The sequence below is a fragment of the Erinaceus europaeus genome, chromosome 14 (assembly GCF_950295315.1).
Source record: "Erinaceus europaeus chromosome 14, mEriEur2.1, whole genome shotgun sequence".
NCBI lineage: Eukaryota > Metazoa > Chordata > Mammalia > Eulipotyphla > Erinaceidae > Erinaceus > Erinaceus europaeus.
The window spans coordinates 84,144,781-84,721,496 of record NC_080175.1 but is presented as its reverse complement, the minus strand read 5'-3'; the positions used below and the strand labels follow the sequence as shown (position 1 = coordinate 84,721,496).

General features: G+C 36.1%; 1 protein-coding gene across 3 annotated transcripts; it reads left to right on the top strand.

The window, feature by feature from the left end:
• The first annotated feature begins 119,258 nt into the window (after positions 1-119,258).
• EPHA3 (EPH receptor A3) lies at positions 119,259-443,136 on the top strand. 3 transcript variants are annotated; one of them, XM_060172106.1, is made up of 18 exons: positions 119,260-119,551; positions 122,675-122,743; positions 138,291-138,355; positions 210,965-211,625; positions 325,753-325,908; positions 326,581-326,916; positions 371,401-371,525; positions 374,985-375,147; positions 381,744-381,846; positions 382,518-382,585; positions 390,688-390,813; positions 394,518-394,703; positions 406,576-406,637; positions 408,621-408,830; positions 423,581-423,730; positions 425,256-425,449; positions 434,302-434,457; positions 440,427-443,136. In XM_060172106.1, exons 4-18 carry the CDS (start codon positions 211,031-211,033, stop codon positions 440,530-440,532), a joined length of 2,736 nt encoding a protein of 911 aa, XP_060028089.1. In that variant the 5' UTR covers positions 119,260-119,551; positions 122,675-122,743; positions 138,291-138,355; positions 210,965-211,030; the 3' UTR covers positions 440,533-443,136. The 3 variants fall into 3 exon arrangements, with proteins under 3 accessions (XP_007536077.1, XP_060028089.1, XP_060028090.1); XM_007536015.2 differs by lacking the exon at positions 122,675-122,743 and having other exon boundaries at positions 119,259-119,551; XM_060172107.1 differs by lacking the exons at positions 119,260-119,551; positions 122,675-122,743 and adding an exon at positions 126,233-126,416.
• The last annotated feature ends 133,580 nt before the right edge of the window (positions 443,137-576,716 follow it).

The following is a 576,716-nucleotide window of genomic DNA, read 5'->3' as shown; positions in this document are numbered from 1 at the left end:
GCCAGTCATCTGTATTGGGTATTTAGGCTGCTTCCACTCTTTGGCTGTTATAGCTATAATACAGCTATGAACATATGGGTGAATATGTCTCTTCTAATTAGTATTTAATTGTCTAGTAGATAAATGCCTAAAAGTACTATTGCTGGAATATATGTAATTCTATTTTTATTTGTTTAAGGACTCTCCATAAAGTCTTCCAAAGGGGCTGCACCAGTTTTCATTCCCACTAGCAATGAAGCAGGGTTCCCTTTTCTCCACAACCTCTCCGACACCTGTCATTTCCTGGTTTGTTGATGTAAGCCATTCTCTAAGGTGTTAGATAGTATCTCAGTGCAGTTTTAATTTGCATTTTTCTAATGAGTGAAATTGAGCTTTTCTTCATGTGTCTGTGGACCATGTGTATATCTTCTTTAAAAACTGTTTAGTTCTTTGGCCTGCATTTTGATTGGGTTATTTTTGCTTCTTTTGTAGATCTGTACCAATTCTATATAGATGTTTAATATTAGTTGCTTGTCTGATGTGTGATGTGCAAATATCCCCTCCCAATTACTGAGTTTCCTGGTTATCCTTGTGTAGTTTACTTTTGGTGTGTAGAAGATTTTAGTTTCATGTAATACCACTTATTTACTCTAGTTTTCATTTCTCATGCCCAAGGGGTTGAGTCTCCAGACACATCTTTGATGTGAAGGTTCTTCAAAGTTTCACTGACATTTTCTTCTATAAATTTTAGAGTTTCTGGTCTAATATTGATCACTAATCCATTTTGATTTGACTTTGGTGTATGGTGTTAGGTGGTGGCTTAGTTTCACTTTTCTATATATGGCTGTCCAATTTTCCTAGCACCATCTGTTGAAGAGAATTTCTTTACCCCACTGAATTTCTTTACCCCACTGAATGTTTTTGGCCCCTTTGTCATATATTAAGTGTACATGTGTGGATTCATTTCTGGGCTTTCTATTTTGCTCCACTAACCCAAGTGTCCATTTTTTTATTCCAGTACTATGCTGCTTTGATTATTATTGCTTTGTAGAGGAAACTAAAATTGGAGATTGTGATAGCTCCACATTTTTCTTTTTTTTTTTTTTTCTTAGAAGTGCTTTAGGCAATTCATGTAAAATTCTTTGACAAGTTATCCAATTTGCCCAAAAATTTAATTGTAATTTTGATGGAGATTACATTGAAATTATATATTCTTTTAGTAGAATGGCCATTTTTAATAATGTTTATTCTTCCAATCCAGAAACAAGAAATTTTCTTCCACTTCTATGTGTTGTGTCCTCTACTTCTTTTAGTAATGTCTTATAATTTTCATTGTAAAGGTCTTTCATCTCCTTCATCTGGGTGTATTTTATCTTATGGTCTTGATTGTAATTGAGATTAAGTATTGTATTTCTTTTTCCTCAGAGTCCTTGTTTATATACAGAAATGCCACAAATTTATGTGTGCTGACTTTGTATCCTGCTACTTTACTGAATTTATTATTTCCAGTAGTTATTTGGTAGAGTCTTTAAGGTTCTCTAGAAATAATATCATGCCATCAGTAAATAGTGATAGTTTGATTGCAATCTGTGTGCTTTTGATGTCTATTTTTTGTATGATTTCAGTGGTGAGGACTTTGAAAACTATGTTGAATAACAGGGGAGATAGTAGATGTTCTTGAATTTAGGGGGAAAGATTTCTTTTTTATTTTTCCCCATTGAGAGTGATGGTAGTTGTACGTTTGTCCTAAATGGTCTTTATTATGTTAAGGAAGGGTCATTCTAGTTCCAGTTTCTGGAGGGTCTTTATAATGAATGGATGTTGGATCTTGTTGAATGTCTCATTGGTGTAAATTGATATGACTATGTGATTTTTATCTCTTTTTGTTGTTATGATAAATTGCACTCATTAATTTGTGAGTGTTGAAACACCCCTGTTTCTCAGGGGTTAATCGTGCTTGGTCTTGGTGAATTGTTCTCTTGATATGTTGTTGGGTTCAACTTGCCAAGAACTTGTTCAGGATCCTATCACCAATGTTCATCAGGCATATAGGTCTATAGTTTTCTTTCCTGGTAGAGTTCTTTCCTGCTTTGGGGATCAAAGTGATGTTCACCCCATAGAAAGTGTTTGGCAGTGTCTGTCATTCTTCAACTTTATGGAATAGTTTGAGGAGACTAGTTTTTAGTTCTTCTTTAAAAGTCTTACAGATTTTATTAGCAACGCTATTTGGGCCTATGATTTTCTTCTTGGAAATATTTTTGATTATTGATTTTTAAATTAATGATTGGCTTTTTTAAGTTATCTACTTCCTCATAGGATAGGCTTGGCAGGTAGTATGATTTAAGAAATACATCCTTTTCATCTAGGTTGCCCAATTAATTTTCATGGAGATGCTTATAATATTCATGCATGATTCTTTATATCTCCCCATCTTCAGTTGTAATTTCATCTCTTGATGTGATGTAATTAGCAGATGGCTGACAAATTGGACATAAGCAGCATACAAGCTGATGTCAGGCTGATGGCAGAATGGACCTTAAGAACGTGCCAGGAGTAAGAGGCTCTCCGTTGCTGCGCACACTGCCTGCTGTTGTTTCCTTCACTGCTCTCATCCAGCTCCCAGCTTTCCTGTGCTTCTTCAGTTGCCTACCAGGACTGCTTCTCCTGGGAAATGAACACGTGTACCTGAGCTAGCTGGTAAACTCTCAAGACTTTCCTCAGCAGCCATAATGAGTACTCTACATTCCTGCTCATAAATGTTTATTTTGCCGTACCTAAAATATAATGATCCTTATTATTGTACCACCATAATAATGCTTTGATTGTTTAAACCCAATCCTAGCCATGCTACAGCAAAGTCCTTTAATTTTTAAAATTATAATAATCTCTCATTCCTGATTGTTTTTATAATAGTTTTCTCTCTTTTTCTTTTTTTGAGTTTAGCCAGTGGTTCATCTATTTTTTTATCCTTTTAAAGAACCAGATCTTGGTTTATTTATCTTTTGGACTGTCTTTCTGGATTATATTTGATTAATTTCTTCTCTGATCTTGACTATTTCATTCTTCCTGCTGACTTTTTGGATTTTCTGTTGTTCTTTTTCTAGTTGACTCAGTTGTGATGTTAGGTACCTTACTTGAGATCTTTGCTATAAAATTCCTTCATAGGATAACTTTTGCTGAATCGACAGGGTCTGGTAGTTGGTCTCTTCAATTTCATTGTTCTCCAAGTAATTTTCACTTTCTCTTTTGACTTCTTCACTGACCCAGGTGTTATTCAGAATTGTACTATTCGGCTTCCTAGTTTGGATATATTTCTTTGTTTCATGTATATATAATTCTTTTAAAAAAATCTTTATTTATTTATTGGATAGAACAACCAAAAACCAAGAAAGAAGGAGGTGCTAGAGAAGTATAGACAGAGACACCTGTAGAACTACTTCACCACTTGCAAAACTTTTCCTCTGCAGGTGGGAAATAGAGACTTGAAACCTGGTCCTTGTACATTCATTGTAACATGTGCACTCAGCCAGGTGTACCATCACCCAGCCCCTTTTCTTAGTTTCTTTTTGCAGTTGATTTCTAACCTCACAGCCTCATTATCAGAAAAGACACATTTATGATTTCAATATTCACAGATTTATTAAGGCTGTCTCTGTGGCCCAATATGTGGTCAATCCTTAAGAATGTTAAATGTACACTTGAAAAGAATGTTTTGGGGGGGGGTAGAGGGAGACTATATCTGTTAAGTTCATGTAATCTACGACTCATATGAGTCCTCTATACCCTTGTTGACTTTTCTGTGCTCAATTTGTCTCTTGCTCTGGGTGGCGTGTTGAGGTCTTCAACTATTACTATGCTGCTGTCTTCCTTAAGGTCATTAACGACATTTTCCATATATTTGAGTGCGCATATATTGGGACCACACATATTTACAATGGTATCTCTTCCTGTTGTATTGATCTTCTGACCAATATAATGTCCCTATCTGCCGATTTTCTCCCGCTTTGCCCAAAAGTCTAATTTATCTGTTGTTAAAATAGCTGTTTCTGCCCTTTTCTTTGCATTATTGGCTTGGGATATTTTGTTCTTGCCAGTTATTCAGAGCTTCTGTTTGTCTTTCTTTTGAATGTATGTTTCCTGGAGACAGAATAAATGGGTCACTCTGAATCTTTTGACTAGCAAGTTTAAGCCATTCACACTTAGGGTGATTATTTATAAATGTGGTTTGCTTGTAGCCATTCTGGTATTTGTTCCTACGTTGCCTCATATTCCTGTTGGCTCTTGCTGCTTGTTTTCATTTGTTATTTTATGCCAGCGGTTTTTCTTTAATGGTCTTGCCTACTGTTTAATATTTGTCTTTATGCTATATTTTGTTTTGTGGATATCATGAATATTTTGTTCAACTTACAATATCTATAAGAGTCTTTCTTAAGTTGTTCTTGTTTCATCAACATTGGACCATGTCTTTCTATTTTGTTCTCCCCGTTCCTGTATATGTTTACCTGTTATTGTTGTGTTTCTGCTTCTATTCTAATACTGATGATCTCATTAAAAGTTGGAATTCATTTGCTCCCTCTTTTCACATAGGAATTCTCTCAATAATTCCTGTAAAGTAAGATTGGCAGTGGCAAATTCCTTCCCTTTCTGAATGTTTGAAAAGATCTTCTCCTCATATGTGAAGGATAATTTAGTGATCCCAGAATTCATATTTGCCAATTCTTATCTTTTAGTGCTTTGAATATGCCATTCCACTCCCTCCTTGCCTCTAGGGATTGTTATGAGAAATCTAATGGAAGCCCGATGGCTCTGCCTTTTATGTGACTTTCTTCCTTTTCCTATCTGTGTATTTCTGGTATTCTGCATTTCTTGTTCTCTTGCTGTAGTGCCAGGAGGCACTGTGGCTAAGATATTTGATTTCCCTCTTTTATATAACTTAGTGAGAAAGATTTTGTCCTGAATCATCAGGGTGGTTCAGTGACCTTGACCTTAAATTCCTCCATGAGGATAATTTCTGGAACCATCTGTTCCACACCGGTTCATATGGCTGCCAATTCTTAGCAATATCGCCCCGCCAGATATTCGTCGGGATGCGGCATCATCTAAGTTCATTTCCCACGTCTACGCTCGACCGGACCTGCCAATATACGCGGATATCTTCGCCCACCCTGTCCAACGCTTGACGTCTCATCACCCAATCTGGTCCCCTATGCCTACACTGAACTTCTCTGTTCCAGACTCTTGGAAACAGAGTTGGCAGGCAGCTGAGGTAAAGAACAAACACCTCATCACAGACCCCTGCAAGCATCAACCCAGCTTTGACCTAGCACGTTATGATTGGGCCCTCATCAATCGCTATCGAACAGGCCATGGCCAGTGCGCCTCTATGTTCCATCGCTGGGGAGCCAGAGTCAACCCAAACTGCCCCTGCGGCTACAGACAGACTATGACCCACATAGTCAACGACTGCCACCTCTCCAGATTCAAAGGAGGTCTCAAAACTTTACATCAGGCTCAACCTGACGCTGGTGACTGGCTACGGAAGAAGGGCAAACGCTAGAAGAAGAAGAAGTGACCTTGACATCACTAACGGTCTTCCCTAATGATGTCCCAACCTGTCGTGCAACAGCATTGGAAACTCAAAAATTCACAGCTGTAAATTGGTGAGTTTTTAGGTGATTTTTTTTTTTTAACATTTTGTTACTTTAACTCAAACTCCTAGTTTGAGTTAAGTAGGATTGGTGTGCCCCAGCCACCAATCTCCCAATTTGATGCCAACTATCCCTGAGCACTCTTTTTAGTTTTATTGAAACTCTGGTGGGAAAAAAAAAACAGAAAAAAAAGTCTAAATAGAGACAAATTAGAGGAGTGATCCTGTTTATAACCAAAGGAGTGACAGGAGAGACAAGATAGTAACTGTTAGTAGTCCAAAAGGGAAATCAAAAAGTTTTTTTTGGTCTGTTCATTTTTATAATAAAATAGACTTCTTAACTTCATCCCATACAAAGACCTCTAGTTTCATCTGCTCTGTTCCTACCTTTGATTTCCTTTTTATTAAACAATTTGTTCTGCTGTATATCTTTCAGCCACAAAATTGCAGACAGTACCATGACACCATCCTGACTTCCCTGGGCAGATAGCCTCACCAATGTGTCCTGGAACCTCACCTCTTGAGAGCACTACCCTGCTAGGGAAAGTTAGAAACAGGCTGGGGGTTTGGATTGAGCTGCCAATATCTATGTCCAGCAGAGAAGCAATTACACAAGCCAAATCTTTCACCTTCTGCATCCTATAAAGAATTTTGTTCCATACTCACAGAGGCATAAGAAATAGGGAAGCTTCCAGTGGAGGGGATAGGACATGGAATTCTGGTGGTGGAAACTGTATGGAATTGTACTCCTGTTATCTTACAATCTTGTTAATTATTATTAAATCACTAATAATTTCTTTTAAAAGAAGGAAGTGAAATCAGGATCATATAAGAGAATAAAAATAGGCAAAAATATATAAAGGTGTAGATAGATAAATAGATAGGTAGAAAGAAAGAAAGAAAGAAAGACAGACAGACAGACAGACAGACAGATAGATAGATAGATAGATAGATAGATAGTTGTGTAGTCAACCCATGTTTTTGACCTCAGGAAAACTACTACAGTTTACCTTGGAGGTGGATAGGGACATAGAACTTTGGTGGTGGCAATGGTATAGACTTATATCCCTATTATCTTATTATTCTGTAAACAACTGTTAAATCACTAATGATTTTTTTTTTCTTTTTACCAGAGCACTGCTCAGCTCTGGCTTATGGTGGTGCAGGGGACTGAACCTGGGACGATGGAACTTCAAACATGAGAGTCTATTAGTATAAACATTATGCTATCCTCCCCTGCCCCACTAATGATTTTAAAAATATTTTTATGTACTTATTATTGGGTAGAGACAGAGAGATATTGAGAGGAGAGGGGATGATAGAGAGAGAGAGACAGAGAGACACCTGCAGCCCTACTTAATCACTCGTGGAGCAATTGCCCCCCATGCGGGGCCCACTGCTGGAACCCACACTATTGTGCATTGTGACATGTGCACTCTGCTAGGTGCACCACTAGCAAGCCCCTCCTTGCTCTTTTTTTTTCCCTGTTACCCTTTTTTTTTCTTTTATTGTTGTTGTAGTTAGTATTATTGTAGTTGATGTCGTCGTTGTTAGATAAGACAGAGAGAAATGGAAAGAGGAGGGGAAGACAGAGAGGGGGAGAGAAAGATAGACACCTGCAGACCTGCTTCACTGCCTGTGAAGTGACTCCCCTACAGATGGGAAGCCAGGACTCAAACTGGGATGCTTATGATGGTCCTTGCACTTTGCACCACGGTTAACCTGCTGCACTACAGCCAGACTCCTTCTCTCCTTCTCCTCCTCCTCCTCCTCCTCCTCCTCCCCCTCCCTCCCCTCCCCCTCCCCTTCCCCCTCCCCCTCCCCTTCCCCTTCCCCCTCCCCCTCCTCCTCCTCCTTCTTTTAACTAATGATCAGAGACATGGATCCCAGTCACTTTCAAAGCCAGCAACAAGCAGCTCCTGACAGCTTTCAACCTGACACTGTTGACTGGCTACGGAAGAAGGGCAAACTCTAGAAGAAGAGGCTTGAACCTGGCTCTTTGTAATGTGAGTGATTAACAGGATGCATCACCACCTGCCCCCCCCACCAATTTTTTTAAAGAAAAAAAAGAACGCATTTGTTTATTTCTTTTCTTCTGATTTCACAACTACTTCCTCTTTCAGCCCCACACAAGACAAGTTAGGGGATCTTTCTTAGCTATTGTCCCTGGCATGACTCCAAATACAACTCATTAAATCGACTTTGTCAGATGATAAATAACAGCAAGGATTTTTGAAATTCTTTTTATACAGTATTATGTACACAAGCTTTTTTATTTCCCACTTTCACTCCCCCCTTTTCTCTACTTGACTTCATTCTTCTTATTTGTATTACTATATAAACCTATATAGCTTCACAGATTTTTAAGAGTCAAACCCTATTTTTCATGCTGTCTGCTATATTAGATACCATGAAAATAGTTTGAATTTTCTTCAAATAATCTTCAGGTAAGTTTAACATTCTTATTGACTTAAGGTCAACCAATTTCATTATTTAAAAACAGATATAAAAATAGATAAAAACACTTTTAAGTCCAGTATTAAGATGACACATTTATAGATATGTTTGGAGAAGATTTATTTATTAAAAACATGAGAAAATTTTCATTTTCTTTTTATTCTTTAATCTTTTAAATGAACTTTCCAAGATGCTTTAGGAAAATTTCCCAGTTTGCAAAGCCAATATTCTCATGCAAATTATAATAAAAATATTGTAGTGATAATGTTTTATTTCTAAATATTTATCACACAAATTGGAGAAAAGACATCATGTGTAAGAATTTTGAAAACATTCATGACATTCATGGGTGGCTTTTCCAAACCAACATTTGTGTACATGAGAAAAAAACTAAATTTAAGCAAAAAAAAAAAAAATCTTGTGACATTCAGGGTCATTATCACTAGCTTTGGTACTCTAAGAAATAGGAACTTTAAGATGTAGAAAGAGCAGCAGAAAATGTTGAGAATTATCACGGGGTTTATTTGAAAGTCAAGCAGGATATGAATTTCCTTTCTTTCAGTTCCCTCTCTTCTGTATATTACACCAAAAAATATCTTTTTTCTGGGAATCTACTCAAGAAATGCACACTCACTTACTCTGTTCCTAGAATTGATGAGGTCTGAAGTAAAATTTCACTCTATTATCCATAGTGATTCAAGCAAGGGAAATCTTAAGCCAAACTCATCCAGATAATTGCCCTCCCCTCCTCCAAATCTCTATTTCCCTTTGTTTTATGGACAGTCTATAAAACATTTTGGAAGGAACGCTGCTCCACTTTAAAACAGCTTATTTCCAGGATAAACTTTAATAAAAGTGGTTTGTCATCACCATTGATTCATGGTGAGTAGCTCTTCAGGGGTGTTTGACACTACAAGCTAGCCTTTAAAATATTACAGAACTTATAACTTCTACCACTAGGAGTTAATCAACTGAAATGGAGCAAACGGGAATCCTTTGGAATCATACAGATGATTTTGTAACAGTAATGACTTAAGCACTTCTAAAAGGATTAACACCAGAGAGGAAAGAAGGACCTATCTGCTCAACAACTTTTTGAATAATTTATTTAAAAGCAACCTTAGTAACTTTTAAGAATACATTAAATTCAGCTGTGTTTCACTCTATAACTCTAATTATGTAAATCATTTTACTTTATTTTATTTTGTTTCTTTTTTATTTAAGAAAGGATTAATTAACAAAACCATAGGGTAGGAGGGGTACAACTCCACACAATTCCCACCACCCAATCTCCATATCCCACACCCTCCCATGATAGTTTTCCCATTCTCTATCCCTCTGGGAGCATGGACCCAGGGTCATTGTGGGTTGCAGAAGGTAGAAGGTCTGGCTTCTGTAATTGCTTCCCACCTGAACATGGACATTGACTGGTCGGTCCATACTCCCAGTCTGCCTCTCTCTTTCCCTAGTAAGGTGTGTCTCTGGGGAAGCTGAGCTCCAGGACACATTGGTGGGGTCTTCAGTCCAGGGAGCCTGGCTGGCATCCTGATGACATCTGGAACCTGGTGACTGAAAAGAGAGCTAACATACAAAGCCAAACAAATTGTTGAGCAATCATAGACCCATGCTTGGAATAGTGGAGAGGAAGTGTTAGGGGGATACTCACTGCAAACTCTAGTGTACTTCTGCTTTCAGGTATATATTTTGCAGTAGTTTATGGATATGTGTGAATATATGCTCTCTCTCACAGAAACTGGTATATATCTAGGTTTTGGGACTTTGTTAGAAAGTGAACCACCTGAGATGGAATTAGAGTATACTATGAAAGGAAAGGTCTCACCCCAGTAATTAAGCTGAAGGGTTGTGGAAACATGTGAAGTCTCTAGACATAGTCTGAAGTGATGCATGTTGAGGTGGCAATCGTTGTGTTGGTTAGGTTGTGATCGGCAGATGCAACATTATTTGATATGGATTAAGAGAGGCATACGGGAAAGTGGGCCCTATCCAAGGGTTCCAGGACTGGGGGAAGTAGAGGCTCTATAATGGAGATGTGAGGTTCCTGCTGTCTTAGGCTTCAAAAAGACAATCGATAGTTAATGTTATCAAAACATTATTTGGTAATTAGGTTAACTTTGAAAAGTCCTTTTGTTAGGGTTTGCTGTACAGTACCCAGTATCTTGTCTATAGCTGTGCTATTGGTTGCTTCTGATCTACTTGGTCTAGGCTTTTGAGTCTACATATCAATTACACAACCTATATATTAAAAAGATTCAGTTTGTGTTTTGAAAAACTTTGAGACATACAAATGATTTTCCCCCTCTCATATTAATTAACTAGTGATTTATATGACTACATTCTACTAGGAGTGTACATAAACACCATTCCCACCACCAAAAGACTGTGATCCGTCCCTCCCACCCACTCCCAGCCCCCATTGGCCCAGGGTTTTTACTTTGGTGCCCTACTTACAATTTGGTCAAGAAATGGAAAGACATCCCATGCTCATGGATTGGAAGAATAAATATCATCAAAATGAATATTCTCCCCAGAGCCATATACAAATTCAATGCAATACCCATCAAAGTTCCACCAAGTTTCTTTAAGAGAATAGAACAAACACTACAATCATTTATCTGGAATATGAAAACACCTAGAATTGCCAAAACCATCTTGAGGAAAAGAAACAGAAATGGAGGCATCACACTCCCAGACCTTTATCTATATTATAAAGCCATCCTCATCAAAACAGCATGGTACTGGAACAAAAATAGGCACACATACCAGTGGAACAGAATTGAAAGCCCAGAAATAAATCCTCACACCTATGGACATCATTTTACTTTATAAAAGGAAAAAGAAAAAAAAAACAGATTTTTAGCTCAAACTCCTTACCTTTTTTTCAGCCACCAACTTGCTACCATGATGCCAACCTGACTTCCCTAGGCAGATCATCTTCCCAATGTACCCTGCTACCCTACCTCCCCAGAGTCCTGCCCCACTAGGGAAAGATAGAAACAGGTTGGGGGTATGGATCGACCTGCTAATGCACAGAACCAGCAGAGAAACAAGTACAGAAGCCAGACCTCCCACATTCTGCACCCATTATGATCCTGGGTCCATGCTCCCAGAATGATAAAGAATAGGAAAGCTTCCAATGGAGGGGATGGGATATGGAACTCTGGTGGGAATTGTGTGGAAATGTACCCCTATTATCCTATGGTTTTGTTGATCATTATTAAATCAATAAATAAAAATTAAAAATTAATTTAAAAAGAATAGAGAAGCTTCCAATGAGGGGATGGGACATGGAACTCTGGTGGTGGAAACTGTTTGGAATTGTACTCCTGTTATCTTACATTAATTCTAAAGGAAGTAGATATACACCAAGTTCCTTGCAAAGTGGAAACTGTAACCAAACCGCATGGCCCATAGAATGAAGATTGTTGCAATTTCCCACTTCTTGATTAGACACACTATAGAAAATGTTTCTTATTGCTGAATTATCATTTTGATTTCAGAAAAATGAGGGACAATTTCTCAACATAATCATTTTTAGGAAGTTTAAGAGGTTAGTGGGGATAGATAGCATAATAGTTACGCAAATAGACTCTCATGCCTAAGGCTTCAAAGCCTCAGGTTCAAGTCCTCCACACAACTATAGGCCAGAGCTGAGCAGCGCTGGGTGGGGAGAAGTGAGAAAACAATTAAGTGGCCAGATTATTAAATTAAAACCACAAGACGGATAGACTTTTGGAAAAATGACAAAGTAAGAAGCTTTGGGTTTCAGTCTCACTGCCCAGTGATTACTTAGGTTTAGTTGGCTTGATACACTATTTTGGATTTCTGGATTCCACTGAAGAATTTCTACTGAAGATATTTCAGACTCCATAGGAGTCTGGTTATTAAATGAAAGCTAATTTCATTTCTGAGGCAATGTCTATTCATATCACACCCCCAAAACATTTCTTCTGTTTCTACAGCCATTTACATGCAGCTTTCTAGAGACAGACAGGCTATGAAGACCCTACTGTCCGAATATTGGAGACCTGTGTTGTCATTGCTAGTTGTTGCTTTTGCTCATCAAGTGTGGATAGGATTTGAACAGCTTTTGTTATTCTATCTACCGCTACTCTCAACATGGCAAACAAATAGTAAATTCCTTCTTGCCAATGAAAATAAGTAAATCACCTATGAATGGATAAAGCTCTCCAGTCAAGACAGTTAGTTGGGGAATAGATTTAAAACACAACTCAACTAAATACTATCTAGAAGAGACATGCTTAAGATCGAAAATGTACAGAGACTGAAGCTGAAAGGGAATACGTATTCAATATAATTAGGAGACAAGAGAAAAGTAAGAAAGTGGCGAGTAGGTGATGGCATACTTGGTGGGCTGCACATGTTATCATGTGCAGGGCCTAAGGTTAAGCCATTGATGCCCACCTGCGGGGAAGAAGCTTCACAAGCAGTAAGGAGTATTGCAGGTGTCTCCCTGCCTTTGCCTTTGTTTCTATCTTCCCTCCTCTCTCAATTACACTTTATCTTTATCAAATAAATTAAAATGATTTTAAATAGAAAATAAGATGTTAACAGCAATTGAAGATGAGTTTAACTAGAAAAACTTACAAAAGGGAACACTGTATATAAGTTAATTGTTAAATCAATAAAACTGAAGAAATCTATGGCCTGGGAGGTTACAAAGCAAGTGAGTAAAGTATATTTCTTGCTTGCATGAAGTCCCAAGACTGAGACATTTGTATGTTCTCTCTCCTCTCTCTCTCTTGTCTACAGTATACCTAGAGATTACAATACTCAGCATCACATCCAGAGTAATGCTCTATTATTTCATTCTCATAAAATAAATAAATGAATCTTAAAAAATAGAGGACTTGAAAATCATAATAAATTAATGGACTCTAACAGAAATATAAAAAACAGTCTATTAAACAACAGCAGAATATTTGTTCTTAGGTATACAGAGACATTTTCTTCTCCAAATGTAACTGATATAGTTAGAGAGTAGTAACAGAATGAAAGTGGAAAATTCACATTTTGAAATTAGACAATAGTTATTTTTGCACACTTTAGGATGAAATTTTTATATAGTGTCGTACCCCGAGAGAGGGTTCCTGGGTCCGAGAGTTCCTGAGTTCGAGAGTGCCAGAGTTCCTGAGTTCCTGAGTTTGAGAGTGCCAGAGTTGGAGTGTTCCTGAGTTCCTGAGTTCGAGAGTTTCAGGGTTACAGAGTAAGAGAGAGTTCCAGTGTGTCAGAGTTTCAGAGGGTTCCCCAGTACCAGAGTTCCAGAGTTCGAGAGTTTCTGAGTTCGAGAGAAAAAGAGAGAGTGCTTGTGCCGCCGCAAAGAGACAGCAGAGTTCTGTTTGGTGATTAGTTTGTCTTAGTTTGTGAATCGTTGTTCCTGAATAAAGAAATACAGCTTCCCTGCCCAGCCGTTGTCTCCGCGTCTCTGTTACCCGCCGTGAAGCAAGCCAGCCCGGCAAGAGCCTACAAATTTTAACAACAATATAGGAAGTATAAAATGAAGGGGATAGTTAGCATAATGGTTATGCAAAGAGTCCTGTGGATATGAAGCTCCAAATTTCCAGGTTCAGTCCCCCACTCCACCATTAGCCAGAGCTGACCAGTGCTTTCTGGAAGAAGAAAAAAATAAAAGAAAGAGAAGAAAAGAAGAGAAGAGAAAAAAGAGAAGAGAAAAGAAGAGAGGAGAGGAGAGGAGAGGAGAGGAGAGGAGAGGAGAGGAGAGGAGAGAAGAGAAGAGAAGAGAAGAGAAGAGAAGAGAAGAGAAGAGAAGAGAAGAGAAGAGAAGAGAAGAGAAGAGAAGAGAAGAGAAGAGAAGAGAAGAGAAGAGAAAGGGTAAAGAGAAAGTCAGATACCACAGTGTTGAATCTTGTTCATGACTGGACTGGAAGCTGAGATAATTATGTGACAAAGCAGACACCTTCTCAGATGAGCTATCTGGAAGCTCAATATCGTACTCTTAAAAAAATAGATTGGGTGGGTGGGCTGTGGCTCACCCAGTAGAGTGCACACATTGCCATATTCTAGGGCCCGGGTTCAAGTGTCTGGTCTCTATCTGCAGGGAGAAAGCATCATTGAGTGATGAAAGAGGGTGTGTCTACTTCTCTTCCACTCTTTATCTCCCTCTTCTTTTTCAATGTCAAAAAAAAAAAAAAAGAAAAAGAAAAAAGTCTGCCAGGAGTGGTAGATACTTTGTGAAGGCAGAGAACACCAGCAATAATCCCAGTAACAAAACCAAACAACAACAAAGCCCTAATAGATTATTTAAGTATTCTCCAAACTGCTTCCATAGGGTATATACAAGTTTATTTTCCCACAACCCAGAAGTTTCGCTTTCTCCAAATCTATGTCAATACTTGTTATTTCCTGTTTGTTTGAAGTAGACCATTCTTACTGGTGTGAGATACTATTTCATTGTGTTATTAATCTAATGTTTAATCTAATTAAGTATTAACCAACAATTGATTAATTAATTGATAATTAATGATTAATCTAATGTGGTCTTAATTTTGTCTTAATCTAATGATAAATAACATGAACCATTTATTCATATATTTGTGGACAATCTAAATGTCATCTTTATAGAATTGTCTAGATTTCTTGCCTATTTCATAATTGGGTTATTTATTGTGCTATTGACCTGTTTTATTCATGAATAAACTTTTGGTATCAATGTTTTATCTGATATGTAATGTGCAAATATCTTCATTGAGTTGCTTGGTTGTCTTTTTATCTTTAGGCATTTTCTTTCCATATGCAGAAATGTTTTAATCTGATATAATCCCATCCACTTTTTTTTCTCCCCTTTAGTTTTTCAAGTTCATACTGTTGATTTTCCAAATAAATTTCTGTTGTGAAGATTCTGAAGCTTTTCCTTTGTACTACCTTCTATATACTTTTATTAGTTTCAGTCTTTAACCCCTTTTAAATAAATTTTGGTATAAGATAATGGTATAGTTTCAATATTCTAGCTAAAATCAAATGGCTGTCCAGTTTCCCAACATTTTTCCCCAAATATTCTACTATCCAGAAATCCCACTCCTAGACATATATCCAAAGTATAAGTATTGATCCAAAAGGACATATACGACATTACTGACAATAACTAAAATAGGGAAACAATGTAAGTGCTCAATAGGAAATGACTGTATAAAGACATTGTGGGTTATCTATTCAATGGAACAGTTCTCCTCATTCAAAATGGATGAGATGGTATTTTTTTTTTACAACAAAATGGATAGAACTGGTGATGACCATGCTAAGTGAAATAATGATTTCACTCAATTGTGGAATATATATATATATATATATATATATATATATATATATATATGATTATAGTATGAAAACTCGTAAAAAAAAAAAAAAAGCCATCCTTGGACTTCATGAGGGATGGTGGAAGGATACAGAACTATGGCAAAGGGTCTGGTAACATATATACTATGTATGGGTATGAAAATATACCTTAAATATTATAATTTGCACAACATGGTTAAATATCTCTCTATCTCTCTCTCAATAGATAAAAGGGAAGTTGAGAAATATAGACAAATGGCAATAAAACACAGCATACTAAATTATATTGAATATAGTGAAACCAGTGTTAAAGATGAATTTTACAGAAGTGATTAGCCATCATCTTTTTTTCTTATTTTTTTTCACCAGAGTTTCACATCAGCATGATTTTGCTGTTCTCCGTGGACACTCTTCTTTCTTCTAGAGAGATGATTAGAAGTACAGATGGGGACAAAGATAGGAGAAGAGAGACACAGAACACTGCTCCACTCCTAATGAAGATTCCCTTTATTATGTTTCTCCCATGAGGTAATTGGCTGGGGATCAAGGCCCTTGGGAATCATGAAGTGTGTGCTTTACTGGGGTATCTATCTTCTTGTCCCTAGATGCTATTTCTTTAGTGAGCTCTTCTATGACTAACTTATGAAGAATTTTTCTTTCACATATTCACTCTCTAGACCATAACTTCCTAGATGTTTCTTATTACTAATTGAAACAATCTTAAGTCGAAACATTAATCTACTATTTTTTTTAAAACTTACTTCTCTATACAGCTGTGGATAGCACTTTTTGTGATCTTTTGTGCCTCACACAGAGAGAAAAGTATCAATAATGATTTATTAAATAAGTGCATGACCCACATATCAAATGTATCAAAATAGGAGAAGGTTATTTCTTTTAGCTGCTAATATTTCAGAGAAAGGGCTTTTCCTATCATGCTTTTCATCCATAATGCTAAGACATCATGAATATATATTTATTGGGATAAAAGTGAGAGGATGTTGTCTCTGAAATGTATAAAATCATTTAGACTAAAGGGAGGGGAGGTTTTAGTTTCACTGACTGACAAAGCTACAGATGGAACTTTTACATACAAGTGAATGAAACAGAACCAAATGCAATAAAGCTAGCTCATTTGCAGCTCCTTATTTTCATAAAACATACCCATCAATCAACTTAAAACAGCTGCTCAATTTTCAGAACCTACAAGTGAAATTCTTTACTGAATATAAATTCAAAACTCAAAGGCATGTGAAACTCTAGTTTAGAAATATTCTTCTAGGGTTTTATTAAACAAGTAGAGTAGAAAATAATTCCCTACATTTGCTTTTAAATTTGCCAAGGCTCTAATTGTCTTCATGGATAAGAGGAAAAAAGAAATGTTTTTTTTATAAGTGGATATAGTGTGGGCTGTCTTGAAAATATTTTATTTTGAAGTTAATAAATGATTTTAGCCACAAGAACACAGGTCATTTAACTCATTCACATTTAACTCTAAGTGACGTGATATACAAATCTCATATTTAAAATTCTTATCAATTCATTTTTCTACTACTATTAAGTGCATTATGGCCATTCTATCACTGCTTTGGGGTAGTTTTCTTATATTTTTCTTTGTTCCTTTCTCTTTTTTTAAACATTTTTAAACATTTATTTATTTCCTTTTTGTTGCCCTTGTTTCCTTTTTTGTTGTTGTTGCAGTTATTATTGTTGTTGATGTCGTCTTGTTGTACAGGACAGAGAGAAGTAGAGAGAGGAGGGGAACACAAAGAAGGGGAGAGAAAGATAGACACCTGCTGACCTTTTTCACCGCTTGTGAAGCGACTGTCCTACAAGTGGGGAGCCAGGGGCTCCAACCGGGATCCTCACACAGGTCCTTGCACTTTGTGTCACGTGAGCTTAACCCGCTGCGTTACCTCCCAACTTCCATCTTTGTTCCTTTCTTCCGTTATCTTTTCCCACATCAATGCTCAGCTCTGGCTTATGGTGGTACAAGGGATTGAACCTGGGCTTCAGAGCCTCAGACATGAGGATTTCTTTGCATAACCATTATGCTATTTCCCCCAGGTATTAATGTGGTTTTAGATCACATTCTCAATTTCTTTTTGATTTGACATTTTTAAATGATTTTCTGTGGCTAATCAATATACTCTAAACATTTCAATTTTCCCTGTATGTCGCGTATCAAAATTTGACTAACTTATCAAATGAAATTTGATCAGTGCTTTAGCTCCAAATTTGTCTCATGTGAACTGAATTTTATTAACCCCAGCTTGTGTGAATAGAACTTATTGTGACAGCTTTTGCTTTGCTTCTTATTTATATAGTATGATAAATGCATCTGGAAAATGCATTCTGACCCAAAGAATGCCTATTTTTTCACTTGAGTTGTGAATTACCCACACATTAGACACTCTTTCCTGTTTTAGATCAGTCTCTACTATCAGAAGGCAGCTTATTTAGTAGCACTAATGGGGCATCTAGATTTGCTTTCCACCCCCAAGATAAATCACTGTATTTTTGCTAGCCTTTGACTCTAACACCAAATGAATTGTTAATTTTAATATTAAGTCTGCACATTGTCTTCTGTCTAAACTATTTTCTAGGAATATGATTGATTTTAAAAGAAAACAATTCTACTAAAGTAGGCCTGAACTCTTCTGCAAACTTTTTGATCAGAAAAAAGAAAGTAAAGCTAAGCACTGAGATGACAGTATGCTTAATCCATTAGCTGAGCAGTGTCAATATGTCAAAATGTTTGGGTTACAAATTAACCAACTGAATTGGCAATATGACACATACTGATACTAGGGTCCACAGGGGGTTGAAAACATATTAATTAGCCATATTATGAAAATTATCCACATATATGGAAACTCTTCCATATATATATATACATATATTCACAAGAACTGCTACAATAAAGCTCATATGGTGATTTAATGTAAATAGAACTCACTTGGGAACAGAAGTTTGACACTTCAGGTTATCTACAGCTGTGACACTTATACTTGGTCACAGGTACTGATAAATTGCTTCAGCATGTCAGTTCTGCCTGATGATTGATATCTTCTGCTTTTGATTGGTGTGGTCACCTGACATTCTAAGTCAGTCTTAAGTTCTCCCAAATGAAGGATTAGCACTTCTAGATATTTCAGCTATACAAACTCTTGTTGAATGCCTCTTCATTTCCAGACTTGGTACATGTACATGAGAAATAAGACTCACTAACATTTTCCTGGCCCTATTATTGAACAAATGATAAATTGTGAAGCTAGCAACTTTGATCTCATACACCTGTTGGGGAAATATCATTTATTTAGAGTTTTACCTTCTATAACATTTCCCTAACTGCAGTCTACACCCACTAAATATGCTCAGTATTCATCCTCATGTGAATGTTATATAAGTTGTTTGGCACGATTATTAAAATTACCAAATAATTCTGATGATGAGAATCTATTTGGCTAGCTTACCCTTACCCTTGATAAGTATAAGTTTCTCTCTACACTTGTAATAATTTCAAAAGCAAGTTTCTTTCCTCTGAACATTATACAAAGTAAACCATTTTACTTAAACTCAGTAAGCTGCTGGTCTGTGTATCAGTCTCACCTCATTATAAAGAATAATTTACTGTACTCTTACATAAGTTCCTGTTATGAGTTATATTTGCCACCTGAGCTAATGAGTTATGAAATAGTGACAATTATTATTCTTATTACCAACATTTTATTCAACATCTGTAAAAGTGCCCAGCTGAACTTGACACTACAGTAACTAAAAGTTAGTTTATATTTTGGTAATGCTTTATTAATCTGCTTTGTGTACTGTATTAAATGAAATCTTTATGTTTAAAAAACATTTACTTGTGGTCTGGGAGGTGGTACAGTGATAAAGCTTTGGACTTTCAAGCATGAGGTCCTGAGTTCAGTCCCCGGTAGCACATGAGCCAGAGTGATATCTGGTTCTTTCTCTCTCCTCCTATCTTTCTCATTAATAAATAAATAAAGTCTTTAAAATATATATATATATATAATTTACTTGACATATGTGGGGGACTTACCTAGACTAAAGATAAATATTTTTAAGTTATGAGGTGAAAAGTATAATTGCTTTTAATTTGGATCTTCTTCTTTGAAACAGTCTCTGAAACATGACAAATCAAGTTACAGAACAGTAGACCTTCCATTGACTTTTCATCACTGTGTTTAGATAAAAACTATGGTGGCCCAAATATTTATGATGTCATTTCATCAAGCCAATAAAATATGAAATTAACTCTTAGCTATTAAAATTATTTTAAATGTACAATTGCCATTTAAACCTACATACAATAATCTTAACTTTATACTTATATCTCCTGTGTGACAATTATTTATATGTCAAGTTCCAAAAAGCCTTATTTTATGCTGTCACTTCACAAAATAAGCTCCCATAAAAGGGTTTGGGGTAATTTTGACATCCTCTCTCAATACTTTTTTTCTGATCAACTCTTAGTCTTTATCTTTCTGGATCTACTTATGTAAATATAGAGAGGGGGACAAACATCACAGCACTGAAGTGTCCCCAAAGTACTTCTGTGTGATATACTGTGTTCTCCAAACTGACATGCATGCGTGACAAAATAGACACCATCCAATGAAAGCTGTCTTTCCAATATTTCAATTATATTCTTACTAAGATTAGTTATAAGAGAAAAACTGGCTTAGATGAAATGCTATCTGTCAATTTCAACTTCAACTATTTCTGGCAAGTGTAAACTTTTCACTGAAATCTCAGAGGTATCTATAGTATCTTCAAGCATTTGCTACAAATAGCAAAACTTTGTAGTCTTTATTTTACTATTCTGTAAGACAAAATTTGAACACTTTAAAACATATAAAAATCAGGCAGTAGACTTAGTCGAATAAAGATTATTTAGTCTCTATAGAGACTGTGATTTGTTTAACAGAAAAGAAGCCACTTGTGATTCTGAGGCGCAATTAGTCTATAAAGAATTAATATTGGGTGGTCCGGGAGGTGGCACAATGGATAAGGCATTGAACATTCAAGCATGAGGTTTTGAGTTCAATCCCCAGCAGCACATGTACCAGAGTGATGTCTGGTTCTTTCTCTCCTATCTTTCTCATCAATAAATAAATAAAATCTTAAAAAAATACTAATATTAGAATGGAATTTTTCTGGATATATTTAGTAGTGATTTTTCTCTTGATTCTTCCCCCCTCTCCATGTACACATTGCGTATACGTATATATGTTTGTACATACTTATACATGTATGTATATTATACACAATATGTATACATTTTGTGTATGTGTGTAAACATATTGTGTATATGTGTGTATAACAGTTTCATTGGTCCATTAAATTCTAGACTAGTGTTGTCTAATGTAAGCAGAGCAAATAAGAAATTGAAGTGTGGAGAATGTAGAATTCAACTTTGTACTTTCAAATTTGTACTTTTTCATATTTAAAATTTTACTGTTCTGTAGTGTATAATTATATAAGTGAAATAAGCTACAGCATTTACATCTAGATTGATGCTAAACCATATAGATATTGGGAGAGCATATTTGTTTTTAATTATAAATTAATTTCAAGTGCTTAGAGATTCTTTTTATTAAATAGTACAAAAGTGAATTATTTTCCCATAACAAAGAACACACAAAAATCATATATATTTTTAATTTTTATTTATACAATGGAACTGTTGACTAGACCATAGGGTAAGGGGTGTACAATCGCCACCACCAGAGCTCCGTATCCCATCCCCTCCCTTGAAAGCTTTCCTATTCTTTCTCCCTCTTTGAGTATGGACCCAGGATCATTAGGGGGCAGATTCTTAACATCACTGAGGGTTATTTCTATGTTACATAATGTTTTTTTCTTTTTTTGGATGGGTCTTGGAAGTTGTCCAAGTTATCTTCTTCCATGTAGTAGCTCAATGGAGAGCATTTAACATTCTATTACTGACTTCTTAGGTGGTCATGATCTCTTAAATCTGGGCAGCCTGAATAGAGGGAAAGAATTGTGCATGAAGGTTTACAGATATATGTTATTGGCAAAGCACAACTTACATTATGTCTAATTTCAGGACACTGGATGATGAAGTCTCATTTCAAGGGAAATGTTGAAATAATTTGAACATAAATTAATTTGTGATACAACATTTGCAGTTATAAATACACTGTGAATGCTTATATACACACATAATACACACATATTAGTGCTCATTATCAAAATGCATATAGATTGTTTTTACATTACAGGTAAAATTAATGTACCCACATTTTTATTAATATACCACATTATATGTTAAAGTTCTTCTAGTTTACATTTCCTTGAAATGAAAATTACTTCATATAACAACAAATCATGTAATAGGAAACTAAGAATTTCTCTAATATCCCACTCATCACAATGTAGAAATCATTAAAAAAAATCCAGATAATAATTCTTATACATATTCAAGTTAGAGAATAGACATAGGATTATAAGAAAACTTGAAACTTTGATATTTCTGTTCCATAGAAGCAACTGAGGTATTTAAATTATTTTTAAATGTAGATAATTCACTGTTTTTTATGCCAAATTCCATCAGTTTGAAAGAATCTGGCTTTTCACAGCCAAGTTTTAAGCAGGAGGAAATTATAAATGGAAACATATTGTGTTCTCTGATCTTCGAGGTGGCAATTTTTTCTACAAAACTGGGTAGGAGATTGATCTCATTCTTTGGTTTTCCGCTTCTTGTGAAGAATTTAAATTTGCCCTATTTTAACCAATGGTTAAGAAAATATTGCATAGCTTCAATGAAAGAGCCATGCTTCATAACTACATAATAGCTTCATCAACAAATAAGAGTCTGCTTCCTGCAGTGAAGCCACAAATATGTTGAAAGGCACTAGCTTTCTGCAGGATGTACAAAGATCTATGTTCAAGTCACTCTGGAAACATTTTCCTTCTTTGTGGGGCCAGTGGTTGTCTGGCTGTGTGGGTGTACATGTAAAACACATCATACAGATATTCTAATAATGCATTCTTAGGGAAAAAGGAAGAACTTCTTTTTCAGTGCCCTATGCTTTATACACTTAAAACACTTCATTGATGATTTACTGGTTTCCTTTGGCCATTGAAGATTGATCAAATCAGGGATAAAGAGTATTTTTGATGGAAATATTAAAAAGTGTATGAAACATTTAGTTATCATAAAGCTTTTTCTATATCATTTATTGTTAATACCACAGAAATGTCAATGAATAAACTAAGCTAAGATCTCAACTGAAATTATTTGTGGTAGGGTTAAAGAAGCCAAATTCATTTATCATAGAGGTCTTTCATCTAGTGATATTAAGGAATAATGATTACTTGTTCATTCATTGTTAACTCCTGTTTTATATAGCAGGTGATGATATGTTTCCAGCTCTGCTATTATTTTTTAAAAAATGAAAAAGAAAAAACTATTTTAGGTCAAATTTTCTAGAGGACAACTAACTCTCTTATGTATTTTCATGACCTACTTGCTGATTATATAATTAGATGATGACTTCAGCAAATTTTCCCTAGAGAACTTCTTTTTAACTATTTCATTCATAGTAACTTAGGTCTTTATAGTGGCAAACAATCCTTATATATTTCAATTCATTTTATTCCAGTAGCTTCTTTCACACCTAAGTAATCTAGAAGACAATATTGATATATTTCAGATTTTACCTATTATATATCTAAGAAGAATTTTTAAATAAGTACACTTGTTCTTTTTTTTCTGTCTATAAACATCATGATAATGTAATGTTTTATTATCTAATAAATATGAGATTCATTTCTGTTACTATTGGATGAATTAAAATTTGAGCATAGCAGGTTGATGAATTAAAGTGTTATTTTTAATATAAGGGTTCAAAGGTAAAATCAAAGATTTTTGTTGAAATTTTTTAACCTGTTTTCATACTTGCACATTTTATGTTCTGTGATTTTTAAATAGCTAAGGATATTTCCTTTATTGTTCACAGAGAACTTCCTTAAAGTTTTTGTACAAGAACTCTTGCATGGGAAATGAAAGCAAGAGTAAATAAGTGTGATTGTATGAAACTAAAAAGTTTCTACACAACAAAAACAAACTACACAAAGATAACCAGGCAATCCAGTCAGTAATTAGGAGGGGACATTTATACATCACACATCAGACATGTGACTGATACTAAACATCTATACAGAATTGGTACAAATTACAAAAAAAAAAAAAAGGAAAAACAACCCAATACAAATACAGGCCAAATATAAACAGACAAGTTTTCAAAGAAGAGATACACAAAGCCCACAGACACATGAAAAAATACTCCACTTTACGTATCATTAGAGAAATGCAAATTAAAACTACACTGAGATACCATCTCACACCTTAGAGAATGGCTAACATCAACAAACCAGGAAATGACAGGTGTTGGAGAGGTTGTGGAGAAAAAGGAACTCTGCTACATTATTGGTGGAAATGCAAACTGGCACAGCCTCTTTGAAAGACTGTATGGAAACATCCTTAAACAAATAAACATTGAATTACTTTATTATCCAGCAATACTACTCTTAAGCATCATGTGTCATTTGGGATAAAATGGATGGAACTGGAGGTGGTTCTGCTTAGCAAAATAAGGAAAAAGATGAAAGACAACTACCAGATGTTTTCTCTCATATATAGAATCTAGAGATCTGATTTACATGATCTTGCCAAAAAGAAAAAAAATACACACAAAACAAAAACAGGCAGTTTCTATAAACTTATGAGAACTGTGGAGGTTATTTTTGGGAGGTGGGAAGGGGAGGCGGGTGAGCAGAACTTTATTGGTGTGTGTGGTGTGGTGTGATAATACATTGTAATTGTATAAACTTGTAACAAACAATGATACTTTTATAAAGTATCATTACTTCACATCACTTGACCAAAACCCAAATAGTAAAATAAACTTAAGTTCCACAAATTCCATCTCAGATCAGAAAAAATAGTTACAGATTCTTAGTGATTCAATAGTTAACAAAATACTTTCAATGCTATTTTGAACTGTTTTTTTGTTTCATCTGCTTGTTCCTCAGTTCACTTTATGGGAATTGTGTGGAATTATAACCCTCTTTTCCTATGGTCTTGTCAATATTTCCATTTTATAAATAAAAATTAAAACGAAACAAAAATAATTTCTTTATTTTCAATTTCAATAACACTTTATTGAGAAAATATTGACAAAAGGAGTATTGTCATAAGAATTTACACATTTCCTCTAGATAAATTTCAGTACATGACACTTTGTGTAAACCTGTCATCCTGATCCAACATAGAGTCTTATATCCTCAATCTCCTTTTAGTGCTCTTCCCTTCCCCTTTCTGTTCTGTGTTAATATTAACATATATTATATACTGATAAAATACTATTACTTCACTGAACACAGTGTCAATACACTAATTTTCCAATTTATGCATGTTGATCTATGTAGAAAGCCTTTATTTTTATTAATTTTTAAATATCATCTACATCTGAATTTTCACTTCCTAGGAATATCTAACAACAACAACAAAAAGATGGAGCAATATCTTCCCCACTCTCTTAGCATTACAGAGAAAATATACAATTGATCCTTGAGATAACGTCCTAAAACTACAATGATCTACAATTATAACATCCTAAAACTACAATGATTAAATGCAAAAATTTGGATTTAATAGGTGGTTTCAAAAATTACAGAAAGAGCTCGGATCAGGAAGTCATTTGAGTTCTGGTATTTTAAATGTAAGCACACTTGTCTCTGGTCATTAGAATAGGTTTTTTTAGTATGCTTCACCAGGAGGATATCTGTCAACACTAGAATATTCTTTACCATAGTTGACCCCGGAGCATTTCATGTAAATGTCTCAGAACTAAAGGCTTAAAAAACAATACTGGTTGTCTGTCTGTCTCTTTTTTCATGAGGGCACTGCTTGCTTCTGGATCATAAGCTTACGATGGTCCTGGGGATTGAACCTGGGGTTTTAGAGCATCAGGCATGAAAGATTTTTTCATAATAATTATGTAATCTCCTCTGCCCAAATCCAACACTGTTATAGATAGAACATCAATTATTTTCTTTTTTAACTTTTAATTATCTTCATTTATTTATTGGATAGAGAGAGCCAGAAACTGAGCGGAAGGGGAAGATAGGGAGAAAGGCAGAGAGACACCTGCAGCTTTTTTTCCCCACTTTCCCCTGCAGGTAGGGACAGAGAACTTGAACCTGATTCTTTATGCTCTATAACATGTACGCTCAACCAAGTGCACCACCATCTAGCCCTGAATATCTATTATTTTCAAGATGAAGAATAGATATTATAAACTAGAATTAAAGCTGCAGTGAAGCAATATGAAGATTTAGAAATTCTTTTAACCTCACCTTTTTTAATAACCCAAGTTATTGAAAAACTAGAAAGATAGACACCTGCAGGTGGGGAGCTGGGGGCTCGAACTGGAATCCTTACACGCCGGTCCTTGCACTTTGCTCCACCTGTGCTTAACCCACTGTGCTACCACCCAACTCCCTGAAATACTATTTAACTAGTTTCCAATACTATTATGAATTTTAAAACTAGAATGCTAATCTCACAGCAAAGAGACGGAAAAGAGCTATCCATAGTTCTCCAAAAGTCAATATTCTTCTTTCAAGCATCTTTATGACAAAACAACAAAAACCAGTTTCATTTGATGAACACTAATAAAACAGTAGACAAATGTAAAAAGTAGGTTCAAATAATTTTGTAATGTTAAACAGAAAGTGAAGGTACAAAATATTTCTCTTTGGTTGCCAATTTTTTTTTATATTTTTTTGAAGCAAAATCTAATTCCCAGTTAAAGTATTCTGGTTTTTCTTTGAAAGCTACTTATTTGCTTCTTGACTAGAATCATGTGCTTTCAATTTCTTTTGCATTTTACCACTTACTTTCTACAGCATTCTTTTATGGATGAACGACTGCCTGGCAAAATAGAAACTGAACCACAGTATGTAATTAAGTTCTTTGCACAATGGAAGTTAGTCATCGACACAATTAAGCCACTGGCTTCAAAATGAACCACGAGGGAATGAACAGCATACCCAAAGAATACTTTCTCCAATAAGATTTTCCTAAATAGTGGGATTGAAGAGATTTGCCTACTTTATGTGGTATCACAAAAATCCAAACTAAACCCTCCTTCCCAAATTGAAAAGAATTGATGTTAGATACTGATAAACTGTACTATAGTCTTATTGCTTGTAAGTTTTCTGGAAAACACCTTAAATGCCTTTGTTTTGAAGCTTTCCATAGCTAGTACATGTAGATTTAAAATGAATCAGACATCTAAAACATTGATGTTAAGAGAACTTCAAAACTATGCCACAATTAGTACTTTTGAGGCTGCTTTGACTAGACAGTTGTTTTTTCCTTTGATACCGGATCAGAAGTATTTTCTGGTTGATAGTAATTGAGTGTGGTCACTTAACTTACTCCTATAATCAGTTTAGTACCTTAAAAAATGAATTTGAGGGGATGGGAAAACAGTGTACTTGGATAGTGTACTGCTTTGCCATGTGTGTGATCCCAGTTTGAGCCACACTCCACAGCAATGAAGGGAGCTTTTGTGCTACAAACTCTATCAGCTTTTGTTTCCCTTTCTCTCTCTAAAAAAAATGATTTTGAGGTAAAGAAGATATTCATTAAGATGCTGATGATTAATAGGGAGTATTTGAAAGCTTAGTAAGTACTGCTTTGTTTGGAAAACTACATATTAAAATAATAGAAGTTTTAGTGATTTGATAGTGTTTAACATGATTACATTTCAGGATTATTTGCAAACCTACCCATAGTCTGTTTAAACCACCACAATCTTCACCAAAGCTCTATGCCTCACCTCCATCCCCATAACCACCTTAGTTTTCACAAAGTCCAGCTTTGGTTGTCTTTTCATTTTACTTCATCTGTTGCAAGTTCACATACTTTACTCATTTATATGCCACATAGGAATGAAAGTATGTGGTAATTGTCCTTCACCTTTCACTTTAGCATAATCACCTTCAGTTCCATCCATTTTTATTTTCCTGGAGGGCTTATATATTTACAGGTCCCAATACTGGGAAAAAGTGGCAGGGGGGTGGTGGCGGCAGGCGGGGTTAAAGCCTGCCTGTCCATAAGTTCAAGCTGAGTCAGAGCTTGAACTCCTGCCTAGAGCCCCCCCCCCCACCTGTTGGTAAAATGAATGGCATTACAAGGGGTGGGGTATTTCTGACAAGAGAAGGAGAGGTCAGGAAGATGTGGAGTCCTCTGGGAAGCCTATAGTCCACTGACTCCAAGTTGGGCACTAAATGCAATGTTCTGCTCCCTGTTCCCCAGGGAGGAAGCACACTGCATGACAGCACTTCCCAGGACATCCATCCCCTACAATGTCCTGGCCTCCAGCTATTGAAAACACACGCCAGGCCTCTTGCAAGGGGCCATACTCACTCAAATGATATGATCTCATCTTTTTATATTTCAGAGTAGTGTTCCACTGAGTCTATGATCCCACAGTTTCTCTATCCATTTATCTGTCGTTGGACATTGAGGTTGTTTGCATACTTTAGTAGCTGTAAATAATGCAGCCATTAATATAGGGGTGCATATATCCATTTGATTTGTGCTTCCATGACCTTTGGAATTATAATCAGGAATGATATTGCTGCACGGTAGGGAATTTCCATGTTAATTTCTCTAAGCTGTTTTCCATAGGAACTGCACCAATTTGTATTCCCAATATAGCTCCTTTATTCTCCAAATCCTAGGCAGCATTTTCTCTTTTGTTAACAGGCCATTCTTGCAGGCATTGAGTGATATCTCATTGCAGTCTTAATTAACATTTCTCTAGTAATGAGTAATGCACATTTATTCATATGTAACCGCACAATGTGGACATCTTCTATAGAGAACTATCCAGAACTTTTGTCCATTTTATAACTTGGTTGTTTGTTGATTTGGTGTTAAGCTGCTTCCTTCAAAATTTTTAAAATAAATTTCCTACATGAGTTTCTTGTCCAATGTGTGATCTATAAATAATCTCTTCTAGTTGTTTGGTAACCTTTTCATTTTTGGTGCAGTTTCTTTTGATGTATAAAAACTTTTTAATCTGATGTAGTCCCATCTGTTTATTTTTCTTTATGCACATAAGATTTAGTCTTCGACTACAAAGAGTAAAGGTGGCTGTTCTACCTCAAGCAATCTGATGATGTGTGCTTAACCGGGTATGCCATCACCTTGCCCTACCTCCAACAATTTGTAAGTTCGGTGTAATCTATTTTACAATCCCAAATACATTCTTCAAATAAAATGGGGAAAAAAATCTTACACTTTTTATAGAGTCACAAAAAGCCACACGTAGTCAAAACAATTCTTAAGAGAAAATTAACTGAGTGCCTGTTTTCCAAGTCTGCTCTAAAGCAATAGTAATCAAAACAGTGTGGCATTAGAACAAAAACAGGCACTCAGACAAATGGAACAGAACAGAAAGCCCCAAAATTAAACTATACAGGTAAATGTAGTATGTGATAGAGGATTCAAAACTACTCAGTGGAGAAAAGAAAGTTTCCTTAACAAATGATGTTGAAAACACTGGACAACCACATATATACAAATGAAACAAGAATACCAGTTAACACCAGGCACCAAAATTAATTTACAGTAGGTTAAAGACTTAGATATTAGACTTAAACTAATTAAATAACAGAATGAAACATAGAAGAAATGCAAGAAGAGTAATATTTTAAAACAGTACTCATAATATGCTACTCAACACAGTTTGATTTATTTTTAAACAGCTTTTTATATTTATTTATTTTCCCTTTTGTTGCCCTTGTTGTTTTATATTGTTGTTGTAGCTATTATTGTTGTTATTGATGTCGTTGTTGTTATATAGGACAGAGAGAAATGGAGAGAGGAGGGTAAGACAGAGGGGGAGAGACTAAGATAGACGCCTGCAGACCTGCTTCACCTCCTGTGAAGGGAGTCCCCTGCAGGTGGGGAGCCAGGGGCTCAAACCGGGATCCTTACACCAATCCTTGTGCTTTGCGCCACATGCACTGAACCTGCTGTGCTACCGCCCAACTCCTAGATTTATTTACTTATTTTATATTTTCTGCACTGCATCATGACTAGCCTCCAAGATGAAACCATTTCTCTCTTTCTCTCTGTGTGTGTGAGTGTATGTCATACAGATAGTTCTGTTTTTGTTTGTTCGTATTTCTTTTAACCCAATTTAATGATTTGCTTTTTTTCCCCTTAAAAAAGGAGGAGGAAATGGAACATGATGTAATTATGCTTGGACAAATAAATAAAGAGATGAAAGACAACTACCTACTGGTTGGTTTCACTCATATGTGGATTCTAGAGAGTGGAAATCTATGAACTAGCAATACAGAATACAGAAGCAAACAAACTGTTTCTAAGATTTGGTAAGAGCTACGGTGGGTATCCTTGGGAGTGTGGAGGGCACAGATATTTGGTGGTGTGTAATGGTCTGGAAATCTGAAATCCCATATCCTTGTAACCTATTTTAAGATGATAGTTAAAAATATTAATAGCAAGTAAATATTTTTAAAATTTTTAAAGTGATTTAGCTTTGTTTACAAAAGCTATTTACTCCCTAATTATTTTGGAGAAATTCTGTACATTAATAAATTTCCTTTTAAGAAAAAACGGGAAAACATAAAGAGTTTTCATAGGTGGTGAGAATTTTAAAACGTTCAACATGCTTGTTGGAAAGTACTTTGAGACAGAATTTCCTTCTGCACATCTGACTCAGCTAGCCGCTTACTTAAAGGGCAGAAATGGAAAGGCAACATATAGCTCCAGGGCTGATAATCTTCAAACCACCATCTAATCTGATTTAAGTAAATGAAGTAATTTGGATCACTGAAGTATATAGTTGGAGATATAATTAACTATTCCATGATTAACTTATAGAGGCACTAATTGGTTTATAAGAGAATGGACAATATAATGAAACTGTGTTAGATGAGGGAAAAAAATAATAACAGAGTAGAACTTTTTGGTTTACTGCTCCAGAATTCTTTCTAAAGAAACTAGTTGGATAAAAAACTAGATGAGATGATTACTTTTTAAACATTTTTAAATTATCTTTATTTATTGGATAGAGACAGCCAGAAATTGAGAGGGGAAAAAGCAGATAGAGAGGGAGAGAGACTGAGAGACACCTGCAGCCCTGCCTCACCGCTTGTGAAGCTTTCCCCCTGCAGGTGGGGACCATAGGCTCAAACCCAGGTCCTTGCACATTGTAACATGTGCACTCAAACAGGTATGCCACCACCCAGCCCCTCGAGATGATTGTTGTTAACTAAATTTATTGCGTGATAATTTTTCAATATTAGCATATCAAATTCCGTACACATAAAGTTCATATCATGGTATATGTCAAGTATAGCAATAACAATAATAGTTGGAGAGTGGAAGAGAATAACTTTAGGGGCTGGTTATGAAAAGATATAACTAGTATGTTTAGATATGTGAGCTGAGGTTTGATAAAGTCAGGAGAAAAGAGTAGGCACACTACCAGGAGCATGATTTTTTGGTCAGAAGCTTGGATACTTGTAATTTGGCAGCTCAGACTATTTTTAGTCTCCAGTGGAAATACCATCAAGATATACGTGTGATTTATCAGATAAACTTTTTTTAAGATAGTAAGGTAGAAAGAGAGTGAAAGAAACCACAGACCAGAGCTTTCTTCAGTGCAATGAGGACAGGGGCTGAACCAAGGTTGGGCAGGTGGCAGAGTAGTCTTTATATGAACTGGGTTTTTTTTTTTTTTTTTTGAGGGGGCGGATTTTCAGTTGAATATATTCATTCTTCCATACGTCTGCCAAACTATATTTATTTATTTTTAATTTTTTATTATCTTTATTTATTTATTAGATAGAGACATTCAGAAATGGAGAGGGGACGGAGGGATAGAGAGTGTGAGGGACAGAGAGACACCCGCAGCACTGCTTCACCACTTAGGAAGCTTTCCTCCTGCAGGTTGGAACTGGGGGCCTGAGCCTGGGTCCTTGCGCATTGTAACATGCGCATTCAACCCAGTGCACCACCATCCAGCCTCCCAAAACTGTATTTAAAAGAGAGGTTTTCAGGTGCCACAGAAGGGTGTGAGTCGCGATATAGAGGGAAGCTAGATTCTACCTAAAGAGACAGTAGGTGTCTGAACTGAATACCACAGTGACTTGAGGGAATATGGAAGGTGCACATAACTTACTGTAAGAGGGTCAGTCAGTTTTCAGGAAGCGAGGGTTTGATCGTGGTGATAGTGTAGTAGGTAGAATGCACATGTGACAATGATCAAGGATTAAGAGGTGCTTAAAATATTTTTTTAAATTTATTGGACAGAGACAGAGAGAAATCAGAAGTAATGTGAGAGACAAAGAGAGAGACACTCGCAGCACAAAGCTTTTCACTCCTGCAGGTGGCACTGGGAGCTTGAGACCTGGATCTCATGCATTGTAACTTGTCCTCAAACAGGTACATCACCTCCCAACCCCTATTTGTGCTTTTAAAAGAGCTTCTTGAATTTGTTTTTCACACATTCTTAATCAAATGACACTATTTCTATTTAGTCATAAATTAAATATTGTGTATATATGCAAATATTCATACATATACTGCATGTGTGTATAATATTTGTATTTGTTTAGTTTTTTATGGGGACATTAACACAAACAACACTTGGATATTTGACAACTGGGGCAGTACTTTTAGATGAAAATAAAATAGTTGTCTCAAAAAATCAAAGCATAAGTATCAAACTCATTTCTAAGGAATTCAGTGAACTTTCAAATTACTTTGTTAAGGGTAATGATAAACAAAATTCCTTTGTTAATAATTATTAACAATGTTGTGTTTTATATTCAATTCTTAACTTTTAAATCTTATTTCAAATTAACTTGAAATGTCTTTTATACAAGAAAATATGCTATTCTATTATTTAATTTATTTTTTATTGCCCCTAGGGTTATAGCTGGGACTCATTGCTGGCACTACAAATCCAAGGCTCCTTGAAGCCATTTTTTTTCCTTTTCTTCTTCTTCTTTTTTTTCTTAATTTTTACAACATAGGACAAAAAGAAATTGAGAGAGGACAGCAAGACGGGGAGAAAGATAGACACCAGCAGACCTGCTTCACCACTTGTGAAGTGTCCCCTCTGCAGTTAGGAAGCAAGGGCTCAAACCCAGGTTCTTTTGCTTGATAATATGAGCACTTAACAGGGTGTGCCGCCTGGCTCCATAAAACATGGTATTCTAATGTACTGCCGAAAATTTTAATTATAAACTTTTTTACGGATCAATGAAATTGTTGTCAACCTTCTCATTTTTATCTAAGTATTTGATATTTAAGTATTTAGTGCTTAAGAAAAATACAATGCAGAGATTTTAAAATTATGCTTTGACATCTCAAACTTTTTTTTCTTCAAGAGACAATAAATTCTGATAATGTTTCAGTAGCACAGGCTTTAAAATTATCATAGTTTTAAATGAAAATTTCTTGAGGGCATCTACTCTTTCTCCCATATGATTTGCAAGCTGTATGTCTTCAGATTCCATTCAGTATATAAGGGTGTTCCCAGCAGCAGAGCAATTTGCATGTTTTGGTAACACTACAATAATGCCTTTGAGAAGCTGTGTCAGCTAAGATCACAAGCAAAACAAATTAAACATTTTTGTGATGCTTGGAGCTAAAGATTAATGTGCATTTCAAAAATGAAAATGTGCTTTGCAAAAGGTTATCCTTTATTAAACCAAATGTGAACATTGTGACATTTATACTATTTTTAAAAACTGTACCCATGCTCACCATGTTTTATCCATGTTTCATTTTCATAGAAATAAATGTTTCTACATTCTCTCTAAACAAGCATTTTAATTGGCATTGTTTGAGCTGGGGAAAAAAACGTCTCAAGTACAGAAAATTTAAAATATAATCAGTAGGACTATCATGAAATACTAGTATCAAATAAAGAAGTCCACTCTTTTATTATTATTATCAAATTAATAATGATCAACAAGACCGTAGGATCAGAGGGATACAATTCCACACAGTTCCCACCAGCAAAGTTCCATATCCCATCCCCTCCACTGAAAGCTTTCTTCTTCTTCTAGTGTTTGCCCTTCTTCTGTAGCCAGTCAACAGCATCAGGTTGAAAGCTGTCAGGAGCTGCTTGTTGCTGGCTTTGAAAGTGACTGGGATCCATGTGGATTCAGTCGGCTAGGAAGGATCGGATCGTCAGTTTCCCCAATGAATGGGTGCTTACGGCATGCACCACGAGAAGGTCGATCCAATGCAACCCTGAAAGCTTTCTTATTGTTTATCTTTCTGGGAGCATTGACCCAGAATCATTATGGGGTGCCGACGTAGGAAGCCTGGCTTCTGTAATTGCTTCTCCAATGGACATGGGTGTTGATAAGTTGATCCACACCCCCAGCATGTTTCTATCTTTCCCTAGTGGGGCAGGGCTCTGGAAAGGCAGGGTTCCAGGACACATTGATAAGGTCATCTTCCCAGGGAAGTCAGGTTGAAGTCATGGTAGCATCTGTAACTTGGTGGCTGAAAAAGCATTAAGATATAAAGCAGAATAAATTGTTTAATAATTAGGAACTTAAAGGTAAGAATATAGCAGATGAGATTTAGGGGTCTCCATTTTGGAAAAAGGTAAGAAATCAATTTTAAGTATATTCCGGTGGGTCCCTGACTTTACTAATTTTTTTCCTGAGCCTGACAGCTCACATGCATGTAGGCTGAAGGTATCCTCTAGAGATCATGTCAAAGTTTCCCTGGGTCAGGGAAGAGAGTAGCTCCCAAACATGAGAAGATTATATAAATACTGTTAACTGTAAACTCCATCTATTTGATCTGGGGTCATATTCAGCACAGGAGTCTGCATAATGTCTGTATCCCTATAGGTCTGAGCTCACACTCCATGGTCATAGCTAGGAACATTCTAGGCTGCACTCATTTCAGGACCTGTCTTCCTCAAGTTGCAGAGTATGCCAACCCAGCCTCCTTTTGGAGAGTGGAGCAGTCCCAACCATCCCTACATATACCACATTGAGGGCTAGGTCAAGTCCATAATGCTAGTCCTGATGGAGATGACCAGTGACAGTGGAGAGAGGGATCTGTTAGAGGTCTTGGCCAGTCATGTCTACATGGGAATCCCAGCATTCCGACTAGAACCTCAGATGTGGTCTGGTAGTGACCAAAAGAGCCATCACTGAAGTATGCTGATCTCTTGCCCTTATCCAACTTTTGCAGTTCCTACTTCATCTGACAAGGTTAGCCTTACAATGATTGAGGGAAGTGAAGTAGCAAGTAGGTGAAGAGGGTATCTAGGTCTAGGTAGAAACTATTTGATTAAGTACCTTATGGTGCCATTTTAAGGACTTTCTACTTGCTTGCTGTGCTTTTTTCCTTTTTATCTTTCTTTTTTTCTTTTTACAGAGCACTTCTTAGCTCTGACTTATGGTGATGGTAGGGATTGAACCTAGGACCTTTGGTGCCTCAGGCATGAAAATCTTTTTGCATAACCTTCCATAATCACTGTGTTATCTCCCAGCCCATAGATATCCACTCTTGAAAACTTAATGTCTACTTATATAGACTTAGTTTTTGCAATATCAAATCACTAATGTTTCATTGACTTTCGGGTAGGCCTATCTGATAGGACTTACACAGAATATTGTGTGTGTGTGTGTGTGTGTGTGTGTGTGTGTGTGTGTATACATTCATTCTGATTATAGATTCATCAGTATTTTGGGGGCAACATTAAATATCATATATTTGCTATTATTCTTTTTTTGAAAATACATTATAAACTGCTTAATCCAGAAAACTTTTCTTTTTTTAAATTTTTTAAAAATATTTATTTTATTTATTTATTCCCTTTTGTTGCCCTTGTTTTATTGTTGTTGTCATTGTTGGCAGAAAACTTTTCAATTGTTATATGACTCTCCTGAGACATTTGCTTCTATAAACAATGACTAGGTGAATACTATATTAATTTAAATGTCAACAGAGACAGAATATTGTTATGACGGCCAGAGAATTAGGATTTAAACCTATTTATGCTGATTTTGCAGAAAGAAAACACCTAAAAACTGTACTTAGTCTCTGAGCCTAAATAGTAATGACTTCATTTTTCTAATTTATGCTTTATAAAGACATGCTGCTTGCAAAGTCACTCAACAGTCTAATATTCACCAATTGAAAATTACTGCTGATAGCCAGTTGTATTTCAAGTTTTCATAAAATATACAAAGCACACACGTATATACACACACATTTACAGTGATATATATATACAAAATTTCATAGGCTAGCATATTTTGTGGGTATGGGAAATATACACAGACGTACATGGTATTGAAGATGGACAGTATTTCATTGTCAGTTAAGATAATAATAGGAAACATAACTATATGAGTCACAGCCTGTTTGACTTTAATCCTTTTAGACATTGCAACCATTTGATTAAGTGCTATATGAGCTTTCTCCCGCAACACTCTTAAAGTGTCATCTGTCATAGCCTTGCTGTCACAGTCATGAAATATGACTGTCTAATGATATTAGAGCCAAGAAATATGATGTGGAGCTTGTCATTTTATATCACAATGACTCCTTACTGTAAACCATGTACCATAGTCTCTCCGGACATAATGAAAGAGATATTATCATGTGAGACTAAGATCATAGGAGATTTGGAGAAAATAGACTTTAAATGGCACTTCACTTTTTTGCCATGTTTAATACATAGTACCACTATATGAGATGACCATGCAGCCAAGTTATAGTTCATAGTAAATAGTTATAAATTCCTTACATGAAAAGTTATAAATATGGGCTCAGTCACTTGAGTACAATATGTGCAAATGCTTAAATTGTTCACCTGTATGATGATCCAGACTTGTTGGTATCTGGTAACTAAATATAACCTTAGAGGCTGTTCACACCGAAAACGTCAACAAATTGTGAAACATAATCTCATAGATCTCAGAGACAGAAAAAATATATACAGTTCCTGTTCAGGAAAATATAATTCAGTTGTGCACTGCAGGAAATAATTACTTTTGACATCTTTTTTAAAATTTAAAAAAATTATCTTTTTTTTTTATAGAACCAGAAATCTAGATGGAAGAGGGAGCTAGAAAGGGAGAGAGACAGCCCTGCTTCACCAATCACAAAGCTTTCCCCCTGCAGATGGGGACCAGGAGCTAGAACTCAAGTCCTTGCACAGTGCAACATGTGTTCTCAACCAGCTGAGCCACCACCTGTCATACTTTGCTATATTATTTCCATAAAATTATGCCAACACTATCTGATAGGCAGCGATCTTGCATATCAAGTAGAAAAATACATATGAAGAGTTTAGTAAAGTGCTTATCATATGTAGGTGGTCAGTAAAAGATAGCTATACTTCTATTGCTTGAGATATGTAGTGAATTCCATCCTAAACTTATAAAAACTGTGTGATTTAGACTTGAATTTTGGAAATTTAAGTCATCAAACATGAACATTATTGAACAAACACCATTTAAAGAACACAGATACTACAGGGGACTAAATAAAGAGATTAAGAATCATTATTTTGATTCATGAACCTACAGGGATTATGAGATATGTCAAAGCAGACAAGACTGATGCATGGAAAGTCGACATGGTTCACAGGGAAGAGAAACTGGTGACAACAGGAAAATGTGTATTAGTTGGGAAATAGTGAGCCACAGTAATGGATGTGGAATATGGTGTATTTATTTAACAAACACTGGAGAGCTCAGAGGCACACAATTTGCCTTCCAAGAACAAATCTGCAAGCGGGGGAAGTGAAAAATACATCAATATTCTAAGACAAACTTACAAGCCTGAAAGAAATACATAAAAGGCAAGAAAAACTTGTGGGAAGGTGTTGTGAGAATTGCTGTGAATCTTCTCCCCAGAAAAATAACCACAGCTCATGGAAATGATACTATACAAAACCAACCCTTAAAGTTCCTCAGACTTGCCTTCTGAAAATATGAAAATAATAAATGGAGAAACTTTCATTTAAGAAAATAATGAAGGGAGTCGGGCTGTAGCGCAGCGGGTTAAGCGCAGGTGGCGCTAAGCTCAAGGACCGGCGTCAGGATCCCGGTTCGAGCCCCCGGCTCCCCACCTGCAGGCAGGTCCCTTCACAGGCAGTGAAGCAGGTCTGCAGGTGTCTGTCTTTCTCTCCCCCTCTCTGTCTTCCCCTCCTCTCTCCATTTCTCTCTGTCCTATCCCACAACAACGACATCAATAATAACTACAACAAAAAAAAAAACAACAAGGGCAACAAAAGGGAATAAATAAATAAAAATAAAAGAAAATAATGAAATGTTAATCTGCCGTTTTAATTTCATTATGTCTGTTAATGCTATTTCATGCTTTCCCAGTGCAGTGTGATAAAAGCTTGGCCAGGGAGTCGGGTGATAGGACAGCAGGTTAAGCGCCCGTGGGGCAATGCACAAGGACTGGCATGAGAGTCCTGGTTCGAGCCCCCAGCTCCCCACCTGGAGGGGAGTCGCTTCACAAGCGGTGAAGCAGGTTTGCAGGTATCTATCTTTCCCCCTCTCTGTCTTCCCCCTCCTCTCTCCATTTCTTTCTGTGATATCCAACTACAACAACATCAGTAACAACAATAATAACTACAACAATAAAACAACAAGGGCAACAAAAGGGAAAATAAATAAATATTTTTAAAAAATTAAAAAAAAAAAAGCTTGGCCCAAAGGGTCGGTATGTAAAGATCCAGACTCCTGTTAAAACTATAGTTAGGAAACACTGCCATGTTTTAGGATCTGGGCTCAAGCCTCCAGACCCCCATCTGCAGGGTAGAAGTGTCATGAGTGGAGAAACAGTGTTTCAGGTGTTTCACTTTCTCTCTCTCTCTCTCTCTCTCTCTCTCTCTCTCTCTCCCATCCCTTCTCAGTTTATCTATGTCTCTGTCACAATATGGGACACTTCTGCACTGCTACTGGGCTAGTAAGTTGTTCTAAATTGTGTGGACACACAGTCTGTAAATTACTCATAATACTAGAAATGGCCCTATCCTATAACCCAATAATTACTTTCCTGGAGAATTACCCAAAGAAAATAGAAGCACCTATCAAAAGAGACTTAAGTATGCCTATGTTCATAGCAGCACAATTTGTAGTATTCCAAATGTGAAAGCAACCCAGATATACAAAACAGATGAGTGGCTAAAAAACTATATATATACACAGAATACTACTTGCTTGTTAAAAATGAAGTCATCTTCTTTGTATCATCATGAGGGAACTTATAGTAATCATGCTAAATAAGATAAGCCAAAAACAGATGTACAAATACCCAAAAAATGTTCTTATTTATATAAGGGACTTAATAGGGACAGAGAGGGAGAACAGAAAGTGAAACTTGGATTGGTCATGTCGTATTGCATCAAAGCAAATGTTTCTGAGGAAGGCGGGACTGATGAGAACCATGGAGTCTTGGTGCAAAATGTTTAAACAAAACATAACAAAACGTAACAAAAAAACCAACACTTAGGTTGTGGGTGAAAATGTTATGCAGAGAACTTTCAAAGGGAGATTTGAAACTATACTCATGTGTCAATGACTGCACTGTAAGCCATTAACCAGCCTCCCACTACCAAGAAAAATGACAAAAAAATAAAGTTAAAAGGTACATATTCCCAAATTTGTCAAAATTCATTACAAGTGATTTTTTTCCTTTTGATTACTACAAAGTGACTATGATCAAGATAGATTTATAGACTAAGGGAAACACATGATAAATGGTGTGGAATTGAGAATCCAAAAATAATAACCTTTTATATTTAGGTTAATTAATTTTTGCCAGATGTGTCAAGAAAATTAAGTGGAGAAAGAATCATCTTTTTGAATAATGGTATAGGAAAAACTGGATATCCACATGAAAAAAATGCAGTTTCACTCATTCCTTATACCCTAACCAAGATTGATTGAAATGGAAGAAAAGCTGTATGTCTTAAAAATAAAGTAATTATGGTCTCTCAAAAAAAAATAATAATAAAATAAAGTAATTATTTTATAACAGAAAGTTGATTAAATATGATCATCATAGATGACATCAAGATCACGAATAAGACAGAATGAACATTTTGAATATCATTAAAATCAAAATCATTTTGCTGCAAATTCACCGCATGGGAGACTTCTTGAAAAACATGTATGTGGCAAGTGTTTTAATATCCAGATTACATAAATAACTTTTTTAAAAATAGAGAGAGAGAGACAGAATGATGGTCAGACAGACAGACAGACAGACAGGAAGGAAGGATTAAAGAGACCACAGCACTGAAGCTTGCTTCAATATGGTGAAGACCCTGCTCAAAGCTGGATCGTACAAGTTCACGCAGCAAAGCCACATACTGTCACAAGTGGGAAAGCAGGGCTGAAAGTGTCTCTCTGTCTCTCTCCTTGTTGCCCCCTCTCGATTTCTCTCCATCTCTATCCAATAATAAATAAATTAAATATTTTTAAAAATAATCAAGGAGAAAGTAAATGAAATACAAAAAAGATGTTCAACATCATCACCCACTAAGGAAATGCAAGGTAATGGTACATATAAAACTTTAGACCAATACAATGACTTATTTGTTTTTGTATTTATTAATATATCAGATATGTAAAATATCTCTCTATATTATGCATAGGCACATGTTGCCTATGCATGATATATGTATGTACCTGAGTGTTTGCAGGGCCTTTTAAAAATATATATATTTTTTTGTATTGGATTAAGACAGTCAGAAATTGAGAGAGTAGGAGGAGGTAGAGAGAATGAAAGAAAGAGAGACACCCACAGCACTGCTCTCCACTTGCAAAGTTTTCCACCTGCAGGTAGGGATGGAGGCTCGAACTTGAGTCTTTGTACATTGTAGCATGTGAACTTAACCAGGTGTACCATCCCCAGCCTCCCAATCCCGATAGGGTCATTAATCACTACAACAAAAAACTGAAAACAACTCAAGTCCTCCTAAACTGATTTTATAAGTAAAGTGTAATACATTCACAGTGGTCTACTATTTAACAATAAAAGAAATATAAAAATATTGTGTGCTACAACATACATTAATTTTATAGAATTATGCTCAAGGAATGAAGGACCACATATCTTGTTATTCCACCTATAAAATGCTAAAAAAAATGGTAAGTCTACAGAAAAAAAATAGATTAGTGATTACCAAGAGATGGTGTAGAGACTAGGACTTGAAAATGACTAAGTACAAAAGGTTCTTTTGTGAGGGGGATGAAAATATCTTCAATTAGATAGCTGTAATCCTCTTTGGATTACTGATACATGCCATTATGTGGGTGAATTTTAAAATGTTTTGATAGCTAAGTGACCATAAATAACCTCATATTATATAATATTTCTACACGACATGTGTATAACAGATAAACCTGTAAAGACAGCATATTTAATCATTTTTGGTGTTACTTGAGACTAGGAAATGGAAGAAAGGAAAAGAATCATGTTATCATGTAAATCAGTTATTTACTGTGCTTCCTTTTAGAGTATCTCTCTTTAGGATAGTGGCAGTGTTCTAAAATTAAACTGTGATCATAGCTACACAACTCTGCTGACTATACTGAAGCCGGTCAGAATGTACAATTTAAAAGAGTGAACTGCATAATATATGTATTATGTCTCAATAAAACTGCTAAAAACTGTACAAAAGATGTAAAAGTTCAACAAGAACTTGGACAGAATTGATTTGGACAAGATATGAGTATCAATAAAATATAGGAATATATGGCACATATTGATATGTGGGTAGGTTCATCACCAAGAGCTTAGTAGAGGCAAGTATAAAATAACACATTCAAATAAGAAATACATGGAAATTTCAGTATTGAAGAACAGTAAGTAATGTCTATTTTTACAATGATTTTCCTGGGGACAAACATTTCTTTTTCAGTATCTAAAAAAAAATGAGCATGTAAAGTAGTCACATCTAGAAAGAGAGAAATGTAATCAGTGCAGACTACTAGTCAAATTAGAGCTGAGCAGGTGAACACGATGAAATGACAGATATGAATTTATATTTAGGAATAAACCTGAGACTATGCAAAAGCAAATAATCTTTTATGACTTTAGATTTAATCTTGATTCTATTGTATTTGTAAGCACCTAACATGAAATTTATACTTTAATTTTTAATACAGTTAGGAAATACTAAGTTTATTTGCATTGCTTTAAAACATATCTCCAAAATATTTTCGCCTTGTAAAATTGCAATTCTATACCTATTAATCACACATTTTTTATTCTTTCTCACCCCAGTTCTTGGTAGTTACTTTCTACTTTCTGTGTCTCTAGTATGGTTGTTGAAACAGGGGTACAATTTTTCATCTCCCCATGATAGGTGTTTCTATGATTTTTAACTACTGTATAAACTTTGTATATGTGAACCAACTGTGTTTGTCCTTTGTCATTGCCTTTTTGCTTCGGATCATATCCAGAAATGCCAAGCCTGGGATGTCAGACTTGCAGCTACAATAATCTGATAAGGCTTTTCCTAACACTTGGGACCACCTAGTTCCATTTCAAATGGCACATTCTCTTACAAAGTTACAGACTTTAGATATCTACTAGAGCCTAGGGTACTGGGTATAAAGTGTACACTTATCCATAAGTTAGGAGCAACTACATACCTCAAAGTAAAACTGCTCAGTAGTTCTCTGTGATTAGAATTAGACTTAATAATCATGGAAAGCAAGTATAAAGGCCTAAAGAATAGTCAATAGTCAAATTTAATATTTACTATTTAGACCTTGACAACAACATACTCCTCTTATACCCCTATTTCACTTCCCTCAATACTACTATCTACTCAATTATCTACACAAAAGAAAGTAAAATGTATCTCCTAATCTATTCTGACAGCGCCAGCACTATTGCCACCCTTTGATAATCTTTTGAAGAAAAACTGTATACAATTAATTGGCCATGAGATATACTGACATATATATATATATATATATATATATATATATATATATATATATATATATATCAACTAAAGGATAATTAATTGTTCATATGACAACTTTTATCAGAATCCTCAACCAAGTAAATGCAGTTAAACTTAAGGTTAACTTAGATGCCACTAAAATCCTAGATGTATTTCCTTCCTAACTTGAAACCAGATACCACAAACCTAACACCAGCTTGGATATAACAAATAACACTCAATGCTTTAGCAACTGGGAAAAAAAAAAATCTTAACTTGTCAGATAAAGAAAGGACTACAAAGGCTGGAAAAGAACAAGAAATGGGCTCATTTAATTATGACAATTTTGGTCAATACCAGACCACCCCATCATCTGCAACCCTGGTCAGGATATCCTCAGATCCCACATAAATATGATGGGCCTAGCCCTCTAATAGATCCTCTCTTTCACCATCACTATTCAGTTTCATCAGAAAAGTTATCATAAGCCCACTTGTGGGTCTCTCCAGAACCTTGACCTCAATGTAGAACAATGATAGAAACCACCACACTCTTCGAAGGGATGCTGAGTCATCCTGCTCTGCTTATTTAGGAAAACTGGTCTAGAAATGAGTGCAGCCTAAAATGTTTCTAGCTGTGAGCTCAGATGGTGAGATGGACAGGGACTAGGATGTTACACAGGCTCCTGCACTAAATAGAAATATTTATGGGTACCTTTCTCCAAGTTTGGGGGGTACACTCTTCCCTAATCCAGATTTTTAAACCTGTCCTCAACTCTGAAAACATATCCCCCAAAAATGTTTTTAGTCCACTTACATATTAGTTATCAAGTTCAAACAAAAATTACTAAAGCCAAGGGTCCCTAGGTACATACCCAAAATAGACTTCCTCACTTCTTTACACTCTAAAATACCTGTTCTCATATGCTCTATTCCTACCTTTTGTTTACTTTTGTTGTTCAGTTTCACTGTTTGTCTTGCTTTTTATCTTACAGGCTTTCAACTACCAAGTTGTATGCATATTTCAATAACTATACTATAAGTATTAACTCCTTCAATTTAAAAAAAATGGACAGGATGGGATGCAGAACTCCAGCAGTGGGACCTTTGTGGAATTGTACCCTTCTTATCCAGCAAACTAGTCACTCATTATTAAAATAATAATAGTAGTAAAAAAAAAAAACCTGCCTGTCACCTGGCTGCTGTCTCCAGACAGGGGCTTCACAGTACATCCTACCTAATGAGCACTGAATTCCTCAACTACAAACATAGGTACTTGTTTGTTTTGGGGTTTTTTTTGGGGGGGTTGTTTGTTTATATTTTCTTTCCTCCAAGGTTATCGCTGGGGCTCTATGCTAGCAGTATGAATCCACCACTCCTTACAGCCATTTTTTTCTGCTTTTTTGGAGGGACAGAGAGAAATTGAGAGAGGAGGGGGAGATAGGGAGAAAGAAAGACATCTGCAGATGTGCCCCCAGGCAGGTAAGGAGGAGAGGTTCAAATCGGGATCCTAGGGCTGGTACTAGCACTTAGTACTATGTGTGCTTAACTGGGTGCCACCGCCAGCCCCCCCCTTCTGGTTTTGAAAACTGGTATTAACTACCACTGCTGATACCAGTCTCACCAGAAAACTCATTTTGCTTCCTGAAAATCCATCCAACTCTCTCACTGGTCTGAAATCCTCGAAAGAGCCTATAAAGAAAAAGTGCCTATTCTTAAACTAAGCCAGGATTGGGAGTGAATATTTTTAGCATCTCAATAGGTATCACTAAAGTAAGAGAATTCCTCAAACATAAATATCACTGACTGGAGTCATCGAAAATTTAGAAAATTATATCCACTACTCATCCTTAGATGTTCCTCTGTGCAAGAAGTCGTTATAAATAATCGTGGCCCAGACGGGCTATTTGCCTAAGCCAGAAAAATGGCTTATTATATACTTATTTCATTTTTATATCACAATAAAGCAAATTTTGAGCTTTAATTAAGCTTTTCATAGTTGATATGCCTGACTACAAGTTTGGTGTGCCTAATTACAATTTTTAGTGACATAAAAGCCTTCTGTACCTATAATGCCCATTCTGTATACCTAAAGAATACCTATGAATGATGGAATAGGAATAACTTCAATAAAAATAAAGTATGCTATTCAAGTCAACATTATATAGTCTATATATGTTATAGTTGACTATCCTCGGATTCTAAACATAAATATGTCAGTTAAATCAGTATATTATTTAAAGGTTAGAACAGAATGCATATTATACTATTCATATTAGAAATAACCTTATGATATTTATCACTCTGAAAAATGATAAATATTAGTATTTAAAATACTTAACACACAGTCTACAGTTTTTAGAAATGGATGGCTAATGAATAGTTATGGAACTTTTTTATTAAAGATTTAAAAAAAAAGAGAGAGGGAGAAAGAGAGAGTGAAGGAGAGAGAGAGAGAGAGAGAGAGAGAGAGGGCACTGTGCTCAGCTCAGGCTTAAGACGTTGCTGGGGATTGAACCGGGAACACTGGGGCCATAAGCATAGTGATACCATGCTCTACCAAAGTGAGCTATTTCCCTTGGCCCAGTATATTGGACTTTATCAAAACTTTGTATTGCTTCAATGGAAATCCTTAAATCAAACTTCAGTACGAAAATTGATATATTTATTTATGTTAAGATTTTATCTAATAATTAATGAGATAGACAAGAAGAGAGAAAAAAAATGAACCAAAGCATAACTCAAGTAGATGTACTAACAAGAATTGAACTTGGGACTTCTTATATGAGAATCCAGTGATTTACCCACTGAACCATACCCCCAGACCACATGGATCTCAATATATGTAGTTATATTTTATATAGCTAATTTAAAAAGATTTTGTTTTCTCAAATAGAAAAAAAATGTAGTTGGAATATTGTCAAGATTAAGCAGCTACAATTCCCAAAAATCAAGGTAAATCATTTAATGAATACATTTCAGATTTTACCTTTAATAATTTGTATGCAGATAAGTTATTACCTAGTGTCTTTACTGTACAAAATAAATAAATAAATAAATCTCAACATCAAGATGTCATGTAGACACTATAAGGTAGCACTTCAGTTTTACCCAGCATGGGTGAAGCTAATGTTAGCCTGCAGGAATTGATGCCCATTCCATACAGAAGAAATTCATTTGAAAAGTCTTCAAACTTAAAGCTAGACTGTGTCAGTGACTTGAACAAATATCTGCTATGTCCACACACATGAAACAAACCAGATTCCCATTAACCACCTCCTGTCTCCAATTTATTTTAATCAGTTTCCAGTCAGACTGAAGCTGAATTTCACAGATAAAAAAAACGATACATCATTGGAGTTTGGAGATGGTGGTATTAGTTTTTCAGCTTCTCACCCCCAAGTCTGTGACATGGGCAGATTTATATTAATTCCAGAATTGGCTGGAAAACTTCAGCTAAGCCTGTGAAGGAGAGAGAGATGTGAGTCACAACCACAAAATGCTTTATTTCATATGAAACTGGTGTAAGTGAGAACTTTAAGTGGTATTGACAAGGGTGTGAATTTTCTTTTTTGAGAGTTCCACCTGCCTAAAAGTAGAAACTTCCCCTGCTGCTGTCCATGCTGTCCTCATTTAAGGGATAAACAAAAGCCTCCTCTCCAAAAGTCTGTCAATCCAATACTTTTTATGAGGCACTGAATTCATTTAAGGGGGTGGGGGGAATGTGCTAAACGAATACATTGTCAAACTAAAATGATTTTGATTTTTAAGGGAAAGCTTGGCATCCCAATTTTTTGAATAATTATCTCAGCAATGTGTAGCTCTGTGTTACCAATTACTAGGATAGTCAGAAGTCCATGCTATTTTAATCAGTAGATACTGTTAGTGTTCAAAGTAAAACTATCACAGAAATGGTTACGAAATTGGCATATGAATATGAGAAGTGAAAATTCTATATTAATAAATACTATTAGAATATGTTGGCATTAGATAATGTCTACTTTGATTCACTATCATTAAAAATAAATTTTATGAAGAGACTATTCTGACATTTAAGCTAAATAATTATTTTATTATTTCCTAACAGATTTACACTAATTTACAGGAATAACACTGAAGTACTAGACTATCACTTTTGATTTGAGAAATGCTTCTTTATCTTTTTTTGTTTTGATCCCAGAATATTTTTAATACTTTATTGTTATATTTTAAGGTAAAAGGAAAAATGCTGTGCTCATTCAATGTAGAGAGTATTATAAATCATTTGTTGATGCTTATACAATAGAAGTGTATTCTTAGAAAGTCTCCAGTTATGATAGATTTGGGGGTTTTGCTCTCCAGTAATCAAATTGGGAAACTTTTTTTTTCAAGTGCTCCTTTCAAGTGCTGTTCTTTGATTTCAGTTCATCTACTCCTATGCAGGCCTGATAAAAGATGAGATCTAGTTAATACCCTGATCCATTGTGTGCACACTGGCTTCTTCTGTAGTACTGTGATCATGGGCAGTGCACAATAGGAGGCATTTTGGTTCTTATTGTGCATAATTATTAAGGTGTGACAAGAGGATGAAGGAATTGCAGTGGCAATCTGTTCTTCAATCTGGACTGTCTGAGGACCATTTCAGAGCAGTGGAGTATTAATTTCCTGAATATCTCATGATAAGTAAAATGAGGCTTCTTTGACAAAAAGGTTGCCAGAAAAACATATCTGTGGTGTATGATTTATCTACAGTGTAATAAAAAGCTCAGTGAACTAAGAGGGTTAGTTCTCTGAGGTGAAGAAACTCTCAATCTTTTATAAACAATTGCTCTCCTCCTGAGATTAAAGGGGAATTTGTTTATATGTTTATTTTTGCTTATGATTATTCCCCTCAACTTATAATGATTTCCCTTCATATAATCAGAAATAAAAGAGACAACTTGTATGGTGAAATAAAGTCCACTTTTTGGTTCATAAACTATTCACAGCTGTAAAATAGGTACTACTGCATATCGTTTAACAATATGTACTTATTATTTTCAAATCCCAATAAAAATAGAGAATCCACTAAATTTTTGAATATATATGAGAAACAATAAATTTTGCGATTTAAAAAGTTAAAAAATAAACCAGGATATTTTTGCTTAACTAGAATTATGTTTTAACAATGCCATCTAAATTATTTTTAGTACAGTTCATTCAAGAAAATGAAATGAATTTACAATTTGTTTTTTTGAACTTATTTGAATGACAATACTGCATGATAAAAAGTATCCTTTTTTTTTTTCCTGAGTGTAACTATTATGTCGTGTTTTGTAATTTTGGTCTGCAAAGTGACCCATTAACTGAGAAGTGGGGGGAAAAAAAGGAAAGTAAAATTAAAAAAAAGGACATGTGTCTCTGGGGAAGCTGAGCTCCAGGACACATTGGTGGGGTCTTCAATCCAGGGAAGCCTGGCCAGCATCCTGGTGGCATCTGGAACCTGGTGATTGAAAAGAGAGTTAACATACGAAGCCAAACAATTTGTTGAGCAATCATGGATCCCAAGCTTGGAATAGTGGAGAGGAAGTGTTAGGGAGGTACTCACTGCAAACTCTAGTGTACTACTGCTTTCAGGTATATATTTTGCAGTAGTTTATGGATACATGTGCACATAAGCTCTCTCTCTCACAGAAACTGGTGTATATCTAGGTTATGGGACTTTGTTAGAAAGTGAACTACCTGAGATGAAATTAGAGTGCACTATAAAAGGAAAGGTCTCACCCGAGTAATGAAGCTGAAGGGTTGTCATTCCACACGTGAAGTCTCTGGACACAGTCTGAGGTGAAGCATGTTGAGGTGGCAATCGTTGCGTTGGTTAGGTTGTGATCAGCGGATGAAATATTATTTGGTTTGGATTGGGAGACGCATACGGGAAAGTGAGCCCTATCCAAGGGTTCCAGGACTGGGGGAAGTAGGGGCTCTATAGTGGAGATGTGAGGTTCCTGCTGTCTTAGGGTTCAAAAAGACAATCAATAGTTAATGTTATCATCACATTATTTGGTAATTGGGTTAACTTTGAAAAGTCCTTTTGTTATGGTTTGCTGTACAGTATCCAGTATCTTGTATATAGCTGTGCTATTAGATGCTTCTAATCTACTTGGTCTAGGCTTTTGAGAGAGTCCGCATATCAAATACACAGCCTATATATTAAAAGGATTCAGTTTGTGTTTTGAGAAACTTTGAGACATACAATTGATTTTCCCCCTCTCATATTAATTAACTACTGATTTATATGTCTACATTTTGCTAGGAGTGTACATGAACACCTTTCCCACCACCAAAGGACTGTGACCCATCCCTCCCTCCCACTCCCACCCCCCACTGGCCCAGGAAGCTGCATGTCTACCCCTCACCACTGGGTTTTCACTTTGGTGCCCTACTTACAATTTGATCAGGTCCTGCTTTTAGTTTCCCTTTCAGATCTTCTTAATCAACTTCTGTTGATGAGTGGGATCATCCCATACTCATCTTTATCTTTCTGACTTAGTTCACTTAACATAATTCCTTCTAGCTCTGTCCAAGATGGGTCAGAGAAGGTGGGTTCATTGTTTTTAGTTTCCCCAGAGACACACCTTACTAGGGAAAGAGAGAGGCAGACTGGGAGTATGGACTGACCAGTCAACGCCCATGTTCAGCGGGGAAGCAATTACAGAAGCCAGACCTTCTACCTTCTGCAACCCTCAACGACCCTGGGTCCATGCTCCCAGAGGGATAGAGAATGGGAAAGCTATCATGGGAGGGGGTGGGTTATGGAGATTGGGTGGTGGGAATTGTGTGGAATTGTACCCCTCCTACCTTATGTTTTTGTTCATTAATCCTTTCTTAAATAAAAAATTTTAAAAAAAAAAAAGGACATGTTTCTTTGGCCCCTGTGATATTCTAGTTCTGGCTATCCTGGAGATTATCGTCTTTCTTGTTCTATACCTCAGGAGTTTGTGAATCATCAAGAAAGGTAAAAGCAGTTATTTTAGTATGTGCCCTTTGAAAGGAAAGGGGAAAGATGTCAAGGGCAGGTGCTCTTTAGAAAATATCCCCACTAGATTATTTTTCAGGTCTGACTTTAGTGCTGTGCTTACTACTTAAACAGATCACCTTTATCTGAGTAATTTTTAGGTGTCTCTTATGACGACTTAATGTCAAACTTAAACTTCTTTTTTTCTAAAAATAAGATTCGTAATACAGTCAGATCAAATAATAGATTACCAGTGCTCACCATATATCTAATCCGCATGGAAAAAAAAAACAGTTAGCAATATTGATATACTTTTCCCACATTTGGGAGCTACTCTCTGCCCAGACACAGCCTTCTAGCTCCATTTCTAACTCTGAGAACATCTCCCCAGACAGTACATTTAGCCCACCTGCATGCTAGCTTTCGAGCTTAGGCAAAAATTAGTAAAGTCATGGGCCCCTTGGAAAGTACCTAAAATCAACCTACCAGGTTTTTCCAAATCTCATCCACTTTATTACCTTTAGGTTACTGATTACTAAACAATTTGTTCTGCTTTATATCATAATGCCTTTCAGCCACCAAGTTGAAGATGCTACCATGATGCCAACCTGATTTCCCTGGCAGAAGACCTCATCAATGTACCATGGAACCCCACCTCTCCAGAGCCCTGCTCTGGGGAAAGATAGAAACAGACTGAAAGTATGAATCCACCTGCCAGTGCCCATGTCCAGCAGAAAAGAAATTATGGAAGCCAGACCTTCCAAATTCTGTGCGGTCCACTCTGGGTTCCCCAACTCCCTGGCCACAAGGGGCAAGGATTAAAGTGGCTTTCCAGGGAGTCCTGGGATAACTCCTGGAGCCAAGGGCAAAGTGCTCAGGGAGATAAGCAGTCAGCCCTGGGAAAGCCTCAGTGGGACAATTTGTTTATTGAAAGAAAAAGCAGGTAAATATAGACCACAACTCGGGGGGAAGGTTTGGGGTATCCATTAACCCAAACACAGAGCAATACAATACATAGTCACATTTTGACTAACAGACTATTCGATCATAAGTAAAAGGTTACCATACAAGGTTTGGTCACAGCTTTACCATGTACATTTTTCCAGAGGTAAATTGCAGGCACTTTAAGGAGAGAAAAAAGGAGACAGATTGAGCAACCAAGATGTTTGCTGATGGTTTTAAAGTTGACACAGTAATCCATGGCTTTTAATTAAAGAAGGAAAGGGGGGTAGGTGGCATGTATAGAAAGGTGCCCATGTCTGGGGTCCAGCTGTGATAAACTCCGGAGGCTGGGGGAACCAGCCTTTGTCTCAACCTGAAGGGAGAGTTGGGGGTCAGTCCATTCAGACCTCATGGAAACAATGACCTGGACTTTGAGACAGTGGGCCCATTCTCCAACACTTCTGCACTTCATAAAGATCCTGTGTCCATGCTCCCAAAGGGATAAAGAATAGGAAAGCTGCATGTCTACCCCTCAGTGGGGGGTGGGAGTGGGTGGGAGGGATGGGTCACAGTCTTTTGGTGGTGGGAATGGTGTTTATGTACACTCCTAGTAAAATGTAGTCATATAAATCACTAGTTAATTAATACGAGAGGGGGAAAATTAATTGTATGTCTCGAAGTTTTTCAAAACACAAACTGAATCTTTCCAATATATAGGCTGTGTAATTGATATGCAGACTCTCTCAAAAGCCTAGACCAAGTAGATCAGAAGCAACCAATAGCACAGCTATATACAAGATACTGGGTACTGTACAGCAAACCCTAACAAAAGGACTTTTCAAAGTTAACCCAATTACCAAATAATGTGATGATAACATTAACTATTGATTGTCTTTTTGAACCCTAAGACAGCAGGAACCTCACATCTCCACTATAGAGCCCCTACTTCCCCCAGTCCTGGAACCCTTGGATAGGGCCCACTTTCCCGTATGCCTCTCTCAATCCATATCAAATAAAATTGCATCTGCTGATCACAACCTAATCAATGCAACGATTGCCACCTCAACGTGCTTCACTTCAGACTGTGTCCAGAGACTTCACGTGTGGAATGACAACCCTTCAGCTTCATTACTCGGGTGAGACCTTTCCTTTTATAGTATACTCTAATTCCATCTCAGGTAGTTCACTTTCTAACAAAGTCCCAAAACCTAGATATACACCAGTTTCTGTGAGAGAGAGCATATGTTCACAGGTATCCATAAACTACTGCAAAATATATACCTGACAGCAGAAGTACACTAGAGTTTGCAGTGAGTACCCCCCTAACACTTCCTCTCCACTATTCCAAGCTTTGGGTCCATGATTGCTCAGCAATTTGTTTGGCTTCGTATGTTAACTCTCTTTTCAGTCACCAGGTTCCAGATGTCATCAGGATGCCAGCCAGGCTTCCCTGGACTGAAGACCCCACCAATGTGTCCCAGAGCTCCGCTTCCCCAGAGACTCATCCTACTAGGGAAAGAGAGAGGCAGACTGGGACTATGGACCGACCAGTCAATGCCCATGTTCAGCCGGGAAGCAATTACAGAAGCCAGACCTTCTACCTTCTGCAACCCACAATGACTCTGGGTCCATGCTCCCAGAGGGATAGAGAATGGGAAAGCTATCAGGGGAGGGGGTGGGAAATGGAGATTGGGTGGTGGGAATTTTGTGGAATTGTACCCCTTCTACCCTATGGTTTTGTTAATTAATCCTTTCTTAAATAAATTAAAAAAAAAAAGAATAGGAAAGCTTCCATTGGAGGGGACAGGATGTGGAGTTCTGGTGGAGGGAATTGTGTGGAATTGTACCTCTCTTATCACATGGTCTTGTCAATCATTATTTAATTTTTTTTTTTAAAGAAAGAAACAACAATCCATTCCCAGTAGACTGTCACCAAGGCTTTAGACTATTTTTTTCAATCCATTTCTCTCTCATATTAAATAGTGATTTATATAACTACAAATTAATAGGAGTCTACATAAACACCATTCCTACCATGAAAAGACTGTGTCCCACCCCTCCCCACCCAACACCCCTCCCCATGAAGCCAAACCCATGAGGGTGGATTTCGGCTTTAGACTATTTAATAAAACTCTGAAGTTTAGTGCTTCTCAAATTTAGTTTGTAAAAAAAAAAAAATTGTCAGCTTTCTCTGAGAGAGTCTGACTCAGGTTTAAGTTTATGTGTGGAAATCTACCCCAAGGTTTAACAAGTATCTCTGGTGCTTCTAAGAGTCACACTCGGAGGAATTCAACATTGTTAAGTTTTATAAAATTGTATAAGTAACTCAACCAATTACTGAACACTGCAACTCATATCCAGCTATGACACATGGTATACATGCATTCATGGTATTCATTGCCTTAGAGGAAATTTAAATATTCACAGAATTAGCTGTGTGCCACTGTCCAACATCTTAGATGCTTATTTCTTCTGCTTTTGAACTTTTACATTCAATTTATTATAGGTATTTATTTCTCTCATTACTTATATGACTGTAGGACTTTTTATCATGATTTCCAGTTAACTAGAAGAGTACAACTATCTTTCTTGCATCCCACTTGCTATTATACTACCTAACACTCAAGGTAACAATAGATGTATTTATGTAGGACACTATAATTAAAAAATACAACCTAGCCTGAAGCTCAGAAAATGACCCCCAAAAAAGTTCAGTGATAGAGCATAGAACTTGCATGTGTTAGGCATTGGATTCAATACCCAGCACCACATATGATGCAACCCTTGGCTGAACTTGCTCTTTCTCCCAATTTAGAAGAAAATGGCTAGTTACAAGCACATGGTCACATTCTTACTCAACTTGCATTGTGTATCCCATCCTGCCCTGCATGGTGATTCTTACTTAGCTTAAGCAAAGTGAATATCCTGAAAATCAGAGTATGCTATTGATAAAAGAAACAGCTACCCATTCTTCAGAAGGAACAAAAAAGGAACGAGGTGTTCAAGAGAGAAAACAAGAATATAAGCACGAAAGAAGGAAGACTGTATTTTTCTGTAGCAGCTATAACAAATCATCACAACTGGTACATGAAGGAACAGAAATTGAGCCCTCATGATGATAAAAACCAGAAATTCAATAATTAGTGTGCCAGTGATGATACCTAGGTTTCATTGGGGCTGTGTTCCCTCAAATCTTGGCTTCTCTGAGCACCTAATGACTCACAGCACACCTTGGATTATGGTAGCTTCATATCCATCCCTGTGATTAGCATCTTCAGATTTCGCTCTGCTTCATTTGCATATGCATCTTCATTTCTCTGTGTATGTATTTATATTTATCATTATGTCTCTTTCCTTTATATGAGGGTACATATCATTGCTTTTGGCATCCACCATGCCAGAATGACTTTCAGTTCTTTAATTTACTCATGGATATATTTCTGTATCCTTATAGAAGGAAGTACTCCATGAGTTTGGGGATTAAAATGTATTTTTTGTGGGAGCATTTACAACTCTACAAAAAGAAAAAGTAATGAGAAAAATTATATGTATCAGGAGACTGAAACTACTACAAAGAATGATCCATGGACTAGCCATAGGCTATAATAGGAATATCTAAGATCAATGTGAAGCATAATGCCTGGCTAAGATGAAAATATCTTGATCTTTATAAATTTCCAGTGAATGCTTCTTTGAAAACAAAGTCTAGTGGGAAGAGTTATCTGAATGTCACAGAAATAGACAAGTCTGTCAGAAAGAACCACAAGAATTTTAGTCCCTCAGTGTATTAGGACAGGATTTCATTTCCCACAGCATTTAGGATAAAGGTTTGGACAATTTTATATAAATATCAAAGGACAGTATTGACTTACTGAAATCCATACAGTACTGTATTTAAGGTAGTTAACAGAGTTTTGTGATTTTAATGATTTTTTCTACTGTTTTATAATTTGACCACTTACACCTTTCTCAGCTTATATTTATCTGATTTCTTTGCCATTCCACATGTCCAGAGCATCTTATTCCTAAACTAAAATGGAAAACTTTATTGACATACAAAAAATTCTCAGGCCACTTCACTGTAATAGAAGCTTCCAGTGACCTATTCCTTGACTCTTTGGCTTCATTCATTAAGTCTTTTATCTTCAAATCTTCAAAACACTTTGGTCTAGGGGAAAGAGAGGAACCCTATCACACAGTGACTCCAGAATTACAGAAGTGATATGTGTAGAAGGTATTGTCTGCCCTAAAATACCCTGTAGTATCTCAAAATCAGGCATTTTTTTTGGTTAATGACAATATTCACATCAAAGTTTACAAGGAGAAAGAAATAGATTAAGTAATTCAAAGGCCAACAGGAAATGGAAAAAGGGAAGAATGTAGATCCTTATATAATTAGGCTACACTGTGTTCATGATGAGTGCTATTTCTTTGATTAACTAGTTTCATAGACATCCTTGGGTCCCAAAGCATAAGAGGATTAGAGTGAGTTGCCAGCATTTGTTTGCATAACATTGTAAAGGACTACATCACAGTTACTTCTCCTCTGGGAGGAGGTGGACAGGTAAGGAGACTAGGGATTTTTCTGGAAAGGCAAAGATGTGCAAAGGGCAGGGGATGCTGTCCCTCTCCTACATGTAGACAGAAAGAGGCTGAATGTTTCTATGTATTTTTGAAACTTGAGAAGCAAATATGTGACTTGTGATGATAAAATTTAATTTTAGGAAACCAAAACTGATTCTTTTTGACTGCATAAGGAGAAATATCATGAAGTAATATTGATTCCTCCAGTGGTGGGACTATGACTTGTGAAATTGTCCAGTAAATTTTTTGAAGATAGTTAGCTTGGTACCTTCACTCCATAGAACTTCTAAATGGAGCTCTCAAAGAGATTCTGTGTGTGTTGAACAAGGGGGAAAAAAAAACTAGTATAGTCATGAATCCGAAATGTGGTTCAAATATGAAAACTGGTGATGCTACACATACACCAAGATAATATGAAATGATTTATAATTTATATAATCAATATAAGAAAATATAGGTACAAAGATGATTCAGGAGAGTACAAAGAAAAGACTATTTTTGGAATTCTTAAGGAAGTTACAGAGGAGGGGTTATGGAAGAATCCATCTGTGAAAGTTAAGACTTGATTTTTTTTTTTTAATTTTCCATTAGTATCAATGGAGAAAGTATCCAGGTTTGCTTTCTAGACTGTTCTTATGTCAGATAGAAGAAAGGGGAATGATGGGATCTCAAACTTTTCTGTGTATTTTTATTTATTTGTAAAATAAAAGTATCAACAAGACCATCGAATAAGAAAGGTACAATTCTACACAATTCCCACCACCAGAGTTCCATATCTCATCCCTTTCAGTGGAAGTTTTCCTATTCTTTATCCCTCTGGGAGCACAGACCAGATGATTATGAGGTGCAGAAAGTGGAAGGTCTGGCTTCTGGAATTGCTTCTCTGCTGGACATGGGAATTGGCAGGTAGATCCATACCCCCAGCCTGTTTCTGTCTTGCCCTAGTGGAATAGGGCTCTGAAGAGGTGGGGTTCAAGGACACATTGGTTAGGTAATCTGCCCAGGGAAATCAGGTTGGCATCATGGTATTTTCAATAGTCAAATATTGACATAGTCAAATATTGATGTAGGGTCTACATAGTATTATGTGTATTTTATGTACATTAGACAAAATAATTTGATTTAAACTGTTACTATATCATCCTGTAACCAGAATTAAATAGTGATTCACAGGTAGTCAAGATTGGTTGGTGTAAAAATACTATGAATTGTAAATTCAAGCCTAAATTCACAGTCCTAATATACTATTACATATTTTACACTCTTGGGGGAATGTAATTTAACTTTCCACATTCTTCAACTATGCAAATTAAACACCTCGTTGAAACTTTGGGTGTAAAAGAGCAATACGTGAATTCATATGAACATATGACATGGTTCATGGAATATGGTAGGTGTTATCCATCTAGGAAGCACCTCTCTTCAGTCATTCAGTAACTTCTGTTTACTTCTGAATGAAAATACTATCAATAGGAAGGTTTTCCCTGGCCAGTCAATTCTCAATTATTTACAAATGAGTCATGCTCCTTAAGGATAAAGTAATCCCCTTGCAAGAGTTTCTCAGACCCGATTTTATTTGGTGAGTACTCTTCATTTTGGGCTAAGTCTAAGTCAAACAAATTAATTTGATTACACACTAAATCAGATTACACAAGATTGTCCTCTCCATTATGTGCCTTTACATTATAGGAAGTATATATGAACCTTTATATATACTTTTAATCCTTTCCTATTCCTTGTGAATTGATTATATTTTTAGATACGCATTTCAGGATGGCTAACACCATGCACACTTTCATCACTTTATTCTTTCTTTCAACAAATACATATCGAACACATTATAGTGATTCATGGTGACCCAGTCAGGTCCCATTTAAACAAAAAGAAGGAGGAGGAGGAGGAGGAGGAGGAGGAGGAGGAGGAGGAGGAGGAGGAGGAGGAGGAGGAGGAGGAGGAGAAGGAAACAAAGAGCATCTATATGTAGCGAACTCTTTGTTAGTAGATAATCCCTACACTTACCTGATGACATCAAAGGCATAAAACCCATGATCATGAATTCCTTTGATTTGTAATTTCTTTATTTGAGTGGAACTATTTTTAGCACTGTAGCTGACATTTAGCTGCCCTGGCCACCTCCATGTAGCTTTGCTATTTTAGTGGATCCCAGTTCTAACATCAGCATCTGCATTTTTCTATGCTTGACTGATTTCTGAAAATCAGAAACTACCCTGTCTACATGCCAGGCATGCTGGAAATGCCAAAGATTTAATATCCCTCAAGAGTAGGCCAGGTCAGTAACTAAAGTGATTTGGTATATAAATACTCCATTATCCTGTCTTTGAGATAGAACAATTTGAAGTATACACTTCACAATGACTTCCAGAGTTTTCCCACTGGGTTTAAGTTCTTTTCACAGTTACCACTGACTGTAACTATGATGCATTGACTGTTCTCTCCTTGTGTCCTCTTTTTTGTATTCAATGCATAGTCTTAGCTGCTAATCCCAATTAAGCTACTTGATCTCACATCTTTATTTTGGATCTACTTGGGCTGTATAAAGTCAAGTTAAGATAATTTAGAGCTATTTTTTGAATAGTTAATAAAATAATTGAGGTTTTATGTATAGATTTGTATCTCTCAAGCACTGTGATTATTTTTTTAAAATGCACCTACTCTGAGTTAATGAGTTAATGAATTAACTCATTTCTGTTTCATGGTCCTTGGAAGAAAGCACAAGTCTTCTGGGTCAGAAGTTTAAGAATTTCGTTACACATAGTACCATAGGCAATACTGGCTTCACATTTATATAAATTCCCCTTGACCCTAGTAACAACTTCATAATGGTATAACTCCTATTCACTGGTAAACTTGGTTTGCCTAGTCAACATTTCACTTCTATGCTTGTTCATAGCTTTATGTTTTGGTCTAGTTCACCAACAGGTGCATGTGGTAATACTTTTCTTAACATGATGACACTAGTAGTTACTGAGAGATAACATGATGCAGTAAGTCCCCCCAAAAGAAGTATAAAGACAAAAGGATAGGGGTCCAGGTAGTGGTACACCTGGTTGAGCACATACATTTCCATGAGCAAGGACCCTGATTCAACTCCTGCTCCCCACCTAATGGGGGAAGTTTCATGAGCAGTTCTATAGGTGTCCGTCTTCCTCTCTCCCTCTCTATCTCCCTTTTTCCTCTCAATTTCTCTCTGTTCTATTAAAATAAAACTAGAAAGACAAATAAATTAAAAAAGGAAAAAACTAATGGCTGCCAGGGGTAATATATTGGTTTATAGTGCCTGCACTGAGCCCCAGCAATAACCCTGGTGAGATTAGGAAAAAAGGAGGGGGCAAAATGATAAAATCAGGTAAGAAGATTTAGGGAAACTTCTCTGTTTTAATAAGAAAGTGACATTTGAGCTATCATGACTACTGGTATACTGTGCAGTGACTGAGAAGATAGATCATGAATAGAAGCAAAGCAGTAAATGATAGACATTGAAATGTAGAAGCATCTTGTATATTCAGTGCTGATAAGCAGGGCAGTCTGAAGCATGAAAGAAAGACATAAAAGATTACAGTGATGCTGGCAACAAAGTAGTCCAGGGTTTGAGAGGTCTAGATATAACTTAACAAATATTATGTGTAACTGTAACAAGTCACTCTCCCAGTGTCTCCATCTATCATTTTCTTGCCACTTCCTTCCTCAGATGCCTAATTAAGGTATCAGAATCACAGCTTTAGTTCAGGTAAACCAACACAACAGTTGCTTATCCCCAGCAGTCCAGAGGATTACATTAAAATGTTCAGGCTGATGTTGTGATACTTTTCGCCATCACTATAACCACAGTATCATTTTAAATATTTGAATTCAGGAAACTTCTTTAGCAGTGATGTTTGTAGAAGCTAACATAACAGGCTCAGAATTAAAATTCTCATATCTTTAATCTCAAAGGTGAGACACTTCTGTGCCTTGTACACGTTGCATACATTTATCTTCATGGCTAGTTCCCATTTCTATAAAATGGAACATGATGATGTTGTCATCCAGCACAAGCATTCAGATTAACATTGCCATAGATTACTTGAAGGTGGTAATATTGAATATGAAATCACATAGAAGATCAATTTTCCAAATGTGAGACAATCATGATCACAAGTTGTATCATTTTTATCAAAACTGAAATCTGCTCACTACATCAAAATCTGACAATAACTTCCCAAGTAGTGTCAATAACTTTTCGAAGAAGTTCTGGAAGATGAATGTGAGGTTTATCTTTTAGAAATAAACCTCCACTCATTTAAAATCAGGAAATAATGTGTTATCTTTGTATAAATAATTTCCACATGTAATGGTGAATCAAAAGAGTTAATGCCATTTCTGAAAGATGGCTTAAGTAACTAAAATATCTAAATTAAGGGGGGAGTATTTATATAAATTAATAACTAAAATATCAAACATGAAAACATGGTTCTATACTTGATGGTATTCAGGTATTTTATCTTACAATTGGACATATAGAAGAATAAGTATGTGTAACCATGTACCACAGACTGCTGTAACACTTCTCTTGGCCAAACCCCAAATCAGAAGCCACAAAATATGCCCTACTGGATAATCCTGGGGCTTCCCCACTTGCATGCATTTTGACACAAGTCACAAAGTATGCTTGTGCCAACAATTACATAACTTGCTTTGTAGCTCCAGTAATCTTGCTCCTTCCTCTCTGGGGCCCACTCAGTCACTGCTCATTTATCTTGCTTCACGCAGGCTTGTTCTCTTTACCCCGTTTCTGTGAGCCTTAGTAGCCTGGGTCTTTACCACACAGCTCACTCTATGCACATTGGACTTGAAACTACACAGAGCAACAGATTTCCTTTTAACATTTGCCTCTTGTGTGACAGCCTCCTCCAAATCAATCACATAACCCTTCTCAGACATCTACCTTTCTCTTTGCATTTGGTATAAATGTGAAGCCACCATCCTGGGGATGATCCTCTAATCCTACCCCCTCACTTAACAGATGATAAAATGGTGTTGCTTTAGTTACTTTTAGATTAGAGTATTTCACATGGGATTCTGTGGATATGTGTATAAATCACTTCAACTACTAGGCTAATTTCTGGAAGTTTTCCACAAGTGGCAAGTCTCTCCTTTCAGTGCTAGATTAATTTCTAACAGCTTTACCCATAGAATAGAATTACTTTATTTTCCTTAAAGGGAAATCCCTCTTATTGATAAATTATTGAGTCAAAAGAGAGAGTATATTGTTTGAATGTAGATACACAGGATTTTTTTTTAAAAAAAGGATTTTTATTTTAATTCTTTATAAAAGGAATTAATTCAAATCATATGTTATCTCTATGAATTTACTCTCAGATTTATTTCCTATTCCCTGATTCCCCTAAAATATACTATAACTTTATTTATATAGTACTTTATAGTGTTCAAAGTACACTACCCCATATTGTACTAATAGCAATATATATATGTATGTGTGTGCATATATATATATATAATTACTATATACATATATATATATATATTAGTAATCCAGTCCAGCCATATGGATTAGGCTATTTAAATGAAAAATAAATTATTAAACTATTAGAATCACTAGTGAATAATAAAATACTTATATACTTGACATTCACAAATTCCATAATTTTACCTAAAAGCCCAAGTATTTCAAAATACTTACATCTGGTGAAAATATCCAAGGTCCTGTCTCATAGAATGTCATTCTGTGGGAGTGCCAAAATCAAATCTTCAGGCATTTTAGGAAATAAATCCCATTTGAAGGAGTCTATTTCACAGTAAATTCCTCCCTGTTTGTCTAATCTTTTTGCAACTTTCCAGTATCTATATTTGTCTTCTGAATTAGTTTGGCTAGATATGAAAACAGACTGACTTTGAATTTAAAATATTTTGTTGTCTAAACTATATATGCATGAGTGAATAATTGATTTCTTTAAACAGCTCTTGTGGCATTTTAGGGAGTGGGGGGAGGGGGGCGGGGACTTAAGTGTTCTTCCATAGAAGAGAAAATCTGAAAAAGAGACTAATGTTGCATCTCAGTTTTTCTTCATACCAAATTCCTGTTGTGCATTTGAAAACCTGGACTTAAAACCTGACGAAAAGCAAAAGTTAATCCATTAGCTACCTCATAGACACACATGCATTCTGAACAATGAAGACATTTCCATGTAAATTGGATCTTCTGTCATAGTCAGGCATGCTTTAATCCTACTTTCCTTATCTAAACTAAGGAGACTTCCTCTTCTGGTTTGAAAGAACCTCAGTCAGAATACTATCTCAATACTCTGTCTCTACAGGTAGTATTGCTCTCATGCTATTTAAAGGATTTTTGTCGAAGCAACTCTTGCCCTTCTTAATGTCAATTTTTATTACTTAAAATACATGATATTTTATCATTTTTTTTTTTTTTAACATATGACACCTCCATTAACCTTGAGCCTGGAGTGGTCGCTCCTTGGAAGGAACTCATACTTCCCCAGTATTAGCCTCTGCTGGAACACATGATCTCCAGTCTCTTATTCAGAACTATTCTGTTGCAAATAACTACTTAGCTGATAAATTAGTTATAATTACTATCTTGGTATTTTTCAACTAATTATTTAAGTGGGTTTTTTCATTTTTGTGCTTACTGAATAAACATTGCTTTAAAAAATTATAAAACTGGGAACCCTGCAATAGCTTACCAGCTTCAGCTCCCATAGCACTAAGCGCAAGGACTCCTGCAAGGACCCCAGTTGGAGCCTCAAACTCCCCACCTGCAGGGAGTCACTTCACAAGCAGTGAAGCAGGTCTGCAATTGTCTATCTTTCTCTCCCCTTATCTTCCCTTCTCTTTTAAGTTATCTCTGTCCTATCCAATAAAAGATGGCCTCCAGGGTAGTGGTTAAGTGCATGTGGTGTGAAGCACAAGGACCAGCATAAGAATACTGGTTTGATGCCATACTCCAAAGTAAGAAAGCAGAAGTATACTAGAGTTTGCAGTGAGTACCTCCCTAATACTTCCTCTCCACTTTTCCAAGCTTTGGGTCCATGATTGCTCAACAATTTGTTTGGCTTTGTATGTTAACTCTCTTTTCAGTCACCAGGTTCCAGGTGTCATCAGGATGCCGGCCAGACTTCCCTGGATTGAAGACACCACCAATGTGTCCTGGAGCTCAGCTTCCCCAGAGACCCATCCTACTAGGGAAAGAGAGAGGCAGACTGGGAGTATGGACCGACCAGTCAACGCCCAAGTTCAGCGAGGAAGCAATTACAGAAGCCAGACCTTCTACCTTCTGCAACCCTCAATGACCCTGGGTCCATGCTCCCAGAGAGATAGAGAATGGGAAAGCTATCAGGGGAGGGGGTGGGTTATGGAGATTGGGTGGCGGGAATTCTGTGGAGTTGTACCCCTCCTACCCTATGGTTTTGTTAATTAATCCTTTCTTTAATAAAAAAAAAAAGAATACTGGTTTGAGCCCTGGCTCCCCACCTCCATGGCAGTCCCTTCAAAGGAGGTGAAGCAGGTCTGCAGGTGTCTATCTTTCTCTCTCCCTCTCTGTCTTCCCCTCCTTTCTCCATTTCTCTCTGTCCTATTTAACAATGATGACATCAATAGCAACAACAATAATAACTACAACAACAATAAGAAACAAGGGCAACAAAAGGGAAAATAAATAAATAATTTTTTAAAAAGTAGTGCAGGCATCGAGCCCTAGTGATGACCCTGAAGGCCAAAATAAAATAAATAAATAAGTAAATAAATATAAGACTTCTCGAGTATAGTTTCATGTTGACATATATGAATCTATAACTCATCACACCTATGAACATTCTAGCGGTGCTCCACCACCTCTCCTTTATATTACTGTGTTATCTCTGCACTGTCAGCAAACAAGCTGCCTTCATAAAAGTAGACAATGTAGATTGAAGCAGTTAATACTATCAAAAAATTGTGCAGCAATACCCCATTAACACAAAACCAGAACTAGCAGTGACAAAATGATAACTTGAGAGAGAGAGAGAGAGAGAGAGAGAGAGAGGAGAGAGATCGATCACAGTAGTTTCAAAATTAGTTACGGAATGTTGTCATAGAAGATGAAACCCTGAATTTTCTTTGAGTCAGGCAAATCAAAGATAAACGTACTTATTTGGAGGCCCACTTACTTTATTTCTTGGATACCTGCTTTCCATTTATAACTCTAGTCACTAAACATGAAGAAATAAAATAGGAGAATATCTTTATTCATAGAGGTCATATTTTAGTGAAGGAAGAGTGAGTGGTAAAGGGATAAAATTATCTATATTTTGTTTATAACTATATAAACTGAAATTAAACGTTATGTTACTTGGGGAACTATGGAGAAAACATCACAGAATCAAAAGCCCTGAGGGTTAGTCTAAAGTCTATAAATAACCAAGATTTCATAGGTTAACATTTTTAGCTTTAGCTTTATTCTGAATTTAAATAAGATTCCCAGAATTCTTTACAATGTTTTAGAACATCTTTAACGTGTTTTTGAAGAACAAAAATATTTCTACCACATTATACTACTTTGTCAAATAAATCAAGCACTCTACAAACAGAAGGCAGTGCAGTTATATGAATGCTTTGACATGGGTAAATAAGGAAACAAATACAACAAACAAAGTCCATAGTACTTTGGCAATTTTTTTTTCCTCCAGGGTTATTGCTGGGGATTGGTGCCTGCACCACTAATCCACTGCTCCTGGAGGCTATTTTTCCCCCTTTTGGTACCCTTGTTGTTGTAAGTATTATTGTTGTTGTTACTGATGTCGTTGTTGTGGATAGGACGGAGAGAAATGGAGAGAGAAGGGGCAGACAGAGAGGGGGAGAGAATGATAGACACCTGCAGACCTGCTTGACAGCCTGTGAAGCGACCCCCCACATACAGCCATCCCCCTGCCTGTGGGGAGCCAGGGTCTGGTATAGTGATCCTTATGCCTGTCCTTGGTTCTTGAACTTCTCTCCCTGTGTGCTTAACCCACTGAGCTACCGCCCGACCTCAGTACTTTGGCAATTTTAAGAAGTGCTGGAGACTGGCCAACAAATTAAGATCACTTGTATTAGAAGTTTAAATGAAGTCTGTGAAAAATGTCATATACAAGCATATTCATGGGGGAGTTGGTTGTGGCACACCTAGTTGAAAGTACATGTTACAATGTACAAGGACCTGGGTTTGAGCCCCCAATTTTCACCAGCGGGGGAAAGCTTTGCAAGTGGTGAAGCAGGGCTGCAGGTCTCTCTCTCTCTCTCCATCTCTATTCTTCCCTCTATATTTCTGGCTATCTCTATTCAATAAATAAATAAAGATAATAGTTAAAAAATATTCATTTTTGTCCCATAAAAGCATCAAAACACACTTGAAACATAGTATTCTGGAATTGCAGTTAATTTTTTTGAGGAGAAGGTAGATTTTGTTACATGGCTAGTAGTAATGCATTATTTGAAGATTAGCCATTCAGAAAAATTGCACACTTTCCTAATCTGTGCTAACCATCACTCATGAGGCTCCAACAAACTGAAGGATTTGTTCGGCATCAATTGATTCTTAATATCATTTCTAAAGATTTCTTTAACTGATTTAATAATGACCAACAAGACCATAGGATAAGAGGGGTACAATTCCACACAATTCCCACCACCAGAACTCTGTATCCAATCCCCTTCATTGGAAGCTTTCCTGTTCTTTATCCCTCTGGGCCTATGGACCCAGGTTCATTATTGGGCACAGAAGGTGGAAGGTCTGGCTTCTGTAATTGCTTCCCAGCTGAACATGGGGGTTGGCAAGTAGATCCAGATTCATACCTCCAGCCTGTTTCTATCTTTCCCTAGTGGGTTAGTATGTGGCATTTGGAAATAAACCCAAAGTTTAGCAGGTCTGTGTTATCACTGGGTAACCTCCCTGGTATTTTTTTTTCCATTTTTATTTACTTTTTTTTTTTTCTTTCAGGGAGAGAGAGAAGTGAAAGAGGAAGAAACAGAGGAAGTGAGAGAACCATTCCACCACTCCACCATCCACCAGGCTCCCCTGGCTCTATCCATCCTTTTCATGAGGTGTTGGGGCTTGCATTTATGGTCTCTGCACTCTACTTTGTGAGCCATCATCAACCCCTTTTTAATATCATTTTAAATTGATTGTGCCTGCTATAAAAAATTGGCATTAGGTTTGGAGTTAGAATGAGAACTACAGGGAATGTGTTTTCTATGGCTTCCACAGCAGTGGTTTCCATATTAGTGTGGATTTAAGTCAACTGTTGATCTTGGAAAACATCGGCATCCCTGAGCCCTGGCACAAATATTTTGATTCAGTAAGTTTGGCATATGTCCCAGAAACTTCATATTAAAATAGTACCTACCTATCTCCCCATTCTAATTCACTTGACCTTTATGATTCATCTTGAGGAAGAGAAAATTACTCTAAAAGTAATAGGGAGCCCTGAAAATAATCCCATTTTTAAAGTTTCAAATAATTTTCTATATAAACTCATTATTTAGACATTTAATAAAATGTTTACATAGCTGTGATAAAAGATAAGATGAACTCATATAGACTTGTTTAAATATTTCTCTGTTGCTATTTTAAAATGCAGTTTTTGGGGCCAAGTGGTGGTACACCTGGTTAAGCGCACACATTACAGTGCACAAAAAGATCCAGGTTCAAGTCCCTGGTCCCCACATGCAGGAGGAAAGCTTCAGAAGTGGTGAAGCAGGGCTGCAAGTGTCTCTCTATCTCTTTCCCTCTCTACCCCCTCCCTCTCAATTTCTCTCTATCTCTATCCCATAATAAATAAATACAAAATTTAAATGCAGTTTTTCTGTTCTAATGTGTTATTTTTGCCTTTAAATGTTTTTATTTTTACCATATATTATTTTATTTATTTGTTATATATCATATATATTACTATATATTATATATTTATTATATTTTATTATACAATGATTACTATATAGTGATTTGCTATTGATCATCAAAATTATGGTAACAGAGCTATAACTCCTCACATTTTCTGTGTTCCCATAATCTCCATCAGGAAACTGCACTAGTTCTCCCAAGATCACAAATATGGGTTGACTATTATTTCTACAACTATCTTCTACCTATATTTATATATATTTGCCCATTTTTTCTATGATCTCATCTGTTCCTAAGAATCACCTACTACTTCCAAGTGTCCTTCCTTTTTTTTTCTTTCTTCTCTCTTTTGGTCCTGATGGAGTTGGAGTTCAGAGCTCTCTGGTCATCTTCCCCTAACACTTACCCCTCAGGTAGTACGGACTAAAATTCTGTACAGGGTGCAGAAGGTGAAAGGTCTGGCTTCTGCTATTGCTTCTCCACTGGTGATGAGTGCTGGCAGGTCAATCTATAGCCCCAATCTGTTTCTATCTTTCTCTAGTGTCTTTGAATAGTTTTTACCACATACAGAAACGTCTTCAAAATAATAATAATAATAAAAACAATTGTTATCTTTAATTTATGATGGAATATTTAGCAATATGAAGGTTTATCAGAATGGAAATCTACTAGGCAAACAAAAGTGAAAATTGCAAGTAAAATAAATACTGATATCAGATGGAGCAAAGGAAAATACTAAGTAAACAAAATTCAGAATTCTGGAAGATTCTATCACATGCCAGAGGTGTCTAATTTGAGGGGGTGCATTTAAGAAGAGAGCAGAACAGAGGGAAGGAGTGAAGGAAGAAGGGGAGAAGGGAGAAAATCAGAAAGAAGAGTTGAGAGACAGAACATACATATGTACAAAACACTAATACTACCAGAATATTAACTAATAATAGAATTTCTACTAAAAATATGCTACTAATACTTGGAGGGTGAGAAATTTAAAGCAAGCATGACAAAAGTCTAAAGTAAGCACGTGAAAGCACGATTTTCTTTTGAAGTAGCAAATACAGGGAAGGAGAGGAAAAATGGTTTTGAGCTTTTCAATCGTATTCATATGTCACTAGCTTCCTTTTCCTAAATTAAAAAAAAAAATTGAAACATTTGATGGAGTTCTATTCCCCCCTGGGTATTTTCTTGACTCCCCTCTTCAGTTCTGAGAATCCTTACTCATTAAACTAGAGTTGGGATTACTCCAGTATCAAAACTAAACAGCAAAACTGGGAAAAAGCTTAAGAAAAAAGACAAATGTAGAATAGTAATAGGGGAAAAAAAACGTTAATTTTGCCTTGGGAAGAATTGGATAAAAGGTACTGCAATTCTTTCAGCAATATCAAGGGTAATTATATAGATCATTGGCCCAGATGTTCCTCATCTCCATTGAGGACAGAATGAGAGGAAATGGATGAAGCTGCATTATTTATTTTGAAATAAGAATTTGATTCCTCAGACTGAAGACCAACAGTTTTTTATTGTTGTTGACTTGAAGACCAACAAGTTTTGCTGTTGTTATGTTAACTTTTTAAAAAATTGTTTAAAGGGTACTTGTAACTGTGTAGCAATAAGTTTTGCAAAATGGAACTCCTTAGTCTGTTAGCATAGGTATATATCCCCAAATAAGAGAAAGAATAGTGGAAATATTCTGCAGGAGTGCACTCCATACCTGTCTTTCTGAAAACTGAAAATCCAAGCAAATATTTTCTATTACTGGGATAGTTTAAAACTATCTGGTGAGATGTCTTTGGGGACTTCTCCTTGAATTAAACGTAGATTTCTTTCCCATGATTCTCTTTACCTTTTCCTCTCATTCATTCTCAATTATTTCTCTCTCATGATAGTAGAAATTGAAAAGGGTGGGGCACAAAGGGACTTTTTTAAAGTATTCTTTTCTGCATTTAAAAACAGCATTTGGAAAAGTTTATGTTACATTTTTTTAGACCTTTCAATAGAAACCTTACTGCATAGTTTTCAAAATTAAAAAAAAAATACCAATAGCCACAAAAATAAATATTAGCTAACTAATTTAAAATACCATTTAATTGTAATAGAAAATTATGAATTGCTCATTTCAATAAGCAATTGTACTTCATTGATTAAAAGAAATATGAAACTTCACTTTGTAATTGCTGTGTTCTATAAAGGTACATACAGCATATGGTATAAGCAAAATGTCTATCAAAACCTAGAATGCCTCAAAACATCTTGGATATAAGTAGCTGCTAGAAATAATTTTATCCGAAATGCAGATCCAATAATATTTGATGGTTTAAAACTTACTTTTGATATACAATTATAACTGTTATTTTAAAAATCTAACTTAGCCCATTGTACATATTAACAATTCCTTTTTCTATATTGGTAAATATAATAATAAAGATTAGTCTTCATAAGACAAAAGGCTTTGTTTATACTCTATATTTTAATTTATCTAATCTACTAAAATATTTAAAATTAAATAAAAATATGCTTTATCTCAATGACATTTCCATTACTTTCCTCATCATCTTTTACAACTTGAGTTATGATTTTGTTTGGAAAAACAAGTAGCCTAAATATGTAGGTTTCCTTTCTGCTAACTGTTTGCTTTTACAAGCTTATTTGCAGCTGAAAGTGATAATATGGTATATCTCTGAACAATAAGACACAAAGGAATCCACTGAGATTTCTCAAAAATCAGGATTGGCTCTTCTTCATTTTTATACTGTTTAAGTCAGAGAATGAGTAGGGAGAACCTGGGGGAACACAGACACTGCTGCACCACACCAGAACACATTTTCCCCAAGTACTATTTCCCATGCTATGGGGGGAAGGAACTAAGCAGTTGCATGAAGAAGTGGGAGTGGTAACAGGTGTGGGTGTGGCTTAGAGGTTACACAGGCTCCTGTGATAAATAGGGCCCAGATTAGATGGATGGGGTTTACAGTTAATGGTGTTTATATACTTTCCCCATATTTGGGAGTTACTCTCTTTCCTGATGCAGCTGTCTGGCCCTATTTCCAACTCTGACGACATCTCCCCAGACAAGACTTCTAGCCTACCTCCATGTTTGTTGTCAGGCTCAGACAAAAATTATTATAGTCACAGACCTCTTGGAATATACCTAAAACAGACTTCCTAGGTTTTTTTTTTCCAAAATGGAGACACCAAGTCTTGTCTGCTATATTCTTAACCTTTAGGTTCCTATTTATTAAACAATTTGTTCTGCTTTTTTCTTAACACTTTTCAGCCACCAAGTTGCAGATGCTACCATGATGCCAGTCTGACTTCCTCAGGCAGATGCCCTTACCAGTGTACCCTGGATCCCCACCTCTCCAGAGCCCTGCCCCACTACGGAAAGAGAGAAACCTGTTGGGAGTATGGATCAACCTTCCAACACCCATGTCCAGTGGAGAAGCAATTACGGAAGTCAGACCTTCCACCTTCTGTACCCCATAATGATCCTGAGTCCATACTCCCAGAGGGATAAAGTAAAAGAAAGCTTTCAACGGAGGAGATGGGATATGGAACTCTGCTGGTCGTAGTTGTGTGGAATTGTACCCGTTATCCTACGGACTTGTCGATCATTATTAAATCAATTTTAAAAGAGAAAAAGAAATAAGGAAGTAATGGCTGGGCTTATGAGTTTATAAGAAACTGTTATGGCCATGGTTTCTCTGTGTGTGTGTGAAGGGGGGGCTTCAACATGTGAGTAAATGGCCCTCACACTTTCTCATTTTCTCTCACTGCCCACCTGTACTCTAGCATGTGGGTGTTCTTTATTCCTGAATAAAGTTTAAAATTCTTGCAAATCATGCTTTTTTCCCTCAGTCCTTTGTTGAGTATGTGTGAAGAACCTTTATCCTTGCAATTTGTGAACTCAGCAGTTCTTCATAGATGCATTTGGTGAGCCAAGCCAAAAGATAAATTCAGATATTTTTAGCTTTTATTCTCTTTGCAGTAACCAGTTCTTTTCAGGTTAATGCTTTTTTTATCTCTTGATATCTGCCTCCACTGTAACCTCATGTTTATTCCATTGCCAGCACCATGTGGGGTTTTCCTGTCTCTGCCAAAAAACATTCTGGAATGAAGGACAACTTTCCTATGCCTTAGTTCTCACACCTGCTAGATTTTCTGGGTGGTTGTGTGGACAGGTTCTTTAAACCTGGCACACATTAATTTTCAGGCACAAGCAGCTTCTTTTCCAGACTGTTGCCTGCTTGAAGAGGCTATTTACATTTTCTTCTCTTCAGAATATAACTTACCACTCTTGGGGAGACTAGCACATCCAAGATGCCAGAGTCTTGGTTTTGTTTAGCTCAGGAGCTTAGCACTTTGCTTGGTAAGGCTGCGTCACAGCAGAGAAGCAAAGCGCTTCTCTTCCTTCTTAGTCTGGTTTCCCTTGTGCCTGCGTTTCCATGTCTTTTGACTCTCTGGTTGGACCTTCTCTTCCTACCTGGAACTTGTAACCTTTCCCTGAGCAAGCTCTTTGCTAAAACTCCAAGAAGTCTTTCTATGTTATAAACTCTCTGTACCCTCTTGAGTAAATTTTTGTTCTTTCTCCTTTCAAAACTGTATTCTTTACTCACTCTAACTTCTGTATTATTTTTTCCTCCAAAGGTCTGGACATTAGAATGTCCTTTAGGATCATGATTTTTGTACTAAAAATAACTACACTATGTGGTTGCCTCATCTTCACAAATCTGTACTGAAAATGCCTGTGTACCACTGATTCCAATATTTTTCTCCTCTTGACCTCATGTTTATCTGTTGCTTTCACTCCAGCCCTTACAAGTGGCACCATTTTCCTGCACCACAAGTCGAGGCACCATCTTGAATTGCTACATGAGGGGTGGGGAGGGGATCCCATCTCTGTTTGACACATGAGCAGTCACCATGTTTTTTCATCATCTCAAAAGATTATATCCATTGGAAAAATTTTGATTCATGGGAAAAATTTTGATCTGTTTTTTCTTTCACCTTTTTTGTTTTTCTGGCCAAAATCTTTCTTATCTGCTTTGTGCTGAAATTAGCTAGCAATCTTGATAACTATTTAAAAGAACTAAAAAAGAAACCAAGAGTCACTGAAAATAACAACAGAGACTTATGGGATGACCTCAAAAGAAGTAATATACACATTATTGGCTTGCTAGACATAGGAAGAAAGAGGAAGAAACTAGAGGAGATAATAGAAGAAAACTTCCCAACTCTAAACAACAGAGTATATAAAGATTCAAAAACTCAGAGTCCCAAACAGAAAGCTTCACAATTGGTGAAGCAGGGCTACAGGTGTCCCCCCCGCCTCTCTCTCTCTCTCTCTCTCTCTCTCCTCCCCTCTCAATCTTATTTCTTATTTATTTCTATGTTTGTACCCAATAAATAAATAATTTTTCATATAAAGATTTCAAAGCTATTTCTACACGGATATAAATAAGTTCAAAGTACTTTATTAGGACTTTCAATTAAAGTTAAAAGATATGAAATATTTTCATTCATTTTCCATACTGTCATGCATACATAATAATAAAATACGTTCATTTATACATAGCACTTCCATGCACTGATTTTTAATTTAATTTAATTTGTAATCACTGGAGCCAACATTTTCAGATAGAGAGAGACAGAAAAAAAGAGATAGAGGGAGAGATAGGACAGTAACAAAGCTTCCTCCAGTATGGGCAGAGGAGAGTTGAAACCAAGACTACGTACTATCCAGGTGTGCTATCTTACTTGCCCATGTTTACTTTTAGTGTGTATGGAAATCATATCTTATTTTGTGGGTTTTAATTATGTTATATATAACATACTTACATACATTTTTATAGTTTGAAAAGTATAACTTTTATTATTTTAGAGGCTTTGAAGGGCAAATATTTAGAACTTATCAAAAATTTTATTTGAAATATTCTGAATTAAGGCTTTCTGAATATACACTTTGGATTTCAGTTAACAAATTGGGGAAGGTCTTTTTCCTGTGTGATTCCTACACTGATCTCTCAAGAATAATCAGTAGTTAAGATGGAATACATTCTCAATTTAAATTGATAAATATTAAATGTTTATCAATTTACAACTGATAAACAAGTCCTTAAGCACACAAGATCTTAATGGAAAGCAGTATAAGCAGGACTATAAACTTTATTTTCAAATGAACAAGAGAGGAAAGTTGGGCCCCCTTGACTAGTTCTGTAGGAGTGCTTAAAATTACTTCCGTCTAAAACCCTCACACGTAGGACAAAGAAATCATTGCCTTCCCTCTCATCTCTCTCCTTGTCCCTACTGTTTTTAATAATATACATTTGACATGTTAACAATCAAGCACATGTTCTTTCATTGTTGTCTGATCTCAGCTGTCTGATAATGGTTTCAGAGAAATGATGAGTGGATTCACACATCAAGAGTCTCCTTTGTTGATAATAAAACCAGGGTGTACTTCCAATTTGCAGTTTGGTGCTGCAGCTTTAGAAGTGCCACATTTGTTTGATATTCACTTGGTACTGTGCCATTAATCCACCAAACTCAGAGGTCAACTGTTCTAACAATGTGTGAATGAGGAATCAAAGATAAGGAGTCTGCAGAAGTTTGTGAAAAAGAAAAGAAACAGTTTGTATCCTAGTCTTAAAAAAATTATACATAGATAAACTATCATTCTGCAAAAATTTGAGTATACCATATGCTATGTGCATACGTTTTATAGCATCTATAGATTCAGCCTAAAAATGTTTCATGTTTTCTATAACGAATGAAAAGTCAGTCTGTTCTATTTCAGCATTTGTAATTAATCCAAGACCAATTACTTTCCATATTATCCTCAAATTTTCTGAATTCCAAACTCATGTTGGAGAAAAATATCTTTTTTTCAATATTTTAAATTTTTCTTATAAGTATGTTTAACTTGCAGATTAAAATTGTGCTTAAAATATCAACTATTGGATTTTAAAAGGACCCTAGGAAATAGGAAGTGTGACTACAAGTCTTAAAAAAAGTAATGTTAGAGTATTAACACTGTGGCTAATTGTAGTATGCCATTTTCACTAGTTCAAACTTGAAAGGAATTGCTTTTTGATTAACTACATTGTTTTGCATTAATAATATTTGCGCTTTATTGTGGCTGAAATAAATTATTCAGTTTTGAAACTATTTTTATAATTGAGAAGCTCAAATACATCTTCAAAGAAACTTTATTTATAGACAACACATATGATCATATATATTTTATATTATATATTTGCTATTTTTCTTTCAATTTAATAGACAAGGGAAATAGATTGACTTGTATACACATAATGAAAGTCCTCCACACAAATATTAATCTCTCAGAACACTATAGCACAATAAATCTGGAGACACTTGCTTTTATTTAAGTGTGTTTTTATTAGAAATAACTTTAAAATATTTAGAAATAATTCTATTTGTATATTCAAGCTATCTTAATACTTACAACACAGATATATAGGATAAGAGATATTGTGAAGATGAGGTTTCCTGAGCTTAGTATTTGCTAGGCTCACCATTTTTATTATTTTTATTTTTTTTCTTTTTATTTATTTATTTATTTATTCCCTTTTTTTGCCCTTGTTTTATTGTTGTAGTTGTTGTTGGATAGGACAGAGAGATATAGAGAGATGAATGGAAGACAGAGAGGGGGAGAGAAAGATAGACACCTGCAGACCTGCTTCACCCCCTGTGAAGTGACTCCCCTGCAGATGGGGAGCCGGGGCCTAGAACCAGGATCCTACCTCAGGTCCTTGGGCTTTGCTTCACACTACATCCGCTTAACCCATTGCACTACCGCCAGACTCACCGTCAGACAGTTTCTTTTTCTTTTTTTTAATTTAAGAAAGGATTAATTAACAAAACCATAGGGTAGGAGGGGTACAACTCCACACAATTCCCACCACCCAATATCCATATCCCACCCCCTCCCCTCATAGCTTTCCCATTCTCTATCCCTCTGGGAGCATGGACCCAGGGTCATTGTGGGTTGTAGAAGGTGGAAGGTCTGGCTTCTGTAATTGCTTCCCCGCTGAACATGGGCGTTGACTGGTCAGTCCATACTCCCAGTCTGCCTCTCTCTTTCCCTAGTAGGATGAGTCTCTGGGGAAGTGGAGCTCCAGGACACATTGGTGGGGTCTTCAGTCCAGGGAAGCCTGGCCAGCATCCTGATGACATCTGGAACCTGGTGACTGAAAAGAGAGTTAACATACGAAGCCAAACAAATTGTTGAGCAATCATGGACCCAAAGCTTGGAATAGTGGAGAGGAAGTGTTAGGGGGGTACTCACTGCAAACTCCAATGTACTTCTGCTTTCAGGTATATATTTTGCAGTAGTTTACGAATATGTGTGAACATATGATCTTTCTCACAGAAACTGGTGTATATCTAGGTTTTGGGACTTTGTTAGAAAGTGAACCACCTGGGATGGAATTACAATATACTATGAAAGGAAAGGTCTCACCCGAGTAATGAAGCTGAAGGGTTGTCATTCCACATGTGAAGTCTCTGTACACAGTCTGAAGTGAAGCATTTTGAGGTGGCCATCGTTGCATTGATTAGGTTGTGATCGGCAGATGCAATATTATTTGATATGGCTTGGGAGAGGCATACAGGCAAGTGGGCCCTATCTAAGGGTTCCAGGACTGGGGGAAGTAGAGGCTCTATAGTGGAGATGTGAGGTTCCTGCTGTCTTCGGGTTCAAAAAAACAATTGATAGTTAGTGTTATCATCACATTATTTGGTAACTGGGTTAACATTGAAAAGTCCTTTTGTTAGGGTTTGCTGTACAGTACCCAGTATTTTATAAATAGCTGTGCTATTGGTTGTTTCTGATCTACTTGGTCTAGGCTTTTGAGAGAGTATGCATATCAATTACACTGCCTATATATTAAAAATATTCAGTCTGTGTTTTAAAAAACTTTGAGACATACAATTAATTTTCCCCCTCTCATATCAATTAACTAGTGATTTATATGACTACATTTTACTAGGAGTGTACATAAACACCATTACCACCACCAAAAGACTGTGACCCATCCCTCCCACCCACTCCCACCCCCCACTGGCCCAGGAAGCTGCATGTCTACCACTCACTACAGGTTTTTTACTTTGGTGCCCTACTTACAATTTGGTCAGGTCCTGCTTTTAGTTTCTCTTTCAGATCTTCTTACTCAACTTCTTTTGATGAGTGGGATCATCCCATACTCATCTTTATCTTTCTGACACAGCTCACTTAACATAATTCCTTCTAGCTCTGTCCAAGATGGGTCAGAGAAGGTGGGTTCATTGTTCTTGATAGCTGCATAGTATTCCATTGTGTATATATACCACAGCTTACTCAGCCACTCATCTGTTGTTGGGCACCTGGGTTGCGTCCAGGTTTTAGCTATTATGAATTGTGCTGCTATGAACATAGGAGTACACACCTCTTTTTGGTTGGGTGTTATGGAATCCTTGGGGTATAACCCCAGGAGAGGAATTACTCATATGGAAGGTCCATGTCTAGCCTTCTGAGAGTTTTCCAGACTGCTCTCCACAGAGGCTGTACCAATTTACATTCCCAACAGCAATGTAAAAGGGTTCCTCTGTCCCCACAACCTCTCCAGCATTTGTTGCTGCTGTCCTTTTTGATGTATGCCATTCTTACAGGAGTTCGGTGGTATCTTAGTGTTGTCTTAATTTGCATTTCTCTGACAATCAGTGACCTAGAGCAGTTTTTCATATATTTGTTAGCCTTTTGGATCTCCTCTGAGGTGAATGTTTTGCTCATATCCTCTGCCCATATTTGGATGGGGTCATTTGCTTTTTTGGTGCTAAGTTTGCTGAGCTCTTTGTATATTTTGGTGATTAGTTTCTTGTCTGATGTCTGGCATGTGAAGATCTTCTCCCATTCTGTGAGGGGTCTCTTTGTTTGTTTAATAGTTTCTTTGGAAGTGCAGAAGCTTTTCAATTTGATGTAGTCCCATTGGTTTGTTTCTGATTTAGTCTTCCTTGCAATTGGGTTTGATTCATCAAAGATGTCCTTGAGGTGTATGTGGGAAAGTGTTTTACCAATGTTTTCCTCTAAGTATTTGATTGTTTCTGGTCTCACATCCAGGTCTTTGATCCATTTGGAGTTGATTTTTCTTTCTGGTGAGATAAAGTTTCAATTTCATTCTTCTGCATGTTACAACCCAGTTTTCAAAGCACCATTTATTGAAGACAGCCTCCTCATTCCATTTAAGCCTTTGGGCCCCCATATCAAAGATTAGATGTTGATAGGTGTGGGGATTTATTTCTGGGCTTTCAATTCTGTTCCACTGGTCTGTGTGCCTATTTTTGTTCCAGTACCATGCTGTTTTGATGATGATGGATTTATAATATAGTTTAAGGTCAGGAGTGTGATGCCTCCATTTCTGTTTCTTTTCCTCAAGATGGTTTTGGCAATTCTAGGTGTTTTCAATTTCCGGACAAATGATTGTAGTGTTTGTTCTATTCTCTTAAAAAACCTTGGTGGAACTTTGATGGGTATTGCATTAAATTTGTATATGGCTCTGGGAAGAATATCCATTTTGATGATATTTATTCTTCCAATCCATGAGCATGGGATATCTTTCCATTTCTTGGTATCAGTTTCTATCTCCTTGAGTAGTGACTCATAGTTTTCAGTATACAAGTCTTTCACTTCTTTGGTCAACTTTATTCCTAGGTATTTGATTGATTTTGCTGAAACAGTAAATGGGAGTGATTTCTGGATGTCTTCTTCAGATTTAGTGTTTGCATAAAGAAATGCCACTGATTTTTGTACATTGATTTTGTAGCCTGACACCTTGCTATATTGCCTAATAACTTCCAGTAGTTTTCTGCTGGATTCTTTAGGCTTTTCTATGTATACTATCATATCAACTGCAAATAGTGAGAGCTTGACTTCTTCCCTTCCAATCTGTATTCCTTTGATTTCTTTCTCTTGCCTGATTGCTATGACAAGATCTTCAAGTACTATGTTGAAGAGTAACAGTGACAGTGGACAGCCCTGTCTAGTCCCCTATCTGAGGGGGAATGTTTTCAGCTTCTCTCCGTTGAGTATGATGTTGGCTGTAGGTTTGCTATATATAGATTCTACTATCTTGAGGAATTTCCCATCTATTCCCATTTTTTTGTAGAGTTTTGAACATGAATGGTTGTTGGATCTTGACAAAGGCTTTCTCTGCATCTATTGAGATTATCATGTGGTTTTTGGCTTTGCTTTTATTGATGTGATGAATGACATTGATTGACTTACGGATGTTGAACCAGCCTTGCATTCCTGGGATGAATCCCACTTGGTCATGATGAACAATCTTTTTGATATGTTGCTGTATCCGGTTGGCCAAGATCTTGTTTAATATTTTGGCATCTGTGTTCATCAGAGATATTGGTCTGTAGTTTTCCTTTTTTGTTCTGTCCCTATCAGCTTTTGGTATCAGGGTGATGTTGGCTTCATAGAAGGTGGAAGGGAGTATTCCTGTTTCTTCAATCTTATGGAAAAGCTTAAGAAGTATGGGTACTAACTGTTTCCTGAAAATTTTGTAGAATTTGTTTGTGAAGCCATCTGGTCCAGGACTTTTGTTGTTGGAGAGATTCTTAATAATGGTTTCAATTTCTTTGTCTGTGATTGGTGCATTTAGATTTTGTAGTTCATCTTAGTTCAGTTTTGGAAGGGCATAATGTTTCTAGGAATTGTTCCATTTCTTCCAGATTCTCTAGCTTGGTGGCATATAGTTCTTTATAGAAGTTTCGCAGGATTCTCTGGATTTCTGTGGTGTCAGTTGCTATATCTCCTCCATCATTTACAATTCAATTAATTTGAGTCTTCTCTCTTTTTTGTTTGGTGAGTCTGGCTAGGGGTTTGTCAATTTTGTTTAATCTTTCAAAGAACCAACATTTGGCTTCATTGATCTTTTGTATGGTTCTTTTATTTTCGATGTTGTTTATTTCTGCTCTAACTTTAGTGATTTCTGTCCTTCTGGTTGCTTTAGGGTTCCTTTGTTCCTCTTCCTCTAAGTCCTTGAGTTGTGCAGTAAGGTCGTTCATTTGAGCTTTTTCTTGGTGTTTCATATGTGATTGTATGGCTATAAGTTTCCCTCTCAGTACTGCTTTAGTTGTGTCCCAAATATTTTGATAGGTTTTGTCTTCATTTTCATTTGTTTCCAGGAACATTTGAATTTCCTGCTTGAGTGAATCTCTGACCCAGTGGTTCTTAAGGAGTATGTTGTTTAGTTTCCAAATTCTGTGACTTTTAATAATTGTCTGTTTGCTGTTAAATGTTAGTTTTACTCCACTGTGGTCTGAGAAGATACTTGGGATGATTTCAATGTTCTTGAACTTATTGATGCTGTCTTTGTGGCTTAACATGTGGTCTATCCTTGAGTATGTGTTATGTGGATTTGAAAAGAAGGTGTATTCCGGTTTTTTGGGATGAAGGACTCTGAAAATGTCCAAGAGGTCTAGTCTGTTGATCTCTTCATTCAATTCTCTTGCATCTTTGTTGGTTCTCTGCTTTCTTGATCTGTCTAAGTGTGATAGTTTGGTATTGAAGTCTCCCACTATTATTGTATTACTAGTGATGTATTTTTGAAATTCTTTCAGTAAGTGCTTGACGTATTTAGATGGTCCCTCATTGGGTGCATAGATGTTAATAATTGTTGAGTATTCTTGGCTGATTGATCCTCTAATCATTATGAATGTCCTTGCCTATCTTTTATTACTTTATTTAATTTAAAATCTATTGTGTCTGAGATGAGAATGGCTGTTCCTGCCATTTTTTTGTGGTCCGTTAGCCTGTATGATAGTTTTCCATCCTTTCACTTTAAGTCTGTGTTTATTTTGTTGTGACAGATGGGATTCTTGCAAGCAGCATATGGTTGGGTTATGTTTTCTGATCCATCCCCCCCACTCTGTGCCTTTTGATGGGTGAGTTTATGCCATTGACATTTATTGATATTATGAATTTAATGTATTGTAGTGCCATTGTTCAAAATAAATTTTTTTTTGCTCTGATATATTACAAGTATTATAGTGATGTTCTTGTTTATAAGAGGTCTTTTAGGACCTCTTTCAGGACCGGTTTGGTGATGGTTGCCTCCTTTAACTGTTGTTTATCTAAGAAGGTTTTGATCCCTCCATCTAGTTTGAATGAAAATCTAGCAGGATATATTATCCTTGGTTGAAACCCTTTTAGAGTTTGAGTGGAGAAGTCTGCAGATAATCTTATGGGTTTTCCCCTGTATGTTTCTCTCTTGCAGCCTTTAGGATCCTTTCTTTATCCTTACTCCTTCTCACTGTGACTATGATGTGTCTTCAGGTCTGCCTTGATTCTGTTTGGAACTCTCTGGGCCTCTTGAATCTTGATTTCCTTTCTGTTATTCAGGTCTGGGAAGTTTTCTTCTATTATTTCCTCTAGAATGTTTGCTTCCCCTTCCTCTCTTTCTTCCTCTGGCAGGCCAATTATACGAATGTTACTTCTTTTGAGATCATCCCATATGTCTCTGTTGTTGTTTTCAGTGTCTCTCAATCTCTTTTTGAGCTCTTTCACCTCTTAGTTTTCTCTAACTCATTCTCTGTCTGACTAATTCTGTTTTCTGCTTCTGTTAGTCTGCTTTCCCTTGCCTCAGCTTCTTTCTTCATTACAGCTATTTCATCTTTCAGTTCTCTAATTGCCTCAAGATAATCAGTATTTTCCTTGGGTTTCCCTAATACTGCCATTCCTTTCCTCCAATGTTGTTTGTATTTCTTTGATTAATAAGTTTATTATTGCTTGCATACTTTTCTTATTTATGGTTACTTCTGGCTGATTTGTAGTTTCTTCTGGGCTCTTGTCTTCATTCATTGGAATAGCAGTTTTATTTGTTTTTGGTCTACCCATTTTTTTGATTTATGTGTTTCTTTTTTTATGCTCTGTTGTTCCTCAGTTGTTGTGTCTTGAGTACAAGCAACACTGTACTAAATACCTTTATGACAATTTCACTCACCAACCTCAGGAATTACAATAGCAACTGAAGCAAGTATTGAAGCAGTTAAATCACTACCAGTTAGCCAAACAATGTCTCCAGTCTGTGAAAAAATAGTAACCAAATCCCAGTGAAGAAGAAAGAGATAAGAAAGAAGGGATAGCAAGTATAGACAGTTATGCAAATCTACTATCCACTGTATATTCTAGGGGCAACAAGAGGGGAAAGGGAAGTAGAGTAGAGATACACACATAGAGAGTCCACACATAGAGAGTCAAATTTCTTCCCCAATATAATTCAAAAATTCAGAAAAGCAAAGAAGGAAGAAGTGTATGACAAGATAAAAAAAAAAGAAAAAAGAAACAAGAGAAAAGATAAGAAAAAGAGATGTAATTAAAGAGCAGTGAAAGAAAGTTTTTTTATTACTTTATTTTTAATTTAGTTTAATTTAATTTTTTTTAGTTAGCTAGGAGGAGGAGGAAGGGGAGAGTCTGTAGAGGAGGTAGGAGTAACGAGACAAGTTCCTCCCACAATAGATAAGTTGCCCACTACCCTAGCAATGAAAGATACCCTAAGAGTTAATTCTGATCAACCTATAGGGGGAAGATATATGCCTTTATAAAATATTAATAATAAAATAGAGCAGGGTAAAAAAAAATCCTGTCCCAGATTACCTCAAACCTCATGATCAGAGGCTGCTGATTGTTAAGAAAGAGAAAAAAAAAATTAAAAAAAAAACCTCAGGACTAGACAAGGATAGCTGAAATAGACAGTTATGCAAATCTACTATCCACTGTAGATTTGCATATTCTAGGGGTAGCTAAAGGAGGAAGGGAAGTTGAGCAGAGATACTCGCAGTGAGAGTCCACTCTGAGTCAGAATTCTTCCCCAAAATAATTCCCAAACGTGTATCAGTGAATTCAGTGAAAGCACACTCTTTGGTGGTGTGGGGGATGGGGCCTGTGGCTTTGGAAGCTGTAGGATTAAGGAAGAAAGGATGACAAGTATGAGAAAAAGAAAAAAAAAGAAAGAGAGAAAAAAGAAAAGAAAAAGAAAGTAATAAAAGAGCGGTGAAAGGAAAGAGTTATTTATTTATTTATTTTTAATTATTTAATTAGCTATGCGGGGTGGGGGGGGTGGCTACTTAGAAAAAAGGCCAGAGGTTTCAGTAGGGAATAGACTTGGAATGAATGATACTCCCTGGTGGGACAGGAGTCTTGGTAAAGAAAGAAGCTCATCAGGGGAGCCTGCTAGAAGCTGGATCTCCGGGGACTGGTTATTGGGAGTAAAGGGGGAGGAGGTGCACTTTGTGATTAATAATTTAAAAGAAAAAATTTTTTTTCCCTTTTTTTCTGCTCTATTTTTTAACCCAAATTAAGTTATAGTCACCTTCTTGGTGTCACCGCTAGGACCCCTTATTGACTGGCCTACTAAAGGCATAAAATCCTATTGTTTCCAGAAGATGTGGTCAGAGCTCAAGCCACTAGCAGCTTCTCAGTCCGCCATCTTCCGGGAACCTCCCTTACTTCGTCCACCATCTTTATTTTTGTTATGACTGTCTTTTACTGAAATTGTATGTATGAGAGAAAAGTAGTTTAGTAGATATCATCCAAATTAAAATGTGAATAAGTAAATGATGAGGGAATTAGTGAAGAAATAATTGGTTACTCATAAGTACAGTTTTGAAAATAATAAGGTTGTTTTGCAGTACTTCATGCCAACTAAATTAAGACTTTTTCTAGGTGAAAACTTGCTTAAAAACTTGTCTTGTCAATAAAATATCATTCTCATACTCAATGCATAGACAGTTTAGAAATCTTACTCTACATCTTGGTGATTTGTACCTGTATCAGCAAAAATTCAACCTTAAAATTGATGCAATAACCGACTTATTAGAACTTCACATACAATATGCATTTTTTCTCTTGAAAATTGTATTACATAATTTTTCATTTCAAAAATATTCTCATACTACAAAGGTGGCAATTCCTTTGGAAATAAGATTTTAAGAAAATGTTACATATTCTTTCTTATATATTTCTATTAGAATCCCAAGGAATTTTCTTGTTATATAAAAAATAACATTATGAGAATCAAACTAGCCTATAGAATTCCATGAGCTTTCAAAAGAAACTTTTAGTAGGACCTAGACATCTAATTTGAGCAAAAACCTCACAGAATCTCATAGTGTGATTAGACTTTTCTTTCAGTAGTAACTCTAATTATACATATTAAGAGACAGTAGTGGTATTAGATCTGGAAAGGAAGGTTAAGGATCATAGTATGTTTTAAGTAAGGAAGAAAGGCAACGTTATAATCACCGAGGCAGCACCATGTTAAGTATAAGTTTGACAAGTTACCATTGAAATTAAAGATTCCCTGCAACTCCTGAATAAACAGATGCTGCATTTTTAAGTTTCCAATAGTGTCTTAGAAATAGAATAGAACTTGATTTGAAATTACCAGTTATTCCATGCTAGTGATATCTCTAAATGTTAATTTCTCCTTTACAATAGAGAAAAGCCTAGCTTATATCTTGGTTTGAAAATATTCATACATAGAATAAACTATGAAAAATTGAATACACGTTTATAGAAATATACAACTAAGATTTTATGTATGAAAGTACAATGTTGTATTCTCTCTGATATGTTCAGATTATATTAACAATTACTACTATTTTATTTAGGGTAAAATAAAAACTTAGAATATTACTGTCAAAAGTCACATTGATACAGGTAAAGTTAAACTGGATCATCCTTAATTCATGTTCAAAAAAGCAGCAAATTTTCTCATACTATTGGTGGACAAGGAAAAGTGGCTTCTTTGCTTTCTTTGCCCTCCCTCCCCTCACTTAAGGCAAAACTGCACTATGCAAGATAGATAGCTTAGTGATTTTTAAAAAGACTACGTTTAAAAATAAATAAACTCTAAAACATGTTTAATTTGTGAGAGAGAGCCAAAACTTCTTTGCATGTGTAATGTAGACAATTCCTGGGGCCTAGGGTTTGTAAAGTGGGTACTCTAGCCGCTGAATCATCTTCCCACCTACACTATTTTCTAGTTTGATAGTCTCTTTCTCTGTTAAAATGTAAGCACTGAACCTCTTCAAAATTCCTTTTCAATAGAGATAAAGCTTCTAGGAAAGGATGATAGCGCACCAGGGCTCATACCCTGTCATGTGTGCAGCCCATGGTGGAACACCAGTGACAAGTACCGAGACACCAAGGGAGACTCCAATACTCTGGTGTTTCTTCCTCTCTGTGTCTGTATATGAAATATAAGGAATAAAATGTTGACCTGAGAGCAGTGAAGTAACGCAGGACTGTTGTCACCATGCAAAATTATTATAAAATTTAATTTGTTATCATTCTTCTTTTCAAAGAGGAGGGAAATTATATTTAGCAACAAGGCTGTGGAAATCCTTATATTAAGAGTTCTCTAATCCCCCAAATCTTCTCCTAAAGTGATTATGAAAGAAACTTTATTGCAGGCCTTGCAGGTGACTCATATAGTAGTATGTAGGGGTTACCATATGCAAATTATAGGTTTTGAGTTCTGGTTACCACATGGGAATAAGGGCAAGGGGAAGCTTCACAAGCCATGAAGCCATGTTGTGATTCTTGTTTCTCTCTCTCTCTCTCTCTGTTTCTCTTTTGCTCTCTCTCTCTTTTCCACCCTCTCACTCTCTTCCTTTCTAATTCTCTCTCTCAACTATTTAAAAGAAAAAGAAATAGCTGGTGGAAAAGGTAGATTCATGCAGGCACTGAAACCCAGTAAAAATATAGGCTAAAGAAAGAAAGATATATATATATATTTTTTCTTTATATATATATATACCATATATATAAAGAATGGTATATATATATATATACCATTTTTTTCTTTATATATATACCATAGCTTTTGCAGCCATTCATCTATTGTTGGGCACCTGGATTGCTTCCAGGTTTTAGCTATTACAAATTGTGCTGCTATGGACATACAAATATCTTTTTGGTTGTGTGTTATGGAATCCTTGGGATATATCCCTAGGAGAGGAATTACTGGGCCATAAGAAAGGTTCATGTCTAGCCTTGTGAGAGCTCTTCAGACTGCTCTCCAGAGAGGTTGGACCAAATTACATTCCCACCAGCAGTGCAGCAGTTCCTTTGTCCCCAAAGCCTCCCCAGTATTTGTTACTGCTGTCCTTTTTGATGTATGTCATTCTCACCCCAGTGAGAATGACATACATCTCAATGTTATCTTTATTTACATTTCTCTGACAATCAGTGAACTGGAGCAATTTTTCGTGTGTTTGTTAACCCTTTGGATCTCTTCTGTAGTGAATGTTCTGTTCATATCCTCTGCCCAGTTTTGGATGAGATAATTTTCTTTTTAGTTGCTAAGTTTGGTGAGCTCTTTATATATTTTTGTTATTAGTCTCTTGTCTGATGTATGGCATGTGAAGATCTTCTTCAATTCTGTGAGGGGTCTCTTTGTTTGTATGATAGTTTCTTTGGCTGTGCAGAAGCTTTTCAATTTGATGTAGTCCCACTGATTTGTTTTTGTTTTAGTCTTCCTTGCAATAGGGTTTGTATCATCAAAGTTGTCCTTGAGGTGGAAAAGTGTTCCACCAATGTTTTCCTCTAAGTATTTGATAGTTTCTGGTTTAACATCCAGGTCCTTGATCCATTTGAAGTTGACTTTGTTTCTGGTGAGATAAAATGGTTCAGTGTCATTCTTCTGCATATTTAAGCCCAGTTTTCCCAGCACCATTTATTGAAGAGAGCCTCCTTTCTCCATTTAAGACTTTGGGGCCCTTTATCAAAAATTAGATGTCCATATATGTGAGGGTTTAGTTGTGGGCATTCAGTTCTGTTGCACTGGTCTGTGTGCCTATTTTGTTTTCATCCACCAGATTGCAGATGCTACCATGATGCCAACTGGACTTCCTGGGAAGACGATCCCACCAATGTGTCCTGGAGCCCCACTTCCCAAGAACCTACCCCACTATGGAATGAGAAAGACAGGCTGGGAGTATGGATCAACCTGTCAGTGCCCATGTTCAGTGAGGAAGCAATTACAAAAGCTACACCTTCTACCTTCTGTACTCCACAATGACCGTGGGTCCATACTCCCAGAGGGATAAAGAATAGGAAAGATATCAGGGAAGGGTATGGGATACAGAGTTCTGATGGTGAGAATGATGTGGTATTTTACCCCTCTTATCCTATGGCTTTTGTCAGTGTTTCCTTTTTATAAATAAAAATTTTAAAAAAGAAAAAGAAAGAAAGTAGTCTGGGCCAGATGTCCATAAGTGTGGGGGCTTATTTCCAGGCTTTCAATTCTATCGCACTGGTCAGTGTGTCTATTCATATTCCAGTACCAAGCAATTTTGATTACAATGGCCCTATTATACAATTTGAGATCTGGGAGTGTGATGCCTCCAGTTCTGTTCTTTCTTCTCAAGATTGTTTTGGCAATTCTAGGTCTTTTCTGGTTCCAGATAAACATTTGTAGCATTTGTTCTTCTAAAAAATGTGGTAGGGATCTTGATGGGGATAGCATTAAATTTGTATATGGCTCTGGATAATATATTCATTATGATGATGCTAATTCTTCCAACTCATGAACATGGAATATATTTCCACTTCTTCCAGGCTAGCTTCGCCTAAGAGAGAGATAAGGAACTTGTGGCAGCATGGTAATACAATTCTTTATTGATGCGGATATCCCAGAGTTGGATGTGAGCACAACTGGTTTAGGCCACATGGAGCTAGCAAAATGGCCAACTCCTGCTATGCACGCCAGCCCTTCTTCAGGTCTTCTCCAGGTCAGGACACAGAAGAGAAAAAAAAAAAAAAAAAAAAAAAAGCTGGAACAGCAGCAGGCTCTATAGGGTAAAAACCGGAAGTGGCAAGTCGGAAACAGGAAAGGGGGTAGAGAGAGGCATGCTGGGAAGGTGGAAGCATCCTTAGCAACTGTTGCAATGGTTTTAATTGAATTAGCAATACCCTGAGGGGATAACATGGTGGGGATCTTTCAGGAAAAACAATGATTTTGTAAATAGATGGTAGTGTCAACAATGGAGCATGGATCAGAGTGGGGGGGGCTGGCTTTAAGGCCTGACACACTTCTTTGTGTCTTTTTCAATTTCCTTGAGTAGTGACTCATACTTTTCAGTATACAAGTCTTTCACTTTTTGGATAGTTTAATTCCTAGATATTTAATTGGTTTTGTTGCTATAGTAAAAGGAATTGATCTCTGGATTTCATCTTCTTGTAACTTAGTGTTTACATAGAGAAATGCCACTGACTTTTGAATGTTAATTTTGTAGCCTGTCACCTTACTGTATTGCCTGATGATTTCCAAAAGCTTCTTGCTGGATTCCTTAGGTTTTTCTATGTATACTATAATGTCATCTGCAAATAGGGAGAATTTGACTTCTTCTCTTCCAATCTTTATCCATTTAATTCCTTGCTCCTGCCTGAGTGCAATGGAAAGAACTTCCAACACTATATTGAATAATAATGGTGATAGTGGGCAGCCCTGTCTAGTACTTGATCTGAGGGGAAATGCTTCCAATTTTTCACCATTGAGTATAATGTTAGTTATAGGTTTGCTATATATATACTCCACTATCTTCAGGAGTTTTGTCTATTCCCATTTTTGTAGTGTTTTGATCATAAAGGGATGCTGCGTTCTGTCAAAGGCTTTCTCTGCATCTATTGATATGACCATGTGGCTTTTGGTCTTGCTTTTATTTATGTGGTGGATCACACTGATTGATTTACATATATTAAACCAACCTTGCATCCCTGGGATAAACCCCACTTGGTCATGATGAATATATTAAAAATAAATATTAAAAATATACTGCTGTGTCTGGTTGGCTAGAATTTTGTTCAATATTTTAGCATCAATGTTTATCAAAGATATTGGTCGTTAGTTTTCTTTTTGGTTGTGTCCCTGTCTGCTTTTGGAATCAGAGAGATGATGGCTTCATAGAAGCAGGAAGGGAGTATTCCAGTGTCTTCAATCTTCTGGAAGACTTTTAAAAGTAGAGGTATAAGTTTTTCTTTGAAGGTTTTATAGAATTTATTTGTAAAACCATCTGGTCCAGGACTTTTATTCTTGGGAAGGTTTTTGATAATTGTTTCAATTTCATTAGCTGTGATGGGTATGTTCATATTATCTAGTTCTTTTGTATTTAATTTTGGAAGTTTGTAGGTATCTAGGAAATCATCCATTTCTTCCAGGTTCTCTAGCTTGGTGGCATATGGTTGTTCATAGAAGCCTCTCATGTTATGTTGAATTTCTGTGATGTCTGTGGTGACATCTCCTCTTTCATTATGATCTGATTTATTTGGGTGCTCTCCCTTTTTTGTTTTGTGAGTCTGGCTAAAGGTTTGTTGATTTTGTTCACTCTTTTGAAGAACCACATTTATTTCATTGATCCTTTGTATAGTTTTCTTATTTTCAATGTTATTTACTTCTGCCCTAACTTTAGTTACTTCTGTCCTTCTGGTTGCTTTAGGGTTCCTTTGTTCTTCTTCTTCTAGGTTTTTAAGATGTGCAATCAAGCTGTTTATTTGTGCTTTTTTTTGTTTCCTTATGTGTGTTTGTATGGCTATGAACTTCCCTCTCAAACTTCCTTAGCTGTGTCACAAATATTTTGATAACTTGTGACACAAGTTTTTATTTATTTATTTATTTATTTTATTTTTATATTGCATTTTTATTGAACTCTGTAACATTTTTATTTCTTCCTTTATTTCCTCTTTGACCCAGTAGTTGTTAATTAGTGTACTGCTGAGCTTCAATATGTTGGGACTACTACTAATCTTCTGTTCATTTTCAGTGTTAGTTTCTTTCCACTGTGGTCTGAGAAGATGCTTGGGATGATTTCAGTGTTCTTAAAATTTCTGATGCTGTCTTTGTGGCCTAACATATGGTCTATCCTTGAGAATGACCCATGTGGATTTGAGTAGAATGTGTATTCCACTTTCTTGGGGTGAATGACTCCAAAAAAATCCAATAGTTCTAGCTTATCTATCTCCTCATTTAGCTCCCTCATTTCTTATTGATTTTCTGCTTGGATGATCTTTCAAGTTGAGAGAGTGGGGTGTTGAAGTCCCCTACTATTACTGTGTTGCTGTTAGCATATTGCTGTAGTTCTTTCAGTAGATGTTCAATGTATTTAGATGGCTTCTCATTGGGTGCATCAGTCAATCCACTTGATTGACTGATCCTCTCAGCATTAAGTAATGTCTATCCCTATATTTTTTAATTTTATTTATTTCAAAGTCAATCGTGTTGGATATGAGAATAGCTGTTCCTGCCCTTTTTTGTGGGCCATTGGATTGTATGATAGTTTTCCTTCCTTTCACTTTAAGTCTATGTTTGAGTTAGGTACGTTTCCTGTAGACAGCATATTGTTGGGTTCTGTTTTTTTTTTTTTCTCCAGGCTCAATTCAGCTTCTTTACCAAGCTGGGTAGCTCTGATGGGCCCTGTGAGTTTCTAAACAAGTCCTGTTTATAGTCTATAGGTTCCGAGGCAAGTATTCACTATATTCTAATCAGGAGAACAACACAGAAAGGCTCCCAGCACACAGCCCCACTGCTAGACCACCAAAGTATAGATTTTCTCCTGAGTTTGCTGGTTAGTTCTCTGTCAGCACAGGGCCTGGTGTCAGCACATTGCTGCTGCTCCAGTTTCTGAGGGCAGTAGCAATGGAGAATCACTGTTGCATTTGGTGAGTCTTAGGGGAGTCCTCTCCTCCCTTCAGCCATCATTTTGTTGGTGAAACGGACTGGAGGTGGGGCCTCACCTGGTAAACTGCCAGACTGTTATCAGCGACTTAATCTCTCCCTAGGCTCCTCTCTGTCCATGAGCCATTCATATTTGCACTCACCGGTGATTTGGTGGGTTCCTGAAGTCATTCTAGTCCTGCCTTGTTGCAGTCCCAGATGATCTCCTTTGGTATTCCTAGTTGACCGTAACCTTTACTTTTAAAGACATGAAAGTTATATAGTATTGATAGATCACTGCTAAATGAATTAACGCATTCTTAAGTTTCAGTGTTATGAAGTAATTAAGACTTGACTATCATTCCCACAGACTTTGACTTTGTATCTTCACAGACTCTGGAATTAGAGTGAATTGTTACAATTTTCTAGGCCTCTTTGTCTTCATTCTTAATTATGGACAAAAGGTACATTCAATGATCTTCAGGTTAAATTAAATAATTGACATGATGTCATATCATAACTAGCAAAGCAAGTGTCACATAATAGGTATTGCTTAAAAGGTGCAAATAGGTATTAATTGAAAGATATATACTAAATATTTATAATACTCTGTAGAAGCTGAGTTATTCTGTATCAACCACAAAAATCTAATTTTAAATATTACAAATAAGTTTAATTATGGTTATTGAAAAATGTCATTTATTGACCTCAGACTAATAGGAAATCTTCAATGTGTAATTGATCACTAAGAAATAAAAAAGAAGAAAAAAATGGAGAATTATGTAGAATTTGTTAAGTGCTCCTTAGAAATTACATATATATTACTCTTCACACAAATGGGTCAAAATGTATCACACAGTTATGTCTATAACCAGGTAGCATATATTTTGATCCTACCATTACTTAAAAGATGAAAACAAGAGCCTTAGTGGGAGTTTTGGTGATGTAGATGCATCATGTGTGAGTATGAAAATACAACTGAAATCTGTGATTTTGTAAAAGCAATTTTAACTCACTAATTACAAGTATAATAAAAGAAATTTAATAAATAGTTCCAACATTTATCACAATAGTCAACATATGTTAGCTATTCACATTTTTATGTGATTATTACTGTAAAATATTCCATGTAACTGAATTATTAGGGAGACATCAATTTAGATCAATTTAAAAAAAATGTTATTCCCTTTTGTTGCCCTTAGTTTTTTTTTTATTGTTATAGTTATTATTGTTACTGTCGTTGTTGCATAGGACAAAGAGAAATGGAAAGAGAAAGGGAAGACAGAGAGGGGGAGAGAAAGATAGACACCTGTAGACCTGCTTCACCACCTGTGGTGCGACTCCCCTGCAGGTGGGTAGCCCAGGCCTCCAATTGGTGTCGTATGCTTTACATTGGCTTGTTCTAGCCCTCCCCCTGCCAAGAGAATTGGATCAGGCCTGCTAATTTCGCGGGCCCGCTTGGCCCCGCCCCAAAGGAACCCCGGGAGAGGGTTCCTGAGTTCGAGAGTGCCAGAGTTGGAGAGTTCCTGAGTTCCTGAGTTCGAGAGTTTCAGGGTTACAGAGTAAGAGAGAGTTCCAGTGTGTCAGAGAGACAGAGGGTTCCAGAGTACGAGAGTTCCAGAGTTCGAGAGTTTCAGGGTTTGAGAGTAAGAGAGAGTGCCAGAGAGAGAGAGTTCCTGAGTTCCAGAGTAAGAGAGAGTGCTTGCGCCACCGCAAAGAGACAGCAGAGTTCTGTTTGGTGATTAGTTTGTCTTAGTTTATGAATCGTTGTTCCTGAATAAAGAAATACAGCTTCCCTGCCCAGCCGTTGTCTCCGCGTCTCTGCTACCCGCCGTGAAGCAAGCCAGGCCGGCAAGAGCCTCCGAAAAATTTTAACAACAAATTGGGATCCTTACACTGGTCCTTGAGCTTTGTTCCATGTGTGCTTAACCCACAGCGCTATGGTCTGACTTGCCATTTAGTTCAATTTTTAAAAATACTTTTGAATCACTCTTCTGTATGAGTAGCTACGTTAAAGTTGGGAGAATTTGTTGTGAAGAGATCTGATGCTCAGGGAATGTATATTGAAAGGACGAAGACAAACAACAACCTTGGATAGTGGTGAAAAAGCGTAAATTGACAAGGTGCTTTTTAAAAATTTGTATTTATTTATTTATCTATTTTAAACTTTTTTTAAAAAAAGTTTTCTAAAATTATTTTATTTTATTTTAATTATTTTATTTTTGAGAGAGATGCAGAGACAGAAAGACAGAGAAACATCAGAGCACTGCTCAGCTCTGGCTTATGGTGGTGCGGGGGATTGAATTTGGGACTTTGGAGCCGCAGGCATGACAGTCTCTTTGCATAACCCCACTATGCTATCTACCCCCGCCCGACAAAGTGCTTTTATAAAACAATAAAATTGTGCCATAGACAATATGGTAGTAAATTATAAGTGAAGAACTGAAGAAATAACATCCAAGTGATTGTGTTTGAATAGTAACATCTACCAGAGAAGGAAGGGGGAAGATGAGAAACATTCAGAGGAGTAGTGCCTGATCTAATCAACAGAGACAGTGTAGTGTGAATATGCCTCAAGGCCAGAGTTCAGTCCATGTTGGGGTGCAGAAGCTGTGGAAAGTAGATAAGAGACTTTTTGAGACTTCTAAATACCATGCTATTAAGGACAGGTTTTCATGAGAACGGGACAGAAGCAATTTCGATTAGGACTACAGATGATAATATTTATATGTCAGGGAAATATATGTGTGGTTGCGATTCTTTCTCTTGGTGCAAAATAGAGAGAAGTCTGTGTATGAAGGAGTACAGAGATGAATTTCTTCCAAAAGTATGCAAAGGCACATTAGAAATGGCCAGGCAGAATAATTAAAGAGTTGTTTACAAGGCAATGTAGTTATAGAACTCATAGGCATGGCGACCAGCTAAAGGTAATTGCTGAGATGAGAGGAATGAAGTGGGCATGACAGCTGGCTTGTTAGTACAGAATAGGTAACTGGTGTGCCATTAATTTCGTATCCCGCAAAGTAGAGTTTTAATTAAAAAAAATAATTTCTCTAGCAAAAATACTAGGTAGATGTTTTGAAGAACTGTCACATGGAGCTGTTTAGAAGTTAGTGCTCTTGCTTAGAGATTACAAAACAGAAGCATATAAATAAGACAACAGTTAAGAGAGAGAATGCATATGCACAGAAGTGGTTAGGAGATTAGGTCAAAAACTTCAGCCAAGTCATATATATGTATTCCGTTTATGGAGAGGATAGGCAATAATACAATTAAAAACTCATAGGTGAACTTTTAGTTTGCTTCTGCAAGGGCAGAAGCTACTTGCAGTGAAAAGAGAAAAGCAAACTGGAGAAGATTAAGTGGATTACAAACTCCAGAAGTTTGGCAGAAAGATGACGTTATCATATTTCTCGGCTGCTTTAAGCCCTGCAGTCACTTCCAATCCCACTCCAAATAAAATATGAAGCTCTTATCACAGCCTAGAAGCCTCTGTATCATTTGGCTTTCTGTGAATTCACTAAACTCTTTTCCCCTCCTCTCACCACGATCTTCGGCAGTTAACTCTGCAGTATCCACAAGATACTGATGATCCAAGATGTTTCTCCAGCAAGACATTTAGGCTTTTGCTCTGCCTCAGGTCTTATTACATTTATTTACTGATCAGATAGAAACAGCCAGAGGAAGAAAGATACCTGCAGCACTGCTTCACCACTTGCAAAGCTTTCCCCTTACAGATGGGGACCGGGGGCTTGAACCTGCATCTATGCACACTGTAGTGTGCGCGCTCAACCAGATGCATCATCACCACCTGGTCCCTGCCTCAGGTCTTTATAATCAATAATTTCCCCCATTATTCATGTGGCACTGTATTGGTTCTATCTGATAAGCATCATCATAACAAATTAACTTCTCACAGCCACCTGATTTAAAAGATCCTACTCCCCAACAAGGGCAACAAGGGAATACATAAACAAACAAACAAACAAACAAACAAATAAATAAAAATAAAAAAATCCTACTCCTATCACTTATTATGATGCTCTTTATTCTTAGCACTATTGAAATCTAACATACAAAATATGTAGAATTCTTATCATCCTTTTCCCCCTCCACTGAAATGTAAATTACAATGAACTAGAGATTTTTCTCTGTTTTGTCCAGTGTAATATTCCTAGTACCGAGAGTAGGGCCTAGAACAAACAAATGCTCAATATATGCTCACTAAATACATGTATGAAAATATGGGCATCTACATAAAAAAGAAATTTGAGTAACTGAAATACATTTTAATATTTATGTTATTTATTTATTTATTTTTGGATAGAGACAGAGAGAAATTTAGAGATAGATGAAGAGATAGAGAGAAGCGTGCCCAGGCAGTAGTGCACTGGGTTAAGCACACATAGTACAAAGCACAAGGACCAGCGCAAGGGACCTGGGGTTTGAGTCCCTGGCTCCCTACCTACAGGAGCGGATTGCTTCACAAGCAGTGAGGCAGGTCTGCAGGTGTACTCTCTATCTTCCCCTTCCCTCTCAACTTCTCTCTGTCCTATCCAAATATATATATAATAACCACAGGCGCAGTGGATTCCCAGTGCAGGCACCAAGCCCCAGTAATAACCCTGGAGGCAAAAAAAATAAAAGAAAAGAAGAGAGGAGGGGAGGGGAGGGGAGGGGAGGGGAGGGGAGGGGAGGGGAGGGGAGGGGAGGGGAAGGGAAGGGAAGGGAAGGGAAGGGAAGGGAAGGGAAGGGAAGGGAAGGGAAGGGAAGGGAAGGGGAGGGAAGGGGAGGGGAGGGGAGGGGAGGGGAGGGGAGGGGAGGGAAGGGAAGGGAAGGGAAGGGAAGGGAAGGGAAGGGAAGGGAAGGGAAGGGAAGGGAAGGGAAGGGAAGAGAGAGAAAGGGAGAGAGAAGCATTGCTTCGCTGCTTGTGAAGCTTCCCATCTGTAAGTGGGTACTGGGAGCTTGAACCCTGGTGTTTGTACACTGTGACAGGTGAATTCTACTGTGAGTCCTTGAACACTTTAACATATGCGCTCTACTTAGTGTGCCACCACCCAGTCTGGTGAAATATTTTTAAATGAGATGCAATATTATGATCACTGTGTATGAGATGATTTATGTTAAAATGAAGCAGAGATTAGTGGCACTTTAATGAAGATATAGTCTGAAAAGATAATTAATATTCTGGAGTCGGTATTCAAATCAGATTGAATCAAAGAATCAGGTGAGTTATAAAAATAAAAAAGAATAGATTTTCTTTACCTAAACTTTAAGGGAAAGAGAATAAATGGATAGATAGAAATAAAATTCAAGAAAGAAAATTGGTAACATAAATACTTAGCATATAAACATATAAATATGGAAGCAGGTTTGAAGAAAATATAGAAAAGAAACATTATGAGGAAAATCTTGGACAGGACGCTTAGTGGCTTAGTACAACAACAACAACAAAAGATTTGCTTATTTCCCAGAAGTCAGAAGTCAGTGCAGGGCCGGAGTCTTCCCTCTTCATCTTTGCCATGCTTGTCTTGAACATTATCTTCAATGTAATCACCTTTCCAGAACAAAGTCATTTGGAAATTTTAAAATTTTTTTATTATCTTTATTTATTGGATAGACACAGTCAGAAATTGAGATGGTAGGAGAGAGAGAGAGAGAGAGACAACTGCAGTACTGTTTCACCACTTGAAAAGCTTCCCCCACTGTAGGTGGGGACCTGGGGCTCAAACCCGGGTCATTGAGAACTGTAACATATGCACTCAACCACCCGGTCCCAGTCATTTGGAAATTTTAAAATAAAATAAAATAAAATAAAATCTTACTGCATTTATTTCTTCAGATACAATCTAATTTTTTATATAGACTACTATGGAACTTTGGAGCATTTTGTCCACTGATGTGTGTGTGTGTGTGTATATATATATATATGAAGAGAGGGAGAAGAAAGAACTAGACAAATGCAAAGAAATATATATTCTGACTATGTGTTAATTAGTACATATATGTAAATATATATTCATGTATATCTTCATAGTTGCATACATTATATATATATGTATATATATGTAAATATGTGTTATATCTAATTATATCTGCCCAATATAGTAGATGAAACTGGCTGTCTCTTGATTTCCTTAGAATTATTTAGTGAACTTGCATGAATCTAGCATCTATCTTGGAACTGAATTTTTCTCTTTGATCCCTGGCATGAGTTCTCATCATCTGTTCAGAATAACTATTGTTTAAGACTTAATGGAAAAGGCCCTAAAATACCTGTTCCCTTCTGATAACGCCATTGGTTCACTAGGTTTTGTCATTTCTTTTAGATGTTCTAGCAGTTAAAAGAATAAATGACAGAATCATCAGCATAGCTCATGTGGGAGGGTGCATGCTTTGCTATTCATGTGACCCAGGCTGGAGTTCAGGTAGTATAGAACAGGGACAAATTTTGTGTTGTGATCTCCCTCTCTCTCCAGATTCCTCTTCTTCCTCTTCTTCTCTTCTCCTCTCCTCCTCTCCTCTTCTCCTCTCCTCCTCTCCTCTTCTCCTCTCCTCCTCTCCTCTTCTCCTCTCCTCCTCTCCTCTTCTCCTCTCCTCCTCTCCTCTCCTCCTCTCCTCTTCTCCTCTCCTCTTCTCCTCTTCTCCTCTCCTCCTCTCCTCTTCTCCTCTCCTCCTCTCCTCTTCTCCTCTCCTCCTCTCCTCTTCTCCTCTCCTCCTCTCCTCTTCTCCTCTCCTCTTCTCCTCTTCTCCTCTCCTCCTCTCCTCTTCTCCTCTCCTCCTCTCCTCCTCTCCTCTTCTCCTCTCCTCCTCTCCTCTTCTCCTCTTCTCCTCTCCTCTTCTCCTCTTCTCCTCTTCTCCTCTCCTCTCCTCTCCTCTCCTCTCCTCTCCTCTCCTCTTCTCTCCTCTCCTCTCTTCTCCTCTCTTCTCTCTCTTCTCTTCTCTCTCTTCTCTCCCTTCAACAAAGCCCTGGGCAAATATGACTGATGTTGTTGCAGGGGATTGAACCTAGGACTTTTGACCTCTCCAGTTGTCTCTATGTATGAAAAAGTTAGCTAGGAACATTTAAATCCTAGTGGCAACTACATAAAAGTAACAACACTGAATTTTTCTAGTAATACAGTAGTACATGCACATAAAATTAAGATGAAGAACATACAACGAAGAGCATAAAATTGTGATTTTACTGTTCAGTGTGTTTGAATCTTAATTCAGATTTTTTCTAATATATTTCTCTGAATATATATTCACATTAATAATGATTGACAAGATTGAAGAATAAGAGGGGTACAATTCCCACCACCAGAGTTCTGTGTCCCATCCTGTCCATTTGTAAGAATCCCTAATTTCCTATTCTTTATCTCTCTGGAAGTATGAACCAAAGATCTTTATGGGGTACGGAAGATGGGAGTTCTGGCTTCTGTAATTGCTTCTCCACTGGACATGGGCATTGACAGGTCAATCCACACTCCCAGCCTGTCTCCATCTTTCCCTGGCAGGTAGGACTCTGGGGAGGGGGTTCCAGGACACATGTTTGCCCAGGGAAGTCAGGTTGACATCATGGTAGCATCTGTAAGTTGGTAACTGACAAGCATTAATATATAAAGCAGAACAAACTGTTTAATAATCAGAAGCCTAAAGGTAAGAGTCTATCAGATGGGATTTGGGGTCTTCATGTTGGAAAAAGCTAGGAAGTCTGTTTTAGGTACATTCCAAGGGGCTATTTTAAAAGTTGTTTTATTCAAGCCTGTCAATCTTTTTGCACTAATATATTCCCTGATAGTATTAACACAGATATTATAAGTCTAAGTCAAAATATATCTTATAAATGAAATACAGTTATGTGAAATATTTCTTTTTTTCCCTGGATAGAAATATCTTGCTCTGTTGCATTTCAAGGCTTATTTCGTTCTGTTGTTCTTGTTCCAGCAACATAAGTGCTCCTGGGTGAATGGGTAATGTTGCTTGAGAGAATAGTGTTAAGAAGGATAAATCTTACATTTTTCTATTTGGAATTCACCAATGGCATCTGCTGATGTTTCAGGCAGACAAAGTTGCTTAAAATGCAGACTTTTTTTTTTCTGTTTCTACCACAATCGATACAGTACATCTTTCATACATTAAAGGCCGACTTTACTGTAACTCTCACATTCCCTGGGTGATAGATGGCAAGCTTTTAGGGACCAGACCATTTCAGAATATATGGCAACTATATTTCTATGATTAATATTTATTTAAAATAAAATGGGCTTTGTTTCTGACAGAATGGCTGTAATTGAAAAAGAGTCTGACCACCATTCTTATCACTACCACAGCTAAGTCACAGGATGGTGCCACCACAGAGCAGTGTCTGCTCTCAGTCGATTGTATGTGCATTCTTTCTCTTCTCAACTTGGTTAATATAGATTTGCAATACTGTATAGGCTTCAGGTGTATAGTTTCTCACCACAGCTACCATATATATACATATTATCACTCCAAATCCACTAAAACTCTATTTCTTTATGTGTGTGTTTTTCACTCCCCCTACTCCCACTTTAGACAAGCCAGCATCTCCTACATGGATACTTCCACAGCTCCTGGGACAATATTTAATTCATGTTTATAGAAAGAGACAAATAAAGACAAGAAGAGAAAACATAACTCTAGGACTTCCCCCAGCAGCAGGACACTCCCAAGTGGCCAGAGTTTGAACCTGGTCCTTGCGCAAGGCACAGCATGCATCCTGTCTGGTAAACTACCTCTTTGCATCATCATGTGTACTTCTTAACAGAATTGAAACTATTGTGCTGAGAGCAATACCATGTGAAGAAAAGAAAATAACTTTTAAATAATTCTTTATCTTATTATCACTAAGTGTAGGCTTGTGAAAATTATAAATTTTACTAAATTTTGTACTTTTCCCCTGGGGAAATGATTTCTCTCTCCAGCAAAGATATTCCATAGAACAAAATACTGTAAAGATATGATAAATTACCAGTCGGTGACTCCCTGATGTAAAATTTTCAATAGCATTAAAAGACATAAAACACAGAAATGAAGCTAGCAAAGATGCAAGATATTTGTAGTCAAGATTGTGAAGTATTGCTGAGAGGAGTTGCAAAAGTATAAATTAATGAAAATATATCATGTTTCAAGATAGACTCGTATTACTAAAATGATGTTTTTTCCTTAATTATAACTATATTACTCAAAGATTTTAGTTAAAATCCCAATTTAATTAAATTCTGCATATATAAGTGAAAATACCCTACAATACCAAAAAGAAGCCTAGAAAGAAGTTTTTGGAATAATCTAGTCTTATTATATGGACTATGGGAAGGACCGGGTAGATAGCAAAAGGTATATTCAACCCAACTTCCTGAGGCTCAGAGGGACCACATTTAATCCCTGGTACAATCAGAAGCTAGAATTGAGCAGTACTCTGCTTAAAAAAGAAAAATAATTAAAGAAAATAATAAACATACAAATATGAGCTCTGTTGGTTTTTGACCAAAAAAAAAAAAAGTGAAAACAATTTGTGTTCCTGATTTTATTCTACCACTGGTCACTTCATTTAGAGTTGGAATTTACAAATGGCTGTGGGAAAATTGAACATGCACACACAGAAAAGTGAAACCAGTCCACCACTTAATACCATGCACTGAAATCAGATAAACATCAATCTAAAAAAAAATGAATATTAGATCAGAAAAATCCCAATCTTTACCTCTAAATCCCCAGTCTTTGCCTCACTTTATATAGAAACTGAAGGGATAGCGTGAGGTAGGATTAGTGAGGAAAAGAGGGATGATGACCTCACTTGTAGATTAACTTTGGAGACAGGGCAGAAAGGGAAACCCCAGAGTGGAAGTTGGGCTGGAATGGTGTGCTGAACAAAGTCAAAGGACTTTGGAAAAGGAATAGAAGAGGGGGTGGCCTGGGATAAAAGGTGTTGGGTTCTAGATTGGGGGGTTAGAATGTTTTGCAGACACCTGTAACATAGAGCTGGGAAATGGTGTCTGTGTGTAGACAACTGTCATATAACCTATTAACTCCATAATAGATGTAAAAAAAAAAACAGACAAACAAACAAAAAATAAGATGCGAAAAGTCAAATTCATTGTATTTGATGAACCAACACTTTATCTACTCCTCCAACTCCTTAATGGCTTAAATTATAATTCATTTTATTTTAATTGAGGGGATTAATGCTTTACAATGCAGTCATTGTAAAGGTGTATAATTTGATTTTTTTTTTTAATGTGGAGTGTTTATTGTTTGTTTTTTAACTTCATTGAGTAGAGATAGAAGTGTAGAGGGAAGGGACAAAGAGACACTTACAGCTCTGCCTCACCACTTGCAAAGCTTTCTCCCTGCAGGTGGGGACTGAGGGCTCAAATCCAGGCCTTGCACTTTGTAACACATGACTCAACCTGACTACATGTCTTATAGACATGATATAGACGGATATCTTCGCCCACCCTGTCCAACGCTTGACGTCTCGTCACCCAATCTGGTCCCCTATGCCTACACTGAACTTCTCTGTTCCAGACTCTTGGAAACAGAGTTGGCAGTCAGCTGAGGTAAAGAACAAACACCTCATCACAGACCCCTGCAAGCGTCAACCCGGCTTTGACCTAGCACGTTATGATTGGGCCCTCCTCAATCGCTATCGAACAGGCCATGGCCGGTGCGCCGCTATGTTCCATCGCTGGGGAGCCAGAGACGACCTGAACTGCCCCTGTGGCTACAGACAGACTATGACCCACATAGTCAATGCCTGCCACCTCTCCAGATTCAAAGGAGGTCTCGAAACTTTACATCAGGCTCAACCTGACGCTGTTGACTGGCTACGGAAGAAGGGCAAACGCTAGAAGAAGAAATACTTATAAGAAGAAGAGCAAAGGAACCCTAAAGCAATCAGAAGGACTGAAATAACTAAAATTTGGGCTGAAATAAATCTAAATGTTGGTTCTTTGAAATGGTAAGCAAATTTGACAAACCCTTGGTCAGACTCACTTAAAAAAGACTCTGTGTGTGTGTGTGTGTGTGTGTGTGTGTGTGTGTGTGTGTGTGTGTGTGTGTGTGTAGAGTGGGGTTGGGGTGGAGAAGAGTCAAGTAAGTAGAATTTTAAGTGAAAGAGAAGATATTACATCACATCACAGAAATCCAAAATATCTATGAACAAATATATGCCACCAATCTAGAGGACATAGAAGAAACAGAAGAGCTCCTAGAAACATATGTCTTTCCAAAATTGAACAAAGAGGAACTTGAAAACTTGAACTGATCAATCCCAGCCAAAGAGATTGAAAGTTATCTAGAAACTTCCAGAGGATAAAAGATGGTTTTATAAATGAATTCTACAAAACTTAGATGTTTTAAGCTCTTCCAAAATGTTGAAGACACAGGCATAATCCTTTCCACATTCTATGAAGCCAACATCACCCTTATACCAAAAGCAGACAGGGATGCAAGGTGTCAAGCTAAAAAATTAACATAACAAAAGTTGGTGGAGTTCCTTTATGCAAACACTAAGTCAGAAGAACAAATCCAGAAATCAGTTCCTTATAATATAGCAATGAAAAGAATAAAATTTCTAGGAATAAACCTAGCAAAAGTAGTGAAAGTATATGTATATTGATAACTATGTTACCAGTCAAGGAAATAGAAAAATATACAAAGAAGTGGAAAGATATCCCATGTTCATGGATTGGAAGAATTAACATCATCAAAGTTAATATTATACCCAGAGCCATATGCAAAATTAATGCAATCCTCATCAAGGTCCCATGACATGTTTTTAAAGAGAATAGAACAACTGTTACAAATGTTTATCTGGAACCAGAAAATGCCAAGTATTTCCAAAACAATACTGATAAAAAAGAACAAGACTAGAAGCATAACTTCTAGATCTCAAACTATATTTCAGGGCTATTATAAATAAAACTCCCTAGTACTATAACAAAAGTGGACACATTGACCAGTTGAAAAGAATTGAAAGCAAAGAAAGAATCCCCCACATCTATGTGAACATCTAAAATTTGACAAGGAAGTCCACACTATTAAATGGAGAAAGGAGTCTCTTCAACAAATGCTGTTGCTAAAACATGGGTTGACTTTTTAAAAATTGGGTTGAAAATTGCAAAAGAATGAAACTGGACCATTACATTGCACCACACACAAAAGTAAACTCAAAATGGGTCAAGCACTTGGAAGTTAGAGTAGAAATTACCAAAAACCTAGAAGAAAATATTGGAAGAACTCTCTCTCTCTCTCTCTCGCTTTCCCTCTTTATATTTTTTCTTTCTTTCCTTTTTTCCCAGAGCACTGATCAGCTCTGACTTATGGTGGTATAGGGTATTGAACCCGGGACTTTGCAGGCTCAGATATGAGAATCTCTTTGCATAGTCATTATGCTATTTACCCCCATCTGGCAGAACTCTTTTCATCTAAGTTTAATAGGTATCTTCAGTGATAGAAATCCAATTGCAAGGAAGACTTAAAAAAAAATCCAATGGGGCTACATCACATTGAAAAAGCTTCTTTACAGCAAAAGAAATCACCACCCAAAGAGACTTTTTTAAAAAATATTTATTTATTTATTTTCCTTTTTGTTGCCCTTGTTTTTTAATGTTGTAGTTATTATTGTTGTTGTTGTTGATGTCATCGTTGTTGGACAGGACAGAGAGAAGTGGAGAGAGGAGGGGAAGACAGACAGGGGGAGATAAAGATAGACACCTACAGACCAGGTTCACTGCCTGTGAAGCGACTCCCCTGCAGGTGGGGAGCCAGGAGCTCGAACCAGGATACTTATGCTGGTCCTTGCGCTTCGCACCATATGCACTTAACCCACTGCACTACCGCCTGACTATCCCAAAGAGACTTTTTACAGAATGGGAGAAAATCTTTAAATTCCATACATCAGACAAAAGGCTAATAACCAAGTTATATAATGAGCTCACATAATTTAGCAATAACAACAACAACAAAAAGACCCCAACCAATAATGGAGAAAGCATATGAATAGAATATTCACCAAAGAAGAGATCCAAAAGGCCAACAGACATATGAAAAAATGTTCCAAGTCATTAATTGTCAGATAAACGCAAATAAAGACAACAATGAGATAACACTTCACTCCTGTGAGAATGTCATAGATCAGAAAAGGTAGCAGCAACAAATGCTGGAGAGGTTATGGGGATAATAGAACCCTTCTGTGCTGCTGGTAGGAATGTCAACTGGTCCAACCCCTGTGGAGAGCAGTCTGGAGAACCCTCACAAGGCTAGAAGTGGACCTACCCTATGACCCTGCAATTCCTCTCCTAGAGATATATGCTAAGGAACCCAACACACCCATCCAAAAAGATTTGTGTATACCTATGTTCATAGCAGCACGATTTGTAATAGCCAAATATATCTACAATGACAACGAAATGAATGTCTAAAAAAGGACAAAAGTAAGCAACAACTTACTTTTGTATATTAAAAAGGTTAAAACAGCCTAGCATTTTTGACAATAGTAAAAATAATTATTTTTCATTTATCTTCTTGAGGAGTTAATGGTTTATACTATAGACTTTAACACATAGGCACACAATCTTATTTCCCCCACTTTTTTTTTTTTTGGATAGATACAGAGAAAAATTGATAGGGGAGGGGGAGATAGAGAGAAAGAACAGAGAGACACCTGCAGCCCTGCTTCACTGCTCGTGAAGCTTTCCCCCTGCAGAGGGGGACCAGGGGCTTGAACCTGGGTCCTTTCTCACTGTAATGTTTGTGCTTAACCAGGTGCGCCACCACCTGCCCCCCCCCCTTTTTTTACCAGAGCACTGCTCATCCCTGGCATATAGTGGTACAGAGGACAGAACCTGGGACTCTGGAGCCTCAGGCATGAAAATCTCTTTGCATAACCATTATACTATCTACCCCACCCATCTTCCCATGAGTAGCATCTTCAAGACACAACAGGACCACACTGTCCTTTCCTCCTGTCACTTTTAACCTCCTTCCCCAGTGTTCTTTTCTTTGGTGCTGTAACATGCCACATTCAGTCTGTTTCACCTTACTGCTCCTTATTACTGCATTCCACCTAAAAGTGAATCATTTGGTCTTGGGTTTTTTCTTTTTCTTTTTTTTTTTATTTGTTCATTCATGATTTATTCATTCAATAAATATGTATGTGACAGCACCAAAATACCATAAGCCTGTGCTGCTCAGACCTGGCATGGGTCTTGTGGTCTTTAATTTACCTCAGTAGTACTGTTTTATTTGTTTATTTATTTATTTATTTATTTATTTAAGAAAGGAGACATTAACAAAATCATAGGATGGGGGGTACAACTCCATACAATTCCCACCACCCAATCTCCATATCCCATCCCTCTCCAATAGCTTTCCCATTCTCTATCCCTCTGGGAGCATGGACCCAGGGTCATTGTGGGTTGCAGAAGGTGAGAGGTCTGGCTTCTGTAATTGCTTCCCCGCTGAACATGGGCATTGACTGGTTGATCCATACTCCCAGTCTGCCTCTCTCTTTCCCTAGAAGGATGAGTCTCTGGGGAAGCTGAGCTCCAGGACACATTGGTGGGGTCTTCAGTCCAGGGAAGTCTGACCGGCATCCTGATGGCATCTGGCACCTGGTGGCTGAAAAGAGAGTTAACATACAAAGCCAAATAAATTGTTGAAGAATCATGGACCCAAAGGTTGTAATAGTGGAGATGAAGTGTTGGGGGGTACTCACTGCAAACTCTAGTGTACTACTGCTTTCAGGAATATATTTGCCCTAGTTTATGGATACGTGTGGAAATATGTTCTATCTCCTGGAACCTGGTCTATATCTAGGTTTGGGGACTTTGTTAGGAAGTGAACCACCTGGGATGGAATTAGAGAATACTATGAAAGGAAAGGTCTCACCTGAGTGATGAAGCTGAAGGGTTGTCGTTCCACACCTGAAGTCTCTGAACACAGTCTGAAGTGAAGCATGCTGGGGTGGCACTTGTTGCGTTGACTAGGTTGCAATCAGCGGATGCAATATTGTTTGATAAGAATTGGGAGAAGCATATGGGAAAGTGGGCCCCACCCTAGGATCCCTGGACTTGGGGAAGTTTAGGCTCTACAGTGGAAATATGAGGTTCCTGCTGTCTTAGGGTTCAAGAAGACAATGGATAGTTACTGCTATCATCACATTATTTGGTGATTGGGTTAGCTTTGAAAAGTCCCTTTGTTAGACATACAATTTTCCCCCTCTCATATTAATTAAATAGTGATTTATATTACTACAATTTAAGAGGTGTGTACATAAACACCATTCCCATCACCAAAAGACTGTGTCCCATCCCATGCACCTGCACCCGCCCCCACCCCCACCCCCTAACACCCCCTCCCCCCTGCCGACCCAGGAAGCTGCATGTCCACCCTCCAGGGTCTTTACTTTGATGTCCTACTTTCAATTTAGTCAGATCCTGCTTTAGTTTCCCTTTCTGATCTTGAGCTTTTTCTTTCTGGCTCGTCTCATTCAACATGATCATGCCTTCTGTTTCTGACCATAACATTGCAAAGGAGTTGGTCTCGTTATTTTAAACAACTGCTTAGTAATCCATTGTGTATATGTACTTTAACTTCCTGAGCCATTCATCTACCCGGGGTGGGGGATGGGGTCTTTTAAAATCACCCAACTTAAAAAAAAAAGTTGTTTATTTATCTATTTATTTATTGGATAGATACAGTCAGAAATCCAGAGGGAAGGGGAAGATAGAGAGGGAGGCAGAGAGACACCTGCAGCCCTACTTCACCACTCACAAAGTTTTCCACCTGCATGCGTGGACAGGGGCTCAAAGCTGGGTCCTTCCACGTCGTAACATATATGCCCAACCAGGTGCGCCACCTCCCGGCCCCTTAAAACAACCTAACTTTAACATAAAATCATAAACAGGTATTGCATTTATCTTCAGTCAATAACTAGTGATTATGGACCTTCTGTTTGCTAGAATAATGATTTTAGAAAAAGAGACTAAAATTTCTAATACCCTGAAATTTATTTATTTTTTCTTAATTGCACTGTCTTTAGATGGATATATTTTAGCAGGTTCCAGCTGGTCACAGATGAACCAGAAGGATCTTACTATCTATCCATAGACTGTGCTTATATTTCTTTTTAAATTTATTCTCCTCCTCTTCCTTCTCCTTCTCCTTCTCCTTCTCCTTCTCCTTCTCCACTCCATCTCCTTCTTCTTTTTTTTTTACCAGAGCACAGATCAGGTTTATGGTGGTGTGGAGATTGAACATGGAGCCTCAAGCATAAGAGTCTTTTTGCGGGGAGTCGGGCTGTAGCGCAGCGGGTTAAGCGCAGGTGGCGCAAAGCACAAGGACCCGCATAAGGATCCTGGTTGGAACCCCGGCTCCTCACCTGCAGGGGAGTCGCTTCACAGGCGGTGAAGCAGGTCTGCAGGTGTCTGTCTTTCTCTCCCCCTCTTTCTTCCCCTCCTCTCTCCGTTTCTCTCTGTCCCATCCAACAACGACGACAACAACAATAAAAACTACAACAATAAAACAACAAGGGCAACAAAAGGGAATAAATAAATAAAATAAATTTTTTTTTTTAAAAAAAGAGAGTCTTTTTGCGTAACCTTTATGCTATCTACCCCACCCTTTAATTTTTTATCTTTATTTATTTATTGGGTAGAGAAAACTAGAAATTGATAGGGAAGGATGTCGCGCAGCGGGTTAAGCGCACATGGCACAAAGTGCAAGGACCTGCGTAAGGATCTGGGTTCTAGCCCCCAGCTCCCCACTTGCAGGGGTTCGCTTCACAAGCAGTAAAGCAGGCCTACAGGTGTCTTTTTCTCCCCCTGGCTGTCTTCACCTCCTCTTTGCATGTCTCTCCGTCCTAACAATGGCAGCATCAATAACAACAACAATAATAACTACAACAATAAAAAAAACAAGGGCAACAAAAGGAAATAAATAAATAAATAATGGAGAGGGAAAAGGGTGTCGTCAACTGTACTATAAACCATTAATCTCCCAATAAAATAGAGGAAAAAAGGCAATAAATATAGCCTCTAAATACATAGATAGCTAAATATTATAAAGTATAATAAATATTATGAATGCTATGCAAATTACACTGTTAAGGTGACTATAAGGATTTTTACATTAAGAATTTAGCTTTTCAAATTTAGGCATATAATCCTGTAGAAGAAAAACTCCTTCATATATGAGTCACATGTATGTATTTATTGAAAAAAATCATATCGTTCAAATATAATGAAAGGAGTTACATTTACTAAGGCCACAAGACATTTTGAAGGGGAACATCAACTATGCTGCTGTATCAAAAAAGGATTAGGATATTTTTTCTGTTCATATTAATTTTGAACCCTTCTAGATTTTGTACACTTTTAAATTTACACAACTAAGGCCAGATTAGTCATCTTTGTTTGTTATCTGCTTCTTTCTCTGGTGTCTTTTCAGTATATGCTGTAATTGAGTCTTTTATTCTCCAAATCTCATATGTGAAAGAGACTTTTCCCTCCCCCATAGTTTTATTTACTTATTTTTTTATTGATTTAGTAATGATCAACAAGACCATAGGATTTGAGGGTACAACTTCTTAGGCAATGCCCATTCATTTTTAATATGTTATCTGTTTTATTATATTCCCCCTACCTTTTTACTTTACCTCTTACCTACTTAAATTTTTCTAAGTAAAACATTTTAAAGGTAAAATCTGCATTGTACCATAGAGCTTGTATTTTTGTCATTTTCATACATTTTAATGGGGAAAATTAATGTGAAGGCATACCATAAAAAGAAGATAGAAAAAAAATAAAAGAAACAGTTACTCATCCCAACACAGTTTTGTGTGGAAACAAATCACGTTCTCTGGATCAGGACTAAAATGTGACTTTTATTTTTTTCTTTGTTTCTCATAGCAATGATGAACTCATCAACAAGTTCAGATCAAGTGGAGTAAAATAATGTTTCATGTTAAGGTGCAGTTAAGTACTTAAGTAAGTAGAATCTTATCTTTAACTACTACCAATTGAGAAATAACTTATCAAAATCTGAAAATAAGGCTGTGTTCCTTAGAAGACCTCTAGGTTTTGGGTCAATGAGCTGAGCTAGACACATCTGAATCTTCAGCTGAGTGGCTATTGCCTCTTTAGAGCCCTCTAGTGGACAGAATGGTCTATAGCATTTTCTTAAGACAAGGGACAAATACCAAGCGAAGTGAGTTCCCCATGTGACCTTACATCTCTTTTTGTTTAGATAGGCTGTTGTTCCAACAGACAGATTTCTAAATATCAACTCTAGTTTTAATTTTATTTAATCTTTTTTTTACTTTAAAATTAATTGAAAGAAGGTCCAAGTTATGCTGTCTTGAAAATAATATTGAATATTTAATTCAATGAAAATTGCCAAGTGATGGTTTTTGAAGAATACAGTGTACACTTTCCATATCATTTCACTGCCATGATTAAGACCTTGAAGTAGATATCAGTTTTCTAGAAAAGAATTTATATTGTGAATTTAGCTGTCATTATTTTTGTCTTTTTTGGTACTTTCACTCTTTAGCTTGATTTTCATTTAAATTTCAGTTACCTTTAAACTTCAAGGATCTTTGTGAATTTGTTTAGAATTAAGGAAATATATTTGGGTATGCAGAAACTTAGAATTTCAGATGCAAGTAGCTCTCATTTTAACTTTGGAGACAGTGCATGAGTTAAGGCATCAACATTAAGATGCCTGTATATCAGAGGTCAGGCTCAGGGTAAAACAAACAAACCAACTAGTATAGTCATGGGCTCTTTGGAATACAACTAAAATAGGCTTACTAGCTATCTACAAAAACGGATACCCCAAATCTTCATCTGCAATATTCCAGCCTTTAGGTTCATGATTAGTCAACATTTTTTTTTTTTTTTACTTTATATGTTAACTTCTTTAAGCCACCAGGTTCCAGATGCTACCATGATGCCAACTGGACTTCCCTGGGTAGATGACCCTACCAATGTGTCCTGGAGCCCCATTTCCCCAGCCCCCCACCGCCACTAGGGAAAGAGAGGCACAGGCTGGCAGTATGGATCGAACTGCTAACGCCCATGTTCAGCAGGGAAGCAATTACAGAAGCCAGACCTTCCACCTTCTGCATCCCACAATGACCTTGGGTCCATACTCCCAGAGGGATAAAGAATAGAAAAGCAAGCAGGGTAGGGGATGGGATTCGGAGTTCTGGTGGTGGGAATTGTTTGGAGTTGTACCCCTCTTATCCTATGGTTTTTGTCAGTGTTTCCTTTTTATAAATGAAAAAAAAAGGATGTAGATTACCTGCCACATTTTACATTATCCATCATTAGTTAGCCACTGTATTGACATGACATCATAGAGATTACCAACCCATAGCACCGTCTAGGAGACAAATTAGAAAAACAGTTGAGGTTATTTGGACATTTGTAGAAACCAGAGCATCTATGGAAAATCGCGAATGTTTGACACTTGAATAAAAGATCCCGATGAATTTATATGGATTATTTTTCCGGTTCCCAGTTGAACTGGCAACTATGGTTAGGCAATCACATGACCAGTGAATTTGTCTTTGTCTATATTGAGTAATGCTAGTTTATGTTCAAGCTGATACTTGAAAAGCAAATTAATGCCATGTGTTCTCAAAATATACCTCTATGGAACATACCTTTTGCTTTGTGTTCAGAAAAATACCTTAAATGAATCTGCATTTCACTGAGCCATAAATATGGCTTTGGTTATGACATCATTTAAAAAATCTCTCCAATCAATAGTCCATGCTGCTATTACTTGTTTTACTGAAACATATATCATTATATTGAGAAAATTAAAATGCTATTTTGTATTTAAAATTCATTGATTTCATAAAAACACATTATTTTTTCTTCCTTAGATAAACATCCTAAAACTTGTAAACACAAATTCATCTTGTATGAAATCATGAATTTATTTTTAAGCAGTTTTCTTATGCTTGTTAAACCTTGTACATTTCCTCAGACGTTTGAAGTTTGGTCTTTTAACATAGATCTTGAGAATTTACCATCACACTGTCGTTATAATGCATTCAGCATGCATGAGATGGATTACTGTACATTATTGTGCTGAACACTGTCAACTCTTGTAACAGTGTTACACAGTATTTTCATGATTAAATAACTACATGTTAGATGGAAAAACCCATACTCTGAAACAGGTAATATTTCAATAAACTACAGGTCAATAAACTACAGAATGTCCACAGAATAATTAAATGAAAGTGAAATAAGAATTCAATATAACGTTCCTTGAAAGTATCCATTCAAGAAGAATGGAGTTTGGAATGATACAGCACCATCTGATTAGTTTTTCAAGCTATTAGTTATATCTTCAAGTTCACTGGGAGACACGACTGAATCAACTGGGTGATATATTCTCTTATTTTCACCTATTTCAGTGTATCTAAATATATATATTTATGTTTTTTTTAAGTAATTCTCAAAAAAAAGTGATAGATTCTGAAGCTTAAAGCTTTGGCATTCAGTGTTCTACCTGTAAAAGGTGCTACCTAGGAATTAGTTAGAAAAGCAGAAACTCTGGCCTTCTTCTAAAGTCACTAAATAAGAATCTTTATCTCAACAAGTTTCCAAACCTGTTCCATATTAAAAACTGAGGTGCACTGCATCTTTTTTTTTTTTTGAATTTTTTTTTTTTCTTCCTCCTCCAGGGTTATTGCTGGGCTCGGTGCCTGCACCATGAATCCACCGCTCCTGGAGGCCATTTTTTTCCCCCTTTTGTTGCCCTTGTTGTAGCTTCGTTGTGGTTATTATTATTGCCCTTGTTGACGCAATTCGTTGTTGGATAGGACAGAGAGAAATGGAGAGAGGAGGGGAAGACAGAGAAGGGGAGAGAAAGATAGACACCTGCAGACCTGCTTCACCACCTGTGAAGCGACTCCCCTACAGGTGGGGAGCCGGGGGCTCGAACCGGGATCCTTACGCCGGTCCCTGCGCTTTGCGCCACATGTGCTTAACCCACTGCGCCACCGCCCGACCCCCGGTGCAATGCATCTTAATGCAGTTACTTATGTATGCATGTTAGTGAGCAAGTCCACATATAGAAGTGTGTGAATTCATATGTAACCATGTAAATTTATGATTATTGATCAAAACTGGACTTTAAGGTAGTATTACAGAGACTCTCTTTTGGCTCTAAACTCCTTTTATTTCCCTGCCATCCCAAACCCCATATGCTCTTGCTCAGAGCTCTGGGATGTTGTCCTTAGATTTTTAAGATGAACTCTTGGCTTGTTTTGACTGTCTTTTGGCAAGAGAAATGGAAGTCTAGAAGTAATGGTGATTGTGAAGTTTGTTTTTAAAAATGGAGAGATGATTTAGAGCCAATCATGAAAGTGAGTGTAAAGCTATGTTTTAAATAGCTTCAGTTAATCCCAGCAAGCAATCATGTTTGTTATCTGCTTTTTTTTTTTTTGAATTTTCTCGTGGTTACTTTATAACAATTAGATCACAATTTTTACATTTATAATAAGCATTTCTGATTAATTCAGTCATGGTAAGTTTTATATGGATTGCACAAAGTTGCATGTTTCAATTCAAGATATAGTCACTCATGGATATCAGTTTTAAAATACCGCAAATTAATTACTATGGCCTACTGTGACTATTTTCAAATCCCAAATTGAGTAGTTGTGTTGAGAAAAATATTGCTCTTGAAAAAGCTTTCTTGGATTGCTCTGTTTATCTGATCACCCACAGACCTTTATGTAAACTAAAATTTCCTATAAAGGTTCTCATATTTTCCCCCTCATATATCCTTCGTGTAATGGCAAGATCCTTCAGATACCTCCCCCATTGTTGTATTTGGCAATGTGCATGCAATGAAGTCACTAGTATTTTAGTCTTCTCTAAACTGCAAAATGATAGGTGCTGGGGAGTCAGGCGGTAGTGCATTGGGTTAAGTGCACGTGGTGCAAAGAGCAAGGACCTAAATTAAGGATGCCGGTTTGAGCTCCAGGCTCCCCATCTGCAGGGGATTGGCTTCACAAGTGGTAAAGCAGGTCTGCAGGTGTCTATCTTTCTCTCCCCCTCTCTGTCTTCCCCTCCTTTCTCCATTTCTCTCTGTCCTATCCAACAACGACATGAATAACTACAATAATAACTACAACAATAAAACAAGGGCAACAAAAGGGAATAAATAAATATAAAAAAATCAAAAGGAAATGATAGGTCCTAAAGAATTCTGTAGCTCTATACAGGAGTTTCTGGGAGTAGATTCCCAGTATTACATCCTTTCATTTTGTTTTCAAAATCATTCATTCTTCTTGTTGTTTTGTTTGCTTCCTTAAGTTTTCATTCTTTTTGTCATCCCTAATTCAGTCTTCATATTTCTTTAACAGTAATGAGTATTACTGAGTTAATTTGGGTAAAGGTGTGTTGTCTGTCTTATTTATTTTTTAATTGATTTCATAATGATTGACAAGACTGTTGAGTAAAAGGGGTACAATTCTACACAATTCCCACCACTAGAGTTAGCACCTGATTTTCCTCTGGGTCTTTCTGGTACTCTTCAGGGTATGTATGAATAATTTCATTTACTGCAGTGAAATTAAGTTGCAGATTCTGTTGGTCTTTCACTTCTGGGCTTCATATTTTATATCTAACTACCCTGTTGGATATCTGAACTACCATCTCATCACCTCTTCAACAGAACTAATTACTTTCTTAGAACAGTTTATCCACTGGATTCCTTCTCAATGTCATCACTAGTCAGTTATGCACAAGAGAGGCTGCTTACAAGTCTCTCTCATTTATCATGACTTTCATCGCACCTAGTTTTTCCCTTTGCTAGGCTTGCCTTTGCCTCTAAAGCTACCTATTCACAAAAGAGTAATATCTTTACCCATTTTCTTTTACTTTTTTATTATTTTTATTTATTTATTGGATAGAGACAGCCAGAAATCTAGAGGGAAGGGTTGGAGAGAGAGGAAGAGAGACAGAGAGATTGAGAGACACCTGCAGCCCTGTTTCACTACCTGTGAAGCGTTCCCCCTGCAGGTAGGGGCTGGGGACTCCAAACTGGGTCCTTGCGCATTGTAACACGTGCGCTTAAACGTGTGCCACCGCCCGGCCCGTTTACCCATTTTTTTCAATTATCTTTATTTATATATTGCATACAGACAGCCAGAAATCAAGAGGGAATGGGGATGATAAAGAGGGAGAGAGACAGAGACACACCTGCAGCCGTGCTTCACCACTTGTAAAGCTTCCCCCCTGCAGGTGGGGGCAGGGGCTCAAACCTGGTCCTTGCACATTGTAACATGTGCGCTCAACCAGGTGTGTCACCATGGCTCTTCGCACCCCCCAGTTTACTTCTTCTTTTTTTAAAATGTATTTATTATTGGGCAGAGACAGAGAGAAACTGAGAGGGGAAGGGAGGTAGAGTGACAAAGAGACACCTGCTTACTTGCTTCAACACTTGTGGATCTCCCCCCCTGTAGGTGGGGACGGGGCTTGAACCTGGGTCCTTGTGCACTGTAATGTGTTCACTTAACCAGGTGAGTCCCACCTCGGCCCTGCCATTCTTTTAATTCAGTTAATGAAAGAGAGGGAGATGAAAGCAGGAAGAGTGAAAAGCACACTGCAACATAGAGATGTCCTCCAGGCTATCACACTCTCAAACACAACCAGGCCCAAGCCCACGAAAGCCAGAGGCTTAACAGATAACTCCTGTGTTTCTATCACCGTCTACCTACCATTGCATATTAGGGTTTTGTTCTTGGAGAACTGGAGTCTCTGGCCATCATCTTGCTTATATGAATGACCCTACTTATTTTTTATATACTAATTTACAATGAAATTTTTTTCCAAAGAACCAACTTTAATCAAGATAATTATTTCTTTTCTTTTTTTTAAATTTTTATTTATAAAAAGGAAACACTGACAAAAACCATAGGATAAGAGGGGTACAATTCTACAGAATTCCCACCACCAGAACTCTATATTCCATTCCCTCCCCTGACAGCTTTCCTATTCTTTATCCCTCTGGGAGTATGGACCCAGGGTCATTATGGGGTGCAGAAGGTGGAAGGTCTGGCTTCTGTAATTGCCTCCCTGCTGAGCATGGGTTTTGGCAGGTTGATCCACACTCCCAGTCTGCCTCTCTCTTTCCCTAAAGGAGCAGGGTTTTGGGGAAACAAGGCTCCTGGACACATTGGTGGGGTCCTTTGCCCAGGGAAGTCTGATTGGCATTATGGTAGCATGTGGAATCTGGAATCTGGTGGCTGAAAAAAAGTTAACACATAGAGCCATACTAATTGTTGACTAATCATGAACCTAAAGGCTGGAATATTGCAGATGAAGATTTGGGGATCTCCTTTTTGAAGAAAGTTAGTAGTCCTACTTTAGTTATAATCCAAAGAGCCCATGACTATACTAGTTTTTTTTTTTTTTCTTTTTTCCTGAGCCTGACATCTGATATGCAGGTGAATCTAAGTTATTGTCTGGGGAGCTGATGTCATGGCTGGAAAAAGGACCAAAAAGCTGGATCAGGGAAGAGAGTAGCTCCCTAATATGGGAAATGGGTATATATATTGTTGACTATAAACCCCATTGATTTGATCTAGTTCACCTACTCCTGGCTTCCTCAGGTCACTTCAAAAATCTAAATTTAAAATTGAATTTTTTTAACTTCATGCTCATTTTCTGTCCTCAGTTTTCTTTTTATATTACTGAGTATATCTCTACTCAAAGATATAAAAGTATGTACATTTTAGAATGAAAAAGATAAAAGTTGTAAGACCAGTTAATTTTCCCCTCCTTCTCCTGCTTTAACTTCATCTCCTTGGGTATCAGATGTCCACATTTCTATCTCACTTCTCATAATCAGACTATTATAAAATTTTGGCAGTTTTTTCTCTTACATTTGTGCAATTTCTATTTCTGTCTTCACTTTCCAGTACCATGCCTCTATATCTTTCTACTAAATCAAGATTTAAAAAGATGTTGAATATTTTTAATTTATTACTCACTAGACTTAGTGTGTGTGTGTGTGTGTGTGTGTGTGTGTGTGTGTGTGTTTCATTTTCTTTGCTACCAGGGTTATCACTGGGATTGGCTGCCTGCATGACTCCATTATACTAGATGGCCATTTTTTCCCTTCTTTTTCTGTTATAGACAGAAACAAATAGAAAGGGGCAAAGAGGGACAGAGAGGGAGAGAGGAAAAGAGGGAGATAAAAGTATTTGCAGCACTGTCCCACTGATCGTGAGTTGGTTATCCAATTACAAAGCATTCCTAACTGCTCTCTTGCACTTAATTGGTATTTTTGTTTTGCGTTCATTTACTCTGATAGACGATGGATTATAAATTATATTTCTTCAAAATTATCTTCTAAAAAGGTCAAATAAATGTGCCTTTCTATTTCCCCATCATCCTAATGTCCAAGCTCTCTTCTCTTCTTTGCTATGCCTCATCATATCCATAGATGATTATCATCTTGACCAAAAACATGCCTTTCATATTTATTCTCTCTTCTCAGGGTTCTCCTTTTGATAAAAAAAAAATTTCCTGAGAGTCCAGAGATAGTGCAGCGTGTGGCACAAAGCGCTAGGACCAGTGTAAGGATCCCAGTTCGAGCCCCGGGCTCCCCACCTGCAGGGGAGTCACTTCACAAGCGGTGAAGCAGGTCTGCAGGTGTCTATCTTTCTCTCCCCTTCTCTGTCTTCCCCTCCTCTCTCCATTTCTCTCTGTCCTATCCAACAACAACAACATGAATAACAACAATAATAATAACTACAACAATAAAACAACAAGGGCAACAAAAGGGAATAAATATTTAAAAAAACATTTTTCCAGATACCACTCAATTTCTACTTATTCCAGGAAGTTATCTTTTAACCTATAACTTTAATTACTATCTTAACCTCTGTACTATGAAAATACTCTGTTTATCTTTAACATTTACTATAATTTTCAGTACAAGTCTAAAATGATTTAAAGATCTCAGTCTTATTTCTGTTTGTAATCTCAAAATCTAGCACATGATCAGATACACGTTAAGAAATCACACTGTGTTACAATGCATGAGGACACAGGTTCAGGCCCCTGGTCCCCACTTGCATGGGGGGAGTTTTCATGAGTGGTGAAGCAGGTCTGTAGGTGTCTCTCTGTCTCTCTCTCTCTCTCTATCACTCTCTTCCCTCTCAGTTTCTGACTATTTCTATCCAATAAATATATATACATATACATATCACACTGTGATGAATATGGGATGATCCCACTCATAAACAGAAGTTGAAAAAGAAGATCATAAAGGGAAACATAAAGAAGAACTTGAATGAGTTTGGAATATAGCAGCAAAGTAAAAAAAAAAAACTCTGGGGGGAAAGGGAGGGTAGATTTTCAGTTTCACAATAGGAGGGTGACAGTAGGGACATAGAACTTTAGTGGTGGAATCGTGTTAACATACACTCCTATTAACCAATAGACTCATAAACCACTATTTAATCAGTATGAGAGGGGGAAATAGATTGAATGTCTCAAAATTTTTGATGCAAAGACCTCTGTCTGAGTATATATCCCTTCAATCTAAGCATTTAAAGTTTCAAATTGGTAACCAGACTGAATTTTAAAAGCGGGTTTAAATCGTTAAAACATTTCTAATAATGACTTTTTCTTTTAAATACTAAATCACCTATAATCTTATACCAGGGAGACCAGAAGCAACTGGTCACTATATAAGATACAGCTATATGTAAATAGCATTAAACGACCTAAAATATGGTGAGGTCTTGTATGATACAGCAAACCATAACCATGTGATTTTCAAAATCAACCAAAATCGCAAATAACTTGTTTAAAATATTAACTGTCTATTGCCTTCTTAAACTCGAGGACAGCAGGAACCTTCCTCATTCCCTCTAAAACCCATTATTTCCCCCAGTCCTGGAACCTCTGGGGCTTGGCTCTGTTTCTTGCACACTCCTCTTGATCCATACCATTTGATACTGCAGCTATTGATCTCAGCCAAATTAATGCAGCCAGAGGTGCCTCAACATGTTTCACTTCTGATTGTGTCCATTTAAAAATACTATAAAAGAAAAAGAAAAGAAAAGAAATCACAGTGTGTTGAACTAAACTATTAGTGGAATTAATTTTGCAAGTATTTTGCTCATCTCCCTCTTTTTCAATTCCATAGATACATTTTTTTCACTGAGTAATACTGTTCATTTCATCCCAAATGTCATAAAGTCATCTTGCATCATTTTCCGCTTCAATGTTCTGGTTCATCCCTTCTGACACTCGCAGTTGCTACTACTATGATCTGTTGGTAGAGCCTGCTGCCCCTCCCCTCAGATGCATGATTCCTTGCTTCTTATATGTTTTTTTTTCCCCATTCAGATTCAGATGAAGAGACAGGCAGAGAGACAGAGGGACGGAGGGATAGAAAGTGGGACGAGGAAGTCGGGTGGTAACACAGCGGGTTAAAAGCACTTGGCGCGAAGCACAAGGACTGGCATAAGGAGTCCGGGTTCGAGCGTCTGGCTCCCCACCTGCAGGGGAGTCGCTTCACAGATGGTGAAGCAGGTCTGCAGGTATCTATCTTTCCCCTGTCCATTTTCCCCTCCTCTCTCCATTTCTCTGTCCTATCCAACATCAACGGCAATAATAACTACAATAATCAAATAACAAGGGTAACAAAAGAGAATAAATAAATAAATATTAAAAAAAAGAAAGTGGGACAGGTACCAACATATTGATGTCTTCCTCTTTGCTATAACTTCCCCTGCTTCACTAGGGCTCCAACTTAGGCTACACTGATTATGTTTGTCAGGCATTTCTTCTATAGCTCTTATTTTAGTTTTAGGTTCAAAATTATTTCCAATATTGCTATCCTTTCCCCTGATTTTCTCTTCTTCATGTTCAGCAGTGGTTGTCAAACATAGGGGAACATAAGAATCACCTGTGAAATATTAAGTGCACGGGTCACAAATTCAGGAATTCCAATTCAGAGTGTTGGTGAGCAGAGGTGATCGATATAGATATTGATCAACATTTCCAATACTTCTATATACAGTAGTAAATACACTATTATTGGTTAAAATTCCTTCATAAAGTTCAGATATCAAAGTGATCACTGGCTGACATATTTTTGTCTATTTATGTCTGGTACACACTGACCTGCGGAGTAGAAACTGTGCAGCTTCAGATGTCTTTTAAACAGCCAGCCAGTCATCGTTTTGCATCCTTATCCTGCTGCTCTTTGTATCCCAGCCCTTTTATGTTACTCAATTTGCTGTTTTGTGTATTTCAGACACATTCTTCTGCCTTCACTTAGAAGCAGTAATGATTTCATGTATGTTTCATCAGCATGCCAGCCTGCAGTGCCTTTTGAACCATCCTGTAACCAGTAAATTTCCCTGTGCAGCTTCAGTAAAGACTTTTTGGATGAAACCTTTCTGACTGGACTGGCCTCACCTCCATCTATCCTACTTTTCTGGTGGTCAAATTCCTTGCCCCCTTGTTGGCTGAGCATCACATATTTTTCTCCATAATTATCTAAAATGGCACACCAACTATATCAACTCCTAACTTGCTGATGTCTTTTGACCTAGAGTCTATACCTGTGAGATGTCATGTTATATACATTATATATCTAGTCAGGAATTGCTTTTTCTTCTTCTTTTTTTTCTTTCTCACCTGAGCTATCACTGGGGCTCTGTGATTCCATGTGCCACCATTCCTAGTAGCAATTTATTATTTTCTTTCTTCCTCTTGATAGAGGACAAGAAACAAAGAAATAGAGTGGGAAATAGAGTCATACAGAGACTGCTAGTGAAGTGTCCCCCTTACTAGTGCTCATATGTGATGGTCTAATGCTGGAACTTTTTTTAAAATTCATTTTGGCACTATTGTGGCTTCCATCAAACACAAATGTTTCTTTCTATGGTAACAAACAGATTAAGTGTGAAAAGAGAAGTCCTGTGAGAAGAGTCAGTGTATGTGCATATCAGCATATTGGTATGTTTTTTTCTCAAATATTTTTACATTATCACTTCCAAATAAGACTATTTTCTTTCCAGTTTTATAGAAGTCTTATCTCTCCTGAAAACAATAGGGCTGTGCCTTATGGAAAGACTAAGCTGTGTTGGAACTGTAAAAAAAAAAAAAGACACAGTTAACACTATCTCAGTCCTCTGTTCAGTATCTGTCATTATTTTCAACTCTGACAGACTTGGCACTTATAGAGGGTTCTACAGCCTAGTGTGACATAATGTGGGAAGAACTTAGAGATACAAAGTAACAAGGCATACATAGAAGTGCTTGCAGGGTTACTTTCCCATCCCCCTTCCTCTATCAATTTCCCCAACCCCACTTCCAGACAGCAAACACTTATCAGAAATCACTACTTTAAATTCACAAGAAAATTGTCTCTTCTCATTAAAAACATTTCACCAATATTTGTGAAATTCATATCTTATAAGCAAGGCCTTTTCAAATACTTATTTAGATTTCAGGGCTTAGAACTCTACAATTGATCACTAATCTTAAAGGTGTCAGCCTGCCTTTAGTTCTGTTTGTTGTGCAAAGCATGTAAGTCTTATTTTCTATTTAGAATAGAAGAATGACATACGAGTGGGAGGAGAATTGAGCAATCTTTTTCCAGAGCATGGTTTAAAGAGGAGAGAGAATAATTCTTAAAATATAAATTATAAGACAATTTGGCTGGAGTAGAATACAATTGCATTGTCCAAGAAGGAACAGAAAATCAGAAAGTTCCTTTATAACCATGGTGCAAAGTAAATAAAAAGCTGTTATTTATACTGTTATTTATCCACTGGGTTTGCAATGTTAAAGAACAGTATTCAACTATTACTACATTGGAAGGAGCTGTGAATTATGCATTGTTTATCTCACAGACCCCAAAGATCCTAAAGCTGCTGGCTGCTATTTGGGGAGGGGGTGGGGCAGTGACGTTCTGTGAAACAGTCTAGGTTTGCTTTGTATTCCTCTTGCTTAACTATATGATGGGCAAAAGGTAAATACTCACCAGCAGCTATGTCTGGGGCTGACTTTGTTCACATCCTAGGGATGGTGAATGTTACTCCTCAGATTGGAAAACCAAAGTACACCCTACCAGCCCTGAGATCCCTCTGTCAGATCTATTTACATGTCCTCATTCCCTTTGGTGTAGAATTTAAAAGCCTGATTGGGTGTGCACTAGAGTATTTGATCCCCACAAAGGACTGATAAATAGTTGTGATCACATTAAGTATAGGAAAGAAATAAATCTAATTTCCCTTTGAATTATATACTTTCATTCTGGATTGTTCTCTCTTTATGATTTTTTTTCCGGCTAAAATTCCTTTTGCGTTTTAGTTTCTCTTTCACTCACACAGCCACATATGACTGCTATCAAGGTTTCTGGTTTCTTCTGAGAATTAACCTACGCTAAGAGCATCCACAGTAAACAATAACATTGTTGCTTTTCACTGAAAGTCAAGAACTGCTGGTTTTTGTCTCCGCCGCCACAATCCCATCACAACTGCTGGACTTCCGGCCTCCTTCGCGACGCCTGGCAACCTCATTCTCTCCCTTCTCAACTTTGTGCCTTGGAACTGTGGTGCAAACCTCCGCGCGTGGTCCTCTTGTTCAGTGCTCGTTCCCGACGGCGCTAGGACCCAGCGAAGTCCCTCAGCCAGGTTCGCGGAAAGGCAGCCAGACTCCTCCTTATCTCCAGTGTCAAACTTGACATCAGTCTGAGAGCGGAGCATGGTAACTTCTCCAGCAATCAGAGCGCTCCCTCTCACATCAGTGGCATGCTTCGTGGAGATATGCTCCTCTCACTGCCCTCTGCACCAGCAACATGGATTGTCAACTCTCCATCCTCCTCCTTCTCAGCTGCTCTGTTCTCAACTGCTTCAGTGAACTGACTCTGCAACCTTCCAACGAAGGTAAGCCAGGTGCAAGACCCCCCCACCCCACCCCCAAGCCTGCTCCTCTGGGTTCTGGCTCTTTTTACACCGCGAACTCAAGGAAGGAAACCTTTTTGAGATCTTTAAGGTGCCTCGGTATAAAGCAGTGTGCGCTGAGAGTTAAAGATGCTCTTTTTATTTTCAGTTAGCTTCTAAAACACTTTAATAAGAGATACTTTTTGATTACTTGGACCTAAATGTTTTCAATGTGATAGCAATTGCAGTGATTAGATTGCTTCTCAGTTTTCAGCAGAAAAATCTTTCACTTTTACAGCTCAAAGATGTTAATAGTCAAGTTGCCTTGGCAGTATTTTATTTATGACTATGTAGTGCTCTGAGAAGTTGAAAAGAAAATTCAGGTCTCTGTTGTACGTTCTTTAGTGTGCTTAAAGGCAATGACAGGTTGTTGCTATTTAGGATCATGGCATTTATGAATGGTGTGTGTGTGTGTGTGTGTGTGTGTGTGCGCGCTTTATTGAAGAGATGTGTATCCCACATGGCGATGGTTTGTTCTATGGTACAGGTTCTAATGAGCAACATATGCCACATTAACATAAGTAATATTTGCAGGAATTACATTAAGATTAAGTTGGATTTTCTTTGTTTAAGGACTTATTTACAAATAGGAGAATTCATGCATTTCATGAATAGTGAAAATCCCCTGAGTAGGTATAGTAAATAACTGAACAGCAAATTAAGAAAGAATGTTCAAATTCAACAAATGACATTTTCTTCATGCTGTGTTATTTATTTTCCTCATAATGGACATTTATCACTTTTCAATGGATAAAAAATGCAAACCTAATATTAAAGACTCCAATATTTCCTATAAGGCTGTACATATGGTAGACCATTGCCTTTTTTTTTTTTTTTTACTGAAAGACTTTTGTGATCTGACCCTAATGATTTGTAAAAATAATCATAAAATGTTAAGAAACATTTCTATGTAAAACTTATTTTAAAGTATCACTTACAACTTTGATTACCTCCAAATCACTTTAAACTTATAACAATAATACTAAGCAATGTAGTAGTATCAGTGGTATAGAAATCCTACACTATATATTATGCCACTCACTGAAAAATATAGTGGCCAGTCAATACTATTATAAAGTATATGTGTTATCTCACACAATAAGAAATAAAGTTCAAATTATTTCTAAACTTTTAAATTTGAAAACTGTCTAATATTTGGTGACCTACTTTCTCTGCTAATAGAAGAGTTTAATTTCATTCTTAGTCACTATCTTCATCTGTGTGACATATTTTTCTTTTTTTAATTGGGAAATTAAAATTTCTAAAATAGAAAGAAATGGAAATAACGATGTATAAGTGACTGTTTTTACAAATCAAATTAATATCTTTATTTGAAAGTAATGGTATATCATTATTCATGAGTGAAAGACAAGAGTAGTCATTTGTATAATGAGTATAATATCAATAGGTTGCAATCAAAGTTGATAATTTTTGTTTCTTTGAAAATATGGCTGTAGAGACAATAATTAGAAAAATAGCAGCATTATTCTCATGGTGTTATGATAAATGCATTTTTCCAGATGGAACATTTATAAACTATTTAGATAATGGATTTTACTGAATTAATAATGCACAGTGATAGAACTGAGAGTTAATAATTTTGTGGAAAACAAACTTTCAGTAAATTTTAAGAGAAAAAATTCTTTAAACTTATATAAAATTAATGAATATCATTTTATTTAAATAGCAGTAATAAAAAACAAATAACTTGTGTATGTATTGTGTATGTATGGCTTACTATACAGGAAAGAAATATATGTGTGCATATATATATATGTACACATACATATATACCTATATACATATTTGCAATAGTTACTTTTTATTAGTTTAAATAAAGGTTTTCTATTAATTGTTCATGGGATTGTTCTTTCTAGACTTTGTCCTATATATCTATCTCTTTCTCTATTGAGGTTATGAAGGAAAGCTTTGAAGTTCAATTTTAAATAAATGATTTAACTTTGGTAATATCTGAGCAAGTTTTAAAATATTACCCAGTTGATTGAGTTGAAAAGTAAAAATACCACATATGTGTCAAGATACGCAGTGTTATTTGAATAGAAATCAGTACAGCTGAAAAGTGAAAGCACATTATTAAATGAATCTCATTACTTCAAACTTATAATATAGATTTTGAGAACTGAACTACTGTATACTAAGTTGCGTTTAAAATACTATTATCAAAATTTCATTTTATGACTACTGAAATGTACTAGAATTTATTTTGCAATCTATTGTGAAGTTTGGCATAATAGTACAAGAAGAGAAAAAGTCAAACCTTTGAACTGGTTTCTAGGAAAATAACACAGAGTGTGATTTTTTTAATTTTATTTGACATGTGATAATCTAGTATGAGAGTATTAAAGTGCCATGGACCAAATGATAAGGGAAAAACAAAGTAACAGAAAGTTCAAACCAAACTTCAAGTTATTAATCTAATTGCAAATAACTGTCCTTTGTGCTTTGAAGAATGATTCCAGGTGATTCTTTCTATCATGGGCCTCCTCAATAAAAACTGATTATTCCTACTTTCAACAATCACTCAAATTAAAGATTAGTCTATGCTCTGAAAGGGAAATTTTTATAAAGAATGTTTAGAACTTTATTAAAGTCTTATCAGGTCAGAACTCTGTATATATGACATACCAACAAAATATTTCCAATGGATAATCAACTACTTTTCATGAAAAAATAGGATTCTTATATTCCTATATATTTAATTTTAAAAAATCACATATTTGATTACTGTTTTCACTCCAGATTATTGATGGTAGTGGTAAATATCAAGTAACTATGAAGTGGTTAAATAAAACCTGATTAAAAGTGAATTATATTTCAGAAGTTACTATTTCATTTTCTCTTAGCATTAGGCAAAATAATCTTTTTAAACACTTTAATGCATTCAAAGCAGTCTAGGGCAAAAGCCACTGCTTTTTCATTAGTACATAATATACTAAATCATGTATATTCAACAGTTTTCATAATTGTACTAGAAAATCATAATTCTCAATATAAAAGTGAATACAATTAAACTAACCTGTAAATAAATACTATTTGTTTTGGAAGACCATTGTTGGAGTGGCTGAGACACCATTCCTGTGAAATACATTTCGCTGAATTTATGTCTCCTAAAATGTGAGTGTATGTGGTTCTCTAAAGTTATTTAAAGAGTAAAACTTGAAGACGAACACTGTATGTCCGTTGAATATTAGACAACAGTTGACGGATGATGTTAAGCAATGTAGTTTCCCTCTAACACTGCTCTCAACTGATATCACTTTTCATATATAAATAATGGCTTCAAGTAAAAACTCATGGCTAATCCAACATTTATAGAGAACTACATTATCTTCTTGTTTTTATAGGTGTTGTTTTTTAAGAGGATGTACATTTGTTTTTTATAGCATTTCATCATGCTGGCCTAAAAATTGAATACATTATATATTTTTGTAATTTAATAACTTTCCTAATAGTTGCAGCCCACCTACCCCCAAGCCCAATATTATAACTGCTATTTGACTGGAGGTAGGAGAAACCTTAATTTCACTATTTTATAACCCACAACAGTTAACACTTGACCTAGGTCATTAACAGGATTATCAGCAAATTTGTTTAAGCTTTTACTGACAACCTGAATTGCTAGGATAATATTTTGATTGTGCCAGAAAGAAACTTCTTGTAACTTCTCAAAATCTATCATGAAATTAATTCATTCTGAATCTATAGCTTCCTCAAGGCCAACACTGGTAATAATAATTCAGGTTGGAAAAAATGTCCACATCGATACTCAATTCTTCTCACATGTATGTTTTTCATATCATACCACTTTGGTCCTGTTGCAATGAGCAGTGAAAAACTTTTAAGTAGTGAATATTCTGACAGTAACAACGGATTTATAAAAACAGTCTCAAATTTCATTGTATTTATGCATATTCTTAATATTTTTATCGATACTGTATGTAATGGAAGTTATTTTTTTGCCTATTTTAAGATGTAAAGTCAATTGGATATATTTATAATTCAGAAGGACAGGAGTTATAAGAGGGAAACTATGTATAGTCAAAAAATACTGCTACATTTTAGATTCTGATTGCACTTTTAATAAAGTATTTTTCATGAAATACTAGAAATTAGGAGTTACAATGAAATAAATATTAAATAAAATGTTTACAACCGAAAAATTTTTTACAGCCAGAACTATTTTTTTTAACTGTGGAAGTTTAGGATGTTTCATGTGAAGAGTTTTATGATTTGAATACAATTATGGTTTGTCCCTTACTCACATAAACAATTCAGTAGTTTCATCTTGACTTTTTTAAAAACTTATTTTCAAAGAATGGTTTGAGTCAGGTTCTTTATCTTGTATACATGTCTTTTAATATTGAAATTCTGATGCCTTTTCTAAGGGCTCCTCATTTTAATACTTCCTTGCAGTATCCTCCCTTAGAAAGTTCTTTTAAAAGTTTCTGGAAGTTTGGAATTTTTCAGATGTAAAATATGTGCAACTTTTAAATATCAAATAATCAGTTGCATATGCAAAGGCCTTTTAAAGGCAAGCTATATTTCCACAGTATACTTGATTTACTTATTTCAGCGCAAATGGAAACAGCAAGAGCTGTTCTTGAGAGTTGCATTTTCCAAGTCATAAAATCTTCAAGAAAATATTAATAAAACTTTCCACAAATCATCAAAACTCGATAAGTTCTAACAGACATTTACTTACTGAGAAATCTGTGATGTGGGTTACCTTTGATTTTAGTCATTTTCCAATGATTTTGCTTGGCATAAATACTGGTTGTAAGAGGAAATATGTATTTCTTGGAAGAACACTAAGTCTTACAACTCTTTCTGTCAAGCTCCTCAACTATGTTTATTTTTAATACACACTTTTTTCTTTTAAAACATTTAATAAAACTTGTTCTATTAATTCCTATCTGATAAAAGATTTAGGAAAAACAGATGCAGGTGTCCCTCTTTGGTTCTGTTTTTGGAGGTCTGGATTTTATCACCAGTGAGGGTCAATACAAGGCTTTTACCAAGTGCATAAGTAGCTTTCCACAGATTTTTCAAATAAAGAGTTGACTGCTGGTGTGAAATGTTCATTATAGTATTCATCCAGGTATACTGAAAGCCAAGATCAGAAATTTATTTCCCCAAAATTTGAAACCTTAGGTAATTCATCTGTAATGACTTTGGAAATAAACGTGATGCTATGACATTTACAAAACGCTAAGGACTGGAAGTCACAAATCATTCCACGAAGACACTTTTCATGAGATTTAGAGTATGGGCACATGTGCACCCCTTGATTTCACTTTCTGGATTTTTTACCAGCTGCCTAATGTCAGGTAGTTCTTGAAATCTGATTGTTTTATTCCTGGATAAATGCCTGAAAGTCAGCAAGTTTTAGTTTGCTATCAGCATTCTTTTTAAAAAAAAAATGTTGGTTATATTTTTTTAAGTGAAAAAAGAAATGGTTGATTCCAAAGATGAAGAGAAGTGTTCATATATAAACATTTTGCTTAAAATATTTATCACTTTAAACATCCGGCGAATCAATTGTTACATTCTTAAAACCCTGTATACGAAAGAGAAAAAAAAAAAAAGGAGGAGATAGAGGAATTACTATAGCTGGTTTTCACATCTAAAGTTGACACACTTTTAATTATCCCCAAGTAGAAAGCATTTTATCGAGGAAAGTTTGAAAAGGTGGAAGCCAAAGGCTCTTTCACGACCCCCACCCCCACTCCCACCCGCCCCCGTCTTGGATGCCTGGGATGCATGTGGAGGGTGGATGGAATCAAAACCAGTTCAGCAAATAAAGCCTCCAACTCGCGACTGATGTTATTAAACGAGAAGTCCTGAGTATGCACCCCCCTCCTTCATTTTCTAAACCACGTCCCGCTGTTCCAGTCAAAGCAAAGGGTGAAAATCCACATAATCTAAACCAACATGGTGAAGTTAGAATAATAGGCGAGGGAGGAGCGGGGGGTGTGTGTGTGGGGCAAGTGGCAGCACTGTACAAACAAACCGTTGTGAATAATCTTCGCCAAGGATTGGGGGTGGCCACGGGAAGGGACAGAGGAGATCACGGTGTTTCTACGCCTCCCCTTTGTCCCCCATGTGGAAATGCCATATAGATTATATTCCCCAAGACGCTCCTTGAGGAATTTTAACACGATGCAGGGCTTTCTGAGCAGTGATAGTGCAATGGGCAACAGAAAGATGAGCAGGGGTCCTCCTAAGCCACCACACCCACCGCCGCAGGCTGTCTAAACCGCGCGCACCCTTCTCCGCCACCAGGACCTGGCTTAGGGGCGTGGAGGGAAAATGGGATCCCGACTCTTTTCCTTCTTTGCAGTCTCCATCCAATTAAAGATCAGATCAGCAGAAGTCAACTCTGGGTCCCTGTCCACTGGCCTCAGCTCTCCCTGGAACTGAAGTGCCAAAACTCATTGCCAAGCTGACTCGGGTCTGCAGTCTGGCTGCCAGCGGCCGGGTGGGCGGAGGAGGGTGAGCGGACAGCCCCCCTTCAGCCCCTCAAAGTTGGGGAGCTGGTGGGTAGAGAGTAGAGCAGGAGGCGAAACCACAAGCCAAGCGGCGAGGAGAACGCGCGCCCTCTGCCTGCGGCTGCCAAGCGGCGGGTGCTGGGGCGCCGCGCCCTGCGCGCACCTGGGGGAGGCGAACCCTGCGCGGGTCGGTGCCACGCGGAGCGAGCGCGGCTGTCACCCGCCGGATTCCGCACTTCCACTAAAATAACCTGGAGCCTATTTCTGTGTCACCTTCCAGTCCCACCCCTCGCATCGCCGTGAGTCCAGCAGCCTTTTCCATTTGGTGTCTAGAGGTTGGCAGGGTCATAGTCACTGATCTCCAGATCCCCCAGGGGGCTCGATGTAGTCCAAGGCCAGAGAAATCCAGCTGCCCCAGGCTGAGTGTGGTCCTGGCTTATTGCATCTCATTGCAATGTCCTGATCTTTCAGACTGCATATTGTTTAGTCCTTTAACTAAAAAAAAAAGGAAAAAAAAAAGGATGATCCCATTCATAAACAGAAGTTGAGAAAGAAGAAGAGAAAGGGAAACTCAAAGCAGAATCTGACTGAGTTTGGAGTATGGCACTAAAGTAAAAGTCTGTGGGTGAAGGGTGAGGGTAGATGTTTAGCTTTTGGAGGGTGGGGTGGGAGGACTGGACACAGACCTTTGGGGGTGGGAATGGTGTCAGTATACACGCCTGTTGACTTACAGTCTCACAAATAACTAATTAATATGAGAGGGGAAATACATGTAAAATAGAAAAAATAATAATAAATTGAAAAAATTATAAACTTTTTAAAAAATTGATAGAACGAGGAGAAATGGAGAGGGAGGGGAGATAGAGAGGGAGAGAAAAAGAGAAGACACCTGCAATCCTGCTTCACCACTTGTGAAGCTTTCCCACTGTTGGGGACCAGGGGCTCGAACCCTATTCTTTGTGAATGGTAATACATGCACTTAAACAAGTTGGCTAATACCAGGCCCCTTGTTCAGTTCTTCAATCCCTAGACTAATTAAATAAATAATCTTCCCCAAGTCACCTACTAATGATAGCTGAGAAGGAAACCTGCGCACAGCCATTTGTCTCCTCCCATGGCCCTATGGTATTTACTTGGCGCTATTTCATTAAAACAGAATTTCTCTTCTGATTTTCAGAATGAATATGAATTGGGTCAGAAAGGTTTTTTTTTTTGGGGGGGGGGGGACAGTGTTATCAAGGTAGGCTAGAAGTTGGAGTTTGATAGCTATGCCTGAACTTTAGAGGTTTTCATAAAAGATAGAATTGCAGAATGATGGGGATTCTAAGATTAAAGGTGACCTTAGTGAAATGTCCGACATTGAAATAATAGAGAATTTTGATGCTGTGGAAGTTTTTTTTAAATTATTAGTCACAATTTACAGGGTATCATTTAATTATCAGAGCAGTTCTAAAATAGCTGTTATCTCAGGACACACCCCATTGCTACAGCTAAGGAAACTGAGAAAATCAATTACAATAAAGTGGCAACTCAGCTGGGCCCTCCTTTACCTTTTGATTTTAAACCATTTTTCCCCCTGTAGACAAGTATCTTTAAATTAGGGAATATATTTTATTTCAGTCACATACTAGTTTTTCAACCTTTATCCAGAGTCTTTTAGCCTTTGGAGGTTAACTAAGAATTATCATAGTGATAAATTTTACTTCAAGGTACTTTCAGGGAAAGCATTTCAAAGAATTCTTTGAAACTACAGAATGTTTACAAATACAAATTATGATTATCTGGACAGATTGGAAACCACTAAGAAAATGCATTTAAAGAAAATTTAATGTAGACAGAGGAATAGGAGAATATATTTGTGGAGGTTTTTTACTCACACCTGCCTAATTTTGTTTTCCTTTTATGAAAGTTAAACACTCCTTCACCCTGAAAATAAATTTTTTTTGCCAGTAAAATTAAAAAATTGAGACAATTGTCATTGTAACCTGAGCTTGATTGTTTAGATTTTAGAGGATGAAAATGAAGTTAACTATTTGAAATGTCACAATTGTCAGTAGTAGGCAGAACTAGAATACGCTCTGAAAGGTAGACTCTAGTCCCTTTGGAAATTTGTCCTCCTCTACAAGATAGTTTATTTTTCATCTTGAGCAATTTATAAATTAGAATGACTTATCTCTTCTCTCATAAAAACACTTAAGCTTTATTTAAGTGGAAGCACCAAGAAAAGGTAGCCAAAACAGAGTTTTGAAAGGTAGCAAATTAAATTGGGGGCAATTATATTTTTCATGTGGGTATTTCAGCACATATGTTTTGCATTAATTGCTGCAATAAATTCTGCTAACCTGGCAAAGAGCAAAAATAGCATATTGATGACATCAGGCTTCCAATTCAGAAAGCTGCGTTTAGTATTTTGCTTTCTTCACTGTAACATGCTAAAAGACAGGTTTTCTAATGTGTTATCCTTTGTGCTCCCAAAGAATTACCCAACTACTCAAGCTTTTGGCATATTTCCCATGAGCAAAAGTAAAGCAAACCCCCCCCCCCGCCTTGATTATGGAGAATTGGAATCAACAAATAGTTTTCCTGCTATGTGTATTTTTATTCATATTTGATCTTATGTAACTCTGTAAAATCATGAAAGTATTAAATTGTTTTTCAGGTTTCCAAACCAAGTTGTCTTAAGAAAAACAAAACAAACAAACAAACAAAAAAATATGGCTACTTGCCTGTGAAAACCTCAGAAAAATATTCAAGCAAAACAATAAGACTGAGTTGATTTCATAGCTGGTAAATCTGTTTAATCACTATTAAAATGGGTTCATCTTGAAGTTTTTATGGATTAATTAAGGGGAGATTGATTAATTTATCTTTTATCAAATAGTAATTAAGCAAGATAAATGAATGAATTCTACAGGTTTGGTCAACAGTAGCCCTCTTTACACCTTATTTCCTACACAAATTAATGAAAATATGACTTAATTTTTACTTTTAAAAATGACACTGGTTGATTTCTTATCAATATTAAATCTGGATAGTTTATATCTACCTTAGGGTGACTCAAAGACACAGAACACTTATTAGTAGGTAACATGCTTATTTCCAGATTTTTTTCAAGCCCAATATAACAATTAATAAAGCTCTGGAGGTTGTAGAATGACTTTTTATTGCATGTAACAACAATCTTCACACTGAGGAGAAGTTAGGCTGGGAAGCTGTGAATGGCTTCCATATGGATTATCTAAATAATCCTCTGGGTAAGCAGAAAGCCACTCAGAGGAAAAGTCTGCTTGTAGTATTGTGTGTGCATATGTGCCTGTGTGTTGGTGTGAGTGACACCAATAGCGTTGTTCCCTTACAAAACTGAGCTGTTCTCACACTGTGGGCAAAATTGTATGGATGAATATATCTCCTTTGGAATGAAGATGTTATACTTCTCTACTTTTCAGAATTAAAAAATTAGGGAGGAAATAGCATCTATTTAAATTGTTTTGACCATCTAATCTTGTTCATATTTCTGCAACTAGGTTTTTCTTCAGTGAGAGTTTAAGTTGGAGTTATGCCCACAGCAGGTTGTTTCTTTCAAAGATACCAACCAGTCTTATGAAAGATTTTAACAGAAAAATTAGTCTCATTACAGAATTTATAAGTAAAAATTAAATTAGGTTGTTTTTGGTAAATATGTAGACACTGACAAATATAGCTATTGCCAAATGTTGGTAGAGTCTTTAAAGAAGCAACATAAAAGGAAATAGACTTTTTCTGCTGGTTTACTATCCTATTTGGTTTAACATAGGTAAATGATTTTATTTACATTAACCCCCAAAGGGTAAACTCACAAGTTTATCATGACATTCATGAAATTTCTGAAAAAAAAATCACAATGCTTTGATACTTGTTGTTCTTTGCAAAAGTGATTTCTAGTTTTAATTATACACATTTCATTGGAGTGAACAAGTTATATTAACCAACACTAATGATTATATGTGTTTTGAGTTGCAATTTCTTTCTTTAAATATTTGCACATAGAATAAGGTAACATTGACTTCCCTTCTATTATAAGTGTAATCCAAATTTATTTTAATTTTTTTCTTTGTTGGGGTTTAATGGATCACAGAACAGTTGTTGACGCATAGGACAGTCTCTCATCTCCTTGTGTCATGTAACTGAAAACACTCTCACTCCCAGTTTAAGCCCTTTTCTATCATCATCGTTTTGGATATTTTAATATCTTAAACACCAGAATCTGTACAGAATTCGAGTAGAAAATTCTAAGGTATCTATGAAAATAATAACAACTTTAGAAGTTCCTTTCCAAATATGATATTTTGTAAAAGGAGTATTTTATTTGTAAAGGAGTATTTTATTCTATGTTTGCTCACTTTTATGTAGCTTTACTATCTTGACTCCAGTAGTGAAAACTTCAGAACTCTAATTTTAACTTCCAAGGCACACTATTTTTCAAAAATTCATATTCTAAAATGAAATAATATTATAGTAATTTGTTTATTTATCAAACTGTATACAGCTGAAGATTAGTTACACACTAGATTTTAGGAAAGAAGATTGCTAGGAATGGTGATTGGTATCCTTTTGGAGATGACCACTTAGGACAAATGACAACAAAAATTACTCACATAATAGCTGTTTTAACTTACATGTGAAAATTTAAAAAGTGATATGAAGGGCAAGTATGCAATAGCTTCTCAAAGAGATTAAAAATTAATTAATAATAATAAATAAGTATTTTAATTTAATCGAATTCAAATTTAATTTTAATTAATTAATAAATGATAATAATAAAATAGCAAAGGGGAAGAAAACTAGATAATGTTATTTAATGTGATTTCATGTGGTAGGGATGATTATATACCATATTTGTATCACTGCATGTGTCTAGAGAACTTTAAAAATAATTCAAATAGATGCACAATTGATAAATATATGAATATACAGATCTAGGGAGCACTTTCCAAGTAAGAGAGTGCTCAGTAATAAATTATTTTATGAGGTCTGTGTACATTGTGTATAGAATATGCAAACACAAGTGTGTTTGTGTGAATGTATTGGAAACACATGTCATTGGATATCAAAAGATAAACATTCCCAACCAGAACCTTCTATAGGTGATACTGGTATTATGATCACACTACAGAGGAAAAACAAACACATGGGGCGTGTGTGTTATATACTCCGTGGAATACTACTATGCTATCAAGAATTTATATTGCATCATTTGGGACAAAATGGATGGACCTAGAGGTGATTATGTTTAGCAAAGTAAATACAAATGAAAGACAACCAACTACCAGCAGTTTCACTTATACATGCAACCTAGAGAACTTATACACATGGACTTGCAAAAATAAATAAAAATAAAACAGAAGCTTGCAAAGGGTATCTAATCCTTGTGAAAACTATGGTGGTCATCTTTGGGAGGTGGGAAGGTAGGAACACAGAACTTGATTTTCTGTGTTGATTTTTTTCACCCTACAATCTTGTAACCCATTATAACCACAAATAAAAAGAAGTTTAAATCAACAAAAGAAAAGTTTAATATATTAGAAATATCTTAAGGTATATATTTACTAAAAGTTTGGGGTTACAATGGAATCTTAGTCTGTTTGTTATTTCCTTGAACTACTCTTTCCATAAAAACACGACATGCAACTGTAAAACTGTGCTATCTTTCTTTTTTAAAAATTTTATTATCTTTATTTATTTATTGGATAGAGACAGCCAGAAATTGAGAGGAGAAAGGAAATAGATAAAGAGAGAGACAGAAAGACGCCTGCAGCACTACTTAACCATTCATGAAGTTTTTCCCATGCATGTGGGGACTAGGGGCTTGAACCTGAGTCCTCGCACACTGTAATGTGTGAACTCTACCAGGTGTGCCACCAACCACCCCTTTTTATTTTATTGATTTATTTTTTCTTAACTATGTTCTGTAAGGAAATTTCCCTACTGTTGGCAAACACTGAGTTGAGATAACTACACAAATGTTCTTTTATAAGTGGAACCTGTGTAGAAGTAAACCCAAAAATATTTCCCAGAAAGAAAAAGCTACTAAGGAAAAAACAAACAAAAAAAGTTAATGGCATGCCACCTTGTTCAGAAATCACTTATATAATACTGCATAAGTCATTAAATTACCAGGTGGAAAAATAAATAAATAAATAAATATTTTTGGGGCCAAGCAGTGGTGCACATGGTTAAGTATTCATGTTACAGTCCTCAAGTACCTGGGTTCAAACCCCTGGTCCCCACCTGCAGAAAGAAAGCTTCACTAGTGGTGAAGCAGGGCTGCAGGTGTCTCTTTGTCTCTCCCTCTCTGTCTCCTCCTCCCCTCTCAATTTCTCTTTGTCTCTATCCAATAATAAATAAGTATATTTTTCAAAGTTTTCTTTCCCCAAATCATTTCTAGCACCAAGGAATTTCCTCTTTAATTCTTACATAATGATATAATTGGTCATTTGACAGGGAATGATAGATCATTACTTCCATGATACAAAATACTTATAAGCGTTGTCAGAGTTTACAGAAAGTTTATCTGGACAATATTAATAGACCATAATCTACTTTATAATCTGAAAACCTATAATATTTAGTTTGTGAAATATACAAACTACATCTATTGAAAATATTTTAATTATGTTTAGATATAAATAACTATAAAGACAAAGTCTACAAGAACAGTTAAGCTAGGAGCATATCATTAGAAGTATATAGATAAAGTTATATCAAATTTGTAAGGTTGTTTTTTTCTTTGCCTCCAGGGTAATTGCTGGGGTTCAGTGCCTGAACTATGAATCCACTACTCCCATTTTGTTGCCCTTGTTGTTGTGTTTGTTCTAGTTGTTATTGTTGTCGTAGCTGTTGTTGTTGTTGTTGGATAGGACGAAGAGAAATGGAGAGAGGAGGGGAAGACAGAGAGGGGGAGAGAAAGACACCTGCAAACCAGCTTCACTGCCTGTGAAGCAACTCCTCTGCAGGTGGGGAGCTGGGGGCTGGAACCGGGATCCTTATGCTGGTCCTTGAACTTTGCGTCATGTGTGCTTAACCTGCTATGCTACTGCCCAGCCTCATATGTAAGTATGTAGTAGAAGTATTTGACTTCTACTAACTTTCTTTTCAATAGCATACTCTGGTGTGTATAGTAAAAATGTGATACTGAGCTATGGTAAATTCCTGTCAAAAACACATCTTGATTTCTTTTTCTTTTAATTTTTTAAGTTTATTATTTGTTGGATAGAGACAAAGAGAAATAAAGAGGGAAGGGAGAGAGAGAAGGATGGAGAAAGAGAGAGAGATAGAAAGATAGATAGATAGATAGACAGACAGACAGACAGACAGACAGATAGATAGATAGATAGAGAGACCTGTAACATTGCTTCACTACTGATGTAACTTCCCCCTGCAGATGGGGACTGTGGCTAGTCCTTACACACTGTAACACAAGGGCTCAATTAGATGAGCCCCCTCCAGGCCCCATACATCTTGATAATTTTTTTTTTTCTGTGTTATGGCTGACCAGATCACTACAGAGAAATTTACAACACCAGAAGAAAGTTTTGTCTATTGCAGTATCATGTTCTTCTCTTTGACATTTTGTAGAACCTAGCAGCAAATTAAACAATATCTCTAATATCTGTGACCTAGACCAAAGCTATTCTTTAATTTTTAAATTATCTTTATTTATTTATTGGATAGAGAGAGCCAGAAATTGAGAGTGAGGGGGAGATAAAGAGAGAGACAGAGACAGAGACACCTGCAGCACTGCTTCACCACTTTCCTCCTGCAGGTGGGACTGGGGGCGTCTTGAATCTGAGTCCTTACACATTGTAACATGTGTGTTCAGCTAGGTATGTCACCACTGGGTCCCAAAGATATTCTTTTATTTATCATAATTAATGAAAATTATCCATATAGTTAGTGTATAAGTAATGTGCTAGGACATGTGGTAAGGCATAGTGACGGTGTGACCAGAAAGGAAAGTTCACTGCTTTTTGGGAAAAGCAAGATATTATGATTGGGTGGTATTGTTTTTTATTGTAGCGGTTTCACAGTTACTAGCAATTAACTGTGATGCTGCCTTATAAAAGAAAGGCTTTCAAGCAAACATAACAATTTTTGTGTCTGAAATTCTTTAGCTACTAAAGCCTACTGTTCATCTTAAAATTATTGTGATAATTTTATGTAACTAAATGCTTTCATAAAAAGCAGTGTAGTATATTACCACAAAGTATATGTTGTTATATTATTAGAACAGTGAAAATACCCTTAAATTATTTTAGCACTCTATCAATTTGCAGCAATTAGTCTATAAGATATGAATATTGGTTTAACTCTGCATCATTGTAAGTTCACATCTGCCATGAAATGGGACTTTGGAATGCTCAAGAAATCTTGGTATATTATATATGTAAAACTCTAGAAATTCATACCTGAAGCTTTTATTTGCCTTTATAACTGGACACAGTTTAATTTTTAATAATCTTTACTGAGTCTTCTGAGGTAACTTAGTGCATATTATTTATCTTGCACTAATCAGAGACAAGGGGACAGAAATGGAAAGATAAGAGAGGATGAGAGGGAAAGAGAGGCAGAAAAACTTAAGCACACTTCTATAAACTGTGGGTCTCCCTATACATACAATCCATCATATTTCCATATGTTGCTGGGGGTCAAACCAAAGGTCCAAGGCATTTGCTTTATATACTGAACCATCCCCAGACTCTTAATGCATTTTTGGTAGTAAGAAAGGATGCATTGAAAAACCTTGCAAGTTTTTTTTTTTTTTTTACTTCATTTGTTTAATCGATGAAGTAGATATTTCGTTGTGTCTCTCCATTTTGCTGGAAGATGACATGGAAAAGAAAACAAAATTCCTAGGCATCTGAGTCCTCATATGAATTGGAGAAAGGACAATGAAAATCAGTGACAAAAAAGTGAGTTTTCCCTGCAAGTGGAGAGCAGGGGCTTGAACCTTGATACTTGTGCATGATAACATGTGACACCAACCAGGTGCATCATTACCTGTTTTAAAAGGGATAGTTTTTATCTTTGTTAAGTAACCTATCACAAGGTAGTGATTGGAAATTAAACTATCAGCATATTTCCTAGTTACTCCTAATAATGTTATAATTTTTTGGTTAATATTCATGTTTGAGCTCTAATTTTCCTCTACTGAAGTAAATATTATACATTTCAAGATATCATTAAGCCTCAGATTACAATATTTTGGTTTTTTTCCACTTAATTTATTTAGTTTTTACTAGAGCACTGCTCAGCTCTGGTTTATGGGGGTGAGGAGATTGAACCTGAGGCCTGGGAGCCTCAGGTATGAGAATCTGTTTGCATAACCATTATTTATATCTCCCACAACTTCTACACTATTTTTGATATTAGTTTTATTTGTCCATTCTCTCTGCTCTGGCATGAAAATACTTGAAAGTAAATCATTCTATTTTATTGGGAGAGTATAGCATTAAATAACCAAGGTCTTCACTGTGCATGCCTGAAGATGTATTGCAAAACTAGCCTTAATGAATGTAGCCAAAGACACCACTCACTACAGGCTGTCTTTCAAATTCCATTAGCTTTCTCTTCTTCTTGTCTCAATTATGCTACACTCATATTGAATACATTGGATCACAGGGGGTTTGGGTTCCTTGCAGTTTAGCAATCATCAATTTAGAGTAGGTAGAATTCTTAGATGGTGTTGCTCTTTAGCTTATAAGCAATAGGCACCTTGTGAAAACAAACTAAGTGCATTTAAAAGTGCTTTATTTTCACTATTCAAGTCCATTAGGTCATATTATGATGACTGATTATGTATACAATTAAATTCAGAAGCCCAAATGGAACTGTTTTTCTTTTGTGTATATAAGGACATTAAATTTGTATATTGTTTTATAAACTCATAGTGACTTTGTATTCATTTATATTATTTGACATCATAGCAACATTTTTAGGTAACCAGAGCAGAAACAATTATGCTTAATAAACAACAAAAACAAAATCATGAATAAAACTGCTAATTACATTTTCTTCATTATGCTAAAGTTAATGCTCTACAAATTTATGAGTAAATGCAATATATTTAATCTATTATTTCATAAGACTATCATTTAAAAATTTTTTAATTGACAGTATGACACAATTCTATTTAGGTTAGTTACTCTCTTTAAAAAGAAACCAAATTATTTTGTGAATGCATTAGTCCAGTGCATTTCTCCTACTCACCAGCAAAGAATATATAAAGGTACTTTGGTCTTGAGTTAACCTATATTCCAATTAGTAACTTAATAAATAGAGATAATATTTAAATTTTCATTGTGTCTATGAAATATTGCTTTTAGGTACTAATATTGAAATTTTAAAAAGTCACTCATTTTAGCATATGGAGTAACATATAGTCATCATTTAGTATATGTAATAATTATATATATATATAAAATAATACATGAATTTATATAATCCCCTAAAAGCATTTCAGATATCACTAGTGTTGTATGAATTTAAGTCTTAATTCTGCTATGAAAAGTCTATAGAAGGCCCACAAGTTGCTTTGTTTGAACAGTGTGCTTCCCCTGTTATGCTCATTACTTAGATTTCAGCCTCGCCCTCACCACACTGGAGGAAGCTCTGATGTTGTGTTATCATTTTCCCCCCTCTGTCTCTCAATCTTTCACTATCTGAAAAAAAAAAAATCCAAGCTGTGGAATCCTGATAACAACAACAAAACTTTTGTAAATTTTGCTGTGATAGGCCTTAATAATTAAACTAGGTATATCCTTGGTCATAATTTATGTTGTTAACATGCTTTAAAAGTGAAAATGCAGGGGTCAGGTGGTAGTACAGTGGGTTAAGCGCATGTGGTGCAAAGTGCAGACTGGCATAAGGATCCCGGTTTGAGCCACCGCCTTCACACTTGAAGGGGGGTTGCTTCACAAGTAGAGAAACAGGTCTTAAAGTGTCTTTCTTTCCCCTTCTCTGTCTTCCCCTCGTCTCTCGCTTTCTCTCTGTTCTACCCAACAAGGACATCAATAACAACAATAATAATGACCACAACAAACATAAAACAACACTGTCAACAAAAGGGAAAAAAGTAACCTCCTAGACCAGTGGATTCCTGGTGCAGGCACCAAGCCCCAGCAATAAACCTGCAGGCAAAAAAAGAAAAAAAAAGTGAAAAATACATTCTCATATTGTCAAAATTTTTCTAGCATGAATCAATCTGAAATATTGCCTGTGGTATTATCATTTGCTAGATTTTAAAAAGTCATATACAAAGGTAGTTACAATATAATTAAGGATACCATTAATTTCCAAACTGATCTTCTGGGAAATAATTCTACTATGGAAATAGTACTGTGTGAGTAAGTCAGCCAGCTACTATCTTTTCATCTAAATATAATTTCCTCTCATTGGAATTAAGCTGATAAGAGAAGAAAAGTGTTTAATCATAAAGGACTTCTACTGTAATAGAGTGTTTACATATTTTCCTTTCACTAAGGAATGTTAATGTTATCCAAGTTGGATAATATTTTCTTGTTTAATTTAATGATTAATCATATTTCATATTATGTGTGTTTAACCTTGTGTGCCCCCTCCCAGCCCTTAGGCATATTTCATATATTCACTTTGTGAATTTGTCATTTAACTAGCCAACCAAATACCTTCATTAAACCTGTGTCATAATGTTTGATTTTATGTGTTTATTTGGTATGTGTATGCATGTGTGTTTGTGTGTGTGTGTTCAGATCTGCAGGTGTCGATCTTTTTTTCTCCTTCTCTATCTCCTGCTCCTCTCTCAATTTCTCTTTTTCCTGTTAAATAAAATGGGAAATAAAAAAGTGGCCACCAGGAGCAACGGATTCATAGTGCTGGCACAGAGCACAGAGCACTAGCAATAAACCTGGAGGGGAAAAATGTTATCAACATACTGAATATTAGCCTATCTTTGTAAACATACAAAAATAAAGCAACAGAAGTTACCCTTAACTTTCTCTATAGCTGTGGTTTTTATTTCCTTTTTTTGAATTCACTTTATACTTAAACAGAAAATAGTAGTTTTTGTTGAATTTTTGTCAGCGTCAAGAACAGAGAAGTAACTTGACAGAAGCAAATTAAGAATGCATTACTAATTGTGTCTTTGTGTTTTCTTTTAGTTAATCTGTTGGATTCAAAAACAATTCAAGGGGAATTGGGCTGGATCTCTTATCCATCACATGGGGTGAGTTCACTGCCTCTCTTAGAATTTCTTGGTATCAGGGCAGGGTAGTGGCGCACCTGGTTAAGCGCACACATTACAGTATGCAAGGACCTGAGTTTGAACCTCCAGTCCCCACTTACATGGGGAAAGCTTTGCAAGTGGTGAAGCAGGGCTGCAGGTGTCTCTCTGTCTCTCTCCCTCACTATCACCCCTTCCCTCTTGATTTCTGGCTATTTCTATCCAATAAATAAATAAAGATAACAAAAAATAAAAAAATAAAAGAATTTCTTGGCATGTTCTTTCGAGAAAACTCCTATACTTCTGGGGATAGCTTGTGATTTTCAGTGTATTCAATACATGAATCAAAGCAGCCTGACACCCTTGTCCAGTGTAACTATGAATAATTTTGGAGGTTTTCCCCCCTGAGTTTATTACTTAAAAGACTGAATATGTTTTGTTATTTAAATGGCTATTTAAATAATAATTGAATAATACATTATTATTGGAATTATGCAGATGATCTAAGAGTGAATACCTAGTATGTTTACTTGTATAGTAATCAGAATAGGTGAATTGAAAATGCATATCAAATAATGTAGAAATTGTGTATTTGGAGATGATAACTTCCAGATTGTAGCCTTCAAATCAGTCATGGTGACTGTTCCTATAAATTAGGAGCTATCTGTCAACATTATATGTCTGTGTTGCCTTAAACTATTTAAAACGTCTAAAACTTGTCTAGGTTAGTCTAAAACTTGTCCAGGTTATAATTTTGGAATTTTATTTGGGAAAAACCTAATTACTTTAAATTCCTAACAATTTGCATATCTTTAGTGCTTTAAACTAGACACAGGTGACTAAGGTGTGGTACACTTTGAAGACAAGTATTTACGATAACCTTTTCTTGAGTAAGAAGTCTTTTCTGTTTCATTTTTAAATAGACAAAAATCTGTGCTTAAAGTTTGTTTAATAACACACACACACACACACACACACACACACATATGTTTCCAAGCATATCCTATGAAAAATGCAAAGTATTACTTAAAATGTCTGTTGTAGGAACAAAATATTCTTTTTCCTTCTATTAATCTTCTTCTCAAAGAGGTTATAATACTTCCACTTAGCATTTGGATTTGTGTGTGTGTGATTGTGTGTGTGAGAGAGAGATTGAGATTGTGTTTGTGTGTGCGTGTACCTAAACATAGTAATTTCTTATTGGACTATTAGCTTCCTCTGCCCTAGGAGTGGTTTACATCATAGATACTTCATCTATCTGTCATCTTTGTATCTGTTTCTCTTCCTGGTGCACCTTAACATTGACACAATGCCAAAATCTACCCTAAAATCAGAAATTGGTTAGTTGCTTTGATGGGGAAAGTATAAAATGATCCAGAATTTTATTTTCTCATAGGTGAAAAAGTATCCAAGCAATTAGGATAAATAAGTACATCCTGAGTAGTTATAGAAAATGAATTGAAATTCAGTTTTGAGCTGGAAAATGCATTTTAAATGAAGCATCCGGAAATTAAATTTTAAGTTTAACTTTTATTTTAGAAAGTTGAGTTTTTCATTTCCTTTCAGATAAGACCATAGAAACTTGCTGCTTAGGGAAACACGGAAGTAAAAACTAGAGTAATGTTTTACTAATAGTTATTTATACAAATATTCCTTTTAAACAACAAGAAAGTCAAGTGCATTTAAAAATCCAAACAAGCAGGGGACGGGCAGTAGCGCAGCAGGTTAAGTGAACATCCAGTGAAACGCACAGACCAACTAAAGGATACTAGTTGGAGCTCCAGCTTCCCATCTGTGAGGGGAGGACTTCACAAGCAGTGAAGCAGAACTGCAGGTGTCTGTTCCTCTTTCATGTCTTCCCCTCCTCTCTTGATTTCTTTCTGTCCTATCCAACAAGGACGATAAAAAGAACAAGGACAACAAAATGGCCTCTAGGAGCAGTGGATTCTTGTAGTGCAAGCACAGAGCTCCAGCCATAAGCCTGGAGGCAAAAAAAGAAAAAAAAAAAATCCAAACAAGCTACACTATTGTGGCCAATAGAAACTTGTTAGTTGACTACACCATACAGGTTCCTTAGTGATAGAGGACTGATATTCCTCAAGTTTTCACTCTCCCATTGGTTCCTGGAAAAGTAGCTCTTCTGAAAGTCTGTGGGGGTTGGGGGGGTGGGGGTGGTGGTGAATGCGGATTTATCTGAGAACTAATCTTGAGCATTACAGTTTGCCAATGATTCATTTAGACAAATGCAAGTAAAACCAGTGAATCTGGAGTAAAAGTCTAGTAACTTCTGGACATTTCCTTCTGAGAACCAATGCTTCTTATGCTTGGTTTTGCTCTGTGAAAACCAGTTGTCCATATCTGGCTCAGCTGTACACTCTGAATACAGATCTCTCAGAACCAGTGAGATTTGTGAAAGAATATATTTTCCTTTTATAGATCACTCTTGTAATTTCTCAAACTTTTTCAAATTAAAGGCATCCAAATAGAATAGAATGTTTCATCTTCTAGTCGGATACACTAATTTTCCAAAGGAGACTAAACTCTGCACAGTTGTATTCAATGATGATACTGTGTGTGTGTGTATAATTTATTGTATCAATGATAATAGTAAGTAAATAGTACAATAAAATGAGCATATCATTTAGAATCAGTGTATATACATTTTTATTTTTAAATTACCACTTAATACTATATGATCTGATAAAACCAATTATTATTGTGTTTTAATTTTTATCTTTATTTATTTGATAGAAACAGCCAGAAATCAAGAGAGAAGGACAGAGAGAGAGGGGGGAGGGGGAGAGAGAGAGAGAGAGAGAGAGAGAGATACCTGCAGCACTGCTTTACCACTTGCAAAGCTCTCCTGCTGCAGGAGGGGACTGGGGACTCAAACTCGGATCCTCACACACTGTATTATTGTTTTAAATTCAGGTTTGTTGAAAAATAGTGTACATATAGGAATATTCAGCCTCTCTTTCTTTTCACCATGAACCAGGACCTCAAAGCTATCACCCACACTTCCCCAGCTTTCCATCCCTAGAGTCCTTTACTTTAGTGCAACACACCAAACTCAACCCAGTTTGACTTTGTGTTTTCCTTTCTGTCGTTTTTTCTTAAATTCTGCCTATAAGTGAGATTATCCAGTATTCACCTTTCTCTTTGTGATTTATCTCACTTAACATTATTTCTTCAAATTCCATCCACAATGAGGTGATGGAGATGACTTCATTCCTTTGTAATAGCTAAGTAGTATTTGTATTCCAGGACTTTCCTATATCATTGAATATCTGGGTTGCTTTCAAATTTGGACTATATTACAAATGGTGCTCCTATGAACATAGGTGTAAATCTCTTTTAAAAACCAATTATATTTTTAATCTTTATTTATTTTTAATAGAGACAGAGAGAAATTGTGAGGGGAGGGGAAAATAGTGCATGAGAGAGACAGAGAGACACCTGCAGACCTGTTTCACCACTTGTGAAGCTTTCCCCACTGCAGGTGGGGACCAGGGGCTTGAACCCAGATACTTACACACTAAGGTGTACGCTTAACCAGGTGCACCACTGCCTGGCCCCCCAAACCAATTACTTTTAACTTATGACTTATATATATGAAACTCCATGGGGAAAAATTAAAATATTTCTCTTTATTCACTGATAATTTTTTACTTTTCCCCAAGTGAATTCAATTATTATTTTTTGTTCTATTGTTTGCTAAATATTACTCATAAGTTTTCTTAAATCTAAGTTTAAACTTGATATTCTGGATTTGAATTTTGATTGAAGAGAAGGAAAACTGATAATGTTTTCCAAGATTCCAACAAATAGCTGTCTTAATTAAGAAACCTACATACCTTTGATACCACCTGGTTGTATTATTATTTTTATTTTCGCCAGAGTATTACTCAACTCTGGTGGTGATGAGGATTAAGAACCTTAATCATTTGCATAAATAACCCTTATGCTATCTCCCCAGCCCCTTACTGTTATTCTATGAAGTCCTTGCAGACTAAAGTATGGATGTAGAATTAAATTATGTTTTGAATAAAAGTCAAAATAACAGTTGGATCTCAAATTTCTTAAAAAATTAAAGTTATTATTTTTATTTTATTTTATTTTATTTTATTTCCCCCAGGATTATTGCTGGGGCTTGGTGCCTGCACCACGAATCCACTGCTCCTGGAAGTTTTTTTTTTCCCCTTTTGTTGCCCTTGTTATTTTATCGTTGTTGTGGTTATTATTGTTGTTATTAACATCGTTGTTGTTGGATAGGACAGAGAAATGGAGACAGGAGGAGAGACAGAGAGAGGGGAGAGAAAGATACCTGCAGACCTGCTTCTCTACTTGTGAAGTGACCCCCTACCCCCTCCCACCGCAGGTGGGGAGCCAGGGGGCTGAAACCAGGGTCCTTAAGCAGGTCCTTGTGCTTCAGGCCATGTGCATTTAACCCACTGTGCTACCTCCTGACCCCCTATTCTTTTCTTTTTTTTTTAATTTAATTTAATTTTATTTTATCTTATTCACCAGAGCACTGATCAGCTCTGGTTTATGGTGATGCAGGGGATTGAACCTGGGACTTCGCAGCCTCAAGCATGACAGTGTGTTTGCATAACCATTATGCTATCTACCCCTGCCCTATTATTTTCCTAAAGTACGAAAATTTATCTTTCAGTGAGAACTTCTGATTCTTTCATATGCTAAAGACTCCCCACCACACTGACTAGCACATTAAACCTGCTAAGCTTCTCTACCTTGATCTGTGCCCTGCCTTCACAGCTTCTAATTACACATCACTGTAATCATTTCACTGATACTCACCTTAACTAAGAAACTGAAAGCTCTTGAAGCCACTTTCCATTGCACAAAGTTATCCCTTCAATTCATTGTTTAGATTGATACTGTATATAAATTTAAATCATCTATGCAAATTAATAATAACAGCTTTCCAAACAAGAAGGACTCTGAGTGACAATACTGATTTTGTATTTGTTAAAATAAGTGATTGTTTCCAATATGATAAATGGTATCTGTTAATGATTTCACTCTAAATGATGTGAATGTAAAATATAACATGTAATCATATAATAAATTAAACATATTGCATACACATGCATAAATACGTTGTATCTTGTCTACATTATATCTTATTTTGGTACTAGTAGAGCTAATTAATTAAATATATTTAGAAAAATACTGCCTGTCTATTGAAAATCATATTGGTTGTTATCTAAATATAAAAAGACAGAAGCTTGCACATAAATTTTATTTCACTGAAAGGAGAAATATTTAGAATTAATGAGAAGAATAGAAATAATTTTTTTTCTCTAAAGAAATTATCGCTCTTTTTTTTTTTTTTTGCACCAGTGGAGTATAATTTATCTTATATATTGGAATTAATGCTATTTGTGAAGTCTAGATTCTTAGTCTTATTTACTGGACTTTAGCTTTCAACTTGTGGATGGTGTCTGAAATGCCGGAAAGATATTTTGACAACTGAGAGTCAACAAAAGCCACCTGGGATTCAGCCTTTATGAGTCGAAGTGCAGATTCTGTTGCATATGCTGAGTAGTTGATAGAGGAAAATCAGGTTTTTAACAAATATGATTCTTGGTCATTTGAAATATTCTGCCTAGAGTGAATTGTGCTAAATATTTTAAAGATGTCACTTTCAGCTATTGTGTTCACCTTTCAAGGAAGGATGTCTGATCAAAGTAGAAAAGCATGGTAAAATTCTGTTTTTTTTTTTTTTAATCTTTCCCTTGAAATGAAAGTACTGTAGGGGGGATGTGAATAAGTGAAAGAAATCAGCAAAAGTTAAATTTATTCTAGAACTATCTATTTAAGCCAATTGAAATGTTACATTTATTTGTTTTGACAAGAATTTTTATCAGTACATTCAAAGAATCTTTTTTGTTGCTAATGTTTATTTCTCTGTTAAATCTTTGTTTCATCAAGATAGTGTTTACTTACATTTGAAATATTGAATAGGGAATTTTAAATATGACATATAATTTTCTCATTTATTTTACTTTAATATACACTTTCTGGAATCCAAAATAGTTGATAGTTGAAACACTGGATTAGGTTTTATTTAGTTCAGTATTGCTTGTAAATTTGTGTTCATGATGTGATATCACCTTCAGCTAGTATGCAGTGGCTAGAATATGGAGCTAAAAGCTAAGGTATATTGAAGTGATTTTCAGTTACATTTCAATATTTACATATGTCATAAATTCACTATTACCATTTGGTATTTTGAAGGAGCATTTTAAAAAGCAAGGCTCTGTGGAAGGAATGGAATGGGTTGGGGGTGGAGGGTGGGTGTTTGGAAGGGAATCTGGTGTCCTAGGTCGAAGGTGAGAGTATTTTGCAGACACTCATGATGGAAAACTGGTAAATGAAGCCCAGGTGTAAACAGTTATGCTGTAAACCATTAGCCTGGTGATAAAATGGGAGAAAAAAAATACCCTTGTATTGATTTTTGCTTTGAAAGTATGTTTCTATTCTCTTTAACACCAAAATGTGTAACTTTGTACAACATTAAAAGCACTTTCTCATGGGGAGGAATTAGCTATTAAGATAAGTATAGCAAAATATGGATATAAAATGTAAAAAAACTTTTATATTTTATTAATTTTACATTTAATTTGTTGAAACTTGTGTACACTACAAAGCACAAGAACCCACACCAGGACTCTCACAAGTATCCAGATTCGAGTCTCTGGCTTCCCATCTGCAAAGGAGACACTTAACAAGCAGGTCTCTCTCTCCCTCTCCCTCTCCCTCTCCCTCTCCCTCTCCCTCTCCCTCTCCCTCTCCCTCTCCCTCTCCCTCTCCCTCTCCCTCTCCCTCTCCCTCTCCCTCTCCCTCTCCCTCTCCCTCTCCCTCTCCCTCTCCCTCTCCCTCTCCCTCTCCCCCTCCCCCTCCCTCTCCCCTCCCCCTCCCCCTCCCCCTCCCCCTCCCCCCCCTCTCTCCCTCTCCCTCTCCCTCTCCCTCTCCCCCTCCCTCTCCCCCTCCCCCTCCCCCTCCCCCTCCCCCTCCCCCTCCCTCTCTCCCTCTCCCTCTCTCCCTCTCCCTCTCCCTCTTTCTCTCCTTATCTCTCTCTCCCTCTCCCCCCACCCTTTCTCTCCTTATCTCCCCCTCCTCTCTCAATTTCTGTCTTATCCAGTAAAATACGAAAAAATGTTGACCAGAAGCAGTAGATTTGTTGTGCTGGCACAGAGTCCCAGCAATAACTCTGGAGGAAAAAAAGAAAAAACAAACAGCAAGGAAGAAAGGAAGGAGAAAGAGAAAAAGTGGGGCCATGTGGTGGCACATCTGGTTGAGTGCACATTACAATGCCCAAGGACCTGGGTTTGAGGCCCTGGTCCTCACCTGCAGGGGAAAAGCTTTAAGAGTGCTGAAACAGGGCTGTAGGATTCTACCTCTCTGTCACCGCTTCCCTCTTGATTTCTGGCTGCCTCTATCCAATAAACAAATAAAGATAATTTTAAAAAAATTAAAAAGAGAAAGAGAAAATGAAAAACATGTATATAATAGTGGATGGAAAATGGAACATTTTCTATTTATACGCTGTTAAAGAATATGGCAATTCTTTTTAAATTTTGAAGAGCATAGTTAAAATAAACATTGTTTTTGAGTTTCAAGTTTTTATTCAAATATGGGGTGTGAAAAATAGTTGCTCAGTGGAAAGGAGTTTTAAAGCTAGTAGTATTTGTGGTACAATCTGAAGTATTTCTGTAGATGTAAGATACCATTGATCAGCATTATTTTTTTTTTTTTGCTGTGATGCTAATTTATGCAGACTATATTAAATGAATAAAAATATTGTCAATCTAAGATTAGATATCTTGGGGAGTTATGTAAAGCTTTTATTACTTTTCTGTGAGGCAGGGTAGAACAATATCAAGGGCAAAGTTCTGAGTAAACTAATTTTGTAAGTTATTTCAATTTATTCTGTTAATGGTGCATACACACTATCCCTAGATTGAAATCCTTACTTATTAACTGCTGTAGTGCAGTGGGTTAAGTGCACTTGGCATGAAATGCACCGGCATAACAATCCTGGTTCCAGCCCCTGGCTCCCCACCTGCAGGGGTGTTGCTTCACAGGCAGTGAAGGAAGTCTGCAGGTGTCTGTCTTTCTCCCTCTCTCTGCCTTCCCCTTCTCTCTCCTCTTCTCTCTGTCCTATCTAACAATGACATCAATAACAACAATTAAAAAATCATTATCTGTTGTGATGAACCTAGTGGTCATTTGATTCTCAACACTGCTATGAATGTCTTCTCTTGTTACTTTAAAATCATTTTACTGAGGAAATGTTGACTTATAGAGTTGTTGTCACAGGGATACGTTTTCATATTTCCCCAAGATAATTTTACAAAAAGTAAACAGCAAATGAACACAGGTATTTACCAACAACTCAGGTAGTTTATTTTTCAGCACTCTGTAATGGTTTCATTTCAGAATCTCCAAGCTTCTCCTGTGTAATCTGAGTGTTCATTTCTTTCTGAGTTATGTTTTTCCCTCACTTCCTTTTGTGTTAATCTGTGGTTACTATCAATACAGAGTTCAAGATACATGATTTAACTTTTACCATATTATACAGCATGTAACTCTAGGACTATTTTGTATGGACAACATTTGTTGTAGAAACCTAAATAATAGCCAAGTTAAACGACTCATCAGTTAACATAGAGTACTTTCTTCAAAAGTTGAAAAATGCTGACTTTTCATAAGCCCAGGAGGAAAATCGTGCTGTTTAGGATTATTATTTACATTCCATTCTTGTATATGGGAGTGCAATCACAGAGCTTATCACATTTGATTTATGAACTAGGAACTGAGCTGTCACTTTGTGACTAGGGATTTTCAACTTATTCTCTAACAACAGGAAGTTGATTTTAACTTAGATTCAAATATAAATCTGAATTTACTTACATCAAAAGAGTATTTTTACATATTAATTGGTAACCCAAACTAATCATATCTAATCACAGTTTTCATTAGAATATATGAATAGTTTAATGTTTTTCCTTAAAACTCCACAAATCTGTTTTTTTGAGGCTAGTCTTAAAACAGAAAAGTTAAACATATTATTTTTTAACCAATGGGTCCTCTTCAAGTTTTATTGTTACAACATGTTAGCTATACTTTTTTTTTCCTTGAGCCTTGCACATGAGCAATGTTTTCAGTCAGACAGAGAAGGAGGAGACAGAGTGAAAGGAGAGATACTACAGTATCAGCTATCAGAGTCTCTGCTGGTGTCATTGTATTCCCTACTGATGCAAGGGTTCAAACTCAGGTCACGTGCATGGGAGGACACATTTTCTACCAGGTAAGCTATATCCTGGACCCCAAATTGTAATTTCTATCACATAGCTTTTTACAGAAATATATAGTCTTCATATAGCTTTAAAAATATGCTGATAGTTATATGCTAATATAACTTAAGAGTTCTTCAACACATTTTGAAATTAAAATATAAACATCAGTATAGTAGTTTTATGACCTATAAAATAACATTGTGATGAAATTTCCTTTAGTGATTTTTTTTTTCCAAACTAGATACTGTCTTTTCTAAAATAAGTGAAGCAACTTAACAAACAAATAGAAAAACAAACACTTGGGACCCAGCATAATGGTTATGCTGAAAGACTTTGATACCTGAGATTCCAATATCTCAGGTTCAATTCCAGCAGGACCATAAACTAGAGATGAGCAGTACTAAGAGAAAGAAAGGAAGGAAGAGGTGGGGTTGGTAACAGAAAATAAGTCACTTGGTAAAGCACTTTCTTGCCATGTGAGTAGTTTGGGTTCAAATATCTTGGGAGAGTAATAGCATCAGGGAATTCTCTGATGGTGCCACAGAAAAATAAATAAGCAAATAAGTATTAATTTAAAAAGTCTTCTGCTGATAAACATTTTAGGAAAGACTAAGCATTATAGCATTGTTTAGAAATGAAGGTGTATCAGACATTTCTTTTTTTGGTGGTTGTCAGCAATAGAATTTTTGAAGAACAATAAATAACTAGAATTATGGATTAGACTATGAAGAGCTTCAAAGAGTTTGCTATGAACAGCATATAAAAGACTGAACTTTCTTAATGGAAATATATATATTTGCCTCCAGGGTTATTTCTGGGCTCAGTGTCTGCACCACAGATCCACTGCTCCTGGAGGGTATTTTTTTCCCTTTTGTGGTCCTGTTAGTTTTATCTTTGTTGTGGTTATTATTATTGTTGTTATTGATGTCGTTGTTCTTGGAGAGGACAAAGAGAAATCGAGAGAGGAGGGGAACAGGACAACAAAATAAGGACTAGATTATTGTGGAGTAATTTTTGATAGAAAAGTGACGAGTGATTTACATGCACTCTTTGTTATAGTTCTTTCTAATGTTAAAATTTAATAACCAATGAACATTTATTTTTTTCTTTATAAAATGTAAATATTGACAAGACTATAGGGTAAGAGGGGTATAATTCCACACAATTCTCACCACCAGAACTCTGTATCGCATCCCTTCTCTGATAACTTTCCTATTCTTTATCCCTCTGTGAGTATGGTGGACCCAGGACCATTATGGGGTGCAGAAGGTGGAAGGTTTGGCTTCTGTAATTGCTTCCCCATTGAACATGGACTTTGACAGGTTGATCTGTATTCCCAGCCTATCTCTCTCTTTCCATAGTGGGGCAAAGATCTGGGGAGGTGGGTCTCCAGGACATATTGATGGGGTCGTCTGCTCTGGGAAGTCCGGTTGACATTATGGTATCATCTGGAACCTGGTGGCTGAAAAAGAGTTAAGAGAGAAAGCATAACAAATTGTTGACTAATCATGAACCTAAAGACAAGGATATTGCGGTTGAAGATTTGGGGCCTCCATATTGTAAAAAGCTGGTAGGTCTATTTTAGGTCTATCCCAAGGGGACCATGACTTTACTCATTTTTTTCCTGAGTCTGACAGCTAACATGCAGGTAGACCCAAGGTATTGTCTGGGGATATGGTGCCATAGTTGGAAAAATGAGTAGAATTTTACTTTGACGTAATAAATCTGTCGATGTGCTCTTTCCATTTTATACTCATCAAGGGCAAATTATCATATCTAAGTTTCTTTTATAATTTTAGTATACATTCATAAATATCTCACTGCAATTTATTTAGAAACACATCTAAACATATGAAGGCATTGATTTCTTTGAATATTGTCACTTGTATGACCACGAGATGTGCCTTCTCTGCTTATTTTATTATTTTGAAAGTACTTGTGTTTGTGTAGAGTTAGGATTCTAAGTTTGAGCTTCATTTTTTTCCCCAAAAGCATTAGTGGCATACTTTAAGTTAGAGAGTAACTATTATGGGGGCCAAGGTGGGTGCCCCTCATTGAACGCATATGTTACAGTGTGCAAGAATCTTGGTTTGAGCCCCTGACCTCCACCTGCAGGGGGAAAGCTTTGCAAGTGGTGAAGCAGTGTTGTAGATGTCTCTTTGTCTCTCTCCCTTTCTATCTCCCCTTTCCCTCTCCATTTCTATCTTTCTCTATCCAATAAATAAAGATTAAAAAATGAGAATAGGGTGCCGGCGGTAGTGCAGCGGGTTAAGCGCACATGGGGCAAAGCGCAAGGACCAGCCTAAGGATCTCAGTTCGAGCCTTCAGCTCCCCACCTGCAGGGTGGTTGCTTCACAGGCAGTGAAGCAGGTCTGCAGGAGTCTATTTTTCTCCCCCTTCCCTATCTTCCCCATCTCTCTCCATTTCTCTCTGTCCTATCCAACAATAATGACAACAACAAGGGTAACAAAAGGGGGGAAAAAAGCCTCCAGTGGGTTCGTGGTGCAGGCACCGAGCCCCAGTGATAACCCTGGAGGCAAATATATATATTGAGAACAACTATTCTGCCATTTTTATGCAGTCAGTGCAAGACATTTGATAGAGAAACATGGTTTTAAAGAGTATTTATCAAGGTAAATATCTTTATAATATAGCAAGTTCCTGGGCTAGTAAAATAACTCACTTAAAGAACATTATTCCTTTATAATAATTATGCCACAGGTCTGAGCCCAGTCCCTACCACATTGGAGGAATATTCAGAAAAATATTAGTTCTACAAAGCATACAATGTTAAATGACAATATATGAAATTTGAAAATATGCAGTATAGTCGGGTACATCCTGAGGCTCAAGGAAGAAAAGTTTTAATGAGACCAGGTGATGACATACTTGCTAGAGTAAACATGTTTCAATTCATAAGGAACTGGGTTCAAATCTACAGTTCCTATCTTCAGATAAAAGCTTCACAAGCCGTGAAGTAATGTAGCAGATCTCTCTCTCCCTTTTAAAAAATTTGTATTATCTTATTTTATTGGATAAAAACAGACAGAAATTGAGAGCGTAGGAAATAGAGACAGAGCAGCACTGTTTTACCACTCTCAAAGCTTTCCCCCTGCAGGTGGAGAGTGGGGGCTTGAACCCAGATCCTTGTGCACTATAAGTTGTGTTCAAACAGGTGCACCACCAGCCAGCCCCGGTATCTCTCTTTCTGTCTTCTTCTCTATCTCTTCTTTCCCTATTTTCTCTCTATCTGAGAGGATTAGTACATAAATAAGTCAATTAAATATCTTTAAAAAGAATTTATTTCATAGTAATGATCCATTTGTCTTTGGTCTTACAAATAATAGAAAAGGTCACAGAGTGGATGAAATGTTGGTCTCTCAAACATGAGGTTCAGGGTTGAATCCCCAGCATTCCGTATGCCAGACTGCTGCTGTGGTTTTCTCTCTTATTAATTAATAAATAGATGAAATTTAAAAACAATAAGAGGCATTTATGGGAGAGTTAATATAGTGGTTTTAGTTTTTTAAATCATAGATGTCTAGTACTAAAAAGTTTGCACTAATTTTTGAAAGACTTTTCCATTTGGTAAAGGCTTCTTTTTCACTTGTGATTTGAAAGTGAATTTATTTATGTGGTCTCATATACATTCCTGAGTCATTTGATTCATTTTATCTGGATTATGAGAGTCATCATCATCATTATTATATCTATATTAATTTGTACCTAATTAATATGTTCTCTGCTTTATCTGGTTGCAATCCCAAATCCTGACTAGTATACGTTAAGTCATATGCATACTAAAAGTAATGAAATTCGTTCAGTTATCTACTTCTGCTAAACCAAAAACAACTTTCTCCTCATGCTGTTTCTGATTATGATTAAAGACTCTCAGAAACTGCACAGACTCTATTTCTCCATCCCCCAACCTCCTCTCACATATGGAAGTTTTAACTTAGGGTCAGGACCATTCAAGATGTCTAGGTGATTTTACTCATCTGTTTTTATGAATTCTCAGGACCTAGAGTGTTCATTCTGTTAAACATTTTAGGGAGGACTAATGGAATATATACATATATATGTATATATATATATATATATATATATATATATATACATACATATATTTATGCTGGAATTCACATAAGTTTTTTTCATTCATCTTTTTCACTCAAAACTTAATTATAAAAGAATATGTTTACATTTCCCATTTATTCAAACATAATTTTAGACAACAAAAGCACAAAATGTGAAAATGAAATATGTTTCAGAAAATTAAAACTTTTTTATGATCATAGGAATATATTCAGTACACAATGAATGTTTCTTGGTGAAATAAGCAATGTATATGTATAAATGTTGACAGCAGTTTGAGAAGATTAGTTATGAAAGAGATTAAATTCTAGCTTTTGATGCAGATTTATTGGATAAGTTTAGAAAAGTCTTTCAAGGTTCAGTTTTCAGCATGTATCTGCAAAAGTGTCTGATTTACTGTATTATGTGCATATTTGAAACCTATTAAATATTAAAGGAGACCAATCTAAATATTAAGTATTATAATATGACATATTTAAAGAAGCACAAAAATGACAAGTGCCATACTGCTTGTTAATTACTAAACGGTCTATGCATATGATAAAAGCTATACAAGCTTTGAAAAGTAAAAGATATAAGATAAGATGGTGTGATTACAAAGTTCAGCTTTACCTCCAAAAGTGTGTATGTGTCAAAGGAAAGAGGATGTTTCATGTTCACTTCACTAGTCCCAAGGTACTGTGCATTCCTCCTTTTATTTCACAGTAATGATTCTTATTTTCATTTTCTTTGCTGGTGCCATTTTACCGCCAAAGTTCTCCAAAATACATGTTCTTTTTTTTCTTTATTGGGGGATTAATGTTTTACATTTGATAGTAAATACAGTAGTTTGTACATGTATAACATTTCTTAGTTTTCCTCATAACAATACAACCCCACTAGGTCCTCTGTCATCCTTCTTTAGAACCTGTATTCTCCCCCACACCCACCCCAGAGAATTAATTTTACTTTGGTGCAATACACCAGCTCCAGTCCAAGTTCTGCTTAGTGTTTTCTCTTCTGATCTTGTTTTTTCAACTTCTGCCTGTGAGTGAGATCAACCCATATTCATCCTTCTGCTTCTGACTTATTTCACTTAACATGATTTCTTCAAGCTCCATCCAAGATGGGCTGAAAACAGTGATGTCACCATTTTAATAGCTGAGTAGTATTCCATTGTGTATATATATATATCTCACAACTTGCTCAGCCACTCATCTGTTGTTGGACACCTGGATTGCTTCCAGGTTTTGGCTATTACAAATTGTGTTGCTATGAACATGGGTATACACAAATCTTTTTGGATAGGTGTGTTGGGTTCCTTAGCATATATCCCCAGGAGAGGAATTGCAGGGCCATAGGGTAGGTCCAGCGAACTGCTCAATTCTGTCATAAGGTGGGACCAGGTGTTGAGCCTCTTATCTCTAGGGCTACAGGCATACAAGTTGGTGCTCTCATCACCTGTACAATCTCCCTGGCTCTAAAAACAAGAAAAAAAAATAAAAGCAAGGCTGCAGATAAGATCCTTATGATAGGAATGCCCTATTTTAACTTTTGTACTACTGATTTACTAATTACTAACACAATTGTAAGATGACAGAGGTGCAATTCCATACAGTTCCCACCACCAGAGTTCTGTATCCCATCCCCTCCTTTGGAAACTTCCCTATTCTTTGTGCCTCTGGGAGCATGGACCAAAATTCTTTATGGGGTGCAGGAGGTAGTTGGTCTGGCCTCTGTAATTTCTTTTCTGTTAGACATGTTCATTAGCAGGTTGATCCAGACCCCCTGCCTGTCTCTATCTTTCTCTAGTTGGGTAGGGCTCTGGAGAGGTGAGGTTCCAGGACACATTGGTGAGATCATTTGCCCAGGGAAATCAGGATAGAATCATAGTAACATCTGCAATTTGGTGACTGAAAATTGGTAAGATATAAAGCAGGACAATTTTATCGAATAGGAACCCAAAGGTAGGAATCGATCAGATGAATCTAGCAGTCTTCATGTAGGAAGAAGCTAGGAAGTCAGTCTTCATGTAGGAAGAAGCTAGGCCTTCAGTAATTTTGGCCTAAGCCTGATAGCTAACATGCAGGTTAACTAAAAATATTGTCTGGGAAGATAGTATCAAAGTTGAGAATAGGGCCAGAAAGCTGGATTAAGAATGCACTTTTATGTTATATACCTTATTTTAAAGCTTATTTTGACGAAGAGAAAGATAAATGTGCTCTGATCATGTGCAATGTTAGGGACTGAACCCAGGCCCACAGTTTTTTTTTTTTAATTTTTTTTATATTTATTTAATTTATTCCCTTTTGTTGCCCTTGTTGTTTTATTGTTGTAGTTATTATTGTTGTTGTTGTTGGATAGGACAGAGAGAAATGGAGAGAGGAGGGGAAGACAGAGAGGAGGAGAGAAAGATAGACACCTGCAGAACTGCTTCACCACCTGTGAAGCAACTCCCCTGCAGGTGGGGAGCCGGGGTTCGAACCGGGATCCTTATGCCGGTCCTTGTGCTTTGCACCACCTGCGCTTAACCCATTGCGCTACAGCTGGACTCCCCCCAGGCCCACAGTTTTGCCAAACATCTACTCTGTGGATGATTTACTTCCCTAGGCATTCATTTTAATTTTATGAATAGCTTAAATTAGGAGCTCATGTTTGGGCAGTAAAGCAGAAGCTAGATTGACTATTTCATTCAGGAGAGAGAGAGAGAGAGAGAGAGAGAGAGAGAGAGAGAGAGAAAGAGAGAGATATTGAGTGAATATGGAACACAGAACCAGAGGAACGTCCTCCAGAGTCACTGCACCTTTTGTGTGGATCTAAACCTGGGTGCTACCTTTTTTTACAAAAAGTTATTTATTTATTTGATAAAAATTGAGAGAAAATTTAAAAAGTGGGAAACAGAGAAGAAGAGAGACAGAGTGATGCTGAGGAATTATTCTGATGCAGTCTCTGCTCCCAGGTTTTACCACGCCCTGCAAAATCCTAGCAGTGCCCCCTTCAACCAATCCTGCCCCCACACGTCACCCCTGGTTGTTGCCCAATAAAAGCTCTCTCACTCCCCCCCACCCTCTCTCTGGGTTCTCTCTCTCTCAGCACCCTCTCTCTCTCTCTCGCTCTTACCGGTGGTGAGGTAGTAGGGACGGCCATTGTTGGCTGACTTCACGTGGCCTGAGCCACCCCCCCATCCAATAATAAAGACCCACTTTCTCTCTCTTCTCCGTGGCGCAGCCTGACACCTGGTGCCCAATGTGGAGCTGGTCCCTGTGGGGCTGGTCCCTGTGTGGGGCTGCTCCCTGTGTGGGGCTGGTCCCTGTGTGGGGCTGGTCCCTATGTGGGCTGGTCCCCATGTGGGGCTGGTTGCTGTGTGTGGCTGGTCCCTGTGTGGGCTGGTCCCCGTGTGCTGCTCTGCCCAGCTCTGAGTGTGAGCCCCACCTGCAGTGAGCGAGCTGGTCTCCATGTGAGTGGGGTAGGTGTCCCCGTGTGCCCAGGTCCCCACGTGAGACTGTTCCATGAGCTGTGTGGGTGCTCTGGGGTGCAGTGTGAAGCATGACCCCCTGACCCCATGCACTCTAAGCCTTGTGTTGTCACTGGCCTGATCCTGCCTGACCACCAGACAGGACCACCCAGCCGCCACCCCCCACTGCAGGGGACACCGTGCCATGTGTACACGCTGAGCACAGAGCCCAGACCATCATCACCCTGTGAGCCTGGGGAGGCCAGGACAGTGACAGCAGATGCAGAATGGGGGCTTCCCGGGACAAGGCCTTGGGGCAGGCCAGCAACCCCTCCCCAACAGACAGCTGGGGACACAGGCCTCTCATGAGTCTGGGAGACACTGGGGAGGACCGGTCACCTCCCCAGGACCAAGGGACAGGCGGCAGAGGGGGACCCAGGATTCCCCCACCACGAGAACAGCAGCCACGCAGCCCAGGCCCCACAGAAGACAGAGAGCCACAGCTCTGGGTTCACGCCCCGCGAATTCCTAGCAGTGCCCCACATTGGGTGCCAGGTGTCAGTTGGGGCCAGGTGTCGGGCTGTGCCGCAGAGAAGAGAGAGAGAGGAGGTCCAGAGCAAGTGGGGTACACAAATCTTTATTATTGGATGGGGGGGGGGGTGGCTCAGGCCACGTGGAGTCAGCCGACAATGGCCGTCCCCACTACCTCACCACCGGGCAAGAACGAGAGAGAGAGAGAGGGCGCTGAGAGAGAGAGAGAGAGAGCCCAGAGAGAGGGCGGGGGGGGGAAGTGAGAGAGCTTTTATTGGGCAACAACCAGGGGTGACGTGTGGGGGCAGGATTGGTTGAAGGGGGCACTGCTAGGATTTCGCGGGGCGTGGTAAAACCTGGGGGCAGAGACTGCATCAGAATAATTCCTCAGCATCATCAGAGTTACTTCTGTAACACTGCTTCACCTCTTGTGAAGCTTCCCCTCTGCACTGGGGAAGTGGAAACTGGGACTTGAAGCCGGATATTTATGCATTAACTCTGTGCACTAAATCAGGTGTGCCACCACTTGGCCTCCCTGGATGTTCTTTTCATCTTAGAGGTATATTGTTAATGAGAGCCCTAAAAGAGGAAAGGAATCACTACTTTTTCATGATGTTAAACTTCACAGGTAATATTTGTTATATGTATACATATTATATCACAACTTTACAGTTAAATTTTAACATTTTTAAATTTAAAAATCTCCTATACCTGCTGTTGAAGTTAAACTTTATTGAGAGAGTGTTAAAATATAGCTTCATTGATTACCATTCTGAGATTACTCTTTCTCCTCTTTGAGAACATTGAACAGTCATGGTTTATACAATATATAGCTGAATGTTGGGAACCAAGTCCTGCAGCAATGGTAGGAGTAATTACAGCTGTCAGTTCTTTCAACATGAGAAAACAACCTAGTTTCAACTTTACAAGAAACAGATTGTAAGTATCCAAAGAAAAAGAAACAACAATCTTTATGTGATGAACAGTATGGTGATTGTTAAACCAGTCAACTTGATTACTTGGAGGGCTATGTTTCCTGGAGGCTTTGAGAAGATACAGCCTATATACACAAGCTCCAGAGTATTTTTTGAATGGACAGAAAGAACTTGAGAACTAAATATCTTATCAAGACAAGACTAATAACAAGTAGACTTTTCAGGGTAAAGACAGACAGACGGTCTAAGGAAACTTGTCTTAACTGCTTTTACTTGAGTATTTTCTGTTGTGAATTCATTTCCTTTGTATACGGGTGTTGCTCACATCTGGTTTATTTGGATGTTAGAAACCCAGGACTTCCTTCCACTAAACCAGAAGAAAGTCTATGAAATTGAAAGTTGAAAACATGCTGTAAAATGAAGGGCAATGACTCTTTTTTTCCTGCAAGTACTCTATAACTTAACATATTTCAGTAGAGTTTATTTTTAAGCACTGTTGAAAATAGAGTGCTCTTATTAGTTATTTTATCTGCGTTTTGTTATTGTTAGGGGTGACTTGCTGTACTTTTAGAAAAATTAGTGCGGATTTTGAAGCTCAGATATCTAGACAAATGTCAGAAAGGATGAACTATTTCTAATGTGTTTTTATTGTAGTTGGAGTTAATAAGACACCAGAACATTACCTTAATAGCATTTTCAATTTTTAATGAAAATAATTTGGCTGCTTTGTCACAACTAAGAATGAAATTCATTTGCAAACTATGAAAATTGGTTAGTAAGCAAAGCTATTAGATAATATCATGCCATTCAGAATAGTAACACATTATTTAGAAAATAAGTAAACTGTGAAAGTGATACTTATATTAATATACATGTTTCAGACTACTTTGGGTAGCATCATTTTTTTCTATTTATGTTCACTAATGTCTACTACACTTTTTTTTTCTTGAACAAAGTATAACTAAGGGCAGCCAGATGGCCTAGGACATAAAGCAGGACACATCTTGTTGCCTGGACAGGTTTCAAAATTGACACAGCATCAGTGCACAAATGAATCCAGATAATGTGGCAGAAACAAGGTGTCTGCCTCTTAATGTGTAGAGTGCAAAAGCTGAAGGAATAGAATAAACTTTCATGGACAGTTCTGGTTTGCACATATATCGGACTGAAACTGTGATGAAGTGAAAGTTTATACTGGGAGAGACGCCAGGGTACTAAATAGTGATTTCAGTATCCCTGTCTGGCCAATCAAATCCCACCCTTTTCTGACAGAATCATTTACTCCCAGATTTTACTTCAAACAATTTGAGATTAAAGATGTTTAAATTTAAGATTAAAGATGGCTTCATTAAAAAACAAACATACAAAAAAAACTACCAGTTATTTCCTAATGCAGATCTGAGATAACTTTTAAGTTTGCTAAGTGAACATGAATTTTATTTGACCCTTAATAATAGTCACCCTTTCATATACTTCAGCTGTTAACCGTAACACCTGTAGAAAAATCCTATGTTGTTCTTCCACAAACACCAGATCTCTTGCAAAGCTGATGGGAAGGGAAGAAGGACAAGTTGCATAGAATATCACATTTCTTTTAGGTGTTTTTCCTGATTTCCTTTGGGGTCTGGGATATGTGATTAAGCTCATGGTTATCTAAATATGCTGCTCCAAGCAGATGGCTGTAGTTAAAGGGGGAATATTGGGAGAATAAAGATCCAGGTCAGGGGGGACCCAGAATAGAGAGGGAATCCTCCAGGGGGTGGTGATGTACACATATTGATTTCACTACCATCTTACAGGTGACCATCTTCAGGAAGTTATTTCTCCATGTCTCTGGAGAAACTGTGATAAAGAGTAAATGGGTCCTTACAAGTAGGAAAGATAGACAATAAACAGCGTGAACAATACACATGATGTTTAGATGGTTATATATCCTATGGGGAGAAATATTAAATATCAAAGAAAAGCAAGAGAAAGTGAGAGCAGAAGAGTTCAAGTGTAGGACTGGAATTTTAAATAACACTGAGAGAAAATTAAAAATCCCAGACCTTTCATATACACACCTCAGGTGTAGGACTCTTCATATCCATCTATCTGTATACCACATCTATTTGGCTATCTGTCTATCATTGATCATCTCTTTCGCATAAGTTGCAGAGACAGCAGCTGAATCTCACCATCTAGACTTCTGAATGTTCAAAACTATTTTGATAGGGGATTCTAAAAAAAAAAAAGTGGGAATATCAAGAATCTGCCATTTCGTTAATAATTACTTCTAATGGTAACATTAGATAATGTTTTCTAATTATAATACAATATTTCTCTTCTGAATTAGGGTAAAAATAGTGGTGTTTTGCTGTTCAGCCATCTATTAAGAGAAAATAAGGAATATGAAATTTATTGACTGACATTACTTTTGGCTAAGATTTGCAAATTTGCCCATTATAATGTCTTATATAATGCATAAACGCTTATCAAACCAACACATGAATGCTTTAAAGGTTTTGAGAAATCCTGTTTTTAAGAAGACATATTTTTCTTTCTCATAAACCCATTTTTTCTTTTCTTTTTTTTTTAATCTTAATTTATCTGATAGAGATAGCCAGAAATTAAGAAGGAGGAGGAGATAGAGGAGACAGAGAGACACCTGCAGCACTGCTTCACCCCTTGTGAAGCTTTCCCCCTGCAGGTGGGAACTGGGGGCTTGAACCCGGCTTCTGTGTACTATAATGTGCGCTCAACCAGGTGCGCCACCACCCGGCCCCTAACCATTTCTTTTTTAAACAATACTTTGCAGTGGGCCTTTTCTTCTTTGTGTTGATTTCTAGTATTGTAAAGGATGCCGATGTACTGAGATTTAGTAGAGAAAGTTCTGAAAGAGAAATAGGTCAAGCTATTCTTCAAATTTTAAAGACCAAAAATTTGTGGACCATATATATGAAAGACATAAATGTATTTGTACTTTAATTTCCTTCAGTTAGGTAAATATACACATACTATGGAGTAAGGAATGAAATAATTCTTTTCTCTTACTTGCAAAACATCATTATATGATAAGAACATTATACAGAACTCTGCCAATATCTTTGTAAGGATTCATGCATTATTTATTTAATGTCATAAAATATTAGTTTATTTTATACTAATATGGCTGGCATATTGAACAAGTATTTCTGATGATTTCTAGATAATGCTTTCTATTATGAGACCATATTTCTCTTCTGAATTAGGGTATAAATTGGTGCTGCTTTACTCTTCAGCCATCCATTATGAGAAAATAAGGAATATAAAATTTATTGACTGACATTACATTTGGCCAAGATTCGCAAATCTGACCACTATGTTCTCTCATGTGATGTACACAAATACATAGCAAACCAACACATATACATATGGCCCACAGACGTATGATAAAATAGTACACTTAATTTATCACTAGAGAAATGCAAATTAAAACTACACTGAGATACAATCTCACAGCTGAGAGAATGGCCTCCATCTACAAATTAGGAAATGACAGATGTTGGAGAGGTTGTGGGGAAAAAATGAACTTGGCTACATTGTTGCTGGGTGCAGCTCCAATAGAAGACAGTCTGGAGAATCCTTAAACAATAAAAATGGAATTCCATGATTCAGCAATTTGCTCTTAGATCTATCCAAAGGACACTTAAACATGAATTGAAAGGGAAATATGTACCCCTGTGTTCACAGCCACATTATTCACAATAGCCAGTTTCTTAGTTAAGGTAAATATTAGTGAAATCATCACTGTAATGTTTAAGTAGAAGCTGTGAACCTACAACAATAGCCAAAGACTGGAAGCATTCTAAATGCCCCCAACAGATGACTGGCTAAAGAAGTTATGGCATATATATATATCATGGAATACTACTCTGCAGTAAAAAAAAAAAAATGATAGTGTGTCCTTGGGACAAAATGGATAGGACTGGAGGTGATTATCTTTAATGAAATCAGTGAAGAGATAAAAGACAACTACTGAATGGTTTCAGTCATATGTGGAATCTAGAGATTAGATACATGTGAACTTTAATTTAAAAAAGAACAGGAGCAGGTAAACTGTTTCTAAGACTTGGGAGTGGCTATCTTGGGGTGTTGGGAGTGTGGGGATACAGAACTCAGGTGGTGGGTGTGGTACTGAATCATATACCTTAATCTAACAATCTTGTACCCTATGATTAATCAGAAATTAAAAAATAAAATAGATTACTATTAAAAAATCAAACATCAGTTAGACTTTATATAGGCTTGCTCCATCCTTCCTTTTTTTTCCTCTAAAAAAATAGAATGTTTATGATAGGTTGTAAATATATATTAAAACATGTATCCTAAGAATCATATTTACTCCAAATGTTTAAAAAATATTGGTAATCATTTGTTACATTCTAAGAGACAAAGATTTTTATTTCCAAAATACAGTAAATTAATATATTATGTTAGAAATATATAGTTATACATTTTACATTCTTTCAAGGAGAGATAGACAACAAAGATAATAATGAAGTCCAATTTATCATAAGTTCAGCAAGTTACGCAGAAAAATAGAAAACTGTAGACTATCTTATTAGTATCTGTTATAGTATTATAACATACAGAGGTGGTGACAGAATATTTCCTTCGTATGTTTGTATAGGATAAAATGAGACTTTATGTGATAGCCCTGTGAGAATTTATAATTAGAATACTATTGGTATTAATTAGTAACTGTAGATAAATATTCAAAAATCAGCCAGTTTTATATAGCAGCACTCAAAGAACACCAACTTTGGGGTTTGGATTTACTTTGTTCCTTTTTTTTTTTCTATGCGTTTAATATGATTGGGATTATGTCATATAAAACAGCATGCCCTGTTTATACCATTCAGGATTGTGCAGTGCAACTTGTTATCTCTCGTTGGAAACTGTTTATTCCAACTCGCTTAGCAAACATATTTTGTTTTTCCTATCCTCAGTTCTCCTCCGCAGTAAAGTCTGGGGTCTTTATTGCTTCTGCCTTGCAATTTTTGGGGGGGGCGGGGCTCCAGGATCATTTCTGGGGATCTGTGCCTACACTAAGAACCCACTGCTCCTGGGAGTCCATAGCGCAGCGGGTTAAGTGCACATGGCGCGAAGTGCAAGGACCAGTGTAAGGATCGGGTTTGAGCCCCTGGCTCCCTGCAGGGAGTCACTTCACAAGTGGTGAAGCAGGTCTGCAGGTGTCTATCTTTGTCTCCCGCTCTCTGTCTTCCTCCCCCCTTTCTCCATTTCTCTCTGTACTATCCAACAACGACAGCAATAATAACTACAACAATAAAACAAGGGTTATAAAAGGAAATAAATAAATAAATATTTTTTAAAAATCCACTGCTCTTGCGGCCATTTATTCTATTTTTTGGATAGTGCAGAGAAAATTGAGAGAGGAGAGGAAGATAGAGATAGACACCCGCAGGCCTGCTTCACCATTTGTGAAGTGCCGCCCCCCCCCCCCACACACACACCCTGCAAGAGGGGAGCCAGGGGCTCAAAGCAGGATCCTTACACTGGTTCTTGAGCTTCTTATAGTGTGCGCCTAACCCAGTAGCCTGGCTTCCCTCTGAATGTTTCTATATTGTGATCTTTTATTTTTCTGAATTCTTGGATTAGAATGTTTCTCCCACTATTTGATTTCAGGACTCTTCAAATTATTGACATTCCTATGTGTATTATTGCCATTAACAGTCACCCTAGTGGGAATTAAGCAGAGAGATCATAAAATGATTAATTCACCTTAAAATTGCAGTAAGTTTATGAAAAATTAGTACTAGAGCTATAATATCACCATATACTATAAAACCTTTCTGGGAAACTTTACTAAATGCTAGTGAGACAGTAAGAGTTAAAAATCAAATGTACTTTTAGTGTTTATATGAAAATTTTTTTTGATCTCCTTGGGTCACAGTGCAAGAATGGGGGTTGGGCGGTGGTGTAGTTAGTTAAGCGCACTTGGTGCAAAGTGCAAGGACTGGTGTAAGGATCCGGGTTTCAGCCCCCGGCTCCCCACCTGCAGGGGAGTCGCTTCACAGGCAGTGAAGCAGGTCTGCAGGTGTCTATCTTTCTCTCCTCCTCTCTGTCTTCCTCTCCCTCTCTCCATTTTTCTCTGTCCTATCCAACAACGAACAACATCAACAATGTAATACTAATAATAATGACCACAACGAGGTTACAACAACAAGGACAACAAAAGGGGGAAAAAATGGCCTCCAGGAGCGGTGGATTCATTGTGCAGGCACCGAGCCCAGCAATAACCCTAGAGGGGAAAAAAAAAAGAATCATGACATATTAGAAATAGACACTAAAAGGAGTTTTTAACAGGTAAAATGCATCTCTGTGGATAGTCATCTCTACAAGTTACTTTTCTCCTGTGGCCATTCAGATTACTAGCTTGTCTACTGATGTGTTTATAAGACTTGTGTAATTGTATATAATTTAAATACAATAACTTTTATACACATGGAGGCTTTAAGTCATATTGTTTTATAGCCAACTTTTTTGGTGAAATCTAACAATATGTTTTGGAGATTGTTCACATAAAGAAGCTTCTTAGTCATTGAGATTGTTCATGTAAAGAAGCTCTCTAGTCATTTAATTTTTATGCGTACATGATATTATATAATATAGATGTGCCACCATTTTTTAATTAGTTCTCTATTGATGGGCAATCATTTGCTTTTCTTCTTAGTCAACATGAACAGTTGCTGCAATGAATAACCTGGTTTGACATTATTTTACATATTTGTTGAATGCAGTTATAAAAAATCACAGGGATAGCTGAATAAAAAAAGACAACTTCTTGACTAGAAAATAAGTGGAGAAGTGTGTCTAGACAATATAAGCTCTAGAATAAGCTTCAGAAAGAAAACTTGGAGGCGTGGATTTGTGCTGAGTAGAGTTAGTGATATAAAATATTCTATATATTTTTAATTTTTCAGGAAAATTCATGAACATTTATGAAAGGGAAAGGTAGACACAGACACTGAAGAACAGAAACTAACCACAAAATACAGAGAGAGTGGCAAAATATTTTTATCAAGGGTATAATTTTCAGTATGGTCATGTGGAGAAAAGAAGAGACAGACTCCTCTGTTCAGTCTCTATTCATCAGTTTTGTCTAGTCAGAGGTCTGAATAGACAAAGATATAAAGTTCTGTCTTGATTAAATCAAAACCAAAATAATATAACAGTGTGGCTGCTGCCAGGAGAGATTTTTCACATTCTCTACAATATAAATCTCAAGTAAATTTGCTGTTGCTTTCTTAAGCCAAAGAATTCACCTCAGTTAGCTGGGAAAAAGAAAGGGCATAGTGTACACACACAGAATGAAATACTGTGTAGCCATTAAGATAATGAGGTCATCTCCTTTGCAGTATCTTGGTCAGAATTTGAAGGTATCTTGTTGGATGAGATAAACCAGAAAGAGAAAGAGCAATACTGAATGATCTCACACATAGGTGGAACTTAAGATAAAAGGACAGTAAGGGAAAATATAAGGTGAAACTTGAATTAGGTGTGGTGTATTACATTAAAGCAAAGGACTCTCAGGAAAGAGGAAACGGGATAGGTGGAAAAGACGTTGTGATCCTGGTGTCCGCTGGGGGAAGGGGTCCAAAGTTAAGGGGTTGAGAGTCTTCCAGACATCTGAATTTAAAAAAAGGGGGTGGGGGGGCACAGAAATGACTATATTATTGTTATTTTTAATTATCTTAATTTTTACTGGATACAGACAGCCAAAAATTGAGAGGGGAGGCAGAGACAGAGTGGGAGAGACATAGAGAAACCTGCAACCTGCTTTACTACTTGTAAAGCTTTCCTCTGCAGGTGGGGACTGGGGTCTCGAACCCAAGTCCTTGCACACGTAACATGTGCACTATCACCCAGGTCCCCACAATGCCTATATTATTATACCATATTATCATATAATATGCTGTTATATGATGTTGTATTAGTAGTGTTATAATGCCAAATATATGCTATATCTTAAGATATATAATCATGAAATGTAGGATGCTTTCAGTTTCTGTACTCACAAATGTATACTTTATAGAAAGACTGGAATGAACTGCTGTAAATACTTTAACTGCTTACTGTTTGTAGTTATTCAAACTCCTAGTTGTTAAGAACCCCCCCCCCCCAGTTTTTTGGTTTCAGGCATGGGCTGCAAGTCCATGGTGTAATTGCATAGCATAGAAAAATGAAATATTCCTGAATTCATCAGAATCAGTTGAGAGAAAGGCTAATAATTGCAATCCCAAAACTGTTGGATTGGGGAGTGGAGACACTAACACTCATTCTACAATTAATGATCTTACTTGAAGTCACTAAAAGAGGTAAAGTAGGTTCGCTTGGGTGGTGGATTGAAGGCTGATTGAAGAATGGGATCTTATAGGATGTGATTAGTTTGGAGAAGAGTAACTAATAGCTAAGAGCTGCAAGCTAGAGTACAAAACACTATCAAATAGTATCAAGGGAAATACAGTTAAGTTGGTTATTCAGACAGAGGTATGATTTCAAACAGAAAGGAATAAAGATGAATGTGTCTGTAGATGTAAAGACCTATTGGAAAAACTAGACAAAACCCATTAATAAAAAAAAAGAAAGAAAGAAAAACATGTGTTTAATGGGTGTTATTGCTTTTATAAACTGCAAGTCGTTACTGGAGCACAAATTTCCAAATTCATTCCACACCTGGCCCCTTCTAATTCTTGTTATTTGCAGTGCTCGCCCTTTAGATTCACGTCTACCCATAATACTCTGTCTTGTAGGTGAATTCCATTCCTTCTGAGTTCTGTAGAACCAGACTTTTTTCAACTCAAAATTTCTAGATAACTTTACAATGTTTTTCTTCCATGTGGGAAAAAATGTAACTGTTCCAAGGAAATGATCTCTAGGTTATTCATTAAAAGCATGCAATTTTTTTTCTTCCCACTTGCCCTCTTGAGAACATCAAGTTTGTGTGACTGCATTATTGGCTTGTGAAAAATGTCTGTGAACACTCAGTAGATAATTTATAGGAGTATATCTCAAGGAATAGCTGAAAATATTTAAGGAATAAACTGATAGTAATGAGGATATTTTCAGTATAATCTTTTTTAAATTTTATATTTATTTATTTTCCCTTTTGTTGCCCTTGTTTTTTATTGTTATAGTAGTTATTATTGTTGTTGTTATTGATGTTGTCATTATTATATAGGACAGAGAGAAGTGGAGAGAAGAGGAGCCAGGGGCTTGAACCTGGATTCTTACGCCAGTCCTTGTGCTTTGCACCACCTGCACTTAACCTGCTGTACTAGCACCTGACTCCCTTTCAGTACAATATTATCTGTACAGTTACACAAAAACTATGGAAGTACTTCTTGAAGGACAAGCCATATGAGTGCAGTATTGTTTTTCTTAATTTCTTTATTGGGGGATTAATGTTTTACAGTCGACAGTAAATACAGTCATTTGTACATGCAGAACATTTCTCAGTTTTCCATATAACAATACAGCCCCCACTGGGTCATCCTTTTCCAGGACCAGTCTTCTCCCCCCCACCCACCGTAGAGTCTTTTACTTTGGTGCAATACACCAACTCCAGTCCAGGTTCTGCTTGTGTTTTCTCTTCTGATCTTGTTTTTCAACTTCCGCCTGAGAGTGAGATCATCCCATATTCAGCCTTCTGTTTCTGACTTATTTCACTTAACATGATTTCTTCAAGCTCCATCCAAGATGGGCTGAAAACGGTGATGTCACCATTTTTAATAGCTGAGTAGTATTCCATTGTGTATGTATATCACAACTTGCTCAGCCTGAGTGCAGTATTGTTGATTTGTAGTTCCTTCATACTTTTACATGAAAAACATAATCCTGTTAAAAACTTGCTTTTTACAGATTGTGGGAGCATAATATAGTCTTCCCATAATTTCTAATTTTGATCATAGAAGGTTTAGGAACATAAAACATGTAAATATTAGAGACACTTTGCATTGTAATTTACTCTTCTAAATAATCTAACAGGATTCCCTGGGAAAAACCCATCTAGGATTTTAGAGTGGGAAAATTGGTGGAAAAACAGAACAATCATTTAAAAATAAGACTATTTGCCAATTCCTTCACTAGTACTCAGAAACTGATCTTCAGAATTAAAATAAGCATTCACAGTAGCACAGCAACATGCATTATCATCAACATACAATAACTTCAAGAAAATAATCCTTTTATAAAAATATCTCCTGCCACATGCTGTCACAGTCATCCAGATCACCAGCTCTTAAATGTTCTCACAAATATACTCCAGCTGTTCTGTGATCAGCTCCTTTAAAAATCTCCACAGTGTAGTCAAGGTAATCTTCTTAAAATTTAAGTGTTGTGTTAATCTTCTGCTTAATGTGTAATATTATTACTTTCAGGAAATAACAGCAACAACAAAAACCAAGAAGACCCTATTTTACATCAACCTATTTTCTTGAATACTCACAAACATATCTTCTGAGAAAAAAGCAAGTACAGGTTTCTTCATGACACACACAGCCTAGTTTCCTTTCCCAGACTGACTAGACCTTGATTTGGCTCCTGTTGCCTCATCTCTTTCTCATGCTGCTGTGGCTGCACTGGCCAACTTTCAGTTTTCCCAGAAGCGTTAAATGCATTTTGCACTGGAGGGCTTTCTTTCCTATGCTTTCATAACCCTTCTTTCCCTGAGTATTTCAAATTCAGTTCATACTATAAATTTAAGTTCATTTTATATTTGCTGAAGGTAGGGAGATGAATTTACTTGCCTACTGTCTATTTAAAAACACACAGACTGTAGTGTTTTGTGATCTAAGTACACATCCTGTTTTCTTCATGATTGTAACCCATCGTACAGCTCTGCAGGCCTAATACTCAGCCTAGCAGATATTCCCTGATCCACTGCTTATGTGGACTCAGTAAACTTCCGTGTTATCTTATACTTAAAACTTTTCTTTCCCCACAGTCCATCAGCTTCCTCTGATTTGCTCTTTTTTTGCTATGTTTCTTGGAACCAACACTTTCAATCAGTTCCTAAAGCAGTGTTTCAAGAGAAGCATCAGTCTTTCAAAATATTTGGGAAGAAGTTTTAGAGAGAAACAAAATAACACTTCTACTTTGAGTGAATTGACTTGGCAATAGTGAAACAGTCGCTGGAGTACAGGATTCTCTAAGAGGCCTACTTATCACATAGCACAACAGAACAAGAGCAGAAAGCCATCATTAAGATGGGGTGGGATAAGGGACTTAGCCAATAGTCATAGCCAGGAATAACATTCTTGCAAATTGACTCTCAAAATATTTCTGAAGCATCCTGTGTTTTACAGAAATAAAATAATTTAGGAGGAATGTCTTCATGGCTTAAAATTCAAGGACCTGAAAGAAGATTGAAATTTAGGTTGATTTGTAAAAGTGAAGGATTTTTAATTTACACTATCACATTCACTTTTTTTATTCACTATATCCCTTTTAGTAAAAAGATAAAGTGTAACTACAGGATATGGCATGGGTAGTATAGGAGGGAGAGATGAGGTAGCCAAGTGAATTAGCATTTCTAAAAATTCTCTCCATGGAGAGAGAAATATCATTAAAAGAATAAGTAGAAATTACAGGGCATAGTTTTCAGTTGAGTGTTGCACTTAGGAGTAGCTGGGAGTATTTATAGTTATTAGATAAATCCTGACAACAGTGGCAAAAGATATAATAGTCTTAAGTCCGAATGTACTGATATTCTGATGAACAGCAGAATATCAACGATCCCTCCTTTAATAAAATATATCGGTTGTTTGAAATTGAGTCTAAAGAAAAATCTTTGCATGCTGTTAAAATCTTCTTTCAACAGGTTAGAATTCTCATTGCGAAGCCATTTCAATATTTTAACTTCTAGCCTCTTTTTTTATATCATTTGTGAACATATTTGAGCATTGCAAAAGGTGGCAACAGTACTTTTTTTTTACTAATTAACATATATATTATCTCACATATATATGTATAACGATTTTTTCATGACAATTTCTTGAAGTGTTCCAAAGTACCAGAAAGGCACCAAGAAAAGGGGTTGAGGTTGGCACTGAATGAAAAGACAACCTTGAACTAATTTTAAAGTTCATAATTAGCAGAGATCACAGTGTGGCAAGTAAAAGTTTTAATGGTAGACCGGCCCAGGCCTTGAGGTAAATTATGCATAATTATTCATAACTGCTATTTTTGGCTTGCCTGATTTGTCCTAGACCTCTGGCTGAGGAAACAATTTGAAATAATTAGTCTACTAGTGCATTGACAATGATGAATGAATTGAATACTCCTTGTGCCAAACAAGGTTCTTGATAGGAAACAGATAACTTTGGCAACTATTATTTTGTTATTGGGTCTCTGAAAGTAAAAAAAAAAAGAAAAAGAAAAAGTCTGTGTTATCGTTCATGTTGTGTGCATGTGCACATTTGTGTGTCTGTTTGCCTCTGTGTGTTGTATGCGTGTGCGATTTCATAGGTTACTCTGTAAGTCATTCTATAGAGACCTTAATTATTAAACAGACAATGATTAAAAACAAACACAAGCAGAAACAAATTCTGCTGCTATAAAACTAAATTCTTTATTTATACCGAATTTTTGTATACGTAATTTTGAGAGTTGAAACTATGGCGCTCATAAAATGACATGATTTCTCAGAAATTGTGAATCTTTCTTTAGATTTTAATTTCTTGATTTTTTTCCCAGAGATTGGTATATTAAATCAAAACTATGGGAAAATACACTGATGAATAATTAAATGTGATGCTTTTTGAGGAGAAGATGTTAAGGGAATGATGCAGAAAAACAGTGATTTCTTTCTAAAAATGACATGGACCAAAATGGATATTTAGATACATATTAAATTGCTATTTCTAAGTAAAAATACTTATCTTTTCATATAGTGTATAAAATACAATTCTATAGTTAGGATATAGAATTATTTTGATAAAATGTTGACTAATTCTGGCATACAACTAAAAATAAAACAGGTAGAAAAAAAAAGGAGTCTCAGAGATTTATCATTTTAGTTCATTTCCCGCAACTTGCATAAAGCTTCTTTTTTTTAATTAAGGAAAGATTGAAACATAGCATATTCCCATTTTTCTTCAGAATAAATGCTGATAATTGTCTGTGCCTGCAGACAACAATTGCTTCTTGACTATAGGTTTGAGCAAACAGCCAATCTTTGTTTCAGTAAAAATGATTCAGCCCATTTAGATTAACTGAAGGCAAAATTGAAATTCCTTACTGTAAAACCATAAAATAATTTAAAAGTTTATATATATATAAATGGAATTCCCAGACAGTTTTTGTAATCTTTTCTAGTTGAATTACGTCACTCTGCTTATTGTGTGTGTTATTTCATCTGTATCTTAATAGCTTCTTAAGGTACTTAGATCTGTGGTGAGAACAGAATAATTTCTTTTTTTGCAGATTTCATTCGCACATTTTTAGGAAGAACGTACATGTGTGGACTAGCTGGTGGAACAGCTCACTTGGGTAGTGTGCTGCATTCCATAGGTGCTACCCAGTTTGGAGCCTGACTCCCAGCACATTGAAAGTGGCATCAGTGCTGTGGTCTTTCCACTCTCACTGCTTCTCTGTCTCTGTGTTTTTTTTAAGAAGAAAAACAACCAAAACCCAGAAATGACATGCCTTTATACCACATTTATGTACTCATGTACATATTTCAAATCGTGTCACTTATGCTTCTGAAACTTACTTCTAACTTAATTCTATCATATCTATGAAAAATGAACTTAATTATCTTGCCTTTTACATTTAAAAACTCCGATCTTATAAAGTGTATATTTAAAAATAAAGCAACGTTTTTGCTGATTGTAATATATAGACTAATTTATGGGGCCCAGGAGGTGGTGCAGTGGGTAATATATATAAATCTTACCCCAAATGAAGAGGGGAAAATATATATGATAATACAGTGTGTGTTATTAGTGATTATTTATCAGAATACTATATCCTAATCTTAAAAACACTGCTTTTGTAGTAACAAAACCAGAAAAATAGAACTTTCTCTCAACCGTGGTTTAAAAAAAACAAGTGTAACACTATTTCAGTTTTCCTGGGATGGGTATAAATACTACTTCCTAACTTTAACTTTGGTCTTCAATTTACTTTTTCTTATAGAAATGATAGCTTTGGGTTTACTAAAGAAGGAATTTTTTAGTGAATGTATCCTAGGAGAGGTGCCAGTGGTGAAAGGAATGGACTTAAAGGAAAGAGTCTGGAAATCTAATATTGAAGGCATAGCCTCAGAAAAGAAAACTTCATTGTAGAATAAGATTAAATAGGAGAATACTTGGATTAGTTTATTTTCTTCTCATAGTAATTTATTATAGTGAATCCACTGGATCATACATTTGAAGATATTCTCTGATTTTGTCCCTAGAAGTAGGAGAGCAATATTCTCTCAGTGGAATTGTCTACTAGTCTTTTGAATACAAATGAGTTGTCAGAAGATGTATCCTGGAGCTGATGGCATAGGCACTGGTGTCTTTTATAGTTAATTCTGTGTGTCTTAGGACAAATTGAGAGGGGAGGAGGAGATAGGGAAGGAGAATGAGAGAGAGATATCTGCAGCACCACTTTACCAGTCACAAAGCTTCCCCTCCAGGTTGGGATCTGAGATTTGAACCTGTGTCCTTGCACACTGTAATGGGTGTGCTTTATCAGGTGTACGATTGCCCAGCCCTTATTCTGTGATTCTTATTCTACTGTTATACCCACCCAACTCTAAATATTCCTCATAGTTCCCCCCTTAATATTTTAAACTTTTAATGAGGAAAATGAAATGACGTGCTCTAGAGAAGTGTGTGGTTCATTAGAACAAAGATGAATGACTCCATGTGGAAGCTGGTGCCAGTTTTTATATCCATCCATCCATCCATCCATCCATCCATCCATCCATCCATCCTTCTGTCCATCCATCCATCCATCCATCCATCCATCCATCCATCCATCCATCCATCCATCCTTCCATCCATCCATCCTTCCTTCCTTTCTCTTTTTCTCCATTCTTCCTTTCTCTCTCTCTGTCTCTCTCTGTCTCTCTCTTTCTTTCTCCCTTCCTTCCTTTTTTTTTTCATTTATTGAGGGGGTTAATGCTTTATAATGCAGTTATTGACATACACAAACAATTTCATTATGTGCCAAGCCCAAAGTTTTCTTCCTCTCATCCCTCATTCTCCCTCCGCAGAGTCCTTTTCTTTGGTGCAATACACCATGTTCAGTCCATGTTTCACTGTGTGTTCTCCTTCCCCTTCCCTACTTTATTAAATCCTGCTAATAAGTGAGATTATTTGATATTCATCCTTCTCTTTTTGGCTTATTTCACTTAATATGTTGTCCTCAAGTTTCATCCAAGAGGATGCAAAGGAGACAACCTTGTTAAATTTTGTCATTATCGGGAGTGCAAAATGGGCCCACCATTGTGGAAAGCAATTTGGAGACCTATTGACATCTATTACAGCTTCTGGGTGTCCTTCCCTTTTACTTTTCCTTCACAGATATAGGAGATAGAACCTGACTTCATCAGGTATTCTTCAAATTCTCTTCTCTCTCAGTGATGATGCAAAAACAAAGGTTCTTGGTAACAAAAGTTCTGAGTCGCAGTAAACCCGAGATATTTAGAGCCCTCTGGTAATCTTCCCCTACCATTTCAACCTCTGAGAATACAGACCAAAATTCTTTTTGGGATACAGAGGAAGGAGTACTGGTTTCTATAATTGCTTTTCTGCTGGACATGGATGCAGCTCAGTTGATCCATACCCCCAGCTTGCTTTTATCTTTCCCTAGTAGAGTAGAGCTCTGGAGAGGTGAAGTTCTGGAACACAGTGGGATGGTCATCTGCCCAGGAAGGGATGGGATTGTAGTAGTATTTGGGACTTGATGGCAAGGCTACAGTGATATCTCAACTATAGTTAGATGAGGTTTTCTAAATCCATTAGTTCTCAACCCTTGTTGTTCCTTCATGCCCATGCCTGCCAGAAGTTATTGTTTCTAATATTAACTAAATTTAAGTTTACTAGATTACTAGCTTAATAGGTCATTGCAAATAAAAGTCATTTATCACATGAAAAGCAAATGCCTGCTTTTTTTTAAACCATGTTTCAAGAACAATCCGGTGTCTGATAGTTGAATAAGGAAAAAAAAAACTTTTAACAAACTTCTACAAAATAAGGTTCTGTTTAACATCATATCACAGACATATGTTGGTAGATTGGTATAAATTACCAATAACAAATTATTACATTCAAAAGTTGATGCTTTAAATTTATGAGAATTGTTACAAAAGCTACATAGAGAAGAAAACATTTCGGGGCAGGGATAGATAGCATAGTGGTTATGTAAAGAGTCTCTCATGCCTGAGGCTCCAAAGTCCCAGGTTCAATCCTTGCACCTCAGCACCATAAACCAAAAAAGAAAAAAAGAAGAAGAGGGAGGAAACATTTCACTCACTATAAAAAAATGAAATACTATGTAAGAAGCTAACTTTCCCAAGTAGGTTAAGTTCTTCATGATGTAAAAATAAAAACTTATTTTTCAAATGTTTCCTCTCATAGTAAGACATATGCAATTTTGTGGCAACAATACATGCTATCATTATAATATCAATACATATTATCATGGAGATAATTTTTCAGACAGATTGACTATTATTATTAATCACAAATAAAGGAAGAGTTGCTGTCTTTCTTACAGGCACAAGCCATGAATTCTGTCATACAGTGTAGCAAGTAGTATATATGATCATTCTTTGTCCTCATTAAAACACAGATTGTTCCATAATTTTGATATATAATTTTGAGACACATTGAACAAATATGATGAGAGATAATATCAGATACTCTCTCATATTTGTCTTCTCTATACTCAGAGAATTGCAAGTGATAAAAGGGAAGAAGGTATTTTTAAAAATAATTTTGAGATGCCTCACTAAGTTCCTAGTTCTCATGCAGAACCTGTTTTCAAATGTTATCTTTTTACTTGTAGCATAATTTTCACACACACACACACACACACACACACACACACACACACACACACAGAGTTTATTATTCAGACAGATGTTTAAGGCTATGCCTGGATTACCATGATAATCCTCCCAAAGAAGGCAGTTGAAAGTAAGGCAAACCCAGATACAGAACCAAGCATTGGGACCAGGCTATAGTATACTTAAATATTCTTAGTTGAACACACTTGTTACCATGTGTAAGGACTCAGGCTCAACCTCTAACTCCCCACCTGCACTGGGGAAAGCCTCACAACCTTGGAGCATTGTTCCAGATGGCACTCATTCTTTCTCCATCTCTATCCTTATCCACCGTCCCAAATTTTTGTCCTAACAAAAATAAGAAAAACAAAACAAAAACAAACAACAAAAAATACAAACGTTGCTGGGTAGCTTAAATAGTAGTTTGAATCAGGAACAATCTCTGATTGCATCAGCCATGTTTAAATAAATGTGAACCTCATAGAAATGTGCATATCATTGATAACATTTCCCTGGGGCTTTGTGTGAGTCTGACTATAGTCTTCCTGCACACAGAAACCCTCTGTTTGAGTAGAAGGCATTTTAAGTAGTTTTCAGGGAGATATATTGAAACTTTTTCCCTTTGCTTTGTGTGTCTTCCTCTAGCAACCGTACTGTCCTGTACTTTCCTCTCTCCACCCACTACAATCCCCTTTAAATTTAAAGACATGGATTCAATTATTTAAATGTCCTTGGAAACTGAAAGAAATCTAGAAGGTTATTAGCATATTGTTATAAATGTTAATAGTCTGACACCAGGGATGGGCTTATTCTTTTATGGGTGTTGTGAACATTATGAGTTAAATGGGGAAAATCTTCTCCATTCAGAGTGTCCCACTGGCCCTTCATTCACTTGTCAGAAGCTCATTGTGTGCCCAAACCTTGTCAGAGGCTTCTAGATGTTTAGAGGCTGAAGCTTTCCTTTGAGAGCTGGGAAGAGGTTTATTGGAGACAGCGAAAGACTGGTTTAGGCAGCCAGGTGGTGACCAACTGGCCAGTAACTGACAGACAATTTAACCTAACTAGGCTGTACAGTCAGGCCTGTTTTACAAAAGGCCCACATGTGTCCTTAGCAAGCTTCATTAACTCTTTTGGCTAGGGCTATACTCCTCTGACATATTAATTAGTTGCAATGCTTTCTCTTACTCTAACTTAACCTTTCCATTGATCACTCAAGTGGATCCAGGGGAAGCCATTAGACTCATATGTATGTAAAATTATGTAGAAAAAAATAAATGTCGGGCTACAGTCATATTCTTCTCACTGGACTGATTTGATTTTATATGTAACAATAATAAAAAGGAACCAAGTGACCACTATCATTTCACTCAGAGATATATGGTCTGTTATACCATATTGCTAATAAAAATGGAATATTAATTACTATGTAGTCATGTACTGGGGTAGTTGTAAAGTTTCCTACTGTCTTTGTGCTGAAAACACTACAAAATATTATTTTGAAGGTATTTCAGATTATCTTAATGGCTAGAAAGACTTGACTTTGGGATTAAAATTAGTTAAGCATGTTGTATAGGGGAGAACAATTTTCAAAAGTCAAAAAAAATCTTAATCATGGAAAGCTATTATAAATATATTTTAATGATAAAATCAGAGAATCTGTGAAAATTTCATATGCAAATGTGTGGAGAGATAGATATGCATATAAATATATTCACTGATAAATAGTGATACATTTTTTCTGTGTGCAGTTTTTGCTGCATTATATTTTATAATCAAGTGACAATAGCATATGAATTATGGCTTTAGATGCATTAAGTATTGAATTCAGTGATGGATGAAGCAATTTTGTATTTTTTTGTTTGTACACATAAATTATTTCAGAAAAGCCCAAAGGCCAAAATGCATTTTCTATATCTACTCTTAGGAAGCAATAAATCTTCAATGATACAATACTTTGAACTCCTCACAGAAGATTAGTCACCTGCCAAGTCTATTGAGAGAATACATGCAGTTTTGTGTCATTTCAAATCTTGTAACTTTTCAGACTTAAAGGTTTATAATCAATTTAATATTCAAAAGACAAAAAAAAATCTACATAAAACAAGGTCAATATGTTACTTTTCTATTTATTGATAAAAGTTTGAGATTGTGTTGTTAAAATCACTGAGAGTGAAAATAAGCTTTTCAGCCTTTTCAACTTCATTGCTAAAGAGAAAAGCAGTTTTTATAACCCAATAATGTAAGCATTATTTCTGCTTACTTACTGTTCTGTTAGCCTGATTATATGATTCCTAGCAGTAGTTTGTTAACAGGTCTCTTACTTAGGTTGACTTTAAAATAAGGTTGTCTTAGCCTGAGAGTATGGATCGACCTGCCAACGCCCATGTTCACTGGAGAAGCAATTACAGAAGCCCAACCTTCTACCCCATAATGACCCTGCACCCCATAATGACCCTGGGTCCACGCTCCCAGAGGGATTAAGAATAGGAAAGACAGCAAGAGAGGGGTTGGGATAAGGAACTCTGGTGATGGAAATTGTGTGGAATTGTACCCCTCTTATCATATAGTCTTATTGGGATGTTTTGATTTTATAAATAAAATAAGCTTGTCTTAAGCAACTCTTGGGATATTAATTAAATTAATTAATTAAATTATTATTTTCCTGTCAGAATCAGGATAAAACATAATGTAGGGGGCTGGATGGTAGTGCAGCAGGTTAAGCACACGTGGTGCAAAGTGCAGGGACCCATTTAAGGATCTCTATTTGAGCCCTGGGCTCCCCAACTGCAGGGGGGTCCCCTCACAAGAGGTGAAGCAGGTCTACAGGTATCTATCTATCTTTTTCTCCCTCTTTTTGTCTTCCCCATCTTTCTCTTTTTCTCTCTGTCATATCCAACAATGACAACAGCAATAACAACAAAGATAAACAAGGGCAACAAAAGAGAAAATACAGCCTCCAGGAACAGTGGATTCATAGTATAGGCACTGAGCCCCAGCGATAACTTTTGTTGAAAACAAAAACAAACAAACAAAAATATGATGTAATGCTAGAATTTAGGGGGGAATCTAAATGATCCCCACAAACACTGAGTGATCTTTTCTTAATGATGTTAAAAAACTATAGAGTAATTTTTAAAACTAATAGTGAACACTGGTAGACTGGTAACCAAAAATACTTTCAGTTCCTTTACATGTGTTTGGAGTGTATATTTTGGGACAACAGAGTCACCATTCGAGATGAAAGTAAAAAGACAGTTTTCAAGAACAAACCCGAGGTTACTATAGAAGAAACAGGACTCACAGTGATGAGTTGTTGTAGAAATTTTATTTTAATTGATATGTATTTTTCATAATAATCAAAAGTATGTTATCTGTTGGTGAAAGTGGTACATAAAATATCAAGGAACCTTAGGTTTTTCTGTTACTGGTAATCATCTTCTCCTTGGCCCTAGATATTTTCATAAATTTACATAGCACTGAAATAAAAATAACCTGTCTTTATAAGTTGGTGAGTCTTCTTCATAATCAGTAAGAAATCTAGTAGAATTGATTAAGCAAAGATATGGTTATATATAGCCCCTATGAGGTTTTATCATTGTTTTATTAGGACAATGATATTTGCAGTCATATGTAGTGAACTTATCACTTATGGGTAGATTGGATCTACCCACTGATGAGAAGCGTGGATTTTTGTTTTATCAATCAATTCTTAAACAGTGTGCACATTTATATAATTTACATATCACTTTAGGAAGTAAAAAATATGAAAAGACTGGAGAGATTATATTTGCACTATATTTAAACAATTCTGTCATTTTTTTTCAAGAATCCCTTTTTTGAGGTGTCAATTATTTATTATTAAACTCAATTTTAATGTAAGATACACATCTGGATGAAAAGTTCAGTTCTTAAGCACTGGACAAGTAGAGTATGATATCTGTGGAGGTAATATTCCTTTATAAAGGCAAGAATTTTTAAAGACCTATGAATTTAATCAGATGCCATAATAAGATTTTCTGGTATACATTTTTCTTAATTAAATCAAGCTTTGTAAATCTAGCAGTACTTACAAAGAAAATAAAAAACATGGCAGCTTTCTGTTATACTAGCTTTGTTGTCTCAGTTTAATTAGATGCCTATAATAATGTAACTATTTGGTCCTGAGTAATTCTTTCTCAATTAAACTAAGCTTTTAAAATCTGATGACAATAGGTTTTGTGAGAAGAAAAAAAAGTGACAGCATTTTTATTTGACACTGAACCTTTCACCTGAAGAAATAAACATGAGTTGGTTGTATTTGGCAGTAGAATGTTGTCTTTGAAAATATGCCCTTTTTATTTGCTGTGATCCGAAATAGTGCTTAAATAAATTAAGTCACAACTGCCAGAGTTGATAATTTAAAGTGTTGTAAAAATGATTAGTGTTTACAAGTACACTTTGCTCCAGGAAAATTTGGCACCCTTGTAAGTTGGAGAAGTGTCAATATTTTATGATATATTTTATGTCAGCAATTCTAGGATTATAAAATCTAATCCAAGTACAAGTTCTAGACAACTTTATACTGTTCATTTAAATATGTGATTTACAGGCACATTATAGTATTGATCATTTGTTAAAACACATTGTGTACTTTATACTATTTAGTATTTATACTAAATACTGAAAGACAGGAGTGGGAAATATATACAAATAATAGGATATGAAAGTTTATTTGAACTTTGTTGAAATACCAAATTTTTAAAATTTTGATTAGATAAGTAAAATTGTATTGTTTTTTTATGGGCTCTAAAAATACTGCTTCTAAAATTTGTGCTAAAAACGATCACACTTTCAATATTTTCTACAAATTAATAGAAATACTTTCTTAAAGCAAGCTGGTAGATAGAATAGCTCAGTTACACAATGTGTGGCTTTGCTCCTGTGTGGCCCAGGTTTGAGTCTGGCCCCACCACATTGAAGGAAGTTTCATTGTTAGGGTTTCTCTCTCCCCTTTATCTGAAAATAACAAGTTTGAGCACAGAAGCCCAGAACATGAAACAAACAGAACAATAACAAAAAAACATTTCCTAACAGGAAAGTCTGCTGTGTGCCATTTGCTTTAGGAGCCATGCCTGGGACTCTATTCCAGTTCTTATGCTCTGGCATTCCCAATTTTAAAGTGAATATGGGGGAGGAAGAAAAGAGTTATTTTTCAGGAAGAGTACAAGACCATTTTATTTCATAGGACTTCTTTTGAATACTTTATTTTATTTTATTTTTGCCTCCAGGGTTATTGCTGGGGCTTTGTGCCTGTACCAAGAATCCATTGCTTCTGTGGCCTTTCCACCCCCCCACCCCGATTTTTTGAATAGGACAGAGAGAATTGAGCTGGGATAGGAAGATAGAGAGGGAGAGATATAGAGAGATACCTGCAGACCTGTTCACCACTTGTGAAGCCACTCACACTCCCACCCCCACCTCTGTCTCCATCCCTGTCCCCATATGTGGAAGTCAGAGGCTCAAGTGAGGATCCTTGCTCCTGTACTTGGGCTTCATAAGCCAGTGCACCACCTCCCAGCCCCCAATAGCTTTATTTTGGTAGCTTTTGTTTTGACCAAAACTGCCCCCACTTAATGTTATCTTGAGTGAAAATTTCTTATATCCAAACTCCATAATTGTTTTGATGGATATTTCTGATATTCTACAACAAAACCCAAATCTTTTAGCATATTTTATTATTCATCTATCCCTGTGATACAAGCATCAAATCATTCCAATTTGGGACTATCAATAGCAAAGTAATATTAAAAAAATATGATGTCTGTGTTCAAAAACCAGGGGATTTATTTTTCAATTTACTCTTTGTTCCTATATTCTATTAATGTAGTCTTTCTAACTCTAAATAAATTAACTTATAGGTGTTACTCATGAAAAATAAATTAATTTACAGAATGAAAGAATACTACATGTAATGTTACATGTAATGCATATATAGATCTGTATGCATTTTTCAAATACGAACTACCTTAAATATTGCTTGAAGAATAAGTATTATATGCAGCTACATATATAAAATGCATATACAAAAATGCAGAATGAAGGCATTGTTATTGTCAAATTTTGCAGTAGAAATTACTTTGGCCATATCTGATTTGTGCCCTAGGGAAATTAATGGAGGGGAATAAATCAAATTGAAAAATAAATTTTAATATATAATTTCAATTTTCTGTGGTTACAAAGGTAAACATACTGATTTTTTTTTTTGGTGTTTCAAACACAAATACAGTTTTGAATACACACAAAAGACAGTTGTAAGGCAGGACAACGCATATGCCACCCATACAAACATGACAATTTTCTTGCTACTAAAGAACAATGAATTTGTAAAACCAGAGAAATAGCCTAAATGCAGCATACCATAAAACATTTATATGTATTTGTGTTACAGATCAATCATTTCTCATAATCATCTGGAATTTTCCCAGTTTTTCTTTTTATATCTTCTTCAACATACTAACAAAATCTTTGGAACCTAAATATATGTATGGTGGCAGCTAGCTAGCTATCTGCAATTCTGTGGGGTGGCTCTTTACAAAACACTTGTCTGGAAGTTGTGCATGCCTTGGGGGCCTGCTGACAATTGAGGACTGAAATCTCTGAGGGAGGAGGAATCCAGGAATGACTGCAAATTTGATTCCTTGGAATCTCTGTAGAGATTTGGGACTCTAACAGCAACAACAAAAGGTCTATCTCTCATATTTCTGCCTTTTGTGTCTTGATTTGATGTTCTCTCTCCCACTGGTAAAATTTAGTCCGTGACCTCAAAGACTGACACAGTCTGACAATACACTGCACATATGAAGGGTTACCTTCTTCAATGCCTTACATTTCATTTTTATATCACATTTTGAAGTTATTGACTAGCTTTAAGTATTCAGTTGCAAGTAGATTTGGAAAACCTACTCAAATTCCAGGAAATGTGAAATAAATAAATACTAAAATGTCAGTTCAAATTAGCAACTGTGAATTATATGCATTGCTTTATCTCAGCATTTGATGCTTCTCTGAGCAATTTAAACTGTGTTCCTGATGACAACATTCTGTGTATTTTACATTTGTCTTCACTGTTGTCTGATGTCTGCTAAATCCCTTTTCCACCTTTCCCTTGCTAATTTTATTTTTCTTCTCCTAAAATAGTGTGATAATCATGTGTTATTGATTGATGAATTTACTAAATTTTTCAAAGAAGCTTTAGGTTTTTTTTTTTTTTTTTTTTAACAAGGAACACACCACCCTCCAAGGAACCAAAGTTTTGTAGAAACAACACAAATAATGGAGTATGTTAATATTTTCTGACTCAAGTACATTTCTGTTATTTATTTTGCCATTGAAACGTCTTCATGTTTATAAGATGCTTTGAAATCCTGTGAACAACATTTTCTCAAACCATTTGAGGGTACAGTTTCTATGGCAGTTTTATATGGAGCCATTTCATTACAAAATTATTGTTACAACTTCATTTGGGTGGAAATCACTTTTTTTTTACTTCTAAAAGTATGGAGCTAATATATAAAAGGATGCTGTTAGATTATTTCTGTTTGTATACCTATTAAAGTAGATTTAGGAATTAGAAATGAAAGTCTATTGGTGTAGTCATATGGGGCTACAAAGACACAGCAACTCTTTGGAAAGAAATTCTTGTCTTAAAATTGTAGACCTCGAGGTACACTGAGTTCCATGAATCCATTATTTATTACTGTAGGTGTCATATTATGTTGAAGTTAGTGGATTAATACAGGTCTTATATTGACTGTTTTAAGTGGCTTAAATAATATTTAAACAACTTTTGTCTTGCAGTCATGATTTCTGATAATGTAGTACAATAAGTTTAGTTCTTCTTCTTCTAGCGTTTGCCCTTCTTCCGTAGCCAGTCAACAGCGTCAGGTTGAGCCTGATGTAAAGTTTCGAGACCTCCTTTGAATCTGGAGAGGTGGCAGTCGTTGACTATGTGGGTCATAGTCTGTCTGGAGCCACAGGGGCAGTTCGGGTCTGGCTCCCCATCGTGGAACATAGCGGCGCACCGGCCATGGCCTGTTCGATAGCAATTGAGGAGGGCCCAGTCATAACGTGCTAGGTCAAAGCCGGGTTGACGCTCACAGGGGTCTGTGATGAGGTGTTTGTTCTTTACCTCAGCTGACTGCCAACTCTGTTTCCAAGAGTCTGGAACAGAGAAGTTCAGTGTAGGCGTAGGGGACCAGATTGGGTGACGAGATGTCAAGCGTTGGACAGGGTGGGCGAAGATATCCGCGTATATTGGCAGGTCCGGTCGGGCATAGACGTGGGAAATGAACTTAGATGATGCCGCATTAATAAGTTTAGTATTAATGTTTCAAAGCTATTGAATTTCAAAAGATTCACACTTTTTAAGAGTACTTTGTATACCTTAACTTCTTTTTGCTGATATGAATATGAATTCTATACTGTTTTTAGATGTAAATAAAGAAAACTAATGCACTTATATAAATGTTACTCACTTATACCTCCTAATTCTGTATGTTTAGCATCAGAATTTTATTGCTTGTAGGGTGATCTGTCATAATAACAGAGTTGATACATATTTATGGTATGAAATGTCTAGGTAAAGAGTATTATAAGTGTGTAACATCTTTCTAAAAGTAAATAACACTATCTTTAAATTGACGTTTAGTCTCCGTTTAAAATAGGAGGAAAATAATTTATCTCTTGCCAAGCTTTTTGAAGTTTTATGGTGGAGTGTTGTTTCAAATTCATTTCCATATCCTGCTAAAGAGTTAAACAAAAACATGAAATCATATGAAACAAATAGATTTGAGGACTAAGCAATGTACCACTTTCTACTATTTTTCTAGTTTAATGCTTATCTCTGATTTCTTTTCTTTTTCTTTTCTTTCTTTTTTTTTTTTCCTCCAGGTTTATTTTGGGGCTTGGTGCCAATCCACTGCTCCTGGGGGCTATTTTTTTTCCTTTTTGTTGCCCTTGTTGTGGTTTATTATTATTGTTATTGTAGATGTCATTGTTGTTGGGTAGTACAGAGAGAAATGAGAGAGGAGTAGAGACAGAGAGGGGGAGAGAAAGACACCTGTAGACCTACTTCACTGCTTGTGAAGCGACCCTGCTGCAGCTGGGGAGCTGGGGGGGGGCTCGAACCAGAATCCTTACACCAGTCTTTGCACTTCGAGCCATGTGCACTTAACCCGCTGTGCTACCACCTGACCTCTTATCTATGATTTCTATCTGATCTTTCCAGTAATTATCATGTAAGGCTGAGTTGTAGACAAGAATATCTATCAGAGAAAGGACTTTAAATAGCTCTAATTACAGAAAAATGAGACTTAAGAGTTACTAGTTGAGTCGATTCTGAAATAATATAAGACATATTCCATTCATTAAGAAGAAATAAAGTAACATATATACTGTCTCCTTGTGATCTTTCACCATATCCAGTCCCAGGGGGATATGCAAATGTAAAGTTTGAATCTTCTCTCATCACTTTTGTTTGCATTGAAGTCATTGGTGAGGCAGGGCAGGAAACTATGTGGATTGCTGTCCTAAAGACAGCCTTTCAGTCAAAGGTAAGACTGTATTCAAATGTAGTCAACATTTTTAAACTCTAATTGCAAAAAAAAAAGTGGGGGGGGAGGTGGTCTTCAAAAACCACTGACAATGAAATCCTTGTCTAGCACCGTACTTTTTTTTTTCATTTTTCATTTTCCTATGAGCACATATAGTCTCAAATGCTTGTTACCAAGTCTGACACACACTTGTAGATGGATGTTCTCAGCAGGGTTTGATTTCTGCTTAGCGCTATGGCTTGGAGGTAAACCCTCTCAAGTGTGTAGTTGTTTTCATTTTTGAGCAGCATGAAATCAGTGTCTCACTAGGAAAATTTTTTTTTACTCCCTGATATTTAGAGGCTAAGTAATTTGAATGTCTGAGTATGCAGAAATATGGTTCAAGTGTGGATTTTTATTCATACTGATTCCTGTTATCAAAGAAGAGTTAGATTAATGGAATGTGATATATAATTGATATTTATAACACATGTTCTTTTCTTTTCATCTTTTCCTAGAATAGAGTGAGATTCTCCCTCAATCTAAAAATTCAGGAGGGGCGGGCAGTAGTGTACAGGGTTAAGTGCAGACAGTGTGAAGCACAAGGACCTGTGCAAGGATCCCAGCAAGAGGCTTCCCACAGGCAGGCGGGCCACCTCACATGCTGGGGAGCAGGTCTGCAGGTGTCTATATTTCTCTCTCTCTTTCTAAGCCCCCTCAATTTCTCTCTATCCAATGAAATGGAAGAAATGGCCACCGGGAGCAGTGGATTCATAGTGCTGGCACAGAGCCCCAGCGATAACCCTGGAGGCAAAAAATAAAATAAAGTTTCCGGCTATACCAATTATGAAAAGCTATATATCAAAACATCATTTGGCAGCATTCTTTTCCTCCCATATACCTGACTGATCAGAGAGTAGACATATGGAATGTGACATATGTAGACAACTGTCTTTTTTACAATTTCAAACCTGCTGATTCTTCTGCAGATCTTTCATTCTACCAAAACTTAGTCAGAAATTAGTTTCTCCTGAATTTCAAGGCTATAAACACAATCCCCCAAAGAGAAAGATGAGACCAAACCCTTGAATTTATGGTGTGTATACTCACTGACTAGCATGCAAGAAGACCACTGGTTAAAACAAAACAAAATAAAACACAATTTTATGATGCTTTGGGTCAAATGTTGTTTTGACATTGTGCTTATTTTATAGTGATTAGCATACTAAACAGAGGAGAGTTTGGTCATATTTGTAATATGCAGAGTGTGGAAAGCTGTAGTTAAGTAGTGTTATAAAGCCAAGCAAAGTTAAGGTTTGCTTGCCTCATGGTGCAGCTGATAAAACAATTGGACTCTTTCCAAGATTCCTTGACTCCAGCTTTGTCATTTGTTTTTTCTCTGTCATTATTTTTTTAAGGGGCAAGAAAGGACATATTTCCATGAGACTCTGAGGTGGTAAATCTGTATATTACACAGAAGAAAGACACAGATATATATTTTTCTTTTCATTAGTTAAATGCATATGGAAATACTCCTGCAAGTCCACTTTGTGTAACTCCTTAAGACACAAGTTATATAGGAGAAACTAGAATCATTCCCCGAGGGTTGAGCGGAAAAAAAATAAGAAAAGCTTTTGTCATAGACTTTTGCTTTAGATGTGGAGAAAGCAGCATCCAGTGTAGCCAGAATATTTCTCATATTGTAACTGAATGTAATATTTCCTTTCATAGCTTTGAAATGCTTCTTTTTATTTGAATACAGGTATTACAGTTAAGACCTTAGGAGGACAGGGCCTAGGTCACATTGTAGAACACGAGGACCTGGTCTGCACCCAGCACTATATGGAAGGATAATGCGTATCATGGGGAGATAAAGCTCCATGAAATGTAGCAAAGTACTGTGGTGTCATTACCCCCCCATTTTATTAATTTAACTAATTTACGTATTCAATAGGATGCAGAGAAATTGAGAGGGGTAAGGGAGCTAAAAGGAAGAGAGAGAGAGTGAAGTTTTCCCCTGTAGGTGTGGACTGGCGGCTCAAACATAGGTCAATGCATATTCAAAAATGTTCATTCAACCAGGAGCACCACAACCCCATCCTACTACTTCTTTCTCTATTTCTTTCTTTCCTTCTTGATAGAAATTTAATTGACAAAAAAAAAAAAGTCTTGTAGGATTATTGGAATAATATATCTATGAGATCCTGGTAGACAAAAAATATAAATACATATATAACACAATCTTCTATTTTATTTTATTTAACAGTTAATTACTATATAAGCTTTTAGATTTATTTATGTGTTTAATATACCTTTTTCTATTTCTATTTCATTTGTTCATACTTTTTTATATTTATTTATTTCCCCCCATTTTTGCCCTTGTTTTTATTGTTGTTGTAGTTATTTTTGTTGTTGTTATTGATGTCTTCACTGTTAGATAGGACCCAGAGAAATGGAGAGATGAGGGGAAGACAGAGAGGGGGATGGACACCTGCAGACCTGCTTCACAACTTGTGAAGTGGCCCCCCTGTAGATGGGGAGCCAGGGACTTGAACCAGGATCCTTACTCCTGTCCTTGGGCTTCGAGTCACATGCGCTTATCCTACTGCGCTACCACCCAACTCCCTTGTTCATACTTTCTATGAATCACATGTATTCGTGAGATGCCTTCTTTGTTATCGACATAATAAACATTTTGAAGAATGGGATTACCTAAAAAGTTTATTCTGTATAAATATAACAATCATTTATTAAGTACATAAATAATACTATGTTGCCTCATTTTTCTGGTTGCTAAAGTGAACCCTAAGATAACTATTTACCTTTCTTTTAAAATATTTATTTGTTTACTTATTGGATTAATACCAAAAACAATTGAAAGGGAAAGGGGAGTTAGAAAAGAGAGTGAGATACCTGCAGCACTGCCTCTGTACTTGTAAAGCTTGCAGGCAGTTTGAACATGGGTCCTTGCACATGGTAAGATGTGTGCTCAATTGGGTGTGCCACTGCATAGTTCCTTATTTACCTTTCATTCCTTCTTCCTTTTCCTCTTCCTCCTCTTCATTCATTCTCTGTTTATGTCTTTCTCTTTCTTTTTTCCTGCCCTCCCCCTTCTTTCCTTCCCTCCCCCTTCCCCACTCCTCCTCCTTCTTCTTTTCTTTTCATAGTCATTGCCAAGTAGGTCAGTGTTTTTAGATAAAGAGAGAAAGAGAGAGACAGAGAGACAGAGGGAGATAAGGAAAGACATTGCAGTACCAAAGCTGCCTCCAGTAAGGTGGGGACAGAGATGAACCCTAGATGTCATGTATGATTCAGTAGATCCTTTCTTCAGGTAAGCTATCTTGCTGGAAAATGATTTTCTTACCTAGAACAACAATTATTATACAGGTTATTTTTGTATATTCATTGAAATGTTTGAGAAAACAGACATCTAAGTATACCTGTCTGATACTTACTCAATTATCACTAGAGAAGAGAATGCATCTGTGAGAGAACTATGAAATCTATACTCCTAATCGGTTTAGTAGTACTGGGCAAATAATCAAACAAGAATGAAATAAATTAATAAAAGGAAAATAAAGAGAAATATATTCATAACTTATCTACCTCTTGTACATATGGGAGAGATCCTACAAATATGTAACTGTCATTGCATAGTCTGGACAGCAACTTTTAGCACAGAGGGCTTGGGACAGAAAGCAGAGTCAAGATAGCACAGTATATAAGCTCTTACTTGTACAAATAGAAGGGCCAAAGACAGGTAGGGCCCAGGCTCCTGGCTTCACTCTCCAACATCTGGGTGTCTCTTCAGATCTGGGCTTGATGGCTTTGGGGGCAGTCCTGATTCTTCCCCAGAAGTTTTTATTTCAAACTACATCTAAGTTCTGTCTTTAGGATTTTTCTATGAAATTAATCCTGTTGTAGCATATTTTGGGTGAGACAGACTTTTGCTCTCTTTAGCCGGCCCAATAAGCTAATAAAACACAGCAATATGATGCAGATGACAGTGGAGTGAGGCGTTGAAGAATTTAATATGGAGTAGTTTATATTAGTTTGTGTTCAAAACTGTAACTGCTACCAACAATAAACATACTTAAAGCTTTTCTTAAAGTATCTCATAAAGTATCAGCACTCATTGCATAATGGGGTGCCAGTAGCACATGCCATGATGAAAATACATTTTTCATAAATTATAAGCTATTTAAGATGGTAGTGGCAGAATACTTAGGCAAATGCAGATGTTTCTATGCAGAGAATCCTGGGCGAGATTACACAGATCATGTTTCCTAATATTGGTTCTAGAAAACATGGTAGATTTAGAGTTTCCAATGTCATTAAAGGGCCCCAACATTTTTTAAAACTTTATTTATTTATTTCTGGATCTAGACAGATAAATTGAGGAGGAAGGAGGAAATAGAGAGGGAGAGAGACAGAGAGACACTTGCAGCCCTGCTTCACCCCCCCTCCCCCTGTAGGTGGAAACCAGGGGCTTAAACCCAGGTCCTTGAGCACTGAAATGCGTTTGCTTAACCAGGTGCAGCAACACCTGGCCCCAAGGCAGTGATTTCTTAAGGATATAAGTAATAGAGCAGAAAAGGACAAATTCTTAAACAGCTGTAGTCTTAAATGCTAACACACTCTGTGATAAAGATAATGTTAACGTAGCCTATCATTGGATATTTGCTGGGTTAACACAGCAAGAGAAGATCTTATTGAGCCTTGAGGAAAGAACACACACACACACACACACACACACACACACACACACACACACACACACACTCACAATTCCCCTTCCTTTCTTTCTTCTTTTTAAAAATATTTATTTATTCCCTTTTGCTGCCCGTTTTATTTTTGTAGTTATTGTTGTTGTTGTTCTTGATGTCATCGTTGTTGGATAGGACAGAGGGTAATGGAGAGAAGAGGGGAATACAGAGGGGGAGAGAAAAATAGACACTTGCAAACCTGCTTCACCACCTGTGAAGTGACGTCCCTACAGGTGGGGAGCTGGGGACTCCAACCAGGGTCCTTAAGCTGGACCTTGTGCTTAACCTGCTGTGCTACAGCCTGACTCCTCCTCTTCCTTTCTTAATCAACTAGAGCTGTTAAAACTAATCTGCATAAATTGCTTGACTAAACAATCCCTAGTGGACTGGGATGACAGCATAATGGTTATGCAAATGAATTTCATGCCTGAGGCTCTGAACTGCCAGGTTCAATCCCCAGCAACTCCATAAACCAGAGTTGAGCAGTGCTCTAGTGAAAATTGAATAAACAAGGGGGCTGGACAGTGGCACACTTTGTTAAGTATACAAAGTGCTAGGCACAAGGTTCCCTGCAAGGAACTTGTTTGAGCTCTATGTCTGCACATGCACAGGGGACTCTTGTCAAGTTGTGAAGCAAGTCTGCAAGCTTCTTGGTCAAAACATCCCCTCCCCGCCTCCCCTGTCTCAATTTCTCTCTGTCTTATCCAATAAAATGGGGAAAAAATGGCCACCAGCAACTGTGGCTTCAAAGAAATAAAGAAAAAAAATGAACAAATAAAGAATAATGTGTCATGAATTGGGGATTTGGGGCATTTTAAGTAAAAGGTATTAGCAGAGTGATTGTCTGATGAAGGTCTACCTTCTGGTTTGTATATATATGTGGTCAACCTTTTATAACCTCATATGACATACAGCAGAAAGAACATTTCTTTTATCTCTTTTCTTAAAAGGGTATTGACCCCATTCATCAGGGATTCGCCTCCATACCACCACTGCTTTCCAAAAACCTACCACATACAACTTCAATTGGTTGTTTAAAAGAATTTAACAAGCACATTTGGATGAGGGTTGAGGGAGAGAGAAAAAAAGAGAGAGAGAGAGAGAGAACTCAAATATTTAGTTTATAACAAAGACTAAGATAGACTACGTTGATATCATGGGCTCAATGAAGTATAAGAATAATGTAATAAGTGCGTATTATAAATTCAATTCATATTTATATTATCTAATTTTCAGTTTATACTTACTTTTGATTCAATTGTGTTTACAGTAAATTCAGGTGTACACACATACATTTTATAACAAAATCTACCGATATCTTTAAATGCATGTATAATGTGAGTTACAAATTTTACCAAGGTATATTATCCCAAACTTTAGATGTCTTTATATTGGGAAATTGCTAGAATTACCTTCTTGAGATCTCAAATTAAAATCATTCAGACATGTCAAGTATTCTAAGTTGCCGTGCTTATTTAATGTATCCCATTTCAAAGGCCATGCTATTTATCACAGGTGATTTTCATTCAAATCATTTTAAAAAGAAATATATAACACATGATTTTGGAAAAAAAAAACCCAGCAGTTTATGGAGTGTTATTTCATGCAGAGATAGTTTTGACCTCTTTAAATTTCTCTCACAATAAAACTTAGTGGAGAATATCTTGTTCTGCTGACATTATTACATTAAGTAGAAAGATAGGTTAACTTTATTCTGGTTATATATTGACTTTAATATATGTTATAAATAGATATACATATCTACTTATATATGCATTGTCCTCAAGAAAAATAAAAAACAAATTCACATGTGAATAATTATTAAAAATAACAATAACTAATAAATAATATGTTACATTATATATATATTATTGATTGATTGGGTAGAAACCTAGAAATCAAGGAGATAGAAAGTGATATATATATAGAGAGAAAGAGACAGACAGACACTTGAAAAACTGATCATTTACAGATGTCAAGGAATTTTCATAAACAGAAAAATTGTTTATTTTCGTATGCCTCAGAGTAAGAGGCACTGTTGGGATAGTAATGTGTCACCACTGTATATTCTGCCCTCGCCATAGAAAATGAAGGGCAGGATAAGACTGCACTGATTTTTCACTGGAAGGCTGTTGAGTGTGGGTCTGTCGGGGGTGGTAGGCAAACAAAAATAATACAGAAGAACAAAAAGATAAGAAAAGGAGAGAGCATATGAATTTAGTATAGTATGCTCAGTAAATAAGAGGAGCAATAAAGAAAATGCAGCTAACATAGAAATAAGGATGAAAATAATATTCATTTGTCAAATTCTTTAAGTACTAAAGCTCCTGAAAGAGCTTTTTCACATGTTTTCATTTTACAGTATTCACAATAACTTTTAAAAGAAATAAGGAGTAGTATTTTCCAAAGAAATAGTGAGTTCAGAAGTTGGGGCCAGGGGCAGGGCGGTGGCGTGGCACACCTGGTTAAGCGCACACACTGCCGTGCACAGGGACCCGGGGTCACCTGCGGTCCCCACCTGCAAGGGGAAAGCTTCACAGGTGGTGAAGCCAGGCTGCAGGTATCTCTCTGTCTCTCTCCCTCTCTATCTCCCCCTTCCTTCTCAATTTCTCTGTCTGCATCCAATAATAAATAAAAATTTAAAAAAGAAAGAAACCTCTCTAAAGTTCTGAAATAGCTTTTAAACATATACACAGCATGTACCCGAAGCACATTCAGTCATTTTCTATAGTGACTTAATATTCTTTATAAAAATAAATTAATAAAAGAATGTGTTTACCAAAAGGTTACACTATCAGTCTTTTCTTTCATTATGATGATTTATTTCAAACAGTGTTCTTTTTTATAATGATTAAGAGACGTATTCAACTCTTTATTATTTAAATAGTTCACAAAGCAACTGCTGTACTTTAGGATTCAAAAAGTAGCAATGAATTTTTTTACAGGTGTAATATTTGACAAGATTTTGTCATATTAAGGACTAAATTCAAATCATAATTGTAAAAGACTGAAACTCTAGATTAATTGTAATCATAAAAATTAAAATATCAACTTAGTATCCATAGATATAAAAATGGCTTACTTGTTTCTTTTTTATAAATGCGTTGCCATATTTGTTTGTTTGTTTGTTGGTTGGTCTGCTTTCTCTCTAACATTTAAAAAATTCCAGTCTTTTCATTTTATGATATTCACTTGTTTCAGAGCAATCTTTGGAATTTCAATATGCTGATATCCTGCAACTGTTTCAAAGACCAAGTAGTTATAGAGATTGCAGACAAAGAAAAAGTGTATTTCCTGATTGACTTAATCTCACAGAGTTTGAAATTGAAAGAAACCAGTTCTCAGTGGGGAAAAAATGTTATTTTCCTTTGCATTTATGAAGCGCATATGACCATAAGCATATGAAAGTAGTTGAGCAGCTGGTTGATTTATTCTAGTGACTCCGTCAAAGTGGAGCCTCCTGTGCAGCTATGGTATCTTACTATATTCCAGGCTACACTATCGAACTCTTTATTTGTACTTAAAAGAGTTCCATTCATTGAGTTGGTGGCTTATATTAACATTAATTTGCTTACATTTTGGTTCTTTTGAATTTAGTTCAGATATATCATAAGTGACCCTAGTTTCCATAATCATATGCAGAAATTGCAAAGTAGCAGCCAGTAGAGGACTTTTAAAATAAACGAGCACTGAAACACCATTCCCTTGTTTCCCAGGAGTATTACCCAAAATATAAGTACATGCTGAGAAAAGAAAAATCAGTGAAACACACAGTGCTTGTGGCACTTAAAATAAAATATAAAATGTAACATTTTTTTAAATTTTATTTTGTAAAAATTTTATTTGTAAAATTTTTTTACATTTTATTTTTTACATTTTTTTTTCATCTCAGAATTCCTGGTATCTTTTGTGATTGTTAGGACAAAATAAGTCTTTTGAAACAGAATAGTGTTATTCTTCTCTATTTCCTGCGCTTTTCATAAAGCGGCGTGTTTTGAAGCCAGAGGATGATGAAGAGTCTGGTGGCAAAAGAGGGGTAAATAGAAAACTATATGCTCAATTTATTCATGTGAAGGCATGTACAAAATGTCACAGAGATATTGCTGGAAGCAGAACTAAATCCAAGTCCAACTGCTTAATTTTCTCATGACAAAACTACAATGATGTTAGGAAGATGTCAGTTGAGCAACGTTGGTACCTAGAAATAAACTATCAAAATGCTCCCAAATCTTGTGTCGATTTCCAACATTGAATTTGGGATCTCAGTTTCAAAAAGCATGCTCTTATTCTATGTTTGTCTAAAACACAAGAACCACCTTCCTTTTCTATTTTCCCCTCTTGTTTCTATGACTCTGTGCTGAGCTCTGTGCTTTATCTGCATATATGTCCTGTGAAGAACTGTGTACATGCACCTGAAATTAGGGGATGGCTAAGTAACTCTGCCTTGAAAATTACGTAGTCTCTTGACACACATTTCAAGGTAGCAACATTATCATTAATATAAGAAAGTTCAGATTTTACCCTTGTTTTTTATTTTGAGAATTAAAAAAAAGAAACAAACAACTAAATCCAAGAGTTTCTGACCATCCTGCCTCTCGTGCACATGCTGGTTTACCTTATGGCTAATCCTACACTAATTGTGAATAAATCAGACATTTAACTAATTATGCAGAAAAGTATTTATGTTTGATATATATTTAGTTATGAGAAAATGCAGACATCAGGGTGGTATAGACATGTACAGAATGTCACAGAAATATTGCTGGAAGCAGAACTGAATCCAAATCTTCTAACTGCTCAATTTTCTCATGACCCACGCCTTCATATTTGACAATTATATATATTTTCTATGGCTCAAACTTGTTAAAATATACAGTAGGTAGGATTTGAAAATTGTATTCTGTTTCTCATTTTTATTTTATTTTTATCCTCATAATCTCCCCACAGCCATGCCATTCTACTCTGTATACTACCACAGTATTCAGGGTTGACAAAGTCATAGTGTTAGGCAAATAACAGTTTCTGTTGAATATGCATTTCAATTTCAAGATGCAGCTATTCTTTCTAGAAGGAAGAGATGGATTTAGAGGATGACTGAGTTGAATTTGTTGATTTTGAAACTGACTCATTTTTAAAAAGAAAGTTCTCTTCCTTCCTTTTCTTTTCTTTTCTTTTTCTCTTTTTCCTCTCCCTTTCTTAGAAGAGATGAATGTCTATTGTTTGTTTCTATAACCTAAATTACAATATATTTCTGATTGACACAGTTATTAGTTTCATCTTATATTAAGAATCTCTTGTGGCAAAACCTCACTGTATTATTATGAGATATTAATCTGTTTTGACACTAGATTATAAGGTCTGCAAAAGCTTAATAACCCTTTGCCTTGTCTAAGTGACCCCCAAGACCTTTGTACATCCATATAATGGCATAAGCTTTGCCTATCAATATATGCCCCCGGTTTAATGAAATGGAGACCAGATGGTAAGTTTGCAACTCACCTACAGTTTAGTTTACATTAACAGTGTTTTATTATTTCAAAAGAAAAACTGCTTAAACTCAGTTTCCACTGTCACAAATTCAATTATGAGAAATGAGAACAAGTCACATGGCATATTGAGAAGTATTTTCTGATATTTTGTTAGTTGTGCTTGTGTAGTACTACCAATTACATTTATTAGTCTTAAATATTAAACAGCTGGCAGAATTCCATTGTATATAAATAAGACATTTGAGACCTGGACAAGTGCCATTTTGAATATAGCCAGCTGGTGCTTTTTACAGTTTCATTTAGCCCAGCAGTACTGATTCCACAGTACATTCTGTGCTTAGGTAAATGACAATAGGAAAACATGTTGTGTATAGGGAATTCTATAGGAAATTCCACTGTGCAGCAATATAACATTTCAAAGACTTGTTAAACCAAGGAAATAGAATGTTATGCACCTGTCTGTTAAGTTTTTTTAAAAATTTTTTTGTTACCTGAGCTATGTTTTTATTCGTTGATTTTCAAGGAGCCCATTTTATAGAGTTCTGAGTTATGCCATGCAAAGCAACTGTGACTTTATTTTCCTCTGGTAATTATGGTTAAATTTTTCTTCATGTGTATCTTAGTCATTAGAGTATATTGCACTTGACAATAGACTAGTTTAGATGCTCACTTAGCAAATTCACTCCCGTAGTATACTTTAATTTTATTTTCAATAATAGTCCTTGCTAACATCTTACCTTTGTTGACTTCCAATATAGAAGCTTAGTCATGACATCAAATCAATATTTTAAAATATAAATATATGGCATTAAGTCAATGATTAACACCTGCAGATTTTTGCTGGCAAAAATGACTTAACCATTTGCAAATATAGTAAATATCAATCAAGTGTTAATTACTTGGAATTACATGATGATTTATGTGTATTGCTCTAAAAATATTCCATATATTCCCTGATTATAACCTATAATTAACTAATGGACTTCATAATTATAATTATGATACATAATACCTATGAAAAAATTAAAATTATAATAAGTAATAGCCTTGTCATTGTAATCCCTTAAGTGAGATAATTGTTGTTGTCATAGCTCTGTGGCATCACTTAAACAACTGGATAATAATCCTCATGACCTCTTAGAAAAGAATGTGTGGTCTGGGGAGACAGCATAGTAGTTATGCAAAAGACTTTTATGCCTGAGGATATAAAGCCCCAGGTTCAATCTCCAGCACCACCATAAGTCAGAGTTGAGCAGTGCTCTGGTAGCCCTCTCTGTGTATCTATTTGTATCTCTCTGTCATTAATTAAAAAAAAAAAAGGATGTATAACCTCTAATAGAATTAACACAAAATTTTTGGCACTTCAATCTTTTTATTTGAAAAGTTTAAATATAGTTTAAATTATATAACTATATCCTAAAAAAGAAAAATCAATTAGGATGTTAGGATCTATAGATTCTAACAATAAGAAAGAATGCAGTCCAAGATGTGACATTTTGTTTTCATTGTCTTATGATGTAATGATTTCCATTGTGAAAATGAATGAAGATACATATGCACATTTATAGATATCCATTTAGTATGCTCTGATAATACTTTTCCAGCAAAATGGTGTTGGGAAAACAAATGGATAGAGCACAAACACAAGAGAATAAGTAGTTAGAATAGGTTATACGCTCAGTACCCAACTCTCATAGTACTCACCCAGAAAGAGGTTTTGACAAAACCTATGATTAATTTGTTATCTCTGTCTAGAAACAGTTCATCACTTAATATTGCAGCTAAACATTCATAGTTCTTCTGCTTTACTGGCCACTGTATTTTAGATTATTTTGCTAGATTCTCCCAATAATTTTTGTTTCTAGTAGAGAATTCACTCTCTAAGTCAATTTTCTTCTCCAAAAGTTATTTTCTAGCCATTCATCACAAATGTTTATATTTAAAAAAAAAGACAAAACAAAACAACTCAGTGTACTTCTGAATTCCAGGCTCAAGGGAACTTTGCTACTTTAAATTTCACTACACACTTATAATTTATATATCTGAAGTACATCCATGCCCTTTCTTTGAATTTTGTCCTTCTGAATTACTCTGCATCTTGATAGTTTTCTTCCTCATGTGTTCAACCATATAACAATGTATCAGTATAGTGGTTCTTGTCCCTCTTTCATTTTTCATTACTTGGTTTTGCTCCAGTTTGAAAGTTTCATAGAACTTCAAGCTTTGTGTTGTTTTTTTTCCCCACTGCCACTGTGCTCAGTCTTAAATGGTGTCTGGTTCGTAGTAGATTCTCAGTAAATTCTTTTAAATGGATTGAATGGAGTACATGCCTCTTTCAAGTTCAATCTAGACCAGATGTTTGTGGTAGTTAAATGAGTTCCAGTCAATTCAGACAATGTTTATATAATTTTTTGAAGGGAACCTTTATCAAAAATGTGATGATGATTAAACCAAGACTGAAACTACAGTAGAAAACGGCAAGTTATAAATTAGACTATCACTGATATAATGTAAGATTCTAGTGCAAATACCTAAACATCCATTTTACTAGTGTTAATGTCAAGCTTTTCCTTCCAAATGCAGTTTTGCAAACTATACCAAAAGACTTGGTTCTTTTCTGAGCTGTATTTCTCTTGAAAAGTCTTGGTTGCCAGAAGATATTACTTTGAGTTGCTCATTGTCCTTTATCTCTGCCCAGCCAAATAAAAAGAATCTTTGCTTTCGTTTGCAGCGTTTTCTCAACATAATCTACCCTTATAAAGATTTCTGCTAAGTACTCTCTATGTAACAACAAAATTACTGCAGAGACATTAATATTATCCATTGTGCTGTGTAAGTTTTTATTACTATATCCTTTGTGACATGGTCTTGCCATTTTCTATCCAGGAGTACTCATGGAAAAATTAAACTCAGCTACTTTTATTTGGAGGCAGGATTTCAACACCAAGCTTTAGCCAAAAACAGGTCTTTCTTTGTACAGAACCTCAGACTCTTAGACACTTCCTGTGCAACACTATTAAACATCCGCCATCTGTAGCAGTTCAAGGTTTTACTGTTTAACTATTTCATGACTACTTACTTTAAAGGCGACATCCAATGTACAGTGGTGGAGGAACATCTTATTTGGTAATGGGAGAGGTGTGCAGACACCTCTCACCAAAAGCAGAAAAATTGTACCCAATTAACAACTGACTTGTAAAGCATTACTTCTCTAATAAAATAATTACACAAAATGAATCAGAGCTTCAACACAGGAATTTAGGTGCAAACACATTTCAGTCCATAACACTAGGTTAAATGCCTCCCCGTGCTAATTCACTGTTTTTATTGGAAAAGCAAAGGATAATATCTTTCATCAGTGGAATATAGACTAGGGAGAAACTTAAATATACATCTGTAGAAGACTTTTACATTTTATATTTCATATATTTCATTTTTAATGAGAAATATACATTGGAGGTGCAGAGAGAAAAACTAGATCACTTCTTAGTTTGACTATTTATAAATGGTACTGAGGATTAACCTGGGGCTCTCAGACATCTCAGATTTGAAAATCTGGACCACAGACCACTGTGATAGCTCCCTGGTCCTAGAAGTTTTGGACCTGCACAGGTCATTTATGAAGAGTGCATGAGACTGTACCTCTTAAAAAATTATTAAGTGTCTGCTAAGAAATCATTATTATGCTAGGACTACGCAAACTTGTTGAAAGAACACCGGAATGAAAGAGAAGAATCCTAGGCTTTTTGTTCTTACAAACCATACTATACTGTATAGTGTTCATTAGCTTACATTCAACACCAAGGACACTTTTAGGTGATTGTTGAAATTGAGAATAATGTACTTTGGGCCCTGGAGGAACCAGAAATATAGGGATAAAGAGTTAATGCTCTTCAAATTAGTAAGTATAAGATTTCAAAGCAGCTCACTATAATAATAATAATGTAAATAAGAATAAAATATACAACTATAAAGTCACAAATATATATATATAATATATGTGCCCTAAAGTATACATTTTATATAATAAATACATGGATGATAAAATAGAAATATATATTAAGCATTATTTAAAGCAGTATAGATAGTTTCAATAAGACAAATTTCAACTACATATAGAACATTTGTTTCAAGTTCATTAAAATTTTTGTAACTGATAATGATTAGTAGAACCAGGTACTACCAACTGTTTTTAATAATCAATCCATTCTGTCCTGTAATGAAAACTTGGCATATTACAAGTAATGTAGTGCTGAGAATAAGTCATCGGTCTTGGTCTGCTTTGGAATATCAATTGCATTTTGATATAGGATACAGTTATTTCTGTTTGTGTATCTTCATCTGCAGTCTTAAAGTCCCTTTATATGATATATAAATTCATTATTACACACTAGATTCTTCTAGAATCCACTGAATCTTTTCAGTTTGCTGTAAGATTATTTTTGAAAAGTAGACAATTGTCACTTTAACACCATCATTGTCATTTTATTTTTAGTTCTATAAACTTTTTAACCCCCCCGTTTTTTCTATTTGAAAAACCTTTGTGTTTCACATTGGCATAGCAGGTCCCATTTAATACTAAACAAAATTCTTCTGCACATAAAATTTCCCATCCTGATTGCTACATCTCACTGCTAATGGCATTGTTTCCAAGTCATCAGGACAAGTTAGTGGGTATACGAAAGGCTTTGTTATTGAGTTCTAGGTTTGAATTCTTATCCCACATTTTGCCTGCTACCTGGAATAAAATACTCAAATAACTTATAAAGTATCATTCTTTTTCACACTGGTGGCATGAGTTGACAATAATACTTGTTGCAGAAGGATTTTACAAGGATATAATAATGATACACTGGCAGGAAAGTCCATTACTAGTAATCGCTACTAAAAAAAAGTAAATATGATTGGCAACTATTAGCTTAAAATGCTAGAGTCATTTTCAGGTTTCTCAAACCAAATATTCATCAGTTGCCAATTACTAGTCCTAATTCTAAAATATCACTCTAAGAGATTAGTGCATTAACTTATTCACTTAATTAGTGTATTATATGGAATTTTTCCAGGTGCTGGAAATCAGTATCTAAAGCGAAACAGAAAAACTTCACCCTTAGTTAACCACAATTACTCCCTGTATTCATCCTCCAATCCATTTTGAGCATGCTTATAAGTAATGTCATTAATCTAATCTTTGTTTGAAATTATTGGTTGCTAAGAAGAATCGGTTACATTCTAAACAATCCACTTGATCATCTACTTCTTTCGTTTGCAACTAGCCTCATTTCCTTCAGAGTGATCTTACGAAAAGCTCAGTCTTGTCAATTTTCTCCTCAGATCCATGAATTCCACGAACAATCCTGCAAGCTCAGTCCTTTCTCCTTCTGCTACGACATTTTCTCCCCTCCAGTTCCCCGGGATATACCACAAATAGTCCACTTCTGATTTTTTCTTCTTGTATTATAATTTGTTTTTTCTTTTATTTCATTTGCCTTGAGTTCAAGTTTTCCTCTTTGATGAATCACATTTTCAGGTTTTTATATTAATAACACCTTTTTAGTGTTATTTTCATGAGACAAACTTTTTGAAATTTTTCTCTCCATCCAGTACTCACTGTTGTCCTTTTTTTTTTTTTTTTTTTTGCCTACTTTATTGCTTCTTTAAAAAAAAAGTATATGGGGGGTCGGGCGGTGGCGCAGTGGGTTAAGTGCATGTGGCGCAAAGCGCAGGGACCCGCGTAAGGATGCCGGTTCGAGCCCCTGGCTCCCCACCTGCAGGGGAGTCGCTTCACAGGCGGTGAAGCAGGCCTGTAGGTGTCTATCTTTCTCTCCCCTTCTCTGTCTTCCCCTCCTCTCTCCATTTCCCTCTGTCCTATCCAACAACGAATTGCGTCAACAAGGGCAATAATAATAACCACAAAGAAGCTACAACAAGGGCAACAAAAGGGGGGGATGGCCTCCAGGAGCGGTGGATTCATGGTGCAGGCACCGAGCCCAGCAATAACCCTGGAGGAGGAAAAAAACAACAACAACAGTATATGACTGTATAAGAAAACAAGGCCCAGATGATGGTACACTGGATTGAGTACACGTTACAACGCACAAGACCTAGCTTCAAGCCCCAAGTCTACACCTGCCGGGGTGGGGGTGGGGGGTGGGTGGTGGGGTGGGGAAGTGTCACCAGCAGTAAAGCATGCTGCTGGTATCTTTCTCTCTCCCTCTTAATTTTCCATTTCCCTGTTGATTTCTCTGTCTCTATCCAGTAAGTAAATCAATTTTTTTAAACTAAAAAGGAGAAAACATAAAATTTACTTCTTTGTTTTCTGAGTCTGTCTCACTCACTTGAACGTAATATCCCCAAGAAGAGAGGTTTCAGGTCAGTTTCTTCGTGACTGTGACTGCAGTACCTAACATACTCTGAAGTGGGGAATAGTCATTGGAAGACTAGATCCATTCTCACACTGGTCTTTAATGTTATCCAGACTCAGAACTTGTGCACCTCTTCAGATACTTCATATTCCTTCCTTTGCCTGAAATGTGCCCTTTTTTCCTTTTGTTAGCAGTTTTCACTAGTCAAAATTTTACTTACGTCTAAATGTCTTCCATTGTCATCAGCAGCTACCAATTCTTCTTTTCTGGTCTCTAGAAGGTGTTGCCAATTTTAGTGAGATAAATCATGTTCTTCATCCTTCTCTAATGCTTTGCATTCAATCTATCCAATGTTCATATATATTCTCATTCATATAATGTAAGTTTTTCAGGCAAGGAATCATGACTTCTACATTTCATTATAATGATAGGACCAGATACCTATGTTGAAGAAAGTCATTGCTTACCAATGCTACGTACTAAGAAACTCAACAACACTATGTAAAAGGTGGTAGTACTGTTTGCATTTTAGACATAGACAACTGAAGCTTAACACAGTGATGGGTTTGAAGTATTATCATAGAACAATACACAATTTGATTTTATTAAATTATAGAGAGGCAGGAGAGATAACTCACTTGGAAAGGTATGTGCCTTGCCGGGTTCATCATTCAGATTCAAAGATCACATTTGAGGTTCTGTTGTGCTGAAAGAAACTTTAGTACTGTAATGCATACTCCTCTCTATATTGCTTTTGATCTCTTTCACCATCTGAATGAAAAAGTGGCCAAAAATCATGATATGCTCATTCAAGGACCTAGCTCCACAAAAAGAGAGATTAATTAATAAATTAAATAATACAAATGTTGACATGCTACCACAAATATTATATCACTTTATTCAATAAAATAGTATTGAAAGGAAGAGAAGAATGGTGTCTGATAAAATCACAGAACTGTAACCTAGTGATGTATGTGATAGTATGGAGACAAAATTTTTAATTCACATTGAATGTCAAATTTACTGTAGGTAAAAGACAGAAGGCTCATTTTTTATTTGTTTATTTATTCATTTATTTATTGCCTCCAGGGTTATCGCTGGGGCTCAGTGCCTGCACTACAAATCCACTGTTCCTGTGGCCATTTGTTTTGATTTTTTTTTGGATAGGACAGAGAAATTGAGAGAGGAGGGAAAGATAGAGAGGGGGAGAGAAAGATAGACAAAGCTGCAAAGCGTTCTCCCTACAGGTGGGGAGCCAGGGGCTTGAACTGGGATCCTTGATCGGGTCCTTGCAATTCTTACTATGTGTGTGTGCTTAACTGGGCTTCACTGCCTGCCCCTGTGGGCTCATTTATAATAAAAAAAAAAAGTGAGAGAAATGACTTTGGTCACTAGTTGTATTTATTGAATTTCAAAATCGTAAAACAAATTTGTCAGAATTTGTGATGACCTTACATAAATTTGAGAAACTCTGGGGGGGGGGGGGTGGAAAAGGTGGTGGTGGTAGAGGGGAGAATAGAACAGAAATAGGGGAAGCTGGAATTTAAAATGCGTTCTTACAATTTTATAATAACAACAACAGAAATCCTTCATGTTCCCAAATGACATTTTGGTTAAAGTAGTGCTAGCAGATCAGTAGTAACATTTTTTAAAAATACTTTTCAAGTGCCACTTGTTGTTACAGCTATTTTAAAGTGCCAATACTTATTCATGTCATCGCCAGAAAGTGCTTACTGGTATTTTTCTTGTTTTACAAATGTGAAAATTAAATTGTAGTCTACTAAACCTCATAGCTGGGTTTCAAATCCCATGTCTGTCTTCAGAGTTCAGATCTCTCACTGGTGACCTCAGGATATTCAGTGTATAAAGGAATAAATGTATCCCTTTGTAGCAAGGTTGCTACCTTTGTGGGAAGAATAGCACAAGAAGCTGTTCTCTGTAGCTTTAAAAATTGGTGCTATAATGTATCTCACATTTCAGGGAAATGCTCTCAAGAATTACACTTACTGTGTTAAAAATAAACTGAGTTATCTGAAGATCAGTAAAACCTGGCATATGTTCCACAAAGACATGAGTTAATTTTATTTTGGTAACTGTGAGTGCTCCATAGGTGTATTGTAAATTGCTATGAATTACAGTGGCTGTGACCCATTATCATAGCAGGAAATTACACAAATCTCACAACTGATATGAAATGCTGTCACTGCAGTGCATTAATTTCTAGGTAGTTGGCCATTTGTAATAATTCTGTAAATGTTCATCTTTGCACCATTTTCAGTCTAGACAAGTTAAGCCAATGTGCGTGGAATTTTCTCTATTATTTTCAAGTAGTTATACTGAGTTCTAAAATTACCTTTTTATTGGTCAATTTCAGATTGAACATTTTTCCAAGAATTGGAAACATAATTGTATCAGTGTGTTCCTCCTAATACTTAAAAAAAAAGCCATTTGTTTGTATATGGAGAAGATGGGGGAAAACCTCTGATAAATGTAGAAATGAAAACTTTTCTACTGTGAATGGAATAAATTAATGATTGGTTCAATATGTTCTAAGGCATTTGACTTCCTCTTTTGTGAGATAATTTCCAGATAATGGTGTACTTCATGGCTAGATATAAAATAACATTTTTGAAACTGTAAGCATCATCTACATTATAAGTAGAAATCTTTCATTTTTAGAATCACATTTCTGTAATGCAAATCACAGTTTTTATATTTTTTATTTTTACACTCTTACTGGAAAAATAAATCCAAATTAGCTGGCTTAACTGATGACTTTAGACAATAGTTAATTTCAGTATGGTCTCCTCATAGTACATGTATATCTTATTATATCTTCTACAAGTTAATTACTTTGGCTAAATAGTGACCATTCTAGATGATCATAAGCAGTTTGTATTATTTATTTTTTTCTATTGCTGCCCAACTATCTACTAGACTCTAACTTCTTTTTCTTCCTCTTCTGTAGTGTTTTCACTGACTCAAAACTCCTTGTCACACATTTACTGATAGTTTCTATACCTTTATTTACTCTTCTTTGAAAAAGTTATATATATATATTCTTAAACTTCCTCAGCTGGATTTACTGTATGAGACATAACTAACCAAGGTATTGATTTTGCAGATTTATTATTATATATACCCTAAAGCACATTTTGGTGTTTGTTTTTCAGTAACAGATTTAATACTTATATGAAATATAATATTTAATTTTCCTCTCTCATTTAGTTCTGTAATGCAGAATTTGACATAATGATGTTACTGCATAAGTATGCATTGAATGTTCTTATAAGAATTCTAAGGAAAATGTTGCTTTATAAGAGAATAGAAAGTGCTTTGATGTGCTCTCTTTTGATGCTTGCTACCTAATAGACTTCCTGAAATACTTTTTAGTAGTCAAAAATTCTAATATAATAAGCTGTGGTTCTCTTTGCATATATTTCAATCTGTACATAACATGTAGATAGGTACACCCCATCTATATTCATAAAAATTATAGTCGTTATAGTATTTTCAAAGTCTTTGGCATATATCTGTTCAACAAATGACATCGCTTTCTAGTCTCTCTTCTGAGTCTTTACTCAGGTTTCCCTGAAGTCCTTCTCCTGTCCTTGGGAGAGCCAACTCCCAACTCAGAGTTACCATGTGCTGGTAGAAAGTCAGAACTCTTAGAAGCTAATACTGGAATATTCTATCAACTAACTAGATATCAGAAATTAATAATCAGTTTACCAAGGGATATTGATCATCAAATTTAGGATTATACTAGCATTCTCCCTGATATTTTATTTTTTCAGTGCCTGCTCTACAATTTTATCACTTCTGAGTCAACATTTTCATTCTAAGAGGTAGAGAGACAGAGAGATAGAGAGAGATAAAGGAAGAGACCACAGATCCCAAATTTATCCTGGTTCTATAGGACTCCCATGGGACACTGAGGCTCAAATCTTGGCAAGGCATGTACCCTACCAACTGAACTATCTTTCTGGTCACTTCCTTCACAATTTAGAAACAAAGAAACAAAATTTCTTTTAACCTTCATAGGTATCCATAGAGAAAAATGAAAAGCACTGATGAATGGTAAATAGGCAGTTAAGTGTTCAGGGACAGAGGACATTTGACCACAGGTGCATAGTCATGACAAAAGCCCAGCTAATTTGGGACATTACCAGTGGATCCCAGCCAGAAGAATAGCTCAAGTTAAATTGCTAGAATGGTGAAGCTAAGGCTCAGGTCTCTTAACAAGAGTTTTTAAAAAGCTAAGTTAAGAGCTGAGAAAGAAAATGAACTTAACTGTGAGTCCAACTTTTTTGAAGCTCTGGCCATTAACAAAAAAATTGGGGACTGAGAGGAAATCCAACAAGTCAGATACTCTTGAGATTTCCATGAATACCGACTCTCAATAACCTGCAGCTTTTCATAGCTAAAATAGTACCACCATCTATCCAATATCCCTGGGAATCCCAAGCTGGTAGTTTATATCATCCTGACTGTGAACTCTCACTCTCTAGAGCCTTTTGTTAGTTTCCCTAATTACTAATTGCTCATACTTTTATCACTTATCCTAGTTTTCAGTCATTTAGCTCTAAATTAATTACTTATTGTTTATCCTAAATTAAATATATTCTAATGCTATTGCCAAATTTCTGTCCAGTGCTTAGAGGTTGATGATGGGTGGAAAATATATACCTGGTTATGCACCAAGATGCTCATTCTAGATATTTCTCACCTCAAACTCTGGCTCACATCTCGTTACTGCTGCTAACTTCTGACCTCAGATCTGCATTTCTCTCCTAGAGCCTCAAGATGCCAATGGAATTTCCTCATTTGGTCAAGATCAACCTCAACAGCAGCATTCCCCTCTAAAACAAATGATCCTATTTCCTATTTTGCCTCAATTGTTTTACACTATTCTATCTGTTAGGACTAGATGGAAATATATGTATTTATTATATATTGTATAATGTATTATTAATATATAATAAATATAATTAAATATGTGTGCTATATAGTATAATATATAAAATATAATGAAATATATAATATATATGACAAAATGTATTTGTTATTAATATATAAAATCTATCATATGTTTATTATATATTTACATATATAAATATATATACACACATAGGCTTCTAGATCTACAATGGACTGAAAACTATTTATGAATGACTAAAGCTAAATCATTCTGTGCCTGAATCTTGACTGTGGCATACTATTAGTAATAATGCATCCATCCCTTTCCTTAAAATACTGACGTTCTGCAGGTGTTCCTGTATTAGGATGAACACTATATATTACACTATATATTGATACGATGACAGGTATATACAAAGGGAAAATAAGAAACATGGATGGAAAAAGAATAAACTGAGCCAACTTAATGTCAAAATAATGATGGGATAGCTTTCTCATTAATCACATTAGTGTTTTCTTTTTTATATATATTTATTTTATTTATTTTTTCCCTTTTGTTGCCCTTATTGTTTTATTGTTGTGTTATTATTGTTGTTGTTGGATAGGACAGAGAGAAATGGAGAGAGGGAGGGGAAGACAGAGAGGAGGAGAGAAAGACAGACACCTGCAGACCTGCTTCACCGCCTGTGAAGCGACTCCCCTGCAGGTGGGGAGCTGGGGTTCGAAGCGGGATCCTTATGTCGGTCTTTGTGCTTTGCGCCACCTGCGCTTACCCCGCTGTAGTGTTTTCTTAATTGAGAAACTTTCTATTAAATATTGGCATGCAAATGTAGTATTATAAGAAAAAAAACAAGTGAAGTCATTTTCTTGCTATTGTTATCAGAAAATATTCAAGAAATAGGTTGTATGTCTTATAAAAAATCAAGTATAAATGAAGAAATGATTCTTTTTACTTTAGTATTTCCTACAAGATTGTTAGTCTATGAACAAATGTATTACAGACTCTCTCTCTTAAAGAAATGTAAACATTTTCCTGCTTCATATTAACTTACTTTTTTTCCAAGGAGTAATTAATGAATGGCAATGCATTCTTATAAATACGTTTTTTTTAGAGATAGAAACACAGAAAGAGTAAGTAAAGAGACCACATCACCAAAAATTTCTTCAGTGTGGTGAAAAAAATAGGTTCAAACCTGGGTTGCACACATGGAAAAGCTGCATATTATTCCAGTGAGCTATTTCTCCAACTCTATTACAAATTCTTAATTATAATAAGAATGTAAACAGAAGTAGAAAAAGAAGAGTGGAAAGGGAAATGCAAAGCCGAAGTTGACAGAGTTTGGAGTATTGCACCAAAGTAAAAATCTCGGGGTCTGGGGGATAGATTTTCAGCTCCACTATAGAGGCTTGGGGGTAGGGACACAGACTTTTGGAGATAGGGTGGTGTTAATATACTCCAAAATAATAATGATAATAACAATATCAGAATGGTAGCTACTAGGCTAAATGTATTTAAATTATTAAAATATGTGTGTCCCCCCCCAATATATTATCAACTCAATGATATGTAAATGTGCTATGCAGAAAACACAATTTGGGTCCTTTTTCACATTTTACAATGTCTCAAGATGGGAAGAGTCACTGAAGTTATGCTAATTGGAGTAGGTTTCATAATGGCTGTACTAGGAAAAGGAAGTCTTACTATGGCTTTCTTGTTGTAATAGTCTGGAAAAATTAAAAATCAAGAAACTCAGCTCGTGTCTAGGAGAGAGAATATAGAAATCAGGCTATCAAGATTATTGATCTGAAAGAATTTGAGAGGATGTATATTTGTTGGATGTATTTCCTCATCTGCTTAAAACTAAGTCCCCCCCCAGTACTCCTTGCACACATTTTTTTTTCTTTCTTCTTTCTTCTTTCTTTCTTTCTTTCTTTTTCTTTTTTTTTTTTTGGCCTCCAGGGTTATCGCTGAGCTCAGGGCTCGGTGCCTGCACAGCAAATCCACTGCTTCTCTGACTATTTTTTAATTTTTATTTATTTATTGATTGATTTTGGATAGGACAGAGAGAAGTGGAGAGGGGAGGGGAAGATGGAGAGAAAGATAGACACCTGCAGACCTGCTTCACCACCTGTGAAGCAACCCCCTGAAGCTGGGGAGCCGGGGGCTTAAACTAGGATACTTATGCCAGTCCTTGTGCTTCTGACTATGTAGTATGAGCGCTTGACTGGGTGCACTATGACCCGGCCCCCTCTTTTCTTTTCTTTTCTTTTCTCTTCTTTTTTCTTTTCTTTTCTCTTCTCTTCTCTTTTCTTTTCCTTCCCTTTCTTTTTCTTTCTTTCTTTTTTTTTTTTTTTTTTTTCAGAGCACTGCTCAGTTCTAGCTCATTTGTGATACTGGGAACTGAACATGGGACATTAGGTGGCTCAGGCAGGAAAGGCTCTTTGCATGACCATTGTGCTGTCTCTCTAGCCCCACTAATCATTTTTTCTTTTTTTTTAATGTTTATTTTTTCATTACTTTTTGTTGCCCTTGCTGTTTTATTGTTGTAATTATTACTGTTGTTATTGATGTTGTTGTTGTTGGATAGGACAGAGAGAAATGGAGAGAGGAGGGGAAGACAGAGAGGGGGAGAGAAAGATAGACACCTGCTGACCTGCTTCACCACCTGTGAAGCGATTCCCTTGCAGGTGGGGAGCCGGCGGGGGGCGGGGGGCTCAAACCGGGATCTTTATGCAGGTCCAAGTTCTTTGCGCCACCTGCTGCGCTACCACCTGACTCCCTATTTTTTTTTCCTAAGGTAGGAAAATAAAGACTTTTTACCACCCAATTCCCTGTTATCTACTTTCCAATCTACCTTGGGACACTTACTTTGGCAATATATTCTTTCTAACTTTATAAAGATTGTACATTAGTTCTTAAAATGGAAGAAAAGGTAACTATGGACAGTCTTTTTGTTTACAAAGTGTATTCATCCCAGCAAAAGCTTAAACATTTTCTTAAATGAAGTAAGACTGGCTTGCAGTGATAGATAGTCCGTGAATGTACAACAGCAACTTTAATTGATGATTTCTCTTGTTGCAGCTGCTGAGAAAATGCTCATGAGGTATTTTTCTTTCTGCTGTCTTTATTCCTCAGTGAATGAAAGAGAGACTTGCTGTTTTTGCATATGGTTTGAGATAGCTTGCCCACCATCACTTACAGGCAATTGGTCCTCATTACAAATTAATGAAGCGATAATTGCTCTCTACAACCTTTTATGTGCAAAGCATGCTAGTACTGTTTGTATTGTCTTCTTGCAATTTACCCCTCTGCATCCAAGGACTTGTGATAGGTTGCCAAATTAGCATTGAAAGGAAAAAAAATAGTTAATCATTAGTGAGAGCTCCATAATTAAAATCATATTTTACATTAACTTAGGAAATTCTCCATATGTTTTGTTTGCTGTCTAGTAAAATGCTGTCCATAGCATGAGAAAATTTACAGTTGGCTACTCACTTGAAGCATAAACTTGGATCGATTCTAATAAATCAGTTCTGACCTAAACAGTCTCGTTAGATTTTGAAATAATGCTGCATGCAATCTAATCTTCTGTAAAATACCCACAGAAAACATATATTCTCTGGATTTTTTTAATAGTCCTATACTTAATAATGCCAGTGTGGAACAAATGTAATGATGATAGAGAACATTCCACATGATACTTAGTTTTTAATCTTTTTATAAGGGCTACAGTTTCCTTCACTTTTTTTTTCCTTTTGCCTCCAGGGTTAATGCTGGGGCTGGGTGCTGCCACTGCCCTATGAATCCACTGCCCCTGGCAGTCATTTTTCATTTTTATTGGACATAACTGAGAGAAATTGAGGAGGAAATAGATAGGGAGAAAGAAAGATAGACACCAGCAAACTTGCTTCACTGCTTGTAAAGCAACCCCCCCTCCAAAGCTAACCTTATCAAAGCAAGGACTGCAAAAGCTGAATAAGGCCAAGAGACTGAAATACTTAAAAGATGACTCTTTAGTAACTATCAGGCTATCCCATCAGCTAGGGCCCCCTCTTCAGAGAGTCCTGAGATTCCCAAACAGACATGATGAACATAGACCTCAAATAAACCCCTCTCTTCATTGTTACTGGTCATTCCTATCAGTATCAACACAATAGACCCCTTTGTGGGCCCCCATAGGACCTTGCCCTCAACTTGAATCAACAATGGTAGAGAATGTTCCATCCACTGAAGGGAGGCTGGACAATATTCACTATGCTATACCTGAGGAAGGTGAGTCCTGATTGGGGCAGCTTGGAACTTTCCTACTTATGACCACAGAATGTGAGCTCAGATCTACAGGGATGCAGAGGTCACATAGGCTCCAAAGCTGAATATGGCCCCAGATCACATAAATCAATGGGGTTTACAGTCAACAATATTTAAACACATTTCCCATATTTGGGAGCTACTCTCTTCCCTGATCCAGCTTTCTATTCCTTCTGCCAGCCATGACATCACCCCCCCCCCCCAATACTTAGTATCCACCTGCATATCAGATTTCAGGCTCAGGCAACAAAAAACAAAAAAAATCTAGTATAGCCACAGGCCCTTTAGAATATAACTAAAATATGCCTACTAGCTATCTACAAAATGGATGGTCGCCAACTCTTCATCTGCACTGTCCCAGCCTTTAGTTCCATGATTGGTCAACAATTTGTTTGGCTTTGTATGTTAACTCTATTTTTAACCACCAGGTTATAGATGCTAACATGTTGCCAACCAGACTTCCCTGGACAGACAACCCCACCAATGTGTCCTAGAGCTCTGCTTCCCCAGAGCCCTTCCCCACTAGGGAAAGAGAGAGACAGGCTGGGAGTATAGATGGACCTGTCAATGCCCATGTTCAGCGGGGAAGCAATTACAGAAGCCAGACCTTCCACCTTCTGCATCTCACAATGACCTTGGGTCCATACTCCCAGAGGGTTAAAGAATAGGAAAGCTATCAGGGGAGGGGAGGGGATACAGAATTCTTGTGGTGGAAATTGTGTAGATTTGTACCCCTCTTATCCTATGGTTTAGTCAATGTTTCCTTTTTATAAATAAAAAATTAAATAAAAAAATTCAGTGATGGTAACAGAAAGAATTAAGGTGTTTATTTATTTCTATTTTTCATACCTATTAGGTTTATATATGGGTATGGGGACAGCAAGATGGTAAATTTTTACTTTAAGATTCTATCATAAATTCTAGCATGTATTTGGGAATGAATAAGTAAAAGAAATATCTGCATCAACTAGGGAAGTTAGCACAGCAGCTGTACACAAGGCATGCGAGGAAGAGGTTCTGCCAGTAATAAGACTTGATGGTACTGTTTGGTAAAAACAACAACAAACAAAACCAAAAGCCTGTTTATGAAAATATATGCTAATACTGTAATTTAGATTTACTGTTTTTTTTTTTAAGGAATTTCGATTTTACCAACATCTGGCCCCAACTGGGAAAATACTAATTTTAAGGTTTTTTTTTTTATCTTTTTTCAAAATGACAATCAATACTTGTTCAAAATAATATACAGTAAAATGACTTCATCATATTATTTGAAATGACTAATTTGCATATTTGATTAGAATCTCTAGCTTGGCTCATTCGATTACTATGTTGCCATTAAGATTATTCAGCCAATAGGGCACACCTCATCATGCTCACAGTTCAGGTTCAAGCACTGGCATCATATAGAGACTCCAGTGCTGTGGTAATTGTTCTTCCTTTTTCTCTCATAAAAAGAAAAAAAAAAGAAAAGAAAGGAAAAGCCAGCCCTTGATTTGTGAAATATGTATATGTGAAGCCCAGGTACCAAACATATAAAATTGGTAAATATCTTTCTCTGGATATCATATAATTTGCAATGTAATTCAAATATATGCATCCAGATTAGAAGTAATTTGGGTCAATTAACTTAGGAGAACTTTGCAAGCAATAAAAATATAAACTACCAACAGAAGTATTATGTGTTCCCTATTATGATCTTTAATAATTAATACTGAAGATTTGGTTAATTTGTTTTGTACTTTCTGGGTTGCCTCTGGCACTCTTGTGTTCATTAGCATCCTTTCTGCTTGATTCAATAATTCTGCTTCTCTTTTTCTGATTCTTCAGTGGGAAGAGATCAGTGGAGTTGATGAGCATTACACACCCATCAGGACTTACCAGGTGTGTAATGTCATGGATCATAGTCAAAATAATTGGCTGAGAACAAACTGGGTGGCCAGGAACTCAGCTCAGAAGATCTATGTGGAGCTAAAATTCACTCTGCGGGACTGCAATAGCATTCCATTGGTTTTGGGAACTTGCAAGGAGACTTTCAACCTGTACTACATGGAGTCTGATGATGATCACGGGGTTAAATTTCGAGAGCACCAGTTTACAAAGATTGACACCATTGCTGCAGATGAAAGTTTCACTCAGATGGATCTTGGAGATCGTATTCTTAAACTCAACACAGAGGTTAGAGAAGTGGGTCCTGTCAACAAAAAAGGATTCTACCTGGCTTTTCAAGATGTTGGTGCGTGTGTTGCTTTGGTGTCTGTGAGAGTGTACTTCAAAAAGTGCCCATTCACAGTGAAGAATCTGGCTATGTTTCCAGACACAGTACCCATGGACTCCCAGTCTCTGGTGGAGGTTAGAGGTTCTTGTGTTAACAATTCTAAGGAGGAGGATCCTCCCAAGATGTACTGCAGCACAGAAGGGGAATGGCTTGTACCCATTGGCAAGTGCTCATGCAATGCTGGCTATGAAGAAAAAGGCCTTATGTGTCAAGGTAAGAGTGTTCTCCCTCTCTCTTTCTCTCTCCTCGCCCCCCCCCTTCAAGGGCTATCTCTAATCTGTGTCATTGTTAATAGATCAATTGAAAGAAATGAGCCCAGCTGCAAATTGCTAACTAAACTCACCTCCCAGTGAACAGAGTTTAGCTCTAGAACAATGCTTCCAACTTGATATATTGATTCAAAGTTTTCTGTAGAGATTGTGTTTGATTTTAGAGCTCTCATCTATACTCCCTAAAAGTACTACAAATGCTATTTCTATTTCTTCTGCTATTTAATAATTATGGTAGTCTAGCTTTAGGTGATATTAGGGAAAATAAAATCTCCCCTTTTAGCTAGAGAGAAAAATACCTCTGGCATTCAGCTAATGTATATTTACCTGAATTCAGTAATGCATTGCTTATTTACACTTGCATTCATCTACCATAGCTTTATGTATTTTATTGCCATAACAGCTATTTCTTCTTTAATATTTGTGCATCATGTGTTTAATTACAGTGCATTAGTTTTCTATAATGATTGCTTTACTTAAAACATTTGCATTTCTTCTATATGTTGGTATTTCACTTATTGATGTAGAAAAGAATAATTCTCAATTTTTATTTTGTCCCATGATCGGACTGTTGGCAGCTCAGGAGTATATTTATGGAACACTCTAATTTGGGATTTATATAGTATAGAACTTTATTATAGTATCAGAAAACTTGGTCTCTTATAACATTGTTTTTTATTAAAAATATTTATGCATTTGGCATACAATTAATTAAAATTTATCTTTTCCACATATAAAATCATGGTACTACCAATGAAAAATCCCAGTTTCTAAACTTGTTTTTCATTAGACAAGCTATTAAGCTTAAGAGCACGCTGAATTTACTACTAAAATTGTAAATATATGTCACCCAGAAGAAGTTAATTACCTAGGCTTGGAATCTCATCTGTCTTAACCCCATCATGCTGTTATACACTGCCAAAGGAACCAAGTCTGTTAATTTCCTAGGGATCATTCAGAAAGTCTCAGCCTATTTGGAAGAACTAAGTAAACTATGAACATACTTTATAGATACATTGACTTTGCTAACAACATGAACAGGATGTAGTTTTTGCAGTGTGTTAAATGTCATTTATAGAAAAAAAAAATAATGGAAACAAATGGTCCATTCTAGCCTCATGCTTTGCTATGCTATATTGATACTTAGCAAGTATCAATGAAATGATGTTAGTAAGAGTGGTTTTGAATGTTATAAAATTGAAGCAACATACTAATTACTGTCGTTAAAGTTCGAGGCCAGGCTAGCTTCGCGGCGGTAGACAGAGACGACCAGAGACACACAGCTGGGCAGTGAAGCTATATTTCTTTATTCACGAACAACGATTCATTTACTAACCCAAACTAATCACCACACAGATCTGTCCTGCCTCCTTCTTCCTGCAGCCACGCCAAGAACTCTCGCACTACATAGCATAGGAGGCGGGGGAGAAAAAGAGGTGGAACCAGTAAGGGCCAAACCAATTCTCCCAGAGGTGGGGGAAGGAGACCAAACCAATATGAAACATACCAACAAATTACTACTCAAATATATTTAGTAGGAACATGTCTCAATTGTTTTTGTAGTCTAAACTGATTCATATTTTAAATTATGGGATCTGTTGTCATATATGGTATTTAGGAATCTATTTTAAATAATTTTAAAAAGGTCTAATTCAGGAAAACACTTAAAAAATTGCATTTCCGGGGGTCGGGCAGTAGTGCAGCGGATTAAGTACACATGGTGCAAAAGTGCAAGGACCAGCATAAGGATCCCAGTTCAAGGGTTCAAGCCCCCAGCTCCCCACCTGCAAGGCAGGTCGCTTCACAAGCGGTGAAGCAGGTCTGCAGGTGTCTTATCTTTCTATCCCCCTCTCTGTGTGCTCCACCTCTCCCCATTTCTCTTTGTCCTATCCAACAACAACAACGTTAATAACAACAATTATAATAACCACAACAATACTAAAACCACAAGGGCAACAAAAGGGGAAAAAATAGCCTCCAGGAGCAGTGGATTCGTGGTGCAGGCACCAAGGCCCCAGCAATAACTCTGGAAACAAACAAACAAAAATTTGCATTTCTTTTAAGTAGATTACTACTGTCATTCTTTTTTATTTTCACCAGAATAGAGATAGATGTAAGATGATAGAAACAGAACTGACATGCTAGTGTTCTGAAGTTCTTTCATTCAACCATCAAAGTCAGTAGGTACAGTCTATTGATTTTCTTCATTTTATCAATATTATTTTTATGAATTACCAGGGAATGTGTCTAGAACACCATGTAGATAAGATGATTTCCCATCTACAGATTTCTCTCTATGTTGCCTATTGTTGCTGCCTATGGTGCACCATTGGTGCTGTATTTGAGCCCAGGGTCTTGTACCTTCTGAGCTTCATACACTAGAAGGCGGACTATCTCCTAGGCCCTACTTTCCCCCCATTTTAATAATTTATTTTAACTATTTATTTAGTTATTTAAGAAATGAAGGATCAGGGCATCAGCTTTGTATATGAACTGCTGGAGGATGAATTCGGGACCTCGTGCTTGCAAATATTACGCTCTCCTCTCTGTGTCACTTTCTAACCACAAAAAAATTTTTCATAAGTGAAATACCTATCCAGGGTTCCCTCGTGGGTTCATGTTGTAATTGACATCTGTAAACAGACAGTCTGATTCCAAAGGCTGCCGTCATAACTCATCCCACACTGCCTCTATATGGTTAAGTCCTGTTGTGACTAAAGCTAAGATATCCCTAAGGACACTAATTCTACTAAAGTGTTGCATATTGAAGCATGAGTAGGACCACAGAGAGCACAAAGTAACCAAGATAATTCACAGTTTGTCGATTTCAGTTATTTTACCACTTCTTTCTGTTTCTTGATTTTTAAGAAAGGCTACTAGAAAAAAATGTTATATCCAGGGGGCCAGGCAGTGGTGGCTTTGGTTAAGCGCACATATTACCATGCACAATTACCCAGGTTCGAGCCCCTGATCCCCATCTTCAGGAGGGATGCTTCATGAGGAGTGAGGCAGGTCTGCAGGTGTCTGTCTCTCCCCTACCTCCCCCTCCCCTCTTAATTTATCTCTGTCCTGTCAAATAAAATCACAATAGAAGTTCAAAAAAATAAATAAACCTGGTGGCAAGAAAAACAAACTAACCTAAAATGAAATATTCAGGGAAGACTAACCTTAGCCTCTTTGATAGATAAAACTCCTGAGTTTTCAAGCATTTTAGATATGCAAAAAATTCTACCAGACTCATTTATTAGGATTTTCTGGACATCAATTAGTAAACAGTAATTTGCTGGTGGGCTGGGGGGGGGAGTGAAGCATAAATAAATACATCATTGAACCAGGGCCAGGCAGTGGAACAACTGGTTGAGTGCACACATTATAGTGCACAAGAACTAAGGTTCAAGCCCCTTCATCCCCGCTTTAAGGGGAGATGTTTCATGAGTTTTGACGCAGTACCGTAGGTGTATTTCTCTCTCCATCTCTTTCTCCCTTTTCCCTCTGAATTCTTCCCCCAGGGGTGCAAGGTGCTTTGTCATATAAAAGAAAGGAAGACTAAGTTTGAGGGTTTCAAAATTAATAGTAAAAGCTGGTAGTTAATATTTGAATTTTCACAGAGTATTTAGACCTTATAACTCATTTGTTTAGAAATGTTTGAGGTAGAGATCGTGGGTTTACACATTATAAGTGAGGTATATAATTTATTTATTAAATAATTTCAAAATCTCAAACTATGTCTTATTAATTTTGTATTTTGAGTTTGGTCCACAGGAAAGCTCTATGAAGAATGCAAATTTTTTAAGTAGGTGATTTACTGACCTGAGTAATAAAATAGTTTGGGTTATCTATTCTATATTAGATGGATATTTGAAACAGTTAATGTTTGATGAATAAAATTATGAAAATATGACATCTATTTGAGGAAAACATATGCTAATCAAAATAATTTGTCACCAAAAGATTTATCCATAAAATTCACAACTATAAATGAAACAAAGGCTATCTTTTTGTTGGACTAGAAATATTAAATTATACTTCCTTTGTATATAATGGAAGCTTTTACAAAATGTCATCTCTCTAGAAATCATAACATATCCTTTGATCATTATTCAACTATCCTCTGTTTATTGAGCTTATACTATGTGCCAAATTCCTAGGAAGAAAAAGATGAACACTGTGACTGGGGCTCAACAGTACAACCTAACATATTTGCATGCCTGAGGTCTTGGGTTCTATCCAGGCACAACATCTGGTCTTTATTTTCAGATTCAGGACTATGTGCATAGGTGATTTAACCATTCTGAGTTTCTTGGGCCTTCAGATAGAAGAGAGTCAGAGTGGCAACAGAGCAGCAAAGCTGTATCTGGTACTGTAGTCTCTGGCGGTGCCAGCATCCAGATCTGATTCTCATTCTAGGTATGCTCCCTAATCAGTGTGAGTTATCACTCTGGTCCCAGGCACACCATATGACTCTCAGTCGCTATGTCTTATGAAATAAGTAAATTAAAAAAAAACACATTATCATTGTTAGAATAATTCAGTTCCTATTTCAGCAGTATATGTATGCATGTGTGAGCATACACTTCAAAATGCTTTGGTATATTCCTCCAAAGGAACATGTATTTTTAACTAAGTAATTAACAGTGGCAAGTTAAAAGTAGTTCAGGTTGGAAAAACATGTCATTAATGTGATAGGTAAGTGGTCCTCATATAAGGAAGTGTGGGATAAGAAAAATTAGAATAGTCTGTCTTAGGATGTTTCTGTAGCTGACTTCTTTTTTTTTATTTTTGCATTTTAACTTGGAAAGACTTAGAGCAGAAAATGATGTGCTTTCATTTTTCCTCTACTAATTTGAGAGTGGAAATAAAGACCAAATGAAGGAAATATTTGGGAGCTGAAGAAATGTTTAGGAATCGCATGTCAATTAAAGTCACTCCAGGTGACCTTGTCTCATGTAGAAGTTATGTTTAGGAGTGCAGAGTGCTTAGTCTGATAATTTTGATGAAATAAAAGTGCACATTAAAAAGCCTACACAGGGAGTCGGGCAGCAGCACAACTGGTTAAGCGCACGTGGCGCAAATCTCAAGGATTGGGGTAAGGATCCCAATTTGAGACGCCAGCTCCCCACCTGCAGAGGAGTCGCTTCACAGGCAGTGAAGCAGGTCTGCAGGTGTCTATCTTTCTCTCCCCCTCTCTGTCTTTCCCTTCTCTCTTCATTTCTCTCTGTCCTAACAATGACAACATCATCATCAATAACAATAGTAACTACAACAACAATGAAAAACAACAAGGGCAACAAAAGGGAAAATAAATATAATTTTTTTTTAAAAAAAGCCTACACAGAGACTAGGGAGATTATGTTAACAGTAGAACACAGGACTTGGTTTTCTAGCACCTTTAATATATAATTTTTAAAATGAGACTGTTTCAAGTTTGTTCTGTTAATGATAAAGAAGGAACGTTGTGGAATATGTATTTATTGTTATTATATAGACTTAATTACTTTAAGAGACAAATAGAAGGGAGAGAGGGAGAGAGAGAACAGAGGACTACTCTTGACATCCATCTCTAGTGTTGGAATAGCCTCAGGTTTGCAGAGAATGAACTCTTACCTGCTGAGCCACTTCAGCTGTGGTATCATTTAAGTAATTGCCTCATTCCTGGGAGCTGATAAAACCTGCCATATGGAGACAATATAACCAAATTACACATTTTGTTTTTATAAAATGTCAACCAGAATTCCTTTGAGCAGTTAACAAGTAAAGGTTAAATTTAAAAATCTAACTCATTTCTTATTGGCTTTCAGTCATTGACAACCAGGATTTACTTGCATTTTATCAATTGAGAAATTCTTCCTATTTCTTATTTCCTATTATAATTCTTTACACTTTTTAAGATGAGAGGTATGGAGGATTTTTGCAGTAATACCAAGGCAACTTCATGGCCTTTATTTATTTTTAATCCTGACTAATGAGTTATATTATCTGCTTTGATTTCCTTTGAAGAGAAGAAACGGGGGTGCTAATGGCTTTTTATATAGTCAATTAATTACATCTGATGCAGATAGCGGGAGGTGACTATAAATATTCTTGCTCTTACAAACTTTGTTTAGACTTAATGTACCAAATACCTTATTAATGTCACTGAAGAATCTGTTGCTCTGTGTTTTGTCTCTGTGCCTTCATTGTGGAATGTTAACTTTATTCCTAGTTCCTCTACATCAGCACTTTAATAGAAAAGTGTGTTTGATGTGGGGTATGAAGGCATCTAGACTTTTTACAGATTATCCATAATTATGTTTGCTCCACCTAGGACTAGATAAAGACTCTACTCTGATTGTTTCTCTCTCATTCAGAAACTTTCTTCAACAAGTTTTGTGACTTGTAAGGTAACTCAGTGAATAAAACTCAGGACTTGCATGTGTGAGTTTAAGAGCTGATTTTCCAGCACTGTATATCCTGTGGCAATGCTCTGGGTCTAAGCAATCTGAAAAATATAGTTATGGGTAAAAAATGTACTTGTGGAGATGTCAATAACAGAATGATTTAAGTTTCCTGCTTTGTCAAGTTCTAACCCACACCTCACCACTCTTCTGACCTCTCTGTCTGACTGTAGCTGAAAACATCAGCTCAAAGTGGGAGGGAAAAAAAGAAAGAAAGAAAGAAAGAAAGAAAGAAAGAAAGAAAGAAAGAAAGAAAGAAAGAAAGAAAGAAAGAGAGAGAGAAGGAAATAAAGAAAGAAAAAGAAAGGAAAGTGGGAAAAAGGAAAGAGATAAAAAAAAAGAAAGGAAGTAATGAAGAGAGAGGGAGGAAGAGAGAGAAGGACAGAGAGTAAGAGATTGAGAAAGAATATCTTTGCTCCGTCTGAGAAACTAGAAGCAAGAGGAAAGATCACAAGTTTCTAAACGTACCTCTCAGAAAGTACAGTATGTTCATAAATTTGGATAAATTTATACTATTTTTTCTCCAGTTATTTTCAAACCAGACTGTATTTAAGGGAAGGGTGAATATCATTTAACACACACACACACACACACACACACACACACACACACACACACCATTCTTAGGAATCAGACAGTAACACACTGACTTAAGCGCATATAGTACAAAGCACAAGGACTCACACAGGGATCCAGGTTCAAGCCCCCAGTTCCCAACCTGCAAGGGGGTTGCTTCACAAGCGGTGAAGCGGGTCTGCAGATGTTTTTTTCTCCCTCTGTCTTCTCTCTTAATTTCTCTCTTTCCTACCCAATTAAAAAAAAATGGCCACCAGGAGCAATGGATTCCTAATGCCAGCACCGAGCCCCACCAATAACCCCAGAACCCCCCCCCCCCAAAAAAAAAAAAACCCTTACTTATCCTGGTATATATATTTAGAGAGAGAGAGTCAGGGAAATAGTTCGTTTGGATCATGTATTATTTTCCAAATGCATAATCAAGGTTTGACCCTGGCCCCCAACACATTGGAAAAAGCTTCAATATGGTAGTCTCTTTCACTGTCTCTCTCTCTCTGCCTGTAGTAATTAAGAATAAAAATTTCTGGTGGCTTATGCTAGGAGGTTATCAAACAGGAGGATGATTACAGCATGGCAGTTTGATTATATCGCAGGTTTATTTAAGTACATAAGAACCATTGTAGGGTAATAGTATGGGGGGGCGGCTAGCTAAGACATATGGCCAAAGCCATAAGTTCTTAAGCACATGGTGTGCAGGCTCCTGGGGGGAAGTGAGCAGGTGGGTCTAGGGGGAAGGTGAAGGTTAGTAGGCAAACAGCATCAAGAAAGGCACCAAATGTGAGAAGAGCCCAAAAGGGTAAACTGTTGCCAGGCGTTCACTTAAATAGTCTCTTGTATCTGCTATCCTTCTTAGATTACTTATGGCTGTTACATACTCTTGAAGTCCAGCTGACAAGAACTGTATGGTAATTATGTTCATTTGTAAAACTCCACTCTGGGATAATCTCCTATAGGGACTGGGGGGTCAAAAATGGTCTTTGCACATGGTTATATGCACACTCCACTTTGTGAGTCACATCTCTGTCCCCTTATTATTTATCTTTGTCTACTAAGTATTTCAGAATACCTTGCATATATATAGGTCTACTTAATCTAGTTTTAAAATGCAGACACTTAGCTGTATGTCATTCTGAGTTATTGCAACAAGAGAAGACTAAATTCATATGTAATGCTTTATATAGTACCTGGTTGGTTACATTTTCTATTTCATGATTTATGACAAATATTGTTCTTTTTCTGACTGTCAAGTATCATGTGCCATAACTTACATACCTGTATGAAAAAAAGTAACTACAACAATTTAAAAATAATTCATTCCCTAATTTTGTGTACCATGTGTTTAAGCATTGATTGATATTCAGTGAATGATTGAGCTCTTATCTTGAATTATGAAAATGTTTTTTCCCCTGAGTGCAAGTTGATAGACCCATTTTTCACTTTGCCTTTAACTGTTGTATAACTATGACTTTTTAAGCTGGTGAATTTTTATTAAAACCATGCCTCTGTTAAATAAATAATGCAACATACAATTAAGTTAAATTGATATAACAGATTTATAGTAGCTATAGCATTTTATTTATTTTCTGTATATCTTTTCAACTATTTCTATAATAATAATGTAAGTTTTAACAAGATATGGCAAAGTTCCCAATACTGTACTCTAATTTCAGTTTACAATTAATTTTTTCTTAAATATTTATTCCCTTTTGTTGCCCTTATTGTTTTATTATTATAGTTATTGCTGTCGTTGTTGGGTAGGACAGAGAGAAAATGGAGAGAGGAGGGGAAGACAGAGAGGGGGAGAGAAAGATAGACACCTGCAGACCTGCTTCACCATCTGTGAAGTGACTCCCCTGCAGGTGGGGAGCTGGGGTCTCGAACCGTGATCCTCATGCCGGTCCTTGCACTTTGTGCCACCTGCATTTATCCTGCTGCGCTACCACCCAGCTCCCTACAATTAATTTTTGTATTTAAGTAATTACTTGTACCTCTGACAAATTTTTGAATGTGAAACACTATAGCAACCCATATAAGCAGATAAGTACTCTGCTTATCAAATTTGTAACATGATTTCTTGAGCCTGAGTTTCCTCATGCAGGCAAGGAGAATGAAGTATCTACTCTTTAGCACTGCTAGTGGATAAATGGCTTAATCCATTATAGTGTAGTTCTAGATATAAGATATTTGAATCTAATAATTAGTGACTTAATATGATTTACAAAAATTGTCAGATAATGGGGATATGATTTCACACTGTTCCTACCATAAGAGTTCTGATCTCCCATTTTCTTCATTGGAAATTATAGTAGTTCTCCAAAGGTCACAGGTATGAACTGACTTTATATATGACTCTATAACTTTCTGTCTGTATTTGTATATATTTGCTCATTTTTTCCCTATGATCCTGCTTTCTCTTCCTTTCTAAGGCACACCTATACCTATTACTACTTTTGAATTTCATTTATTTTTTCTTCTTATCTCTGTGGGTTCTGATGGAGTTGGAATTCAGAGCCCTCTGGTCACCTCCTCTTATCATTTCTCCCCCACTAGGAGTATGGACCAAAAATCTTTGTGGGGTACAGAAAGTGGGAGATCTGGTTTTTGTAATTGCTTCTCTGTTGGACATAGGCATTGGCAGGTCAATTCACACCCCAGCCTGTTTCTATTTTTTCCTAGTGGGGTAGGGCTCTGGAAAGGTGAGGTTCCTGGACACACTGATAAGGTCTTCAGTCCAGGGAAATCAGGATTGAATCAGGATAACATCTGCAACTTGGTGGCTGAAAGGCAGAAAAGATGTAAAGCAGGACAAAATGATTTATGAACAGGAACCGAAAAGTAAGAATAGAGCAGATGAGGATAGGGATGTAAAGATGGAAAGGAGCATGAGGGGTCTTTTAAGTATGTTCCTCGGGGCCCATGACTTTTGTAGTTTCTGCTTGAGTTTGATAGCTAACATGGATTTGGACAAACATGTTGTCTGGGATGATGGTGTCAGAGTTGAAGATAGGGGTAGAAGGTTGGAATGAGTAGCTCCCAAACTTGAAGAAGATCTATCAATAAAATTAAGTGTTTACCCCATCAACCTGATCCACATATATTCATATTTAGCACAGGAGCCTGTGTAACATCTGCATCCCTGTTAGTCTGAGCTCACAAGTCATGGTCACAGCTGGGAAGATTCTAGGCTGCACTCATTTCAGAATCAGTGTTCCTTGAGTGGCAAGGTAGGATGACTCGACCTCCCTTTGGAAAGTGGAGCAGTTCATACCATTGTTACTTTATAAAAAGGAAAAAGTTTCTGGAGTGTCCACAAAAGGGTTTATGATGAGGTTCCTGATGGAAGTCACCAGTGATGGTGGAGAGAGGGATCTATTAGAGGTCTAAGCCTTGCCATATCTGTGTAGGAATCCGAGGATTTCCTAACTAGAGCTCCAGATGTTGGGGTGGTCTGGTATTGACTAAAAATGCCATTATTAAGTAAGCCAGTCTCATGCCCTTATACAACTTTTACAATACAATACTTTCTTTATCTGATGAGCTTAGACTTTCTCCCAGTGGTTAAAGCAGCGAGTATCATTTGTTATATCCAAACTAGTATTAAGTTTATGGGATCTGCCATCTTTGGGCTTTTCTAATATATTGCCAAGCTTATTTGAGCTAAGTCTAATAGGTTAGAGAATTTATGATGGTTTCTTTAGGCTCTTCTACCAGGATCCCAGGCTTATGTGGTCAAAGTCTAGTCATGGAAGGCTATCAGCACTTTTACTTTGAGTTACATAATGGCCCTTGCTTACGGAAACATGTCCATCTGTGTCTAGTACCCTAGGTCCTAGCCTGTATCTAGTACTGTAACTTTATTACATAACGAGCCATCTGAAATGGAACTAGGTAGTCCAATTAATAGGAAAGATCTCACCAGGTAGAGAAGTTGGGATATTGACATCTCAGGACTGGTGTCTTTGGTGACAATCTGCAGTAACAAGTCAGTAGCAGCATAATGTGGTGTGGTAGTATTGTATCAATATTGGTAGTTGATTTAGTTGAGATCAGTGGAGGCAGTGTGATGGTAAGGGATCAAAGAGAAGAAACATCAAGAAACATGGTCATTGTCCTAGAGGCTCAAGGACTAGAAGGCACAAGGACCTTAAAGAGAATGGGGCGGGTTCCTTGTAGTCTTAGAAAGAGTTTTACATAGCAACAATAATTATTATAACCAATTTAGTTGGGGGTTTGTTTTTCTATGATAGTTAGGATCTACTGTAATATACCTCACTATGCTTTGTGTCCTTCAGGGGTATCTACTAATCATCATATCTTTGATACTGACAGGGTCAAATTGTTTTGATCTATATGGCCTAAGGTTGAAGTTAACTTAGATATTAAGTTAACTATATATGCAAATATTCTTGTAGATCTTCTTGAACAATTTAAACCCAGTGCCAGAATATAAATCTGAAACATTAAATACTTAGGCTAAAGAAATATGTATACTCAGAGCTATAGTCTAGGCAGTTAGAGAATTTGAAGCATTAAATCTACTCCATCTATTAAATTAATAATGATTTATCAGATTATAAATTAATAGGATTATAAATTCACACCTTTCCCATCATCAAAGTTCTGTAACAGTCTTGCATGATCCTTTGTATCTCTGCCTTATCTGTTGTAATATCTCCTCTCTCATTTCTGAGTGATTTTATCATAGCCTTCTATCTTTTTCTCTTAGTGAGTGTAGCTAATGTTTTATCTGTTTTATTTTATTTTATTTTATTTTATTTTATTTTATTTTATTTTATTTTATTTTATTTTATTTTATTTTGTTTTGCCTCCATGGTTATCTTTGGCTCTCAGTGCCAGCACTATGAATCACTGCTCCTTGCAGTCCCATTTTATTGGACAATACAGAGAGAAATTGAGAGAGAAGGAGGGTAGAGAGGGAGAAAAGGATGTCTTTCTGCAAACCCGCTTTGTCACTTGTGAAGTGCCTTCTTTCCCCTCCCAGGTGGGGACTGTAATTCAGAAGGCTTATGCCCCTGAAGTTATGGATTAAAAGTTGGTTTTTTTGTTTTTTGGATTCAAAGTTTTTAGGTTCTTTTCTCTCACGGCCAGAGCTGATGTTGTTTTTTTCTTTTTGACTGCTGCTGAGCTTAGAGGGGGATGGTGTCATCCTCTGCTAGCATTTGCTCTTTAATTCTCTGTGCTTGTTTTCCTCCCTTCACCTCTTCCAACCCAATCACTAGCACAAGCACCTGCCTAAGGCCCTGGTCCTTTTGAGGTTGTCTCATCTATAGTGCGTGAGTTTCATTAAGTTCAATAGTGTAGATATTTCTTGTTTTGAGGGAGAGAAATTTTGTTCCATGGTACTCCGTGGCCACATTCTCAGAAGTCTCTGAATATCATCTTTATGTTCAGCCTTTAGGGTTTTGGAATGTGTAAGATCCTTGCTTTCTAGTATAAATCCGTGTGAAAATATGACAAGACACACTTTTAAGTCTCCTTTTGACCTTAAGTTTTGGATCTCAAAATTATGAATGAATTTATACATAGTAGATCTTCATTAATCATCGTTGGTATTCCACCTTCTTATAAACAGGAATTTTCTTGCTTGAGATGATTTTATTTTTAGTTCTATTAAATTTCTAGTTGTTCAGTCATAGGTGCTAAGTCCTTCATTTTCTTCTTTTAGAATTCTATTTCACTTCTTTTTTCTTTCTTTCTTTCTTCTTTCTTTCTTTCTTTCTTTTTTTTTCTTTAAGAAAGGAGACATTAACAAAACCATAGGATAAGAGGGGTACAGTTCCACACAATTCCCACCACCCGACCTCCATGTCCCATCCCCTCCCCTGATAGCTTTCCCATTCTCTATCCCTCTGGGAGCATGGACCCAGAGTCATTGTGGGTTGCAGAAAGTAGAAGGTCTGGCTTCTGTAATTGCTTCCCCGCGGAACATGGGCGTTGACTGGTGGATCCATACTCCCAGTCTTCCTCTCTCTTTCCCTAGTAGGGTGGGTCTCTGGGGAAGGCAGAGCTCCAGTACACATTGGTGGGGTCGGCTATCCAGGGAAGTCTGGTCAGCATCGTGCTGTCATCCGGAAGCTGGTGGCTCCTTAGTCTCATGTTTAGAAGGCCTCCTTCCTTGTCCTGCTGAAGGCCAGGATCTCTAAGGCTTTCTAGCAGTTGTTGTCAGAGCTCATGCGGGGCAGCTGCTTTCCAGTAGTCATCTTCGCTCCACCCCCTTCTATTTCACTTCTAAGTTAACAGCCACTCACATTTGCTTTCTTTTTTTTTTAATTGGAAATGAATTATTTATTTATTTATTTTTAATTTTTTATTTAAGAAAGGATTAATGAACAAAAACATAAGGTAGGAGGGGTACAACTCCACACAATTCCCACCACCCAATCTCCATAACCCACCCCCTCCCCTGATAGCTTTCCCATTCTCTATCCCTCTGGGAGCATGGACCCAGGGTCGTTGAGGGTTGCAGAAGGTAGAAGGTCTGGCTTCTGTAATTGCTTCCCCGCTGAACATGGGCGTTGACTGGTCGGTCCATACTCCCAGTCTGCCTCTCTCTTTCCCTAGTAGGGTGTGTCTCTGGGGAAGCTGAGCTCCAGGACACATTGGTGGGGTCTTCAATCCAGGGAAGCCTGACCAGCATCCTGGTGGCATCTGGAACCTGGTGATTGAAAAGAGAGTTAACATACGAAGCCAAACAATTTGTTGAGCAATCATGGATCCCAAGCTTGGAATAGTGGAGAGGAAGTGTTAGGGAGGTACTCACTGCAAACTCTAGTGTACTACTGCTTTCAGGTATATATTTTGCAGTAGTTTATGGATACATGTGCACAGAAGCTCTCTCTTACAGAAACTGGAGACAAGAAACTAATCACCAAAATATATAAAGAGCTCAGCAAACTTAGCACCAAAAAAGCAAATGACCCCATCCAAAAATGGGCAGAGGATATGAACAAAACATTCACCTCAGAGGAGATCCAAAAGGCTAACAAACATATGAAAAACTGCTCTAGGTCACTGATTGTCAGAGAAATGCAAATTAACACAACACTAAGATACCACCTCACTCCTGTAAGAATGGCATACATCAAAAAGGACAGCAGCAACAAATGCTGGAGAGGATGTGGGGACAGAGGAACCCTTTACATTGCTGGTGGGAATGTAAATTGGTACAGCCTCTGTGGAGAGCAGTCTGGAAAACTCTCAGAAGGCTAGACATGACATGGACCTTCCATATGATCCAGTAATTCCTCTCCTGGGCTTATACCCCAAGGACTCCATAACACCCAACCAAAAAGAGGTGTGTACTCCTATGTTCATAGCAGCACAGTTCATAATAGCTAAAACCTGGAAGCAACCCAGGTGCCCAACAACAGATGAGTGGCTGAGAAAACTGTGGTATATATACACAATGGAATACTATGCAGCTATCAAAAACAATGAACCCACCTTCTCTGACCCATCTTGGACAGAGCTAGAAGGAATTATGTTAAGTTAACTAAGCCAGAAAGATAAAGATGAGTATGGGATGATCCCACTCATCAACAGAAGCTGACTAAGAAGATCTGAAAGGGAAACTAAAAGCAGGACCTGATCAAATTGTAAGTAGGGCACCAAAGTAAAAACCCAGTGGTGAGGGGTAGACATGCAGCTTCCTGGGCCAGTGGGGGGTGGGAGTGGGCGGGAGGGATGGGTCACAGTCCTTTGGTGGTGAGAATGGTGTTTATGTACACTCCTAGCAAAATGTAGACATATAAATCAGTAGTTAATTAATATGAGAGGGGGAAAATCAATTGTATGTCTCAAAGTTTCTCAAGCCACTCACATTTTCACATCAGGTCTAGTCTCTTAATTTTTCCTGAAGCAGGTTTTTTTTTTTACTGATTTTTTTTTTTCAAAAAAAGTCTTAAATTTATAGATGACCATGTTTATATTATATTGACTATCATAATAAATTTGCAGGTTATAACTAATTTTATATAAAACAAACCAATGGCATAATAAAATTGAGGTATTTCAAAACTATAAATCTAGAATACTTTATATTATGTGTGCCAGTATTCAATTATAATTGGGAAGATGTGATAGTAATTTATGTTTTGATGTAAGGATATGTATCAAAAATAAGTAATGAAGTCAGCAAAGTATATGTCAGCTCATTTTGATTGACTCTTTATATCTAACTATATTTCATTTTAAGTAGTTTATATATAATTTCAGGAATCGTTCAGATGGTTTGAAGAAGACAGTATAAACTGTATGAAGTATTGCCACGTATGTTATATGATGTGCAATGTGATATTGATGAGAACTTTGAATAACATTATGAAAACCCACTATTTAAACAGTAATATTGTATTTACTCTTCTATACTATGTAAAATAAGATAATTCACTTAGTGTGTCATTTATATAGGCATATGGTTAATTTTGAGACTGCATACAAATAAATCATATAAAGTAAAGCACTGAATTCACATTTTTAAAATACAGTATAGAAATGTACATTCTTTATAACTTACATCCTAGAAATCAGGTCATCGTTAACAGTCAGAGCTGATTTCATTGCATATATATTTAGGAGCGTTGTTAAGATTAGAGAGTAGAAAGGTTTATATCTACCATCTATAAGTAGTTACTCTAAACTAGTTACTCAATCTTAACAATATTGGTATATCTATCTAGTTCTTCATTATTGAGGTTTTCCTTTACATTCTAAGATAGATGGGTATATACTCTTCTTATATACATTTAACTGTTATTATTATGCCTCAATAATAACAAGTTAAATGATCACTAATGAACCACTGTAAAGTATCCTAAAAAATATAGACAGTTTTATAAATGTTATAAATATTCTTATACATAGTAAATGTTAGTAAAATTACAGAATTTTCATACAGTGTTAATATTATACTTTATATTGGTTATCTACCATTAGTCATAGAATCATCAATTTTCTATTCAGAAAGTTAAATTGTAAGTCATTTCCTTTAAAAATGGGTAATTTACGTGGGAGTCCAACGGTAGCGCAGTGGGTTAAGCGCACATGGTGCAAAGCACAAGGACCGGGGTAAGGATCCCAGTTCGAGCCCCAGCTCCCCACCTGCAGGGGAGTCACTTCACAGGCGGTGAAGCAGGTCTGCAGGTGTCTGTCTTTCTCTCCTCCTCTCTGTCTTCCCCTCCTCTCTCCATTTCTCTCTGTCCTATTTAACAATGACAACAATAACTACAACAATAAAACAAAAGGGCAACTAAAGGGAATAAATAAATAAATAAAAAATGGGTAATTTACTACTCTTTCTCTTAACCTGAGAGTATTTTTTATAGGTTAGTAGAAAGATATTTTCCTAAGGTTCTAACACAGTTCACTTGTCATGTCATATGACATCACATTATATGAATAATGTATCAAAAAATTCATGGGAACAACTAAAATACTTCATAAATTCAAAAGAACAAATTAAATGACTAATAATAAAGATTATAAAAGATCTGAAAAATAACAGGTAGTGTATTGCTCTGCTTTTTTTTTTTGCTACCACCATTATTCCTGGGGGTTGGTGCCTGGTGCTGGCAGTACCAATCCACTGCTTCTGGCAGTCATTTCTCCTTTATTTTTTTAAAATTCTTTTTTTCTATTTTATTTGTGGGGCATATACAAATTGAGGGGGCATAGGAGGAAAGAGAGGGAAAGGACTGATTGAGCGCACATATTACAATGTGCAAGGATCCTGGTTCAAGTCCCCGGTGGGAAAGCTTTGCCAGTGGTGAAGCAATGCTACAGGTATTTCTCTCTATATATCTCCTTCTACCCTCTTGATTTTCGGCTGTCTGTATCCATTAAATGAAGATAATTTTGGGAATATCAGGACTCCCCAACTAGGGCCCTAGCTGATGGGGTGGCCTGATAGTGACTAAAGAGTCATCCTTAAAGTATGCCAGTCTGTTGCCCTTATTCAGCTTTTTCAGTCCTTGCTTTGATAAGGTTAGCTTTGGAGTGAGTGAGGGAAGTGTACTAGGAAGTAGGTGAGGAGTGTATTTAAGTCTAAGTAGACACTATTTCATTCTGAATTTTATACCAACTGATGGTAGACTATTGTGATGATGGGCCTACACCTTGAATAAGTCCCTCTCCCCAATATTACCAGTCATATCTATCAGGGACAACACAATAGGCCCCTGTGTGGGCCCCCATAGGATCTTGCCCTCAACTTGGATCAACAACGGTAGAGAATATTCTATCCTCTGAAAGGAGGCTGGACAATATACTCTATGCTCTACCTGAAGAAGATGGATCCTGAAATGAGTGCAGCTTAGAATATTCCTACTCATGATCACAAAATGTGAGCTCAGATCTACAGGGATGCAGAGGTCACATAGGCTCTTAAGCTGAATATGGGCCCCGGATTAGATAAATCAGTGGGGTTTACAGTCAACAATATTTAAACACATTTCCCATATTAGGGAGTTACTTTCTTCCCTGATCCAGCTTTCTGGTCCTTTTCCCAGCCATGACACCATCCCCCCAGACAATAACTTGGGCCCACCTGTATATCAGGTTTCAGGCTCAGGAAAAAAAAAAAACTAGTATAGTCACAGGCCCATTGCAATATAACTAAAATATGCCTAGTAGCTATCTACAAAAGGGAGACTCCCCCCCAACACTTCATCTGTACTATCCCAGCCTTTAGGTTCATTATCAGTCAACAACTTGTTTGACTTTATATGTTAACTCTCTTTTTAGCCACCAGGTTCCAGTTGCTAACATTTTGCCAACCAGACTTCCCTGGACAGACAACCTCACCAATGTGTCCTGGAGTCCTGCTGCCCCAGAGCCCTGCCCCACTTGGGAAAGAGAGAGACAGGCTGGGAGTATGGATTGACATGTCAATACCCATGCTCAGCAGGGAAGCAATTACAGAAGCCAGACCTTTTACCTTCTGTACCCCATAATGACTTTGGGTCCATACTCCCGGAGGAATAAAGAATAGGAAAGCAATCAGGGGAGGGGATGAGGTGTGGAATTCTGATGGTGGGAACTGTGTGGAGTTGTACCCCTCTTATCTTATGGTTTAGTCAATGTTTCCATTTTATAAATTAAAAAAAAATAAAAAATGAAGATTTAAAAAAAAATTAAAAAGAGAGGGAGAGAAAAAAAAGATATCTTCAGAAATGTCTCACCACTTGTGAAGCTTCCTCCCCACCCTCGCAGGTGTGTAGTACCCCCCCCAACAGATCCTTACAGATGGTAATGTTTACTCTGTTGAGTGTGCCACTGCCCAGCCCTAATATTCTTTCTTTTTATCATACTAAATTATGTAAACTTCTAAAAGTTTGGTCTATTCTGCTATTTTAAAAAGCTAACAAATAATGTAGTTACATCTAAGTACCAAGTATGAAGTCTTCTGGAGACAAATAATTTGACTCCTTTGAGAGTCTGTTATGGTGAAATCTGAATTGAATTCCCTATGATAGAATTTACTCTTAACATCCAAGCCATGAAAATAAAATAACAATGATTTCAGTTACAGTATGGAAGTAGTTCTGATAGGGAAGTTATCTCTGCTTTTGCATTTTCAGTCTTTTCCCAAAAAAGGATCAGAACTTTGTTGTTAAAAGTATACTTTCTGTAGCCAGTTAGTTATGTACCTATGAATTTATTATGTTGAGAGCTGGGAACCTGAAAGTGGACAATTTCACAGCTCTACTCCCAAGTCACTTTAAGCTTTGCATAGAGAGATAATAGAGAAGGAGAGACATCAAAATGCCAGAGCTTCCCAGTTGATGCCGATATCTGCACCTGCTCTGTGAATGGCAGAGCCTATACCTTATGCTGTGAGGCATTTGCATGTGCTTGCTCTCTGTAACTACAAAGATATTACAAAATAGTCTCCATTTTAAAAAATGAGTGGCCCCATGGTGGTGGCTAAGCCACCTGGCTGAGCACACATGTTATAACGTGCAAGGACCTGGGGTGGATCTCCCAGTCCCCACTTGAAGGGGGAAAGCTTTACAAGTAGTGAAGCAGTGTTACAGGTGTCTCTCTATCTCTCTTCCTCTCTATTTACCCCTAACCTTTCGATTTCTGGCTTTATCTAATAAGCAAGTAATGATAAAAAATTAAAATAATACAATGAAAATATTGAATAGAATAATATGTCTTTTTCAGAATGCACATAATGTTTCTTCAGAGAGATTAGTGATTTATTAACTTTCTATTTTGTTGGTGTTTTTAGTCAGTCCCTTCTAGAAATAATAAATACAACTAGACATTTTTCCTAACTTTGTGTGAAATACTATGGTAATTTCATAAGAATTGCTTTGCTGGTCCATTCATTGAACATATTTCACCTTTACCCCTGGGATTTCAGCATCTCAGCTCACTCTGCTTGTGTTTGGAGTTTGACAATCCCTTACTAGTTCCAGAGTAGAACTTATAAGAGCTAATAAGGGTTTCTATCACAGACCTGACAGCTTACAGTACACTTTAATATGGAGTAATTGTGGAAAGAAGTATAAATCTTGATAATATTTGCCAAATATAAGATCTTGAAGTAAGAACCACTGAAAAATTTAAAATCTACTTCTCACTAGATTCCCCTTCTGGTTGGAGCTGACTAAAGGCTTTGAAACATAGTCGAGAAATTAATACAATATCAATAATCTTCCTTTAGAATTGTAGCATACTCTGTTTTTCTTTCTTCAGAAAGACTTTTGTTTTTATAACTCTCATTGTCAGGTATTCAGGATGTGGACAAACATCTTGTTGGCACAGAACTCTATATAATCATTTATGGATGCCCCAGGGAAATAGAATCTGTGATAATATATATATATATATATACGTATATATATATACATATATATGTATTGATATTTGCCTTATCTAAATATGTATATATATCCTACCACTATTCCTATGTTCCTCTGAGATGGATAGCTATTGGTTGCCTGTTAGAAACATGATTAAGATGTAAAATTTTTATCACAGGTTTTTTTTTCTGTAAAAAGAGGCCCAGGTATACCAGGGTAAGTTGAGATCACTAAGCCTATAACCTTCATATAATCAGTTACAGGTTTAATGTATTACATAAGATAAATAAGTAGCAATGACTTTTCATAGTAAAAGACTCTTCTTGTAAACTATTCCTGAATTTCTGTTCAGTGGTGAGTTACAATGCCACAAAAGGTAAAAAATAAGTTCTGTAATTGAGAGCAGCTGCTGGTTTTTGACATGAGAACCCACTTTCATCACGAAAAGAGAAAGCATATGCTATGGGATGCGAGAATGCGTTCCTGAACTAGTACATAAGAATATGTAAAGTTTTGGGAAACTCAGAAATAAACTGGTATAGATAAATAGTTATAAAAGAATTCTTTTCTTCTCTGAAAATTCTATATTTCACAAATATGGATTCATTTGTTGTCAATATAATACTACTATATTGATGATGAAATATTTATTCTAATGATATGAAAGAGCAAAAGAAGAGCTTTGTTTTTAATTTTTATTTATTCAACTCTGGTTTATGGTAGTGCTGGGGATCAAACCCGGGACTGCTAAGCCTACATAAAAGTATATTTTATAGCCATTATTCTATCTCCATATAACATTTATTATCATTATTAATTTATTTATTCAAATTCACTAGTCTTGGCAGCTATGATCACCCCCCCCCCCCATTTTATTTGACAGGACAGAGAGAACTTGAGGGGAGAGGGGAAGACAGAGAAGAGGAGAGAAAGAGAAACACCTGTAAACCTGCTTCACAACTTGTATTGAGGTCCCCTGGCAGGTGGGATCCAGGTCCTTGTTCATGGCACTATGCACACTTAACCAGGTGCACCCATCCTCCTTCTTTATTTATTTTTATGCCAGACAAGACTGAGAAGGAGACCCAAGCACTGCTTGCTGAGGCCTGGCATAGTTTGAGTCTAGATAAGGAATTTATAGTCTTTGGGGGTTCAACATGCAAGGTCTGTGCTCTCACACGTACATAGCCCTGGTGTGGCCTGTAAAACATTGATGTGATGAATTGAAAGGCAAGGGAGAGAATACTATTGTTACTTCCAAGCATCTTGGCTTTAAGAGGGAATACTAACTAAATTTATTTTAAAAATGGAAGTCATAGTACCATCTTAAAGGAGAAACATGGGCTAGACACAAAAGATGAGTGTTGTTTAGAAACTCACCAGAATGTACTGTTATGACGTCATAAATTGAGAGGTTTTCATGTCTATAGAGCTAGGTATTCCATTATTTATTTATTTATTTTATAAAATTTTAGCTAGTTAATTTATTATTGGATAGAGACAGAGAGAAATTGAGAGGGAAGAGAGAGATAGAGAGGGACAGAGACAGAGAGACATCTTCACCTTCACCACTTGTGAAGCTTTCCCCCCTGCAGGTGGGAAGCAGGGGCTTGAACCCATGTCCTTGCCCACTATAATGTGTGTGTGCTCAATTAAGTGTGCCACTGCCTGGCCCTTATTCCACTGTTTATTCCTTTTTGTTGTTGTTCTTAACAAAAAACCTAATGGACACCTACTTCACAAATAATTGATTTAAATGTGGCACTGAACAAAACAGAGCAGTTCTCCTTTATTTCAAAGCACTTAGATTTTTAAAAGAAATGATAAGAAATCAAGTGGTATCAGAGCTTCTTTCTGTGTACTATAAAATACTAAAGCCTAAACTGATGCGCTCAACTGGCATGGTTTTGTCTCGGGGGATCTTTAGTAATGTCTGAAGACTTTTTTGTTTGTCACAGTAAAGAAGAGGATTGTAACTGGCATCTACTGTTTAGCAGTCAGAAATATTACTAAATATCTTAGAATGTACAGGAAAACCTCAATAATGAAGAACTAGATAGGTATATCAATATTGTTAAGATTGAGTAACTAGTTTAGAATAACTACTCAGTTTACAGTGACATGCAAATTAAATCTAAAAGAGTAAATTTTTCATATTCATGTTTACATTAATAGAAACTAAACTATAACCCAGCCAAAAACATCTTGCAACTGCACCTTAGTTTAGTTCCTTTTTGGTACTTATTTAAACAGTTATGTAGATTTGAAGGCACATGAAGTTTTAGGTGATTTGAAAGCCATGCCTAATCAAAGGAAAACAAAGTTAAGATTGACTCAGAGAAACAATACAGGATTCGAGAATATTCACCAGAAAGTGGATATTAAACCTAGAGAAAGAATGTTTCTTGACAAGATCTGGACAAAGAAACTTCCTTCAATGGTGACAATTTGTTAGTGCAAGAACTGAAAATGTGAACAGAATAATAAAAGAGATATCAAAGAGAAAATATTTGAAGACTGAGAGTATTTCCTTATGCTAAACATTCAGACAGCTGTTGCAAAGTTAGTTCCCTTTTAGGACACTCTGATGTGCTGACATGAAATCAAGTCTGACATTTGACTCACTTTTTTTCTGTAATGTGATCCTAATGCAGAGATGACAGGTAGATGTGAATATATTACAGGACATTGTATTAATAATCTTGGTGTAAAAAAACTCCTATTCTTTGGGTTCTAAAACTGTTCTATCTTTGAAAATTACAACAGAACTTCAGCATCAGTTGTTCCTTGTAAAAATAGCCATTTTTTTTTTGGCCTTGCAATGTAGCCTGATAAATTATTTAATTCTCTCAGTGACCTCTATGGAAGGCACTATCATGTCGCCATTATCCAAGAGAAGAAACTAGAGGTTTAGAGAAATCGGACAATTGTCTGAGGTCATAGTTCATAAGTAGTAAAACTAGAACTTGAGTGTGGAAAACGGTACGACCAGAATTCCCTATCATTTGCTAATTAGAGTCTGGGTAAGTAAGGAAACTGAGTTGACAACCCATTTTCAGATATATCGCATGTAAGCTCACTATATGGTTAATTTAAGGATGCCACTGAGGAAGTTACTTAACATTTTTCATCAAGTCTCCTCTCTGACACCCATAATAGACATTGACTTCTACCTTCAGTACCAGAAGTGGTTGTACACCTCTGGCTAATGGCTTATTTTCCCTTTTGGAAATTGATTCATATCATGGTCATGATATTTTGTTTGCATTCTTGGCAAACAGCAGAGAATTATGTGTCTTTCTTTTGACAGTGATGTCCTCATACTATGCCTTTTGGATAACAAATACACAATTATAACTTTTATTTTCTTTGTTCTTGATTATTGTATCTGATCTCAAGTATAAGTCAGAAATACATTTGAATTGTCACTTGTTTGTTGCCTGATGTGTATTCTGTGATTGATACGTTAATTAATTCTCAACAAAAGTCTTATGAAGATAGTATTGCTAGGCATATTTTGCCAGGGTATGCCTACAGGAATTTACTATATTTGCCCTGCATGACAGTGACAGGATGTAAGTTCATGTCTGTTTGATTCAGATACACAAAATCTTTTTTTAAATAATATAAAATAATGTTTTCAAGTCGCCAGATTGTGTAAAATTTTAATTTGTTGCTGCCAAATGATTAACTGCACAATTTGTTTATTAACACTGAGAAGAAAAGATTACCATTTATTACGTAGACAGTTAGACCTTCCTATTCATCATCAAAATACTTTCCTTTTCCCCCCACAATGTGGAATTGGACAAGATTACATAACAGGGTATATATGGCCCTCAATTTCTGGGCATGTGGTACTGAGTCACGCCTTTAATTACCTCTGCTTCTATTTCTATTGCCCCTGATGTTACTGAAGACATGATTGATAGGGAAAGATGGTGAGTGGGGAACCAGGACTCAAAGACACTAGCTATGTGGCCGATGTGTATGCTTGCACAATATGCTTCATTATTAGCTTGACAGACCTCCAAGTTGCAGATGAGGGGTGAATTTTGGTGATGGCTGACATATTTACTATATATTCTGGGGTTTGCAAAGCTCAGAACACCACCGCATAGAAAAAAAAATACACATAGGTATTAATGTATTTGCTTATTGTGCAGGTTGACACATATGTAGAAACAGGAATATGTATATTGACACAATGCATACACATGCATGTATAGAGGCATATATGCATGCCTGTTTTTAAAATATTTTATTTGTTTATTTTGAAAAGAGATAGAGAGAAATTTAGAGAGGAGAGACACAAAGAAAGTCACCTACAGCACGGATTTGCCACTTGAGAAGTTTTCCCTTGCAAATGGAGGCCAGGGTCTAGAACCTGGGTCCTTGCACAATGTAACATGTGCACTCTACGAAGTGCCCAAGCAGACATCCCTGAATCCATGTTATACCTATCAATACGTAGATATTTTCTTACTAATATATATTTAGCACATATATGTTTGTAGTTTTAATAGTTATACTAGTATGTTTGTTTGCCACTTTTATTCTAAAATTTAAAGTATTGAGCTTTGTAATAAAATAATAAAATGAATTTCAGGTGGTGTTGAGCTTCTCTAGACTTGTACTTTTTCTTTTGCTTTAAGAATGAAGGATGATACAATGTAATTTAATAGCTATAATGCCCAACTTCCAAATTTTGGAAAGGTAACACATGGTAATAAAGTTTCTAATTTTTGAGGTAAGTAGGGATATCTCTCTCTCTCTCTCTCTCTCTCTGTCTTTCCTAAGTAACTAATACGATTATTCTATATGAGAATCATGTATGGAAGTTTTTAACTTAATGTAATTTAATTTGGATAGAGTGAGAGAGAAGTTGAGAGGGAAGTGGGAGAGAGACAGAGAAAGAGACATTCGCACCACTGCTTCCCTACTCGGGAAGCTACCACCTTGCAGGTGGGGACCAGGGCTTTGAGTATTCTCTTGGGGTCTTTGCATATTCTATTGTGGGTGTTCAGCCAGGTGTCTTCTGGCCCCCATATGAAGTTGTTTCTTTGAAGATGTTACTAGTGATGTGAGTTATAAATTTTTGTATTCTTGTCAGATGTCTTCTAACCTATTAAGTTTTCCAGTATAGAAAGGCTTCCATAAAGCAAAAACTTCACTAATACAGTAAAGCTCTTGAAAAAATTCAATGTTCATTAACAGAAGCAATTACCAAGGTTATTTCTTTTGATTTTATTATTTACAGCTGATATGGTTTAGTGACATGCAACATACTGCTTTATATCCAAATCTGTGTAATGATCATGAGTGGGATAATAGCTGTCTGTCTGTGCTCAGTGCAGAGAAAGTGGGGGAAGAAACTAGGAAGTAGAAGCAGTCTAAATCCTTCATAAAGCTGATGGTTGTTCTTACTAGTGATGAACAGGAAGTGAGAAAATACATGGACTCGCTCTTTATTAAACACAGTAGGCAAAGTTCATGAAGATGTGGAAGTTGTTGACCTGCTGTAAAGAAATTTAAACATTGTTCATATTGGCTAGTTGCCAAACGCATGCTATAAACTCCAGACAAGAGTCAGGATTGCAGAGGAATTGTCATCTCTATTTCTACAGGATGGTTTCTGTGCATTCTTAATCTAGTAATAAACCTGAGATGTACTCAGCAGGGCTGGTGAGATTCTCTTTGTTTTACATGACTATCATCTAAACACATCACAGGATAATTCAGTTAAGATTCTTCTACATAAATTGATGGTATTACTGGATTTTATGTATTTAAATGTTACTGAAATTTAAAATCTTCTCCTAAGAGATAAATTCAGATTTTTTAAAAGAATTTATTTATTTATTAATGAGAAAGATAGGAAAAGAGAGAGAGAGAGAGAAAGAACCAGATATCACTCTGGTACATGTGCTGCCAGGGATTGAACTTGGGACCTCATGCTCGAGAATCCAATGCTTTATCCACTGCGCCACCTCCTGGACCACAAATTCAGATTTTATAGGTTTTAAATCTAGAGTATTTTCTAAAGATCAAAGTTAAGAAAGAACCATAAAACACAGCACTAAAGAATGGATATTACTTGTGAAAACTAAATTACAGATGTAAAATGTTTTAAGTGAATAAAAAGCAAACTGTTGGGTCATTGAAATAGCTCACTGGGATAGTCGGCTGCTTTGCTTTGTAGAACCCAAGTGTGAGCCTAATTCTGACCACACTGAAGTAAGCTTTCATATTGAAGCCTCTTTTAAGTTTCTTGCCTCTGTAAATATGAATAGATAATTTTATTATTATTATTATACGTTGTAGTCTTTTTTAGGATTAGCAAGAGTGATTTAAAATTCTTTTAGAAATATTTTTAGGGTCTAGTTTAAAATCTGTGTACCATAAACCCATCTATCAAGTAAATGTTATTCATCCCTCTGCTTATTAGTATTAGACAACTTTATTAAGATGTGTCCTGTATCAGTAGATAATAGGAAGAAGAGAGAAACTAAGAAAGGGAGACACCAGTAACACTGCTCATTACTCTTTAGCTTATTCACTGCAGGAGAGGATTGGGACCTTGAAGCTGGCAATGTGTAGACTCCACCCAGATAACTATTACTTGATCCCTGAACAAGGTTTGTTACTGTATTTATTAACTAGTATTCATTGGTTTGTCACTTATGGGATGTGTTTATGTGTTACTTCTTATATAATAGTTAAATAATAGTAATAGCAATAATAATAATAATAATAATAATAAAAACAATAAAAAATGTCTTTTGCTGCTATGGAGGCAACTCCCCAGCAGAGCATAGGGCTTGCACCTGTGAATCTCAGCTTCAGTTCCCCCAAACCAATTGTCTAAGTGGTACTCTGGCATAAATAAATAAATAAATAAATAAATAGTTTAAAAATATGTCTATATGAGCTAGTAATTCTATGTCTAAGAAAGTCTGAGAATATATTCTACGACTCCACTTTGGACAATCTATACTTATACTGAAGGTTTTTTATAGGTTGAAAACAACTTCCTAAAACTATGTTGGGTTGCAAATATACAGGATGTACTTTTAACATTTTTACAAACTAAGATTTTGCATATCTCAATCACCTCTGTCTCTTAGCCAAGCTGTTTCCATGTTCGGTAAAGAGATACCAGCTTTCTTTAAGGTCTAATGTAGCTTTCAAGAATGACAGATTTTTTTTTTCCTTAATCAATTTTACAGGAAACATCTGTGCTCATTTTCAGCTAGGTGACAAATCTGTTTTCTAGGCATACCATGCATTCCTGTACCTAAGTTCTTTCTTCCTTCCTTCCTTCCTTCCTTCCTACCTTCCTTCATTCCTTCCTTCCTTCCTTCCTTCCTCTTTCTTTCTTTCTTTCTTTCTTTCTTTCTTTCTTTCTTTCTTTCTTTCTTTCTTTCTTTCTTTCTTTCTCTCCTTTTATTGTTGTCACTGGAGATTAACTGTTAGGCTTTTTTTTTTTTTTCAGAGAGAGAGAATGAGGGCAGAGTGCTGAAGCTCTGTGGTGTGCTATGGGTCTGCGTAGTGATCCTGGGTCATGTTCCTGGCCAAGTAGGCACACAACTGGGTGAGCTAACTGGCTCTTTTTCTTCTTGCTCTTACAGCAATACTGTTGGCCCAGTCAATACTCACTGTACTTTTCACATAGAACTTGAGTAACTGGTTTCAAAACTGGTAGGAGATGAAAATCTAAAAATTAGAAAAAGGGGGGAGAAATACATAGAATGAGTATGGTAAGTATCGCAACATGAAGTCCAGAAATAAGATGGAGCAGGAAGCATTGTGATAAGAGAGTGTCCAAGTTACAAGTCTCTGGGCCATGATGGGGCCATTGTGAAGGCTTCTATGCCTGAGTCAACCCTGAGCATATCCATACCAAAAATGCCTTAAGCAAACAAAAGCACTTTTAGTGTGATCCTAAGGTATTGGCTAATGTTAGAATTATATTCTGTGCTTCCTCAAAAAGAATTAAACAGGTTTATAATTTAGAATGTTTCCTTCAGAGAAAACAATAATTGTAAGAATCATTGATCTAGTCAGCATTAATGGTATATTTCAGAAGGCCTGAGCTTTAATTTAGGTCTACCACATATTTACTATATGACAAATTATTGTGCTTGTTTCCTACAATTTGGAAATAACAAAAGTAAACAACTGTATCTCCTTTGTGATGCGGTTGGGAGATGTAGTGAGATATTTGTAAAGTGTACAACATAGGATCTGACACAATTTAGTTTTTTAAAAGTACTGGCTCTTATAAAATAAAGAATAAAATCTAATAGATAAAAAATAAACTATTTTGAAAGGTATTTTTCTACAATTTTCAGGAACTTAAGGAGGTAGGGTTGTACTGTGTAACTAAAGGTCAACACACAATCCATATATATGGAAATGTAAACAGTACTGATCTATTTTATAACATACAATAATGATATGCTGTAAATACAGAGATTTTCAATTTGTATATATTTAGAGCTTCGACTGTGCCTTGATTCGATATTTTTATAGAAGCAAATAACTTTTTGGTTCAGTAATTAGTTTTGATGGTCTGTCTAACATGGTCTAGGCTTTTTAAAAAATATTTATTTATGTATTCCCTTTTGTTGCCCTTGATTTTTTATTGTTGTAGTTATTATTGTTGTTGTTGTTGTTGACGTCATCATTATTGGATAGGACAGAGAGAAATGGAGAGAGGAGGGGAAGACAGAGAGGGAGAGAAAGATAGACACCTGCAGACATGCTTCACCACCTGTGAAGAGACTCCCCTACAGGTAGGGAGCTGGGGGCTCGAACCGGGATCCTTATGCTGGTCCTTGCGCTTTGTGACACCTGCACTTAACCAGCTGCACTGCTGCCTGACTCCCTTTTTTTTTTTTTTTTTTTTTTGTCTCTAGGATTATTGCAGGGGCTCGGTGCCTGCACTATTAATCCACTGCTCCAGGAGACTTTTTTTTTTCCCCTTTTGTTGCTTATTTTGTTGGCTAGGACAGAGAGAAATCGAGAGGGGAGAGGAAGACAGAGAGGGCGAGAGAAAGACACCTAGGCTGACTTGCTTCACTGCTTGTGCACTTAACCCACTGCACTACCGCCAGCTCCCCCCCCCCCTTTTTAAGTTGTGAGAATGTTCTCTAATTTTTTTTAAGTTATCTTTATTGCATAGAGACAGCCAGAAATCAAGAGGGTAGGGGGAGATATTGAGAGAGAAAGAGAGATACTTGCAGCTTTGCTTCACCACTCGCAAAGCCCTCTTGTAGTTGAGCATGGGGGACTCAACCTAACCCCCCAACCCCCGTCCTTGCACATTGTAATGTGTGCTCAACCAGGTGTGCCACCACCAGACCCCCCAGGGTTGTTTCTTTTAAAGTATGACATGTCATATACCATGTTGAATTCCTTATAAATTTTCAATTACCTTGATGTGACAGAATCTTTTTCATTATCATATAGAAAGTGAGTCATTAATCAAGGCCAAATAATTAACTACCTTACAAATCTCATAAAATTTGAAGCTAAGGCATGATTAATGAGACCAAGTTACACTTAAATCTCTCAGATAAATTCCATTGTATCTGTTTTTTAGTGTAAGAGACTTTCAGAAATGGGTATGCACTATGTATAGGTAGTAAAACAGAGGAAAAATTACAAGGCAGAAGTAGTGTATGAAAAGGAATACTCACACTTAAAACAGAATTGGATTAAGATGGGCAAAAGAGAGAAAAATATCAGATAGTCATGAATATTTCAACTTTATGCAAAGTGTTAGTCAAATAAACATATTAACCTATTGTCAATACAACATGTATTCCTATGTGTGTAAGGATATGTTTCTAAACATTTTCTTTCCCGCCTTTTTCTTTCAAATGAAGCTACATTCCTAATTGTGGCTAGTAAATGCTAAATTACTTGTAAATGAATTGTTTCAAATTGCTTTTGAAAAATAAATAAAAACTTCTCTCTTGGAGACCCTGGAACCTTACCTCAGCCTTTGGGGAAAGTCTGGTTTTGATATGCAGGATGTGAACCCCCAGAAATCACTTCCACATCTCTCATTCTTTACTGATAAGTCATAACTTATTTCCTGTATGGTTTTTCATAAATATGAAGCTGAAGCTAGAAGCTTATTTACCACTGAAGATCGAATATTCGCATCAGTATTTCATTTTGGAAGGCAGTATGTAAGTTTAAATCCAGGTACATAGGAAAAAAAATATCCTCAAATGCTCTGTATCTTTTTGGCAACATTGTGAGAATCCTGTTTATGTGTATTCATGTTTTAGGGGGGGTAATTGATTTATAACTTTACCTGTGATTTCAGGAGACTGAATGCTATTACTTTATTCATTTAAGCTCATAAGAGAATTTTACTATAACAGTTTCTAGTAAATATACCCCAGGACATGATGACTATTGTTTTGGGGTAGTTTATTTGTAATGACTCATATCCAAGAATGACTAACTCTTATGCTTGGTTGTTTAGACTGGATAGGTCAAATGACTTAAGTTTCCAAAAATTCCTTTAGAAAATTTCACATTTGCTTTCACCACTGTGGTTTTATTTATCAAAGTATATACTTGTTAAGACTGTAAGTGGGAGTCGGGCTGTAGCGCAGCGGGTTAAGCGCAGGTGGCTCAAAGCACAAGGACCGGCATAAGGATCCCGGTTCGAACCCCAGCTCCCCACCTGCAGGAGAGTCGCTTCACAGGTGGTGAAGCAGGTCTGCAGGTGTCTATCTTTCTCTCCTCCTCTCTGTCTTCCCCTCCTCTCTCCATTTCTCTCTGTCCTATCCAACAACGACAACAACAATAATAACTACAACAATAAAACAACAAGGGCAACAAAAAGGAATAAATAAAAAAATAAATATTAAAAAAAGACTGTAAGTACAGTGGATTTACAAGTTTAATTATAGTGTGTTGTGTATAACAGAGTCATGATTTTTGTAGTTCAATGCTATGTTTGGCATGTGAATTAATATTATGAAATGGACAGTTATCTGATAACTTTGGAAAGATTATTCAGAAGGCAAATTTAAAGCTATATAGCACTAGGATTAGAAGTAATAAATTAATAATTAACTTTTCTTACAGCAATATGTGACTGATTGATCAATAAAAGATTTTCGAGTACAGTGGCATGTTACCTTAATGTAATATTTATGAGGGGGTTATTGAAAGTATAAATTCAAAGAGAAAAAGTAAACAAAATAAAAATTCTGTCCATTAATAAAGAATGCAGTCATTTATTTTTACATGGATGATGGTGGGTATCAAATCACTATAGTATTTGAATTCCATTGGGTGCATTAAAAGAGTAGTGTAATAGCTTTATTTTAGAATGTCAGTATTTACAATATACTAGAAATTACATCATTTACAATTATTTACACTCCTGAGGAAACATTTAAAAAGTCGACTTTAAGTATACAAGTTGTTATATAGGCTTTAAAAGATTGTTTTAGTTTATAGGTGTGCAATAAAAGTTAAAAATTCACAGATCTAGGCCAACTATATTATTTTAGCAATGAAGATATGACTATTCAGTGTAGCTAAGTATATGAGAAGTATGACTCTAAAGAGAAGAGAATTAGAAGTATGACTCTAAAGAGAAGAGAATTAGAAGTATGACTCTAAAGAGAAGAGAAAGGTATCACAAACTAAATATTTACTGAGTGAAAATGACATCTCAAGACTCAATTTTTTTGAAGATTCAAATTTTTCTCTTGAACTCTTACCTTTATCACTTTATACAGTGTTTCAGTTTGACATAGTATGAAATTCTATTGAAGGAATGTGTTGTTATATAAGTGATGAAAGTTGTGTTGGGATTCAATGACTTAGATCCAAAGTTGTGTGTACGGTCAGCTGCTGAAGGTTCTCTAATAGGTGGGCTGGTGGTAGTGCACCTGTTTAAGTGCACATAGTACAAAGTGCAAGAACCCATGTAAAGATCCTGGTTCAAAACCTGCAGGGGGAGGGGGGTTGTTTCACAAGCAGTGAAACAGGTCTGCAGGTGTCAGTCTCACTCTCTCTCTTTCTACCTTCCCCTCCACTCTCTAATCCTCTCTGTCCTATCCAAAATAGTAATAATAATAATAATAATAGCTACAGGAGCATTGGATTTGTAGTGCAGGTACTGAGCCCCAGAAATAACCTTGGAGCCAAAAAAAAAAAAGGCTTTCTAATAGAATGAAAAAGAAAAATAGAATGAAACTAATTATCTGTTGTTAAATTCTGTGATAGTTTTGCTAGAAGAGGGAGGATTATTTTAAAGATGCATTCATTTCCATAAGAGACCAAAGCACTGTTCAGCTCTGGTATATTATAGAGTCAGGTATTGAACCTGGAACCTCTTCCTCCTCAGGCATGTAAGTCTGGTGATCTACCACTGGCACTATATTCCCAGCCCTCAGGGGAAGTACTTGATCAAGAAACTGTATTAGTAATAAACAATGATCTGTCATTTTTTATTTAGCATTGCATTCCTTGACATATTATAGTATTTCTAGATCCCATTGGTATGGTTATGCACTCCACACACAGACACACACACACACACACACACACACACACACACACACACACACACACACACACACACACCACACCATACCACATCATGTGTACCTGATTCTCTAAGTCTATTCTATAAAGCTTTTGCTTTCAAGCTATGCAATTTGTTTTCGGGTTAACCTCACATCACTTTATGTGAAGGATCTTAGGTTTGATACCCAGCATCACAAATAGCCAGAGTCAAGTTCCAGTCAAAACAGTGTAACATACCTAGAAAGATAGCTTACTTGCAATTTGTACTTGCTTTATTATGTGTATAATCCAGGTTTGAATGCTGCCGCTACTATGCTGTGGGAAGCTTCAGTGCTATGGTATTTTCCCCTATGCATCTTTATTTCTGTCTCCCTCTATTTAAAAAAGACAATCCAGAGCAATGAAACCCCAACCATGACAAATAAACAAAATTTTCAACTGTTTATTTTAAAGAATGAAATGGACAAGGAAACAACTCAACTTCTGGAATGCAGAACATGCATCCCTGGGGTTCTGGTTTAAATCCTGGAATTACATGTGTTGTTGTGGCACTTATCTATCCACTCTATCTATCATCTATCTACCTATCTATCTATCTATCTATCTATCTATCTATCTATCTATCTCAAATAAATCATCACTAAACAAAATGAAATAACTGAAAGTAAAAGGCTTATAGTTTGTCAAGGAAAACCCAGTTCTGAAAAGGTTGTTAGACCTGAAAAAGTTTTCTGCTAAAAGAATCAGAAGGTAGGAAAAATGTAGATGACAAGTGCATGTAGACAGTGTGTAAGTCAGGAGAGAATTCATGTATCAGGACACCTGTATCTCTGTGCACAGTCCAGGTTCAAGTCTCTACACCATATGAGAGTACTACCACTATGAGAGAAGCTCTGATATTATGTTGTCTTGCCTTCTATCTTTCTCTGTTTCTCAATCTGTTTACGTACACACACACACACACACACACACACACACACTCACTCACTCACTCACTCACTCACTCACTCACTCACTGTGTCTAGGCAGATGGACCAGACTGGGTGAGGAACAAAGTGCTGGTGAAATATAAATTTCTGCTAGCATAGGATATCTGAAACTTGAAATAATATTTAGAGAAGCATTGAACAACTTGATTAGGATAAGTTTTATGTAAAATATTAATATACATTCTTTTGTCTACATATCTAAATTTTAGGATAAAGGAGGCATGTGGCAGTGGATACTAGGGGGAAAGAAAACAGTTTTAATACTTTAATTTAGACATAGGAGCCATTTTCTAATTTTATGCCAAATTAAATAATGGAAGACAATATTACAGTGTGCTATATGATTTCTTCTAATAACATGAGCATATTCAAGTGACCATGAAGAAATTGAAATTCTTTGTAATTAATCTTAAACACAAACTCAAAGTGAATACAATTAAAAGAAATTCTTGTACCCTATGCAAAAGAAGAAAAAGATTTGCCTTGTCTGTCCTTAAGTCAGGTCATTTTAGTATAAAATGATAAAATGTAATCACATAGCAATTAGAATAGGCCTTCAGTTTCACTGAATTGTGGCTACTAGTTTTCTCATATCACTGAGAGATGATATGACAAAATTCAGTATGTATCAGGAAATTTGCCCCTTTAGGGCATGGAACAATGAACCCCATATATTACATCCAAAGATAGAATTTTAATAAAATAAAGTAAAACTTTATAAGACCACAGAATAGATGACTAAATATTTACTTTAAATATAGTGTTATGTAAAATAACAAAAAGAATAGATTTTTAAGAGCAGAATACTTTTTGCTTTCAGTATTTTCCTGCTATTCTCTTGTCAAAAAATGAAGTGCTTATAAAATAATAGGGATGAAAATGAGAAAGTGAAAGATAAGACTTCACTTACTAGCATTTTTAGTGGATGATTACAATAATAATTCTATTAACTATTATGTTCCCCCAAATATCTGTACTGTTTTCTCTGCTTTTTCTGTCTGTGGCTCTGAACTAGCATGTGTCAAGGAGGTTGTCTGCTCTTTTTGCCCTGTTGTTAAGCATGAACAGCAGGCCTTGCCTTTGGTACTGAGGCTATTCATAAGATCAAAGCTTTTAAAAATGTTTTCATTGTTATTGTTGTTGACATGACTTTCTGCTTCTCTTTCTCCTGCTGGGCCAGACCCTAAGAACTTTTGCACCGGCTGTTATTTTTTTTCTCATGTGCTGAATTGCTGTTGGTTTGAAGACTATGGGGGGGGGGGGCGGGGTGAAAATTATATTGGTTCTTCAATTAGAGCTGCTTTTGAGCAGCTTCTAATCAGAAACTGAAGTGCATTGCTGCCTTGCTGAGAGAATGGTGGAAGGCATAACTAAGACAAAGGAATGCATTTTAGAGTTTGTTACTTGGAAAAGGCAAAAAAGTTAACTAAGGGCACTATTTCTCTCATAGACTTTCAGTTATGTTTTCCATCACACAAAGCTGTTAAGCTTGATTCAGGCTACTTAAGGTTGAAATAAGAAGAATTCATTTTTAGACCCTTGCATTTTTTCCCCTACTACTTAAAGTGGATACACATATAATTTAATTTAGATATCAGCCTGAAGGCATCTGTGGAGATGAATATGGATAGCTTATAAAATAGAAAACAAAATAATGACTACTAAACAATTTCTGATATGGATATTTATTTATTAATATACTTTAGACAGAGACAGAGAAATAGAGAGAGAATGAAGCATCGCAGCACTAAAGTTTCCTTTAATGCCAAGGGACTTGCACTTAAACTGGCTCACACACATGGCAAAGCAGCACATGATTCAATTGAGCGATATCACCACTGAAATGGGCATCTATTTAAAATCACAGCTGGACTTGATTCTATATGAAGCACCCATTCTCTTCTTTAGAGAGATTTCCTGCTTAAGAGAATATTTAAGGGCATCATTCTGTATCTTTCTATTCTTCAGGCAGTTTCGGTTGACTCAATGAGCTGTTTAGTTTTTTCAGTAATTTATTTAGGTAGACCCTCAAGATTGTAACTGATCTATGAGTTAATAGACAAGTATGAAAAAAATAATGATTTTAATATTCTATTAATCTATACATTTTATTAATGAAATCACATTTTATTTTATATATTATTCTTATGGAGAAGCTGGTAGTTGACTTTCTGTAGTTTTCTATAATGATTTCTTATTTATAAGTAGAGTCAATTAGAAGTAATTGTTTAAATTTATTTCCTTCTTATGGGATATATCTATATTTTTCTTCATTTATGCAGTCATCACAATCTCTTCAGAAGACTAAAGCCTACATGAGACATTTACAAGCTAAATACTGGAACCGCAATTAAAGTAAAAAGTATTTTCTAATGTCTTATGCTTGTATAGTGTGTAAATATATGAAACCCAGGAACTTACTTGAAATTGGATTTGTTTGTAAAGAAAAACAGAAACAGGAAGCCTATAATAAGAGGCCATAAATCTGAGTAGCAAAGCTTCATAATTATAACTTTAAGAATTACAAGTCTGGTAAACCAAACATAAAGATATGTGAGAGAAAAATATCAAAATTATGTCATAAAATGTTTAAATGCCACACAGAATTTACATTAAATAAAACATATAAAAATAGAGTAAAATAGCATTAATGTAACAATTCTATAAAATCTCAATATCAACAGAAGAGAATTTGATTTATGCTGAAGCTACACTATATTTTGATGGGATTAATTCTTCATATGACAGCTGTCATATGAAGCTCTACAGCTCTACAGAACAGTAGCAAAAACATGTTTAACTACATTGTGATGTGCTACAATTCAGTCTATGTAAATGTATTTTATTAATATTATATCTCATTGTTTACTTTCTGATAACTGTGTAATTAGTTAAGATTATTTAGTTGGTTGTGATTTGACACATAGAAAAAAAAACATTGCTATTTCTTTCCATAATATAAGAATATTTCTACAGGGCGATTTCAGTTATATGTATAAAAGTTTATAAGTCTTTTTATGAGGTTATAGTATTTAGATAGAATTTGATAGGATCAATTTCAAATTAAATTTCTTTTTATTTAATTTACCTTTTTGCATTTTATGGGTAGATGAAGGATCTAAGTACAGTTGTTGACATGTATTATATGTATCTCCTCGTTAGAGAAATCTGAAACACATTCTCCCTCCTAACTTAGGCCCATTTCCACTATTCTGACTCAGGACCCTACAGCACTAGTTAAGAGAATATTTAAGGGCATCATTCTGTATCCCCCACCCCAGTCTTTTCCTTCCTTCCCCAGAGCCTTTTGCTTTAGTGCAATACAACAAACCCAGTCCAAGTTTCACTTTGTGTTTGCCCTTTCTGTCATTGTCTTTTAAATTCTATGAATGAAATCATTGCATATTCAACTTTCTTTCTCTTTTTGGCTTCTGTCACTTAGTAGAATTTCTAACTCTACTGACTGATTCAGGAATATTTGCAAGTGTTTAATCTATTTTTATCCTTAATATGGTATATTTATATGATTATTATTAAAACTTTATGGATATATTTTGTAAAATTTGAAAATTTTGTTTTTTAAAAATTTATTAACATAGTGAATAATCATATTCATTTTTTATATTGAGAGATTAATGGTCTATAGCATAGTTACTGGCACACAGATACAGTTTCCCATCTCCCCATGATACCATGATACGTGGCCTAAGCTGAGGGTGAGGTTGTTTTCGTTACTTGATCTTGTTAGCACAAAAATTTATATATATTAAAATTAAGAATTCCATTATCAAAATATATTTGAGAAAATGAAGCAAATTTCAAACTGAAAGTATTCTTAACTAATCTTGCAGAGATATGAAACTGTACTTCTATTCTTCTTCTTCTAGCATTTGCCCTTCTTCCGTAGCCAGTCAACAGCGTCAGGTTGAGCCTGATGTAAAGTTTCGAGACCTCCTTTGAATCTGGAGAGGTGGCAGTCGTTGACTATGTGGGTCATAGTCTGTCTGTAGCCGCAGGGGCACTTCTATGATAATAATTATCAATAAATCAACATCTCAATAAATTGATTTTGAATTTGAAATAAATAAAGTTTGATTTAGCAAGATATAAAGAATTGTTATGCCCATGTTCATAAGCTTCATGAGAGGTAAAGCAAGTCTACAGGTGTGTGTGTCTCTCTCTCCCCCTACTTCCCCCTCCCCTCTCAATTTCTCTCTGTCCTGTCAAATAAGTCAATAAATAAATATTAACATATAATAAAAAATTAAAAGGAATTGTTACATAGTGATGAATAAGCAGTGAAAAATTTGACCAAAAATCATAAACTGATATTCAGAAAGGAAACAATCACTATAATTACTGAATAAGCACAATTTAAGAAAGTGCTGCAATATTTGAAATATTTAATTTAAAATATACATATATATATATATATATATATATATATATATATATATATATATTAATGTGTCTCCAGTACTGCAGATGATGTTGCCTATTGGCTTCTATTCCAGTTTAAGGTGTTGAAGCCCTTATGGTAAATGGCTTAGTATTATCATCTGAAACGAATTCATTCTTCTTTAACTATATGTTCACAAACAAGGAAAATGATTAGTTTATGTTCAGTCAGATGCATTTATGTTAACTAAATATCATCGAAATACATCAAAGAACAATATAATATGAAAAAGTAATGCACTGGTATTGGCGGTATAATTGAGTGGCAGACAGCTTTACAAAGGGAAATCTATTATGATATTTATTTATTTATTTATTTATTATGTCATTGCTGGCTCTCCACTGCTCTGGGCCATTGTTTTCAGACAGCAAGAGAGAGATAAAGAGGGAAGTATAACATTGACCCTTCCTCCAGTAAGGTGGTGGCTGGTTTGGAACCTAGTTCACTGCACATGAGAAAGCAGACACATTCTCCAGGTGGACTGTCTTACTGGCCACAAGATATCTACTTTATAAAATGTGAACAGAGAAAAATTTTATGTTAAAATTTCATAAATACATGTGACAGAATTAGAATGGAGGAAGTATGTTTAGATGTCTGTAATTATTATCTTAGTTATCACATTTTTTTCGTTATCAGAGTTATCACTAAGGCTCTGTGTCTACTACATGACAACTTCACTGCTCCCAGTGGCCTTTTTGTTCTGGGAGAGACAGAAACAGGAAGAGAAAAGAAGAGAAAGAAAAAGACACATCTACAGATGCTCCACCACCTATGAAGCTTCCCTCTGTAGGTAGAGATTGGGGCTTGCACTGCCCAGTTCCTTATGTTGAATATATAAACATATCAATAATGACACTATAGAAGTCAGATTCACTTCCCTTTCAGTGATGGTATAAAATCAAGATTCCAGGGGAAAAACACTTTGGGGCCTGGTGGGAAGGGGAGACAGAACTCTCTAGTTTCTTCTCCTATCATTTACCCACTCTGGTTGTATAGACCAAAATTAGTTTTGGCATTGGAAGTTCTTAGTTTCTCTGCTGAACATGGTCATTTGCAGGTCAATCCATATCCCCAGCACAATTCTACCTACCTTTCTTCCTCCCTTCCTCCCTTCCTCTTCCTTCCTTCCTTCCTTCCTTCCTTCCTTCCTTCCTTCCTTCCTTCCTTCCTTTCTTCCTTCCTTCCTAACTTCCTTCCTTCCTGACTTCCTCCCTTCCTGACTTCCTCCCTTCCTAACTTCCTCCCTTCCTTTATTTCTTTCTTCCTTTTTTTTATTTATAAGATGGAAATACTGACAAGATTATAGGATAAAGGAGTACAATTCCACACAATTCCCACCACCAGAACTCCAGAACTCCGTATGCCATTCCCTCCCTTGATAGCTTTCCTATTTTTATCCCTCTGGGAGTATGGACCTATGGTCATTATGAGATGCAGAAGGCAAAAGGTCTGGCTTCTGTAATTGCTTCCCCACTGAACATGGTTGTGGACAGGTCGATCCATACTCCCAGCCTGTCTCTTTCTCTTTCCCTAGTGGGGCAGAGTTCTGGGAAGGCAGGGCTCCAGGACACATTGTTGATCCACATTGAGGGCAAGGTCCTATAGGGGCCTACAAAGGGGTCCACTGTTGTTCCTGATGGAGATGACCAGTGGCAGTGAGGAGAGGGACCTGTTAAGAGTTCTAGGGTCCATATCCATTCATATGTAGCCCCAGAGCTTGTACAACCCCCAAGTCCCTATCAGTCTGAGCTCACAATCCATGGTCACAGCTGGGAACATTCTAGGCTATGCTTACTTCAGAACCAGTCTTCTGGAGTGGCAGAAAAGGATGACTTTGCCTCTTTTCAGTGAGTGGGGTAGTCCCTACCATTGCTAGATGAATAGATTTTTTTTCTAAAGTTGTCAACATTAAATTTTGTACATTATGCTTCAGAACCACAGTTAAGCTAGTCCCATGATGAAGATCCTATTCTCTTATAACTATGGTTTAACAAAGAAATCCATACCTAGATTTAACAGCTCTTACCGATGGAAAGTATTCCATATTATTATTTGTTTAAATAGGGATCAGTCTTACATTGTAAGAAATATAGATTTTGGGGAAGAAGTTTTGACAGAGAAAATATGGGACTTGGTGAGCTAAATAGAATTATTATTTCATGCTTTATCCAATAACAAATTATTTCCAGTTTCTTCAAATGTCAAGTAATTGTAAAATAGTTGCAGATATTTAAATTTAAACTATTTCTTAAGTATAATGAAGTACCCCCATAGATTTGCTTGTATTTAAGAAAAATAAATTTGTAGGAGCTATTTGGTAGCTATGAATCTATCCTTTATCATTCTCAGAAACATAAACTGATTGTAGTCTGTCTCAAACAGCTAGGTTTAATTAGCTTAAAATTTTTTCCCAGCATGATATAAATACATGTTAAACTTGGCTATATTTTCCCTGCCCAACTGTATGAGGTAAGAAGTTACACAGTATGCAAGAATGACTGAGCACCTTTAATCTTTGGTCTTTTGTACTTTGTAGCTCAAAGTCAAAAGAAAAAGCCATATGCTCCCTCTATAACTGTACACATTGCACTCTGAAATATCAAAAGCAATCAGTCCTCACTCAAGGAGGATTTTACTGTTCAAAGTAAGTGCTTTCTTACTATGAGTTTTATTCCCAAGAGCAATCCAAGTAAACTGAAGATAAAGGAATCAGAATAATAGCTAGCCAATAATTTAGCTCTGTTCTACTTTTAGAAATACCAGTTTTATGATTTAGTTAAATTCCTATTCCAGATCGTTAATTTTTTTAGAGAGTATTTCTTCAAGGAAAAAAATAAGTTAACCAAACCAACAAAGAAGTGAGAACATTGATATCGTAGTGATAGTGTCAAGTTGTAGGTGATTTCAATTTCAAAATTTTAAGTTGTTATTTGTAAAACATATATTTTAACACTTTAAAAATGTAGATTCAGATAAAGTAATGAGAAATTCACAGGAACACATTTTTTAAAATTAACTATCTTTTCTGAATTGATAACATAAGCTTAATTATTGAAATATATCACATCCATTTATCACCAATCCTCCTGTCTTTTGTAACATTTAGAAGGGGCATAATTCATAATTCCTCAAGAAAATATTTTCAATAATGTCAGCTTAGGGTAATTTCCTTCCCCCCCCAAATCTTCAAAGTGACATCTCACAAAGGTTGATCCTCTGTGCCTGAAGCCACAGACAGTTTCAGGTTTCAGTGTACTCTTCTGTCTTGCTGGTTGACTTGATTTATAATAGCTGTGGTAGTGCAAAATTAAAAATTAATTAATTTGGATGAGTTGGTAATTAAAGGGACTGAAGGATTGTATTGAGATGCTAATAGCTCTATTCTAGTCCAATCCTGGCCATCTGATCCTGTGGAATATCCAACAGCTGCGGTAGGCAGAAGTGACAACTGAGCACATACAAGAGGAAGGGTCAAGAGTTTGGCATCTAACCCCAGCGGGGCCAAAGCAGAGGCTGCTCTTCCTGAGATCCGACTTTCAGGATGAAAGCGGTTTAAATGGTTGAAACAATATATTTGTATGACATTACTGGAGAGTCTCTATAGAGAAGCAGTGATAGGACCTCAGGCTGTGATTTTTCTTTTATCTCTGGAAAACAACTTCCTGATCAGATTTTGCCGAAGCTTCCAGTAACTGTTACTACTTGCTTTTGTTGACTATTTTATTGGAGGATGCACTTAATATTTATTAAAAAATATATATAACTACTGACATTCAAGGTACATAGGCTATGTTGTACAAGATGTGATGCCTGCTGAAAATATGTTGATAGTTCTATGAGAATAGTGAAATGAGTAGTGATTATGAAACTGTATTTTGCAACACATAAATAAAAATGTTCTCTGCTTATTTAATTCTGATTTATAAACCTGGCATATGATCTTATAATTTCTACCACTAAGTAAAACTGACATGTATTTTTTAATTATGCAAATATGTTTCCCAATAAGATTATTTTAAATTCAGAATGAGAATAAAAAGTACACATTCTGTATCTGGTTAAGATTACAACCACATATCTGTTTGTATGACTTAGTAATAGAAAATAATTATGAAATAATAGGAATGTCTGATAATCACTTGTTAATCAAAATAATGGAAGGCAGTACAAAGTTATAGAGATTGGCAAACTGATTTGAAAGAGTTATCATCACTGATCATTATAGCACAAGATTTGGAGCAAAACTGACATCTAAATTCAGATATGATTAAAACATTACAATGATTTTTGAAGGATAACAAGAACAAATTTTTCTATCTGATAAAAACATAATTTACCTTTTCCCTTCAAAAATATTTCTTATTGTTATAAAAACACATATGATTATAACTCCCAAATTCTGGCATCATATTTCTGTTAAATTAGCACTTTGATATCTAATAACATGAATTCCAAAAGCAAGCAAAAATTGTTATGAGGTAACAGTTCACTTTTATTGTTTCTCCTACGTTCTTTCTTTCTTTCTTTTTTTTTCCTCAAAGAGAAATTAAATAAAGGGGAGGAGGTGAATAGCTTTTTATTAAGAACCTGATTAGTTCCACATATATGAAGGGAATATTACATACTCATCAATGAACCAAACTGCCAATATTGACATCCCATAGCTAAACTTGAGGCATTTGAAAATTAACTGATATCTATACTTGACCTAGTGAATTTGTTAAAATGTATGATGGTAGTTGTGCTATTGCATATTTATGTATCCTAAGGTTATTATTTCTGTTATATCCACTGATGTCCTCAAGAATGAAATGTACTGGGAGTCAGGTGCTAGCCAGCAGGTTTACTGCACATGGCGCAAAGTGTAAGGACCTGCCTAAGGATCCAGGATCCCAACCTGCAGGGGAGTTGGTGGGGAGTCTTTTCACAAGCGGTGAAGCAGGTCTTGCAGGTGTCTATCTTTCTCTCCCCCTCTCTGTCGTCCCTCTCTCCATTTCTCTCTGTCCTATCCAACAACGAGGACTTCAATACAACAACAATAATAACTACACAACAATAGAAAACAAGGGCAACAAAAGGGAAAAAATATATAATTAAAACATAAATATATATATATATATAAATTAAAACAAAACAAACAAACAAAAAGAATGAAATGTACTATTCTTAGTTCTACTATTATTAATACTATCCATTTGGGCCAAGTGGTGGCGCACCTAGTTGAACACACATGTTATATTGCGCAAGCACCCAGGTTTGAGCCCCTGGTCCCCACCTGCAGGGGGAAAGCTTTGCGAGTGGTAAAGCAGTGCTGCAGGGGTCTCTCTGTCTCGCTCCATTTCTGTCACCCTCTACCCTTTCAATTTCTGACTGTCTCTATCCAATAAATAAAAATAATACAAAATCTTAAAAAAAATCTGTATCCCTTATGTAATACAACCACAGCTACCCAGTACTTAACTACTTATTGAATTCTTCTTTTCTTTTTTCTTTTCTTTTTCCTTTTTCTTTTTTTGCCTCCAGGGTGATTGCTGGGGCTCCTCGGTGCCTGCACTACGAATCCACAATTAACTGATTCTTGAAACAAGTATACTTAATTAATCCTTTTTTCCTTTTGCTGTTCTGCCACCTTGGGCTGATTTTCTTATGGAAAGACAGAGATGGAGAAAGAAAAGAAAAGATATTATAGGACCAAAGCTTCCTTCAGTGCAATGATAGGGTCAATTTAACCTGGATTCCATTTATGGCAAAGCAAGTGATCTATTTGACCAACCCTCTCCATTTTCTGTCTTTTTTTCTTAAATTTATTTATTTATAAAATGGAAACACTACAAGACCTTAGGATAAGAGGGTTGCAATTTCCACCACTAGAGCCCCGTATCCCATTCCCTCTCCTGATAGGTTTTCTTCTTCTTCTTTCTTTTAAATATTTATTTATTCCGTTTTGTTGCCCTGTTGTTATATTGTTGTAGTTATTCTTGTTGGACAGGACAGAGAGAAATCGAGAGAGGAGGGTGAGACAGAGAGTGGGAGAGAAAGATGGACACCTCAGACCTGCTTCACCACCTGTGAAGGGACTCCCCTTAAACTGGGGGTGGGGGTGGGGGCAGGAACCAGGATCCTGAGCTCTGCCAGACCCTCCCCCCATAGCTTTTCTATCCTTTATCCCTCTGGGAGTATGGACCTAGGGTCTTTATGGAATACAGAAGATGGAAGGTCTGGCTTCTGTAATTGCTTCCCCGCTCAACATGGGATTTGGCAGGTTGATCCATACTCCCAGCCTGCCTCTCTGTTTCCCTAGTGGGGCAGAGCTCTGGGGAAGTGGGAATCCAGGACACATTGATGGGGTCCTTTGCCCTGGCAAAATTAAATTGCAGTTAACCCTCCAAATCAAATCACTTTGCTCTCATAAAGTCATTTAGGTTAGTCTAAATTATTTAAGAAAATTGTAGAAAGGGATAAGTATGCCTAGCTGTTTTGAAGAAACGTGAACTGGTAGGTGGAGAAAACTAGAATATCAGTCTCTATAATGGTTTCGATTTACTTTTACATTATCATAAATGTATATTGATTTACTTACTTAAAGAAAAACAGGGGTGGGGGTAGATTGCATAATAGTTATGCAAAGAGACTCTCATACCTGAGGCTCAGAAATCCCAGGTTCAATCACCCACACCACAATAAGTCAGAGCTGTGCAGTGCTCTGTGTTTCTCTCAGTGTCTTTCTCTACCTGTATCTCTCTCAAAAATAAAATAAATAAAATACTAAAAATAAAAAAAGAAAAATAGCAGATATCATGTCTAACCTAACTATAACTAGTACACACTTGGATTTATACAAATTTTGTGTAAATTAAGTTAAAATTCATAATACTTAATATTTTTGCTTTAGAAATTAAATATAAAGCTATTTTATCAACATAGACTTTGATATCCAGATATATAAACATCTGAAGAATATTTGAATGAGAGTAAAAAGTAGTAGCTATCAATACATATTCTTTTGTATTTTATAGTTTAAAAATATTAAAATTATCATGCCAGTCTCAAAATATCAAATCCTATTAAGTGAATTTTTGTATCTTATAAATGAGGAATATTTTAAATATTACAAATCATCTGTATATATTACCTGGAGTTTATTTTCACTTTTAAAATTAATGAAATGACCAGACAGATATAAAAACCTAGTTGACCCTCAGAATTGTGCAAAATTCAGCTGCAATGAACAATAATAATTTGTAACACTTTCTGTGAAGTGTGAATTGAATCTAATGTCTTAGGATCATCTGGTGTTGATGTGAACGCCTGCATACACCATGAAAGAGGCCATCAGCTGGCAGCTACTAAGATCAGAGCACTAACCTTAGCTAGTTCAGTGGATTTTGCTTCAGGTTAAACCTAAAAAAGCTTTAAGGAAGTGAATCAACTTGAGGGCAGTCATTCAAGTGTCTTGCCTCTTATGTAAAAGTAAGAGCATGATAAGAGCCTTCAAGATAAGTCATTTAGAAATACTGAGAAAGAGAATCTTAGGGAAATAGATTAGATCCACAGTGATGTCCTTGAATACTAGGCCTTCTTTATTTTTCTTTCTTGTTGTGTGACTGGTATCCTCAAATTAGGCCATGCACAACATAACTATTCAAAGGGAAATTCTCTGAGACTGCTGTAACATCCATCCAGGGTACATGACTGTTGCATGTTGCAATTATGCTATCATCTGATGGTTTTTTTTTTTTGCCATGTTATTCTAAAGGATTTAGCATGGCTGAGAAATGTCAAACTGGACTAAAAATCTTGGTAAAAAACTTACAAGGCATTTGTAGAAGTTTGAAATTTATGTTTTCTTCTCTAATAGATAAAACTTTTAGAAACTTAAAGCTTTAGTAGATTCCTCTAAGTTTTTGTTAGTGGTGGGCCAAAAGTTTGTGATGGAGGGTGGCATTTTGGTGGTGCGTACTGTGTGATAGCATGATCGGAATTAGTATGGGATTGTATTTGGACATTGTGCAGTTGACTATTACAGCTATAAAGTGTGTAAAACCTTCCAAGAAAATATTTAAAAAATTCCAAAACTCAGTAACTCCTGTTTGGAACAGTTATTTTGTATGATTTTTTTTTTAAGAAGAAAATAAGATATAAAGTTGAAATTTTGTCCTTTCTAATGAAACTCAGAAGTTTATTGCTATCAGTTTGAAAGGTGAATTAAGACTTTTATGATTCCTGCACTTTGCTGTTTCTGTCATGATCCTTTATTGAGCAGATACTACTCCTTGCTGTTCTACTCTTTGACCCCCACCCTGTTATGTCGACAATCTTGCAAAATACACAATAAAATTGCCATCATTTCTATGGGCTATGACAGTTCAATTATTTTATATATGAATATACTGGGTGACAGCTATCACCTTTGCACTCTCTTTGATACAGTGGCATACTTTCAATCATTTTGTTTAACAGATATTTGAATAACACCTCAGAACGTTAAATATGCATCTTCCTACAGGGGTTCTTTGGAAATTCACAAGCAACATTTTAGTGATTTAAGTTTATCTTTCTGAAACTCAGTTTTGACTCTTGATACTTTTGAAATCACCAGTAAACAATATATATATTTAATGTTTTTAAGTAGATATACATTTAACAATATAAAACTGAAGTTCCTGTTCTAAAAGTTCTTGTTGTTGCTTGTAATATCTAATACTTATAGAATAGCATATGCTAATATATATTACCACAGCATACAGTATCATAGTATGTAGGATGTATCAATTATTATAGTAATATAATCTGGTATATATATATTTATTTTTTTTTACTATATAAGTGTATTGTATACTATGTTAAGATGGTGATATTTGACTTGGGTTCTTAATAAAATTCAGCTCCAGTCAAAAATATTTATTGAACATCTCTTTCAATATTTTCTACCTACTGTGAGTAAATGTTAAGATAAATCCCGATTATTTGTGAAGAGCTCCTAGTGTAGTAAAAAAAGAACAGGAAGCTATCAAATAAGGGAAATTATTTGAAGCAGTAAGGATTAAGAATCACCATTATCTGAGATTGATGCAGACTTAGTCCATTAGTTGAGAATAACTTTAAATTGCAGATAAAATTAAGATGCTATTTAAAAATTATTATGTTGGTATGTGCTGAAAGAGGAGGTAAAACCCCCCAAATAAGACAATAATGTGGCAGAATTCTGAAATAAAAATAGCCAGCAGAGATTGCAGGCATTTTAGTATTGATAAAACAAATTGAAAGAGAAAATGTAAGAGGTTGAGAAATTCTGTTTGAGAAATAAGCAAGGGAGGAAGCCAGGCGGTAGCACACAAATTATTTTGTCTAAGAATCTGGTTTGAGCCCTGGCTCCCCACCTGCGGGAGGGAAGCTTCATGAGCATGAAGCAGGTCTACAGTTGTCTTTCTGCCTTTGTATCCCTCCCCTCTTAATTTCTCTCTGTACTGTAAAATAATAATAAAAAAAGAAAATATAATGGAAAAAAGATTGCTTGGGAGTGGTGGGTTTGTAGTAGGGCACCAAGTCCCAAGATTAACCTGGTGGCAATAAAAAAAAATACTAATGCAGAGGAGATTATAATGTGTCTCATATACCACCTGTGGAATTTATTTTTGTGTGCATATATCTGAGAAGGCACTTTTGTTTGAGAGTGGTATGTAATTTAGGGTTGGTTTTGAATATTTCAAAACAAATTCCATAGATATGTTGCTTTGATTAGTAAAAATATTGAGAGAGAAAAATGGAGGCAATTTTAGAATGCCGATGAATTTAGGTGGACCAGTTTTATAAAACTGAAGAAAAAGGACAAGACTCTAAAAGCACATAGAACAATAAATCCATGAAACTGTGCAACTTAAGTGAAAAATAGAGTCAATTTCTAATAGGAAGAAATAGCAAATATATGCTTCAGTTTTTTACTAGTTACCTCTCTCAAGGAGCATGTCTACAAATTAAAACAAAAGAAACGTGCTTTGTAAATAACTCCATAATTTTCTATTTATCTCCGTTCCTAGATCTAAACTAGTAAACTAAACTTAAATTACATTATTCCTCAACCATTCACTGTCCTAAAACAATTATCTTTCTCTCTGTCATTCTGTGGTACAGTTAGATTCCTCTGAGACTTATAACTGAAATGGAGTAGACAGTAGGTTTCTTCTTTTTTTCTGAGAATATTGCTCAGCTTTGGCTTATGGAGGTACTGAGTACTGAACCTGGGACCTTAGAATCCTAGCATGAAAGTTGTTTGCATAACTGTTAAGCTGTCTCCCCAGTCTAACAATTTCCACTTTTTAAGGAAATTAATTAAGCCGTACTTTTTTATTATTGCACCTATGAAAAAGGACAATCAATTTTGTTTTCAAGCTAAAAAAGTTGATTGTGTCAAAAATCTGTTGTCATTTCTTTTTTTTTTTACTGTTTCTTTTTTATTTTTATTTAAGGAAGGAGACATTAACAAAACCATAGAATAAGAGGGGTACACCAGTTACTCTAGCCACTTTTCACCAGCCTACTTTATTCCTTACAGGGAACCATGGAAACTTAGTTTGACTTAACTGCTATCACACTTAGCTGGTTGCTTTCATCACATTTATGGAACGTTTTGTCTATATTCTACCACTTAATAGGATCTCAGTAAGTTTCACACATATTATCAAAGTTTTACTAAGTGTTGGATTTTTTGGTGTGTGTGTGTGTGTGTGTGTGTGTGTGTGTGTGTGTGTAGGGCACTATGCATCTCTTTATCCTATGAAGAGTTACAAGCTTAATTTTCATAGTTGTTCAAGATCATACTTATTAAGTTTACAACATCTTCTATTATGTAACAGATTCTTATGCCTGGCATTCAAGAATTTAGGCAGGGGTCATACAGTGACTTACCTGGTTGAGTAAACATGTTAACTTGTGCAAGGATCTGGGTTCAAATCCTTGGTCCCTACCTACATAGGGGAAGACTCAGGAATAGTGAAGCAGTGCTACCAGTGTCTCATTGTCTCGTGTTCTTTTCCCCTCTTTATTGTGTTCTTGACCTCGCCCTCCCCTCTCAATTTCTCTCTGCTCTATCCAATAAAAAAGAGAAAAAAGAATCAAGTTGTAGTAACTTTGTGCTTTTTATTCCTATTGCTACTATGTATTAACCTAATGAACCAAGTTGGAGTCCAAATAAATGGGTACACTGATATAAAATTATTCCTATGACATAAAATTCCCTCATCACGATCTATGCTTCTTACATAGGATAACTTCTGGATATAAAAGTTCTATCATATGTTTATAAAATATTTTCATTTTACTATCACTTATTTTTAATAGCATTTTATTTTGCTTTATATTTATTTGGAAAGAGACAGAAGGAAATGATGAGAAAAAGAAATAGGGAGTCGGGCGGTAGATCAGCGGGTTAAGCACACGTGGCGCGAAGCACAACGACCAGCATAAGGATTCTGGTTGGAGACCCTAGCTCTCAACCTGCAGGGGAGTCGCTTCACAAGTGGTAAAGCAGGTCTGCAGGTGGCTATCTTTCTCTACATCTCTCTGTCTTCTCCTCCTCTCCCCATTTCTTTCTGTCCTATCTAACAATGATGACATCAGCAACAATAGCAACAATAATAATAACTATAACAACAATAAAAAACAAGGACAACCAAAGGGAAAATAAATAAATTAATTAATTAAAAAAGAAATACCTACAGCACTGCTTCATCATTTGAAAATCCAGGGCTATGGGACTTGAACTTGGGTTTTTGTGTATGGTAACATGTGTGCTTAACTAAGTGCACAACCACCTGAACCACACTAACTTTTATGTGTAACTTCAGAATATATATATATATATATATATATATATATATATATATATATATATATATATACATCAGTTGGATCAAAATCATGGGCATTAGATCAGAAACTACCAAGTTCATAAAAGGGAACATTGGCAGAACATTTCATGATCTGTGCTCTGGAACTGCCTTCAAAGACTCCAGTCCAACAGCAGAGAAATAAATAATCCAGAGCAAAAAGCTACTCTCACCCAAATATACTTCAGATAAATTATAATAACCATAATATGGAAAGAACTCAGTAAACTTAGCAGCAATAACTGAAATAACAACATGACAAGAAAATAAACTCATCAGAAAATGGGGAGAGGGCATGGACAGAATCTTGACCAAGGAAGAGACCCAGAAGGTCAACAGACACATGCGAAACTGCTCAAAGTAACCGACTATCAGAGAAATGCAAATAAAAACAACAATGAAAGGCTACTTGTGAGGAGGTCTTACATCAGAAAGGACAGTGACAACAAATGTTGGATTGGCTATGGGGAAAAAGGGACACTTTTGTACTGCTGGTGGAGATATAAATTGATCCAAACTTTGTGGAAAACTGGAGATTTTTTAGAATACTACAAATGGACCTATCCTCTGACCCAGCAATTTCACTCCTGGGGATTTACCCACAAGAAAAAACAAACAAACAACAAACAAAAACACCTGTCAGAAGAGATCTGTGTATATCTATGTTTAGCAGCAGAATTTGTAATAGCCCAAACTTGGAAGTAACTCAGGTGCCCAATGATAGAGGAGAGGCTAAGAAAATAGTAGCATATGTGCCCAGTGGAGTGCTATTCAGCTGTTTAAAGTGGGGCAACTGTCTCCTTTGCTGCATCTTAGGTAGTTTTTGAAGATATCATGTTAAGTGAAATAAGTAAAAAAAAGAGAATGCCAAATGCTAAATTGCCTAACTTACAAGAGAAACTAGGGAAATAAAGATATTTGTACTGAGTATGTTGTATTGCATCAAAGCAAAGGACTTCGGGATAGGAAAGGGGGAGAGTGGGTGGAGGGATACTTGAGATCCTGTTGCATGATGTGACAAGGAGATGAGAAACTATTCCTAGGTGTGAGTAACTGCACTGTAAACCATTCTCGCCCCCAATAAAAATAAAAATAAAAATAAAAAGTAATTATATCCATACAATGATAAAATTTCTCCAAATGGATGCTTGGTGATATTGTAGCAGACCACAGACTTTACAAGGATTATTCATATTTATCCAAGAAAATTCTCATCTGTCTTTTGGAGCCTCCTATTTACCAAATGTTAATAAGTGTCTTTCATAGAATTTTTAGAAATATTAGATGTGGAATTCATTTTCTGGACTGGAACTAAAATTTTCAGTCTTACAGCTAAGCAGTTATATAGAGAGAATTATATATAATTACTTTTTCTTCGGAATCCTAAACATTCATAAATTTGTTAAGCAGATGTTTCTACATACTCTTGTCAGATTATTTGTCTTTTATTACATTAACATCACTCAAATCATAAGATGAACAGGAAAAAAAGCAAATAATCAGACACTTTCAAATCAGAACCTTCTGGGGAAACATTGCTTTTCAGGTTAATTTTTTTATTTTTTATTTGTTTTATTGATTTAATAATTATCAACAAGTCCATTGGATAAGAGAGGTACAATTCAACACAATTCCCACTACAAGAGTTCTGTGTCCCATCTCCTCCATTGAAAGCTTTCCTATTCTTTACCCTTCTAGTAGTATGTACCCAGGATCATTATAGGGAGCAGAAGGTGGAAGATATGGCTTCTGTAATTGCTTCTCCACTGGACATGAGCACTGACATGTCTATTCATATTCTCAGCCTTTTTTATCTTTCCATAGTGGGGTAGGACTCTGGAGAGGTGGGGTTCCAGGACTCTGGTGAGTTCATCTGCCCAGGGAAGTTAGGTTAGCATCATACAAACGCCTGCACCTTGGTGGTTTAAAAGTATTAAGATAAAAAGAAGAACAAATTGTTTAATAAGCAGGAACCTAAAGGTAAGAATAGAGCAGAAGAGAATTGGGGTCTCTATTGTGGAAAAAACTAGATAGTCTATTTTTGGTATATTCTAAGGGATCCATGACTTTACTAATTTTGCCTGAGCCTGACAACTAACGTGCTGGTGGGCTAAATGTATTGTCTGAGGAAATAGTGTCAGAGTTGCAAATAGGAGTAGGAAGCTGGATCAGGGAAGAGAGTAGCTCCCAAATATGGGAAGGGTACATAAATACCATTAACTGAAAACCCCATCTATGTGATTTGGCTGTCTTAGTCACTATCAGGCCACCCCATCATATGGGGCCCCAGTCAGGAAATTCCTGGGATTCCCACATAGATATGATGGGCCTAGACTTCTAACAGATCCCTCTCTCCACCATCAATGGTTATCTCCATCAGGAACAACATCATGGTTCTACATATGGGCCTCTATAGGGACCTTGCCCCCAATGTAGAAAAACAATGGTTAGGTATTGTCCCATTCTCCGAAGGGAGGCTGTGTCTACATACTTTGATACTTGAAGAAGATGGGTCCTGAAATGGTTACAGCCTAGAATGTTCCTAGCTATGACCAAAGAGATACGACCTCAGACTTACAGGAATGCAGAGGTTACACAGACCCTTGTGCTAAATATAGGCCCCAGATCAGATTGATGGGAATTACAGTTAGTGGCATTTTTTATTTTCTAATAGATAATGGTTATTTCTTTTAAAGATTAATTTGATAAATCATAGAAAGTAATGAAAGTTTCAATCACTGCACTAATCCCATTATAAATTTACATTAAACACTGAGAGTGCCATTTAAGAATGACTAATAAAATGCTTTAAAGTATATTATATGTATATTTTACATTGTATTTCAACTGCGAAGTTTGGTAGTATACATCTACTTAGTAGAGAAAGAAATGCAATTCAGAGGCATAATGTCACTTTTCCAAGGTAACATAATCAGCGAAGCTTACAGTACTAATTTAAATAAAGATCACTATGATTATAGATCCTACCATCTTTCAACTCTCACATTACTGTAAAGATAAATGTATTAAGAAATCTTGTACAATTCATGATAATATCCAGACTTTTGTTGTTCAACATATAACAACTCATTGGAATTTCTCCACTCTTTCATGATGTTTTGTGTTACTGAAAAGATTCAAATTGATTAGCATTACAACCATGAATTACATTCAATAGAAATTTATATTTTTACACTATATCATTCCAAGTATCTCAGTACATTTTTAATTAATTATATACATTTTCATTGTTAGTTACAGTATTTTGCTTTGTCTTTTTAACTGACTACATGTGGATAAAATTAACTATGGCATAAACATCTTAAGAGAAAGAAATTCTGATTTATACTTTCTCTTATATCCTTATAGATCTTCTATTCTGCAACAATAAATTGTAAGGTGAAACATACCATAGTTAAAGGAGCATTTCTTTTAAAACAAGAAATATGAAATCTTTGCAAAGTAAATGTGATTCCATATATTTCTCATACTGCAAACCATTTCCAAATTTCCACATGTGCTTGCCAAGAACAATGATAATTAATGTTTCATTGAATTCTTTGAGAAATGTTGAATTCCAGTGCTGGTTTGGAACATATTTAAACATATATTATGCTAGACTAAATTCCAGAAGAGAAGAAGAGATTTTTTTATATATTGGGCTATGCGAGTAAAAAATAAATAAATAAATAAAAGCCTACAAGTGGAGTACAGATGCAAAATACATTTGTGTGAAAAAAAATCGTATCCCATTCACTAGACGACCCACTCACATTTTTATCCTTGATTTTTATTCAAGTCCCAAATTATTAGAAACCTTGAAATTTGTGTATACTCATATTTTATTTTAATAATTTATTAATTTATTCATTGAAAAACAGAAACCAAACTTATGCTCTTCCATGGAAAACAGAGCACCAGGGATCAAACTCAAGCCCACATCATGCAACTCTTACTCTGCATCTTCTAAGTCATCTCCCAGACACTGTATTGTTAAATAGTTACTTATTTCATGAAAGAGAATAATTTAAAGTATTGTTCAAATGTTTCATTTTCTTTCTTAATAACTGTGAATAGCATGAAAAATAGTGCTTATAGGGAACTCATTGTTCATCTCTAAGAACACAACATAAATTCACATGTTGTATAGTCATATGTTATTCATTCCGTGTATTTAATATGATCTTGTCTTTTCTTTAATAAAATGGTAGAAAAGATGTAGTTCAAGGAAAATATTGGTATGGTATGTTTCTGCTAGAGAGCTTGTTTGCTTTAAACGTATTTTACCTCCCCCAATTTAATACCGTTCCCAAGTGTCATCTGGTTATTTCAAGTAATAGAAAAAGATTTATGAATCGACAAGTGGAGAGATGAACTGGTTAAAAGAGTTGTGCAAATGATACTTCTGATCCCAGCAGGAGTTATAGGTTTACATTTTAAAAAGAAAAGTTTTCCCTGATAATAACTATAAATTATAGCCTTTAGTAGTTTGGTTTCTTTTCTTTTTCAAGTGACTAAATAAACCTCATTTTAGAGTTAAAATTCCTCAAGTATGTGACAGAAAAAGATGCCTGCCTTTATTTGAGAAACTCTGGAGATTTTCTCTGAAATAACAGATTTATAAGTTTGAAAGATATGATTTCTACTCACACAATACCCTACTTCTTCACCTACACTTCTTTTTTAAGAATAAAAATGAAAGATTTCAAAAAAATATCTGGCTGTGGGCAGACTTTAGTCATGAAAGTAGCCTTTCCCTTAGTCTCTGTGAAGACATATATAATAGCTTCTAGTTTAAGTATACAAGTCTGTTTATTGGAATGTTAGTCTAACAAAAGAGTTTCAGCTCAATTGTCAGTTTCTGGAAAAATGTAAAAGCTATTCTTTTTAATAAATAGGAGTGATGTCAGGAGTTTCTGTGTATGTAACATTTCTTCAGCATAAACTTCATATCATATAGACTTAGGTATAACATTCACTTAATGAGGTTTATCACTGAGAAAACTGCTAAAATATTTAAAATTATAGTTTAGTTGAACTATAAAAATGGAAAGAAGTTAAAAAAAAAAAAAACCAGCACATAATATCATTAGCTCATGACCAAGCACTGTAGAGTTGAAATACTTGCTTTTTGCCACATTTAATCTATTACACATTTTGGATTGAGAATCATAAAAAAGAATGTCTAACATTCTCAACTATAACAATTTAAAATATTATCAAATATACTGTAGTCATTGACCACTTTATTTATTTAAACATAGCATAATCACCTCAATATCCATTCAATTTGTCCGGAATGTTACAATCTCATCTGTTTTAACTGCAGAGTAGTGAACAAGAATCTTTCTCCCTTGAGACCTTATACTTATATCTAAGTCCAAGGGCAGGCAGTGTCGTTTCAAATCACCTTAGGCCAAATGGCAATCATATAAAATTTATAGAAAAACATTATGAAATTTGAATTATGCTTATATGTTTTCTTTTTTTAATTTTTTGCCTCCAGGGTTATTGCTGGGGCTCAGTGTCTGCACCACGAATCTACTGCTCCTGGAGGCAATTTTTTTCCTTTTGTTGCCCTTGTTTTATCATTGTTGTGGTTATTATTGTTATTGTAATTGATGTCCTTGTTGGTGGATAAGAGGAGAGGAGACAGAGAGGGGGAGAGATAGACACCTGCAAACCTGTTTCACCACTTGTGAAGTGACTCCCCCTGCAAGTGGGGAGCCGGGGCCTTGAACTGGAATCCTTATGTCAGTTTTTGCGCTTCGCACCTTGTGTGCTTAACCCACTGCGCTACCCACTGCGTTATATATATTATATAACATATATAAATATATATTATACTGGACCAGTATCAGCTGCCTGGTCTTTATAATATTCTCTCTCTCTCTCTGTTTTCCCAAGAAAGCTGAATGAACTCTATGTTGGAATGTGGTATGATTTTTTTTTTGAAAATTCTGCAACATTAACTCTATTTCAATATATGATGATCAACACTGCTTTCTTTATGGTCATCTTGTTGATGCTTGTGGCCATGTCCCATCTTCAAATTTCTACTCCAATATTTTTCTCTGATATTCCTCTGGATATGTATCTATTAGAACTACCATATGCCATCACTCCACAGCAGTCCCAAGTTTATTTATTAGCTTGCACAACTTTCTTTTTTATAGCACTTAATTCCTTCAATCATCACAAAAAATTGTCACCAGCACTGCATCTATTGTTTATCTTCCTGGCTAGAATGATCTTTATTTTCTTTATGAATTATGCCAAGAGGCTAGATAAATGTTTGTACATTAGGAGAAATTCCCCAAATAAGTGTTGAATTAACTAGCAAATACTGTAAGTTTCAGTATGAGAAATGAAAAATGTGGTGCACGAAGAAATGACTGTTTCTGATCATCTTCTACATGCAGATTGATTTAAAGTTCCAGCAAGAAACATAAAATATTCTTCAGCTTGCTACTGCAGACTCTGTTGACAGAACATAAGATTACTACTTTCTTTGCCTTTTTGTTTTGCACTCAGTCAAAATCCACCCCTCACCCCCCACCCCAGGCCAGACTGATCCAGGAATGACTGCTGTTTGCCATTGTTTCCTGTTTGGACTCTGGGCCTCTGCTGCATTTCCTTGAGACTGTCCTGCTATTTCTCAACACATCACAGCTGCTTAGGTGTCCCGCTGTCATCTTTTCTTTGCACATTTCCTTCTGTGACTTATATTCCAACAAAGGACTGTGGAATTCTGGCTGAGCTAGCTTTTCTTCTTAGGATACCCTTTAATTTTCAACAAGGGTTTCTGGAGGCTGATGAGATGATACATGAAGTCAGTGATGGTGCTTATTTTCAAATTCAGTTTTTAAGAACGCTTACCTTGAAAATTTCAACTCTTACTTGAAAATTTGCTGAAGATGATTATATATTTTCTGCTTTTACAAAAATATAATGGTTTTAAACTTTATGCATCTTTTCACCTGGATACATTTAGCAATGTAAATCCTTGCTTAGGCTGTCTTGCATATACAGTGATTAATACCACAGGGCTAACTTCTTATTCTCTGATTATTTAATTTCTTTGAATACATCAGCCTTTAGTTAAAAGTCACATGCACAATTATTGCTCCTTGACCAAAAAGTTAAAAATATAGTTTTCCTTGTTCTTTATGATATTTAAATTGTTTTAAATTACTTGTTGGTTTTCTTATTTTTTTTTAAAGAAGTCATTCATTTGTTTCTTTAGTGAAAGAGAAGAGGAGAAAAAGACAGAGAATTAAAGTCAGGCCTAGGTTATAGTGGTGATGATTGAACCTAGGACTTCTGTTGCCTCAGGCATGAATTTCTGCTGTGCTACCAGCTGCTCTATCTCCTGGGCCATGTTTCTTGTTTATCTGCTACTGACTTGCATGCTCTGTATAAGCACGGGGAAATTTATGCATATATCATTCTCACCTGACACTCAGCACAAAGTTTATATATGATAGATAATCAATGGTATTTTGTAAAAATATGTTTAACAAAAAAACATTTCCAGATATTTTAAAGTAAACTCTCAAGAATTTTTTTTAATTTTATTTATTTATGAGAAAGATAGGAGGAGAGAGAAAGAACCACATATCACTCTGGCACATGTGCTGCCGGGGATCGAACTCGGGACCTCATGCTTGAGAATCTAAAGCTTTATCACTGTGCCACCTCCCGGACCACAAAAAATAATTATTTAAACCTTGCTCCCACCACATTAAAGGATGCTTCATTGCTGAGTGGTATCTGCCACTATTATTTCTCTCTGCCACTAACTAAAGTAATACTAACAGAAATTTTAAAAAGCAGTGCTACCTTTACTCTTCAAGTACACAGATTCTGACATATCCACTTCTGAAACACATTCATGCATTGTAGCATCATCTATAAAAAACATTCAAACCATTAGATAACAGTAGAATAATATACTACCTATGTACTACTGATAGGATTTCATTTAAATTAAGTGTTAAAGACCTATATCCAGAGGTAAGGCATAATATATAGTATAATACAGCTACAATTTTGGTTTTTCACTGAAAAACTCAAGTAAATAAAACTAAACTAAAAAAATAAATAAACCACCATGATTTTTCTATCTGCCTAACGAGGAAACACAACTTTTGGCTCACCACAGACCTGTTATCAATATCTAAACTTGATGCAACCCAAAATATCTCAAGGTATTTTGCGCTTGAGACAAGATGAATTAATCTCCTAGAGCTGCTGTGGCAAATCACTAAAAATTTAACAACAAAAATGTATTCTCAACATTCTAGAGGCTAATAATCTGAAGTTAAGGTATTGACTAGGCTGTATTTCTACTGAAGATTTTAGCAATTTTCTTTGCTCTTTATAGCCTCTAGATTTTTTCTGGTTACTTAGTGTTCCTTAGTTTATAATTGTATCATTCCAGTTTGTGTTTTAGTCACACTGCCCTCATCCCTGTATATGTATATGTGTGTGTGTCCACTTTGTTTTCTTTGAAGTCCACCCTAATGTAATAGTAAAATAAGACCTCATCTTAACTAATTATATATGTATAAGGTTGCATTCCAAAGTTATCTGTATGAATGTGGGGGGCATCAACTGACCCACAAGAGTGAGCACTTCGCCTCCCAATTTACATCTGTCTTGCATTAAAAAAAAAATCCCCCAGGGTTATCACCGGGGTTCAATGCCTGCATTATGAATCCTAGGACAGAGAGAAATCAAAAGAGAAAGGGAAGACAGAGAGGAGGAGAGAAAGGAAGATAGACACATCTAGACTCCCATCACTGCTTGTAAGGCAGCCCCCCTCCCTGCAGGTGGGGAGCTGGAGTCTTGAACTGGGATCCTTACACCAGTACTTGCTCTTTGTGCCACATGCACTATAGCCCGAACCCCCCGTCCCACCCCCCAACACTCTTAAGAATCTCAAACTGGGGAGTCAGGCTGTAGGGCAGTGGGTTAAGTGCACATGGCACGAAGCTCAAGGACCGGCGTAAGGATCCCGGTTTGAGCCCCCAGCTCCCCACCTGCAAGGGAGTCGCTTAACAGGTGGTGAAGCTGGTCTGCAGGTGTCTTTTTCTCCCCCTCTCTGTCTCCCCTCCTCTCTCCATTTCTCTCTGTCCTATCTAACAACGATGACATCAATAACAACAACAATAATAAAAAACAAAAAAGGCAACAAAAGGAAAAATAAATATAAAAAAAATTAAAAAGAATCTCGACTCTGGGCTAGAGATATAGCATAATGGTTATAGGAAAGATTTTCTATTTTTTTAAATTAAGTTTTTATTTATAAAGTGGAGACACAGACAAGACCATAGGATAATAGTAGTACAATTCTACACAATTCCCACCACTAGAACTCAGTATCCTATCCCCTTCCTTGATAGTTTTGCTCTTCTTTATCCCTCTGGGAGACCCAGGGTCATTATGGGGTGCAGAAGGCGGAAGGTCTGGCTTCTGTAATTGCTTCCCCGCTGAACATGGGCTTGACAGGTTGATCCATACTCCCAGCCTGTCTCTCTGTTTCTCTAGTGGGGCAGAGTTCTGGGAAGGCAGGACTCCAGGACACATTGTTGACCCACATTGAAGACAAAGGTCCTATAGGGGCCTCTGGATAGAGTCCGAAGTGAAACATGCTGAGGTGGGACTGGTTGCATTGATTATGTTGGGGTCTACAGGTGCAATATCAGTTGGTAAATTGGGAGGAGCATGCAGGAAAGTGATTCTTGCCCTAGAGGTTTCAGGACTGGGAGAAATATGGGCTTTACAGAGAAAGGGGAAGGTTCCTGCTGTCTTAGGGATTAAGAAGGCAATAGATAGTTATTGCTATAACCAAATCATTTGGCAAGTAGGTTAACTTTGAAAATCTCATTGTTAGGATTTGCTGTAGCATACAAGAGCTCACCATAATTTATACCCTTTTATGCTATTTTCTAATAGTTATATCTTATAAAGTAATGCCACCAGTTGCTTCTGTTCTCCTTGGTCTAAGCTTTTAGGAGATTTTTGTGCCTGAGGCTCCAAAGTTCCAAGTCAGATGGAAAAATAAATCTGGATAAAGAGCTAGTCACTCGGATGAAGCAACATGATAGAACTTTATAAATATTCAATATTGTAGAAAATAAAATTATGAAAAATGTATGTATTTATTCAGGGTGGAATGAAATCTGTTATAATGAGAAGAAAGGGGCACTATATATTGAAAGATACTTTATGCCAATCTGTAAGTAGAAAAATTGAAGGAATTAAAGCTGCAGAGTTAAAAAAAAATACTGAAAAAGTACCACCCCAAACTGTTAAAGGGAAGAAAATAAAATATTTTTAAATTTAGAGGACATTGCTATTTTCATATTCCTTTGAATATAATTTTTCTTAACAGCCATAAGAAAATTTGTGGACTATTAGAAAGTCATTGAAGAGAAATCAGGTAATTTCTAAGAGATAAAAAATGAAATGAAGTAAAACATGTAATAGATGATGAGTGATAACTAAACAAGAGAGTAGGTAAATTTATCCTGTCAATAGATACATTATAAACACTACAGGAAGTTATGATATGACTTTCAAGAAAGTTAAGATGAAAATCATTGCAATGTTCTTTGCCAGTGTGTTAAAAAAAATCTGTGTACTTGAATTGGAAATGAATGAAGGTTGACTGAAAGCATATAATTAATTATCCTTGGCTATTTTACACTATGACTAATTCAGATGTTACTCTCTCAGACAGAGAGGAAGAAACTTGATTTATTCAGTCTGGACTCCTATTCTCATTAAAAAAAGAAAGGCTTGGGCATCACTGACTGACACTTAAAGTCACAGTCCTGCTGCTCTCCCTGGAAACCAGGACCCAAAATAACAGGGAAAGGCTGTTTCTAAATGATAATTTTAAAATCCCTCATGCTAGAGAAAAACATATTCAAGATGAATATTTACTAATGAGATATTACTGCTAACCATTTTTTGTAACTTTAAGATTGTCATTCTTGTGTATGCAAAAAATATAGAGTCTACAAATGGTTATTTCTAATTGAGTATTGCCTTGATTTTTAATTAATTTAAGAAAGATCTGCACGATATTTAAAAGATGAGAATAAATAAAAATCAAGTAAACATTGTAATTCTATAGTGGAATGCTAACTGTTTGAGATAACCTGAGTTTAAATTGAAGGGAAAAAAAAAACATGTTGATGCAACATTTTATTTTTAAAAAGTGTAACTCTGTTAGAAATTGTATCTATTTATTTATTTATTATTATTTTTATTTATTGCCTCCAGGGTTATTACTGGGCCTTGGTGTCAGCACTATGAATCTACTGCTCCTGGTGGCCATTTTTTAATCCCCCTCTCCCCATTTTATTTGACAGGACAGAGAGAAATTTGGAGAAGGGGAGGTAGAGAAGGAGAGAAAAAATAACTACCTGCAGACCCACTTCATCATTACTCCTGAAGTATCCCTGCTAAATATAAGCTCGAACCCCAGTCGTTACACATAATACTATGTGCATTAACTGCTTATGCCACCCCCAGCCACCCCAAATGCTTATATTTCAGTAATTTTAACTAGTATGAAGTGTTCTGTCACTAGACTAATTTTATATTGGCCTTCAATAAAAATTCTGACAATGTTTGCAAAAATGGGAAATATATGTGCAGTTTCTAATATTTAGAGTGCTCTTATGATGTAAGTCTAGAAAATTTATGAAGTTTATTATTTTCTGTAGAATAAATTTAACTTTATTCAACTTTCCAAGGATGCACTTAAATGCAAAAAAAAAAAAATCACTTGCCTCAGGCCACACAAGTCAGTAGCATGAGGTGGTGTTTGAAAGGGATTAAAATTCACAATTTCTGACACCTACTCAATTAGGCCACACCAGTTTCAACCTACCCCCAATAGATCAACTTTCTTCTTCTGAAAACATGTGTTTCTTAATTTTACTGCTGGTGAAAGATATGTCTGTTCATGTGGCTAACCTTCCTCTAATAAGAAGGGAATAATAAAACAGGATCACACAAATTAAAGAAGAGTTCATTCATGAAAATTTAAAAGGATAATTCAAATTTATACAAACTCTACACTTAATGTAGATAAGTAGACCATTATAAATTCTATTGAGGACACATTAAAAGAGAAAGCCTAACTGCTGATTTTTCAGGAAAGAAAATTCTTGTCTATAACTTTAGCACTTTTGCTCTAGCAATAAATCAGCTGAGCCTGAAAATTTACAGTGTTCTTTGAGGAAGGTGAAATTTATTATTAGCTTTTATATACTCCATTATTTTCACAAAGTGCTATAAAATAATTTTACAAGTTATTCTTTTCAACCTTCCTGTTTTGTGGTAAATGATATAATTTTTCTTACTTACAAGTTAGGAAAAAAAAACTATCTGAAGTCAAAGCAAGGTTTTGCATAAACTTAGGAGCCTTTGTTGGAACTGAAAAACAGTGGTTTTACAGCGTGACTATTTCTATCTCATACTCTTGGGAACACCACAATCTTCTAAAGTATTACTTTTGTAACTCTACTCTCCATGAAGATCTTTGAAACAACTGCTGTTTGCCTTATGCAGTTTTCAGTAGATTTATTTTATAAGAGAGAACAGTGCAGCATGCGATGACATAGGAGGTGCTGAGATTTCATCGGGGATCTCATGCATGCAGGTAATGTGTTCCCGAGCCACTCCCAGGACATTAAATACAGTTTTATTTATTTACTTATTTATTTATCATGTGCCCATCTGTTGGATCAGAGAAAGACAGTAAGAGTAAGACATAACCAAAAAGTAAATGACCATACCTATATCTCAAAAGCCAGGGATGAACCCAAGGCATCATGTATACAAGCCCTGTGCTACATCTGCTGAGCCTCCTCAATTCTCAGTTTATACATGATACATGAGGTATTTAATTAAGTGGCATTCCACAAGACCTACAGAAGAGCATATTAGGAATGAAAATCCTTGAGTTCCTCTTCAGGCACATAGTCAAGAGCTCAGTATATGGTGCCTAGCAGTATGCATTTAACAAGTGATTTTGAGGCATGCTACAATCTGGTAAGCATTGGTTTAAAGTAAAGTTATAGGCAGTCTATCTGGTTCTGAGCAGTCAGTTTTGTAAGTTAATAGTGTATTTTATTTGCATGTGTTGAAAGAAGGGTGGGGGGAGAGAGAGGGGGGGTGGGGTGGGAGAGAGAGAGGAAGAGGGAGAGAGGAAGGACACTGCTTTGTCATTTTCCATTTTATGTGCTGTCAAGAATCAAACTTGGGGCAACCCCATTTGAGTAACAAGACTTTCAGTGATGTATAAGTACCGCGCACTAACCTATTCTACTGCTGGAGCTCCAAGATTTTCAGTGATGAGCTGTGTTAAAAGCCTTTAGACTTTTGGACTTCATTTGGGTTGTCCTTATAATGTGAGTGATTTGTATTTCTTTGATGAGGTTGTCAGGAGAACTATAACTGTAAATAAAGCAGACCTCAGAAGCTCACATCCCAGCTTCAATTTTATTAACTATGAGATCAGAATTGATTAGTACATGAGAATCCATTAATATAATGTATAATAATAAAAGCATTCCACATACATTAAATCTCACATTATCATTATTGTTATTTTAGTAGTAGTAGTATTCATTGCTAGTCCTGAGTCATTACCTGATTTGTAGAAGACTACTTTATTGGTTTACCTTTGACCTTGGACTCAGAATCTTTTTCCCATCATCCTTTTGACAGAACTTTTACACTCTGCCTTTTTGTTTGTGCCTGTCTGTCTAAAGCCAGCTGTTGGTCCACCTGTTGTCTATGACTGACAGTGTTAGTTCTGTGGATAGCTACTGACCTAAATCCAGTTTGACTGCTACTTCTGTCTTATTTTAGTAAAAAAAAATAAAATAAAATACTGTGTTGGATTTTCTAGCTTACATATGAATTTATTCCACCATAACAATGTTGAATATTTATTTTAGTTGAACACAATAAAATTTATACTTAAGAGGATATGTGCTATCAAGTAGAGATAAACCTTGTGTTTCTAACTGTTTAATTAGTGATGTAGCGAATTTAAAATATTATCCTCAAAATTTTCAGTGTATACTATTTTTCTCTTTCCCATTCATTTATAATAAAGTCTGTCTGTAATTTGATTTAAAGACAGACAAACAAGCAAACAAAATCACTCTACCAGAATATTTCTCAAGTTGTAGAAAAAAAATTTTCTCTTTTGTTATACAAGCAGAAAATAAGGCCTGCTTATTGTCTTATTAGTCACTTTTGCACATTTCCAACTACATTGCTTTCAGCAATATTATTTCCTGATGGCTTTTTTATATTCTCTGCTTAGCATTGAGAAAAATAAGATTAGCCTTATTCTTTGGGGGATATTAAGCTATAATACTCAGAAAAGGAGATTTTTAAGTATAAAGTCACTTTATTATCTTTTATATCTCCAATAAGATCAAAACAGAACACTAAGGTAAGAAAGAAAAAAAAACATACAGTGTAGAGTAGTGTTTAAAAAACAAAAAAGAAAGAGTAGGATTTTGCTTTTAAAAAGAGAAAGTATGACTATATTTTTAATGTATGTTGAAAAGTTTAATATATTTCTGAGCAGTGTTAATAGTTAACTTTAAAAATATTTTCTAACTGAAATTCCATAAAGTTAGATTTCATATAGAGAAATCAAGAGAATGATGTGAGTTATTATTCTCTGGTATTCATGATCATATTGAAGACACTTTAGATCTCTGGATTTATGTTCAAGCAGAGGACAAAAAGAAAGAAAAAGAAAAATAGTAATTCAAATTATAATTCCAGAAAATTCTGTCAAATGAGCTTGTTCATAGTCTTATATAAATTAAATTACCGTTTTGGCTAATCTAGTCATAAAACAAATTTATTTTTAAATCCTATACTTTTAAATTTCTGTATTGGGGATTAATGGTTAACAGTCAAAGTTACTCATGTACACACTATTGTATTGTAAAATACAATAGTGTGTACATGAGTAACATTTCTCAGTTTTCCACATAACAATTCATCCCCTTCTAGGTCCTCCTCCACCATCATGTTCCAGGACCTGAACCCTCCTCCCACCCCAGAATCTTTTACTTTGGTCCAATACATTGAATTCAGACTTTTTAATGAAAAATTTAAGTTAAAAATCCTTAAGAATCATGTGATTTATTTATTTTTTTTATATATTTATTTTATTTATTCCCTTTTATTGCCCTTGTTGTTTTATTGTTGTAGTTATTATTGTTGTTGTTGTTGGATAGGACAGAGAGAAATGGAGAGAGGGAGGGGAAGACAGAGAGGAGGAGAGAAAGATAGACACCTGCAGACCTGCTTCACCGCCTGTGAAGCGACTCCCCTGCAGGTGGGGAGCCGGCGTTCGAACCGAGATCCTGATGCCAGTCCTTGTGCTTTGCGCCACCTGCGCTTAGCCCGCTGCACTACAGCCCGACTCCCCATGTGATTTATTTATATGATACAATTTTGTAGTAGTATTTCTGACATATTGTGGAAAAAGCTTTGTTAGGTTAAACCAACGCTTTTTACAAATAAAGTTTTTGAACTTTGTCTTGTTGCAAGTGGCAAGGAATTTTAATCCATTAATACTTATTAGGAAATTAAAAACAAGCATACGACGGCCAGCTTTTTCAGCATTGACTTGAATTAGTAATGAGACAAAAAAGAAAAGTAGAATGGCATTTCTCATTTTTCTACTTGTATGAAGGAATTCCAAGCTAAATGCATCAAAGTCATTCCTGTTAATACAGCTCTTGATCTGTCTACCTGGTCTACACTTACATTTTTTGTTCGTATCACTTTTCACAATCTTCTGTGTTTACAAGTACCCGTAGATTAGCACATTAGAGGTTAGAAAAATCTTAAGAGAGAGGGAGAGAAATTATTTATAACAATATAATATAAAGGCTTTTTTGCATAAGCATGTAAATGGTAAAATTTTGTCATAAAATTCCTAATCTTCAGCAGTCAGTGTAAAAGACTTAAGAAACTCTACTGCAGACCAGTGAAAGAAGTCAGCTGTGCTGCTGTTCCAGATGTGCTGCTCTGCGAGTTCTATCCTAGCTCCCACCGCACTGGGCGAGTTTTGATGGTGTGCTGTTCTCTCTCTTTCTACATATGACAGCCCTTCACTGTCGGCGTTCTACTTGTTTCAAAATTATAATGTTTGTGAGTCACTTATGCATTCATGCCAAATGAAAAATTCCCTAATAAAAGCAAGTGTTTACTAGGCCAACAGTATAGCTATTATCACTGACTGAGCAATACGTTCTGAACATAGTCTAGTAACTTCTTAAAGCCCTATGAGAAAACATTTGATTTATCCCTCAAACCTCTTTAATCTCTCCCCACCTTGATTTTCTCTTAAAGATGCTATTTTCTCTCTCCAAAGGTTACTTTATTTATGATTGAAAATAGAAAAACTGGTAAACAAATAACAGAGGGCTATGAATGAGTTAACTAATAAAAAAAATAACTTTACAGGGTGTGGCACACCTGGTCAAGGAACCAGGTTTGAGACCCCACTTCCCAACTGCAGGAGTGAAGCTTCAGCAACAGTGAATCAGGTCTGCAGGTAGCTCTCTCTTTCTTCTCCTTCTCCTTTATCCCCCTTTACCCCCCTTTTGTTATGGCCTCCAGAGAAGAGGAAGTTATAGAAGGGGAAGAAAGAGAACTTTACAGGCTGTGGTGTTTGTGGGGCAATCCCCCAGCAGGTGAGGAGGCAAGGGCTTGAACTTGGATCCTTTAGTAGGTCCTTATGCTTGGTACTATGTGCACTGAAGTCTGCCCCACTTTCTCTGTCTCTATCTCAATCTCATACACTTCCATTTTCAATTTCTCTTTGTGCTATTTAATAATAAAAAGGAAACAATAAGTGAAATAGAGATAAACATGTTTTTTAAATAACTTTACAAGCCTATAGGAATGTGGTAGAATCTTTGTAGTCCATTTGGCATATTACTCACTCATTTTATATATTTCAGTGCTTGTGTCTTACGTAAAAATTTATAATCATGGAAGAGTAGTAAGTTTCTTTGTTTTTGGCCATTTCCATCACACTTACTTGTAATAGAAGACAATGAGTATTATCTATGTCAATGAATGCTTTAAAGGGGAAGATATAAGCATAACCCCATAAAAAATATAATGACGCAAACATCCCACTAAACAAATCGTCAAAGGATTCTTGTTCACAAGATGAAATCTGAAACATGAAGGCAAACGTTCACTGTGTTTGACCTTGGTGGGGAACATGCATGCCTAGCAATAAATTTTTAGAACTCCATACAAGCCCTCAGGTGGCTACAAGTGAACTACAACTATAGATTTTGTGGTCACAAAGGAATCTTCATGAGTTAGGTTTTGTGATGTAAATGTTCAAGCACAAAATTCACAGAAGAATGGGGGTCACCTACTCTACCATTTTGTTTAGCCCAACACAAATCGGAGTTTTCCCTTTATTTTGGGCTTTATCCTTTTTAATCTTGAAAAATCTCTTTCCAGCTTTGTCATGTTAGTATGTTAATAGTTTGCTTTATCTTAACTTACATACTTTGTTTGTTTTGTGAAGCTCATCACTCAGCCCTAGCTATTATGGTACTGCCAACTGAACCTAGGACTAGCATGAAAGACTTTGATTATCTCCTTGGGCCTATTTATTTTTCCCTTTTATAAATTTTCAGATACTGATAACCTAACTGATTGAATGATATAAATTCAAAACAACATGAAAAAAATATATATATGGGGGAAAATGAGGGCAGTTTGTTTAAGTACAATTATTAAAACCTTTGTGCTAAATTATACCATTTTCTAATGTGTAATGACAATATCTTAATTACAAAGTATGTATTGTGTCTATTAATAGCAAAACATGAATATAGGAGATATCATGTGTCATAGTAAGAAATATATAGATACAAAAATCAATATAATTGACCATTAGATGTAGTGAATTGAATGCCTGCTTTGCATATCTTAGTGCCAAAGTTTTCTGCAGTTTTGAAACTTGGAAAATAATTTAGTATAGTGACCATCTTAATATGTGAGGTATAAAGTAGTTTAGCTAAGAATTTAAATATCTAAATTAATGTGTATATGATTTTAAGTAGGGCTTTTCCCATTTGATATTGAATCTGTCACAGAAAATCTCAATTTTCTATATTCACTAAAAAAATATCTGTTGAAAATGTATAAATGGCACCAAACTTTGTTGATGATAAAACAAAAAAATCTTACCTTACCTAGTTTAAAAGAATGCACCGGCTCCTCACCTGCAGGGGAGTCGCTTCACAGGCGGTGAAGCAGGTCTGCAGGTGTCTGTCTTTCTCTCCTCTTCTCTGTCTTCCCCTCCTCTCTCCATTTCTCTCTGTCCTATCCAACAACAATGACATCGATAATAACTACAACAATAAAACAACAAGGGCAACAAAAGGGGAATAAATAAATAAATATAAAGTAAAAAAAAAAAAGAATGCAATACACGGTAATGCACAGATTTTAAATGTCCCAAGAGTTACACTTGGAGGGCTGCAGTAAGTGATGTCTGAGTACAACTCACAGGAATAGCAGAAGCCAATGAAATATAGCACTGATGAGAGAAAGTTAAGGAAAGAAGTGTAGAAGATACTGAAAGGCGAGAAGATACCTTCAGGAAATCAGAAAAAATGTCAGTGCATACACTTTTGAATATATATGTTCAGTGATATGAATCTTCTATAAATTTCTATATTCTCAAATTTATGTAGATAATTTTTAGTCCAGAACACATTCTGATTGATTTATCAATGTCATAGAAGGTCATCCATAAAAATAGGCCATCCTTTTACAGAATAAGTGCTAAAATAAAAAGGTTCATAACACCTTTATTCATTTCCTTACCTTTCATATAGAACATTTATAGGGTATAGTTCTGTACAGAGTGAGAATACTTCTATGGGGTACTTAAATTATTGATGGAACCTGTCACAGTAAAGTCTTCAAACTGGATACAATTTGATGCAGTAGGAAGGAAATGGATGTCTGCCTATGATGAGAAGTGTTTTTCATACTTTTCTCCAGTGCTCCTGAATAAATTTAGATAATACAGTATTGTGAAATGATTTACAATTTAAAATGTACCTATTTAAAAAACATAGGAGTCAGAAGTAGCCGATACTGACCAACAGTCCATCTCCAAACTCTTTCATATTATTTGGAGTGGAGGTAGAAAATATGTTTGATTGAAAGAAAAAGCTTTACCAAGCATGCTATATTCAGGAGAGAGAGAGAGAGAGAGAGAGAGAGAGAGAGAGATTTATGATTCTAATATGAATAGCCCTCTCAGGAAGTCTAAATTCCCACAGAATACAGGAAATGATCTATTTTTCTATAGCATTAACGGATACATTATGAATTAAAGAGGATATCTGAAAGTCAGTCTGTTTTAAAAATGTCCAGACGCAGTATTAACTTAAGCAGATCATAGGGATTTTTATACTTTCCAAGATGATATTAAGGATCAATTTCATAGTTTTCAGCAAGTATGTTTCTTTTTACATGTCATCTTATAAAACTTGTGATTAATTATGATATAAAGTAGCATTGCCTGGCTCATCTACCACATAGTCAAGAAGCAAACTAGAATTAAATCCAGTATCCTCAAGTTCAGACGTCATTCCCTCCCTCTTCCATTTTCTAGAGTATTGGTAATTTTAGAGTCTTGAGGATAATCTATTATCAAGGAATGCAATTTCTCTGAAAACTACTATTCTCTTTCTCCAAATAGATGACTGTCTTGTCTTAGTGTAGATGACATAATTATCAAATGCTGATTCTCAAATTTATTTTTATAAATAAGTTTATTTCAATGTTCATAGAACAAAGCAGAACACTGCTTCATCCTATGCTACATGTGGTGCTCAGTATCAAATCTAGAGCTTCATGTGTACAGGCATGCATTTTAATTTTCTAGTCATCAGGAATCACTTGAATTCCAGATATTAAAACGTATTGATTGAATGCACTTAATAAAGTAATGATAAAGAAGTATTTAATTAAGTAATGATATCTAAAAGCCAGTATAACATAACTGTGTAAAGATTATTTATGAAGTATTTGATATGTTTGCAAACAACATTACAACAGATATTTCATGTTTTTAAAATTATTTATGGGGCAGGGGTGGATAGCATAATGGTTATGCAAAAAGATCTTCATGCATCAGGCTCCACAGCCCCAGGTTCAATCTACCCTACGACCATAAGCCAGAACTGAGCAATGCTTTGGTTAAAAAATACAAAAAGAAGTAAAGAAAAAAAAGAGAGAGAAATGTATTTATTATATGATTAGAATAGATGACCATATTAAGTGTTGCAAAAACTTTAAGATCAGACGGGGTTAGATGGCATAATGGTTAAGTAGACACTCTCATGCCTGAAACTCCAAAGTCCTAGATTGAATCCCCCACTACACCATAAGCCAGAGCTGATTAAGTGCTTTGGTAAAAAAATAAAATAAAATAAAATAAAATAAAATAAAACTTAAAATCTCATTTGGCATGGAAATTTAAAGGAGAATACAAAAACTAAATCTATACTATAAAACTTCAGCTAAGAGCTAAATGGAGATAATCGAGTTGTTTTAGGTCATGGAAAACATGATGCTTTAAATAAAGCAATTTTATGTAGACATTTCCATATGTATTACTATAGGAACAGCATACACTAAAGAGCTTTTATTTTATATGCTTATAGTTAGAACTCTAGCCCATCCATTTTAATAGTAAAATGATCCTGGTATATTCTATTTGTTGTAATAATATGATTCCCTAATTGTTCTCTTCAATTTTAGTTATGATGTCCTCTATCTTAGCTAATGCTCTTGAAACCATTTATTCTTTTTTTTCTCATTTAAATAGGTTTTGTACATGATTCTTTCTCAAATGCTCCTTGGTTGGCAGATATATTTTCAATGAGCTCTTTAACTCTCTTCTCACAACACAGGAGGTTGGCAGCATTTACTTTTCCAAGAAAGCCTCCTGAAAGTTGTCACAAATATTGTTTACATTTTTGACAATGGTATTTGCTTTTTCCAAATATTGTAATGGGGTTGTGCTTTTAATCGTATGCTCTAAACACATGTATCATTCCCCAGCCTTACTTTAAAATAGTTACCATCCTAGTCCTTTGGAGGCTGTTTACCCTGAAGACGTATACAATTTCCTGATTTACTTTTCATTTTAAAGGATTTATTCTTAATCTCCAAGATTATTGGGCCATTATTCAGATGTGGCATCCAGTTTGTGGTCTTCAGTGGCATAGTTGTGGAGGCATTTTGCCACAGAAATAGTTATCAACCTATCTCTGTCTGCCCTAGAGTTGGTAAGAACTGGACAAACTCTTTTACAAGGTAGGAAAGCAACCTGTCAGGAGGAGTCATGGAAACATGATTAGTTTACTGACTTAAGAAAATGGAAGCTTTTGCATCACAGCAGTCTGTTTGCTTCCTATCTGCCATTGCTAAACAGTCCAGTATTTCATGGGCTGAGTGGAATGCCATGTGTAAACCCGGCAGGAGGATGTTCCAGAAGTCTTGTGGGCTTCCTCTACCTTATGACGATGTGAGTTGAATATGCAAAACTCATTTTCTTATTCTCTCTCCCCTCTCTTCCTTGATATTCCACAGCCAGAAACTCACAAATTAAATAACTGATGAAAGAGGGATTGCTCTACTATTTTTGGTTCTTGATAAATCTTCCACAAGATTTACACATGTAAATTATCAACTTCTCAGGTAGAGTTTTTCTGGAGACTAGACCATTGCCTAGAGGTTTGTATTAATTTCCCAGAAGAAATACTACAAAATGTGTGCAAATTAACTTTTAGAAAGAGGATAGATTTCATTACTCTAAGTGCCTCTTGCTAGGGGAGGGGTGGCGGCTGAGTTTGTATTCATCTTTGTTTAAAGCAGTATTCTTAACTGGAGGATTTTTCAGTAGGCATTAGACTTGCTTGGTGGTAGTTTAAACAGTAACAAATTTGAACCAAATGATGACTTTTTTATGATGACTTTTCCCCTTAAATTTAAATTCTAGAGTAGTCCTTTTATTTTGAATTGCTTTGTATGTACATAGCTATGTCAAATAAATGTCTTCTTATAGATTCTTATTTTTAATAATGTGTGGTCATATCACAAAACCTCATTCAGACAGTGAGGTGTGTGTTCTCTTCTCCTACATAAGGCTTTTAAAGGAGGAGAACTTTGACATTAATGAAATGTACTTACTCTATTTACTGTTCTAGAAAAACGTAGAGGAAAAGTCTTATTGGTTACTGCTTTTAATGAATGTTCAAAGTAAGGTATTACATTTCAAAGAATAACTGAATAGTTTAAAATTCAGTGGAATGTAGGCAAAGTAGCCCACCTGGATAGTGGGAGCTACCAAGGTTTGAGCCAAATCCCACCACATTGTAGAAAGCAAGCTTTATAGCTGAGGGCTGTTATATTTCTCTCTCTCTCTCTCTCTCTCTCTTTCTCTCCCTCTTTCCCCCCTCCCTTTTTCTCTCTCTGTCTCCCTATCTGAAAAAGTCAGCATGGAGAGGTGAAGTTCCAATGATGACCAAAAAAAAAAAAAAGGTTAATATTTTAATAAGTTCTTAAACTTATTTTTAATGAGTTAATTTGTTTTTAAACAACTAAGTGTTTACACAGGATCACGACACAACAATGAATTCTACAGTAGTTATTGGGTACAATTCTAAACCAAGGTTAGGACAAGTCTTTTATGTATTTGGGTACTAGTAAGTTGTCTTTTTTTATTACAGCTCTTTTTGCTAAGTAGATAATGGTCATACAGCAAAACTAACAAATAGCATCAAAGGGTTTTACCTTAATACTAGACTTTATATTAGGAAAAGATACCTTAGACTGAATATGCTATGAAAAGGAATATTTACATTAGTAATTATAAAAATCATATTTTATCAACCCTATAAATGATAATACCTTACTATCACACTGAAATGTGAATTTGATTTTTCTCAGTTTAAAAAAAAAACACTGATTTCTATGTTTCATCATTCATTGTTGTATGAAATTGTGTGTGCATGTGTGTGTGTGCATGTGTGTCTGTGTGTGTAAGAAAGGAAATGCAGAGTAAATAATTCATTATATCAAAGAAACTAAATATAGAATTCCTGTAATGACCTGAGTGACCAAAATAGATTTTGCTTCCTAAAAATATGAATGGTTTAACTTAGTAATGCTCATACTACTGTAATTAGTAGTACTTATATTGAATGACCCTTGAATACTATTTCATAGAAAGTATTGATATTTCTAGTAGAGTTAGATGGAATTTCAAACAAAACTTAATGGGCAATTTGCTATAGACAGTCTGTCTACAATCCACTAATTTTGGTATAGAGACAGTATATCGATATTAATAATAATACAAAGCTTCCAGAGAATTGAAAAAATGAAACTGGAGTTGGGAAAGAGGTGTTGCTGTCATTGTGTCTTCTTTCTGTTATTCAGTTTACACAAATCAAAGCACTTGAGTAGTATCAAGTGATGTTTCTCATCAATCTGTACTAAATAAACTCTTCTGGAAGAGATGATTGCTTTTCAGAGTGGTATAACTGAGTTTTGTGAAATTAAGCATTGCATCAGTATAGTTATAAGGCATGCCTTTGGCACAAAACGTCATCTTAATAGTATTATGCATGTCTCACCTCTTAAACAGTCACTATGTAAGGAACATACCTTGCAGTAAATAAGACATGATAGTTTGTGCTGTGGAACTGGTGATGATTTTGTTTGGAATGAGGTAAGAAGGTGCAAGACCTCTGGATGGTTTCATGCATAGAAACACATGGACGTATAGCCAAACTGGCTCTCAGACTGTGAGAACTTAGATAGTAATCAATGGAGGTTGTTACATACGACTTCGGACTTTGATGGTGGGTATGGTGCAAAAAAGTGCACCTCTGCTATTCTATACTATTGTAAAGCATCATTAAATTGCTAATAAGATGTCTCCAAACTATGTACCATCATAAAGTCACAACCCTTGTGATTACACTTATATATTTTATTGTAGCGTTGCTTTGTTGAAGTAAGAAATATTATTTACTAAGTATCTACTAGGTTATTCACATATGTGTGAAAATTCATTCATATATTCTTTAACTCAACACAATTTTATGGAAAATTTACTACTGACTTATAATTTATCTAGAATTATGATGAGTAAATATAGACATTTGGGAGTCTCTCATGTATTTCTGTCTTTAAGAAAAGCTTTTAAGTACCTATAAAACTTTTTTATTTACTGTACTGAAATTTCTGAAACATTAAAAGATCCACAATAAATTATAAATTCCTATGTTAGGACATTGAATAAATATGGCACCTAGTAGAATATATTTGTTTATAAAGAAAAGCACCTATTAATACCAGAACTGAAACATATATTTTAAAAAGATAATGTAATTACTGAAAGCCATGGTGATTCTTTCAATCAAATTAACTCATACATGCCTACTAGGAAACTTTGAAAAATCTTTGTTATTATTTTCTAGACTGCAAGTTGCATTAATTATTGTATAAATATCTGTTAGCAGAGAATGTTTCATTGCTTTGCTACTGGAGTAGTCAAGAAAAAATACTTAAATTCTGTCAACTCAAATAACCATGTTTAAAGTGCAGATGTAAGAGCTGCATTCTGATGAAGAACAAAAGAAGGAGTTTTAATTAGGATGGGTAATACAAATAACAGTTAGAGTCAGGGAAATAGCATATTGGTGATGCAAACTATCTTCAAACCAGAAGCTCTGAGTTTGCAGGTTCAATCCCCAGAACTACCATAAGCCAGAACTGAGCAGTACTCTGGTGAGAGAAAGAGAGGGATATATATATTTACTAACATCAAGTTTTCTGAAGGCTCAAAAATTCACAGAAGTTTGGTGATGGGGGTAGTGTAGGACAATACCTTGTAATCTCTCAATCTTGTAAACCACCATTGATCACATATAAATAAACATTAAACAGATTTAAAATGTATGTCTAAAATTTCATGAAATTTTATGTAACTAGTTTCAAAATGTAGAGAAAGTATAGAATATTTTATATAATGTCTGATGTTTATGTAGTGGGTCCTGGTGAGTCGGTGGAGGGGGATAAGGGCCTCAGTTGTGAGAAAATAACAAAGTGATCCAGCTGTGTGCTCACTCATCCGTGCCAGGTAAATGATCAATAACAATACTGGGGGAAGAAAAAAATCAAATTCCATTTTCACTTTGAATACAATATCTGCTATTTTCATTGAGAAAAAAATCCTAAAACATTAGAATCTTTCTTATTTCTGAACATACTCAAGATGAGATGGTCTTTTATTGGAAGCATAATTTGAAATAAGTGTAATTTTTTATCAGATGTAAGTAAATAAAAGTACAATAATAAAATATACTTAAATCATTTGAAAACATGTGCTTCCCACTCTACTCTTAGTGACTGATTTACTATAGTAATATCAATGATATATTTCATATATATCCGTAATCCAGAGCAGAGCTTCTCCTTGGAATTGTGTGATTGCTGTTAGACCAATCAAGACATCAACTATATGCATTAACATCCTCCTAATAAAGTAAAAAAGAATATTTATCATAAAATATATTTAATATTGATTTACTTCCCTGGTAATTTGATTAACATGCATATAGCCAACTATAGAAACATATGCAGTTAACAAATGCCTATCAAATTAATTTTCTCTCGCTCTCTCCCTCTTTATCTCCCATCCCCCTCTCAATTTCTGTCTGTATCTATCCAATAAATAAATTAAGTCAACAATAAAGTCAACACCCTAAAGTGCAGACAAAATCTAAGGAAGTTACTCAAGCTTGCACAAGTTAATACTAACTCAAACCAGAGTAAGTGTTTTAAATACTATCTAGACGTTTCTTTTCCTTAGTCAAAGTTCTAATATGGGACTTTGACCTTGATTCTTCTATACAAGTGCAGTAAAATATGCTACATTTTTAAATTTCAGTTTTTTAATGACATTTAAAAATATGCTTGAATATAGTAATGTAACTACAACAAATAGTTGAGTGGTAGAGATACCTCACTCAGAGCACATCTGCTTTGCCATGCATATAACCTAGTTTGAGGCCTGGCATTTCTGACCCTGGAGGAAAGTTGGATGGTATGGTGTCTCTCTGTTTACTTTTATTTGTAACTTTTACTTTATTTTTCATATACACAAACAGAAATTCAGAGAGAATGTGGAGATGGAGAAGAGAGAGAAAGGGAGACATGGGAACACTGCTACAGCATTCATGAAGCACCGTACCTGCTGATGGGGACCAGGGGCTTTAATCCAGATCCTTGCACATATGCACATAGTAACCTGTGCTTGTGTGTGTGTGTGTGTGTGTGTGTGTGTGTGTGTGTGTGTGTGTGTGTGTGTGTGAAAGAGAGAGAGAGAGAGGGTAGGGAGGGAGAGAGAGAGTGTTCAACTGGCTGCATCACTGACTGACCCCCTGTAGTGTCTCTCTGTCTCTTTATCAGAAGAAGTTAGCCTGGAATGGTGATATCCCAGTGGAAGCCAAAACAAACAAGACTAAAACACCTCACATTTTTTAAAAATATTTTATTTTATTTATTTATTCCCTTTTGTTGTCCTTGTTGTTTTATTGTTGTAGTTATTATTGTTGTCGTTGTTGGATAGGACAGAGAGAAACGGAGAGAGGAGGGGAAGACAGGGGGAGAGAAAGATAGACACCTGCAGACCTGCTTCACCACCTGTGAAGCAAACTCCCCTGCAGGTGGGGAGCCGGGGTTCGAACCGGGATCCTTATGCCAGTCCTTGAGCTTTGCGCCACCTGCGCTTAACCTGCTGCGCTACAGCCCAACTCCCGACACCTCACTTTTTTTAAAGGTTATATATCTGCCTCTGGGACCATATATTACCTGACAACTAATATAAAAGCACACACACATATCTTTTTGGTTTTTTTTTTTTTGGAATAGGAGAAAGGAAAAATATAGTCTAGAATGTGCATACTTTCTAACAAAATATGATTGACCAACCATTGCAAAACAGTACCATTTAAAGCATTTGCTTCAGGTGAATATATGTATTAGTTATGATGCAAACAATTTCTTCCCTGCATTAACAATATTATACATCCAGACTAGGAGATACGCATGTTTGTCTTTTAATATAATATGCCTGTGAGCTGACCATCTTTCTTAATAGATATGTTGTCATACTATTGCGTGGTAGGCCATGGATGATTACTTTCTTAAACTGTTGATATGCCTTCCTGACAGCTGTAGGGCTACTGAGATGTGTACTGTTGACATTTATAGCCACCTTTGTAGTCTTGATCTTGAATCCTCGGGTGGATAGCGAGTGTACTGGATTTCTATTTTAGAGTACCTATGTGTATAAAAGCACAAGTGTTACGTGATGAATGGAAACTATTATAGACTTCAGAGTTCCATTACTGCTGGTTGTTTCAGAACCAGTGGAAATATAAATTTGAATCAATTCTTCTCAACTACAGGATCATGATGAGTATATTCTGGCAGTTCTCTCAGATGAAAAATCCAATCAGGGTTCCATATAAATATTCAGATAATAAATACCACTTATGGTTTCCAAGAACATTAGTATACATATTAAACTTAAAAGCAACATAATAGTTATATAAATGATACTACTAATTTAGAGGTAAACAAATGCTTAAGGGGCAAAAAAAGTGCTTTCAAACCTTCTTCAGTCTTCTTTTCACTCAAGTTTGATTAAAAGAAGTGGATCCCTCTACATTGTGTCTTAATAAGTTGCCTCTGGGGAGTAAGTGTAAAGTTTAGCTTTCTAGGTTATAAGCAAAAAAAAAAAACCTCCACTGGAGAAGTGCCTAATGTAACAGACCTCATTGTTCAGCCTTTAGTTAGGAATTTATCCTCTGAAATCTTTTCTGTGTTTTATCAAACACAATGTCAAATCATATGGACTGTAAGGCTGTACTTAACACTCTTCACTGGGAAGGTCTTCTGTTGCTAGCCTGCGTGCTCATTTATGCTGATTATATCATCTTTTTTATCCCTCAGTCTAAACATCTATTTGAAATTTTACTATAAAGTGTCTATAAGCTAAAGGCAGATCTTTCTTCAGAACATTTTCAAAAAATAAATGTGATTTTAATCAATCATATCATTAGTTCAAACTACTAATGATATATATTCTTGAATACTCTGAGGTAGAACACCTGATCAAGTTAGTGTTTAAAATATAACTCATTAGAGCTGTATGAATAAAATTATGTTTTTATATAATCAGCATACATGATTTTAAAGGACAGGTACAACTCCTCAAATATATACTTGAGAATATTCTAATGGAATATTCTGAAAAAGAAATCAGCATAGTGTCAATTAAAATATTTTTAATAATTTGGTATAATTAATAAAAAATGGAATCAAATAAATGGTAAACAGTAAAGTTAAACATTATTACAATGTATTAAAGTGTATTTGTAAATAAAAGTCACATCCACCTGTCAGTTTTAAGCTCTTATTTTCAAAGATTTACCATGGTGTGATGAAGTTGTCTTATTGTAACTGTGTAGTGTAATAGTAAAATAAAATCTAGTTAGAAGTCTGTCTTTGATAAAATAATATGTAGATGACTTCTCATCTATTTTATAGTTATTGGATATATTTTTCTATATTGCTGATGTAATGATATATTTTATTGGCAGTATATGTTAATGACAGAAAACCTAAGAAAGCAGTTTTTTTCTTTTTTTTCTTTTATTTAGTTATTTAAGAAAGGATAAATTAACAAAACCATAGGGTAGGAGGAGTACAACTCCACACAATTCCCACCACCCAATCTCCATATCCCACCCCCTCCCCTGATAGCTTCCCCATTCTCTATCCCTCTGGGAGCATGGACCCAGGGTCATTGTGGGTTGCAGAAGGTGGAAGGTCGGAGAGGGAGGAAGATGGCGGACTGAGAAGCGGCTGACAGCAAGTGCTCTGACCGCTTCGTCAGCCAAGGTTCCAGATGCCACCAGGATGCTGGCCAGGCTTCCCTGGATTGAAGACCCCACCAATGTGTCCTGGAGCTCAGCTTCCCCAGAGACACACCTTACTAGGGAAAGAGAGAGGCAGACTGGGAGTATGGACCGACCAGTCAACGCCCATGTTCAGCAGGGAAGCAATTACAGAAGCCAGACCTTCTACCTTCTGCAACCCACAATGACCCTGGGTCCATGCTCCCAGAGGGCTAGAGAATGGGAAAGCTATCAGGGGAGGGGGTGGGTTATGGGGATTGGGTGGTGGGAATTGTGTGGAGTTGTACCCCTCCTACCTTATGTTTTTGTTCACTAATCCTTTCGTAAATAAAAAATTAAAAAAAAAAAACAAAAAGAAGGTGGAAGGTCTGGCTTCTGTAATTGCTTCCCCTCTGAACATTGGTGTTGACAGGTTGATCCATACTCCCAGCCTGCCTCTTTCTTTCCCTAGTGGAGCGGGGCTCTGGGGAAGTGGGGCTCCAGGACATATTGGTAGGGTCCTCTGCCCAGGGAAGTCAGGTTGGCATCATGTTCGCATCTAGAACCTGGTGGCTCAAAGAAGAGTTAACAGATAGAGCCAAACAAATTGCTGACTAATCATGAACCTAAAGGCTAGAATATTTTAGATGAATAACTGGGCAGTCTCCTTTTTGTATGTAGATTGTTAGTAGTCCTATTTTAGTTATATTCCAAAGAGCCCATGACTATACTAGATTTTTTTTTCCCCTGAGCCTGACATCTGATATGCAGGTGGATCCAAGTTATTGTCTGGGGAGATGGTGTCATGGCTGGAAAAAGGACCAGAAAGCTGGATCAGGGAAAGGTATACAAATATTGTTGACTGTAAACCCCATTGATTTGATCTGATCTGGGACCCATATTTAGCCTTGGAGCCTATGTAACCTCTGCATCCCTGTAGATCTGAGCTCACATTCTGTGGTCATGAGTAGGAACATTCCAAGAAGCCCCAATTTCAGGTTCCATATTCTTCATGTGGAACATACAGTCTGTTGTCCATCCTCCCCTCTCAATTTCTTATTGTCTCTAGTCAATAAATAAATGAATATAATCAAAAAAATATATATTGGATTGTAAGAACTATTTTTATACATAAAGGCAACAGTAATATATCTATCTTTTAAAAAATTTTATTATGTTTATTTATTTATTTATTGGATAGACACAGTCAGAAATGGAGAAGGAAGGGGGAGATAGAAGGAAGGGGGAGAAAAACTAAATGACACCTGCAGCCCTGTTTCACCACTCACAAAGATTCTCCCTGCAGGTCACATCAAACTTTTTGTTATATGTCTGTGATAACTGTCAAAAGCCATTGTGAGCAAGAAGAATAATTATAAAGTGAGAAGGGGATATATTTGTAAGAAAATTATTTGTCTGAGCCCCCAGCTCCCCACCTGTAGGGGAGTCACTTCACAAGCGGTGAAGCAGATCTGCAGATGTCTGTCTTTCTCTCTCCCTCTCTGTCTTCCCCCCTCTCCATTTCGCTCTGCCCTGTGCAACAATGACGATGTCAATAGTAACAACAATAACAATAATAACTACAACAATAAAACAACAGTGTCTACAAAAGGGAATAAATAAATGAATATTAATAATTGTTAAAAAATAAAATTATTAACATTTATCAAAGTGGAAGTAATATGTTGGTAAAGCAGATGAAACTTAACAACTGAAATAGAATGAAGTGATGTAAATTGGTAACAGTTGATGATTAGTATATAGGAACAAAAAAGAGGACATTTTATAATGAGTATAATTGGAAAAAATAACTTAATGAAAATCAACAGTTGAAGAAACCTTCACAGAACTTAACCTGCAAATTAAAAAGTATTAATCTGTCAAAGAAAAACTAACAATAGCATAATGAAAGTATTTATTACATTTGTAATATGTTTAGTCACTATATAAAAAGTCTTTGCATAGCCTGCTTTACTCAGTCATGATTTCTATGGCTTCTATGTTTTGTGCATTTTACAAATGAGGACATTAGTATGAGTCTTCAGTTCCAGTTATGTTAGGAAGCCGTCTCCCATCCTCCCGTATCTCCAAACTCAGTGGCCAGTCACCTAACTCAAGTTGGACGTGCTAAGATCGACCCAGTCTAGAAAAGAGAAATTTCCCATGAGTGGTCATCCCACTTCCATTTATCTTGTCCATATCCAAAACTCTCTCCCTTTACACTGTCTGAACTGGAAGACGCTTTGAAGAGGGTTAAACTGGGAATGACTGCTGGCTATGATAACGTCACCCCAAAACTCATTCTTAACTTGGGCCCCGCGGCAAAGAAGTGGCTCACTACATTCCTGTCCCACATCTTGGAATCCAAATCTATGCCCAAAATTTGGCGTCGTGCGATGATAATAGCAGTTTTGAAACCAACACTGGCCGCCAGCTATAGACCAATTTCTCTCCTCTCCGTGTGTTACAAACTCCTTGAGAGGCTGCTTCTGTCACGAATTTCTCCTCTTACAGAGAAATTCCTATCACCCGCCCAAGCTGGTTTCCGCCCAGGAAGATCTACCTGCGAACAAGCCGTAGCCCTCTCAACTTACATTGAAAATGGATTCCAGAAGAATTTAAAGATGGGTGCTATCTTTGTTGATCTCACGGCAGCCTATGATACGGTCTGGCACCGTGGTCTCCTAGTCAAGATCTCAAGATGCCTGCCTCCATGGGTGGCCAACACTATATCGTTTCTTCTCCAAAACAGAAGATTCAGGGTGCATCTGGGTGACAAGTCTAGCAGATGGAGACTTGTCTCAAGTGGCCTCCCCCAGGGCTCTGTTCTGGCTCCTACGCTATTTAATATTTACATCAGTGACCTCCCAGAAACTTCTTCAAGGAAGTTCATCTACGCCAATGACATCTGCTGTGCAACTCAGGCATCCAAGTTCGACATCCTCGAGGAAACACTCACGAAAGACATGTCTCTGTTACTGTAAAAAATGGCGACTAATCCCTAGCACTGCAAAAACGGTATCATCTGTTTTCCATCTACACCATGCCTCGGCCTCGCGTGAGCTTAATGTGCAGCTTGGCGATTCGAGAATCCGGCATGAAGCCCAGCCAGTCTATCTTGGCGTTACTCTCGATCGCACCCGATGTCATTTCATGAACATCTCATAAAAACTGCAGCAAAGGTGGGCGCGAGGAATAACATCATTGCAAGACTGGCCAGCTCCTCATGGGGCGCGAGCGCTTCCACACTATGATCATCATCTCTGGCATTATGCTATTCCACTGCAGAATACTGTGCCCCAGTATGGTTCCGTAGCCCCCATGTCCACTTGGTCGATTCCAAATTATATTCCTCCATGAGGATAATTTCTGGAACCATCCGTTCCACCCCGGTTCCATAGCTGCCAGTTCTTAGCAAAATCGCCCCACCAGATATTCATCGGGATGCGGCATCATCTAAGTTCATTTCCCATGTCTACGCTCGACCGGACCTGCCAATATATGCGGATATCTTCACCCACCCTGTCCAACGCTTGACGTCTCGTCATCCAATCTGGTCCCCTACGCCGACACTGAACTTCTCTGTTCCAGACTCTTGGAAACAGAGCTGGCAGTCAGCTGAGGTCAAGAACAAACACCTCATCACAGACCCCTGCAAGCATCAACCCGGCTTTGACCTAGCACGTTATGATCGGGCCCTCCTCAATCGCTATTGAACAGGCCATGGCCGGTGCGCCGCTATGTTCCATCGCTGGGGAGCCAGAGACGACCCGAACTGCCCCTGCAGCTCCAGACAGACTATGACCCACATAGTCAACGACTGCCACCTCTCCAGATTCAAAGGAGGTCTCGAAACTTTACATCAGGCTCAACCTGACGCTGTTGACTGGCTATGGAAGAAGGGCAAACGCTAGAAGAAGAAGGAAGCCGTGGGGGAAATATTTGAATGCCAATATATCCATCTTCAAGAACCAAGTTTCTTGGATACATAGTTATTATTTATGTGACATACGCATAATTTTAAAGAAAATATGTTATGTAAAAGTTTATCTAAGATTTCTTTTCAATTAGAAAACTATGATTATGTCAGAAAATGTTTAGGCACAATTTTGATAGCTTTAAATAACACCCATAGTTTTACTTGTCTATCATCTTAGAGTGATAGTTTACCTATATGTGCTTATAATTTTTCTTTTGCATATAAGATTATTTTATTTTTATTTTTACATCATGTTTTGCTCCAATCATAACAACAATTTAAATTATTATTTCCAATGTGTCCAAGACTTGAACCACAGTAAATTTATGTCTTGGATAGTTATGATTGTTTTATTTTGTTTATTAAATATTCTGATTGACAATGAAATGTCGCAGTCTCAAGCCATACAATATTTTGTTTTCTCTATAATCCACTGGAACTTTTTTCTTATTGGAAGTAGCAGTGCTTTTTTATCCATTTGTTTCTGTAATAAAAGAATTGTGGTCAATATCAACATAAACTCTTAGAGCTCATTCATACTGTTGGCATACTAATGGTTAATATAAAGGCAATGCCACTCACACGCACATACCACTCATAGATACAGGCGCTAAGAAGAAGAAAGAGAGAAAATGGGGAAAATGAATGACTGAGAGCAAACCATGACCCAGACATCATGTTTAGCAGTTTTGCTTAGATAATCTTACTCAATACTTTCAACAATTAGCTCTACTGTCTGAAAGTTGCCCACTGTTTCAGGTAATAAACTCTGGAGCCAGATTTCAACCTACACTGTCTGGCTTTGGAGTGAACGTTTTGGAGTGCATATCTAGGATGTACTGAGGTAATATAGTATCTGCCATTTATTGTAATAAAGGAAATCCTGTGTGGTGAGAGCAATTTTTAAAATGTGAAATCTCTCAAATAACAATCTGTTTTTCTAGCATGTTGCCATGCCTACTCTCCAGAGACGTCTGCCTATCTGTTTTCTCTCCTTCACTTTTCAGTTACCTCAGGTGTACCTAGTAGCTCTACCTATTCCTTCCATAAAAGGTGCCAAGACATACTTTCAGAAATCCAAACTCATTGTTTAAATAAATGCATTTGAAGAAATTGTTTTCCCAAGACAAATTTAATTTTTTTTCATACTGATTAAGAATTATCTGGAGTCAAATCAGTTGGCTGAAGTGAACTATCAAGTAGGAAAGACCATTTAGGACTTTTAAAGTGATAGATGTAGAGAGCATGGAAGGGATTTTTTCTCAAGTAGCTCATAAAACTTATCATCTGGCAATGTCAAAAATGAATTTTCAAGAATGTTTTGTGTTCCAGCACTATTGTAGTATAGGCATACAATCTTAATATTAACATCTTAAAATGCTGCAACAATTTGGAATGGTCTATTTTGAACTATTTTTGATATAAAATGTTGCTGACACCACTTATAGTAATGAACTATATATACTCAGTCCTGAAAGATAAATTTTATTAGCTTGCTTTGAGCAGAGATTTACACATTGCTACACACAAGGGAAAAATAAATATCCCTTTACATAATAAAATTAGGTTTCATAGTAATTAAACTGAATCACGTGACACCTTTTTTACATATAAAGTATGAGCATATCCCCATGCTTGTGAAGTCTTTGTAATGTATTCTGCAACTGTATTCACAGAATGGCTTTAAGTTATCTGAATCCTTGTATATTACAGTAAATATAAAGTGTTATCTAAATAGAGAATGGCATAAATTGAGAACCATTTGCACAAAATTACCAAACAGTAATTATTTAAAACTAAAATTATAATCCCTTTTCACAAATTCTTTGAATAGAAAATGTGTTTTTTTTATCCTCTAAGAATATAAATGTGACAGAACATACCTTTGAATGACTCTTCATGATGCTTTATTGGTGTGGATAAGCTTCATAAGAGTTAATGTGTCAGGCCGAGAGAAAAATTATCAAGAATATAGAAAAATAAGACACAGGAAGTATAATGACTTAGTGAATATTGATCTTGTATATGCTTAAGTGAAAGGAAAAAATTGTGAATATTTTACTATGCTTGAGGAATAGTAATCACATATTAGTGACAGAATTTTGCCTTGTCTTACTTGGATACTTAATAAATTAAGTAGATAAATATAATGCTTTCTTTATGAACCAGTATCATGTAAGGCAGTAGGGTAGCACCATGTTTTTACATTCTGTTTTTTAAATATATAAGCTTCCTAAAGTTGTGTCATCTGTGATTGAATAGTGGATTACTTAATCTGATTTCTAAATTCAGTTATATTCCCATTATATATTTTATTTAAATATCAGTAACTAATAAATAATTCTACACAATGATGTGGTTTTCCTATTTGTAGTTTATTTGTTCATCATTAAAAATCTTTGTGTTTAAAACATTCTGTCTTTATAATTTGAGTCTAATAGATATAAAGAAACAAAAGGAATCTTAGCACTTAACTTGCTATGTGGGAGGTACAAATGACTTTTATTTCATATCAGCTTGAGAAGCTTGACTCTACCCTTACTGGAGCAAGTTGAAAATAAGGAACTGAGTAGGTGGAAATGATTAGAGAATTGCAGGCAGGAGCAAAGTGGTGAAAGATACTGTATGTCAATGAAGAATACCATATGGTATTTATTTCACGTGTGGATCATGCCTGCTTATTTTTCTAATACCCTTCTCCCCACAAGTTTTAATATGACTAAAAAGATCTTTAAAATGTCTTTATATTTTGTGAATTTGAAATAATAACTAAACCCTACTTACTGATAAAAAGTTTTTCTTTCCTATTGCTCTTTTGTTTATCTTTTACTAATACTAAAATTTCAAAATAACAATTTCATATAGTCCATTAACAGTATCTTTCAAAAATTGGTACAAAGTAGCATTTGAGCTTATATTTTTCACTTTGCTTTCAGGTTTTTGTTTATACTATATACTGGCATTTAAAATAATTTAGATGGATGACACTTACCTTCTATTCACACTTAAAGACATATTTGAAAGATACTTTGATTATCTGAGAATATTTTAAACAGATAGCCTTATCAAGTTATTTTTATTCTTTTCTATGATATATCCAGGATACTAAAAATGAAGCAATTGTAAATACAATTTGTTATAAAAAATGACTTTCCATGCTAGGAAGAAAGTAAGTTTTTTGTTTTTGTCTTTTGTTTTCTAGTTTTGCTTCTTTGTTTGTTTGTTTTTAGTTACTGGGACTTTACAATTTTCTTTGAATTGACTTTTTTTTTTCTTTTTTCAGACAGGCAGAGAGAGAGAGAAGGTCATACATTATAGCATGGAGACTTGCTACAATGTGCTGGGTCTGGATTCTACCTGGGCTTATGCATGGCAAAGCAGAGACACTGTCTATGTGAGCTGTTTTGCTGGCCAAGCCAGTACTTTGCGTATAGTGAATGTCCTCCCATAATAAATAGCAAAGGTGGCGCTGCATGTGTGTCTGTGTTCAGCAAAGGAAGTGTAAATTTGCTGTATTTGAGTGTATTTTCCCAAAATTAGAGCAGAGCTGTTGCTTTGAAGATTTAGAACCAGAATTACTTTTCTTTTTCCCTGCTGATTTTCAAACTGTTGAACATCTTTAAACCATTTTCTTTTGAAACATTGACAATCTGTTGAAACTTACAACTAAGAGAAATTTTAGTCCCTGTAGAATCTCTAGCCCCTGCTTTGCTACTCACTTGGGTGCAAATTTAAAGGTCCTTGCATCTTTGGGGCCAGCTGTGGCTTTTAAATTTTTTTATATTTATTTATTTATTTATTTATTTTCCCTTTTGTTGCCCTTGTTGTTGTAGTTATTATTTTTGTTGTTATTGATGTCGTTGTTGTTAGATAGGACAGAGAGAAATGGAGAGAGGAGAGGAAGACAGAGGGGGGAGAGAAAGATAGACATCTGCAGACCTGCTTAAAGCTTCTGAAGAGACTCCTCTGCAAGTGGGGAGCCAGGGCTCAAATGGAGATCCTTACTCTGGTCCTTGCGCTTTGTGCCATATGCACTTAACCCGCTGCGCTTACCACCCGACTCCCAAAAGCTGTGGCTTTTGATAAAACTTTCATCACCAGCCCTTTCCCCATATTAAATATTTTTGGAACGAGCTCCTCCTTCCTATGTAGTCACAGGTGAATTGTATCTTAGTATGTATCCAGTCACTCTAACACTTACATCACCTATTCACACAAACATAGTGTTATTTTTCAAGTTAAATAATTCATGGTTCCCCTCTGTTTAATACTACTGTGATTTCCCCACTTATTCAAAAAGAAGTTAAAATCTATACACTTGCGCTGAATAAATACCTATTTGACTTTTAGGACTCATCTTCTATAACTGTTAGATTCCCTCCTCTGGGCATACTGCCCCTCTTATATGTGTTCAGCCTGGAATCTTTCCTGGCTCTCTGCTAGTTCAGGCACAGTATCCTTTAAGAATCTGCATGTCTACTCTGCTTTTGTCCACTAAGAAGCTAAGAAAATCTCAATCAGTCTCACTGTTCTATAGAAAATAGTCTGCTCGGGGTCAGGCAGTGGCACACCTGGTTAAGCGCACACATTGCAGTGCGTAAGGACCCAGGTTCAAGCCCCTGGTCCCCACCTGCAGGGGTAAAGCTTCACAAGTGGTGAAGCAGGGCTGCAAGTGTTTCTCTATCTCTCTCTCTCTTTCTATCTCCCCTTCCCCTCTCTATTTCTCTACATCTCTAATAATAAAATAAGAAAATAGTCTGCTCACACATTATGTTTCATATTTATTATGATCATATTTCATACAAAATACATATTTATTTTATGTAACTGGAGGCTTGACCTGGAGTCCTTGCACTTGGCAACATGTTTGGGGAACCAGGTATACCATCATGCAGTCCTTGTAAGCAATTTTCAATTTTTCAAAATGATAAGTTGTTTCACACATTCAAATTGGGTAGCATAAGATTAAATGCTTCAATTCCAGTTATATTCTATGAATATTTATAGTTTTTTTAATTTTTTATTGTCTTTATTTGTTTAATGGATAGACAGTCAGAAACTGAGAAGGAAAGGGCTGATAGAGAGGGAGAGAAACAAAGAGACACTTGCAGCCCTGCTTCACCACTTGTGAGCTTTCCTCCTGCAGGTGGGGACCAGGGGCTCCAACATGGGTCCTTGCATATTGTAACATGTGTGCTCAACCAGTTGTGCCATCACCCGAGTATATATAGTTTTAAAATTCAACATTAAAGGCAAATTTTTCTATGCCTACCATGTAAAAGAAATACATGAATTGAACGTGGTGCGAAGTACAAAGACCAGTGCAAGGATCCCCACTGGAGCCAGCTCCCCACCTGCAGGGGAGTCGCTTCACAGGCTTTGAAGCAGATCTGCAGGTGTCTATGTTTCTCTCCCCTTCTCTGTCTTCCCCTCCTCTCTCCATGTCTTTCTGTCCTATGCAACAATGACAACATCAATAACAACAACAGTAACTACAAGAACAATAACAAATAAGGGCAACAAAAGGAAAAAATAAATATATTTAAAAAAGAAATACCATTAAAATATTTTATACAGAATTATACAGAAAATAATTTTCATGTTACTTTCTTATTGTATAACAGTACCAGGTTGTTTTAATTCTCTAATTTATCATTCAGTTTGTTGTTTACCTTGAAAATTTAGTCATTCTACTATGTATTTTGGATGCCTGATTGTCAGAAGTACAAGGTGCCTTTACTGACCCTGGCTCTTGCCAATATTTGTCATGTCAGCCACATCAGATACTTGGTGGGGATGTTTGCATTTCCAGGTGACTTTTCCCCTAATTTTTGTCCCTTCATGTATATCCAACCAAATTTATTTCCTATAATTTAATGTTACAAGAATATGACTTTTTAAAAAAGTTAACTTGCACCTTCCTCTATATCCAAATAAATTGGAAATAAAACATCAGGTGACATGTATTTGTAATCCACTCAGCTTTCATGGAAATCTGTATTTTTCAAAAGGGAAAGGTAAGTAGATAAAAAGGAGACTGCTATTATATGCAATTATCTCTGATGTTCTCACTTGGTTTATCTTTTCAGATGTAGTTATAGAGCGGACATCATTTTCTCTTCATCATGATTACCATAATCATTTCTACTGTCTTTGACTTGTTCAATCTGTCCCTGAAATGTTTTGAGTACTTGATATTTAGTGATGATTAAACTCAGCAATCATGAGGGAATTTGTGCTTTTTTCTCCAGGTGTTAAGTTGAGGTATGGAAATGAAGTAGTCTGTCTGAAACATACAGTTCTTAAGCGTGACATAGTAATTCCCAGAATTTCAACTCAGAGTTCAATTTCTAATTGTCACATTGTTTCTGTTCAATGCTAAAAAGTTTTAATTAAAAAATCACAGAGATTTTTATTTTTCTTCACAAGTAAAATAAAACCCATATAATTTTTCTGACTTTGCCCTACCCATGAACCCTGTGCAAAGGCTTAGAATCACTTTAAATCATTTACCTATATTGAAATCATCATGAAGCCAAATGTAGAGATGCTATATGACACCACAAATATAAAGTGACTAGAACAAAATGCACTTTAGCACTGGTTTTCCAGAAAATCTAATTTTCTGATTTCAACCAACTTACAAAAATACCCCCCAAATATTCAGTGATCATATTAAAGTCCTAAATGACAAATTATAGTTAGATTTTTGAGTCAGACCTTTGGAAAAAACATATGGTATATATAATGACAGAAAAAATGAATGATATAAAACTCAGTTCTGATTGATTATCAGACATTTGGGATTTTCCAGGTCAGTTTACCTAAGCTCAGTCTAGCCAGCCATTTATAGCATACTTTGTATAAGCCTTAGAAAAGCTCTGTGGGTTTGTGTCTGTTTGGTCCTGACCATGCTGTGGTTTGTCTAGGCTGGAAATAGAGAGTAGAAAGCTCTGTCTTCCACTACTCACTAAATGGTACGTGCCATCTGTGAATGTGGTCCTTTCACAAGGGACAATAGATGGATAGATGTTAAGTAAGATTTAGTGGAGGTTGGAGGAGGCAGATTGTTTATGGAGGGCAGCTGAAGCATGATGTTTTAACATATTTAATTTTCCCAATAATTTGCATGACGGCTATTTAAGTTGAGAACATTCACTTCAGTAATTGATATGTTGATGAGAATGAGTTGTTGCCATTTATAGAGTGGTGCAGAGGTTTTTTGTAAAAGGAACTAGGAATAGCAATTTTAATGGAACTCATTAGCCCTTTACAGATAGTATAGATTAATTTATTAATAAGATTAACATTGAAACTGTATATATATATAGTTGACCACACAACCCATGAACTAAAAGAGCTAGTCATGTTTCAGACTGTGTTTACATTGAAGTAATCATTGTTTCTGAAGCACAGTACTAGTAAGAGCTAAACAGCAGCAGAGTCCTAGGATTATTCAAGAAGTTGGATTATAAATATAGGTTGGGGTCATAATTGTCAGTATTATGAAAATTGTGAAGATGGAGAGACTACTATCAAGTGACACTTAACAAATGAAGCAGACTCAGAAAGTAAAGGAAAAAACACTACCAATAGATTTCACAATTAGAAGACAATATTTGACATTATTCCCAGTGGTTTCACTGAATAGGTAGAAGATGAAAGATGTGTTTAAGAAAGTACAAAAAAATTAACATGGTCTTCTTTCCATGACTGTTTTGGAAATGAAAAATTAATACTTATCATGTGTACATCAAAAATGGGACTAAAAGAGGATATTATTTTGTTCACTTTGCTTAGGAAATTTGTACCTTGAACTTAAACCATTGCAGGAAAGTCTAATAAAAAAGCAGTATCTGAAATAGGATAATTGGAAAGAATTAAGCATTCAGGTAAAGGATATAGAGTAAGGATGATAACAGCTTTTAAATTGTCAATTTCACCATTTTTTATGATTATAGCAGGTATACACACACACACACACACATACACACACACTCCTATCTAAATCTTTCCTACTCTATTCCAAATAGGCAGATACCACAATACTAAGCATAAGTATCTTGAGTCTTACTATTTTCATTAAATATATTGTTCATTCACCTTCACAAAAGATAGGAATATGTTCTACTAAGTTGTCACCTGTTAATTCTTAGTGAATAATAAGAATCAGTAATTAAAGTAAAAATTTCAGTAATGCATCACTGTTACATATTGTTAGGTACTTGAATATAAGGCCCACACAGTTTCTTTGGAATACCGATAATTTACAAGTAGATAAAGTTGAAATAACAGAAAAAATAAAGTTTACTCACTTGGAGATATCTGGCTTAGTCTGTAATTTGTGCATGTAGATTTCTTTCTTGCCCCCACCCCCTACCCACTGTAGCTTTACTGAACTGGGCTGAATTTATTAGATGAAAGAGAGAGAAAGATACTGAGAGAAATAAAGGAAAGAAGGAAAAATCTACCAAATCAAAGGTTCCCCTAGTACAGTGGTGGCAGGCTTGAGACTGAGCCATGCAAAGATGAAGCAGGTGGAATACACAAGTACTTATCTTGTCAAACCTTTCGTTTTCTAAGAGAGAATACTAATCAGTTGTACATTCTTTTTGTGCTGTGGATTGAACATATTTTGTTTCCTAAGCTTTAGATCACAGTGTCGAGTCAAAATGCCTGGGTTCCTATCTGTACTCTACATTTTCCTAATTTTTGAAAATTTAATCAAATATTGTAAAAAATAACCTGGAAAATTATATGTATTATTGAAATGATCATTGACATTATTTTAATATTAAAATGTAAATATTTTAATTATACTTCTTTATAAAAATATTGGGTCCTGAGCTCAAATCCTGGCATCATATGTGCTAGATTGATACTTTGGTTTTCTCTTTCTCATATAAAAAAATAAGTCTTTAAAAAGAAAATATGGGTGTCAGGCGGTAGCGCAGCAGGTTGAGCGCACGTGGCACAAAGCACAAGGACCAGCGGAGGATCCTAGTTCGAGCCCCTGGCTCCCCACCTACAGGGGAGTTGCTTCACAAGTGGTGAAGCAGGTCTGCAGGTGTCTTTCTCTTCCCCACTCTGTTTTCCCTCTTCTCTCCATTGCTATCCTATCCAACAATGATGACATCAATAACAACAATAATAACTACAACAATAAAAAGGACAACAAAAGGGAATAAATAAATTTTAAAAAATTAAAAAAAAGAAAATACAAAAAGCAGACACATAATTTAGATACTGGCTTACAAAGAGGAGAAGAATACAATAGATTCACCTAATTCAGCATGCTTTTATTTGTTCTCCGAACTATTTACCTTGACAAACTGCTAACATGAAGAAATAGACTTTTGGGGCCAGGTGGTGGCACACCTGCTTAAGTGCACACACTATAGTCTGCGAAGACCCAGGCAGGTTCGAGCCCCTGGTCCCCACCTGCAGAGGGGAAGCTTCACAAGAGGTGGGTCAGGGCTGCAGTTTCTCTCTGATTCGCTTTCTCTCTGTCACCCCCTTCCCTCTCAATTTCTGACTGTCTCTATCCAATAAATAAAGATTAAATAAAAAGAAATAGAATTTTTGGAAAATATTAAAATGTCCTTATTTTATTTAAAGGAAACCACAAAGCACTGGTGTTTAAAATAGGGCAGATGGTGACACTGTAGCTTATGTAACAAAGAAGGACTTTAGAATTCTACGTTTTGTACCCATGCGCATCATTCAGTTAAACTGGAAAGAAACAAATCATCATCATAATAGAGTCAGGGGATTTTCAGGATATTCAGATTTGTTCAAGTGCAACATTTTATTCATTGTTAAGCCAAAAGACCCAATGGATTTAGGAGACTCATAGTCCAAGTCATCAATTGTCTCTTAAAATTCATGTTTATTATTCTGGTTTAGTGAATATGGGTTGTCTTTCTCCAGAAAATGCCAGTTCTGGAATTGTTTATTAAGTGTCTATATCATTGATACTTCTAAGCAGTTCTTCAACCTCAGAGTATCCTCCCTTGACACCAGCACTGCTATTTTCAACACTTCACAGTTGGCAATATAACTTGGAATAGTTTCTATGTAATGTCTGAAAAATATTCTAAGATTTGTTGTCTGGTATGAAACTGCCAAGAATGTTGAAGTGGTTTGGGGAATGCTGCAACTTAGATATGATTTTGCTGGACAAGAGAGAAGAAGGATGCAAAAGCTGAAAAGGAAACCTTTAAAGTACATTAAGCAGCAATTAAGAACATAGAGGTATGGGATCTGTGTAGTTTATGTACTATGATATGTAGTCTGACACTTCATTTTTCCTATAGGCAGCACGTTCCTCCAAAAATATATTCTGCTTTTCCTTCTTTTTCAGCCTTTTGGTCACATACATTTGTGATCTCTGGTAATAATAAAACCAACGTGTAATTTTAATTTTTTGCTAAAATATTTAAAGTACTTAGGGATTATAAGAGTGTTTCTTTTATTTTTATCATATTAATAAATCTCACAAATTATACAAAATGTCTGTAAAACATATAGGGGGATACTTTTTAGTGAGAGTCTTAAGTGTGAAAGCACATTTATGATTATTCAGTATCTGTTTCTTTTTCTTTATTGATAACATTGTCCACACCAACAGTCATATCACATACAAAGAAACATGATGTAAATATTACTTTCTAGTATTTCCTTCCCCTTTTCAATCTTGTCTGCATGTGCCTTATGTTGTCCTGCCATCTCTCTAAGCTCATGTGCACTTATAGCTGCTTCTTTCAGAAAGGTTTATCTTCCTTACTACATACAGCTTTATGTCTAATAAAACTTATTTCCTTCAAGTTCACTTGGTGTGATGTTAATGTAGTTACTCCAGCTTTCTTACGTTACTATTGGCACAACATATCTGCTTGCATCTTTTCTTTGCCAACTTTTTATTCTGTTTTTAATTCATAGTGTATTTTTCATAGATACCTTATAGTAGTTGAAGCTTGGTTTTTTGATCCAATATTCCAAACTGTAATACACTTAGAATGTCTAATGTTTTCAAATTTATTACAAAAATTCCTATGTTTGAATTTATGTCTAGATATTTGGTTCCTACTTGTCTGAACATTTTTCCCCTTTGTTTCTTTCTTAAAAATTTCAAGCTTTCTTTTTTAAAAATCATTTTATTATCTTTATTTATTTATAAGGGCCAGCCAGAAATATTGAGAGTAGGGGGAGATAGAGAGGGAGAGAGAAAGAGAGTTACCTGCAGCCCTGCTTCACTAGTAATGAAGCTTTCCTCCAGCAGGTGGGGAGCAGGGGCTTGAACTGTGCACTTTAATGTATTTTCAATCAGTTGTACCACCATCCAACCTCCCTCTCAAGTTTTCTACAAACATTTGTTTAATACAGCATTTGATTATAACACTTTAAATTTATGTTGATTTTAGAACTAAACTTTTTTTTTGTAACTTTGTAGTGATGTTGTATACATTTCTCAATCATAAAAATCTTTCTTTTTCTTTTCCTTTTTTTTTTTTACTAGAGAATCTCTCAGTTCTGGAAACTGATGGTGATAGGGTACAACCTGGGACTTCATGCAGGTAGACTGTGTATACTATCTACTAGGCTTTAAAAATTTCCTTTGACTGAATAGTATTTAGTGAAATATAGGACAATTTAAAGTATAGCTTACCCTACCCCGTGTTATATACTCTGCCCTATACATGTTATATATCAGTTTTTTAATTAATAAAATCTAATGCTTAGTTTAACCAACCAAGTGACTTTTAAATAAAAATAAGATAAAAATATAGAAGAAAAAGCAATGATTATGAGTAGCAAATATTGTTCAGATTATATATTATAATTATATTATATATATCTTCCAGGGTTATTGGTGGTGCTCAGTGCCTGCACTATGAATTCACTGCTCCTGGAGGCCATTTTTCACATTTTGTTGCCCTTGTTGTTGTTGTTATTATTGTTGCCACTGCTGTTGTTGTTGGATAGGACGGAGAGAAATTGAGAGAGGAGGGGAAGACAGAGAAGGGGAAAGAAAGATAGATACCTGGAGACCTCCTTCACAACTTTTGAAGCGAGCCCCCTGCAGGTGGGGAATTGGGAACACTATCCCTCATCCTTACTCTGGTCCTTGCACTTTGCATGTGTACTTAATCTGCTGCACTACTGCCCAGCCCCCCATCTGTATTTTAATAGAATGTATATAATCTTGTAAGTTATACTTTTGAGATCTCTAAATTTGATTTCTCAGTGATGTTAGCTTAAAATTTTGTGGATTTGAACTTTATTTAATACTGTCTGCTCATAAACTCACATTTTAAGAATTGCCATTTGCATTGCTTTTCATTTTACTAAGCATTCTGTCATGTTTTGGTATGTGAATATTGTACTCTTCTAGAACATTACATGTGTGTTAAATATGTTCTGAGAGGTCAGTTCCTGTGCCACAAATTATATAGTCACAAGTTCAAATATTGTCAAATTTGGCCACCTTCTTCACTGAGAAAGTATCTTCACATTTTCAGGTTGGCTTTTAAGCCAATATAAAAAGGAAAAGGTTGTTTTTCAAATTTGTTGGGGCATTATGTATATGCTTGTTTTTATTTTTCCTCATAGTGACATTGGAAGTATGTGACTTATTTTTATATAAACTATGGGTCATAGAGCTCCCATGGTGAATAAAGAATAAGAGATTTTGTTCTGACAGTGGGAGAGCTTTAATATGTTGGAGACCAATGGTGATGTACTTAAAACAATTTATAATATGTTTATCAAAGATCAATAGCATTATGATTGCAGAATGAAAGAGTGAAAGCTCAGAGAAATGAATTATGAAGGGAGAGAAATGAAGACACACAAGTTCATAACTGTGCCTCATTCCCAGAGCCTGTAGATGGTCCTGCTGTTCTCAGTATGCTACTCAGTAATGACCTCACTGGTAACATACGATGCATTCAGATATCTGGCACCTAGAGGGCAGCCTATAAAACATAAACACAGTGCCTTCAAATGGGCCATAAAGACTGACTAAAATCTACAAATTAGTAATAGAAATGCCTGTTACATCATTACACCATTTGGGTACATCCAGAAGTCCAGCAAATTACTGTGTGTGTGTGTGTGTGTGTGTGTGTGTGTGTGTGTGTGTGTGTGTGTGTGTGTGTGTGATATCTGTGAGTGCATACACACTATGTGCTAACTATTTTTATTTTCTGTTTCCTTGCTGTAAGTTAGTGTCTTTGGGCTGAGAAGATAGATAATGTGGATAGTCCACTATTTTTGTCATGCTCCAAGTCTAGTTCTTGACCAATCCCCAGACACTGGGGAAACTTCTGTGACGTGGTATCTTTCCCTCTCTTCCTTTGCATCTCTGAGCAAGTCAGCCCAGAATATTAGAAGTCACTATGATGACTGCACATAAATGCAGTTTCCTATAATCTCCTAACATGTGTGCCACAAAGATGGACTTTAAAAGGACAGTGATTGAAGAGCATTTTGATTACAAATCAATCAATTTTATGTAATGAAACACTTGCAATAAGATCTAAGATTCAGAAGTCAGAGAACAGGATTACTTCAGTGCGCCTTTCAGGAAAGAAGAGTTTGTTGGCCTGTGTATGATAGTGACTCACAAAAATATGTTACAACTGATCTGTTTTATCAAAGACATTTAATCTTGTTTTAAGAGAATCATCCCTCAGGTTGAATGAATATCACTCTGTCTTTTGATATAAAGTGCTCAAAGCCTATGAAAAAAATTTCTTTAAATATGCAGTATTGTTATGTGTACCAACTAAATTTTAGCAGTGTATATTTTTGGACTTAGAAGATGGTATTGTGGAGAAAGTTTACCTCAGGACTTATACTGAATTTGGCTCACAAATAGTTTCATGAAGAGGAGGCAGTGATGCTAACTTAGATGGTGGATACCAGTACGTTTAATTATGATAGATGAGACATAGCTTCAAATAAACATGTATTATCATTTTAGAATTTAATTTTCTACTTGACAATGATTCTTTAGAATATAATTCTGGGACAAAGTTCCCATATATTATCTAAAAAATGAAGAAAGCAGTGTCAAAAAATGAAGAAAAGGGGGACAAGAAGGAAGAGGAGGAGGAGGAAGAGGAGGGGATAAAAAGAAAGCTTGGTCACTGAGGCGTTTGTCAATCAGAGTACAGTTTGAATGGAGTATGTGTAAGCTCAGATACAGAAGCAGATAGGGTGGCTTTATCATGTTTTTGCTTCACTGAAAAGTTTTTTTAATAACAACAAAAATAATAATATTAATAATAAATAATGATATACAGCAGATATTCCTTGAAGGGAATCACACTGAAAGAGAGATCCTCTTATGCCCATATTATTTAGCTTGAGAAATAATGTAAGGGGGAAAAAAACACTACTGTTTCAAATACGATAACTGGCGTGAAAGTTAACACATGAGGAGAAAAATCAGCCTGAATTACAGACATTATATGCTATTTTCATGACACCAGGTGGGAATGTTAACACTTAATCAGTCTCTTTGGCATTATTTTCCACCCATATTGCCAGCTTTATCACTGAGAAAAGATGCTTTGATCATCTTCTGTGGTGTCAAGAACAACAGGACGCAGCATCAATGACATTCTAATCAGTGGGGTATCATTTCACATTAGTTGTCGTCAGATATAGTATTTCACTAATGCATTTTGACAGTATCTGGCACAATATAGGGGTCTCTACATATATACACATATACGTATGTTTTATGTGTGTGCATATGTATACATGTGCAGAATAGACATGTACGTATACACATATGTATTTGTTTATAATATGTAGCTTTAATTTCCTAAAATATAGATGAACTGTAAGGTACTTTTTTCTCAATCTTTTAGATTTTGAAGACAAAAGGAAATACAATCTTAAAAAAATGTTTACAACTTTCTTCTTAATGGTCCTTAACTTTCTTTTAAGGAAAAATTAAACTATTAAATTTTGAACAAACCTTTTCAAGTTGAAGTACTGAGTCAAAAATGTTAATATTGGGGAGTCGGGCAGTAGCACAGTGTGCTAAGCCCACGTGGTGCAAAGTGCAAGGATGGGCTCAAGGATCCTGGTTGGAGCCCACGGCTCCCCACCTGCAAGGGAGTCGCTTCACAAGTGGTGAAGCAGATCTGCAGGTGTCTATCTTTCTCTCCCCCTCTCTGTCTTCCTCTTCTCTTTCCATTTCTCTCTGTCCTATCCAACAATGACAGCATCAGTAAGAACAACAATAACTACAAGAAAACAATGAGGGCAACAAAAGGGAATACATAAATAAATAAATATTAAAAAATGTTAATATTGGACAGAAGTACCAATTGTCACCTGTTACAGAATAGTAAAGACTGTTTTCCAGCTCTCTGGTCTATATTAACAATTCATATGTCAACTTTTAGTGTTCATAATTCACAGAGGTGAACCTTCTTACACTTATATGTACATAGAAATTAATTTTTATATTTTTATATGGAGACAGAGCAGGCAGAGGCAAAGAGTGAGAAATCACAGCTCCAAAGTTCCTTTAGTGCTGCGCATGCTGGGCTTGAACCTGGGTCATACATCTGGCAATGCAGGGCTCTAAGTGAGCTATTGTGTTGTCTCTAGGATGGGAATTGAGTCAGGGTAATTGAATAACTTCTCTAAGACTACTTCAAAAAAGGGCAAAACCTTGACTTCCCATGAGATCCAATTTCATCATACTCAAGTACATCCTATTACCACTCAAGGTCACACTCTCTTTTTTATTCACTTATTGAAATATCAAATTAGTTAAAATTAGGAAAATGAAACAATAGAAACGTCTGGTCATAATTAGAGAAAAGCACTCCAGTATGATGTAAAACAGTGTTCACAGAAAGTCAGATTAATTTAAAACATCACAATATTTTCTCTTTGAAATGTCCACTTTTATTACTTACTAAAGAGTTATGAAAACTACAAGTTACAGTATACTAGTGTTTTCAACTAGTAGTAAGAAGGGGAAAAAAAGAACTCAGAATGCAGATATGTTATAGATTCAAGAATAAAATCAGAACCTAGAAATATTTCATGTCTGGGTACATTCCATACTGGTTCTTGACAGCAGGGATAGTATCATTAACAAAGGGCTTGAGAAGAATATGTGTAAGAGATAACAAGAGATAAGCAGAAAAGTACCACAAAATGATCAGCCTGTCTACAAATTTAAAAAAAAGATAGGTTCTAATTTTTTTGCACACAGTTATAGTGATAGATATGTACTGTTATACATATTGACCTGCAAAGTCAGAGCTGTGACACATCTGAATAGAAAATATGCTTTATTGTTTTAAAATGGCAAAAAGACTTTTCTCCAAATACCTCCACAATGTATGTGATTTTTACTTTGCATGATACAAGTTATAAATATAGTCTATGTGTTCCATATCTAAAATACAGATTAGCAATTTTACACTGATTCCATTTAAAATTAAAAAAAGAGAACATTTTGTATAAGACCAACAATAATTCAAACAGATGAGGTAATGCATTCTTTTGCATCACTTCTAATATATAAGTGATATTCTTTGAGGTTTATAAGTGGCTTAAAAGGCAATTTTATAGGTTAAAATATTGTCCTATCCAGTTTTATGACCAGAGCACAACAGTACTTCTCTGGAATGCATATACTATTGCACACGGGGTTAATTAGGTTAGGGATGGATTAATTTGTAACAATTTCCGTTCGTTGACAGGCATCAATAATATAGCATATTACTTGCATTCCACACATCAGCATACTGCCGTGACCCAGTCACATTCAATTTGGAAGCTTCTAGGATCACATGAATATTTTATTATTGATTTTTGTAACTTCATATTTTACAATCAGACCTGGTTATAAAACACCGTAATAACTTGAGGAGGCATTTTTAAATGCTATACTGTTGATGGATGGAAGTCATGTTTTCTATAACAAGATGAAAACTTACTGTGCTCTTCCTGGAATGAGATGTTAAGTGTGATTTTTACATTATTTAAAGCTCTGAAGGAAGTATCTTTATTAAGCAATCTCCCAGTTCTTCGGGTGTTATTGTTGAGAGTTAGTGGTGTGGAGTATAGTACTATAAGTAATTATTCTGCTTTCTTTTCAAAATCTGTCCAGTTTAGACCATTTTAAGTTGAATTTTTTATGTATAAAATCATAACAAATACCTAGATATTCAATTTTTGCACATAATGATATGATCAATTATCTCATTTAGTACAAAAAAAAGTTCAGATGGTATGCCAATTTGATAAGGATAGATTCTGTTGATGGTACTATGACTAAATGTATGAATTTAGAAATTAATAGCTTATTTTAATCAAAGGTCTAATTGTTGAGCATTTCATCTTGTAAATGTCCAGTTGAATTTACTCAGTATAAATGAAGATTCAAAAATGACACCTCAAGAGGATGATTAAATCATAATTTTTGTTTATTACTTTATTATTTTAAAAATAGTTATCTATTCCCTTTTATTGCCCTTGTTTTATTGTTGTAGTTATTATTGTTGTGTTGACGTCGTCGCTGTTGGATAAGACAGAGAGAAATGGAGAGAGGAGGGGAAGGCAGAGAGGGAGAGAGAAAGATAAACACCTGCAGACCCAGTCACCACCTGTGAAGCAACTCCCCTCCAGGTGGTGAGCCGGGGACTCCAACAGAGATCCTTGAGCCGGTTCTTGGGCTTTGCGCCACCTGTGCTTAACCCGCTGTGCTACAGCCCAACTCCCATAAATCGTAAATTTTATTGGTGCTGATTTCTTTATATACCTATATGTATAACTATGTCAATTTCTATATATTTAAAAACTATAACATTTACACAAATGGCTGTACTGTTTTAATTAATTTTGAGCAACTTTACGGAATCGCGTGTGCGCGCGCACACACACACACATTCATCTCTCCACAAAGGAATGTAAAGTGTTGATGTTCTTTAGGCTAGAGTTCCAAAATGCTCAATCCACACTTCAATGTTTCAGGTTTTTAATATTTTATTCAGAATTTGTATTCTAGCTCATCATTTTGGTTGAACATATTCAGCCTTAGTATAGTATTTCCCTTTTATTACTTACTATGTCTTATATCTAGAATCTCTTATCCTTTACATAGGTTCCCAAAACATAGGTTTGCTAAGTTTTTATTCATAAGGGCAATTGCTCTTTTTTCTCTCTGTTCTTTTTTTTTTTTAGAAGCAGTATTAAGAATAGGAAATTGGAAAGAGGTTGAGAGGGAGGCAAGTATTGTAATATCTAATACTGCATGTGCATTTAGTTCCTATAAATACACACAAACACTACATGCATGTGTATATGTATATAGATGTAATAACTAATTAGCTTCAATAACTATTTGCTGTCAATTTCTAGTCCTTAGTATCAGAGTAAGAAACACATAAAATAAATTATACATAACTCATCTTCAAAGTATTTCAGTGTAATATAATTAGAGGTCTGTGGAGAGAAAATGTGACATGGTATTTGCACAAAAAACATACATAAGTAACAAACTTAGAAATGAAAACCATATAGCTGTTAGTACACTGGAAAGAATGGGGACAACTGTGAAACTGATAGAGGCTAAACACAAGGAATGTAACTGTCAAAGCCTTATCCAGAGAAAGAGCTTTCTCCAAACTTATTCTTTGTATGAAATGGCAATATTGTAAAATGATGCCATAAAATCTAACAAGAGGCTTTCTCTCTTTAATAGTAAACTACCATGTGGGCTTTCTAGAAATAAAGATTAGTGGTTTTACAATAGAAGCTTATGGTGTGAGATAATCTTTTTTTTTTTTCTTCATTGCCACCAGCATTATTGCATTTGGCTCTGCTCCAGAGCTATGAATACACCACTCCAGGCAGCCATTTTTCCTTTTATCTTCCCCTTTATATTAGATATAAATTGATATTGGAGGAAGAAATAGGGAGGGAGAGACAGAGACACACCTGCAGGCCTGCTTCACAGCTCTTGAAGATCCCCTCTCCTGCCAGTGGGGAGTAGCGTTCCAATCCAAGTCCTTGAATATAGTAATGAGTGTTCTCAATTGGTTCAGCCACTGCATGGCACCTGGTATATTATATTTAGCAAACATATGATCCTATAAATAACTGCAGAAATCAATTTAAAAGACTCCTAGTTTTGTTTCTATAAGTAATGGCATACACACAGAGACATACAGACACACACACACACTCTCTCTCTCTCTCACACACAAGTGATAAGGTGGAAATAGTTCACCTGTTCAGGTACATGCCTTCCATTGCCTTGACCCTTGGTCCAAGTTTAAACTCTGTATCAAATATGTGTGACATAGCTTAAGGGACGTTCCTGTACTTTGCTAACTCTTAATCTCAGTGTTTCTCTCTTACATGTAAAATAAAATAATAATTATAAGTTCAGGGTCTTTTGCCTTTATAAAATGTGTTTGAGTAATAGTATGTTAAAATATTCCAAATTCTGAGCCTTAGAAATTATCTCAAATTGAAAAATCATAATTATAAGAAGTGTGTCTTTTATTTCTGATATTCTACTAGTCGTTTTGTTAAAATTATTTAGAAGAATAATACACAAACATGCATATACTTTAAATTAAAGTAGAAAATTTTATAGAAATAAAAGTGTAAATTCCTGCCACAACCCTCCTATGACACCCAAGCCTTTCACTTTATTTGGTGTAGCAGCATTTCAGTGGTCTCCAGCTGTGGTCAGAATAGTGTTCATCTCATGCTATTCCCTGGTGTACCAAAGGTGTTTAATTTTCAAGTTATAGTTGTCACAGAGGAATATAAATTCAGCAAATGAAAGAGTAACTTGAGATAAGAAAGTACAGGTGGCTGCACGGATATTATCTTTGCTTTAGGGGAAATGTATTCTCCAGTGTAATCACTGAAGCACTTTGTGTCATCTTCCAATCCTGGGAGACTGATGCTAAATACATAAGAAGGTGTATTCATTCTGTGATATGGACTTTGAATAAGACAATTCTGTAGACTATAATTTCTAAGTCAAAGAGTTGTATGACAAAATTTTTAATCCTTATTTAAACATTACCCGTGTGCTTAATTTGAATATTGTTTAAGTTGTTGATTATTCTGTTACCAATAATGACAATATATAAATGTCACATGAGACTTTTGTAAATTCCTCACAACTTCTGAAAATTGATAACAGAATTATTTAAGCATATTGCTATTGACTAAACTCAGTTTTTTTGCATGTAATGATTAACAAACTCTTTGTGAGTAGTTACTGTAAGTTTCTTCATAAAGTAATATGCAAATGCAATTCTTAAAATAGGATCAAGCTTTTGAAGACAAAACACTACCAGGAAGTTACTGGGACAGAAATTACCCACTGAAAAGTGAATGTTTTATGCTATAATGACTGATAAGCAAAGGAATGATAGATTATATATATTTGAAAAAGAATAGCTGTTTTGTTTCATATTATTGGTTTGTCATGTTACACTGTTACCAGATATCAATATGGGCCACATATAGAGAGAGTAAAATGCTAGCAATAGAATATGTATCAAAAGCACATGTTATCACTGGGAGGAGGGAGGATGGGGCGTGTGCAGAACTTTGGTGGTAGATGCAGTATGGAACTATATCCTGTAATCCTAGAATCTTGTAAACTATAAACCACAAAGAAAAACTTTATAAAAGTCACATATACCTCAGTTTAAATTGACCCAAGAACTATATATTAGATACTCAGAGTTCTATGCTACAAGTGGAATAGAAGCAGCATGTGACTTTTAGGAAGATGGCCTGTTGTTAAGTCCAGCTCCACTATGAGATTTGTGACAAATTCCTGCAATATAAAACACTGCTCAGCTAGATTTTTTTCAGTCAGAACTAGAACACAGGTCCATGTCTCCTAATCTGAGATGGCTAGATGGCTAGATGGCTCTTTCTCCTATAAGGAAGAGTGGCGGTGAATAAGGAAATATTGCTTACATTTCAAATTTAAATAATAATAAACCAAAATGTGTACATTAAATATAATATTTATGCTCTAGGACATATTTAAAGCCTTTTCATTAAGTTGTCACTTACATTAAAATGTTTACTATTCCATTACAATAGTCATAGTATTATCATTTGCTGATTCCTGTGAGTCTGAAAAATTTCCAATTTACTACCAAGTGATTCTGAGTAACTGGTACAAGCTTAGCAAGAAACAGAAAAGAATACAATAGCATCTTATAAACAAGTTTGGATAAAAGAATAAATTTAAAGTTTAAATAGGTTATTATATTATATTATAATAGTGAATCAATTAACATTTAACAGAAAGAGACTCTACTTTGTAATGCCCTTAAAATTAAAAGACAACAAATATTACTTAAAATATTATGTATAGGTGATATTAAAACACCTAAAGAAATGTTATTTATAGATATGAGCTATTGTTCCTGTCACAAAGATATTTAGTTCTAAGCCATAGAGACTTCTGTTAATTGATATCTATTATATTTTATGTAGTATGGAACTTAACTATCTTAATACGAAGGTTTAAATTGCTGTAAAGTTACTGCTTTAATCTTCCTTGCAATTGGGTTTGTATCATTAAAGATGTCCTTGAGGTTTAGGTGGGAAAGTGTTCCACCAATGTTTTCCTCTAAGTATTTGATAGTTTCAGGTCTAACATCATGCCCTTGATCCATTTGGAGTTGATTTTTGTTTCTGATGAGATAAGGTGGTTCAGTTTCATTCTTCTGCATGCTTCAACCCAGTTTTCCCAGCACCATTTATTGAAGAGAGTCTCCTTCCTCCATTTAATACTTTGGGCCCCCTTATCAAATATTAGATGAATATAGGTGTGGGGGTTTAGATCTGGGCTTTCAATTCTGTTCCACTGGTCTGTTTGCATATTTTTGTTCCAGTACTAGACTGTTTTGATGATGATGGCCTTATAATATAGCTTGAGATGTGGGAGTGTGATGCCTCCATTCCTGTTTCTTTTCCTCAAGATTCTTTTGGCAATTCTAGGTGTTTTCTGATGTAAAGTTAAATCACCAATGCTAGTAGTATTTAAAATTGTGTGCCATAACCTATTTCCATACACTTGCTTCATTACAAAAGTACTTTTAAAAAAGTTGGGAATCGGGCAGTAGTGCAGCGAGTTAAAGGCCGGTGGTAAAAAGCGCAAAGACCAGTGTAAGGATCCCAGTTCCAGTCCCCGGCTCCCCACCTGCAAGGGAGTCATTTCACAAGCAGTGAAGCAGGTCTGCAGGTGTCTAACTTTCTCTCCCCCTCTCTGTCTTTCCCTCCTCTCTCCATTTCTCTCTGTCCTATCCAACAACAATGACAATAATAATAACTACAACAATAAAACAAAAGGGAATAAGTAAATAAATAAATATTTAAAAATTTTAAAAAGCAATAACTGTATAAAAGCAGTCAGTGCTTATCTTATTCAGAAGAGTTTCCGATTTGGCACCAAAGAATTATTCAAGTATTCCTTGGGTTTTTTAAATAATGCTATCATCAACAAAAAGAGTCTGCCAATGATTGCCATATGTGAATGTGGTTTTGGTAATCTGGATACTCATCTCTTTGGATTTAGGCTAATAGCTCTAGCCTTTTAGTTCTCACTAACTGTCAGAAAAACTAAGAGACAAAGGAGACATTGGTCAGTACCAACATAGTACAGATTTGGACAAGTGGCTGAAAGTTGAAAGTATCAGTAACACTTTAACAATTTGTACTGAGAGAAAGATTCAAGAAAACTTTAAAACTTCAAAGTCTGATATGTTTTGAAAATCAGTTAATGAAGGCTACTTCAAGAAGTGAAGGTAAGATACAGTAAATGCCAGCCAAGTTTGTAAGAGTTTACTTGTAGATATTTTAGCCAAAAGTAAAATATTCTCAGTTTGGGGAGAATGAAACAGCAAGAAGAGGAATTTGTATAATGAAGAAAAGAACTTTTGAACTAATGAGTTGTAGATAGACAACAATTACAATTCCCCTGAAGCGATGAGTTTAGCTTCTACAAAATAGAAGTGTTTAATTACAGACTTCAGGTATGTGTAATGAAGGGCTGTCCTATAAGTCTAACAGAATAAATCAGGGAAGTGGAATTGCATTTTTCTTTTTATCTTTTATTGTAAACTTTATAATTTATAATTATATATAAATCTATAATATATAAATAATTTCCCTGCATAATAAAAATCCTATTTTAGCTGATCATCTAGAGAAATTAGAAAATTTATTCTATGGTAAATAGGCTAGTTCCACAGAAAATATCCAGGTCACAAATATCTTTTGTTAGTAACACAAATAACTCAGTTTTATGGGCAATAAATATGAACAGGCATTTTACTAAAGAATGGCCAGTAAGCATCAGAAAACATCATCAACTTAACCAGTCAATAGAGAAATTCATGTTTAACCATAGTGAAATTGCACAGCATACTACCACTGTTAAACTTTACATATCAAGTATTGGTTGGCAGGGTAGTGGATGAACCAGCAAAAATATTTTTCTAGCAGACTTTCAACAATAAGGCATTCTCTGTTCACAGTGGCTACACTTTCATTTCAGCAGAGCCATTGATCTAGCTAAACAGAAGCCAAGATAGTGTTGTAGGAAACAAGAGTTACTATGACAAAGTAAAGTAATCAAGTTTCTTATAAAAAAAATGGAGAAATAATTCCTCAGAAAAGAATTTGATATTACTATTAAATGAGCTTTCTAAAAACTAAAGCCAATTTAAAGAATCTTCTATGAAATACAGTGATTCCACCATTATTCAAAATTTTTGATGGAATTCCCTTTTGGAGATTTAACCATGAATGATATAATTAAATGAGCAAATCCTTTTGTATTGTGTCTTGCATTATTCACGGGTTTTTTCCTCATCTTTCATGGGGCTTTAAATTTAAGATTTTTAAAAATTGCTTTAAAAAAAAAATTTAACCTTTCCCAAGAGGTGCCATAACTATTTAATCGAAAAGTAAAAATTCTTACCACTGAGACTATCCACATTTACAGTCAACCACAACTCCCCCCATATTGTTTCATACTCCTAGATAATGATATAATAGAAAGAGGGACATTAGGAAAAAAATAAAGGAGATTATAGTGAATGTGACCCTGTGTGTGTAGCCTAAGAGAGAGAGAGAGCAACATAAATGTGAAGATGTAAGTCCAGCATAGAGAAAGTATTTTAGTTTTATACTTTACATGAGCTGCACCAAAATCTAAACGTCATGCATGCTGAAGCATTTCAGCATAAATTGGCTAAAGTATGATTTTAGGCATATTTGTAGGATATTTTTGCTTCTAGATGTCTTTATTTTTTAAAGATTTTTTTCATTAATTAATTGATATTATTAAGTAAATTTAGAAAAACTATAAGAGCAGTGTTTCATATGTATTATTTTATATTTTATATTTTCCCAAAACATATTATGAACATGTTTCCTTATGAAATACTTAACTCTATCATCATGCATGTGAAGATATAATTTCTTTGTGAAAATATAGGACATGCATAATTTAGCTACCTCTAATTATTTATTCTAATTTCCCATTATAGTTATGAAAATATACAAAGGATTTAATTGTGTGTGCGTGTGTGTGCGTGTGTGTGCGTGCGTGTGTGTGTGTGTGTATCCATGTGGAAATAGCATTAAGGTTTTAATGATTTGTATCTTAAACTCTTAGCCTGGGCAACCAAAATATTATTATGGCAACTCCATTCTGAAATTAGCTGATAATGGTGACCTCCATGTGCTCTAGCTCTGTGTCCAATAGAACTAGTCTACAGGAGGGCATATTTAGACTTAGAAGTGATTTGCATCCTCCAAAATCCTTTCCTAAGATTGGTTCTCTTGGACTTTGTAATGTTATTATTTGAGGCTGAAAAGTTTTTCCTGGCATTATTTTGAGTAGTGTTTTCAGGTTGCCTCTCTCAGTATATCATCCTCAGTATATAGATTTGGGAGCCATGCTTTTACATTCACCATAATAACAGACCATAAAAAATGGTTTTCCATTTAATATTCTCTCTTTCTCTTTCTCTTTTCAATATCTACCTGCTTATCATATACATATCCCAATGTATTTATGGATTTCTGTATTAGATATAATTCTTTGGTGATGATGATGTAGAATAAATTTTACATATTCAGCTGGTAGGACATACTTATTCCTTGAAAATAGCAGACAGCTGAGAAGTTGGCAAAGCACAGTCTCCTTCCAAGGAGTGTTTCAAAATTTCCTTTGTGGTTAAAATACACTGGACGTATTTCAGTGTTACACACACCTGTCTTGCTAAACCTGATGGCAAAACAACACAATGAAGCCTTGTTACTAACCTATCTCTAGGTCATACTAAATTGTGATTAATTCTGTTGTGTTTAATGGTGTGGTGGCATTTAGCCTTGGGCTCTTTTATTGAACAGTGAACAGAAGAAAAAAAAAAACATTTGATTACTTTGTAAATGCTGAACATTGAAGGCAGGGTTTAATGACTAAAGAACAGTAGCCACTTCCAGTGTATTGAAATGTTTTGAAGCATTGTACCTCTATTCAAATGGCTAAGAATAGAGTTCCTGTAAGATTGTGGAGTGCAGCTCATTTGGGGTATAAACAGTTGCTTTGACCTTGCAGCAGCTAATAGACCCTGTCAGGCTTGGAATTGCAAAGCCAGGAAATCATCTGTTTAGTCAGTGCTGGTTCTGGTCATTAGTTTGTTGTGTTTATGGCTGGGAATTGATAATATAGCCCTGTGTATATATATGAGCTAAGTCTGAATACTGAAAGAGCCTTATTTACCAACAGCTTTATTTTTCTTTTTAATTTAAAGTTAATTCAAATTGAAATGAGCCTTTTAACCCTTAATTAAGACCATGTTTTCTCTTAAAAGTCAACCACATTAGTCAGCTGGAGACAAAATTCACTTTGCACTTGAAAGGCTGTCCAGCTTCTTTCAGCAGTAGCCACCATAGTTTACTAAGTGCATTTGTTTTCCTTTCACTATGGTAACTTTATCCATTTTCTGTATCAGCTTAGCTCAAACCCATCAATTACAACTTAGAGGAAAAGTGTGCTCTGTGTTTTGGGAATGAAGCCAAGATTCTATCTTGAATCTCTTCTATAATTATTATTCATTGTAAAGTTAGTGCTCATAATCCTCCGTATTTTATACTTTAAAAAGTGTTTATCCAAGCTGGCCGTTCATTTTACCTCACTGTTGACCCTTATTATTAAGTTCCTGTGTTATTGTTACCTCTTTAGAAATATGTGCTCAGCAAGTTTCCCAAAATATCACTAATTCATTCAACACCAATTGGTATTATTTGTGCTTCCTTTTATTATTTATTCATAATTTTTGTTTTTCTCAATGGAACACTACATTTAGGAAGGACTTCCTTATTTTTGTACCACTGTGGACTACTCGGTGGCTTTTTTTTTACTTTAAAATTATTATCTTTATTTATTTATTGGCTAGAGACAGCTAGAAATTGAGAGGGGAGGGGGGATTGAAAGACACATGAAATTGAAAGGGAAGAAATTGAGAGGGAAGGGGGATTGAGAAATTGAGAGGGAAGGGGGATTGAGAAATTAAGAGGGAATAGGGGACTGAAAGACACATGAAGATCTGTTTCACTGCTTATAAAGCTTTCCCCCTGCAAGTGGGGACCAGGACTCAAACCCAGGTCCTTGTACACTGTACCCTGTGAGCTTAGTCAATTGCTCCACCACCCAACCCCCTATTCCTGTGGCCTTTTCAATAAATTTGGAGGTTTGGTCAGTAAGTAAGGCAGAACACCTTCACTAATTCAGAATTTATTAATGAGGATCAAAGTGCTAGATTAGCAAAGATAGATAAGTAAATACAAGTAAAAACCTCAGGGCATACTAACAGAAAAGAAATGTATTCTCCTTTAATTTGTGCTATTTTTTATTGTATCCTCCTTTCCCTTGTGATATGTGAGAAAAATATCAAATCACCTTACCTTTTAGTAGTAAAGAGTAGTTCATATCAATATTTTACTTTCAGCTTATCTCCAAACACCCTCCAAATTTCCAAAAATTCTACTCTATCTAAAATGTGCACAAAATAAAAATATTGTACAACATAGTTTTCTTATGCAATTAGTTAACATAAAACTACACTAATAGGAAATAATGTGTTTGACAGTCAATTTATCTTTCAATTGATTCAATCATGAAATCAGCAAGCCCTTTGGTTCATACGGATGTGATGCAGTAAATCATTATAACGGAAAAAATAATCTATCATTTATTTTTCCAGGTTTATTTAAGTCAGGAGAAACCTTCATTTCTTTGACTTGTTGCCCTTATGTGACTTTATAATTTCAATGGCTAATTCTAATCTTTAAAGCAGTAATGAAGTCAAGCTACATTTTTCCTATGGAGATAATTCTAGAAATCCTGCGTATTGTGTTACATGATGTATTAATGTACCCAACTGTCGACTCTGAATAATGTTTAAAGACAATTTAGTTAATATATACCATTAAATATATGAGGAATTAAAATCTAGAGAGAACAATTTATTGCCGCTTAACCATTCATTAAAAATGCATCTCACCAACTGCTAGGTATTGGAAAATGTATTAGACTCTGTAAATAATAAATATGAAATAACTCTTGTCTTTAGTCTGACCTGGGAATACATCATAATTACTCAAACCAGAACTTCAAACTTATTTATAGAGGAGTGACTATTCCAATTACTGCATCCTAATTTGAAGATATTCAGTCAGTAATTTTGAGATACAGTTGGTCAATAATTTTGAGATAAAATTTACTTAAAGGTACTATGTTAAGACTAGCATTTACTCATTCTCAATTCAGTGCTTTTACTAAATGATGTTAAATTTTTCTTGAGAATTCATCTATCAAGAAGAGAAATGTGGGGTAACATGAAATATATCTGCACTCACATATTCAATGTTGGAAATCTGTTCCTAAAATAACAGTGCTATATGGGATTGATCTTCACTCTAGATTAACAGGTGTCTTTCCTTCCCCCTCTCTGTCTTCCCCTGCTCTCTTAATTTCTCTGTCCTATCCAACAACAATGACATCAGTGACAACAACAACAATAATAACAACAACAACGATAAACAACCAAGGCAATAAAAGGGAAAAAATGACTTCCAGGAGCAGTGGATTCATAGTGCAGGCACCAAGCCCTAGCGATAACCCTGGAGGCAAGAATAATAAAATAATAATAATAATAAAGAAAGTGACTATATGGCTATTTTGTCCTTTATTCAAGTATGACATTGTATAGCCATTCATAATATTAATAAAAATGCACAAAGTGCAAGGGCCTGTGTAAGGATCCCAGTTCAAGTTCCCAGCTGCCCACCTGCAGGGGAATCGCTTCACAGGCTGTGAAGCAGGTCTGCAGGTGTCTATCTTTCTCTCTCCCTCTCTGTCTCCCCCACCCTCCATTTCTCTCTGTCCTACCCAACAACAATGACAACATGAATAACTACAACAATAAAACAACAAGGGCAACAAAAGGGAATAAATAAATAAATATTTATAAAAATGATTATTTAAAAATCCCTTTATGCTAAATATTACAAAAGCATAAAAAGTTCAAATCAAAGCACACTGGAAAACATCAAGTAGACAAAATAGCAAAGTACATTGGAGCCTTGAGTCTTAATGGTTTAAAGACTCATCAATACCCTCTTGCACAGTTAAGGTCTTCAGTGATGACCTAAACTGAAACCAGAATTCAAGCTCATTGTTTATTTACGCTTTATTTAATACTCCCCCGTAATAATATAAAATAAGTTATAATTGGAAGTATCTAGTTAATGTGCCCAAAGACAGTGCTTAGAAGTTCACAATCCTAATTCATGTTTGCTTATTAGGGCAATATCATTTATTTCAGTGGCTAGCATTCTGGAGCTAGATAGTCCAGTTAAGTGTAAAATGGTCCTTGTAACAAAGAACAGGGTTCAGACAGAGAGCAAAGGATGTGAATGTGTGAGACCCCTAATATGATACCAGGGTATCATATGCCTGAACAGTATGCTGTGTCTCTCTCACCTCTTTCTCTCTCTTGAAGTAAATAAATCAACCAGAAAATCTAAAATGCTCTGAGGGCAACCATTCTTAGAAGCCGTAAGACTAGATGAATGATTGCTACAATTTTAAATTATTTTGATTGTTCATCTCCTCAGTGTATTTCTTGTGGCAGAGTATTTTTCAAGAAACAGTCAGTAAGAAAACAAGTTTTTTAAAAAAATAATTTACCTTTGAGGCCCAGAATAGTTTCACTTGAATAGCTTGTTATTAATAATGTGAAGTTTCTATAAAATTTTTGAATTTTTTATTGATGGGATTAATAGCTTACAGTGAATGCGATTGTTGGTACATGTGTAAAATTTCTCTGTTTTCTATAAGACACAGTCACCCCCAGGACAGGTCCTCCTCCACCATCATGTATCAGGGCTGGAACCCCCCCCATCCCCTCCTGCCCAGAGTCCTTTACTTTGCAAATAATATATAAGTCTTATTCTATGTGTGTTAAGCAATCTAATTTCAATATAGCATTGAAATTGAATATTAGAGATTTAAGAAATTATTGACTTTTGATATTGACCTAGAGAAAACTTAAATTTTGGAACCTGAATTTTTTCCTTAAGAAAATGTCAAGAGATTTCTTGTTAGGGTTCCCAGTATGATTCCAGTTATCAATGTAATTCTGACATTGAGTCAAATGAAAGAGTATAACATTTTTATTTTATTCGTTCATTCTTCTTCTTATTATTATTATTGTTATTTTACCAGAACACTGCTCAGCTCTGGCTTATGGTGGTGCAGGAGACTGAAACTGGGACTTTGGATCCTCAGGCATGAAATTCTCTTTGCATAACCATTATACTATTTACCCCCACCCAAGTATAACATTTTTAACTGAATATCAGATTAAATACAGCTGTGGAGGTATATTGCTTTAAAACCAATAAAATAGGCAGTGATTACTAAATGGACATGAAATCAATGTTTAACGACAAGTTCAATGGGTTTAAAAATCATTTTATTCAAGTATTTTCCCATACAGTAAGAAGATAACTGAGGTTTTTTGTTTGTTTGTTTGTTTGTTTTTCAAATTTTCCATTTACTTGGGAACCTAAGTCCTTATGGTGAAACAAGAGGATGTTTTGGCTGGAGGTGAAATGTACTGATACTTATCTTGAAGAAGCCTTGAAATGGACCATTATCACAATAGTAATCCTGTAAATCAGTATTTTCCTCAATAAATTAAAATTAGTGTTTGGTAAAAAATAATTTAATTATATATGCACACACACATATATATTTATACATGTACATATTCACATATGTAATTGATATTATAAAAATGAAAGATTTTCCCTCATTACTTTAATAACTTTATATGTTCATACCATTTAATTTGTTCAAATCATGTAATATAGTATGAAACTAAGAAATAATGATGGAATTTTTATAGTTCTTGTATCAACTATGAAGTAAAGTATCCACTACTAAATCAAAAGTAATAATTCACAAAGTATATTAGATTAAATGGAAGCTGTACCTCCATAAGTAATACATATGCACATTTTTATAGCCAAGGAATATATTTAAATATATATTTTAGAACTTTGCCATAGCACTAAAAAGTGACACTACTAAGTACCATTCTTAGTTCATTAAAAATAATGTATTGGAGTCTCAAAATAATGATAAAGCTCTGGGTCCTCCCATCAGTTGCTTACAATTTCTGGGCTTAAAATAGTATATGCAAAACCCAGTGAGAAAGCCAGAAAGCAAGTCTGTGATATATGCTAACTGCCGTGCTGATAATGTACACATTGCCTCATGTTCAAGTAGGGAATGGCTACATCATGACATGGCTTTGCTTTATTTTCTCCACAAATATTCCAATGCCAAGCAAAGCTGTGAAAACATGAGCTGTAAATTTCATCACACTCTAGTGCCAAAACAATCTAAGTCCTCTGGGTTTCTCTTTTCCTCTAACATTTGGTGCAAATTCAAATGTATTTGTGGAAAAACTACACTGGACCACACTATTTGCTTCTGTTGACTCTGGGTGGGGAAAAAGGATTAATGTTTGTAATGAATGCATGACACAATATCCTAAAAATATGCTGTACTTATTTTTGAAACTACATTTTTAAAGTTTCACAGAACTTAAAATGGGTCATTGTGTTTGTAGCTTGTCGACCAGGGTTCTACAAGGCTTCTGATGGTGACTTGAAATGTGCCAAGTGCCCACCTCACAGTTCTACTCATGAAGATGGTTCAGTGAACTGCAGGTGTGAGAATAATTACTTCCGAGCAGACAAAGACCCTCCATCCATGGCTTGTACCCGTGAGTAGTTTTGCTGCAACCCATGCCTCCATGTTTGTTTGATTTTTTTATTGTGCTTTCTTTTAAGCATTTGTCCCATTTCCTTTCACTATCCATGTGCAAACAGAAAGCTTTTTCTGCTTCATTCCCCATGCTTGGCTCACCACAAATGCAACATTTATCACACAAAATGTATTAGTTTTTAAAGCATTTCCTGCAAGAGAACCCCAGAAAGAAAAAAATGTATCTTGTTTTAGATCTTGAATTATGTTTGACAGGATAGGGGAGGTTATAGGCATGGGATTTGTGTTTTTATATTTCTATCCCCTAATGTTATATCTTGGTCAGAGTACCTATAAAAGAAAGGCTAAGATTTATAAAACTAATGCTAAAGTTTTCATAACTATTCTCAAAGGTATTGAAGTTAGTGGAAGAATTTTTTTGTTGATGTACTTTGTGAATGTATTTTTCAATCTTGAGTTAAAACTTCCCCATTTGTATTTTCATATTTTTGTATTTAGTGCTCTTGAATCCATGTGTCTATAATCTCATGGATCCTCTAAGGACAGATTAAAGAAGATAATAAAGACGAGATGGTTATTTACCTCTTTCAGTTCCATTGTAAATTATCAATTTCCCTTGTAGTGGAAAACAGAAGTGAGGCTCATTAATCTTTGTTGAACTACTTTGCAGGACCTCCATCTGCACCAAGAAATGTTATCTCTAATATAAATGAGACCTCGGTTATCCTGGACTGGAGTTGGCCCCTGGATACAGGGGGCCGGAAAGATGTTACCTTCAACATCATTTGTAAAAAGTGTGGGTGGAATGTAAAACAGTGTGAGCCATGCAGCACAAACGTGCGCTTCCTCCCTCGACAGTTTGGAGTTACCAATACCACTGTTACAGTGACAGATCTCCTGGCACACACCAACTACACCTTTGAAATTTACGCCATTAATGGGGTTTCAGAGCTGAGCTCAGCACCCAGACAGTTTGCTGCGGTCATCATCACCACTAACCAGGCTGGTGAGTACACAATAGATGCTTCTTACTATACTGCCGCACCCTTGAAACTACATCATTATCTTGACAAAGAATGGAGAAAAGGGGAGAAGGAAAAAAAAGAAAAATATTTGAAAGAGCACCATAATTTTCTCTATCACAATTAATCAGCTATGATGCTGTTTTTAATTCTTCAAGTGAGAACAAGTTATATGTGAAATTTTTAAACATTTTAAATTATTTATCAGCTTGAAAACTTTGGATATTTGGGGCTCTGTAAATAGCACTTGTTGGATTCCCTAAAATATTTTCATGTTTTATAGAATTTACCGGATATTGAGTCTTATTTAAAATGATGAGTAAGGTATTAAACCATATTTGTCATGACTTTAGTCAAGAGTATATATGAATTTGTAGGATAGTTATTAAGTTACTTTATATACCTTGGAAGCTCTGACTATTATAACTCCCCAAGTTATAATTCTCAGATTAATTAAAAATAAAATATAACCCAATTTTGTTTAATACCTCTTGTTTATATAAAAAAAAGATGAAATGTTAAAGAAGAACAGTAAAAAGAGATGTTGTAGTATGGTGGAAATTATTAATCTGAAAAATCCCTGGAGGGAACAGTGGAGAGATAACTATGTATTTATTTACTTTTTAATTTATTATTGGATAGAAACAGAGAGAAAATAAGAGGGGAGGAGGAGACAGAGAGGGAGAGAGACAGAAAGACACCTGAAGCCCTGCTTCACTGCTCCTGAAGCTTTCCCCCTGCAGGTGGGGACCAGGGGCTTGAACCCAGGTCCTTGCACATTATAATATGCTTAACCAGGTGTGCTACTGCCTGGCTCTCCCCCCCCCTTTTTTTTTTTTTACCAGAGCACTAATCAGCTCTGGCTTATGGTTGTGCAGTGAACTAAATCTGGAACTTTGGAGCCTCAGTCATGAGAGTCTCTTTGCATAACCATTATGCCTATTTATCTATCTATCTATCCATCCATCCATCCATCCATCCATCCATCTATCTATCTATCTATCTATCTATCTATCTATCTATCTTTCTCTATCTCTTCCATCCTCTCAATATGAATAAAAAGGTCAGCCTAGAAGTAAAATAGCATAACTGTGAAGCCTTGACTCGGTAAAAATAAATAATTAATTAATTACACTTCCTAATATACATTGTTTAATGATTTCACCAACTAATTTTCACTCACAAGTTTTACCAATGAAAAAATGCTACATTGGCAGATTTTTAAGAAGAGACATTTTAATATGAAATGAAAAAAATTCAACTGATTTCTTTATATTACAGTCACAGAATTTCTTGATTCTCTATTATTGGCAAATCTTATACTTTCAATCACCCTTTAAATCTTCTAGTTCATTCAGGGATTTTTTTTTTGAACTGCAGGTCTTTTGTGTATGATGTAGTATACAAAGATATTTATATAATTTCAGTTTTGATTATCCCTAAGCATCTAGAGAGATTGTACTTAGCTGAGTTTCTGGAGACATGCCTAAGGGTTCTTTGAGATAAGTCGATCATTTTTATAATATTAATGACTGATGACAACAATTTTCTTATAGTCAACAAAGTCTGTGCAAAGTTAATCCCATGGGTACCTATTGTGCATAACTGTTGCTGCAACGTGTCAAGTTTTGGGTTACAGTCAGAACAGTTACTTCAGTGATACAATTCTACTATTTACACACAAGAAACATTGACGCAGGAAATGGGGAAAAGCATAGATGTCTCCCCAAGACTGCTTCAAATAGAACCAGAGACTCCTATGTATTCCCAGGTGTATTCACAACTGAGCTAAATCTGTAGATAGAAGGCAATTTGCTGCCTATTTGCAGCTGGCTTTACTTGTATAAGTTTCTCTACTCTCTTGCGACTTGCCATTTGCTTTGAGTTATAAGCAAGTGTGCTGAATGCCACAGAGAAAGGTCAAGAAAAGATGACTAGATACTCCTATCAGCTGGAAGAGATCTTAGAGCAGTCAGATAACTAACCTAAATTTATCGACTTCTTTATCTTACTTATCTCAGAAAAAAAGTCAAACTATTAAGAATACTTAATTATTTGGTTGTCAGAAAAGTAGTAACTTATTTTTTTCTATTTAAAATAAATGTGCCATGACTTTTCTGACAACCCAATATTAAGGATTATTGGTATGCTTCTAATTCTGCTTCTAAAACCCCTTCTGTTTCATTGGTTTAACCCCCCCTGCTTAACACTGTATTCTATTTACATAACCACTGTTAACTAAGCACCACCCTGCCTGCAGGGCATTGGTTTAATCCCCACTGGTTCATGATGTCTTTTTGTGCCGCCCCCTCTCCTTGTCACACCCTGATTTTCACCAATCTCTTTTTGCTCCACCCTCTCTATGTCACATCCTTTCCCCACCCTATTTGGCGAGTGTATATAAGGACAGGATTGTGATTAGAGATAGCTTGGCTTAGATTGTGCTGTGTTCTACATGAATAAAGAGATACTGCTTTCCAGCTAAGCCATGATTCTCTGGTCATCTGTCTCCCGCCCATGAAGCTAGCCCAGTCTGGCATAATGGCGCCCTGAACAGGGACTGGCAAGGATCACCCTGTAATTTGACGCCAACCTGTCTGCTGAGTATTAGAAATCTACATTACTTTTCTACTGGGTAGAGGTAGTTCTGAGTATTTCAGCAGCTAAGTACAGAAATGCATCCTTACTAATTCCTCCAATATTCTAAGTATCCTCCTAAACACAGTTTCTCATATCTACATATTCAACCAGCTTCAGATGCAACAATTAGTGGATAAGTCCTGGTTTAAGAGGGATCCTCAGAATACTGTGTTGGAACTCCTCCTGCTTGAGGAATTGATAGATATTTTGAAAATACTATTGATAAGAGTTCATGTTCAAATATGTTTCATTTTGTTATTAGTGGTTTAATAATGATTAATAAGACTGTAGGATAAGAGTTCTGTATCCCATCCCCTCCATAGGAAGTTCCCCTATTCTTTATCCCGCTGGGAGTATGGACCATCCTTCTTGATTCAAATGTTTAATTTGTTCTCACTTATTGTGGTCAGATTTATTGATGAAAATCTTACTCTTTTTACATTATCCCATAGTGGTAAATTACATGAAAACATGATTTTACATGAACTGTATTTAAAGTATATATTTGAGTTTACTTAAAACTGGATACCACATCAATCAGCATGTTTTTTCTTTGCTTTATGTAATGACATTAAGACTTTAAAACCAGTAATACTGAAAAATTGTGATTTAGTTTTATTTGAATGCTATCTGTGAACAAGAGAACAAGTGTTATTGTGATAGGTTGCATGAGTATAACTTCATTTATCAAAACACAAGAATTTCAAGAAGTTATAATTATTAGCCAGAAAAATAGTTCAGGTGGATAGTTTACTGCTGTGTTGGTTGTGTGACCCAGGTTTGAGTTTTGCACACACCTCACTGTAGGAGCCTTCAGTGTTGTGATCTTTCTCATCCTCTCTGTCATTATACTTAAAAAAAAATACAGTTGTGGTGCAAATGGTGTCCCCAAAATCCTTTATTCGCACTGATTTATTACCTTATTTATATAAAGGAACATCAGTCTGAGCTACACTTATCTTTTAAGTCCAACAGAGTTTTGTAACACCAAGTAAGAGCTCATAATTTCCTATCTCATGGTGCTTTCTGGCTTTAGGACAATACATCTATTATGACATGCATGCATGGTGAATGAGCTTAGGTATGACGGCAATCGAAAAGAGGTCAAACCAGTTAAAAATGAATGGAGTTGAAGCTTTGACCTTCCCAAATTACAAATCACAGCGTAAGACAGTTATTCACCAAAGATGATATAAGTTATTCTCCCTAATCCTAGTCTCTCCTTTTAAACGAAATCACACATCTGTCTGTAATATGTACCTGTGGGCATTTTATATAATTTATTTCAGGGTGACTGTATTACCCTGTGTGCCTGGGAAGGAAGAGATCTTTGTATCTTCTATAAATCCTCAATGGAAGATATAGAAGAAAAATTAGAAGCAATGTTATTTCTCTGGGGAGTATTTCTTTGTTTTGTTTTATTTTTGTTCTTAGAAATGTTAATGGGTTGGTAGCCTTAAAAAAAAAGAGCTCTCCACCACTGGCACGATATTACTGTGACAGATATGATGCCATAATGTTTAAATTCTTTCTAGCTTCTCTATCTCTGACGTGGATTTAAAATGGAAATGTGAATGTGTCTCCTTTAATTTAGCTTGTGAGATTGAGTTTGTTGATATTTCTCTTGATTACATTGTAAATGTCACGTGATGACCACGTAATAAGGTTCCTTCTCAGCTGTACCGGATTATGTTATAAATTCCAGTGTAAGTTCTCAGCTCTTAATACTTTTACAAAGCATGTCAGTGAGACGAGAAAAAAAAAAGGCCTGGTTGATTCCATCAATGCATCAGTTAAATGTGTACAGAAAGAAAAAAGCTTGATTCCATCAATGCATCAGTTAAATGTGTACAGAAAGAACTGCAGATTGCACAACAGCAACAAAATCTATGAAGTGATACATTTGTGTGTCTGTTGTCCTTTTTTTCTTGAATGAGTATATTAACCTTTACATCAACTCCTATCTATTTTTTCATTTGTGTAATGTATAATTATTACTACAAATAATTTCACTTCATTGTTTATTCTATTTTCTTTTTTTAAATTTTTTTATCTTTATTTATTGCATAGAGACAGCCAGATAAGAGGGTGATAGAGAGGGAAAGAGACAGAGAGACACCTGCAACACTACTTCACCACTTGCAAAGCTTTCCTCCTGCAGGTGGGGACCAGGGGCTTGAACCTGGGTCCTTGCGCATCGTGATACATGTGCTCAACCAGGTGTGCTACCACCTGGCCCCTATTTATTCTATTTTCTCCTTTGAAATCTATGATTAGCTTTTTTTTTGCCTCCAGGTTTATCGCTGAGGCTCAGTGCCTGCACCACAACTCCACTGCTCCTGGTGGCCATCTTTTTCCCACTATTGTTGTTGCTGTTATTGGATAGGACAGAGAGAAAGTGAGAGAGAAAGGGAAGACAGAGAGGGGAGAGAAAGACACATGTAGACTAGCTTTGTCCTTGTGCTTTTCACTTAGTGCGTTTTCACTTAGTGCACTTTAAGCCAGTGTGCTGCCGCCTGGTCCCCTATGATTAGTTTTTCAGAATGGAATCCATCTCTTTTCTTTATAGTGTTTAAAAATCAAATATTGATATCTTACTGTAGAGTGTGATGCTGCCTGATAACCACTAATACTTATATACTTGCATCTTTATATTAACTAAATAGAGTCGTTATGTGTGCACTCAACCAGGTGCACCACCACCCGGCCAATTGAATAGAATGTTAGGAAGAATGTAAAGTTAGTGCTTGCATGTTCATTTTCTGATGTGCACAAGTGATATCTAATCCTTAGAAAAAATTCTTCTAGCGCATTTAATCACTGAAATGTATACTGATGAATGGATGAGTGTTTAATAAAAATGTTCATATGTCTGTTATCCTGGCCACGATAAAATCGATAGTGTATGGGCATTAAAAAAATGTCTGCACCAAATAAAATTGCATTAGACACTAAGTTATTAAATTAGTTTTTAAAAAGTAACACTTAAAATTTTAGGAAAAGGCTTGGAGATAGGAGTGTAGCTATAGTTCAAAAGATAGAGGTAAATCTTATAAATACAAAGAAAATCAAGTATACTTCACAGTATACCTGGGTAGCTGGGAAGTTACGTTAAATTGATGCCAGTTTCTATTATGGAGCAATAAGAAATCAGATTGGGTATCCATGGAAGGTTAAGTAACTTGAAAATTTTATAGTGGATCATTTGATAAAAATACCTAGTTTGAATGGAAAAGTAGTCTAATTCATTCCATATTTCAAGAAGCTTAATCTTTTTAAAAAATATTTATTTATTTATTCCCTTTTGTTGACCTTGCTGTTTTATTGTTATTATTGATGATGTTGTTGTTGGATAAGACAGAGAGAAACAGAGAGGGGAGGGGAAGACAGAGAGGGGGAGAGAAAGATAGATACCTGCAGACCTGCTTCACCACTTGTGAAGCTACTCCCCTGCAGGTGGGGAGCCGGGGGCTCGAACCAGGATCCTTAGGCAGGTCCTGACACTTTGCGCCACATGCGTTTAACCTGCTGCGCTACCGTCTGACTCCCAAGAAGCTTAATCTTAAAAGGAGAATGTAATCAATAAATTGATAGCAAATCAAATGTCTGCAGTGTAATTAAAAATGATGTTGTTGGATTTAAATGAGTGCTAGTGTTATCTGCTATTAATATTCACAAATATAAAGTAATATTTTTAAAACTGCAAGTTACAGTGGTCACGGAGGTGGCTCACTGGATAGACCTAAAGACTTCAATGTGTGCAGTTCTGGGCTTGGGCCACAGCACCATATATGGCAGAGTGGTGCTTTCATAATATTAAGTAAAAAAATAGTATAAATGTACGAGTAATAGTAATTAAATTAAATGAAGATTCTGAGTCATAACTCTACTTTGAAAATTAAGATATATATATATAATTTCACTGGGGCTTTCCCTGCAGACTCTTTTTCCCCTTTTAACCTCAAAGAGAAGCAAAGGTAAAGACACAGAGAGAAACATAGAGAGACAGAGAGAAGGGGAACCACTATAGCACCTTCTCAAGCACTCAAGAAGCTTTGTCTATTGTATGATAATCCTACATATTGCCAGAGACTCAAACACAGGTCTTCACAAGTGGTAATGTGTTTTCTCTAATGAGTAAGTTATCTCAATTTCAATGTTGTTTACAGTGATTTTACTTTTAGTTCCCATTTAAGGATCATTAAAATTATCTAAAGAAGAACAACATCTTAGAAATTATTCTGTATTATGTAACTATCAGTGCTCTTGAATTTAGATATTATAACATCAAACACCTATCATTTTGAAAAAGACAAATTTCTTCTTCTGCTTAAAAATGACTATCCATCACATAAGGAACTGAATCACAAATACAATTGTAATATCTCCTGTTTCATTTCAGTTTATTGCTATAATTCTGGGGCTGTAGTTCAGATCTTTATTACTAGCATAATTTTAATCAACCAATAATGGGTATTTATTTAAAAACATCAACCAGCTTACTTTCAGAAGTGCTTTTGCCTATAATTGTGGTCTGCAATTTCACAAAAAAATGTGACAGTATTCGTAGTATAAATGAATATATATCTTTAATAAGTCTTAACAAAAAAATCAAAGAGCTTTTAAATGAATGACTAATTCTGAGTGACCTTTTTCTAAAATTGGAATTCAATTTAACTTTTTTCCACTGAAAATTAGATATTTTTATTTTTTAAATTTTCATAATTTTGAAATATTTCTCTATTAAACTTGTTCTGTTGATATTTAGACATAGCACGAGTATATATAACAAGAAAATGCCTCGTGCAGAAATCAGTCAGACCTTAGCATTTTTTTTTATGTTTCAAAATAAAAGGAAAATAGCAGCCATACATGTTAATAAACTATATTGGTATAGTCCATACAGAAACACATGTTGCTATGTATTTATGTAATCTGAAAGCAAATTAGGCACATGATAATTTGCATATAATCTTTCAGATTATGAACACAAGTGTTCTGTAGCACCCGAAACTTAAAATATAATGAAAATCAACCATAAAACAGGAGGGAAAATATTCTAGCACTGCACTCTGATGAATCCAGCCTATGTTACTTCACCTGAATGATTAATGAGCCCTAGAAATGAATTCTTAACCTTTTATCTAGCTCAACAAACAAAGTTTGAATTAGGCTCAGAGATTATAAGCAGATATATACATTTTACTTTTCCTGGTGCATTTCACTTCTGTGGCAATTTAGCCTCTTTCTTTGTGTTCTGAAATTGAAGCAGATACCTGTGCATCTGGGACTATCACTCTGACTATCTGTGTCAGTGTGTGCCTGAAGCATTCCACATCATTTAACACATCAATGATGTCTTTCACCCACCACAACCTACTATGGAAGCTCAGTGAATATCTGTTGTATGAGCAATAAGCTGAACAAAAGCAGAACCGTAGATTGGCTTGTCAGTTACTCAGAATCTTTATCACAACTTATAATCACAACACTATGGAGAATCAGCAAATAAAGACAGCCTTGGGGTTTCCAGAAGTAAACTGAATTCTTACTCTATCTTCCTTCTGATTCTTAACATAATTATAGTTAGAGGAACAGAAATGTGCTGGGAGGATTATGTTGACCCTTTTCCTACTGGCTAAAGTGTGCTACGCTACCAGGAGCCTGTATATTGGCAACTAGCTAGAAGAGGAGCTAGGTGTTAACTAAGGCAAAAGATATAGGAACAACGAAATTGCCATTTTTGTGTTAGTCTGTGTTTTCTGCACAGCCTCTTTCCAAAAATACCCGAAATGTTTCTTTTCCCTCAGTATTTTCTGACACTTATTAATCTCTAACACAATAGAAGATACAGTTTTGTCTTCTCATCCCTCTGGAGTTAAGTTAAATATAGGAGGACCTAAGGGGATAATTGCAATATGTGCAAATGACTGAGAAATTGGACTAATGGAAATATTTAGAAGGAAAACTACATTCTATTAATAGACTAATTATATTACAGTATTTTTAAACTATTGTCTCAGCCCTGCATTCTGACTTTCTAATGCTATCAGTGCAACAGCATTACCCAAATTGAAATAAGAACCCAAAGGAATTTATTCCCGTCTTCCATAAAATATTGCAGTGAGTACCAAATTAAAAACTCGGTGAAGCTTGATAACTTTATATGCAGGGAATCTGAAATTATGTAACATTCACAATCAAAAAAGTAAAAAAAAGAAAGCCAATCCCAAAACCTGGGAAGTCTAGCACTTTCTCTCTGATCTAACTTCTCCTAGTTTGATTAATGATTTATAATGATAGTATAATTAATATCTTATTCAATTATTTTTATTGACACCAGGGTTATCGCTGGGATTCAGTACCAGCATTAGGAATCCACCATTTCTAGTGGCCATTTTTTCCTATTTTTATTAGATAGGACAGAAAGAAATTGGGAGGCACAGGGAGAAAAAGAGGGAGAAAGGAGAGATACCTGCAGGTGTGCTTCACCACTCATGAAACATCTCACTTGTAGTCGGGGAGCAGGGCCTGAACCTGGATCTTTTTAAAAAAGTATTTATTTATTTATTCCCTTTTGTTGCTCTTGTTGTTTTACTGTTGTGGTTACTATTGTTGTCGTTGTTGTTGGATAGGACAGAGAGAAATGGAGAGAGGAGGGCACCTGCAGACCTGCTTCACCACCTTTGAAGCGACTCCCCTGCAGGTGGGGAGCCTGGGACTCAAACCTGGATCCTTATTCTGGTCCTTGCGTGCTTTGTGCCACATGCACTTAACCCACTGTGCTACTGCTCAACCCCCTGAACCTGGATCTTTGAGCATGGTAATATGTACGTGTAATCAGGTCCCTATAGCCTGGTCCCTTCTCATTCAATTCTTACAACAATTTTATACAACTATAAATATCATGAAAATGATTGTATGTTTCCATACTCCTGCCTTTATATATTAATATTTTTCCCCTGTGACTTAGGAAAGAGATGCCTCATAAAATTAAAAGACTTAAAAAATTAAATAAATGCAAAAATGAAATTATTATAAAATCTTGACAATCTGACATACAGATTTTTATTGAAATTTGCATGCTTTGAACATTATTGATAAGAGCTATAGATTGGGATTGCTTTATTTGGGAGTACTTAAGTCTTTCTAACCAAAACCAAATGACAAAACACCTGCAGTATCTTTGAAAGATTATATTGACTACTGATCTGTGCTAATTTGATCACTTTTCTCCAAAATTTGTTGCCATGCAGAAATAGATCTGTACTGTTTTCTTTTCATTCCAATCAATACAAAACATAAGCCAGCAGTAAGAATTCCGTTTCTAATTGCAATGTTGTATAAGAAAAATATGAATGGAGAGGCTGTACGAAAGTTTTGGAAACATTACAGAATGTATCAAAAGTGTTGACTAGTTTTCTGTGCTTTCATTTTTTAGTTTGGTCGCCTGAAACATATTTACTCTTTTCTCTTGTAAATCTAAATATTTGAACTAGATAAAAGTTGTAAAATTTTCTTCTAAATATATATTTTAGGCAACTAAGTTAGTGCAGACTATACTATGTATTCATGTAAAATGACCCATTTACAATTGTAGCAAACATGATTGAAAGGAATGAATATTTGAAAAATAAAGTGATGGTAGGGCATAGCACATTTCAGTCATACATCCAGGTGTTAAGATCTAATAGGAAGGTGACTTTTTTATTTTAAGAGTTGGTTTACTTATGTATTCATGTCTACTTTGTTTTAAAATGAATGTAAGATAAATATAAATTATAAGCTAAAATTATATAAATTATAAACTAAATTTGCTAGAGCCTCTGTATTCAATTTGAAATGAATGCCATATTAACACACAAAGATTTTTATTCAAACTAAATAACATGAGGAAAAATGTGATTCAGAAAGTTCTTGCGAAAGTTATTGTGCCCTAACTGGAGCATAATAACACATTACTCTTGTCCTATTTAAGGGAAATAGACATTCCTGTTGATCTACCTATCTGTTGTCACCAGAGTTTCATTTGTGGCTTTGCAGCATGCGAAATGCTTCTGCTCCTTGTGGTTTATTTCCAGACCAAAGCAAAGGGGTGGAACAGGATCCTCAAGCAAGATAAAGTGTACACTCTACTGAGGGGATGATATTTAGACCCCCTCCCCTGCCCCCAGATACTCCTTTCTAAAATAAAAGACATAGATACTAAGATCCGTTGGTCAAGTTCTAAAACACCTTGCTTTGAGGTAAAAAAAAAATTGTTTCTAGACAGTTTACTGAGACCTGGGTTAGAACAAGATGTATTCAAATGTATTCATAAAATAAAAGGAGAGGTCATCATAGTAATGGGGAGATAATAAAGAAATATTCAGAAAAATGCTTTTATAAAGAGTAAGGAAGAGAAGTGACATGAGATGTAATGGAAAGATTAGATAATAAAAAGAATATTATAATAATTGTTTTCTGGAGAAATAGTTAAAATAACTTGAACTAGGGCCTCTGATGTAATTTTTTCTTCTATAGAAAATAATTATATATATATTCCTCATAAAGTAATTAATTTTATAGTATATCAAAGAGATTTTTATATATGCCAAGAAAAGTGTGTTTCCTATTTTATTGTACAAATTGTTGTTTTTTTTTATCATTCTGTTAAATTTTTTCAAATAATTTTTATTAGTGGTATTTAAAATATTGTGCCTTCTATCTCAGGCAAAGGGCTAAGTATTACATAATTCTATCTTTAATTTTATTTCTGATAGAGAATTTGTTAATTTGAAACTACTATTTCTGAGAAGTATAAAAAATCAGAAAAGTCTATCATCAATCCCCTGTGAGATAGGTTTTCATGATAAACTATTTTATAAATTATTATTGTATATGATAAAAATACATCTTAGCTTTCAGTATAAAATAGCTACAAGTTTTAATTTATGTCCTCATGCATGTGTGTATTTACATATTTCAAAAAGGATATTAAGTTTAGAGAAACTATAGTTGCATATGAAGTCTATCATAGCTGCAAAAAGAAAGACTCTCCTGCTAAATAATTTCGACTTGTATAGTTTTTCTCTTAACTATCTAATCTTTTAAGTAAGTTTATTGTCTACAGCAAGATGTGGAAAGTATGAGAACAAATGCCTATTTAAGTGTGCCAAGTGCTCAGTACTTCTGAGTGATTAATACTTGATTGTTTACCTTGTAAAAGAACATTTGGAACTTTCAGCAACAAACACACTACTGACCATCAAAGTAACTTTTCAATCATTATTTCTTTTGCTGAGCAGTAATAGACAACTGCTTTACTTTTCTGTTTACAAAATATTACCAGAGCACATAGTGCAAACCAGGCTCTATTATGCTGGGTGTTCTGTAGATAAGTAATGATTAAGATGTGGTTACTATTTTTAAGTAGCTTTCACTTTAGTAGGAGATCTTAATGTTTTGAGAAACTAGCATGAAATCAATTGGTTTGACCAAGAGAAGGCAGGCAAGGCCAGCTGCCAAGACACTTCAGCAATCATCAGGAGCTCTGAGAAGCTATCCAGTGAAACACATATATCTTGAATTAACTGATAATGCCATATTGCGTATAATAGTTTCATCTTTTTTCATTACTAAAGAAGATATTATAAAAATATCATTTTGTGCAAGATGTGATGATAAAAACAGCATGATATCCCAAGATTTCCACTGGGAGGAAGACGGAAGTGAATGTTTTCAACTGTGCACATATCAATGATGGATGCATTTGTAGTTTCATGAACTCTCCATTAAGTATGTCTGGTTTGGTCAAAACAATGAAGATGTGAGAACTAATAGGAATAGTTGTGTGAAAACAAATATTTAAAGCTATTTAGTGAAATTCTCTACCTCTATCTTCTTTATAAGTGTGTATATCTAAGTCATCCACCTATGGACTAATCAGGCTCTTTATTACTAGTATAAAATGAAGTATTCTCTTTGGTTCAATAGAGCAATTTATAGACAGTTATCTAATAAAGTATATGAAACTATTAATAAACAAGTATATGGTTTGCTTTAAATTTCTACAATATCAATTATATCTCGATAAAAATATTAGATTAAAATAGGGTGTTAGATGATATAGTTAACAGTAATTATCGCAAAAGTTAACTCTTCATTTTAGGTAATTATGAAAAAGCAAGAATTTAGAAGCATTCACAGTAATAAGTAATACTTGTATATATGGATTAGAACTGTTCTTTATATATATGTGTGTGTGTGTGTGTGTATGTATATATACACACATATATGTACAATTTAGCACAGATGACACAAATATCTTACTAGGTTTTACTATTCTGCTAATATTTGCTAAGATATCCATAATTACAAATATTGAATTCTGTGGTTAACATATATTTACATTCTATTAAAAGTTAAAGATATTGCAATTAAGTATAAAAGAGAACTCAATTAGATAAATTAGATACAGAGAAAAATCCACCATTCTCTACCCAATCAAATTGCATATATATTTTGCTTAGAGATAAGACCTTAAATATCTTCTTGGGAAACACTCATGAGGATAGTAAAATTTATGTGTATTTTACATATAATGCTGGTAGCTATTTTCTATAATTTAATTAGCAATTGCTGTCAGTAGATGTTTCTTATGTAGATCAACTAGTGTCCACTAGTTTTGAATACATTTATGTGTATCTTTATGTCTTTGAAATAGCCTGAAGAAAATGTTCTACAGAAACAAAATTCTCTTTCAAATGCATTGTAGATCAGAAAAATAAAAGCTCTATTTAAGATACATCGTTACTTTATAAGGATCTTCACAATGAATAGATGAAGCAAAATTCATGAAAGTAGTGACAGTCATTGAAAACCATAAAATGTTGTAGTACTGGAAGGCAGCTGTATTCTTATAAATGGAAAAGTAGTGTTACTAAGTATTGTAATCAGATTTTAAAATGCTAGTCCATATAACATCTAAGATTTTTACTTTTTTATTATCTTTATTAATTTATTGGATAGAGACAGCCAGAAGTCAAGAGAGAATAGTGTGATAGGGAGAGAAACAGAGAGATATCTGCAGCCCTGCTTCACTGCTGGCAAATCTTTCCCTCTGCAAGTGGGGCCAAGTACTCGAACTCTGGTTCTTGCACATTTTAACATGTGTGCTCAACCAGGTGCCACAGCTTTCAACCTGACGCTGTTGACTGGCTACGGAAGAAGGGCAAATGCTAGAAGAAGAAAGCCTCTAATGTCTAAGACTATTTGTAAACTGCCAAAGGCAAACTTGGAGCACTTTGAATCATATACCACATCCCACCAAATCTGCTCACTGTCTGTTAGTAGTCTGGCCAATGGTCTCCCCATATCAGTTAAGTAACTCCATCCTCCCAAGCTATTCAGACCAGAGTTGCTGTAATTATCCATTATATCTTTTCTCTTTTTTTCTTCCTTTCTTCTCGTTCTTTTTTCTTCCTTCTTTCCTCCCTTCCTCCTTCCTTCCCTTTCTTCTTTCCTTCTTTCCTTGCTTTCTCACATTACATCTATTGCATCTTTCTTTTCCTTACATTCCATCCATGGCTATTTTCAACAAAATATGGCTTTAAACTATGTGAACCTGACAATCTCTTACCACACCTCTTGCTATTGTTCTCATTTTATTATATTCTTACTAGAATATTTACAGTGCTTCCACCTGGATTCATTCCTTCTATTCATACTTTCTTTACAAAACCAATCGTCTCAAAAATATGCTAATGTCTTCTGTGACTGTTATATAAAAAAATGATAGTATCAGAATTATTTTGTAAGTGGCCGATTTTCATATATTTCATTGCATATCCTGCCTCCTTTTTTAAAAATTTATTTACCAGACCAATTTTCAGCTGTAGTTACTAGTTGTGCTGGAAACAATTCTGTAGTCTCTCTGTATGTGCTGCCACTGTCCGTCTTGTGTGCTACTACTGCACAATCTCCCTGATCTACTTTGTTTCCTTTTAAATGAGGTGGCTATTATTATCATTAATATTAACATCTACAAGAACAAAAGGAAAGGCCATCTCATATAGCCAGTCAGACATTTGACAAAAAATGGGTTCACTTAAGCCGTAATTGTCACTAATGATTGTATGTCCATAAATGCTGATTCATGAAGTAAATGACTTAGCCAGTAGCTTGACAGCTGGTATTTCATTCCCTGTGTGAATTAACATCTCACGTGAACTATTCAGTTAACAAGCTTACCTGCAGTGCACATACGGTTCTGAGTCATAAACAACACAAGGAAAAGGATGCCATTATTGTCATCCAAGGTCCGGTCAGTCTAGATCTCCTCTATGCTATGAAACAGTTTACTAAGCTCCACGTTTAAAAGGTTGTCATGTGTAGTCGAAGATATAAGGTTGAAAGTTGATATGAGTAGTGCTTTATGACAGAACCACAGATGTTCATGTACATGATATATTTACTTTTTACCCTAGTGGCCCTTATAAAAAAGGGTTAGAAGATCAGCTTATAACAAGTCAACCAATGACATGATATAGAGAGGACCCTGGTTCAGTGGCTGTTATTACAGCTGTGTCCCATTACATATTATATACCTAGAACATACTTGCATTCTTAATGGCATTTATCTTCTGCATTTCAAACATTCCTGCCATAAATAAGGATTTTATGCTTTTCAGAAAGCTTTCACAGTTTAGTCTGGGGAATACAGAAAGATTGCTTTTACTTGATAAATTCCCCCTTTAAGGATTCCAGGGGGTTAAGATGTGCATTTTCTGACCACTCACCTGCACTGACCTGGACCTCTATTCTTTCTACTCATCCTTGATATTGTCTCAGCACCTAGAGAGGTGATAATAACTTCAGATTCACAAAAACAGTGGTGTGGTGACCATAAGAGAGTTGGCTTCTGATCATGTTTAACAAGTATTTTTGTTGCTTTTTTAAAATAGATCTCTTATTCTACCATGGACAATGACCTATTTGGGCAAAGCAAGGAAGGTATTACAGCTGCTTTCTTGTGAGGGTAGATGCCATGTTTTCAAATGTTTTTATATTCCAAATGAAATGATGAGAGAAAACTTTTTCTTTCACACGGTCCTGATTACAGTATAAATGAACTAAAGACTCATGTATTTAAAGTATAAAGGTGTAGTCCTTTAACAATGGCTGTGTGGCACATCCTCATTCTGAAAATAATGACCACAGTCATTCTCCTAACATAAGTGTAATAGTCCTTCACATCTTTTTGAAGAGAAGAAAGTTGCTATTAGTTAAGTGTGTACTCATTACTTTTGAGATATACATATAGAGTGACCAGTGAACCATCCTAAAGGAGGAAGACCATACACTTTGTCCATTGTTCGGGGATAAATCCAGTTATTTTTCCTTTTTTCCCTCTCTAAATAATTATTGAAGAAGTTGAAGATTCATCTGGGTAGTTATTGCTGGAGCAACAACTGTTGTCTGGGAGTGAGCTTTGCTCCATCTCTGACGTTAGGAATACAGCTGGCTTTCACTACAGTTGCTGTCAGGCAGCTGCTTTATACAGTTATGTTTCTTTATAGGGTCTCTCACGCTAACCGCAGTCCCCTTCGCATAGCCTATAATAATTTTTAACCTGTAAGACAACAACCATACGTGACCTCTGCTATGATCAACACAGAAAATGAAATGGAAACTTAAAGAGTGTATAAGTTTGTGTTTTGGGAAGTGGTGGTGACAGAGGTTGGGATGGGGGAGAATGCTTTATATGTAATTGAATATTGTGAGACTCTCCAGATTGACATGTGACAAGATGGTCACAGTATCAGAGGTTTAGTAAGGAAAACTAGAGTTACCATTCTTTGCCCTACAAAAATAACTGGCATAATGAGATCCACACATGTACTGGATGGAGTTTTACATGTGTTTACAGTTCAAATAAAATATTCTGATCAATAGTGTTATCCATATTAGCCCAAACTACGATTTTAGTCTGGTGCTCATTTCAATCTCCATTTTACTACTAAACTTTTATATATTGTGAGACAGTTGGGCTATTTTAAGTTTGTAAAATGTGAATGTTGTAGCAAAGCAAAGATCTAATTTTTCACATATATTTGTATGTGTTTGTACTTCTATAATGTAACTTTGTACATATTCTATGTTTTTATTTATTTTTAATTTTTCAAAGATATGTATTTATTATTGGATAGAGACAGAGAGAAATGGAGAGGAGAGGGGGAGACAGAGAGGGAGAGAGACAGAGAGACACCTGCAGCCCTGCTTCACAAGTGGTGAAGCTTTCCCCTTGCAGGTAGGGACCTAGGGCTTGAGCCCAGTTCCTTGCACACTATAATGTGAGCACTTAATCAGTTGCACCATCACCTGGCCCCCACACTCTTTGTTTTTATATGCATTTTTTAAAACAGTTATCAAATTAAATATATCTCCCGAGAAGAACCAACGGGATGGGAATATTTATACACATGAGTGTGTGTGTGTGCAAGAGAGAGAGAGACAGAGATAGAGACAGAGATATAAACAATAGAATAAGATTTATATTAAGGACATTATTTATTGTTAATAAGATAATGGGAACTGGTAAGCTCAAACTCTACAAGTCTGGCCGACTGAAAGCTAATGTTGCAACTGACTTTAATGTTAGTCTCATGTGAGAATCAGCTTCACAAAGACAGAAGAAATATCTGTTTGCTATACTTTAGTCAAACTGAAACATAGAATTAACTACCATAATCCTTTGCGGCAGACTAAGTATTTGATTGTTATTCTTGTTTTGACTGAAATACTAAAAACCCTATGTTTAAGCAAGATTCTAGAATAGAGTAAAGCACACTTAATCTTTGAATTTAACCTCATGAGCATCTGCTGATTTTTCTTTCTGTGAATGCTGATTGATTTTTGCTTCTTGGTTAGGTAGCTCTTGGGATAGTGTCTTGTATTACATAGTATAATCCTCCTGTAGTCCAACCCCCAAAATACTGAGCTTTGAGACCTCCTTGTGTAATTATTATCAAAGACAATGTAATATGTGGAAAAGACACATACAGTGTTGACTTTATTCGTAATTGTTTCCATGTCAAATTTATACAATTAAACTTACTTTTTTTTTTTACTATAAAAAATGAACAGATCATTTATTTTCGTGATTTAAAAGAGGTGTTGGAAAACTACAGACTGGTGACTGAATCCTGCCTGCCATTTTTTTATTTATTTTTATTTTTTTATTTAAGAAAGGATTAATTAACAAAACCATAAGGTAGGAGGGGTATAACTCCACACAATTCCCACCACCCAATCTCCATAACCCACCCCCTCCCATGATAGCTTTCCCATTCTCTAGCCCTCTGGGAGCATGGACCCAGGGTCATTGTAGGTTGCAGAAGGTAGAAGGTCTGGCTTCTGTAATTGCTTCCCCGCTGAACATGGGCATTGACTGGTCAGTCCGTACTCCCAGTCTGCCTCTCTCTTTCCCTAGTAGGGTGTGTCTCTGGGGAAGCTGAGCTCCAGGACACATTGGTGGGATCTTCAATCCAGGGAAGCCTGGCCAGCATCCTGGTGGCATCTGGAACCTGGTGATTGAAAAGAGAGTTAACATACGAGGCCAAACAAATTGTTGAGCAATCATGGGCCCAAAGCTTGGACTAGTGGAGAGGAAGTGTTAGGGAGGTACTCACTGCAAACTCTAGTGTACTTCTGCTTTCAGGTCTATATTTTGCAGTAGTTTATGGATACGTGTGAACATAAGCTCTCTCTCACAGAAACTGTTGTATATCTAGGTTATGGGACTTTGTTAAGCTTACTTTTTAATGTTATTCTTCAGGATAGGACTTAACGAACAATGTCAGATTTGATGGGAATACCTTAAGTGTACTCTTTTCTTTTATTAACTTTTAAAGGGCTTTTCTATATCACAGGGCATTAGCACTATTTGGAGGTTGTTGACCATTTTGGGGTAGTGTTATAGGTGGAAACCTTCAGTAATGTTTAGAGATGGAATAGCCTGAAAATTTTTAGGATACAGGCCACGCTATACTAAGTCACTGAAAATAAGTATGGAATTCCCTAACACATGTATAATGAAAACTCTGCAATCAAATCTAGCCAGCAAGCACTTTGATGTTCTTAGAAACATTTCCCCCCAATTATAAGACTGCAGACAAGCATAAAACCTATAGCCCTCTCACACTTGATGTCCCTACTCAAATTTAGCTTATATGAATCTCCTGGCCTGTGATTATACTTATTAGGCCTATAGAAATAAAATTTGAGGGGGGCTTCCTCAAAAACCAGATTTGTGTATACTAATATTATTTAGGCCTGAGAAGTCACATGTTTTCCAATCATTATGCAAATATAAAGAACTTGTAATTAATTTATAATATTTCTTAAATTCATCTAGCTCTAACGGATTTTAACATTCCTTTGGAACTTGTGCTTTCAACCAAGTACGTCCCTAACATTCTTTTGTATTTAATTCCTTAACCCAAGTTAGCTACAGAATAATACTGAGCCAGTTTAATGTTCTGGCCCTGCTTCTAAATGTGTATTAACTGTTATTATCCTGTCTATGAATTTCAGCCATCCATTGCTGTTTCTATAAGTATTTATTAAAAATCATTTCAGGTGGTCTAGAAGGTGGCACAGAGGATAAAGTATTGGTTCTCAAGCATGAGGTCCCAAGTTCAGTCCCCGCCAGTACACGTGCCAGAGTGATGTCTGGTTCTTTCTCTCTCCTCCTATCTTTCTCATAAATAAATAAATAAATTCTTCAAAGAAAAGAATTACTTCAGGACTGGGGAGATAAAATAATGGTTATGTAAAATGACTTTCATTTCAGAGACTCTGAACTCCTAGGTTCAATCCTCAGCACCACCATAAGCCAGAACTGTGCAGTGCTCTGGTTAAAACATAGTAATAATAAATCAATAAATAGTGCTTGTCTTTAAAAATTCATTTCATAAGATGACTACTTTATTGACAGTGAACTACTTGATTAGTTCAATTTAGTTCCAGAAATATTTATTGATTATTATTATATAATTTATATGGTGTGTTTGAGGGATATAAATAATGCAAGCTTGCCATATCAGAGGATTTATACTAACTTCAAAATCTAACCAATCAGATATATTTTGTGCAAATGATATTTATCAAAATAAAAGAAATAGAATGAGTACTTATTGTTTGGGAAATGAAAAGATTTAATTGAAATGGTGAGGTTTGAATCATCAGTGAGTGATACACAATAATTTAATAGATGTGAATGGCAACTAGGACTTGACGACTTAGGAGAAATAGAAGAAAGGCTGAGGAGATCTGTGTTATAAGTTATGTCCATTCAACTACAGAGTAGGAAGGGAGAAGTGGCTGGGAGCTAAGCAGGTGTTTGGGGCTGGAAAGGTAGTTTGAGTTCTGCATAGTTTCAAGGGGATTCTGTGTCACTGACGCATTGGCTCACCTACATTCCCAAACATGTTGAGCTAAAATCTCAAGTTAAGGGTTTGTAGGCACATAGCACTTATAAAACATTATGGCTCAGTTTCATACAGTGGCTTCTAGGATTTCTACAAGGTTGTACAGCAAGAGTCCTGAAAATCATGGAAAGATACATGGAACTTATGCACCACCATTTCTTAATACTGAATTCCGTATTATGAATTTTGGGGGAAAATGCACTAAAAACTTAAGCTCTTTGGTTAGCGAACACCTTACAAATAGCAGTCCTTTTGGTTCCTGAATCAATTCAGTAGCAACAACACAACAGGTAGGAAGAAAATGAGCCAAAACAGAGTCACAACCTCAGTTTTCTTGAATGGTATCCATACCTTCTGTTGTCTTTGATCTAGAAGATCTGTCTCATTGCACAATTTTCCTTGTAACATCTTGGGCTAAAGGTACACATGGGACACTTTCTTTTCATTTTCTAAATGGCATTGCTTGTGCATGAATAGATGATTTTGGAGATGTGGGTAGAAATACATATAGATTTTTGTGTCAAAGGAAATTATCAGACTGGGGGCCAGGTGGTGACACACCTTGTTAAGGGCACACATTACAGTGTGCAAGAACCTAGGTTCAAGCCCCTGGTCTCCCCCTGCAGGGGGAAAGCATAACAAGTGGTAAAGCAGGACTGCATGTGTCTCTTTCTCTCTCTCTCTCTCTCTCTCTCTCTCTCTCTCTCTCTCCCTCCCTCCCTATTTCCCCTTCCCCTCTCAATTTCTCTCTGTCTCTATCAAATTATATATATATATATGATCATATATATATGATATATATATGATCATATATATATGATCAGACCTATGACTTAGAGATATAAATGAAGTTGCAAGCGAGACAAGTTAACAAACTTACAATAGGCCACCTGAGAGAAAATGAAAGTATGTTATTTATTTATATTAGTCATTCAATAATGACTAACAAGATTTCAGCTTCACTGTAGGGGGCTGGTGGTAGAAACAGACTTTTGGTGGTAGGAATGTTGTTAATCTATACTCCTATTAACTTAAAAATCACTATTTATTCAGTATTTCAGGGGGAAATAGATTGAATGTCTCAAGTTTTTCAAATGCATAGCTTTCAGTACTGAATATGTATTCCTTTAGACTAAGCACTTAATGTTTCAAACTTGTAAATTGAATAAATTCAGACACTGGGTTTAAATTGTTAAATCATTTCTAATAATAATATTTTTGCAATACTAAATCACCTATAATCTTATACCAGGTAGATCAGAAACAACTGCTTCTGATATCCAAGATATAGTTATTCGTAAATAGCATTAAATGACATAAATCGTGGTGCGAACTTGTATGGTACATTAAGTTATAACCATGGGAATTTTAATGTAAACCAAGTTCCCAAATAACTTTGTTATAATAATAATTATCTATCCCATTCTTCAATTCTGAAACAGCAAGAAACCTTCCTCATTCTCTTTAAAATCTGCAAATGAAAGTTCTAAGGGTAGGAAGATGACCCTTTTAAAATTAAATATGTGTGTATGAAAATTGACAAGTTATAAATTAAAGAGCAGGCATAAAGGCAGAGAAAGGACATATATATGAATTTTAGATGTGGAAAACACAAGAGTGGAAAAGTAATGGATTTTTAAAAAAAATTATATGAATTTTTTTTTAAAAATGAGCACTGGTAAGATCTTCAAATCACAAAGAAGAGATGTTGACAGTTTTGTAATCAAAGGAATAATGATATGCATTGTCAGTTACCCTTTGTTTTCAAGAAATAAAATAATTATATTTAATATATAGAAGTAATAAATATATAAAATAGTAAACAAAATTCATTTATATTAGACAAATAAAATAATTAATGGAATTTATTTATATTAAATTCATTTTCTTTATGCTTGAAATGTCATTGGTATAAAATAAACCTACAAGATAGATATATAGGAATTGATATATAGTAAGTTATACTTTTTTGGTTCCATTAATATAAAATCTCTTCTTATTTTTCAATAAGCCTTTCTTTGGTCTTCACTGTAGCTAACTGTATATCTTTTCATCTCTTACTAGAGCTACTATAAAAAGCTAAAAGTCTGGAATTCTTACATTGTATATGTTTTGTAAAATAATCTTCTACAACTTACAATGATCTTCATGACCTGCACTTTGCCTAGTCACCATTGATTATTCTCCACTTTCTGGGCCATACATGAAATCTCTTGAAATTACTGTAAATCTCGATAGCTTTATATATTTAAGTCATGTTACCTTTCCACGTATGGGAAATTTTATTTTTTCTAACATTGTGCCTTCATTTCTTTTTTCATTTATTTATTTATCTACTTATTTATTTATGGGAGAGATACAGACAGAAAGATCAGAAAACTGCTTAGCTCTGGTTCCTCATCATGCTAGTGACTGAATCTGGGACCTCAGAGCCTCAGGCATGAATTCAGTTGAATATCTATTATGCTGTCTCACTGGCCTGTGTTCATAACTTAAAATTAGTTTGTGGGTCTGTTGGTATGCTTCTAATTCTGCTTCTAAAAACCCCTTCTGTTTCATTTGGTTTAATTCCCCCTGCTTAACACTGTATTCTATTTACATAACCATTGTTAACTAAGCACCACCCTCCCTCCAGGGCATTGGTGGTTCAGTGGTAGAATTATCACTGCTCTGCCCCCTCTCCTTGTCACACCCTGATTTTCACCAGTATCTTTTCGCTCCACCCTCTCAAAGTCACATCCTGTTTACACCCTACTTGGCCAGTGTATATATAAGGACAGTATTGTGAGTTTTAGGTTACTTTAGTTTAGCTTAGCTTGGCTTAGATTGTGCTGCATTCCGCGTGAATAAAGAGGTACTGCATACAGCTCAGCCATGAGTCCCTGGTCATCTGTCTCCACCCGCAAAGCTAGTCCAACATGGGTCACCTTCTATAGGAAAGTTCCTATTTCCCAATTGCAGCAATCAAGCCCTCTTTGTCCCTCCCACAGGAACCTTTTTTATAATTCTGTTTGTTTTCCAACTCTATTCCGTGACACTTAAAAAACAGGCATTTAGTCGTAACTATATCTGCTGACCTGTGATGAAGCCATAGTGAAATTAACCTTATTAAATAATAATATTAATTCTGTTGCAGTTGGTTCTAAAAAATTCAGTTTCACATAATACACAGAAAAAAAATTCAACTTTTTTTAAACCTTCCCAGGTAAAGACCATTCATAAGTGGTATTCCAATAGTTTCCTTAACTCCTTGAACAAGGCATGCTAAAAAAAATGTTAACTCTTTCTTGCTCTCCAGGACATATTTAATTGTACTTATTCAACATGTATGATTCAAAATGTCTTCCATCCCGTAAATGCCAGCACTTTCATTAATTCTTCTCTAATTCTTGGCTAGAAGTGATTGTTCTTTCATTGGAACTCCCATAGGTAGAACTTCATTATCAGTTATCTGTATCTGTGAATGTGCTTCTCTGCGTTAATTTGCATTAGAGTGATCTTTTATATGCATAACCATCCTATTGTACTCTAATTTCCTTAAGAGTATTCTTCAGAGTAGCCCATTTTTCTCTTTCATGGTTTTGGGTCCTTATCCAACTAGGCAATTTTGTACACTTTCTTTCAGCAAAGGAGAGATGAGAATGAAAATCTGAGTGATGATATACATGCTTGTAATTTCACAATTAGAAATGAATGTAAACGCTACCATAGTTGGTAGTTTTGGAGTTATGATATCCTTTGAAAGTATTCAGAGAAAATTTGGATAAAGAGGGCCAAACACAAATGTTAAAATGTATGCTATGAACTGGGCATCGTGTTAACTTTATGCAATTTTCACTGGGGAAAAATCCTGATTAGCTTTTACGGTAATGCTATTTTAATGTTTTGACAGGTCTTCATATTGTTTTCCATTATGATTATAGCAATTTGAAGTCCCACCAACAGGGTATAGGGGTTTTCTTTTCATCACATCCTCTCAAATGCCTGTTGTTTCTTGTCATTTGTACAATAGTCATGTTCACTGGTGTGAAATATCAGCATCTCATTGCTGTTTTCTATTTTAAGTCTCTACTAATAAGAAACTGAACACTTTTCCATATTCCCACTTGTCATCTTTATATCTTCCTTGGAGAAGCATTTATATCATCTGCCTGTTTGAAATTAGATGTTACTTTTTTGTTGCTATGCTGAGCTACATGAGTTATTCATGTAGTTTGAATATTAACTTCTTATTGCCCATAAAATATTTAAATACAATCTCCAATTTAGCAGAGTATCCTATAACTTTAATGCCTGATTAACAGCCATTGGTATCTATTCTGAATAAGGATATGCATAGCTTACTGCCCATTGTAGCCATAATATTTTATAAGATACATATAGAATGAAAGACTTTGAACATGGTAATATGTGCACTTAACAGGGTGCAGCACCACTCAGTCCCTGAATATTCCTGTTTTTACTAGTAGTTTGTTAGTTGAAAATAGAAGTCATTATATATAAGACATATATATGTATTATATGTGACATATATGTATGTGTATATACACATACATATATGTATATGTCTATGTCTATACTTTTTTTTGTAAAGCCATAACTTCACTCTCACGTGTGTAAGATTTCACCACTCCTGGCCACATTTTTTTCAGATAGAAAGACAAGGAAAGGGACCCGGCAGTGGTTCACTAAGTGCACATGGTACAGTGCACAAGGGTGCAGATTCAAGCCCCTGGTCCCTACCTTTAGGGGAAGCTTCATGAGTGGTATAACAGTGCTGCAGGTGTCTCTATCTTCCCCTCCCCTATCAGTTTCTCTCTGTCTCTATCCAATAAAAATAAATAAATAAATATTAACAAAGAGAAAGACAAAGAAAGAGACAGAGAAGGAGAGATATCACAGGATAGGCACTATCTCCAGGAACATAATAACTTCCATGTGATACTGAGGTGTAAACATGGATTGTATTTGTGACAAGGTACATACCCTACTCAGTAGGCTATCTCTTTAGCCTTGAGTCTAATGTATAACGATTGGCTTTTGCAGCCTTGAACCTAATGCATTTATTTATTTTTTCTGTTCTATTTTGTTTTCTTTCTTTTTCTTATTTGCCCTACTCCCCACCCCATTGTCACCGGGGTTATTGCTAGAGCTTTGGTCTCTTCACTGTTCCTGATGACTAATTTTATTTTATAAAGTGTGAGAGATAGGAAAAAAGAAAGATGGAAAGAGAGGAGGAGAGAGCAGGAAAGACACCTGTGGACTATGTCACAGCTTGTGATGCTGAACACCCTGCATGTGGGAACCATGGACTTAAACCTGGGTCTTTGTGCATCGTAATATGTATTTTCTGTCAGGTGAGCGACCACTTGACCTATTTTTGAAGGCTCTTGAACTAGTCTCCGATGAAAATCCAAGCCTGAATGCTTCTATATTTTTGGAATTGTACTAAATAGTTTCTAACAGTCCCATCTCTCTTTCATGGATAGTTTCAGGCTTCTGTATCCCAGGATTCTAAGCAAATAAACAGCACAAGACAACTTTTTTCCATATCTAGTACAGGCACTTTATTTAATTGTACAAAGCTGTTCATTGGCATATGTGCCACATTCAGGAATACTCTTAACCACTTCATCAACCTTGGCACTGCCTAGATGCTGGTTTTGATTGCCAACCTAAAATGAAAATTATAAAAGAGAAAATTAAAAAGTGTGCACAGGTCCAAAAACTCTTTCTACAAATGTGCTTTAAATCAAATGAATCATCCTTTGGCCAAAAAATACATAAAACTGTTTATTTTATATTCATTTATATAAACAGTCTAACCTGTCTACTGAAGACTGTGTCTAGCTTTATTCTTGAAGAATGATAGAATAACTTAGCATTTGACTCACAAAAGAGTATATGTTATCTTCCTTGCACTTATATTGTAAATAGAAGTATCCAGTCAGTTTAAACTGATGTCAATTTAAACCACACATATACAAAACAAAATAAAGCAAAAAACAACCAAAGATGTTTCTACATATAGCTAGTAAGTGAAAAAAAATGTTAAAATGCATCTTGAGTAAGAAAATGGGTCCTTACCAACTGTCTTATATTTATAGCTTTTTCATTGTATGAAACAATTTCAATTCTTAGTCTTGTTACTCTCTAATTTGATTGCGTCGTTAGTTTCCAACTCTGGCACTAACAATTTTGTTTGAATATTATGTTTAAGTAAAATAATTTTGTTAATTTCAATATTTTGATGAATCTTTCACAGATATGTAACTGTGACAATGTATCTCAAAGCTGTATAGTTTGTAAGCCAATGTTAGCTCAAAAAATTAAAGAGATGCCTTAATTTCTAAAGAAACTTTTTTTTACCATTTATCGTTTATTTAAGATCTTTGTTTGACCTGAGTTTATAACAAAAACATATCCTTAATGTAATCATATCACATCTTTGCTTCTTTTATATAGGCTCTTTGTAAATAAGCTAGTTTATATTTCTGAATCTCTTTCTAACATCTGACTCACCTAAAAGAATGGTAATGATTTTGAATTGGCAATGTTAATTGAAACATTCACATAGCAGCGACTTGGAACTGAAAAGGTAAGAAACAGAAAAGATTTCTGTTTAAGTCTGTTCTTCTCAATTCCTACCTGACAAGCATCTCTTCTGGTGAGTCAGCCAGACAGTGGGATGTCAGAATATCATCACCCTGCTGTGAATGAGTCTGTCCTAGAGGATACTTGCTTATCGGGCTCTATTTCTGCTTCCTACTGAACTCTAATTTTCACTCACCATATGAGTTGACAGGAAAGGTTTATTCACAGATTCATTTTACCTCACTTCAGTCCTAGTGCAGACTTCTATCAAGAGCTTCTCTAATGTGTTACACTATCAAAGAACTAAATTGCATTCTGTACAATCTTGAAAGGAATAGATGGAGAAAGTAGGCTAGTCTTCCCAGATATCAGAATTTAGAGTTGAGAGTTAGTCACTTGGTCCAACTATTATGATATAGTAATTATATATATTGTGCTATGTATAGCAAATATGACTTTTAAAGGAACAAAGGCATTTGTTAAAAGATGAGTTTCCAAACTAAAAGTTAAAACATATACAACTGAATACATACCACAAATATAAATAGATCTATAATCATGTATAAAATGTCCATCAATATATTTCCTGTTGCTAGGAAATTGGCAAAAAGTATCAAAAAGTAGGACAAAAACACAGCAAGTATACCATATTCAGAAAAGAAATCTGAAAACAACTGGGGTCAGTTACATCTTAACGTTTTTGGTTTTTTTTTAATGACTCCAAATGGGATTCTGTAGTATAGAAACCTAAAGACATAAGATCTTTAAGAACTTGTAAATACCTAAAGAGAATCAGCACATAATCCTAAAAAAAAAAACTCAAGGAAGCAGGGGAACTCAATGAATACAAGTCAATTGTATATACAGTAGGATTTTTTTTCTTCACAATCTGTCATTGGTACCCAGACATCAGGTAGAGGAGAAAATATACTGACCTTTCTCTAGCCCAGGAAATTTATACTTTATATGGATGTATGCTGGCATTAGTAGTTGAACAGGAATAGAGAGTCAAGAGTTATTCTAGCAATGTTATCAAAGAACAGGGAAGTGAAATTCAACAAAGAAGAACTCTAATCTCTGTATTCCACATTTGGATGGCTGACTGATATTTATGCATCTACTGTCATGATACATCTTGGTATCTGAGACTGCCCAGGAATGACCAAGAATATATTTCCTCTGCCTCTCTACCTATTAAGAAAAAGAAATTCAATCCATTTGGTTTCATAGAATTACCTCTGCCTAGAGTAGACAGAAAAATATGGGCTTGCTGAATAAAAGTGATGTCATTAAATTTCTGTACATCATCATAAACTACCTCACTTCAAAGTCTCTGTAATAATCATAGACCTATTACTGAAATAATTTGTATTACATATAATAACTTATTTATAATGTTATTTTTATTATGTAATGTCTCAGATATTTCTCTCCTCCTCTTCCTTTTTTTCTTCTATTAGTAAATAATAACTCTTAAAACATAAAAAAATTTAGTGTTCTAGGCTAGGGAGATATTCCATCCTATTAAAGTACAGAATTTGCTTGCTTAAAGCTCCTGAGACTACAGGTTCAATTCCCAGCACTATTCTGTTGCAGAGCCGAGCAGTGTTCTAACCTGCCTTTCTCTCTTAAATGAATAGATATATCTTAAGACATGCTATAAAAGAATTTATGTTTAGGGTCTCAAAACTGTGTCCTTATGCACTGTAATGTGTGCATTTAACCAGGTATGCCACAACCTGGCCCCTTCATTACTTCTTTAAATGAGCACTGTTAGTTAGCAACTTGAGTCCATAGGGCCTTTTACATTGTCTTCAAAAAAGTGACTTTGAAAAAACATATTATTTTGTTAAATTATAGATGTTAACTGTTTCTTTGTAAATTAAAAAAAATTATAAAATGAAAATATTGACAAGACTATAGGTTAAGAGTGGTATAATTCTGTTGGATTGCGTCACAGGGGAGAGAGAAGAGACCAGGAACTCGTGGCGGAGCAGGAACACAAATCTTTATTCACATGGACACTCCAGAGTTGGGTGTTAGCATAGCGGTTTAGGCCATGTGGGGCTAGCAAAATGGCCGCCTCCCGCCAGCCCTTCTCCAGGTCGTGATATGGAAGAGAAAGAGAGGGAGAAGAGAGGGGGAAAGAGAGGGGAAGAGAAAAGAGAGCACAAACAGGAGCAATTATTTTATAGGAGAATATTATTTTATAGGAGAATTCTGGAAGTGGCAAGTCGGGATGGGATTGGCTAGGAAAGGGGTTGGAGAGAGGCAAAAGGCATGCTGGGAAGGCAAAAGCATCCTTAGCAACTGTTGTGATGGTTTTAACTGAATTAGCAATACCCTGTGGGGATAAAGTGGTGAGGATCTTTCCGACAAAACAATGATTATGTAAGCAGAGCAGGGGGCTGACTTTAAGGCCCAACACATTTCTGCACAAAGCCCATCCCCCAGAGCTCCATATTCAATCTCCTCCCTTGATAGCTTCCCCAATCTTTATCCCTCTGGCAGTATGGACCCAGGGTCATTATGGAATACAGAAGGTGGAAGGTCTGGCTTCCGTAATTGCTTCTCTAGTAGACATGGATGTTGGCAGGTTGATCCATACTCCCACTCAGTCTATCTCTTTCCCTAGTGGGGCAGGAATCTGGGGAGGCGGGACTCCAAGAAACATGGTGGGGTCCTCTAGCCAAGGAAGATGGGTTGGCATCATGGTATTATCTGGGACCGGGTGGCTGAAAAAAAGTTAAGATACAATGCAGAACAAATTGTTGACTGATCATGAACCTAAAGACAAGAATATTGCAGATGAAGATTTGGGCTCTGTCTCTGTTTTGGAAAAATCTAGCAGATCTGTTTTAGCTATATGCCAGAGGGCCCATGACTTTACTAGTTTTTGCCTTCGCCTGACATCTAATAATATGCAGGTGGACCCAGGTTATTGTCTGGGGAGATGGTGTCATAGTTGGAAAAAGAACTAGAAAGCTGGATCAGGGAAGAGAGTAGTTCCCAAATCTGGGGAAAGTATATAAATATTGTTAACAGTAAACCCCACCGGTTTGATCTAAGCAGGGCCATTATATAATGATCAGAGGATCAATCAACCTAGAATGTTTTCTTTCTATAATAACTTGATTGTTTCTTGTAAAATACAGATACATTTCCATGGAATGTGTTGGAAAATGTCTCTTACAACTTTCCTTCGATGCTTATAGCTCATTAAGTTTCAATGTTTTCTTTTTCGTTTTTGTAACAAAGACACTTTATTTTTTCTTAGTTAAAAAACTTGAGTTGAGATTTTCTAATCTTATTTTATGTTTTACCATTTCACTAAAAGCCAGTGATACCTTACCCAAAGAACTTTCTAACCTGTCTTTGTACATTTTGGAAAGATTATGAATAAAGAGACAAAAATCTTATTGGTGGTGTGAAATTGTCTGTACATTAAATGTTTTGTACTGAACAAAAATGTTAATGAAATATTCAGACCAAATGTACCATTCACAAATGTTGCATATTGTTTAGAACCCAGTGTCTGATCTTATTTCAGGATTTCCTTTCAGAGGACTAAACCAAGTCATTAGAGCCCCAAGTCAGTTTAACAGTCAGTTATTTCTAAGGTTAACAAAGAGTAAATATATATATATTGCTTTAGTTATGTAGAAAGCAAGATATATACATAGATTCATAAATAAATATATGAAAATCAACTGCAAGTCGCCTAGAATATAAAAAGTGTAAGAAAATGCTATTGTGTTTGGAGAATGGATTGGCAGATTGCTCAGACCTCAAGTTTGCTTTGCCTCTGGCATGTTTCCCTCTAGCTAGGTGCATTTTGAAGAGAATTTAACTTGAAGAGCATATTTCTAAAGCTAAACCACAGACTGGGCATGTGAATAATAATGGTCTCTGGCTTATTGTTTTCAAATCCAGAAGAAATTTGACAAGACAGACCAGTAAGAAGTTATAATGTCTATAAAATAGTACATGCAGATTTTTAAAAAACCTATAAAATAGAAAAATATAGAACACAGTAGAAAAAATAATGAGACCAAATCAAATTACTATTTTAATTTAATGTTATTCCCCTTTATATAAATTATAAAATTATATTTTGCATCTCCTGGAATCAACCACTTCAAGCATGCAGTACACTTATTATTTTAATAAGTTTATTGGGGGTCGGGTGGTAGTGCAGAGGGTTAAGCACACGTGGCACAAAGTGCAAGTACCGGCTTAAGGATCCCGGTTCGAGCCCTTGGCTTCCCACCTGCAGGGGAGTCACTTCACAGGCGGTGAAGCAGGTATGCAGGTGTCTATTTTTCCCTCCCCACCTATGTCTTCTCCTCCCCTCTCCTTTTATCTCTGTCCTATCTAACAAGGACAACATCAATAAAAACAACAATAAAATAAAACAAAGGTAACAAAAGGGAAAATAAATAAATAAACATAAAATTTAAAAAAACACTAACTGATTCAACCATCACAGTAAAAAACATCATTTTTAGAATCCTTTATTACCTCATTAAATAATAAAGTTGTACTTTAATTATTGTTTGTTTGTTTGTTTTTTGCCACCAGGACTTCATTATCCTGACAAACTTTTAAATAGAAAAAACAGCCAAGGAGAGATGAAATACTGCAGCTTCCCTCAGCAAACTGGGATCTGGGTCTGAACCTAGGTCATGCATATAACAAGACAGGATTGCTATATCGCACTGCCCTCCTTTTTATTTATTATTTTTATTTGGTGGTTTAATAATGATTAACAAGATTGTAAGATAGCAGGGTTATGAGGGCCAGGTAGTAGTACATTGGGTTAAACACATGTTATAAGAAACACAAGGATCCCAGTTTGAGCCCTTACCTCCCCACCTGCAGGGGTGTCGCTAAGCAAGTGGTGATGCAGGTCTGCAGGTGTCTGTCTTTCTCTCCTCCACTCTGTCTTCCCCACTTTTCTCAATTTCACTCTGTCATAATAAAAAACAAACAAAAACACAAAAAAATAGATAGCAGGGATATAATTCCTAGTACCAGAGTTCTGTGTCTCATCCCCTCCATTGGACACTTCCATATTCTTTATCCCTCTCTGGGAGTATGGAGCAAAAGTTTTTATGGGGTGCAGAAGGTGGAAGGTCTGGCTTCTGTAATTATTTCTCCTTTGTACATGGACATTGGCAGGTAGATCCTTACCCCCAGCCTGTTTCTATCTTTCCCCTGTGGGGCAGGGTTCTGGAGAGGTGACGTTTCAGGACACATTGGTGAAGTCCAAGCCAGAGCTGAAGAGTATACCTATGGTAGGTAGGGCCTGCCCCACTCTCTCAAAGGAGGCTGAGTCAGACCTACTCTACCACTGGATGAAGACTGCTTCTGAAATGAGTGCAGTCCAGAATGTTGCTAGCTTTGACCATGGACTGAACCTGCTTGTTCAGATGTGTAAATCTGTTGTGCTACCACTGTTATTATCTTTCTGGTCTCACTGCATTTAAGTTTATTTTCTTTTTTTTAAATTTTTTATTTAAGAAAGGATTAATGAACAAAAAGATAAGGTAGGAGGGGTACAACTCCACACAATTCCCACCACCCAATCTCCATAACCCACCCCCTCCCATGATAGCTTTCCCATTCTCTAGCCCTCTGGGAGCATGGACCCAGGGTCATTGAGGGTTGCAGAAGGTAGAAGGTCTGGCTTCTGTAATTGCTTCCCCGCTGAACATGGGCGTTGACTGGTCGGTCCATACTCCCAGTCTGCCTCTCTCTTTCCCTAGTAAGGTGTGTCTCTGGGGAAGCTGAGCTCCAGGACACATTGGTGGGGTCTTCAATCCAGGGAAGCCTGGCCAGCATCCTGGTGGCATCTGGAACGTTGTGATTGAAAAGAGAGTTAACATACGAAGCCAAAAAATTTGTTGAGCAATCATGGATCCCAAGCTTGGAATAGTGGAGAGGAAGTGTTAGGGAGGTACTCACTGCAAACTCTAGTGTAATCCTGCTTTCAGGTATATATTTTGCAGTAGTTTATGGATACGTGTAGACATAAGCTCTCTCTCACAGAAACTGGTGTATATCTAGGTTTTGGGACTTTGTTAGAAAGTGAACCACCTGAGATGAAATTAGAGTGTACTATAAAAGGAAAGGTCTCACCCAAGTAATGAAGCTGAAGGGTTGTCATTCCACACGTGAAGTCTCTGGACACAGTCTGAGGTGAAGCATGTTGAGGTGAAGCAATCACTGCGTTGGTTAGGTTGTGATCGGCGGATGCAATATTATTTGGTTTGGATTGGGAGACGCATACGGGAAAGTGGGCCCTATCCAAGGGTTCCAGGACTGGGGGAAGTAGGGGGTCCATAGTGGAGATGTGAGGTTCCTGCTGTCTTAGGGTTCAAAAAGACAATCGATAGTTAATGTTATCATCACATTATTTGTTAATTGGGTTAACTTTGAAAAGTCCTTTTGTTATGGTTTGCTGTACAGTATCCAGTATCTTGTATATAGCTGTGCTATTGGATGCTTCTAATCTACTTGGTCTAGGCTTTTGAGAGAGTCCGCACATCAAATACACAGCCTATATATTAAAAAGATTCAGTTTGTGTTTTGAGAAACTTTGAGACATACAACTGATTTTCCCCCTCTCATATTAATTAACTACTGATTTATATGTCTACATTTTGCTAGGAGTGTACATAAACACCATTCCCACCACCAAAAACTGTGACCCATCCCTCCCGCCCACTCCCACCCCCCACTGGCCCTCACAGAATGGGAGAAGATCTTCACATGCCAGACATCAGAAAAGAAACAGAGAGACAGAGGAACCCTTTTATATTGCTGGTGGGAATGTAAATTGGTCCAGCCTCTGTGGAGAGCAGTCTGGAAAACTCTCAGAAGGCTAGACATGGACCTTCCATATGATCCAGTAATTCCTCTCCTGGGCTTATACCCCAAGGACTCCATAACACCCAACCAAAAAGAGGTGTGTACTCCTATGTTCATAGCAGCACAGTTCATAATATCTAAAACCTGGAAGCAACCCAGGTGCCCAACACCAGATGAGTGGCTGAGAAAGCTGTGGTATATATACACAATGGAATACTATGCAGCTATCAAGAACAATGAACCCACCTTCTCTGACCCATCTTGGACAGAGCTAGAAGGAATTATGTTAAGTGAACTAAGTCAGAAAGATAAAGATGAGTATGGGATGATCCCACTCATCAACAGAAGTTGACTAAGAAGATCTGAAAGGGAAACTAAAAGCAGGACCTGATCAAATTGTAAGTAGGGCACCAAAGTAAAAACCCAGTGGTGAGGGGTAGACATGCAAGTTTATTTTCTTAATATATGTTCCATTTAAGAGTGTTTATATTGATTTTAATGCCTCATAGGTAAAATTCAACATAAAGTGACTGAAGTTTAGTCCACACAGTTGGCAAAGAATGTTTTGTTTTTTCCACACCCTAAGTAAAATGAGCAGCCTCTCATGTAAAAACTGAAGCTGACACAGCTCTCTCTGAAAATCTTCCTCATTGTAGACTACAGAAAAAGTTTCATCAGTGTGAGATTTAGAAATTCTTAAACCTAATTATACATATTGAAATGAAAGCCAAAATCTAAAAGAAACAGCTATTACTATATTTGCATTTGTACAGTTTTCTTTCTTGCTTGACTTATGCAATCCGAAAATGAAACAACTTAAGGTTATTTTTTTTCCTAATGTGTTAAAATTTTTATGGTGCATGTAAAATTAATCAACTCCAGTTCTCAAAATCCTAGACTGATTAAAAGAAGTTTACATAATTGCAAAAACATGTATTGAAGCATTTTCCTTTTTTTTTTGCATTTGGATGGGCTGAAGAATTGAAATTGCATGGAAATATATGGCTTGCTAAAAAGATATTGAACAAAAACTCCTTAGATAAATTAATTCTGTGTTTGGAATAAAGAGTTCAAGCCAGGGGTATCATGGAAATTAAACAGCAGGCACTCTACATTCCCCATGCCCTGTTTTATACTTTAAAGAATCTATTTGTGGGAATTAAAATGTTATATCTTACAACTAAATATTTCCATGTATTCACTAAGTCTCTGAGACACAGAGAGGGGGAGTTCAGGACAAACTAGGCTGATGAATATTATTTGTAAGGGCAAGCATGAACGATGCAAATTTTATGGTCAAATTAGAAAACTTTCAGGCATGTTTGCTTTGAGAAGCTTGGTCTTAGATAATACAGTTTTTGTTTGTTAGAAATTTCCAAACACACTGAAATATACATGTTCCTCACCCAGATCCTTTAGAAAACTAAGCCAGGAAAAATAATAAGTGAAACCTCTTTTCATCACTTCATTTGTTAAAATTTAATTGAAATTAAATTATAGATTTGGACTAGATACTTTGAGGAGACGTAGAATTGATAATGTTTCCTGTAACTGACAAATACATTCATTTGCTAGTTAATATCTTTCAGATGATTTCTGTTGAATTAATAGGTAAACACCACTTTTTTGTGTGTGTTTTTTTTTCAGCATACTTACAACATAGTAAATTCCTAACATCAATATAGTGTATATAGGAATAATAAAAATATTTCATGGTAATAAAATATTTTACATTCTAAACAAAGAAGCTAAAACTGTTCTGTTTTCCTGAGATCTCTCTTTTCTAAGCTTATATATATTATGTATGTAAATAAATTAGATGGTTTGAAGTTAATTGAGGATATTTGATTTCCAAATGTTTGGCCATATTTTTAGATTTCCTTTTTCGGGAGGTTTGGGCTTCAGCCTCCCTAAGGGAAGAGATCAACCTACACAATTCTAAAGAGGACAGACCTCCCTTGGTGCTTCCCTTAATCTCTGCTTCATTTGTGGTAAAATTGCTATGCATATATCAGTCATATGCTGAGTAGAATTTCTTGACATTTCCCTTCCTTCTTCTATATGTATAATCAATAATATTTAGATGCAACATATGCTTTTATGGTATACATCATTTTAAAGCAATGCTGGGGAGGGATATAAATTGATGCTGATCTCCCGCACCACCACAAGCCTGAGCTGAATAGTGTTCTGGTAAAATAAGCAAGTAAGTAAATAAATAAATAAATATTTTTAAAAAAATAAAAATAAAATTTTTAAATATTTTTATTTATTATTGGGTAAAGACAGAGAGCAATTGAGAGGGGAGGGAGGGAGAGAGGGAAAGAGGCAGACACCTGCAGTCCTGCTTCACCACTCGTGAAGCTTTCCCTGCATGCAGGTGGGGACCGGACCTTGAACCAGAGTCCTTGTGTACTATAACGTGAGTGTGAGTGCTTAAGCAGGTGCACTGCTGAATCCGTACAGATAGATGCATGCACTCAGGTGTGTTTGTCTTCCGATTTTTGGTAAGTCAGAATTCTGTGTTTATCATTAGTAGCATAGATCCCCTACTGATTCTCCGAGAACATGGTCTATATTATGATCTTAAACAGTGATATGTTATGATATAGTTATACACATTTGATTTGTTGGGAAATTTAGGTGTTATCCCTATATGTAATTGTATTACATTTAATGTTAGCATTCATTGATTTCTGGCAAATATTTCTGTCAAAATATAGAGTACTTGTGTCCACTTCCATCTAATGTAATTTATGAATAAAAGCTTAATTTGCTTAAGACCAATACACATTTTGCCTGGGCAGTTAAGCCAACATTATCTGAGATAGTTGTCTCCCCTATTTTCTGTTCCACTTTTAACACATGAGGCAAACAATTTTAGAATATGATATAAATTAGGTATATATTTTTTACTGTTATCTTTTAAGGTAAAATCTGAATAAATATCAGTATTTATTTATTTATGTTCTACATGGATTTTTTTGTTATATTTCTTTGATAGAGACAATCAGACATTGAGAGGGAAGGGGGAGATAAAGAGGGAGAGAGAGAGACAACCGCAGCCCTGCTTCACCGCTCTAAAGCTGCCCCCTGTAGGTGGTGACCGGGGGCTTGAACCCGGGTCCTTGTGCACTGTGATGTATTCATTCAACCAGGTGGGCCACTACCTGGCCCCTCTAAATGGATATTTAGGCTTAATGGACTACTTCTGCAACTAAGCAGAATGCAGTAAGCCCTAGGAGCAGTTCCACCAAGCTTTGTACTGCTCCAGAGTTAGTTCCTTGCATCCTATGTTATGAATGGTAGATCTGACACAATGATCCAGGATCAGAGCAAGCTTGCTTTCTCTGTGGTCCTTGAAAATAAACATAACATACAAATAAAAACTCATAATATAGTTAGCATAATTTAATATTAAGTTTACTCTGCATTCAAATGAATTTTATCTTCTGTCATCCATCATTTTTCTCCTCCCTTTTCCCATCAACGATAAACACTAGCTTCTATACTTCATCTTTTTCCTCTCTCTATCAAAATAGTCAGATATACAGTAAAAGTTGTACAAAGTCTCCTCTAACTTTACTGCAGATTTAACAATTAACTGTATAAAGTTTGATACGCAAATTTTGATTTTGAAGTTTTTAACTAAACATTTATCTTTGTTTTGTAAAGAAACAAAAATATCACAGAATTAAAACACAAATGAAAAATTTAAACCTAGGCTGGGTGTAAGAGTGTTTTGCAGAAAATTGAGAAAATTTACACATGTATCTAAAAGTGTATTTACTGTAGACCATTAATGATATGTATATATACATAAATATATCATAATTTACACTGCAGTTTGAATTTATTTTTTTCAACATCAGGAGTTAAATAAAATTTGCTGATAGATAGATGAGAGATAAATGAGAGATAGAAACTGTGCTGACCAGGGCTTATTGACAGTGCTCCATTCCTTGCAACAGAGGACTGCTATGTGGGGATGACTTCCCTGTAGCTTCTGTCCCTTTTACCCTTCATTTTGATGAGTTTACCCTTCAATCACAAGCTTTTCCTCAGTGAATTAACAGGAGAGCTAGGAATATTGAAACATAAGTTGGAAATGATTTGCAAAGACTACCTGGTATCTGCAGATGGCTCCATAAAATGCAGCTTGCAAATATGGAAAGATACATAGGGGAAGCATTGTGTGGACATTGTCTGTGGGTAAAGATGTAATAAGACGTAGTACTGTCTTTTATAGAAAAGGTGTCCAGAAAGAGGGAGATGGGAGAAATGAGAGAATAACATCTTGCTTGTTTTTCAGAAATACAAGAAATATTTTTTAAAATAAGGAATAAAGGCCTAACAAAATTTCCCTTGGGCAGTTTGTTGCTTTGTCAAGTGTGTGACCCTGGTTCAGGCCTGACTGCCAAAGCACTGAACTGAGTGTAGTGTCAATGCTGTGGTTTCTCTCTCTCTACAAAATTTTTTTTTAAAAAATTAAAAGAAATGGGAAGAGCAACTGAAAAAAGAAAAAATATAGCAGTATACCTAAATATGATGAGATCAAGTTACCACAACATATAGATTCTTAGGTCTTTACTTTTGAGTTCTTATTGAATTAATAAAAATAGTAAAGGGAAATTAATGGGAAATGATGGGGTTTTACATGAAGATTTTTGTTTTATTTATTTCTTTTTGCTTGATTAAATGACAAATTATCAGAAGATATAAAAATCGAACTGGTAAGGATGAGGTGCAAGATATTATATCCAGTGCAAGTAAAAATAATTTAAAAAAAACAGCAGAACTGATGGGAGTCGGGCTGTAGCGCAGCCGGTTAAGCGCAGGTGGCGCAAAGCACAAGGAACGGCATAAGGATACCGGTTCGAACCCCGGCTCCCCACCTGCAGGGGAGTCGCTTCACAGGCGGTGAAGCAGGTCTGCAGGTGTCTATCTTTCTCTCCTCCTCTCTGTCTTCCCCTCCTCTCTCCATTTCTCTCTGTCCTATCCAACAACGACAACAACAATAATAACTACAACAATAAAACAACAAGGGCAACAAAAGGGAATAAATAAATAAAATAAATATTAAAAAACAAACAAAAACAGCAGAACTGAATAATTACAATGGAACAGAAAAAAATTCATTAGATTTCAAATGTTGGAGCTGGAATTCAGAGTTGTAATTGTGAGAAAGAATATGCCAAGAAGTATAGTTCTGCAATTTAAGTTCTTTAGACTCTGAAACTGTTAAGTCCTAGAAAAAAACCAAGCGAAATAAATAATAAAATAAACCAGGAAATTCCAGAAAACAAACAGGTAGGAAAATAAGAGTAGTAGTGAGATAAAGAACACTGAGCTATGCATGATTATCTTAGTTCAAACCCAAAAGTTGTTCTGGATTTAATAGAAGTGTATACTTCTGGGAAAAAAAAGTAACAAACAGAAAAGTAAATGTTTTTTTAATGGGCACTGAAATGAATGATATAAAATAAGGGAGTAATGCTTTTAAAGACATCTCTAAGTCAAAGGAAAATTCTTTCAACCATTTACTGCTTGATATTTTTCCCATGGAGATAATTTTTAAAAGCCTTGGCTCACTTAGAAAAGAGAGACCAAGCCTTACTTACCATTACTTGTCCAATCACTAAACCACAGAGATACCTCGGAGGTTCATTAGAAATTCCCAAACTCAGAAAGAGGAAAGTTCCAATAAAAAACAAATGAAGCAAACCATATCCTTTAGGAGTTGAATTTTTTAAGTTCTGACTTCCTGATTAGAAGGATGGGTCATATTTTAGTTGCAGAATAATGGTAAACTGAGCCTCAACACACCACAGTTAAAATGATGAATGTCTTCCACGTCTGTGCATAGATCTGGCAAACACACTGTCCAGTGTGATACAAACAAAAAGCATGAACTACAGAATTCCTTTTTGTAACCTGGTTCCTCTTCAAAGAAATATATATTTATAGCTTAACATTTTGGTGTCCTAATTGTACTTTGTTTTTCTATTACTAAATTCAATTATTAAAAGTTAAGTGTTTTGCTTCTCTCTCAGTTGAACTATCTGTTGCCTGTTTCTCATTCAGAGGACTTGCAGTGCAGTGAGTTGCACCAAAGGAAGTAGATATTAGGTCAATAACTAAGCCCTTGGTTTCTAAAAGTTTTATACCGTTACAATTGACATTAACAACATATTCTCTTTTTGTTTTTATTTTATTTTTTGCCACCAGGGTTATTGCTGGGGCTTGGTGAACTGCACCATGAATCCACTGCTCCTGGAGACCACCTTTTCCCCTTTTGTTGCTCCTGTTGTTTTATCATTGTTGTGGTTATTGTTTTATTGTTGTTGTTGCTGTAGTTGATAAGACAGAGAGAAATCGAGAGAGAAGGGAAGACAGAGAGGGGGAGAGAAAGAGAGACACCTGCAGACTTGTTTCACCAACTGTGAAGGGACGCCCCTACTGGTGGGGAGACGGGCTCCAATGGAGATCCTTACTCTGGTTCTTGAGCTTCATGCCACTTGTGCTTAACCCTCTGCACTATTGCCCAACTCCCTAAAAACGTATTCTTATGCCAGCTGTTACAAAGCACGTTTTATTGATTTTATTCATTTTTAAACTATATTTATTTATTGGAAAAATAAAAATGGAGGGGAAAAGGGAAGATAGAGAGGAAGAGAGACAGGGAAACACCTGCAGCCCTGCTTCAGCACTTGTGAAGCTTTCCCCCTGCAGGCAGGAACTGGGGGCTCAAACCTGGATCACTGTTGATTGTAATATGTGTGATCAACCAGATACACCACCACGCACTCCACCCCACCCTTACAAAGCACATTATTAATGAGTAGGCAATAGCTCACTTGGATTGTGTACTGTTGTGCCTTCTTCAAGTCCCAGGTTGGATCATGGCCCCTGTGACATTGAAGGTAACCTTTTCCCCCAGCTTTCTCCCCACCTTTCTCCCTCTCCCTCTCCCTCTCCCTCTCCCTCTCCCTCTCCCTCTCCCTCTCCCTCTCCCTCTCCCTCTCCCTCTCCCTCTCCTTCTCCCTCTCCCTCTCTCTTTCCCTCTCCCTCTCCCTCTCCCTCTCTCTTTTCCTTTCCCTCTCCCTCTCCCTCTCCCTCTCCCTCTCCCTCTCCCTCTCCCTCTCCCTCTCTCTTTCCCTCTCCCTCTCCCTCTCCCTCTCTCTCTCCCTCCCCTCCCTCGCCCTCCTCCCCTCCCCTCTACCTCTCCCTCTTCCTCTCCCTCTGTCTCCTTCCTCTCCCTCCCTCCTTATCTCTATCTAAAATACTAACAAACAAAAAACATATTACTAGATACCATATAGAGAAGACACTTATCAGTCCCATGCTATAATTGAATAAAACTTTCAACAAATGGGTTGAAATAGCCATGACCAAATCTGCTGTAACTCTATAAAGAAATAATGCTTTTAGTGTTGAAATTTTTTTCAGTCCTATAGTATGAGTTCAGGAAAGGTCTCTAAAAATGATTCGCTGTGTAGTTTATGAGGGTCCTGTGCTTCTATAACCTTCACTATTTTTTTCTCTTGAAATTGTATTCTTTGAAAAAAAATGCTGTCAACTCTATCACTTTCAACTCTATCAGTCCACTTTATTTCCATGCTATGTATATTTCAAGTTGAATTCCAAATATCAAAAGCTAAGGGTCAAAAATTTCTTCTCTCAAATAACAAAATACTATGCCTGTGCTTTGCTAACTAGCTTGATAAATGCCTAGACAAGTTTCATTGAATGAAAACAATTGATTTTGGACAAATAAATGTGTTCACCAGTAACTGTTATTTTAAACATTAGCATTTTGCTAGTAAAAACGTATGCCTCATTCTGAAGTTTTCATTATTTCTCTAGCTTTAGTGTATATTTTTGTTATATTTCATTTAATTGTTACCCTCTATCTCAAACTATTAATTAAAACAACTGAAGTAAAAGAGTGAAATAATTTTTTTTTACATATTTTGCAACACTATACATTTTTATGCCAAAAGTTTAAAGAATTCACATGGATTTTTAGCATTGATTTTTTGAACAAACTATCTCAAAATGAACTAGAAGTATTATAACCATATCATTGTTTCTCATTAATATCACAAATTATATCACAATACATGAGGGATTATAGGCAAATTATTCTCTGAAACATGAAATAAAAATTTTTAAAAAATTTAAAAAGTTATAAAAAGCCCTTTTTGATGTAGTTAAGTGCCCAAGAAATTTGTCTCTTTCCACAGTATTTATTATGTCTTAAAATTATTTACTGGGGGAGAGAAAGCAATTTATGTTAATTATTTATTAATTTAAAATATTAATGATCATTACCTAAGTGTAACAAGATTCCAGCTGGGACACTGGGTTGAAATTGCTGAAATGTAGCCAACACAAGGGGCGTGTATTAAAAAGAGTAGAACAAATGACTTAACAGGGGCCTAAAAGCAGCAATCAGAAAAGGTTCATTTAACTTAGAGATGGCACAAGCTTCAAGCAATTGCCTCTACTTAAGTAAGTGTGGAATTACAAAAGGCTATTTATTACAGCCCAACAGAGCATGCAGCTTGTTCAAAGACCTTTGAAGAATTTCAACAGTTATAAAGTCTTGCTCAGTGAGAAGCAGTAAAACTTGGTCAGATTCCCCAAACTGCCTGCAAAACTTTCATTAGAAGATTAATGCAATACATGTCACAATTATTCTTTTTGTCACAATTATATTCTTCTCTCTCTCTCTCTCTCTCTCTCTCAGGAGAGATGATAAACCATATACCTACTAATTTTCAAAACTTCTTTGAAAATGTATCTTAGCTGTCAGGAAAAATAAACCAATTTCATGGTGATATGGGAGGAATATAGGTATATAGTGTCTCCATGGACATGCTGGGCCAGTGTTCCAAAATTAATCTCCTTTGAAAACCTCTGTAAGCAAACATTAAAAGTTATTCTATATTAATGGACTTCTTAAATAGGAAAATGAGTCAACACTCTGTGTGATTTTTGCACAGAAAAAAAATTTGGTTTCAGATTTGGGGTTGCATTTTTGTTGTTATTGGTTTAGAGAAGAGATAAGGTATCAATTATTCTCAGTACTGGAGTAAGTAAAAAGAAAAATGAAGTTATAAAATGTTGATGCTATTTATTTATTTATTTATTTATAACTGAGTCATATGTTCATAACATTGAACATGTTTATATGATTTAAGCTAAATATAACCCAGATAACTTATTGAACATATGTTTATAACATTGAACATGTTTATATGATTTTAGCTAAATATGACCCAGATAACTTATTATTTGCTTAGCATAGATTTCAGAGCAGCAGTGCCATGGGGTAAGGGTAGGGTGCTATGAAGCCATTTGAAAACTAAAGTAATAATGTTGACTAGATGAAAGTAAATAGGAAGGTAAATCCTGTTAAGTTTAATGAAAATTTATTAATTGCTAATAGAAGCAAAATGTGGATAAAATTAATTTACTTTTCCCCTAGCAAATTATCACTAATATTTTCCTCTAGCAAATAATTAAATAGTCACTCCCAAGGCTCTAAAGATTCTTTAATTTAAAAATGAGTATGAGAAGACCTTACAAATAATATTAAAAATAAACAGGAATAGGATTTATTGCAACAGATTCTTCATTTAGGCTTACACTTTCTATGAAAGTGGAACAAAGCAAGTTTAATGAAAGCTCTCTTTTCATCTGCTGATTTAAAATGAAAGGCATGTGTAGATAGGGCCAATCCAAATGAGAGGATGGAGGCAAAAATCAGCAGGTAACAATCATAGAACAATAAAATCAGAAAATGAATAATTTCTACTAGTTTTATAGAATATGAAAAGATAACATTCTAGAAGTACATGATTTGAAGGCAGATGATTAAAAAAAGATTAACCTGGAATTTTGTGGGTTTTGTTTGTTTGATGTTTGTAATTTATTTTGCTGTATTGTATTGGAGTAGCTCCACTGACACCTCCCCACACAGAAAGATATTTTGGTTCACTAATATAGTAAAATTGAGATTTGAAATTAAAAGAGCATTGAAAATACATGTTTTCCTATTTAATTGAAGGATTTAAAGTGAAATATCACTTAAGACACATTTAATCTTCCATTAAACCAAAAGTAATATGGTGATATCTGATCCAATTTGTTATTCTATATTTTCAGTAATGTACTGTGATATATAGCAAGTAATTTTCACACAATAATTACTTCAAAATATGCCTGGATTGTTCTGATGTTATTTATTTGATATTTAGTGCATATATTATTAAGAAATAAGAATGTAAAAGCAAATTTCTCTTTCCATGTATATATATATATTATATTTATGAACTCATGGTTGTCAGAAGTCAAGACCTACAGTAACATATTCTAAATCTTATCTACTTCACTGTGCACTAAATATGATTATTATCTATGGACACCATGGGACTCCTTATATATAATGGTTTCCAGTCCTTTACAAAGTTGCATATGAAAATGTTATCAATGTGCCTAAGAATCTGGCATTAATAACTTTGCAACATAATAACAAATAGGTAGCCCTGATGTTTTGTTCTTTTTATGTATATCAAATATATTTCATTGCTAACATTATAGTAGCAGATTGAAAACATCTGCTCACTTGCCACTACTTCACCAGCAGCTGAAAATCGCAGTTCATTTTCCAAAGAGTCTGTATGTACCAGGGCTATAATCCAGCTGCGGACCTTGATATGGGGCCAGATTAATACTCAAGAGCCTTTGAAATGGAAATAATACTTTCTTGCCAAAGATTTGAACACTGATAGACCCCATTTGCTGCTCTGCTCTTTTTTAATGCCCTTCTCAATATGGTTAACTTTCTTTATCCCACTCTTCCTCCCTATCCTCTCTTCACAGCTCCATCGCCTGTCATGACGATTAAGAAAGATCGGACATCCAGGAATAGCATCGCTCTGTCTTGGCAAGAACCCGAACATCCTAATGGCATTATATTAGACTACGAGGTCAAATATTATGAAAAGGTGTGGTGATGATAGATGTTAAGACGTAGTCCCATAGAGAAGGAGATTATCTCATGAGCCAGGCCTCTGCAAAGAAACTAGTGGCCCGACCAGTAGTTATTAGACCTCTGTTCATGTGATACATTTGATTTATAGGTGAACAGGGCTTTCAATGTCATTTCATCAAGTTCCATTCTCTATTCTACAACAATAAGTCATGGAAAAGATGCCACTACCATAAATAAACTGTCTGCTATGGCATTAGAAATGAAATCTATGTCCTCAAATATGGAGTATACCATTTTATTAACTATTTTTTGTGATTCCCAAATTACTAGCTAATTATACCTCAGTCCATTGCCTTAAACATTATTTTCTCTCTTTTATATACAGAAATTTTGTTCAATACAGAAACTTTGATTAACAAATAACAAATCCATTTTATTGTTGAATGACAATGAGTCACTTATCTTCATGAAAGGAAATTTAGAAAGTTGGTGTGGCTAGGGAAATTTGAGTTATTAATAATATTGTGGTTTAGTAATGTAATTACAAAATAAAAATCAGTACACAGATATTTAGAAGCAAAATGTTGGCTATAATATCACATCTCTCTAAATAATAGCCAGTTCTGGCTATCAGTTATGGTGAGACTTGAAAATAAGGAATATTTAAGTCATAGCATTGCAGCTGGGGTGTTTTATAGTCACTTTATAGTATGGGTGGAGTATAGCTGTGTATCAGCTGCAGTTTGCAAGGTATTTGTAGTGAATTAAAACAAATGCACATTTGTTTATATTTGCAGCATACTTCTGTGTGCATTCTTTATATTCCAGCTACATGAGAATCCTCGGGCAGTGGCCAGATAGGATCTTACATAAGTAAAAAGATTGTGAGGCAGTGACATTTAAATTCCTTATAGCTGCACTGTTTATAAGCATTAGGTATGTGCTTGAATGCTGATAGCCATAACCTCTCATTAGTGTGCTTTTTTATGTTATATGCACTTACCTCAATATTAGGTGAATTGGTAAGGACATGAAAATGACTGGTATAATGAGATGTGCATATGAACATGATTTATAAATGTTGTTTTTACTGTGCATAGTAATTCTGGTATCTTTATCAAGATATTTTTCAATTTATAATTAATAGTAATTACAAGATTATAGGGTATAGTTCTACACTACACACATCACCAGAATTTAGTGTGCCTACCCTCCCAGCACTAATATAGTCATTTTCTATATTAAAGCTAATATAGTTCACAAGTATGATTGATGCCAGTTTGCTTATATATCCCTCTGTAGATAGGTATGTCTTGTCCTCTCAAAGTCAAGCCTAATAAACATAGCACTAAATTTATAGTATAAATATTTTCTCCTAATGTTCATAGAATCATAGAGGTATCATCAAATACTTATTTTGTCATGATCTTCAATATATAAGTGTAGGAAAGACTGCAAATATGAAAATCTATCATTTGTAGATTATGCAAAAAAATAAAAAGAAAATTAATTATATACTTTAGGGTGGATAGAAATACCCAAAACAGCCAACTTCTAGATCTATGAGGTTGATTCAAAAATATAATTAATCTAGGTGGGGAAAATAGCATAATGTTTATGCAAAAAGACTCTCATGCCTGAGGCTCCCAGGTCATCTGTTCAATCCCCTACACCACCATAAATCAGAACTGAGCAATGCATTGGTTAAAAAGTAAATTAATTATGTATAATACATGTATATGTTTTAGAAAAACACACAACTTAAAAAAATATTTATTTATTCCCTTTTGTTGTCCTTGTTGTTTTATTGTTGTAGTTATTATTGTTCTTGTTATTGATGTTGTCATTGTTGGATAGGATAGAGAGAAATGTAGAGAAGAGGAGAAGACAGAGAGGGGGAGAGAAAGATAGACACCTGCAGACCTGCTTCACCACTTGTGAAGTGACTCCCCTGCAGATGGGGAGCAGGGGGCTTGAACCAGGACTCTTACACTGGTCCTTGTGCTTTGCTCCACCAGCGCTTAACCCACTGCGCTACCACCCAACTGCCAACACACAACTTTTTAAAAATTTAATTGGGCTAGGAAGAGAAATTGAGACGGAATGGAGAGAGAGAGAGAAAGAAACTGCAGCACTGCTTCTCCACTTGTGATATTTTCCCCCTTCAGGTGGGGACTGAAGGCTTGAACCCAAGTCCTTGCGCTCTATAATGTGTGCCTTCAGCTAGGTGTCTTACCACTTACCCTGCCCAAACACATACAGCTTTTTCAGTTAGTTAACCACACGAACTAAATATAAGCGTATAACTGCTTTTAAAAAGTAACCAGTGAAGAAAAGTAAGGGATTTCATATCATTTTTCCTTAAGCAATTTAAAATTCAAAACTTGTATTAAATAACTTTAATATTTATTGAGATAATATATACATATAATATTATATTTATGATGAAAATACCAGATATATTTATGATGAAAATAGGAAAGCTATCAGGGGAGGAGATGGGATATGGAGCTCTGGTGGTGGGAATTGTGTGGAGCTGTACCCCTCTTATCCTATGGCTTTTGTCAGTGTTTCCTTTTTATAAATAAAAATTAAAAAAAGAAAATATTTTATTTTTGACTAGAATTTAAGTTCTATAAGATCAGTCTTCTTGATGGTTTCATTTGCTAATGATGAAAAGCACTAAGATCTGTGTCATACTCAATATATTGTTTTGCAAATGAGGTGATTTCTGCAAAATTAATATAATTTACTGCTATCATTTAATTTGATGGTTAACAGTTTGCCTCATATATAAACAGTGTATTTAACTAAAATGTATCTGTAATGTCTGACATGTTTACCATAATATTATCTCTAACTTTAGTTGAGTCTTTTCACTGTTCCATAATTATCCATTGTGGACCCTTTGCCAGCTATAAGGACTGATTAAAATCTGGTCACTGTGCTCAGTATGTACTCATGTCTGCTAGAGGGAAAACATGATTCTGTGTAAAACCAATTTATTATTGCAAGATTGACCTTTTTAATTTTGATTTACATATTCAAAAATAGAGTCATATGCTAATCTATAATATTTTATCTCTGCTAAAAAGAGGAATACCCTATTAAGTTAATTTAAAATTGTATTTTTCTTTCTGTAAGTTTATTTTTGAATTGATAGAAGTTTTTTTTCTTTATTTCAATGGGAGCTTTGAAGAGTACATATGTAATAGCTGGTAATAAAGAGACCTCATTTCTTTCTCCTTTGTATTCTGAATGCAAATCATTAGATCCTTAATAGCATAGTCTATAAGCATTTCAACTTAAAAATTCATCCTATTGCCTTCAGAGTGTGAAATATTTGGTGTGTCTCTCTTACCGGTTTTCTCTGTGTCAAATACAAATTGATTGTGAATTGTACTCTTGCTTTACCACTTGGTAGCATTATGAAGATCAGATTTTAACATCTTTTTTTTTTTCTTACTTCAAGCAGGAACAAGAGACAAGCTATACCATTCTGAGAGCAAGAGGCACGAACGTTACCATCAGTAGCCTCAAGCCTGACACTGCATATGTCTTCCAAATTCGAGCCCGAACTGCAGCTGGATATGGAACCAACAGTCGCAAATTTGAGTTTGAAACTAGTCCAGACTGTATGTATTATTTCAATATAGGGGAGAGGGCTATTATGAATATAGGGTTTGGTAATCCTTTCTCTCTTTTAAGTTTTAGTGCAGTATAATACATAAATAAAATATTACTTAGAATTTAACAACTTGAATAGCATTGGGCCCAGGTATTTTTGTGTATGGATGTGTCTGGGTTATTGTTTTTGTTATTATTTATAATTCTTTTGTGAAAAAAAAATCAAACGTCTTCTCTTGTTAAGAGTGTCTTTTTTTAATTATTATTGGCCATGAGTTGTTTTGTGCAACATTATTTAGAATGGCAATACATTCCATACCTGTTAACCTGGATTTTATAGGTTTATTGTATAATTTAGTGAGCTACCAAAAAAAATCTGTTGACCTTTGAGGATCTCAATTTCGTTTTAATCCTTAGCACATTCAGTTCTGTATAAATGGTATAGAAAGGCTCACATACATTGTTTGACTTCAAACTCACTAAAATTGGAATAAAATTGGCAAACATTTTCTTGATAATACTTTGTTTTGAAAACATTTGTTTCATAATGGGAAACTTCCCTACTAAAATATAATTTTCAAAACTGTAAGATCACTGTGATAATATAAAGTAAATATGAGTTAGGGCTTCTGTTAAACTCATTAATTAAGAAATTATCTGTTATTAAAACTAGCTACAAAAGAAACTTTGAAGAACACACATATATGAAATACTTATATTTGCTAATAGATTCAAAACTACTTAATATTAAACAGAAAATGATTTGTGTGATTTAGGTCATCTTTTCTTTTTATTTGTCTATTTATTATTGGATAGAGGTAGAGAGAGGTTGAAAAGGGAGGGGGAGGTAGAGAGGAAGACAGAGAGACACCTATAGCCCTGCTTCACCACTTGTAAAGCTTTCCCTCTGCAGGAGGGGATCAGGGGCTTGAGCCTGGTCATTGAATATTGTAATGTGAGTGCTTATCCAGGGGCAGCACCACTGGCCCTGGTTATCTTTTCCATAGTATATATAACTTATCATTTTCTATAAATTTTTATATTTATTTATTTTCCCTTTTGTTGCCCTTGTTTTTCATTGTTGTTGTAGTTATTATTGTTGTTGTTATTGTACAGGACAGAGAGAAATGTAGAGAGCAGGAGAAGACAGAGAGAGGGAGAGAAAGATAGACACCTGCCGACCTGCTTCACCGCCTGTGAAGGGACTACTTACAGGTGGGGATCTGGGGGTTCCAACTGGGATCCTTACACAGATCCTTGCGCTTTGCACCAAGTGTGCTTAACCCACCGTGCTACCGCCTGACTCCCATTACTTATCATGTTAAGTGTTAATTTGTTTACAATAGGAAAAAGCATATGTATCACTCTAAGTCTGCTATAACAAATTCATAGTTTTCAAGTAAGCAAAAAGACAAAGATATATACCCTTAGCAACAGATCATGCAGGGCTGACTATGTCTAGTTCTTCACTAAAAGTAAGTTGAACTCTGTACTGTTTTAATGTACCATTTTCCCTGTTCCTATAATTTAGTTTTTCTAAAATACGTTATTAATGATGCAAAACCACAGTGCTATTGGCATGATAACAATTGTATGTCCAGATTTCATACCTAGCAGACAATAGAGTTAAAAATAATATGAGAATGCTTAAATAAATACGGTAAGGCTTTTTTTTTTCAATTTTTACTTTTAAATGCAATGTCAGGGATTGAACTCAAGATACCACTCATTAGCCTCTCCAGAAATTCTTTTTTTTTTTTTTAACTTAATACAGAGAAAGTCAGAGTGGAAGGGAGACAGAGAGGAGAGGAGTTCTTGACTCCCACAGTGAATCAAATACAGATCTTCACGGATGGCGAAGTGTGCTCCCTACAAGATAAACTCTCCTCCCAACTTGAATTAAATCTACAGTTTTAGAGAGAGAGGACATAAAAGTTCTATCCCGCTGTTCTGTCTGTGGTGTTGGATCCATTTTCATTCTTGGTGCAGTTTGTCTTTTTTCCATATAGTACTAGAAACCGAACTCAGAGCTTGATGCAAGGAAGCATATGGTCTTCTACTGAGCCACTGGCCCGCCTAATAATGCAAATATTATGGAGAAAGTTTTTTTTTAGGCAATTAAAAAAATTAATCGCAATAGCGATTGATTAACTTCTGTATAATATAGAGACTGTAGTGTTTTTAGAAATCATTGATTCACAGCTAAAGCATGGCAAGTTTATTTTAAAAAACAGCAATAATTCTCAAAAATATAAATCTTTCCTTCAAGATTTCCCCTAGTACTCTCGTGATGGGATGACCACTTTGTGAAGGATTCTGAAGTTAAAATGTAAAATGCCACAGACGTCATGTGATCAAGATTTTAAAAATTTAAATAGTTTAAATGGCTAGACTGATGAAATTGCTTACAGTTGGGAGTCGGGCGGTAGCAAAGAGGGTTAAGCGCAGGTGGCGCAAAGCGCAAGGACCAACGTAAGGATCCGGGTTAGAGCCCCCGGCTCCCCACCTGCAGGCGAGTCACTTCACAGGCTGTGAAGCAGGTCTGCAGGTGTCTATCTTTCTCTCCCCCTCTGTCTTCCCCTCCTTTCTCCATTTCTCTTTGTCCTATCCAACAACGACAACATCAATAACAACAATAATAACTACAACAATAAAAAACAAGGGCAACAAAAGGAAATAAATAAATAAATAAAAATAGAAAAGAAATCGCTTACAATTAATAGTGTGCTATTCTGCTATCAGTGCAACTAAAGTTCCAGCCTGCCCCTCGCTGCATGGGTGAAGATTCAGTGCTGTGCTGTCTTTCACCCTCTCCCCCAGTCTTTCTTTCTGGTTAAATCAAACAAACAAACAAGATAAATACATAAATAAATAAACTGGACCACACAGTGTTAAGGAACAATTTCCTATTAAAATTGGAAGTTCAAACTTTTATGTGGTGCAAAAAAAAAAATTCCCAGTTGCAAACTAATCATAGATTACATTCTTTTATCTTTTATGTAGACATTTTTATTAACAACTAAAAGTATCTATATTTAATTTACCCAAGAAAGCCACCAACTTGTATAAATACAAATGTAAATGTGATATTATTGCTAGCATCTTATAAGCCATGCTAGCAATTAGGCACATTGGGATATAGGAGGACATTACCAAAGACAGATAGTGATGTATAGTCTTGCACGTCAATTTATTTAGCATGTTTTTAAGTTTTTAAACTTAAAAAAAATTGACAGAAAATCTAAGAACTGTACTGTGATTTCAGATGTCACAGATATTGCTGTGGTGAATTTTGTGTATACATTCTTGATGAGGCTTTTGTATCTTTGATTTAACAAATAATCCATTTTAAAACCATCATGGTGCACCTGGTTGAGCTCACATGTTACAATGATCCCCACCTACAAGGTGAGTGGTGAAGTAGTGTTGCAGGTGTTTCTCTGTCTTTCTCCCTATCACTCCTTTCCTTCTCAATTTCTGGCTGTATCTATCCAATAAATAAATTAATTAATTAAATATATTTTTTAATCAATAATAAAAATAAAATACCCGGGTCAGGCCAGTGAGAGCTCACCCAGTAGGGTATGTGCCTTATCATGCACATGGGCTAGGTTCAAATCTGGGAACAAGTGAACAAACACCATGGCATCAAATGCAGTTCAAATGCTACTTCCTGTCAGTATATGTGAATGTAAAATATATATTGCACTTGGAGTAGTAAAATTGTGCACATGCAATGCTCGAGCACAGCAGGGTCTAAGGAATTTTGCCCCCAAAAGTTCTTTTCTTAATTTCTTTGTTTTCCCATTTTATTATCACTTTATTGAGGCAATGTTGATTTATAGAACTATTCCTGTCACGAGGATACATTTTCACATTTCCCTAAGATAAGTTTTAGTGTAAATCATATTTCACCATAAACCATACTATATCACCCAGTAAATAAGTACATACTTAGATAATCTAGTTCATGAGAAAGAGCTCTTCACAATTCTATTTTTGGGGGAGAAAGTCAGCCTTATGTGTAAGATGCCTGCAATTGCAAGTGACTAGAACTGGGCAGCAGACTGCCTGTAAGAAAACACATTGAATCCAGTCTCTATGAAATGGAATAGATAGTAATACTTAACAGCATACAGAATAAATTAGTCAGACAACTCTGTAATACACATTTAATCAATATAATTCATATCAAAAATTTGCTAATCAAAATGGATCTAAGTTGGTTCTGTGCTTTAAATAGTTTCTGGAATTCATAGACGCTTAGAGCTAGAGGAAATGGTAAAAAATGTTCTTGTTAAGTTCTCTCACTGACCAGAAAATAAATAGAGGATCTTTTTCTTCTATCATGTTTCCCTGCAATTTAACTCATTATTTATTTTCAAAACTCTCTAATTGAAGTTGTCAGAAAATTCAAACTTGCTGAAGTTCACAAGATGAAAACAAGGAGATAGAGTTGTTAATATTATAAGTTTGCCAGAGCATCACTGAAACACTGGATGTTTTTCCCCCTCAAACTATTAACAAATTTGTCACCAGTGAAGAGGGAAATATTAGCCCTGGTCTCCTGGGAACTAGATATTAAGGAATTCTAAGAGTTTAATCGGAGGAAATACCTGTGGAGGGTAAAGAATGCTAGCAGGAGACTAAGATATAGGAAAGAAATCAGGAACTGGGAGGAGGGGGGGAAATGGGGCCTTGGACAGTACTGTGATTCCAAGGGTCCTATCAAGGTAATGGGAAGCTTCAGAGTAAAAGTTGCCCATTGAAAGAGTCCTATACTGGGTTAGGTAGAAACTGACATGCTGAGATGAACACAGCCTGCCCACTGCAGTAGTGGGCTTGATAGCCCTCACAGGAGCCTCTCCAAGGACTGTAAAAAGTGCAAATGGTAGTCAGGTAGCAGTACAGAATGAAGTGTTAGCAACAGTTTATATTATGGATATCCAATCTTGCTACACTTTGAACTCTCTTTTCAGGTGCTTAGAAAAGCTTTTAACAGCCTATTTGCCATGCTTTTTTACTTACATCATTTAACTATTCCTCAAGCCATACTACTATTTTAGAGAAAACTTTCAAAATCTAAGTTTTTATCAGGTTGAATTTGTGATATCTAGCATCTGGAGACGTGATAGAAAATCAAACAAAACAAAGCATAGGATAGACCTATTCTAATTTTTTCCGTTTAGAATTTCACTCATTCATTTATTCACATCAGCATTTACTACAAAAGCAGCATATGTTCATTTTATCACATGAAATGGTTTGCTAGCAAGCTACACGCATTTTAGAAAGCTTAGAACTCAACGCATAAGAAGCCTGGAGGCTTCTTATTCTAGTGAAGAATTTGTATACTTAATCTGGAAGTGTTCTGTACATTTTTATGCATGAGGATGAGATAATACATGTCATGGTTTAGAAGGAGAATGCTGGTTACCAGGTAGAAGATGGGAAGATAATGTAAAAAAGAGACCAAGAAGTGAACTTCAAATTATAATCCAGAAGAGAAAAGAAGATATCTACTTGGAGTCTTACAAGAATTAAGTGACTTATACTTTGAATGATCAGGAGAAATAGTGGTCCAAATGAATTCACACGAACAGTTTGAATTCCAGATACTTAAAATACTGTGGTTTAACAGCAGTAGTAACTGTAGCAGTAGCACTAAAATCTAAGAAATACAGCATCACAGTCCTTGCTTTAATCTGATTGAGTCAGGACTTTTTCATAGAGCTCCAAGTGTATGGTATGAACATTAAAATTAGACAAGCATTGGTTGTGGTTAAGGACCAGTAAACTTCCTCTTTATTTTTTGTAAAGATTTAGGTAATAAATATTTAGCGTTTTTGCATATATACTTTCTCTTCAACATTCATAGCATAAAGACAACCATAGATAATACACAAATGTATTTGAATATGAGAGTATGCTTATAAAAATTTTTAGGGGTAGCAAAATGTGAGCTTTATAAAATGTTCCACTATCACAATATATTTTGTGTTAACTTTTGATAACCATTAAAAAACAGTGTAGACTTCTTGAGTTATACCTTTTTGAGGTGTAACAGATTTGGCTCCAGAGCCTTGTTTGTCATTTTTCATCTAGGTGAATGAACGAGTTGATTGACCGTTTACAAGGTAGGGAAGTCAAAGAGATGAACAATTTGTTTGATATATCTTGGGTTTCATAGGACTGGTGTATGTTTTAAACAAAATGAGTTTAATCAGAAAAATTTTTTTATAATTTCATTCTTGGAAATCTCAGTCTTGAGGTTCTTCTCATAGCTTCTGCTTTCTTTTCCTTTCTTTCTTTTTTTTTTCTTCCTAGTGAGTTTCTACCAGTGAGGATAAAACAAAGTACTCTAGACTATTCCACGCTTGAATTGAAACAGAGTTGAATTATATTAGGTCAACACTTCAAGCAAAATCGTAGAAATATCCATTTTCTAAACTAAGTGATAATATTTTATACCATTACATAAATTAAATAACATTTTAGGTCTAAGAGTAATTGGTACTTAAGGGATTAGTTTTTCCATGTAGATGTTATGATGTGTTAATGCCTGCCAATTTAGGTATTTATTCATTTATTTTCAACCTTGCAGCTTTCTCCATCTCTGGTGAAAATAGCCAAGTAGTAATGATTGCCATTTCAGCGGCAGTAGCAATTATTCTCCTCACTGTCGTCACCTACATTTTGATTGGAAGGTGAGTTCACAGTCTGTTTTGTAAGTTATTTTCATTATTACTTTGCTCTTGCCCTTTGCTGCTAAAAATTTGGAGAATATGACCAATAAAATGAAAAGAAGGGCATATCTACTAGTATTAGCTTTATTTTTTCTTTTGCACTCTGTTATTTCTTTTCTTTTCTTTCCTTTTCTTTTTAGTTTTCTATTAAATTACCTCTACTCTTCATCACATAGCACTACTCTCTTTTGACACCACTGCTTGTTTGCTTTTATGAACCTACTTTCAATGATCTCTTCAGTCTTCAAAATATGCTTTAGATTTCCCTGTTTCTCACCCAGAGCACTGGTAACTCTGCATAACACTAGCCATTAACAGTGGAGACTTTAGCTTTCATTCATTGTATGTAGCAATAGTTGCTTAAGATATACTATAAACACATTCTAAAGTCATTATAAAAACTGTAATGAAGGGGGTCTGCACAGTGGGGAAGCAACTCCACGTATCTCATTAAGCTGCTTTCCAGGGTCCCTGGGGAAATAGGACTTCTACAGATGATTTAGAAAATATGGACTCAATAAACTTTTACTAAAGCATTTAATTGTTTAAATAAAATACTCCTTTTTTTGCACATTCTGAGCAGAAAGAATTGTTTTAAATGTATTCTTTGTGAATTCTCCTTTTACTTCTAGGTTTTGTGGTTACAAGAAGTCAAAACATGGCACAGATGGAAAACGACTTCACTTTGGGAATGGACACTGTAAGTTTCTAAGCTGTTTTGGCCTTACCATTTTAATTTTAGCTGCTGTTTATTTATAATCAGGTAACTTCTCTCTGACAAAGAGAATTCAAAAATAATTTTATGGGGAAAGTGAGCAAATTAAATTTATTTTAAACTGAGGAGGAAATCCATGATTCTGCATTAAGACATTTTTACATGACCACATTTCAGCATAGTTAAACTAAAATGAAGGGTAACCTGTGGTTTATATTCAAATAATAGATTTGATGGGGAGTGTGTACTACAGTTTGCTCTGCGTGGCTGAAAGGCAAGCCGTATCTTCAATTTCCTTCTTACTAGTCCGTTAGTAAAATTTAAATTAGAGCCTTTTCCCGTTCCTAATTGCCAAATAAATATAAACAACTTTTGTTTATGTGAAGTGCCTTACTCCATTTGACCAACCAACTAGGAGAGAATCTTTGGAATAAACTGTTCCATTTGGAGTTACATGATATCCAAGTCGTAGATAAACCAGCATTCCCTACCATATCCCACTATAATACTAATCAATTTATTCTTTTTTAAAAAAAACATTTTCTAAAAGAAATAATCTCCTAAAAAGCAAAGTGTTTATATCTAACAAGGATATTCATTTCCCTTTTCTGATGAAACAAAAACAACCCAAACGTCTTGCTTTCCCAAACTATGACTCTGTTTAATGTGGTAATTGCTAATCAGTGACTTTAAAGGAAACACTATTCTAGAAGAAATTCGTACACAGGAAAGATACGTGCTCATATGCTCAGAATGTTTCCCAAAATATATATTGTTGTGTGGTAGAAACAGTGCCAGAGGTTGCAGGAATTATTTTGTCCACTTTATTTCTAAGTCTATGGAACAATTCACAGGAGTACAATACTACTTCCTAATAATGACTCCTCATCATTCCAAACTAAATTACCAACTCGTGAAAGTGTATGAGTAATTTACAGTATATTTGTCTTACTTTTTTTTTTGCACACACACAGTACTGAATCACAATCTCTGTGCATAAGTTAGACTGTATCTCTGTGAAGTGAGATACTTATAATTTGAATTGGACAATGAATGTAAATACTGTCTTGAGAATAGTTCTTTATACAGGAGTTAAACATTTCATGAATTTGGTACATTGATAAAATTGCTATAGCCAACTGTAATCAGGTTCCTCTACTGCTGTACTTGGTTTTAGCTGTTGGATTGCTGATAAATTTTGTTGACACTTTAATTTTCATTAAATGCATGCTATTCTTAGGATAGACAAAAAAATCTTAGCTACAAGGGCATAAAGTAACTTACACACATGTCGTAAACTTTCTGTGTCTTAATACTACAGCTGGTTTATTTCAGACCATTTATTTGGTATTACTTTAAAAAGCTCTAACTATGAACTGTTCCCTCCAGCCTTGTTACCAATCCTATAATATTGCTTCAAAAGGAAAGAAATGTTTCACCTCTTAAGATCCTTGCCCTCTCTAGTTGAATCTTTTCTAATTTTTTTTGTGTCCTTAGGGCAACTCATGCTGGTAAAATGGAAATGTAAATTATTGTGTTTGCACAGAACGAGCTGTAAAATAGTACAGCTTAACACATGTGCATGTGTTTATTATCTGGTTTTCTTGACACAACCCAGTTGCTCTATGTGTTGCCCTTAATTATTAGTGTGAAGGGATTAGGAGCCTTACATCCTGACTCACCTGATTTCTGGAACCTCTGGGGTCAGCTGTTAAAAATCAGCAGCTGAAACTCCCACAGCGAACGGACTATTTTAATTGGGGGTCTGAGTGTTTATATTTGTTGTTTCTCATGTAGTTAGAAATGAAATTTATTTTAAGTAATAGCAATGAATTCTATTAATTTTATTTGGGAATGATATAGTTTCCACACTTATATGGTTTTGCCTCTCAAAAATTAGAAACTATGGAAGGGTAATTCTAAAGCATGTTCTCAAGGTTTTTACAAACCCGTGTTTATTTAGAATCTTGAGACACTGTTCCTGACAATTCATCTGTAACCTTCACTGTAAATTTTTGTCAGCAAATCTTTCCCTAATGAATTTTCTTAAGACTAGAAAGATAAAGTATTTTAATTATCTACTAGAAAAAGTCTTATTTTTTATATTTATTTGTTTATTTTCCCTTTTGTTGCCCTTGTTTTTCATTGGTGTTTTAGTTATTGTTGTTGTTATTAATATCGCCATTGTTTGATAGGACAGTGAGAAATGAATGGAGAGAGGAGGGGAAGACAGAGGAAGAGAGAAAGATAGACACCTGCAGACCTTCACCACCTGTGAAGCGAATCCCCTGCAGGTGGGGAGTCTGGGGTTCAAACTGGGATCCTTATGCTGGTTCTTGCGCTTTGCACCATGTGCATTTAACCTTCTGCGCTACCGCCTGACTCCCGAAAAAGTCTTATTTTTACCTTACTTTTAATGTATTCTTGGAAAAAGAATGTTACCTTTTAAATTTTTTTATTATCTTTATTATTTATTGAAAAGATACAGCCAGAAATTGAGGGTGAAGGGGGGAATAAAGAGGGAGAGAGACAGAGAGACACCTGCAGCCCTGCTTCACCCTGCAGGTGGGGGCCAGAGGCTTGAACCTGGGTCCTTGCACACTGTAACATGTACGTTCAACTAGTTGTGCCACCGCCTGGCCCCAGAATATTACATTTTTAATAATTTTTAAAACTGTATTGATTTATTTGATAGGACAGCAAAAAATTGAACAGAAAGGGGTAAGTAGAGTAGGGAATAAAGAGTTACTTCCTGCAACAAGGCTTGGTCACTTGTGAAGCTTCCATCATGCAGGTGGGAGTCTGGGGACTTGAACTCAGATTCTTGTGCACTCAACTGTGTGTGCCACAGCCCAGCCCCAGAATGTTAGGTTTTTCTTAAGGTACTATTTTCTTATTTTACTATCACCATAGTTACATCAAAATTGGATGATCACACCTCCTAGCCTCCAGTTGATGTACGTTTTCATTAAAATGCAACCACATTGACTAAACAGAACACATTTTCTAATATCTTTTAGTTCAGATCAGGCCACTTTTACTGTTTTCCTTACTCTAAAGCAAGAAAACATAAAGATAGCTTTTTTACTCTGCATTTTTAAAATATCTTCATTGGGGGATTAATGGTTCGAAGTAAATACAGTTGTTGGTACATGTGTAAAATTTCTGTTTTCTGCAAGACACACTCACCCCCAGCCTAGGTCTTTCTGTACCATCAAGTAACATACCCCCCCCCATAAATACATCCCAGAGCCCTTTACTTTGGGGGCAATTTGCCAAGCCCAGCCCAAGTTCTACTTTAGGTTTTCCCTTTCTGTTTTTATGTCTCAATTTCTGTCCAGTTTTAAGACAAAAGTTAGAAGCAGAAAAGAAAATACTAACAAAGTTTGTCCTAATAAATTATAGTAGGCTATTCGATATAACAGTTGCTATGCCATGTGGAAACAATAGGAAATAACAATGTTCGTGATATGACAGAAGCATGCCAACTGACTCGTGAGTTTGAAAGAAATGGCCCTATTTGAGTCCAGATTCTGTTGTCACAAGACCTTTACCATATTAACAATTGTGACTAAAGAGTCCTACTAATTAAAATATTAGTGATGGTAACAACATCAGTCATAAATTGAGCGATATCGGTGTAACATGCACTCAGGATGGGCAACTGAATAGCAAGTTGTAGATCACTTTCTTTCTCTGATGGCTACCTAATTCATCTCTGCTGAGTTATTCAAAATAGAAAAAATAGAGATTAAAATGCTCATTTTCTTTTCTTTTTTTTAATTTTATTTATTTATTTTCCCTTTTGTTGCCCTTGTCTTTTTTTTTTATTATTGTTGTTGTAGTTATTATTGTTGTTGTTATTGATGTGGTTGTTATTGGATAGGACAGAGAGAAATAGAGAGAGGAGGGGAAGACAGAGAGGGGGAGAGAAAGACAGATACCTGCAGACCTGCTTCACCGCCTGTGAAGCGACTCCCCTGCAGGTGGGGAGCCGGGGGCTCGAACCCGGATCCTTACGCTGGTCCTTGCGCTTTGCTCCACCTGTGCTTAACCCACTGCGCTACCACCCGACTCCCCTAAAATGCTCATTTTAAAAGTTATCCAGAGTTTTCCCAAAGGAAGATCAAAGGTCTTGATAGTCCCCATTTCTGTGACTGTTGATTTGCTGGATACTGTTATCTCTCCAATTATCCATGTTCTGCCCCAGGGAAGAGATGAGATGCCATTTTTTTTTTAAATCTGGTATCAGTATCAGCACGAGGAAGAAGCAGGAGTAGCATCAAGCTTTTATCTCTGTTTTCCATTCACTACCTCAGCATTGCAGTCTGACTCTTGTTTCAAGTTATCAAACGGAGTGACTAAGAAAAATAATTATTCTGGATTCTTTTATAATATGTTTGAATTTGTGCCTACATTTCTTTTCTCAAACTCTCTGTGGAAACTTCAAAGGAAACCAAATTATATGGTGGTGTAAATGCAACATTCCTAAAAGTGTCTTGTGCATTCACAAACTCATAATTTCTTATCTCAGATTTTCAAATCTTATATTTATTGACCTAATGTGCACTGGCAAATTGTTGTCAGATTCCTTTCCATGCATATTTCCTACAGACTAAAAAATCAATTCAAAGAAATCTGTGGCCATAGATAGAATAAGTTGTAATTTTGTTATAAGATACATCCATTTAAATAACTTGGAGCAGATAATATATAATTGAATTTGCTGGGCTGGGTAAATAGCATAGTGGTAATGCAAAATCCTTTTATAGCTGAGGCTTGAAGTGTCTGGTTCAGTCCCTAGCACCATCATAAATCAGAAGTGAGAATTGCTTTGGTAAAGAGAAAAATATATTTTTGTTTTTTTAGGATAAAATTTTTCTTCATTAATTCAGTATACTAAATGAAAATGTATATCAACAGTAATAATCAATATCCTGTGTTAAAGCAATATCACTAATATTTTAACTAATATTGCCAAAATCAAAAACTAAGTGTGAGGAGGAATGAGGCCTGTATATTGGATAGAGACCAACTAGATGCTAAAAGGTGGATTTCTAATATTGAGCATTTGAAACCTATAAAACATAATTAAATAAGCAAATATTACTTCAATAATATATTTAAGTGAAAAAATTCAAAATAATCCACAAATATAAGATAAAAACCATACTCTATGAAAGCATATATAAAACATAAGCTGTGGTTCATTTTAATCTTAAGGTGTTTTTATACATTTTAACATATATTTGACATTATCGTTGTTGTTGTTGTTGTTGTTATTATTATTATTATTATCCAGAGTACTGCTCAATTCTGCCTGATGAGGGTATGGGGTATAGGATCTCAGGCGTGAGATTCTTACTGCATAACAATTATGCTATTGCTCTTTCTCCTAGAATCCCTTTTTTAAATTTAGTTTTCCTTCCTAATAAAGTTAATTTATAGAACATTCTGAATTGTTTGAGTCATTTTTTTCAATTCACAAGAATCTCATTAACATTAAATTTAATTTGAAACATTCTCTTTTGTGCTTTTTCTGTGTTACTTTAATTACAGACCAGCTTGAAACAGTATAATTTCACAGTTACCTTAGTATTTATTTTATGATCATGATTTTTATATTTTTGAACTATGAAAATTATTTATTTTTGAAATTTAATTGCCTAGTTCTGTTGTTGAACTTATAGGGAATATTTACATTACCATTGACTATATTGAAAAGCAACATAAAATTTCAGCCATGTTTTATTTTATGTATTTGCTATTTTTATATTGGATAGGGACAGAGAGAAATTCAAAGGGAAGGGGGAATTAGAGAGGTAGAGAGATGGGAGGAACACCTGCAGCACTGTTTCACCATTCATGAATTAGTCCCCTGGAAGAGGGGACTGTTGGTTTGAGCCTGGGTTCTTTTGCAAAATAACGTGTGGGAGCAATCAGGTGCACTACCATATAGAGTCCTCCAGTTATATGCATGTGTGTATACTGTGCCTATATATAGATATATACACACACACACACATACACTCATACACTCACAGCTTAATGTAGATCTCTGTCTGCCATGGGAGATTAGGATTGAGACTGTTAATAAAGGGCTAACAGTGTCATAAAGAAGGAAGCTGAACCTGAACCTCCTTCCCAATTCCAGAGGAAGTCAAACATTGTTACATTGGCTTTTGCAAATAGAGGGGGAAAACCATGGCCATTAAGAGAGAAATTCCTGAGGGTCAGGCTGTAGTGCAGCAGGTTGAGCACACATGGCACAAAACTCAACCTGTTTAAGGATCCGGGCTGCAGCCCCCAGCTCCCCACCTGCTGGGGGTTGCTTCACAAGCGGTGAGAAGCAGGTCTGCAGGTGTCTTTCTCTCTCCATCTCTGTCATCCTCTCCTTACCACATTTCTCTCTGTCCTATCCGGCAACAACAACATCAATAACAGCAGTAATAATAACCACAACAATGATAAAAACAACAAGGGCAACAAAAAAGGAAAATAAATAAATAAAATATGCTTTCATCTGGGTATTTATAAAACAAAGAAAGAAATTCCTTACTTCAGTTTAACTTTCTCCCTGCCAAAGAAAGGAGTTTTGGGGGCCAGGCAGTAGCTCACCACATTAAGCGCACATAGTTCGAAGCTCAAGGACAGGCGGATGGATCCTGGTTCGAACCCCAGGCTCCCCACCTGCAGGGGAGTAGTTTCACAAGCGGTGAAGCAAGTCTGCAGGTGTCTTTCTCTCTCCCTCGCTATCTTCCCTTCTTCTTTCTATTTCTCTCTGTCCTACCCAAGAACAATAGCAACAATAATAGCAACAATGGGGAAAAAGTAGGCTGCCAGGAATGCAGGCATGGAGCCCCAGTGATAACGCTGGAAGTAAAAGAAAATAGGAAGGAAGGGAGGGAGGGAGGGAGAGAGAGAGAGAAGGAGGGAAGAAGAGAGAGAGAGAGAGGGAGGGAAGGAGAGAGAGAGAGGGAGAAAGGAAGGAAGGAAGGAAGGAAAGAAGGAAAAAAAGAAGGAAGAGAAAAGGAAAAAGAAAAAAGAAAAGAAAGTGAGGCACCTGGGTGAGTGCACATGTTACAATGTGCAAGGATCCAGGTTCAAGATATCGTCCCCACCTGCAGGGGAAAGCTTTCCAAGTGGTAAAGCAGTGTTTAGGTGTCTCTCTGTCTCTGTCTCCCTCTCTATCACCCCCTTCCCTCTCGATTTCTGCCCAAAAGACAAATAAAAAAGAGCATTTGAACAAGGAAAAGTGAGGGAAGAATTGAAAAGTGAGGAACTAGAGTTTAAAGCACCAGAGGTGTCTAGGAACTGTAGACTTGTAGCTTCCTTAACCAAAGCTTCTCCATTTCTCCGAAAAAAGGGGAATGGTTTTAATAATTTTTTCATTTCAAATAGACAAGGTCAGCATGGCATTGGGAATTGACAGGTGAATTCCTGTTGTTATACCTTTATCTTCTAAATTGAGTTTTCATAAAAGTATCCATTAATAGGCAAATACTGAAAGTTAAATTCAGTCCAGTTCATCAATATCAGAATACTTTCCTCTACCCAGAATCATTTTATGTAGTTCAGTTTCAGGAAGATATGCCATCTTGTACTTTTTAATTCATTCTATATTTACAGTAGGTATACACCCAATGAAAATATTTCAAAAACTTAATTTTTTGTAACATAATGCATTGGAATAGATATTTTGGTACCTTTCTATTTATAGAATCATAATGTGTAACTATGTTATAGGGTCCATAACTACCACTACTGGTATTTATTACTGGCCCTATTCAATATTGAACTATCAGAGTCTCTTGAATGTCTTATTTTCCTTTTAGTATATTTTCAGGAAAAAAATGTCACAGTAGTCATTCTTTGTATTTCCTTATGGGCAATTTAAGTCTCTTATTTATTCTATGTAATCCAACCTCTTAGTTTGTCAGTTTCTGTGATATCAAACAATAAAGATAGTAGCACTTTTTAGGTATTAGGGTCACTTTTTTAAAGTCAGGTATGTCATTTTTAAAATAATGCACTAAAGTTTCTATGAATCTATCCATAATAAAGCTTTTTTCCCTTCTCTTAAACAGTAAAGCTTCCAGGTCTCAGGACATATGTTGACCCACATACATATGAAGATCCTACCCAAGCAGTTCACGAGTTCGCTAAGGAACTGGATGCAACCAACATCTCCATTGATAAAGTGGTTGGAGCAGGTAATTGCCATGGTAATCCCACTGACAACCTAATATACTGATGACAAGTTCCCAACTATGAATAAAAACCATGACTGAATCACTCATGTTTTATAGTCCAAGTATTTTTTTTCTATGAAAAGGGACATTTTCTGATTTGGCGATCAAAGGCAAGCAGTAAAGTAATGGTAATACTTAATGGATTGTAATGATTTCAAAGGTTTCAGACATAGACTCACAAACCATAGCCAACTTTTCACTTATTGAACTTCAGATACTGCAGCAACAACTCAGTCTTCTCCTGGTTACACTGATCATGTGTCACAAAGCTTATATGGCCAAATAGAGTAGCGTGTATGTCTTACTTTAAATGTGTCTTACTTTAAATGAGCCCACTTATTAAAAATGTCTATTTTTAGATCATAGTAATTTTAGAACCCTCTTTAGAAATAAAAATAAATAACCACAGTTTCTACAAATTCCATTCCAACAATTTTGTATAGAAAGCTTAAATCACATGAAATGCTTAATTTTAATGTAACTCTATGAGTATAAATGTATTGTATTGAAGCATTTTGTATACAGACATCTCATTAGTCACAATGTACTTAATCGGAAGTTGACTAGAAAACACCTAGGGGATTATTAGCATTGGTTTCATATTTCCAGTAAAATCATAGACACTTAAAACGTAGAGTTTGTATACTTCCATGTGAATATAATAGTAATTACATTATATATATAGCATGCATTTGAAAATCACTCTTACTCAAAAAATAAAACATAATTAATGACTTTACATCATATCCTACTTCAGTATTTTCTTTAAATCAAACAGGAACTTGTCATGTTGACTTAGGAAATAGAGGTTTTGAGAAATTGACTCATTTAAATATGAATAACATATCAGAGCACATTTTCTGCAAGTTCTACATTCATATCTGCTGCATCTTTACATACATGTTCTCATAATTCACTCTGTGCCATTTCCTATACACAAAGCAGTAATTAAAATTCAAGCTCTACTTACTGTTTAAGTAGGGCAATCTGAGAAATTCTTATTTAATAAGTCAAATAATAATTTACTAAATTTTCTCACATCACTGCCTTAATACCTAATCTTTGTGAAATTCACATAGGTAATATTAAAATATGAAACTGGTAATTCCTTACATGTGAGAATAAATAATTCATATTGCCACAGTTTAAGACTATTATTAAGATATATTTAGGTCAATCCTCTTAAACATATATATTGAGTACTCTTGTTCTTTTATAAATATTTATTTATGTATATTTATTTATTTATTTTGGATAGAGGACAGAGAGAAATTTAGAGGGTTGGGAAAAGTAGAGAATGAGAAAGAGAGAAAGAGAGAAAGATCCACAGAATTTCCCGACATCTTGTGATATTTGCCTCCTGTAGGTGGTGGGATGGGGGCTTGAACTCAGTTCCTCACCCAGGTGAGCCACCACATAGACTCAATTACCCTTCTTTGTCCATTTCTTTATGAACTACTCCACGGTGCAGAACCTTTTTTTCCATACTAGTTTTGATGTTACCCACACTAGTGCCTTTTTAATTTAATTTATTTTTTATTATGACATAGAATACTTGATAATGAGTACAGCACCACCTGGCCCCTAAGACAGAATTGACTATTTTTAGGCACACTAACATGAAAATAGGTATGAGTGGCACTTGGACAGTATTCTATGGACTGAGTGTGGTGTATCGCACCAAAGCAAAGGGCTGTAAAGAAAGAGAGAAAGGGATGGGATGGGACGGACACTAGAGTCCTGGTGCAATGTGTTAGAAAAGGACCCTAGTTTGGGGGAGAGTGTCTTGAAGTCACTTATCTTGGGAAGATGAAAAGTTGTGCTGATTTATCACGAATGTACAGGAAGTCATTAACCCTGCAATAAAGTGGAAAAAATTAACTGATGAATGAGATATATAGAAGGATTTGTTATAATAAAAAACTTAATAATCCCAGTTGTTTGTTAAAGATCAGAACATTCTCATGTCTCCCCCCCCCCTCTCAAAATAGACATTTCTCCATTTCCAGGGGTTTGCAGCAAACATTCATATTTGCCTTGTTGTGGCAATAAAACAGAACCACTTAGTTCATGTTGCTCCAGTCCTCTAGGAAATTTTAAATCAATTCAATTGGTTCATTTAAAAGCCAGCTGCATTCCAAGTTCAACAAATTCTGAATTAATTACTCATTTGGACAACTTTTATATTGAAAACACTGAATCTAATAAAATATTTCTAAGGTAGTTTTTTAGATAAGATGTGTTTTTATTTGATATATATTTGATATTTATTTTGACTTTATTGTTTTCTCTTTACAGACACTAAAATACTTTACAAGTAATACATTAAGAATGATACACATCAGCACATTTATAAAATGAATTAATAATAAATTATTTTTCTGGGAGTCAGGCGGTAGTGCAACAGGTTAAGTTCACGTGGCGCAAAGCACAAGGACCGGCATAAAGATGCTGGTTCGAGCCCCCGCTCCCCACCTACAGGGGAGTCACTTCACAAGTGGTGAAGCAGGTCTGCGGGTGTCTATCTATCTCTCCCCATCTCTGTCTTCCCCTCCTCTCATGATTTCTCTCTGTCCTATCCAACAACAATGACATCAATAATAACTACAATAATAAAACAAAGGAAACAAAAAGGAATAAATAAATAAATAAATAAAATTATTTTTCTAACATGTATATAGAGAGAGGGAGGAAGAGGCACAGACAGACAGATATATAGAATCAATCCGTATCTGTTACCTTGTGAGAACAACTATAGTTTCCAATGGAATGGATGGGGACACAGAACTCTGGTAGTGGGAACCATATAGAATTATACCTCTATTATCTTACAATATTAAATCACTGATAAAAAATAAACTATTTTTCTCTTTTTCAGAGAGTCCTGAGAGTAGATAGCCAAATTAACCCACTCAGTAAAACCTGGACAGCAGAAACATTTGAAGTGTAACCTAGTCTTTAACCCATACTATCTATTCTAGTAGTTACGTTGAAACACTTGCTGTGAAAACAGGTAGTGGTGAAATACAGCACAGACTTAGCTTTCAGAATGCCTCCTGTTCTTCCACACTGCCTTTTATACAGTGAGGTACTTCAAAATATATGAGATTTCTCCAAAATCCCCTCTTCTTCTGAGGGTATGGATGTCAGGGGATGTTTGGGGTAGGGATCTCAGATTACCCTCTTCCAAAATAATTTAGAGGCCTACAAAGTAAATCTTTAAGTCAAAGTTATGTACATTTTGAGTGGAATTATTGAAAGGAAAGTGAGAGACAGGCTGCGAGTATGGATCAACCTGCCAACGCCCATGTTTAGCAGGGAAGCAATAACAGAAGCCAGACCTTCCACCTTCTGCACCCCACAATGACCTTGGGTGCGTACTCCCAGAGGGACAAAGAATAGGAAAGCTATCAGGGGAGGAGATGGGATACAGAGTTCTGGTGATGGGAATTGTGTGGAGTTGTACCCCTCCTATCCTATGGTTTTTGTCAGTGTTTCCTTTTTATAAATAAAAAAAAGAGTAGCTCTCTCTTAATCATTCTTTAAAGTGACTTTCATTACATATTGCTGTTGCTCTTCTACACCCTTTTTAAAATTTTTTCTTTTATAAATTTATTTGTTTATTTATTCCCTTTTGTTGCCCTTGTCTTCAACACTCTTAACAGGTGAATTTGGAGAAGTATGTAGTGGTCGCTTGAAGCTTCCTTCAAAGAAAGAGATATCAGTGGCCATAAAGACTTTGAAAGTGGGTTACACAGACAAACAGAGGAGAGACTTCCTGGGAGAAGCCAGCATTATGGGACAATTTGATCATCCTAATATCATTCGATTAGAAGGAGTTGTTACTAAAAGTAAGTAAAAATCATAAGTCTGATTGTTGTTTATGTTGAGTAGAGTTTTAAGCCCAAACTTAACAATTTTATTTTTTTAATCCTAACAAAAAAACATTTAAGAATTGATATACCATCCTTTAAGGGCAAAGTAACGATATCTAGCCATCTACTCTTTATCTACTCCATACCTTTAAAAATTAGAATCTAGACATGAAACTCTATTAAGTTGTGTTGAGAAAAGATTTTTTTTAATTTCTTTTTTGGAGGATTGATGGTTTACAGTTGATAGTAAAATATAATAGTTTGTATGTGGATACCATTTCCCAGTTTTGCACATAACAATTCAACCCCCACTAGGTCCTCCTCTGCCATCATGTTCCAGGACCTGAACTCTCCCCCTCACCCCAGCATCTTTTTCTTTGGTACAATACACCAAGATAAAAGATATTTTTTTAAATAGCATTGTAGAGAATTCTGTTAGTTAAAGCACCAAGGAAAAATAATAACGTGACTTTGACAGAAACCACTGGAACTCCCACTTAGCTGCCCTTTCTTTTATTGTTCACTAGTTTCATTTAAAACTCTAAGTTTTGACCTCTCTGACTGAAAAGCAATATGGGACTTTGGGGACTATTTCTCAGCTATAAAGTTTGGGACCACGGTAGACCAAATTCCTTTCCTTGAATCTCTGTGGATTTCAGCTAGTTCTGATCTAGCGTCCCAGCTGGATTCTTGACTGGTCTGGGGAAACTCTGGCTTACAGCTTATGATAGAGATCTGAACTTATTTTTGTGATAGTTTCTCCAGTCAGGCACAGAAGGAATCCTGTGAGGCAGATATGTGATTTTTGGCTCTAATCCCAATGAAAATCTCTTGAGAATGCTCTGAGATTTTTTTTTTCTTCTTTTTTGTTTTAAGATTTTGGAGCACAGGATGATGAGTAAGCCAAATTGGCAGCAGAGTCCTTGGGGTGAGAGACAACATGTGGCAGGGAATTTGCCATACTTTAGGGGCTAATTCGTGCACCACATTTACATATTCTATGATTACCAGCAGACATTCACGTTATTTTTTTTAATATATTTTTCAGCATTGCATAGAGTACTTTTTGTGGTCCCAGAGGTGGTGCAGTGATAAGGCTTTGGACTCTCAAGCATGAGGTCCTGACTTCGATCCCAGGCAGCACATGTGCCAGAGTGATGTCTGGTTCTTTCTTTCTCCTCCTATCTTCTCATGAATAAATAAGTAAAATCTTTTTTTTAAAAAAAAAAAAGAGTACATTTCAAGTGACACACCCCTATTTTCATTTTAGTGTGACTAAAAAGGGAATTCCTTTGTCATACTGCATGGCATAATTGAAATACGTTTGATTTCCTCTAGAGTTTTCATAAATAATAAGTGGGACTAAGAATTTAACAATGTAAATACAAACCTACCCATGCACTGTAATCACTTATTGTCTTATGAGAAGCACATTTAATTTTTTTATTTATTTATTTTTATTCATGAAAAAAGATAGGAGGAGCGAGAGAAAGAACCAGACATCCCTCTGGTATACTTGCTGCCAGGGATTGAACTTGGGACCTCGTGCTTGAGCGTCCAGTGCTTTATACACTGTGCCACCTCCTGGACCACTAAGAAACATTTATTTTTCTTTAAACTGAAAAAATTGACCATACTTGTAATGGCACTGAAATATTTCCTAATTTTGAAACATTAAATGTTTAGTATAAATTTTAAATATTATTTTAATAATAAAATACTGTTAGTAGTTGAGAAAAAGGATGAGTCCTTTTTTCCTTTGAGATAAGATCATAATAGAGAATTATGGAGATGTATTACTGGGATTTAAAAAATTGTCCTTTAAATGTTCCCTATTGAGAAAGATAGCCATTTGTAACTAGATAGCCATTCATCTTTAATTGTAAATGTTTTCTTCACATATTGTGGACATCATTTGACTTCTTTCAGTACCCTGTGAATTATCTATGCAAATTCACTTTTCATGTAAGGAAGAAATAACTAAGTAGGAAACAACTTGTCTAATCAACACATTCTAGAAATAGGATTTAGTCTATTCCTTTCATCTCTGTCCTCTACTGTAAATAAAAAAAAAAATGTGTTGATCTTTTTCATTCTATTTGTTGTTTTATATGTTTTTTCTTCTTCTTCTTCTTCTTTTTTTTTTTAACCAGAGCACTGTTCAACTCTGACTTATGGTGGTGTGGGGGATTGAACCTGGGACTTTGGAACCTCAGGCATGAGAGTCTGTTTGCATAACCATTATGCTATCTACCTTCTGCCCACTTCATATGTTATTTTTATCAGCCATAATACTTTAATTATAACAGGGAATCCCTCAAGCCAAGACTTTTTTTTTAACTTAATTTAATGCCTAAAGTAAAATGTAAATTTACAAATAAGACAAGACTCATTGATACTTGGTAATCAGTGGCTAAAATATAATTTATATCACAATAGAAAGTGAATCTGCTAATGTTTAGGGATAAAAACTGAGTGGTTAATGAAGAAAAGAATAGTGAGTTGAGACTGTGGAGATATCACAGACTATGAGAGCACCAGAGTCCCATGCCTGAGACTCAGAAGATCAATAGTTACGAGGCAAAGCTAAGAACCATTTACTGCTAGAGCTGAACAGTGCCCTGGCCTTTCTATTCACTTTCTTCCTCTCATCAGATGTCTGAGAATTATCATCAAATTTCTCTAACATTAACAATGAGGGGGAAAAGTCGGATAACTGTGATTGTCAAGGTAAATATTAAGATTAAATATAAATTTACTGATAGGCTAGCATATTTATTAGATATAACTTGATTTCTTTGTTCCCAGTGTTATGAATTATTAAAGCGTATTTTGCTTTTCTGATTGTTTCCTATAAATTCATTTACTAAACTATAAGTAATATTCAACCATTATTACTGTGTTGTGTTTTCTTCAGAAAAAGAAAACTAAATACTTAAATAAATATGAGATAATCATCTGGAAAATATATTCAGGAAATAAGACTAAAAACTAAAATGCAGGAAACATTTAAGAAAAAAATAAAATCTTCTTATTTGTGTGTTTTGTTGCCACCAGGGCTAGTGCTGGGGCTTGGTGCCAGCATATGATTCCACCACTCCCAGAGGCCATTTTATCCTTTTTCTTTCTAATTTTTGTTATATGGAACTGAGAGAAATTAAGAAAGGATGGGGAGATAGAAAGAGTAAAGCTAGACACCTATAGACCTGCTTCACAGCTTGTGAACCAGACCCCATGCAGCTGGTGAACATGGGCTTGAGCTTGGGTCCTTGCATTTGGTGATATGTATGCTGAACTAAATGCACCACCACCCAACCCTCAGAAAAAAATAATAAAATTAAAATAAATATTTTTTTCAAGTTTGAGTTTAACATTCTAATATGAGTTACAACTGCTTTATTCTTAAAGGTGAAAATTATAAATTTGGCATGTTTCCCTGTTCAAATAAATCATGAAAGAAGCTGCCAAAACAAGCTAGATCAGTCCCAATCACAGCTCATCTAGTGGATACATAACCATGTAACCAGTGCCAAACAGATATTTGAAGTTTAGTGTTAACTTAATGCTATGCTTAAAGTTCTAACTCTAGTACTTTGCAATAGTTAAATAGAAATAAAACTGTCGTCCTGCTAGGCGATGGAGCACCTGGTTGAGTGTACAAATTACCCTGCACAAGGACCCAGGTTCAAGCCCTCACCACCAGAGGAGAATCTTCAGAAGCACTGGGGTAGTATTGTAGGTCTTTTACTCTCAATCTCTCTCTCTCTCTCTCTCTCTCTCTCTCTCTCTCTCTCTCTCTCTCTCTTTCTCTCCCTCTCTCCCTCCCTTTCTCTTTATTTTTCTCTCCATTTCTCTTTTTTAAAATTAATTTTATTTTATTATCTTTATTTTTTGGATAGAGATAGCCAGAAATCTAGATGGAAGGATAGAAATGGATAGATTGATGATAGATAGATAGATAGATAGATAGATAGATAGATAGATAGATAGATAGACAGATAGACAGACGGACAGACAGGTAGACAGACCTGCAACACTGCTTCACCACTGGTAAAGCTTTCCCCTGCAGGTGGAGACTGTGGCCTCAAATCTGGGTCCCTGAACACTGTAAGATGTGTGCTCAACCAGCTGCGCCACCATCCAGCCCCTCTCTCTCTCTGTTTCTCCTCCCTCTATCTCCCTTTCTATTTCTATTTATAAGAAAAGAAAATACAAAATAAAATGAGCAACCACTGGATATGTTAGAGTCACCAGGCCCCACCAGTAACCCAGGTGGATGAATATATATATCCATGTATATATGTCTTAATAAGACAATTTTGTCACTGGAATTTATTGAATCCACTATTGTTTTTTGTTTTTTGAGACAATATGACTATTGGAACAATATACCAGTCAAGTTCAGGAATGCATGCAAAAAAAGTGATACAGAACTTATAATTTATGAACTAGTTTTGTGAACATCAAGGCTTTATCATTTTAGTGTGAAACAAGGAACATACCACAGAATTTAGGTTTCCTCCTGTGTCAAGACACAGCCAGGCTGGAAGATGAGTCAAATAGTAGGTACACAATCCTGTGCACTATCTTGTCAGCCTTCAAATTGTTTTTAAAAGAATAAATCTAGTTTATCTGTATATGAATTAAGAAATAAGAGTGTGGGAATTCAACTCTAACTCAACCTCCTGGTTCTTAGAACTCAAGCAAATCAAGCCACTCACTAAGACTCACTTATAACATGAAGTTAGCTCTGGGGCTCAGGAAACAGTATAATTACTATGAAAAGACTTTCATGCCTGTGGCTCCAAATGACAGGTTAAGTTTCCATCAACATTGTGAAGCAGAGCTGAGCAATGCTCTGGTGTCATCCCTTCTCTCTTTCATTAATAAATAAATAACATATTAAAGGTAAAACAATATCTGAAAAAAAGAATACTTTAATGTTTACAGGTGCATTTAAAAAGATTCTATTTAAGCGTTCCCCGCATAGGAATAGAAAGAAATCAATAGAGAAGGGGAAGACAGAGAGGGAGAAAGAGGGGGATGGGTGGTAGCGCACCTGCTTAAGTGAACACTGGTTCAAACCCTCAGCTTCCCACCTGTAGGGACAGTTGCTTCACAAGCAGTGAAGCAGATCTGCAGGTATCTATTTTTCTCTCCCCCTCTTTATCTCCCCTTCAGGACTATTCAATAAAGTGGAAAAAAAGTGAACTTCAGGAGCAGTGGATTGGTAGTGCAGTCACTGAGCCCCAACAATAACCCTGGAGGCAAGAGAGAGAGAGAGAGAGAGAGAGGAGCACTGCTTCACCACTTAAACCTGGGTCCTTGAGCATGGTAATGTGTTCAATTGTGTGCACAACTATCTAGCCCTCAGATACTTCAAAAAGGAATACATGGGACCCTGCACATGATGCAGTTGATAAACTTCTAGACTGTCAAGCAAGAGATCCTAAGATAAACCACCATATTCTCTTGTGCCAAAGTGATGTTCTGGTTCTTATGCTGTATCTCTCTTTAAAAAGAAGTATTTTTTAAAGAATACATTTCAATATTAATTATTTGTTAAGTAGAATAAAGTTATGCAAATCTAAGTTACCACTTCTGGTTGAGTTTGAAGATTTTCACAGTTAATCTGGAAGTGCTTTGAAATTTACATTATTCAGAAAACATTTTTAGTTCAATTATTGCGCTTTCATTCACCTGAAAAAAAGCCATAAACAATAGTGATGGCAAGTCTTGAGCATGATGATCTTAAACAAGAGAAGGTGAGAGAGTCTCTGATCTTCAAAGTAGCAGAAATCTGAGGAGGGAAGGGGGCAGAGTCTGACAGGAATTAGTTCTAACATGTGGTATCAATTGTAGTTGAAGTTCAAAAAGATGGAAATTGTTTATAGCAACTGCTCGGCAATTCTGCCATCACTACATTAGTGAAATGATATACAGATATGAAGATCTCCCATTGCTCACATTTGAACAAGTGAAATTGCAAGAACTAATACCAGAAGACATTAATGCAGGCTTGTGAAGAGATTCCATTCTGATATTTTTCTAAACAGTAATTCAATTTAACTGTAACCTTGAACTATTGAATTTCATGGAAAGAGCAGTGAGATCATTTCTCAAAGTTAAAATAGTTTTGTGAGGGATGGGTGGTGGCACACCTTGCTGAGTGCACAATCTATTGAATGCAAAGACCAGGTTCATTTCCTGGGCCCCTGCCTGCATGGAAGAAACTTTACAAGTGGTGAAGCAGTTCTCTCTCTCTCTCTCTCTCTCCTCTTCTCTCAATTCTTTCCCTTCTTCCCTTCCATCTCAATTCTTCTGTATACATCCAATAAGTAAATTATTAAATAATAATTCTGTGAGTTTCCATCATATGTGTAATTTCACTGTGGCTTTTTATCTCTTACACATACAATTAAAAAAAAACTGCTCAAACTTTTGATGACAAAAAATATCATAGAATTTATGAGTGCAGTTTGAAAAATGAATTCAGAGCATTTCTATTTAAATACCTAATAATACCTGTCAATAAAACTGAGAAAAATTTTACTATGTTGGATAATAAAATAAGGCAGTATAAACTTATATTTTTAAAGAACGTTCCCCAATTTCAATACTGTTCATTTTTCTCTTGATTGAATTAAACATGTTTGAAATACAAACCAAAGGAGTGGTGTATATTCTCCCTAATCATTTTGAAAAATGAATGTCTGATAATTTTTAAAAACTTAATTTAACATTGAAAACAATCAGAGCATAATTTGAATGTACCTAGAAACTATCTTTAAAAAAAAGTTCACATCTCAACCATATGTGATACTGGTATGATCCCAGCACCACATGGCCACTACATAGATGATGAAGTAGTGTTTGGTGTCTTTCCCTCTCTCCTCATTGTCTATCTTCCTATCTCCTCAGCATCTCTTTTTTGTATATAGAATAAAAACATCTGGCTGGGGAGGCCTTTTGATGACACAGTGCATGCTCAAGGCATTCAGTTAACTTCTTAGTGTTTCATAAGAAAATGAGGAAAATCAGAGTTAGCAATAGATCCAGAAATGGCACAACTATCAGACTAGGATAACACTAGCAATCATTATACTCCATATGTTTAAAATGATAAAGAAAACCGAACATACACAGATGAAAAAAAATGTTGAGGTGATATAGTGAATAGTGTGACATGTCTTATCAATTTCCCTTTTCTTGTCTGTGCACTTTTTTCAAAGTTTCTGCCTTGATTCTGACTACATGGTGAGGCTGAATAGTAGTGGCTGAAAAGTAAGAAATTTAGATTGTATACTATGAATCAGTCTGAGAGATGTCAACTGCTACAGTGAAGCACTTACATCAGTTTGATTTCTCTTTATTCCTCTCTTTTCCTCCTGAAGTAAATTAATAAATCTTTTTTAAAGAAAGAAGACATACAGTAAATAAGACAAAATTATTGTTAGTATTAGTTAACATAATTTCCTCTGGGGATTGATCGAATTTCAATAAATTTACTTAGTAATTTATAGGGGAGTCGGGTGGTAGCGCAGAGGGTTAAGTGCACGTGGCACGAAGCTAAGAATTGGTGTTAAGGATCCTGGTTCGAGCCTCGGCTCCCCACCTGCAGGGAAGTCGCTTCACAGGCGGTAAAGCACATCTGCAGGTGTCTTTCCCTCTCTCTGTCTTCCCCTCCTCTCTCCATTTCTGTCTGTCCTATCCAATAACAATGACATCAATAACAACAAAATAATAATAACTACAACAATAAAATAACAAGAGCAAAAAAAGGAAGTAAATATTAAAAATTTTAAAATAATAAATTTATAAATACAGTTTTTAATTGAAATTGTACTAAGTTATCACTGACTTGTATTATCATATAACTTTCTGGAGTAAAGATTTTTTTTTTTGATATTTTCAAATAGAGGGGCCAGTGGTGGCAGCTTCAGCTCAGACATTACAGTGTGCCAGAAGCCAGATCAAGCTGCTGGTCCCCGCCTACAGGAGGGAAGTTTCATAAGTGGTGACAGTGCTGCAGTTTGTGTGTCTGTCAATCTGTTTATCTCCCACTTCCTTCTCCACTTCTCTGTCTTTATATAAAATGAAAAAAAAATTCAGATAGAAGATGGGAGATAGAGAGACAGAGACAGGAAGAGAAGAGTTTCTCCACCATTCAAGAAGCTTCTCCATTTCAGACCATCCCAGGATTTGAACCAGTTTTCAAACTTCATAACATATGTGCTCTACCAGGTGAGTCACCTACTGAGACAGATTCATATTTTGTAATGAAAATATTTTGGTCTAAAACCGACATTTGTAGCCATGTATGTGACTCAACTGTAGAGCACAAGCTTGCATATATGAATCTCTGGGTTGAGACCCTGCATTGTATATACCAGACCAGTACAATGTTCTTCTTACTCTCTTTCTGTTTCTTGTACTCTGTTTGCCTTACAAAATAAATATTAAAATGTTTATTTAATAATTATGATAATAATTTAAATGTCTGAATACATACTTATTTCACTACCTTTTTTTTACATTTTTAAAATTAATTAATTTATTTCCTTTTTTTAATTTAAGAAAGTAGACATTAACAAAACTATAGGATAAGAGGGGCTACAGTTCCACACAATTCCCACCACGCGATCTCCATATCCCATCCCCTCCCCTGATAACTTTCCCATTCTCTGTCCCTCTGGGAGTATGGACCCAGGGTAGTTGTGGTTTGCAGAAGGTGGAAGGTCTGGCTTGTAATTGCTTCCCTGCTGAACATGGGCGTTGAATGGTTGAGCCATACTCCCAGATTATATTACTTTATTTTTATTTTATTTATTTTCCCTTTTGTTGCTCTTGTTGTTGTTATTGTTGGATAGGGCAGAGAGAAATGGAGAGAGGAAGGGAAGACAGAGAGGGGGAGAGGAAGAGCGACACCTGCAGACCTGCTTCACTACTCATGAAGCCACCCCCCTACAGGTGGGTAGCCGGGGGCTCGAACCAGGATCCTTATGCTGGTCTTTGCACTTTGTGTCACGTGCACTTAACCCGCTGCGCTACCACTAGACTCCCCTACAGACATTTTTTAAGGAAGGTTATGATAAGATAGATCATTCTGAATCTAATATTAGACATTTTGAACCACTTCTATCATGAAACTGTGGTTCAATGACTTGTAATAGCTCTGAGCTACAGGAGAAAGTTTTGGAAATGATTCTAACCGACTGTGATCGACTGATTTGTTTGCTTTGGATCTTAATAATGAAAGATCACAAATTGATCTGTACTCATAAATCAATATAAAAAAAGTGAAATGCCACGGAGAAATTGTTCATTCTTATGAAGTTTAATTTCAGCCTATAATAGGAAAATAAATTAATTTGAATTTATTATATAGACTCTGATGTGCTTTAAGATTTCTCAGGGACATTAATGATATATGATCTATATTGACAAAATAATACTATAACTTTTAATAAAGAAAAAATAACAAAGCATGCAAACTGAATAAAACACATTGTATCATGTGTAGATAAATTGACATTTTGTAAACAAACACCAACTAGATTTAATACATGTTAGAACCAATTCTCACCACTATTGTAGGGTTTCTTTTCCTTTAACCTTATTTATCATAATCAAAATCACAAGGGAAAACTGAATGAAGATACTACATTCCTTTCCTAGGTAGAATATTTATGATTCTGTTTACTCCATGCTTGTACATTTGGGTTTGATGAGTCTTTGAAGTTAATCCAAAGCACATTTTCAGACTTTCGCATCTTAACCAGTGTGTTTATAAATACCTAAATTATAGAGTTAAAATTCAGCCTGATCTGATTTCTGAAAAGTCATGGTTTAATTGACTGGTTTTATTTTGCAGCTACTTTAATTTGCCTTGCCAAACATTCTACTAGACATGTTAATGAGATATGAAATGGTCATAAGTCTGGGAGCCAGGAGGAAAAAAAATGATAAGCAAAGGTCTAGGAAGTACGCAAACCACAGTATCTGTCCACAGGATTTAGGAATTCATTGCATGAGGCAAAATAATTATATTAAAGTGATAGATTGAGTTTCGGTGATGTGTCATTCTTCCTAGTGACACATAAGGATATAACATAGAAATCAAGAATTCATGGAGAACATGGTCTTGCAAATTTCAATTCAATCATGTCCACTCATTCCATTTTATTCTAAGTCACTCCTCTGCATTATTTTGAATTTGCCAAATTTAGCTAGAAATTTGAAGAACTAAATTTGGGAGATTCAGGATTTTTATTATCATTTTTTTCAGAGATTATTCAAGTAACTAGATGATGTGATAGTACCCAAAATACATGACTAAGTATTCTATATATATGAAAATAAGCCAGAAAATTTATTAGTACTTAAATAAGTGTTCTTACCTCTTCATAGGTGAGACAAATGATTTGGAATATAGTTCATTGTAGCAAGAATATCTATCGTGATAGTAAGACATAATTTAAAACAAGCAATAATTAAAATTTTTCATCCACAATAAGGAAAAAAATAAGGAAAGGAAGTTATTTGTTAGTATGAGTATAGCAAACTGACCTCCACAAAGAAAGTTATATGGAAAATATTGATGAATACATAATAAAATATGTGTTTTATATAGTTATATATTAATCAATGTTTGTTTAAAATATACTATTTTGTTCAGAGTCTTTCAGCTATAAACATTTTAGACATAATACAGTTATAGACATAGGTGAGGAATGATTTCTCCTTTCTTAAGCCATAAACTTATAATTAAAATGAAACTATGGTAATAAAGGAAGAGAGATATATGTAGACTTTGAAATTAGAAACAGCTATAATAGACATTTGCTCATGTAGTAGGTACTGTGACTTCAGCTTCTTAAATCCACAGTTATTTCAATAGAGAGGCCACTGAAATGAGAGTGATGCATATTGGTGAAACAAAAGAATGTAAAGATTGAAGTGTGAACTCCAACAATAATACTGTAATGATTCTACAATAGAAATACTTTACTGTATATTAAAAATATCCAGTCTATATAAAAATTTATTTTCTTTATTCCTCTTAAAGTGATTGGTATTACTACTTTTCCTATTCATTATCATAGTGTATATAGTTACATGTTTATCTTTGTTCATGTAGCGTTAGATTATAATGATAGTCTAAAGTGCTAGTATTGCATGTAGTCATTTTAATTAAAAATAATTCCTGGAATTCACATTCAAATCATTGACAAGAGTTGAACCATTATTCTAACTCTAGGTCTTTATATCATTATACTTAGTACTTTGTGTATATGTTTTCCTGCATTTTTAAAATGTTTCCTTCAGTATGAATTTACAGTAGTGACAGCACAATGCTTCATTCAGCTTGTAGCACTTGGTTTTGTACCTGACTAGCTGTATGAAACAGGCAAGTTAATTATTATATCTAGATATGTGTAAAATGGAAATGATAGTAAACAATAAGTTAATATAGACAATATTTAAGTTAATATCTTTCACATACATAGAACATTTAATTCCTGAAAGCATTAATGCTATGTAAGACTATATATTTACAAAATTGTTCTTATAAATTACTATCTATAAGGATTTTATTTTACAATTAAGTAGTTAGCATTGACTATAATTTTAATGAGTAGATAAAATACAGTTTGAAAAAGTTTCAACTATTAGGCTTAATTGTTTTGTACAGTGTTTATGTACAGTCCATGATGGTAAGAAATTAATTTAATTGCTGCATTTTAAAAGACATGAAAGAGGACTTACAATATGTATGTAGCTCTGTAATATTTTTACAAAGTATAAATGGTTATTGTAGTCATAACTATATTTGTCACATATCTAGGTAAACCAGTGATGATTGTCACAGAATACATGGAGAATGGGTCCTTGGATAGTTTTTTACGTGTAAGTACAGTATTTTGTATTCATTCATAATATACCATATTTTGACATATATACATACACACATTTGTAAATAAGGAATCAACTACTAAGAAATACTAGCAACAACTTCTAATACTGTGGCAAGCAATTAGAAAATAAAATTTTAAAGTCAAATGATTTTTTTGTTTTTTATTGGGGAATTAATGACTTACAGTAGAAACAGTTGCTAGTACATGTGTGAAATTTCTCAGTTTTCTTCAAAATACTCTAACCCACAGCCTAGGTCCTCCTTCACTATCATATGTCAGGATATAAAAGCCTACCCTTATTCCCCTCACCCCCCACCTTGTGTCTTTTATTTTGAAAAAATATCCCAAGTCCAGTCCGAGTTCTACTTTGTGTTTCCCATTTCTGTTATTTCTCAACTTCTGTTCATAAGTTATATCATCCTATATTCATCTTTCTCTTCTGGGTTACCTCACTTAACATGATTCCTTCAAGTTCTATCCAAGATGAGGTGAAGAAGGTGAATTCATTATTGTTAGTAGCTAAATAGTATTCCATTATGTATATGTACCACAACATTCTCAACCACTTATCTGTTGTTGGACAGCTAGGTTGCTTCCAGGTTTTGGCTATTATAAATGGTTCTTCTATGAACATAGATATATACATATCTTTTTGGATGAGTGTGTTTGGCTCCTGAAGATGTGTCCTCAGGAGAGAAATTGTAGTAGGGTCATGAGGTAGGTCCATTTCTAGCCTTCTGAGAGTTCTCCAGACTGCTCTCTAAAGGAGTTCTACCAATTTACATTCCCTCTAGTAGTGTGGGAGGGGCCCTTTGCCCCAACAACCTCTCCAGCACTTGTTGTTGCTATCATTTCTAATGTCTTTATTTGCCTTTCTTTGATAATCAATGACTTGAAGCATTTTTTTCATGTGGCTATTGATCCTCTGGATCTCTTCTTTGGTAAATATTCTATTAATATCTTCTTTTTACTTTTGGGAAGGATCATTTGAGTTTTTTGTGGCTGAGTTTGGTGAGATGTTTATATATTTTGGTTTATTAGTCTTTTGTCTCATTTATAGCATGTAAAGATCTTCCCCCATTCTGTAAAGGGTCTCTTTGGTTGGGTGGTGATTTCTTTTGCTGTGCAGCAGTGTTTTTTTTTAATCCAAGTAGATTAAATTCATTATTATTAGTCGTAATTTTATTATATTTATTTATTTACTTATTTGTTTGCTAAAGTACTGCTCAACTCTGGTGGTACTAGTGATTGAACGTGGGACCTTCAGTGTCTCAGGCATGAAAGCCTTTCTGCATAACCATGATGCGATATCATCAGCTCCAAATATCTTTCTTAATCAAGTACTTTAACTATTAATTTCTATTTAGTTTAAGATTAAATAAGAAGTCAAATATTCATTAACCATGTCTTGCTAGTTATTTATAATTATATTTTATAATCATAATTTGAAAATTGACACCTATTTGAAACAACAAAATAAATGGTGGTAAGAAAGAAAGTGAGCATTCAGTCAAACTATTATGTAAAAGTCTAAATCAACCACAGGTTTTTATTTCATCCTGTCTTCTTGACATTACAGTTTCTGAGGAGGAAATTTGTATGTGTTCTAGTGACTATAAAGTCTTAGTTGTGGCTGTGGGAGGCTGTGGGAGACAGTGGTTACCAATGAGGGTGAGGATGGGGACACAGATCTTTGATGATGGGAGTGGTGAAAAATAAACAATAAAAAAATCTTAGCTTTGAACCTGAGATCAGATATTGAGGTGCTTCTTGTCACAAAATATTTGATAACATCTCATTGCCATTTTGTTTTCTCCTTGTGTATTCATGTATTCACATATCTTATTAGGCCAGATTGATTAGAACTAAAATGTATATAACTGGTCTATTCATAAGTTTAGTATATGACATTTTAAGTAACATGTCTTTAAGGAATAGTAAAATGGTTAATTATACAATTTGAAATATTTCTCAGAAACATGATGCCCAGTTTACAGTCATCCAACTAGTAGGGATGCTTCGAGGGATAGCATCTGGTATGAAGTACCTCTCAGACATGGGCTATGTTCACCGAGACCTTGCGGCTCGGAACATCCTCATCAACAGTAATTTGGTGTGTAAGGTCTCTGACTTTGGACTTTCACGTGTTCTAGAAGATGATCCAGAAGCTGCTTACACAACAAGAGTGAGTAATGTCCTGTGTTTGATTTTTATTTTCCAATATACATTGCATTGACATGAAATAAGTATTCTATAGTTACTTCTCATTTTATTTCCCTTAAATAAAATGTATCCCTTGAAATACTGGTATTTATTCCATGAAGAGAGAAGGATATGCTTTATAAAGCTAGACCTTTCCCAATTTATCCTCAAAAATTATCTGTCTCTGGGTAAAGAGTTAAATCTACTAAGGAAATATTAGAGTATTATTTGGTCCAGTGTCACTAAATGAATACAATATGTCAGTTCTGTTCTGATCTTTAAAACATCTTTGCATGTAACAGGTCAGGTAGAGGAGTAGAATGGAAATTATATCAACTAATTCTGCATTAAAGTTTTTTTAAGCTGGAAGGAAAATTTAGCAAATTCTTTTTTAAAAAAAATATTTTAATGAGAATGAGAGAGATACAGAAAGACATGGCAAGAAAGACCAGAGCACTGTATTGCTCTGGCTTTTGGTGGTGCTGAGGACTTAACATGGGACCTTAGAGCCTCAGGCATGAGTCTCTCGCATAACCATTATGCTGTCTCCTCACCCCCAATTTAGCAAATTCTTAACCTTTCAACTTAAAGCAGTTTATCACACTACTTGTGATAGTGTCTGAAGTGTATAGTACTGTTATTATTTTTTTTAAAAAAAAAAGTCAACTGAGATCACTCAATGCACTTTGTGGAGACAGGAGTTGTCTTTTGCATGGGAAAGGTATTGGTGGGGAAATCCGATTTTTTAAATTTTGGTACTTAAAGTTATTCCTTATTTCTCACTATGCACGAAGTGTTCAAGCATTGACACTTTCTACTTTATAGTATGATTGTGCATCTTGTAAGCTTTGTAAAATGGCATAGCATACTTTGGGGTTCTTAAAAGTGGAAAAAGGGATGACATTTGTTGTTCTGAAAAGTTTTCAGTGGGGCCAGGTGATGGCACACCTGGTTGAGAGCACATGTTACAAGTCCACAAGGCCCCTCCTGCAGAGGGAAAGCTTCATGAGTGGTGAAGCAGGGAGGCAGGTGTCTCTCTGTCTCCCTCTCTATCTCCTCCTTCCCTCTCAATTTCTGGCTGTCTTTATCTAATAAATAATAAATAAAGGTAATAATAAAAATATATTTTTAAAAAGTATTCAGTGTTACAGACCCCATGAATGCTCTTGGGGGACACTTAGAAAAGCATTATTCCAATTAACATATTGAAAAAACCCAATAAATATTCTAGTGCTTATTAAATAAGAAAAAAATTAATATATTCACATATTGTGTTTTCTTTTTTCTTTTTTAAAATATTTTATTTTTATTTATTTATTCCCTTTTGTTGCCCTTGTTGTTTTATTGTTGTAGTTATTATTGTTGTTGTCGTTGTTGGATAGGACAGAGAGAAATGGAGAGAGGAGGGGAAGACAAAGAGGAGGAGAGAAAGATAGACACCTTTAGACCTGCTTCTCCGCTTGTGAAGCGACTCCCCGGCGACTTCTCGGCTTGTGAAGCCGGGGTTTGAACCGGGATCCTTATGCCCGGCGACTTCTCGGCTTGTGAAGCCGGGGTTTGAACCGGGATCCTTATGCCGGTCCTTGTGCTTTGCGCCACCTGCGCTTAACCCGCTGCGCTACAGCCCAACTCCCACATAGTGTGTTTTCAAGAAAGGTCTTGAAGACATACCTGCAGTTGTTTTTTCTTAGTTTATTTATTGGAAAGAGGCAGCGAGAAATTGAGAGAGGTGGGGGAGAGAGAGAGAGATACGTACAACAATGCTTCACCACTTGTCTGGCTTTCCTTCTGCAGGTGGAAAATGGAGAGTGGATGCAGGTTCTTGCACATTATAACACATGTATTCAGTTCAGTGTGCCACTGCCCAGTACCCGTAACTGCAGTTGTTAGTAAAGGTTAAAAAATATCATAAAAAGCACACTGGCTATATTATATATGGATGGGTATGGCTAGAGTATGTAACTTTGTCAGAAATTTGTTATTCTTGAGGAAGAAAAATAAATGAAAAATAAATATTCAATTTGTGACTTCCCATTTTATGAATTTCAGAACACAATTATGACACATTCCCCACTTATCAGTTGTCTTGGACTACTGATTTAATTTCCTTCATTTTAAAAGAACCATGCTATTATTGGTGAAAACTGTTAGCCACTGAATAAAAATTTTCAATCATTAAAAATATGAACTTTAGTTTTTAAACATACTAGCATTTTAATATATGAATACTTGCATCCTTATAATCATCTGGTTAAATAGATGAGATTCAAAATCCTAGCATGATAGTGATTAAATTGCTGTTTTACACATGATTTAAATATATTCTTATGTAATTTATATACTTTCTTCTTGTTTTAATTTATTGTATTAGTTATTTAATAATGATCAACAAGATTGTGAGATAAGAGGGGTACAATTCCACATAATTCCCACCACCAGAGTTTCGCCTCCCATTTCCTCCATTGGAAGTTTCCCTATTCTGTATCCCTCTGCGAGTATGGACCAAAGGTCTTTATAGGGTGATGAAAGTGGGAGGTATGGATCCTATAGTTGCATCTGTACTGGACATGGGCATTGAGAAGTTGATCCCTATACCCACCCTGTTTTTATCTTTCCCTAGTGAGATAGGAGTCTGGGGAGGTGGGGTTCAAGGACACATAAGTGAGGTCGTCTGCCCACAGAAGTCATGTTAACATCTGCAACTTAGTGGCTGAAAAGCATTAAGATATAAAGCAGAACAAATTGTTGAATAACCAGTTACCTAAATGTAAGAATATAGCAGGTGAGATTTAGGGTCTTCATGTTGGAAGAAGCTAGAAAGTCTACTTTAGGTATATTCCAAGAGGCCCATGACTTTACTAATTTTTGCCTGAGCCCAATAGCTAACATACAGGTGGGCTTTAAATATTGTCTAAGAAGATGATATCAGAGTTGAGAATAGGACTAGAAAGCTGGATCAAGACAAAGAGTGGCTCCCAAATATGGAGAAAGTACATAAATACTGCTAACTATAATGTAAACTCCATTTTGACCTAGGGCCCATGTGTATCCATACTTAGCATATGAGCCTGTGCAACCTTTGCATCACTGTTGGTCTCAACTCGCATTCCATGATCATAGCCAGGAACATTCTAGGCTGTATTCATTTCAGGACCCGTCTTCTTTGAGTAGCAGAGAATGTTGACCAAGCCTCCCTTCAGAGAGTGGGGCAGTTTCTAACTGTTCTATCATTGAGGGCAATGTCCTATAGAGGCCCACAAGAGGGTTTATGATATTGTTCCTGATGGAGATGACCAGTGATGGTGGAGAGAGGGGTCTGTTAGAGGTCTAGGCTCATCATATCTATGTGGGAACCCCACGATTCCCTTAATAGGGTCCTGGATGATGGGGTGGCCCAGTAATGACCAAAAGGGCCATCAGTAAAGTATATCAGTCCCTTGTCCTTATCCAGCTTTTGTAGTCTTTACTTTGTCTGACAGGGCTAGGCTTAGAGTAATTGAGGGAAGTGAAATAAAAAGTAGGTGAGGAGGGTATCTAGGTCTAAGTAGAAACTAAGTACTGTGGGTAGCTTTTTTTTTTTAGGTCTTTCTACTTACTTTTGACACTTCTGAGTCACTGTAGACTATTGTGCACTGTTACTTTAAGGTTATATACTGTCTTCTAAAGTCAATTCACTTCTCAAACTCCTACTTTGACTTAGGGCCACAATTATTACATAAATTGGAGAAATTAGATAAACTAAATAACTTGTTTTTTTGTTTTAGTATGAATAATTGGAGTTATCTTATAATTTCTGTTCTGAAGATGCATTCTGAATAATTAATAATTGGGTGAGAAGATTATGCCTTTTCTCACATTGTCTTGTGCCCAGTTTGTACCTATTTAATTCTTAGAAGATAGACAGAAAGAATGATGATAAAGTGTCCATGCTAACAGAATAAAATTTATGCTACATAATAATTACTCTTCTTACATTATTTATATTGCAAATATTTAGTATTAGTGGTACTGACTGATCTGACTTCTTTATTATATTATTTCTTTGGAAAATTCAAAGTGCTTGAAAATTTCAAATAAATTTCTGTGACTTTTTCAAAAAATAAATTACAGATTACAAATACATGTATACATGTACATAAATTTCTCACAAAAATTGATATGGAAACCCTTTGAAAAGCACTGTGCTCATATTAGAATATATGTTTAACCTTATCTCTATTTTCTCTGCATTGTATGCATCAGATGAACTAATTTAATGCTTTATTATTTATATTTAATTTCCTGGATAACTTTTGAGTAAATTCAATGCAAGCTGTAGATTTTCTGGTATTTTCAATGATTTTTATGTCTGTCACATAATGTTGAGAAATCTCAAAAGTTCAAGGGATAGGCATTTGCTACCTAAGAAAATCATCTGTCTCTGATCTCTTGTGGCAGTCAACATCTGCTGGAACAATTTCACTGTGGCCTTTAGATTTGAACTACTTAAGATTTGAACATATGCTTCCCTTGGGAGTATTCTTGGATCGCCCTTCAACTTGGTGTCTACTGTTATCTACAGTGGATGAAGTTTAGTTCTTGACAACAGATAGATGCTAAATCCTGAGTCAAATGATTTATCTCAGTAGTTCTGCTTCTAACCTAAGAAGTCAATATTTGCCTCCAGGTTAAACACTCAATTACTTAGGGTTTACAAAGATAAACTCTCTAAAGTCCTTTGTCACTCTGAGCATGACCTGACAGAGCTCACAGGAAGGCCATGAGAACTATGGATCAGCAAAGCATTTTCTAAATCAGCAGGGAGAGATTTGTAGTTATAATTAGGGGAAAATTAGGGCAGCTATGAGATATTATGCTTAGTGTCCAGAGAATTCAGCAATTACCCTCCCTTTCTTTAGAATTCAAGACTTGAAGATCTCTCACCCATGGTGAGTGAGTAGACATTATTTAAGTGATTGAAACATTCAGGCTTTTAGCCAAATGTCTCATTTCAATTGTCTAAATTCATTAATCTTATGGAACTGGATTGCAGGATCTTTAGAGAATAGAATTACTTGGTGATTACTGCTTTACTGCTGTTTCTGGACAAAATGAACATGGTTTTTGGATACCTCAACTAATCCTGGGTTAGAGTTAGGCAAGTATGCAGTGCCACTGCTCAGAAAGTTCCTATATACCTACCTGTAAAAATTATATTCTTTTTTTTAATTCTTTTTTATTTTTTATTTAAGAAAGGATTAATTAACAAAACCGTAGGGTAGGAGGGGTACAACTCCACACAATTCCCACCACCCAATCTCCATATCCCACCCCCTCCCCTGATAGCTTTCCCATCTCTATCCCTCTGGGAGCATGGACCTAGGGTCATTGTGGGTTGCAGAAGGTAGAAGGTCTGGCTTCTGTAATTGCTTTCCCAGTAAACATGGGTGTTGACTGGTCGGTCCATACTCCCAGTCTGCCTCTCTCTTTCCCTAGTAGGGTGGGTCTCTAGGGAAGCGGAGCTCCAGGACACATTGGTGGGGTCCTCAGTCTAGGGAAGCCCGGCCGGCATCCTGATGACATCTGGAACCTGGTGACTGAAAAGAGAGCCAACACATGAAGCCAAACAAATTGTTGAGCAATCATGGACCCAAAGCTTGGAATAGTGGAGAGGAAATGTTAGGGGGTACTCACTGCAAACCAGTGCACCCCTGCTTTCAGGCATACACTTTGCAGTAGTTTACGGATACGTGTGAACATATGCTCTCCCTCACAGAAACTGGTGTATATCTATCTAGGTTTGGGGACTTTGTCAGAAAGTGAACCACCTGAGATGGAATTAGAGTATACTATGAAAGGAAAGGTCTCACCCGAGTAATGAAGTTGAAGGGTTGTCATTCCACACGTGAAGTCTCTGGACACAGTCTGAAGTGAAGCATGCTGAGGTGGCAATTGTTGTGTTGGTTAGGTTGTGATCGGCAGATGCAACATCATTTGATATGGATTGGGAGAGGCACACGGGAAAGTGGGCCCCATCCAAGGGCTCCAGGACTGGGGGAAGTAGAGGTTCCAAGGTGGAGATGTGAGGTTCCCGTGTTTCCAGAAGATGTGGTTAGAGCTCAAGCCACTAGCAGCTTCTCAGTCTGCCATTTTCTGGGAACCTCCAAAAATTGTATTCTTTCCCTTTAATTATTCTTAGCAATTCTGTAGAAATACATCTAGATATGATGTACAAAATACAAGCAGTTTGGTTCAAAACCAGGAACAGCACTTTTCCTGTTCAGAAACTGCCTACTCTCCCATTCTTGAAGGTGTGCTCTCTGTTTTTCATAAAATCCATCTTAATCCTTTTTTGATTACAAAAAAATTAGTATTGTCTTTCAGAGTTCAGAATGATTAAAATTGGAAATATTTGCAAACTTCATATGTGTGTGGGCTAAAAAAAAAGTTGAAAAAGCCAAGGTTTGTAAGTCAAATCAGCTGTTAGAGATAGAAAAAAAAAGCTTAACACAAAGTCACTTTTTTTTTTGTATCCAGTGAACCTAAGTTTATAAATCAAGATATGTTCACAAAGAAGTTAAAAAAAATGGCTAAAGTTAAATAGTAGGATCAAGCTAATTCCAGAAACCAAGGTTAACAAGTCACACTAAACCTGAAAATTCATGTGAATTAAATAACCTTGAGTTCCCTGGCACAGAAGTACACTGATATACATGCACACAGAAGACATCAGCACTAGGAGGAAGTGGATCTAAATTAGACTGAAAATATGAGAAGCAGATATTACCTTCTAAGTGTTAATTTTGAAGTGGAGATCCTTAAGCAACTGAGGATTTAGACCTGTGCCATGGGTATGATTTGGAGCTTGTTCCAAACATTTGGAAACATTCCTGATATGAGAAACTTCCATGTGAGTATAGAAACTATGATATGTAAATGATTCATTTTAAAATCTTTTTCTTCTAAAATATACTTCTTCAAAAATCATATTAACTAGCTAAGCTTCAAACTATGAATACCCAGTGATTTTTACCATTAAACTATAATTGAGACTTTTCACATTTTGAATTAATTAATAAGTTGAATTAAAATAGTTTTACTGTCAAAGAAAAAATGTACAAATGATGATACCATTTTTGTCATAAACCCAAATATTTGGAGAGTCATTGAAACATATGTTTAGCAATTATTTGAAAAGCATCAAAAACTTTGATATGTCTTCTATATAGAAAAACTGATAAGGCAGGGCTAGAGCATTATTTCAGTGACTTAAGTACTGAAATTTAGTGATAGGAGGGGAGTAGGAATTTTTGTGATCACAATAAACAGCAGAAATGGGACTGAATTATGCAACAATATTTTATATAAAATTTAATGAAATGGACTTGTGTATTCAATTAGTATTGTTGTTACACACTCAGTTTTACAGATGCTCAGTTTGAATATCAAGATTATTGTAAAAGTGAATAAATAAAATTTATGGACCCCAGCCTCATCCCTCAGTTATATTTCAGAATCAAATTGGGCCTTCAAGAACTCCTGTTTATTGTCTGTACAAATGTCATTTATGCTTTTGTAGATATAGACACTGAAAATAGATGCTTGTTTTCTATTAAAATATTTGGCTATTGATAAAGAAATAAATGTGTAGTTTATAAAGCTAGTTAAATTTCACTATTTATAGTATTATCCCATCTTTTATTTTTTATTTATATTTTTTAAATTTTTTTAAGTTATCTTTATTGATTGGATAGAGACAGAAATTGAGAAGGAAGGGGGTAACAGAGAGAGAGAGAGAGAGAGACACCTGCAGGCCTGCTTCACCACTTGTGAAGCTTTCCCCCTACAGGTGGGGACCAGGGGATCAAACCTGGGTCCCTGCTCATTGTAACATGTGCGCTCAACCAGGTGAGCCACCACCTGGCCCCTATCCCATCTTTTAAGAGATGGAGAGAAACAAATTAAGTAGGAAAATTAAATGAGAGGGAAAATCTTAAACGATGATGTTATATTTTAAAACTCCTATATCAGATTACTTCATATGAAATTGTCCCTCTATAGACAAATTGGTGATAAAAATATTGTGTGTAAGTAATAGATACTTAAGTAATTCCAATCAGTTTGATAAAACTCCAGATAAATCTTGGAGCCCATTTGAGCAGTTACCTTTCCTTTTGTCACAGACTATCTAAAGCAATTGTTTTCAAGAAGGGACCATTTTACTTTCCAGGAGATATCTGATATTATCTGGAGACACTTTTTGACAGTCACATTTGAGAATACACTAATTGAATCTAGTAGAATAATACAAAACATCCTATAAAGCATAGAACAGAAATCTTTCAACAACAAAAGCAAAACTGATCTTGATTAATAAAGCTACTACAGAAACAACATACTCTAAAATTTACCGACATATATAGAGAATACATAAAAGATGAAAACTAGGATTAAATGCTTCTCTCAGGTACTTAATATTGTCCTATCTATACATAGTTATTAATTGCATGAGGAATGTAGATTTATGCTACTGGAAATAACTTTAATATTTTGTCTTATTCCCTGATTGGCAAAGACCATCAGGTCCCCGCCACTTAAAATGAAAGAAAAATAACCAATTTGAAATAAAACTTCAGGAGAGATTCCCAAGTAGAAAAGTTATTATAGGATTTAAGAAAGGTGAGTGTATATGCTGTTCTCTTCAGTATTTGTTCAGTGATAGATGGTATCATTTACAAGATGACTGGCCAGCAGCAAGGTGAGAGTCATGAATCTATGATTATCACTTGACTCTTGGAGCTAAACCAATCAGTCTGAAATGCTACCTGGAAGCAGGTAATAGAAATCTTCTAATTAGAAAACTGAATTCTTCATGAATATTGAACATATTCTAGGGTTAAAATCTAACAACCTGGGGGCTTCAATAAAAGTACTGATCAAGGCAAAGAACATTTATTTACACCTTTTTCTTACTAAAGCAGGACTATTCAGTGCGCACAGGCCATATCCTGTTTGTGATATCTCTTGGTTCAGCACCGTTAAGGCAACAGCAGGCTAACGAAAGAGCTGATAAATCTAGGAACTTTTTTCATAGTAACATTAAATTCTAATTTTAAGTTGATAATATGGCATGCCTCATGAATAATGATATAAATATTCAACTGGCTCCTGGCAGGAAAAAAAAAAAAGGCTCCCTGTCGATGTACTCAGGCATTTATTCAGAATTAGTTGTATGGGAACTATATAGAACAATGTGAACTATGAATTGTTTGTTGTTGTTGTTATTGTTTTTCTATAACTAAAGCATGTTTTTTTTCCCTTTTCTTTATACTAATTTTAAGCATGTGAAGTAACAAAATAGTGAGATGGGACAGTAGACAAAGAAACATGACTACACACTTACACACTAGAAGTTTGATAGCTGGAAAATTTCTGGATAAATTTAGGGAACATTTAATTTTGAAACTTCTGCACTAGTTGAGCTAATCTGAATGCCTCTCATTTGCTCTGCTAAATTACTTTGTTGCACCACAAAGCAGCACATTGGGCTTTGATAGAATTAGGAGGCAGAGGGTAACTCTTGACTTCAGATTAAAAAAAATTTTTAAAAAGAATGACAGTTTTAAAAGGATATATCTGATATCTAGAGTTTTTTTTTTTGTTAGATCACTGGTAATTACAATGGTAATTAATATTCTCACTCACTCTTGTAAAAACAAATAAATAAAATAAATTTAGGCTAAGGTAGTCTCAAAAAAGAATTAGTGTAACCAAAAAAGTGCACTGAAGGGGCCAGGCAATGGTACATCTGGTTAAGAGCACACATTACAATGCACAAGGATCCAGATTCCAATCCCTGGTCCCCACCCGCAGGAGGAAAGTTTCACCAGTGGTGAAGCAGGGGGTCAGGTGTTTCTCTGTCTCCCTTCCTCTCCCTTCTCAGTTTCTCTCTGCCTCTATGCAGTAACAAATAAATAAATATTTTTGTAAAAAAAAAGTGCACTGAAATTTATTTGATCATAGAGTTTCAGAACATTGTGCTACAGTGCTCAAGGAGCCAGGCTCAAGTCCCTAGTCCCCACCTGGACGGGGAAAGCTTTATGAGCAGTGAAACAGGGCTACAGATATCTCTCTCCACTTTCCTCTTGGTTTCTCTATAAAGAGGACATTTACATAAATACAATTTTTAATAGAGACATACTCTGTAGTATATTCATACCTAACAGAATCCTTCCAGAATATATATCTTCTCCTTTGTGCTTTGATGTCTGCCATTTCCCTCTGCATCTGGGTGTGTGTCAGCCATGTTCCTTAAGTCTTCATTATGTGCGATAATGAAGGGACGATGCCAGTCATTTTTCTGAAATTTGACAATTGCAAAGCTGGGACTAGTACTTTCACATTCCAAAGTAGCAAATGTTTAGCCTCAGCAAAGCTTGATACTTCACACCTAATTGTAGATTGTTTTCTCTAAATTGATTTCTTCTCCCCCCTCCCCCCGTATTCTCTTTCCTGTCTTTTACTTTGGTGCAATACACCAGCTCCAGTCCAGGTTCTGCTTAGTGTGTTCTCTTCTGATCTTGTTTTTCTCTAAATTGATTTATTTTCCCCAATTTTAGCATTACTTCAAACCCAGTAAAGTAGCACTAGGTGCGATATCAATAGAACCCATATCGGTGGATATGATTTAACATTTTGATAATGTGAAATATCTGACATTGTGAACTAAAAGCTGTCTTGTTTTTTGTTTGTTTTGTTTTGCTTCCAGGGTTATTTCTGGAGCTAGGTGCCTGCACCATGAATCCACAGCTCCTGGAGGCCATTTTCCCCATTTTGTTGCCCTTGTTATTATTGTTGCCATTGCTGTTGTTGTTATTGTTGGATAGGACAGAGAAAAATCAAGAGAAGAAGGAAAGACAGAGAGGGGAGAGAAAGACACCTTCAGACTTGTTTCACCATTTGTGAAGCGACGCCTCTGCAGGTGGGAATCAGGGCTTGAACCAGGTTCCATAAATCAGTCCTTACGCTTTGCACAATGTGTGCTTAACCCACTGCGCTGCCATCCAGCCCCCAGCTATCATTTTTTTAGTTGTTGCTCTCCCCAAAATTATAAACACTGTTCAAGGCTCAATTTATATGTGAGCACCTCAGTCTCTAGTGAGCATCTCTCCTCTGTTCCATATTGCAGGAGGCGCCACCACAGCCTTCTCCAGTGAAGTTCCTTGAGCTACATGATCAGCACCAGCTGGAGATGTTTAGAATGCAGACTCTGTTATATGTTAACTACAGAATCAGAATTTCCTATTTAGTGGAAGCAAGCCCCGGTTGATGCATATGCATTGTAAAGTCTGAGATCCAAAGCACCACTTATGCTTTCTGTATTTAGTTATTCACAGCAACTCATTACCATTCCTATTTGCCTGATATTTTCCAAACAGAAGACCAGTATAATATTTATAGTTGTGTCACCTGGAGTGACCAGCATAATATGTCCCATATGGCTGCTACTCAACACATATTTATTAAATGAATTTATTAAACTGAGAGGAAATTCCATGGAAGTGATACCTTTGTGTCTGCCATAACTCATAGAAATAATATCTTCCTCTGGACTGTAAGTTCTAAGGAATATGGTTATTATATCTATCTTGTTCCTATGGTCCCTACCTTGCATGTGGAATATATTTCAGAGATTAGATAAGTTGGGGCACTGAACAAATTAATCATAACGGTTAGCTTAATACATAGTGGTTTTTTTTAATGAGAACATTGTTCAGCATTGGTTTTTGGTGATACAAGGACTGAGGATTGCATCTGGAAGCACAAAGCTTTGAGCATGAAAAGTCACTTATGCAAACCATTATGATATCGTCTCAGCCCAAAGCATTTTTTATTTTATTTATAAAAAGGAAACATTGACAAAACCATAGGATAAGAGGAATACAACTCCACACAATTCCCACTACCAGAACTTCATATCCCATTCCCTCCCCTGATAGCTTTCTTATTCTTTAACCCTCTGGGAGTATGGACCTAAGGTCATTGTGGGATGCAGAATGTGGAAGGTCTGGCTTCTGTAATTGCTTCCCCGCTGAACATGGGTATTGACAGGTTGATCCATACTCCCAGTCTGACTCTATTTTTCTGTAGTGATGTGGGGTTCTGAGGAATCTGAGCTCCAGGACACATTGGTGGGGTTGTCTGTTCAGGGAAGTCTGGTTGGCACCATGCTAGCATCTGGAACCTGGTGGCTGGAAAAAGAGTTAACATATAAAGCGAAAGAAGTTGTTGACTAATCATGAACCTAAAGGCTGGAGTAGAGCAGGTGAAGAGTTGGGGCGGGGGGTCCTCTGCTTTGTAAGTGTAGCTAATAGGCGTATTTTAGTTATATTCCAAAGGGCCTGTGGCTATACTGAAATCTGATATGCAGGTGGATCCAAGTTATTGTTTGGGGAGATGATGTCATGGTTGGAAAAAGGGCCAGAAAGCTGGATCAGGGAAGAGAGTAGCTCCTAAATATGGGAAAGGGGTATAAATACTGTTGACTGTAAACCTCATCAATTTGATGTGATCTGGGGCCCATATTCAGCTTAGGAGCTTATGTGACCTCTGCATCCCTGTAGATCTGAGCTCACATTCTGTGGTCATAAATAGGAGCATCCTAAGCTGCCCCAATATCAGGACCCATCTTCCTCAGCTGTAGCATAGAGCATGTTGTCAAGCCTCCCTTCAGAGGATGGAACATTCTCTATTGTTATTGATCCAAGTTGAGAGCAAGATCCTATGGGGGCCCACAAAGGGGTCTGTTTTGTTGTTCCTGATAGAGATGATGGAGAAATGGACTTGAGTTCTCGGTCTATAATGTCTGTTTGGGACTCTCAGGACTTCCCAAATAGGGCCCCAGCTGTTGGGGCAGCCTAATAGTGACTAAAGAGTCATCATTAATGTAGGCCAGTCTCTTGCCCTTATTCAGATTTTGCAGTCCTTGCTTTGATAAGGATAGCTTGGGAGTGAGTGAGGGAAGTATAATAGGAAATAGATGAAAAGGGTATCTAAGTCTAAGTAGACACTATTTCATTATGAACTTCATACTGACTCACTGCAGACTATTGTGTACTTTTGCTTTCAGGTATATATATTTGCCTTAATTTATGGATACATGTTAACAGATGCCTTATCTCATGGGACCTGGTCTATATGTATGTTTTGGGACTTTGTTAGAAAGTGAACCACCTGAAATGGAATTAGAGGATCCTATGAAAGGAAATGTCTCACCCGAGTAATGAGGCTGAAGGCCAAAGACATTTTTAATAAGTCTAGTTTTAAGGTGGGGGAGATGGCACAAATGTTATAGAAGGAGATACTCATGTCTGAAGACCTAGTTTTATTCTGAATGCACTGAGTTAAGTGCCACACATGATTGCTTTTTTATCTATTTGGAGCCACTCCCACTCTCTCAGGCATAAGCCTTCCTGTGCCACATACACTCCCTCTCTATGAGAATTTACAGGTCAAGAAATAATTTATGTTCTATAGAAGTATTAATTCAGGAGTCGGGCGGTAGTGCAGCGGGTTAAGCGCAGGTGGCAGCAAAGTGCAAGGACAGGCGTAAGGATCCTGGTTTGAGCCCCGGCTCCTCACCTGCTGGGGAGTCTTCACAGGCGGTGAAACAGGTCTGCTGGTGTCTATCTTTCTCTCCCCCTCTCTGTCTTTCCCTCCTCTCTCCATTTCTCTCTGTCCTATCCAACATCGATGGCATCAATAATAACTACAACAACAAAAAAAGTATTAATTCATTTACATTCTAAATTAAAATATTACTTAGTGAACAATAAGGCTGTTTTGAAACTGTGAAGATTGATTTGAGATCATTCGTTCAGTTCTTTTTAAAAATATTTATTTATTTATTCCCTTTTTTGTTGTCCTTGTTATTTTATTGTTGTAGTTATTATTGTTGTATTATTGATGTCGTTGTTATTGGATAGGACAGAGAGAAATGGAGAGAGGAGGGGAAGACAGAGAGGGGGAGAGAAAAAGACACCTGCAGATCTGCTTCACAGCTTGTGAAGAGACTCCCTTACAGGTGGGGGGCCGGGGGCTCCAACCGGGATCCTTACAGTGGTCCTTGTGCTTTGCGCCACCTGCACTTAACCCCGGGCGCTACCACCCAACTCCCTATTCAGTTCTAATGTATGATTAGCATGTCTACATCAAGTTTTTTTTTTTTTTGCTGAAAATGACTATCTAATATGTGATCATTATTATATAATATTATATAATATTGATCATTATTATATAATACCAATATTTAAACAATTTTAAGTTTTGACTTCCATAATTTCAAAATTCTCCCAAATTGAGTGGGAGTAAATATTGAAGTAAATTGTATACTAGTTATTTTTGCTTGGATTAAGAAGGTAAAAAAAAAAAAACAGAGTTGAGGGTGAGACTAATATTATTTTGCAGATACCAACCAAGGAGATTCAAAATTGTGCTTATTAAAAAAAAATTGTGCTTATTTGACAACAACAACTGTATTGTAATTCATTAATACCCAAATAAAGTAGCAGTGGCAGTAGTAATAGTAGTAGTGGTAGTGATGGTAGAGGAGGAAGAAGCATATCAAGCAATTTCAGCAGAAGCCCACATTTCATGTTGGAAGTCAATGCCCGGATAAATTAAGTCAAGATTCTTGTTTTAATGTATATCTTTTATACTTTGATCGTGTGTGTTTGTGTCATTTTATATTCGAAGGGAGGGAAGATCCCTATCAGGTGGACATCACCAGAAGCTATAGCCTATCGCAAATTCACATCAGCCAGCGATGTATGGAGTTATGGGATTGTTCTCTGGGAGGTGATGTCCTATGGAGAGAGACCATACTGGGAGATGTCCAATCAGGACGTAAGTATTTGCCGTCTGTGAGTTATGGGTTCAGATTAAGAGATCAAGCTGTGCAAGGAAGTGAAGCATAATGAAACCAGGTGGCTTCCAGTTTGTGACACTGAAATAGAATACTTGAAAGAAATGAATTTTTTTTTCAGCACTTGTAAGGACATTCATTAAGTTGCTGCTATGACCTTACATGTTCCCCTCGAACAGAGGCTTAAAAATAGGGCAAAAAAACACTTGAAATGAAAATGCAATGAAATATGTGACTAAGAAGATAACCTATAGATACCAGGGAGTGCTTAAAGTACTTTTTCTATAAAATTGTTTCTCTATAACATTAGTAAGACCCATGTATCTGCCATCCTTTGTAGATTTAACTAATGCATCCAAGCCAACATTTTGTTTACTTAAATGTAGCATTTTCCAAAGACAGACAAAACAACCACTCTCAAGCATGTTGTTTCTCATAATGTATTATACTTGCATGTGAATTTTGTTATACAAACTGAAATCTGGTTGAAGAAAATAGTCTTTAACGTCCTATTATAACTGTGATATGATTTTTCAAAGGGACTTTTTGTTTATATAAATTTTGTTTTGCTAATGCTTAGTATAAGTATGCTATTGGCATCTGGAATCAGCACTCAATGATTTTTCTTTGTGCTTAGCCAGAAACTGTGAGTATGATCCCAAAGATACATAAGAAGGAAAGCTTAGATGCTTTTAGTCATTTCCTTCTCACCACATATAAAATTGCTTCTAATGTATTTGGATATAGAAACCTTTTTGTACTTCTTCAAACAAGCCATTTATATAACAGTACTGGAAAATCAGATTTGCTTTTCCACATCTTTTTTTTTTCCAAATTCCGTTTAAATCAGAGAATCTCTTAGTATATTCTCTGGACCAGCACTTTAGCTTGGTCTGGGAATTTGTAGGAATGCAAATTCTCAGGCGTTATCCTAGACTTATGGTGACTGTATATCTGTATGCTATGAAGCCCTCCAGGTGATTATGATAAACAGTATATTCCTAAAACCATAGCATTATATCATTTAAAAATATTAATGAAATAGTCATTGCTTAATTGTAAAGCACATGGATTTTTACTAAAAAAAAAAAAAAAACTTACTACTATGTGGAAGATACCTTTTGATGAGTGATATAACTAAAATCTGTATACTAAAATTTTCTTCATTCATAGTTTCTTTAGCTGCCTATGTTGGCATATGACAATTTCTTTATAACTTCAGTGAATTTCCTATAGCAATGAACATCTTTTAAAATTTTAATGTGGAAAGAATTTATATATATTCTGATTCCCTAAATTCACTTCTAAATTTACTTGGTTTTCCATGTTGTGGCATTTTAGGGCAGGAATGATTTCTCATTCATTTAATAAGCTGTTATCATTTTAAGTAATTTGAAATTAAATCAGTTTCACATAACTTCAACATCTTTGCATTAGTACCCCTTCCCGTGAAGAAGTAAATTAGCCCCATCTCTTAAGACCCCGGAAACTTTGCTTCATCTACAGGTCATTAAAGCTGTGGATGAGGGTTATCGACTGCCACCCCCCATGGACTGCCCAGCTGCATTGTATCAGCTGATGCTGGACTGCTGGCAGAAAGACAGGAACAACAGGCCTAAATTTGAGCAGATTGTCAGCATCCTGGACAAGCTTATCCGGAACCCAGGCAGTCTGAAGATCATCACCAGTGCAGCAGCAAGGTGACATACTGGGTTTTGCATTCTGTACTCACTCTGAATCTATTACGTTTTTATCTCCAAGGTGATAGTTTTTTTTCTTCCAGTATTACGGTTGCATTCTTTGATGCTCATATTCCTGAAGATCAGACATGTCTTCTCTTCTTCCTTTCTTTCTCATTTCCTCCCCATTCTTTTCCTTCTTTATCTTTAAGAATGAGTTGTTGTGTTGTTTAATAATAATGAAATTCCGAGATAATTTTAAACTTACATTTTAAATAAAAGTGACTTTATATCCACACTGTTTATGTCTTTAGGGGCACACACATAACTTATTTTCACTGACTACCATTAAAATAAATTTAGAAATATTTCCTGAAGTGGTGGGGCAATATAGTTCAGACTTGACTCATTCCTTATAGAAAATCAAGTTTAAAAACTAACAAAGTTTTTATTCTACTGGCTAGTAGAATTCAACACAAAGTGATACAATTTTTTTTCCATATAATTTTTTGTTTTAATTAAAGTAGCTTATATGCTAACATAAAGTACATTTTCCATTACCAACTGATTCTCCCATAGTATTTATCTTCTTAAAATAGAAATATCGAGGACCTAGTGGGGATTGTATTGTTATATGGAAAACTGGGAAATGTTATGCATGTACAAACTATTGTATTCACAGTCAAATGTAAAACATTAATCCCCCAATAAAGAAATTAAAAATATATAAATATGAAAATTTCCAAAACAAAGTGGTTCTACTTATGGAAAAATTTTATAGAGCTATGAAAACAGTTAATCTTATAATAATTTTAAGCTTACATTACAAAAGTCTTGTTTAACTTCATTTTTCAGGGACTTTATGGATTATAGTACAGTTGTTGGCTTGTGGTATAGTTCCTCAGCTACCCCTACCTCTTTCCTGGCTCTTCGTCTCCAGAGTCCTCTGCTTCTATGAAACATACTAGCCCCAGTCCAAGTTTAACTTATGCTTTCTCTTTCTTTCTTTGTTCCTTAAGTTTCACCTATGAATGATACACAAACAGTTTTAACCCATTTCCACAGAATTGTACTCTCAGTATAAAGACATTTCTTTCATATCATCTAAGGATAGTTAGTTCCAATTTCATGTAGGAAAGTTATATTAATACTATATATATACAAATATTAACACACTTCTTTTTAATTTTTATTTAAAAGTGGAAATATTGACAAGGCTATAGGGTAAGAGGGGTACATTTCCACACAATGCCCACTCGCCAGAGCACCATATCCAGTCTCCTCCCTTGATAGCTTTCCCATTCTTTAACCCTCTGGGAGTATGGACCCAGGGTCATTCTGGGGTGCAGAAGGTGGAAGGTCTATAATTGCTTCTATACTGAGCATGGGCATTGGCAAGTCAATCCATACTCCTATCCTTTCTCTCTCTTTCCATAGTGGGGCAGGGATCTGGGGAGGCAGGGCTCCAAGACACATGGTGGGGTTGTCTGTCCAGGGAAATCAGATTGGCTGAAAAAGAGTTAAGATATAAAGCAGAACAAATTGTTGACTAATCATGAACCTAAAGGCAAGAATATTGCAGATGAAGATTTGGGGTCTCTGTTTTGGAAAAAGCTTCTAGGTCTATTTTAGTTATATTCTAAGGGGCCCATAACTTTACTAGTTTTTGCCTGTTCCTGACATCTAATATGCAGGTGACCCAGGTTATTGTCTGGGGAGATGAAATACACTTCTCAAACTTACTCCACCATTCATATTGAAATATATTACATATTGTCTATTACTATATATGTATACATGTATGTAGTCCCCTAGACCTTACCCTCGATCTAAGGTCTGTAACTTTACTAAAGAGTGCACCATTTGAAATAGAACTACATAATCCCATGTGTTAGGAAAGGTCTCACCAGATTATTGGAATTGGGAGGTTGGCATCTCAAGCTTGCTATCTCTGGGTACAATCCTAATTGAAAAGGCAGTGGCAGCATAATGGGGCCTGGTGGCTCTGGTTGCACTGATTTAGTTGAGGTCAGCAGAGGCAGTATAACAGGATAAGGGATCAAGAGGGGAGCATCAAGAAATACAAAGTCCCAGAAGTTCCAGGACCAGGAGAAATAAGGATCTTAAAGAAAATGGAATTCTCTGAGCAGAGGACCCCACCAATGTGTCCTAGAGCCTCGCTTCCCCAGAGCTCCATTCTACAAGAGAAACAGGGAACAAGATAAACAAGGGAATAAGAGAAACAGGCTGGGTGTGTGGATCAACCTGCCAACACCGACGTTCAGTGGGGAAGCAATTACAGAAGCCAGACCTTCTACCTTCTGCATCCCACAATGACCCTGGGTCTATACTCCCAGAGGGATAAAGAATAAGAAAGCTATCAGGGGAGAGGTTGAGATACGGAGTTCTGGTGGTGGGAATTGTGTGGAGTTGTACCCCTCTTATCCAATGGTTTTTGTTAGTTTCTTTTTTATAAATTGGGACATACATTCTTAGAGTTTAAGAAGGCAATAGATAACAATTATTATAGTCAATTTATGTAGGGGCTTCATTTTCTTTGAAAAATCCCATGGTTGGAATTTATAGTATTAGGGACTAGGTGGTGACACACCTGGTTAAGCAGGCCAGGCACCACATACTTACATTATAGTGTGCAAGATTCCTGGTTCAAGCCCAGGGTCCCCACATGCAGGGAGAAAGCTTCAGGAATGGTAAAGCAGGGCTGCAGGTGTCTCCCTGTCTCTTTTACTTTCTGTATCTCCACCCCCTCTCAACTTTTCTTTGCCTCTATCCAATAATAAATAAATAAAATATTTAAAAGGGATTTACTATATACCTGACTTCATCATGAATTTTTCCATTTAATGTTGTCTGCTAATAACTATATCTTAGATAGTGACAGAACCAGATGATTCTGAACTATCTGGTTTAAGGTTGTAGGTAATTTAGTATTTGGGGAAAAATTATTTTTAGAAATGCTTTAACAGTTTAAGCCCAGTGTCAGAATTCAATCTGTTTACAAATTTGAAACATTAATCGCTTAGATTAATGAAATATATACTCATGACTGAAATTTAGGTAGCTAAATCCCTTGACACATTTAATCTATTTTCCCCTGACATATTGAATAAATAGTGATTTATTAGATTATAAGTTAATAAGAGTGTATTTTAACATCCTTCCTACCACTAAAGGTCTGTGCCCCATTCCTACTCTCCTACAGTGGACATGAAGTCCAGTTCTATGATTTTTTTCCTCAAGTTTAGCTAAATTAAAATAAATACGATGATTTTACTTATCCATTATGCATCCTTTATGAAATAGTCTCGTATAGGGAACTATATATACTCAGAATCATTTCTAGTTACTGACAAATTGAATTCCTTCCTTCCTATTTGTATTTTTAATGTTATATATAAAAGGTCAAAACTTTTGTAAATTCACATTAAAAACTAGTAAATACAAGATCTCTTCCCTCACCCAACAAAGTGAAAAGCCATCATTTGAAATAGAAAACTATAGGATAGAGAGCCAGCATAATGGTTATGCAAAATGACTTTCATGCCTGAGGCTCCAAATTTTATGAGGTGCAATCTGCAGTACCCTCATAAGGCAAAACACAGTAGTGCTCTGGGAAAATAGAAAGAAAGAAAGAGAGAGAGAGAGAGAGAGAGAGAGAGAGAGAGAGAAAGAAAGAGAGAAAGAAAGAAAGAAAAGATGAAAGAAGGGAAGGAAGGAAGAGAGAGAGAAAGAGCTGGCATGGCAAACCTGGTTGTGTACACATATTGCCATCCTTAAAAACCCAGGTTCAAGCCCCAGTACCCACCTACATGGAGGAAAGCAGTACTCCAGGTGTCTCTCTATCTGCCCTTTCCCTCTCAATTCCTCTGTCTGTATCCAAAAATTAAATTAAAACTTAAAATATATTTTAAAAAGAAATAGAAAAATCTAAATTATAAAATATTTTGAAGATATTTTTTCTTTCTTTCAGATAATAATAAAAGTAAATATGATTAGCATTTTCCTTTAAAATAATTTATATTAGTAAACTCCATGAAACTTTTCATAATGAATACTTTGATTGCAATGGTGCAATAGATACCTCTAATATTATTCATATCTACTTCAAGGAACAATAGGCATCTATTTATTTATTCAAGACCTGTATCAATCACTATTTTTGAAACATGAAAAGAAAACCATTTGTACTCTAAAGAGGAATTGTCTAGTCTTTAGTTTTAGAAAAGGAGAACTAAACTTTCAATTCTAGTGATTTGAAATCCCAGTGCAATTAAGAATGAGCTCATAATTAAATATATTCTTGAGACTGGCAGCTGTTTATTGACTCTGTTTGCCAGTACCTGGGGGTTATTTCTATGAAATTCTTTACAGACAATACAGGAGCTGATGGGGAGAAAATATGTGTGTACTTCTGTAATGTAGCAGTATGAGAATCCATACAAGAATCATTCACAAACCTCAATACAAGGAGGGAAAGAGTGAGGGAGGAAAGTTATTTTTTGCTTCCCCTGAGCAAACATGTAATTTCCATGATTTCTTTTTAATGACTGCGGTCTGTGGCCGGTAGGTACTGATTTATGAAAAGCTGTAAAAGATCAGGTGGAACTCTGCAGGACGTCGTTTACAGCTGCAGGGATTGAAACCTATCTAATTTGTCTAGTAAAAGTGTGAGCTCACAGTGTACATCACCCGGACTATAAATTCCCCTTTAGACCCAATGTCTGGGGCTTGGTCAAAAAAAAAAAAAAAGGTGAAGAAGAAAGAAAACTCAAATGCATGCAGCTGCTCAAAAAAAAACATTCCCTTGGTGCGCATGAAGAGACATCACAGGCTCTTCACAGTGAGAGACAAATTCCTATCCATTGATAAACTCTCCAGATGTCCTCTCAGAGGAGGGAAGAAACCTATTTTTAATTTTTATTTTAAATCCCAGGAGAAATCCTGGAAGTGGAAAAATGATACTTTTCAGGACTGGTTATTCTTAGGTCACTGGCATTAAAATTAGGTCATTCTTTGTCTTCATTGTACTTTGATCCAAGTAATGAATGGAAAAAAACTCAGTAGGGGTCACTAATCCCTAATCCTCATGTCCTGTTTTATGTCAATCTGTTTATACTAATTTTCTTTAAACTCTTATTGAAGATGGCTATAGTATTTTTTCTAAAAATATAAATCATTTTGAATTGAGAAAACCTCTATTTTGCTATTAAGTTCACTTCATAAATATCCTGAATAAATGTCCTGGGGTTTGTTTCTTCATACCCATGAATTCATAAATTTAAAAGTATTGCTATTCATGGGACTAAAATTTAACATTAGATTCTACGCTACAGCTACTGTTCAAAGCCAGACTCTGTGTGTGTGTGTGTGTGTGTGTGTGTGTGTGTGTGTGTGTGTGTGTAATTTAACATCTAATTCTTTCATTTCTAGGACTCAGTTTTTCCTTATAAAATTTTTATACCTAATTTAGAGTTATTCTACTCATTTTGCTAATTAGTTCCAGGACTTATCCAATGATTCCTATGTTATATATGATTATATTTGATAGTAACAAACACTGTTTGTTCCAAAATGATCATATGCTAAAATAACCAAAAAATACCTTGTGAATTCTGGAGAAGGGGTTGTTACATCTATGACAATTATTTAGGAAAAGAAAATAAAAACATGGTAATTTCAATTACAAAATTGCTTCTTTCAGTATCAAATATTTCTCTTTAAAAATAACTTTGAAATGTTAGTTCAAACTAAAGCACAAGTATAAATTATTAACCCTGCAAAAATTAAATTTCAGTTCATAGTTCTAACACTTGAAGCAGTAATGTAGGTTGAAGTTTAGTCTTATGAAATGTCCTCCCACTTAGTAAGTGATCTATGACAGGGAGTGAACACACTATCTATCAATTTTTTTGTTGTACAGAAGAAAAATATTGGCAGAAGTGAAATTCTGTGTTGATGTTATTACTGAACTCAGCATTGAAATTTGAGCTTTTTTCTCAGACAACTTGTATGTATCCCTATCAAAATCCAGATGTGTAGTTTAACTTAGTTTAACTAAGTTCCTTCCTCATCTCCAAGCAGCTTGTGAGGAATACAAAATCATTCAGATTGAAAAATCTTATCAAATTCTATTTTCTTCTAAATCTGACTGTTACATTAAATATATATGTATATGTATATATATATATATATCATATGTAGCTTAAATTTCCTGTTCAGAAATAATTTTAAGTATTATTAGCAGGCACTATAGAACAAGTTTATAGATTTGTTTCACAGAGATTATTTCCCTAAACACATGAGCTTTTACTGTATATCTTAATCTACAATCAATAATTTGTATTTGTGACAAACACTATATAGCTCAGTTTCCCTCAATGCATTATTTCATTATTTCAAAGACATTATTGTAATGGTTACTTTTAGATAGCTAAATTCATTTCTAAAATAAAAAATGTATGCTAATCTATTCTTCAATTGGGTGTCTCTGACTACTAATTCTAAATATCGCATTTTAACACTTGGAATTATGAATTAAGCCTGAAAAAAACTGTTCATATATTAGAAAATCTTAAGCTATAGTTTAAAAATCTTAAAACTGAGGATTTAAAAATAACAATTATTAAAAATTTAATAATTCAATAATTGTCAAAGATAATTTTCTTATAAAAAGTATGACATATTTAGGTTGATAACTCTCAAGAAATAAAAATCCTAGGGCCAGGTGGTGGTGCACTTGATTGAGTGCACATGTTACAGAGAACAAGGACCTGGGTTCAAGCCCCCGTACCCACCTGTGGTAGGGAAACTTCACAGTTGGTGAAACAAGTACTGCAAATGTCTCTCTCTCTCTCCCTATCTATCCCTTCCACCTTGGCTTCTATATGTATCTATTCAATAAATTAATAAACAATTGAAATATTAAAAACTGAAAATTCAAAGTTACATTCTGACTAGATAAAATGTATGTTACAGCATATGTAGCTTTAATGTTGATAATTTTATTTCAATAATGAAACCAGAAATAATACAAGACATAATAACATATCTATTTATCAGCATTTGTATGCCATTATTGTGATCTCATAAAAATTACTTATTTGAATGAAACACTGTATAACACCTATTATATACAAGATTAGTGTCTTTTCATATACATAATTTTATACATGACTAAATTTTTGTTTCAAAAATAAAATTATCAAGTGTCTTATGTTTCCAGCACTTTGTATAAACTGGAGTTTATTGCCATTTTATCTTTGATGGTTTAATGTGTTACTTTAAGTCAAAAATAGGTAACAGGTAGTGCTTATTCTATGCAAATATTATTTAAAAGCTTCTGTGTATGCTCACTTCATTTTCATTTGTGTGAAATTAGTGTTCTAGAAGTTAGAAAACAGACAAGATAAGAAAATCACTCAAGGTCACATGGAAGTTGTTTGGGCTATAATTAGGATTCAATTTAGTGCTTATAGTTCTAGTATTTGTACAAATATGCCACTTTATAACATGGAAAATTAAAATAAAGATATCTATGCCATGGAATAATCAATCATTCCAGAAGAAATGCAAGCAAAGGTTCATCTAAGTGCTTCAGCATGATGATTAAATACTCAGACATTGACATAGCTTGTGTCTAAGTACCAACTCTTCCCTTTTACCTGAAGGAACTTAGATTTGTAGCTTAATTTCCTAGTTATGGTCTTTATATATCTTTCAGGAGTATGGCATTAAAAGTGTAAGGACTGGGGTGCCAAGAGGTGACGCACAGGGTTAAGCACACATAATCTGAAGTGCAGAGACCCTGCATAAGAATTCCAGTTTGAGCCCCCAGCTCCTCACCTGCAGGGGGACCGCTTCACAGGCAGTGAAGCACGTGTGCAGGTATCTTTCTCTCTCCCTCTCTGTCTTCTCGTCCTCTCTCAACTTCTCTCAACTTCTCTATGTCCTATCCAACAAGAGCAAAAATGCAAAAAAAAAAAAAAAAAAAGATGGCTACCAGAAGCAGTGGATTAGTAAGTAGTACAGGCACTGAGCCTTAGCGATAATCCTGGAGACAAAAAAAAAAAAGAAGAAGAAGAAAAGAAAAAAAAGTAAAGTAAGGATTGATCTTATTAAGATTGAAGCCTTCATGTCTATCTAATAATTAGTATAGTTTCTGATATATGAAAAGCATTCGTTAGCTACATTAAAATCATAAATATCCAATATAATCCTTGTTGCTGATATTGTTACTCTAAAAGCAAAGTTCTTTATGATTTACTTTTGCCACCTTCCTTAAGCTAAAAAGATGGAGTGGACAATCAGTTAGCCACCTGTTCATTGATACAAGTTTTCTAAATCAAAGGTCATTTAAAGAGTTTCTGAAACCTGAACAGGAAACATCACAAGTGAAATTCATCAACTGACTGCTTTAGTATCTTCTCAGAAGAAAATGTAGTCTCCTCCATTTCTTTGTGTTCCTTCAATCCACTATATCTTTTATATATTTTTGAAATTATTTTTATTAGTAATTTAATAATGATTGAGAAGATAGTGGGACAAGATGGGTACAATTCCATACAATTCCCTTCAGAGTTCTGTATCCCATCCCCTCCATTGGAAGGTTCCCTATTCTTTATCTCTTTGGGAGTATGCTCCAAAGATCATTATGGTGTGCAGATGGTGGAAGGTCTTGCTTCTGTAATTGCTTCTTTTCTAGACATGGGCATTGACAGGTCGTATTGAACAGATAAAGCCTTCATGACAGATGAGTTCCACAAATAAACAGGAACACCACATGAAGTCTGGAGGTTCCTCCTCATGATGGTGTCAAATTTTGAAACTGCCTTTGGTTTTTTCTTTTCATACAGGCCATCAAACCTTCTTCTGGACCAAAGTAATGTTGACATCACTACCTTCCGCACAGCAGGTGACTGGCTTAATGGTGTCCGGACAGCACAATGCAAGGAGATCTTCACGGGCGTGGAGTACAGCTCTTGTGACACTATAGCCAAGATTTCCACAGAGTAAGATGCTGTTATTTAGTAGATGGATTGACTCAGAACATTTTAAAATATAGACATTTTTTATATAAATTAGTATATTGTAGAGATGAGTTGGACCTCAGGTCATTGTTGTCTCCTGTATCTATTAATCTGCACAGTCAATCCCTTAGGCAATGGCAACTTCTAGATTGATATCTTTTTTTTTCTCCTTTATTGGGGATTTAATGTTTTACAGTCAACACTAAAATACAGTAGTTTATATATGTGTAGCATTTCTCAGTTTTCCCTGTAACAGTTCAACCCCCTCTAGGTCCTCCTTTGCCATCATGTTCCAGGATCTGAACCCTCCCCATCCATCCACCCTGCAGTCTTTTACTTTGGTGTAATACAGCAAGGTTGATATCTCTGAATGTGCCTACTTCACTTGGTTTGGTCTGTGTCTTCACAATAGATACATACATAGAACAATCTCCTTACATACAAACTTACTGATTTATTTCTCTAAAACACAAGCAGTGGCACACCTAATAGAATATACAGAACACTGTGCTTGAGGAGCTGGATTCCAGCTCCAGGTCCTCACCTGCCAGGGTGGAAGGTGCATGAGCAGTAGAATGTAGCTGCATAGAGCTCTCTTCTCCTCTCTGTTCCCTTCTCTATTAATCAATCAATCAATCAATCAGTCAATCAATTTGTGTATCTATATCTCCCTCTATCTCTCTTTGTTTCTCCGTCTCTATTAGAATAAAGGAAAGGCAGAAAAAAGTTAGTGAAAAGCAATGCAGTCATCTGTATAGGGACCAACCCCTATACCCTGGTGGTAAGAAAAAAGAAAAAAAACCCACAAGCAAAAATGCCATAATAATTGGTATATTTTTCTATTGATAATTTTCAGTGTGAGTGGGGGGTGGGGGTATTTGTTTTGCTTTGCTTTGTTTTTAGCAAAATCTAACCTCTGTGGATATTTTAATTTTTTTTTTATTATCCCTTTTGTTGCCCCTTTTTTTTTTATTGTTGCTGTAGTTAATATTGTTGTTGTTATGTCATCGTTGTTAGATGGAACAAAGAGACATGGAGAGAGATGGGAAAGACAGAGACGGGGAGAGAAAGATAGACATCTGCAGACCTGCTTGACTGCCTGTGAAGCAATTCAACTACAGGTGGGGAGCCGGGGGCTCGAACCAGGGTCGTTAAGCTGGTCCTTGTGCTTTGCGCCATGTGTGCTTAACCCGCTGTGCTACCACCCGACTCCCTCTGTGGAGATTTTAAAATGAAGAACAAATTGGGTATACTAGCATATAAGGTAGCACGTTAAAGTCCAAAAATAGTTTTCACAAACTAATAAATGAAAATTGTATATCATCATGTATCTACACTATGAAAGATATTGCACTGGAAAATGAAGATACAAGTAGGTTAAGACGGCATTGGGAGTCAGGCGGTAGCGCAGTGGGTTAAGCTCAGGTTGCGCAAAGCACAAGGACCTGTGTAAGGATCCCGGTTTGAGCCCCCACCCCACTCCCCACCTGCCAGGGAGTCTCATCAGGTGTCTCTCTTTCTCTCCACATCTGTCTTCTCCTCCTCTCTCCATTTCTCTCTGTCTTATCCAACAATGACATCCATAAAAATTACAACAATTAAAAAAAGGCAAAAAAAAAAAAAAGACATGGTATCACTGTTTTCTTCAAAAAATGTTGAGCTTAGAAAAACAAATAGACATAATAGAAATGCAGTAACCACTATTGATTTCATGTATTGTTCCATGTATTGGAAGACTACAGTAACCAAGTATAATATGCTTATTTCTTTGCTAAGCATCTTGGGTGACAGGAATCTTTCAACACCAGAAAGTCATGGGCTCAAGAAGACACTTGAAAATGTAGAACTGGAAACTATATTCATCTGATGTAGCTATTTTGACAAGTCATAGTCCCAGGTTACATTAGTATATTTCAACATTTTTTACTAGGTTGTAATAGATAAGATACTTTAAAACATGAAGCTCTGCAAAGGACAAGTGCAACACTTAACACTTTTGCATCGTAAGCATATTTTCTAAGGCAGTGTTGCACAAATGTTTATGCTAACAAAATTTTAACATTGGAGCTTTTAGATAATGAAATGTTGTGTTGAAGTGGATGATGCAGAACATCATTAATAAGATTAACTGCTAGTTCACAATTCAAATACTGAGTCAGTCATAGTAATTTGTGAAAGTGGCAAAAAATAGCTACTGGCTTACATAGGTTAGTAACAACACTTGTTATATTTTAGCATTGGATTTGGCTCAACACTATAGTATAGAATAAAAACCTGGAATGGTGGAAGATTTTTGCATTATTATTATTATTACCATTATTATTATTGTAATAATCCTCATTGTTATTTTTTACTTAAACAATTGATAGAAATGTATTCAAGATAAAAGCTGATTTTTCCCTCAGAGACTTAGTTCTTTCAGGTTTGTCTTTCACACTGAGAGCATTTTTTCTGTATTTCAAACCCTACAATGGTCTTTTTGTCTGTCTTTTCTCCTCAATTCAGGGAAAATGTAGAGTCTATATCTATTGACCAAAAAAATAAAAATTGGTTGCAACAGGATGTAATTCATGCCTTATTTTATATTACAGAAAACAAATTTAAAAATAAAAATAAATAGTACACTGAAAATGGGGAAATTTAGTGAGGCAACATTTATAGTATCAGAAATACAATAAGTATTTAACTAGATATATTAGTCTTGCTTTTTGAGTCCAGTTTGTTAATTGGGTTTGATTTTTTTTTCATTATCTATTCCCTCATACCATTCATGATAAATTAATTACTTGGACCACATTAACTCCAACTCTTGAGATGAGGAAACCCATCAATCACAGTGGTTCTAAAAGTAGCAAGACTATCCTCATCATACTGCATGGTCATCTTCCCAATGAGGCAAGGTCGCTGAGGAATGTGATCAGAGAGGACCTTGGACAAAATGCAAGCTCTCCAACAAAAACATATCAGGACTTTGAAAGGCTGCAGAGTACCAATCAGCAAGCTCTTTATCAGCAATTGCATTCCTAGCTCCGGAAACAGCAGCAGGATTGGGCTTATCTCAGGCATCACATATTCACATATGAAAGTTATGATCTGGTTATCTAATTCTAATTAATAAAGAAATAAACGGGGGGCCAGGTGGTGGCGCACCTGGTTGAGTGCACACATTACAGTACACAAGGACCCGGGTTCGAGCCCCCGCTCCCCACCTGCAGGGCGGAAGCTTCACAAGTGGTGAAGCAGGGCTGCAGGTTTCTCTCTGTCTCTCTCCCTCTCTATTATCCCCTTCCCTCTTAACTTCTGGCTGTCTCTATCCAATAAATAAATAAAGGTAATGAAAATATTTTTAAAAAGAAATAAATGAATCTTTAGTATTTAATTCTTTATATGCATATGAGTAACTAGGTCTATGCCTCCCAAATGAAATCCCTTATGGTCTTAGAATCTTTTCTAATGTCTATTTTCTGAAAGTATTTTAATATAGTAATTTAAGTAAGTACATCTTTATTATTTTTCTCCTTTGAAAGAATTTTCTATTATTTATCTAGTCACCTAATTTTTCCTTTCCTCTCTCATTTTATGTTCTGTTGTTGCCAAGATTGCACGCTCTCAGTCAACCTTTTCAGATAGAAAGGAGAGAGGAGGAAAATGACAGAGAGATGGAGGTGAGTAGGAAGAGAGAGAGAGGGAGAAGTGTTGGGAGCCAAACTTGAAGTAGGTTTACAGTTATGGTAAATCAGCATACTATTAAAGTAGTTCTTACTCTTTTTTTTTCTTTTATAAGCAGGGTTATTCCAGGGCTATTGCTGGACCTCAGTGCCTGCACTATGAATCCACCACTCCTGGTAGCCTTTTTTATTTTTTTCCACTTTGATGTGACAGAGAGAAATTGAGAAGGGAGTGGATGCAGAGAGAGTTGGGATGGGATGGTTGGTGGCGCACCTGCTTGAGCACACATGTTACAATGTGCAAGGACCTGGGTTTAATCCCCTGGTTCCCACCTGCAAAGAGAAAGCTTCACAAATGGTGAAGCAGTGTTGCAGGTGTCTCTCTGTCTTTCACTCTCTCTACATCCCTCATCCTTTCAATCTGATGGTCTCTATCCAGTAAATAAAGGTGGGGGGGGGGAGAGAGAAAAGTTAGACACCTGCTGACCTGCTTCACCACTTGTTAAGTTTTCCCCCTGCAGGTGGGGACCAGGCGGATTGACTCTGGGCCCTTGTGTATAGTGATATGTGCACTTAACCTGGTGCGCCACCACTGAGCCCCCTCAGTTATTTTTCTAGTGCCATTTTGTTTTCTATTTTATCTTGCTGTCTGTACAACAAACTACCACAAAGTCTAAGTCTGAAAGCATAACTTTATTTTGTGTCAAATGATATGAATTTGGGTAAGGCCCAAGTGGACGATCTTTTGCTTTAGTGTGGTGTTGAAGGAATCTGACTTAATCCAAAGGGCCTTTGTTCATGTCTCCTATGGAAATGAATTCAAAACTGGACTCAAATGAAATCCAGAATACACATAGCCTTTTTAGTGCCTTACTTTGAGTAGAGCTAGGTTTTTTATTTTTAAAATATTTTATTATCTTTATTTATTAGATAGAGACTGCCAGAAATCAAGAAAAAGAGAGGGTTGTAGAAAGGGAGAGAGATAGACACCTGCAGCACAGCTTCACCACTCGCAAAGCTTTCCCCCTGCACGTGGGTGCTGGGGACTCAAACCGAGGGTCTTGTGCACTATAACATGTACATTCAACCAGGTGCACCACCACCCGGGCCCCCTGAGCTAGGTTTTTTATAAGAAAGATCTTAGGCACAGCTATGGTATCTCCAAAGATTAAAAGTGGGGTCTAGCAGGTTCTTAAGACCTGAACCAAGAAACTGGTATAGTGTCTCTTTTGAATTACTCTGCAGTACTTCAAAGCAGTCTCCAAGATCACCAAGAATCAAGACATTGGAATATATCTCACAAATAATGTGTGGTCATCATCTGTGTTACTTTCTTGGACCACTTAAGCAATTTGTTACAGCAAATTCATTTACACAAATTGCCAACAACTTAACTGGCCTTGACAACATAAATTTGTTTTCCTATAGTCATGAAGTCTGAGATTCACATAAATCCAAGTTTTGTCAGAACCTTTCTTGTGCCAAAACGTATAGGATAAATCCTTTTTCTAGGACCTTCTAGATGTAGAACATTCTCAGAATCTCAGCGTAAAGCATCTTCTAGTTATCAGTGGATCCTGACATTCCTTGCATGATAGCTTTAGTCTCTGCATTCATCTTACTATGTCTAATTTATTTAGAGCCCACACTTATTCAGTAAGATCTCTACCAGATCCTTTCCTTAATTGTATCTGAAAAAATTATATTTCAAAAAGAGTCAACAGGTGAATTATTGTATGGCTAAATTGTTTGAAGAGTACTGTTTCAAACCTTTATGTCATCTATCTCATTTCAGGGAAGTAGTAGCTAACTTTATAGATAATACATAGATTATACAAAAATCATAATTGGGAAGCCAGGGGTTTAGTGCACATTTCGTGAAGTGCAAAGACAGGTACAAGAATCCTGGCTCCCCACCTGCAGGGGAGTTGCTTCACAAGTGGTGAAACAGGTCTGCAGTTGTCTGTCTTTCTCTCCCCCTCTCTGTCTTCCCCTCCTCTCTCCATTTCTCTCTGTCCTATCTAACAAAGGCTGCATCAATAACAACAATAATAATAACAACGGTATAAGACTACAAGGGCAACAAAAGGGGAAAAAATAGCCTCCAGGAGCAGTGGATTTGTGGTGCAGGCAAAGAGGCCCAGAAATAACCCTGAAGGCAAAAAAAGATCATAATTAGATCCAAAAATATATGATTGTGTAAGTTTTGTTAATTTTAAATTGCCTGGCCACTTAGTAAATAGAAACCATGATTCTTACCAGACATTTTCTCCCTTTTTACAGTGACATGAGAAAGGTTGGTGTAACTGTGGTTGGGCCACAAAAGAAGATCATCAGTAGCATTAAAGTTCTAGAAACACAGTCAAAGAACAGTCCAGTTCCAGTGTAAAGTGCTATTTTGGGATGGAAGCGGTGACTCTGGAAGATATAGCATCACTTCGAAAACGTACGATAATGCTGGAAATGATGGTGGAACTTCCGATACCAATAAGACACTCTGATCTGAGTACAAATGCCTTAAAAATGGAATTGAAAAACTCTCTATTTTCCCCTATCATTTGGTGGATGGGTGGGTAGGAGTATTTTGCATTGTTAATTGCTTTTTAAAATTAGTTTATGGATGATGCTAATAATTCTTCAATATCAGATGAAGAATTAGTATAAAGCCATTAATCATAAACTGATTATCATCAAAGCAAAACAAGTGAAATAACAAAAGGAAGACAGTGGCTCTACTTACTAATAGCCACAAGAGAAAAAGACTTTCAATATTTTTTATACACAGAAGAAATCTGTTGCAGGTAATTTGTTTCTTCAAAGGCAAGCAAAATAGAGGAATTTATACCTCAAACTATCTGGCCATATTTACTACCTTTTCATTATATTATTCTCTTTTTTCTTGACAAAAGCATCTAGAAGTAAAGTTTGTAGTTATTTTAAGTACCACACAGTTTTTTCATTGTTAGTTTCCTTAAGTATTATCATGTAAAAACGTGTCTTAATTTTTTAAGAAAGTGCATATTTATTTTCTTTTAAAGTGTTTTATTGTTTTCTATTTATGCCTTGATAGTGATTTTGGATTTGTTACAGCCAAGTGCCAAATGTTATTTCAAACTGTCAGCAGAAAGAAACATGGTAAACTAGACATGGAGAATGCTGGGTTTCTATCCAGGTTTTTTGACCCAAACTCTTACATGCGTCTATATCTCTCAGTCTGCCTATATACAGATGAAGAAAGAAACCAAACCCTTCTTCATTTACCAACCAAATATGAAATAACCTGAATTACCCCATCCATTTCATCTCTCCTAGATTATAAATAACATGCTCTCTCATGTAATATACTGGCTTGTAAGTAACAGAATCTCAACAACTTACAAACCCTGCTCTGGTGCTTAGGAGGTCAACTCCCTCCGTTGTAAAGAGCTATACTAGAGTTCCTAAATAAAGAGAAGCTACACTGGAAAGAATTAGGTTCTTATTTAGATTACTGAATCAAGTAGCAACATAATCTGTAGGCCAGCGCATGAATCAAAATAATAACTGGTGTTGAAATGTCGGTAATACCTTTGCTTTACATTATCGAGTTGTTTATTTCATAATAGTGCTACCGAAATTTCTAATCTGCTTCACTGGGGCTAAATTAAATTAAATAAACATGGTGAAGACTGATAGCAGGTGTCAGTAACTTGAGGTGTGTTCCACTGAAGTGCATCTGCTAGAATTGTGTATGATTTAAGAGCATCTTTGTCTTTATTAAACATACAATTTTTTTAATGGCTGGCCATCTAGAAAATGCCTCAAAACCCGTTGACTGTATAGAATTTCTCTAATGCAGAAACATAGACTTAACATCAACTATAAACATACACAGTAATGTTTTAAATATGTACCTTGTGGAGATTGAGTCACTAATATATTATGAAATAACAGTAAGCCCTATCTACATAATTTCTAATGCTGATATTGATGCTATGAAAATAAGTGCATATGTCACAAGAAAAGAATGACAAATCAACGCTGCAACTTTTATGTTCTTATGAACATGGAACACTGTACAGACAAAATTGCATATCAAAATTTACAAATATGAATCTATTATCAATTTACTGTGATGAGGCTTAGTTTGTGTTCCTTTAGGTATGCAATTATTTTTCAAGTTTTGGCAGTACACTTTATAATAAAAACATACTGCTAGAATTCTTTATTGGATACATAAGAGCATGAATTTTTCAAATAGATATATGCAATTATGAAGTCATCTACAAAATCCACTTAATTCTGCTAGAAGCCATTAGAAAATAAGTTTAAAACATTTTTTTTTAAATAAAACCCTTTCCTTTGTGGAATGTTTGACTGTTTGAATCAAGTTTTCCCTCATTTCCCCCTGATTAGTATACCATTCTGAGCATTTATATCACATGTGCCCTTCATGACTTAATAGAAGGTGAGGATTACTAAATCTATTTCACTTATTTTGGCTGTTGTCTCCATCTGAAGGTAGAGGCTTCATACACCGTTTATTTTTATTTCTTTCTTTCCTTTTTTTCAAAGCTACATTTTACTCTTATCAGTTCACACAATTCTTACCCTGTACATATGTAAACATGCAGTGTACGATTCTTAACTTTAGAGTAGAGGTACTAGAATACTATGGCTATCTTTTTGTACAGAAACAACATTGAGTTTTCACTAAACATAAAGTCACAATTCCTTTGCAACATTATGTACCATACTATCTGTTTTGTATCTTAATTTTGATTTACATATATTATTTATTTCTGATAATTTGCCCAGTTTATGCTGTACTAGGTATCGATGAAGCCATGTATAAATTTGATATGATTGACAGTGTTTTTACTTTAAATTTGTATTTGCAAAGGACTAATCATTTAGTTTATGTTGTACAATGTAGATGGCCTTTACTAATGTAAAATGATTTGTAGTGGAAACATTTATATTTTTATAATAAACATAATGAAAATATTTTTTACAGATTGGAATACAGAAGTGATCTTTGAAACATTAAAATGTGTGCTTATTTAAGCATCAAAATAATGATGTTTATATGAGTCTTGACGAATGTGCTTCTGTTTCTTTTTTTCTCTGCTAGTGAGGAGGGATTCAGGTTTTATAACCATCATTTTTGGTCTAAATCTCTTTATCAATAAGCTAAAAAAAATCAGTAAATGACCTCTCCCTGGTTAAAGAATACATATCTACGAAGCAGTTAGCGTTTATTACAGGTGGAAAAACCCAAATAAATTAGTTTAAGAAAATAAAGAAAAAAAAACAAGGTACATGATGGAAAATTTTAGAGGTGAATTTTCTAGGAAATAATTTAGGCAAAGATAGCTTAAGGAATAATTATTTTATTGTTAAATTCTTCTCTTGACCTATTTTTTTTCCAGCTGGGTTATTCTGCAAGCTGCATATTTTATAACATCACGATAGGTAATATAAATCTACAAAGTAATGACTGTGAAATAATTACTGTCCATCAACTGTTTCAGTAGCAATCCCAAGGCTTTTACTATGTTCACGAGCCCTAGCTAAGTCATTTTGTGCATACTAACATATTGCTCACTGGCCAGTACACAGTCATGAACTTGCTCTTAGAGATTGTGACTGTGGTCAGAGAAATTGATGGCCTACAGAAAGTAGATGTCTCACAGTGGTATATTTTTAAAAAAAAATCAAAATACCATTTTGAGAAATGAAAATTTGACAGGTCAAATAAAGCATAAATTAAAAACAAACAATTACTGCTGAAAATAACATTCTGAGAAACACCTGGCATAGTAAGTAGTTGGTCATTAGTAGTTTTTAATCTACTGGAAGAAAAAGATTATACATTTTTGGGGGTCAGGTGGAGGTATACCTGATAAATACACACACTCCCATGAACAACAACCCCGGTTCATATCCTTGTTCCCCACCTGAATGGGGGAAAGCTTCATGGGTATTGAAGCAGGGATGCAGATGTCTCTCTCCCTCTCTTTCTTTCCCTCTTACTATCTGTATCTAAAAAAGTTAAAACAAAACAAAACTCTGGGATCTGGGAGTTGTAATGTAAGCATCAAGCCACAGCAATAACCCTGGTGGCAACAACAACAACAAAAAAGAGTATATATTTAAAAAAAATTAAAAAGCTAACTCACCATATATGACAAGATAATTGATCATGATTTTTATATAGGTGGAGGTAGATGAGATGCCACAGAACAGGTCAGGTTGAATTTGCCTTGAAGGAGAAACAATACTTTTCCAGGTGATTGGAGTAAAAAATAAATAAAATAAAATAACCAAACAAACAAAACATGTAGTCAGAGATCAGCTGAAGAGGCAAAGAAAAAGATTTTTAGTCATTTGATTAATAAATACTATAATACCCCAAATATTCTTGGACCTGAAAAGTGGCAACACCAACTAACTTGAAATCCTTTTTAAAAATATTTTGTTTGCTTATGAGAGAGAATAAAAGAGGGAGAAGGAAGAGGGAGAGGGAGAGAAAGAGAGCTTCAGCTCAGCTCTGGCTTATTGTGGCATTAGGGATTGAACCTGGGACCTTAGAGAGTGTTTTCCATAACTATTATGCTGTCTCCCCAGCCCCAAGTCCTTATTTTTAAATAAAATTTTTAATCAGAGTTCCTATGAGAAATTTTAATATATTAATATTTTAGATATGGTAACCCATCCAACAATGAAGAGAACACTTATTCGAGGCCTACAGTCAGCCTGCATCCTCCATCTTACTATTTCTAGAGTACTGTTAGTGTGGGTACAGACAAACTGCTTCAAATAAAAGCCTGGTTTTCTTCATATTTTATTTATTTATTTTTGTCTACTACCTCTTAACACTACCCAATTAGATTAAACTGCTTCTTTGCTTTAAAATATGCCACACCTTTTTTCAGTTTTTATGCATCATAAATTTAAAACATTTTGTTCTCTTTTCAAATATCACCTAACTGATCTCTACGCCTTCTTTAGGTAAACTCTTATCCCTAGTATTGATTAGCTATACAATTTTGTTTGCACAGCAGAAAGAACCCTATGTTTGAACCTACATAACACTTACAATGAAGTCACTTTTTTTTTTTTAATTATGATTCATCCTTCCTGATCTGTGACAGAGGAACACCTTGAATTGGATCTATGGCTCCTAAAACACTGCATCCCTTGCCCATTGTAATTACATTGATGTAACAAACATTAAGAATTTTTGAAGTAAATTAATCTCTTAAAAGTTGATCAAGGGTAATGCCCCTGATTTTATTTCTTCTGTATAACAAAAAGTGTAAGTTCTTATTAAGTCAATAGAATTTGCTAACATCCAAGTCGTCTCTCTTGATCACTGAATATCTGTATCTATCTATGTCTATCTATCTATCAAGCAATCTATCTATCTCTATATGTATTTATTTATTTATGCTAGAATTGGTTTATTTTAATAGAATTTTTGGAGTAATTTGATTGGTCTCAATGCTCCTGTTTTTCTTAGTGCAGTTAAGTTGTTTAAGTAGACCCTTGAACCAGAGCTTAGCCATAAAATTTAACAAGGTAAATGCCAACTTTTTCTGATCCTTTCTATTCCCTTACTATGTACAAATAACATCAACATGCCTACTAAAATCTAACTTTCTTATGGGACTCTTGGGATACACATTTGACTGACTCAGGGGATCCAGACACTGTTTGGATAAATGAGAAGTAGAGTTAAATAAACCATACTGTGAAGATGTTGAAAATTTACAGACACCCTTACTCTGAAATTCTTGGGAAAACCAAGTTACAAGTTAATGGATTATAGTTATAATTAAATCACATTCTCTTGATAGGTGGGCTATCATTATTCTTTGAAAAATATTTTCTACTTAAATTAGAAATAATACAAGTGATAATGGAATTGTCAAATAGTAATTAAATACTTGTTAATTCCTACTACAAAGATGTATATTTAACTATACAATAACATCAATTGGGCATTATGTACAATTGTGCTTAACACAGTATTTGATTTCCCAACAGTTTAATGACATTATTGTATCATCATTCACATGGGTTTACAATGGTTAATGGTCATGCAAACTCATATTGCCAGCAGATAGAAGAGCTAAAGTTAAATCAGATCAATTACAGGAATCTTTTCTCTGAATTTTCACCCTCTATTACCTTACAGTATGATATTACTAGTGCAGATAGAATATAAAGTACACTATGGATTTAAGAAGTTGGATACTTATCATTTGCCACCTTTCAATATGCATGCTACTCAGTAACTCTTCTGTAAAGACACATTTTTGCAACATCTGTTGATTTTTACCATGGAAGATAAAGGGACAATTACCCTTCATTTTATTTCTGTGAACTCCATTTCAAAAGCATGAGATTTGTCTGACATATGGGTAGCACTTCTAGCAAGCATGCTCACTTGAACATTCAAAAAATAATCTAATTTGGAAACACCAAATACCACAAGGAAAAAGTAGTACTCTTGTGCTATTTTCTGACAGATTTCCACACCAATGATTTATGGAAGTGTGTTAAGTTTGGGATTCTTATCTGAAGCCAAGAAAAAGCCCTTACATTTTTGAAGTCTATCTCCCTCAATGATGGAAGCCAAAACGTTGGAATGTTTGCTAAAATCAAGGATGAGAGAACACAGAATGTCATGTACTATCAAGAACTTGTTGACTTTCATATGCTTCTCATTTATTTTCATACATGGCAAATCAAGAGTGCTGGAATGAAGCCAATACAAATTATTATAGATAACACTATTTGAGTTTAACTGCCATAGGTATGCTTCATATAATAAAAATATATTTCATATCAGCAACTCAGAAGCACAAAAATGGAAAACTATACTAGTCAAAGTTTATTTGCATATTCTGAGAATTCTCAATATGGTAAAATTATTGTTTATTTTAAGTTGGAGATTACTGAATACTCAGGTTTTTAATGTTACTGACTCCAGTGATCATTTATGTACACACACACACACACACAGACATATATATTTGTTATTTCTCCTCATTAGTGGGGAGTTAGTGATTTACAATAAAATTGTTGCTATGTAGGTACAATACTCATCTTCCCATAATAGATGTCTACAAGACACTCTCTTCCAATGTAAATGTTTTTCTACTAATATACACCAGGAGCCCAGAGCCTCTCAGTTCTTTCATTTTTTAAATTTATTTTAAAAAGGAAACCTTAACAAAACCGTAGGATAGGAGGGGTACAACTCCAAACAATTCCCACCACCCGATCTCCATAACCCACCCCCTCCCCTGATAGCTTTCCCATTCTCTATCCCTCTGGGAGCATGGACCCAGGGTCATTATGGGTTGCAGAATGTGGAAAGTCTGGCTTCTGTAATTGCTTCCCCACTGAACATGGGCGTTGACTGGTCGGTCCATACTCCCAGCTTGTCTCTCTCTTTCCCTAGTAGAGTGGGTCTCTAGGGAAGTGGAGTTCCTGAACACATTGGTGGGGTCCTCTGTCCAGGGAAGTCTGGTCGGCATCATGCTGGCATCTGGAACCTGGTGGCTGAAAAAAGAGTTAACATACAAAGCCAAACAAATTGTTGAACAATTATGAACCTAAAGGCTGGAATAATGCAGATAAAATGTTGGGAGGTACTCACTGCAAACTCTAGTGTACTTAAGCTTTCAGGTATATATTTTGCAGTAGTTTATGGATACGTGTGAACATATGCTCTATCTCAGGGGATCTGGTCTGTATCTAGGTTTTGGGACTTTGTTAGGAAGTGAACTGCCTGGAATGGAATTAGAGAATACTATGAAAGGAAAGGTCTCACCCAAGTAATGAAGCTGAAGGATCGTCATTCCACACCTGAAGTCTCTGGACACAGTCTAAAATGAAGCATGCTGAGGTGGCACTCGTTGCATTGATTAGGTTGGATTGGCGGATGCAATATTATTTGATATGAAATGAAAGAAGCAAGCAGGAAAGTGCACCCCACCCTGAGGTTCCAGGACTGGGGGAAATATAGGCTCTATAGTGGAAATGTGAGGTTCCTGCTATCTTAGGGTTCAAGAAGACAATGGATAGTTATTGTTATCATCACATTATTTGGTTGCTGGGATAGCCTGAGGGTGCTTCTTCCCGAGCTAGTGCTCTCTGGGTTGGAGAGAACTCAACTGGAGCCGATCTAGGCTGCTGCGTGGAAGAGGGATCAGGAACTTGTGCAGCACTAACTTCGCAGGAGATACACTCTGGAACTCTCGGAGCCGATTTCCAAGTGTCTTTAATCAGAAGAGCAGATACTCTCCAAGTAGGGTGGAAACAGGATGTGACATAGAGAGGGTGGAGCAAAAAGTGACTGGTGGAAGATCAGGGTGTGACAAGGAGAGGAAGTGGAGCAGGTGAGAATTCTACCACTGAACCACCAATGCCCTGGAGGGAAGGTTGTGCTTTATGTAAATGTAAAAGTGATTTATGTAAATAGACCGTAGCTTTGAGTGGGATCAAACTAATCTCATACAGACATACTGGTGTTTAAGCAGGGGGGAGTTGGAATACTATCCAACAACACCTTTGAAAGGTCCCTTTGTTAGGGTTTGCTTTATAATACCCAGCATCTTGTATATAGCTGTGGCACTGGTTGCTTCTGTTCTCCCTTGTCTAGGCTTTTGAGAGAGTCTACATATCACAGTCTCAGCCTATGTTTTAAAAAGATTCAGTCTGTGCTTTAAAAAGTTTGAGTTATACAATCAATTTTCCCCTCTCATATTAATTAAATAGTGATGTATATTACTACAATTTAATAGTAGTGTACATAAACACCATTCCCACCACCAAAAGACTGTGTCCCATCCCACCCACCCACCACCAGCCCCTCAGGTCTAATCCTATCCCTCCTTATCTAGAGTACTTTGCTTTGGTATAATACACCACTCTGAGCTCAGACAAGATCAGATGTGTTAAGGTGGTATGACCGTAGATAAATCACCATTTAATTAATATGAGAGGGGAAAAATTTATTAAATGTCTCAAACTTTTTAAAGCACAGATTGAGTCTTTTTAATACATAGGCTGAGTCTTTGGTATATTGACTCTCTTAAAAGCTTAGTCCAGGGAGAACAAAAGCAACTGGTGGCATAGCTATATGCAAATAATGTCAAAGGACATAAAATATGGTGAGGGTGTGTATGATACAGAAAATCCTAACAAAGGGATTTTTCAGAGTTAACTCAATTGCCAATGTGATTATTGCAATAACTATCTACTGTCTTCTTAAACCCTAAGACAACAGGAATATCCCGCTTTGTCTATAAGCCTATGTTTCTCCCAATCCTGGAACCTCTGAGTGGGGCTCACTTCCCTACATGCTTCTCTCATGTCAGGCCAAATGATATTGCATCCACTGATTCCAACCTAATCAATGCAACGATACCATCTCAGCATGCTTCATCTCAGACTGTGTCCAGAGCCGTCAGGCATGGATTGCCAACCCTTCACCCTCGTCACTCAGGTGAGACCTTTCCTTTCATGGTATTCTCTAATTCCATTCCAGGAGGTTCACTTCCTAACAAAGTCCCAAAACCTAGATATAGGCTAAGTCCCATAAGATACAGCATATGTTCACATGTATCCATAAATTAGGGCAAAATATATACCTAAAACCAAAAATACACAATAGTCTTTAGTGAGTCAGTTTCAAGTTCATAATGAAATAGTGTCCACTTAGACTTAGATACCCTCCTCACCTCCTTCTTATTACAGTTCTCTCACTCACTACAAAGCTAACCTTAGCAAAGCAAGGACTGCAAAATCTGAATAAGGGCAAGAAACTGGCATACTTTAACAATGACTCTTTAGTCACTATCGGGCCATTCCACCAGCTGGGTCCCTAATCAGGGAGTCCTGAGACTCCCAAACAGACTTGATGGGCCTAGACCTCAAATAAATCCCTCTCTCCATTGTTTCTGATCATCTCTATTAGGAATAACACAATAGACCCCTTTGTGGGCCCCCATAGGACATTGCCCTCAACTTGGATCAACAATGGCAGAGAATGTTCCATCCTCTGAAGGGAGGATGGACAACATACTCTATGCTACACCTGAGGAAGATGAGTTTGATACTGGGGCAGCGTGGAATATTCCAACTCATGACCACAGAATGTGAGCTCAAATCTAGAGTAGAGGGATGTAGAAGTCACACAGGCTCCTAAGCTAATTATGGGACCCAGATCAGATCAAATCCATGGGGTTTACAGTCAACAATATTTATACCCCTTTCCCATATTAGGGGGCTACTCTCTTCCCTGATCCAGCTTTCTGGTCCTATTCCAAGCCATGACTCTCCCCAGACAATAATTAAGATTCACCTGCATATCAGATTTCAGCCTCACACAAAAAAACAAATAAACAAAAAAACACTAGTATAGCCACAGGCCCTTTGGAATATAACTAAAATATGTCTACTAGCTATCTACAAAATGGAGGACCCCCCCCCCCAACACGTCATCTGCACTATTCCAGCCTTTAGGTCCATGATTATTCAACAATTAGTCTGGCTTTGTATATTAACTCTCTTTTCAGCCACCAGGTTCCAGATGCTAGCAGGATGAGACCAGACTTGCCTGGACAGACAATCCCACCAACGTGCCTTGGAGCTCTGTTTCCTAGAGCTCTTCCCCAGTAGGGAAAGAGAAAGACAGGCTCAACCTGTATGGATTGATCTGTCAATGCCCATGTTCAGTGGGGAAGAAATTACAGAATCCACACTTTCCACCTTCTGCATCCCACAAGGATCTTGGGTCCATACTCCCAGAGGGTTAAAGAGTAGGCAAGCTGTCATTGGAGGGGTGGATGTCTGGTGGTGGGAATTGTGCAAAGCTGTACCCCTCTTATCCTATGGAAAAATGAAAAAAAATAATAAAAAATACACCACTCCAAGTACTGTACTTGCTTTTTCAGTTCCACCTATGAGTGAGATTAAAGAGGACAAGTATTTATCCTTCTCTATTTGGCATATTAGAATAAGTCTCGGGAGTTGGGCGGTAGCACAGTTGGTTAAGTGCATGTGGCGTGAAGCGCAAGGACCAGCATAAGGATCCCAGTTTGAGTCCCGGATCCCCACCTGCAGGGGAGTTGCTTCACAAGCAGTGAAGTAGGTCTGCAGGTGTCTATCTTTCCCTTGCCCTCCTCTCTCCATTTCTCTCTGTCCTATCTAACAACAATAACTACAACAATAATAAAAACAAGGGCAACAAAAAGGGAAAAATAAATATTAAAAAAAGAGTATGTATCAACATAACTCAAGATCTGATAAGACTATTGTTATGTTTGTCTACAATATTTTAACCATATGCATGAAGATGTATATAAATATATATTTCCCACCATGCCTAAACAATGACTTTTTTTTCTCATTAACCACTTAGTATGTGTTAACTTATGGTATACCCTGAAATTTATACCCCCAGTGCACATAAATAGCAGCTGTCCTTTATTCTGCCTTTCAATATGTTCCTCTTGAATTTTTGGTTCCAGAGCTTTATCTTCAACACAGCTGTGCCTTGGTGTTAGAACTGGAGCAGATTAAATGTCACCCCAGTCTCTAAAATCTGTCCAAAAGCTTGCTTTTGAACTACCATGCCACCTGTGGTTTCAAGGACCACCTTTGTCTTCCAGACCTCTACTTTTATGATATTTGGTTTAATTTTCTGGCTCAGAAACTGCAACTAGTTTCTGTGCTGGCTGAAGTTTGTGCCTTGGACAAAATTTTCTATTTTCTTCATCAATCTCATTTTCTCGATCTACATTGCCTGTATCAGTTTGTTGATAGGACACGTCATATTTACTTTTACTAGGGGTTTTTCCATTCCTGTCACTTTAGGTAAAACGGGCAAATGGAGCACAGGTGTAATGCCCTCAGACTTGAAGCCAAGATCCTGGATCAACCTTTCCTTGGATCTAAGATCTCTGGGATCTTGAGGTTGATGATTTCCAAGATAAGCTGTGGACCTCTGAGGTACTCTTTGTGAGTTACGTAGGGGTATATTCAAAGTGTCCTTCATACCTTGTAACTCTGTTCTCAAGCTTTCCATTTTCCTATCAAGTCATGAATTTGGAATCATAAATTCCTTTTTCTTTTATTTATAAAAAGGAAACAATGACAAAACCATAGGATAAGAGGAGTACAACTCCACACAGTTCCCACCACCAGAACTTTGTATCCCATCCTCTCCCCTCATAGCTTTCCTATTCTTTATCCCTCTGGGAGTATGGACCCAAAGTCATTGTGGGATGCAGAAGGTGGAAAGTCTGGCTTCTGTAATTGCTTTCCCGCTGAGTATGGGCGTTGACAGGCTGATCCATACTCCCAGCCTGCTTCTCTCTTTCCCTAGTGAGGTGGGGCTTTGGGAAATCGCAACTCCAGAACATGATATCGTCTCCACAGACAATAATTAGAATCCAGCTGCCTATCAGATTTCAGACTGAAAAAAAAAAAAGAAAGAAAAACTAGTATAGCCACAGGCCCTTTGGAATATAACTAAAATATGCCTACTAGCTATCTACAAAGTGGAGGACCCCCCAACTCTTCATCTGCACTATTCCAGCCTTTAGGTTCATGATTGGTCAACAATTTGTTTGGCTTTGTATGTTAACTCTCTTTTCAGCCACCAGGTTCCAGATGCTAGTATGATGCCGACCAGACTTCCCTGGACAGATAACCCCATCAATGTGTCATGAATTTCTTTCTTAATCCATTCTTCCATATTAAATTAACAGCTTTCAATTTATTCAAATTTCCTGACAATGCATTTCCTAAACTCATTCTCTGATAGCTCTCCTGGTTTACATTATTAAGTTTCTGTCCTTCATCTTGGGTTTGAAAAACAGGTGTTTTCCTAGTTTTACCTATTTGTTTTGGTTTCTTATTATGGCCCACAGGTGGTGCTATGGTTCTGCTCATTCTCTGTTAGTTTTGGAGGGAGATGACTCAATATTGCGACAGCTGGTGTTCCTTAAACATAGACCCAAACTGACTCCTGAAAGTAGGAACTCTGCTGAGAGGTCAAAGCCATGTTTCTTGCCTTCAGGGATGTCCGATCTTAATAAGTTCTCTGTGGCAGTTCAGACACCTTCGATTTTGAGTTTGGTAGGCTTTCCTGGTGCCACAAGGGTACCAGGTTCTTGTCCCAAGTTCTTCTGAATGATTCCTTTGAGTTTGCTCAGGATCCTGTAGCTTTTACAGCTCTAAATAGTTATATATATCTCCATCCAATGAACCCCTGTGTAGTTCCACGTGGATTTGAGGCAACTGTATATATGCCACCCATCAGCAATGCGGTGCTGTAGCTAAGCTTGTGTCTTTTTTCCCTCCCCTCCTGCTCCTGATGTCCAAGCACAATCGCCATCTTTCAGATAGTAAAGGATGAATTTGAATGTGCATTAAAAAGCAGATGATTTACCTTGATGACTTTATTTTTTATCTCTTTTCAAATAACAATGAGGAGCATAGTACATGTAGTAGATCTCACAGGTTACTATATGCAAAGACGCAAGTTCGTACCCCTGCTTCCCACTGTAATGTTAAAGCACATGTGCAGGTGTCTTTTTCTCTCCCTGTCTACACCCTTCTTCCCTCTCAAGTTCTCTCTCTCCTATCAAACAAAATAGGAAAAAATATAATAAAATAATATTATTCAAGGCTTGTAGCATACACAGCTCAGTTAAATATTGTGCTTGTTTCCATGTGTACAACCCAGGGTCAAACCTGGACTGCAACCCAAGTTTAAATCCCTGGCCCCATAATATTGGGAGTAAATATGAAGATTCTGAGATGCCCTGTCTACTTTCCCCACCCGTCACCCACCCAGCACCTCCCCCCTTGTCAAAGTGTCTTTCCAAATTTATTTGACAAAAAGTCAACCCACAATAATGAAGTCACAGCGCCAACAACAAAAAAAGCCCTGATAAATAGTATTTTCAGAATACACAATAAATATCTTGTTCATTGCAAATAAAAATGACTTGTTTTTACATTTAAAGTATGTAAGTTTATGAGGTGGAAAATATCCTTCAGTGAAATAGTGCCTTACTTTATACTGAAGCTATTTTTAAGTCCCAGTACAAAACTTCATTTCTGTTTTCTGGTTTTCAATTCTAGACCATATGTCCTTCTACACATGAGAGGGCTGGGAATGCTGCTTTGAATGAGTAGGTACCAAATATGGTAAATGATTACTTTGAGAGTATTGTTTCCTGCTAGGTCAATTAAATTATTGAATTCAGTCTGAGCTGCTTGAGAATCTATCCCAAAGTTTTTTTACAATTAAAAGATATAAGACCCTGAGAAATTCTGATTCCATTAGCACTTTTGTATTCTGATTAAAATAACTAGTTGATTCTCCCCACTGATTTGATTCAGTACGGTCATTAGAGAAGAAAACATACGTTTGATGCAGGGTCTAGTCTTTTGTAACTTTGTGCTTGTGTTTGTTTACCCTTGGTGGAAATTCTCTTATTAAATTTTGGGCAAGAAAAAATTTTCACTGGTTTTACTAACAGTAACTATGTATTTCAGGAAATATTAGATTAGAATATCCAGTGGGAATCTCTGGAGTTGATCTTGTAACAGAATGAGAACACATTGACTTGATACTTAGAAATGTTCAGGAGATAATTTCCTAAAGGACTGGATACAATTTAGCCTTTTAAGTCCTAAACTAGTTTTTAAAATAAATTTTTCATTCTTAGTAAGAGATATCAGTATGTGCATTAGGAAATGAAGTTGATAAACTCCTCCTTAATTTACTATGTATATTAACAAATATGGTTTACATGGCTATGAAATACTACTTAAAATATAAGAGTACATTCCAGTCTGTACAGATGAGTCACAGCTCTGCTGTTACATTTTCAACACTACCATCAGCATGGTACTGATCTTGTACTCTTCCCTGCTCTCCACTGTTAGTTGTGTGTTTCTCTTGTCCTGGGCCAGTTGAGCTATGCATCTCATGTCATAAGCCATATGCAGAATGTTTTTGTATGAATTCTCACAACTGATGACATCTGTCTCAGCTTCTATATTTTCCTTGAGGGGGGTTTTGTATCATTTAATGATATAGTTAACAAACATGGTTTTGATCATGAAACTAACCATACTCAAGTTCATTTTAATTCCTATGAAAACACATGGTGTTGTCTCATTTCTTGCTTGTTTTTCTTATAATTTTATTTTCTTCTTTCTGTTGTTTCTTTAGCTTTCTCTTAATTCTACTAGTATTTATGATATCCAACCAGTACTAGACAGGATGTTAATATTTCAAATTGCATATTTCCAATACTATAAAGATAGTCTGAAATTTTAAGTAAAATTCACTTTTTCATTCATTTTATTTACTTAGAGTATTTTGACTACCCTACAGAGTGTTTGATACTTTTTAATGTATTTTTTAAAATTTTATTTATAAAATGGAAACACTGACAAGACCATAGGATAAGAGGGGTACAACTCCACACTATGCCCAGCACCAGAAATCAGTTTCCCATTCCCTCCCCTGATAGCGTTCTTATTTTTAACTCTCTGGGAGCATGGACCCATGGTAATTATGTGATGCAGAAGATGGACGGTCTGGCCTCTGTAATTGATTCCCCGCTGAACTTGGGCATCGGCAGATCTATCCATACGCCCATCCTGTCTCTATCTTTCCCTAGTGGGGCAGAGCTCTGGGGAAGTGGGGCTTTGAGACACATTGGTGGAGTCGTCTGCCCAGGGAAGTCTGGTTGGCAACATGGTATCATCTAGAACCTGGTGGCAAAAAAGGAGTTAATACAGAACTCTCTCAATATTTGAGATTTTTTTTTTTTTTACTCCAGTGTTACTGCTGGGGTTTGTTGCCTAAGCTAGGGAGCCACTGCTCCTGTGGCCATTTTTTCTTTTTCTTTTTTTTTTTCAATAAAACAGAGAAATTGAGAAGGGAGGGGAAGATAGAAATGGAGAGAGAAAGATAGATAACTTCAGACCTGCTTCACAACTTGTGAAGCAACCCCACTACAAGTGGAGAGGCAGGCACTGGAACAGAGATCCTTGAGTGGATCTTTGCACTTCTTACTATATGCACTTAATCTGGTGCACTACCACTTGGCCCCTGAAAATTTTCTTAACAAATATATCCAAAATGTCCACACACTTCATAAGCTAACAACATAAAATGTTGATAGTTTTATACTGTGATACTTTAATTTAAGTTTATCCTAATTATTCCAGCTTTAGATATATTTGTGATCATGTATTCATGAACATACAGAACATAAATTAAATGGATATAGTAACATGTGTTGGAAATATAATAATTGTTCATTGAATTTCACACAAGACCTAGAAACATAAAATATATTAAATTACTAGGTCATTTATTTTGTATTATGCTTATTTTTCACTTGCAACTTATAAAATTCCCTATTTCTTTGTTGATGCAAAGATAAACTTTACTGGGAAAAACCCTGGATAGTGAAAAAGTCTAAATTATTATAAACTACATTACAGAACTTGAGCATCTATGTGGATCTTGTTTATTGCAAAATACAGCATTGAAGAGGTTTCCAAATAATATAAAAATTATAGATATAATATATTTAAACAATCTCAGGGAAAACTTACTGACTAGTGAGTTGGAAATACCGATACTAATTTATTTGCCCTTGAGCTTATATTTCTTCATCCTAGCATATATTATTTATTCAATTAAAATATTACTGAATATTTATGAATTTGTTGTAGGTAGTGTATACCATATACCTGAGAGGAAGATATAGAGATTATAGTAATAATGTTTTATTTATTTACTTAGTTAGTTATTGCCATTAGAGTTACGGTTGAGGCTTGGTGCTGGCACCATGAATTCTTTGTAAAGGTCACCATTTTTTTCCTTTCTATCTTATTAGATGGGACAAAAAGACACCGGGGCAGAAGAGACAGAAAGACACTTTCAGGCCTACTTCACTGCTTGTGAAGCACCCCTCCCCACAGCCAGCCCTGCAGTGGGCAGTGTGCACTCAGCTGTGGGTATACTACCTCATAGCCCCAGTAGTTCTATTTTTATTCCAGGGAATACTTTTAAATAGAGTATCTGTATAAATTGATACATTTAAATAAAAATATTCAGATTCTGGCATTTCCAAAGGCGAATATAATTCTTATAAATTTTTCTAGAAACCCTTATTATGATATGATGTATATGGCATTAAATAAACCCATGTGACATCTATATATAGGTGACATTTATTACAATTGTGTATACATAAAAAGGGGGTCAAGGCGACTCAGACAAAAACTATTAATCCAAATTTCAGATCATTCTGGAATATTTTAGAGATTTTGAGTTAAGTCAAACACTACATTCCATTGCCTGAGGCTACAAAGAGCGCTGAAGGAAAATCCTTACTCCCCAGAACCTTTATGACACAGCAGACATGTAGGAATTGCCTTCACAAAATTTCGGCAAGGAAGGACCAGGAATGCAAGCCACTGTCCTCTCTTGCTAATAGTCAGTGAAAATTCGTTTCCCTTACCTTCTCTATAGATTCATATAAATTATTTATCCCTTCAATTGTGTATATGTGTGTGTTTACGTAGCAAATCAATTGGTAGGAGTTTCAGACTCACAACTTAAATTATTGATTTCTGTCCATATAAATCAAGTATTATACAATCCCTTTGTTTTTTTCAATAATGCAACCTGAATAGTCTCATAGAAAAACTCCATAAACAACAGAGGACAGTTTCACACTTCATCGGAGGTGTGTACGCTTTCTTTTTATCTCACATAAATATGTAAACTTTACTACATATGTTGTTTTGCTTTTGAATTATTTTCTTTTTTATCTTTTGTTTTTTATTTATTTACTATTGGATAGACACAGGGAGAAATTGAGAAGGGTAGGAGAGAAAGAGATAGAGAGATATCTCCAGCCTTGCTTCACCGTTGGTGAAGCTTTCCCCCTGCAGGTAGGGACCAGGGCTTGAACCCAGGTACTTAACTAGATGTGCTACTGCCTGGTCTTTGCTTTTGAATGGTTTTCCACGACAAAAGTCAAGAGCCCAGCTAGTTATTCAGTTGTAATAGAATTTCTGTTGTTGTTTAGTGATTTATTCAAGATCCAAAACAATGCTTACTGTAGAGTTTCAATTGCTCAGTCAGATGCTTATCATGCCAACAAGTATTAAGCTAATACAAGGCACTATAGTAGGTAATGTAGATTTTAAAAAGAGCGAGAATGAAACATGGAATAAAGGCTCATACCATTTTCAAAAATCTTCCCTTACGTATTTTGACTCACAAGAAATTTTTTCTTTTTATATTAAAATCTACACTATTTCTGGAGAAAGATTCATTTTTGCTGAACTTTCTTCCTCTTCTTTTTTTTTTAAATTTTTTATTTAAGAAAGGATTAGTGAACAAAAGCATAAGGTAGGAGGGGTACAACTCCACACAATTCCCAACACCCAATCCCCATAACCCACCCCCTCCCCTGATAGCTTTCCCATTCTCTAGCCCTCTGGGAGCATGGACCCAGGGTCGTTGAGGGTTGCAGAAGGTAGAAGGTCTGGCTTCTGTAATTGCTTCCCCGCTGAACATGGGCGTTGACTGGTCGGTCCATACCCCCAGTCTGCCTCTCTCTTTCCCTAGTAGGGTGTGACTCTGGGGAAGCTGAGTTCCAGGACACATTGGTGGGGTCTTCAATCCAGGGAAGCCTGGCCAGCATCCTGGTGGCATCTGGAACCTGGTGATTGAAAAGAGAGTTAACATATGAAGCCAAACAATTTGTTGAGCAATCATGGATCCCAAGCTTGGAATAGTGGAGAGGAAGTGTTAGGGAGGTACTCACTGTAAACTCTAGTGTAGTCCTGCTTTCAGGTATATATTTTGCAGTAGTTTATGGATACGTGTGCACCTAAGCTCTCTCTCACAGAAACTGGTGTATATCTAGGTTATGGGACTTTGTTAGAAAGTGAACTACCTGAGATGAAATTAGAGTGTACTATTAAAGGAAAGGTCTCACCCGAGTAATGAAGCTGAAGGGTTGTCATTCCACACGTGAAGTCTCTGGATACATTCTGAGGTGAAGCATGTTGAGGTAGCAATCGTTGCTTTGGTTAGGTTGTGATCGGCAGATGCAATGTTATTTGGTTTCGATTGGGAGATGCATACGGGAAAGTGGGCCCTATCCAAGGGTTCCAGGACTGGGGGAAGTAGGGGCTCTATAGTGAAGATGTGAGGTTCCTGCTGTCTTAGGGTTCAAAAAGACAATCAATAGTTAATATTATCATCACATTATTTGTTAATTGGGTTAACTTTGAAAAGTCCCTTTGTTATGGTTTGCTGGACAGTACCCAGTATCTTGTATATAGCTGTGCTATTGGAAGCTTCTAATCTACTTGGTCTAGGCTTTTGAGAGAGTCCGCATATCAAATACATAGCCTATATATTAAAAAGATTCAGTTTGTCTTTTGAGAAACTTTAAGACATACAATTGATTTCCCCCTCTCATATTAATTAGCTACAGATTTATATGTCTACATTTTGCTAGGAGTGTACATAAACACCATTCCCACCACCAAAGGACTGTGACCCATCCCTCCCGCCCACTCCCACCCCCCACTGGCCCAGGAAGCTACATGCCTACCCCTCACCACTGGGTTTTTACTTTGGTGCCCTACATACAATTTGATCAGGTCCTGCTTTTAGTTTCCCTTTCAGATCTTCTTAGTCAGCTTCTGTTGATGAGTGGGATCATCCCATACTCATCTTTATCTTTCTGACTTAGTTCACTTAACATAATTCCTTCTAGCTCTGTCCAAGATGGGTCAGAGAAAGTGGGTTCATTGTTCTTGATAGCTGCATAGTATTCCATTGTGTATATATACCACAGCTTTCTCAGCCACTCATCTGTTGTTGGGCACCTGGGTTGCTTCCAGGTTTTAGCTATTATGAATTGTGCTGCTATGAACATAGGAGTACACACCTCTTTTTGGTTGGGTGTTATGGAGTCCTTGGGATATAACCCCAGGAGAGGAATTATTGGGTCATATGGAAGGTCCATGTCTAGCCTTCTGAGAGTTTTCCAGACTGCTCTCCACAGAGGCTGTACCAATTTACATTCCCACCAGCAATGTAAAAGGGTTCCTCTGTCCCCACATCCTCTCCAGCATTTGTTGCTGCTGTCCTTTTTGATGTATGCCATTCTTACAGGACTGAGGTGGTATCTTAGTGTTGTCTTGATTTGCATTTCTCTGATAATCAGTGACCTAGAGCAGTTTTTCATATGTTTGTTAGCCTTTTGGATCTCCTCTGTGGTGAATGTTTTGTTCATTTCCTCTGCCCATTTTTGGATGGGGTCATTTGCTTTTTTGCGGCTAAGTTTGCTGAGCTCTTTATATATTTTGGTGATTAGTTTCTTGTCTGATGTCTGGCATGTGAAGATCTTCTCCCATTCTGTGAGGGGTCTCTCTGTTTGTTTAATAGTTTCTTTGGATGTGCAGAAGCTTTTCAATTTGATGTAGTCCCATTGGTTTGTTTCTGCTTTGGTCTTCCTTGCAATTGGGTTTCATTCATCAAAGATGTCCTTGAGGTGTATGTGGGAAAGTGTTTTACCAATGTTTTCCTCTAAGTATTTGATTGTTTCTGGTCTGACATCTAGGTCTTTGATCCATTTGGAGTTGATTTTTGTTTCTGGTGAGATAAAGTGGTTCAATTTCATTCTTCTGCATGTTTCAACCCAGTTTTCCCAGCACCATTTATTGAAGAGAGCCTCCTTTTTCCATTTAATACTTTGGGCCCCCTTATCGAAGATTAGATGCCCATAGGTGTTGGGATTTACTTCTGGGCTTTCAATTCTGTTCCACTGGTCTGTATGCCTATTTTTGTTCCAGTACCATGCTGTTTTGATGATGATGGCTTTATAATATAGTTTAAGGTCTGGGAGTGTGATGCCTCCATTTCTGTTTCTTTTCCTTAAGATGGTTTTGGCAATTCTAGGTGTTTTCAGGTTCCAGATAAATGATTGTAGTGTTTGTTCTATTCTCTTAAAGAAGCCTGGTGGAACTTTGATGGGTATTGCATTAAATTTGTATATGGCTCTGGGGAGAATATTCATTTTGATGATATTTATTCTTCCAATCCATGAGCATGGGATATCTTTCCATTTCTTGGTATCAGTTTCTATCTCCTTGAGTAGCAACTCATAGTTTTCAGTATACAAGTCTTTCACTTCTTTGGTCAACTTTATTCCTAGGTATTTGATTGATTTTGCTGAAACAGTAAATGGGAGTGATTTCTGGATGTCTTCTTCTTCAGATTTAGTGTTTGCATAAAGAAATGCCACTGATTTTTGTACATTGATTTTGTAGCCTGATACCTTGCTATATTGCCTAACAACTTCCAGTAATTTTCTACTGGATTCTTTAGGTCTTTCTATGTATACTATCATATCATCTGCATATAGTGAGAGCTTGATTTCTTCCATTCCAATCTGTATCCCTTTGATTTCTTTCTCTTGCCTGATTGCTATGGCAAGAACTTCCAATACTATGTTGAAGAGTAACGGTGACAGTGGACAGCCCTGTCTAGTCCCCGATCTGAGGGGGAATGCTTTCAGCTTCTCTCCATTGAGTATGATGTTGGCTGTAGGTTTGCTATATATAGACTCCACTATCTTGAGGAATTTCCCATCTATTCCCATTTTCTGTAGAGTTTTGAGCATGAATGGGTGTTGGATTTTGTCAAAGGCTTTCTCTGCATCTGTTGAGATAATCATGTGGTTTTTGGCTTTGCTTTTATTGCTGTGATGAATGACATTGATTGATTTACGGATGTTGAACCAGCCTTGCATTCCTGGGATGAATCCCACTTGGTCATGATGAACAATCTTTTTGATGTGTTGCTGTATCCGGTTGGCCAAGATCTTGTTTAATATTTTGGCATCTATGTTCATCAGAGATATTGGTCTGTAGTTTTCTTTTTTTGTTCTGTCCCTATCAGCTTTTGGTATCAGGGTGATGTTGGCTTCATAAAAGGTGGAAGGGAGTATTCCTGTTTCTTCAATCTTATGGAATAGCTTAATAAGTATGGGTATTAACTGTTTCCTGAAAGTTTTGTAGAATTCATTTGTGAAGCCATCTGGTCCAGGACTTTTGTTGTTGGGGAGATTCTTAATAACAGTTTCAATTTCTTTGTCTGTGATTGGTGCATTTAGATTTTGTAGTTCTTCTTGGTTCAGTTTTGGAAGTGCATAGGTTTCTAGGAATTGTTCCATTTCTTCCAGATTCTCTAGCTTGGTGGCATATAGTTCTTTATAGAAGTTTCGCAGAATTCTCTGGATTTCTGTGGTGTCAGTTGTGATATCTCCTGCATCGTTTACAATTCTATTAATTTGAGTCTTCTCTCTTTTTTGTTTGGTGAGTCTGGCTAGGGGTTTGTCAATTTTGTTTAATCTTTCAAAGAACCAACATTTGGCTTCATTGATCTTTTGTATGGTTCTTTTATTTTCGATGTTGTTTATTTCTGCTCTAACTTTAGTGATTTCTGTCCTTCTGGTTGCTTTAGGGTTCCTTTGTTCCTCTTCCTCTAAGTCCCTGAGGTGTGTAGTAAGGTCGTTCATTTGGGCTTCTTCTTGGTGTTTAATATGTGATTGTATGGCTATAAGTTTCCCTCTCAGTACTGCTTTAGCTGTGTCCCAAATATTTTGATAGGTTGTGTCTTCATTTTCATTAGTTTCCAGGAACATTTGAATTTCCTGTTTGAGTGAATCTCTGACCCAGTGGTTCTTAAAGAGCATGTTGTTTAGTTTCCAAATTCTATGTCTTTTAATAATTTTCCGTTTGTTGTTAAAAGTTAGTTTTACTCCACTGTGGTCTGAGAAGATACTTGGGATGATTTCAATGCTCTTGAATTTATTGATGCTGTCTTTGTGGCCTAACATGTGGTCTATCCTTGAGTATGTGTTGTGTGGATTTGAAAAGAAGGTGTATTCCAGTTTTTTGGGATGGAGGAGTCTGAAAATGTCCAAGAGGTCTAGTCTGTCAATCTCTTCATTCAATTCTCTTGTATCTTTATTGGTTCTCTGCTTTGTTGATCTGTCTAAGTGTGAGAGTGGGGTATTGAAGTCTCCCACTATTATTGTATTACTATTGATGTATTTTTGAAATTCTTTCAGTAGGTGTTTAATGTATTTAGATGGTCCCTCGTTGGGTGCATAGATGTTAATAATTGTTAAGTCTTCTTGGCTGATAGATCCTCTAATCATTATGTAATGTCATTGCCTATCTTTTATTACTTTATTTAATTTAAAATCTATCGTGTCTGAGATGAGAATGGCTGTTCCTGCCCTTTTTTGTGGACCGTTAGCCTGTATGATAGTTTTCCATCCTTTCACTTTAAGTCTGTGTTTATCTTGTTGTGACAGATGGGATTCTTGCAAGCAGCATATGGTTGGGTTATGTTTTCTGATCCATCCCCCCACCCTGTGCCTTTTGATGGGTGAGTTTAAGCCATTGACATTTATTGATATTATGGATTTAATGTATTGTAGTGCCATTGTTCTAAAAAACGATTTGTTTACTCTGATATATTACAAGTATTATAGTGATGTTCTTGTTTATAAGAGGTCTTTTAGTGCCTCTTTCAGGGCCGGCTTGGTGATAGTTGCCTCCTTTAACTGTTGTTTGTCTAAGAAGGTTTTGATCCCTCCATCTAGCTTGAATGAAAGTCTAGCAGGATATATTATCCTTGGTTGAAACCCTTTTTCATTCAGGGCTCGATAGATATCTTGCCACTCCCTTCTGGCTTTTAGAGTTTGAGTTGAGAAATCTGCAGAAAGTCTTATGGGTTTTCCCCTGTATGTGACTTTTTGTTTCTCTCTTGCAGCCTTTAGGATCCTTTCTTTATCCTTACTTCTTCTCATTGTGACTATGATGTGTCTTGGTGTTTTCAGGTCTGGGTTGATTCTGTTTGGTACTCTCTGGGCCTCTTGCACCTTGATATCCTTTCTGTTATTCAGGTCTGGGAAATTTTCTTGTATTATTTCCTCTAGAATGTTTGCTTCCCCTTCCTCTCTTTCTTCCTCTGGCAGGCCAATTATACGAATGTTACTTCTTTTGAGATCATCCCATATGTCTCTGTTGTTGTTTTCAGTGTCTCTCAATCTCTTTTTAAGCTCTTTCACCTCTTTCTTTGTTTTCTCTAACTCATCCTCTGTCTTACTAATTCTGTTTTCTGCTTCTGTTAGTCTGCTTTCGCTTGCGTCAGCTTCTTTCTTCATTATAGCTATTTCAGCTTTCAGTTCTCTAATTGCCTCAAGATAATCAGTATTTTCCTTGTGGGTCTCAACTGTTGTTTCCCTAATACTGCCATTCCTTTCCTCCAATGTTGTTTTCATTTCTGTGATTAACAAGTTTTTTATTGCTTGCATATTGAAAATTAAAAGGAAGAAAAAAGAATTTTTTTCCCCTATTCTAATTCTTAACCCAAATTAAGTTATAGACACCTCCTTGGTATGACCGCTATGGCCCCTTATTGGCTGGCCTGCTAAAGGCAGAAAATCCTATTGTTTACACGAGATGTGTCCGGAGCTCAAAGGCTAGCTGCTTCTCCGTCCGCCATCTTCCGGGAAACCCCCCCCTCCAGACTTTTTTAAAGGATTTCTCAAAAATGAAAACTAGCTCCAAATCCTTTGATCCAATGAGAGCTATACTCAAGAAGTCTTTGGATCTGCTCTCAGGGTCGCGGTGGACCCTGGATTCTCCCAAGAGGAAGCCCCCGAGCTAAAGTGCTCTCTCCGGGTCCTCTGCCCGCCGCGCTCTGCAGCCGGCGGAGGAGCCGCCTTCCTGGGCAGGCAGAGGACAATGCCCGGCGCACTCGCCTTGCCCGGCGCCCTGGGAATTCTGGAGCCCTGCTAGTCCGTGTCACCTTTACTCTAATTCTTAACTAAAATTAAACTGTAATCACTTCTTTGGTGCCCCCCCTTATTGACTGGCCTGCTAAAGGCAGAAAATCCTACCGTTGCCGACGATGCGGTCAGAGCACTCGCTGTCAGCTACTTCTCAGGCCGCCATCTTCCTCTCCCTCCACTTTCTTCCTCTTCTAAAGCAAATTATGTTACTTTGCTATGACAGTTGATATAATTTCTACTTGGCACACAGATTCATTTTTAGTGTTCTTTTCTGTAAAACAGAGTAAGTAGCCTGTGAATTGGTTTGAATCACCCCTACCATCTTTCAATTATTAAAAATAATTTGAAAAAGGAAATACAACTATTTATATCCAAATACAATTTGAAATTCTATTGGGAGGTGAAGCTTTTAGAATAAAGATTTTAATATAGGTTACTGGAAAGTTTAATAAGTAAAAACCTTACTGTGTTTCCACTTGCAAGACTTTTCTACATGTCTTATTAAGTTCAGGAGAGACACTGAATGTCAATGCTACCAGATTTTGCTGAATTTATGCAATAGAAATTCCCTTTCATATTAAAGAATACTTTCACTTAACTTTACCTGAAGTTGTGTTTTCACAGTGTATGACGATGACAAAGAGAGGCTGACAGGGATAGAAAAGTGACACCAGGCTCATAGTCAAAAGAATGAAAAAAGTCTTTTTCATTTTCCATCCATTTTGCATTTCAACAATGAGAAAAAAAAGTGCATTACATAGTGGTTTCAAAACTTAAAGTCTATATTTCTAACTTTGCAAAGTATTCACTTTGGTCTAGTCTATCTCTTCATCTAATTCTCTCGTTTCTCTATTAATTCTCTACCTAGATGATCTGTCAATTTGCAAGAGTAGGGTGTTAAAGTCTCCTATTATTGCTGTATTGCTATGGATATGTTTTTGTAGCTCGTTCAGGAGTTCAGTGGATGATTGCTTTTATAGATGGTGTCTCAGTGGGTGCATAGATGTACTTATGAATTCCTCTTCATTGACTGGTGCTCTGCATATTATGTAATGTGTATCCTTATTTTTTGTTACTTAATTTACTTTAAAGTCTATTGTGTTAGTTATGCAAATAGCTCTTCCTGCCCCTTTTAGTGGTACAGTAGCTTGTATTATAGTTTCCTGTCCTTTCACTTTGAATCTGTTTGTCTTCATATTCATTATAGTAGCAGACACACTAAAACTATCTAGAAATAACCTAACAAAAGCAGGGATGGAATTGTATGCTGAAAACTATGAGCCACTAATCAAGAAAACAGAAAAAGACACAAAGAATTGGAAAAATATCCCATGTTCATGTACTGGGAGAATTTATATCAAAATGAAAATTCTGCCCAGAACCATATAAAAATATAATGCAATGTCTATCAAAGTCACACCAATTTTGTTTTATTTTATTACTGATTTCATATTAATTTATAAAATTATGAAATAACAAGGATATAATTACACACCCTTCCCACCACCAGAGTTCTGTGTCCTCATTCCCTCCATTAGAAATCGCAGTGGCCCCTTTGAAAAGGGGCTCAGACTATTAAATGAGGAAAGCAGAGTTTCTTCAACAAATGGTGTTGGAAACTGGGTTGAAACATGCAGAAGAATGAAACTGAACCACTGTATTTCACCAAATACAAAAGTAAATTCCAAGGGGATCAAGGACTTGGATGTTAGACCACAAACTATCAGATACTTAGAAGAAAATATGTGAAGAACTCTTTTCTGCTTAAATTTTAAAGACATCTTCAATGAAATGAATCCAATTACAAAGAAGACTAAGGCAAGTATAAACCTATGGGACAACATCAAATTAAAAAGCTTCTTCACAGCAAAAGAAACCACTACCCAAACCAAGATACTCCTCACAGAATGGGAGAAGATCTTTACATGCCATACATCAGACAAGAGTTTAATAACCAACATATATAAAGAGCTTGCCAAACTCAACAGCAAGACAACAAATAACCCCATCCAAAAATGGGGGAAGGGCATAGACAGAATATTCAACACAGAAGAGATCCAAAAGGCCGAGAAACACATGAAGGAATGCTCCAAGTCTCTGATTGTTAGAGAAATGCAAATAAAGACAACAGTGAGATACCACTTCACTCCTGTGAGAATGTCATACATCAGAAAAGGTAACAGCAGCAATTGCTGGAGAGGGTGTGGGGTCAAAGGAACCCTCCCACACTGCTGGTGGGAATGTCAATTGGTCCAACTTCTGTGGAGAACAGTCTGGAGAACTCTCAGAAGGCTAGAAATGGACCTACCCTATTATCCTGCAATTTCTCTCCTGGGGATATATCCTAAGGAACCCAACATATCCATCCAAAAAGATCTGTGTACACATATGTTCTTGGCAGCACAATTTGTAATAGCCAAAACCTGGAAGCAATCCAGGTGTCCTACAACAGATGAGTGGCTGAGCAAGTTGTGGTATATATACACAATGGAATACTACTCAGCTGTAAAAAAAAATGGCGACTTCACCATTTTCAGCCAATCTTGGATTTACCTTGAAAAAATTATGTTGAGTGAAATAAGTCAGAAACAGAAGGATGACTATGGGATGATCTCACTCTCAGGCAGAAGTTGAAAAACAAGATCTGAAAAGAAAACACAAGTAGAACCTGAAGTGGAATTGGCATATTGCACCAAAGTAAAAGACTCTGGGGTGGGTGGGTGGGGAGAATACAGGTGCAAGAAGGATTCAGAGGATCTAGTGGGGGTTGTTTTGATATATGGGAATCTGGGGAATGTTATGCATGTACAAACTATTATACTTACTTAATTAAAACATTAATTCCCCAATAATAAATAAATAAATAAATAAATAAAGTTTTAGGTGGTCCGGAGGTGTCACAGTGATAAAGCTTTGGACTCTCAAGCATGAGGTCTCGAGTTCGATCTCCGGCAGCACATGTTCCAGAGTGATGTCTGGTTCTTTCTCTCTCCTCCTGCATTTCTCATAAATAAACAACAACAACAAAATTTTTTAAAGAGTTTTAGTTTCATCACAGATAATTTGAGGATCACTACTATAAAAAAAATTTTTTTTAAAAGTGGTCCGGGAAGTGGCGCAGTGGATAAAGCACTGTACTCTCAAGCATGAAGTGCTGAGTTCAATCCCCGGCAGCACTTGTACCAGAGTGATGTCTGGTTCTTTCCCCTTTCTTTCTCTCCTCCTATCTTTCTCATGAATAAATAAATGAAATCTTAAAAAAAAAAAAAAAAAGAAATCACAGTGGCTATCCCAAGGTCACAGATATGGGCTATTATTTTTATAATTACTTACATTTACATATATTTGTCCATTTATTCTATTTGTTCTGCCTTATCTTCCTTTTTAAGTCACACCCCCACCTATTTCTGAATTTCCTTCCTTTTTTTCTTCTTCTCTCTCTGTGTTTTGATGGAATTGTAGTTCAGAGCCCTCTGGTCATCTTACCCTAACATTTCTCCCCATCCAAAGGTATGGACTAAAATTCTTTATTGGGTTCAGAAGGCCAGAGTTCTGGCTTCTGTAATTGCTTCTCCACTGGATATGGTCATTGGCAGGTTGATCCATACCACCAGCTTATTTCTACCTCTTTTTTAGTGAAGTAGGGCTCTAGGGAGGTGAGGTTCTGGGACACATTAGTAAGGCCAGCTGCTCAGAGAAGTCAGAATGGAACCATAGTAGCATACGCAACTTGGTGGCTGAAAGGCAATTAAATGGAAAGCAGAACAAAATATTTAATAAACAGGAACCAAAAAGTTGGAATAAAGCAGTGGATAATAGGGATCTTAGAAGCTAGGAAGTCTGTTTTAGGTATATTCCTAAGGACCTATGACTTTCGTAGTTTTTGCTTAATAGCTCACATGCAGGTAGACTAAAATGACAGTCTGAATATGGTGTCAAAGTAGAGAATAGGGCTAGAAAGATGGATTAGGGCAAAGTAGTTCCCAAACTTAATTAAAGTATATAAATACAATTAACTTTTTATCCCATAAACCTGACCCAGGGCACATTTATATTCAGTTAGCACAGAAGACTCTGTAACCTCCAAATCTCTATCAGTCTGAGCTTGCAGTCCACCATCACAGTTGGGAACATTCTAGGCTGCACTTATTTTAGGACTAGTCTTCCTTGAGTGTCAAAGTAGGATGACACAGCCTCCCTTCAGAGACTAGGGAAATCTCTACCATTGCTGCTTTATAGTGAGGGCAAAGTCCTGTAGAGGCCCATAAGAGGATTATGATGATGTTCCTGACAGAAGTGACCAGTACACCAGATTTTTTAAGAGAATGGAACAAATGTTACAAACATTTATCTGGAACTCAAAAATACCTAAACATCCCAAAATAATCTTGAGAAAAAAAGAGTAGGACTGGAGGCATCAAGAGCCCAGATCTCAAGCTATATTATACGGCCATTGTAATCAAAACTACCTGGTACTAGAGCAAAAAATAGACACTTTAACCAGTGGAATAGAATTGAGACCCCAGAGATAATCACCCACACCTGTGGACATCTAATTTTTGACAAGGGGGAACATACTATAAAATGGAGAAAGAAGAATTTCTTCAACAAATAGTGTTGGGAAAACTGGGTTGAAATGTGCAGAAGAATGAAATTAAACTACTACATTTCACCACACACAAACTATATCCTAAATGGAGTAAGGATTTGGATGTTAGTCCCAAAACTATCAAATAGTTAGAGGGAAATATATGCAGCACTCTTTTCCATCTTAATTTTATAGGCATCTTCAATGACACAAATCCAATTGCAATGAAGACAAAAATGGAAAATAAACCAATAGGACTATATTAAATTGAAAAGCTTCTGCAGAGCAAAAACCATGAGCTAAACAACTGACTCCTTACAGATGGGAGAAGATCTTTAAGTGCCATATTTAGGCAAAGGCTAATCACCAAAATAGAGAGTTCACCAAGCTTGCAAAAAAAAAAAAAAAAAAGAAAAAAGATCCCATCAAAAACTTAGAATTGGATAAGAACAGAATATTCACCGAAGAGATCCAAAAGGCAAACAGACATTTTTAAAAATGTTCCAAATTATTAATTAGTTATTAGAGAAATAAATAAGACAACAATGAGGTATCACTTCACCCTGGTGAGATACATCAGAAATTATAGCAACAATAAATGCTGGAGATGTTGTGGGGGCAAAGAAACCCTCCTGCACTGCTGGTGGGAATGTAAATTGGCCCAACTCCTGTGGAGAGCAGTTTGGAGAACTCTCAGAAGGTCAGAAAGGGACCTACTCTATAACTCTGCAATTCCTCTCCTGGGACTATATTCTAAGGAATCACGCATACAAAAGATTTGTGTATAACTATGTTCATAGAAGCACAATTTGTAATAGCCAAAACCTGGAAGCAACCCATGTGTCCAACAACAGATGAGTGGCTGAATAAGTTGTGGTATATATACACTATGGAATACAACTCTGCTATTAAAAATGGTGAATCCACCTTCTTTACCTCATCATGAATACAACTTGAAGGAATCCTGTTAAGTGAGATAAGCCAGAAAATAAGATGAATACGGGATGACACTCTAGGACAGAAGTTGAGAAATAACAACAGAAAGGGGGAAATGCACAGTAGAACATGTACTGGGTTTGATGTATTGCACCATAGCAAATGACTGAGGGATTCGGGGGAGATTTCCAGTTCCTAATGCATGATGGTTGAAGAGTAGTTGGGTTGGAGGGCTAGTGTGTTATGCAGAAAACTGAGAAATGTTACACATATACCAACTATTGTATTTACTCTTGATTGTAAACCATTGTTCCTCCAATAAACAATAAATGTATTACAGTGAACAAACATTTTAAACTTGTACCAACAACTGTATTTACTATTTACTGGAAACTATTTATCCCCCAATAAAAAAAATATTATTTGGAATGAGTAAGAGCTCATTAGGACAGTGTGCTGCTTCACCATGTGTGCAGTTGAGGATTGAACCTGGCCCTTACTGCAGTGAAAGGAAATGTTGATGCTGCAGTCTTTCTTGCTTTATTTGCTCTCTAAATCTACCAAAGGACAAAGAAAAGAAAGCAAAAAAAAAAAAAAGAAATAGTAAGAGAAGAACAGAAAAAGTGAATCTTTCTTATGTTAATTGTGTATGTACATGCATTTACATGTATATTTGTGAGTGTTGTGGAAAAATCATATGATGTGAGTTTAAGCAGTAAGTAGAAATTGTATGTTGACATTTTACCTATTTAATTGATATTGTCAATTACAAATATTAAGAGTTAATATTTTTACAATTTTATAACTTATTTTTTAACACCTTGTGGTATGACTCTTTTATTATTATTTTTATTATCTGTTATTTTTTAACACCTTGTGGTATGTCTTTTATTATTTTATTACCTTTCAGTAAGTTGGAGTTTATAGTCAAATCACGTGACCATACCATTAAATCCTATCAGGATGTTGGAAGTTTAAAAATGGCTTATGCATAAATATCATGCAAAGGCTGAAGACATAATACAAGTGCATGTTTCTAAATGCTGTCCAACTATAATGAAAAAAAGGAAGTTATCTGGTATTTTAGAAGATAGTTAAGAGGAAAATGAAACCTGAAACTAAGGAAACAAAAATTTAGACAAGATAATCCCAACATCAGAGAGAACATTTGTCATTGTCAGAACTCTAAAGAGTAATAAAGCTTTAATCCATTTCATGGACCCCAGGTCTCATGGTCTAGTAATTCTTATGTCACCAAACCATCTTATGATCTGTATGAAATTACAGTGTGTCACCACTCTACATCTGCAATCTTAATGTTTCCGTCCTTTGATTGTATGACAAGAAAGCTCTTGAACCTGAGTATTCCACTTCACAGCTGTACAGAACCAGCTGTTTATAATTTTGGAGTTTCGCAAGAGCTCTTTAGTTCCAGGATCACTGTCTGACATGTGTCCATTTTCAGCAGATTTCAGGAAAAAGTTCTTATTGTTTTTATTATTTTAAAACATTTTTATTACTGAAAACTAACCCAAAGCTTCTCATAAACTCACTACTTTTCTCTGCTCTTTCTTTAATCATGTAGCAGTTACGACATTTATAGAGTGACCGTTTTGAATTATATTCATTGATTGCAAATGAAACTGGTCTAGATGGCTTCATTGTCTTCAGTAAAAAGACATTATTATCTCAGATTACATTCACCAAAGTTAGTAATATTTGGTCATATTGGTTTATATGCATGTATTTAAAAGTAAATTTGTTGTGAAGTACAACCTTTACTTAATATGATAAAACTAAGAATTTAGAATAATTTAGAACATTCTAAATTTAGAAGAATTTAGAATACAGTTGATAGAAAAATAAAATGAAATTACTAACTCTTAAAAATTCCTCATGTCCACTTTTTACATGGCGTAAAAGTATGAATTTTGCGAAACACCTTGATAGCCTTACAAATGAAGAATGATATCTTTATTTGACATTGATATTTTCCACAGCACATAAAATAAATAAGGCATTATTTCCTGAAAATAGAATGGATATCTGGATAATGGATTATAGTAAAATCTATGAAGTTTTTATGTTTTGTCTAGTATTGTTTTGTTATATCTATCTATTGCTTCTTGAAATCAGTGTTATGTGATAAATAAAATCAGCGTCAATAGAAGGTATTTGGGGGAAAAAGAAAATTAAAGTCACTTAGTCACCTATAATATTGTTTTTTTGTGTCAGTCTGTTTTATCACTTATTTTTTATATTATAAAAATTGGTTGTTATGCCAGTTGAGTTACAGCTGATTCATCTGAAGGCCCTTTTTCACTTTGTTGCCCTTGTTGTTGTTATTATTGTCACTGTTGCCACTGCTGTTGTTGTTATTGGATAGGAAGAGAGAAATTGAGAAAGGAGGGGAAGACATAGAGGGTAGAGAAAGATAGACACCAGCAGACCTGCTTCATTGCTTATGAAGTGACCCTCCCCTCTGCAGGTGAGGAGCCAGGGGCTCAAACTGGGATCCTTATGACGGTCCTTGTGCTTCGAGACAACCTGATTTCCCTAGGCAGATGACCCCACCAATGTGTCCTAAAGCCCCACCTCTCCAGAGCCCTATCCTACTATGTTGGGAAATGGGCCCACTATCCAGGAAATCCAGGCCATTGTTTCCATGAGAGTCTGAGCGGATAGACCCCAAGCTCTCCTCCCCTCCAGGTCAAGACAATGGCAGATTCCCCCGACCTCGTGAACAAATGATGGATGGACCCCTGGATGACGGTGCCACTCCCCCCCCCCAAAACAAAGGCCATGAATTACTGTACACTATGTATGGCCAAACTTGAAAATAGCCGTAAATGTCCTGTTACTCAACTGCTCCCTTCTCCCCTGCCCTGAAGTGCCTGTAATTTACCCCCAGAGAAATATACATCGTGAAACTCATGATCAAGCTTTGCATGGTAACTTTCCACTTGTGATCAAATAGTTTGTAGGTCAAGATGCAATTATGTATTGTGTTTGGATTAATGATTACCTCAACCTTCCCCTGGACAATGGGTATATCTGCTTGCTTTCTCTTTCAATAAAGGAGATGACCCTCTGAGGCTCTCCCAGAGTTGACTGTCCACTTGCTTCTCCACGCACATCCCCCTCTACACGCAGAGCATCCCAGGAATCCCAGGGTGCTGCTCAGCCAACCAACGGCCAGGGAGGCGGGGGACCCGGAGCAAACCCGCAGCCTGGCACCTGAACAGGGACTTCACATGAGGAACCAGGCTTTCATATGGTGAGATCTTTCTTATGTTTTATTCATGGATGGGCACTGACCCCTAAAGTCACTCATATCCCTGGTTTGTATTAAAGAAATAAGGTGGGATATTCGCCCAACTAACAATTAGCCATAGCCTTAACTACTTGTAATCTTTCAATATCTACAAGAATTTAAATTTTAAGGGGCCAGGTGGTGGTGCATCTGGTTAAGCGCACATGTTGCAATGTGCAAGGACCCAGGTTCGAGCCTCTGGTCCCCACCTGCAGGAGGAAAGCTTTACAAGTGGTAAAGCAGGGCTGCAGGTGTCTCTCTGTCTCTACAAGTGGTGAAGCAGGGCTGAAGGTGTCTCTCTGTCTCTACAAGTGGTGAAGCAGGGCTGCAGGTGTCTCTCTGTCTCTCTCCCTCTCTGTTTTTCCATTCCTTTCGATTTATGACTTTCTTTATCCAATAAATAAAGATAATAAAAAAAATTTTTTTAAAGCATTTAAATTTCAAAAACCCTCACCCAATGCTTCCCACTGTTTTGTGTGTGCTTCTCTCCAGAGAGCCATTCTTGCAGCTGTACCCATTAATTCTTCTATTCCTGTCTCTGCCAACTGCTTTTTATGCTCCTCCCAACCACTTCGTAAGATTCCACTATGGGAAATTAGGTCCCCAGAAGGGACACAGCTTACATGCTATGTCACCAGATCACTTGTAGCCTCCTCATTCCAGTGCATCTGTAATCATGCTATTAATGGCACCACGGCTGCTACTTCACTGACACAGTTCTGGTGCAATAGCACCCTCTCTCCATGCATTAACAATTCCACCACAGATCCCTGCATACGGATTGCATCCCCCAATTCACACCCTATCAAGAGGCAGAACTGGGCTAGCTGCTCCTGGTCCTTAGGCCCTGCAGAGAAGTCTTTCTCCCCATTCTGGTGGACACGGGTTTAACTGATCTGTGGATGTGTGTTCATGTGTGTGTAAAGAGATTCTGTGGCAAAATATATAATGCCACTTATTTATCAAGAGACTTGTTATCTAGTACCATGTGTACAAGTTGTCTTTTACTCTAAAATGTTGTATGCTTTCTCAGTACTATTGAATCAGCATGAGATTTTATGAATATGTTTTGTTTGTTTGGTTGGCTGGTTGGTTAGTTCAGTTTTTTTTTCTTTGCCTCCAGGGTTATCAGTGGGACTTGGTCCCTGCACTATGAATCTACTGTTCCTGAAGGTCATTTATCACTTTGTTGCCCTTGTTGTTATTATTGTCACTGTTGTCATTGCTGTTGTTGTTATTGGATAGGAAGAGAGAAATCAAGAAAGGAGGGGAAGACAGAGAGGGGGAGAAAGATAGACACCTACAGACCTGCTTCACTGCTTATGAAGTGACCCTCTCTGCAGATGAGTAGCCATGGGGTTCAAACTGGGATCCTTATGATTGTCCTTGTGCTTCAAGCCATGAGCTTAATCCACTGCACTACTGCCTGGCTTCCTAACTATGTCCAAGTATAAATAACATTAAAATTTCATATAAACATATTTCTCAGTGAGTGTCAAATTATATACTCATATTACCTAGGATTCAACTGGCACAGAACACAATTTTTATTCTGTCACAGATAGATCAATTTAGTATTTTCTGTGACCCTATGTATTCTTACAATACAAAAAGTTATAAAATGCATTTCATCTTTCTCTACAAAATTCTTTATATAAAAAAATAAACTTTTTTGAGGAGATTATGAAGTATCTCAAATTTGGTTACCAGCAAACATCAGTAGTTTTGAGACCCCCATATAAGTAACAACCAAAATAACTATTACATTTCATCTGATTAAAAAAATCAAAATTATTAAAGATCAACTTAAAAATAATTATCTTTTTAGCTCTATGTTAACTCTTTTTTTCAGCCACCAGATTCCAGATGCTAACATGATACCAACTGGACTTCCCTGGACAGATAACCCCACCAATGTGTCCTGGAACCCTGCTTCCCCAGAACCCCGCTTCACTATGGAATGAGAGAGACAGGCTGGGAGTATGCATCAACCTGCCAATGTTCATGTTCAGCCGGGAAGCACAGAAGCCAGGCCTTCGACCTTCTTCACCCCATAATGATCATGGTCCATACTCCCAGAGGGTTAAAGAATAGGAAAGCTATCAGGGAAGGGGATGGGACAGGGAGTTCTGGTGGGGGGAATTATGTAGAGTTGTATTCCTCTTATCCTATGGTTTTTGTCACCATTTCCTTTATATAAATAAAAATTTTTAAAAAGAGAGGGATACTTAGTTTTCTCTGAAGTGAAATCACTGTGTTCAGAAATAATGTCTAGAGATAAAATAAGCCATATCCAACTAGAAGTTGTTCTTTTCTTCAACCAGAAGTGTTGAACCAGAAATTATGATCATACCTGTCTTAGTAACTATGCTAGGATAGTTTCTTTGGTGATTTAATAAAATATTATATTCCTCATATGTCAGTGAAATTATGATTTGCTTACCCTTCTCTCCAGGTCCCTGTTCTGTGTGACCCAGTGTCTCTTTGATAACTTAGTTTGATATTTCTTTTTTCATATATCTTTTACCTTATTGGGGGGGAGGGAAGTTAATGGATTAAAGTATAGTTGTTGACATGTGGGTACAGTTTCACATCACCCTATGATAAATGTCTGCAGACACTCAACTAAGTTTGATATTTCTAACCATGCAAGTATAAATGTTCTGGCATCTCATGAATTTTGCAGGAAAGGGGAGAAGTAAGAATCAAGACTATGGGGATCAGGAGTAGCCTCTGTTTCATTTACAGAATGATAAAGGAAAGAAATTACCAGGTTAAGAGTAATTTCTCACCAACTAGATCAGTGCTATCTGAGGTTCCATGGTTAATTGGCCTGCTTCCAAAGTTGTGAGACATAAAATGGAAGACATCAGAAATTTTCTTTTTCTTTTTTTCCACCAGGGTTATGGCTTGAACAATGAATCCACTACTCCTGGAGGCCTTCTTAATCTCCTCCTCCTCCCCCTCCTCCCCCTCCTCCCCCTCCTCCCCCTCCTCCCCCTCCTCCCCCTCCTCCCCCTCCTCCCCCTCCCCCCTCCTCCTCCTCTTTCTCTCTTTCTTCCTTTTTCTCTCTTTTTTTTTTTTCCTGCAGGGTTATTGCTGGGCTCGGTGCCTGCACCATGAATCCACTGCTCCTGGAGGCCATTTTTTTCCCCTTTTGTTGCCCTTGTTGTGGTTATTATTATTGCCCTTGTTGATGTTGTTCATTGTTGGATAGGACAGAGAGAAATGGAGAGAGGATGGGAAGACAGAGAGGGGGAGAGAAAGATAGACACCTGCAGACCTGCTTCACTGCCTGTGAAGCGACTCCCCTGCTGGTGGGGCCTGGGGCTCGAACCGGGATACTCTCGCGGTGCATGCGCTTTGCGCCACATGCACTTAACCCACGGAGTCACCGCCCGACCCCCCCCCCTTCTCTCTTTCTTTCTTTCTTTTTTTGGAAGATAGGAATTGAGAGGGAAGGGAAAGATAGAGAGATGGCTTATGGCTTCAACCTAAATACTAACGCACAGTAATAAGTGCTCTCTCCTGGGTGTGCCACCACCTGACCAAAGTTTTCTGATTATAGGTTAAGTACAGACTCAGCAGCAATTCACTGGTTGCCAGTATATAATAGTATGCTTAAAACCACAATTTTTGGCAGAATATGAAAGAACAAGGTATATATGACATGTAAAATTGAAACCAGTGGCCTAATCACCATTTATTTGAAGGAAAAATATCTTTTTAAAAATATGTTTATTTATTACTGGATAGAGACAGAGAGAATTTGAGAAGGGAGAGGAGATAGAGAGATAGAGATACACTTGTAGCCCCACTTCACCACTGGTGAAGATTTTCCTCTGCAGGTAGGGACCAGGTGCTTGAACCTGGGTCCTTGTGTAATATAATGTGAGCACTTAACTAGGTGTGCCGCTGCCTGGCCCAGGAAAAGCATCTTCACATACACAAATCCCTCCTGAAAGCTCCCCTATATTTATCCCTTTGACCTAAATCTGACCTCTTTCTAAAATCCTGTTTCCACAAACAAAAACCACTGAGTTCACCTTTAGTCTTCCTTGACAGCTTCCTGCTGTCAAATTGAGATACTTAAATATTTCTGCATGTTTCCATAGGTTATTTTAGTCAGACCAGCCAGTCACCTTCACATATGCAATATATACACCTTATTGAGGCTCCTTATGATAGAAAGTGACTTATAAGATCACTGATATTTATAAGGTCAAATTGTAATGTTCAATTTCCTTACCAATTTTGATGAAAGCACCAGAAAATATTGTTAAAGAAAGTTTAGTTAATTGCAGTTTTCAACCAGAAGATAAGTCAGTAATAGAGGTAACATTGGAATTAAGATGTGAGAAAGCTAATTTTGTGAATATTGTCATAATTGATTCTGTCAATATTTTATACAATGTATTTTAAGCAGAATGACATATGACATAAACTGAAGACCAGTTTTTGCTTTTCAGTTAATTATAAGTCATGTCTAATGTATATCTTCATGCAAAAGGGGACAGCTGGTTAGTGACCTCTTGTAGAAATGCTAAGCAGAGTTCTTCATTTTTGTAATATAAGAGATAGTGAATTATGCTGACTAGGGAAAATTTATCACTGTGACAAGAAAAGACAAAGCATCTAATAACTGAGTGATACCATATGTAGACTCTCAAAAATATTTAGGACTTTCTACCCTATATAACAAGTATCACAATTTTGTGTATCTTTACTCTTTTTGATAACTTGTTGTTGAAATCAACAATATAAATCCAATGACTTCTTGAACTTTTGCTGATTGATGATTCTAATAATATGTAGGTATGTGCAGGCAGAATTTGAGACTCTCTGTTCAAATAACATCAATCCATAAACAAATCAGAGTTTGTGGTCTGAGAGGTGGTACAGTGGATAAAGCATTAGACTCTCAAGCATGAGGTCCTGAGTTCAGTCCTCTGCATCACATATACTAGAGTGATGTCCAGTGCTCACTCTATCTCTCCCTCCCCCTCTTCTTCTCCCTCTCCCTCCCCCTTCCCCTTCCCTTCTCCCTCTCTCCCTCCTATCATTGTCATGAATAAATAAAATAAATCTTTTCAAAATCATAGTTCACTGCTATTGAACAGGAAGCTTTTCATAAATAATCATTTCTTCCACATAACAGTTTTGTCTTACATTATATGTGATTCCAGCCATCCTTAAACTGTGAAAACCAATCTTTCAATATCTTTGTACTCTATCTAGTGAAAATATCCTTGAAGCACATTTAAGGGAAAGAGAATAGTACAAGCTGCAACATTTTGTACACATTTTATAGTACACTACTTTTACTTATTTCCAGTAGAAACTTAGGATTTCTGGGTAGCTGGAGTTGTAACTTCAAGTCCAACATGCAACTATAATAATAAGACTATTTAGAGTGTAATTCTGGGAGATGTAAATAACAAATTTAAGCTCTAAAACTCAAGAGATATTCTGATTACCTAAAAATTTCAGAGCCTTGAGAGAAATGTTTTCCTTAATGAAATTTTATTCTGACACACTATAATAACAGGATAAGAGTATGTTTGTTGGAATGATATCGAGTTAAAAATGCTTAAAATTTAGAAATAAGCTTAAAAGAGGCAGAGATATTATTTAGAGCTTGATACATAACAGCAATAAAAATATTTCTTCTTACAGTAACAATGACCAATTAAATTACGCAAGGATTGACTTTTGTATCTGTTTCTTCCTAGTGTCCTATAGCTGTTTCTAGTATACAGTTGCCTCTGAAATGGAAGTATGAATGAATACCCAAAACAGTGCTGCATGCTGCACTTGTTATTTCCCAAAGGATGTTGTGAAAGAGGTTTTTCAAGTCCCAGAACTCTTATGTTATTAAATTCTTTCACATGTTTTATTATTCCCATTCCTATCAAAAGAAACTGTTGCTTCTCTACTAACCCACACAGTGACAAGAATACAGGCTTCCATTTAATAACCAAGTGACGCCACCTGTAGAATGCTGAATGTCTATAAAACCATGTGGACTGGCCCATGGAATCAAGCCTTTCTCTGGATTTGGAGTCCTGTTTCCAGCTGAACTCAAGTAAAACACTACGAGGAAAATGATGACTAACTTGGATGAGCTTTTACTCTTGTAAATAAGACTACAAACACTACTTTTTCCTATATTTTTTCTTTCTAGAAGAGTTGGTCTTATTAAGGAATTGTGACTATTATAAGACACAAAATAGCTGCATAGACTTCTAGATGAAGAGCAATGCTTCTGACTTCAGTGCTCCTTAGGCCACAAGCACATTTCTTCTTCTTTGGGACCAGAGGGAGTTGAACTTTATATTTCATAAACAGTAGAAGTGGACTCATAAAAATTGCTTGGAAAATTTAAGTAACAGAAGTCCTCAAGACCACACTGTTTGTTTATATCTGTGAGCTGATTTTGGCATTTTCAGAAAAAATACTATAAAGAAATGGATAGATATATTCATAAATTTATGTTGCACGCTGTTCTCTAGTTACTCTGTCCCCAAACTTAGCTCATCTTAAACTTGTAAAAAAAAAAAAAAGTTTTAAGGGCCTTGGCGGGAATCTTCTGACTCCACAATGAGGGAGTCCAGCCCCCACAAAAGTCCGAAGGAGGTGTGGAAAATGAAAACACTCTGAAGCAAGGAACACTAGAACCATTCAAGGAATGGAACTCAAAACACTTTTACTAGGGCCATATTTATATAGCAAATTCTGTCAAACTTTCCCATGAGTTTGGATCCTCTATCCAAATATGTAGTCATTTGTCTTAAGGACTGAGATATTGTATAATTCTGTAATCTAGACTGGGAGAAGGTCAGAGACAGTGGGATGTCCTCTTTTACAAGTCCATACTGAGATTCTCCTCAGAGAACTCGTGTTTCAGCAGCTTTTCCATAGAGTTTTGGGCTCTGAAGCTGACTGACTGCACATGACACAGAGTATTTATCCTCTGATAGCTGATTCTCAGTTTCTACTATGAGATTTGTCTCAGAATGCTGTTTTAAGAAGTTTCCCACCATTTATCTCCTGACCTTACCCCCTACAGGACTTCACAAAAGAAGAATTCAGGTTTTATTTGCAATATAGTTTATGATTCAACTGTTATGAAGTAATGATGATATTTTGTATACATAGTGCTTAATACATCAATGATTAAATATCCTTCAGAGATAATCCAAGTGGTAACAGGGAATATATATTTTCAATTTTACTATGAATGTTGATTGATTTAGAGACGTTTTAGAATTTTCATTTAACTTAGTTATGCAAGGCAAATACTTGTCTTTTTTAAATTTTCTTCTAAAAATAAATTTAATTTTAACTAAAAATCTTGCCATGCATATACTCCTTTATAATACACTACTTTATAATAACAAATAAAGAATATTACATATAAACTACACATAAACTTTAATCATAACTATCAATCTACTCAGAGGTAATCACTGATATAGGTTTAACCTATAATCTTCTAGTCTTTTTTCTCATGACTTCTTCTTCTTCTCCTTCTCCTCCTTCTCCTTCTTCTTTTTCTTCTTCTCCCTCTTCTTCTCTTTCTTCTTCTTCTTCTTCTTTTTCTTCTTCTTCTTCTTCTTCTTCTTCTTCTTCTCCTTCTTCTCCTTCTTCAAGTTATGCCAGTTACAATTCACAGAGAGCAGTCAGTACTTACATGCATTACACTAAATGATGTCCATTTATTTCACTTTTAATTTTTTTATTTTTAAACATATTTCTTATTTATTATTGGATAGAGACAGAAAGAAATTGAGATGAGAGGGGGAAATAGAAAGGGAAAGAGACAGAGAGACACCTGCAACACTGCTTCACCACTCGTCACTTTTAAATTTCTACTGGTGATGAACTTGAGTACTATCTTGTGGCAATCAAAACCATGATTCATTTTTCCTCACTTAAACTTTTTGTACCCCATCAGTGTTATCCCACTTGATTCACTTCCAAGATCGTAGATTTTTCTAGCAGCACAAATACATTCTTGAATTTAATGACTTTTTTTCTTGCTGTTCTTTAATCTCTTTATTTGAATTATTTATTATCTATACTTCCACTTTGTTTTTTTTTAACATGGTTTTCTTTAATTATTGGAACATTTAAAATAGCTATTTAATTGTCTCTCATATTGTCAGTATCTAGAACAGCTAGGTGGACAGCTGTCCTCCTGTGCAACTCTTATTCCATCTATTAATTTTTCTGTATTTTCTCTATTAATTTTTGTGTATGGATCATGCTTTCTTATTTTCCACATAATGTACATTCTAGTGAAATAGATGCTTTAATTAATATAATGTGCTAGATCTGGAAATTATATATACTCAACTCTTTAAAAATTTTAATCTTAAAATTTTACTAGAGTTATGAAAATAATTTATGAAATTGCAAGATTACGTGGTAATTGTCACATACCTAGGTCTTTGACTTTTATCTTTGATTTTGTAATTTTTGCTGAAATTTGTGTCATGACTTTTTAAAATTAATTCTATCACTTAGTGTGATGACCACTGAAATTTTTATTTAGTTGGTTTTATCACCTATTAATGATTATAGAGATATGCCCTTGAAATTTGTTACTTAGTGATTTCTAGCTTGTTTTGAAGAACTTTCCATGGGAACAAGTAAATCATGTAATAGATACTTGCACAGAACATATGTATAGTCCTATCTATGTGCATTCTTTTCTACATTTCTAGGAATATATTGTTGCTTTTCAAAGTCTCTATGGATATCTCATTTCCTTTTTTTTTTTTTTTATCATTTTGTTGTTTTCTTGGACTGTGAATGTCCCTCAGTCTGCTTCAATGAACAAAATTAAATACTTACTATTTTGGGTGTATTTTGACAAAACTCATTGAGGCAAATAAATAATTCCACTGAGTGAATTCTGAGACATATCAAATGAAGACAACTATTGAAGAGGAATTGTAAGGTAAGACAAATAATCACAGTCACATGCAAGGCAGATAAAATAACAAGATTCTGGAGGAGCTTAATTCTATTTTATTCTCTCTAATGACTCCTAACATCCATCTCGGTGCTAGTACGGCTAACAGTTTTCGAGGCTGTCATAATGCTGGGGATAAATAAAAGCACAGAGAAAATTAAAATGTCACAAAGATTTCTTTTCTTCTTGAGACTCAGCCGCCATGTTAGTAAATGTTCACTAGATAATAGAAACTGTTGCTTAAACTTCAAACACCTGAAAACGTTGACAGTTTTTGTCAGTTTTCATCTGCAGTGTGTATGTTAAACGGTGATTAATATCAGTGATGAAATTCAGCAGAAAAACAAATCCACTTTGCCAGGTAGTCGTGTGAGGTGATAGTTGCCATTTTTTCTTCTGATGTGCTTGTCTTTCTGGCGGTTACTGCAAGGGAAAAACAACTATGACAAAAAACAGATCTCTCTCCCCCCCACCACCACCCCCACCTCTCTCTTGGGACTCTGGAGATCCAACTATCCTGTCTAAAGAAATGTGAACAGTTTTATTTGAATAGCAATTTTAAGTTATTAAATACAATGAATGATATTATGTCATTATTTTGAAAATTCTATTGGTTTTATTACACTTATATTTTATATGAAGTTTAGCAATGACATGTCAACTTCCATGAAAATTCCTACTTTGGATTTTATCAAGGTACCTTGAGATATTATATTAGTTGTGTAAGATTTAATCATAACTAAGATTTTCCAGATTATTGATATGTTTTAGTAGAGTTTATAATTGTCCTAAATTTTTTTGCTAGATTTAGTTCTATTTTATATACTTATTGTATGGGAGGGTAGAATTTTTAAAATGTATCATACTGTCAATTGCTAATTGGATTCTATTAAATAATTATTTTATAATGTTTATTATAACTTCTGAAACATTTTAACTTCTGAAATATATTTTATTTAATCTGTGACACTTTGTCTCTTTAAAAAACCTTTAGAACTTTATTTTTAGATGTAATAATTTGGTAGAAATGCAATCACAGTTACAACCTGCCCTTTTTGATATCATGGTTTTGTTTTTTTAATATTTATTTTGTCTTAATTATAGACAGATATAGAGAGAAAGACACGGAGGAGTAGGGAAAGACTAGAGTACTGTTATGCTCTAGTTTATGTTGGTTCTGGGGATTCAAAGTGGGACTTCAGAACCTCAGGCATGAAAGTCGTTTACAGGACCATTATTCTGTCTCTCCAGCCCTCAAAAGATTTAATAAAAGTGCTTGCTACTCCTTGGAAGAAAATACATTATACACAACTCAAAACAAATCATGCCACAGGTGAAACTTTTATTTATTTATTGAATTTTTAGATAAATTTCATTTTGGTATGTTCAGTTTTCATCAAACTAACAATCTCACTCATATAATGATGTGTACATCAGTTTATACAATATGCACGCTCTAAAATAAAAGATAAACAGAAATAAGAATTGCAGCATAACATTTCTAACTATTCAGTCAAATTCCTTTCCTATTCTGACAAAAGAAACAAAACTCATTCACAAATCATCTCCAGAAAAACTCACACAGTAAAGCGTCTATCAATAGCTCTTGTTATACTCGTGACAGTATAGGCCAATTCAACCTAACAACCATTTCTGTCCTAACTTCATTTATCCCTACTAGGATATAAAAGTGAATTTTGCTGTACCCTCCAAAAGGTTTGTGGTGGAAAGAGTATGAGCCAAGACACCTGATTAGTTTCTTATCTTTATCACTAAATGTTGTGAGGCATTGAGCAAGCTTCAGACTAATCTCTACAAAAACTGCTTTCATGTAAAATGAGAAGTTTGAAATAGACATCTCTAAGGTCCACTCCATATATAGAATTCTATGATACAGTGTTGATTAGAGACATTCTATTTAAGTGTCTGTTGACAGCTTAAAACTGGAAATTTAAGCTCTATCATAGAAACACATTTGCTGTTTAAATTAACTGATATTTTGAAAGAATTTAACTTTGATCAAAGGCACAGATTCAGAACATGACGATATATCTTAAGCACAATTTCAACATAAAGTGAGTCTAACGAGGACTGCTCTTAGATACATTTTTTTCCCTCCAGGGTTATTGGTGGGGCTTGGTGTCTGCACTACCAATCCACTGCTCCTGGAGGATATTTTCTGGATTTTTTTGGATAGGACAGAGAAAAATTGAGAAGGAAGGGGAGGAGAGAGAGAGAGAGAGACCTGCAGACTTGCTTCACCATTTATCAAGTGCCCCCCCCATACACACACACACCCCTCAGGTGGAGAGCCAGAGGATTCAAACCAGGAAACTCACATAGGTCCTTATGCTTCCTACTATGTGCACTTTACCCTGAGTGCCACCACTGATGCCTGATCCCAATTTTTAAAGTTCAGTTTCATCAGTCATTAACCCAGGATCCTACTAAATACCTAGCCTACTGTAAAATACATATTCTATACTTGATTTCTAAGTTGCTTCATGCTAAAAGGTAGAACTTTCAACTAATGGTTTAACAGACTTAAATTACTAAAAATATATACTTTTAAATAGCTTCTATGACATATTTCTCACACATAAGTTATTTAAAGTTATTTTTTTAGGAACATCCCAAGCTGCCCCAATTAAGGACACATCTTCCTCAGGTGGAACATGGAGTTCCAGCCTCCCTTCAGAGGATGGAACATTCTCTACCATTGTTGATCCAAGTTGAGGGCAAGGTCCTATGGGGGCCCACAAAGGAGTCTATTGTGTTGTTTCTGATAGAGATGATCAGTAACAATGGAGAGAGGGATCTATTCAAGGTCTAGGCCTGTCACATCTGTTTGGGAATCTCAGGACTCCCAACTAGGGCCCCAGCTCACTGATAGGGCGGCCTGATAGTGACTAAAGAGTCATCTTTAAAGTCTGCCAGTCTCTTGCCATTATTCAGCTTTCGCAGTTCTTACTTTGATAAGGTTAGCTTTGGAGTGACTGAGGGAAGTATAATAGGAAGTAGCTGGGAAGGGTGTCTAAGTCTAAACAGACACTATTTCATTAGGAACTTTATGGTGTCTTTTTACCACTTACTTGTTGCATATATTGACTTACTGCAGACTATTATGCATTTTTGCCTTTAGGTATATATTTTGCCCTAATTTATGGATACATGTGAACATATGCCCTATCTCATGGGACCTGGTCTATATCTAGGTTGTTAGGAAGTGAACCACCTGGAATGGAATTAAAGAATCCTATGAAAGGAAAGGTCTCACCTGAGTAATGAGGCTGAAGGGCTGACATTCCATGACTGATGTCTCTGGACACAGACTGAAGTGCAGCATGCTGAGGTGGTACTGGTTGCATTGATTAGGTAGGGATCAGCAAATGCAATATCATTTGGTATTAATTGAGAGAATCCTGCAGGAAAGTGAACCCCACCCTAGTGGTTCCAGGACTGTGGGGAATATAGGCTCTATAGAGGAAGCAGGAGGTTCCTGCTGTCTTAGGGCTTCAGAAGGCAATAGATAGTTATTACTGTTACCAAATTATTTGGCAATTGGGTTAACTTTGAAAATCCCACTGTTAGGATTTTCAGTATCATACACAACATCACCATAATTTATGTCTTTTGATATTATTAGTATATAGCTGTGTCTTATAGAGTAATGCCACCAGTTGCTTCTGTTCTCCTTGGTCTAAGCTTTTAAGAGAGTCAACATTTCAAAGACTCAGCCTATGGTCTGTGTATTAAAAAGTTTGAGACATTCAACCATTTCCCCCCTCATATTAATTAAATAGTGATTTATATGACTACAAGTTAATAGGAGAGTACATAAACACCATTCCCACCACCAAAATACTGTGTCCCATCCCATACCCCCCACACAGTGAAGCCAAACATCCACCCTCACCCTCTACCCAGAGATTTTTACTTTGGTGCCCTATTCCAAACTCAGTCAAATCCTGCTTTGTGTTTCCCTTTCTGGTCTTCTTTCTCAACTTCTGTTTATAAGTGGGATTATCCCATACTTGTCTTTGATCATCCCATACTCCTGTTAATGAATCAGTTTGCCCTGCTCTGTATCTTGCCACCTTTCAGCCAGCAAGTTGCAGATGCTGTCATGACACCATCCTAACTTCTCTGAGCAGATTGCCTCATCAATGTGTTCCAGAACCTCACCTTTCCAGAACCCTACCCTACCAGGGAAATATGAAAAAGAGCTGAGGGTATGGATCAGCCTGGCAAACCCATGTTCAGCAGAATCCAGAACTCCTATCTTCTGCACCTCATAAAGAATGTCGGTACATATTCCCAAAGAGGGATAAATGATAGGGTAAGATGGGATGATCTCACTCATATGTAAGGTGCATTAGAAGGAAGGAAAGAGAAAGTGTAATTAGACACAGCTTGTAGCACCAAATCCAAGGATTCTAAAGGATCAAGGTGTAAAAAGGCTGGTAGTGCCTTGTGGTAGAGAAAGAGAAGTTGGTAGAGGATGTGGCATACTGACACCTATCACCTGGAGATGTGATATCAGACAGCAGAGAAAACATGTAGGTCAACATTTCCCTAATAAAATGAGACCATTCCAAAATAAAGACTGTGCCATATGGAATAATTGAAGCAACTGTCAAAGTGAGAAGTAACCAGGAGCCAGAAGCAGCAATTGGTAAGGTACAAACATATTTTTTTAATTTCTGAAAAAAATCAAGGAAAGAATTTTAGAGATGATATTCAAAATGTCACATAGTTTAGAACACTTAGGAGTAATTATCATGAGGAAAATTAGATAATTTCTATGAAGATATCACTGGTTAACTTCACCTAGGACACTTCAGAGGGGTCAGAAATTACATCATGACATTAAGTAATGAGGTTACTTATGGAGGCATACCAAGGGTGCACTGAGAATGAAGTGATGGAAGAGAAATTCATATGGGTCATCATTTTGAATTAAAAATATAAATAGCACACATTCACTATACAGTTCTCATATTTCAGAAAGCCATTTGCTCCAGAAATGAAACAGAAATAGGTTAGGTAATGAACAAAAACAACAGAATATTATGAAAGTCACTCATTATCTAAATTGGACTGATTTCTATAGCCACACTCTGTAACTGTTCATTGCATAGTAATAATCACAAAATAAATTTTAACTTCTAGCAACTTAAGACTAGGCAAAACATATTGGTTACAAGTAATAGTAAAGTAATCTGTACTCAACAGTTAAAGAAGGAGACCCAGAAATAGAAACCATTTAGGGAAAATGTGTTTGGGGAGATAGAGTCCCTAAGATAGAAGAAGCAAACCTTCAAAGACAGGAACAAAACTATTATAATCAGGCTCTTGGTCATAGAGAAAGTTGTAAATGATCAGATGAGAAGTTTTCTTTTTCTCCTCTCCTCTCCTCTGGACATGTCATGAGTATGTTCTCTAGGAGAGGAGTTTTATTCTCAAACAGTATCAACAGTTTCAGTTAAAATTCACATGGGGTAATCATTTAATAGCAAACTTTTCAGTGATGCATTATACATGTTAAACATTTCCTCCTATCATCATCATCTAGGAGAATATGTATATGTGTATACATTTGGGCTTGTTCTATAGACACTGCGAGTTTGAATTCTTAAGTCAGAAATTTAACACTCAGATTAAAGATGCTCTGATACAGTAATAATTGTGGTAGTTTATGCTAAATGAAAATCAATGACAAAATAAATTTTATTATACTTTATTTTATCAAATCTATTATAGATTCTAGATTGTAAACTTGATACGAACTGAAAATGAGTCTAATATTGAAGGCTATACATACAAAAGAAGATGAGATGTTAGTGGCAAAAATGGTAGATGAATAAAAACATTTCAAATAATATTAACTATGGTGAAAATTAGTATAAAATTCTTAATTAAAAAAAAGAATTCTATATATGACACATTTCCACATGCTGAGTCTTACTGTTTTGAATCAATATATTCCATTCATTCAAAATCACTTGTATAATAACAAAGTGTGAACAACTTACATATTTGATTTATCTTAGTCAGTAAATTAAAATAAAATTAACTGCATTCTAAATTATTTTTTGTAATTAAAATAGAATTTATTATCTTTTCTTTTAATATAAACATGAGAAAGAAAAGCCAAATAAGTTGTAGCGTTAACTTTAAAGCAAAACTGCAATCAATACTTGAATAATTTCTAATCTACAAACTCCATAAACAATGCTTTTTCAGGCAGTAGATTGTAATATTTTATATACCATTATTATCATTTGTCCTTTAAAAATGATGGATCCTGGAGAATTCAATATAATATGAAGACTTGCTATGTTGAAAGTACCCCTGGCCCAGAATAGTTTTGTTTGCATGTAAAATCCCCTTGTGAACACTGATCTTTCTTGATTAAAATGCTTAGTTCTTTTCACTGATTCTCAAATAATACTTCATGTTTAGATGACACTGTTACATTATATACCAAACCACTGTTCAAAAATATTCCTCTAATGTAGTATTTGAAAAATGTACACTTAGTTTCCATCACACAAGTGATACTTTGTCCACATTTGTCATGGTACTGTGGCAGTAAAAGTGTTTTGTTTATTTTTCTCAAAACAACAAAGTATAAATTTTATAAATTTTAATCCAGGAGAGATGTGTTAATTTTAAGTTGAATTAAAGTTAACTATTTAAAAAAGAGTAGTTCACTTTTGCGCTTTTTTTTTCTTTGCATTTATCTATTTTCTTTGTATCCACAGTACTTGGATTTTGTACATTTCTCAGTCAGTTTCTACTATCTTAAGCAATGAATTACAGGTTCTATGACTGGTCTATAGCAACAAACAGAATTGCAAAATAGGATGTAAAAGGCCTGACTATATAAAGATGTTAACATATTTGAACTTAGTACTGACTGTGATCCCTCCTCAGGAAGCAAGAATGAGGCACCTAGAGGTCATGATGCTGAGAGGAACTCAGGAAATATAAAATAAATGGAAGACAAGGAAAAAAAGTACTTGAAGAGTTATGGCAAAAAGGTAAAAATCATAGTGAGGAATTATTCTACATTGTGTCATCCATCGAAGATGCCAAAATAGCATAACCTATGAAAGGCTATTGTCAACATATGGTAATGTGTGGACTGATGCTAATTAGACAAGTTTTACTCCACACATAAGTTTGGCTCATGCAGCTCTTTCTAGTTATAAACATAGGGGGTTACTGAGTTAATGACAGGCAGAATTTCCTGCTGAGCCAGAAAGAAGATAACGGTTTAGAGATTAAAGTTTAAAGTGCCAACTACAAGCAACAAGCAACGTCCAAAACAGTGAACACTGACTTTTTTTTTTTTTAAGGAAGGATATGCCTGTACTAAATACCTTGTGAAAAGCAAGAAAACTGTTTATAACTTCATTTAGTTATTTACCAAGCAGCAAGAACTTTTGAACTCTTTGCCAGGTGGAATGAATTTGTCTTCCCTCTCTATTCTGAGATTAAACACTCTCACAATGAAGGTTAAAAAGAATATCAGCAGGATATTTTACCCAACTCTTTTCTGCAAACGGATTCAGGTAGATTGGGGCACAGACATCTGTGTACATGTGCATATGTGTGTTATGGGATAAAATACTTTATGAAAATGGAGAAAATAGAAGTCTTCCGACAGCCTTTAAAGATTAATTGTCCGTGACACCATTAGCCCTAACTCTAGCATATTTCACCAGAAGCTCCTTAGCACTGCATTCTTCATATATTCCCTTGAAACACAAAGGAAGATTTTAGAACACGATTGTAAAACATTTGGTCATGTAGGTATTTTTTTTTTAATTATCTTTGTTTATTTACTGGATAAAGACAGCCAGAAATCAAGAGAAATGGGGAGGGAGAGAGACAGAAACATCCGCAGTACTGCTTCGCCCTTCACAAAGCTTTTCCCCCTGCAGGTGGGATCCAGGACTTTAACCTGAGTCCTTGCACACTGTAAGGTGCACTTAATCAGGAGCAACACCAGCTGGCACTTGTCTAGGTATTTTAAGTTCCTATACATATGTATATATTTTGAGTATGATTTTTTCAGCTTAAATATGGATCTCTTATTCTCTTGTCTTATTTTTATAAATAGATCTAAGAAAATAAGAGAGGAGTGGTTGATTGGTGGTTCATTGAGCAGAGCACAAACCTTACTTTAAATGAGGACCTAGCTTCAAGCCCCTGGTTCCCGTCTGTAGTAGGTTAGTTTCACAAGTGATGCAGCAGTGCTGCAAGTATTCTCCTTCTCTGTATGTCTCTCTCCCTCTCTATCTTTCTGTATCTCACCGCTATTAAAAAGAATGAAAAAAATAAAGAAAAAGTCAATGGGTCTGGGGTAAGGCAGGGTTACATTAGCTCCAAGCCCCTGTGATAACTCTGGTGGCAATAAAATAAAATAATAAAATAAATTGAAAAGTGAAGTGATTGGACATCATTTAATGATGTAATGTATTTACAGTACTGACTGCTCTCTGAATTGTTAACTGAAATGTTTGCTCTTAAGTGTAATGATTGCTAAGGTTTACCTGAAAGATCACAAAATACTAATAGGTGACAACAAACTTTTATTCATTCCCTTTACTAGGTGCTTTTTCGTAAATAAAGCTTCATTTTTTATCTTAAGTAAAATTCTATTAATTATTGAGGAAACTCATGCTTAAGAAAATTAAATTAATTTAAAGTCACAAGTTTCATTTGCATGAAGATACATAGATATATTTTCTGACTTATTCTTCTTCAACCTATATAATTCCCACAGAACACTGAATTCACAAGAGAGTAAAATAAAAAATTTTCAGACAAGTAAAAGAGCCAATAATTGTAATCTTTAGTTTTTTATGCTCTGGAAAAAAATGGTGATGTTCATTCTTCATTACATCTAACTTGACTTTGAATTGTTTAATTCTCCATCCTTTCTCCCATAGGCATCAGCACTATTCTATACTTGGCTGATTATGTATTTGTTACTCAACACCCAGTGTCTTGAAACAGTACCCAGTATATAATAGGCATTAAAAATATTTATAGAGTAAATAAACTATAGTTTTTAGTTGCAAAGCTATACTATTTCACACACCAACTGAATTAAATCTTGAAACTGAATGATCCATATCAAAATTGTTAGATAAACATAGTTTGGAGCACTATGTTTATGTTCTATTACTGTCATTGTTTGAAAGGTCTATTAATAAGATATGATAGATTGTCAATTGTCCTAAAGAAATAGTGAATAAAAATAAAGGCAAAGTAGTGCTTTTTTCCCTTGCTGCAGTACAATTGAATACTTGTGTTTAAAATGGAATGAATTTTGTCTGACACTTGAATCAACTTCCCTGCCCAATCTCTCACACTATGAAAATTTAATATAAATAGTAAAAAAATCAAAGAGCAGCTACGTAGTACATTTTTGTTTTTTAATGTGTTGTTATCTCTTTCCACTTCATAGTTACACACATTTTCCCCCCAATGCCATGGTATATAAACTGTACTTACACAATGCCCTGGAGTATATCTTGTTTTCATATGTAGTTTGATAGACTCTTTAGTATAGTCATGCTTGTTGTTTTAAGTATAATACATGTTATATGAAAATAAAATTGACCTCCTGTAAAAGTATCATGGTTGTTAAAGTTTAGGGTAAAATGTGCCATGATTTAGTCTTTATTCAATCAATACTGAATGTAGAAATAAATTTTCAATAGTAGTGTTGCATAAGACACAGACACATACAACACAATGTCTGGCGATAGGGTGAATAGGAGGGCAAAGTGTATGCTCTTTCTTTCAGTGGGGGGCTGTTTCTCCCATTGAGGCCCTAAAGACTCACACACTGCTTTTCCCAACAGGTTGGTGTCCATTAATCTTACAAGTGCCTGCCCAGCTGAGTCAGCACTTAGAGATGTAGCACTCAGTCTCAACAGGCAAACGGCTCTTTAGTTGTCAGGTCTTGCCCAAGAGGAATATCCAACACAGTGGGAAATGGTCAGTGTTATGACTTTATAGTTCAAAATACATTAGGTAATAGTTCTGGTCAAAATAAATAAAATCCTTTGAATAATTATAACCACCTAGGTAATGCTGATAGTGAAAGTTATATAAATATTTTTCTAGCAAAACTAACATTTTAATTTCTTGAAAAAGAAACGAAGTAAGTAAATATATCTATTTAGCATCATTTTGTAAAGTACACAACTCTAAATGATTAAATGTTTTTCTCTCTCTTTCCTTCTTTTTCCCTTCTATTTATTTACTGTAGATAGAGACAGAGAAATGATGGGGGTCAAAGACAGAGGAGAGAGCAAGAGATGCTCACAGCCCTGCTTCCCTTTAGGTGGGGGCAGGGGTTTGAACGTGGATAACTGTGTACTGTAACATGCATGCTCCATTAGATGCACCACCTTCCAGCCCAAATGAATGTGTTTCTTTGACTGATACACTTTAAAAACATTGAGGTCAGGTGACACATTTTGCTTGTATATTAATAAAAACATCAACTCACTTAATCAAGATGTATTTAATGTTGGAAAAATATGTCCTCTGAATCTATGATTTTAAAAAAATGTATTCATGCTTAATTAAAAACCAGTCATTACCAGACTTTATTTTGAGGTGATCTTTTAAGGTGTTAGTAGAGAAGGTATTTATAGGACCTCATATGTAGACATGATTATTTAATAGACCTGAGTACAGCCTCAAATGTGCAATGGCATCAATTATCATAATGATATGGACATTGATATTTGCTAAGGAATATGTTTTAAATATTGCTGTTTTTGAATAATTATATCATTCTGTCCTCCATGATCCATCTGTATAATCTCTCAGGAGGTGAATTCCTACAGTGGTCCCTCCTCTATTGCCTGCTGTCCCGTAATGCCTCATACACCAGTGATCTTGCACAAAGTAAGTCAGATATTCTTTACCAACACACATTGGTGATGGACAACGGATAATAGTGGAAGGTCAGTACTAATTACTGTGCCTCATTTGCATGAGGAATTTTGAAGGATGGAAACTAAAGTGTCTGTGGCATTTTCTGCCCAAAACTTACCTGGCTGACAGAAGGATGTCACTGATCATCAGTTCTGATAGTGTGGAAGCAGCTAGTTGTGCAATGAAGGAAAAGTGAAATATTACCTCAGAGAATTACCTTTCTACAAGTAATGACTATAGGTGTCAACATGAATAGAAAAAGAAGGAAATCCATTTGCCATTGTATAAACAAAGATTGTGAATGATGAAAGGGCTGATTCTGCATTCAAAACCCTAATCCTAGGTCCTGGAACATGATGGCGGAGGACCTAGTGGGGGTTGTATTGCTATATGGAAAACTGGGAAACGTTATACATGTACAAACTATTGTATTTACTGTTGCCTGTAAAACATTAATCCCCTAATAAAAATTTTTTAAAAACCCTCATCCTACCTCTAAGATTACTCATTAATCACTGATTATAAGAACTTGAAAAAGGGTTCAAAAGCAGATGGTAATTAGCTGGTTAAGAACAAAATTATTTTATTTAGCCCATTTCTATTTGAATAATACATCTCTAATATGAAGTTACTTTTCTGAAACATAATATTCCTCAGTAGATTCCAAGAGCCAACAAGAAGCATTAAGGACTGAATAAATTATTAGTAAATATCAACAGTATGACTAAAAATATATATCAACAAGAGAAAGGAACTGCAATCTGTATTTTCAGTTATCAGACTAACAGGAGCACTTTCACTTCCATCTCATCTGAAGTATGTCAACTTTCCTCACAAATCTGAAACCCAAGTCTATGCATTTTCTCTTTGTTTAGAAGTTATCGGATTGCTTACCTACTTCCTACATAGCAAAACAAGCAGAACTTCATTTTCTTAAGTTTTACCTGGTAGCTACTATCAGCAAACAGTGATTTGGAGCCCCTTCTTGGAGACAATGCTTATTTAAACATTTGTAGGAGATAATTGAAGGGTAGGGTTGGTAAATTGGGGCTTTTTCATCTGGTTTATGTAGCTGGGAATTCAGCACCATCATCAACACGGATCAGTTCAGAGTTCTATATTTCTGTTCTGTGTTAACCCTCTCACAGACCCCTATGGCCTCTGGGAGACCTGACCCCTACTTTGAGACACACTGAACTGGAAATAATAACTCCCATATGGGAGAAGAATACTTCAGTCCCAAGAGCTTATCAAGCTTTGTTTGTTCAATGAGTACTAAGAAAAGAAGTGTGTATTGGAAGCAATTCTCTAAGATTATAGCTATTTTGATAGGGGTACTATATTTAATAAAGGTTAAATCCATTGAAACTCTGAGTCAAAAGCACTTTTCATGACCAGCAATTTTACCTACTTTAGAAGCTTGTTCTTCCCACTCTCCCCATGTCTACTCAAAGATGGACATGGGTGACATTGGCTTTGTTTAAAGGCAAATGGCCCTTTCCCCCACAGAATACGAATAAGTATTTTCAATCTGAACATGTACATCATTCTTATATGTCTCTCTCCTCCACAAAAAAAAAAAAAAAAAGAGAGAGAGAGAGAAAGTTCTTTCAGTAATTGCAAGACTTAATTAGCCAGGATTCACACAAAGGCTTCCTTTGTTCACCTATGAACAGGCTGCTTTCATAGAGGGTTCTCTGACTCTCTGAAGACTATTCTTAAGTTTTTCACAGACATTTATTTTCAGACATGAAGTCCTGTGATATAAGTGTCCCACATTCCAGACCTCAGTGTCTTTTTCTATGCTTCATCCTTAAAACAGATAACACCTTCTATGGCCTATGGTGATCTAATCACTTTTTCAGCCTGCTGATTCCTGTCCTGGTATTCAATGGAACAGAGACAGATTTAAAAAATATTAATAATAAGGAGTGATACTGTTGTGACAATACTCGTCCGTTAAAGAGCTGCTGGTTTCCTACTCATTCCATTTTGCCACCTTTTAGTCAGAGATATAACAATAGCAGTGAAGGGAATCATGAGTATCTGGGAACACTAAAAAGGCACACTCACTGGTGACCATATTGTACAGATTAAAGCTATATTTCTTTTAGAAACGAAGGAAAGAGAATATACTTACCATCCTTTCACAGACTGAAAATAATAGTCATTTCTAGCTAATTTATGCCAGTGTCTTCCTTAGCATATCTCATCTTACTCTTTTCTGAAGTTATCTTTCTGCTCTCACCTGCTTATGTAAATCTTCTTTTACATTTTATGCTATTTTTTTTTTACCATAGCACCATTGCTTTCTTGTTTATGGTGGCACTAGGGATTAAACATGGGACATTGTCCCTCACTTATGAAACTCTTTGCATAATACACTATTTCCCAGGCCTTTAAGGACACTTTTAATGTTGACATTGACAGGCTTCTTTCCTAGAAGCCTCTGGTTTTTATCCTAATTATTTTCAGAGAAGACAAACACAAAGTCACAAGCATATACACACTCTTGGCTAATTCTGTTCAACTCAGAATGAAACACCTTACAATCTATCACCCACGCAAGTGTCAAGATTGGTTTTTATAAACATACTTCAATAAAGTCAATAAATTGTTCACTTCTGAAATAGGTAAAGTAAAATATGCTTTTAAGTTACAATAGTTTTTGATGCCAGTCCAAGATTAATGTATGTTGCAGAGACTACTATATTACCGGAAACAGAATTTTCAATTCGTTAGCAATTGAAGGTGTGTGTAGGTGTGTGTGTGTGCGTGTGCGTGTGCGTGTGCGTGTGCGTGTGTGTGTCTTTATTGAGACAAAAGAGGATGTATAGTACTTCTGATATTAAAAACTACAACCCAGGGGCCAGGTGATAATACAGCAGGTTAAGGGCACATGGTGTGAAGCACACCAACCAGAATAAGGATCCGGGTTTGAGCCCCCACCTCCCCACTTCACAGGGGAAAAGCAGGTCTGTGGGTGTCTATCTTTCTTCCTCTCTGTCTTCCCCTCCTCCCTCCATTTCTCTCTGTCCTATTCAACAACAATAACAGCAATAACAACAATAGGTGGATGGCAGGGAGAGTACAGGTCCTGGAACAGGATGACAGAGGACCTAGTAGGGTTTGTATTGTTATGTAGAAAACTGAGAAATGTAATGCATGTACAAACTATTGGATTTACTGTCGACTGTAAAATATCAATCCCCCAATAAAGAAATTTTAAAAATAATAATAATAACAACAATAGGAGCAACAAAAAAAGGGGGACAAATATGGCCTCCAGGAGCTGTGGATTTGTAGTGCAGGCACTGAGCCCCAGCGATAGCCCTGAAGGCAAAAATAAATATTGCAATCCATGGACAGGAATAGATAGCATAATGATTATATAAAGTTATTCTAATGCCTGAAGCCCCAAAGTCTCAAGTTCAATCCCATGTATCACCATAAGCCAGAGCTAATCAGTGCTCTGGTAAAATAAAATAAAATAAAATAAAATAAAATTTAATTAAAATCCAATAGTCAAGGAATAAACTCACTAGAAAAATAATAACAGCATAAACAATATGAGAACTTTTCTTTTTGCCTCCAGGGTTATCACTGGGCCTCAGTGCTGGCACCGGCAAACGCTAGAAGAAGAAGTGCTGGCACTGAGAATCCACTGCTACCAGCATCCACTTTTCCATTTTATTGAATGGGACAGAGAGAAATTGATAGAGGAGGGGAGATGGAGGGAGAAAGAAAGATAAATACTTGCAGACCTGCTTCACTGCTTGTGAATCTTCCCACCTGCAGGTGGGGAGCGGGGCTCAAACCGGGATTCTTGAGCTTAACTATGTGCACCACCGCCAGGCTCCCTGTAAGAGAACTTTTGATGCAAGTAAAAGAAATAATATCAAGCCAGGAACAGAAATGTAACACTGGGGTAATCAGGGAAACACCATGTTATGTTAAATCATATAATAAGCAGGCATATAGCATTTCTAAAAAATACTGTAGTAAAAAATATAAAACAAGAGTTTGGTTACACATCAGTGACTTTCAGATATAAAATTTTAGTTTATTGTTTGTTTAGGAAGTCATTCATCATAGAAAGTTAATGGCTACTAACTTTCATGAATATTTAATTACCTTATTGTAATTAAGGACTCTTTCTTGCATGAATTATTCTATCTGGAAAATATAGCACTGCAATAAAGTTAAAAGTCTGTTTTCCTTTCTATCTCGGAAATTCTGTGAATTGCTTTAATCTGAGATTTTTATCACTCAATTATAATTATAAACAAGGTTCAAAAGAATCTTCCTGGGGTCTGGGTGGTAGCGCAGCAGGTTAAGCGCACATGGCGGTGTGCAAGGACCAGTGTAAGGATCCCGGTTCTATCCCCCAGACCCCACCTACAGGGGAGTTGCTTCACAGGCAGTGAAGCAAGTCTGTAGGTGTCTGTCTTTTTCTCCCGCTATCTTCCCCTCCTCTCTTCATTTCTCTCTGTCCTATCCAGCAATAACGACAACGGCAACAAACAGTGAAAAAAATATCCTCCAGGAGTTGTGGATTTGTAGTGCAGGCACCAAGCCACAGCAATTAACCCTGTAGACAAAAATAAATAAATAAATAAACAAAAGAATCTTCCTGTACTTTGTCATAGAGTATTATTCTAGCTTGAGTTCATTTGACATAGTGAAAACACATTCACATTACATTAAAATTTACTTTTAAAAAGATTTATTTCACAAAATAGAGAGAATCAGAGAAGGACTCTGGAATATGTGATGACTGGGATCAAATTCAGAATCTCATACTTGCAAATACAGCACTACAATGCACAGTGCAACCTTCAAATCCCCTTTAAATATGACAAATAAATATATATTTTAACTAACCCATGATTATAGTAAAAAATAGTTTTTGTTTTGTTTGTAAAAATCCCGCACATGGAAGTGACTCAGATTGTGCAACAACAGATGATTGGTTAAGGAAGTTGTAGTATATACGCAGTGGAATACTGTTATATAAAATGAAATTCAGCTGTAAGGTATTATGAATGCCTCTCCTTTACATCACCTTGACTGGAACTTGAAAGAATCATGCTAAATGAGATAAATCAGAAAGAACAGGAATACTAAATTGTCTCACTCATAGGTTAATCCTAAGAAATAAGGAAGCTGGGGAGGCAGTAGGCCAGCGGATTAAGCGCACATGGTGTGAAGCACAAGGACAGGCTCAAGGATCCAGGTTTAAGCAGGGGGCTCCCCACCTATGGGGGGGTCGCTTCACAAGCGGTGAAGCAGGTCTGCAGGTGCCTATCTTTCTCTCCCCATCTCTGTCTTCCTCTCCTCTCTTGATTTCTCTCTGTCCTATCCAACAACAGCAATAACAGCAATAATAATGATAACAACAATGAGAAACAACAAAGGGGGAAAAAATGGCCTCCAGGAGTAGTGGCACCAAGACCCAGCACGGGAGGAAGAGTGAGCTGATGCAAAATCAGTAAGCCCGGAGATGAAATAAATGCCCAATAAGATAGGCTGATGCAAAATCAGTAAGCCCGGAGATGAAATAAATGCCCAATAAGATCGGCTGATGCAAAATCAGTAAGCCCGGAGATGAAATAAATGCCCAATAAGATAGGCTGATGCAAAATAAGCCCGGAGATGAAATAAATGCCCAATAAGATAGGCTGGTGAATACCTAAAACCAGATACTGATGTTACCTGGGTATTTTTACACTTCAGTAAGTATCTTTTATATTGATCATCTCCTGCAAAAATGTTCATTTTAATTGTATAAAGAAGAGGCTGCTTTTCCTATTTTGCTATAAAGTTAGCATCATTCTGGGTATTAGAAAGACGTGAGAGAAACAGTATCAGATTCAATAAGATTTAGTTTTAATCATGCAAATTTAACATACTTCTTCAACATGGAAAACGTTACAAGTGGTCTAATCTCAGCCCTTGCGTGATATCTGTGCTGCACACAATTGGCTATTGATTCTCACAATAGTCTTTCTGTGAAATGTGTGTGGTCGTCTCAGGAAATCAAACAGTGAGATAATGACAATAGCACTTATTACAAAAGTCACATTTTGATCATTATGCTTGCTGCCTCTAATTCGTAGTTTAAGTTTTCCTTTATTAAGAATAAATAGCTGATGTAAAATCACATACTAGAAAGTATAAATTCAGATCCCCCTCACCCCTGGTTTCGTAAGGAACCACTGGCTACCACACACATTGCTGTCAGATTGTTCTGCTTCTTGTCAGCTGCACAGTGGGCAAGAGAACAGAAAAGCTGGTCCTGCACTAATTAGGAAAAAAAAAAATCCATTCAGAGAAATATGTAGCAAATATTAAGTTCTGTAAAAGTTATTTAAGAAGAAAACATGAAGATAGAATTCCAAAATAGAATTTTAATGTGTTTAGACTAACATGTTATGAGAAACTTATTTTCAATATGACATAAATATGAAAGAAAAATTCTTCCTTCAAACAGGAAAGGAATGAAACTTAGGTTCACTTAGAATTGACTGCTTAGGGAAAAAACTCTGAATCTATAAAATTTCTCATGTGAATTTTACTGTTACTGTATGACTCTGTTCTGAAATAATTATGGGCAAATGAATGTGCTAAATTTATATAAAGATGTTAATCTAGTTTGACAGAAATATTAAACTGTATAAACTTGCAATGCATTGGAAGTTTCCACAACAAGCTGATCTTTTCTTAATATTTAGTTTTATATGAAAGATTAAATAAATAGTTTTCCCCTATATGAAGAAATCCACTTGTGTAAAATGATAATATGAAATTAAGACCTTGTGACTAGAGATTGCTGTATCATTGATCATACATTATGATTTATTTTTTGCAAGTAAGGTTATTGTTAGGGCTCAGTGCCTGTAGCACAATGAGTCCATCTCTCCTGGTAGTCTTTTATTTTCTGATAGAGACAGAAATAAATAGAGAGGGAGTAGCGGAAAAGGAGGAAAAAGGAGACACATGCAACACTGCTCAACTGCTCATGAAGCTTCCTTTCGTGCAGGAGGGTGCCAGGGGCTTGTGCCCGAGTTTTCACACATGATAATTTGTATGCTCTATCAGATATGCCACTTCTCTACCCCCATTTGTCATGATTATGAACGTAAGGCAATGCAGTTATGAGGCCATATGTATCTGTTGACTATATGTAACATAGTATGTGTTCCAATATATTCTATAGGTGTGGCACAAGTATATAGGAATAAGATAACAGGAAGACTAATTGTAACATAATAAAGAATTTCATGTCTGGATGGTAAGCATGGTAACCTTCATATTAATTCATATCTAATAGTTGGGAATGAATTAATTATTCTATTACTGATCCTCAAACTTTTCATAGTCTCAAAAGTATTTGTCCTTAAAAATTGATGATCTGATGAGCTCAGGAAAAGTAATTATTCTTGTATCATAATTATTTTTTCTTTTGTTACCATGGATGTTTCACTACTTCCATGTTTTTGTATCTTAAACTGAAGCTAAAAGTCTATCGTTCTATTTTAAATTAAATAAGTAATTCTATACATATATATATGACCATATATCATCATTTTTATGTAAAAACTAATTGCAACTATTCTTTAGCTTAGTGGAACATGGCACACTTAAAATATAATCTCTATTAAAAGAATGAAATGTAGTTATACTAGTTTTTATATCTATGATGTGTATAAACCTTGAAATTAATGTCAAATTCTATTAAATCACAAGTTGATGTTCTGTCACTTACAGTGTCTGCTGTTTGATGTAGAATATTGCCAATTTAACTGTCCTTTGTTAATAAATGGGAATATAAATGCCAATGATTCTCAAGCCACACTGAGAAGTTAACTGAAATTAATTATCAAAACTAGTGCTTAAAACTGATTATTAGCATATTATCCAGCAGCTTAGTTGTAGGATGAAGTCACAGTGAACTGATGCTAAGAAAAATAATGATTCTATTCTAGAATAAACATTACTCTGATATTAGTATGACCTATACTCAAAGATGTTTTAAATAAAATTTATGTACTGTTGTTTATTACTAGAGCTATTGTTATCAAACATCCTGAAGATTCTTATCTAGCTAAGCCTATCTATAATTGGTCTTTTTGAGATCTTGGTTTTATTACTATGCATTAAATTTGTCAGAATTAAAATTTGTCACATTTAATGTTATCCTTCATTTCATTCTGCCAAGGCCTGTTGGGATATAAATACTGTCATCCAGAATATTATCTGTTCCTTCCAGATTCATGGCAGCTTCTATTTGAACAATTATGTTTTCATACAAGTCACTGATACATGGTGATGTGTAAGAACAGGATACAAAAGAAAGCCATATGTTCAACCACTGGAAACAGCTAAGTTGACACTCCATATTGAATTAACATTTTAAATATGTCTATTTATTATAAATCTGACTACTATTTCTTCATTCAAAAGCTAGAGGGTACTATCTTTTACACACATATCGTATACACATGCCTTCTGCACTGTAACTTTACAAAGTTTGCAGTAATGAGATTAAGTTATCTATTATCATGAGAGGACAGATGTTTTAATTTAGTTATTATACATTTAGTTATTATGCACTTAATTTAGTTATTATAGCTTAGTTATTATACATTATATATTTGTATATGATACATGTGTATTCATATATCTGTATGTATGATATGTATTAGGCATATGTAAACTTTAATTTAAATTTTTAAACTTTTAATTTATACTTTATCAATTTTTATACCATAATCTTACTTAGAAAATATTTAAGGGGCCAGGCAATGGGGCACCTGGTTAAACGCACACATTACAGTGCAGAAGGACCCAGGTTCAAGCCCCTGGTGCCCATCTGCAGGGGGAAGGCTTCATGAGTGGTGAAGCAAGGTTGCAGATGTCTCTCTGTCTCTCTCCTTCTCTATCTCCCCCTCCCCTCTCAATTTCTGTCTGTCTTTATCCAAATAAATTAATAAAAATATATAAAAAATCTTTAATCTTCATTTATGCTATATTTACCTATCCTGTATAAGAATTAAATTTTTACCTGAAAACACCTAGAATTGCCAAAACCATCTTAAGTAAAAGAAACAGAAATGGAGGCATCACACTCCCAGACCTTAAACTATATTATAAAGCCATCATCATCAAAACAGCATGGTACTGGAATAAAAATAGGCACACAGACCAGTGGAACAGAATTGAAAGCCCAGAAGTAAATCCCAACACCTATGGGCATCTAATCTTTGATAAGGGGGCCCAAAGGATTAAATGGAAAAAGGAGGCTCTCTTCAATAAATGGTGCTGGGAAAACTGGGTTGAATCATGCAGAAGAATGAGATTGAACCACTTTATCTCACCAGAAACAAAAATCATCTCCAAATGGATCAAAGACCTAGATGTCAGACCAGAAACAATCAAATACTTAGAGGAAAACATTGGTAAAACACTTTCCCACATACACCTCAAGGACATCTTTGATGAATCAAACCCAATTGCAAGGAAGACTAAAGCAGAAACAAACCAATGGGACTACATCAAATTGAAAAGCTTCTACACATCCAAAGAAACTATTAAACAAACAGAGAGACCCCTCACAGAATGGGAGAAGATCTTCACATGCCAGACATCAGACAAGAAACTAATCACCAAAATATATAAAGAGCTCAGCAAACTTAGCCGCAAAAAAGCAAATGACCCCATCCAAAAATGGGCAGAGGAAATGAACAAAACATTGACCACAGAGGAGATCCAAAAGGCTAACAAACATATGAAAAACTGCTCTAGGTCACTGATTGTCAGAGAAATGCAAATTAAGACAACACTAAGATACCACCTCACTCCTGTAAGAATGGCATACATCAAAAAGGACAGCAGCAACAAATGCTGGAGAGGCTGTGGGGACAGAGGAACCCTTTTACATTGCTGGTGGGAATGTAAATTGGTACAGCCTCTGTGGAGAGCAGTCTGGAAAACTCTCAGAAGGCTAGACATGGACCTTCCATATGACCCAGTAATTCCTCTCCTGGGGTTATACCCCAAGGACTCCATAACACCCAACCAAAAAGAGGTGTGTACTCCTATGTTCATAGCAGCACAATTCATAATAGCTAAAACCTGGAAGCAACCCAGGTGCCCAACAACAGATGAGTGGCTGAGAAAGCTGTGGTATATATACACAATGGAATACTATGCAGCTATCAAGAACAATGAACCCACTTTCTCTGACCCATCTTGGACAGAGCTAGCAGGAATTATGTTAAGTGAACTAAGTCAGAAAGATAAAGATGAGTATGGGATGATGGCACTCATCAACAGAAGCTGATTTAGAAGATCTGAAAGGGAAACTAAAAGCAGGACCTGATCAAATTGTAAGTAGGGCACCAAAGTAAAAACCCAGTGGTGAGGGGTAGACATGTAGCTTCCTGGGCCAGTGGGGGGTGGGAGTGGGCGGGAGGGATGGGTCACAGTCCTTTGGTGGTAGGAATGGTGTTTATGTACACTCCTAGCAAAATGTAGACATAAATCAGTAGTTAATTAATAATAAAATATAAAAAAATAAAAAATAAAAAAAAAGAATTAAATTTTTAAATGCTCAACTCCAGTAACTTCTTATGGAAAGATTGAACTTGGGAACTTGGAGGAGCTTCAGACATGAAAGTCTTTTGTAGAACCATTATTCTATTCCCCCTATTCCTATGATTTTTAAAAAAAATCTTCTGATGTTTTTGATGGGCTAATTTCTGCCATCAATTTTTGCTAGAACTTATCTATTTATCTTTCCTTAATGTTCTATCATGAAAAATTGTAAGCTGAAAATTTAATTTCCCAGACTGTTTTTGTTTGCATCTTGCCAAAAGAATGAGCTACTCAAAAAGTAATAGGTAAACAAAGATGAAAGTTCTTTTATTTGGGGCTTGTTTCAACTACAAGAAAAGCAAAAAAAGTAACTAGGTCCTTGGTAATACTAGTGGTCCCTATAGAGAAGCCCAGGAGAAGCCCAGACTTGTTTCAAAGTTGTTGAAGTGCCTTTTCCTTAGATAAGACATTGAGCCAGCTGTACTACCAGCAGCAGTTAATGTAAACTCTTACATGTTGACAACTCTTGGCCTCTAGAAATTTTTCAATTTTATTTCCTTAAAACTCATTTCTCAAATGTACTCTTTCAGTCCTTTCAGTGCTGCTAGAAACAGATCTTACAGCTTGGGAGGTGACGCGGTGACTAGAACACTTGGTTTGCAAGCATAAAATCCTGATTTTCAGTTCTGGGCATCACATATGGCAGAGTGATGCTTTGATTCTCTCTCTCTCTGTCTCTCTCTTTCTCTGTATCTATCTATCTATCTATCTACCTACCTATCTACCTACCTATCATCTATCTATCTATCTATCTTTCTCTATTATTAATCAATTAACAAAAATCCCATTTCTCTGCTTAAAGTATCTGGAACAAATATTCTTTTATAGACATGTGACCTATTTATGAGAAAACTTTGGTTTGTTCCTTGGGACAATATGAATGGAAGTAAGGCTGCTGAGTAAATAGACCTCACATCGTTAGATATGACCTGTCACAGAAAATAGCTTTTCAAAGTTAGTATGGAGTAGGGAATAATTTAGGGGAAGTTTCAGTAATATAGTCTCTACTAGTCCATCTTAGTCATAAATGCGGAGAGTACTGCATTGAGAATCGACAAGAAAGTACATTTATAAAATAGCTATCTTAGGTGTGTGCTCATCTGTCTTACATGTACTGTAAACAGTAAACCTTTGTGGTTTATCCTTTATGTAATACATATATATTACATGATATAATATATACAGTTACTATATATAATATATATATATATATATTACGCCCGAGATTCTCACTTGTAATTTATAGATGTCAGAATTACTCATGTAGAAAATAAATACCTAAGCCATACATACTTCACAGTCTTTCTGAACTTCAGTGCTGTGATATATATGATAGTGCTTTTTGTTAAAGGAATTAGGTTCTATATGCATATTAAGCAGTATTAAAGACTACTAGTAAGCAACTGAAACAGGAACAACTATGATTCCAGAAATGACATCAAAAAAAGTTCCTTGAATAAAACAGTGGTCCTATTCACAATTTCTACGAATACTCTCACAACTATTTTCTCTTGATGTGAAGTTTATAAAAAGTCAGAACTGACAAAGAAAGAGTGAAAGATCTTTAATACATTTAACGGGAAAAAGCAAAAACATTGGAGAGAGTTGAATTGGTAGTTATTGTTATGATCCCAACAGCAATTTGGGACAATTAGCATAGGAATGAATGACATCAGCCCAAGAGGGAACACAATCTCAAGGGAATGTGGGTGCAGTGACTATATAAACAAAGAATCCAGCAGCTCACTCTCTTGATTGGATTACCTTCAGCACAACACTCTGGTTGGTTAGCTCTGGATTGATCCTGATATCTTCATGTCTTGGGTAACTTAGTTGCAGACATTGGACTTTTTCTTATGTTCTTAGCTAGAGTTCCCCCCTCACATTCACAGTGATTTTTATGAGTAAATCTTTCTTTGTTTAACCTTTAATGGAGCCATATGTTGTTTACAACAGTTATTACATATTCATGTCATTATATTTCCCATACTTAATCATATTTGGTTAGAGATACTATCTCTTTTTTCTATAATTCCGTGCACTCAAAATGCAAATTCTTATGATTAGGACAACATAAATATAGAAATTTATGTTAAGAAATTTTCTTATGCAACAACCCACAAAGTGGTACAGTGACTAGAGCACTGAAGTTAATTGCATAAAGACTGAGTATATGACCCCCTGCATCACATGTACCAACGTGATGTTCTGTTTCTCTCTCCCTCCCTCCCTCTCACTCTCTCTCTCTCATGAATCATCTAAGAAAAAGAAGAGAATTTTTTCTGCATACCATAATCTACTTGAATACTTCTGTTTTTTAAATTTTTTTAATTTTTATTTATAAAAAGGAAACACTGACCAAACCATAGGATAAGAGGGGTACAACTTCACACAATTCCCGCCACCAGAACTCCATTTCTCATCCTTTCCCCTGCTAGCTTTCCTATTCTTTACCCCTCTGGGAGTATGGACCCAGGGTTATTATGGGGTACAGAAGGTGGAAGGTCTGGCTTCTGTAATTGCTTCCCCACTGAACATGGGCTTTGGCAGGTAGATCCATACTCCCAGCCTGTCTCTCTTGTTCCCTAGTGGGGTGGGGTTCTGGGGAGGTGGGGCTCTAGGATATATTGGTGGGGTCCTCTGCCCAGGGAACTCCAGTTGGCATCATGTTAGCATCTGGACCTGGTGGCTGAAAAAAAAAAGATTTAACATATAGAGCCCAAAAAATTGTTGACTAATCATGAACCTAAAGGCTAGAAAAGTTCATATGAAGAGTTGGGGGTCTCCATTTTATAGATAGTTAGAAGTCCTATTTTAGTTATAAGTTAGAAAACAATAATATTTCAGGCGTATAATTTCATTCCCACACGGTATGTGTGAGTTACTGAATCTTCACCAAATTCTGATGCCTCCCTACTCCAGTAACTACCACAGTTTTCACAAGGTTCGAGGGACAGTTTAGTTGCTATTGCTTTCACAAGTTTGTTTGCTTTAGTGATTGTGGAAACTTCTTAGAACACAGATTTAGTGGCCAGGGAAGTGGCTTAATAGGCAGAGCACACTTAGTACATATATGATATTTTGTGTTTGATTATTGGTGCTGTATATAAAGGAATACTGCACTGCTCTCCTTCTATAAATATACACATTATTATATATGTATGTGCATATATACTGTAAAATAACTCAATTAAGGGGCCAGATGGTGGTGTACCTGGTTGAGCATACATGTTACCACGACCCAGGTTCAAACCCCGCTCCCTATCTACAGGAGGAAAGCTTTTGGTTTTTACTCCCAATTTCTGATTCCAAGCCCAAATTGTTGCATTTATCTCTGATGGGGGAGCCTGTTGTCTGCAGTTCATTAAGAGAGTTTGTTACATACAGTCAGCTGGAGCTAGAAATAGAGACAAATTTAAATGAAAATTTCCACAATTATTGACTTGTCTGTTTAGTAATACCTACTTATGATTCTAAGATGATCTCTAGTGTCATCCTTGAGAAATGTTTTCTGATATCTAAAGTTAAAGGTACTCATTGCCTTCTATATAGTAGCAAAGATACTGTATTCTTATATATACCACACACTATTTTAAGTGCCCATTCCATTTCTTGCCTCTGTTTCCCACTGTTAATAAATTAGAACTGTCTTTTTCTTTTTTCTTTTTGTAAAGTACCACATAATAATTACTTCAGGTTTTATAGGTAATGAGGTCTCATTCACAGTCACTAAACTCTGTCACTGAAGTATGGAAGCAACAATAGACAATAAAAATACTGTGTTTCAACAAAACTTTATTTACCAACGAGTCCAGTGGAGATATTTGGCCCATGGGTATGAAGTTTACTGGGCAGGGTAGATAGCAAAATTATCTAGAGACTCTCACGCGTTAGACTCCAAAATCCCAGGTTCAATCCCTTCTGCCACCATAATAAACTAGAGCTGATCATTGCTTTGGTAAAACAAACAAACAAACAAAAAACCTGAGACTGTAGTTTACTAACCTGTACATTAGACTATTAACTAAATATGTTCATTTTTATTCACTATTAGACATATTAGACCCTTTCAAATACTCAGTTTGACAGACTTGTCACATTTAATTTGTATCCTGATCAGTATTTTGATTCAGTTACAAATAAATAAGGAATATAGCTAACAAAGAAACAAACATACCTGTGGTTTAGATAAGATAAAAGTCTGTTTCTCTTTCATACTATTGTGGAAGTAGGCAATTTAAAGTTGGTATGGCAGATTCGTTGTTGTTACAGATTTGTTGTTATTATTACTTACTGTTTTAAGTCATTGACCACCATCTCAGTACTTTACCATCCTCAATATATGCCTTCCATTCTGAAAAGAATGTATCCATGCATAATGAAGAAGGGAAGAAGCTCACTTAAGGATACTTCTTGGAAGTTCTCTTTATGCGAAATCGTCAAGAACACTGTACGCATAGTTACATGAGAAGATAGAAAATAAAGCTGCTGAACAAATGATACCATTCAAAAGAGAAATTCAGTGGCTGGATGACAGAAGGCTGACAGAAGGCTGAGAATGCAAACATGAGGTCCTGACTTTGATGCTTGGCGTGCTATGTGCCACAGTAGGGCTCTGAAGATTCCCTCTATAACTGAAGCCCAATTATAGATGTCACAAAGGTTGATAGATATTCCCATTTGCTATGTATAAGAATACCTACTCTTAGTGTGTTTTGTTTTGTTTTTGATATCTTGCTTCAATGCTAGGTCTGCGTGTCAGGAAAATGAGCCCAAATATCACCCACCTAGAATGGCTGAATGATGACAGTGGGATGGCATGACTGTCCTGCATCATTTTCCTTCCTGCCCTATAATCACAGTAGATCATAAATAAGCACAGGAAAATGATTCAAGTAGTTTCAAACTTTTCATTTTTGAATGACACCAGAATTTCACAAGTAAAGCTCCCTAAAACTTTCGTTTCATGATTAATGTGCTTCTATTTTCCTTAATCTCTTACCCTACACTTCAGAAGAAAAATCATGTTTGTGTTAAGCTAGCCGCCAGCCCCCCAGCCCAACATCTAAAGCAACTGTTTTGTGCATGAAAGGCAGACTGAAACATGTGTAATTACAAATGTTTGCATCTGTTTCCAATCTCTAAGCCAGAACAGAATTACTTTTTTACTGGAGCTTACAGAGCAACTCCACTTATTTATTTAAGTTTTGGTTTTTGAATTATATGTAAACATGCACAATGACAACAATGTTATAATATGTGACATCTGTCACATGGTGAGGTTAGCACATATGGAGAGATGTTGGTGGACCTCTTTATGAAAAATGAATATTTAATCTTCACCAGAGGAATTTCTGGGATGAAGATTTAAGAAAGGAAATCTATTACACCTGTTTATTTTTTAATTAATGAGTTACTTTTCCTATGTAACTTCATATGTTTTTCTATGTTCACATTATATTTGAAAAATAGACTATCTTCTTCTCTTTCTCCATTCATTTTCTAAAAATTATCTTTATTTATGGATAGAGATAGCCAGAAATTGACAGTGGAGGGGGTAATAGAGAGGGAGAGAAATGACAGACCCCTGCAACACTGCTTCACCATTTGCAAAGTTTTCCCCCTGCAGGTGGAGACTGGGGCCTTGAACCCATGTCCTTGCACAATATAACATGTGCACTCAACCAGCTGTGCTACCACCCAGTCTTTTTTCCCCCTCCATTCCTTCTTTCTTTTCTAGCTACCTAGCCTTAGATAGTGCTCAATAACCATAATCAGCTTTAGTTTTTATATAATTTCAGTACTCTAATTGTATATATGATAATCTGTTAATTGTAAAAGGAAAATGTTTTATTCTTCCATGTACTACTTCACCATTTTTACCTTAGTGACCTCGATTTTAGGAAGTCAAGACCTTGGGAGTTTGATTGTATTAGGTCACTAAATCTTTTCTTTTTCAAGAAAAAAAAAATTAGTGTAGCCACAACCCTTATTACCACATTTATTTTAATTCATCTTACATTCTCTAACATTTGGCACTTATACACATAACATTGACCTTTAGTTTGGGAAGATAACACAGAAATAGCTGTAAGTATCATAATGGAGTTTGTAGAGATTTTTGTTTCTAGATCTTTGTTTCTAGAGATTTTGAGTATAAGACATAAAATTTTACTAAGTAATCTTCATTTTTAAGTAGTTGGTGGTGTGTGGCTCAAAATCTTGGGTTAAGTGTGTATTGGGTTATATTTATTTATAGCCTTTTATGTCATTTTTATGTAAATCATGTATTTTGGTGTGTGTGTGTGTGTGTGTGTGTGTGTGTGTGTGTGTGTGTGTGTTGTAGTGGCTTTGGTGTGTTATTTTTCTTTCTCAACTTAAAGTTTTTTTTGATCACTGCTTTGAAGCAATTCATACCCATTTTATCCTCCTTATTACCCCAATCTGCATAACTTGTAATAGTCACTATCAGTTCTAAAGTTCTCAGCATGATCATATTTACCACCTAGAAGAATAGTTCAACTGAAAGGGTAAAATGTAGTGATGCTGATTTGCTTTCAATTAAGTCCCATTTGGTACAATTTTCATATGTTTATCCTACTATATTTATTTTTCTTCCTGTTTAACATGTGTACATGTTCTTGTCATTGTGGAAATGTAATCCCTATGCCATACTAATTGCAAATTAGTATATTTTGAACAGTTTGTTGTGTAAAAGTAATGTTCTTCAGCAATGAACTGTTTTATTTTTGTTCTTTAAAGTTAAATGGATTTGTTAATTAGTTAGCTTTGAGGGATATAATTTAGTAGACTCATGGTTAGATATTAACAAATTATTGTCAGTTGGGGATGTTGAAGAGTGATCTTATACATGTAAGTAAAAAAGATGTATGGGAAGATAGATCTATCTGGTAGTATACATTCACTGTAAGTAACAACAGAGGATTTATACATTTTTTATATATAATATAGAAAATTTCAGGGTATGCACTTGTCAATTTATATTCAGGGGAATCATATGTTATATTTAGTTTTCATTTTGGATGGGAAAAAAATCCTAAGGCAAATTGCCATTATAGTCTAGTGGGTCAGGGAACAACAGAGTGAATGAACTACATTCCAATTCTTGCAGGTGATGAAATAAATAGCACAAAGTCCTATGTTGGAAAAAAAAAATACCAACAGTTCTGTGTCATCTCTACTTTCACACACAACATTTGATAAATCTGTTTACCAAATATGCAAGTTTGTTCCCACTACAATGGGAAATTCTTTGACAGTAGCTAGATGTCCTACAATTGAACTCTACTCTATACTGTCTTCAGGAGATGATGCCAATCCCATAGATTCAGACTGTGCCCTCACTTCAAATGCAAATTTCAAGTAACAGTTTCCAAGTTACCAGCTTCTCTCCAACTTGACTATAAAGGGATAATTCCCATTGCCTTCTCCTTTGACTAGAGTCACTAGTTGGAATGCAATGCTGACTAATGGAAAACTATGATAAATGATACAAATGAACAGTGAGATAAATACATGAATAAAGTCAGAGAGGAAAGGTCCCCAACACAGCAGCATCTGTTCATGTGATTGTGTTCACCAACCTGAAAGGTTGCACATATTACTGCAATATGCTTTCCTTTTTTTCTTAAATGTGGATGATTAACTATTTCATTTTCAGCTTCTCTTCCCTCTCTGAAGAATTAGACTCAGTGGGTAGAACTCACACTTACATGATATACTCTGGAGAATGTTCCACAAGTATCTGGGGGAGGGGGGAGTGTGTATTCTTCTGCTTTTTAATGAAATGTTTTGTAGATTGTCTTCTGAATTCATTTGGATTGTCACAGTTTTTAAGGTCAATATTTCCTCATACATTTTCTCTTAGGCATTAATAAAAGGGAGGTAATACAGTCTCATTGTCTTATTATATTGCTTCTAATTCAGTTCTAATTAATAGTGATGAGGATAATTTAACCGAAAATTAAAGATACTTGGGTATGAGAGTAAAGATACTTGGGTATGAGATACTTGGGTATGAGAGAAAATTAAAGATACTTGGGTATGAGATACTTGGGTATGAGAGAAAATTAAAGATACTTGGGTATGAGAGATACTTGGGTATGAAACTATACCCCTTTCAGTCTTGTAAATAAAACATAATTTTTTAATGTTTTATTTACAAGACTGAAAGGGGTATAGTTGTAATCGAGGTGTAATTCCACACAGTTCCCACCATCAAAGTTCTATGTCCCATCCCCTCCACTGGAAACTTCCTTATTGTTTATCCCTCTGGGGGTATGAACCAACATTCTTTGTAGAGTGCAGAAGGCGGGTGTTCTGACTTCTGTAATTGCTTCTCCACTGGCCATGCACATTGGTAAGATGATCCATGCCCTCAGGCTGTTTCTATCTTCCCTTAGTGAGGTTAGGCTCTGGAGAGGTGGAAGCATTGGTGAAGCCATCTTCCCTGGGGAAATCAGGATGGAGTCAGTAACATCTAGAACTTTGTAGTTAAAATCCAGTAAGATGGAAAGTATGAATAAATGTTTATAAACAGGAACCATATAGTAGGGATAGAGCATATATTGCATATGCATTGTGCTATCTTACCCATCTATAATATCTAGTCTGTCTCCAATCACAGTATTTGTCACAAAACCTTAATATTATCAGTATGGCTATCCTAGATTTCCTCTTTGTTTTTATTTGTATAAAATAATTTTTTACTCATTGTTTTTCACTTTCTGTGTCTTTACAGATAAAATATGTCATTCAGAATTTAATTACTCATGCTTGAAAATAATTATATTAATTCCTTTATTAAATCTTCAGGAAATGTTTATATAAGTGAAGCACAATTTATTTTTCCTATTATATATTAAATTGATTATCTCTCTTGCATTCATAAAATGCACCCTTAGTAGTACTAGGGGTCTACTAGTTTCTCTGTAGGAATTTAAATGTAATATTTTACTATGCTTGTGATAATATCATCTATTACTACTAACTCTATATTGATATAGATATCTTATTTCCTTTATTAAATTGAAAAATTATGAAGAAAAAAATTAATCCCAAGGTCACAGATAATGGGTTGACTATTATTTCTATATCTATATTTATTGGTTTCTAGTTTTTTTAAACTTTTTAATTTATTTGATAGAACAGAGAGAAATTGAGAGGGGGTTAGAGAAGGAGAGACAGAGAGACACCTATAGCACTGCTTTACCACTCATGAAGCATATCCTCTGCAGGTGGGGACCATGAGCTTGAACTTGTGTCCTCGTGCATGATAATGCATAAACTTAACCTGGGGTGCCACCACCCAGCCCGTTTTCTATTTTTCTATGGTCTTGCCTTTTCTTCAATTTGAAGTCACAGCTACAACTATTAATAATACTGAATGTCCTTAATACCTGTTCACTCCCTGGGTGCTGACGCTCTAGTCATTTCTCCCTAACATTTCTTTCTCTCTGGGAGTGTGGACCAAAATTCTTTTTAGGGTGCAGAAGGGAGGAAGTCTGGCTTTAGTCATTGCTTCTCTGTTGCCAGGTCAATCCATACTCTCAGTCTGTTTCTACCTTTTCTTAGTGGTCCTTTGTTTTTAATGATTAATTACTTATTTTTGGTATATTTGAGAGAGATCCAGAACATTGTTCTGATATATTCCTGACAATCAAATTTGGTTCAGTGCTTTAGCTCTAAGGCACAAAATCTAGAAAATAGGTTACAAAATTGAGAAAAGACATGGGACATCTTATAGCTATGATAATGAGTATAGTTTGTAAGAAAATACAAATGGTTTCCAGGAAAGAAACATCTATGCTTGAAAAGCAACACTTGCTTAATGAAAATTTCTTACATTTTATTATGTCAGTTTATAGAAACCAGTATGTTCTGTGGTTGACAAAATTCACTAACGGTTATTAATGGCCTCAGAGTGAAAGGTAATTTAGCATAGTATCCAAATATGCAGAAATGGCAAATAATACTTGTGTGATATTATGAGTAGCTTTATTGTCAAATGCTACATAGAGTTAGAGATTTTTCTCCAGAAGGTAACTAGCAATTAAAATTTAGATTCCAGATGTTCCTGAAGAAAATTTTGAGGGTGCATAATGTAATAAGTACTCTTTAGGTGATAACTGGCATAAGAAATAAGTGAGAGGCTGAGTAGTGGCACAGCCAACTGAGTGCACATGTTACCAGAGCTCAAGATCCCTGTCCCCACTTACAGGAAGGAAGCATCCTGAGTGATTATGTAGTGCTGCGGGTGTCTTTTTTCCTCTCTTTCCCTTTCATTTGTTTTCTCTGTTTCTATCAAATAAACAAATAAATGAAGTAAATGGATTTTGGTTGCGCACACATGTTACAATACATAAAGATCTAGGATCATACCCTTGGTCCCCACCTGCGAGGGAAAGCTTTGTGAGTGGTGAGGCAGGGCTACAGGTGTCTTCCTGTCTCTCTCCCTGTCACCCCCTTCCCTCTTTATTTCTGGCTGTTTCTATCCAATAATAAATAAATATAATTAAAAAATGAAAGAAAATTCTTTTTAAAAGGCTATGAATTATAGGAAAAATAATATATTAGCTATTTCTTAAACCATGCTTTATGTTTTGGGGTTTTATTATATTTGAATAAATTTGGAAAGCTTGCTATCATCTCAGTATAGTTACATATCAGCATTGACTAGTGAAAAGTTATGTTCATTGGTGTACATTCAATTACTGGGCAGACTGTGGTCATTATTTTAAAAATCACTCAATTTTAACTTTATAAATTATAGTTTGGTATTAATATGCCTTGAATGGATTCTCTTCCATCATCTCACTAGAATTATTATCTATTTAAAAATCACCAATCACCAAATCACCCAATATTACTCTTTCTATAACTTGAGTATCTGGAAAACTCAGAATTTAAATTAGTGTAACTATACTTAACCCCCTACTCCCTGGCCAAAAAAAAATAAAATTTACAGAAAAACACTAGTTATTGGGGAGAAATCTTACCATTTAGTATCTGTAAGAAAATGTTTATTTACTCAGAGGTGCTCTCTGGACTGTAAAACCCACACTGCTGAATTTCCTTTGCAGTGAATGAAGGAAGAAGCTTACTGGGAAACTGTGCTCAGAATTTCAAGGTGTTACCTTCTGCTGGCAAAGGCAGTTATGACCCAAGGGAGATTTCGAGTGGAGGAGAAGAGTACATGGTGTTGGGAATATGTACTGCAGTTTACAGAGTCTCTGTGAAATACAGATAATGTCAGATAATACAGATAATGTCAGAATAATGATAATAATAATGATAATAATAATGATAATAATGTCAGAATACAGATAATGTCAATGTCTGTAAGTGTAGAAAATAAATTGAGTCCTGGAGTCCTGCTACAGGCATTTCTGTAATAGAATCAGAAACATAGAATCTAAAACTACTAAAGTTGAGTGTATAAATAATATTGTTCTGAGGAATTCTGAACTTCACCAGAAACATCACGTAGAAACCTGGAGAAAACTCTTCTTAAAGAAAGCTAAAAGGTCAGCCTCAGTATCTGTATTAAATCAAGACTTTATGAGGCTCTAAACAAAGCTGAAATTTAAGAACAATAACTGTTTGCCTTTCAATGAATCAACACTTAAAAAATGATAAGTGGAGTAGTGGAGCATTCAAGCTTACACAGGTATATTAGGACTCTGTCTCAAGTATTAACTGCTGTAGCAGACATCTCTAAGATATATATAAGAAGTCTAATTTCAGATCAAAGTTCTTCAGGTGATTTTTTTATGCCTGACCATATGCGGTCACAAAGATTAATCTGACAGATCTAGGGGTGAAATCTGATAATATTTGGTTTTTGTTCTTGATTCTTGGCACTGAACCACTCAAGTCCCTTGGAATTTCCCAGTGTGGTATCTTTCTGTTACTGAAAAGAGTCCCTGTACAGCAAATTGAGAGTATGCTAATAGTCTAACCCAGAAATTGAGTGTAGAACTCTTGAATGGCAATAGCACTTCCATATTGTAAATGATTGTTGTACCGGGATGTTGGCCAGTGTGAAGAGGGTGTGAAAGGCTCTGTGCCACACTTCCACCCCATTTCTTGCCCAGTACATCTTTTCCAGAACTGTATCCTTCATAATAAACTGATAATCATAAAGAAAGCAACAAAACAAACAAATGCATTGCAGTCTTCTGTAGGCAATTTCAATCAAGGGACAGTTTTGTTGTTGTTTGTTTGTTTTGATTGGGTTGTTTTTTTTTATTTGGGGTGGGTGAAGAAGTGGATCTTAGGGAGACTAATTTTTTCTTTTCGTTTTTACCAGAGTACTGCTCAGCTCTGGTTTATGGTCTTGGGACTTCGGAGCCTCAGGCCTGAGAGTCCTTTTGCATAACCATTATGCTATCTATCCCTACACAGCTAAATTCTTCACTAAGAGACTTGACTTAGATACTTTATCCAGTTATTACTTCCCTTCTCCAAATGATCCCTTTTCCATCTCCCTGGCTCAGCATGTGCATAAAACAATAAGAGCCTTTTCAGAAATGTCAACCGTGAGAAGATTATCGTATTTGAACTGAGTCACTTGACTATCATATTTGAACTGAGCCTGTTGTGCTATTTTACCTGTGAGTTTGTTGGTCCACCCCCCGTTACTTTCTGCATAACTGAACAAAGTTTTTGATTATTAGTTTTTATTTGAATAGTTGTCCTGACCAATTAGCAATCTGACAGTTTGATGGTAGTGTGAAGCACACCGATCTCTTCCCAAGAAACTTCTTGAAAATAATAAGATAGTTGGGGAGGTAAGATGGCGACGGCCTGAGAAGTCGCTTAACAGCGAGTGCTCTGATAGCATCGCCGGCAAAGGTAGGATTTTCTGCCTTTAGCAGGCCAGTCAATAAGGGGGAGGGCACCAAAGAAGTTATTACAGTTTAATTTGGGTTAACAATTAGAGCAAAGGTGACACGGACTAGCGGGGCTCCAGAATTCCCAGGCGGCGCCAGGCAAGGCAAGTGCGCCGGGCATTGTCCTCCGCCCGCCCGGGAAGGCGGCTCCTCCGCCGGTTGCAGAGCGCGGCGGGCAGAGGACCCGGAGAGAGCACTTTAGCTCGGGGGCTGCCTCTTGGGAGTTGCCAGGGTCCACCGCGACCCTGAGGGTGGATCCAAAGACTTCTTGAGTATAGCTCTCATTGGATCAAAGGACTTGGAGCTAGTGTTCATTTTTGAGAAATCCTTTAAAAAAGTCTGGAGGGCGGGGTTTCCCGGAAGATGGCGCCCGGAGAAGCAGAAGCGGTTAGCCTTTGAGCTCCGGACACATCTCGTGTAAACAATAGGATTTTCTGCCTTTAGCAGGCCATCCAATAAGGGGCCATAACGGTCATACCAAGGATGTTTCTATAACTTAATTTGGGTTAAGAATTAGAGTAGGGGAAAAAATTCTTTTTTCTTCCTTTTAATTTTCAAGCATACATCCTTCCCGCCGCCCCCCCTCCCCCCATAAGCAGTGCCTGGGACCAGCTACTAGCAGGATACCCCATACCACCAAGCAGGGTTTTTTTTTTTTTTTTTTTTCCTTTTTCCTTTTTTTTTTTTTTTTTTAATTCACTGATACACATTTGGGAAGTTCCTCGCACTGCTCTTTAATTACAACTCTTCTTCCTATCTTCTCCCTTTTCTCTCTCTTATCTCTCTCAATCTCTCTCTTTTTTTTTCTTTTTTTTTTTTTTTTTTAATCTTGTCATACACTTCTTTCTTCTTTGCCTTTCTGAATTTCTGAATTACTTTGGGGAAGAAATCTGACCCAGAGTGGACTCTCTATGTGTGTATCTCTGCTCTAGTTCCCTTTACACTCTTGTTACCCTTAGAATATACACTGGATAGTAGATTTGCATAACTGTCTATTCTTGCTATCCTCTCTTCCTTTTCTCTTTCTTCACTGGGATTTGGTTACTATTTTTTCACGGACTGGAGAAATTGTTTGGCTAACTGGTAACGATTAAACTCCTTCAATACTTACTTCAGTTGCTACGGTTATTCCGGAGGTTGGTGAGTGCAATTGTCATAAAGGTATTTAGTACAGTGTTACTTGTGCTCAAAACACAACAACTGAGGAACAACAGAACATTAAAAAAAAAAAAAAAAAGAGAGAAACACATAAATTAAAAAAAAAAATGGGTAGATTAAAAACAAATAAAACTGCTACCCCAATGAATGAAGACAAGAGCCCAGAAGAAACCACAAATCAGTCAGAAGTAACCATAGATAAGAAAAGTATGCAAGCAATAATAAACTTATTAATCACAGAAATGAAAACAACATTGGAGGAAAGAAATGGCAGTATTAGGGAAACAACAGTTGAGACCCCCAAGGAAAATACTGATTATCTTGAGACAATTAGAGAACTGAAAGCTGAAATAGCTGTAATGAAGAAAGAAGCTGAGGCAAGGGAAAGCAGACTAACAGAAGCAGAAAACAGAATTAGTCAGACAGAGGATGAGTTAGAGAAAACTAAGAAAGAGGTGAAAGAGCTTAAAAAGAGATTGAGAGACACTGAAAACAACAACAGAGACATATGGGATGATCTCAAAAGAAGTAACATTCGTATAATTGGCCTGCCAGAGGAAGAAAGAGAGGAAGGGGAAGCAAACATCCTAGAGGAAATAATACAAGAAAATTTCCCAGACCTGAATAACAGAAAGGATATCAAGGTGCAAGAGGCCCAGAGAGTACCAAACAGAATCAACCCAGACCTGAAAACACCAAGACACATCATAGTCACAATGAGAAGAAGTAAGGATAAAGAAAGGATCCTAAAGGCTGCAAGAGAGAAACAAAAAGTCACATACAGGGGAAAACCCATAAGACTTTCTGCAGATTTTTCAACTCAAACTCTAAAAGCCAGAAGGGAGTGGCAAGATATCTATCGAGCCCTGAATGAAAAAGGGTTTCAACCAAGGATTATATATCCTGCTAGACTTTCATTCAAGCTAGATGGAGGGATCAAAACCTTCTTAGACAAACAACAGTTAAAGGAGGCAACTATCACCAAGCTGGCCCTGAAAGAGGTATTAAAAGACCTCTTATAAACAAGAACATCACTATAATACTTGTAATATATCAGAGCAAACAAATTGTTTCTTAGAACAATGGCACTACAATACATTAAATCCATAATATCAATAAATGTCAATGGCTTAAACTCACCCATCAAAAGGCACAGGGTGGGGGGATGGATCAGAAAACATAACCCAACCATATGCTGCTTGCAAGAATCACATCTGTCACAACAAGATAAACACAGACTTAAAGTGAAAGGATGGAAAACTATCATACAGGCTAACGGTCCACAAAAAAGGGCAGGAACAGCCATTCTCATCTCAGACACGATAGATTTTAAATTAAATAAAGCAATAAAAGATAGGCAAGGACATTACATAATGATAAGAGGATCAATCAGCCAAGAAGACTTAACAATTATTAACATCTATGCACCCAACGAGGGACCATCTAAATACATTAAACACCTATTGAAACAATTTCAAAAATACATCAATAGTAATACAATAATAGTGGGAGACTTCAATACCCCACTCTCACACTTAGACAGATCAACAAAGAAGAGAACCAATAAAGATATAAGAGAATTGAATGAAGAGATTGACAGACTAGACCTCTTGGACATTTTCAGACTCCTCCACCCCAAAAAACTGGAATACACCTTCTTTTCAAATCCACATAACACATACTCAAGGATAGACCACATGTTAGGCCACAAAGACAGCATCAATAAATTCAAGAGCATTGAAATCATCCCAAGTATCTTCTCAGACCACAGTGGAGTAAAACTAACTTTTAACAACAAACGGAAAATTATTAAAAGACATAGAATTTGGAAACTAAACAACACGCTCCTTAAGAACCACTGGGTCAGACACTCACTCAAACAGGAAATTCAAATGTTCCTGGAAACTAATGAAAATGAAGACACAACCTATCAAAATATTTGGGACACAGCTAAAGCAGTACTGAGAGGGAAACTTATAGCTATACAATCACATATTAAACACCAAGAAGAAGCCCAAATGAACGAACTTACTACACACCTCAAGGACTTAGAGGAAGAGGAACAAAGGAACCCTAAAGCAACCAGAAGGACAGAAATCACTAAAGTTAGAGCAGAAATAAACAACATCGAAAATAAAAGAACCATACAAAAGATCAATGAAGCCAAATGTTGGTTCTTTGAAAGATTAAACAAAATTGACAAACCCCTAGCCAGACTCACCAAACAAAAAAGAGAGAAGACTCAAATTAATAGAATTGTCAACGATACAGGAGATATCACAACTGACACCACAGAAATCCAGAGAATTCTGCGAAACTTCTATAAAGAACTATATGCCACCAAGCTAGAGAATCTGGAAGAAATGGAACAATTCCTAGAAACCTATGCACTTCCAAAACTGAACCAAGAAGAACTACAAAATCTAAATGCACCAATCACAGACAAAGAAATTGAAACCGTTATTAAGAATCTCCCCAACAACAAAAGTCCTGGACCTGATGGCTTCACAAACGAATTCTACAAAACTTTCAGGAAACAGTTAATACCCATACTTCTTAAGCTATTCCATAAGATTGAAGAAACAGGAATACTCCCTTCCACCTTTTATGAAGCCAACATCACCCTGATACCAAAAGCTGATAGGGACAGAACAAAAAAGGAAAACTACAGACCAATATCTCTGATGAACATAGATGCCAAAATATTAAACAAGATCTTGGCCAACCGGATACAGCAACACATCAAAAAGATTGTTCATCATGACCAAGTGGGATTCATTCCAGGAATGCAAGGCTGGTTCAACATCCGTAAATCAATCAATGTCATTCATCACATCAATAAAAGCAAAGCCAAAAACCACATGATTATCTCAATAGATGCAGAGAAAGCCTTTGACAAAATCCAACACCCATTCATGCTCAAAACTCTACAAAAAATGGGAATAGATGGGAAATTCCTCAAGATAGTGGAGTCTATATATAGCAAACCTACAGCCAACATCATACTCAATGGAGAGAAGCTGAAAGCATTCCCCCTCAGATCAGGGACTAGACAGGGCTGCCCACTGTCACCGTTACTCTTCAACATAGTATTGGAAGTTCTTGCCATAGCAATCAGGCAAGAGAAAGAAATCAAAGGGATACAGATTGGAAGGGAAGAAGTCAAGCTCTCACTATTTGCAGATGATATGATAGTATACATAGAAAGACCTAAAGAATCCAGTAGAAAATTACTGGAAGTTGTTAGGCAATATAGCAAGGTATCAGGCTACAAAATCAATGTACAAAAATCAGTGGCATTTCTTTATGCAAACACTAAATCTGAAGAAGAAGACATCCAGAAATCACTCCCATTCACTGTTTCAGCAAAATCAATCAAATACCTAGGAATAAAGTTGACCAAAGAAGTGAAAGACTTGTATGCTGAAAACTATGAGTCGCTACTCAAGGAGATAGAAACTGATACCAAGAAATGGAAAGATATCCCATGCTCATGGATTGGAAGAATAAATATCATCAAAATGAACATTCTCCCCAGAGCCATATACAAATTTAATGCAATACCCATCAAAGTTCCACCAAGCTTCTTTAAGAGAATAGAACAAACACTACAATCATTTATCTGGAACCTGAAAACACCTAGAATTGCCAAAACCATCTTGAGGAAAAGAAACAGAAATGGAGGCATCACACTCCCAGACCTTAAACTATATTATAAAGCCATCATCATCAAAACAGCATGGTACTGGAACAAAAATAGGCACACAGACCAGTGGAACAGAATTGAAAGCCCAGAAGTAAATCCCAACACCTATGGGCATCTAATCTTTGATAAGGGGGCCCAAAGGATTAAATGGAAGAAGGAGGCTCTCTTCAATAAATGGTGCTGGGAAAACTGGGTTGAAACATGCAGAAGAATGAAATTGAACTACTTTATCTCACCAGAAACAAAAATCAACTCCAAATGGATCAAAGACCTAGATGTCAGACCAGAAACAATCAAATACTTAGAGGAAAACATTGGTAAAACACTTTCCCATCTACACCTCAAGGATATCTTCGATGAATCAAACCCAATTGCAAGGAAGACCAAAGCAGAAACAAACCAATGGGACTACATCAAATTGAAAAGCTTCTGCACATCCAAAGAAACTATTAAACAAACAGAGAGACCCCTCACAGAATGGGAGAAGATCTTTACATGCCAGACATCAGACAAGAAACTAATCACCAAAATATATAAAGAGCTCAGCAAACTTAGCCACAAAAAAGCAAATGACCCCATCCAAAAATGGGCAGAGGAAATGAACAAAACACTCACCACAGAGGAGATCCAAAAGGCTAACAAACATATGAAAAACTGCTCTAGGTCACTGATTGTCAGAGAAATGCAAATTAAGACAACACTAAGATACCACCTCACTCCTGTAAGAATGGCATACATCAAAAAGGACAGCAGCAACAAATGCTGGAGAGGATGTGGGGACAGAGGAACCCTTTTACATTGCTGGTGGGAATGTAAATTGGTACAGCCTCTGTGGAGAGCAGTCTGGAAAACCCTCAGAAGGCTAGACATGGACCTTCCATATGACCCAATAATTCCTCTCCTGGGGTTATACCCCAAGGACTCCATAACACCCAACCAAAAAGAGGTGTGTACTCCTATGTTCATAGCAGCACAATTCATAATAGCTAAAACCTGGAAGCAACCCAGGTGCCCAACAACAGATGAATGGCTGAGAAAGCTGTGGTATATATACACAATGGAATACTATGCAGCTATCAAGAACAATGAACTCACCTTCTCTGACCCATCTTGGACAGAGCTAGAAGGAATTATGTTAAGTGGACTAAGTCAGAAAGTTAAAGATGAGTATGGGATGATCCCACTCATCAACAGAAGCTGACTTAGAAGATTTGAAAGGGAAACTAAAAGCAGGACCTGATCAAATTGTAAGTAGGGCACCAAAGTAAAAACCCAGTGGTGAGGAGTAGACATGTAGCTTCCTGGGCCAGTGGGGGGTGGGAATGGGCGGGAGGGATGGGTCACGGTCCTTTGGTGATGGGAATGGTGTTTATGTACACTCCTAGCAAAATGTAGTCATATAAATCAGTAGTTAATTAATATGAGAGGGGGAAATCAATTGTATGTCTCAAAGGTTCTCAAAAGACAAACTGAATCTTTTTAATAGATAGGCTACGTATTTGATATGCGGACTCTCTCAAAAGCCTAGACCAAGTAGATTAGAAGCTTCCAATAGCACAGCTATATACAAGATACTGGGTACTGTACAGCAAACCATAACAAAGGGACTTTTCAAAGTTAACCCAATTAACAAATAATGTGTGGGTAATATTAACTATTGATTGTCTTTTTGAACCCTAAGACAGCAGGAACCTCACATCTTCACTATAGAGCCCCTACTTCCCCCAGTCCTGGCACCCTTGGATAGGGCTCACTTTCCCGTATGCTTCTCCCATTCCATACCAAATAATATTGCATCCGCCGATCACAACCTAACCAAAGCAACGATTGCCATCTCAACATGCTTCACCTCAGAGTGTATCCAGAGACTTCACGTGTGGAGTGACAACCCTTCAGCTTCATTACTCGGGTGAGACCTTTCCTTTTATAGTACACTCTAATTTCATCTCAGGTAGTTCACTTTCTAACAAAGTCCCATAACCTAGACATATACCAGTTTCTGTGAGAGAGAGCGTATGTGCACACGTATCCATAAACTACTGCAAAATATATACCTGAAAGCAGCATTACACTAGAGTTTGCAGTGAGTACCTCCCCAACACTTCCTCTCCACTATTCCAATCTTGGGATCCATGTTTGCTCAACAAATTGATTGGCTTTGTATGTTAACTCTCTTTTCAATCACCAGGTTCCAGATGCCACCAGGATGCTGGCTAGGCTTCCCTGGATTGAGGACCCCACCAATGTGTCCTGGAGCTCAGCTTCCCCAGAGACACACCTGACTAGGGAAAGAGAGAGGCAGACTGGGAGTATGGACCGACCAGTCAACACCCATGTTCAGCAGGGAAGCAATTACAGAAGCCAGACCTTCTACCTTCTGCAACCCTCAACGACCCTGGGTCCATGCTCCCAGAGGGCTAGAGAATGGGAAGGCTATCATGGGAGAGGGTGGGTTATGGGGATTGGGTGGTGGGAATTGTGTGGAGTTGTACCCCTCCTACCTTATGCCTTTGTTCACTAATCCTTTCTTAAATTAAAAATTTAAATAAATAAAAAAAAAAAAAAAAAGAAAAAAAAAAAAAAAAAAGAAAATAATAAGATAGTTGAGGGACATATGTTAGGAGAAAATGTTCCCATTCTATCTATCTAGAGACCAACATATCAAATCAAGTTTTTATCTACAATGAAACTAACCATAAAGTAATAGATAATTATACAAACTATATATTCCTTTTCTTCATATTCAACTTTATTGAGAATTTATAGGCTTTTCTTTTACTATGAAACTAAGACTTTGCTTGACATTTTTAACTTATAACATATAAGTAACTTAAAGGGATAATTCACATAATATCCTTCATCTGCTATGAGAAAATCACACTTTTTTTCATCTCTGTGGCTGATGCCTTTAAAATTTTAGAATAAAAAATTGAGAAAATATAAATATATATTATTGAGTTTTGGCATAGAACACCTGAAATGCCTGTAATAAATAATATCCTTTCCCCCTTATGTTAACTCTTATTTCTTTATCTAGGGCTACTGAGAGCCTTACAGTTTTCTGGGTTAAAGTGTCTTTTGTTTGAATGAAGTGACTCTTGATAGATTCCTAGGTGGTATCTGAATAAAGATGGGTCACCCAAAGACCAAGTCAGAATAGGATATTGGTGTTTTCTACCTGAGTCTTTTCTATTTTCTTGAGGAGAAGGGTTGATTATGGAGTTAATGATAATTCATGTCTTTGTGATGAAACTTTTATTACCCGCCCTCCTGAAAGTATGGGTTTAGAGAAATTTTAATTAGGTAAACTTAGAACTTCTTAATTGGAGGCCTGCAAAATAGCTTACTCATAAAGTGTCTGCTTTGATAGGCATGTGACCCAAGTTTGAACCCAATTTCAAGGGACTGTAGGAAACTTCAGTACCATGGTGACTTTCTCTCTCTATTACTGTCTTACTATCTGAAAGAGCCAGTTGGGAGCAATAAAGTCTGAGCAACAACAACAGCAAAATAAAGTTCTAAGATGATAGAAGACATCTATGTAAAATAATACACACCAATTTTATAGGGATATATCTGGAGCTCAGAGTTCTCCCAGCTCTGTCCCTGGCTGTCTCTACACTTGACTGTTCATCCGTGTCCTTTATCAAATCCTTTAATAATATGGGTAATCTATGTAAGTGTTTTCCAGAGTTCTCTGGAGCACTCTAGCAAATTAATCAAACCCAAGAAAGGGCTGTCAAAACGTACAATTTGTAACCAAGTCAGACAGAATTTGTGAGTAACCCAGGATCTTATTATTTGTGATTGACATCTAAAGGGGGTTGGGCCAGACTTGTGTAACTGATTGTTTAATGTGTGGGCTCTGTTACTATCTCCAGAAAGTTTCAGAATTGAGTTAAACTACTGGCAATCCAGGTAGTATGTCTCACTTGGTAACCAGAAGTATCAAAAGTAAAGTGTTTGTGGGGGAAGTGGGGATAGCATGATGGTTATGCAAAGAGACTCTCATGCTTGAAGCTCCTATATCTCAGGTTCAATCCATAGGATCACTATAAACCACTGTTATCAGTCCTCTGGTGTAGTAAGTGGTAGAAAATACATGCAGAAAAAGGGAGAATTTTTTTGTTTTAATACAAGGATATTTGGGGAAATAAACAAAGGATAACTATGTTTTCTTAGCCATGTCTGTATATTAGCTAAGAACAATTATATGTCTGGATGCTTAGAGATTTCAATCTGGTACTTAAGTGATTTTGCTCATCTGTAGATGAAGCTTCACCATATTGTCTCAAGTCTAATTGACAAACACACACTGCTAGTCACAATGAGAACATCCCAACTCCAGTACATTATCCACATGGACACTTCATAAAGTTAATATGCACACATCACCTGGGAACTTATCAAAATTCAGATTCTCAGGGCTAGCACCTGAAATTCTCTGTCTGATAGTATCCATGAAGTAATGTCATTAATGCTGGTCAAACATGTGGGAAAAGCCCATCAAAAGAAAATGTCTACCTGTTAATAAGCAGCCTGGGCCTCTGTCATCAAAGGCGCCTCACCTTGTTCTCTTGGAACGCACAATATATGCTTGCCCCCTTGTTTCTGTTCTTTGTAATCTGATATCTGTATGGAGCAACACACTGGAGTACTCAAAATATGATCCTGTTATTTTTAAGTTCTCAAGAAACACTAATATTTGAAATAAAAGCATTACTCCTCCCATTGAGTATTCCATAGTTTTTTGCACTAGTCTTAGTATTTTAACAAGATATTAAAATTAACAATTGTGATGACAATATTACAAGGGAAATTATATAAGCTAGTTTTATTTTATAACTAAAAAAGCTCCTTATTTTTTTCCTCCTGTCTGAAAAGTATAAAAAAGCTATAGTTTTTATACTTTTCAGCAAGTTAAGATCATGATTTTAACATCAAAATGAAGAACTAGTTGAAGATTTTCCTTAACTCACTGCTTTGTGACACAGTAAGCTGTCCAAGCCCACTCAAATAAGAAAACAAGAGATTCCCTTGACATGAAATTCATTTTATTGCCATAGCATGAATTATTTGCATCACCATTAATATGATTCTATAAAACAGTTTATTCTTTCAGGGTTTTCTGACTTCAGTCTATCAAAGGTAGATACCCTTAAATATTAAATAATCATAAAGGGTTGCCAGCACTCATTCAAACAATACTTTGTGATCTCTCTGAATATTTCAAAATTGTATACTATTTTTTAACATCTGCCATCATACTAGTGTTGTTAAGAATTTGCTAAACTTATTGAAAGATCATATATGATTAATTTATAAAATGTAGCATTTTAATGTAATTTTAATTCATTCCTTATGAAACTGAATCCAAGCAAAAGATAAAGTTAATGAATCCTACAGATTAAATCTTTACTTTAAATTATAACTTACAGGACTGGGTGATGGAGCATCTGGTTGAGTGCACATGTTAAAATACACAAAGATCTGGGTTCGAGCCCCCTGTTCCCACCAGCAGAGGAAAAGCTTTGCAAGTAGTAAAGCAGAGCTGTAAGTGTCTCTCTTTCTCTCTCCCTCTTTAGCTCCCTCTCCCCTCTCAATTTCTGGCTGTTTCTATACAATAAATTATAATTCACTTGTAAAATTTTCAGACAGTGATTTAGTGACTACATTTTAAATATATATTGATATCTGATAAATAAGATACTACTTGATCACTCAAATTATAATATCACTACTTCAGAAAGGCCTAGAAAGAAGTTTCTTTACTAAACTGCACTTATTTTTCTCAATTTCAAGATACCATCTCAAAGTGTAACATAGCCACTATCTCTTATTTTGCCTCAGTAACTATTTTCAACTGTCTTTTATAGGTCAACAACCAAAGTTTACAAAGTGGTTCTTCTATTTCTCAAGTTCCCTTTTTAATAAAAACCCATGTGCTCTAAGTACTACAGAAGCAATCATATTTAGAACTGTATTTTGACCATTGAAAATAATAGATGTAAATACTTAACATTAAAATGATTTACTACTTTTTACTGTATTTCATTAACTATAACTGTAATTGATAGTTTTGAAGAGTTTTCCAGGGTTTTTTTCTATACCATCCAAAAATATGTGTCAGATTGCTGGATAAACTCGCTGTCTGTAGTGTGCTGTTTTATCTACATAATCAAAAAATTTGAGAGTTCCACCTTCTCCACATCATATTACATCAAGCTAAGTGCAGACTCTGTAGTTTCATTTTCCGTACAACAAGATGCAATTAACCCATCTTTTCCTTTAGCACAAAGCACACTGGGTCTTTCACAGGTAACTGAACTGACAGAAAAATACGCAACTGTTGCCTCAGCCTCTTTGGGGTGTGCCTTATGAGGAGCTTTCTCTGGCACCTCCACACCGACTTTGTTTCTCTGCTCTGCTGTTAACGGGTAGTTTCTTTTCAAGTCACGGATTTTGGATACTAACCAAACTGGCAAATGAAAAATAACTCAGCCGGGGCCATTTCACCCACCAGTGATCTCTGCCTGTGAGATAATTCCTCCCCGATGTTCCTTTCTTTTCATTACTGTGATCTTAAAGGCCTAACACAGGGCTGTGAGTTGGTGCCACTGTCTAAGATTTCAATTAAGACTCGTGAAGATATCAAAGAAGTTACATGCAGTCCTCTGGACAATCATGCTTCCTATTTTGCTTTCAGGCCTAGTTCAGAGATGCCAAGATACTGGAAAAATGTAGTTCATTAATCCCCACAACAGATCCTGGTGCTTGAGAGGATAGAGAAGGAGTCAGCACAGGATGGGGCTTGAATAGCCCTTCTGTTGGTTGTGTGCCTTTGGAGCTGACTGTGAATTCTACATGGACACACTGAACCCCCTGGTTAACCTCACGGTGCAAATGCGTTGATCAAAGGCACTCTGTCAGTATCTGATTAAGAGTCGTGTAAGAGCACTGAAGACATTTCCTTCTGGTTAACAACTCTGATTACAGGGGGGGCTCCCAGAGTGAGTTTTCCTGTAAGCAGTCAAGCAGGTCCCTGGGCTCCAGCTGGAGCTATAGGGTTTCCCAATGGCAGAGCTTCCTGTTACTGAAGGCTTCAATTCAATCACAGCTTGTAAATCAGTAGCCTGTAAATCAACAGATCCAGCGACTACTGTTTAAAACACAGTTTCCTCAACAAGCTTCCTTCTGGTTTTGTTTTCATATATCAAGGGCATGAAAAAAAAAATGTCTCCAATTTTTAACACCTGGACTGACGGGGGACTCAGCAGGAGAGGTATGTTATACCAACCTCTGCAGGTTTGTTTTTGCTTCAGTGGAGCAAGGATTTAGTAGTTAAAGTCAAGATGGCATTGACTTGGAGAAATGATAGAGGGTTATGGGGGGCAAGTTATAAATTACAAATGTAACATGAATTTCAGCAACTTTTAATGCCTGATAAGAAAAGGAGACTATAATGGAATAAGAATCACAATTTTTTATATTTATTTTCCTATTCTACATGTTGTAGACAAGGTTGTTAAATTGATCTTATGTACTTAATTTATTTTGAGTATTTTATGTAACAAAATCTATCAAAGCAGAATCAAAAGATTGGCTAATCATAGAAATTCTTGGGGCCAGGTGGTGGTGCACCTGGTTGAGCGTACATGTTACAATGTGCAAGGCCTCAGGTTGGAGCCCCGGGTCCCCATCTGTAAGGGGAAAGCTTTGCGAGTGGTGAAGCAGTGCTACATGTGTCTCTCTGTCTCTCTCTCCCTCTCTATCTTCTATTCTATACAATCAATAAAGATAATAAAAAATTTAAAAAATAAATTCTTCTGCACTTTATGATCAATTGATTAAATAAGAAATCCAAAAAGAGGTAATTAAAACAGTATCAAACTTTTAAATTCATGGATGTACCTATTATCATATAGTGTATGTTTTAAATTATAGTAGCAACTATTATATATCCTGAAATGTAAAAAACTTATTGTCCACTCAATAATGTCAAAATTCTGTGATCATTTGTAAGTATTAATATTATGTTCAAGTTCATCACTGAGTACTTATCAATGGAAATTAGTAAGTTACAAATGCATTCCACCTATTCTATAAAATATGTCATCTGTAACCCAGTTTATCCCCATTTTATGAGAGACACATCGTCACAACAATTTAATTAAATGTAGCACAGGAGCTGTTTCTAACTCTCCAGATAGCAAAGAAAACAATTAAGGAAAACACTAACAACCTGTCTACATTTAATGCATCCAGGTTCAGAAACCCAATGCTACTCATCATACTAATAATGCCTATGGCAATATGTTGATGAAAGTCTGTTTTTTTTTTTAGAGATGAGCATTTCCTTCTCACATTCAGCATTAAAAACCTGTAAAGAAAAAATCCTGAAGAAAAAAAATATTTGAGCAGTATCTTAGAATTTGAGATCAGATTTGTTAGAATAAGCACAATAAAAAGAAAGAATGAGCACAATAAAGGAAAAATTATATATATATATATTCTTTATAAACTGAGATTATTTTCCATGTGCAGAATTGAAAAAGAGGTTATATATAAATATCTCCAATGAGATAAATGTGTCATGAAGAGAAAGCATTCCTGTGAAAGACTGTGATGAAGGAGACTCAACTTTGTAATCCATAGAAGAGAATGTTTTACTTGATTGTCATTTCAGTTTTAGGTTAAATGCTTTTATTTTTTTCTTAGAATTGTATACTGTAGAGAATTAATATGTATACTTGCATGGTATGCTGGCATACTACATTGGTAAAGGCTGATGAGTAAGAGTGACTGAAGTAGAGTGAAGTTATCTGCAGGACAACTGGAGGCACAGCTTGTGTAGATTTTTCAAAAGAGCTATGATAGTTTATAGGTAGGGCACAGGAATTAATTTTTTTACAGGGAATTTTTGAAAAGATCCAAGAGTTGGATAAATTACATCAAAATTTCTGATTGCCAATTTACAGGAGAGGAAGTTTGTGCTACAGTATGCCACACTTGAATTGTATTACCCACCTCCGTATTCACTTGTTGACCCCTTATTGAATTTCCTGCATTTGCCGTCACTGATGGGATGGTTACTATGACAAACATCTTTGTCTCTTCAAAACTCTTGAAAATTTACACCAGGTAACAGATTGTTTATCCCAATAATCTTAATGGATTACCCATCTGAGGATAGTACAAATATTAAGGCAAATCTAATGGAGGCTTCCAAATCCCTGCTTTCTACACACACACACACACACACACACACACACACACACATTCACACACTCACATCCTTTAACAGTGTTCATTGCAAAATAATGAGTTTTTCTGTTCAAGGATAAAACCTCAAAATATATTCCTGATTTTATTATAACTTCTTCTTTCCAAGGCCCATTTATAACAAATATAAACTTCTTGCATTTTCAACCTTATAAATTTTACTTGAAACTTATAAATATATCCTATATATAAGGAAATAAAATTGTCCTAATTCCAGAAATATTATACAAACTTTAATTACATTATTAATGTTTTCATTGTTATGCATTACCATTATAAAATGATAAAAATTTTTCTTACAACAAACATAAGAAATATTATCTTCTTATAATATGAATTTAAGAAAAACTCAGTTTTTAGAGTTCTTTTTTTGCCTCAGACATGTTTTGTACTAATTTTATAATACTGAGAATAATATTATTTCCTAATACCAGGTATTCTTATATCAGTAAGAAAAACATAGGAGATATATTACTTTATTCTTATTAAAATACATTTTTGAAGTTATTACTATTATCATGATTTTCACATAAATACTTTGTCCTATTTCTATTTCTATTTCTATATGGGGATCAATTTTCCTCAGATTATTACATATGAAAGAGAAAGTGTTTCACATAACTGAGGGACAGGGAGAGAGTGAGTATCATAGCACCACCTGTATCAGCTACCTGTGGTGCCTGGGATCAAATCAGGAACCTCAAGAAAGTTAAGTTTGATACTCTTATCAGTTTAACTGGTAGAGTAAAAATTTAATGATGTGTTTGTTCTATTATAAAAATATTATTAAATTAAAAAGTATATACAATCTAGCAGCTATAGATTTTAACCAATAACACATAATATTATACATTCTACTTTCCAAACTGTACATTATTCCAGGACTTAAAGGTATTACAGTTGTTCCAAGGTCAAAAATAAAATTGTTTATTTTTAATACACTTGTCCCACATTTGAGAGCTACTCTCTGCCCAGATTCAGCTTTCGCGTCCTATTCCCAATTCTGACACCATGTCCCCAGGCATTAGCCTTTCACCCACCTACATGTTAACTGTCAGGCTCAGGCAAAAATTAATAAAGTCATGGGGCCTTTGGAATATACCTAAAATAGACCTACCAGCTTTTTCCAAAGTAGAGACCCCAAATGTCATCTCTATTCTTACTATTAGATTCTTGATTAGTAAACATTTTATTCTGCTTTATATCTTATTGTTTTTTCAGCCACCAACTTTCAGATGCTACCATGATTCCAGCCTGACTTCCCTGGGCAGATGACCTCACCGATGTACCCAGGCACTCCAGCTCTCTAGAGCCCTGCCTCACTAGGGAGTGATAGAAACAGACTGGGAGTATGGATCAACCTGCCAATACCCATGTCCAGCAGAGAAGCACTTAAAGAAACCATACCTTCCACCTTCTGTACCCCATAATGATCCTGGGTCCATGATCCTAGAGGGATAAAGAATAGGGAAACTTCCAATAGAGGAGATGGGGTGCAGAACTCTGATGGTGGGAACTCTGTAGAATTGTACCCCTCTTGTGTTATGGTCTTGTCGATCATAATTAAATCAATTAAATATTAAATATTAAATAAATAAATAAAATTGTGTGTGGGTATTCAGGAGGCTTCAGGTCCTTGAACATGGCAGAAGAGGATCTAGAAGAAGTCGAATTGTTATGTGGAAAACTGAGAAATGTTATACATGTACAAACTACTATATTTTATTCTTGATTGTAAACTATTATTCCCCCAATAAAGAAAAAAAAAATAATAATTTGAAAATGAAGTAAAATAATGTTGGTTATAATTCCAGGCCCCCTGCATTGCTTAATGCTGTGGTCTATTTACATAATCATTGTTTTGTCTGAGACACATCCTGACTGCAGGGCATTGGTTTAATCCCCACTGATTAGATGGAAGCTTGCTACTTTCATGCTCTTTTCTCCTCTCCACCCCCTATCCTATCCATTTACTTTTCTGGCCTGCCACTTCCGCTTCGAAAGGTATAAAGGCAGTTCTTTTCTGATCAATAAAGGCAGCATTGCATTGCGTCCCTGCTCAGCCACGAGAGTTCCTGGTTACTCTTCCAAGTTGCTAGGTTGGCTCCAGTTGTTCTCTCCAACCCAGAGAGCACGTGCCAGGGAAGAAACACCCTCAGGCTAGCCGGGCATCTGGTGCCTGAACAGGGATTCACCCCTCGGCTTCACACACACTCAGCAGACCTATGAAGGTGCCCAACATGGTTACGCAACCCCCAAGCAGTCAAGAGTCCCCCAACTTCTTAGAAGGACAAGTGGCGTTCAGCCACCTGAGACTGAGCACTAACAGGTCTGTGATGTTGGGATACCCTGAGGGTATTTCTTCCCTGGGCACATGCTCTCTTTTCAGCCACTAGGTTCCAGATGCTACCATGATGTCAAATGGATTTCCCTGGGCAGACGACCCCACCAATATGTCCTGGAACCTCACTTTCCCAGGACCCTGTCTGAATAGGGAAACAGAGAGACAGGCTGGGAGTATGGAGTGACCAACCTGTCAACACCCATGTTCAGCGGAACACGGGGAAGCAATTACAGAAGCCAGATCTTCCACCTTCTGCATCCCACAATGACCCTGGGTCCATAATCCCAGAGGGATAAAGAATAGGGAAGCTATCAGGGGTGGGGATGGGATACGAAGTTCTGGTGGTGGGAATGATGTGAAGTTGTACCCATCTTATCCTATGGTTTTTGTCAGTGTTTCCTTTTCATAAATAAATAAAAATAAATAAATAAAAACTAAAAAAAGTGTGCATTATCTGTAAATTTTACTGTCTGATACCTTAAATACTCACTAAGCTATTTTAATGCCCATCAATGTAGTGACTTGTGTGAAAAAATGTATAATTGATTTTGTAATGGAGTAATGATGTTTATTACACAAAATCACTCAGTCTTAAATTGACCCGAATAATTCCATTATTTTAAATCAGATTATAAAGTCAAAGCCATTAATGAGGACATGTATCTTGATATTTCTTGTTCTTTTGAGTTTTTTTTATTAAATAAGGATATTATAATGGTTATTTATTAAATGTATCATTTTCATCTTAATGATTTATTCGTGGCTTATGTAAGCATTTCAAATTTACTTAAAATATTTTTAAACTTTTTTTCTTTATTGGGGGATTAATGGTTTGCATTCAGCAATAAAATACAACAACAAAAAATAAAATACAATAGTTTGTACATGTATAACATTTCTCAGTTTTCCATATAACAGTTCAGCCTTTTCTAGGTCCTCTGACATCATATTCCAGGACCTGAACCCTCCCCCACACTCCAGAATCCTTTACTTTGGTGCAATATACCAAATCCAGTCCAAATTTTGCTTTGTGTTTTCTTATTTTTCAATTTCCTTTTTTATTTGCTATTAACTATTTAACAATGATTCACAAAATTGTAGGATAAGAGTGGTACAATTCTTAGAAATCCCACCACCAGCATGCCACATCTCATCCCTTCCTTTTGTGTTTGGTGAAATATAGTGATTCAGTTTCTTTCTTCTGCATGTTTCAACCCAATTTTTCCAACACTGTCTGTTTAATAGACTCTCTTTTCCCATTTAACAGTATGGGCATCTTTGTCCTTATGTGTGGGGGGCTGTACTTTATTTTTTATATTGCCTATGATCTTTGGTTAAACTAGTGTCATATATGATAGATACTATTTTGTCTATAATCTATGATATGCTAAAATTAACAAAAATCTAATATTAAAATAAGATACATTGCAGAACATCAGTCTTAATACTTATTACTTCAAATTTTAACCTAGTTTCTGTACTGCCTTATGTAAAATTATAAATTCAACATTCTAACAAAATTAAAAATTAGCTTATTCATAGTGTTGCAAGAAATCTACTTAAAGAACATTAATGAAGACTTTTTATGTATCCCCAGTTCTTTCTTCCTTTCTCTTACATTTATTTTGAATTTTTTTAAGTTTATTAATGATTTAATATTGATTAACAAGATTGTAGGATAACAGAGATACAATTCCATACAACTCCCTCCATCAGAGCTCTATATCCTCCACTGGACATTTCCCTATTCTATATTTTGATTACTTCACCAAGGTATGCAACTTTGTAAACTGTTATTTGATAGCAAAATAGTTATTGACCCTAAATAAATAAGTTTTAAATGGTGAAGTATGCATTAATAACTATACAACATAAACTATTTAGATGAAAACATTTTAAAGCAAATTACTGAGAGAAAAATATGTGTATAGACAGATATACAGGTGTATCTATGTACATAGATATACCTACATATATAGGAATTTCAGTTATCTAGTAAATGGGAGGAATATACTTGAGTTTACATAGAAGGGTGAATGGTTATATATTTCAGTCAACAAATAGATTTAAACCTAACCCAGCCCCTTTTCATGAATATGATGATAAAAATAGTATTATGTGTTTCTCAAGTCTCTATTTCTTTGCTAATAAAATAAGATCAACAATATCAATATATTTTCCTTTATATGATAGAGACAGAGAGACAAACAGATGGAGGGGCAGAAGAGAGGGAGGGAGGGAGGGAGAGAGACACCTAAAGCACACTGCTTCATCATTCATGGAGTTGTCCCCTCTGCAAGTGGGGACCAGCAGCTTGAATCTGGGTCCTTGAGGCATGGTTAATATATGCACTCTACCAGGTGAATCACTATCTGACTCCTGCTACAAATATTTAAATTAAGAAGTAGTCTGTAAAATGTATTTACATTCTTTAAATATTCAATAAATAAATTTAGTATTATTTATATTTTAGACATAGTTTTAAGGGGAAATAATCTATAAGAGAAAAGGAAATATCTGATAAATTTCACTTAGAATAAATCATTGTTATCTTGCCAGTAAAATGACTTACCATTATAGTTTATGTAGAGGTAAGAGATAATTATTTTTTTATAAACAGATAGCTTTCCAAGCAGAAAATGTTGTCTTAGAAAAGTGTAAGGAACAGACTTAACAACTATAGGTAAAACAAATAACAATATTAAAGTCATTATTACAATGGATACACTTCTGTTTTGCAAAAGGTAATAATTGCTATTCAAATAAAAATTAAAGGTGTGAATAAGTTAATACTAAGTGGATAACGTCAACTACACAAAATATTTTCAGCCTTTATTTAGATCTCTATACTGGAAAGGAATGCCAGTACTCTGAAGGGCTAAGAGGAGGGTGACTGCTAATTATAGTCCCAGCTGAAAAACGAACAATTGCACTTAGCACTAAGCAAGAAGGTGAACCAATAGAGGACCTTCTTATATCAGTGCAGTAGAAACTGTGGCCAGGAGCGGTGGATTCGTGGTGCAGGCACCGAGCCCAGCAATAATCCTGGAGGAAAAAAAAAAAAAAAAGAAAATGTGGCCATTGAATCAGGTATTTCAATACCCTGAGCATGTCATTTGCAAGATTTTTTGAGAATGTAAAGAATTGCTTATGCTTCTTCTTCCTGAGGGACGGTCCACTAGGTCGTTTTGCAACTTTGCTTAAATCTTCTGATTTTATGCTTACCTGGAGTAAAGATGCAGTTATCACCAGGACAGATTTTCCAGGACAAGGTTTATCCACTACATGCCAAATGTGCTGACTGCTGGGTTTTCCCCAAATGTGGGTACCTTGGCTCCAGAATTTGTATGCTCTTGGCTCTGCCCTGAGGGAAAGAAATCAATCTACACTGCTATATTCTGCAATAAGCAAACAACACACACACACACACACACTAAGTAATGTAACATAAAAAGCATAAGTAAGGATTAAATAAAGCATTTAGCATAAATTAGTCATTTATTCTTCTCGTTGAGGAAAATTTAAACTAAAATCTACAAACCAATATAGTTTTACACTATTAATATAACTGCTTTTGATTTCACAAGTAATGTTACTCTTTCCATAATGGTACTTTGGGAGGAATTAAATGCCACTTTGGGGTTAATAGCCTATTACAGTAAAACTCCCCTTAGAAAATACACCTATTATGTGTATTAATGATCTTTAATAATTTAGAATTTTATGGTGTAGCTGTAATTAAATGGAGCTCTTGATGATTCCCAGTAGAAAACCAAAGTTGCAAAACGACCTAGTGGACCGTCCCTCAGGAAGAAGCATAAGCAATTCTTTACAGTGAAGGGCAACTTTTAAAGGGAAGACCCACTCTGTGCCTCAGTTTAGTTTTAGGCTGTCACGTGTTCAGTGTATTATTTGTACTACATTAGAATTTAAAAGAAATAATAAGTTCATTTATGTTTTAAGACTTAACATAGATAGCAGTAAAAATTATGGCCCGTGGAATTACATTATGCAGATGTCAATACTGACAGGTCTTTCCAAGGTTTAAGATAGGTTATTTACTCAGTGTCTGTGCTTCATATTCCTGTGTAAATGTCAATATTTATATCGATTTCTCACCATAAAGCTAGTTAAATATGCAATTCATGTATGGTTCATTAGTGCCTTTGACCCATAATAAATGATAAAAATAATTAACATTTACTATTATTAATAATTAAAATTACACAAATATATGATAGGCACATTAGTTATCTTGTCTATCATTATCTATAGTTCTACTTGACATTGTTGCATCTACTTTAACATATTTTAAAAATGTTAGTAATAATTCAGCAAGTATGTTTGAAGCATTATTAATAACAAATAAAATAATGACAATGAGGAGTTTCATTCATAGCCCTACCCAACTAGGGAAAGATAGAAACAGGCTAGAGGTAGGGATTGACCTGCCAATGCCCATGTCCATTTTAGAAGAAATTACAGAAGCCAGACCTTCTACCTTCTGCACCCCAAGAAGTTTGATCCATACTTCCAGAGGGGAAGAAATGTTAGGAGAAGATTATTAGTGGAGTCTGAACTCCCATTGCAACAAGACCTGTAGAGAAAAGAGGAAAAAAGTAAAAACACTCAGAAGTAGTAATAGGTGCAGGTGTGACTTAGAAAGGAAGAGAAGGCAGGACCATAGAAAGATTGGGCAAAGATGATAGATATCTGTAACCTTGGAAGAACCACTGCAGTTTCTAGTGGAGTGAACAGGGGCACAGAACGTTGGTGGTAAGAACGGTATGGAATTATGCTCCTGTTTTTGTAAATCAGTAATAACAACCAAATAAAATAATTTAAAAAGAGTGTCATTTATTATTTATATCAGTCTTATGATACATTATGGGAAGTTTTTGACAAATATAAGAGGTCATTTATTTTGGTTTGATAAAAAATGACCAGCTTTTTTATTATCTTTTTAATGACCAACTTTTTATTAAATAAAAGAGACATATACACATACATAAGGATGTATATATGTTTATACACAAACAGAAATGTGTACTTCACTAATTTGATACTTTCATTATATGCTAGCTTAGTCTTACTGTATTACAAAAAATATAAAAGAGCATCAACTCACTAAAAGTGTTTCATTTGATCTGAGAGTCATTCTCAGAAAGCACACTGAGATGATAAATCATGTCTCATTCTTTCACCAACTGATGATTATGACTACATATAATTATAATAACTAGAACACCAGTGACTCCTCTGTGGTGCTCTTTAGTCCCTATGTTGGAGAGCAGATCAATTTTCCCTTCCCAATTGGGAATAAGCACTGCATGGGTCTAGCATTATATTCTAATCCCATTCAATAGCATGAAGAACCCAAGCTGTCAATGGGTCATGTAAGCTACCTCCTAGGAGCATGCTGCATTTCTTCCTTTGCCCCTTAGTCTTCCAAGTCCACTATGAACAAAAGCTTCAGAGATAAGGAGAAAATGTTCACTAAACTGGCTATTATCAATGAGAAAATCCATAAGAAATTGGAATCATACATTTAATTATGTTATATATAACTAAAACTTGTAAGTGCATCTTTAATAGATTATTACACTTTTCTATCAAGCATTTTTCCAGGTGAGAAGTTCATGGTAAGACCAATGAATCCCCTGTACATGAGCTCATTGTTAAATTTCTTTCACCATAAAATGAGTTCTTTGTTTGGAGGCAGTGCTGTGTTAGACAACCAGGCTATAAAAAAATAAAAAATAAAAACATTCTGTAAAGCCACTAATGGATGTTCTGGCAGAAGTATTTCAGACAGAGAAGGAAAGTTTATACTTGAGAAACATACTGACTCTGATAAAGAAAAAATATATATATCACTGTCTCACACCTGAGGGGAAGAGTGACTAGTCTAGTGTAATTGTAACATCTGGTGACAAACAGGTAAGTGGTAACTTTGTTTAAAGAGGGAATGCTAAGCTTTCTGGGTCCACACTTAGCCCATAGATCTGCCTATGCATCTTTCTATACGGTCCCTTGATGTCACAGTGAGGTGTTTAGAGAGTCAACAGTGATACGCTCATCTTGTCTACTTGACTATGGGATTATCCTCTTCCGGAATGGATGCCTCTGCAAGTTATTTATTTGGTATTTGCATTTTATATGATGTCTATCCATATTTTTATGATATTTTGCTATTCATAACTTCAGAAAGTCAAGACTTCATTACTTAGCAGTTACTACCAGTGAATTAATACAACATTGTACCATGCATTGTCTGTATCATACTGTTAATATATATAATTATATATTACTTCTACTACAGAACTTATACTTCCTCCAATCATATACTGCACTTATTAAGCAGATTACACATGTACAAATATAATAAGACATATATATATATATTTGATATATGATCAAGAAAAACATTTGTTTTCATGACCATTTTCTAAATCTCCCCATGCCAAGTTGAAACATCTCCACACTTCCCAATAAAACACGTGACTAGGCATGCCAGTCTGTAAACCAAAACCACATTTATTTTTATTTCAGTTAGTTCAAAACCTTCATGAGCCCCATGAGAGTTAGAATTGAGCTAGAGTAGTGAAGTTCTGAGACAAAGTATTTTGAACTAAACTCATCTACTTATTATAATTACTTGTGCAATCTAAATCTTGAAAGCTTGGCCTATATACACTATATTCATGATACACTCAAATGTTTTTGTTAGTATCTAGCAGGATTTTATAGATGTGATAAGTTCTCAGATGTGCTGGGAGGAAGAGGTTACATACTTGACTATTCAACTGGATCTTGTTATAGACCCCATATAGCACTGTTAATGATCACACAGGTTTTCTATAGTCTGTCATCAGTCACAAAAGGCAAAGTGGCTTACATTTCATACTTGGTTTGATGAAAAGTTTTCTCCTAATTTAGGTTCCACTCAAAGCATAACATAAAAGATTGTCCAGTAAATAAGATAAAGTAGAACAATCTAAGATTCAGGCAAATACCAGAGTATGGCATTTTAGCTTCTTTCATCCTGAATGGTAGTTTTTCTCTCTTAAAAAATAGTCCTGGGGAGTCCGGCAGTAGCGCAGTGGGTTAAGCACACGTGGCGCAAAGTGCAAGGACGGCCACAAGGATCCTGGATCAAGCCCCAGGCTCCCCACCTGTAGGGGAGTCGCTTCACAGACGGTGAAGCAGGTCTGCAAGTGTCTTTCTTTCTCTTCCCCCCTCTGTCTCCCCCTCCTCTCTCCATTTCTCTCTGTCCTACCTAACAACAACATCAACAACAATAATAACTATAACAACAATGAAAAACAACAAGGGCAACAAAAAGGGAAAAATAAATATTAAAAAAAATAGTCCCAAAATTTCTTCAAATCCTAGATGAAATCATTAATATGCCAACCCCTGAAATCCTTCGTAAGATTGAAGCAGTCAATGTATATCAGGATTTTACTATATTGCTCAGTCACTATTGATTCCATAATTTTCTTAATCAACAGATCAAAGTTTGGAGCTCCCTATCAGGGCAAGTAATTCCACATTTATCAGTACATCAAGGCTACACCACCCTGTACAACATACTCTTCCTCCCTTTTTATAGTACAATTACTTTTCATAAAGGATGGGAGTTTATCTACCAATAGTCAGTAATTAAAATTTTGTTTCCTGGGTTTGGGAAAATAGTAAAGTCCTTTACACTACAGACTTTCTCATACTTGAGGCATCAGGAATCCCAGGTTCAATTCCCAGCACTGAGACATAGCTAATAAATGAACAGTATTCTGGTTAAATAGTCATGGGGTGTTGTTCTGTGCCGCGGAGAAGAGAGAAAGGAGGTCCGGAGCGAAGAGGGAACACAAATCTTTATTTGTGCTGGCACCTCAGAGTTGGGTGCGAGAGAAGCAGGTTGGGCCATGTGGAGGTAGTGAAAATGGCCGCCTCACACAGTAACCTTTCCTGCGTCTAAACACCAAAGTGAAGCACCGGCAAGAGAGAGAGGTTCGGAAGAAGAAGGGCTTTTATAGGAGTAGCTTTCGCAAGAAGGGGAAGGAGGAGGAGTAACCATAGCACTCCAGGATAGAATAATAACTCTCGTGAGAATGGGAGGGGGGAGGAGAAACCAAAGGACTCCAAATATCGTGGGGAAATAGACAATGCCCTGAGGGCACAACATGGCGAAAGAAACAGGCACTCCGAGAATGTCCCAACTCTCGCTGGAACTAGCAGTAGCCTGAGGGGACAACATGGCAGATGTGACTGTGTCTGCACAATTTCCCAGCAATGGGGGCTGGGGGTGGGGGCGCGTGGTGACATAGCAGGTCAGGCACCCATAATACTATGCACAAGGATCCACTCCAGGACCTGGGTTCAAGCCCCTGTTCTCCGCGTGCAGCAGGGACACTTCACAAGTGGTGAAGCAGGTCTGCAGGTATCTGATTTTCTCTATTTCCTCCTCCCCTCTTAATTTCTCTCTGTTCTGCTGAATAAAATGGAGAGAGAGAGAGAGAGAAAGAACTAGAGCAATATGCTGGCATTAAAAATGCCACTGTGTACATATATTAAAAAAACACTACAACCTTGAGGAATCAAGAAAAGTTAAAGCAGAAATTTTCAAAGCACCGAAAGTGTCTGTAAATAGTGATTCTCACACCCATACTTGCTGATTCTATGTGATGATCAGTTCGTTAAATTTCACATCTTAATCAGGAAGGCGATCCTTTCCATGTCTCCTTGTCACTGAGGGTGTGTAGTAGTACAATTTGACAAAAGCTCTAAATGAGAATACTTAGAATCTATCTCATGAAAGATTACTGCCAAGAAGGTCTAGGGATTACATAGAGTTAACATATGTATGTAGTTCTGATAGAATTGAGGGGGTTATGGAACAAAATGTGAACAATTAGCATAGCATATGCCATGAGGCTATCATTCAAATATAGATATCCAAAAATTTACTCTAGAAATAACAAGCAACTGGAAACACAAGCTATCAGACTATTTGAAGCACAGATAAAACTATTAAGAAGGGAATTCTGCACAGCTAGTGGGAATTTAAATTGGTTCAACATTAGTTTGAATTAGTTAGAACATTAGTTAGAATATGAAAAAATGGATTAGTCCTATAACCCATCAGTCCCTTTCCTAAGGGTCTATTCAAAGAAAAACAAAATCACCAATCCAAAAAAATCTATAAGGGACCAGGTGGTGGTGCATCTGGTTAAGTGCTCATGTTACAGTGTACAAGGACCCAGGTTCAAGCTTCTGGTCCCCACCTGCAGTGAGGAAAACTTCACAAGTGGTGAAGCAGTTCTATAGCTCTCTCTCTCTCTCTCTCTCTCTCATCACCCCCTCCTCTCTCAATTTCTCTGTCTCTATCCAATAATAAATAAATAAATATTTTTAAAAAAGATCTATGTATGCCTATGTTCAAAGCAGCACCATTTGTAATGGTCTAAACATGCAAGCAACCCAGATGCCCAACCACAGATATATGGCTAGAAATGTTGTGGTTTATATACACTGAGGGATACTACTCAGCTATTAAAAATGATAAAATCCTGCTTGGAAGACAGCATAATGGTGTGCAAAAGACTTTCATGGATGAGGCTCTGAAGTTCCAAGTTCCAGGCCCAGAGCCACCATAAGCCAGAGCTAAGCAGTGTTATGATCTTTCTCTCTGTATCTTTCTCTTTCATTTAAATACAACATGTAAAAATGGAATTATCTTTTTTTAAAATAGTTGTTTATTTATTCCCTTTTTGTTGTCCTTGTTGTTTTTTATTGTTGTAATTATTATTGTTGTTGTTATTGTTGGATAGGACAGATAGAAATAGAGGAGGGAAAGACAGAGAGGGGGAGAGAAAGATAGACACTTGAAGTCCTGCTTCACCACTTGTGAAACGACTCCCCTGCAGGTAGGGAGCCAGGGATCGAACCGGGATCATTACGCCAGTCCTTGCACTTTGGGCCACCTGCGCTTAACCCACTGCACTACTCCCAGAATTATCTTTTTTTTAAGATGAAATTATCTCTTTTGCCTTATCTTGAATGAAACTAGAATAAATCATGTTGAGTGAGATCAGCCAGAAGAAAGATGAATATCAAATGATCTCATCTACAGGTAGGATTTAATAAAGAGAGAAAAAGCAAAACAAGTGCACGATGAAGCCTGCACTTGTTATTTTGCAGCAAGGCCAAGGCCATGGGAGTGGCTGGGGGAAGGAAGAGGGAAAGCATTGGGGACCCAGTTCCCAGTGGTAGAGGAAAACTTGGGTTGGTGGTGGGAGTGCCGTAGGCAGGTCTATAACAGAAACATGAGTAACAGCACTAATGTGACAATGGGCTCTAAAGCATTACTTCATTAAGAAAGAAATTTTAAAAAAAGAAAGCCGTTATTATTGACCCACTGACATTTTGAATATTGTTCCTGCTATATACTTTACTATAACTTGACTATGACAGTGCTACCAGGATTATAAATATAAGAAAGTGGATTTTCAAAATTCTGAGGTGGTTTATTGAAGATAAAACATATATTGAGAACTAATGTATGAAGCTAGTAAAGAAGAATTCAAAATAATATGAAGTACTGACGATTTTATGTTATTCCCACCACATTTGGTCAGGGAAGATATAATAATATTCAACTTCCAGAGAAAATGGTTATAAGCTTGACCACCTTCCTTTCAGAAGGTTTACTGCCCTGTTCCAAACCTATCGGCTTTCTACCTACCCATCAGTTCTATAATCCAAATAACACTGGCAGAGAGTCAGGGTCACAGATGCTTTATTTCACAATGTTTCAGACACAATGACTTCCTATCTGGTTTATATTTACATATGTAAATGTGAAGAGACCATTCTAGTTACCAACTCCTTCCTGAATGGACAATTTCTAATATTTAGACAATAGGCAAAATCCCCCTGTCCATAAATAAAGGAAACTGATAGAACTATTTTATAGAGTCTTAAAAGGTTTTTATTTTTATTCATTTCCCTATTCCTTGCATATTACATGCATTTTGATCAAAATAAGCAAATCAAAAAATGACAAATCACCAAATTCATTTTAAAGTGTAATGCATGCACATCTTTGCAATATTTCACTTATTATCTCTATCAAATCTGCAAAATGAGCAATGCATTTTGGTTCTTACCCCACACAGGCACACATGTATTTTGCAATGCACTGATGATGTATTTGGCTACACATATCACAAGATACAGTTTATAACCAGAGCTTGGGTTTTTATACATTTCTCCCCAAAGGGTATTTATATTTGAGAAATCACTGATTGAGCTCAGAGGCAATTAAGTTGTGATAACCTTGGCATACAAGTGGCTTTATTTTCCATTAAGACAATGTCATTCCTTTATTACAGTCTCCTTGAGCAGTAGAGTGCCAAATTGGGTCTACATCACATTTAATTTCTTAGCCTTCAAACACACAATGTTTTAATTCTCACAGATGAAATCTACCTGACTGCATCTTACTTTATTAAGCCAGTGGAATGCTTTGCTTAGAAGTTTTACATTTTAAGTGAAGTTAGCCATTAACCTCCCAAAAGACAAACAAGTATCTACTATTGTTTTGATACTTATCTTTCATATTTTAAATGAATAGAAAAAAATACTAAATAGTTAAATAGCAAGATTGAAAAATACTTTGATGACAAATACCTCAATAAAATCCAAGTATATAGAACAAAATGCATTCATTCAGTTTTATTTTTTGACTAGCCTTTTTTTTCTCTATGACACTAACCTTTTTCACCAGTTATTATGCATTGGTTTATGCCTTTCCACTCATTTCTATACATAATTTACAAGATCGTAAGTGAATTTTTTACAGTTATCTTTTCTCTGTAACTACCACTAATACAATATATAGCATTTAATCCTGACAATCCAGGTTTTCTGGGAATTCCAGGAGCAAAGTAATGCTCTTCAGTAAGGTACTTATGGATACAGAAACATTCTACTTTTTTTTTCTTGGAAAAACACCATGAATGATTAATTCCTTGAATTTCCAGTTGTTATCAAATAAATATGCACTTAGCTGAGTACAACATATACACAGAGCTGTTCTTTCAAGTCTGCTTGGTGTCCATGCTGGTCCACTTACTTCTCCCTCAGAGCTGCAGGCAAGTCCGACGGTTACATAACTTTTTCCTTTTTAAAAAGCTCTTACTTCCTTGAATCTCTCAAGGTTTTGTTTTTTGGTTTTTTTTATATATTCTTATGACTCAAAGGTTTAAATAGGTTTAAAGTACTTCACTTTGTATGTTTTTTCTGATTAGCATAACTTTAGATTCAGTAAGATATTTTCTACATAAATTCTTAATTTAGTTCTTCATTTCAGGAAAAGTGTCTTTCAAGTACCAACTCTTGCCCTTCTCTCTTCAGTTTATAGTGTACTTTACAAAGTTTCTGTTTTATTTATTTAGCCTCCAAGGTTATCACTGGGGCTTGGGGCCAGAACTATGAGTCTACTGCTCCTGGTGACCTCTTCTTTCTTTTTCTTTCTTTCTTTCTTTCTTTCTTTCTTTCTTTCTTTCTTTCTTTCTTTCTTTCTTTCTTTCTTTCTGTCTGTCTGTCTGTCTGTCTGTCTTTCTTTCTTTCTTTCTCTTTCTTTCTTTCTTTCTTCCTTTCTTTTTCTTTAGTTATTATTGATGTTGTTGTTGTTGGATAGGACAGAGAGAAATGGAGAGAGGAGAGGAAGACAGACAGGAGGAGAGAAAGATAGACACCTGCAGACCTGCTTCACATCCCGTGAAGCGACTCCCCTGCAAGTGGGGAGCCAGGGGCTTGAACCGGGATCCTTATGCCAGTTGCATTTTATGCCATGTGCGTTTAACCCACTGTGCTATCACCCAACTCCCCATTTTTCATTTTTACTGGACAGAACAGAGAAAAATTGAAAAGAAGTGTGGGAAATAGAAACAGAAAGAGAAAGACATCTGCATATCTGCTTCAGTTCTTGTGAAGATTCCCCCCTGTAGATAGGGATCTGAAGAGTGATCTCATATCCTTGTGTGGGTCACTGTGCTTAGTAATTTGTACATTTAACCAGGTGTACCACTCCTCCTCTCTCTAAAGTTTCTGTTTTAAAGGTTAGTAGAGTACTTATCAAGACCTATGAGTTAGTTGTGCAAGCACTGGAAATACAGAGTAGGGCCATGGAAGGCACTAGGGAATTCTTTTTTAAAATATTTTTATTTATTTATTATTGGATAGATACAGAGAGAAATTGAGAGGAGAGATGGAGAAAGAGAGGGAAAGAGACAGATAATCACCTGCATTCCTGCTTCAAACTCATGAAGGGGCTATGGGCTGGAAACTGGGTCCTTGAACACTGTAAAGTGTATGCTTAACCAGATGCATCACTGCCTGATCCCAGCACTGGGGAATTGTACTGATAGTGGTGCAGTGAAGTGGTATCTTTCCTCCTTTTGTGTCCCTCAATCTCAAATATAAAGAATGAAATAAATGGAGAAAAGAGACTGCTCAGCAGTGGTGTCACACTTGCACAGTGACTGGGGTTCATACTCCAGTGCTGCATAAAAAAATCCAATTTTCCTACAGTTCCACTTGATGTTACTCACCTGTCTCTGACCCTTTCTCCCAGATTGTGTTTTCTTACTCTTTCCTCTGAGATATGCACTACATTTTGTCTTCCAGTCACTAATTTGGATATGACTATTTATTATTGTTTCCTTCAATACAGTTAATGGCTTGATGCTGCTTTTAGGGAAGTTTTGTTTACTTGTGCACCAGAAATCTTTTTGGGAGAAGTTTATCTCAATTCCTTTTATTTACATTGCTATCTGTCCCCTGATCTAGCTCTGATTGTTTGAATATGAGTGTGTTTGTTCTGAATGAACCTTTTCTTAGCTGTTGAGATGTTTTGATGGGCTCTTGGTTTTCCATGTCAATTCATGAAAGCTGGTTAAAGTTTCCCAAGTATGGACCATGTTACATGTGGTGGATGTGGGTGATGAAGTAGAGACAGGCAGGTTGCCATACCACTAATGAGGTCCCTAGAGAAAACCTCATTACTTGTACTTGTCCAGTTAGAAAGAGTGAAAATATTACCCTTACAGCTCCAACTTTGTCTCTAGTGGATAAAAATTCCCAACACACTAACAAGATATTGATGTTGGTCTTGTTTACAGTAATCTCTACTCTCTGAAAATACCCCCATCCCTCCCTGCATCTTGTGTTAAGACCTCTCAGCCCTCAGGAGATAAAGAGTCCTTGACTTGCTTACTTCCTGCCTTTGTGAACTGGAAAACCCATTGCATCTGGGAGTGAAGTAAGGTTCCCACAGGTCACCATTTTCCTAGAATTCCCCACAGAAATAACTGTGGTAGTTGTTACACACTACTCTTTTTGGAAATATTAATTCTATTTTTTTCTAAGTAGTCTGGAACACAATGTGACTCAACAAGTATGAATATAGAACTTGTCTGGACCTTGCTCAGTCAACCATTCATGTTATTCGCCTCTGTTGTTTGTGGGAAAACAATTCCAGTTTTCGTACCTATAACATTTCTTCTCAATTGACAAACATTTCAGTGGGGAATCAAGGTTGAACAGAGAGGGAGTCATGCAGTACTTCTCGTATCACACTACATGGAATTTCATGTCTACAGTTTTCTTGATTTCAACATCTAGTTTTTACATATTTTCTTGTAGACTGCTAAGTCCTTATTTCCACCTTTACCATAAAAAATGGAATAGTTGAGATTAATCACTTTAGATCATAGTGTTAAAGACATTTTTATAATTTGCAATGACAATCTATGATTTACGAGTCAACAGCTTCTCAAAATCATATCTGTCAGTTCTAAAAAAGAGACACACAGGCCAAATCTCATTAAGGTTTGACTTTTTGCATTATTTTTCTTGTTCACACCACATAATGCTATCCATTTATAACAGACAATTTAAAAGCAAACTGCATCTTCCTTATCATTCAAGGCTCTTCCCATAAATTTATTTTTAAAACTTCAGTGTAGTGGCGCTGAGTGGTGTGCAGTCAGAGACCATGTGTACATATAGATATAGATATAGATGATATATAGATATAGAGATATAAATTATATAGATATTGATGATATAGATGATATAGATATGGAGACAGAGACAAGACAGAGACAGAGAGATAGAGATAGAGATAGAGAAAGAGATAGAGATAGAGATATTCACCATGAGTGCAGGCTCATAGCCCCATTGACAACCTTGGTGGAAAATAAAAATAACGCAATATAGGTAAAGACTTAACTTAGTATTATTGAGTAATACTATACAGATAAACTATAGAATTGCTGTGCTATTTACATTTTAGCAGTATTCAAAAATATTCTTAATACATGGCATATTTCATTATATCTTTCTAGGTTTTACAGATAATATTTTTGATTGAAGTCTTAGATGAACCTGGAATTTTTAAAAGAAAAATGTGAGGCAGAAATATAATTTCATTTTTTTACATAGTAAGACAATCATTTATTAAAATGTTTAACCCTTTCCATTGATTTTCATAATGTTTTGAAAGAAGATGTTTTTTATTGTATTTTCATAGACCTTCTGGGTAGAACTCTGGTTGAGTTGCCATAGTCATGGCATTCCCTGATACAATAACTTTTTTCTACAATGTATCAAGTTTCATCAGGACCCAGTGAAATTTCTGAAAAGAGAGTCATTGCCTGAGGCAAGTGAGCACAGGTGGTGTCAGGAGGAGTGGAGTTGGAAGAGAGAGAGCCAAGTAGAGATGTAACCACTTTTACCTGCAGGCTTGGGAATTGTAGAGACAGCAGCTTTTATGAACTAGCCCCAGGGATAGTGGTGACAGCAAGCTTTTAAGAACCAGCCCCAGGGAACACCCAGAGGATGTGCTTTTATCACTGGTAGAGAAAACCAGATAGGCCAGGGATATCCAAGCCCTAAGGACACAATAGGAAAGGGGTTAACAGTGAATCTCAAAGTGGGATGACACAGTAGGGACAACCAACCAGAGAATACAGGTCTATTGCAAAAGCCACCCCTGCATTCCTTGATAAAACCATCAAAAGTCAGTTTGAGTGCAGAAACATGCTTAGAGGAAAGGCAGCAGACTTGAACAAAGAAGCACATTGGAGGTGAGGTCTAAGAGCATAGTGACTAGTTAGTGCCAGGGGTAGGGGGTGGGGAGTGGCTCTGCCAGAGAAACCACCCTGGGGAAGTCCAAAGAGTGAAGACCTAGACTCCACCAGAAAAGCAGTCCCAGTAAGAGGATATGGGCTCAGGAAGTGCCTCAGGTAGTAAAGTATATTTAATTTCATGTATGTAAGTGTAATTCAGGTTTGAACTTCTTATATTTCCCTCTAGGTTCGGGTCCTCAAGATGGATGGAGACAGCCCAGCTGCTGCATCCTTGTGAGAGGTAATATTAAGTGCCTATTGGAATTTATCCCTCTATGATTACACTGGCAAATATATATTTCTCCAAGGAATCAGTCAATTGAGACCATATTTCAGAATCATTTGAATTTTAATAATTTCAAGTTTAAGTTGAATTAACCAACTAGGTGAAGACAGCTCTAACCATTAGCTACAATTGTCTAGAGTTCCCATCTGCCAGGTGCTTTAGCCACATCTCAACCAAAGGAAAACATTAGTATCAGTAAAGTTGCATTTGAAATCTGACTGCCCCCTTGCCACATATAAGTACAAACATAGCATATTTTAAATACTTGGTGCTATAAATCTGAAAATCCTAAATGTTCACACTCAAGATTAACAACAACAAAAATGCAATCCTTTATTTGTATCAAATATCTATGTTTCTGGAGAGGTGGGGATGTCTACAAGAGCAGATTGGTTAGCATTTGGTAATTTTTATGATTCTTACAACCCTTTAAAACTGTTGATCATGGTATTGTTTTTTCATGCATTTGAAACTTTGCGTTTGAACATCTTATGAATGAGTTACAATTCTAGATTCTGGACGTAACTGTAAAATAAGATTGAGGAGGATAGAGACCGTAGCTTGCCTGAGTAGAGCACATGCTTTGCTATACCCACAGCCTAGCTTTTAACTTAGGCGCTATCAGAAGTGTCATGGCACTGGGCAAAGCCATAATGAGGTGAACTCTCTCGCTGTCTCTCATTGTCATTTTATCTCTCTGTCTGAATGGAAACATTAAGCTCAAGAACAATGGAATTGGGAGTCAGGCGGTAGCGCAGTGGGTTAAGCGCAGGTGGCGCAAAGCTCAAGGACTGGCTTAAGGATCCCGGTTCTAGCCCCTAGCTCCCCACCTGCAGGGGAGATGCTTCACAAGTGGTGAAGCAGGTCTGCAGGTGTCTATCTTTCTCTCCCCCTCTGTGTCTTCCCCTCCTCTCTCCATTTCTCTCTGTCCTATCCAACAACAAAAACAAAAATAACTACAACAATAAAACAACAAGGGCAACAAAAGGGAATAAGTAAGTAAATAAATATTAAAATATTAAAAAAAAAAGAACAGTGGGATTGTGTTTGCATGAGGCAGGCTCCAGTTCTGCAAAAATAAATAATTAAATGAAGAATGATTAAATAAGTAAGTAAATGATGCTGGTGGTCCCCTTTTCCTGACAACAACTCACTAGTGCTTTTGCTATTGCTGTCTGGCTGAGTTTCAGATAGTGTTGCTCTTCTGTCCTCACTAGTGATCAAATCCTCTGCTTTCCATCAGCTGGTGGTTGTAATTGCAGACCTCTCTCCTGGACTGTTCCCTAGATCCTCTTTCTCTACTCAGGTCAACAAAATACTTATGCCCCTTGGGATAAGCTCTATGAAAGGCTTTAACATATACAAGTACTCATGTATCAGGCATCTCCGGGACTGGTCCCTAGGTCATTTTTTTTTTCTACTAAGGTAAGGAAAAGACTTACAACTCTTGGGATAAACTCTCTGAAAGGATTTATCATAAAAATGTGCACGTATCACTTATGATACAGAGTTCTCACTTATGCTTCTAATTTTGGTTGTGGGTAAGAAAGACTTAGGGAGCTGTTTTAAAGATATGAGTCTCATGGTTTACATAATGTTTACCAAATTGGAGTAATTGACAACAAAAATCAAAACATCTGTATTAAAAAAAAATTAACAATTGTGAAAAACTGGAAAGCAAAGTCTCATATTTTATCTAGTCTTCCTTATCCTTGTAAACGCTATCTTGTTGAGCAGCTTCCTAACTCAAGCAAGCTCATTCATGTATTCATTTTAGCATGTTTGTTTCAAGACCCCAATTTTCTCTCCCATCATTTTGATCCTATTCATATAATCCATCAGGAATTTGAATATACCCAAGGCCTATTGTGGACAAGTTTAATTTGAGCTTCACAAGATTCCCTAAAATTCGAAATTGCTGCTCATAATTTTTATGTCCTTGAGTTGGAGCCAGAATTCCACAATAGTTTCAAAATTGGTTCAATATTTACCAAAAACACAAAGGTTGATATTTGTGGAGGTCAGAGATTCCAGAGGATTGTGGTAATTAAAATCCAAGACACTGAATGAATGTAATATTCAACTCAGACAAATTATAGTTATTGGCAAAATTTCTGTGGGAAAGGAATATATTAGAGATAAAGATGGATATTAGAACATTCATCTAATGACATATCTTTCGATTTGGCTAACCTCTGCTTCTGGAAGTATGAAGTTATCTTTGCAGAAGATGAAAGGATGATGGTGATAAAGAGCACATGCTGATGCAGAGCCATTTGGATTCAAGTCTTGGCAGTGATGTTTCCCATCAGGCTGGCGAAGATAAATACTTAGCTTCTAAAGTCTCATTTCCCTTCACTGGAGCATAAATGCTAGCAAATTTATATTGCAGGGTCATTCTGAGTATTAGTTAAGATAATGCGCATTAAGTACATAGCATAGTTCTAAGCATATTATAAAAATTCAAGGGACTAATGATAACATTGATAGCAGTTTTTTAAAAGATTTATTTATTTATCAGGGAGGAAGAAGAGTGAGAGGAAGAACCAGAACATCACTCTGAAGTATGAAATTCTAGGTATTGAACTAGGGACCCAATGCTTGAGAGACCAGTGCTTAATCCACTATGCCACCTCCAGTGTTTATTCAAATAGAAACAGGCAAAAAGATGCAACTAGAAGTTTCTCATGTCACAGTATCTCCCATACAGTACTGGAACTTGAACCTGGGCTGTAGACATGTCAAGGCTCATACATTATCAGTGAATTATCTCTCCTGCTGTGATTATCAACATTAATGCGATAATCATGATAGATAAATACATGAAGTCAGAACCTTCTTTCTAGATAAACCTTCTAATCAAAGTTACTATAATATCCATTGATTGGCATTTTATTTCAGTGGCTATTATGCAAAACCTATGAATGATATCATTTCTGGTTGGGGAGCTCTCAGAGTAAAGGAACATGAATTTTCTCACACTTTTGGGTTATCATGATATATCTGTTTTCATAAAGTAGCTTAAATATAAATATAAATCAATATGAATATGAATATAAATAAATATAAATATAAATCATGCTTATGTTCACAAAGTCCATGTGTAAATAAAACAATTGACAAGTTATTTACAGATCAACCAAAAATCTCAAAGGGTCATTGAACTTGAAATTGGCAAATAAAATTTTTGACAAGTTTTTCTATCAAAGAAACTTTCTAAATAAACCTTACACAGTCAAACTAAAAAATAATATTAAGTGGCCAGGTACTGCTGTTCCTGGTTAAATGCACACATTACAGTGTGCAAGGACCCAGATTCAAGGCCCTGGTTAATAGTTACAAGGGGGAAATCTTCATGAATGACGAAGCAGGGTGGTAGTTGTCTCTCTGTCTCTTTCCCCCTCTACCTTCCCCTCTCCTTTCAATTTTTCTCTGTTTCTACCCAATAACAAACAAATAAAAATATTTTTAAAAGAATGATACTCTAGTTTTCTTAAAAATATAATTTTAAGAAAAAAATAATGTAATTTTGTACTCTGAATACAGAATTTATATAAGCTTGAGTGTTTTAAGCACTAATAAATGAAAAATTATAATAAAATTAAAAGAAAACCAGTAGTATAATTGAGTTAATTCATGAGACTTATATGACATTAGCTTGTCATAGCCCCATCTGTATTTAACTACCAAAGAAATCTTTGCTATTTGTGGCAAGCTTATTGCTAAATATCTAGTTAAATTAGTCTTTATAAACTTGACGTTGACCTAAAAGAGTGCTCAATGAAAGTCAACAGAAGTCATGTACACAACCCAGGTTCAAGCCCAGCCCCACTGCACTGGGGAAAATTTCTTTATCTGTTAAAATGCCAATTTGTGGGAGTCGGGCTGTAGCGCAGCGGGTTAAGCGCAGGTGGCGCAAAGCACAAGGACCAGCATAAGGATCCCGGTTCGAACCCCGGCTCCCCACCTGCTGGAGAGTCGCTTCACAGGCGGTGAAGCAGGTCTGCAGGTGTCTATCTTTCTCTTCTCCTCTCTGTCTTCCCCTCCTCTCTCCATTTCTCTCTGTCCTATCCAACAACGACAACAACAATAATAACTACAACAATAAAACAACAAGGGCAACAAAAGGGAATAAATAAATAAATAAAAATAAATATTTTTTAAAAAGCCAATTTGTAACAGAAAAAGTTTTTTTTCTTGCTGTTCAGAAAAATAAGAGACTGTGGCTGGAAAAATAGCTCACTTGGCTAGTGCATGACCTTGCCTGGTATGGTTTCCAGGTTAAACTATGGCTCATTACACTCAAGGAAGACTGGGTTCACCAGTTTCTTTCTTTTCCTCTCTTCATATATAAGCATGTATCTAAATATATATAGAGAACTTTGTGATAAGATTCTGAGTACATTGCTGTTATAAGATGGCACTTTGTTTCATTCAGAAAGGTAAAGACATAGTGACATAATAAAAATAGTACAGTTAGAATTCAGGCAACATATTACAGTGTTGAGTATTTTGTTAGTTTTTAATACAATGTATAAATTTCATACTGCGGCTGACCAGTACTGGTATTCAAAGATCTATTTATAAGTTTGTATTAATCATTTCTAAGTGAATATGGTTCCCAGCCCTAAGACTCTTCCCTAGTAGTTTCAGAAGAAAAATCCTAGAAACTGGCTGTTTGGAAGGAAGACAAACACATGTCTTGACAAGGCCGTAATATAACATATCCATCATTGTGACATAGAGTTATTTCATTCATGATGACTTGAACAAACAAATAACCATATGGCTTCACTGGGGGAGATGATAGTAAGGGAATCGCGCCCTGCATGTCACCAAAACGTGTTATCTCATTCACCGCTGTCAGATTACTGCTGGTCCAATCCTTGTAACTCAATAAAAGTAGGGTAATAGTTTAGAAACAAATGCTTAGTCCATCTAGAGTTGTAATGTTTATATTGTTGAGTAATCAAAAGTTAAGCAATGAATGCAAATACATTACAACAATTTAGCATGTCATATAGTTGATTTTAACCACCTAAAGTTATCCTGTTTGTACTCTTGATCCCGTGTTATTACTACTACTATTGTACTCTACAGTTTTTCAACAGATGTGATTTTCAAATACATTTCAGTATGGGAAGTAATATAATTCTACTTTGAGGCATTCAAAGAAAATCAAATAAAGTCATTTTAGTAATGAATCAGTCTCAGGGGGATGATGAAAAATGGGTCATTTGTTATGAGAATTACTATTTAATCAAATGACAGGATCTATTCTCCCTTTCTGATACACAGAATCCCACTAAAGAGGAAAAAAATCTGTTTTTAATTCTCAGATGTTTTATCTGCAGCTTTGAGGATTTATCTTAAATAAACCTTGTATTAAGAGAGAATTTTATACTTGATCTAAAATTATTTTCCCAGATTTTTAGTTTATTTTAGATAGAGACACAGAGAAATTAAGAGTAAAGAGGGAAGGTAGAGAGAGATAGGAAGACATAGCAGCAATGTTTTGTTTAGAGAGAGAAAACACCACGTAGAGATGGGAGTGGTTGCAGGTGGGGACTTTGGCTTTAAAAAGACTTGACTTTTGAGGGCACACTCTCTCTCCAGGGACCACCATGTGAGCTATATGTAATTCAGTTTTCAGTTCCCTTGCTTTCCTCTCTCTCTCTCTCTCTCTCTCTCTCTCTCTCTCTCTTTCTCTCTGCTTTTCCTAACATGTTTTTGTATCTAATAAAGAAGTTTAATTTACCTGGATAATCATGCTTTCCATCAATTCCTTGTTGGGAAAAAGTGTGGCAAACTTTCAGAATGGGGGACAGGTGCTGGCGTCCCTCCATTCCCCTTTAACAGTTTCACCACTCATGAAGCTTCCCCCGTTTGTGGAGACTGAGGGCTTGAACCTGAGGTAGTGGACACTGTAATTTGTGCCCTGAACCACATGAGTTACTACTTCACCCCTTTCCAAGATTTTTTTCTTTTCTAAAAGCTAAGTGAAGAAGACACTGACTTCTTTCTTTAACATCTTCACATAAGGCTTTGGGGGTATAAACACTTATCCTTATTCAGTTTAAAGTTACATTGCTAGTCTAGAAAGCAAATGTGGGCTCAGTAGAAAATTCCGTTGAATAGTCTGCTGTCTTGCCATGTATGTGACCCAGACTTGAGCCCTCATTGTACTGGAGGATGCTTTGCTACTCTCTCTCTCTCTCTCTCTCTCTCTCTCTCTCTCTCCCTCTCCCTCTCCCTCTCCCTCTCCCTCTCCCTCTCCCTCTCCCTCTCCCTCTCCCTCTCCCTCCCTCCCTCTCCCTCTCCCTCTCCCTCTCTCTCTCTCTCTCTCTCTCTCTCTCTTCTCTCTCTCGTAAAAATCTTGGGGTGGTGAATCCTTGGTGGTGATTAAAAGATAAGCACAAAAGGAGGAAGGAAGAGGGAAAAGAAAAGGGACTGAAGTGGATAGGAGAGAAGGGAAAGGGAAAGGAAGGGAGGAATGAAAAAAAAAAAAGTACTGCAGACAGCTTAATTCTATATATACCCTTCCTTGCCATGAATTCCCAAGACATATTTAAACTCTTAACTAGCCTCCTAATGTGAAAACTAGCTGTCTTTTGTACCCAGAACAAAAGATTGTATTACAAAACATATATCTAATGAGGTAGAAAACAAGATGAATGCTAGCTTTTTTCTTTCATCCTATCATTTGTAAAGACAATATAAGTAAATTTAAGATATAGAATTATTGTTAAATGGAAAACTGATCTTGTGATTTCATCTTAATGGAATATGCAGGGGGAAAGTGAGTCAGACTAAACTATAGTTAAGTTTGTAGAAGGTTATACTGAGGGATGTTTATGGGAAAAGCATGTGCTTCTTCATAGGAAAAAACACATATGCTTTCACAGTTCCCATAATATTCTTGAATATTTCCTCAGAGTGCTGCATGATCCTACAGAATAAGCAAGTACATAAAGGTAAAGTTTTGATATTTATCTGTTTGTTTTTAATCAGAGCACTGATAAGCTCTGGCTGATAATGGTGCCATGGATTTAAGTTGAGAATTCTGGTGCTGCAAACATAGAAGTCTGTTGCAGAAACATGTATGCTCTTGCCCTCATCCAAAGTCTACATTTTGTCTTGTTGGTTTCACTCAAAATATTCTTGATGTTGTTTTATGAATTTCTTTCCATTAAGTGATTGTAGTAAACACAAGTGATATTAGTGGTACTCTTTATCTCCCTTACTGCCGCAATAAGGGATATGCCAGCTTGGCTTACTAACTGCTGTACCCTAAAATGTAGATAAAATGTACAACTTTTGACTTAAGTATTTGTAGATTATGGCCCACTTAGTACTTTTGACATAGTTGTATAAAGATGAAGAGATTGCTTTGCTACAGATCAGGTTCACATTAGGGTGATTGCAGTGATTTAATCAACAACATATTTTTTAAAAAAAGAAATTAAAACCAATCTTTGGAGATTTCCTGTTCTTCCAATGGCTTGCTTTCTCTTTTTAAAGTAGCCTTAAGCCAAAGTGAAGTTGAAGTTGGGGAAAAAAGTTTTGCAGTCCACAAGTGTGTTGACGGAGCTTTGTTGATGGATTCCAATTTATAATGGAAAGTGAACTTCCCAGCCTACTATGAATGGCAATGGAGTCAAATTATTCTTTGTCAAATCTAAAGTTAAAACAGTTTGGAAATTCTGTGCTGAAGTGGTGTGCTTCGGCAGCAAATTCTTACTTGAGTATATTACTTTGTTGAAAAATATCTACATATGTATCTATGAACACAGCAGATGGATAGGGTTATTGACTTTCTTAATTTGTCACCGGGTCTATCACTTGGGATCAGTGCCTTCAGACTCCACTGCTTTCAGTGGCCATTTTCTTTGTAGTCCTCCAGATTAGGGATGCAGATTATCATATATATAAGCCATGACCCATGGCTTATATATGGCCCACAAAATCATTTGCTCTGACCCTGAAAAAAGCAACTACAGGTGGTTCTTGATATTCAGTAAATCTAGATAATTTTCTTATAGCAAATAAAGGGCTAATTTTAACAATATTTTTGGGTGGCCCATAAATGATGGTATGACTATCCAAGTGGCCCTTCACAGGAAAAAAAAAAAAGGTTCCCCACTCTTTTCTATAGATAAAGAGATAGTAAAGAAGACAGTGACAAAGAAAGATAAACAGCACCTCTGCTCCACCTCTGGTGAAGCATCAGCTCTGAAGAAGGCACTTCATGTGGTTGCCAAAGGTTTGAATTTAGGTCCTCACACCTGTGGACTCTGCCAGGTGAGCCACGTGCCAGTCCCAGCAAACTACTTTTTATAGTAGGAGAAAGGCAAGTCTCAATTTAGAGAATTGACCTTTGTGTATATTTCTGTACTTGAAATAGATTTCAACCTTTAGCCTTTATATTCTAATAAAATATTACTAGAATATGTAATACCTCTAAATATTTCCTCTTCCAAAATACTGTTTTTGTGGGGGTTGGGTGGAGGTGCACCTTGTTGAGTGCACATATTACAGTGTGCAAGGACCCAGGTTAGAGCCTCAGGTCCCCACATGTAGGGGGAAAGTTTTGTGAGTGGTAAAGCAGTGTTGCAGGTGTCTCTCTCTCTCTCTCTCCCTTCCCTCTCAAGTTCTGGTTGTTTCTACCCAATAAATAAAGATAATATAAAAAATTAAAAAATATATATATATATAGGGAGTCGGGCTGTAGTGCAGCGGGTTAAGCGCAGGTGGCGCAAAGCACAAGGACCTGCATAAGGATCCAGGTTCGAACCCCAGCTCCCCACCTGCAGGGGAGTCGCTTCACAGGCGGTGAAGCAGGTCTGCAGGTGTCTATCTTTCTCTCCCCCTCTCTGTCTTCCCCTCCTCTCTCCATTTCTCTCTTTCCTATCCAACAACAACGACAACAACAATAATAACTACAACAATAAAACAACAAGGGCAACAAAAGGGAATAAATAAATAAAATAAAATATTTAAATATATATATATATATATATCAATTGAATGTTCTAAGGAAATGTCAAAATCTAAGCCTGTCTTCTTACCCTCATGCTTGAAAAGGAAGTGTTGATGGAAGTTTGACTCATTTCAGTAGGATTTTCATTGATTTATTTCTGAAATATTCTTTCATATTATGATCAGATAGTTCTCCTTTATTGACAATTTGTATCTTTTTTTAGCACTTTCTTGATAGTATAGAGTTTAACATTTTTTCTTCATTAAGTTAAATAATTTTACTCTAAAAGATAATGTCAAAAGAACAAATAAATAATTAAAGACTTAAAATTTACAAAAGGCACATGTGTTATACAATATATGTTCAAAAGATAAATAATTCTTATAACTTAACAATAATATATTTATATGGTCTATATCTACATAGCTGAATAAAAGTGAAACAAGACCTCAACAGAACATATACACACAAAGAACATATACAGATGGCGCATAAACATAAGAAGATGCTATATATTATATACCATCAGAGTAATGTGAATTAAAATAATGAGGACATATACTATTAATATAATGACCAAAATCTAAAATACCGACATCATCAAATCCTGGTGAGAGTATAGAGTAAAAACTTTCATTCACTGCTTGCAAGAATAAAAAATGCTCCAGCCACTGGAAAACCAATTACTGAGTTTCTTATTGAACCAAACACATTTTTATTCACATTATCCAATGATTACAATCTTTGGAGTTTACCCAAATGAACTGAAAAACGTATATCCACCCACATACTATGCATGTAGGAAGACATAAGTTATCTGGCAACCTCTGTACTTCAACTCAGCTTTGTTGTGGATCCAAATTGATTTATAAACATTTATTAGCTAAAAGACATTATCTAGAATGTACTGTTATGTGAGTTTTCAAATGATGCTCCCTTTCAATTATGTTGAGATACTTTTAAAGTAAGTTTTCTTCTTACTTACAAGGGAGTCTCCTCACAGGCAGCATGTCTGCAGGTGTCTTTTTCTCCCCCTCTCTGTGTTCCCCTCCTCTCTCTATTTCTCTCTGTCCTATCCAACAATGATGACATCAGCAACAATAACAATAATAACTACTACAACAATAAAAAAACAAGGGCAACAAAAGGGAAAATAAATAATATTTTTAAGTATAAAAGATATAAATGCATGTGTATTCTAATCATCTAGCTTCCTATAATTTTATTTTTAATAAAATAACCAAGTGAGGTCCAAAAAAATCACCTCATCTGGATATTGCCCCAACTTTGTCATGCACACAGCTCAGCTTCAGACCCTGTCCACACCGACCTGTGGAAACATTGGTGGTGTTGTCTTCCCCTTTCATGCACACAGCTCAGCTTCAGACCCTGTCCACACCAGCCTGTGGAAACATTGGTGGTGTTGTCTTCCCCTTTCATCCTTTTGCTCTTTCTTTCTAATCTGAAAATTTCTTCTCAGAGTGGGAAAACCCTAACAATAGCAAAAAGAAAAGAAAATAATCTTGAAATATCATGGTAAGAACTCAAAGACAGTGGTTCTTTCTCCTCCTATCTTTTTATAAAATATATATGTATTTAAATATTTATGTATTTATTATTGGATAGAGACAGAGAGAAATTGAGAGGGAAGGGGGAGACAGAAAGAGAGAGAGAGAGAAAAACAGAGACATCTGCAACCCTGTTTCACCACTCATGAAGCTTTCCTCCCAGCAGGTGATGACCAGCGACTTGAACCTGGGTCCTTGCATACTGTAATGTGTGCGCTTAACCAGGTGCACCACCACCTGGTCACTTCTCCTACCTTTCTCCTTAATAAATAAACAAAATCTTTAAAAAAAAATAAAATAAGAACTCGAAATCATCATGTTGAGTGAGAGAAGGCAGAAAGAGAGAGACCAATATCATATGATCTCATTTATAGGGGGAGACAAAGGACAGTAAGGGAAAGCATAAGGTGAAGCTTGGACATGGGATGGAATATTGCACCAAAGGATTCTGAGGATGGAGTGAAAGGGACAGGATGAAGGGACATTGGGATTCTCTTGTCTCTCTTAGACACCAGTCAAGGGAAGATGAGAGGTTTTGCCTATGTGTTAAAGACTATACTTTAAATCATTAACCCAGCCCCCATGTAAAATGCAAACAGAAAAGAAAATAACCAAAGGAACAAAGAGATAAAACTTTTAGATTTCTTTTGATCTTTTATTATCCTATGTTTTAACTGAGAGTTTCTTTAGGGTTCACATTTTTATTTATTTTTTTAAATATCTATTTATTCCCTTTTGTTGCCCTTTTTATTGTCGTAATTATTATTGTTGTTGATGATGATATTGACATTGTTGGATAGGACAGAGAGAAATGGAGAAAGGAGGGGAAAGAGGGGGAGAGAAAGACAGACACCTGCAGACCTGCTTCACTGCCTGTGAAGTGACTCCCCTGCAGGTGGGGAGCAGGGGCCTTGAACCAGGATCTTTACCCCGTCATTGCGCTTTGCGCCACGTGCGCTTAACCAGCTACGCTACCACCTGACTCCCCACATTTTAATTTTATTTATAAAATAAAAATATGGAGGCTGGGTGGTGGCGTACCCAGTTAAGAGCACATACCACTCAAGGACCTGGGTTTGAGCCACCACCACCACCACCACTGGCCAGCTCTCATTCCCCACTTGCAGTGAGGGCACTTCGTGAGCAGTGAAGCAGGTCTGTAGGTGTCTCTCTTTCTTTCTCCCTCTCTATCTCCCCTCCCTCTCAATTTTTCACTGCCCTTTTCAAATTGAAAAAAAATACAAAGAAAAAATATGACAGAACATATTTTGGAGATTTGAAAGTGTTATAATTTCATATAGTACACTTTTAGGAACAGATAAAGTGTAGTGATATCAATATAAAACAGAATGTTGAAAGAGAACAGAGGTGAGGAAAAATTTTGACTTCTATTATTTATTTTTGTGGAGCGACAGCAAGGATAGAACTAAAACTCCTTACAAACTCAGGTTCGACTAGCAGAACAAAGTTTGAAAGAAACTATTTGTCTAACAGTTGAGCATAATTTTAAATCAAAATGAAATTAATGAAAAAATGGACAGTTAGCAAGTGAAAGAAAACCCATTTAACTGTTTATATAGAAAATTAATATTAAATAAATACAAGAATAATTCTACCAGAGTGGTACATATAAAAATGCAAGCTGGTCATCTATGGAGAAATAATCATGGTAAAGGCTTAGTATACAGACATTTTCAAAGTCATGGTGAAAAGTTAATTTCATAAAAGCCATAATGTTCTTAAAACCTTCTAAAAGAGAGACAATTAAACATGAAATTTTAAAGGGTGGAGGTAGATAGCATAATGGTTTTTGGGGGGGTGGAAGTAGATAGCATAATGGTTATGCAAACAGACTCTAATGCCCGAGAGTGGTAAGGAAATGCTTCATTGTATAGGTCTGTAGTCAACGTTAATAATAAAGAGCTAGTTTTTAAACTATAAACAATCACAAATACCTGATATCATTTCCACCAGTAGACAGGCACATTCATAATATGACAAGATTTTGGCGGTTCCTATTTCTCTTGTACTTGAATTTATCACAATCCAGTTATAGAGAAATGAAACAATCAAGTTGTTATTTGATTAAAGGGATGACCAACTAATTCCATTACTGAGCTTTGTATAAAAGTCCATTTAATAAGCCATCAGCGTTAACAGGGTCTTCACTCTCCTTGGCTTGCCAATGCCATTTTAATGGTTTGCAATGTTAAGTCTGCTGAAACTATTAATGGAGACTAATCAAGTTATCATTTCTTTTTAAATAGCAGTATCCAAGGGGGAGCAAATAAAAAAGAATAACTTTAAAAACAAAGATATACTGAAAACCACTCAGGCATAAGTCATATCTGTTCAATATATTGGTGCTCTCCTTGGCAAAATTTCTTATGGCAGGAAAACACAAAATAAGATTTTTCTCCTTTAAACGGTACAACATATGGGAAACTGGTTTTCATCCTGATGATCTGTGATGCAGAGCGGCTACCATGCCCAAGTTCTATTCCTTCAGTCAGTTGAAATTATGGCCTGCATAATTATGATGTGATTACAATGCGATGTTTATTTATAAGACACTAGTGTCTTAGCACAATCTTTTAGTTTACACAAGTGTGTCTGCATGGTCTGTAAAGATAATTGAAACTGGGAAATGGCGGGAGGGAAGTAGGAGCAGAAAGAAACATCTCTGTGTTTCAGTTTTGTATCTTTTAGCCTGTCAAGTTTTGTGTCCAGAATGATAATAAGTAAAAATTAATGGTAGTGACTTTCAAAATAATTTTGATAAGACACATTTTTGTAACTAAACCTCTTTTTAGCACATTATTTCACTTTGTTTTGAAAAATAAATGTATCTGATTTCTTGAGATTTTGAAAAAAATTCCTCCAAACCTCTTTTATTTAATTGAAGATAATTTAACTGATGAAGAATTCATGGCAGGTAATACTGATAAAAGTGTCTCCTAAAAAAAAATAGCAGAAGTTCAGAAGATGTATTTAAGCTCACACAAACATCAGCTTCCATCTATGAAAGGTTCCAGTCCTTGCTTACTATTTTATGCTCTTCTCATTACTATAATATATAGCTTTAAAACTACATACACCAAAAAAAAAAGAAGAAAAAGCTAACTACCATCACACACACACACACACACACACACACACTCACACACGAACACAATGTGCGCAAAGCTATACATGTTTGAGTACCATGCACACTAAAAAAAAAACAATAACAAAGATATAATAAAAACATAGATTATTGGGGCCAGTGGTGGCACACAAGGTTGAGCACACCTACTACAATGCACGAGGACCTGGGTTCCAAGTCCCTGGTCCCCACCTGCAGGGGGAATGTTTCACAAGTGTTTTAGCAGTGCTGCTGGTGTCTCTCTCGCTCTCACCCTCTCTATCACCCCTTCTCTCTTGATTCCTCTACTCAATAAATAAATAAAGATAATAATAAAAATTTTAAAACCATAGATTATTTATTCACAAATATACTGTCTCTTTTGTATTGTGCACTGACTGCTCAACTGGAGGGGAATCTCAAATATTAAAAAGGAAATAAAATATTCTCAGAAAGTGCTATATGTCTTTAATTTTCTTTTTTTTTCTAAAGTCATATTATTGGCAAAATAATGGTTTACAAGACACAGTTATTCACACATGGGGATACTTTCTTATCCCTAAGTAATATGCCTTTGTGTATGTATGGCATAACTTTCTTAACTACTCATTTGTTCTTGGACATGTGCGTTGCTTCCAGGTTTGAATTATTACAAACTGTGCTGGGTATGTAGGTATACAAAGACCTCTTTGGATTGGTGTTTTTGTGTTCTTTGGATAGATTCCTAGGAAATGAACTGCCAGTTCACAAGGTAAATCCATGCTTAGTGTTCTGAGGAAACTCCAGACTGTTTAGTAAACTACATATATTATTTTAATTTACTTTAGTGGTTTTATTTCCTTACTGGATGGTTAAAATTATATTCAATTTCTGTCAAGGGACAAGTACTGAAACTACAGTTTCTTTTATAGATTTTTTTTTTAGTTATTTACAAAATTACAAAACAACGGGGGTATAATTCCACACTGTTCCCACCACCAGAGTTCTGTGTCCCCATCCCCTCCAATGGAAACTGCAATGGTTCTCCCAAAGTCAGATATATGGGTTGACTATTATTTCCATATCTATCTATCTATGTATCTATCTATCTATCTTCTATCATCTATCTGTCTGTCTGTCTGTCTATCTTTCTTTCCCCATTTTTCCCCATTGTTCTTCCTTCTCTTCCTACACCTATTACTACTGCCAAATATCTTTTATTCTTTCCTCTTCTCTCTCTGGGTCCTGATGAAATTGGGTTTCAGAAACCTCTAGTCATCTTCCCTAACACTTCTCCCACTCTGGGACTAAAACTACTGTTTATGTTTTGCATTTTCTGGTCTTTTTGACAACTCTGTTTTTGTATTTATATCAACAAATGGATTTTATTTACAAGAAAAAGCACTATATAATATACAACATACACTTAGTGTACATAGTACTTATACTTCTTTGTTAGCATAATATTCTCTTCCAACTTTAGTACTTATCATTTTACATGTATATTGGAGAAATCAAGTCTATTGTTTAGGCAAAATGTAGGTATATTTAATAGTAGGTCTTACATTTTGACAGGTTTTTAATTCACCAGATGTTCACACTTAGTAAACATACAATCACATCTAAGAATTCATTACATATCCATATTCTGATTAGGGATCATATTTAGACTTCAAATGGATTATGCCTACTAACTTATATAGTGAGAGAAACCAACTTAATTAAAATATACTACTAAAAAGGAAGACAAGTATTTCTAAAGAAAATATACTTTCCAGTGGAAAGTCTTTTAAGAAAATTATTTAAATAATTATAGAATATGGTCATTATTTGTGAGGTACAAGTTAAAAGCCAAGAACTTTAACAATATTAATACACACATGAACTTTTTTTCTCAAATAGATTATCTACTTTTAAATTTATTTTAATTGTCTATGTATGTTGTGATTTAATTAAGCTCTGGGAATATAACAGTGACCAGAATAGTATCCTTGCCCATGTGAACATTACTTTCTAATGAAATTTGCCTAGTTACATTCTTTACTTTTATCTTGTTTTGTCATTATTAGGGCTTCACCTCTCTGGACTGAGTGTTTCATATAAAAATAATGAAGAAGACACAAAGGCAAAATGAGACAGACATCACAGCACCAATACTTTTGCCAGTGTAGAGGAATCCTGGCTTAAACCTAGGTCAAGTGAATGGTGAAATAGACACCAACCAGGTGAGCTCTCTTAATAGCCCTGCTAGAGTTTCTGTTCCAGAATTGATCAAAATATTTCTCATACCAACCTCACTTGTAGACTCTTGCCATGCATGTGTTGGGAGATGAAATTGTACAGGGTTAACCTTTGTAAGTCAATGAATAAAATTGCTCATTAATTAGATGGTTTTGACTTTTAACATAAAGGTATAAAAGGCAAAGTAATCAGTCTCCTCTTGCTTTGGAATCCTGAGTCTCCACATGAATTGCTCACTATTCAAAGTGCACACCAAAGAGTCATAGAATAGATACAGGGAGATATGACTGAGATTTTTTTTCCTGACTTCAAATTCTGAGTTTTCTGATATGGGAAATGTGAAGAGGTAGCCACAAGTATTTGTCCCATCCACTGTGGAAGAGCTAGCTTAGCCTACCTACAGATTCATGAGTGAAATTAATTATAATTGTGCTAAGCCATTGATTTGGAGTGGTTTGTTTTATAATAGACTGATAAAATGTAGAAAACAAATAAACAATTATGCTACTGAGTATAGAGTACAAAGCTGGCAAAAGAATAAAATAATTTAAGAGCAATTAAAAGCATGAGATAGTGAAACAAAATATTCATTTGTATATGTAATGTACTCAGAGGAATTTTGACTCCTATCTGTGGAAATCAAAGAAAATATCTGAAAAGAACTTTTACTCTGGTGTCAAAAGAGCAGAGAAGGTATGAAGCAACAATAAGGATGCTGACTGACTAAAGCTGAGTAAAGGAATGGAGGAATAGAAGTAAATCAGTATAAATGGGCCAAGGGGATAGAACAGTGTAATTGGTTTTTATATCCTATAATTAAGTGAAAGGATAAAAACAAAACACAGCATTAAAAGTCCTCTTATAGAAAAAACAACTCCAGCTTCAAGCCCTTTGCCAGAAATTCACAATGTACTCTGATTAATGAGCACAGTCTCATTTTGCTTGGCTAAATTCTTATCGTACCCTATTTGCATACCAATTATTTTAAACTACACAGAAAATAATTTGCCTCTGGTGTTGTTCAGAAGCTCTGGAAGGCAGATAAATCATATCAAGTACTTTTTAAAGTATACGTTGCAAAACATTTATCTTTTAGATCTAAAGTTTCACAAGAATGCCCTAAATTTTACTGCCTATCCTGGAATAAATGATTATCCTAATTTGTAATTTTATTTGTAAGATTAATGCTATTCTGAAAAACATAGCCATCATTTAGGAAAATACCTTTTATCTATGGCCCAGATTGTTTCAAAGTGTTTAACTATTGGCAGAAAATATGCTTTTGTCTGTCACTAATGAGGTAATATAAACTCACATAAGCTGTGCTTAAAGGATTGTGTTAGTTGACATGAAGCACTTATTAAATGCGAATTTAGATATAGCTGTCACATGGGTTGTTGAGGTTTTGGACTTGAGAAATGAAAGATAACCTAGACACACTTTACTGAACTCTAACTCAGTTCCATTCACCATCCTACACACTTTTGTGGAATAGAATACTAGAGTGGTGCTAGCTGGGTTGTATTTAGCAATTATAGGAAAAGAGAGAGAGAGGAGATGGCTAAACTTAGAGAAAGTTAAACTCCAGCTACAGTAATTAAGAATTGATTCAGTAACTGCCATTCAAAATAATTGTATCCCCAAGACTCAGGAAATCATATGCAAAACAGTGTTTATTTTCTAAAGCTATAGGCACTTTTAGGTATTTTTATGCAAATACCAACTTATCCATGTTCTTTACTATTGCTCTTGATACCCTAGAGTTTTTCTTACAGTCATTTCACTGTTTATGTCATATAAGTTACTTTGTTTCTCTATGCTGGGGGGGATCTCATATTATTTGTTTTGAAGGAAAAAGCATCAAACTTTTAAATATGTGTAGTCCCATGTTTCAGTGACATGACTGTGTGCATCCTAGATTTAAAAAAAAAAAAAAAGAAAAGAACAGGGAGACTTTAAGGAGAACAATGTATGAAATTAAGGACTTTCCATAATTATTTGTTAGGATTTCTTGCTATACTAAGAAACAGAGTGAGGCAAGATCACAACACAGCATAGGTGGTAATGGAGACTAGATCCTGGACTGTGGGCAAGAATGACCACCTACTTAGACCCCCTGAGCCATTTTATAGGCTGCCTCATGACTTCTGTTGTTTTTGCCCTCTCTAAGATGAGCTACTTGGCACAGTAGAAGGAATGGGATCAAACATAGGTGTCGGGTTGTGTCGCGGGAGAGAGAAGAGACCAGGAACTTATGGTAGAGCAGGAACGCAAATTTTTATGCATGTGGATGCCCCAGAGTTGGATGTCAGCACCGTGGTTTTAGGCCATGTGGAGCTAGCAAAATGGCCGCCTCCCGCTATGCACGGCAGCCCTTCTCCAGGTCGGGATGCGAAAGAGAAAGAGAGAGAACAGAAACAGGAGTGACTTTTATAGGAGAATTCTGGAAGTGGCAAGTCTGGATGGAATTGGCTAGGAACTGGGGGTTGGAGAAAACAAGGCACTCTGGGAAGGTAGAAAGCTTCTGTAGCAATGGTTGCTATAGTTTTTTAGCTCACGGGAATGGGCAATACCCTGAGGGGATAATATGGAGGCAGAAGAGTCATTTTTAAAACAAGGCAGAAGATTGATATGTAAATAATAATAGTCACATGGAAATATGGTGGTTTGTGGGTCCTGCCTAACTCAACCACATCTGTACAATATACCAACACATAGGACCACTGATCTATGCCACAGAAAGTCAGGCTGTTACATTAGCTTTCACAAAAAGGGAAAAGTCTTACTATTGTTTAAACTCACTATGAGAGTCTGGAATATATTAGCCCAAACAAACCTCCTTGCCCTCTAAAATGTCAGGTTTGTATAGAGAAGGAAGTGAGGGAGGACTGGAACCCTAGGGGCTGGATTTGGGAAGAACAGTAAAGGGCCCCTCTAGAACTTCCTCTTAGAGCAGGCTTATAAACATACTCTATCTACCATCTGAAGAAGATGGGTCCTGAAACTGGTGCACCTTGGAATGTTCCTACTCATGACCACAGAATGTGAGTTCAGACCTATAGGGATGTAGAGGTTACATAGGCTCCTAAGCTGAATATGGGCCCCAGATCAAATCGATGGGGTTTACAGTCAACAGTATTTATATACTTTTCCCATATTTGAGAGCTACTCTCTTCCCTGATCCAGCTTTCTAGCCCTTTTTCCAGCCATGATATCACCTCCCCAGACAATAACCTCGGTCTACCTGCATATCAGATGTCAGGCTCAGGCAAAAACTAATAAAGCCATGGGCCCTTTGCAATATGCCTAAAATAAACCTACTAGCTATTTCCAAAACAGAGATTGCCGGGATAGCCTGAGGGTACTTCTTCCTGAGCTAGTGCTCTCTGGGTTGGAGAGAACTCAACTGGAGCTGATCTAGGCTGCTGTGTGGGAGAGGGATCAGGAACTCGTGCTGCACCAACTTCCGTAGGAGATACACTCTGGAACTCTCGGAGCCAGAAAGCAATTTCCAAGTGTCTTTAATCAGAAGAGCAGCTGTTTTTATACTCTCCAAGTAGGGTGGAAACAGGATGTGATATAGAGAGGGTGGAGAGAAAAGTGACTGGTGAAAGTCAGAGTGTGACAAAGAAGGGATCAGTGTGTGACAAGGAGGGGGTGGAGCAGGAGAGAATCCTATCATAGAACCACCAATGCCCTGGAGTGCTTTATGTAAAAGTGATTTATGTAAATAGACCAAAGCTTTGGATCAGTAAAATCCCTATATAGGCATATGGTTAAGCAGAAGCCAGGGGGAGATGGCAACTACCCAACAAGAGATCCCAAATCTTCATCTGCAATATTCCAGCCCTTAGGTTCATGATTACTCAATACTTGTTTGTCTTTATATGTTAACTCTTTTTCAGCCACCAGGTTCCAGATGCTACCATGATGCCAATTGGACTTCCCAGGACAGAGGACTTCATCAGTGTGTCCTGCAGTCCCACCTCCCGAGAGCCCCACCCCACTAGGGAAAACGAGAGGCAGGCTGGGAGTGTGGATTGACCTGCCAAGCCCATGTTCAGCAAGGAAGCAATTACAGAGGTCAGACCTTCCACCTTCTGCACCCCATAATGACCCTAGGTCCATACTCCCAGAGGATTATGAATAGGAAAGCTAACAGGGGAGGGGATGAGATACAGTGCTCTGGTGGTGGGACTTATATTCCTCTTTCCTATGGTCTTGTCAGTGTTTCCATTTTATAAACTAATTAATTAAAAAAGAATAAAGCTTATAATTTATTCTTAAATGATTTTTAATTCATGATTTAATAATGGTTTACAAAATTTTAAGATCACAGACGTATAGTTTCATACCACACTCAGCAGTGAAGTTCTGAGCCACTTCCTCAACTCCTCCCCCCCCCCCCCAAGAATGACCACCATAATTCTCACAAAAATATTAAAGACAGTTTGACTACTAATTTTGAACATCCATATTTACCATCAGTCTCAGGCTATGCTGTGCCATTTTGGAAAATTCAGGAATATAATCTTTAAAGTCAGACAAAGTTGGAATTCTACTCTGTCACTTAATATTTGTGTGACTTGTATCAAGTTATTGAGTTACCTAACCTTGCTCCAGCACCTTTACAATGGAAATAAAGCCTGTGACCTCACTAGACAAGTAAAATTAGAAAAGAGGTACAAAATTCTAGAAACAACTGTTTTCCTTCAATCATTTTGTCAATACTTGTTAAACTGATTTTGGTGGTAGAAATCTGGGGGTATAGAGAGTATTAGTTATTTAATGTTACTGAGTCTATGACCTAATTAAGACTGTTGTAAGGAATTAAGATTTTGTAAACTGTTGGTGTAAGACATTACCCTAGAGGGAAAACACAAATATTGACATTTAATTTCAATTATAATATTAACTTAGAATTTTTTGAATGTTACAGAAGTGGTCAATAATCCTGCACCCATCTAATTTCTCTAAGGCTGGGCAGATAATTAAACTAGAATCAGTTAAACTTTTAAGAAAAAATAAATGATCAAGTTATTGATAATATTGTGTACTTTTTGTATATAGGGGCAAAATCCAATATAATTGAGTAACTTACCTACATGACTTTCAGACATAAAATGCTTTGCTAAGACAAAGCTATTCCTTAAAAAAATGAGTTAAAGTTTCAAATTGATACTATAAGTTTCCAGTTCAAGAAATTTTTAAAAAGTATAAAATATATTCAAAACAAATGGAAGGAAACATTATAGAAAGACAAGAAACAAACACACTAAATGCACACAAGGAGAAACTATAGAGATAAAAAAACAATGCAAAAAGAGACTTTGGTAAATGAAATATACTAATGTCTGCTGGGAAATTGTGCAGATGCAGTCACATCTGCCATGTTGCCTCCTCAGGCTATTGCTAGTTCCCACAAGAGTTGGGACATTCTTGGAGAGCCTGTTCTGCCATGTTGTGCCCTCAGGGCATTGTCAATTCCCTGCGATAGTTGGAGTGCTTTGGTTACTCCTCCCCCTTCTCATTCTTGCAAGAGCTATTCCTATAAAAGCCCTTCTTCTTCCACACCTCACTTTCTTGCCGGCCTTTCACTTCAGTGATTAGACGCAAGGAAGGTTGCTGCACGAGGCAGCCATTTTTGCTACTTCCACTTGGCCCAAACTGTTGCTCTCTCACCCAACTCTGAGGTGCCAGCACAAGTAAAGAACTGTGTTCCCTTTCTGCTCCAAACCTCCTTTTTCTGCATCCTTCCGCCGCCACAAGTGACACCTGGTGCCCAACTATGGCACACCAAAATGGGACCTGACCTGCCCATCCCCCAGATAAGTGAAGACTTTGGCTACCTATCCATTATGGGCTGCTTTTCTGCTTGTGAAGAGGTTTCCAAAGGCCTCTGCCCTTTCTTCATGAGACTGTTTCTCTATTTCTGGAACATTTCTCTCTGGACCACACTCTGGTTTCCACCCGCCGCCCATCCACAGAAGCCTGCTTACGGCCATGGGGCAAGGGGTGGGGCTCGGAGATGCACTGCTGCCACTGCCAGCATGGCTGCTACAGCCTCGGGAACCAGAAGCAGGGCAGCGGGCATGGCTGGCAGGGCTGCAGCCCATCCTGGCCACCACTGCAAGGCACCTCAGCCTGCGCCTTCTGCACAGTCGGCCCGCCCGCCCTCCTGCTATGAAGTCTGGGCAGATCCCGGACCACCCAGAGACCACGGGCTCCCTGCCGGGACTGGACCCCCTGGCCGAGATCCCCAGCTTGGCTCTGATGGCAGAGGAGTTAGAATACTCAGTGATCTGTCCAGTGATGGCAACCTACAATTCCTGGAAGTGGAGCTGCATGGGAGGGAACCTCCAGATGGCACACCCCCTGAATGGCTGGGACAGTACAGATCTAAACTCATGTTTAAAATGACATGTCTTTGTAACAAAAGTTTTTCTCCTTGTGTATTGAAGACCATGTTTATGTGTGTGTTTGAAGTTTGGTAAAAATTAACTTTAAGGTTAAAAAAAAACTTTAAGGCTACATTATTACCAGGCAAAGTTAAATGAAAAAGGTTTTCAACATAATTCTCATAAAGGTAAAATTAACTTACATTTAAAGTCTGAGGTAAAAATTAGTTAAAAATCAATATATTTTAACTAAGTTGCTCTAAAAAATCTGCGCACACCTAGGGTGTGTCTCCATCTTATATGGGTGTAACAAAAGGTTAAATAAGACGTTGTTGATATGTAAAGCTCTCAAATACCTTCTCATGTAGAGTTAGAACCAGCCCAGGAGTAAGACAGATTGCACAATGGTTATGCTAATGATTCTCATGCCTGAGGCTCTAGCAGTGGTTCTTTGCCTTCCCACATTTTATTGTGCTTAAATTTAAGGCTTAAGGAGCCTTAAAATGAAATGAGAAAGATTTTCCAAATTTATAAAGATACTTAAACCAATTATAGTCATCAAGTAATTGTGGTAAACTTCTAACCTGCTACAAGTTTTGTTTCATAAGTAAGTAAATTGCAGCTTTCAAGTTCTCTACAGAAAAGCAGAATTCCAGCGGCTGACCTTCCTCATGCAACATTTCACTTCCTGGCAATTCTTCCTTGGACACCTGCTTTGAACTGGCACTTCTATTGGACTTACTGGTACACAACTCTACAGTAGCTTTCCTTTATGCTGCTGGGTTTCTCAAAGACTGACTGCAGCCAGCTGCCTTGAGACTCTATAGGCCATACCTCTTCCCTCTATGCTAGGTAATGCCCACAGAGGTAGGAAACTCCAGTTGAGACAAGAGAAGCCCACAGAGACAAGAAAATGTCCTTTAGCTTGATAAAGCCTTGCCCACAGAGGCAAGAAATGCCCCCCTCAGGCCTTCTCTTGGCACCACACTGGTTCTTGTTGTTCGCTTACTTGTTCCTCCATGTTTGTGCCAGTTTCTTTTCTTTTCTTTTTTTTTAAATGCCTGTACTATATAGGTTTCTGTTCACCCCACACTGTTGTTGAGGTGGTCTGGTGTCGGGCTGCACCGCGGAGAAGAGAGCGGACGTCCAGAGCAAAGGGGTACACCGATCTTTATTATAGGATGGGGGGGAGGTTTGGTTCAGACCACGTGGAGCCAGCCAGCAATGGCCGACCACGGGGGGAGAGCAGGGAGCGAGACCTCAGAGAGGGAGAGCCGAGAGCCCAGAGAGAGCGAGGGGAGGGGTGAGGGGGCTTTTTATTGGGCGACAACCAGGGGTGACGTGTAGGGCCAGGATTGGTTGAAAGGGGGCACTCTAGGATTTAGCGAGGCATAGGAAAACCTGGGGGCGGAGCCAGGATTGGTTGAAAGGGGGCACTCTAGGATTTAGCGGGGCATAGAAAAACCTGGGGGCGGAGACTGCATCAGAATAAGTCCTCAGCAACATCTCCTCCTATCCCTTTATATCTAAATGGACACAGTAAAGAAAAATGGAGCATGCTTAAATGTTTTAGAGGAATGCCATGCTCAGGTGGGAAGATGTAGGACTTTCTGTGGAGGAGGGAAGGCTTAAATGGCTGCCAACCTTGTGAGATTTAAATGTCCTCCTGTGCTCAACCCCTCTTCAGAGAGAGAGACTTACCTGGAGAGACACATCTCATAGGTTTAAGCGCAGCCTGCTCAACCATCTCTTCACAGTATCTCTACATCTTTTCTATCTTTCTATCTAGTAATTGCATAAGATGTACAAAGTCTATAAAAGACTATCATGGGGCAGAAACCTTTTGGACATAAGCCTAAATGACATAACAAAATAGGAAGGGACACGAAGGGGAGAAGTAAAAGTCAGTGGGGTGTGAAGGGAAGGATTGGTGTGTAAAGGAACATTCCCTGCTTGAGTGGGGAAAAGGGCAAGGGTACATAATGAGGGGGCGGCAGGAGGCATGACCCACCAAACAGAGGGGCTATTTGGCATTGTATAGTCCTCAAGGCAACAGTCTGTAAAGTCTATGAATTACTCAGGATTAGTCTATGAAAAACCAGCAGCGTGAAGGGAAATAAGCTGCTTCAAAATTGTGTAAAATGTATATAGGGTATGTCAGAAAGTCCGATACAAGTCTCAGTCCGAAGTAGATGGCTAGGGGAGGAATTGGCAGGGGATGCAACGCTGCATGAGGGAGGTCAGCCGCTGGAATGTTGCTCTTTTGTAGATAGCTAGCTGGAACTGCCAACACGTAACAAGCAGGTCAGAAGCAGGAACGGTAACCAGGCATGAAGAAAGTTCTGTCCTTGGAATTCGTGTATCAGGTTCTTCAGATCACGTTGAGTGACATCTAGGGTTTCGGGGGGTGTGCCACGGTAGTCGTGCCATCTAGTGAGTGACGTCAGGGTGTGCAGGGGTTCAGATGGTTTTTCCCGGGATTCCTGTGAAAGAAACACAAACAATCTGCTTCTCGTGGTTAATTTGAACTGGTAACAAGTTATAGGTTTGTTATAGTTGGTACCTCGATGATTATAATTGGTTTAGAATCTCTTTATGATTTATTAAAAGGTCATCTAATGTGACCTCCTGTAGCAGCCTCTACCGCAGGATCTTGAGACCAATTTTAGCTAAAATATGTATTTTAAACAGACTCAAATTGCTTAGAGAGTTAACGCATATTCGTGACAATGATTTTAACGTTTACAGTGCCAGATTGATGCCAGATCTGTTGTGGATTAATTTCCACAAGATAGTTTACAGGGCACCTTTGGGGGCCCTTCAAAGGTGTCCTGTATATAAAATTTATATAGTTTAGTTTTGGGAATGAATAGTCACGTTGAACATTTAGACTTTTACCTAAATAGTAAGTTACCTTAACAATTAATATTTACCTTGTCTGGTAAAAGTGTAGCTGTAGGGTTACACTTCTGACCGTTAAGTTAGTGTTACCAAACTTGAGACATACCCATAAACATTTAGTTATAACAAACTGGAGGAAAAAGAACTTTTGTTATAAAAACACATTATTTAAAAACAATTTTAAATCTGTCATTAGTCACACAGTTTAAGACTAAACACTTACATATATACCAATACTATATATAAAATTCAAAAGAGGGAGAAAGAAAAAAAATTTTTTGGAATGTTTCTGGACGTCTCCAGAAACTTTGGCTGTGTCCATCATTTTTATATAAGGCCAATAACCTTTTAGAGTACTCCAAGCAGATGGGTCATGCAAAAAAAAAGAAAAAAAATTTTGTCATTTAACACACTCATTCACAAAAACAACTGGCCAGTTATAACATAAGACATACAGGGAAAGGGTAGGAGAGAGGTCTCTGTGAGCCAGATTTGCAGGTTCTGCCATGTCGTATTATGGGTCCTGGGATGTATCCTGCATCTGGTCCTCTTGTAGTATTTCTTGTTCTTCAGGAATAACAGCGCCATCCTGCGGGTATTGTCGGACATGGCGGGCAGGAACCCAGACAGGTTTAGAGAAATTTTGAGGGAAAATGCATGCGAAACCCCTTCCCATGGTCAATAATGGGTCAGGCCCTTTCCAAACTTTATCGAGTGGGTCTCTCCATTTCACCTTAATAGATGGGAGGGTAGATGGTGTTTGCCAGTGAAGAATAATAGGGGGTAAGGCTGAGTTATTGTAAATATTAAAGAGATTTAACGTAGTTAAGGCTTTTGCTAGCTGGATATTGGGGGGATATGTTCCTCCTTTATCTTTATTTAGTTGAGCCTTCAGTGTTTGATGGGCCCTTTCGACAATGCCTTGTCCCTGTGGATTGTAGGGAATGCCCGTGGTATGAGTAATATTCCAGAGGGAACAAAAATCTTTAAATTGTTTGCTTGAAAACATAGGTGCATTGTCTGTTTTCAAAAGTAATGGGACCCCCATAACGGCAAAACAAGAGAGCATATGGCTTACAAGCTTTTTAGCACTTTCTCCTGTCTGAG

What these genes read in the sequence shown, in the direction of transcription:
- EPHA3 (XM_007536015.2), top strand. Translation starts at nt 119,464, where the DNA reads ATGGATTGTCAACTCTCCATCCTCCTCCTTCTCAGCTGCTCTGTTCTC. An exon ending in TCCATCCATGGCTTGTACCC is followed by an intron (nt 325,909 to 326,580) that starts GTGAGTAGTTTT and finishes ACTACTTTGCAG; the next exon opens with GACCTCCATCTGCACCAAGA. An exon ending in ATCACCAGTGCAGCAGCAAG is followed by an intron (nt 425,450 to 434,301) that starts GTGACATACTGG and finishes CTTTTCATACAG; the next exon opens with GCCATCAAACCTTCTTCTGG.